Source organism: Sus scrofa, chromosome 4 (assembly GCF_054392235.1).
Source record: "Sus scrofa isolate SSC_HxYL_T2T_F1_AM1 chromosome 4, Sscrofa_HxYL_maternal_Yorkshire_Landrace_v2.0, whole genome shotgun sequence".
NCBI classification, from domain to species: Eukaryota; Metazoa; Chordata; class Mammalia; order Artiodactyla; family Suidae; genus Sus; species Sus scrofa.
This window is the reverse complement of record NC_139386.1, coordinates 85,048,868-85,624,114: the sequence shown is the minus strand read 5'-3', so window position 1 is coordinate 85,624,114 and position 575,247 is coordinate 85,048,868. Positions and strand designations below refer to the sequence as shown.

Genomic DNA, 575,247 nt, shown 5'->3' with positions numbered 1-575,247 from the left:
TTTAATTCTGACAACATAAAATCTATATCTTCAAAAAGTTTTAGGACTTTTCTTATTAGCAATCCCTCTCCTGAAATTGTGGTAGTAATCAGAATTTCATCAACCTAAGCAAATTAAGAATAGTTGTGCCATCTGTGGACTACTACCCTAAAATTTTCTCCCCCCATACCTGCCACTAATAGGTAATCACTTACTTTCTTTCCTCTTTCTCACCTACCAACTCGACCCACTTTAAAGTACACTGTCTCACAGAGGAATCAATCATGAGGTAAGTGGTAATCCTCAGATTCTATGCATTGTTATGGCTAAATAATGAGAAATCTCATTATCTCCCACTTAAATGTCTGAAATAATGCCTTCTTAAATATTAAAAAAATGTGAAACAGACCTAAACAGTCTGGACAATGTTCATGATTTGTTTAGTGAGAAAATAAATATGAAAACTCTGTATACTCACATTTAATCAACCCAAATTTTATTTAAAAGTTTAAAATCTGGGGGTTCCTGTCTTGGTGCAGTGGAAATGAATCCGACTAGGAACCATGAGGTTGCAGGTTCGATCCCTGACCTTGCTCAGTGGGTTAAGGATCTGGTGTTGCTGTGAGCTGTGGCATAGGCCGGCAGCTATAGCTCCAATTGGACCCCTAGCCTGGGAACCTCCACTAGAGCGGACCTAAAAGGACAAAAGACAAAAAAAAAAAAAAAAAAAAAAAAAAGTGTAAAGTCTGAATGTGCAAAAAAAAATTTTTAAATGTATCAAAATGTTAACATTGGATCTGTGGATGGCAAGATTTAGGGGTTATTTTGATAACCTTCATGATTATTTCAGCATTTTCCAGTTTATGCAAAGGCCCTCTATTACTGTTATAGTACACAGAACTTGGTTTAAAGAAGTCTGTGTCCAAATGCAACTGAAGAGGGATTCATGTATTTGTGTGTGTGTGTGTGTGTGTGTGTGTGTGTGTGTGTGTATTACAGGAATATATCATTGATTCCTGCTCCTGACATTAGCCTTTTTTTTTAAGGGCCACACCCAAGGCATATGGAATTTTCCAGGCTAGGGGTCAAGTCCGAGCTGCAGCTGCTGGCCTACACCACAGCCACAGCAACGCTGGATCAGAGCTGCGTCTGTGACCTACACCACAGCTCATGGCAACACCGGATCCCCAAGTCCCTGAGCAAGGCCAGGGATCAAACATGCATCTCCATGAATCCCAGTCAGATTTGTTTCTGCTGCACCACAGTGGGAACTCCCCTGCTCCTTACGTTAGCATTCACCATTCCCCATCTCTGCAACTTGTCTAATTCAATGATAGAGGCAGTAAATGGGAATCTTTTAATTCTTTTAATTCTATATTCTGGATTAATAATTCTATAATTACAGCTAATAATGTCCTCTCAGTAGACATGACAGAGTAGTGGCAGGGATAGGCGTAATAGGTTTATTTTTCTCATTTCTTGTTAGTCCTGGCTCTTTCTATGTACACGGAAATCAAGACCTGAGCCAAAAGGAAAATAGAAGAAAAGTTCTAATGAATACAACTGATTTTTAATCAATGAATAAATAACACGATTGGCTAATTCCTATCAAAATGCCCAAACATTTTTGGATATCTAATTCTATTATTTTTTAATTTTTTTATTAATGTATGGTTGATTTACAATGTCGTATCAATTTCTGCTGTACAGCAAAGTGACTCAGTCATACATATATATACATTCTTTTTCTCATACTATCTTCCATCATGTTCTATCACAAGAGATTTGATATAGTTCCCTTTGCTGTATAGCAGAAAAAATGCCCAACTTTAAGATATTTTTATTCCATCCACCTTCCCACTCTCTTTTATTATCCAGATACTGACATTATTTCAATTTTAATCCAATTTTACTTATGTAAATGTGGTTGTTGTGTGTATTTAGATTTTATAGAAGGATGTGAAGGTGGGTTAATACATAATCTGTATATATTTTACTTTGTAATAAGTTGTGAACATGAGATTTGCATTTAAAAATGTATACTGTGGACAAATTTTAAAATATTTATCTGACATAATAATAAAACACCTAATAATTATTTTTAAAATGGAAATTAGTCATAAAAAGCCCTAGGTAACTACATTTATTATGATTTTTTATAACTAAGTTTGTAATTTGTCTCTTCACAGATATCTAAAAATAGCCCCAGTGGTATAACTTCTGTTTCATTTACAAATATATGTCCTGGACCCTGTTATGATCTGTAATACCTATTGATGATTACTATGAGCCAGGCTGGGTTCTAAGTTTTTTTCATATTCATCTATATGGTTATTTAATTCCACAACAGGCTATGAAATAGGTACTCTTATTATCTGCACTACAGAGATGAGGAAATTGAGGAACCAAGGATTTTACCTGTCTCATCCAAAAGCACAGAGCTAAGGCATGGGAACCCAGGCAGTGTGTCTCTGTAGCCAACTTCCTAACTGCCATCCCAAACCATTTCCTAACTGCCATCCCAAACCATGCTTTCCCTTGTTATTTTGCCCCACGAAGAGCCTCCCTGTTCTTCCCAAATCTCCGGTCCTCCTCTTGTCCTCTTCTTCCTGAGAGCAACATGCTCATCCCAGCTCTCCACCAAGAGGGCTTTGTCCTGGATTTTGAGATACAAAAGAAAGAAAGAAACAAGGGGGCAGTAATCAGTGGACAGAGGATGTCATGAAAATGGACCTGAGGTTCTCAGATTATGGGGTGGGGGTGGGGGAAGTGGACAAAGAAACAAGCAAGCCAGGCTGAGCTACACCTGGGAAAACTTTGAAACCTATGTCACACTTACCAGGAGATCTTCACTCAGAAGCAAATCCCCCCTATGACTAAAGGGCAAAATGATTCTTTTAAATTTATACTGAAAAAACTTCAGGGACAGAACCCAACACCAGAAGGAGAGAGAAGAGAAATGAGGAGTGGAAGAGATTTGTGAGTAAAGCTAATTTATTACTGTTGTTGTTGTTGTTATTCCTACCAGAATATATTCCGAACCCACTCACCCTTACAGTTATCCTGCATTGTCCCAGAATATTTTCCACCTCCCTGCCCCCTGAGATTGGGACTGGAAAGCAGGTCCCTGGCTACTAGGAGCTGAGGGGTTTTCTTCAGGCTCCAGAGTTGGTGAAGAGGCCATAGACAGACCCAGTTTGTCCCTCATAGAGAGACACTGGGACTGTGAGGGGCAGGAATAGGTTGACAGTTGGACTGTAGCTTCTTCACCTGCTTTTTCTGGTCAGGATTTGATGAGGGTCAGCCCTCTTTTGGGGGATGGAAGAATGAGTTGAAAAGGAAATTGGATGAGAGTTGAGGAGCTGAAGGCATTGAATATTATCTCCCTTTCCACAAATAAACCTAATTTCCCCAAGTAGAAGGATGATTAGAGGTGCCACAAGGCCCCACTGGGTCTTCCAAGCTCTGAAAATGTGGTCAGATGTCCTTGAACTGCTCCATTTTCAACCCTGGCCTCATATGGACCCCTTTTACATGCTCCATCTTGGGGGAGGCAAAGATAAAAGGAAAGAAGATGATGGAAACACAGACACACCCTAGTCTCTACCATCAGGGCTATTTTGTCTCTGAGGCTCCACCCTTCCTGGCTTCATTGTCTCTTTTCCTGGAAGTGCCCTGGCCCCCTCTTCCTGCCTTATAATGGGGCACCAAGGACTTCAAGCACTTTCATTTCTGTGCCCAGGCCAGCCCACAGGTGAGGGGACATCCCTGAGGAAGTGACGGAGAGCCAGAACAAAGACAAGTGTCCCAAGACAAATGTTACAAGGCCATCTTCAATAGCTAGGGACAAGTACAAGCTATGGACAGATTATTGGATTTAACGGGAAATGGCCCTAGTCATAACCCCATGTGGCAAGACCATCTGTTAAAGTGTGAATTAAGCTTTGGTTCCTCCCTGCTAGAGGGACTATGAAGCATGGGCAGTGGCCTTCCTGAGGCTCTTAGTTCCCTCACCTCTGGGCAGTGTCGCTGGGTGCTTATTTTTGAAAGCCTCAATAACTTCCCCCCAGAGGCGACTCAGCTAATATCTAAAGTACTTGTGTAGAGTCTAAGGTAAAGGGAGGAAATCCCAAGAAAGATGCAACCCCAATTTGCAGAATACAAATGTGATATTTCTTGTACACCCAAAATGGTGAAATAAATTAAATAACAGTGTACCATCGTGGTATAGAATGGCATTTCTTACTTGATTGAAACAAATGCATATTTGATAGAAACTTGGTCTGGTTCCCTCTGAATTCATTTTTCAAGAAGGCATGTTCACCTCTTTGGGATTGTAGCCATCTCAGAACACCTGGTTCAGGTAGGTGCCCCAGGCTCTCTCTCAGTCTGCACTCCCACACCCAGGGAGAAGTAAGGTTCTCAGACTCCTCTCATACAAAGAAGCTCACCTGAGCAGGTCATTCAAAATCCATGTCTTCAGATAGATCCGATGCTCAAAGATTGACTCAGTAGGTCTGGGGTAGGAACCAGGAAGCTGTACTTTAAATGAATTATTTCAGGTGATTCTGATACAGATACCCAAATCCTACCACACTTTGAGATATATTCACTGAGAGCCATCTAATTTGGGAAAAAATATCAAGAAGATCCCTGGCTGGTGCTCAGCTACAAGAAGAAATTTATTTTTTAATTCATTGAAGTATAATTAATTTACAACATTGAGTGAAGTATTTTCCACTATGGCACATCATAGGATATCGGATATAGTTTCCTGTGCTATACAGTGGAACCTTGTTGTTTATACTAGTTTGCATCTTCTAATCCCAAAATTTGGAGAATTTTGACCAAAATGCCACTGCAGAATTAACTCTACTGGAAGGCTAAAGGCCCCATTTGTAACAGTGCTGGGCAAATACCAAAAGTATTTAGGATGAGTGGATGTTGTGAATTCTCATACATCAAAGTAAATGGTTTTGTTTTTTTGTTTGTTTGTTTGTTTGTTTTTTGCTTTTTAGGGCTGCACCCTCGGCATATAGAGATTCCCAGGCTAGGGGTCAAATCCAAGCATAGCTGCCATCCTAAACCACAGCCACATCAACAGCAACTCAGGATCCGAGCTGCATCTGAGACCTACACCACAGTTCACAGCAAGACCAGATCCTGAACACACTGAGCAAGGCCAGGGATCGAATCTGCGTCCTCATGGATGCTTGTCAGATTCGTTAACCGCTTGGCCAGGACTGGAACTCCGAAAGTAAATGGTTTTTAACCAAAAAAAGAGAATAGCTCTAAAGAAGTAACATAAATATGTTTAGACTGTTACTCTCTTTTCTCCTCTGATTCTAGAAGACTCCATAATTCCACTAATTTCCCTTTTTAAACTTCCTATATGATTCAGAGATTTCAATTCTAATGTCTTCCCTTGCTTCCTGTTTGGCAGAGCCTTATCTTGAAACTTCCGCTTTCTGTTTTAGAATCTAAGAACTAGTGGGAATATCTTCAAAATGAACTAACTCTGGTAAATTCCCAAAGCAGAAGAAATAGGCGCAAATAGACTGGCGAATTAAGAGCCCTTCCTGAAGGTAGCCAGACTATTTGCCTACGGTTTTTAACAGAGCAGAGGAAAGTACCCTTGGATTTTAGGAAAGCTTTCTTGCTTGTTTTCTTTGGCCATTGTGAGGCTTGTTTTGTAAACCAAAATTTCCTAAACCACTATTATTAGCTTTGCTCTCAGTGCCTTACATCAGGAATAAAATCCAGGCAGTTTAACTTTTTGAATTAAACAATCTGCTTTTTCCCATGTATATTGTTTTAATTTTTGAACATATGAATATACTATCCAAAAAGTCTTAACGCTAATTAACTCTGTGACTTGGAGCAAGATTTTTGCCTCTAAGTCTCAGATTTCAGATCTAAGAACTAAAGGTGTTGACTACAGTCCCTGCCAGTTGTAACATATTACGACATAACGTATAAATCCAGGAACGGTCTCTAATGTAAATCCAAATAGTCACTATATTTGTTTGTTGCCGGAGGCCAGCTCCGGCAGCCAGGGAGTGTACACTTTCCCGAAGAAAATGGACAGACATTGGCTTTTGCAACGGAGACAGCCTCTTTGTCCCTTCTTTCAGGGTGCTGGACTGCTCAAACTTTATTGGCAACAGTGGTTGATTATATAGACAGTTTTTCACTACAGATTACATCACAGTGTTAAAAGTACATTGGTTAACTATTACATGGTATAGCAGCTATACATCATGTTTTAAGATGTCTATCTTAACTAAACTTAGTGAGTACTTTGAAGAGGCCATATAGACACAAGAATTTGGCATTCACAAACCTTGTTTGTAGACTGGTGCTTATCTTCAAAGTGTTATGGCAGGGAGATAGTGTAAGTAAATATAAACCAACTTAATTAAACTAGCTATCACTTAAAAGCTTTTAAAATCAAGGACAAAACTCACAGCTAGGTTTTTTGGATAATATATGGCTAACTTTTATGGACCTCATTAAGATCCTAACTCTAAAGCTTACTATATAACTAGTTAATAGATAAACACTATGTTTTAACTAAGTTGGATTTAAATAGGGGAAAGTCCTTCAGGATGAAATTTTTATTATATTATTGTTGTAACTTTGTTAAATCACAAAGCACCACAGGAAAATAAGAATAATAAGTAAATAATCAGGGAAGACTGAGGAAAACTGAATAACAAATAAAACAGCAGGAAAGACTAGGTCACCCGAGAAACAATCCAGGTTCTCCAGTGCAAACATGGAAATTGTTTTCCCAGGAAAGCCCCAATTCTTCCCCATCAACATCAAAATGAGAGCTGTGTAACCTGAGGCCTGCCCTCGGCTTGTACCATACAGGCAGGCTTTCATCCTGACCAGAAGCCCACCTTCAGCTTGTACCATTCAGATGAGCTCCCTTCCTTGGTTAGGAACCTGTCTTCAGGTTTTTCTGCCATCAGGCAAGGTCCTTTTTTTGAGTCCCTGCATCTTCTCGGCTCCCCACATTCCTTGCTATGACCTTTTTAGCTGATAATTAATAATAATACCACATATGTCTTTGGTATATATGCATGCCTACTGTGTGCCAAACACTTTACATGTATTACTTTATACAAATCTCACAGAATGAAAGGTAGATATTATCAGTTCCATTTCACAGAGGATGAAACACAGACCTAAAAAGGTTGAATAACTTGCCTGTGTTTTTTGTCAAGGAGGGATTCAAATCCACGCTTGTGTTGTTCTAAAGCCCATGTCCTTTGTGCTGATTCCATGCCTGCTCAGACTGAAGCCTCAGCAGGAAAACAAACCTTAGTTCTTGCATTAAAAAATGTTATAACGAGCTCTTGACTTCCTGTATCCCCAACTGGTCCTATCAGGTTCAGTGTCTTAGGTTGGGTTCCTTCCAAAGCTGAGCCCTGAGTCAAGGATATAGGTGAAAGTAGCTTATTAGGAAGGTGATCTCAGGAAGCACTAGTAGGAGAATGAGGAAGTGAGATGGGGAAAGGAAGGAATCTAGTAAAGTGTATGCTAATCAGCAAGTTACTACTGTGGGAACCAGGACTCAGCCCCACTAGAGAACTCTGGGAGACACCTCAGAGTACCCTCCAGAAGAGGCGAGGTAGCTGGGGGAATGTATCTACAATTGCAGTCTATAATTGACTAGGGGGCTGGTCCTGGGAGGGCATGGTTAATTCTCCTGCTCTTCCAAGTGGATTCCTGAGGCCAGAGAAAGCCCTCCCCAAAGAGAAGCAGGTACTTATGGTCAGAAAGGACCTAGGTCTTTTAAAGATGATCTTATGCTATATTGGAACAAAATAGGCATGTTAGTTTTCTATCACTGCCATAACAGATTGCTACAAATCTGATGGCTGAAAAAAACCCAGATTTATTATTTCATCGTTCCTGTAGATCAGGCATATAAATTGGCACAACTGGTTTCTCTGCTCTGGGTTTCACGTTGCCAAAGACAAGGTGTCAGCCAGTTGGGCTCTTCTCAGAGAGTCTGGGAAAAATCTACTTCCAAGGTCACCCAAATTGCTGGTGGAATCCAGTTCCCTGTGGTTGTCAGATTGAGGTCCCTGTGTCTTTGCAGGCTATCAGTCAGGCCTCATTTTCAGCTTCTAAATTCCATCTGCTTTCCCTGGCTTATGGCTCCCTTTTCCCTCTGAACCAGCAATGGCAATTTGAGCCCCTCTCTTCACATCTCTCCAGCTTCCCCTTCTGCCTCATCACTTATCATACGACTTCTGCCACATCCCTCTGCCCTACTCTGCTGCCCCCATTTCTACTATTAAAGACTCATGTAATGATAGCTCACTCAGATTATCCAGGATAATCTTCCTAGTTTAAGGTCATTTCATTAGTAGCTCAATTCCATTTACAAAATCCTTTCTCAGCAGTATTTAGATTAGTGTTTGATTGGATAATCAAAGAGAAGATGGGAACTTGTGGGGGTGGAGGAGGACACCTTTAGCCTTCTGCCTACCAGAGAAGTGATTTAGAGATGCAATCCAGGAACTAGGTGAATAGCTAGCCTAAATTAGTGCTGGTGTGTTAAGGCTAGCTCTGCAGTGATGTTTTCTGACTTGGTGCTTTGTATATATCCCCTACTTCGAAGTGAGACTGATTCCTTGAATCCAAGGATGTTCTGGACCTTTAAGTAAGGATTAAGTATAAGTGAGAATTAAATGTGTACGTAATATGCATTTTCCCCTATAATCTGTGAAGTCATCTTTCCTGAACCCAACCTCTTTAGTTTTTATGCTACCCTTACTCCCTCATTCTGTGAACTGATATTCCTTACACAGACACTTTATTTTATCAACCCTACTACTTGAATAAAAATTGTGATTATTAATCTGGCAATACTAAGAACTTTAAATGTACCATATCATTTGATCAGTAGAACATCATTAGGACTTAAGTATTACTACCCCATTTTACAGATAAGGACCCTGAGGTTTAGAGAGTTTAAATAAACTGCCTGGGATCTCCTAGCCTGGAAGTGGTAGAACTAGGACCTAGAATCAGACCCATCTGACTTTGAAGTCTGTGTTCTTGGCTACCACACTGACTCTGCTATAAATACCTGAACAATGGATCAATTACTGTCTTTTTAAACCATTGCATGGAATCACCAGCATGCCCCCTTGTGTCAGACACAGCCATAGTCACCAGCTCCAAGATCACCACCAAGGTGAAGGAGAAGAAGGAAATTGCGGAGAAGGCATAGAATGAAGGAGCCACACCTGCTAGTGGGAATGCTAATGAGAAAAATGGGAAGAAGTATGTAGATATAGAAGAGGAAGAAAGTGATAGTGAGGAAGAAAGTGGAGAGGAAGATGAAGAGGCTGAGGCAGCTACAGGCAAATGGGCAGGTGAAAATGATGAGGATGATGCTGCTGACACTAAAAGCAGAAGACTGATGAGAACTACACAGCGAGGAGTTCCCGTCGTGGCGCAGTGGTTAGCGAATCTGACTAGGAACCATGAGGTTGCAGGTTCAATCCATGGCCTTGCTCAGTGGGTTGACGATCCGACGTTGCTGTGAGCTGTGGTCTAGGCTTGCGGCGACAGCTCCGATGAGACCCCTAGCCTGGGAACCTCCATATGCCGCAGGTGGGGCCCTAGAAAAAGGCAAAAAGACAAAAAAAAAAAAAAAAAAAAAAAAAGAACTACACAGCGAGAAAGGAAACAAACTGAAAATAAAAGAAGTAAAAGGAAACGAATAAATACAATACAATACAAGCCGCTGTGGCCTAATCATCATCCTGTATCAGAATCTAAAGGTGATCACCTCTGAATAGAGTCCTGCCAGCCAGCCCGCCTTGGGCAGCACTGCCCACTGATGACACTTGTTGCCCAGCACCCAACCAAAACCACAACATGAATTTGAAACAGTGGAGAAAGAAAGAAGCACAATTTCTAAGGCCCTTCTTTTTCTTCTTTTTCTTTTTTAATTGAAGTATGGTTGACTGTAAAATATTATGTTAGTTTCAGGTGTGCAGCCTGGTGATCCAATAGTCAAATACATTATGAAATGATCTCCACAGGTCCAGGAAGGATCTGTCACCACACAAAATCATTACAGTATTTTTGACTAAATTTCTTATACTGTATATTACATCCCTGTGGCTTCTTCCTTTTATAACTGGAAGTTTGTATCTCTTAATCCTCTTCACCTATTTCACCCAACCCCCTACCTCCCTCCCTTCTGGAAACCCGCTAATTTGACCTCTGTATCTGTAAGTCTATTTCTTACTATTCTCATTTTGTTTTCTTTGTTCATTCATTTTGTTTTTATATTCCACATATAAGTGAATTATATAGTATCTTTCTCTGACTTATTTTACTTAGTATAATTCCCTCTAGATCCAACCATGCTGTCACAAATGGCAAGATTTCAATCTTTTTTATGGGTAATGTTCCATTGTATGTACATAGTCTTTATCTACTCATCCATCGTTGGACATTTAGATTGTTTATATATCTTGGCCGTTATAAATAATGCTGAAGTGAACATAGGGGTGCATGTATCTTTTTGAATTATCGTCTTTGTTTTCTTTGAGTAAATACCCAGAAGTAGAATTGCCGTATCATATTTCTACCTTTATTTTTTTTGAAAAACCTGAATACTGCTTTCCACAGTGGTCACACCAATTTACATTCTTAACAATAGTCCATGAGTATTTCCTTTTCTCCACATCCTCACCAACATTTGCCATTTGTTTGCTGCCTTTTTGTTGATAGCCATTCTGACTGGTGTGAAGTGATATCTCATTGCGGGGTTGGTTGTTTTTTGTTGTTGTTGTTGTTTTTTGCCTTTCTCTTATGATTTGTAATGTTGAAAATCTTTTCATGTGTCTATTGGCCAACTGTATGTCTCCTTTGTAAAAATGTCTATTCAGGTCCTCTGCCCATTTTTAATTGGGTTTTTATATTGAGTCATGTGATTTCTTTATATAACTTGGATAGTAGCCCCTTATTGAATATATCATATGCAAATATTTTCTTCATTCAGTGGGTTGCCTTTTCATTTTGTTGATGGCTTCTTTCATTGTGCAAAAGCTTTTTAGTTTACTGTAGTTACATTTGTTTGTTTTTGTTTTTGTTGCCTTTGCCTGGGAGAGATCAAAAAAATATATATTGCTAAGACCAATGTCAAAGAGCTTACTGTCTATGTTTTCTTCTATGTGTCTTATGGTTTCTGGTCTTACATTTAAGTCTTTAATCCATTATGGGGAGGAGGTTAATATATGGGGAAAATGGTCTAGTTTGATTCTTTTGCTTATAGATGTCCAGTTTTCCTCACACCACATATTAAAAAGGCAGTCTTTTCCCCATTGTATATTCTTGCCTCCCTTGTCAAAGATTAATTGACCATGTTAGTATGGGTTTATTTCTGAACTTCCAATACTATTCTATTGACCTATGTGTCTGTTTTTGTGCCTGCTCTGTTTTTCTTGAAAGTGCTTCAAAAAGGAAAATGTGTTTGTAAGTTTTATTTACACTTTATATTTTTGTACATATTGTTAGGGGTCAGCCATTTCTAATAATCTAGGTGATGAAACAAATCTTCAGAGTGTTTTCTGCCCTACTTCTCACTTTGCTTATGATGTGACCATGTTCATTATTATCTCAAAGGAGAAAAAGAAACTCATAAAAAGGAAACAACAATACAAATCTTATTCTGAACATTCATGTTTTGTGTTTATATTTAGTGGTACAAAAGTACTTGTTTTATATGAGATGATTTAAAAGGCCAAAGTAAAAGCTTTCTCTCCCCCCCCCTTTTTTTGGTCTATGAGGTTACCATTTATTTTTTGGTGCATGTGATGTATGTGTGAAACACTGCTGTCCAACAATAAATTGGCATTTTATTTTGCTGAGTGTTCTAAATAAAGATAAAGAAATGGAATGGCCAATATACTACACAAAGTCATTTTCTAGTACAAGATGTTTGCTATAATCTAGTTTTACTTATTGCCCATTAGTTGCTGGTGTCCAAATATTTACTGCAAATTGAAATCATAAACTTGGAAATCATAATGATGGTTTCTCATGTAGTATTTTATTAGTTACTGCATCCCCAGCCCCCAACTCAGCCTGTCTTTTAGTAAACAGTAATAGATATTTGTTGAATGAATAAATGAAGTCACTTGAAACATGTATAACATTTGTTAATACGTCCTAATCATGGGCTTTAGAAACGTTGGTATTGTAAAAAGAAAGTGTGCACCCTGTTTCTTTTTCTACTTTAATTTTTCACAATGTGAAGACAGAAAAGCATCTGCGAAAAGCTGGCAGCCTCAATATCTCCTAATAACAAACTGATCATCAATGTTGAGAAGTTAAGGGAGAGGGTTGATGAATCTTACTCACATCCCTTGCCCTGCTGAGAGCCCTGATTGTAGTCAGATCACAGGAGAGCAGAGGGCACCCTTCCAAGGGCATATTTCCACACTGAAAATAATGTGGCTCCCCTATTAGATGGACAGCTAAAATGTTTTTATGTTTAAAGGCGTAAAGATTTCTTAGTAAGGAAATCAGGATTTCTTTGATTTATAGCATCTGCAAATCCTCTTTAAAATATCTTAGAGTTTTGCTAGGATGCATCTAACCTTCCCAACTAATTCTAGAAAGTTCTAACCTTCCTCGCAAAACTGGTAAATGGTAGCACAAAAATAGGAAACCAATCTTTTGACATCTAGAGAGAAGAGTCCTGATCTGGAAATCCCATCTGAGTCAGCCACCCTAGATTGCCTCAGGGTCTCTTGCCCACAGACAACAGCCATCTATATGTGGCACAGGATTAGGGTGGTCTGCGGGGAGCAGAGGAGATACAGGAGGCCAAAGAAGGGAACTAGCCTGACGGCACAGTTCCAAAGGCAGGGTTCCTAGCCAAGGAGAAAAAGCCTACCCGCCGGCACAGTTCCGAGGGCAGGTTTAGAAATAGGGAAAAGGGTTTACCCGGCAGCACAGTTCCAAGGGCAAGTTCTAAAAATAATGAGGCTCACCTGCTATCCCGACAACAACGACAATAATAATAAAATGAAGGCTTTGCACAATAGTGCAAGAATAAAAATTGCTTCTTGGAAAATTCAGTCTTTCCTGTTATTTACTTATTACTCAGCCTTTTCTGTTATTTGTTTGTTATTCCTTGTTATTTTTCTATATTGTTTTGTGATTCAATAAAATTGGAACAACAAATATTGGAACAGTAATAAAATAATAAGAGTTTCACCTTGGTGAAATTCCCCCTATTCAGATCCAATGCAAGCAAAAACAAAGTGTTCATTGGCTTGTTACAAGCAAAAATAGGTTTTAGAGTTAGGTAATTGTGGAGTGTACAATAGGTTAGAATAGGTTAGACATACATCATTCTTGATGGAAAAATATAATCTTGCTTTTAATAAGTTTTGTAGGGAGCTTTTAAGTTTTATGAAATTAAGTTGCTTTGATATAAAAAATATTTTCTCATACTGTCCCCTGACCATAATGCTTTGAAATTAGTACCTCAAGCTTTAATCTAAAAAAGAGTTTTTGTAAATGTTAAATTCTTGTGCTTGTGACTTTTCTAGTTGTTAAAGTTTAGCTTAAAACAATAACAGGCAGTGCTTGCTAAAAGTAACCACAAGATGTTTTTATACCAAATTGCCTTATTTTCATATAATGATTTTTCCACATAATGTTTTGTACCCATTATAATTTTGCATGATGCATTGTATCCATTAGTTTTGATTAAAATTCTTAGAACACATTGTATATCTACTGTACCATGTAGTCTAAAATTTAACCTTTGAGAATATAATCTAAGCACTGTGATGTAAGTTACAATTAAGCTGTCTATATAAACTGTTACCTATGCTAATAAAATTTGAGCAGTCCAGCGCCCTGAAAGAAGGGACAAAGAGGCTGTCTCTGTGTGCTTCGCCGACACTCTCCATCCCCGGAGGGGGTACCCTGGCTGCTGGAGCTGGACTCCGGCAGTGGTCAGCTGCATCCCTTGCATCTTGTTTGCCAATTGTACAGGTTGAAAAGTTAATGTTTATATGGGGCAGAGTTTCCATGGTTATGAAATGATAAATCTGACAATGAGGAACTTGCATGCATTGTCCAGAAAAGAGATGGTGGAAAAGATTTGAGACTGACCATCCTTCCTTTCTTTCTTCCTTCCTTCCTTCCTTCCTTTCTTTCTTTTTCTTTCTTCAGTCTTTTTAGGGCCACACCTGCAGCATATGGAAGTTCCCAGGCTAGGGTTCAAACCAGAGCTGTAGCTGCCAGCCTGCACTATAGCCATGGCAAGGCAGGATCTGAGCTACATCTGCGACCTACACCACATCTCATGGTAATGCCGGATCCTTAACCCACTGAGTGAGACCAGGGATGGAACCTGCATCCTCATGGCTGCTAGTCAGGTTTGTTACCTCTGAGCCACAATGGAAACTCCCAATTTGAGGATGACTTTCAAAATGGAATTTCCTTTCTCTCTGGCTGTTGGCTTCCTTGACCTTTGGTGGTTAGAGGTTCCTTTCGTTGTTCAACACATGTTGATTGTGGAGAGAATATAATAGAGTTCAAAAAACCCAGAGGTCATTCTCTAGAGACTGTTACAAGAATACAGAGGGCAGTTTCACGAAGCCAGCAAGGCCTCATCTCTGCTTCTAATAGATAGGAAGAGAGGAAAAGATAAACAATACACTTTTAAGTTCAATTTTATCTCATAAAAAGATGCCTCCAGTCAGTATGACTAAAGATAATTGGCATGCAGGCGCTTTTATGATTCTAACAAGTGGAATGTTTCCCTAATTAAGAGAGTTTTGTCTGACTCAGGGGAAAATGAAATGCTTCCTCAGATCGTAATACCCCCTAGTAAAACACAAATGAGGCGGTTGTCCTGAGTCTCAGAAATGAGTCACTTTCCCCTGTTGAAACATTCAGAAAAATTAAAGCAAAAGTACATTCTTTTGCATTTTTGTTCTTAGTGCAAAAGAATATAAAACATAATTTTATGTTTTATGCTATGTTGTTACATAGGGCATGAGATTTTTCACAAGGCATTTTTTGGGACTACAGTCAATGATTAGCAACACACAATAGTGCTCCAGCTCTCTAAACAATCATCACTAGACAGACTAGACACTTTCTCACAAATGCACAAATCATGGAAAAGTACTAAAGTTTTCTAATTGAATATTTGTGCTTTAGCTTATTTCCACTTTCTAGTGTATTAAGAAATGACATGCACTTTAATTTGCCAAAAGCCATGCTTGTGTTCTGGAAGCAACATGCTACTTCTATTACATGGTAAAGTGAATAACAGGACTACAAAAGGCAGGAGGTGTAAGCGAATTTTTATTGGAAAGGAAGTTGTCAACTTAAACAGCAACAAATGAAGAATAAAGTTTCTTAACTTCTTGGCAAGAGTTAATAAGCGTCCTGCTGTTGAAGATACACAAGAACTCCATCATATATGCAGGTGGCATTTCAGTTTGTGACCTCCCATACCAGAAATGTCTAATGCTTTTCCATTCAATCTAATACTTCTGTATTCCTAGCAAAAAGGAATATATTAAGAGCATGGAAAAAGATGCTTACTTCCTTTCAAGGAAACCCCCAAAGAAGAATATGGATGGGAAGGTAGAAATTAAGAAGTTATGTAGAATATTCTTTAAATTGTAATTAACCACATTTTCATATCTTCACAGTAATGCAAAACACAGTCACTTGCAGAAATGTTTCAGATTGCTTAAAGTACCAGATACGTTTTTAGTCCTCTACATGTGTTTGAAAGCTACTTATGCTAATACGAAATTAAGCTATTAACACTTTCCTCCAGCAGTAAATGAACACAGGAAGGCTAAGACAAACATAAACCAAGGAGTTTTCTTGAAAACTGCAGTTGATTTCATACACATGAATGGGTTTCTTTGCTATCAAATATCCAAATGGAGAAAGGGACAGAGATGAGCAAAAAGGTTTCTTGAGGGGAAGAAGGATGATGCTCTGCATGCACTGGTTTTCTGCCCCTTCTGTCACATCACATTCTTATCCTGCACTATCTGATGTCTAAAATGTTCAGTTGTCTCTAAGCAACTACATAATGAGGGCACTATCTCTGCATGTAATTTCATTCAATGTATCAAGTTCGGCAATGGCCTCTTCAAAAGCCATTTTAGCCAGTGTGCAGACAAGTTCTGGGTTAGTAAAGATCTCACAGAAAAACACAGAAATTTAAGAGCCCCAGACAGACTGGATGTGTAGGCTGCATCAAAAGCCTCCCGGTAAGCTCCTTGGAAATTATCTATCATTTGTTTCTGGTCATTATTACATGCAATTTCGGCAAACCACCAGAAATAATCTCCCTTCATTTTCAGATAGAAGATCTTACTCTCTAGACTAGTTGCAATGGCTATTAAATACTTAACCAACAATTCTGGGACTGTGGTCCAGATGGATCTCTGATTGGACCCTACTGTCTCCTGAAAGTCTTTAATTAGCTACACTCTCTGGTCAGAGGTGTAGGTTTTCTGCTCAATGTTCAAGATGGCCTTCCAGGTGGACCTGCATCCCCCAACCATGTTCATGTGAGCTTGTGCTCCTGCTTGGGCAGCTTGGCAACCTGCTCCATCACCACCTTCAACACAGGTAACCATGTTGTTGCAGCACTTGGATCACCTTCTGGATCAGCTCTGTCTTCTTCATGAGGTGAGGGAGAGGAGAACAAAGGCGATCACTCACCTGATTGAGTGGAGGCTGGTGGAGGGCCTTCATATCTCAGAAGTGCAAGTCCCACCACTTTGATCCACTTTGGGTTTAGCCAAAAATTGACTAAGGGTCCACTTTACTAAATTCCTGGGAAGCAGCATGAACCAAAAGAAACATCCAGGCATTGTAGCTATACAAATCAGCAGAACATACAACAATTCTCGGTATTTCCACAAACAGGCTGTGTGACCTTGAGCAAGGTTTTATTAAATCTCTCTGAATTTCAGATTCATCACCTGTAAAACAGCATGGAATCTGTGAAATAGGAATTCTTTCTATGTCGTAATGATGTGAGTTTTCTTTAAGTTAAAATAGATGACATAATATGAATAAAGCACTTGGCATATGTAGCCACTCAGTACATAATACCATGTAAAATACTATTAGAAATGCTTATTTCAGATTTAGCTATTCATGGCTAAATGGCTCCGCAGGTTAAGGATCCAGCAGTGGCATTGTCACTGCTGTGGCTGCAATCACTGCTGTGGCCTGGGTTTGATACCTGGCCCTGGGAACTTCCACAGGCCTGGAGTGAGGCCAAAATCAAAACAAACAAGGAGCACAGCTATTTGGAGATGATCAGCCAAAACTGGCTATGCCAGATGGCAACAGAGAATTTGTCTAGACTTTAGAATGGGAATAAATAGTTGTTAGCAATGCCTCAATCCAAAAAAAAAGAACCTAACAGTCTGGGCAGGTGGGAAATTTCCAGGCTTGTAAAGCCTGTTCCTTGAGAAACGGATCCTGGATTAAATGAAAGAAAATAAATAAGAAATGCTACCCATGGCAAAACTACAAGAACGTCTAGCAGCTCTGGAGAGGATACATTATATTCTGGAAAATGAAGAACAGACACTTGATCTCCCTATGAAATCAGTACCAAGATTTGCCAGAGTTCCCAATTGTATAAATACCACCGTAACAGTGATTTACAAAATATGTTCTATAGAATTCTACTTTCCAGAGATGTGAAAAAAAGTATCATAAATAAATTTGGAAACACTGCATAGCATAGATCCCTTCTTGAGGAGTCTTAATGCATGTTAGCATGTTAAAGCTTCTGAGAAGTTCTTCAGAGTAGAAATATGTTTCATATCTGTCTAATTTGATATTTTCCCAGTCTACTTGATTATGATTATATTTTCCCTTGCAATACCATTCTCTGTCACATCTCTAAGAGTATGAAATAATATATGCACAAGGTTATTTATCGTGAAATAATTTTTAATAGCAAAATATTGAGAACAATCTGAACTTAAGTGCATAGCACTTACCTTCTCCCTATAGGTTAATATGATTAAGACTCAGGGCCCTCGAGAAAATGACTCACTCACCAGTTGGGGGACATTCTAACCCATATACATTTGCCTTTCTGTGTGCTATAGTATACAATTCAAATTTCAGTCTCAGAAAAAATTACAAATTACCAAATGTGTCCATTCAATACTCCAAGCTGCAAATATTGTCTTTGTAAGCCAAGGCTTACTGTATAAGAATGTTTCTATAAGCATTGCTTCTCCTCTAATGAAAATAGTCCTGTTGATAAAAATAAGGGAAACATTTTATGCAAGAAGTTTCTCCCAGGCCTTTACCTACAGAAGCAGAAATGTGAGATGTTTTCCTATCATCTTTTCCATCTTACAAACTTTGGTACAGGCTTGGACGTTCATTTTCCCTTTTGCCTATAATCATGTAAAAGTTCAAGGTAGGAATAACTTGTACTGAGATTTGTTTTGCTGAGTAATCTGTCCCCCCAAAAAATTGGCTTTGCTTTTGTGAAGTTCAGCATGATACACTTTGAATTTTTCATAGCTCTCCATATTTTGAACTATTTGTATTTGTTTAGACGATCTAAGAACATAGAACCTCCCTGTCCTAGAACAGACTGGTTACAAATAACCAGCTTCTCTGAAAATGTCGTAAATGTAAAAATTCCAAGGCAGACAAGATATACTCCTAGTCTTCACTGTTTCTGGAGACATAACAGAACCAAAGAAGGTCCTGACAAAGCAAAATAAATTATAAAGTTTATGGGATCTGGGAGAAAGAAGGAGAATAGAGACCACATGAGGACAAACTATTTAGAAGGGGGTCTCTCTAAAACCTTGATAACTTACTCCTTTGATGAGGCCAAGGGGAAACCTTTACTTCCATACATTGCTGGTGTGGAGATGAAACAGTGCCCTTCTTATAGACAGAAATTTATCTATATCTAACAAAATTATACATTCATTTATTCTTTAACCAAGCAATCCAATTTCTAGGAATTTAGGATGAAGATACACTCCAACAAAATAAAAATATATATTCATAAGATAATTCATTATGGTCTAATTTTAGTAGCAAAATATTGGGAACAATATAAATGGACAAAGTAGGAAAGATTAAATAAATTATGCAAAGTCTATACAATGGAGCTCCATTCAATTACATTGTTAATTTAAAAAAAATTGAATTGCTTATTTTAAAATATTTTAAAATAAGTAGATACATACATAATTACCTTATTTCCCTTTTTTTTTTTTTTTTTTGTCTTTTTGCTATTTCTTTGGGCCGCTCCCGCGGCATATGGAGGTTCCCAGGCTAGGGGTCTAATCGGAGCTGTAGCTGCCAGCCTACGCCAGAGCCACAGCAATGCAGGATCTGAGCCGCGTCTGCAACCTACACCACAGCTCATGGCAACACCAGATCATTAACCCACTGAGCAAGGGCAGGGACCGAACCCGCAACCTCATGGTTCCTAGTCGGATTCGTTAACCACTGCGCCACGACGGGAACTCCCTTATTTCCCTTTTTAATGCTAAAGGAAGCATACATACTATATGCTCCTTGAGTATGCTATCTTTAGTATTAAAAAGAGGCAATAAAGTAAATATCCAAAATAAAATTTTGCATTAAACAAACAAGAAGGAAAAATCAGAAATTAATGAAACTGACTATGTCCTGGTGTTATTGAGAATAGAGTGGAAGAGAAGAAGGTGTCTTTGGCTGTAAAACCATATATGGTTTTGGTATCTGAGCCATATTCATGTTTACATATTCAAAACTAAAAATAAACTAACACAATTATTTTTTAAAAGCCCAAAAGAGAATGCAAACAGGAGCTGTTTGACCCTAGTAGTACTGGTAACATAAACACAAAGAAGAGGAAAGAGCCAATCCAAATACCAGTGGAGCACTGAACTCTAAACACACATGCTCAGTAGACCTATTCTAAGGACAAAAAGGACTGCAAAAATATCCCAAACTTTAGCTTGTAGGATTTTATGGATAGTGAAATTGATGCATTAATTCTGAAACTATTTTTCATGTAGTATAGAACTGAGTAAATTAATAAATATATTGATGTTATTGAGAATTAAGTTTATCAGTGTGGGAGAAGAGAAATTAAAATATGAATTTGAGAAACAAGAGAAAGACCTTGTGGTGAGTTATCTGTATAAACTCATTATTAAAAAAAAAAAAATCTCCTATCTCTGTCCAAAGACAGGAATTAGATTCAGAGATAATTCTTGTGGAAAGGAGCATACCTATTGCCAGAACTTCATTTCTCATTACTGTCTCCACTGAAAGGAACAAAGTCTCCTTGGAGGAAGTGACTGACTCCAGGTCTGGAGCAGGAAAAGTACAAAGAAAGTCTGGAATTTCTTGCTGTGCCAGAAATAAGCAAGTGCTCAAAAACTTACTGGAATATATCAAAATAAAATACAAGGCAGCTCAAAATAATCCTCACTAGCCAAATTTGGGACCTTTTAAACATCAGAAAGAATATTGAGAATAATAGATTATAACACTTGATTATAAGAGAATCCATGAGTCCCTACAGAAAGAAGGGGAAGCTCTTATGTACAGAAGAATATCATACAATAAATAAAGAGGAGATGGTAAAACTAGAGAAAAATCATCTTGCAAATGATTGTAACAATTCAGGCAAGTGTTTTTAAGCATTTTTGAATAAACAAGTATATAAACATTTTTGCTTTATAAAAAGTAGATAATAAGGCATATCAGGTTTTTTTTTTTTTTTTTTGGATGAGGAACCTTATTATTATATCTAGCCATAGATCAGGGTGCCCACATTTTGACCTACTCATCAACAATCAGATATTATATACCACTTGATGTGATATAATGGGAAGTATACAGCACATGTATGAAGTATCCTTGCCTAAATAAATGAACTGAATCTAGAACAAGCCTCCAAATCTGTCAATTTATAGGAAACACCATCCCATACTCATCAAAATGATGAAACTTGGTAGTCTAACCTTAGCAAGTTTGGTAAAGATGTGGAACATTGGAAACTCACACCTGGCCAAAAGGAGTGCAAACTGACTCAAGTGGTTGGAATTGGACAATATTTAAATGATGGGGAAAATCACCTTCTCTCCGGTAAGTATTATTAATGGATATATCACCATTGTGTAAAGATGGTTGAGGAACAAAGTATTCATACAGCTTCAAGGTAGTACCCTAGAGATAACTTATTCATTACAGATGGGGAAATGTGCCTTTACAATGGAGAAATCTGACATATCACCTTAATCTAGTGATCAAATTTAATGTCACTAGTAATTTATCAAATTGAATCATGTATCTCTTAATATGATACAAATACTATATTCAGGAAGGATATAAATCATCAGTGTGTTATTCTTCTATGTTGAGCAGCACCCACGGCAATGGACAGCTTTGTTACTTAATTTCAAGGGTTGATAGTTTTAATTCGTTTTGAAGATCTTATAGTCTGTATTTTCATGTCAGTTCAAGTAATTCATTTAAGACGGTTTTTTGTTTTTGTTTTGTTTCTTGTTTTTTGGTTTTTTTTAGGGCTGCACTCGCAGCATATGGAAGTTCCCAGGCTAAGGGTTCAAATTGGGGCCACACCTGCCAGCCTACACCACAGCCACAGCAAGGCAGGATCCGAGCCACATCTGCAACATATACCATGTCTCACAGCAATGCTGATCCTTAATGCAAGGCCAGGGTGCGAATCCATGTCCTCATGGATACTAATCGGGTTTCCCACAATGGGAACTCCAAGAAGATGGGTTTTATATTTTATTCAGAATCTTGATTGTTTTAACGTCAGGGGTCTTTCAAGGCTTCTAACTCATTGAACTACTAGGAATGGAAAACAGCATAGTGTCTTTTGAAAATAATCTAATATCTGTGCGTGTCACTTAGATTCATTTGCCTAGTAATGTGGTATCATGTGGGAAGTGTTATAAAAAATGTTTATACCCTTTTATTCAATAAAATGGCAAGGTAGCACCATGTGAGAGGGGCTATTAAAATGTTTATACCTCATTATTCAATGATATAGCTCTTGAGAATTTATTCTAAGGAAATAGTTTAATAGTAACAGAACACTTAGCACAAAACATATGTCCGATTTGATTTAGACAACCAAATACTGGAAATAACATAAATGTCCATTAGGGAAATAATTTACTCTGCAACCTCTAAAATACTCATTGTGAAGATTGTAGTAATGTGGAAGATGGTTCTGACAAGGAATTTTAAAAGCTGAATATAAAATTTGCATGTAAGTCAAATGCAGCTTCTAGAAAATGTATGCACATGTAAGGATAAGATGAACAGAAAAGGTATTTACGCTGAATTGGTGGAATTGTCGACTTTGCTACTTTAGTTTTTTTCTTAATATTTTGACACATTATTTTAACATGATGTGAATTTTTTATTTCAAATTTTAAAATTCAAAAGAATTTACCATTCACCTTGCCTCTTGAAGAAGAAATGTGTTCAATGATTTTGTTCTTACTGGAGTCTTGGCAGTTTCCTGACAAAATAGGCATATTAATTCTGGTTTTGATGAGATAATACTAAAGAATCTAGCCCAGTAATTGGTACATGGAAGCTAATTAATAAACAGTTATCAAGTTTTGTTTTGTTTTGTTTTTCCCATACTTAATTCATGGTCCGGTTAGAGATGGGGGAATCAGTGCCCCCTAGAGGTCCAGTGTGGAGATGGCAGCATCAATCCTTGTGAGAGAAGATTTGGGGAAGGACTGTGGTTCCCAAGCAGAGAGGTGAGAATTCAGAAGCAGACAACTACTTAAGAAACAGCTGTTTACTAACTCCTTCCCATGCAGGGTTTCCCTTTCCACTCTACTCTGCTTATCCTTACGTGAATGTAGGCAAGAAAGGGAGCCAAGTGTGCTCTTAGTTATTCAGCATGCTATTCATCTGCCTTCAGTCTTTCTTGTCCACTCAAGCTGGAATGTAGGTCTAAGTCCCTGTTTGGCCACTTGCAATGTGACCTTGGGCAAGACACTTGTGTTCTCTGAGTCTCAGTTTCTTCATCTGTAAAATAAGAATATTAATCCACACCCTACTTGTCTTTCAAGTGTTCTGTAAGCTCTCTAACCTAAACACACCTATTATCATTATGTTGGTAAATCTGTCCTGAGACATGATAGCAGAAGTGTTTGGTTTAACTCTACTGGCATGTTCCAGGCTCAGAGAATACGGAATTAAAAGGCTTTATCCTCAAAAATGGCTCCATCCTACTCTTTCATCCCCATTCACCACTACCAAGCTCTCAGGAAATGAGAAATTTTGCACTGTTAAAAATAAATCTTGTTGAGTTTTTGACATCTACATGTTCAACCTTATACTGAAAAACTGGTTATATTTGTGTTGTCTTTATAAAGATTGAGATCTTTTCTTCCTTCCTTCTTTCTTTCCTTTTTTTTTGTTTTTTGTTTGTTTGTTTGTTTTGTTTTTTAGGGCCGCACCCACAGCATATGGAAGTTCACAGACTTGGGGTAGAATCAGAGCTGCAGCTGCTGGCCTAAAGCACAGCCACAACAATGCAGGATCTGAGTTGCATCTGCAACCTACACCACTGCTCAGAGCAACATTGGATCCTTAACCTAGTGAGCTGGGCCGGGGATCAAACCCATGTCCTCATGGACACTAATCAGGTTTGTTATCTCTGAGCCATAACAGGAACTCCCAATCGAGGAGATACTATTGAGAAGAGAGGGACTATACACTTTTCAGCAAATATTGCAACTTTTACAGAATGTCCTAGACAGTAGACAATCCCCAGGGATTTGTGGTGACAAATAGTACTAAGATGTGGATGAATGAGGAAGTCAAAATGGAGCTCCTACAAGTTTGTGTGAAGATAGATGGATGGTCCAAATGAAAAGATAAGAGGTTGTGAAATATTAATGGTTGAAAAAGTTGTTACAATGTGTTCTAAAAAATTTGTCAATAGTTATCAGACTTTTACCTATTGGCCCAGGAATTCCATTTCCATTTCATTTAATTTTATTGAAGTATAGTTTATTTACAGTGATGTGTTAATTTCTTCTGTACAGCAAAATGATGCAGATATATATATATATATATGTATATATATATATATATATATGCATGTATATTCTTATTCTTTTCCATTTTGGTATACAGTAGAAACTTTGTGTTTATCCATCCTATATATAATAGTTTGCCTCTGCTAATCCCTAACTCCCAACCCTCCCCCACCCACTCCCTCTTGTCCTTGACAACCACAAATCTATTCTCTATATCTATGGTCTGTTTTTGTTTCATAGGTATGTTAATTTTTTATCATATTTTAGATTCCAGTTATAAGTTATATCATATGATATTTGTCTTTCTAACTTACTTTTCTTAGTACAATAATCTCTGGGTCTATTCATGTTGCTACAACCAGCAATTCATTTCTTTCTTCAGAAATATCCATGTAGTTATACATATAAAAAGTCGCCCATGGCAGTGCTGTTCATAACAGCAAAAAGAAAAAAATCAGAGACAACCTAACTATGGTACATATAGGTCATCAAAATACTATCCCACCACTAAAAATATTAATATAGACATACATTTTTGGTGAAATTGGTTTGGGTCTTCAACAACTGATTTCTTAACATTGCACCCCAGAATTGCACTTACCTACTCAGTCACTGATGTCACATGGCCAGCACAAGTTTTGTCCTGTAAGGGCAGCCACCTTATTTCACATTCCACAGAGCAGGACTCAGGTTCTCTGTAGGCAGGCAGATCCCAAAGGGAGGGAAGGGCTGAGATTCAATTCTTTCTCCTGATATCTTCAACATAAGGAAGTGGACAATGACTGAAAAGATTACTCCAGTGGATCTCTCACTGCTAACATCTCTAATGTAGCACTAATTTCATACTCTTTCAATATGAATGTCTATTTTGTTTATTTTCTACAGTCATTTATGAGAAAAATGCTCGGTAACAGCTGGGTGAATAAAACCACTGGAACAAGAGCAGCAGACTGCATAGAAAGAAAACTATAAGCCAAATACAGACATCATCCTGAAAGTGGAAGATTTAATGTGGGCAGAAAGCACACACTTAAAAATTTAGAAAATGTGGGTTATGGTCTCTGAGAAAACATCTTTGTCTTAGTTTACCTACCCACATTATTAGTTTCACATGTCTCTGAGGCTTTTTCTTTTTCTTTCTTTTTTCTGTTGTATCCAATCTTTCTGTTCTTCAGATTGGGTAGTTCTTACTTAGTTAACTTCAAGCTCACTAATTCTATTTCATCTCCAATCTGCTGTTAAGTTTATCCAGTGAATTTTTAGGTTTTAGACACTATTATTTTTAGTGCTGGAATTTCCACATTTTTGTAGATTTCATGTCTCTGCTGAGATCTCCTATTTGTTCATTAATTATGACCATATTTTCTTCTACATTATTGAGCAAACTTAGGATAGCCAGTCTAAAATCATTGACTCAGATTCTAGCACCAGAGTTATCTCAAGGTCAGTCTCCATTACATTGCCTTTTTTAAAAATGTGGGTCATATTTTCTTGCTTATTCATATGTATAATTTTTGGTTGCCATCTGGACATTTTGAACTGTTCAATCTGAAGACTCTGGATTCCCTAAAGAGTATGGAATATTTTTTCTACCAGGCAGGTAACTCAACTGAACTTAAACTCTAAATTCTAGCTCCTTCATAATGGGATGCAGCTGGATTCTTTGTTCAATTATCTGAGCCCTAGCCACATACTTGACATCTACTTTTCAAACATGTAGTTCAGGGGTCAGCTAGAGATTTGGGCACATTATATACAGAATTTGGATCTCCGTTTGGATTTCTCCTTTGCTAGATCATTTCCTTCCAGCTGCTATGGTTGCTTTGAACTCTGTCTTCTAATTCTTTATTTAGGTCAGTAAGTTTCGGGATTTTCTATCTAAGATTTAGCCTGGTCTGAGGCAGAATTTTATAAAAGTGGGAAAAGTTTTCATCTTGGTGCTATTCTCTTCTTCCAAGTGTAGATACCGCCTCCCCCCCACCCCACCAATACCTGTCTGCTTTGAGTTGCTCTCTAGATTCCAGAGTTTATGGTTGTTTTCTCTTGGACAGTTGGTTTGATCGAGACTGCTTCTATGTAACTGAAAACTGGAAGCCTCTAGAAGTAAGTAGCCTTTGAATTACATTCTTCTTTGGAAAGGACTTTTAGCTACTTCCTATGTACTTCCTTATTTCCTGTTTTTACTGGCCATAATCTTTATATTTCTTTACTTCTTAGTCAGGTTCCAGTGATTGCTGTAAAGTGCCCTCCATATTGTTAAATACAAGCCCCCCATTGTATTTATAAAAAAAGAATATATATTTTTATTAGTGAAAAATGTTATAGTTTTAAAAAGTACTGGTCCTTGCAGCCAGAGAATCAAGGTTATCATCTCAGATTCTCACTTATAAGCTGAATGGCCTTGACAAACTCATTTATTCTGGACAAATAACAAGGTGCCTCATTTGTAGAATAAAGTTAATAACACCTGTCTATGGATTGCTGTGAGGACAAGAAATAGCTAACACAGCCTGGCCTGGTGTCTGGTACAAAATAGATACTTAAAAAATGGTAGCAATATCATTTTTAAAAATGAATAATTTTTAGAGTAGTTTTAGGTTCATAAGAAAATTGAACAGCATGTACAGACATCCCATAAAACTCCTTACTCCCTCCCATACACAGCCTCTCCCGTTATCCACAGACCCCAGCAGAGTGACACATTTGTTACAATTGATTGACACATCATCACCCAAACTCTGTAATTTACCTTAGGGCTCACTCTTGGTGTCATACACTCTATGGGCTTGGGTGATTTATACTGATATATATCCACTATTGTAGTGCCATAGAGAATAGCTCTCTGCACTAAGAAGCCCCTGTGCTCCACCTATTCATCGCTCCCTCCTCCCAGCCTGTATCAACCACTGAACTTTTTTTTTTTTTTTTTTGCTTTTTTGGACCATCCCTGCAGTATATGGAAGTTCCCAGGCTAAAGGTCAAATTGGAGCTGCAGCTCCCTGCCTATACCACAGCCACAACCAAAACAAGCATAACCACGGGATCCAAGCCATGTCTGTGACCTACACCACAGCTCACGACAATGCAAGACCCTTAACCCACTGAGTGAGACCAGGTATCAAACCTGCATCCTCATGAATATTAGCCAGGTTTGTAACCCACTGAGCCACCACAGGAACTCCTGCAACCACTGAACTTTTTACTGTCTCCATAGTTTTGATTTTTCCAGAATGTCACATGGTTGGAATCTTACACTCTGTAGGCTTGAAAAATGACATTTTTCAGTTAATAATATATATTTAAATTTCCTTCATATCTTTTCATTGCTTGATAGCTCATTCCTTTTTTGCACTGAATAATATTCCATTGTCTGAATGTTGATTCATTCACCTGCCGAAGGACATCTTAGTTGTTTCCAGGTCTTGACAAATGTGGATTAAGCTTCTATAAACATCTGTGTGCAGGTTTTTATAAGGATCTACGTTTTCAGTTCATCTGGATAAATACCAAGGAGCAGATGGATCATACCAAAAGGGTATAGTTAGTTCTGTAAGAAACTGCCAAACCTCCTTTCAAAGTGGCTGTACCATTTTGCATTCCCATTAGCAGTAAATGAGAGTTCCTATTGCTCCATCTCCTCCCCAGCCTGTGGTGTTGTCAGTGTTTCAAATATTATATTTTGATGTAATTTTCCTAGATTTTCTTTTTCAAGGAAGTAGAATAACAGATAACAGAGAAAGCATATATAAGGGCAATACTTCTTTCATTTATAGTCCATCAATTGCTGAGATGCTCTGGCCACAATTGGTATGTTACCTCTGATCCTCCCCTTTCACCACCACCACCATCCTTGATGGTGATATGCACAAGGAAAGAAAGTTCTGTATCTCAAGCTAGCACTGGTTGTGCCCTTTTTAGTCTCCCTACAGGTAAAGCATGATTCCTGCTTTAATTGCTCTGCATTGTTATCAAACTGTTTGAAGTACCATATCTCCTGAATTTAACCATAAGCTCTTTTAGAGTAAAACCTGTATTTATGTATGCTGCTATAACACCACAGCATACATCATAAGCTCTTGCGTTTATTATATGATTTGATTGCTCCTGAATCAAAGATGACTCCCACAGTAGTACATCCACATCATTCATTTGTCATTTCACACCCAGTCTCTGAACTGCAAAACGTGAGCTGAATCAGCATGGAAGATCATGCCCCACAACTATGGTTGTCTGAGACTCTCCTGTGTCATAAATTCCCCCCCACCCCCAGATCTCTCCTCCTTGTGGACAATACGTGAGACGAGAAAATTCTGTAGACAAATTTTCTCAATGCACAAATTCTTCATCACCTCTCATTGTTCACAAGTGAAATAGGACCAAGAATCCAGTGCCTCCTAAATTTTCTGATATATAGTAGGAGCTAAATAAGTGTAGAATACATGAACAAATCACTGGATGAATTCTTGCCTATAGATAGTTTCGGAGGCCCAGTCATGGACCTCCCCAAATGCCCAAACTCCAGTTCCCAAAAATTTGTGAGTGTTGCCTGACATGGCAAGAGGGACTTTCCTGATGTAATTAAGGGAGATTGTGAGACTATTCTGATTACCCATGCGGGTCCAATGTAATCACATGAGGTCTTAGGAGCAGAAGACTTCCTGCTTATGTTATGAAAAGATGAAACAGAGGGAAAAAGAGAAGAGATGCAAAGTGAGAGGATAAATTTACCCACAATTATGGGCTTTGAAGATAGAGGAAGGGTCCATAAGCCCAGGAATGTGGGTACCTTGAGAAACTGGGGAAAGCCCTCAGCTGACGGCAAGCAAGAAACTGGAGACATTAATCCTAAAATGTAAGGAACTTAATTCTCCCAGCAACTCAAATGAGGATGTGGATCTTCCCTAGAGGCTTCAGAAAAGAATGCAGCCCTGCAATACCTTGATTTAGCCAGGTGAGATCTGTGTCAGATTTCTGACCTATAAGATAATACATTTGTGTTCTAAGCTGCCACATTTGTGAAAATATATTACTGTCTAGGGCCATACCACCCTGAATGCACCCAGTCATGTCTGTGAGAATTCATTACTGCATCAGTGGAAAGGGAATACGTAAAGAATTGAGTGAGAGAGAGTGAGCTCTTCCCTGAAAATTTGGCATGTATCTGGGTCTATGCTGAACAAAAAGATTGGCTGGTTCTACAGCAAGCTATTAGGTCTAGTCCTCCAGCCTCCTTTTTTTTTTTTTTTTCTTCTTTTTTTCTTTTTAGGGCCACACCTGAAGCATGTGGAATTTCCAACGCTAGGCATCAAATTGGAGAATCGGAGCTGCAGCTGCCAGGATACTCCACAGCTACAGCAACGTGGGGTCTGAGCTACATCTGCAACCTACACTACAGCTCACGGCAGCACCGGATCATTAACCCACTGAGTGAGGCCAGGGATCAAATTCACATCCTCATGGATACTAGTCGGGTTTATAACCCGCTAAGCCACAATGGGAACTCCCATCCTCACTTTCTCAGAATCACTGTATGTCCAATATATTCACAGGAAAATCATAGCTGAAACCTGAGTAGCTGGGAAGAAAAGATGGGATTGGAAATGAATGGTGCTTCAACCAAAAAGACAAGTAGAAAGAGACTGGCCTCTCTTTCTTGTATGTCTAAGGCTGCTGTCTTGTGAGTTTCTTCTTTTTGAAGTTGTTGACCATCACAGAAACCTGATGGAACTTGGATCATATAAAGATATAATAGTAGTAATGGCTCTGCTTTTTAAGGACACCAATGTCCCGTAGTTGAACAAAGTTGAACAAAGCTGATTGGAAATGAGCTTAAATGGGGAATTTCCTGAGCATATTCCCTATTGTTATAAAACTGAGTTTGGCTTCCTCAGTTACAATTATGCCAAGCAGTCACACTGCACAATCTCCAGGGACAAACATTAGTCAATCTAATCAGCTTTTTAATAGGCATTTATACTAAAAACAAAAGAGTCAATGGCTTTTCCACCAGAAGCAGAATTGGCTACCCAACTGGAATAGAAGATGGAAAGAGGGTGATCTCCAGAAAGACACCAAATGGATTGGCCCCTGACTCCATGTCATACGTTTCCTTATTTTACTTCTCAGCACTGACAGGGCCTTTTATTTCAGAATCTCGACTTGAGAATTAAGTCATGTTTCTGAGAATTTGGCGGGGGGGCAACACCCGTGGCATATGGAAGTTCCTGGGCCAGAGATCAAATCTGATCCTCAGCTGCAAACTACACCATAGCCGCAGCCATGCTGGATATTTAACCTGCTGCACTGGGCTGGGCATTGAACCTACATGGCTGCAAAGACAATGCCATATTCTTAACCCACTGTGTCACAGCAGGAATTCCAAGTCATGTTTCTGAGAATTTGATCCAAGGATAATTTGTTCCTTGGACAAAGAAAATCTAGTTTGGGGGTCTGGGGCCATGTGGTTGACTAACTAGGTAAGTATAGTTAGTAATGGCAGTAAGTTAATGACTCTCAAATTCTGTTGAATGCCCAGAGTGCTGACCAGAAACCAGTGTGCTCTGGCCTATCCCACAAACAACTGGCAAGTTTCCTTCAGAAATCTTAAATGGAGGCACTTCATGTCTCAGTCAACAAGACACAATTATTATTAACTAGACTCCTCAGTAAATTTTACAGGTTATTTTACACACTGTTATAACTGACAGTGGATCCAAGCCAGCAGACTATATGATTGAATGACAGTATCCACACTGCTGTAATACTGGTTTCATAAATTTAGCAGAATTCATTTGTAGATTTTTCAAAATCTCTCATTTTTTATTAAAGTATGGTTGATTTAATGATCTGTCAATTTATGCTGTACAGCAAAGTGACCCAGTCATACATATATATACACTCTTTTTCTCAGATTATCCTCCACCATGTTCTACTCCAAGAGATTGGATATAGTTCCCTGTACCATACATATTTGTAGTTTTGACCCAGACTTAAAGCTAGAGCTCTTCCCAGAATAAGTCTGTGTTTTCCAGTCTGCTACTGCATAGAGGGATTTGAGTTCACTTGGCAATTTATACCTGCTTATATGTGACCAGCTAGTCTATTTTCACTTCTCCATGACTTAAGCATTAATATACCTACCAACTCTAAAATATCTGCTTTTAGGGGCAGTGAAAGAGCTGTTAAGTGATATGATTCTGGATATAGTATGAAAAAGAACATGTGTACTTATAAATGTTAGTTTTGTCATTTTGGTTTTGCTAAGTTCTGGACCTTAAGAAAGAAGCATAACCTAAAGTTGGTGGGACTGTACAATAGTATAGACACCCTAGAAAATAGTTTGACAGTTTCTTAAACTAAACATGTACTTACCATACAATCCAGGAATTGAAGTCTTGAGCATTTATCCCAGAGAAATGAAAAAATATTGGTTTACACAAAAACCTGTAAATGAATGTTTTCGGAAGTTTTATTCATTAAAAAAAAAATGGGGAGTTCCCGTCGTGGCGCAGTGGTTAACGAATCCGACTAGGAACCATGAGGTTGCGGGTTCGGTCCCTGCCCTTGCTCAGTGGGTTAACGATCTGGCGTTGCCGTGAGCTGTGGTGTAGGTTGCAGACGCAGCTCGGATCCCGCGTTGCTGTGGCTCTGGCGTAGGCCGGTGGCTACAGCTCCGATTCAACCCCTAGCCTGGGAACCTTCATATGCCGCGGGAGCGGCCGAAGAAATAGCAACAACAAACAACAAAAGACGAAAAAAAAAAATGGAAGCAATCCAAATGTCCCTTAGTGGGTGAGTGGTTATGCATATGCAGTATATCCACTTAATATATACCATGGAATATTTACACAGGTGTAAAAAAAAGAATGAAATTTTGCCATTTGGAACAACATGGTTGGACTTGGAGGGTATTACACATAGTGAAATAAATCAGACAGAGACAGATAAATGTTGTATGTTATTATTTACATGTAGAACCTAAAAAATAAATGAATGACTGGATATAACAAAGAAGAAACAGATTATTGCTTTTCAGTAGATTACAATCATGTTTAAGATTGTATTTGCTAACTGACAAGTTGAAAAATAATTATAATGTAGTACGTTTTATGATAGGATAAGTATCAGTGCACAGACTAGGGGAAACAGTCCAGCCTGGAAGCTGAAGAAATATACTTGTAAGATAGAGTGACCTTGTACATATGATGTTTGCTTGTTTTTTCCTCCTCCGTTTTCTGCCCTTTTTATGATAGGATAAGTATCAGTACACAGACTAGGGGAAACAGTCCAGCCTGGAAGCTGAAGAAATATACTTGTAAGATAGAGTGACCTTGTACATATGATGTTTGCTTGTTTTTTCCTCCTCCGTTTTCTGCCCTAAAGAAATGTCCTTTACAAATGATAAACTCCCATTCTCAAGTTCAAGGATATTGTCCAGTTTAAATTAATCATGTCTGACTTTGAGAAATATGCTTAAGAAACTTGGTAATTAAAGACCAATTCCCAAAAATGATCACTCCTTAGGAAACATGAAGTGACAGCTAAGGAGCCCAACTGCAGAGGGGTAAGGAATGAAAAAAATATCAGTTTGTATAGGAAACACCTTGCTTGACCTAACCTTCAAAACTTTTATTACTACATTAGTCACTCTATTTTTTGATTGCTATGGTGATAGGCTATTTAAAACAAGGCTTCATTAAGAATTGTCTCACACAATTGTTTCAGTCAAAACCACCAAATTTTTCTTGTTATTGACATTTATGGAAATATCCAACATTCCAAGAAGACAAGGAGACCTCTGAACTTTCTAGATAAGGACTCCAAAATTTCTAGTCTGAATAGTAAGCAGTTTGGCAAGATTATCAACCACCACCATAGGGGAAATGAAATCCAAGCTATTAGGAATTCTTGTCATGGCTCAGCAGAAAGTAATCTCACTAGCATACGTGAGGACACAGGTTTGATCCCTGGCCTCATTCAGTGGGTTCAGGATCTGGTGTTGCCATGAGCTGTGGTGTAGGTCACAGACACAGCTCAGATCTGACACTGCTGTGTCTGTAGTGTAGGCTGGTGGCTACAGCTCTGGTTCAACCCCTAGCCTGGGAACATCCACATGCCATGGGTGAGGTCCTAAAAAGACAAAAAAAAAAAAAAAAGACTAAGTAAAGGGAGTTCCCATTGCAGCACAACAGAAATAAATCCAACAAGTATCCATGAGGATGCAGGTACGATTCCTGGCCTCACCTAGTGGGTTAAGGATCCAGTGCTGTGGTGTATGTCCCTGACACCGCTCAGATTCTGTGTTGCTATGGCTGTGGCATAGGCCAGAAGCTGTATCTCCAATTAGATCCCTAGCCTGAGAACTTCCATATGATGCAAGCACGACCCTAAAAAGCAAAAAAATAAAAAATAAAATAAAAATTTTTTAAAAATGAGCCAGTCAAAGATGGATACAGTGGGGGAAGACCATCCAAGGAAAGAAAACATATGTGAGAATCCAGAAATGGTAAATAGTACAGGGTCAAAGCCAAGAGGAGTTCAGGGAATCTGGGTAGTGAAAGGTAAGGCTAGGTACGGAAGCAGGCACCAGCTGGGTAAGCCCTGTGAAGTAGCCTGGATCTTATCCTAAATGCAATACAGAGCAGCTGAAAAGTCTTTCACTCAGTCGTTCAACAAATATTGATTGAGCACCTTTTATGTACAGAGTGCTTTTTTCAGCACTAAGGATTTAGCGGTGAATAAGACAGATTAAGTACGAGATCTTACAGAGCTAACAGCCCAGAGAGGGAGAGGAAGGCAGTAAATAAGTAAACATAATTGAACAAGGTGGATTTCAGACAATGGTATCTATTGTGAAGAAAAACTACAAGGTTAGGTACAGTGATAAGTGAGGGAAGGAAAGCTACTTAACTTGGGATGGTTAGAATAGGTCCCTCTGAGAAGGTGACCTGAAGGATACCAAGAAGCTAAGTGTGCAAAGATGTGGGACAGAAGTCTAGAAGGAATAGTAAGTGCAAATGCCCTGAGGTGGGAGCAAACTTGGCCTATTCAAGGAATGAAAAGAAAGCCAGTGAGCCCACAGTGTGGTGAGTTAGGAGGGAAAACTGGTGTATGCTGAGGTTGGAATTATAGACGGTCCCTTATATGTCATGATGAGGAAATTAGATTTTATTCCAAAGACGTCTGAGAATCATTAGAAGTTTTAAGCTAGGGTGGGAGATTTGATTTCTATTTTTAAAAGATTATTATGTAGGAGTTTCCATCATGGCACAGTGGAAACAAATCCAACCAGGAACCACGAGGTTGTGGGTTCGATCCCTGGCCTTGCTCAGTAGGTTAAGGATCTGACATTGTCATGAGCTGTGGTGTAGGTCGCAGATGTGGCTCAGATCCTGTGTTGCTGTGGCTTTGGCGTAGGCCAGCAGCTGTAGCTCCAATTTGACCCCTAGCCTGGGAACCTCCATATGCCACGGACACGGTCCTAAAAAGCAAAATATACACACATACATGCATACATACATACATACATACATAATTATGTAGAATTAATTATAAAGAGGGAGGGGTAAAATAAAATTAGGGGCTATTTCAGTTGCCCAGACTATGACTGGATTAGGATTATAGCTATGGAAATAATAAAAGTGGCACATATTTAAGATATGTCTTAGAGGTAGAATATGATTTGTTTATGTCATTAAAAGGATTCGGGAAAAGGGGAAAAAATTAGTAATGATTCCTAAGTTTGTTGTGAGCAACAGAATGAATGGGTGCCATGGAGTTAGATAAAGAAGCTGAAAAGGAGAATAAGAATCACAAACCAACCTAGTTTTGAGAGGCCTATTATATATGCAAGTGAAGATTTCTAGCAGGAGGTTGCCTGTGAGTGGAGCTCTGTAGAAAGGTAAAGAATAAAGAAAATAACTTGACATAACTGGCATATGCATTGAATGGCATTGAAGTCATGAGAGTAGATGAGATATTTACTCTGAGTAGATGAAGATGAAGTGATGAAAGCCTAGGACCCTGGGATGCATTTAGATGTTATCAGAGGAACTGGCAAAAGAGACTGAGACTGAGCAGGCAATGGAGTGGGGATAAAAACCAGGAAGATGTAGCATCATAGAAGGCAAGAGAGGGAGGGTTTTAACAAGGCAGTCATCAACTTCTGGGCAGTTAAGTAATGTAAGGACATAAAAGTCACCACCAGATTTGGAAATATGGAATGATGAGAACTTTGTGGAGAGTGGTGAGATAGAAGCTCAATTAGAATAGGTTGAAGAGTTAGAGGAAAAATGAGGCAATGTAACATGCAAGCAGAAACTATTATGTTTAAAGACATTTTTCTGTGAAAGGGAACAGAGACATGGAGTCTTAGTATGGCTTGACTATGCGAAAAGAATATGTTGGAGGGACAGCATTTTATTCTTCTAGTATTCATCCCTACTACTTAGCATATGGCTATATACTTCTAAGTGTATTCTCAATTCTTACTGACTGGAAGACTGGATAAATGGATGGATGGATAGATGGATGACTTATGATTTAAAACAAAAATAGGACACTGGCAACAGAAATAAAGCAACACTGTTGATAGGAGGCTTTAGATTTTTGTTCTGATTTTGATGCCACTAAAACATCAATGTACATTAAAGGGTCCCTAGAAAAGTGGAAGGAATTTTTGCTTAGAATTTCGAAAAGTGATTGTTGATATTAACATGTTTTGTGGAAAATGTTTGGTGTGTCATTGATTGTGGTTTGTATCTTGCAAAGTTGTTTCTAATTCAGATTAAAAATTTGAAGTCCCATTTGGAAAGTCCCAAGGTTCACTAGGGTCCTCAGTATTAACTGTTTCCAAAACTCTGTCAGTAACAAGACAATTGCTAGTTTATTAGATTAATCTAGACAATGGAAAGACTATTCTCAAACAAGATTTGTTTTATGATGACACTTTCCATAGCAATCAGACAGTAGTCCTCAGTGACTAACATGGTAAGACAAAGGGTGTTAGCTGTTTCCCACAACCTCTTGGCTTGCTATATCTTATCTTTTCACGCTTTGTTCCTCGAATTGTCAAATCCGTAAACTTACCAAGGGTTAACTAGCCACTGGAGAATTTCTCTAGACTTGGCAAATTTAAAATGGACAGATTTTTAAGCCATGGTGATAACTAATAAATACTTTGACCTGTGAGTTTTTCATCTTAAAATGTGTTCCTTTTCTCAGAGAAACTGCTAGGGGAAATGCCACACAAATAAAATTCTTTCAAGTTCCTCTTTCCTTTTCTTTGTATTTCTCTTTACGTAGGCTCCAGTCTTATCATGGTCCCTGGGTCTCACTTCTACAGAAAAAAAAAAGTTATTTATTTGGGGAGTTCCCATTGCAGCTCAGCAGTAACAAACCTGATTAGTAACCATGAGGACACAGGTTAAATCCCTTGCCTTGCTCAGTAGGTTAAGGATCCTAGCATTGCTATGAGCTGTGGTGTAGATCCCAAATATGGCTTGGATCTGGTGTTGCTATAGCTGTGGTGTATGGCCAGCAGCTGTAGCTCTGATTCAACCCCAGCCCAGGAACTTCCATATGCCACAAGTACGGCTGTAAAAAGCAAAAAAAAAGTTATTTACATGAAAGTATTATTGTTCTAATGTAACTGTATTTTCAGTTTTCAAGAGGATCCCAAGGGGAGAGACAACCTAAGTGTCCATCCACAGATGAATGGATAAAGAAAATGTGGTGTGTACACACACACACACAGAAATACTGTGCTGGCATAAAATAGAATGGAGCTCCTACCATTTGAGAAATCATAGGCAAACTATGAGGCATTATGCTAAGTAAAATAAATCAGGCAGAGAGAGACACATACTGGATATTCTCACTTATATGCGGAATCTTAAAAAAAAAAAAAAACTCATAGAAAAAGAGATCAGATTTGTAGTTACCAGAAGTAGGGGGGAGAAGATGGGAGAATTGGATGAAAGTGGTCAAAAGGTACAACTTCCAGCTTATAACTAGAAGATAAGATAAATAAGTACTGGAGATACAATGTACAATATGATGGCTATAGTTAACACTGATGTATGGGCTATTCAAAAACTGCTAAGAGAACAAATCCTAAAAGTTCTCACCAAAAGGGGAAAAAAACACTTTTTCCTCTTTTTTTTTGTGTGTTTATATGAGCTGATGGATGCTAAGTAAACTTGTAGCAATCGTTTCACAATCTATGTAAGTCAAGTTATGATGCTGTACACTGTAAACTTACACTGTGCCAGTTATTAATTATATCTCAACAAAACAGAAAGAAAAAGATAAAATTTAAAAACACAGAAAGAGAGAGGGAATCCCAAGTAGTCATAATGGGATAGGTAACCTTTGATAATGAAAGAAGGCTTTAGGAGGAATAGATATAGATGTGTTCTAGAGACAGGATGGAAATGGTAGACTCGGCTAAATTAAGGAGAGTCTTGAATGCAGAGGAAGAGATTTGAAATTTACCCTTGAGATATAAAGAGTTACTGAAAATTTGGGGGTAAAGGAGTAATGTAATAACACATTGAGCTTTTTTCTTGGACACTTAGGCCTTTTTCCAGAAGTCTGTTGGGGGAAGTTGCCCTTGGAATAATCAGTGCTACCAGTGCCAGTTCTTCTCAAAACTTCCCCTGGAAAATCTTCCACAGTGACCCCAATTTTACCACTTCTTTATGAAGACTTTGTGAGTCCTCTTTCCCCTAGACAGGGTTCTTATGGTCCTGAGGAAATGTCACTTAAAACAGAGACAGTTATGTTGGCTGAGTATTAGGATGTCATGCTGAACTCCTGATGTGTATTATGCCACAGGAGATAAATTAATTTCTTATGCTTTAGATAAAAAAACTGATACGAATATATGGTCTGATAGTTTCTTCCTTTCTTCATTATAATGAGTTGTCTCATATACCTGCTATGAAGACCACAGTCTCTGGAAATTGGAAGTTATTAAAGATTTAAATGAAGGAAGAAATGAGAAGAAATGAAATGGTGTGCTCTGAAAACTACTGTCTGGTGGTGTGGGTTGAATGGATTAGCATTGGTCAAATCAGCATTTGAGTGAATGGTGGAAATCCTTGATTAAAGAGAGATAAATAGGAGTTCCCATTGTGGCTCAGTGATTAATGAATCTGACTAGGAACCATGAGGTTTCAGGTTTAATCCCTGGCCTTGCTCAGTGGGTTGGGGATCCGGTGTTGCCGTGAGCTGTGGTGTAGGTCGCAGACACGGCTCAGATCCCATGTTGCTATGGCTCTGGTGTAGACCGTTGGCTATAGCTCTGATTCGACCCCTAACCTGGGAACCTCCATATGCCACAGGAGTGGCCCTAGTAAAGGCAAAAAGACAAAAAAAAATTTTAATTAAAAAATAAAGAGAGATAAATGAAGCAATTAACTAATAATGGCAGTGGCAACACTAGAAAAGTTTGTTTTAATTAAATTTGGGGACAAAAAGGAAACTTGAATCAAGAACAGGAGTTTGAAATAAGCCTAATGTCACAAATGTATATGAAACTTTAATGTACAATATTACATTTGAAACATAACTCAGTGGGGATAAACAGAACAAATGTCCAACATTTTAGTGAAGAGGAAACTATTAGAGAGATCTTGGTCATTTGATAAAGGCTATGCTCATAGTTACTAAGGGCAAAAGTCAGGTCTAAGACTCAGGTCCCTCTGACTACAATTCTTATGACCTTCCCACCACTCCAAGCTACCTGCCACCACTTGGATGCATGTCTTTGCTCTGTGCTGCTGGTTCTGGAATATGCTTTGTGTCTAAGAAACAAGAGGATGTCACAACACTCTGGTGTGACGAGCCCTACAAGAAATATTCAGGCCTGTATGGTTCCTGTTGCTTTCCCTGAGAACCATAAAGATTTACCAATCCCTCAGTCAGCCAAGCTAAAATAAGATCACAACCCAAACCTGATTCACTTCAAATACACCAGCAATCACTACCTTAAGAAAAATAAATGCATGCCACAGACCAATCATTATGTGTGGGACATGAAATCCAAGGGTTTCTTCCAAAGGTTTCTTCTTGAAGGCCTGTTACAGGCTTAACAAATAGGAAGGGGGCATCATCCTTGAACCTTGGGTGTAAGTTTTTAAAAGATGAACTCACTCTTTAAAATACAGTTTCTCAGAGTTCCCGTCGTGGCTCCGTGGTTAACGAATCCAACTAGGAACCATGAGGTTGCAGGTTTGATCCCTGGCCTTGCTCAGTGGGTTAAGGATCTGGTGTTGCCATGAGCTGTGGTGTAGGTTGCAGATGCGGCTTGGATCCCGCGTTGTTTTGGCTCTGGCATAGGTCAGCAGCTACAGCTTCGATTAGACCCCTAGCCTGGGAATCTCCATATGCCACAGGAGTGGCCCTAGTAAAGGAAAAAAAAAAAAAAAAAGACAAAAGATAAAATAAAATAATATAGTTTCTCAATAACATAATTCAAAACTAAAATACTAAACTGTATTAGCTTATTTGAAAAGAATGCCAATTTTTATTTATTTTTATTTTTTGTCTTTTTAGGACTGCACCCACGGCACCTGGAGATTCCCAGGCTAGGGGTCAAATCAGAGATGTAGCTGCTGGCCTACACCACAGCCACACAACATGGGATCCAAGCCACGTCTGTGACCTACACCATAGTTCACAGCAACACTGGATCCTTAACCCACTGAGCGAGGTCAGGGATCAAACCTGCATCCTCATGGATGCTATTCAGATTTGTTTCCACTGCACCACGATGGGACCTCCAAGAACGCCAATTTTTAAAATTGCCCCCAGAACCTGTAATTTAGATTGGTAAAATGAAGTTTTGAAGAAACTTAATGGGTAGCCAATTGTAATAGAAAGAAAAACCATTGAATTTGGAAGCTTTTACCAGCTTCACATCTGACTAAGGTCTTATAAACACGTGATGTGAAGATTTGCTTCTTAGGGTGTCACCCACAGTCCAGCAGCAGCTGCAAGACCTCAAGCTTGTTAGTGATGCGGAATCTCCAGGTATCGCAATGTTAGGTTTGCCAAGGGAGGAATGTGCCAATGCCAATTGGTAGATCAAGAGAGATTTATTAAGACATCAGAGGTGTCAGGCTGAGCTCAAGATGGTGCCAGCTTTACTTTGAAGAGGTGCTAGGCTTTTAAAGGATCTGTGATGGGAGTTCATGGCAGGAACTTGTGGCAGGAACAATGCAGAAGGGGGAGGGGAAGGTCAAGGGAGGGATGGGGGTTGAGTCCCATGACAAAGGGCAGTTAATTCTTGAAGGTGGTTAATCTATGTAGGCAGTTGTTTTCTGCAGGCCATCATTTCTTGCTGCACAACTTGAGGATCCACATTCCAGGAAAGGGTGTCCATAGCAGTTTTCCAAGGTAAACAGCCACATTTTTGGGGCAGTGTGGGGGTCTACCTCTGTCCTCCGGAGAACCTATCATTCCAGCCATTTGTCATATGGAATAGGGAGGACGGACCACTCTTCCGTAGCTACTTCCTGCTGGCTAGGGGTGATCAGTACTGGATGGCTGGTCATGGTATGTTCCTACCATAGAGGATGGAAAGAAGAGAAAAATAAGGTTAATTGGGGAGTTGGAATATAGGCTGATACTGGTACTGTTTAAGGAGGAATGTAGTTTTATCTAAGTATGTTTTATTTTTTTATTTTTTTATTTTTTTTATTACTCAAATGAATTTATCACATCTGTAGTTGTATAATGATCATAACAATCTGATTTCACAGGATTTCCATCCCACAGCCCAAGCACATCCCCCCACCCCCCAAACTGTCTCCTCCAGAGACCATAAGTTTTTCAATGTCTGTGAGTCAGCATCTGTTCTGCAAAGAAGTTCAGTCTGTCCTTTTTTCAGATTCCACATGTCAGTGAAAGCATTTGATGTTGGTGTCTCATTGTATGGCTGACTTCACTTAGCATGATAGTTTCTAGGCCCATCCATGTTGCTAAAAATGCTGGTATTCCATTCTTTTTGATGGCTGAGTAATATTCCATTGTGTATATGTACCACATCTTCTGGATCCACTCCTCTGTCGATGGACATTTAGGTTGTTTCCATGTCTTGGCTATTGTAAACAGTGCTGCAATGAACATTGGAGTACACGTGTCTTTGCGAGTCATGGTTTTCTCTGGATAGATGCCCAGGAGTGGGATTGCTGGATCCAATGGTAGTTCTATGTTTAGTTTGCTAAGGAATCTCCATACTGCTTTCCACAGTGGTTGCACCAATGTACAATCCCACCAACAGTGTACTAGGGTTCCTTTTTCTCCATACCCTCTCCAGCACTTATTGTTTGTAGACTTTTGGATGATGGCCATTCTGGCTGGTGTAAGGTGGTACCTCATCATGGTTTTGATTTGCATTTCTCTAATAATGAGTGACGCTGAACATCTTTTCATGTGTTTCTCGGCCATCTGTATGTCTTCTTTGGAGAATTGTCTGTTTAGATATTCTGCCCATTTTTGGATGGAGTTTGTTTTTTTGGTATGGAGCTGCAGAAGTTGTTTATAAATTTTGGAGATTAATCCCTTGTCAGTCGATTCATTTGCAAAGATTTTCTCCCATTCTGAGGGTTGTCTTTCTATGTTGTTTAGGGTTTCCTTTGCTGTGCAGAAACTTTGAAGTTTGATTAGGTCCCATTTATTTATTTTTCTTTTTATTGTCAATACTCTGATAGGTGGATCTGAGAAGATGCTGCTGTTGTTTATGTCAGAGAGTGTTTGGCCTATGTTTTCCTCTAGGAGTTTGATAGTGTCTGGTCTTATATCTAGGTCTTTAATCAATTTTGAGTTTATTTTTGTGTAAGGTGTTAGGGAGTGTTCTAATTTCATTCTTTTTCATGTGGCTGTCCAGTTTTCCCAGCACCACTTATTGAACAAGCTGTCCTTTCTCCATTGTATAGTCTTGCTTCCTTTGTCATAGATTAGTTGGCTGTAAGTGCATGGGTTGAATTCTGGGCTTTCTATCCTGTTCCACTGATCTATATGTCTGTCTTTGTGCCAGTACCATGCAGTTTTGATGACAGTTGCTTTGTAGTATAGTCTGAAGTCTGGGAGCCTGATCCCTCCAGCTCCATTTTTCTTTTTCAGGATGTCTTTGGCTAGTATGGGTCTTTTGTACTTCCAAACAAACTTTAAAATATTTTGTTCAAGTTCTGTGGAAAATGTCCTTGGTAATTTGATAGGGATTGCATTGAATCTGTAGATCACCTTGGGTAGTATAGTCATTTTGATAATATTAACTCTTCCAATCCACAAGCATGGTATATCTTTCCATCTATTTGTGTCATCTTTGATTCCTTTCATCAGTGGCTTGTAGTTTTCAGAGTACAGGTCTTTTGTTTCTTTAGGTAGGTTTACTCCTAGGTATTTTATTCTTTTGGATGTGATGGTAAACGGGATTGCTTCTCTAATTTCCTTTTCTGCTTTTTCATTGTTAGTATATAGAAACGCTGTCGATTTCTGTGTATTGATTTTGTATCCTGCAACTTTGCCAAATTCGTGGATAAGTTCTAACAGTTTTCTGGTAGAGTCTTTAGGATTCTCTAGGTATAGTATCATGTCATCTGCAAATAGCAATAGTTTTACTTCTTCCTTTCCAATTTGGATTCCTTTTATTTCTTTTACTTCTCTGATTGCTGTGGCTAGGACTTCCAGAACTATGTTGAAGAGTAGTGGCGAGAGCAGATATCCTTGTCTTGTTCCTGATCTCAGCAGGAATTCCTTCAGCTTTTCACCATTGAGAATGATATTTGCTGTGGGTTTGTCATATATGGCCTTTATCGTGTTGAGGTAGGTTCCCGTTATGCCCACTTTCTGAAGGGTTTTTATCAGAAATGGGTGTTGGATTTTGTCAAAGGCTTTTTCCGCGTCTATTGAGAGGATCATATGGTTTTTATTCTCTAAGTAGGTTTTAATGTTTGATGTGGTATTAACAGATAAATAACAGGAGCGACTGGTCATTATACATGTTGCCTCCTTTCTGTTGTTATAAGAGACCTTGAAAATGTAAGGTTGCAGCTGCCAGTTGATGCTGCTTTGAGAATAGCTAGCAGCATCAAGTCTGACAGGGCTCATAAACCTTAAGTTCTCAGCAATACAAAAATTGCCTAAAATTAATCCCATAGTATTTTCTAGTATTACCTTGAATATCTGACCCACAGCTACTCCATTCTGCCTTTTCTCTCTGATGGCCAATGCCAACGCCACTGTTAATGATTTCTGTTTTTCTAGATAGGGGAAGGTGCAAGCATTTGGGTCCATAAAAATCCTTACCTGAAATCTAACTATGCGAAGGCCTGTTCTGTCAGTTTTCCCAGAGCACAGAGTGCCTCACTCCCGATCTCCAAGCTGAGCTCTGCTCAGGGGGTGCTGTGGGTCGGCAGCTGCAGTGGCTTATGTTTTACTCCATGTGGAGGCTGATGGCAAGAGTTAAACTTCAGTTCACAGTACTCCCCCGTGGTCATAAATTTGACCATAGTTTTAGGAGGCATTTCATGACCATTTTGTCCCACAGTGCTAGGAATGGACATTCCTGGGTCTGGCAAAGATTTTGCTGACAGGCCACTCAATGTGCTATTACTAGTTAGGCCTTCTTAACTGCAGCCAAAAGTGTCTGGACCACCTGTCTTCCTAGTCTCTTATGGTCCAGGAAAATATTCCCTCTTGTTATATCTTCCCATATCTAGAGATCACTGACCTCATACAGAACTGCATATTATTTTATCAGAGACTCAGTTACACATTTGGCAATGCAAGAAATAGCAATTCTGTGAAAACAGTTAATAAAAATAATATAGATAGCAGTATTACTAAAGTTATAAATAAGAATTTAAGTTAAAAGTTTTCACCAAGTACAGCCCAGTATATCCCTATTCAGCTGGTTGAGTCTATTTCTTATCCTAAAAGGAAATTATATGCTGGCTTTGTCCATTCAGCCTAATTTCCTAGTGTTATTAGGCTGGTTATCCCTAGATGGTTTAATTGCTCCCAACATAAGAGAACCTTTAAATTTAAATTAATATAGCCCAGGAAAGTTATATCCCTTGGCTGAAGTCTTACTAGTTTCCGATTGAGCCTGAGTAACATTAGAAGAAAACATATTTATGGTCTGGGTCAAAGCAAGTAGTAATTGACCAGGTGATGGGATCCCACCTAGTAACGTCAATAATAAGAGCCTTGGAGGGGAGAAACCCACCAACGTAAGTCAGAAGTAAAACAAATAACCATACGAGTCAGGTGTGGCAATGTTAGGATAGTGGTCTTCTCTTTTTTTTTTTAATTTTTAAATTTTTTGATAAAAATATTTAATTACTTCTCATAGAAATTCTCCGGATTTACATTTCACTGAATGACTACTAGTGACATAAACTCTTAAGAGACTGAATATCACAGAATTTAATGGTTGCTATAATATATCAATAAATGATTCTTCATTGTTTCAACTAACATTAGTATTTTGGACTGGATATTTTATAAAATGTACGTTAGATGTTTGTGTATTTCCCTTGTTGTGAAATTATTTTTCTTTATCTGATTGATCTCAGTGTTTTCATTATCAGTTGTGAGACTGGCTTTATATTTTTGATGAAATCTCTTGTATTTACATTCATTTCCTTGTGTGGATTGATGCATGACCCCTGTCTTCTTGGGGATTTTCACCTATTCTATGTGAAAATAAAAATATATATGGGATCCTTGTATACAGTTATTTGGACTCCATTTCAATGCCACCACCTGGGACATCACAGATAGGTGTGGTAGGCTCTCAACTGTCATGGAACATTTGAGATACCATGGACTATCTCAGCTAATTTTTTCAAAGGTTTTCCTAAGTAATTACATCCCTAGTTTTTTCGTTTCCACTTTCAGAATCTTAGGCTCTCAACTGTCATGGAACATTTGAGATACCATGGACTATCTCAGCTAATTTTTTCAAAGGTTTTCCTAAGTAATTACATCCCTAGTTTTTCATTTCCACTTTCAGAATCTTTTCATTTTAATGGATATTTCATGTTTATATTATATCCTATTATATAATTTAATTTGTTGTTTTGCATTTGTTTTTAAATGTGCACTTATTTTTGGCATTGTAAACTCATAAATTTCTTTGTAGGACAGTGAGGGGTTAGCTTAAGTGATGTCGTGTATACTCCCTTTAAGATGTTCTGTGATGTGAATTTTTTTTGCAATTATTATTTTTTTTAATAGTTATTTCCCCAATACAGTTTTTTTCTGCTGTACAGCATGGTCTACTTCTGATATTGTCTTCTTTTTGTCCATGAATTGGTGTTTGTTTTTTCTTATTAGAGCCTTGCTTTAGGGTGAGTTTGAAGTCAGTAGTTCTCTCTATAGATCAGACCAATGTAAAGGCCCTTCTTAAGTGAGAAATATAAATTTAAGAATTAATTTTCTTCACTTTCTTTGTGCATATGGCACTTAAGAATTCCTGATAAGAAACCTTTTATCTAGGTTGGAGACAGACCTTTAAATGATACTTTTTCCAAAATACATAGTCCCCTAGTTATCATGGGACATCTGATATCAACCCAGAGACAGATTATAGTAATCAGCTTCAGAAATAAGCTTAGATTATTTTTCTTAATAAGTCAGTTAAACTTTATAATAATGTAACATAGTGGCAAAGAACTATTTGAGAGATGAGTTTTAGACAGTAAACACTAATCTCAATACACAAAACTAGAATATGAATCAAAACAGTTTTTTTCTTTAAAATTACCCTCGTTTTTACCAAGTATAGTCAAATTAGGATTGTAGAACATATACCCCCAAATGGAAAACACATTTTCTAACCATTTCTTTTTCATCATTGGGTTTGCCAGCGAGCTGGGAAGAATCAAGCAGCCATCTTGGATTTCCCATAGGCCTGACTGTTTAGTTCACAGCTATTGTTTACTGATCTGATTTAGAGCAGACTTTTACCATGGTACAAGGGCATCAGGATGGTAAAAGTCTGACAATGAGGGGTTAATTCTTTGTGCCATAATCTTTATATATTTCATTTTTACTTTTCATTTGACAGTGTTTCCCCTGTAAGTTATACCTGGTAATATAGAATCATAGATTATTATTTAATATTACTTATTCATTCAACCAAAGTAACAAAGGATTACAAAAGCAGATACAAATTAAAGGCAAATAAATTATTATAACTTGTTATCAAAAGCAGCATTTTAATAAATGCTTTAACAGAGAGATGGAATCCAAATTCATGTTTCGTACTAGCTTACTTTTAAAATTAGTTTATAGTAAAATCCAATTATAAACTTGGTCCTGACCATGCACAAAATACTTTTCTCATTGTCCATGTCCCACAAACATTCCAGCAGTTTCTGTATCCATATTATTCTGTATCCTATCTTTCCATTCAAAATAACAAGCTATAAATAGATTTACTTCCTTTTCCCTTAATAAAATGTAATTCCATCCTTTCTTCTTTACTGAAAACACACATCCTACTTTTCTAAAGCAACCATGGACTATGTTTTCTAATTTCTAAAAACATGCACTTGTAGAGAGCATTTCAGGGTGGGATTGAACATACTGGATGATAGTCTTAAATGACTTTGGTTTTTCTGTTTAATAACTAAAGTTTAGGCACCCCATTTGACTTTTATCAAACTTAGGTACAATAAGGTATTATCTACATTAATTAGATCAACAAATTTAATATCAGATGTTAATTTAATACTGAATATTTTTAGTTCACGTGGACCTAAAATTAATTTACCTTATATATTTTCAGAATTTATATAAGCATTTAATTTCCTTTAAGCCAATTAAGTAGAGCTCTTTTATGAATTAATTTTGGCAAAGCCATACATGAACAACACACACAAAGATACATACAAACAAGCAAAACAGAGACCTCATATTTCTCATTCTGAAGTTTCAGCCATGAATAAAGCACAACTGTGTAAAACCTGTCAGTTACAAGAGAGACTGGATTCAAATTGGGTTTCTGGCAGATGGAGCAAATCAAGGTCACCTGTCTAGATGGCTAAACCCCTTTTTACTAACGTTTATGAAAAAGACATAGGACTTCTATTTTTCCATGAGAATTCAACTTCCAACTGGTACCCCTTTTCCTGAAATGTGTATTTCAAAAAGATGGTGAGAAAAGTGTTCCAGATGGCCAGGTAGAACATCTGTATCTCAAAGGCACAAGCAAATTCCTCCTGGGATGACTGTTTCTTTAAGGCCAGAAAACATTTTCCTTCACTACTTACAAGACTCTTCCCTGAGACTTAACAGTTCCAGGCTAGGGGTCTTATTGGAGCTACAGCTGCTGGCCTACACAACAGCCACAGCAATGCCAGATCCGAGCCCCATCTGCCACCTACACCACAGCTCATGGCAACACCAGATCCTTAACCCACTGAGCGAGGCCAGGGATCGAATCCCCAACCTCATGTTTCCTAGTCAGATTCACTTCCGATGCGCCATGACGGGAACTCCTCTTTTTCTCTTTATACCCCACTGTCAAACTCAGGGTCTCACATATGATCAGAAGCGTGGCATTTTCCTTGAGTCTTGGGTGTAGGTTTTTTAAAAGACTGACATTGGAAGTTAGTACTGATACTGATTTAGTGAGTGATTTTTTTCAGTGGTGACTTATTCCACAAAATTATAAGTTAAGGACAGTGCCACAGGACTGGCCTAAATGGCTGACCATCACATTACCATCCAGATCAGCAGAGTTTTGAGAATGCTAGAATGTTAAACCAGCTGGCACCCTGGGACAACAGGTACACCCTGGGACTGTCTCAGGCAAACCGGGAGGTATGGTCACTATAGGTTTAAAGCTCTGCAGTACTGCCCCGAGAACCAAATCTCCAACTGTTGGGAAATGCTCAGGGTACAGCCGGGTCTCTTGGCCACTCCTACAATGCTTGTCCTTGGCCTTTTCCCTGAGTCATATGCCCCTGTTCCTTCACTGTCTTCTCTGCTGGGAGTCACCAGCAATTCCACCTCCAGTCATTGGTTCAAAGGTTCAACTATTGTGCAAATTCCAGGCAATCTCCTGATGCCCTGATTGGTCTTTTTCCTTGGGCTCCACCATCTTGCCTTTCCCAAAACTCTTTCTTGCGCTCTAAATCTCAACTGTGATAATTCTGTATACCTCTCGCTATCATTCTTCATTTGGCTCCTTTCCCTCCTACCTTCCTGGATTTGTTTCTTTGTTTGCTGTTTGCTCCTGCTTTCATACATCTCTTCTTCCTCTGAGGCTTGGGTCCTCTTCGTCACATACTGTTCTCTTTCCCATTAATTCACTGCTGACCCCTCATACATTAAACCTGACCAAGTCTCTTCATTAACAAAGGAGATGCACCAGTCACTGGAAAAGGGGCATACGGAAGTCACATCTACTTGGGGACTTGTCTGTTCATCACATCCCTTCTGTAAAGAGCCAGGAGAAATGAGATGTCACCAGAAGGGGGTTCACTTACCAAAGAACACAAGAGAAAACTGTACTTACAGGTACTACATGACTTTATTCTATTTGACTTTTTTGGCTTTTTGCCATTTCTTGGGCCACTCGCACAGCATATGGAGGTTCCCAGGCTAGGGGTCTAATCGGAGCTGTAGCCACTCCTTAACCCACGGAGCAAGGCCAGGGATCCAACCCTCAGCCTCATGGTTCCTAGTCGGATTCGGTAACCACTGAGCCACGAGGGGAACTCCTACAAGTACTACATGACTTTAGCAGAAACTGTTAAAGATGGAAATTGACTCTTCTACATGCAGGAAGTACTTGATGAATTCTGGTTGGCATGGGAATGCATTTGGATGTTAGACTAGAGCAGAAATCTGCCTGACGTGCAAGTCCTGGAGAAAATTATACATGAAGGGACTGGCACCGAGAAAGTGGCTCCTGGAGGGGCTCAGTTCTTCCTATTACCACAATGTTCCTCAAGGTAGAAACTTTACGTGCATGTTTACGAATGACCAAACGGTGAGGCCATCCATCCAAGGTGTCCTTTTTTAAAAACTGCAGAAGAACTGACCTACAGTATATATTGGTTTCTGATGTACAACATAAAGACTCAATGTTTGTATAGGCTGTGAAGTGATCACCCCAATAAGTCTAGTTACCATCTATCTCCATACAAAGTTACAAAAGTTTTCTTCTTGTGATGAGAAGGTACAAGATTTCCTTTCCTGGCAGCTTTCAAAGTTGCGATGCAATATTATTGACTACAGTCACCACACTGTACACTACCTCCCCAGGACTGACTTATTTTATAACCGGAAGTTTGTACCTCACGATCCCCTTCACCCATTTCACCCAACCCCCAGCCCCCTTCCCCTCTGGCAACCACCAATCTGTTCTCTAGATCTACCCATTTTGTTTTGTTTGTTTGTTTGCTTGCCTTGTGTTTTAGATTAACAAGGAACTATCAGAAAGAGAAATTAAGCAGACAATCCCACTCACAAATGCATCAAAAAGAATAAAACACCTGGGACTAAATTTAACTAAAATGCCTCCTGAGACCAATTATGGGTAGAGTTTAGGCTCTGCCATTTGGCTGTGTCCTTTACTTTTAAGGAATTGGGTATAATGTCTACATGATAATAAGAGAAGGTAGTAAACTAAAATTACCAGAGACATAAAAATATCTAACGATTTTAACTCTAAGTTTATTTCTCTTTACGCCAAACTACACAATTATAGGAGATAGGACAGGAGAGTTTCTGAACTATGTTGGGGGAAGGTTAAGGATAAGATCTTCTTCCCACTCTGGGTAAGACGAAAAGTATTTTAAATGAATTAAACATCAAAATATTTAACGCTTAAAATAACAGCTTGGGGAATTCCGTAGTGGGACAGCAGAAACGAATCTGACTAGTATCCATGAGGATTTGGGTTTGATCCCTGGCCTCACTCAGTGGGTTGGGGATCTAGCCTTGTAGTGAGCTGTGGCAGAGTTTGCTGATGCAGCTGGGATCCCGCATTGCTGTGGCCGTGGCATAGGCTGGCAGCTGTATCTCCGATTCGACCCCTAGCCTGGGAACGTCCACGTGCAGTAGGTGTGACCCTAAAAAGCAGGGGAAAAAAATTAAATAATTAAGTAAAAAGTAAAATAAGGGCTTGAACATATTTCCTGCTAAAGGTAGTAAAGTTTCAGAGCATTAGAACTATGTGTGCCACTCTTCCTAGAAAATGTTCCTCTCTGGGATTTTCCTTAGAAGAGAGCATTTTTTTTTTTTTTTAATTATCGTAAAAATACTGGAGAAGCTTGAAAACACCAAAGTATACAGGAAACAGAGTTCAAACTGTGGAAAGCTCAGGGAAGAAAAGCAAATGACTGAAAATATAGCTCATTCTGAAGGTTCTTTAAACACGGGGAGTAGAAAAGCAGTGATAATTTAAAAAGCTGGCACAGAGATTGGTTAGTGAGAACATGATGTGCCAGTGATCAACAGGTGTGCTTTCAGTTTCTACAGTTTATTTCACCTTTTCCACAAAGTTGCCTCTAAAAAATGCCCACCTCCACCCCAAACACCCTTGTTTCGTGTGATTCAAAACAAGTTCAGACTCAAGTTTATAGAAATTCACCAGAAATGATTTAGCCTAGAGGAGCAGAGATCTAGAAGGCTTTTGAGCTACAGGATATTTTTGAGACACATAAAGGGAATTGGGGGTTAAGGACTTGAGGTTTTCTCTGTGAGGTTGTGGGTTCCGTCCCTGGCCTTGCTCAGTGGGTTAAGGATCTGGCGTCGCTTAGGTCACAGATGAGGCTGTGATCCAGTGTTGCTGTGGCTGGGGCACAGGCTGGCAGGCAGCTGCAGCTCCAATTTGACCCCTGGCCTGGGAATTTCCATATGTGGCAGGTGTGGCCCTGTGGCAATAAAAGGAAAAAAATAGACACACATAAAGAATGTGGTCCGGCCTTGACCTTTCCTCATTAACAGAAGGAGGATAGTATTTTGTTCCCCATTTTAGTTGATTAAATCAATTTCTCAGAGAGAGTGGTTTTTTTTGTTCTGGGGGTTTTTTTTGCTTTTGTTTTTGTTATTGTTTTTTGGGTTTTTTGTTTGTTTTTTGTGTTTTAGGGCGACGGCCATGGCATATAGAAATTCCCAGGCTAGGTTTGAATCAGATACACAGCTTCTGGCCTATGGCACAGCCACTGCCATGCAGGATCTAAGCCCCGTCTACGACCTACACCTCAGGTCACAGCACCACCGGATCCTTAACCCAGTGACCAAGGACAGGGATCAAACCCAAACTTCTTGGTTACTAGTTGGGTTCGTTTCCACTGCACCATAAGGGGAACTCCCGAGGGTGGGTTTTTGCTACATGTTCTGAGGCATGTTGACTTCTCTGTAGCCTCAAATCTGAAAGATGACCCCTCTGGTTGAATGACTGTGGTTCATCATGTAGGGTCCAGGAGTGGAACCTCTCTGGTGGTTGGAAATTTCAGAGGAGGCTGAGGAAATTGCTGGAGCAACACTCATGCTATATGGCTAACTGGATATGTTAGGAGGCTTTGGGGATTGTGCCGATGCTGCTGTGCCACTCGGACAGCTAAAGACCCTCTGAGACTCCTGGACGGGGTGACAGGAACAAGTTTCAGTAGCCATCCACCTTCACTGCTCACGCTGACAGCCTTCAGTGCAGTGGCCAGAGAGCGGGCAGAGGAGGTCACATGGGAATACTTGGCTCTGTAGCTCATCCCCAGGGTCAAACCTTTCCTTTGAGTTCACCTGCTGCCCCCTAAGATTACTAAGACCTCATTCCATCTAGGTGTGCTGGTTGCCCCAGTCAGAGAGGCTGTGAATCACCTTGAGAGAAAAAGAAGAAAGGCATCATCTCTCACAGCCCCCACTTCCTGCACTTGGTGGATGTCCCGTGATTCTCTGGATGCGCATCAGTTTATCGCCCATTTTCCAGTATCTCACCTGTCAGAAAGCTGTGGAGGCTGGTAGGACTAAGCACAGGGCCACTAGGAAGTGCTGAGGGGGCAGAAGGAGCTGCAAACAGCCCTGCCCCACTTGCCCCATCGTGTTCTCTAACCCGAGGCTGAATCTGCCTGGAGGCAGAGTGGTTTTTTCTTTGCACGAAGGCAACAAGCAGTCCAGCAGCTCCATGGCTGGGGCACTTGGGGTTCCATGAGACTGAGTACCTCGGATTTGACTGCAAAGGCAAGCCTTCAAGCTGATTTTTTCCATCCCATCGGCATACACCACGGAAAAACATAGCTACAGCATGCCCTTCCTTGCATGTTTTGACTTGTTTTTCAGGTGCTTCACTTTGCTATACTTCACAAATACATTGTTTTCAACAAATTGAAGGTGTGTTCCGTTTCTGATAGTGAGACAGCACATGCAAACCTTCATTGGAAGTTTAAGAAGAGTTGAGGCTGGGTGTGATCCCACACATATTTTTCGCATTAATTTGACTTTCTCCCTCTCCCCAACAGAAATAGATTATGGATATCTAGACATTGATACAGATATTGAGAGAGAGAGAGAGACTCAAACTAATGAGTAATAGGAGACATTGTCCTTAGGTTGGAAAAATGTGGGGATTTTGAAGTGGAGAGGGAATGCAAAGTGCTCACTCGTCCAAAGGGCACAGCAGCTTCCTGATGCAAGCAGATAGCTTGCCAGGTTTATCTTCCAATTTCTCATGAGAAGTCCCAAATCTGGATTTGATCTGAAATGTCCTATTTTATAAACATCAGAATTTAATTCAAAAAATTTTAATGACTCTGTAGGACAAACCAACCAGGAATGTGGCTAGAGGTTTTTGCACATTCTCTATGAGATACTCCCAAATTTAATCCTCTATTGCAAATCAAAATTTTGGAAACTTTACTCACTTGCTCAGGAGCACTAATTATGGCAGCCTCATTGAACAACACTCTGGGAGACCACAGAATTCAATGTGAAGAGCATCCCCTAGGAGTTCCTGTTGTGGCACAGTGGTTAACAAATCTGACTAGAAACCATGAGGTTGCGGATTCAATCCCTGGCCTTGCTCAGTGGGTTAAGGATCCGGCATTGCCCTGAGCTGTGGTGTAAGTCGCATTCGAGGCTCAGATCCCACGTTGCTGTGGCCCTGGCATAAGCAGATGGCTACAGCTCCAATTAGACCCCTAGCCTGGGAACTCCATATGCCAAGGAAGTGGCCCTAGAAAAGGCAAAATGACAAAAAGAAAGAGCATCCCCTGGAGGTATAAAACTAACATTTACATTTCCTAAAACTCTTTCCCTGAGACTTCTGCATAATTGTACTGCAGTTGATTAATGTTTGGCTAGATTCTAACACATTTTAAATAATCTGCATGGGACAACATCATTCAACAATGAGAAAAAATACTTTTCAAAAACCTTTTTGGAGTACCTTCATAAATGCCCTCACCTCTCTTCCGAAGGCATTTCAGGAGCCAGAGGAGTAATGATGCTAATGTCATGGAGACTCCACCAACAGAAAGTCCCATTACCGAGGGAATTTTGGACTTAGCAGGAGCTAAGGAAACAGAGTGGGGAGAACTGTCATGAGAAGGAATTAAATTTATAGTCTTTCTGTTCTGTCCACTTGCCCTTTTCTTCATACATTGATTACAGGGTACAAAGCAGAATAGCCATCTATAGTAATGTCTCTTCCTCGTGTATTGAGCAGATGAGCCAACAGAAGAGCATCATCTGTTCGATTCATGAGGAAAAGACATTACCAAAGTCCTTAGAGACTGGCCTCAAACCACTTTTGCAAGCTTATCTCCTAGCAGTTCCAGGCAGAACTCTAACTTCCTAAGCTTTCACAGCACACCTTGGTTAATCACTCATTTTGCTTTCATCCCTGCTTTTCCCTCTAGCACTCCTTTTTCCAGCTATCAGAATTCCATCAACATGTCACTTCTTTTGTTTTTCTCGCTGTCCCCGTAAAACAACATGTTCATCCATTCAATATTAGCCTGAGCAACTTTTCTCATCTTTCTAGTTTGAACACAATGGGCAGTTAATTGTGGTAGCCGGAAAGTTTCCTTCCTTAGCTCTCTTTCTTCTCTCTGCTCCCCCAAACAACCACCATCAATCAATGCTTCACCTTCACAAGTAGGCAGCATCCCAGACCAGTGTCCTGTGGCACCACACGTCAGAGCTACAGAACCATTGAGCATCCATCCTTCAGGACAGGCAAATGTACACACAGCACCAAACACGGGCTCCCCACTGCAGCTCATGTTGATCTCTCTGGGAACCTCCAAACTTGAACACTGTACCGCTGGAAATGAAAAGACAGGGAAGAGGTTAAGAAAAATCTACCAGAAAACTAAAACTGGCAGAAAAGTGCCCAGTGAAGGAGACAGCATCACATTTCACAGCTGGAAGATATAAGTGGTTACATTAGAAATTTGTTTGCTGTTTGCAGCAGCAGGTTTCTCAAGGAAACCAAGTCCCTAGTTCTTCCAGGGTGTGCACAGAAAGAGTCACAAGTGAAATCAATTTGGAAACTTCCAGAAGCACTAGGAAGACAACCCATGTAGCCTCTGTCTGGGCTGGACAAGGTTTCTACTGGAAAGCTGAGATACAAAATAATGGTGAGAAAATAATGTAGTGGAACTGGAAAATACTCAACATTTGGTGAGTAAACTCAGTTCATTTTGGACAAAGCAATGCTCAAAATTCAAGACTCTTCATAATTCTTCAGAAACTTGGGACAATGGTTGTGTTTTCTTTGAATTCCAGGCCCTTCTTTGACAATGGCATTAATTAAAGGATAACCTTTAAAGAGGCAGTTCCCTTCACGGCTCATCAGTTAATGAACCCAACTAGGATCCATGAGGATGAGGATTTGATCCTTGGCCTTATTCATTGGGTTAAGGATCTGGCATTGCTGTGAGCTGTGGTGCAGGAAGTAGAATTGGCTTGGATACCCCTTGCTGTGGCTGTAGCATAGGCTGGCAGCTGTATCTCCAATTTGTCCCCTAGCCTAGGAACCTCCATATGCAGCAGGTGTGACCCTAAAAAAAAAAAGAAAAAGAGATGGGATTAAGATGGTGGAATAGAAGGACTGGAACACACCTTCTCTCCTAAAAACAACAAAATTTAACAACCAAATACTGAGCAATCTTCAACCAAATGGACCAGAAACTTTCAAAAAGATATCCTACTCCAGAAGACAAAGAGGAGGCCACATCAAGAAGTAGGAGGGGCAATTATGTGATATAAGCAACCCCATACCTCCTGAGTGGGAATCCCTACAGACTGGAAAGTAACTGTTTCACAGAGACTCACCTACAGGAGTGAGAGTTCTGAGCCTCACATCAAACTCCCATGTGTGGGGATCTAGCACTGAGAGAAAGAGCCCCTGGAGCATCTGGCATTAAAGGCCAGTGGGGCTTATGCACAGGAACTCCATCAAACCTGACTGAAGTTCTTGGAGGACCTCCTGGGAAAACAGGGGTGAATGTGGCTTGTTGTAGGGTAAGGACATTGGAAGCAAGGCTCTTGGGAATATTCATCAGTGTGCCTTTCTCTGGAGGTGGCCATTTTGGGAAAATTTGGCCCCACCCATCAGCGCTAAGAAGCCCCAGCAATCCCACTCCTGGGCATCTATCCAGAGAAAACCATGACTCGCAAAAACACATGTACTCCAGTGTTCATTGCAGCAATATTTGCAATAGCCAAGACATGGAAACAACCTAAATGTCCATCAACAGAAGAGTGGATCAAGAAGATGTGGTACATACACACAATGGAATATTACTCAGCCATTAAAAGGAACAAAATACCGGAATTTTTAGCAACATGGATGGACCTAGAAATTACTATGCTAAGTGAAGTCAGTCAGACAATGAGACACCAACATGAAATGCTATCACTGACATGTGGATTCTGAAAGAAGGACACAATGAACTTCTTTGCAAAACAGATCCTGACTCACAGGTTTTGAAAAATTTATGGTTTCCAAAGGAGACAAGTTGGGGGTTGGTGGGATGCGCTGGGGGTGTGGGATGGAAATCCTATAAAATTGGATTGTGATGATCATTGTACAAGTATAAATGTAATAAATTCATTGAGTAATAAATATATATATGTATGTAAAAAATAAATTTAAAAAATTTTTAAGAGAAAAGTATTAAAAAAAATTTTAAAAAGGTAGTACCATATTGACAATACAAATATTGGCTGAGAGAACAAGTTTAATTAAAAACAATAACAAGGTAGGTCACAGACTCGGCTCAGATCCCGCATTGCCATGGCTGTGGTGTAGGCTGGCAGCTGCAGCTCCAAGCTGCATCTCCAATTCGACCCATGGCCAGCGAACTTCCATATGTGGCAGGTGCGGCCCTAAAAAGGAAAAACTTTAAAAAAAAACAAACAAACAAAAAAGAACTTTCCCTGAAGTGTTGGAAATGTATAAATTGGATTTAAAAATGAAGGCCATGAGGGACAAGCTAGAGAATGTTCTGTGCCTTCTGAGAGAGAGTGACCATTGCAGCCTGGAAGAGAAGCACTCTCTCCTCCGGAGGAAGTACCCTGCTTGGCCTCCCTGCTGCTTGGGAGATAACCCTCCCCACAGCTGACAGAGCAGGAGGAATTATAGCTGAATTTCCTCCAAGGGTGGTTTCAAATCTGGCTTCTGTGCTCAGGGGCTTCCTGTCCTTGACAGGTCACAACTGAGAAGGGAAACCAAAGCATCTTTGCTCCCCTCTCACCTTGTAGCAGATGGAAACTATACCACTGTTTATTGAATGCCAGGCAGGATGAAATATAGTGCCTTCATTTGTGCATATCCTCTAAACCATAAGCCTGTGAAGTTGGTACCATTATTGTCCTTGCTTGACAACGAGAAAGCTGGAAGGCAGAATGTTTTAACTATGTTGTCAAGGTGCCCTAACTAATAAGTGGTGAATCTGAGATTCAAACCCAGGAGGGTCTGGCCTCATAACCTCAGCTCTTAACCATCATCTGACACCATATACCCCAGCCAGCCAGGACACAGAAGTGTGCTATCATCTTTAGTAGAGGAAAAGGTGAGAAGAAGCCTTACCTTGCTCACACTGGAGGCCTCGGAAGCCAGGGTAGCACTGGCAAGTAGAGCTATTGATGGTCTCTATGCATTCACCATGGCCGCTGCAGGATGTAGGGGTACAGGCAGCTGTGGAAAAGACAATCCATGATGTTGATTTATTATTAGGCTGATAATAAGTTCCTTTGAATTTAGGATCTACAGTGTGTAACAAGGATGTCACCAATGATACAGAATGCCAGAGATTTTTAGTGGAAGTAATAGGGACGGAGTAGACACAGGTATTTTTAGAAGTCCCAATAAAGGACCACAGATAATGAGTGAAACTTAGGGGACTTTGGGAGATCGCTGTAAGTAAATAAATTGATCAAAAAAGCCATCAGAACAAGGCAGCTTTGCTTCACTAGCGGAGCCTTGAGAATTGCCTCAGGTCTTGGGTGGGGGATGGGATGAGGCCTTCATTCATGTTCAGACCAAGGGCAAGAGTTTGAGGACCACCCTTCTGCGGATTTGAATACACACCTTATGGGATACTAAGGAGGAGCTACTACTCCCAGAAAGGAAGAGGAGGGCTTTTCAAATCCCCACTCCCCTTGGATGATGAAACTGTATACATCCTCCTGGCAGTGCTTCCTGCCCACTTGGATCTCTCACAAGCGTCCTATCTTAATCTATTTCTTGCCTATCACTTTGTCTCTCACTCATTTCCTTCTGTGTGGGGACATGAAGAACCTGAACCTCAGTGAGTCCAGACACAGGGTGAGTGATTCTAATTTAAAACCTTGAGTTCAAGTCCCAGTCTGGGTTTAGACTGGGTTTGAGTCCCAGCATGTGGGTTCAAGTTCCAAACTGTGTTCTGGCTAGGTTCAGGCCGTCAATACTGTCAGTTTCAGAAGTGCTTGACAGAATGCCAAAACAGAGGTTTAGGCTCAACCATTTTAAACCTTGATGATAATGTATGGATCTCAGGGGTATAGCTGTTACTGCCACCAAAAATAGAAAAGTCACCTTATCACAGATTCTAAGGAGGATTCCTCTACTGCAAATAAACAAATAACTAAATATGTATTATATGTGTGTATACACTGTATATAAGTATACACCTATATATATTTATGAATACGTAATACGTATCCTTGCCTGCATTCACCCAAAGAAGAAAAAGGGACAATTTATCATATCAAACAGAATGTCTTAAAACCATGTCTTTTAGAACATAAAATTACCATAATAGAGACCAGCTTTTGCATATAGTCAGCAGTTTGTCAAGATGCTCACACCCAGAATCTACCTGCCACTGCTGCCTCAAACTCCTACCTGTGTAGCACAAGGCGAGCTTCTTTTTGCTGCATCTCTCATCATTCCACTTGCCAGAGTCTTTGTCTCTCTTGATGTAGATCTCTACACAGTCCTCATTGCTTTCCTTGTTGTTTGGTTCACCTGGAGCCCAGTTGGTGGCCTCTAGGGTCAAGGCTTTCTTGGTCCCTATCCATGTCCATGTGCCATTGATCTTCCTGATTCCAATCCAGTAGTAACTTGCTGAATAGTTGAACGTGGAGTTCAGGTATTCAATCTCTGCATGGTTTTGAATTGCGACCAGATGTGTGTACCTCTGCTGGCAATAAGCACTGGCATCATCAAAAGTCATGGTTTCTGTAGAGGCGCTGTAAGACCAGGCTCCACTTTCTCTAAGCAGGAGAAGCACTAAGGGGGGAAAAATGAAAGAAATGGGAAAGTTCAGTCATGGGCTTTTTATTGTTTTATTTTTGGCATCCAGTGGGATGACTTGACATTTTTTCACCTTTCCCAAAGTAAGCAGGGGGACACATGGAGAAACTACCATTTACTGTGTATCTCTTTTGTGATTGACCCTCCACTTGGTGCTTTACCTGCACGCACACCATAACCTGTATACCTACTTAACAGTAGAATGATCATCAGAATAACTTACTACGCTTTATTGAGCACTTCATATGTACCACCAAACACTGTCACTTTCCAGGAGCCATGAGACCGTACCCTCACAATGCCTCTGGGAAATAGGTAATTTATGATCCATGCTTTACACATAAGGAAGCTGAGACACAATGAGGGAAACTGCTCCCAGTCCAAGGCACAACACCTTGTAAGGAGATGCCAGGGATGCTGCTAAACAAGCCCCAATGCACAAGGCAGCCCCTCACAAGGAAGACTTATGTGGTCCAAAATATCGGTAGTGCCAAGCATAAGAAACCCTGGTCCCACTACTGAAATGGACTTACCCAAAGGGAGAGCAGAGAGAAACTGTGAAGCAATCATGACTTCAAGAGTTCTTTTGATCCTAAGATGAGACTTGAAATGCTTTTCTGGAGGGGAAAGTACAAAATTAATCACAGAATGAAAGCCCAGGTTGCCAGTTACTCACATCATTCTACAGCGATGCATATAGCGGTGCCTATCATGAGATATTTAGAGAAAGGAGTGGAACGCTTTGCCACAATAGTCATTCATTTCCAAGAAGTTTACCCAAATGAATAAAGATAAAAGTTAAGATGTTCATCATTTAGGTCAAAGAGAAAAGCTAGGTTTTAACTAGTCTGAATTCAACAAGAACTTGCACAGATCTTTTATCAGAACTGTGTGTATCTATAATCTATGTTTCTTGTCCATGGCTCCTCTAGTACAAACTTCTTGTACTCACTGTTTTGTGAAACAGTTGTTTGGGCATCAGATTCCTCCCAAGTTGCTTTGGCTTCTGTCACAATGCTTTGGCACCAAAAGACCTATAAGAGATATTCAGGCCTGTAAGCTTTCTGTTGCTTTCCCTGAGAATTGTATAGACAAATCCCTCAGTCACTTAGACTAAAATAAGAATACAATCCAAACCTGATTCACTTTAAGTACATCACAGTCACTTCCTCCAGAGAAATAAAGACACTTCTCGGACTGACCATTATGTGTGGGAAGTGGTATCCAAGTGTTTCTTCTCGGAGGTCTATTATAGGCTTAACAAAGCGGAAGGGGGGCAGATTCCTAGAATCTTGGGTATAGATTTTTAAAAGATGAACTCACTCTTTAAAATATTTTTTTCCTCTCTATAACGCATTCAAAAGTAAAGTGCTAAAACAATGCCAGTCGTTAAAAGTGCCTCCAGAACCTGTAATTTGGATTGGTAAAATGAAGTTTTGAAGAAACTTCAAAACTTGGATAGCCAATTGTAACGGAAAGAAAAAACATTGAATTTGGAAGCTATTGCCAGTCACTGTGAGTCAGCTTCACATCTGCCTGAGGTCTTGTAAGCGCCATGATGCGAAGATTTGCTTCTTATGATGTCACCCACAGTCCGGCAGCAGCTGCATGACCTCAAGATTATTAGCGATGCAGAATCTCCTGTCACCCCAACACCTAGAAATGTGCTTGCCTGATAGTCAGTGTTCATTAAATAGTCCATGGGTTAACAAATTAACATACTCTTAGGGTTCAGTACTTTTTCCACAGACTAGCCCTTCTGCCAGTTTGTACCCAGTTTTGTGTCCTCCCAACACAACTCCTCTAGCAATCTGATAAAAAACTACTTACATTCGAGGCTGAGATCAAGTGTTATCTCTTCTCAGTCTTCCCTCACTAGCCCAAAGGAGTTTCTCCTCTGTGTTAGCACTGGCTCGACTTCCACTGTCATTACTTCTAGCCTCCTGTTGCATGTTAATTGTTTGCTTGCATGTTTAGGTAAGGAAATTAGTAATTTCCTCTAATAAAATACAATCCCTAGGCTTTAGGATTGGGAAAGGGGGGCCTCTAATTAGGAAGGGAGGTGGGATTCACCCAACACGACCCTGATGAAATCTAGGTTTATTCCTCTTTAGCCTATGGTCCCCAGATCTTACCTCCCTTTAGAAGAAGCTCCTCAGGACTCTCTCAAGACTTGAAGTTCAGAGTCAGAAAAATAAAGGGAAGATTTCCTAGCTCTGTGACCAATCTTACAACTTCCGTTTCTGTCTGAAAATCTACCAAGTCACCATCAGAAGACTGGCAATAGGAAATTTCCACCCTTTCTCTTCCCCATTCACTTTCTCCCTTATGCACCCCATTACAGGCATATGGTCTGACTGGAGAACTGAAGAGGACAACCCTCCCAAAACCTGTGCAGTATGCATGACATTCACATGAGCAGTTCACTAGTTGTGTTACTATTTCCACCCTAGATTGGATGATTCCTAAAAATGTAGGATGTATCGTTGTATCTTTTTCTTTTTCTTTTTTTTTTTTTCTTTTCTTTTTTTTTTTTTTTTTTTTGTCTTTTTGCCTTTTTAGGGCTGCACTGCCGCATATGGAGGATCCCAGGCTAGGAGTCTGATTGGAGCTACAGCTGCTGGCCTACACAACAGCCACAGCAATGCCAGATCCGAGCCCCATCTGCCACCTACACCACAGCTCATAGCAACACCAGATCCTTAACCCACTGAGCGAGGCCAGGGATCAAATCCCCAACCTCATGTTTCCTAGTCAGATTCACTTCCGATGCGCCATGACGGGAACTCCTCTTTTTCTCTTTATACCCCACTGTCAAACTCAGGGTCTCACATATGATCAGAAGCGTGGCATTTTCCTTGAGTCTTGGGTGTAGGTTTTTTAAAAGACTGACATTGGAAGTTAGTACCGATACTGATTTAGTGAGTGATTTTTTTCAGTGGTGACTTATTCCACAAAATTATAAGTTAAGGACAGTGCCACAGGACTGGCCTAAATGGCTGACCATCACATTACCATCCAGATCAGCAGAGTTTTGAGAATGCTAGAATGTTAAACCAGCTGGCACCCTGGGACAACAGGTACACCCTGGGACTGTCTCAGGCAAACCGGGAGGTATGGTCACTATAGGTTTAAAGCTCTGCAGTACTGCCCCGAGAACCAAATCTCCAACTGTTGGGAAATGCTCAGGGTACAGCCGGGTCTCTTGGCCACTCCTACAATGCTTGTCCTTGGCCTTTTCCCTGAGTCATATGCCCCTGTTCCTTCACTGTCTTCTCTGCTGGGAGTCACCAGCAATTCCACCTCCAGTCATTGGTTCAAAGGTTCAACTATTGTGCAAATTCCAGGCAATCTCCTGATGCCCTGATTGGTCTTTTTCCTTGGGCTCCACCATCTTGCCTTTCCCAAAACTCTTTCTTGCGCTCTAAATCTCAACTGTGATAATTCTGTATACCTCTCGCTATCATTCTTCATTTGGCTCCTTTCCCTCCTACCTTCCTGGATTTGTTTCTTTGTTTGCTGTTTGCTCCTGCTTTCATACATCTCTTCTTCCTCTGAGGCTTGGGTCCTCTTCGTCACATACTGTTCTCTTTCCCATTAATTCACTGCTGACCCCTCATACATTAAACCTGACCAAGTCTCTTCATTAACAAAGGAGATGCACCAGTCACTGGAAAAGGGGCATACGGAAGTCACATCTACTTGGGGACTTGTCTGTTCATCACATCCCTTCTGTAAAGAGCCAGGAGAAATGAGATGTCACCAGAAGGGGGTTCACTTACCAAAGAACACAAGAGAAAACTGTACTTACAGGTACTACATGACTTTATTCTATTTGACTTTTTTGGCTTTTTGCCATTTCTTGGGCCACTCGCACAGCATATGGAGGTTCCCAGGCTAGGGGTCTAATCGGAGCTGTAGCCACTCCTTAACCCACGGAGCAAGGCCAGGGATCCAACCCTCAGCCTCATGGTTCCTAGTCGGATTCGGTAACCACTGAGCCACGAGGGGAACTCCTACAAGTACTACATGACTTTAGCAGAAACTGTTAAAGATGGAAATTGACTCTTCTACATGCAGGAAGTACTTGATGAATTCTGGTTGGCATGGGAATGCATTTGGATGTTAGACTAGAGCAGAAATCTGCCTGACGTGCAAGTCCTGGAGAAAATTATACATGAAGGGACTGGCACCGAGAAAGTGGCTCCTGGAGGGGCTCAGTTCTTCCTATTACCACAATGTTCCTCAAGGTAGAAACTTTACGTGCATGTTTACGAATGACCAAACGGTGAGGCCATCCATCCAAGGTGTCCTTTTTTAAAAACTGCAGAAGAACTGACCTACAGTATATATTGGTTTCTGATGTACAACATAAAGACTCAATGTTTGTATAGGCTGTGAAGTGATCACCCCAATAAGTCTAGTTACCATCTATCTCCATACAAAGTTACAAAAGTTTTCTTCTTGTGATGAGAAGGTACAAGATTTCCTTTCCTGGCAGCTTTCAAAGTTGCGATGCAATATTATTGACTACAGTCACCACACTGTACACTACCTCCCCAGGACTGACTTATTTTATAACCGGAAGTTTGTACCTCACGATCCCCTTCACCCATTTCACCCAACCCCCAGCCCCCTTCCCCTCTGGCAACCACCAATCTGTTCTCTAGATCTACCCATTTTGTTTTGTTTGTTTGTTTGCTTGCCTTGTGTTTTAGATTAACAAGGAACTATCAGAAAGAGAAATTAAGCAGACAATCCCACTCACAAATGCATCAAAAAGAATAAAACACCTGGGACTAAATTTAACTAAAATGCCTCCTGAGACCAATTATGGGTAGAGTTTAGGCTCTGCCATTTGGCTGTGTCCTTTACTTTTAAGGAATTGGGTATAATGTCTACATGATAATAAGAGAAGGTAGTAAACTAAAATTACCAGAGACATAAAAATATCTAACGATTTTAACTCTAAGTTTATTTCTCTTTACGCCAAACTACACAATTATAGGAGATAGGACAGGAGAGTTTCTGAACTATGTTGGGGGAAGGTTAAGGATAAGATCTTCTTCCCACTCTGGGTAAGACGAAAAGTATTTTAAATGAATTAAACATCAAAATATTTAACGCTTAAAATAACAGCTTGGGGAATTCCGTAGTGGGACAGCAGAAACGAATCTGACTAGTATCCATGAGGATTTGGGTTTGATCCCTGGCCTCACTCAGTGGGTTGGGGATCTAGCCTTGTAGTGAGCTGTGGCAGAGTTTGCTGATGCAGCTGGGATCCCGCATTGCTGTGGCCGTGGCATAGGCTGGCAGCTGTATCTCCGATTCGACCCCTAGCCTGGGAACGTCCACGTGCAGTAGGTGTGACCCTAAAAAGCAGGGGAAAAAAATTAAATAATTAAGTAAAAAGTAAAATAAGGGCTTGAACATATTTCCTGCTAAAGGTAGTAAAGTTTCAGAGCATTAGAACTATGTGTGCCACTCTTCCTAGAAAATGTTCCTCTCTGGGATTTTCCTTAGAAGAGAGCATTTTTTTTTTTTTTTAATTATCGTAAAAATACTGGAGAAGCTTGAAAACACCAAAGTATACAGGAAACAGAGTTCAAACTGTGGAAAGCTCAGGGAAGAAAAGCAAATGACTGAAAATATAGCTCATTCTGAAGGTTCTTTAAACACGGGGAGTAGAAAAGCAGTGATAATTTCAAAAGCTGGCACAGAGATTGGTTAGTGAGAACATGATGTGCCAGTGATCAACAGGTGTGCTTTCAGTTTCTACAATTTATTTCACCTTTTCCACAAAGTTGCCTCTAAAAAATGCCCCACCTCCACCCCAAACACCCTTGTTTCATGTGATTCAAAACAAGTTCAGACTCAAGTTTATAGAAATTCACCAGAAATGATTTAGCCTAGAGGAGCAGAGATCTAGAAGGCTTTTGAGCTACAGGATATTTTTGAGACACATAAAGGGATTTGGGGGTTAAGGACTTGAGGTTTTCTCTGTGAGGTTGTGGGTTCCGTCCCTGGCCTTGCTCAGTGGGTTAAGGATCTGGCGTCGCTTAGGTCACAGATGAGGCTGTGATCCAGTGTTGCTGTGGCCCCTGGCCTGGGAATTTCCATATGTGGCAGGTGTGGCCCTGTGGCAATAAAAGGAAAAAAATAGACACACATAAAGAATGTGGTCCGGCCTTGACCTTTCCTCATTAACAGAAGGAGGATAGTGTTTTGTTCCCCATTTTAGTTGATTAAATCAATTTCTCAGAGAGGGTGGCTTTTTTTGTTCTGGGGGTTTTTTTTGCTTTTGTTTTTGTTTTTGTTTTTTGGGTTTTTTGTTTGTTTTTTGTGTTTTAGGGCGACGGCCATGGCATATAGAAATTCCCAGGCTAGGTTTGAATCAGATACACAGCTTCTGGCCTATGGCACAGCCACTGCCATGCAGGATCTAAGCCCCGTCTACGACCTACACCTCAGGTCACAGCACCACCGGATCCTTAACCCAGTGACCAAGGACAGGGATCAAACCCAAACTTCTTGGTTACTAGTTGGGTTCGTTTCCACTGCACCATAAGGGGAACTCCCGAGGGTGGGTTTTTGCTACATGTTCTGAGGCATGTTGACTTCTCTGTAGCCTCAAATCTGAAAGATGACCCCTCTGGTTGAATGACTGTGGTTCATCATGTAGGGTCCAGGAGTGGAACCTCACTGGTGGTTGGAAATTTCAGAGGAGGCTGAGGAAATTGCTGGAGCAACACTCATGCTATATGGCTAACTGGATATGTTAGGAGGCTTTGGGGATTGTGCCGATGCTGCTGTGCCACTCGGACAGCTAAAGACCCTCTGAGACTCCTGGACGGGGTGACAGGAACAAGTTTCAGTAGCCATCCACCTTCACTGCTCACGCTGACAGCCTTCAGTGCAGTGGCCAGAGAGCGGGCAGAGGAGGTCACATGGGAATACTTGGCTCTGTAGCTCATCCCCAGGGTCAAACCTTTCCTTTGAGTTCACCTGCTGCCCCCTAAGATTACTAAGACCTCATTCCATCTAGATGTGCTGGTTACCCCAGTCAGAGAGGCTGTGAATCACCTTGAGAGAAAAAGAAGAAAGGCATCATCTCTCACAGCCCCCACTTCCTGCACTTGGTGGATGTCCCGTGATTCTCTGGATGCGCATCAGTTTATCGCCCATTTTCCAGTATCTCACCTGTCAGAAAGCTGTGGAGGCTGGTAGGACTAAGCACAGGGCCACTAGGAAGTGCTGAGGGGGCAGAAGGAGCTGCAAACAGCCTTGTCCCACTTGCCCCATCGTGTTCTCTAACCCGAGGCTGAATCTGCCTGGAGGCAGAGTGGTTTTTTCTTTGCACGAAGGCAACAAGCAGTCCAGCAGCTCCATGGCTGGGGCACTTGGGGTTCCATGAGACTGAGTACCTCGGATTTGACTGCAAAGGCAAGCCTTCAAGCTGATTTTTTCCATCCCATCGGCATACACCACGGAAAAACATAGCCACAGCATGCCCTTCCTTGCATGTTTTGACTTGTTTTTCAGGTGCTTCACTTTGCTGTACTTCACAAATACATTGTTTTCAACAAATTGAAGGTGTGTTCCGTTTCTGATAGTGAGACAGCACATGCAAACCTTCATTGGAAGTTTAAGAAGAGTTGAGGCTGGGTATGATCCCACACATACTTTTCTCATTAATTTGACTTTCTCTCTCTCCCCAACAGAAATAGATTATGGATATCTAGATATTGATACAGACATTGAGTGAGAGAGAAACAGTTTCAAACTAATGAGTAATATTAGAGAGTGTCCTTTCGCTGGAAAAAAGTGGAAGATATTACTGCTACTATATTAGGTATTAAAGGCAAATTATATAATTTAATCTTTAAAACACACTTCAGGATGGGCTTTTTATCCTCAACTAATATAAGGAGCTTGCTACTACTTCTGAAGTTCACTTAATTGAATCAAAGTCCTTTATTCCTTTGTTAAATATCATAGCTGTCTTGGCCACTAATCCTGTTTTCTAAGGGGTAATAGTTGTCCTTTTTTGCATGCTTTGGCATTGCAGAGCATTAAGATTGAAGAGGAATGCATCTTGTAAATTCTTTTGTAAAAACTAAGTCACATACAGGCTGTGTTCTGCCTTTAATCTTACCATTTTTCATAGGAACTATGTGCCTGTACTCTTAGTTCGTTTTCCACTGCCCAGAGCCTCTCTGACTTCAGCTGAGAAAATGAGGGTGAGGGTGACAAATGCCTTCATGCTGACCAGGAGCTAATGCTCTTCCTTTGTAATATTTTTTTTATTGCTTCTTAATCCTTTAATTAGACGAAGTCCTTCAGAAGGAAGCACAGTTCACTGTTACCAAAGGAAGTAAAGAGCAAAAGCAGACTGTGGTGGACCTTCACACATGTGCACACACACACACACACACACACACACACACGAATATGAAGAAACACAGTTCATGAAGGTCTCAGAGTCTAAAAGAAATGTACTGTTTATGAGAGCCATGACTTGGAACACTAAGCAGCTCTGGGAAGGGGATGTGGGACAATGTGGCGGGGCGAGACATGGCAGGGGTCGGGCATGTCGGGGACTGTGCGCCTGGGAGCCCCGCTGACTGAGCCCGAGGAGCTGGCGCGGTAGCCCGGGTGGCAGAGGGGTCGGGAGGCCCTGGCTCAGAGATTTACTCAGAATCTTTCTTTTTCTTCTTTTTCACTGGCGTTTCATCTAGCATACCAGCCACTGCTGCCTCAATTGGCTTTGGTAGCTTTTTCTTTTCTTTCCTTCTTCTGGGCTTCAGGGGAAAGTCCTGGTCACTGAGTACCTCCCTGCTACCCTCTCCGTCCTCAGCGGAGACACCAGAATTCTCGTCCCTGCCAGGGTCTCCGAGCTGCCACTCAGCTCGGGCTCTCTTCTTCTTGGCCTTGGGCTGGGTGCCGTTTTCCACACTTTTGTCTTTCGCCTCTTTCTTTCTCTTCTTTCCCCTTTTGCTCCGCAGGGGGGTCTCTGAAACACCTGGCCCCTCAGCGGTGTCCTGCAGCTTGTTCTTTTGCTCTGCCATGCGCTTGGCAAAGTACTCGTGGATGGTGAAGGCAATGGTGGTCATGGTGGAGGTGTCAGTCCCCTCTGGAGTGGCGGGGCTGGACGTCTCCTCAGGAGTCTTCTTCTGCCTTTTTCCAAAAAGGCAGTCAAGATTTGTTTTGCTCTGAGATGAGAGATCCTTCCCCTTTGGGAATTTCATATAATGAACACGGTTTTTGGAGATTTTGAACTTCTCTTCAAGGCTGAAAGATTTCTTTCCTTGTTGTCTGAGGAGTCTGCTGTTTCCTGCCCATGGCAAGTGTTCAGTGCAGCCAGAAGCTGGTTAAAATCATCTTGATGAGCAATCCAGTTGTCTTCATTATTGATCGTAGCTCCAAGTCCCAGGTGGTTGTTTTTAACTTGAACTTTGATATGATCTGTGGCTCCTTGCTCCTGAGCCCCTAAACCCTTTCCTTTAGACCATCCCATCTTCTCTAGCATTCTCTGGCCAAACTTGGAGTCATTACTCCATGCAGTGTTTCTTGGATCCACAGCCCGCTTCTGCTTCCGCCGATGCTCAGCCAGCATCGACATGTCGCAGAGCCTGTGACGCCAAGGGCTTCGGAACCTGAGCGACTTCGGCTCCGGTGCGTCCGACTTACTGAGAACCTACTGTAATATTTTCTTTGATATTTAGATTACGCAGCTGTTTGTTATTATTGTAATTTTTACTGTTTATTTCAAATAGATTATTAATCCTTCCCCTGTAAAAGCACTTCACTTTGACAACTTCCTATGTAGATGATGAAGCTATGAAGCTACTTTTAAGGGTTATCTGAGTTCACTTTTAATTCCTTGAGAAACCAGCAGTCAGAATCGCGAGACTATCTAATGGTGATAAAAGTACCGTGGCTTTTCCCCAACCATCCTGGTTGTCTAGAAGCTGCTTCCTGGGACTCCAATAAAGGATTGTTTTATGGCACAGAGAACTTTCTCTGCTGGCTGCACCCAAGTTAGGATGGTCATTTTGAATGGGCACTTTTTACCCAGAGAAAAGCCTTACTGTCAGCAAGCTCAATGCCACCATAACACAGTGCAAATTCAGGAAATTCTGGCTGAGGTGGAGGCAAATTTATGTTGTCACATAATTTCTTTGCTATTTCTTTTTTTAAAATATTTTTTAAGCTATAATAAAACCTGAATAAAACACTGTGGAGGGTGCTGAAATGTGAAAGCATATTTTGTCCTCTAGCTGAGCAGCTGAACCCAATTCCTCTGAGGGCAGTACAGTACATGTGTCATTGACAATTGCATTTGACAAAGGAAGTATGTCAGCCCCGTTCTGCATGGAGGCATCTCCCACCCATATGCAACTGAGTCTTTAGAAACAAATTTACAAGATGCACTATCCTTCAAACTTAGTGCTCTGTAATGCCGAAGCATCCAAAAAGGACAACTTAGAAATTACAAGGTGAAGTGAGGGAGAGGGTTGTGGAAAGACAGAATGGGGTTTGGCCTTGGGGAGTGAAATTTCTGGAATCTAGATTTCTTCAAGTTCTGAACTAGGATTTGTAAACTATAAAGTCACAGACCTGATTTTTAACAAAAGGGTACAAGGCTTCCTATTTGATTGAGAAAACAGGATGACTAAATACCAATGAGAATTCATGAACATAATTCCCATTTATACACAGGAATCATGTAGAAGGAACCATCATAAGGGCTCAATATTAACTATTATCCTTAAAAAAATTGATAGGGCAATACTACCATAAACCATTTCACAGTTGGAAAAGTGAATTTTAACTCAAGCATTGACTCCAATGCTCATTATCTTAACATGTGTCTCTTTAAAAAATTATTTACATGAGAAAGTGTACTATGCACACTTTTCCTGAATTTAAGTTCATAATTTTATCTCAAGTCTCTTTTGCTGCCAGCTATCCAGGGTGTGTCCCTGTTAGGCCATTTGCCACCTCCAAAATTATCCTCAATGCCCAGGATTATCTATTTCCCAGGATTGGGCTTCTGCAGGCTGAAACTGTGCCCTAAGCCCCTGTTCAGGGCCTGTGTCGGTTCTACTCCTAGACAGGCCTCCAGATGACACCTGTTTGCGTGTCTAATTCATCTTGGAACTGAGAGTTATCTTTTGTCTCAAAATCATTGATACTATTGTCATGGGATTCTATCCAATGCTTTGTACCTGAATTAGCAAAATATGCTATCAGGGCCTATTCTACCTTATCTAGTTGGTAGGTCTGGAGTAGCTGTGACATTGCAGTAATGGCATCCTAGGTACATGCACTGGGACTACATGTCCTCTCAGTAGCTGCACCTGAGCATTTACCTGATGGAATACAAATTATCTGATTATAAATGGCTTTCTTCATATTGTGTGTGTGTGTGTATACATGACATATATATATGACATATATGCATTAGGGATTTATGTATAATACAAATAATTGTTAATGATAGGTATAAGTAAAAAAGTTTCTAAATGTGTATGCCTTTAGAATTAACAGCACAGTGATCAGCCAGGCACTTCATGTGAACAGAAATTAACAAACACACTCAAACTTGAGGTAAGAAATGGCAGATTTTCCAGGGAACAAATTTATATGCCAAAGGCAATAGAAAGGTCAAATAAAATGAAAGTGTAGAACAGAAAACTGTCCCACAAAATGATTTCCTAGATCGCTTCTGATGTTTAGGAACACTATTTTCTCAGTCTCACCTAGCAAGTACAACGTGGCTAATACAGTTGGTCTCTTAAGTTGGATAAACAAACTTAAACAAACATTGTAACTTCAGGAAAAAAATAATAGCAAAGCAGAAATCAAATATTCATAACGAAGTCTTCATTATTCTGTTTATTTAGGAAACAATGGACATTAACTGGGGTATTTAAAAGTCATTTCAATTAGGAATCTCTTTAGTCCTTCATCAATTATTTCGAGTGTTCTAGTCTCAAATACATTCCTTTCCTCTATAAACTTCTGAAAGAGATGAATACCTCCACCCACCCCAAAATAATGTGCTTTGCTGGCCATAAGCACCCGACCATTTTTACCTAACAATCTAACGAATGTTTGGTGCAAAGGACCATAATAATCAGGATTGTAAATGGTTTCTGAGGTAAGAATGAGATCATATTTTTCAAAGAGTTCTTCCCTGCTTAGTACAAGCTTACAAAACTCAGACCATTCCCCAGAAAAGAACCGGCATTTACATAATTCTTGTGCTACTTTTGATTTTCTGCATCTTTTCACATCTGGCTCATTTAGGTCATTTTCTTCATCTTCCAAAGTGGAGTTAGCCACTACGTTAGGTAAAGTTACTTCATCAATCACCACACTGTTATAATCTTGAAAATGAATTTCTTTGGCCCCTCCCTTGAATGCCATTATACCCAGCAACCCTGAACCACAACCAAGGTCCAACACTTTTTTCCCAGCAAATTTCACTTTGGCCTTTGTAAAATAGGCCAGGAGGTCAAAGGTACACTCCCAGATTTTTAAACCTCCTTCATAAACACCTGTAATCAGATCAGAGTGAGAAGAAAAGCTTTTTGAAATGATGTTTTCTCCAGAAAAGTTATCTTTCAAAAGGATGGTTTTCACTACTGATATGTTAACATGCTGAAGGCCTGGTAATGTTTCTATGACTTTACTTTCTAACACTTTCTTTAAATCTTTAGGCAGAGCATGTTCTTTGGCAACTCTCAAGCAGGGCTTTTTTTCATATGGCTCCAGGTTACTTAAACTGTTCGTTCCATTGAGTGAGTGGTCTGTGTCTTGAGAGGGAGCTGCATTTCCCCCTGACTGATGTTCCCACAAAAGATCCTGAAGCAAGTCAAACTGTTCTGTAGAAGATTTTTTATCACTGTGTTTACCTTTTTGTCTTTCTGAGACTAAAGACTCTTTAGAGAAATCCAGGGCCAAAGCTCCATCTTCAAGGGGTATTAATTCATCTTCCAGATGGTCTTCTATTGTGAAATTAAACTGAAAAGGCATTCTCTCATTAAGTGCACACAATCCTTAAACTCAAAGGAAGATTCTTCAACTTCTGGATAGAACTGATGACACGCACAAAACCCTGCCTCAATTATTTAGTTAATTTTGTTGGAGGCCTACTTCTCTTTAGCTGCTTATACACAGTTACAAATATTTAGGGATATTTCCAGATGATTTTTTAGAGGTCTTTACTCTTCTTTCAATTTAGCTCTAGATGGGGAAAAAAAAAGGAAATTGTTATTAAAAAGCAAAATGACACATTTGGTTTACACCTAATATTCAATAGCCCCCAGTCCCCAGCCCCACCCCCAACCAGCTGCCTTTTCTATGAATGCTGTGGAGGGAGATGAAGACATTTGGAAACGTACACACTCTTCAGGGTTCAAAAGCTGGAAAAAAGAATAAACTATAAAAACAAACAAAATGACAACAGCGGCAACAACTAGAAATAACAGAAGTACAAAATTCTCAGGCATCATCCGTCATAACCTTGCCCAAACATATTTATTTCCCAAACAGCCAGAATCTCTTCACTTCAGTCTGTTACAGTTTCGAGTAACGACTTCAAGCCTATACTTGGTAAATGAGCGTCCTTTTAAAAAAACATGCACAGGTATACTCTGGTGTGTGTAAATTCATACAAATGACCTCACTACAAACATTCAGCGGCCATCTGCAGCTCTAAGGGTATGGGAGTCGGGTACCTGTGGAGAAATTAGTAAAGATCACTTTGACACAAAATAAGGGCACTGAGCTAGGTGAAGAGGCCCGTAGAAAATGGGAGGAACTTTATCGAGACTCTTCTCTGCATCTACCTATTGTGCAGACACTTAATACATACCAACTGCTTCGATCTGCACAACAATTCTGGCAGGTGGGGTCTTTATCCTCATTACTTATGATATACAGGGAAGGATCACACATTAAGTGAGTAGTTTCTGCTTCCCTACACCGCAGGGCTTGGGGTCATTTCCGGCTGCAGGTCCCGGGTCAAACCCAACTCCAGACGTGCAATCTCAAAGCCCCAAGGGACGGAGGATAGCAAATCTAGGGACTCACATCCCCCTCCCCCATCTCCAGCGTTTCAAAGCAACACTAACGTGATCCAGACCTGGGGAAGCTCGCCCGCCCGCAGGTTCGCAGCTCACCGGGTGGGAGAACTCCAGCCAGACCCTCCAGACTGAAAGTGCACACCAGTGAGTTGAGTCCTCCTCAGGCCAGACAAACCCGACTCTCTTCCCAGACGTGTTCTTCCTGGACTCACCAAGGAAAGGCGCGCGCTTGCTCTCTATGGTTTTGGCTCGCAAGGCCTGCCGGGACGGTGGGGGTTTCCGGTCTTGGCTTTGGCGGGAGCGCTTGGAAGCTTTGGTCGTAGAGCTAAACGATGTCTCAGGAACGGGCGGTCCCAGCGAGCGCGGTTGCCCTGGAAGAATTAAGTAGCTGGCCGGAGGAGGTCTGCCGCCGGGAACTGCCGTCTGTCCTGCCTCGGCTCCTTATATCCTTCATTGTCACTTCTACTTAGGGTTGTGGGGCGGGTCTTCACTTTCCCTCCTGTGCCTCATCCCGGCTCCCGGGGGCCGTGTTGTGTTCCTGCGGCTTCAACCCTCTTGCTTTCTTTGTTGCTAAGCGAGATAAATAAGCGAGGGAATGAAAAGCAGGAAAGAGTCGTAGGTACCGAGGCCGAAGTCATGCCTGGCTTTGGCCCTGGAAGGACTCGCAGAGGTGTTGTGCCAGTGATTTTGGCAGTGGATGTGGCGTTTTCTTCCATTCCGCTGGGCCTTTGCGTTGTGCTGTACCTGCAATTAAGTGTGACTTCTGCATGGGGGGAGCGGGGGAGGCAAGGACTCAGACTTGAGAGGTAAGCTGAGCTGACTCTGAAGGTAGTAGAGAGAGGAGATACTCTGAGGTCTTACCTCTAAAATGGGTGATGAAAATGAATACTCTCCTCACTATTGTGAGAATCAAATTGAAGGACGTAGTTCTCCCATGATGCCAAGTCTGTAAAAGATGTTAAGTAAATAAAAGTGTTCTTCCCCTCCCATTTTCGAACCTTTTTTCCTTTATTGCTGGGGAATAGGAGTTGCTTTCTTGGTCATTAGCTTTGATCAGCTGGGTTTGAGGTATTTAAGGCCTGCGTTGTCCAGGTGCGGATTATTTTTAATCAGGCTAATCCTGTTTTGGTTGTAATGTGCTTGAAGTCCTAGCCCTTCATGTTAAAGGATAATTTTTGTTTATTTCTTAAACAGCTTTGAGGACATAAAACTTCATAAGAATACACTCAAAAAAAAAAAAAAAAACCCTTCACTTTAGAGAGTCTGAATACTGCACAAATACTTTACAGTAGAGGCCAAATGTAAATATTGCTGTCACATCGAAGTCATTCTCCTGGGCATTGCCATAGGTACCAAAGCCTTTTCTTAGTCCTTATGTAGGTATGGAATTGCTGTCCTAAAGGAATTTGGCTTGGAAAACAAATAGTCGTCCTCCTCATCTGTTACTACATGCATAATATGTACCAGGGAGGGTATTAATCTTTGGGGGAACAGAGAAAAGGAACATGGTTCCTCTTTCACCCCTTGAGGTTATAGGGAGATTTCAGTAATTGAAAATCAACATCCCACTTGGTTTTGCATCTTAAACTTAACCCAAACATGTTCTTTCCCCAACTTTCTTCATCTATATAAATGATTTCTCAAGCCAAAACCTTCAATCTTCTCTTTATCACATCCAGTCAGCATTTCTTTTGTTTCTGACTTTTTTTTTTTTTTCCCTTTACTTTTTAGGGCCCTAGGTGCAGCACATAGAAAGAAAAATAATAATTCTCTTACTCATGTCCTCTTATTATCCATTCTCCAAAAGAAGTTCAGAGTGGAAAACACTGTGTAATTCCCCAGGCTTCTTAACAAATTAGTAATAAAATCTAAACTTTTACCTTCAAGGCTCCTCAGGTTTTAAGCTTTGTCCTTCTCTCCCAACTGCCTCACTCTATTTGATCCACAAGTACAGGAAGCCTTTTTATTTTTTAAAAAATTTTTATTTATTTATTTATTTTTGCTTTTTAGGGCCACACCCATGGCATATGGAGGTTCCCAGGCTAGAGGTCGAATCCAAGCTACAGCTGCTGGCCTACGCCAGATCCTTAACCCACTGAACGAGGCCAACGGTTGAACCCACAAACTCATGGTTCCGGTTGGATGCGTTTCTGCTGCACCATGACAGGAACTCCAGAAAGCCTTTTTAAACCACCCTCCAGTGGCTTCTTAACAAGTTAGTAATCTAAACTTTTATCTTCAAGGCTTCTCATCTTTTAAGCTTTGTCCTTCTCTCCTAACTACCTCACTACATTAGATCCACAAGTACAGGAAGCTCAGCCAGCTCAGGATCTTCATGTTTGCTGATTTCTTGAGCCTCGTTCTTCCAGCCTTTTGTTCATCTCATTCAGGCCCCGGCTCAAATGTAACCTCAGTGGTCCTTTTGCAGAGCTCTCAATCTTAGGTGGTTCCCCCAAACCCAGTCTGTAATGCTTATCACATTGCTCTATTCAGTTTTCTGAAGAAAAATTATCATTAATAGAAATTGTCTTCTTTACTTTCTTTTTTGCTTTTCCTCACTATATGAAGTTCACAAATGCAGGGATTTTGTTTTCACTGTATTGTTTCCAGCTCCTAGAATAGTGCCTGGCACATAGGAAGCATTCGGTGAAGGGCTAAGAAAAGAAATTGTCTTGTTTTAAAACTGCCTGGAAGTCTCATTAGTTAATTTTTTTTTCCAGTTTGTGGTTTTATTTTATCTTCAACACTTTCAACAAATGAAAGAAGTTTTCAGTAAATCCACAATCATAACACCTTAACTAATTATTTTCTTGTTTTGCCTTTTACACATTATTTTCCAGTTGTTACCTGAATGCCTACATAATCATGACTTATGCTTAATTTTGGACAAGGCTAGAATTTTTTTTGACCTTTACTGAAATTTTTCCATGAAGCACGTTCTACTTTACCAAACTAAAATGAGTTAATGACTATATTTTGATTGCAGCTATAAAATACATATATGCAAATTAAGATTTCAGAAGAAAAATCGATTCTTGTATTACTGTGACAGGGAATGATTTATTCATTTTTTTAATTGACACATAAAGCTTATTTTTGTAGTAAAACATTTCTAAAAATTATTCTTGATGTTATGAAAGTGTATAGTTTATAGTATGATTATTGTTAACTTTTGTAATGAACACAAGATAACTTGTTATCACATGTTTGTAAGCTCCTATTGCAAAAGAGCTCCAGTCTGGTAAGGTGGTAAGATAGATATGCTAGTAACATGAAAAGGAGGTAGGTAGTGATCAATACTTAAGCCAGGTGCAAATAAAGTCCTGTAGAAATACCGAGGAGGAAGAAATGTCTGTTTCAGGAACCAGAAATCCATGGATTATTATAGACTGTTTCTCATCTGTAAAAAATATGTCATAACTATACATGGTTTGTAAATACAAGTTTATACCTGTGCAATTTTAAAAATGTTTCCTTAAAATATTTTCATTATATTGTTTGTTTACTCAATAAACATTTAAGTTTTTTAAAGCAAAATTAAGCGAGTAATTTGAGTCTAATATCAGTCTCTTAGTGATCATTGCTTAAATGTCAAGAATGGTCCTTTGAAACTCTGTTCTCAGTAGTGAACATCTTATTACCGTAATACTGATATTTTCCTTAATTTTTTTACTCTATGTATCAGCATTCTGACAATTGGATTGAGCATATTCGTAAGTAAAATTAATTTATGATTACTTTGGTGTCATTAAGACCTGAGTACCACATATCTCAATACAGTTTTGTATGCCCTATTTAAAGGGAGTTTAATTATTTCACTTTAAATTCCCTACTTAAAGGGATTTTAATTATTCATCATGGAAAGTTTGTATCATACAGAAAAACAGAAAAGGTAATATAACAGTCATTAATCTAGTATGTTTAAGATTTTGACATAGAACATTCTCATTTTGATTTTATATGTCAGCCTATTTATTATTCTTTGTATACATATTATATATATATTAATGTTGAAATTATACTATTTGGAACCTTTTTCTTTTTACCTTAGAGTATTGTGAACAATTTATCATGGTTTTAAACTATTTCTAGCAATCACTTTATAGCAGATCCTATTCAGCAGTTGTACCCATATCCATTAAACTGTCCTTAATCGCTGGACATATAGATTGATTTTTTTGTTTGTTTTTTTTAAACTTGACTATTATTTCATGTTATTCAATTTTTAGTGGTTTCTCTGCATAGAGTATGGCATTTTGAAACTGTACAAAGCTTTAGATTGTTAGTACTTACATATTCTTGCATGTGGGAAAGGGTGGTGGTCTTCGTTGGCTGATGTGACTTAATATTGCTACAAAATATGTCACTCTTTTACTTTCTAGAAATTCTGAAAATTATTGTAGAAATGTTTTTACCTCATATGAACCACCTGACATTGGAACAGACTTGCTTTTCACAAGTGCTGCCAAAGGTATAGTATAATTATTATCGTAATCAGTTCACATTATAAAGGCTGTTAAAATCTGGTCTCAATTTTAGACCATTTAATCTTAATTGTGGCTCTTCTTAATGTATCACATATTTGAAATACAAATATAATAGTTAAAAATAGATCTCATGTGAGAATATGATTGTGTTAGTGATCATTAAGTGATTTTATATTTTCAGGGAGTGTGGATCCTTTACTAATTGTATTTACATTATTTGTAGCTAATTTTAAATACTCTTGTATTTTAAAGCTATTTGTTGAAAATTTGAGATAAATGATGATGTTACTTAAATTTCTTTTTGTTATCTTCTCTGTAGAGTTTATTAGTAATTGCTAAATTTCATTGTTTGGAAAATGAAGCCAAAATTTGTTAAAGAGGTCTTAGAATAAAAAAGGCTGGGGAAGGTGTTCCCGTTGTGACTCGGTGGGTTAACAACACAACATAGTGTCCATGAGGATATGGGTTCCGTCCTTGGCCTCACTCAGTGGGTTAAGGATCTGGCATTGCGCAGGCTGTGGTGTAGGTCCTAGCTGCAGCTCGGATTGGCTGTGGCATTGGCCAGCAGCTGCAACTCCGATTTGACCCCTAGCCTGGGAATTTCCATATGCTGCAGGTGTGGCCATAAAAGAAAAATAAAACAAGACAGAAAGGCTGGAATATTGGTAAAGTGAAATAACTAGAGGGAAAACATCAAATTCACCAACCACATTTTTACCTTTTAGATGTTATGTGGTATACCTTTTCTTTGAAAAGCACAGTCATACCTTTTTTTTTTAATTGTCGGGGTTAAAGGTACTTTGGTGCCAAAATTAAACATTTTGTATGATAACTTATTTCTTATTGGAATGGATTTCTTAGTTTAGATTTGAAGCAAATAATCATCAGAACTCCTTTTACTCATATTCACTGGATTATTGTCTATCTAAAAAGTTTCTTAATATTTGTTTTTAACTGCCAAAATAAGGTCCAGCTAGTATATGGATGAAGCAGACGTTTAACTTGTTTAGAGTATTAAGGTCTTAGGGTAGCTAACTTCATAAACAAAAACACTTCATTCTGCGGTCACATACTGTACTGCACCCCAGGAGTGGTATTTCGAGTTGCTCAAAAGGGGAACTAATTAGATACAAGTGAATAGGTAATTCACAAGTTCATTACCGTTACCAGGAAATAACCTTCTGAATGTCTACGTGAATGTTGATTGGTTAAGACTGTCATCTTTTACTTATTTAAGTGTAGGAGTATGGCTTTTGTTCTATCATCAAAAAATGAACTTCAAGTGATTTTTTTAATGGATTTCATTAAATAGATTCAAATCATAGAAATGGAAAACAATTTTTGTTGGAGTCTTTTCTTTAAGAGATTCTCTTGTAAAATTCTATGCTACATATATATTTTTTATTAACTTTATTAGGTACTATGTATATATTTTTTATTAACTTTATTAGGTGTCACACTAGAGTATCTTGTGGTTGTTAATGCAAAATCAAATCATCTAATTTTTTTTCTTTAAAGATATGTTTTCCCTTTTCTGGTGACTCTTGTTACTATATATGACCTGCTTATTTTCACAGACTGTAAAATTATTTGATGACATGATGTTTGAGTTAACCAGTCAAGCCAGAGGACTATCGAGCCAAAATTTAGAAATCCAGACCACTCTAAGAAATATTTTACAGGTATGTCAAATATATTGAGGGGGGTGTGGAAGAGAGCTTAATATGAGAATTTTATACTGATATTAATTAGCTATATATCTTTATATAATGGCCCAATGCTGGAATTAAATTTACAGAATTAAAGACATTGCAAAACCATAAATTCTGAGGTTTTTTTTGTTTGTTTGTTTTGTTTTGTTTTTTTAGGACTGCACCTGTGGCATATGGAGGTTCCCAGGCTAGGGGTCGAATCGGAGCTGTAGCTGCTGACCTACACTACAGCCACAGCAACCCACTGAATGAGGCCAGGGATTGAACCTGCCTCCACAGGTTACTAGTCAGATTAATTTCCCATGAGCCATGACAGGAACTCCTAAATTCTGAATTTTTATACAATTTCGTGCAAGTAAACATCTAAACTTGCATTAGGAGAAAGAGGACAAGTCATCAAGACAGCATGCCCTGCATGTAATTTCAAAGTGTGTGTGTAGAACACCTGCTATATGCTTTGATGTGTGGGTTAGGATTCCAACTTCCTTTTTTAAAAAAAAAAAAAAAAACAAACCAAATGGCTAGCTACAGACTAATATTTGTAGTTTTGTTAGGCTAAAGTTATGTGTAAGGAGCAACAGAGGGTCTGTTTTATTCACTGCTCTATCTCTAGCACCCAGCATGTTGTTTGACACCTTTTAGGTACACAGAAATATATTCTGAGTAAAACTTCTTTTCCTTATTTCTAGACGATGGTACAGCTATTAGGAACTCTTACAGGATGTGTTCAACATGTCTGTACCACGCAGGAATCCATCATTCTAGAAAATATTCATAGTCTCCCCTCCTCAATCCTACATGTAATCAAAAGTACATTTGTACATTGTAAGGTGAGTAGTAGATCTAAGTACATTTTAAATGGCCTAGAATCCATGGGCAAGGGGCTAAGTTTGTAGTGTTTATAGTGTTTGTAAGTTTACATTTTAGCCTGTATTATTGCAGTAGACATAGAACAGAGAACATGTGTGTAAATACTTGTTTCACAATAAGTAGTAAGGAAGTCATAAAAATGGGACTCTTGCAGTTTTTCTTATTGTCTTCTGTTTCCTTTTGATAAGAAGTGATAGGGATTTGTGTTGAGTCACAAGTATCCTGAAATAGTCCTCTCATGGCATTGGTGGCTCAGATGAATTCCTTAATGATTATGCACCTATAAGGCTCAATTTGGGGAGACAAGAAAGGGACCCTTATTTAGATTTGAGGCAGCTTTAAAGTACAAAAACTGGCCTAGGATATGTGGGTCATGGGCAGTTTTGATAGCACTATTTGTTGGGTAAATGAAAATTGCTAGCTAGTTAATGCTTCTCTTTGGTGATAGGGTACTAAAATGTCATGCACCAGACCTAATGTTATTTATCTGCCTTTAAGTTTTATATCTGTAAGGTTTTGGAAGTCAGAAATTGTGTCTGATACATGCTTGTATCTCTTGAAATGCCGGAGGCCAGCTCTGGCGGCCAGGGAGTGTACACTTTTTCCCAATCAGAGAGGGACACGGCGTTGGCAAATGTACATACAGAGACAGCCTCTTTGTCCCTTCTTTCAGGGCGCTGGAGTGCTCCAATTTTATTGGCATAAGTGGTTGATTATATAGACAGTTCTTCACTACAGATTATATCATAGTGTTAAAAGTACATTGGTTAACTATTAGGCTTTGTTTTTTGATCACATGGTACAGTAGCAATATATCACATTTTAAAATCTTCAACTTAACTAAATTTAATGAATACAATTCAAGGACAAACAGGTGTAGCATATCATGTGGGAAAGAGGAGACCCAGCACAAACCATCTCATGGCCAGCCAATTCCCACAAGCTGAAGAAGTTACAAACACAAAAAATCCTGTCTTCAGACTAGTGTCTATCTTAAAGCATCCTTGGCAGGGAAACAGTATGAGAAAATACAAATCAACTTAGCTAGCTACTGATAAAAGTTTTTAAACTCAAGGACAAAACTCACAGCTGGGTTTCTTTGATCAAGAATAATATATGTCTAACTTCTATTATCCTCATTAAAATCCTAACTCTAAAGTTTACTGTAACTAGTTAGTAGATAAACACTATGTATTAATTAAGTTGGATATGAATAGGGAAAAGTCCTTCAGGATGAAATTTTTATTATTGTTGTAACTTTGTTAAATCACAAATCACCACAGGAAAATAAGAATGGAAAATAATACGTAAATAATCAGAAAAGACTGAGGAAAACCTGAATAACAAATAAAACAGCAGGAAAGACTAGGTCACCCGAGAAACAATCCATGTTCTCCGGCCCAAACATGGAAATTGTTTTCCCAGGAAAGCCCCAATTCTTAACCATAAACATCAAAATGAGAGCCGTATAACCTGAGGCCTGCCCTCGGCTTGTACCATAGAGGCAGGCTTTCATCCTGACCAGAATCCCACCTTCGGCATGCACCATTCAGGCAGGCTTTTATCCTGTCCAGAGACCCACCTTCGGCATGTACCGTTCAGGTGAGCGCCCTTCCTTGGTTAGGAACCTGCCTTCAAGTTTTTCTGCCATCAAGCAAGGTCCTTTTTTTGAATCCTTGCATCCCCTTGGCTCCCCACATTGAAATATACTGTACATAATTAAATTTATGAGTTCTGATAGAATGAGTTAAAATAAATTTGGCTCTTGAGCTTTTTATGATTTGCTTTTTCTTTTATTTTTATTTATTTGTGATCAGAATAGTGAATCTGTCTATTCTGGGCGTTTACACCTAGTCTCAGACCTTCTGCAGGCGCTTTTCAAAGAGGCCTATTCCCTTCAAAAGCAGCTAATGGAACTGCTGGATATGGTTTGCATGGACCCTTTGATAGATGAGAATGATGATATTTTGGATATGGTAGTAGGTGAGTGAAGAAATCTTATTAATTAGTATATGGTATATATTGACTATAAACTGAACATCAGTTAAATTATTGAACCCAAGATTGTTTCTAATGATTCATGATCTTATGTGTTAAAAAATGCAAATCCTACCCAGTAAACTTTTAATCTCTTAAATTTTGTATTTTGTAAAGTTGATATTTGATGCAATAACGTAGATTTTTATATATTTAGTCAATGTTCGCAGTAGGTTGATTTCTCTACAATTATTATTTCAAAGAAAGTTATGCAACTTTATATCCTCTAATGTCCAAATTCTGAGGCAGTAGCTTTCAGAGTTTCTAACCATAACTCATAGTAAGAAATGAAGTTTGTATTCCTTCCCAGAACACACAAAATCACATATATGTGTGTGTTTGTGAATGTGTATGTATATACCACATTCAATTATTGTGCATGAAATAATGCCCATTTTACATGTATTGTACTCTATTATAGTCTATTCCTTTTTCTTTTTTCTTTTATTTTTTGCTTTTTAGGGCCGCAGGTTCAGCATATGAAAGTTCCCAGGCTAGGGGTTGAATCGGAGCTACAGCTGCCAGCCTACACTACAGCCACAGCCATAGCAGCATGGGATCTGAGCCACGTCTGTGACAACTCATGGCAATGCTGGATCCCTGGCCCACTGAATGAGGCCAGAGATCAGACCCACATCCTCATGGATACTAGTCGGGTTCATTTCTCTTGCACCACAATGGAAAGTCCTTAGTTTATTTCATTTTTAAAGAGTTGCTGATTGCTGTTTCATTAATTTCATCACTCATTGATGGATCATAAACCAGAGTTTGGGCAAAGATTGCATTCATAGCTTTAGCATAAAGATGGTAAGTTGGTTTTGTGAGGTATTATCAGGTATCCATTGCTCTCTAACAAACCACCGCAAAATCTATGACATTAAAGTGGCCGCTATTTCATTTATTCACAATTCTGAGTTAGCACTGTAGTCAGGACTCAGCTGGGACAGCTTTCTCTGTTCCACACAGAGTAATTGGCTCTCTGGTGTGTTCGTGGCTTTGGAAGAGGGAGAAGTAAGGTACTGAGCCATCCAAGGGTAGGTAGCATCATCCAGCAGGTTAGCCCAGGAGCAGCCATCTGCTAATGGCCTCAGGGTTCTAAGAGCAGCAAGAGAGGGTAGGCCCCATGATGAAAGCACTTATAAAGTCTCAGCTTACCTTATGTTTATTTTTGTCCTGTTGACCAAAGCTAAAGTTATGTGGCCAAACCCAGGGTCAGTGTGGAAGGGAACTTCCCTAGAGTGTGGACTCAGGGGATTTATTGTCCTTATTTTTAACAGATAATCTACCAGAGTAGATGCCTTAGTGAGTACTGGGCAAATTTGTTTTGATTCTTCCTTAAGTTTTCTTTCCTATATTTTGTCATTTTGAATTAGAATATCTGTAGAATATTTCAGTTATAGTAGGACACAACTTTTATTCCACTGAATATTAGTTTTATTTAGGTTATAAAGAGTAGTTATAAACCCTAAATCAAAAGTATGACACCTACTTTCGCTAATTATTTTAACACAGTATTTTTCAAGCTGTATTACCATTTTAACAAATGTTGAAATTGTTCAGTAAATATGTTTAAATATAGAAGAAACTCACCCTCATATGACATTTGAATGTCCTAAGAGTTCTGTTATCTTTCTTTGTAGTTATTCATTCATTGTTGGATATCTGCTCTGTTATTTCCAGTATGGACCATGCATTCCATGCCAATACTTGGAAATTTATAATTAAGTAAGTTTTTTGTTTTGTTTTTACTTTTTGTAATATATTTTCCAAATCCAAAACCTTAATTATTTATAAATTTTCTTTGATTGCATATAAAACATTTGGTATAGCGGTATGTTGTGTTTACTGACACTGCTGTCTTATAATCCAGATATTGTACATGTAGCTTCCAAACCAAATTGAACTTCCTTACCTTGCTGCTTCTAAGATTTAAGAAAAGTTCTAGGAGTTCCCATTGTGGCTCAGTGGTCAATGAACCTGACTAGTATCCATGAGGACGCAGGTTCAATTCCTGGCCTCAATCAGTGGGTTAAGGATCTGGCGTTGCCATAAGCTGTGGGGTAGGTCACAGTTGTGGCTCAGAACCCATGTTGCTGTGGCTGTGGTGTAGGCTGGCAGCTACAGCTCCGATTCAACCCCTAGTCTAGAAACCTCCATATGCTGTGTGTGCAGCCCTAAAAAGACCAAAAAAAAAAAAAAAAAGTCTACCTAGTTAGCTAGTACTTCTGAAATAATGGGCCATGGGTCTAACCACTTGCCTTACTGCTACTGTTATTTAACTATCAAATGTCTTATTTCCAGGCTTAGATAATTAACAGTTATAACTAGAACTGAATATAATCTGTTACTGCTTTTGAGTTCAAGTTTAATTCCACTTATAAAGTAATTTTACCTGGACCATTATGAAGGATAACTAGGGAGAGTGCCCATAGCATTCATCAGATCCATAGGAGTGGGAGGAGATATGATTGAGATGTAAAACGGTTAAGAACCTCTATTTTATAAACATGCATAAAACATTAAAGGTCAGTATAATACTTTCAGGTCTTAGGTGCTTTTCTTGCACCACTGGGTCATTAAGTTGCCAGCAAGTAATAGTGTTCTGATTAAAAGTTTCAGCTCTGAGCCACCTTGCATATCTTGAATTCATTCTGAAATCACTCCTCCAAACCCTTGGGCAATTTGGTTAACTTCTCTGAACCTTAGTTTGCTCATCTGAAAATGGAAGTTATAACAACAGCACCTTTGTGCGGTTATAGTGAGAATTAATTGAGTTATTTGTGTGAATTGCAAGTCATATAGTGAGTGGCCAGTGAACTAGCCACATCACCATCATTGTTATCAAATATCTTCTACTCTTGCCCCCTTCCAGTTCATTTTTTTAACCAGCATTCAGATTGATCTTTCACAATGTGAATTAGATCACTGATTAAAATCCATCATCCCAGTTTACTAAGAGTGAAAACCTAATCTTCTCTGGCTCCTGCCTTCTTCAACAGCCTTGTCTCCAATGCTTCCCCCCTGCTCTTAGTCCTCAAATGTATAAAACCCTCCTGTCCTTGAGCCTTTTCACAGCTTTTCCCTCTGCCTAGATCCTTCTCCCCTATACTCCACACTTTGCTAACCCCTGCTTATCTTTCAGTTCTTAAAGTGTTATGTCTTCATGGAAGCCTTCATTGTATCCTCACTCTGCGAATAAGTTAGATTAGATCTCTCTACTATAGCACCTGGACTTGTTAGCTTAGCATTGATCACAGTTGTACTTAATTATTCAATGTTCTCTCTTGTGCTAGACCAGAAATTCCTTGCAGACAGGGTGGAAATTGTCTTTTCATTCACCTCTGTCTCCAGGTCTTAGCAGGGTGTCTGGCATATAGTAAGAGTTTAATTTTTTTTAATTTTATAAAGAGAAATTAAAAATTAGCAACTTAATTCAAACAAACGTGACCGCTTCATAGGTAAAGTTAGTACATCTTAATTATACCACGTCTAAATATATATTGTGCGTTTTAATTTTTTACATGTACTTTCAAGTTGTATTTTTATGACTAAGTTACTTGATGGTGATTGTTTCCTTTTCTTTTTATTCATTTAGGCAGAGCCTTAAGCACCAATCTGTTATAAAGAGTCAGCTGAAACACAAAGATATAATTACTAGCTTGTGTGAAGACATTCTTTACTCCTTCCATTCTTGTTTACAGTTAGCTGAGCAGATGACCCAGTCAGATTCGCAGGTAAAATATGGTCTAACAACACTGTGAAACAGTAACTCTTTGCCTGTTACTAAATCTCTCCTCTGTGGATTAGTCTGCCTAAAACGGTTTTAGTTTGTTTGTTTTTATTTTCAATCTGTGAGTTTGTTTACAGCCCATAACTTTGCACCCACCTAAAACATTGCATTAGACTGGTATCTGCTCTCATTCCCTCTATGGTCTACCTGTCCCTCCCTTTTTATGTACTATTTGGTTCATCAAGGCATTCTCCTGAGAATCCTTTCATTTTTTTCTACCCTAGGACAGAAATCTAATTCCTTAGTCCTGTATTTATTATAGGATACAACCACGGTCAACTTTTTCTTCATCAATCTGTTGCATCCTGTAGAGATAGAATACACAACTGTGTGTGTATGAGTGTATCTGTCAGTCTTCTAAACTTGATGTATAGTCTTACATTCATATAGATTTCAAAAAGTTATAATGGCATCCCTTTTATAAAACAGGTTGTATCCTAAAAATTTGTGATATGCTTATTGAGAATTATAATTTATTTTCCTGTAACAGTGTTGCACATAATGCCTTCTTAGCCTATCTCTTTAAAGTTTATTTAACTCACAATAGTCCTAAATTATAGGATTACTAGTACTCAGGACATCATAGTTACAGGTAATAATTTCAGTGGGAAAATGAGTTAAATATTTCTCCATAAGATAACAATAACATCCCTTCCAGTTGTAGACTTGCGGACTAATACAGGGAATTCCTTTGTACCTCTGCTTTTCCTCTTCCCTGCCCAGCCACTGTGGAGGTTGACGTGTAAAGATTCACCCAATTCCTAAACACTGGTCACAACTTGTCAGTCAGACATGATCTGGAAGGACAGACCCTAGAGGAGGGTGGAAATTTTAAAAAAAGGTTTCTGAAGCTGGTAAGAGGACATGAGGAGTATTTAGATTGTAAAGATTTTTTACTTTTCCTTCTTCCTTCTCTTTTTCTCTTTATCCTCCCCTCCCATCCTTTCTTTCATTTTTCTTTTCCTTTGGTGTCCCCACTTCTTTCATGTACCCTTCCCGATTCCCTTCACCTTGCTGAAAGGAAAAGGAATACTCAACACGGCATAGTTGAGTATCCTGTGTCAATGGCAGGAAAGTTGTTCCCTTCTCCACCTTTATCCTATGTCTACATCCTCAACCCCAACCTGTTTTCCCAACTTCCATGATGCTTATCGTGACACCACAGACACCCGTCTCCACTCCCACCCTGCTAATACTTGGAGAGAAAGATGCGATGGGGAGATTCCTGGACAGGAGTGAGAGGGAAAGCCCAAGCAGCAGTATGGCCTATAGTGGAAGAGAAAAGAGAAGTCTTTTTTTTTTTTTTTTTTTTTTTTTTTTTGCCCTTTAGGGCCACACCCACGGCACATGGAAGTTCCCAGGCTATGGGTTGAAATTGAAGCTGTAGCCGCCAGCCTACACCACAACCACAGCAACACAAGACCTACACCACAGGTCATGGCAATGCCAGATCCTTAACCTACTGAGTGAGGCCAAGGATCGAACCCGCATCTTCATGGATACTAGTTGGATTTGTTAACCACTGACCCATGATGGGAACTCCCAAAAGAGAAGTCTTGAGGATGCCTGACCAGGAAAGCTATATGTGCATGAAGTATAAAATGTTTAGCATATATAAATTGCTTGTATATGAAAATCAGAGAATTTAAATTGTAAACTTTATTAACTGTCCGTGCAAATTTTCGTGTTTTTCCTTGTGATAATCTGGGACTGATAAATGTGACCAGCACTACTTACTGTCCGTCACCTGAAATGGAACAGAGATGGTCTGTATAGTTTCTCCATCCTTAACTGTAGATTTTGATCAGCAGCACCCTCTGCTGTTCGCTATTGATATTTATTGAGGAAGCAAACTATTACAAGGACATCTTCCAAGCAGTTTTTTCACCTCATTGTCAGAAATACAAAATAAAACCACTAGGTTTCATAGGTAATACGCTATTTATGGAAGCATATAAAATGTTATCAGTTCCTCTGTTAGGTTCCTGAGGCTGCCATAACAAATTACCACAAATTAAAAATAGAAACTTATTCTCTGGAGCTCCCGTCGTGGCGCAGTGGTTAACGAATCCGACTAGGAACCATGAGGTTGCGGGTTCGGTCCCTGCTCTTGCTCAGTGTGTTAACGATCCGGCATTGCCGTGAGCTGTGGTGTAGGTTGCAGACGCGGCTTGGATCACGCATTGCTGTGGCTCTGGCGTAGGCTGGTGGCTACATCTCCGATTCGACCCCTAGCCTGGGAACCTCCATATGCCGAGGGAGCGGCCAAAGAAATAGCAACAACAACAACAAAAGACAAAAGACAAAAAAAAAAAAAAAAAAGAAAAGAAAAGAAACTTATTCTCTCACAGTTCTAGTGGATAGTCTGAAATGTGTCAGCAGGACCATGTTCTCTTAAAGGCTGTAGGGAGAGTCTGCCCCATGTATTTCTCTTACTTTCTCTATCACTGGAATTCCTTTTACAGCCATATACCTTCAGTCACTGCACCCATCATTCTGTGGTATTCTTTCTCTGTCTCTTCACATCTTTATAATGAGGACACCAGGCGTATTAGAATAGGTACATCCTGCTCTGTATAACCTCATCTTAACTAATCACATCTGCAATGACCCTGTTTCTAGATAAAGCCACATTGTGAGGTATCGGGGTTTATAAATTCAACATATCTTTTTAGGGGACACAGTTTAATCCTTAACAGTCCCCAAAATTGATATTTATTCTCTTAAGTCTTAAGTATGGTTTCGGAAGGAGACTGTTAAACTTTTCGGCAAGTTTTTAGCTACTAGTAACTTAGTTTTTCCATAGAAATAGGGAAATTTATTTGTAAGGCTCTTAGATATAAACTTAATTTGTACTGTAATTCCTTCTCTTATTCATATAATGCTCATGGAAAGCTATTTTCAGAAAATTAACTTTTTTTTTTTTTTTTTTTGCTTTTTAGGGCTGCACCTGTGGCATATGGAAATTCCCAGGATAGGAATCAAATTGGAGCTACAGCCGCTGGCATATACCACAGCCACAGCAACATAGGATCTGAGCCACATCTGTGACCTACACTACAGCTCACGGTAATGCTGGATCCCCGACCCACTGAGTGAAGCCAAGGATCAAACCCCCATCCTCATGGACACTAGTCGGGTTTGTTTCCGCTGTGCAACAACAGGAACTCCTTAAACTTAATATTTTTTTAAAAAGACTTTTATTCGTTCCATTATAGTTGATTTACAGTGTTCTGTCAATTTCTATTGTATAGCAAAGTGACCCAGGCATACATACATACATAGTCTTTTTCTCACAGTATCCTCCATCATGTTCCATTACAAGTGACTGGATATAGTTCCTTGTGCTATACAGCAGGATCGCATTGCTTATCCACTCCAATTGCAATAGTCTGCATCTGTTAACCCCAAACTCCCAGTCCATCCCACTCCCTCCCCCTCCTTGGCAACCACAAGTCTCTTCTCCAAGACCATGAGCTTCTTTTCTGTGGAAAGGTTCATTTGTGCTGTATATTGGATTACAGATATAAATGATATCATATGGTGTTTGTCTTTCTCTTTCTGACTTAACTTCACTTAGTATGAGAGTCTCTAGTTCCATCCATGTTGCTGCAAATGGCATTTTTTTCTTTTTTATAGGTGAGTAGTATTCTATTGTGTATATATACCATATCTTTTTAATCCATTCATCTCTTGATGGACATTTAGGTTGTTTCCATGTGTTGATATTGTGAATAGTGCTATAATGAATATATGAGTGCATATCTTTTTCAGTGAAAGTTTTGTCCGGATATATGCCCAGGAATGGCATTGCTGGGTCTTGTGGTAGTTCTATACTTAGTTTTCTGAAGTACCTCCATACTGTTTTCCATAGTGGTTGTACCAAGTTACAGTCCCATCAACAGTGTAGGAGGGTTTCCTTTTCTCCACATCCTCTCCAGCCTTTGTTATTTGTTGACTTGTTAATGATGGCCACTCTGACAGGTGTGAGGTAGTACCTCATTTTAGTTTTGACTTGCATTTCTCTAATAATTGGTGTTCTTGAGCATTTTTTCATGTGCCTGTTGGCCATCTGTATATCTTTGGAGAAATGTCTATTCAGGTCTTCTGCCCATTTTTCACTTGGGTTGTTAGTTTTTTTGCTGTTGAGTTGTATAAGTTGTTTGTATACTTTAGAGATTAAAATCAGTTGCATCGTTTGAAACATTTTCTCCCATTCCATAGGTTGTCTTTTTTTATGGTTTCCTTTGCTGTGCAAAAGCTTATGAGTTTGCTTAGGTCCCATTGGTTTATTTTTGCTTTTATTTCTGTTGCCTTGGGAGACCTAAACTTATTTTTATATCTATTACCTACACTTAGATTTATTGCCCACTACATTTATCAGTATTTTATCATTATTTTTCTTGTTTTATTTTTAAAAGAGAAGAATGAATTGTTTTTGGAACATTAAAAATGGTCTTCCTTGTTCATATCCTCACCTGTTTTGTTGGCATTGAGATGGAAAATTTCAGGTTTAAACACCTGAGAAAATCAAGATAGGACAGTATTTATGTGTTCTATACTTGCTTTGTGAAAAGCAGAGCTCTAGATTTTAATTAGTATACTATTTAGTAATGAAGTAAAACTAGAGTCTTCAGCCAAATCTTGTATAATTTTCTCTTAAATGAGAAAGAAAAAACTTTAGGTGAGCGTTAAGTTGTATGTCACCATTTATTCATTTAACAGGTATTTCCAGAGTGCTCATTCTGTGCCAGAAAATGTACTGGGAGTCAAGTTAGTTGCATTTTCCTGCCCTCAACAATATAATCTAGGTCAGGAAACAAGCAAGTAAAAGAATAGTGTGATCTTTGGAGAATTGGGACTTGCCTCATGGGAGTAAACATAGGAATTCAGTCATGAAGTCAGGAAAGATTTCTTGTGATATGACATGTAAGCTGAATAAAATTTCTTATTGAGCGTATTATAAGGTCACTGTAGATTCATTTTTAATCTCTGTACTTTGAAACTGCCATAGCAGTATGTAAGAAAGTTCATGTTCGTAATTATCAAAGAAGTGAATTTTCATCTAATCTGTTTCTGCTGAGGAAAATTGACTATTTTGAAATATTTTTATTAAAGGTCAAATTAGAGTTTATTTTTTTGAAGTATCTTTATTATTTGGTGTGCGTTTGTGTTGCTTCTAACAATTCAGAGAAGAATTACTTTTTCTTGGAAAATGTTTCGAGATCTTTGTAGAAAATATTGTCTCACAAGTTCTCTAACTTCATATTCTTTTCCTCTTATGCTATATTATTTCCTTTTTTTGGAACAGGACAATGCTGACTGCCGATTATTTCAGAAAACACTCAAATTGTGTCGTTTCTTTGCCAACTCACTTTTGCACTATACTAAGGTAAGGCTTTTTCTTTTTTTGTTTTTAATAGTTGCAGCCGAAGCATATGGAAGTTCCCAGGCCAGAGACTGAATCCAAGCCACATCTGTAACCTCTGCTGCTGGATCATTATAACCCAGTGCACTAGGCTGGGGATCAAACATGTACCTCTACCACAGCCCAAGCAGCTGCAGTTGGATTCTTAACCCATTGTGTCCCAGTGGGAACTCCTAAGCCTTGTTTTTTTTTTTTTTTTTTTAATGATACACGAATGTGAAATCTACAGTACATAAGTTATCCTGTTTTTATTCTTGCTAAAAACAGCCTTTTGAAGTTATTTTGTCAAGAGTATATTTTGTATGGGTTTTGGTTTAATTTCTTTTTTTTATAATTTTTATTTTTTCCATTACATGGTTTAATATTGTTAATTGTTAAATATTGAGCATCTGTTATATCATTTAAATTGCTACCATCATACTATTACCAGTTTTATTCAATTATTTGAAAAAATTATTTCTATAAGCACAAATCAGTTTTATGAAGATAATTCAATTTGCCTTTAAATACTGTTTTTATTTTATTTTTATTTATTTATTTATTTATTTATTTATTTATTTATTTTTCTTTATAGGGCTGCACCCACAGCATATGGAGGTTCCCAGGCTAGGGGTCCAATTGGAGCTATGGCCACTGGCCTACGCCAGAGTCACAGCAATGCAAGATCCGAGCCACGTCTGTGACCTACACCACAGCTCACAGCAATGCCGGATCCTTAACCCACTGAGCAAGGCCAGGGATCGAACCCACAACCTCATGGTTCCTAGTTGGATTTGTTAACCACTGAGCCACAACAGGAACTCCTAAATACTGTCTTTAAATTATTTCTACCACATTTCTAAATTAGGTTGTTAAAGTTTAAGTGTTCAAACTGCTTAATAATTTTAAGATGACTGGCATATTTGGGAGTCATCAAGATAGCAAAGTAATATATGAAGATCTATGACAAGGCAGGTTATTTGGAGAGAAGAGCAGAGAGTACTTACAGCAGCTAGTGAAAGAAATATCATTATTAATACGTGTAATTTTTTAAAAATATCTATCGTCCGTGTTGAATTTGCTTTTGACCTTGTCTTCCTCTTTTTGAAGACAAGACAAGGATTTCTGATGACTGTCTAAGTCAGAATTACATGGCAGGCATACTGTCTACTGACAAGTTGCCATTCTGGTTAGTGTGTTGCCTGAGTTGGTTCTTCTGGGCACGTTCACTTACTGTAGTTGGGTTCCTTGCAGCTCATGGTGTATTTCAGTGGCAGAAGTATATGGTGGGAGGGTCCTGGCACCAGTGGCACTTGATGGATAGTTAACTATCTGATATTTACGTGCCTAATTAACAATTTTAAAATCAATTCTTTTCTCTCAAGGGAATTTAAATTTTAAGAAATTAATCATCAACTTTTTTTTTTCCTATATCCTATAATTTAAACTATTTCTTTTACCTTCTAAGAGATAGCCTAATTATAATGGATAGAACAATCACAACTGTACTTGAATCCCAGCCCTACTGGTTTTTAGCTCTGTGGCTCAGTCAAGTTACTTGATACCTTAGCTTCAGCTTTCTAGTCTGTGAAATAGAGACAGTAATAGGTCATAAAATTTTTGAGAGGATTAAAATTAAATAAAGTAATGTAAAGTACATACTTGCCACCTCTCTACTGAGCACTTAGTAGATCCTCAGTCAATGATAGCTCCGAATTGTGGTCATGTGGATAGCATTAATAGTAAAGGATTTTAGGTACTTAGCCTTATTCCCCTTTTTATTCTCATGCAAGAACTTTTTTTTTCCCCTGTGTGGCACATCTAGGATTTTATTTTATATTGCATGATTTTAATGAATGGATATATATTAAGAAAGCACATTGTATACAAAGAATAAATGGAGTTGCTTTATTTTAGGAATTTCTTCCTTTCCTCTCTGATTCTTGCTGTACATTGCACCAGCTTTATCTTCAGATACATAGGTAAGAAGAATGCTGTATGACCATTAAAATGTAACAGTGCCTTTTGAACCTGCAAATGTTAAGTGTGTATCATTTTTAAATTATCAGGGTAATTTTTCTTAATGTTTTAGTAAATTTTTATCTGCTTGCATAAAATTAATGGGATGGATGCTTTTAAAGAATAGATTTCATGTAAGTTTTACTTATCTTTTTATTTTTTTTTATCATTTTTTTTATTTTCCCACTGTACAGCTAGGGGGTCAGGTTATCCTTACATGTATACATTACAATTACATTTTTCCCCCACCTATCTTTTTATTCTTAACTATACCTTGTAACTAGTACTAGTGCCTTAGTAACTGATGAATAATTGGCATGATAAATACTAAAGGCAAAAAAAGAGGTTTTATATATGTGTGTATGTATATATATCTTGTGTATATCTTGTAAAGGCATGTAGTTTTTTCATTTTTCTTAATTTTTACTTCTATGAGACTTAAGTCAGATAGTAGTTTATCTCAGGAAAAAGTGAATTACAGAAACGGGTTTAGAATTTAAATAGGGACTAAGTGACATCTTAAATTGACAGTTACCTCAAAGAGCCCTCAAATTGACACCAAAGCAATCTGTCAGTTCATTCATCCAGCAGCCCTCTAATATTTCTTTAATCCATTTAGTCTCTTAGTTGAGTTTCATCCCTCTTTACAGCAAAACTCCTGGAAAGGGTTGTCTACACCTCTGTCTCTACCTTCTTTTTTGAAGCTACTTGAATCAGGCTTTCCATACTACCACTTGACCAAACAGCTCTTGTCAAGGTCATCAGTGACCTCCATGTTGCTGCATCCAGTGGTCAGTTTTACACCTCATATGTAACCTGTCAGCAGTGCTTAACCCTTTCATTTGGACTCTTTCTTCTTTTGGCTTCCAGGACAATTCTCCCTCCTCAGCAGGTTCCTCCTCGTCTTTCCAGCTTCTTAAAGTTGGGTGTGCCCCAGTACTCAGTCTTCTCTCTTCTCTGTGGTCATTTAGTCTTAAGACTTTAGGGTGTCTCTCCCCTTTAATGTCTTCCTGCCAGTCAGGACATCTGCACTTAAATTGACCCAAACCATACTCTTGATTCCCACCCATTTCATCTACTCCTCCAACTGCTCCTCTTACAGCTTCCTCATTTCAGTTTAAGTGGCAACTTGGTTCTTCAAATTGATCATGCCAAAAACACCTCGCTGTTATCTACTGTTTCTCTTGCTCTCGTACCCCTCATTCTGTCAGTGTCACCTTCAGTATAAATATTACATGCAGTATATATATACAGAATCCAACCACTTCTAACCACCTGAACTGCTACCATTAAATTGACTTAAATTGAGTAGCCAAAGTGAGAGATAAAACATAAATTAGATCATGTGACTTCTCTGTGCAAACTCCTTTTTTTTTTTTTTTTTTTTTTCTGTCTTTTGCCATTTGCTCCTGAGGCATGTGGAAGTTCCCAAGCTAGGGGTCAAGTCGGAGCTGTAGCCACCGGCCCACACAAAGCCACAGCAACTCGGGATCCGAGCCACATCTGCAACCTACACCACAGCTCACGGCAACGCCGGATCGTTAACCCACTGAGCAAGGGCAGGGACCGAACCCGCAACCTCATGGTTCCTAGTTGGATTCGTTAACCACTGAGCCACGAAGGGAACTCCCTCTCTGCAAACATTTAAATGACTCATTCAGACAGAATTCAGTAGAATTTCTTGTCCACCTTATTTTATTTTTTCTCCGTAGCACTTATTAACATCTACTGTACTGTATGTTTACTTACTTACTTGTTAACTTCTCCCCTTCGTTAGAGTGTACGATCTGTAAAGGCAATAATTTTGTATATTCTGTTTACTGCTATATCACATACTCCTGAAAAGGTACTTGGCATATATATAGGCACTTAATAAATGTCAAATAAATTAATTTTTTTCAATTTGATTTCATATTTATTTTATATTGGAGTATATTTGATTTACATTGTTGTGTTGGTTTCATGTGTATAGCAAAGTGATCGAGTTAAACACATGCACATATCTATTCTTTTTCAGATTGTTTTCTCATACAGGTTATTACAGAATATTGAATTCCTTGTGCTGTAACAAATTAATTTTAAAATTTGTCATTTGATTAAAAAACACCTACTTGCTTTTGCTCAGTAGCTATAATTCAAATCCATGGAATTTCATTACCTATATTGTATTTATATATGTCTTTCACCTTATAATTTCACTTAGTTGTTTAATCCTCACAACTCTGAATCAGTATTATAAGCGAAGAAACTGAGGCTCAGAGAGGTCAAATGAAAAAATCAAAGTCACATAACTAGTAATTGACAGACTAGTGCTTCTTCTGGCACACTGCAAAAGTGTTTATCTTAAGTGCATCCTTTTAAGTGCTGTCATTCCCTAATAGATTGGATTTTCTCACATAACGTCAAATTTGCTATAGGTAAAATAACACAACAAAAAATACTGAATACATATCTTATTTCACATAGGTTTTTTTCATTTGTTTTGTCTTTTGTCTTTTTAGGGCCACACCCATGGCATATGGACGTTCACAGGCTAGGGGTCTAATTGGAGCTGTTCCTTCCGGCCTATGCCAGAGCCACAGCAACACCTGATCTGAGCTGCGTCTGCGACCTACACCACAGCTCACAGCAATGCCAGATCCCCAACCCACTGAGCAAGGCCAAGGATTGAACCCACACCCTCATGGTTCCTAGTCGGATTCGTTTCCCCTGCACCACGATGGGAACTCCTCACATAGGTTTTTTTTTGTTTTGTTTTGTTTTTGTTTTTGTTTTTTTTTATTATTATTATTTTCCCACTGTACAGCAAGGGGGTCAGGTCATCCTTAGATGTATACATTGCAGTTACAGTTTTTTCCCCCACCCTTTCAAACATAGGTTTTGATTGAAGTTTGGTTTAAGCCCCAGTTGCTGAGACATTTTTTATGAAAATTGCATTTACCTTCAGAGTTAGTATAGTTCTTGTAAAGGTGTTGCTTCTGAGAAATGAGTATTAATTTGTAGTAAATTCAGCATTCTATTTTAAAACAACTTTCAGTATAAATAATTACCTCCAGAATTTATCAGAAATGTCATTTTACGTATGATTTTACTGTTTAAGATTTGTGTTTTTAACAGTATTTTTAAGGATACCATTGTGAACAGAGCATTAAAATGCATCAAAACAATACTAATGTCTTTTGTAAGATTATAAACTTGATTTTATAGAATTATAGCCATGATATTTCATTCAGAATTTCTTCATACAATTACCATGTCAATTCAGTGCTTTGAATTTTGTTTTATAAAATGCATACAACTTTGGAGTTCCCGTTGTGGCACAGTGGAAACGAATCTGACTAGGAACCATGAGGTTGCAGGTTCGATCCTTGGCCTCCCTCAGCGGGTCAAGGATCTGGCGTTGCCGTGAGCTGTGGTGTAGGTCGCAGACGCACCTCAGATCTGGCGTGGCTTTGGCTGTGGTGTAGGCCGGTAGCTGTAGCTCCAGTGAGTCCCCTAGGCTGGGAACCTCCATATGCAGCGGGTACAGCTCTAAAAAGACAAAAGACAAAAAAAAATACATACAATCTAATTTTTAAATACATTTTCACTGAACTGATGAACATCAGTTTGCAGTATTTACTTCTACCTGAAATTAGAAGATAGCTATTAATGATTGAGTTTTCTCCCCTCCCTTTCAGTAAGTTTCCTCCAAGCCTGTATGCTGCTGGGATTTCTAAAGCAGAACAGGAGGAAATAATAGGTGCTTTCCTGGTTATACTGGATTCACTCATCAGTCAGCTCCTCACATTCCAACCTTTTGTGGAAGTAGTTTTGGATAGTAAATTAGGTAAGCTTCAAAACAGAATTAATGTTAAATCACCTCATTAATTAGTTATAAGATGTTAGAGATGGGAATTTTCCCTTATATTCCCATTTTTTTTAAGTTTTAAAAATTTTATTTAAAATTCCTTCTGCTTTTCTTTCCATGGAACATATTTCTGATTTTTTAAAAATTATTCCTCTAATTTCTTTTACATGTTACAATCAGAATTCTCCTGAAAATATGTATTTTTAAAAATTTTTTTTTACCAATTTGATGTAACTTAATATGTTTTTACTCCCTTAAGAGCTGCCATGTGAACTACAGTTTCCACAGTGTCTACTGTTGGTTGCCATCATGGATAAGCTGCCCTCTCAGCCTGAGGATGTACAAACACTGTGGTGCACAGAGAGTCACGGCTCAGAACCTACAGCCAGGTAGCAAACATGGCGTTGTTTATATCCAATCATTTTATGATGTGTTAATGCCCTATTGTTTGCAGTGACTTTGACATTAAGTTCTTTGTTATGGGAGTTCCTGTAGTTGTGCAGTGGAAACTAATCCAACTAGGAACCCTCAGGTTTCAGTTCTGTCCCTGGCCTCCCTCAGTGGGTTAAGGATCCGGCTTTGCTGTGAAACCTGTTGTAGGTTGCAGACACGCCTCGGATCCTGGTTGCTGTGGCTGTGGTGTAGGCCGGCAGCTGTAGCTCCAGTTCGACCCCTAGACTGTGAATATCCATATGCTGCAGGTGCAGCCCTAAAAAGCAAAAACAAAAAAAAAAGTTACTTGTTATGTTGCATATTCTTTTTTTTTTTTTAAATTATGGTTGGTTTACAGTGTTTCAGTTTCTGTTGTACAGTAAAGTGACCCAATCACTCATAGTTCCCTGTGCTGCACAGTAGGACTTCATTGCCTGTACATTCCAAGTGTAACAGTTTGCCTCCACCAACCCCAAATTCCCTGTCCATCCCTCTCCCACCCTCCTCCCCCTATGTCACATATTCTAATTATTACTTTGTAGACCTCATACCTACTGCTACTTAATGCAAATATAAAGTACGTAGATCTATGATAGGTGTTAATCATATTTTAATTTTGTTCATCTTTTAGAGGATATTGCCTAATAGGGTTATAAACATTGAGTGTAAAAATGAGCTCAGATAAATAGAATGCTTAGATACTACATGTAATCTCCTGGGAAGTCTCACTTGTATTCATTCTCTTACCAACACCAGGCAAGAGTTTCTTACTCCCTGGATTATTGCTGTGCTCCAATTTTTCGATCCTTTCCTCTGTGACATCCTGTGTAGTGGTACCTCATTTAGTCTCCCTAAACCCCAGCTCAGAGCTCAAAAACTAAAGCATAAATCCCAAGTCCTCAGCTTTGCATTTAAGGCCCATCCCATTCTGTTGTCATCATCTACTTTTGCACCTTATCATTTCAGTCTTTCTACACATATATCTTGCTTCTGTCAGACTGGTTATTCCTGCCCACCTTTCATTCAGGCTTTGTCTTCTTTACCTATTTATATTTTGCCTATTTTTAATTTGTTATTTAAATCTTCTCTAGGGAGTTTTTAAGCCATTTCAGTCTTAAAATGATCTCTCCCTATCTGAATGATTGTACTTATTTTCCATTATGTATGCACTACCTAATTTAGCAGTTTAAATTTCAAGTTTTTTCATGAATTTTGTCACAGGCTTTAATAATTCTGTGTTATGATAAACACTTGGTAAATGATAAAAAATGTATAGGAAAAATTTTAAGGGGTTTTCATAACAGCGACTATATTTTTATGGGTACATATTCACACATATTGGAAACTATAGTTGGTATATATCTCATGACACATTTGGATTTGCTAAAAAAAAAAAAACCATATGTCATATTATCATACCTGCTAATTGTTAAATGTTAATAATGTTGGATTCCATGTTCTCAATTTCCCTGCAGGATGTCTCTCCTCAAAGCCATTTTCTCCAGTTTTGAGCAGTGTTCTGGTGAACTCTCTCTACCTGTTCATTTACAGGGAGTGAAGAGTAAAGGGCAAGCCCAGGTTGCTGTCACCTTATATCAGCATGTTTGCGTTCATCTGTGTGCATTTATTGCTTCCTTTCATCCCTCATTGTTCCCTGAACTGGTAAGTCTGTTGCTTGCTGGGCTAAGCTGAGATTACACTTCTGCTTTCCTTTCATCTCAGTTGTGATTCATATATAGAAAAAAGTATGGGGATAGTAGATGTGTATTGATTTTTGAATGTCACTCTCAGCTTGCACATTTTACCCTTTAATTCAGTTGTCCTAGGAAATGGCAATTCTAGAGTCCTGCAATATTCAGATGGAATGTTTAGTTAGAAATATTTAAGAAAATATTTTGGGTGGGAAGGTATGGAAAGTTAGTGTAAGTAGAGTAAAAATGGGTAGGATTTCACCTAATTTAGTTTCATAAAGAAAAGAAGTAAGTAGTGATATGCAGAATCCAGTCTCCTATAATTAGATCCTAGGCTTAACATGGATTTTTTTTTAGTAGAATAGGATTAGAAAAGACGTTGAAAAAATTCTAGGGAAAAAGTTCTTAGAAGTTACATAAGAGTCGGTATCATTTAAGATATTATACGGTAGGTAATAATTCAGCACATATTAAATGTTGTATTTGAAATTTAAGGCAGGAACAAAAGTATAGACATATGTATCATATTTATTGTTTTAAAGATTTCAGCCTACTTAGAATCTTTGCGAAACCTGTAATTGAGTTACCTCTTTGAAAGCCACTTTTCCATATCCCAGTACAATGTTTAACATGTTGTGGGTGCTCAATAAATGTTGAGGAAATGGCAGTATAGGTTCTTCAGATACTAGAGCTTTCCCGTTAAGGATCTGTTGGGGGTTTTTTGGATTGTGATAGTGTTGTTTTATTTTGAGAAATGTAATATTAATGGTAATTTATAACTTTGTTTTTCACTAGGATACTGCTCTGTTGAATGCTGTGCTTGGTGCTAATATGATCACCTCTTTGTTAGCTATGGATGCGTGGTGCTTCCTTGCTCGGTACAACATGCTTGCTTCTTCTGGTTTGAATTGATTTATAGTAGTGATGGACAGTAAATGACTTTGTACTTGAAAGTTTATAGAAAAATTCTGTTTCGACAGTCCTTTAACACCCCCCTGAAAATGGTTTGATTTCCTCTCATGGCATTAAGTTAGAAACTAGGTTCCCTCTTTCCTTTCTTTGGCTCAAGTCAGTAGAGCCTATTGCTTAGGTAGCTTTGTACATTGTGATGATCCTTGGCCTTGGAAATAACTGTAGTTAGTTTAAAATATTTAGTGCTTTATAGAAGTTCTGCTTGCTTTTCTGAATAATTGTATAGATAATTGTATGAAGATTGCCTTCTCTTCATATTGCAGATATGGGACTGCTGAACTATGTGCCCACCATGTGACCATAGTGGCTCATCTGGTAAGTAGAATTATAAGGCCTAAAACACCCAGTGTCCATGCAGTTCCTTTGGGTATATGATATTTTAAAGAATGTGAATATCAAAAGGAGAAATAGCATGTGACCTAAATTATTTTGACAGTTTTCTTTGCTCTGCATTAATGCTGATGCTATTGAGAAAGATGTACTAAAAACAATATAATACTGGGGAAATTGTCTCGTATTTTCAAAATTTTATGGCGTTTTATTATTTGTCCTGGGAAAGAAAAGCTAGATTGATTGAGGATACATTTAAAATTGAATGCAAAGTAGAAAACAGGAGTTAACTTTAATGTTGATGACCAAGAGTTTTGCTTACTCTCCCCTCCCTCCCTCTTCTCTCTGTCTCTCCCTCTGACTTAGACAAGCTAACTCTTGATTTTGCTGTATCTCTTTCAATCAGAATAATTTGAGAGGGACTAAATATGTTAGTGATTGATGCCTTTTGGGAAAAGAAGTAATGCTTTGAGAACAGATACAAAGAGAAAATGACTTAATGACGACTTATATTAATCTTTTCAATGTTGATCTTTTTTTACTTTTAAATTCCAAGATATTTATGTCCCATATAAGATGGTCATGACCTGTTTGTTTTGGTTTTTGTCTCTGGCCTTTGAATAAAGATCTTATGTGGATACATATGTCTTTTATTTTTTAGTAGATTTATTGTGTCATATATTTCTTGGTTTACCTTCTAAGGATTTTGCCAACTAAATCCAGTGAGGTACATGATAACCAGAGAGCTGAAATCTCTGTCTCCATGGCTGATGTCTGGAGCACTTATCCACTCTACTAAATCAACAACATGTCTTGTATAAAACAGATAAAGAGTGATTTTTATGTTATGTGTATTATGTCTCCTTTAAATAAAAGCTCTCCTAGTACACTATGATAGAAATTTATAAAATCTTTTAATGAAACTTAGATCCTACAGTTATATTCATCTCTACTTTTCTGCTTATATCTAAACTCCATGAATTAATTGGAGTAGGGGGGTTAACATATCAAGTTATAATCAAAGTGATCATTAGAAATAACTGTTCCAAAGTATTGTTGTTAAATATAATGTCAATTTTTTTTTTTTGTCTTTTTAGGGCCACACCTGTGGCATATGGAAGTTGCCAGGCTAGTGGTTGAATTATAGCTGTAGCTGTCGGCCTCTGCCACAGCCACAGCAGCAAGGATCCAAGCTACGTCTGCAACATACACCACAGCTTATGCAACGCTGGATCCTTAACCCACTGAGCGAGGCCAGGGATTGAACCTGCATCCTCATGGATGCTCTTTGGATAAGTTAACGCTGAGCCACAACGGGAACTCCTCAAAATTGTTATAAAAGTAATATAGGCTCATGAAAGAGAAAAAAAATAAAGCTCCAAATTAAAAATTAAAATTGCCTATAATCTTACTTCCAAAAACAGCGGATATTAATAATTTGGCATCTGAAAGCCTATAAAACCTGGAACTTCAAATCAATCAATCTCTCCTCTCTCCTATCTTTTCCCAGATAAAATCTTGCCCTGGAGAATGTTACCAGCTCACCAACCTATCAGTACTTTTGAGGCGTCTCTTCTTCTTCATGGCACCACCCCAACAGGTAAGGATATCATCTTTGTCAGTGTCTTTGAGCAGCTGCTGAGAATTAGACTCAGATTCTTTTGAAGACATTTTCCCTCCATTTATTCCACATTTAAAATGTTGACATAATCTGCACTGAAATTTTTAATGTGTTGATTGCTTTGCTTATTGCTCTGTAGATAGGTTTAGAATTTGATGTTAAAGGAAAGACAGAGCTATATAGTAAAGTTGTAAAAACAGATTTGATTCAGGAACTGTTCCAATAGGGGGAAAGAGTCTTCAATGTAGAATTGGGCTCAGTTCTGAATATAGCAGAGAATAGTGCAGATTGGATGAAGGTCAGTGTATAAAAATTACTAAGAAGAAACGTCAGGGGTAAGAGGATGATTCTGGCTTGACAAGAGTCATGCTGAGCACAGACTAGGGGGATCAGATACCAAGGGTGAGGGATTCTTTATAAATTAACTTAACAAAATTCTTGCTAAAAGAAGACAATGCAGTACCTAACCTTTTTATGTTGTCCAGGGCATTATTTTTTATGGTTCTGTTTTGGGAAGGGAACTTATTTGCTCACTGGACTTTATTGTAAAAGAAAAGTCTTGTTTGAACTGATGTTTATTAGTTGGTACAATTTTCTGGCTTTCCTGATATAGTTTGGTTTCATGAATAAGGCTGCTTATTATAATAGACACAGGTCATCAAGGGGTCCATTTTTCCAGCTTTATCTTCTATCCCAAAAGATAGTACAATGATTTCTGCCTTGTTTTGACAACTTAATATTTTCTGCAAACAAAATTCAAATATATAATGTAGAAGAGTTCCTCTGTCAAATTTATTTAGAGTGGGTTTTAGTTTTATTTTGGGGGGTTGGGGTGTGCACCCATGGCATATGGAGATTCCCAGGCTAGGGGTCGAATTAGAGCTACAGCTGCCGGCCTACACCACAGCCACAGCAACTCAAGATCAGGGGATGGGAGCCGTGTCTGTGACCTACACCACAGCTCATGACAGTGCCTGATCCTTAACCCACTGAGTGAGGCCAGGGATTGAACCCGCATCCTCATGAATCCTAGTTGGGTTTGTTAACCGCTGAGGCACGAAGGAAACTCATGGTTTTTTTTTTTTGTTTTTTTTTTCATTTTTGATGTAAGAAAAATTTTCATTCCACAAATAGACTTTGGGTATTATAAATTATTTGGGTATTTGAATTATTCTGCTTCTTAAAAAATTACATTAATGTTCCTAGTTGGAGTATACCTAAATTAGTAACTAAGTGCACCATTGTTTTTGCTATTCTTCCACAAGAAACTAATTTAACATTTAACATTTTAACTTTTTTTTAGAACCTTCGTTTTCCATTTTCATCTAGTCACTTGACTCCTCAATTATAACAGTACTGTTTTTCTGTTAACTTGGCAAGCACTTTGAATTATTTCAGTGGTAGAATGGATTTGCCAACCATACTGTGGTGGACATTTGTGAACGAGTTTTATATGTTTAAAGTGGAGCAGAGCTGGCTAGCTAGCCCATTGGAAAACTGAACCTACGACCTTTGCTTCTTTGAGTTCTCTGATAGTCAGCTGAGTCTTAAACTACAGAGGTTGGCTAAAGCATTCTTTTAGGCATATTTTGGAATATTACTTTTGACTTAGCTGTGCAAGGTGATGACTACACAAATTCTTGGGAGAATAATAGACTTACTGAATAGGAGTGTATAAGATAGCTGACATGACTGATAATGAAAGACATTTTTTAATATTTTTAAATGCATTTATATCATGCTCTCCTCAACCGGTGTCTTTTCATTTTGGAAACATGCAACAATAGCAAAAATAATGATGCATATGTTCATTTAAGATACCTTGACTGGTACCTTGTGATACTGCTATTCAGTTAAAAACTTTAAAAATATTAAATGTGGAAGCTAATCCTTTGCTTTGGTGTATCTATTAGACAGTCTTATGTTACTGTTGTTTCTTTAACAATTCATTTCAGGTGGAGTTTATCCAGAAATTTTCCCCAAAAGACGCAGAAAATCTGCTTCTGTGGCAATATATCTCCTTTCAGGCTTTACCTGCTGAGCTCAGGAAACAAACTGCACATGAGGTCAGCAGAGTCGGCATTGCACAGTGCAGGAAATGGCTAGGCAGCAGTCGCACAGTGGGAGAACTTGAGTCTCTGGTAGGATGATTTTGTTGGGCTTCCTTCTTCCTTCAACAGCTGTTTATTAAGCACTGTTTTAGTTACTGCGGATGTGTTACACAGTTTGTGCCCTCAGGTTAGAACCTAGGAAGAGTTTTACATTTCTAGAGTTTCTAGAAATGTGAGAAACATAGTATTATCTTGATTGATGTAAATTATGTTAGGCAGGAGGGCGTTTTTAGCTCAAGACACACTGGAACAACATGAAATACTTTATTTGTAGTATTTTTGCTGAAGTATCTCTGGATTCGGCAGACATTCTTCTTTTTGATGTACGACCCTCATTTGATGCAAACCTATTCTGAGCATATGTGTACCTACTTAGAATGCTCCCTCTTAAAATAATGGAATAAAAAAGAATAAGTAAAAAAAAGGAATATACTACATGTAGTTGAGTGTTTTTTTGTACACTCTTATTTATTCATTCATTCATTCAGCATATTTTAAGTGCTTACATGTACCAAGCTGTGTTTTAGGCATCAGTGACATACCAGGGAACAAAACAAAAGTTCCTGCTCTCATGGACCTACATTCTAACTTAGCTGTGGACAGTTAAAGAAGTAGTAAATATATATACACATATATATATCATATATCAGTTTGTGATTAATAGAAAAAAATCAAGCAAAGATGGGGACAGGGCATTCAAGGTGTTGGGGTCCTATTTGCAACTTTAAATTATGACTTCTTAAGGGTTTTCTTAGGGCTTATATTTCTATACTGAGTATAAATGTTTTGATACTTTGTTATATAATGGCACTTGACCATAGTCATCAAGATAATTTAAAACATTTACAATGTATCAAAAGGAAATATAAATTTTTATATGCCTTTATTTGGGGAAACCTATTAAATAGCTAAATAGGACTAGGTGAAATTGTTTAGGTTTGCATTTATTGTGCACAGATTTCTATAGTAAAACAAAAAGTCTTGTATAAGATAAATTGAAAGCACCTATTTTCTAAAATTCAATAAATCTTTGCTCTATGACTGAAACTTTAGTTCAGCGGGGCATTTAACATGTTTATTTATAAAAGGGATTAAGTAAATCATAAAAGCTGTGTGGTAATTACATAAAGTAATTACATAAAATTAAATGTGGTTGTTAAAGTATGATGGATTAAAAGCAGAATTACTGATTGTTACATTCTCATATGGCCTCACTTTACTTTATCCACACCCCAACCAACCCCATTCCTGGCCAGAGAGAGAGTTGATATCTAGATAAGAGTGAATCCAGGAAAAATTATTTTTAGTTTCAAAGTCTAGATAGTGTACTTCCTAAAGTACTACGGTTGATTATTGGATACAGTGTTGCTGAGAAATTTTGAAGCTTAATCATAAAACAAGAGCAATAATAATCTAGTAAATTTAAAAGAATGCTAAGTGTGTAATGTGAAAAAAAATTTTAGTTGATGAATATTATAAATTAGCTTGACATATGTATCAAACCTATTTATAAAAATATGATGCTGTTCCCATTTTGTTAAATTTTCAACCTGAAAGGAAAAAAGTGTTTATTTAGAAAGATTAATCAGATGTTTCTGTGTGTAAGAAAAATGAGTTTTAGCAGAATATACATGTGTTAAAGAAATAGCTGAAAAGACGGCTTCGGGTCTTAAAAATATAATTCTCCCTGGGCTTTTATGAAGACTTACTATAAGTAACTCATAACCTCCAGATAGTTGGGCTCCCACTCCTTTAGCCTGGTATCTAAACTCTGGTCCTTCCCCTGTCTCTCCCCTTTAGAACACTGTGCTCTCTGCTTTGCTTGCTGTATGTAATTCTGCTAGTGAAGCTCTGGATATTGGACAGCAAACTGTGGTTAAGGACATTGGGAATCAGCTTTGGGCTCTTTTAAACATTAAACTGGTAAGGAAAGCAACTGATCATTTCCCTCAAGAACAAGTGAAATACTGAGAAAAAGGGAGGGGCGGAAATTTCTCTGTAGAGTAAATATGCACTTCTTTAGGTGCTTGCTAGAACTTGTGATTAGAACTTTTTTGTACTCTTTCAGCCAATTCTTTAAGAGTGTGATAGAATTTTATTAGTAAAACTAGAACCTAGTAAAGTGACAGTCTATTTTTAAGACCATTTGGACCCTAAAAAAATATATATCTTCTCCTGTTGTTTTCTTTTCTCTTTGGCTAGTGTAGCTTTTTTTGTGATTCTAGGAACTTTTATGAAATCTTTTGGGCAATGGAGATAGAGATATGGGTTAAAAGTAGAAAGGGCAAGTGAATGGATGTGGCTAATTTGTATTCCTCTTTCCTAGAAAAGCCAAAAAGCCAAGCTTGAATTAGAATGATATGTCCCCCAGGTTACAGTAATTAAAAAATCACATTTAGTTAAATATCTAAATATGACATTTGCTTTGATTAAATAGAAATAAATGTGTGACCTCTGATTGTGCCAGCCAGTGGAAGCTGAAGGCAACATTCCCATTTGGGAAATAACAGAAATGTTTTGCAGATGATGTTTTATCATTAAAGTTTATGGTCAGATTTTCCTACTGCAGCATTTTGACTTCAAAGTGCTTTCCCCTGATCCTCACAAATCATTCAGTAAATATTGAGAATCTCTCTGCTGGTGATATAGCTTACAATATCATGATTGCAACAACAACTGTGGATAAAAGAATAGGAATTCTTTTTAGTCTTCTTAAAGATTAAGTAATAAGAAGCTTTCCAGTTACAGATACAAGTAATTAGATCCCCATCTGCGTTAAATCTGTGTTTGAAACATGACTCTGCTTTCTCCAAGCTGTGTGATCTAGAGCAAATTATTTAACTTCCCTGCCCCTTTTTCTTATTAGTAAAGTGAGGGTAATAATATCCACCTCATAGAGTTAGAATAAGGTAATAAAGTGCTCAGCATATTGCCTGGTATATTGCTCTTCTCATGTAATTGAAAATTTTTACCAGAATTATTTTATGCTTCTTATTTAAGGTAACAGGTCAACCTTATGTTCAACAGACACTCAGCCTTTTACTTCCACTGCTGGGATTTTTCACTCAAACTCTAGATCCTCAGCTGATAAGTCAGGTAAGAATAGTAGTGAGCAAGTTGATACTTTGCTTGAGAAAGTTGTTAAACTGCTGTGACTTAAAATAACTTCCTCAAAAATCTTTTTTAATGATTTCTTGCTCAGTCTTCTTGTTGAACTGAACATAAAGGTAACATTCTTTTCTTCCAGGGATATCTTATTTCTTCTTTATTGCTTCTACTAGAATATTGTTAGTATACTGGGCTGTTAATTCAGCCTTTATCTGTTCTTCTCCCTTTCCCTGATACTGAAGAGTCAAAACTTTTTTGTCGTTGCTGTTGGCGGCTCAAGAAAAATCCTTTAGGTTAGGAGTCATCGTTCGCGTGTGAATCCTGCATTCGTAACGTTTTCAAAGGCGTACCAGCAGTTGTGGGAGTGTGGAATATAACCAACATGGGCATAGGAATAATCCTCATTGTTTCTTTGAAGAAATAAAGTGACTGAAGGAAGAATGCTCCTGAATTTTCTCTCTGGCCTCCAGCTCACATGGCTGCGCCAGGGAGAAGCACTAGGGGATCCTTGCGGTGTTGTCTCAGGTATGCCTCCCATTTGGAGGTTCTAAGTGATGGAGAGGGGAAAGGGGGAAAAGGCCTTCATCTCACCTGAAGTGATCTGGGGCTTTGGAATGAGTCCATCCAGGACAGACCTGATCTCCTAATTCAAAAGTTGGCTTAAGCTCACAGTCACTTAAGAAACAACTGTTTAGTCAGTAAAGCTCACCCTTCTTATCTCGGAGTTTGATGGAAGAAGTAATAACCCTGTCATGGCGTATTACAGAAAGTGGAACTAGCAACACTGTTTTTGGTAGCTCTGGTTAGTGGTTGTGTGCATAAGGAACTTAGCATTAACAAATATTTACTACTTAAGGTACAGTTTTAATTACTACATTTGCACCATGGATTACTAAATTATAGAGAATGAGAATATAGCAAAATAGTTCATTCAAGTTATGTTGATTATCAAGATTCTAATATTCGTTTTTGAAAAACTAAATACTGATGGTTTTGTTGTAACTGTGCCTACCTTTTAAAAAATCCAAATAACTAACACTCTAAAATTTCAACATAAGTGAATTGTTCATTTAGACATGGCTTCCTTAATAGATGCTACCTCAGTGTCTCTTTATTAATTTACTTATTTTTTGGTCTTTTTGCCATTTCTAGGACCGCTACCACGGCATATGGAGGTTCCCAGGCTAGGGGTCGAATCAGAGCTGTAGCCGCCGGCCTACGCCAGAGCCATAGCAACACGGGATCCGAGCCGTGTCTGTAACCTACACCACAGCTCACGGCAATGCTGGATCCTTAAGCCACTGAGTAAGGCCAAGGATCGAACCTGCAGCCTCATGATTCCTAGTCAGATTCGTTAACCACTGCGCCATGACAGGAACTCCCTCAGTGTCTTTTTAAATCAGGGTTGGCAAACTATGGCCTCCTGGCTAGATTCTGTTCTCCTATTTTCAGCTTAAGTGCTGAGGATGATTTTTACATTTTTAAGAGTTTGTTAATTTTTACATTTTTAAGAGTTTGTTCCTTGTTATGCAACAAGGAACATGTTGCCTGCAAGGCCTAAAATATTTACCATCTGTGGCCTTTTACAGAAAGTTTGCCAATCTGTGTTTTAAATAATGAACTTCTCTCATTATTATTATTATTATCTGGAATTTAATTATTATTATCTAGAATTTAAAATACAAAATAATTTTTAAAGATTTGAAAGAAGAGCACTGATATATAGTTTTTCAGAAACACATGGACCTTTTCATTATTTTTTTACAGTGGTTTTATCCAAACTCTACCTGTGAAATTTAGGCTTTGTGGAATGTTGACTGCTGGGTTTGGTTTTGTTTCCCCTCCCATATATCCATCAAAATCTTAGTCCTATTTTTGGAAAACATTTGTTTTCATTTATAACTGTTCTTTTTTGGTCTTTGCTCCTTTTAGGTAGTATCTTTGCAGACCTCACTACTTAAGTTAGAGCCTCCTGACCATGTTCGTTTGGCAGCTCTTGATTTTCTGTCTTCTCTAGGAAAACTTTTTATACCTCCAGCTATCCAGGTAATACTCTCTCAACTCTGTTGTTCCCATGTTAACAAAACTAAGAGTTTCTGAGGCATTTTTAGGCTTTAATTTCTGGAAATATGTGTATTGTTGACAGTGAAAATAGGGGGAAAATATATTTTGTGACGAGGGTGACTGTCAAAATAGAACTCATTTTAAGTTATTTACTTTTAGAAAAATATATGTTGACATACCAGTAATTTATGTGGTTGACTGTAGTGTTAGATCCTAGTCTGGCTCTAGCACACAAAGTTCCTAAGGAAGGAAAATATGTCTTCTAGGGAATAGTATATAATGAGAAAATTAGGTAATTTATCAAAATTATTCTCTTGGTTTTATATCCATGAAAAGGAGCCTGTTTCTTAGAAAAGTATTTTTTTTTTTTGGCCACAGCTGGAGGCATGTGGAAGTTCCTGGGCAAGGGATTGAACCTGAGCCACAGCAGTGACAATGTTGAGTCCTTAACCACTAGGCTGCCAGATAACTCCTAGATAATATTTTTGAAAGTGTTGCAAGTTATATATAGTTGACAAATGAATATTACTGTTAAAACTGTAAAGGCCTGGCAGTACACCTCTACTGAATTTTAAGATATACTTCATAGCAGAACGAGGTCTTCCTCCTAAGCTGAATTTTTCCTTCCTTATTACTGAGGTCAAAACAACAATTCTAGACCATTGCCTTTTTTCCCCCACCTCCACAGGAGATATTATAAAGAGTTCACTGGTGAGAACTTCGTACAAAACATGGTGGGTAGACATTATCGCAGTACATGATTAAAATCTTTGAAACCAAAAATTTAACTGGTTAGTATCTAAAGGGCTCTCTTATTCACAGATAAACAATACCACTTGTTTTCATCACATAAGGTTATGTTTTGAGGTAAGCGTAGACTTGACAGCTTCTTTTCAACTCTCTGGACAAAACTATTCAAAGACGCTAGCATTTGAGCTATCTTCTTTTCGACATAAAATCAATGTATTCCAAAATGCTGCTTCATTAGTGTTTTGCTATGGATCCTGATAGGCCCAGAACCTATGGAATAAATGTTTTATTAGCAGAGATTACCTTACATGTTCTCAGGAGTGAAATTAAGGTCTGAAGAAATTTTGGGGGATTCTTCAGCATGAAAGAGGCATTTAAAGCCATGTGATGAGATTGATTCATTTAATTCATTATTTATTCTTGCTATGTATCAGGTACTGTTTTAATCACGGGATTCAACAGTGAACAAAACTAATAAATACTGACCTATTGAGAGACAACAGACTAATATAAGTGGGGATATATATTGCGTATTAGATGGTGGTGAGTGCTACTGAGAGAAATAAAGCAGGGAAAAGGAAAAATGTGTATGTGGGGGAGAGCCTTAAATCAAGCTTATTAGTCACCGGGGTCCTCTCCACAGGGACCTGTGAGTAAAACCTGAAGCTGAGGGAGGAGCCAGGCAGGTACCTGGGGCAACATTGGGTGAAAGTCCCCGAGTTGGGAGCACGCCTGATAGGAGAGCTCACACAGAGGCAGGGGGGCTTTGCAGGGTGTTTTAAAGACTTTGGTTTTTACTCTGAGGGAAATGAGAAGCCACTGAAAGGATTTGAGCAAAAGAGTGATATGACCTCACATGTTTTTAACACGTGTTCACTGGGACAGAATTATGGAAACTTGACATTAGAATAATGCATGTACTCTGCTGAGGTTTTCCTCTATATAATAAGGTTTGGTTTTCTTTTTAGGACAAAATTCTGCCCAACCTATCTTCTATTTTTGCCTTACTGCTAGCTGACAGGAATTGGCTACTTGAACAACACACCTTGGAGGCATTTACTCAGTTTGCTGAGGTAATTAGAAGGCTGATCTATTTTGACCTCTAAAATATTTTAATATCTCAAGATATTCCAAAACATTCCAGAAACATCTTGAGCTGCTTAGTCATAAATTTTCTGCCAGAGGAGATAGTAACTAGTCATAAATTGTACAGGATGTAAAAATGAGGCCCAGAGAAGCGAAGTGATTCTCCTAAGCTCCTATGAGTAGAGTAACAACCAGAACAAGCATTCAAACCTGGTGCACCAACTCATACTCCTGGCGTTGAATGATAATACATTTCATCTCCAACTACCATAGGGTTTAGGTTGATGAGCACAGACCTCTAAGTTCAGTTCCGTAGAGGTGACCATGCCCTGGGTTGCTCTTTTACTCTTACCCACTGTTGTGCGGTCAATGCCTGTGCTCAAAAGGGGCCCAGAGACGTTGGGAGGACTGGGCAGAAGTCAGTAAAGCTCACAGATCTCTACTTGTGCAGGATGTCTCGTATTAGCCTCAGGCACCCTGAAACAGCTATGAGCTTATTATCTCTTGAGTGTCAAGGTAGTTCTTAAAACTCATGTCCTTGTCTTTGCAAGGTGTTGAACTGTATTGACATTGGTTTTATCAATCTTTTGATAGGAAACAAATCATGAAGAGATTGTTCCACAGTGTCTCACTTCTGAAGAAACAAAGAAAAAAGTTGTATCTTTTCTGGAGAAGGTATTTTATTTATATAGAATCAAAACAGTAGCGGCACATATTTGTTTTTTATCATGTTCCTTTTTTTGAAATTATAACCAAGTTGACTGTGTTAGCTTAAATTTTTCAATGCTTAGTGTAGTGATGACACTGTTATTGAGCAATTGGGATCACAAGTCAGAAGTAAAACACTTGGAGGCACCCTGCCTGCAGTTTGGGACACTGTAGCTTTGGTCATTCAGGCAGTATGATGGCTGACGAGGGTCCCTCACCTGGTAATCATACTTAGAATTCACATGGAGAACCATAGGTCTGAGAGGATCATGTTCACCATGCTGATGTAGGCATGGCTTTTCTGCATTGACTTAACTTTTCCAAATAGTGACCAAACATCGAATCATAACAGCTCCCATATTTGTGCGTGCTTTGAAACTTGCATGGGGATAGTGTTAGGATGTAAGTTAAAGGCTACCTGAAACATTAATAGAGCAGTTAAACCACAAATTTAGAACACTAGGAGAAAGTGAATTATGCTTAAGTACTTTATTTATTTATTTATTTATTTTTGTTGCTGTTGTTGTTGCTATTTCTTGGGCCGCTCCCGCGGCATATGGAGGTTCCCAGGCTAGGGGTCGAATCGGAGCTGTAGCCACCGGCCTACGCCAGAGCCACAGCAACTCGGGATCCGAGCCACGTCTGCAACCTACACCACAGCTCACGGCAACGCCGGATCGTTAACCCACTGAGCAAGGGCAGGGATCGAACCCACAACCTCATGGTTCCTAGTCGGATTTGTTCGCCACTGCGCCACAACGGGAACTCCCATTACCACTTTTCTATAGGGAGGGAGCACACCGTAGAATAATTTTACCCAAATTACACTCATGATCCATTTCACTCCCAAAATTTGCCTTGTTCACAGGCTAAGCCAGAAGTTTAACACTCAGCATTTTGGCCTTAGGGAGTAACATGTTGATGTTTACTTGACTTTTCATGTTCTCTGGCAGATGGGGTTTGTAAATGAAACTACAGCTGCCAGAGTGGAACGTATCAAACAGGAAAAAGGTATTTTCTGGAAGCCCTTTGCTAAAGTTACTGTAGAAGAAGCAAAGAGGTCATCTTTACAGGTATGGACTGCTTTTTGTTGTGGGTCAGGTTTTAATAAGAAATTATAACTTTCAGTTATTTGTAGTAACCTTTGGGAAAGTTACATATTTATACCAGTGATGCTACAAATGCAGTGCTTTCCGAACCACAGGAGAAAACCAAACTTACCTTCCAGAATGTTTAGCGTGATCCTTTGCCTCATTCATCAAAGTACTGTAAGAATTTTTAGCATTGTCTAGAAATCACATCTTCCTATTAAAAGGCAGACATCTAACACCTAAGGAAAATCAAAATTGTTTTGAGCACTAATAGTATATTTAGAATGGTAATACTTAGTACTCTAATAAAAATAACTTGTTTTCAAGATACATAACATTTATGCTTTAAACCTATACAGTTAAATTTTTAAGTAGTGTAAATAAGCCCTCAAGAATTTCTGCATTATGACCTTCGGTAGGAAGACTGATTATAAAAAATGTCTTGGCCCCAACCAACCCTTCCTCCCTCTCTTGGTTCAGTGATGTTAGAAATTTACCAATTTACCAAACTGGCTCCAAAACATCATTTTAAACTTAGCATTAGAAAGAAAAGAGGAAGCCTTTATAAAATTCTTACTTGGGGGCTTTTTCTAAGAACAGATCATATGTCTAAAGAATACAAACTGTTATTGGACAAGGCAGCACTTCTTAGACCTTGGACCTTGAGCATTAACGGTAGTTATCACCCTGCATCCCTGTGACAAACCAAAAATGCCTTCACCTCTCTCCAGATGATGGCGGGGGGAGGATGCCCTCCTGCCCTTGCGAACCTGTGACTAATATGAAATTTTCATGTAAAACTTTAGTTTTAGAATTTGTCCTTGTAAGTTTTACTCTAGTCCAAAGTTTTTTGGTTTTTGGGTTTGTTTGTTTTTTTTTTATCATTTTGGAATGGGTATCACAGCATTGCATGTTTTTTTCACTTACCAGCCTTATGTGAAAAGAGCCCGTCATGAGTGTTCCTTGGAAGAAGAGTACAGGTCAGCACTGCAAGCAGCCACAGGGGCCTTGGAGGCAATTGAGTTATTACTCCAAAAGTCTCCTCCTCCAGACTGGCTTCTTGTGAAAATGGAGACACTCCAAGAAAGGATTGATAAGCTGAAATGTCATGTTTTCTAGGGTAAAAATTGAATGGACTGGACCATTTTCACTCAGTAGAGCTAGGTATGATTTTTTTGTTGTCCTACAGTATATTTTGTAAATCAAAGTGTTGATGTAATTATGTTTGTACATTTTCCAACACATAAAACTTTTATAAATTTGAATCTAGTGAAAATAGTTTTTATTGGACATTTAGAGAACAGGATTGTGGGGGGTATTTCTCATTAAGAACTTTGGTACAAGGTAATAACAGGTGGAACAGTCAGCAACTGCCCAGGTTCCCATGGGGCCACTCAGGTAGTACATCTGTAAACAAATAAATAAGCTGCCTAAGGAAACCTTAGCAATTTAAAATCATTTATATATTTTATAGCTAAAATTTTTTTCAGCAAGTTGTATTTTATAATAGAGCTTACTCTTCTGACAAAGAAATGGCACAAAATTAAGCTAATCAGCTTGAATTTCTGTATTTATTTTCTTTACTTCCGGAATTGTTCTGTAAAAAAGCGGTAAGTTCATCCTTTCCACAGCCACTTGCTCATCACAGAAACTGGCCTCAGTCAGACGCACTGGCTCTTCCTCTGAGAAGGGCTGTGAACCTCTTGGCCACCTAGGGCTCCGGGCCAGCACTCCAGGTCTCACACTTCTGTTGGCACAGACTGGAAAAAGAGCTCCCGGTATGAGAAAAACAGGATGCTTTTGGGTTTTCTTGTCTGTAGAGCCTGCTGTTGAGGTATTCGATTTTTTTTTTTTTTTTTTTTTTTTTTTTTTTAAGGAATCCTTTTTCCTAAAGCATAACTCACACTGGTTGTCACCAGTTATTGTCTTCCCAGTTCAGATCCCCTTCTTCTCCCCAGCCTGCAGACTCCTCCTGCAACAAGAAAAAGCAAACCAAGGACAACCTGTTGAAACAAATCGTGTTCAGATTTGAAAGCTCAGGCATCTGAAAGAGGTCCAGCATGTCTTTTGATGCCAGAATAACATTTCCTTTGCTGAGGAAAATAATTTACTATAACAGGAAGCTGAAAAATAGCATTACTTTGGTTACAGTATTACAAAACCACAACATTGGAAGGTAACTTTCCAGGGACCACATAATCCAATAAAACTAGTCTGATGATACCATATTTTGGTTTTAATCCCTTTTTCAAATAAGAATATTATTGCAGTAAGTAGCCCTTTTTTTTTTTTTTTCCTGGAGAGGGAAAGATGCCATTTATAGGAAGTAGGTAATCATTTTCTCCTTAATCATGTTAATCAATTGTGTACATGGTCTTTCTCTCACTAGGAAAACAGCATGTTTAACTAGTAGCACAATTTAATAATCCTCACCTCACTAATTTCTGCTGCAGCGAATTTTGAGGAAAAGTGCATCACTGATGAGACATTATCCTTGTTGGGAACCACTGTTTCTGTCCTTATTTCAGGTAAAATAAGAATAGCAGCTGAAGGTTTAATTTCTGGGATCATATCAGCAAACCAGTCCAACTCAGGATCTTTTACTGGCTTCTTTTTCACCTGAATGGTAAACTCCTCTCCTAAACCAAGTTGTGATGGAACCTTAAGCTGTCTTTCTTGTGACCACACTTTCGTTGTCTTGGTTTGGTCTGCATCATCCCTGCTTTGTGCAAGACTGGTCTTTGGGGGCAGGCTTGATTTTGAAGGCTTGGCTTCTTGAGTCAGTGGAAGCAAAGCAGGAATGGCCTTTTGTTCCCCTGAGGTAACAGGTCTTGCAGCCGTGATTCCACCTTCTAGGTTTATTTCAGCATCTAAGCTGCTGGGCTTAAAGTCATCCCACCTCTCCTCCTCTGCATTCAGGTTGGTGAGTGGGGCCCTGGCAGCAGCGTAGGGTTCCGCGGGACAAATCTCTATGCTGACAGTTTTGTTCTCGGTCTCCTCAGGCTCACTCCAGTCAGGCCACTCCTCAGACTTTTTAGAACTTGATGGGAACTTGTCACTGTCCCCCAAGGTAATTTTCACATCTGAGATTCCATTGATGGGAAATTTCATAGGCTGAGAAAATTGATCACCTGTGGGGGACATGTGTAAGAATTACTCTCATAAAATGCTGGTTAAGAGCAAGCAAAAATATATTTAGGAGAAAGAAAAATGTATAGGAGTTCCCATTGTGGCTCAGTGGTTAGTGAACCCAACTAGCATCCATGAGGATGCGGGTTCAATCCCTGGCCTCACTCAGTGGGTTAAGGATCCAGCATTGCCATGAGCTGTGGTGGTAAGTCACAGACGTGGCTCAGATCCAGTGTTGCTGTGGCGTTGAAGTATGGCAGCTTCAGCTCCAATTGGACCCCTAGCCTGGGAACCTCCATATGCTGTGGGCGCGGCCCTTTCTAAAAAGACATCAACAAAGAAATGCATAGATCCCGTTCCTCAGAAATATCCAGGTACACTAAACTACAGGTACACTAAACTACAAGGTATCTCAGTAGAATATAAACCCACAAAGCTGTAAGTTAAATAAATATTTAAACTATAATCTGATGGAAGCACCAAGCAACAACCAGTTGGAGCAGCTAAAGCTTTACTAAACATTCAAACATACCATTTATTAGGATTATTGTCTATAAACAAATATTGACATGTTCTAAGCCAGGCAGTGTTACCCTCAGGATGTTAATTACGTATACCCTGAAAAAGTGTTACATGCTCAAATAAGTTTGCCTAACCCAACATATCCTCATTTTAAACAGATTTTCTTAAGTTTAATCAAGTCACTGAAGCCTTGTGCACTGTGGTCTGACTCTGTACTAAATTGCCCAGATTTATTTAACCACAGAACTCTTCTTTCATTGCACACCTATTAACATCTTCCAGAACTATCATTTTTTGATACAATTTGGAAGGTCCTCAAGTAAAGTAGCTGGTGCAAAAAAGAATTCAAGCAATGTCTTCACCAGTTATGAAGAAGAGACAGGTATATAACCTACAGTCCAGGGAAAAAAGATGGACCAAGCTGATTATATCATTATAAATGAGAGAAATAAGTCTCAATATTCCCAAAGTGCTCTTAAGTTTCCAGAATTTAACCTTACTACTCAGGAAACATTCACCCAAGCAGTGGAACAGCTATGTAAATTTAATAAATCTACCTGTCTGTAAAAGAGTACTGTAGTAACCTCGCTGTGTGTGCTTCTTGCTGTTGATGGGCATGTTGCCGGAAGAGAGACATTTAGGAAATATGCCAGAGGAGGGCTTCTTCAAGACTGGCGCGATCTGACTCTGCTGGCTGCAGGTGACATGCATGGGAGAATCTGAAGATAAAGAAAAACTCCAAAAAATGAAAGTGATAGTAAATTGCTTCTTTGTCTGTCACATGTTAGGTGAGCAACAGTTAAAGGAAAGCGGTACATTTAACACAAAAGAGAAGCTGCAGGGAGAGGGCATCTCCAATATTGAAAGGAGCATACCTACTACAGAAGGGATTGCCTGTCCTACAGGCTGAGTGTCCACATGGTGGTGATGGAATAGAAGGGATTCAAGTACTGGCTGAGCAGTTGCAGTAGACAGAGAAAAACTCTAGGACACCTAGTTATAAAGGCTAACAGTCTAAAAGCATCTTGGTGATTTAAAACCATAATTGATTCTACTTACTTTCAAGAATAAAAAGTATAAGCACACCAGTGTGAATGTACTTAATGCCACAGAACTCTACACTTAAAAATGGTTAAAATGGGTAAACTGTAGGTTATGGACATTTAACTCCCTACTGGGAAAAGAAACATGTTTTTAAGAAAATGCCGTCTTTAAAAGTTTATCTCAAAGTTCATACTCAAGAGTGGGTATTGGTCAAAAGGTTTCTAACCCAAATTGTAGCTAAATACTTCCTCTGCCTTAGAAAGTAAGGGTGAAGGGGATAGCCTGGGTTAAGTCATCAGAAGCCACATTTCCCCTCCCCACCCAAGTCTGAACTCTGCAAGCCCTCGACCCTCTTGCTTATTTCTGCCACTGTCCTCCCTGCTAAAGTCCTAATATTTCTTACAAAATGTCCTCTTTTCTTTCTTTTTTTTTTTTTTTTTTTTTTGTGCTATTTCTTGGGCTGCTCCCGAGGCATATGGAGGTTCCCAGGCTAGGGGTCTAATAGGAGCTGTAGCCACCGGCCTACGCCAGAGCCGCGTCTGCAACCTACACCGCAGCTCACAGCAACGCTGGATCCTTAACCCACTGAGCAAGGGCAGGGACCCAACCCGCAACCTCATGGTTCCTAGTCGGATTCGTTAACCACTGCGCCACGACGGGAACTCCAAAATGTCCTCTTTTCTAAATTGTCTTCCCTAACTCTTGTTCATGCAGACTTATTTCCCTTAGGTACACTTTTCACAAAGTTCGATGTCAGCCCTTATTCTTAAGTCTGACCATGCAAGTAAACTGCAAAAGAACAGACGGGAAGAAAAGGTCTCAGAGTACCTCCTTCATACATGGCCCTCCCCCAGCAGTGCTCCATGTCCTTCCAAAGAAGGACCTCTCTCTACTGTAAACCTGGAATGTGGGCAGCCACGAGAACTCCCAGCTGTCTTGGATGAAGAGCCTGATGTGCCAACTCAGTGGGATTCGAAGGCTTGCAAAGTTTTCAGGAAAATCAATTTTAATAAAAAGTCATCTGTTCTTGCTCTTTGGTGCCATTTCAGTTTCTGTTCAATCCAGAGCAATCCAGATGAGTATATACAATGTCTAGAACTAGAAAACTCCATCTACTAAGTAAAACTTATGGTAATTCAACATGTAAAGCTGCCTGGAGTTCCCTTGGTGGCGCAGTGATTAACGAATCCGACTAGGAACCATGCAGTTGTGGGTTCGATACCTGGCCTCACTCAGTGGATTAAGGATCCCGCATTGCTGTGGCTGTGGTGTAGGCCGGCAGCTACAGCTCCAATTAGACTCCTAGCCTGGGAACCTCCACATGCCACAGGTGCAGCCCTGAAAAGACAAAAGAAAAAAAAAAGGCTTTTAGGCTGCCTAAAAGCCTTATCTCGAAACTATACCTGCCCTTTTCTGCCAGAAATTCCTCTGGTATGAAATATAAATTTCTCACCTGCAGTTTGATCTGCTAAAAAAAGCTGGAAACACAGACCTTACTCAGTTTGGTATATGGACATTTCAAGGCTGATGAAACTAGAGCTTCTACATCACCCTCTTCAAGCCCCTTGGAGCCACAACGACACTGATTCATTAGCACCAAGGAAAAGCTGAACTCTCTTCAGAACTTGAGGAAGTTAGTGTTTGCTTTAAAAATTAACTTGTCATCAAAATTAGAGCACAGTCTATCTGATAGTTCTTTTCTACTAATAACTGTTGCCATGCTCTCCAGTATCACTGAGAACTGAATTAGAGATCTTCATAACAAGGCCAGCATCCCTCAGGATACACAAGGGAGCCAAGAGGCCATGACAGTATTGATGCCAAATTCTTATTCCTGACTCTTATTGTCTATAAAGACCAGAAATCATTGCTTCTTCCCATGTAACATTCAATGGTAACATACCAGATATAAGGATTTTTTTTTCTTGATTTTTAAAGTACCTAAAAAAAATCAAAAGCTTTCACTTAATGGGCCATCAAAATCAAAAGAACTTAAACATCTAGTATTGGTAAGAGTTGCTACAGCATTTTTGGAAACTGACAATATCTATTACAATTTGATAAATAATTGAGTAGTAATATTAATAATTAAAATTAAATTTTAATATTAATTTAGGGTATTTAATTTAATAAATAATTAAATTTAATGGATAATTTAATTCTCTGACCCAGTAAGAAATCCAGAGATGGATGTAATAGCCACCAAGAGGGAAGTCACTGAAATAATTATATTCAATGAAATATTAGACAGCTGGCAACAACAAACACCAAAAAAATCCCTAATATGAGGCAATTACTTACTGACCTGGAAATATGCCCATGACAAGTTACTATACAAAAAAAAAAAGTTGTAGACCTATGCACAGGTGTGGGTGTGTAAATACACACCTGAGTATCTCTGTGGACTTAAAGGGATGAAAGAGTTCTTGCTAAACCATAAGGTTGGTTACTTTAGATGTCCCAGGAGTTGGGAGAAAGAAATTACTCAATTTTTTCTCTGTATCATTTGAATATAATCCATGTGCATTACTTTTATAAAAATCTATTAATTAAAATTAAAATCTAATAAATTAAAACAACACCACACTAGGCCTTTTAATCATTCTTACCTTCTGGGGAAAGGTCCATAGTTTTAGTAAAACTTGGGGCAGTGCGTTTGAAGATCTTGCTTCTTTCTCCTCCAACAACCACCTCTGGTCCAAGTAAAGAGACCAGCACCGCTAAACTGTGAAGAGTAATTACCACAATGGAATCGCTGGTATCACGCAGGCCCAGTAATACCTAGGAGTGAATTGGGTAATGAGTGTAAACAACCATACTGTCTCTCTCTTCTCCTGTACATAAGCAGCTGGGCTGCAATCAGACTGTGCCTTCTTAGAACTTCATTTCTTAGATAATGTGTTCTAGGTCAGTAGCTCTCAACTTATCTGTGCTCAAGGACCAATATTTCCCCTCCCAATCCATCAGAGCCTGATTCTTTTAAAAAAAAAAAAAAAAAAAAGAATACAATAAAAATGAAATTAAACAGACAACAGTGGAAATAACATAGGATTACTCTGTTAAATTGCTATAGAAGATTTTAGATCTGTCCATGATGGCTGCTGGCTCCTGCCTGGACCAAAGGGCACAGAGTCCTCCCAAGAGCTCAGCCCAGTATTCCCAGGTGGTCTTCATCCAAGTACTAACCAGGCCCAACCCTACTTAGTGTCTGAGATCAGATGAGATGGATGCATTCAGGGTGGTATAGCTGTAGACGATTCTCTAACCAAATTCTTGAAGAATCTGAATACTCCAACCAAAGGACTCATCTATATGCTACATGATGCCACAAGAGACTCACTTCAGGTGTAAGAACATCCACAGACTGAAAGTGAGTGAAGAAATGCAAAAAGATGTACTACACACATGAAAACCAAAAGAAGGCTGGGATAGCTATACTTACATCAGATAAAATAGATTTGAAAACAAAGACTGTACTAAGAGACAAAGAAGGGAATTATATAATGATAAAGGGGTCAATACAAAATGTTTATAAATATGCACCACAAACAGGAGCACCCAAATATATAAAGCAAATACTAACAGACCCTAAAGGGGAAATAATACTGTAAAAGTAAGGGACTTCAAGACCTCATTTACTTCAATGTAACAAAAACAATCCTATGTATAATTGCATCAAAGAATAAAATACCTAGGCTAGGTAAATTTAGGCTACCTAAATTTAATCAAGGAAGTAAAAAACTTGTACATTTAAAACTATAAGACACTGATGAAAGAAAGTGAAGACAACACAAATAAATGGAAAGATACTCCAATGTTCATGAATTTGAAGAATTAATACTGTTAAAAAACTGTCCATACTATCCCAAGTAATGTACAGACCTAAGGCAATCCCTATCAAAATTCCAATGGCATTTTTCACAGAAACAGAACAAATTTGAACAAATCCTAAAATTTGTATGAAACCACAAAAGGCCTTGAATAGCCAAAGCAATCTTGAGAAAGAACAAAACTAGAAGCATCACACTCCCTGACTTCAAGATGTATGACAAAGCTACAATAATCAAAACAGTATAGTACTGGCATAAAACAGACACATAGGTCAATGGAACAAAAGAGAGAGCCCAGGAATAAACCTATGCATATATGGTCAATTAATTCATGATGAAGGAGTCAAGAATATACAACAGAGAAAGGATTGTCTATCCAATAAATGGTGTTAGGAAAACTGGACCACTATCTTACACCATACACAAGAATTCACTCAAAATGGATGAAAGACTTAAATGCAAGACTAGAAATCATAAAACACATAGAAAAAAAATGAGCAGTAAGCTTCTTGACACTGGACTTGTTGATAAGTTTTTGGATCTGATACCAAAAGCAAAGGTTACAAAAGCAAAAAACAAGTGGGACTACATCAAACTTTTTCTGCACAGCAAAGGAAACCATCAACAAAATAAAATGGCAACTTACTGAATGGGAGAAAATATTTACAAATTGTATATGTGATAAGGGGTTAATATCCAAAATATATAAAAGAACTCATACAACTCAACAAAAACAAGTAATTTGATTTTTTAAAAAATGGGAAGATATGAACAGACATTTTTCCAAATTGATTTAAAGATGGGCACCAGCTATGTGAAAAGGTGTTTGATATTACTAAACATCAGGGAAATGAAAATCAAAACTACAGTGAGCTATCACCTCACACCTGCCAGAATGGCTATTATCAAAAGGACAAGAAATAACTGTCGGCGAGGATATAGAAGAAAGGGAACCATGTGCACTGATGGTAGTAATTAATATTGCTGAAGCCACTATGGAAAATAGTATGGTGTTTCCTCAAAAACTTACAAATAGAACTACCATACACCATCAGCAATTCTACTTCTGGATATTTATCTGAAGAAAAAAAATCACTAACTCAAAATGCTATCTGCACCCCCATGTTCACTGCACCATTATTTACAATAGCCATAAATGATATGGAAACAAGCTGTCTATTGATGTATGGATGGCTAAAAAAATGTAGTATATACACAGGGAAATTATTTAGCAAAAAAAAATAAAATATTGCTGTTTGCAACAACATGGAAGGACCTCGAAGACAATACGCTATGCTAAATGAGGTAAGTCAGAGTAAGACAAATGCTGTGTGATCTCTCGTATGTGCGCTTGGTGGGGGAGGAGGTGGGGAGGACAAACAAAAAACAAGCTCATAGATACAGAGAACAGATTCGTGGTTGCCAGAGGTGGAAGTGAGGAGGTAGGCAGGGAATGAAAAGGGTCAAAAGGTTCATACGTCCTGTTATAAATAAGTCATGGAGCTATAATGTACAGCAAGCACATTGACTTAGTAATACCATGTTGCACATTTCCAAGTTGCTAAGAGAATAATTCTTAAAAGTTCCGGTCACAAGAAAAAATTTTGTAACTCTGTGGTGACACATGGTAACTAGGCTTACTGTGATGATCATTTGCATATACACAAATATCAAATTATTCTGTTGTTCACCTGAAACTAATATAATGTTATATGTCAATTATGTACCTCAAAATTTTTTTTTTTTTTTTGTCTTTTTAGGGCCGCACCCGTGGCATACGGAGGTTCTCAGACTAGGGGTCCAATTGGAGCTGTAGCTGCTGGCCTACACCACAGCCACAGCTACGTGGGATCTAAGCAATGTCTGCGACCTACACCATAGCTCATGGCAACGCCAGACCCTTAATCCACTGAGTGAGGCCAGGGATCAAACCCACATCCTCATGGATGCTAGTTGGGTTCGTTAACTGCTGAGCCACGACAGGAACTCCTGTACCTCAATTTTTTTTAAAAAGGTTTTAAGTGTTAATTTTCCATATCTGTACTCACATCATTACAGAACCATAACAAACAATTCCTGTACTGGCAAGTTCTGCATGGCACACTTAGAAACTCGCATCTACATTACTAACAACTGTGTTCTGGAGTTCCCATTGTGACCTAGCAGAAACGTATCTGACTATCTGACTAGCACCCAGGAGGACCCAAGTTCGATCCCTGGCTTTGCTCAGTGGGTTAAGGATCTGGCGTTGCTGTGAGCTGTGATGTAAGTCAAAGATATGGCTCAGATCCAGTGTGGATGTGGCTGTGGCTTAGGCCGGCAGCTACAGCTCTGATTGGACCCCTAGCCTGGGAACCTCCATATGCCACGGTTGCAGCCCTCAAAAGACAGAAAAAAACAGAAACAAAAAACTATGTTCCCAGTCATATGCTAGAAACCTCTTCTCAACTTTACACACCCATAAGAATAGGACCTTGAAAACTTTCTTTATATCTGATGCACAATGCCTGCCCCAAACTGAGCCAATTATGATCTCTTTCCCAGTAATAACAACTGTAATTTAGAGAAAAACTGCGGTTTGCTTAAAATGACAAGAGTAAACTTGGAGGCTGTGGGACAACCATGTTTGGCCACAATTACAGCAAACAATGAAAACTGGTTTTCAAGAGTCAAAAGTGGAACAAATGCAAAGGGAAAGGATGAGAATGAAGACCTGATGGCTGAGCCCAGCCACACTTGATTCCACTTAAGGCAGACTGACATCACGTGAAGCCTTTTTTTTTTTCCCTTTTTCAGGCTGCACCTGTGGCATATGGAGGTTCCCAGGTTAAGGGTTAAATCAAAGCTATAGCTGCCAGCCTGTGCTACAGCCACAGCAATGTCAGATCCAAGCCTCGTGTGACCTACACCGCAGCTCATGTCAAGTCTAGATCCTTAACCCACTGAGTGAAGCCAGGGATCAAACCCGAATCCTCATGGATACTGGCTGGGTTCATTATTGCTGAGCCACAACGGGAACTCCAATTAAAGCCTTTTTTTGTTTTAGCTCATTTAAGTGGGTTTCAGTTACTTGCAACCAAGAGAACCTTGACTAAGACATTCCCATGGAGCTACTGGAAGAGGTTTTGCTCTGAATCGGCGAACATGTAAGGACGATGGCAGGCAAAGCCTGAGACAAGGCCAGGATAACTGGCCTGCATGGTGAGGGGGCAGGAATCCTGCATTCTGGTCCTGTAGCTCTGCCAGGATTCTCAATATGATTTAAGCAATTCATCATTTCACTTTTCCGGTCCAATTTCCTCATTTATCTAAGATGAGTTTCCAACAGGATTCAATTATCAAGTCCGATGCTAACAAACCAAAGAAAGCTGTACGAGTAAGCTAAAATATGGTTAGAATTCTATTAATTGAATATGGCAATCATGAAATAAGAAACCACCAAGCCAAAAATCCAAAAGTCAGCCTCAAAACCCTCCCATCTAGCAAAAACTGGGTCCTACCCCTTCTACCCAGAACACGTTCCTCTCCCATAACCGCTGCCACCATGTATTCCCCAGTCTTTGTCACCTCTTAGCAGGACTGTTCTACTAACTTCCTAGTTAATTCCCCCCCCTCCCCTTGCTGTGGTCCATCTTCACCTGCTACCAAAGTGAACATAAAATTAGCCAAGTTGGAGTTCCCGTCGTGGCGCAGTGGTTAACGAATCCGACTAGGAACCATGAGGTCGCGGGTTCGGTCCCTGCCCTTGCTCAGTGGGTTGACGATCCGGCGTTGCCGTGAGCTGTGGTGTAGGTCGCAGACGTGGCTCGGATCCCACACTGCTGTGACTCTGGCGTAGGCCGGTGGCTACAGCTCTGATTCAACCCCTAGCCTGGGAACCTCCATATGCCGCGGAAGTGGCCCAAGAGATAGCAACAACAACAACAACAAAAGACAAAAGACAAAAAGACAAAAAAAAAAAAAAAAAAAAAAAAAAGTTAGCAAAAAAAAAAAAAAAAAAAATTAGCCAAGTTAGTCCCCTGCAGAGGAAGGAGCTCCACCAAGAACTTGCATTGCCTTTTATATCTACTTACTATTTGACCTCAGCTCAGTGCCAATTCTGAGATCCATCATAGCACCTCTATTTCAGAGTCAGAGTGCTTTGTTCCTCTTCAGTTTCAGACTCAAACAACTACACACAGGGTAACAATTACTGCTGCAGATATAAACACAAAGTGCTGTGTTGTGGCAGCCAGGCTCTAAGGCCAGGCCCCCATGAACCACGCCCCCAATCTCCATGCCCATGTGTAAATCCATCCCACGTGAACCTGGCCTGATTTCTATGCCTCACTTTAACCAAGAGAATGGGGTAGAAGTAACGTGAGTTCCCTACCTAGGCCTTAAGGCGGCTGCCTGGGCACTTCTGGAAGCCTGCGGCAGGTGGCCATGGAGGAAGTGCGCCCACCCTGCTAGAGAAGTCCTGTGGGGCTGTCACCCAAAGTCCCAGCTAAGCCCAGCCTTTCAGCCAACCCCACCCAAGTGCCAAGGAGCTGTTCTGGATGTTATGGTACCCCAGATGACTGCTGCCTCAGCTGACATCACGTGAAACAACAGAACCCCCAAGCTGAGCCCAGTCAATCCAAAGAATCATGAGAATCAATAAAATGGTTGTTTTAAGGCACTAAATTTTGGAGTAGGTTGCTACACAGAAAACAAACATCTATTTTTTCTCAACCACTAGCTCCTTGAAAGCAGAGAATGTGTTACACACCTCTATGACCCCAGTAACTAGGCATAAGAACTGGCATAAAACCAGGCCTTACAATTTTTAAATAAGTTAATCTCACAGGAGAACAAAATTATTTGAAAAGTACCATGTGACTGACAAAATCTTTTCAAACTTCATACTGAGTTAATTAGGGTCTCCCCCAAAATCAGGTCCACCCAGATTCTGACCTTAAGATGAGGTCATATGGAGTTAGAGAGGACCTTAAATCCAGTGACTGGGTATCCTTATCAAAAGGCCATGCGACAATAGAAGCAAAAACTGAAGTGACACAGCTACAAACCAAGAAACACCAAGCCCTGCTGACCCCTTAATTTTGAACTTTCCACCTCCAGAACCAGGAAAGAACAATTTCTGTTGTTTTAAGCTACATGGTTTGGGGTAACTGCTATATCACAGGAAGCCAATACAAACCTGGAGCCCTGGAGTAGGCAGATCCTAAGAGGCTCCCTGGTGGCTGATCAACAGGCTGAAAATCACTGATGGGAATCATCTTCTGTTCCTCTCTTACAATGTAAGTATTTACATTAATCTAATTATGGACACTTGCAGTTTATGTTCACAAAACATCCCATAAATAAGCCTCACTAGTTTTCCCCAAAGAATTAAACAGAATTAGACTTTTCTAGGTCATAAATAAAGATCAAACATGTTAGTTTAACTGATTTGCCTGTGCAACTAGACTGGAAATGCAATTTTAATTTCCACCCTGTGGATTCCAGGAGGGCTTTTAAGCCAAGATGCTGCCTCGGGCCCCCCAGGCTGTTATCAGAACACGCCAGGGCCCTCCTCGTCCTTCCAGCTCCCTCACTCCCAGCACCCACTCCCGCATCCCCTGGATGGTTCTGTGGGCAAGCGCCCGCCTGCCCGCTCACTGCCTGCCCCAACCTGCGGCAAGATGACTTTCTTCAGCTGCTCCTGAGTGAAATGCTCCACATAGGCCTCCAGGTGGGACAGCAGCACCATCCGCACGTGCTCCTCATGCACCTCGAACAACTGGAGCAGCACAGGGATCACCCGAGACTGGAACAGGGCTGGTGAGAGCAGGCAGGGGGTTTCTCCCCGAGCATTGTCTTCCCCCGATCAGAGGGAAAAACAAATCGTCATTTCGGTAAAAGAAGCACAAAGCACAACACATGAACTGAGCCCAGAACTCCACACACAATCTAAGTACTCTTCTAAATTCTCATGTCCCAAACCAAAGGAAGTGCTCTTGTTGACCCCAAATTACTCAAGGCTTAATTATCTTAGCACACTCCACCTTGTAAGAAATACTCTATCATGCTTAGTGTACTATAAAGAAAGCTTGTATTTTAATATACTCCCGAGTCCACGGTTTTTTATACATTTACGTCCAATCAATGAAGAATTTCATATACTAGATACAACTGATATTGTTGGAATTTAATCTGCAAAAGCAGGAGCTGTTAAATGCTACCCCCCAAATTGGTGCTATACTGTCCTCTTTTCCTCGTCGTTATAGTAGGTTATCAGAGACATGCATCAGGATCGTTTGGGAATGATCACACACACACCCCTGTCCTCGCTCTGTACCAGAACCAATGGAAAAGGGACACAGGCAAATTTTTAAAAAGCCTACGAGGTGATTCGAGCAATACTTTACCAATAAAATATAAATACTTTACCAACAAAGCAATATAGATTACCAAGTAATACTCTCACTCTGCTCAAATATGGACCATTAACTTCCAAACTCCTTAAATGCCAATATTTCAAAAAAAAAAAAAAAATTCACCTTTTTTGGGACCAAGGAGATAAGGAAGAAAACTCTTAACAGCTACTGGCTCTGCAAACACCAACTGATTAAGCAGAAGAGGCACCAACCGTGAAGCAATTAATTCCTCTGACAAGCAGCTGACTCTGTCCAGCAGGAATCTGAGGGCAAAGAAGGAAAGCCTGGGAAACTGGCTGTGACACTGTTATCAACTTACTTGTACAGTTTAGACATATACAGCTTTATCCCACTTCCATCAAAGTGATGAATCAAACGTAGCCGGGGAAAGAGAACAGATCAGTCCCCGGGTATTTAAGAAAAATGCAGAAGGTATGAGGCAAAGCCAGCTAGTACGCACACCCACAACCTCCAATCCAAGCTAGGAAATGCTTTCAACAAATTGCCCCTTATTAATAAGCAAAAGTGTCGTTTTTTCCCCCCTGATAAGCCAGAGGTTTTCAGTTAGTAAAAGGTATTTTCTCAAATTTAAAAGGTGTAAGATGTTTCATTATCTAAAGTTTCCACACCAAACAAAATACTGGCTTTTGTTACTTACTAAAAAAATAATAATAAAACCTATGTATAAGCACTTTGTTAAGAAACATACAGATCTTAGGTATTAATAGTAATACTATCCCACTATAAAATCACCCTGAACAGGGATTCTTGCCTCCTACATTATCAGGAAACAGGCCACACCATACACTACCTCCTTCACGCCCCTCAGCCACTACCGACCGACAGGTCCACATCCAAGCTCATTCCCACCTTTCCACCCCAACCCCCTTTCCGGGCGCCAAAGATGTGAAGGTTTCCTCTTATTTAAGACCTCACCCCTACCCCCACCGAACTATTGCCCAGACATTCCCTTCTCTCGCAGGGCCATGCGCCGCCAGCCGCCCCCCACCACGGGCCTGTGGCTTCAACTCCTCCCTCCCCCGCCACCAGCTCTGTTCCTTCAGCCTAGAAACATGCTCACATCTCTTCCATCCTTAAAGACGCCCTTCCTTGACTTGATTTCCTACTTTCACAATTCTATGTTCTCTCTTCTCTGAACTTTTCAAGAGGTTTTACCCAAGTTCACTTTCTCACCTTCCACCCACTTCTCAAGTCACTGCAGTTTGATTTGCTCTGCTGAAACCATTCGGAGACAAGGCTACCAGTGCTTTCCTGATTGCCAAGTGAGCAGGTGTCTGCTGATTCCTCCCATCTTTTTGAAATTCTCTACTCCTTTGGGAAACCAGCTTTCCTGGCTCTCTCTCTGAATCTCCTCTAACCTCTGTTTCTGTCTCATGCATCAGCCTCTCCATCCCTTACAAGGCTGGGTGCCCAGTTATATGTGGGTCACTCCATGCACAGGACATGCTGTGTGGCCTCTGCGTACTGGTTCACATCGCCCCTCTGCCTAGATACCTTTCCTCTACCCATCCCTCCCCAGTCTTCTGTGTTCTCAGGTGCCCTCCTCAAGCTCTATCACTATGTAAGGATTCTCAGTCTCTATGTTCCCCTCACCAGAACTATCCACCCCAGGGCCTAGCAGAAAGCCTGACATACAGGAAATGTCACTAAACTTTGCTCAAGAAACCAGATGTCTGACTCATCCTCTCTAGGACACCTGGAGTTTTCCATGGACTTAACCCACAGCTACTGAATTTTGAGGACTGAACTTTCTGAACTTACTTGAAAAATTCAGTTTTTTCCTCTTCACTCTTCAATGTTAAACTTTTCAAGAAATTCACAACTTCTAGAAAATCATTCCTAAATTCCCAAAAGAAAAAAAAAATGCAGAACAATAGATTAGAGATGGCATGTTAAATATTGAAGCTATAACCACATACCACACGATAATAATACTCAAAGAAACATTTCCCGATGCCACTTGCAAGATTCTGTTTTAACTAAGAAGCTTATGAGACTGATACTATGGAACAAGCCCAAAGGGAATTTAATATTTTAAGAACATCAAAGAGATCTGTGAAGAGGATACACGTTTAAACACACACACACGTACATACACAAATGCTAACAAATGCTGTGGTTTTAATAATCATGATAATCATCCAAATTTTCTGTTGAAATAGGATGTGGTTACATGAAATATCCTGGGAGAGATGGTATTACCATTACCAAACAGTTGCTAATTCTCAAGTCTCCTCTGGTGAAGTAAAATCTGTTCAAGAGGGTTGGGAAAGAGGAATTTCTGGTACAAGTCACAGGAGTCTTCTCATTTCTCCTACTGTAAGTTGTTTGGTTATTTTTTTCAGCCAGGCAGGGAAGAGGGAGAGGAGTGCTCAGTTTCCTGCGGGGCCTCCAGAAGGTCCCGAGGCCAGCTCAGCTCCAAGGGAGGGCAGCCCAGGTCCCACTGTGCGGGGATGATGCCCTGGGAAGAGGTTTCAGCGCCCAGCCTGCACAGCTGACCTCCTGGGTCTCCACGCCTCACATCCACACCTGTTTCCCTTTGGCTCCTTAGCAGAGAAAAGGCACAGCTGCCTTAACTGAAGTGCCGCCCCAGCGAGAGCCGCTAGCCCAGCTCCTCCTACCTCTGGCTGGGCTCTCTCCTCATGTGTAACAATCTTTTTTTCGGGAAGAGGGAGCTGGTGCATGTTTTTGGCTTCCCCCACCCCTCTCTATTTAACATACAATTCTTACCAAAGAACTCTTACTACACACAGTGGTGAAAGAATCTATTTACTGTAAAGGACTCTTCTTTGCAGAGATTCTATATGAAGGTAAATCAAGTATCACTATGAAGCACCCAAAAGGACATGGAAATACTTTGGTTAAAAGATTCATAACAGGAAAGGTTTGAACAGTTTCTCTGGAACATAAATGACAAATGAAACCCATATAACTACAAGAAAACTACCCCCTCTGCCTTATTTCATGATATACCCCACCCCCCATGCTCTCTTGCAGGTAATGTTCCCGCCTTTAGGGATAATATTAGCTTTCCTTCACTCTGGTTTTCCTCAGGCTTTCTGACTGCAAGCACATAAGGATTTTTAGTTTCACAACTGACATAAGATTGATTTTGGTAATAAAAGTCATGAATGTGGAATTAACCTGTGTGGAAGGTCTGCAGTCATGGAAATTAAAAAATGAAGGACACATAATTAAAACTAACCTTGAAGAGAGGCTCAAAAACATCTCTGAATCCAGCGACAGTATTAACAGCTACACTGTGCCCTCCCTCTAAATCGACTTCTTTGCTCTTCCATCACGTATTACTAAACAAAGAAAACAATCTTCTGCCTGAAGAAAAATAAGCTCATTTCCACCCCCCACCAACAAGTAAAAATTCAACAATAACAAATTCATTTCAATAATACAATGGCAGCACAAAGGAGAGGTGGTGTTTATTAAGTTTCTCAATGAACTTTCCAAATATAAACCAGCAGACACATCCTGGCTTCTTCACATTCTGAAGCGCTAAGGAATCTAGCTATAATTTCTAGACCCAGGCCTCCAGGACAATTAAGGCTTTCAAAAACTTCCTATCTGTAAAAGGAACCTGAGAGGCAAGCCAATCTCTCCTTCCATTTTCCCATGCAGACACGATTCGACCTCTCCTAATTAAGGACAGTGACAACGAGAGGGAACGCATCACTTGGTCCTCCAAATCCCACCGCTGGAGCATAACCCACCAGAGCAGGCAGCAGCAAGACGGCCAGCGGATCACACAGGGCGCCCTCACCTGAAGAAGTCATGGGACAGGAGGGTGCAGAGCGCTGGCCGGCAGGTGGGAATGGGATTCAGCAAAGTTGAGTGCAAGGTCTGTTGAAAGCTGGAGAGAACATCCGCTGAAACTGAAATCCAGAGCGACAGTTAGTTTCCAATGCCTTCTCCCTCTTTCCAGGACCTCTATAGCTGGAGACTGACGAGAGCAAAAACCAACCTGTAAAAGCCCAAACAAACAAAGCCCTGGCTGATGCTAAACAGCTTCCTGCTTGCCTTAAGCCACACTCATTGGCAACGCATTCAACCTCCTGTTCAGACGCCTCCCCTTTGAGCCCCTCTCATTTCCTGTCAGTTTCACTCATCTCAGGCCTAGAGAAGGGTTAGTAAGGGGTAGCTTTGACGGCCTCTCCACCTAGAACACAGGAAATAATCTGGATGACTATATTTTCAATTCTTCCAAGGATGGTACATAATTGCCATCATTTTAAGACACCATGACGAGGGGTGAGTTCCTTACCCACAGGGATGCCTGAGGGCTTAATTCTCAAGTGTTTAGGCTGGAACAGCTCAGAGCTGATAGGTGAATGAAGTTACAGCTTGTAATTTCAGAGCACTGCATGAGCCAGGCAGAGGAAACAGCCTTAGAACTGCAAAAAGCTTCTGCAATGTGAGATACAGACCAGTAAGGGGCTTAATGTGACATGGACCCCAGGACGCTTAATGGGTGGACAACTGAAGGCCTGGAGTCATTGAAGGAGAAGGAAGCAGGCTGCCAACCGAGCATGCCATCACAGAACCGAGAAGGGAACAATGTGTTCACCTGCCCGGGCTTTCAGGGGCAACAAGAGAAAAAAGTAATGAGTAAATGAAATCACAAGGAAAAAATCCAAAGGACTTTGAAAGAATAAAGACAAAGAAATGTTAAGCTTGACTTAGAAATTAATTAAAAACTCTTTGGGAGTTCCCATCATGGCTCAGTGGAAACAAATCTGACTGGTATCCACGAGCACACAGATTTGATTCCTGGACTCGCTGAGTGAGCTAAAGATCCAGCATTGCTATAGCTGTGGTGTAGGTCAGCAGCTGTAGCTCCAATTCAACCCTCAGCCTGGGAACCTGCATATGCCGTAAGCACAGCACTAAAAAGTTACAATAAATAAATAAACAAATAAATCTCTGAATTTTTATTCTTCAGATCATTACATATAGATCAGTAACTGCATTCATTTACTTACTGGCTGGCTAGGTAAAGAACAGTCTTTAGACCATAAATACCAGTACTAATTAATAAAAATAATAACATGTAACACTGATAGCCATAGCTCAAAGAGCTTCTACTTAAAATTCTTTGAACTATGCAAAGAAACCCCAAGCTTCTCCCACTGCTATTAAGATCTGTCTGGGAGTTCCTGTCATGGCACAGTGGAAACGATTCTGACTAGGAACCATGAGATTGCGGGTTCGATCCCTGGCCTTGCTCAGTGGGTTAAGGATCCAGCATTGCTGTGAGCTGTGGTGTAGGTCACAGATGCAACTCGGATCTGGTGTTGCTGTGGCTCTGGCGTAGGCCGGCAGCTACAGCTCTGATTAGACCCCTAGCCTGGGAACCTCCATGTGTCTTGGGTGCGGCCCTAAAAAGACAAAAGACAAAAAAAAAAAAAAAAAAAAAAAAAAGATCTGCCTGAAACAAGTTACTCAGAAAGCAACAGGTTCCTTACTATGATCAGACTGCAGTCCTCTGAATCCACAGGGAACAGGCCGTGGATGATCTTCCTACTTATTCTGTGGAAGCAGTAGTATAACTCCAACTCACCCTGTTCACTTAAGATTGTGAGCAAACTTTCCACCAATGTCCCAAAAGAATAGGCATCGCGGGCATGTCCATGTGACTCTGGAAGAGTTGTGAATTCTGGAGACTAAAAGCAGGAAAGACCATTAAAACTAAACGATCTGCCTTATAAACCATATGGAGCACTTTCTCCCATTTCTGCATTTATTATACTCAAAGCTAACTATAGGCTCTTAAAACTATTAGTGAGTAGAATTTATCAGAGATATTAATAATATCAAACAAGGCAAAAGAGAAAAAAAGGTCAGACTATATGTCTGGGGCTTTCAAAAACATTTCTGACTGCAAACCAGAGTAAAAAAAATTATTATAACTATTGTTTGTTATCAGTATACACACATATATGTATAAATACACACACGATGGAAACAAAAAGTTTCTTAAAACAATATTCAGCCTTACTACCCAAGATGTCCAATTACATTTTCTACTGCATTCCTTTTTTTATCCTCCTTTAAAATGTTGACCAGGACACTTAAATTGATTCAAAACCCACAAATCATCTGTTTGTAAAACACTAACATAGACACACAGTTAAGACTTAAATAAGCTTGATTTATTTCAACTCTTGGTTCTATAGTTGAGCTTGTATTTCCTGTAAAACATATTAAATATGCCATTGGGGATCAATATCTATAGTGGTTATAAGAATAAACTAAGACATCTGCTTCTGAATTTACTGGTAAATATAATCTTTCTTTACCAGCATCATAATATTAATAATCACTTGTCCTCACATCTTGGAATCCGAACTAACAGCCAGACAGGCAGATGACTGGCTTGGGTGAAACACAGGAAAGGGAGGAAAGGGCTGGGGTCTTGCTTCCTCAACTCTCAGGGCTTCCAGTAAAGTACAAAGACTTGCCATGAAATGGCTATGAAGCCACAACCCTGTTTACCCTGAGGTCCTCTTTAAGCAATATCACAAGTGTCTGTATGATCAAAAACGTAAGCTAAGTGTCAAGAAAAAGGCCCCTACTCTGATGATAGTATAAATCTCAGAATACTTCAAGGCCAGAGGAATTATGACGCATCTATTTTATTTATTATATTTATTTAGTTTTTAAAATTTTTTTAGCCATGCCCAAGGCAAATGGAAGTTCCCAGGGCCAGGGATTGATCCCAAGCCACAGCAATGACACAGGATCCTTAACCTGCTGAGCCACAAGGTAACTCCAAGGCATTTATAACTTAACAAAGAAAGAGATGGGCAGAGGAAAGGTTTTTAAGCTTCATACTCAGTTACACAAAGAAGACTTCATTATATCTGAAGTGCACCATCTTACCATCTCTTCAGGAGGGATAGATGCTGGGTCTCTTACTGACTGAATACTCCTCAGAAACTAGACAGAGAAATAAATTAAGGAAAGTAATTTATGCATGTTTGGCGAATCAATCTCTTACATCAAGTTACAAAAGCCAAGAGCAATGGAAAGAGCTGCAATGAAACCTTCAAACCACTGCCACCTATTAAATGCACAAATTTAAAATCTTCATAAATAAAAAATATAGATACAGTACCTGGCATGGTATAAGACTTAGTGGAAAATAAACATCAGCTCCCTTTCCTTTCCCTTCAGCTGATTTAACAGATGCCCTCTGGTGGTCAGAGGCATCTCTGTATCTGATCTTCTTATAATTAGCACTACTTCTTTCTCATCCTGCATAGATATTAACAAATAAAATCTTCTCTAGCATAGAAAAAAACCTATCATTAATCTTCTCACTGAATAAAGTCAATCATGAGGCTTTCTGCCACATGAGATATACTAGGACCTTATAAACTACGGAGACAAAACCAATATCCACAGAACACGTACACTCATTCACTGATGCAAAGATTATTTTTCAAGATTGTACACATCCCAAACACCATTTAGGGCACCAGGAATACAAAATGAATGCAATAAATTCCCACCGCCAGAGAGGTGCTCACAACCCAGCCTAAGGACTTTAATCACATGTGCTGAGTGCCATGGAAACCCAGAAGGAGGACTACTTTCATTGGATAGGGAGCACCTGGGGGAGGGCTTCACAAAGAGAAGGCTTAGCCAGATCTAGACTTCAGCTGGGTGTCAGCTTCATTTTATGTCTTACAGAAAGCCCAGGAAGACAGGGATCCCAAAACCAGACAGGTACACAAAGGAAGAGGAGGATGAAGAGGAACCACACACAAGCAGACAGCTGGGCCGTGTGGAATGCGAGCAACCCATGTGTACCTCAGTAACTTCACAGAGCTGAAGGTGAGCTGAGGAAGAGACTGCGAAGGGCCTTTTGCGCACGGAAAGAATCTGGGGTGTATCCCACAGAAGGAATTACATCCTATTATACTAATTAGATGTAAGGTGACTTCTGAGAAGAATGTGATCCACAGGGGCAGAAACCAGAGCGATGTCTTCATGGTGGAAGGAGCATTTGAACCAAGCCAGAACCCCTGAAAGTGCACATGCACCAAGGCCCATGTGGAAGCCACGCACCAGGGGACAGGGGAAATGAGGCCAAATCAGCAAGGCAGTGAGCTGCTGCGCCAGCAGGACATTATGATGGGAGTGGGTTTTCTTTTTAAAAAGAGTAAGTCTAGTGGCAACATGCAAAATGGTGAAAATAAGAAGCAAAACAGAACAGAAATGTCACTCAATCCAGGAGGGAAATTTGTAGATCTTTGTCAGACAAAATTATAAGAAATACCACAGATGGTGGCAACACAGCCCACTAGGGGGAGTTGAGATGCACAGCTCCTGATTCCAGCCCTAAGACATAATGTATGACTTTGGACAACTTGAATGATTGTTCAGTGACCAGGCACTGTTAATACATATTAATATGTGCCAGGCACTATTCCAGGTGGATATCTAAAGATAAATACACGAGACTATTGCCCTCAATAAGCTCAACCACTGGTAAGGAACACATGTATGAAGGTTTAATTTCAACATCAAACATTCAATGGTAGAATTAAGTACAGGGCAATACAGGAATACAGAGGAGGGGTATTTAATTAAAAATTGCTGCCAGCTACTTTACCTCTCAGTCTCAAACTCCTCAGCTATGAAATGAGAAGAATAAATGACCTAGGTCCTCTTTGGGGAATAAAATCCCACAATTATGAATATGAGTATTGACAAAAAAGTCAAGTCTCCAAATCTAGGATCACGCCTAACACTAAAGGCAAGTCCCTAGGTGAAAACCAGACACCAAAATGCTATCAAAATTCTGAATAACAAAGAGGGACGGTCACCCGGCTCACCTCTGGTGTGGCCTGAGGAACTTTACACACGGTTTCCATTCCTCCCAGCTTCCAGTGCCCATCTTCACTCACAAACACAGATGACAGACAGACATTGTTGTGTGTGAGGTGTCCCTGGGAAAAAAGAACAGGAAGAGGATTGCCACTCCAATTTTCTGAGTGGATGTTTTAAAAAACTAAGTACCAATCACCAAAAAAGATTACGGCAAGTCTCCCTACTTGTGGCATAATAAAAGGAACTACAACTTTTAAGGAATAACAAACTGCATGAGCCTGCCTTAAGCATTACAAGGTTAGAAAAAAGAAAAAATGCAATGGAAAGGCTTCTGTTATCTCCCCCTGCCCAGTGAGGCAGGTTAATAGACAGTAAAGCCGCTGCTCAGATACTGCACATCCCCTTTCCATGGGAGTCAGGAGAGATACACGTGTCCATAAACATAAATTTACAAGTCCTTATAGCCTACATTGCTTGCATCCAAGACCTTTAAGGATAAAGTTTATCTTTGCTCCCAGAGGTTATTGTATTAATTTTCTCCTCTAAATTCTTTCTCACCTACATTCTATCACGAACCCAGATCCACTTCACCTGAAATCTTGTCAGTGGGCATTAAAAAAATTCTGCCTGAAGAAGAGGAAAATGGAATGATAAGGACCACCAGACACATCCCACAGACCACAGAAGAGCCAAATTTAAAACTATAAAAGAGTACAGTCAAATAAGTGAGCGCAAAGGAGAAAATGAGCGCAGGATTGAAGTATGTTTTTTTTTTCCAAACCAGAAATCATTCCAGCAGATACATGCATTTAAAATATTCTACCAACCAGATCAAATATGTATATTTTTATATAAAACACTCCATATATTTTTTAAAGGGACGTTCAGAATAATATGTATAGTATGTCTCCACTTGAGCAAAAGTAAAGAGGAGCAGAGATATTCTCTTTATACACCACAGCACCTCTAGACTGCTAGCTACATGGACCACCATGGCTGTCTACAGGGAGAAGGAGGGTGCTGGACTCAAGGACGGGAGAAGGGCTTATTTTTCCCAATCTTCACTCTCATACTATTCAGACTTTTGCCACATTCACGCATTTCTCCAACAAAGAAAATATTCCTCACAGTGGAGCATTAATAGTTCTTCTTATGTGAATCTCAGACACACTTTTAAGAGAAGATAAATCCAAATAATATCTAGAGAGACAGTCTCCCATTAACAGAAAAGTGTTAAACATATTAAAATGAGGCAAATGAAAGTGCTTCTAACCTGTGACTGGTGTTTTTTAATCTTGGGGGGCTGCCTACTTCAGAATGCAAATTTCATTAAGAAACAGTAGCTCAAAAATACTGTTAAAAAGCAGACCAGAAGTAAGAGCAAATATCACCACAGTGCTAAGGGGCAGTCTCTCACCGGTACCACCTACTTGAATGGGAAAGGGTGTGTTAAACTCTGCCTCTATCTGAAAAATGGTAATTTCTTTCTTTAAAATCTAAAATAAGTGGAAAAAAAAAAAAAAAAAACCCTCCTGAAAACAATTAGGAATGGTGGTCCAGAGCAGCACTGATTTTATTAAACCTTTATCTTGTCTTAATAACAAATACCATCTGTAGCTATTTTTAGGTAGACTGAGACAAAATTAGAGAGATTATAGTAAACTGAAAAAAGTTCCATAAATAAGTGCCCAGAGACAAAGAACCTGTTGCCAATTCTACAAACCACTTGTCTATTACATCTCCTGTGCCTTTCATTGTGCTCTTCTCCCTCAGGATGTTTTCTGATAAGAAGAATAAATTATGATTTCCTTAGATACCACAAATTACAAGCACTACCACTTACACCAACCTCCCCCATCCCCAACCTACATGAAGGTTTGTGAGGCACTGTGTCCAGGTTACTTACTCTGTCATGAAGGAAGATAAGAGCCAGCAATATGTCATAGATCCCAGCACAGACCTCTGCAGAAGACAGTGTTTCCAAAGCCACTTCCAGAGGCTGCACTCGCTCTGTGACAAGATGAATACCATCCGCTTCCACAGTGCAGGATAAAAATCTCAGCAAGCAAGGGTGACGAAGTGTCTTCAAGTGCTTTAAAAATACAAACAGAGGAATTCGTGAAGGGAATGACTGAAAACAAGATTAATTAAAGTTTCATAGATGTCGTAGTCAAGTCAGAAAATGTATACTTACATTCAAGGTCATTTTCAACTTCTTACTTCCCTGACCTATGGCCCCAAGATTCAAACAGGCAAAGAAGAAGCTATGATTCTGTTATGACGGTATTCACATTACCAACATTTGCACTATTCCAGTGACTTCCAGTTCCGTTATGGAAGTGGAGGTCCTCCAAGGGCCCAGATCTCCAAGGATTACTGCTATAAACTTTAAACAAAGTGTCAGAAACAACCACCTGAGATCTCTGAAAAAGTAAACAAAAACACTTAGCTTACAGAAGGGAGTCACTGATGGGGGTGAGTTTCTTGGTTTGGGGAATGTCCCTTCTCACAGTTGTGCACCGAAGGTTGGCCCCCACCACAAAGCAGTATAGCAAAGGTGGCTAAAATTCTAATAGAAATCTTCCCATCTTTTTGGCCAGGAGAATCACAGAAAGGAACCAAGGCAGGCTTGACTATGAGGAGGATGTCCCAGAGGGGAAAAAGGGGGAGAAGAAGATGCCCTAGTTATCTATTCCCACACAGATCTCAGATTAACCCCGGCACCAAGCCTGCACAGGACAGACCCAAACCAACACAGCAAAGTTAGGTTTGAACTACCATGCAGAGGAAGGCTGAGAGGAGAAGTTTGGGTTTGTCTGTTTGTTTGTTTGTTTCCATTTTTGGCCACCCCGCAGCATATGGAATTTCTGGATCAAGGATCAGATCCAAGCCACAGCTGTGACCTATGCCACTGTGCCAGACTGGGGATCAAACCTGCATCCTGGTGCTGCAGAGATATTGCCAATCTCATTGCGTCACAACAGGAACAGAGCAGTTTAAAAAAAAAAAAAAGACGAAGCTTGAACCTAAGGGGAGTGGCTGCCTGCTAAACAAAAAGCATCAACATTCTCCAGAGGACTATAGCAGAAACAAGAGTCTATGCAACAGGACATTCAAAATGTCCAGGATACAAACCAAAGAACCACGAAAACGTGAAAAGACAATAGCAAATATCAACCCCAAGATGGACCAGACATACCAGATGTTAGAATTATCAGAAAGAATTTGAAGCAGCTATTACAACCATTCTTCCTTGAAGGTAAAAGAAATAGTTAGAAGTGGAAAGACAGAAGTCCTCAGAAGAGAAATAAATGTTACATAAAATAACTAAAATGGAAATTTTAGAAACTAAAAATAAAATATCACAAATTTAAAAATTCAATTGATGGACTAAGTAACTGAAATGATGATGACAGATGCAAGAGTCAGTGAACCTGAAGATATTAACCAATCTAAAGAAAAAAGGGTTAAGGACCCGACACTGTCTCTGGGGATTTGGGTTTGATCCCTGGCCTTACTCGGTGAGTTGAGGATCTGGCATTTCCGTAAGCTGCAGTGTAGGTTTCAGATGTGGCTCAGATCCAGTGTTGCCAGGGCTGAGGTGCAGGCTTCAGCTGCAGCTCTGATTTGACCTCTAGCCCAGGAACTTCCATATGCCACAGGTGTAGCTGTGTTAAAAAAAAAAAAAAAAAGAATCCTACCACAGTGGCTCCAGTCACTGTGAAGACGCAAATGTGATCCCTGGCTGGCACAGAGGGTTAAAGGATCCAGTGTTGCTGCAGCTGTGGCATGGATTCAATCCCTGGCCCATATGCCACAGCTGTAGACAATTGAAAAAAAGAAAAAAAGGAAAAAGTAGTTTTTAAAAAATGATCAGGAGTTCCCGTCGTGGCACAGCAGAAATGAATCCAACTAGGAACCATGAGGTTACAGGTTCGATCCCTGGCCTTGCTCAGTGGGTTAAGGATCCAGAGTTGCCGTGAGCTGTTGTGTACATCACAGACGTGGCTCGGATCTGGCATTGCTGTGGCGTTGGTGCAGGCCAGCAGCTGTAGCTCCAATTAGACCCCTAGCCTGGAAACCTCCATAAGCCATGGGTGAGACCCTAAAAAGACAAAAGACAAAAAAATATAAAAAATGATCAAAGCTTAAGAAACCTGGGTGAAAATAACCAAAAATATAATGCACGTAACTGGAATTCCGAAAAAGAAAGAAAAAAGAATCAGGGTATAAAAATATAATGGCTGAAAATTTCCCAGATTTGGCCAAATACTTAAGTTCACAGATTTAAGAAAGAACACCAAATAGGATAAATCAAAGAAAACTACATCTAATTACATTATCAAATGGCTGAAAATCAAAGAGAAATAAAAAATCTTGGAAGCAGCTAGAAAAATACAACACATTAGGTGGGAATAACAAACGGAATTGATACTAGTTTCTCATAAGAAAATAGAATTCAAAAGACAAAGCAATGAAGGAAAAAAATTATCGACCCTGAATTCTGTATCTAGCAAAAATACCTATGAGGAAAGAGGGCAAAATAAAGGCATTTTTGATCAGAGAAAAGAGTAAAGTTGTTCCTAGAAGACCTGTTCTACAAAAATGTTAAAGAAAGTTCTTCAAGCTGAGGGGGAAATGATATCAAAGGGAAACCTGGATCTTCAGGATTGAAGGAAGAGCATCAGAGATAGTAAGTATCAGGATAAATTTGAAGGCCACACTTTGATCTCTTATTTAAAATATGTATGACTATAAATACTGTTATCACTGCCTGGTGAGGTTTTCAATCTGTGCCTTGATGCATATGTTTGCACAAGCATGTACCCATACAGTTGATATTTACGTAACAAAAGAATAGCAAGGTTGGGTGCTGGAGACACTACATGATTCCAAGGCTCCTATATTTTATGTGACTGTGGTACAATACTAACCACAAGTAGACTGTTAAGAGTTAGTTATGTATACTGAAATCTTTAGTGCAACCATTAAAAAAAATTAAATATAGCCCCTCAAATCAAGACACATTAGATGGAATACTAAAAATATTAAAATAATTCATAAGAAAAGGGAGAACAGAACAAAAAGCAGAAGTGGATAAATAATAATAATAATAAAATTCAACCAAACTAGTAATTACGTTAAATGTTGATGATCTAAACACTCCAATTATGAGTGAATAAAAAAACGAAGACCCAAATCTATGCTGCCTATAAAAGACATACTTTAAACACAGAGCTAGGTAGACAGACAGAAAATAAATAAATCTGACAGAAAAGAATATACCATAAAAACAGTAAGCATAAGAAGGCTGGAGTGGATATATTTCTACCACGCAAAATACTCTTCCAAGACAAAGAGTATTGCCAGAGGTAAAATGCATTTAGTACTTAAAGAATAAAAGGGACAATTCATTAAAAAGACCTAGTAGCTATAAGTGTGTATATGCATAACAAGTGTGTACAACAGAAACACAAAATACACATGAAACAAATACTGGGAAAATGAAAGAAAGAAATAGACAATTCCACAATCACAGTATCAGAGTTGGAGATTTTAAAGCCTGTACCTCAACAATCAATAAAACTTACCAAAAAAACTACCTTAAATAAATAAATACAAACAGAAAACCTGAACAATATCAATTACCTTAATCAAACTGAAATTTAGAAAATACTATATCCAACAACTGCAGAATATACATTCTTTACAAATGTACATGCAATATTCACAAAAACAGACCATATGCTGGGCCATAAAACAATTGTGAATGGATTAGCACCCTAATGAAGGGTAAACATTTCAAATTTTTTTCTTTTTTTAGGGCTGCATCTGCAGCATGTGGAAATTCCCAACCTCAGGATCGAATCAGAGCCATAGCTGCCAGCCTAGGCCACAGCCACAGCCACACCAGATCTGAGCCTCATCCACCACAACCTACACAGCATGCAGCAATGCCAGATCCTTAAGCCCCTGAGTAAGGCCAGGGATCAAACCCACATCCTCATTGATACTAGTCAGGTTCTCCCAGTGAGTCATAATGGAAACTCCAACATTTTGATTTTGTTGATCTTATTTTCTTATTTTTTGCCTTTTTATTTATGAACTACGTAGTCTCCTTTAAAATATTCGACCATTTTTAAAACTTTTCTTATTGTCCAGAAAAGTGACTGTCAAAGGATTTTGTTCACACCAGTAAAAAAAATTAGATAAGTGCCTTATGCATAATATATAATACAAATATATAATATACATTTTGTATATATATAAATAAAATACATACAGTACCATAAAATACCCAAAGAGAAAGTACCAAAACAAAAGAGTAAAAATAAATTTAAATAGACATTCTCAATATTTTTCCCTCAAAGGACAATGAATGTTGCACAGTCCCTAGGGTATGGCTAGCCCACTTAAGAAATTCCCAGAAAGGATTAAGACGGCAGAAGAGAAGGACTAGAGCTCACCTTCTCTCATAAAAACAACATAATTACAAACAAATGCTGAACAACCTTCAACCAAATGGACTGGAAAACGATATCCTGTTCCAGAAGACAAAGTGGAAGCCACATCAAGAGGTAGGAAGGGGGATTACGAGATATAAGCAACCCCATACCCGCTGGGTGGGCAGCCTGCAGACTGGAAAGTAACTGTATCACAGAGACTCACCTACAGGAGTGAGAATTCTGAGCCCCATGTCAGGTCCCCATGCTTGGGAATCTGGCAGTGGAAGAAAAAGCCCCCAGAGCATCTGGCATTGAAGGTCAGTGGGGCTTGTGTGTGGGAGCTCCACAGGACTGGGGGAAACACAGACCCCATTCTGAAAGGTGCACACAGGCTTTCATGAGCAATGGGTCCCAGGGCGAAGGGGGGGCTCCACAGGAATCTGGGTCAGACCTGACTGCAGTTCTTGGAGGATCTCCTGGGAAAACAGGGGGTGACTGTGGCTCGTTGCAGGGGAGGGACATTGGAAGCAAAGCTCTTGGGAATATTCATCAGCATGTGCCACCAGAGGCACAGGAATCAGCCCTACCTACCAGTGGGCAGGCACCAGTCCCTCCCAACAGGAAGCTTACAGCAAGCCCCTCCCACCCCTGTACCAACTTCAGCCACAATGGGGGCAGACATCAGAAGAGAGGCTACAACTCTTACTGTCTGCAAAAAGTACACCACACCAAAAACCTATAAAAAATGAAAAGGCAGAGACCTATAACTCAGATAAGGGAGCAAAAAAAAAAAAAAAAACAAAAAAACAGAAAAACAGCTAAGTGATCAGGAGATTATCAGCCTACAGGAAAAAGACTTTAGACTGCTGATAGTAAAGATGACGCAGGACACTGGAAATAGACTGGAGGCAAAGATTGATAATTTAGAGCAAACACTGAGCAAAGAAATCCAAGAATTAAAACTTAAGCAAGCAAAGATGCAAAATACAATAACTGAGATAAAAAATTCATTAGAAGCAACCAACAGCAGAATACAGGAGGCAGAAGAACAAATAAGGGAGGCGGAGGACAGACTAGTGGAAATCACTGATGCAGGAGCAAAAAGGATCAAAAAGAAATAAAGACAGTCTCAGAGAACTCTGGGACAATGTTAAATGTACCAACGTCTGTATTGCGGGGTGCCAGAATTCAAAGAGAGAATTTGAAGAGATAATAGCTGAAAACTTCCCTAACATGGGAAAGGGACCACTCACTCAAATTGAGGAAGCACAACAAGTTCCACATAAAATAAACCCAATGTGGAACACCCCAAGACACGTGTCAAACTGACCAAAATTAAAAACAAAGAGAAAATACTGAAAGCAGCTAGGGAAAAGAAACAAATAACATACAGGGGAACCCTGATAAGGTTATAAGCAAATTTTTCAACAGAAACTCTACAGGCCAGAAAGGAGTGGCACAATACACTGAATGTTGAAAGAAAAAAACCTCGAACCAAGATTACTTTATCCAGCAAGGCTCTCATTCAGATTTGGAGGAGAAATTAAAAGCTTTACAGATAAGCAAAAGCTAAGAAAATTTAGCAACACTGGACCAGCTTTAAAACAAATACTAAAGGAACTCCTATGTGCAAAAAAGAAATTCCCACTATGGAATATTCTCCCCCAATGCACACCTTTTTCCTTTGTCCTATTTTCTTAGCAAACAAAGAGTATACACTGATGGATGACAAATTTAAGAAAATTTGGGTCTGAACATAAGAGGTTAACTGTGTAGCTGCTTTCCTTCCCTGGTTGGTCTTATAACAGCCTATCAGATGCAGATTTCCCAATCTCCACCCATTCTGTTTACCCCCTAAAATTTGACTTGAGCAATTTAGGAGATCCATAATTCAAAATTCCTAATCCAGGTAATAATCTTATCATGTATGTACAGCAAAACTTAAAATGCTGGAGTAGTGGTTTTCCTTTTAATTCACTCAGTTTTTCTAAAAGAAATTACATGAATTTAAATCTCTAAGGACTACCCTATACAATCCACTGCACCTGGGGAAGCCTTGCAAACCAATCATCAAAATGGGAGGGAAGTGATGGAAGATTTCATCTCGAGAAGAACGACCCTCAATCTAATACCAGGTTTTGTTTTCCTAAATAAGCACTTAGTACACAATGTTCCAAAACATCTTCTTGGAAGAATAGGAGATCGTTTAAGAGTCCACAATGCAGCACAGGTACAAGTTTTGTATCAGTCACCTCGAACTTGTCTATTAAGCTTCACCCAGTTAAGATCATAAGAGAATCTTCTGATTGGATTGATGTGTCCAAATTATTTCTTATCTCAAATTTTGGCAACTCTGGAGTAGCTCCAATAGGGGTTTTGTTTTGTTTTGGTTCTTATGGGCACACCAGCAGCATATGGAAGTTCCCTGGCCATGGATTGAGCCACAAATCACACCACTGCTGTGGTAATACAGGATACTTTATTTAACCCACTGTGCCTGCCCAGGTTTCCAACCCATGCCTCTGCAGTGACCCCAGCCACTGTAGTTGGATTCTTAACCCACTGTGCCACAGCGGGAACTCCAATAGGGTTTATTTTTATTAAGAAGGAAGCTGTTACCCTCCCCTGGGTTACTCTAATAAACAAGAGTTTAGAATTTCTTTAACTAGCAATTATAAACTATTACTTTGTATATCTGCCTTTAAAACAATCCATCCATACATAAACAAACAGTGTATCAAAGGCCTAGATAAGCCAAGAATTGTGCTAGTGGGCTGGTTGAAAGAGTACTAAATGAAGAGAACTTCTTACAAGTATCTTTGGAGTTGTGGTTTCTGAGTAAAATTATGCAGCCTCTTTCATATTTTCATTATGAGAAACATTTCAAATAACTTGCAAGCCAAACATGAAATACTTCATCAGGAAAAAATCTTCATTCAGCTTTTATGTCTAATTGTTTTCCTTTGGTTTTAAACCTTCTTTTATTCTCCTTCTAATAATACTCAGGGCAGATTAGTAAGTCTGAAGGAATCTACCTGGTTCAGTGCTGGCATGGAAATACAGAGTCAATAAATGTCCATCTGATTAATAAAAATAAATTCAACTTTTACTTCTGCTTATTTTTTTTACCTTACATGCCCAGTAAAATTCTTGATCTAAAACGATTTGTGTAATGAAGCAAGAAAGTAAGGAGTAACTCCTTGCATGATTCTGAACAAGTCCCTTAACTTATTTGTCTTTCAGCTTTGGCACACACAATGTTATGCATAAATTAGGCATAGATTCACAGGAGAGGTCAGCAGTTAAGAATTCAAACAGAAATGAAATATGTATGTACACACACACACACACACACACACACACACTCTCTGGCCATGCCCACTGCATAAGGAAGTTCTTAGGGCAGGGATCAAACCCAAGCCACAGAAGTGACAATGCTGAGTCCTTAACCACTATGCCACCAGGGAACTTTCTGAGTATTTCTTGATTCAAGCTTCTGCTACTCCAAAGCACAGAGGGAGCAACAATATGCACTAAGTGTAACTAGGATATCTTCTCAATGAACATCAGTTGAGAGATAAATGCTCTTGCTCTGGTGAAGAAAGGAGACTTGTCGAATGAAAGTGACTTGTAAGCATTTGTCCCAAAGTTACTGAATAGTTATCACATCTCATTCACTGCACTAGGTACTGATCTTTGAAAGAGGATTCTGAGTAAAGACCTGTATTATTAAATACAGTAGTACTAGATAATTTGGCAATATGTATACTTACCTAGGCCCATACAGAGATGTTAAATATGAGATTCTAGCCTTAAATATAAACTATCCCTACTGTTAGGGAATCAGTTATGACTCAGCTATCCAGATAATTAATTCAAGCCTTAGGAGCTTAACTTTTCATTACCATTCTGCCTCTGATTTGCCACAAAATAGTGGTTCTTAACGATAGCTCAAATTCACTTGCAAGTTTTTTAGACAGTGTTTAATTTCACTCATTAAAGAAATATGACAAAATAACAAGATGTCTAAACCAGAAAGCAAGAATTTTCAGGGAGAAATATTATTCCTTGTATTCCTAAAATGCAAATCTGAGTCAAAGATGGAAGTACATTCTGCCTTTAAATGTCCACTGCCTGGAGGTTAGATCATAAACTAGTAGGAAAATGCAGAAAGGAAAAGAGATAAAGGATTCTAGGTTGGAAAGCCTGCATTTAGGTGCTGGTGGAGATATTTAATAGGCAGGTGGAAATATAGCTCTGGAGCTCAGATAATAAGCTTTGACAGGTATTTAGAGAAGCAAGGATGAGAATATGAAGTCTGAAAACTGGTGGGAGCTTGGAAAGAGCCAGTTCCCCATGGTGACCCTATCATACCTGAGGGAGGGGGAGTACTCAAGTTCTCCTGAATGGACAGTGCTCAGAGGACTTATAAGGGAACCAGATTTTGATCATGAGGGCAAGGAAATGATTTTTTTTTCTCTTTCTAGGGCCACACCTACAGCATAAGGAAGATTCCAGGCTAGTGGTCAAATCGGAGCTGTAGCTGCTGGCCTATGCCACAGCCACAGCAACATGGGTCTAAGCTGCGTCTGTTACCTACACCACAGCCCATGGCAATGCTGGATTCTTAACCCACCGAGCAAGGCCAGGGATTGAACCCGCATCCTCATGGATACTGGTTGGATTCATTAAAACTGAGTCACGATGGAAACTCTGGGAAGGAAATAATTTTTTTAAAAGCTGACAATGGGAATTCTCTGGTGGCTCAAGGGGTTAAGGATCTGGTGGTGTCACTGCTGTGGCTCTGGTTGGTTACAGCTTAGCACAGGTTCAACCCCTAGCCTGGGAACTTTTGCATGCTGTGGCCACAGCTGAAGGAGAGAAAAAAGCTGACAATGTAGGGAAGTTTATTTATGGGAATAAGGGTTGTAAATAGCATAGAAAAGGGCTGAGAAGGAGAGGAACAGAAAGAAAATGTCAACAAAAGGAAGAGCAGTAAAATATTCTTTAAGTAGAATGCACAGCAATCATCTCTTCTATTTCCTTCTCATGCCCACACATCGTGGGTTCTCAAATATGTTAACCAACTCTCCCACAAAGCCACCTGTACCCATCACCCTTAGAAGAGCATGTTGTTTCCCAAGGCACTAAACAGAGCAGTTACATAGCGTCTATATACCAACTCCGATGTGGATGCTTGGTATAAAGACACTCAGGAAACATTCTTTGAGCTTTACTTACCATGAAGCCCTAACTAAGCACTTAGATCATAGCAAACCACAGGAACCAAGTTCTGATTTAGGATTTATCATTCCTTATAGGCTATTGGTTAGAAATGACTCAGAGTCACTAGGCAGAAAATTATACTATTACAGCTAGGGAATTCAAGATAAAGCAAGAAGGTGTGATGGGCTTGAAGTATTTCTGATATTGTTTTGTGGCCAAAGGTTATACCTGCATTTCATCTTATTCCAGAGGCCGAACAGGGTGCAGTAATCGTTATTTTTTTATTTACAACTTGCTACCAAACAAATTTTGGCAAGGAAAACACTATTTACCTGCATGAAATGGTCATTAGAACCACTGAAGGTAGGATTAGGAACCTGAACTCTAGCAAAAGTGAAGCAAGCTAATTATGTTGTTTTAATATTTCATGTACCTAGGAAATCAAGCCCATAAAACCTGACACAATGCCATACATTTCTCAAATATTGTGACCTACATCTAAACTCCTTATTATTTTGTTGCCATTTCAAATTTCTCAGATTCACAGCTCAGGTACTCAAAGCCACAGTATGACCTGACGGCCATAAGAGACAAGTATGAACTTCTTGAAAAGACCCAGTCATGGCTCAGAAAGGTATGATCCCAAGGGGGAAAAATAATTTGAATTTAATTACTAATATTACATATTATAATATAACCCTTTATAATCATTAAAAAGGTACAAACCACTTAAGTAGACCTATGAAATAGATATCAATGTTTCATACTTGTTGATAGTACAAAGTGACTCAGAGTTATATAGATCATAATTCTAATAAAATAAAGATAACAAATCAATCTGAAAAGTAGGCCTGCCACAATAAACACTGAAGAGTTAATTAATGCAGCTATCGTTGCCTTTTTTGAACCTTCCTGAAGATAATCTAAATGGCTGCATACCCAAGGAAATGCTAGCTATCCAAGGAAATATCAGCTAATGCCTCTTTACTTTTGTTTTTTTAATTAGAAAAGACACTTTAGTTTGTTTTCCTGAATTATATTCTGAGGGAGAATCATTTTTTTTAATAAGAGGCCAGGCTCCCCTGACAGTAGGTCAGCCAGCATGCTAATACACTGGCACCCTTTACCAGGAGCAGTGGTTAGGAGGTGTGAGGTAAAAGAATCTTTTTCCTAAGGAGGAAACTGAAGCCGCCTGAAGTTACGCTCTAAGGTCTCAGCAAGAACTAGAGCCCAGGCCACATTCTCTCTGAGGCATCCGGTCCAGCATTCTAGTTTCACATTCTCTGAGCAACACAATGCCTCAGAGAAGAAAAAAAAAAAAAAAAAAACAGTAGTTACAGTTCCTAAAATATTTAATACACTAATTAAAATGCACTTAGTGCATTTTTGCTAAACTAGATTAAGTCCTTTTCTCTTCTATAAGCCACATAAAATCACCTCCCAAACTTTCTCACTAAAAAAGTAAAATATGACAATAAGAGCTATCATGCTGAGTTGTACAAAGCTTTTGGCCTATCTGCAGTACTTGACCTTGTCATGCACACTGGAGACACTCCCATGAGGTAAGGACAACTATATTTTTCAAGGACATGAATAAAAATACTATTCCTTATGACCCGCCCCCTTTGAACTTTACTAATTCCATTTCTTAAATAGAAAACAAGACGTAAAAAGTACAACCATTAAGTAATCACCTATCACAGTACCTTGGCAGCTTTATTAACCTTGTCTTCGTTTTCTCTCTTATACACAAAAACGGAGGCGAATTTACCATCTTGCAAGACAGCGGGATAAACAGCAAGTCCGGAGGGTAAGGTGAATGGTGCTTCTTTCAGGGTGTAGCTCTTCAACGCGCTGTTCTCTGATCCCATCCCTTATACCCTGAGGCTGTGGTGCTGCAGCCCCTCCTCAAAGCCAAGCAGACCTGAAAGAAAATAGAAAATATTTCCAAACACTGAGTCCCTATCTGTGACATGAGCCAGACAGAGATAGGCAAGTACTCAGACCCAGACACAAAGTTCCTACAATCCTCATAAACTAGGCTGTTTGACAATAAAAATAGTAAATGCTCAGCAAATTACCCAAAATGCTTGTCAGGTAACAACTAACAACTCTAGACAAAAAGCACTTAGGAGTTCCTGTCGTGGCACAGTGGTTAACGAATAGGACTAGGAACCATGAGGTTGCCCATAATGCTTTTCAAAGGTATGCTAAAAGGGGGAAAGAGCAAAACTGTATAATATCAAATGCAAAAAAAAACCCACACCCACACGAGGTTCTAGAAACTACACCGTACTCTACAATGACAGAAAATAGATGTAGTTGCCTGGGGCGGGAGCAGTTAGAGGGATCAAGGGAGAGGAAAGGATTAGACAGCTATGAGGAAACCTGGGGGAAAAGGATATGTTCAGTATCTTGATTATGATTCTGATGATGTTTGCAAATATCAAAGCTTATAAAACTGTACACCTTAAAAATGTTGTTTATTAGGTCAATTAGACCTCAACAAAGTTGTTTTAAAAAGAAATCTGTAATGATAAACCTATAGCTATAGCTATTTATGTATTATACACACATAAATGCACGCACACACACACACACGGACTTGGAAAAATATGCTAAAGTATTAGCAGAGGTTTGCCGTAGATGTCAGATCATAGGTGATTCACATACATTTGCCTGCACCTCCCAAATTTTCTACAATAAGAACACATGTTTCTATATAACAGGATACAAACTCATGTGGTTACAACAGGCAATACAGAGCAGTCCAGTGGTATTGGGAGAGGAGCAAAGGGTCTACTGTGTGCACAGGCACCTACTGTAAGCAGGCTTGCACTATGAAGGGAGCCACCACAAGGACCAACCTAGACTGCTGTATCAGTTACCTGATCATGCCAATTACCATAAAGAGCCAAGAGCCTGAATACTTAAGTGGAAATTTCCATATATACATATATGTTTTGGTCTTTTTAGGGCCACAGCCAGGGCATACGGAAGTTCCCAGGCTAGGAGTTGAATCAGAGCTACAGCTGCTGGCCTACACCACAGCCACAGCAACACAGGATCTAAGCCTCACCTGCGCCCTACACCACAGCTCTCAGCAACGCTGGATCCTTAACCCACTGAGCGAGGCCAGGGATCGAACCCACAACCTCATGTTACTAACCTTATTCGTTTCAACCATGCCACAAGGTGAACTCCAGAAATGTCCATATTTTTCAATTTTGGCTCATTTTTCAATGTTTTTGAACTTGTATAGGCCAAACATATGTCTGAAAACTTTGTGGCAGTCAGTTTCTAGCTCTGGCTTTACCATATTTTAAAAGTAAAAAGATAAAAGTTCTTACTAACTCTGGCACTATGGCAAGCAAGTTATTAGTTCTAAGTAACACAGCCAAAAATTCCATGTAGACAAAAATTTAAGTTTAAAATCTGCATCCTTTGAGTAAATATAAACCCAATAATCATTATATACAGACCCTCTACTTGGCCTTTTTCCCACTTTAGTGAAGTTCCATACAACACTTACTAGGTTATCAGAGGATGTGATGCTGCTCAAAACACATACACAAAACAGAGAATTTCAAATGCCTGCAGACTCATAAACATCACTGTATAAGGAATATAACATGTATAAAGACTAAAGCTATCTAAAATTGATGTTTTGGAGTTCCCGTCGTGGCTCAGTGGTTAACGAATCCGACTAGGAACAATGAGGTTGCAGATTCGATCCCTGGCCTCAATCAGTGGGTTAAGGATCTGGCGTTGCCGGGAGCTGTGGTGTAGGTCACAGACGCAGCTCGGATCCTGTGTTGCTGTGGTTCTGGCGTAGGCCGGCAGCTACAGCTTCCACTGGACCCCTAGCCTGGGAACCTCCATATGCCTCAGGTGCAGCCCTAGAAAAGACAAAAAAAATTTGATGTTTTTTAACACCCAAGAATGTTTCTGAGGATAAAAACTATGTTGGCTTTGTAACAAATTCAGAGTTCCTACTTTCCTAGCAATTTATCTTTCTTAAGAATAACAGAAAGAAAGAAAGAAAGAAAGAGAGGAAGAAAGGAGAAATGGCAAGTTATCTCAACTACAGTAGACTCTTTAAAAAAAAAAATTTCAGGGGTTGGGGCACCAACACCCTCTCAATCAAAAATTTGAGTACATTAGTCAGCCTTCTGTATTTGCCATTCCAAATCAGTGGATTCAACCAACTAAGGGGATTCACCCAGCTGTCAATTGTGAAGTACTACAGTGCCTATTTATTGAAAAAAATCTGCCTCTAAGTGGACCTGTGTAGTCCAAACCCATGTTGTTCAAGGGTCAACTGTGAAACATCCACCTTCCTCCTGGGACTACAAATAAAATTAGCATTTATATAGGATCACAGAAAAGCAACTACTGTTAATACCTCTACTCTGGAGATGGTGGGGTGCCTTCTGGCAACGCCCCGCCCCCCAACCCTAGCTCCTGTAGGGAGGGTCATGTTTAGTACTTGCGTCTTGCACTCCTCTTCTTGGACACAGTTAATGGGTCTGGTGCCTACCCTGTAGACAATTCTCACATGAGCCATCTCTAGGACCCAGAGCCTGAATGCAGAGCTAAACTGGCCAATCACTGTTTGTCCCAGGAATCTGAATGAACAAGAGATATTTTTGTCTTATTAGCACAGCTGAAGGTAAAAGGATGTCATAGGATAGAGTCAGGGCTACGGTAAGGCAAAGCCATGTAAAAGCAGAAAACTGGCAAGCAGAGAGGAAGCCAGCTGGCAGCAGGAGAAGGAAATGCAAACACTAGGAGAATGACTTAGATTTAGAGGAACACGTTCTACCCCATTTCAAGGCTACAGGAAGCCCAGCTTCAAATCCACTTCCTCACTGCCACCCACAATCCTGGGTAGCCTGAGGTACCCCCTGAGTTAGCCTGAATGGGTCTCTGCTCTGAGAAACCAACTGCCATTTCACAAGCAGTTCTTTTTAACTCCTCCTGTCTGAAAAAACCAGTCAGACTAGAGGAGGGAGAAGAGAAGTGCCACTTTGGAAAGTGTATATATGGATGAAGCCAGTCTAACTTCCTTCTCTCTCCTAGCCACAAAATAGAGCTTTCCAAAATTCACACATAAGGAACTGCTGCAGGAAAATGAAAATTTTCTTGGCAGAGAATCTTCATGCCATTTACTTAGTTTTAATATTAATCTCTAAAGGAGATAAAACGGTCATGAGATTTCAGTGGCAGGGCTCTAGCTGAATGAATGGCAGTCAGCAAAGGTACAGCAATGGCCATTTACTTAGTCATTTCTAAATAGCAAAACAGTTCCTCGTGGGAACACTATTAACCTTCCATCTAACATTATGAATCCCACTATAATATCATTAACAATTGAGGGTTAAAAAAGCTATAGGAAGAAGTTAAAACTGGTAGTTTTTCTTAGCAGTGCATATTTGAGTCTAAGACCCTAAGAAAATACCACCTAAAAATTAAAAAGGAATGAATCCCTTTCTTGTAAGAACTCAAAAGGATAACATTTCATTGCTTTGAAAGCATGATTAATGCTGACAGAAGTCCATGATACTATCCGTGCAATGCTTACAGAGTAGCTGGGTTAGAGCCCATGTCCAGTGCAAACTTCATTAAGGGGAAATAAGATGTACTGTTGACTGTAATTTGAAGATGTCTTAAAAGCAGTAATTCTTAATTCTTAACTTCACAAAACTGTCTCCTAAGAGGCATCAAAACTGTTGATACAAAGTGTTTTAAAAATTATTTAATTCAGCTAAAACTGGCTTACTGAAATGTAATACTGATAAAGAAAAACATCTGGACTTCCAAAGTGCTCTTTTTTGTTTTGAGGAGTTAAGGGGGAAACATAAAACCTTTTAACTTTGAAATTAAGAAATCACAAAAATGCAGAAAAGGATATTCTAATATTGTGATATTAGCATGGGTATTTTGCAGAATTTACCATCTCCACCCTCTAATAAACGCTGGGTAGCCAGTTTCTGACATGAACATGCATCATGATCTTCTCTTTAAAATGTTGTTCACCTATCTTCCTCCATCCTTTTGCTTCCTTGGCCAGCATATCAAGTTTCTGGGCCACCTGTGGGATTAAAAGCCCTTGTCTAGGTCATGGGGCAACTCATACACTAAACTAAGAAATCAGTGTGCTCCGGGGAACGCTCTCTCCCTCTGTTCATTTCACAGCAATTAATCGAGATGATCTTGATCCTAGCTCCCTGGGCTTGGAAGTTCCAACCATAAGGGCTTGCATTGGGAGTTCAAAGGGCACCGTGTATTGATTCGTATTCTGCCATCTGGTGATAACAGTACTTCAGACCCTTTGCTTTGATCTCTTTCACATATACATTCCTTAAACTCAGTCCAGCAATACATAATGAAGCCTTTATGGACCAAAAGAACTACGTATGATTTCAGCTAAGACATGGGATGTTATGTGGGTATGCATAAAAAAATACTTAAAAATAGTAACAGGGATTCCAAAATTCAGGACTCACATGGTTTCCTATAAATGATTTTCCGGGAAATGTTTCATGTTTATTCTTAACAAAAAGCACTACCCAAAGACAGGAGCCAACTGGCCTCTGGGGGCCTGGCACTGGTCTTGGATCGAAAATGAAGGCAGCATCCAGCGCGGGGAACCCTAGGCTCCCGCGGCTTGGCCACGCTGCCTCCGGCACAGTCCCGGCCCGCCGCGCACACTCGCCCTGCCCGCTGCGAGGAGGGCGGCCAGGGGGCTGGGGCAGGGGAGCGGGGGTCCAACCGCGACTCCTCGGGACCACTGAGGGGCAGGGGCGGCAGTCCTGTGACGCTGGCCCCTCACCTTCCACACCTGCCCGCGAGGCGAAACTCCTTCGCTTCCTTCGAAAGCTCCGGCCGCCAGCGCCGCACCGGGCGGGGGTCGCCCGGGAAGCCCAGGTTAGCAGGGCGCCCCACATTCAGCAAGGAGAGGCTGCGCGGAGCCGGAGTGCAGAGCTCAACCGGCAGCGGCGCCGCGCCGAGCTCGCCCCCGAGCGGGCCCCAAGCGCGGACCCGAGATCGGGGCGCGCGCGCCCACCGCCTCGCACCCGGCCCGGCCCCCTCCCCCGCGGCCCAGGCCCGCACTGACGGAGGACGCCGCGTGGGGCTCCCTGTTACCTGCGGGAGGGCGGCGGGGGAGGCGGGCGAGGGTCTTGGCTCCGGTCCCCTCTTCGCCCCCTGTTGACACCAACCACCCTCACCTCCCCCGTGACGCTCTGGCCACTACACCCACAATCTTCTGAGGTCTGGTCCCTCCGGCACCATAGAGATTGTCCGGAAGCCGGATAGAATGCCAGCCTTCAGCCCTCCAACACCACCACTGAAGCGAAGGAACCCGGAACCGAGATAGAGCGGCCGCGAGGGTGATTCTCAAGCTGGTGCCATCTTGAGTGTGGGCGCCGGTGCCGACTCCGCCGTTCACTCTCTGTACCCGCGGCCTAGTTAGTCCGTGAAGGTGACTGCTTTCTTGGGCCTTAAGTTTAACGTGCAAATATGCCTTGATTTTAATTTTCAGGCTTTCAACCGCACAGTTTGAACTGCATTTCCGCCCAAATCTAAAATGGCCGTCCGCCGCCGCCTTGGACAAATAGGAAAGAGGCGGGCGGAGAATAGGAGCACTGTGGAAATTGGAGAGGACTTTCGGAAGAGTGACGTAGCTCACCCCAAAGCCCTGATTGGCTGTGCTGTGTGGGCCGAGTAGCGCGGGTCCGCGGCTGAAGCTGGCGGAGGTTGATGTGATTGCCGCTGAAGCCTTTCAGGCAGAAGATGCGAAGTTACAGTTAATTCTGCAAGGAGTCAAGTTAGGACTCTTAATAGTACTTATTATTAATATTAATCGTTGCTACTTAATAGCGTGTTGTGGAATAAAGAATATACGTGATAGTTTTAAAACTACATGATTCCAACCAAGTTTTTTTCTGTTATCTTTCATGTGACTTAGTAGTAGTTATTATCATCGCTGGTTTTTAACGTTTCTACTACCTAACAGTTGACAGCTAAGTCATTTGATCACCTAAAAATTTTTAATTCTTTTTGGTCTATAACAATATGGACAAGGACCCCACAATTTCTTTACCCGATTAAATAAAAGCAAGTATCAGACCAAACTTTGTCCCTTATTCAGAAATGAGTATTTATTAGAAAGTAGACACAAATAGTATTTTATCTGTCCTGTTAAGTTATTGAAGATCGAGCTCTGTCCTACGTCAGCACTGTCCTATGGAAATACAATTTGAGTCACATACGTCATTTTAAATTTTCCAGTAACCACATTAAAAACAGTAAAAACTCTGAGGTGAAGTTAATATTATATTTTAACACCTATCCAGAAGATAGGTGTTTTGTTTAGTCTTTTTCTTTCACCATTCCTCTCATTCCTTTTTTTTTTTTTTTTGCCTTTTTTTAACACCTATCCAGAAGATAGGTGTTAAAATATAATAAAAAAATTATTAATGGGATATTTTACATTTTTTGTACTGTCTTTAAAATCTGATGTGTATTTTTTACAATTTAAACTAGCCATATTTCAGTGCTCAAAAGTCACTTATAGATAGCAACTATAGTATGGGGGGTGCCATTCTAGAAAGTTGAGAAGCAGAAGTAGAGGGCTGCAGCGGTAGGATTCTGTTATGGTAGGATTCTGTTACCATAGTTATTCTCAGCATCTGGCAACCAGAAATCTTCCAGGACCAATAGAGATGAAACCTTAGATGGCATCTCTAAAGGCTGAGGACTCAAATTTTTAGACCATGTTTATTCAGGAGTGGAGATCATTCTCTGAGACCTCATCTCTAGTATTCATCATAACTAATAAGCTGATACTGGTGCCAGAAAGATGATACTGGAATCCGGGTTCTCGTTCAAGGTGGTGGAAGGATGACCTCCAGGAACACACAGGCAGCAATCAATGTCTTTGTTAAATAAAGGAAAGCTGATCGCTCCCAGGGTTGCTGGGAGGGGAGAGAAGAGCCCCCTTTCTCTATTGTCCTATAGGGGTTTTTATCTCTTAAAGGTGGGGAGAGGCACCAAAGTGGGGTTCAGAAAAATGTGGTTTTCCCTCATTGGCCTTATTCAAGTACCTATAGCAGTCCTTGTCCAGTAGGGCTTTGGGGGTTGGAAATGTCCTGGAAGTTCTGTGGGTTGTTTTGTTTTCTTTTGTCCTTTTCTTTTACAATTCCTCTCATTCCTTTTCTTTTTTTTTTTTTTTCCTTTTCTAGGGCAGCTCCCGAGGCATGTGGAGGTTCCCAGGTTAGGGGTCTAATCAGAGCTGTAGCCACCAGCCTACACCAGAGCCACAGCAATGCAGGATCGGAGCCACATCTGTGACCTACGCCACAGCTCACGGCAATGCCAGGTCCTTAACCCACTGAGCAAGGCCAGGGATTGAACCCGCAACCTCATCATTCCTAGTCGGATTCGTTGACCACTGCGCCACGTCGGGAACTCCTCTCATTCCTCTTTTATCAGTTGAGGAGTGGGCTAGAGATCTGCATTTTCTATATTAAACAAAGCCAGCGGGGAACACTCATTTCTTATAATAAAACAAAGCCTGTGGAAGTGTTACTCCCTGGAACCCTTAAGCCACAAAAGTTAATCAATGGCAATATCAAAGAATGCATCAAAGCCCATGCTCCTACACTGACTACCTGAGTTAACCTTCAGCCTCAATATTTTTGCCAATAAAAAGCCATTTCTGGTATTCACTATGATAATTAACAAAACATCTAGAGTCTTCGAATGTCAAGCTGACTAAAGTAATTTGTAGCTACATCTCTGGAATGTGGCCTTTCTGGTATGATGCTAGTTAAGTACTCCCGGAATGTGGATTCCTGATAACTAGAATGCTAGCTACTTCTAGGGCATAGCTTCAACCAATTAACCCACACAGAATATTACCCTGTCTGTGCTGAAGAAATTTAAAGTTGACCACAAATGGCCTGACACCCATGTTGTGAGGAATATTGGCCTTTGTAAACTGTAAACACTATACAAATGCTATAGAACTTACAGCCCTATGTTACAGACTATGTTTATTCCACTGTTGACTTTAAAAAAATGTGCTGGAAGTTGAGAGTTAAGTTTTATTTGGGGCAAAATTAGGACTTAAGCCTGGGAGACAGCACCTCAGGTAGCTCTGAGAAACTGCTCAGTGGCACTGAGGGAGGAGCTAGGATTTATAGGAGTTTTTGCTACAAAGGGCGGGAAGCAAGAACAAAAGAGGCCTGGGCTCACTGAAATCGTTCCTTTGATATGTACCTCTGCTATTGGGGCCAGTATCCTGAGTTTTCATAGCCTGCAGGACTCACTGCCTCTCACCCTTGGAGGAGACTGCGTTTGCAGATGACCCCGACATCGTTTTTTTATCCTTAACTACTGACTGGGCTGAAACCACCCAAGGAGGAAAAGGGGGAATATAGGGATGTGATAAAGGTGAGGGGAGGTGCACGCAGCCATACACATATTTTACAAATATTTGTTGCTGATCTCCTGAAGGTTACCACCAGTCACAAGGAGCAGACATCACCATGAAGGATTTTAGTCTTTCTCTAGATATGAGGAGATGCAAGAATTGGGCACATAAAACCTTCTCCTAAAAATATCTGACTATCTGAAGACCTGTTCTTCCAGTTTTCCCAGAGCACAGAGGGCATCACTCCTGGTGTCCACTCTGAGCTCTGTTCAGGAGGTGCTGTGGGTAAGCAGCTGTGGTGGCTCATAATTTAATCCATGTAGAGGCCGATGGCAAGTGACAAACTTCAGTTCACACCACAGATATTTAACACACATCTTTTCTGAGCTACGCACTGTGCTGATCACCGGGAAAGGAAGGAAGAAGATACAGTGATTTCAGGAAAGTGGGTTCTTTGAGAGACCCAAATAAAGTTTTGTTTGTTTGTTTGTTTGTTGCTTTTTAGGGCCACATCCACTGCATTCAGAAGTTCCCAGGCTAGGGGTCCAATTGGAGCTGCAGCTGCCAGCATACACAACAGCCACAGCAACGTCAGATCTCAGCCAGATCCACAGCTCATGGCAATACAGAATCTTTAACCCACTGAGCGAGGCCAGGGATCGAACCTGAATCCTCATGGATATTATTCAGGTTTGTCACCACTGAGTCACGACAAGAACTCAAAGGTTTTGTTTTTGTTTTTGTTTTTTTTTTAAGTGATCGAGGAAGTGCTAGAGCTTAGTGTTGGGAACGTTATTTTCATTTTTCAAAGTGTCCTGCCCCACCACCACTGCATACTGTGTGCAAAGCTGGACATGAACTAAACAACTCTACATGGCCCTGGTTATTCTGCTGCTTTTCTGACGTTTGCTCCTCATTCATCTGGTTAGTCAGCAAGTACTTTATAAGTGCTCATTATGTGCCAGCCTCTGCTCTAAAAACCAAGGGAACACCCACAAACAAAGCAATATAAATTTCCTCTTCTCACAGACCTCACATCTTGGAGGGAGGTGGGGATGGGGTGGTGAGAAGGGGAGAGAGAGGCAATTAGCATATAAATAAATAAATAAATCACGTAATGATAGATTCTATGAAAAAATAAAACAAGGTGATAATAGCAGCTAACATGTGTTGAGTACTTATTGTGTATTAGATACTTTACACATCTTAATTCATTTAAGTAATACATCAGTCCCACTTTACATATGAGGAAACTGATGCCCAGAGGGGTTAGGTAAGTTGACTAAAGTCACACAGCTGGTAATGGCATAGAGAAGTTTGCCTACAGAATTAATGTTTTTCACAACTATGCAATACCACCACCCTAATGTGATAGAGAGCAGCAGGATTGAGGGAGGGCAGGAGAGGAAAGGGAATTACATTAGATGGACCTTCAAAGAAGGCCTCTATGAAAAGGTAATATTTCATCTGAACACTGAGTGACAAGGAGTCAGTTTTATGAAGATCTGAGAGTAAACCATCCCTGGCACAGAGACAGCAACTGAAAAATTCCCACAGCAGGCACTAGCTGGGTGTGTTTAAGGAACAGAGCTCTCACTAGAACTGGGAAGATATAAATGTCTGGTGTTTAAGCCCCGAGTCTATGGTATTCTGTTTCGGCAGACCGAGTCCACTAAAACATGGAGTTGATGGAAGTGAGGTAAGCGATCAAGGTTGTTGCCTTGGTTTGGCTCAAGCACTTGGGGACATGGCAAAACCACAACAAGTTTGCAGAACCTGTTAAACATCCAAGTGGGGCTATCAGTTTGGTCAACAGCTATAAAGATCTGAAGAGTCATTGGAGAGGTCCAGATAGGAAATAACGACTTGGGCATCATGGCCTCATCAGGTTGTAATACTTGTTTGGCTGTATAGCACAGAGAAAAACAAGTATAACACAACACAACATTTTGACAAATGAATTTAGAGATTACTATCTCTCTATGTAAGATTCTTCGTCCATTATTCATGAGGTGCTGGTAAATATTTAACAGACTATGAAGTTTATTGTTATGAAAGCTATACAGCACACAATTTACAAGTATAATAATGAAATATATAATATTCTTCATTGTAGACTCCACATAGCCAGTCGAATCTCACAGTACACTTTCAGTGATTTTTGCCATGCTCTTGTGTTCATGGTCAACCTATGATTACAACTGATGAATGAGTGTAGTTCTGATATGGACAGTGGTTACTATTTTCATTCATATTAACAGTTAATTGAAAATAAAAAAAAAACAAAGACATATGTTGGAATTTCATTCATTCATCAATGAAGTAAGCTGTATTCTATGCTGAATCAAATAATACTTTCTGAATACTAGAGTAATAGTTCCTCAATTCTCAATACTATCACAATGTAACAGCTACAGTCAAGAAGGACGTTTAAGTTTCAATTGCATTGTCATTAAAGGTCTTCATTACTTAGGTCTAGACAATCAACAAAACATTATATAAAGCCTTGATTTATAGCCCTTGCTGATTTCTATACTGTGAATACTCCACCATGGCCCACTTCAAGGTACCAATGTGACATCATTGAATGCGGAGTTGGGAAGAGATGTGCTCTACCATTATATATTCTTTCCATCATAGAGATGTAACAGATGTAAATAACCTCTGAGTATAGATAATAATACAGTATAATAAAATAAGTTTTAAGAGGTGAGTTCTTACCTTTTAAAATATAATCAATTTAATTATGAGTTTATATAACTTAATTTTTAATAATGGTTGTGTTTAAAGCTGGCTTCCAAGACTCCGAAACATTTAACAGCTCTCATAAGTCTGTATGAATCACTCTCATGAGTGGGCTTGAGCACATCACTTGCCATGATTCTCTTTTAATCAAGGATGGACAAAAGGAGATTTATATAATTTTTTTTGTCTTTTTTTTAGGGCTGCATTTGTGGCATATGGAGGTTTCCAGGCTAAGGGGCGAATCAGAGCTGTAGCTGCTGGCCTACACCACAGCCACATTCGAGCCATGTCTGTGACCCATACCACAGCTCATGGCAATGATGGATCCTTAACCCACTGAGCGAGGCCAGGATCAAACCTGCATCCTTATGGATGCTGGTCAGATTCACTTCTGCTGAGCCATGACGGGAACTCCAGTGTTTTCATTTATGTTGTTTTTCTCCAAAAGGAAACATGCTTTCAGATTCCATTTTTCTGGTTCTATAGATCATTGTAAATTAATAAATTATTTCTTGCTTTTTTTCCTTTTTTTCTTTTCAGGGCCACACCTGCAGGACATGGAGATCCCCAGGCAATGGGTCAAATCAGAAGTGCAGCTGCCAGCCTACACCACAACCACAGCAACTCCAGATCTGAACCACATCTGCAGCCTATACCCCAGCTCACTGCAACGCTGGGTCCTTAACCCACTGAGCGAGGCCAGGGATCAAAGTCACATCCTCATGGATACTAGTCAGGTTCGTAACCTACTGAGCCACAATGGGAACTCCTGCATCAATCATTTTTGAGTTTGGTATTTTCTTCTGTTAGAACTTGATCATAGCTGGTGTCCAAACTTTCATTTCTAATCAGGCAAAGCTGAGGACCAGACACTAGGATCTAGTATGCATGACCACCTGTGGCCTTCACTATAGGTTGTCAATAAGCATTTATTGCTGAAAGATGAGCAGAGTGTGGAACAATAGAAATTAGTCTGTTAACAGTCAGTATGTGGATGGACAATAAATTACTTTTTTTCATGATGTATATGCATGGTGTTTGTTTCATGTGATACAGTGAGCACAGATTAGTTTTGCAATTTTAAAGATAACTTAATAGAGCAATAAGGAACTGAAATGCAAACTTGGACTGGAAGTATTTTAGTCTTATATCTAATAAAACAGTTCTCATAGTTCCTTATTATGTGGTAACAATCTTGGGGCATGCAGACCATGTAACAGCAGCTGCAAAGCATTGGATAGGAAAAAAGAAGGGACACAGCATGTTCACAATTCCCGAGAAAATGTAGATGGCCTTTGAGTTAATGTTCCATACTTAAGGCAAGAAATAGCATGTCACTATTTCTTACCTTAGGTTTCTCAGGTTCTCTCCAAATCTGTGCATCTAGCGCAACACAAGTTAAAAACTATTTGCTCTGGAAAGGCCACAACTAGAAATAAGAAAATTACAAACGGGAAGGTTCACATAAAGCAAACATACAGTAAAGGTAGGAAATCATCCACACACAACTATGATATCAAAACCAGCAATCTTGTGGAGATATTTGATATGCAGGATATCAGAAATGCATTTGAAATTGAGACTAGCAACTTAAAACAATCTTGTATTTATATATACATACACTTGATTCATGATATATATGCATAGTATTTATATCACATGAAACAAACACTATGCATATATATCATATATACATTTGATATAGACTGCTATATCAAAACGTCATGGGAACTGCAAACCAAAAATCTACAATAGATACACATACACACACACACACACACACACAAGAAAAAGCAATCCAAAACAACACTAAAGATAATCAAATCACAAAAGAAGAGACCAAAAGAGGAAAGGAAGAAAAAAGACCTACAAAACCGAATCCAAAACAATTAAGAAAATGGCAATAAGAACATATATATTGGAGTTCCCTTCGTGGCTCAGTGGTTAACGAACCTGACTAGGATCCATGAGGATGTGGGTTTGATCCCTGGCCTCCCTCAGTGGGTTAAGGATCTGGCGTTGCTGTGAGCTGTGGTGTAAGTCACAGACATCGTTCAGATCCAGTGTTGCTACAGTTGTAGTGTAGGCTGTCAGATGTAGTTCTGATTCGACCCCTTGCCTGGGAACTTCCATATGCTGCAAATGTGGCTCTAAAAAGCAAAAAAACAAAACAAAACAAAACAAAAAAACCCATACATATCAATAATTACCTTAAATGTAAATGGATTAAATGCTCCAATCAAAATACATAGACTGACTGAATGGATTAAAAAAACCAAGACCTGTATATATGCTGTCTACAAGAGATCCACTTCAGATCAAGGGATACATACAGACTGAAAGTGATGCAAATGGAAATCATGCAACTGGAAGTCAACAGAAAGCTGGAGTAGCAATGCTCATATCAGACAAAAAATAGACTTTAAAAATAAAGACAGTTATAAGAGAGAGAGACAGACACTACATAATAATTAAGGGATCAATATAAGAAGATATGACAATCATAAATTGCACTCAACATCTAAATTGGGTGTACATGCACCCAACACAAGAGCACCTCAATATATCAGGCACATGTTAACAGCTATAAAAAGAAATTGTCAGCAACACAATAATACTAGGGGACTTTAACATCCCACTTACATCAAAGGACAGATCATCCAAGCAAAAGCTCAATAGGGAAACACAAGCCTTACGTGACATATTAGACCAGATGGACTTAATTGATATTTATAGAACATTTCACCTGAAAACAGCAGAATACACATTTTTCTCAACTGCAACATTCTCTGGGATAGATCACAACTCAAAATGGATTAAAGACCTAAATGTAAAACTGGATACTGTAAAACTCTTACAGGAAAACATAGGCAAAACACACTTTGACATGAATCTCAGCAATATCTTTATGGATCACCTCCTAGAGTAATGAAAATAAAAATAAACAACTGGGACCTAATTAAACTTAAAAGTTTGCACAGCAAAGGAAACCATAAATAAAACAAAAAGGCAACACATAGAATGGGAGAAAATATTTGCAAATGAAGTGATGACAAGGGATTAATCTCTAAAATATACAGCTAAAGCATGGAGTTCCTGTCATGGCTCAGTGGTTAACAAACCTGACTAGGAACCATGAGGTTGCAGGTTCCATCTCTGGCTCACTCAGTGGGTTAAGGATCTGGCGTTGCTGTGAGCTGTGATGTAGTTCACAGACGTGGCTCAGATCCCACATTGCTGTGGCTCTGGTGTAGGCTGGCGGCTACAGCTCTGATCAGACCCTAGCCTGGGAACCTCCATTTGCCATGGTGTGGCCCTAGGAAAGACAAAAAGACAAAATATATATATATATATATATATATATATATGTATACACACACACACACACACACACACACACACAGCTAATGCAGTTTAATATCAAAACCAAAACCAAAAAAAAAAAGTCAATCAGAAAAATGGGCAGAAAATCTATACATTTCTTCAAAGAAGACATAGAGATGGTCTAAAAGCACATGAAAAGATGCATAGCATTGCTAATTATTAGAGAAATAAAAATCAAAACTACAATGAGGTATCGCATCATACCACTCAGAATGCCCACAATCAAAAAGTCTACAAATAATCAATTCAGGAGAGGGTGTGGAGAAAAGGGAACCCTCTTCCACTGCTGGTATGGAGAAGAGTATAGATGTTCCTTAAGACACCAAGAATAGAGTCATAATGCATATAATCCAGTAAACCCCCTCTTGGGCATGTATCAAGAGAAAACTAATTTGAAATGACACATGCACCCTAATGTTCATTGCAGAACTATTTACAATAGCCAAGACATGGAAGCAACCTAAATATCCATTAACAGAGGATACATTTACAGTGGAATATTGCTCAGCCATAAAAAAGAATGAAATAATGTCATTTGCAGCAACATGGATGGATGGACCTAGAGATTATCATGCTAAATGAAGTAAGTCAGACAAAGACAAATATCCTATGATATCACTTATATGTGGAATCTAAAAAAAAAATACAAATGAACTTATTTACAACATAGAAACAGACTGACAAACTTGAAGAACAAACTTATAGTTACCAAAGGTAGAGGGGGTGCATAAATTAGGAGTTTGGGATTAACATATACACACTGCTATATATAAATCAGATAATCAACAGGGACCTACTGTATGCACAGGGAAATCTACTCAATATTCTGTCATTACCTACAAGGGAAAATAATCTGAAAAAGAATGGATATATGTATATCTGAATCACTTTGTTGTACACTTGAAACTAACACGTTTTAAATCAACTATGCTTCCGTAAAAAATAAAAATAAAAAAACCCTACTTAATGTGTGTGAGAATGTATACATAGGCCTATAAAGGCAGCTATCATATTCATCAAGTTTTTGTACAGCAGTTGTAACAAAAGGGAAACCTGCATCGATAGCAGGTACCTTACATCATATTCTGTGTTACTAAAAGTTAAGTGTGAGAAAAATGGAAAATTAAAAATTACCAATAAAGACAACATTAGTAATGTTAAGAAAACAAAACACGTGGCCAGACTTAACTAATTTCAATAAGAAATGATTGAGAGGTTCGGCTTCCATTTTCAAAGTATTTCACTGCATTTCTGGAGTTTGCAGATGCCTTCAAGCTCCCTTCTGAAATCATGGTCTTCTTCCCAAAATCACTGAATTAAAATGGATTCCTTCAGCACAGTATTGGAAATAAATGAGCTTGAAAGTTAAGCTAAGAGAAATTTCAACGCTTCCTTAACTTTCTCTCCCGGAGTCTAGGCCTTAATGGGCAGCTCCATGTCTCATCAAGAGCAAACAGTAATAATAATCATATTCTTTGGGGTTCAATTTCACAGTTACACCCTAGCTCAGCCCTAAAGACACAGCAGACCTGAGACACTGGTAAATTGTAGGTGAGGAGGATAAAGAGCCGAACTCGTAAGAGAGATTTGTTCTGCCTGTAAATACCAGTTACCAACCTCTAGAGTCCAGGATCACTTGCTTCAGTTCTCCAAACTACCAATCTAGCAAGATTAGGAGGTCTGGAAGAGCAAAGGAATGGGGGAAGTAAAGTGCCTGCTAAACATTTCTTCTTGCAGGTCAATTAATTGCAGGGTTTCTATATTGAAGATCAAATAAAAGCATTTCTTTTCCTTTTTTTTTAGGGCCACACCTGCAGCATATGCAGGTTCCCAGGCTAGGGGTCTAATAGGAGCTACAGCTGCAGGCCTACACCATAGCTCACAGCAACGCTGGATCCGTAACCCACTGAGCAAGGCCATGGATCGAACCCTCGACCTCATGGTTCCTAGTTGGATTCGTTTCCGATGCGCCAGGATGGGAACTCCTAAAAGCATTACTTTATACCGCAAAGCCCTGTGTGTTGGACGTCTGGTAATCAAAACACTTCTAAATGGCCTTGAGATATCATGATTGGCAGTAACTGATAACTTTGCTGATAAATGAATTAAGTTAGTCACAGGGTGGTATGTTGTTATTCTTGATGGCTTTTCATTTAGGTAATAACTCTCAGGAACTCATAGTCTTCCTGTTTATGGAAAATACTAGTGGTGGTGATGTGAAGAGAAAGTGAAAGATTTAAGGAAGTCATAGTACTTGTGCTTTGAAGCATTTGTATAGGTCTTCATATATATCACTCTCTGATATCATTTATGTTGGTTATTAATTGCTACATAAAAAATTACCACAAATTTAGTAGCTAAAAACAATTTTTTTTCCCTACTCACAAATCTGTAAGGGCTTGGGCAGGGCTGGGCAGGGCTGGGCAGGGCAGCTCATCCTGGCTAACGTGGTATCCTCTGTGGGAGCTTGAAGATGAGGGGCTGGAATCCTCTGAAGGCTTATCCACCTCTTGCAGCTGATCCTGCTTGTCTGCTGGGACCTCAGCTGGGACTACCTCCTGCGACCCTTGTATATGGCTTCTCCAGATGGCTGGGCCCTCTTACAGCATGGCAGCTGGTTCCAAGAGACCATGGCAGAAGTGAAAACGTTTTTAATAACTTAGCCTAGGGAGTCATGTAGCATCACCTTGGCTTAACTCTATTAAACCCAGATTCAAGGGGAAGAGACAGAGACCCCATCATTAGATGGGAGGAGTGACAGTATCTCATGGTGAGATGAGCATGTGGGGTGGGATATATCGGGTGGCCGTTATTGAAAAGCACAATCGGGAGTTCCCATCTTGGTGCAGTGGAAACGAATCCGACTAGGAACCATGAGGTTGAGGATTCAATCCCTGGCCTCGCTCAGTGGGTTAAGGATCCGGCGTTGCTGTGAGCTGGGTGTAGGTCACAGACACAACTCGGATCTGGTGTTGCTGTGGCTCTGGCATAGGCCGGCAGCTACAGCTCTGGTGAGATCCCTAGCCTGGGAACCTCCATATGCCACAGGCGCAGCCCTAAAAAAGACAAAAAAAAAAAAAAAAGCAAGAGAAAAGAAAAGAAAAGCATAATCGGCCACATCACCCCAAAACTCAAAGGCTTAAAACAACATCAATTTATCACTTTTTAACTTTTTTTCCCCCTTTTTTTGGTTCACTGAGTGCTCCTTTCATTGATCTTCCTTGGGCTCACACAAATGACTGAGTTTTGGAGGTGTGTTGGTAGGGGCAGGGGGCTCAGCTGAGGCAACTGGGATGTCTGGGCTTCTCTTCCAAGTATTTTCACAGTGTGTCTGTCTCTACAAGGGCAAAGAACTATATACAATAATCGTAGGAACATCAAAACATCAGCATCTGCCGCATGGGCTACAATAGGTGATAAATATATAATATCTACCAGCCCCGGAACTTAATGCTCACAACATCCCTACTCTCCATATAATTTGGACATAACCTATAAATTAGGTGAATGGACAAGCATTTAAAACATGCTACATGAGGGAGTCCTGGCATATTTACTGGTTTCAGACACTGAGGGTATACCTAGCAATTAGTTTCCTGTAAATTAGTGGTTCTCAAGCCTTGCTGTACATTAAAATCACCCAGGGGAACTTTTAAACCATAATTATTCCTGGGCTCCAGTCCCAGAGATTATTATTTAATTGGTTTGAGTTGGATTTTGAGCACCCACATTTAAAAACAAAAAAACTCCTCAGGTGATGCTATTGAATGCATATTAGTGTAAAAAATGGTACCCACATTATGAGCTAATGCAATGTTTCTCAAAGTGTGGTCTTTGGATCAGAAGCAGCAGCATCACCTGGGGACATGTTAGAAATACAAAATTTGGGGCTCCATCCCAGGCCTACTGATTCAGAAATTCTGGTATATGGTCCAGAAATGTGGTCCAGCAAGGCTTCCAGATGATTCTCAGGTAAGCTAATGTTTGAGATCCACTGAACTAGTGAAATTACTCAGTGGAGCTTGAGTGAGCATCATTTTATTTCTACTAATGGGTGAAAAAGACAATAGTCTCAAACCTGAGCTGAGGCAGACCTCTGTAGTCTGATGTGATTATTTGCCCTTTTTGAGAAGAAATTAATTTTCCTGAGAAAACATTCATGGAAATTTAGATTTCTTCTGGAGAGCTAAAGTCAGCCACATAGCCTTTCACTAGCCTAAAACTAATACCTAAGCAGACGTTTTTTCTCTTTCACCTCCTCCTCTTTTCTACCCTTTCTATTCCTTTCTTCTTCCCTTTTCTACCTTCATTTCCCTTCTACCCCCACCCCCATGCCGTAAGGGATTCATGGTAGAAGCATCTAAGCCCAAAACCAGGAAGACAGGCCCATGAGTTACCATTTTCAGTGCTCTTCATTCCTTTGTGGAGATACATATTTCATCTGTTATCATTTTTACTTCTGCCTTGAAGACTTCTTTTAACATATTTGTAGTGTGGGTCTGCTGGTGATAACATCTTTCAGCTTTTGTATGGCCGAATGTCTTGTTCTGCCTTCATTCTTGAAAGGTATTTTTGTCCAGTATAGAATTCTAGGTTAACAATTTTTCCTTTCAGTACTTTTGAAGGTGGTACTCCACTGTCTTCCTGTTTACATTGTTTCTGATGGGAAATTTGCTGACATCCTCATCTTTGTGCCTCCATACATGTGTCTTTTTCTTTTCTTTTTTTTTTAAACTGCCTGATTTAAAAATTTTTTCTTTATCCCTGGTTTTGAGCAATTTGGACAGTAGAGGTTATAAAACCCAGTGGGAAAAAGGGTGAATATGTAAAGATATACAAGAAAAATTATTCCTACACTCCTTGGCATATGCATATTTTTGAGTTAAATTGCATCCTCTCCAAAATATATGCTGAAGTCCTAACTTCCTATACCTCAGAAAGTGGCCTTGTTTGGAAATAGGGTCTTTATGGAGGTAGTTAAGTTAAAATAAGTCTTTGGGTGGATCCTAATCCAATAAGACTGGAATTCTTATAGTAAGACACCAAGACAGACATACAGAGGGAAAATGGTATGAGGACACAGGGTGAAGACAGTCACAGAACTGGACTGCTGCATTTACCAGCCAAGGAATGCCAAGGATAGCTGGCAAAACCAGAGACTTGGAAGAGGCAAGGAAGGATTATCATTATCCTCTACAGATTTCAAAGGGAGCATGGTCCTGATGACATTTAGATTTCAAAGTTCTAAACTGCAGAACTGTGAGGCAATACATTTGTTTTAGAGGCTCCAGTTGTGGTACTTAGTTACCACTTCACAGAGAGCCCTACTGCTGGAACTAACAACCAGGATTGCTGGTCTCACCATGGGAACTTAGTGGCTGCTGCCTCAGAGTTTTTAGTACAAAAGGAATAGCCCTTATTTATATGTATAACTGATTCACTTTGCTGTATACCTTAAACTAATATAACATTATAAGTCAATAATACTAAAAAAAACCCCAAAAACCCACCAAACACACACACACACACACACACACACACACACACACACACACACACACAGAGAGAGAGAGAGAGAGAGAGAGAGAGAGAGAGAGAGAGAGAGAGAGAGAGAGAAGGAATAGTTTTTAAAACCAGGGAACCACTAAGTTAAGCCCAGGTCAAATTACCAGACCTCCTAATTGTGAGCTAAATAAACAATTGTTTTAAACCACTGTTTTGGAATAGTTTGTTATGCAGCAAAATCTGATAGACCCCTATAATCATGCTTTTGCCTTAAAGTTTATTTTTTTCTAATGTTAATATATATATTTTTTTCTTGTATCAATCTCCTTTTATACTTGAGTTTAACTAAATATAGAATTGTAGGTCAGCAATTATTTTCTGTCAACTCATTGAAGATATTCTTCTATTGGCTACTATTTGCCATCGCAATTGTTGAGATCTGTTGTCAGCGTAAATACAGTATCTTTGAAAGTTTTCTTCCCTTCTAGCTGTTTCTCTTTTTTTCTGATATGTTGCAATTTCACACCGGTGCATCCATGTGTATGTGAGTGTAAGTTTCCTATTTTCAGGATTTGGTGTTCTTCCTCATTGCTATGGCCTGAATGTTCATGTCTCTGCACTATCCAAATGTTGAAACCTAACTCTCAAGGTGGGTTAATATTAGGAAGCGGAGTCCTTGGGAGGTGCTTAGGTCATGAGGGTGGAGCCCTTATAAATGGGATTAGTGCTCATACAAAAAAAGCTCCAAAGAGATCCCTTGTCCCTTTCTCCCACGTGAAGACGCAGCAAGAAGGCATCATCTTTGAAACAGAAGTGGCCACTTACTAGCCACCACATCAAATCTGCCAGTGCCATGATTTTGGACTTTCTATGAGAAAGAAATGTTTGTTGTTTATAAGCCATCCAGTCTGTGGTATCATTTTAGCAGTTTAAATATACCAACAACTCATTTTGAAGATATTTCTCATCTTTCGTTGTTTTAGAAAATCTTTACAAATATTGCCTCATTCCTTTACTCTCTTCTAGAACTTTCTATGCTATATTTGATATCCATTAATTGCTTATATTTATTTATCTCTATAGCTCTGTGATGCAGTCTGGCTAATTTTTCAAAAATCTAGTTTTTTTCCCTCAACTCTACCTAATTTAACTCATCCATTGAATTGAAATATTAGTATATTTTATATCTAGAATTTCTAGTTTTCCATAGGTGTTATCATTTGCATTGTCTTTTATTTCTTGCTCATGTTTTAAATTCCCTTATTTCTTTAGGTATTTTAAACACATTTAAGCATATTTTCTATAGGAAAATTCCAATATCTGATGGAGGAAGCTTGACTCATTTTATTTGTTTTTCTTCTCTCTCTCACTGTGGCTTGTTTTCTCAAGTATTTGCAATATGTCCATGTGACTTCATGTTCTTAACCTGTGGGAATCTTGTGAAACTTGGGTTGATGTATATTCCTGTAGAGAATATTATTTGTGTTTGTTTATTCTAGATGTTCCAGAGTTTCCAATAATATACAGATAAATTTGAAATCTAAGTTCAAAGATATTCAAACATATTTGAATTTTCAGAAATTTCTCTCTCTTTACCAAAGGCCCAAGCCAGATGGGCCATTTTTTTTTCTTTTTCTATAAAGATTTTTCTCACTTAAGAATATCCATCTCAGATGGGATTAAGATGGTGGGAAAAAGGACTGGAGCTCACCTTCTCTCAGAAAAACAACAAAATTACAAATACCGAAAAACCTTCAACCAAATGGATTGGAAACTTTCAAAAAGACATCCTACTCCATAAGACAAAAGAGGAGGCCACATCAAGAGGTAGGAGAGGTGATTATGTGATATAAGCTACCCCAAACCTGCTGGGTGGGAGACCCGCAGACTGGAAGTAATGGTATCACAGAGACTCACCTACAGGAGTGACAGTTCTGAGCCCCACGTTGGGTCCTCACACCTGGAGATCTGGCATTGGGAGAAAGAGCCCCCAGAGCATCTGGCATTGAAGGCCAGTGGGGCTTGTGTGAAGAAGCTCCACAGGGATAGGGAAAACAGAGACCCCATTCTTCAAAGGCACACACAGGCTTTCCTGTGCTCTGGGTTCCAGGGAAAAGCAGAGGCTCCATAGGAATCTGGGTCAGACCTGACTGCAGTTCTTGGAGGATCTCCTGGGAAAACAGGGGGTGACTGTGGCTCGTTGTGGGGGAAAGACTTTGGAGGCAAAGCTCTTGGGAATATTCATCAGCATGTGTTCCTCTGGAGGTGGCCATTTTGGGAAAATCTGGCCCCCACCCACCAGTAAACAGATTGCTAAAGACCCCCAGGCACATAGCCACCTCTAATCTCACCCAGAGACAAAGGCCCACTCACCAGAGGGATAGGAATCAGGCCCACCTACAGTGGGCAGATACCAGTCCTTTCCATCAGGAAGCTTACAGCAAGCCCTGTACCAACTTCAGCCACTAGGGGGGCAGACATCAAAAGTAAGAGAGGCTACAACTCTATATTCTCTGTAAAAAGTACACCACACCAAAAACCTATAAAAAAATGAAAAGGCAGAGAACTATAACTCAGATAAGGGACCAAAAAAAAAAAAAAAAGAAAAAAACCCCAGAAAAACAGCTAAGTGATCAGATTATCAGCCTATAGGAAAAAGAGAGTCTCAGAAAACTCTGGGACAACGTTAAATGCACCAACATCTGTATTATGGGGTGCCAGAAGAGAGAGAGAAAGGGACAGAAAAAATATTCAAAGAGATAATAGCTGAAACCTTCCCTAACATGGGAAAGGAACAACTCACTCAAATTCAGGAAAACAACAAGTCCATGTAAAATAAACCCAAAGAGGAACACCCCAGATGCCTATTAATCAAGCTGACCAAAATTAAAGACAAAGAGAAAATACTGAAAGCAGCTAGGGCAAAGAAACAAATAACATACAAGGGAACCCTGATAAGGTTATCAGGGGATTTTTCGGCAGAAACTCTGCAGGCCAGAAGGGAGTGGCATGATATACTTAACATGATGCAAGGAGAAAACCTCCAACCAAGATTACTTTACCCAGCAAGGCTCTTATTCAGATTTGAAGGAGAAATCAAAAGCTTCCCAGATAAGCAAAAGCTAAGAGAATTCAGCAACACTAGACCAGCTTTATGACAAATACTAAAGGAACTTCTCTACACAGCAAAGAAAATGCCACAACCAGAAACAAAAATACCACAAATGACAAGGCTCACCAGTAAAGGCATATATACAGTAAAGATAGGAAATCATCCACACACAATTATGCTACCAAAATCAGAAATCATGAGAAGAGGAGGGTACAAATGGAGGACACTGGAGACGCCTTGTAATTAAGAGACCAACAACTTAAAACAATCTCGTATATGTATATATTTATAGACTCCTATATCAAAACTTCAAACCAAAGTAACTTCAAACCAAAAGCCTACAATAGATAGACACACAAATAAGAAAAAGCAACTCAGACACAATATTAAAGACAGTCATCAAACCACAAGAGGAGAGAACAAGAGAAGGAATAAAGAATATTTTAAAAGACAAGGAAGGACATTACATAATGATCAAAGTTTCAATCCACGAAGAAGATGTAACAATTTAAATTATATATGCACCCAACATAGGATCACCATAATATGTAAGGCAACTGCTAATAACCTTAAAAGGAGAAATCGACAATAACGCAATAATAGTGGGGGACTTTAATACCCCACTTACAGCAATGGACAGATCATCCAGAGAAAATCAATTAGGAAACACAGGCCCTGAATGAAGCATTAGAACAGATGGACTTAATAGATATTTATAGGACATTCCATACAAAAGCAACAGAATACCCATTGTTCTCAAGTGCACACAGAACATTCTCTAGCTGGGCTACCTCCATATGCTGCAGGTGCAGCCCTAAAAAGACAAAAGACAAAAAAAAAAAAAAAGATAATTTCTGGTTGCAGTCGTGTTGCAAACGCCATTATTTTTTCATTTTATTTTTCACTCTGAGTAGTATTCCATGTATATATGTGCCACATCTTTGATGGACATTTAGTTTATTTCCATGTCTTGGCTATTGTGAATAATGCTGTTATAAACATAGGGATGCATGTATCTAAAAGCCCATTTTATTAAAAAAAGTAAAACAAAAAACTTCCAACAAACAAAAGTCTGGGACGAGATGGCTTCACAGGTGAACTCTGTCAAACATTTAGAGTAGAGCTAACACCTATTTTTCTGAAACTATTCAAGAAATTGCAGAAAAGGAATACTCTCCAACTCATTTTGTGAGGCCACCATTACCCTGATACCAAAACCAGACAAAGAAACAACAAAGAAAATTACAGGCCAATTTCACTGATGAGCAGAGAGGCAAAAATCCTCAACAAAATACTAGCAAACTGCATGCAACAATACATTAAAAGGATTGTACATCATGATCAAGAGGGATTTATCCCAGGGGTGCAAGGATTCTTCAATATCCGCAAATCAATCAGTGTGATACACCACATTAACAAACTGAAGAATAAAAACCAGATGATCCTCTCAATAGATGCAGAGAAAACCTTTAACAAAATCCAACACCCATTTCTGATAAAAACCCTTCAGAAAGTGGGCACGGAGGGAACCTACCTCATCATAAGAAAGGCCATATATGACAAACCCAGAGCTAACATCATTCTCAATGGTGAAAAGCTGAAAGAATTCCCACTGAGATCAGGAACAAGACAAGGATGTACGCTCTTGCCACTACTATTCAACATAGTTTTAGAAGTCCTAATCAAGGCAATCAGAGAAGTAAAGAAATAAAAGGAAATCATATTGGAGAGGAATAAGTAAAATTATCACTGTTTGTAGATGATATGATACTATACTTAGAGAATCCTGAAGACTCTACCAGAAAACTGTTAGACTTCATCAATGAATTTGTCAAAGTCACAGGATACAAAATTAACACACAGAAATCAACTGCATTTCTAAATATTAACAATGAAAGATCAGGAAGGGAAATTAGGGAAGCAATCCCATTTACCATAGCATCAAAAAGAATAAAATACTTAGGAATAAACCTACCTAAAGAGACAAAAGACCTGTACTCTGAAAACTATAAGACAACTGATGAAAGAAATCAAAGATGACACAAAGAGATGGAAAGACATACCATGCTCTTGGACTGGAAAAGTCAATATTATCAAAATGACCATACTACCCAAGGCAATCTACAGATTCAATGCAATCCCCATCAAATTACCAAGGTCATTTTTCACAGAACTAGAACACAATATTTTAAAGTTTGTTTAGAAGCACGAAAGACCCAGCAGAGCCAAAGACATCCTGAAAAAGAAAAACGGAGCTGGAAGAATTAGGCTCCCTGAATTCAGATTATACTGCAGAGCTACAGTCATCAATTCGTACGGTACTGGCACAAAGACAGAAATATAGATCAGTGGAACAGGATAGAAAGCCCAGAATTAAACCCACGCACCTACAGCCAACTAATCTATGACAAAGGAGGTAAAATATACAACGGAGAAAAGACGGCCTATTCAATAAGTGGTGCTGGGAAAACTGGATAGCCACATGTAAAAGAATGAAATTAGAACACTTCCAACACCATACACAAAAATAAACTCCAAATGGATTAAAGAGCTAAATATAAGACCAGATACTATAAAACTCTTACAGGAAAACATAGGCCAAACACTCTCCGACATAAATGACAGCAACATCTTCTCAGATCCATCTCTTAGAGTAATGACAGTAAAAACAAAAATACACAAATGGGACTTAATTAAACTTTTTTTTTTTTTTTTGTCTTTTTTTGTTGTTGTTGTTATTGTTGCTATTTCTTGGGCCGCTCCCGCGGCATATGGAGGTTCCCAGGCCAGGGGTTGAATCGGAGCTGTAGCCACCGGCCTATGCCAGAGCCACAGCAAAGCAGGATCTGAGCCGCGTCTGCAACCTACACCACAGCTCACGGTAACGCTGGATCGTTAACCCACTGAGCAAGGGCAGGGATGGAACCCGCAACCTCATGGTTCCTAGTCGGATTCGTTAACCACTGCGCCACGACGGGAACTCCAATTAAACTTTTAAGTTTTTGCACAGCAAAGGATTCCCTAAACAAAATGAAAAGACAACCCACAGAATGGGACAAAATATTTGCAATGAAGTGACTGACAAGGGATTAATCTCCAAAATTTATAAACACCTTCTGCAGCTCACTACCAAAAAAAACCAAACAACCCCATTAAAAAATGGGCAGAAGATCTCAACAGACAATTCTCCAAAGAAGACATACAGATGGCCAAAAAACACATGAAACTATGTTCAAATCACTCATTATTAGAGAAATGCAAATCAAAACCACTATGAGGTACCACCTTACACCAGCCAGAATGGCCATCATCAAAAAGTCTACAAACAGTAAGTGCTGGAGAGGGTGTGGAGAAAAGGGAACCCTAGTACACTGTTGGTGGGATTGTAAATTGGTGCAACCACTGTGTAAAACTGTATAGAGATTCCTCAGAAAACTAAAAATAGAATTACCATTTGATCTAGCAATCCCACTCCTGGGCATCTGTCCAGAGAAAACCATAACTTGAAAAGCTACATGTACTCCAATGTCTATTGCAGCATTGTGTACAATAACTAACCCATGGAAACAATCTAAATGTCCATCAATAGATGAGTGGATAAAGATGTGGTATATATACAAAATGGAATATTACTCAGCCATTAAAAGGAAAGAAATAATGCCATTTGCAGCAACATGGAGGGACCTAGAAATTCTCATGCTAAGTAAAGTTAGTCAGACAGTGAGACAGCAACATCAACTACTGTCAATTACATGTGGAATCTAAAAAAGGACATAAACTTCTTTGCAAGAACAGATACTGACTCAAAGACTTTGAAAAATTTATGGTTTCCAAGGGAGGCAGGTTGGGGGTGGGGGGATGCACTGGAGGTTTGGGATGGAAAAGTTATAAAATTGGGTTGTGATGATCGTTGTACAACTATAAATGTAATAAAATTGAGTAATTAAAAAAAAAAAAAAGAATATCCATCTCAGAGTTGCTGTTGTGGTGCAGTGGAAACGAATCCAACTAGGAACCATGAGGTTGCGGATTCAATCTTTGTCCTGGCTCAGCGGGTTAAGTATCTGGCATTGCTGTGAGCTGTGGTGTAGGTCCCAGTCAAAGCTTGGATCCCGTGTTGCTGTGGCTGTGGGGTAGGTCAGCAGCTGTAGTCCCGATTCGATTCGACTCCTAGGCTGGGAACCTCTATATGCTGTGGGTTTGGCCCTAAAAAGCCAAAAAAAAAAAAAAAAAAAAAAAAAAAAAAAAGAATATCCATCTCTTTCACAGAACAGTAGAAAAAAAAAGTGAAATAAAAATAGAGAAAATTAAGTATGGTATTTTTGAGTTCTAAATCTCCTTAACCCCAAACAAAGTTATGGATCAGACTTTTAGTCTTCTGCCACTAAATGTCAAAAGTCTAAGGGCAGTTGATGTCTTTGAAAGCATTTTATTTTTCTTTTCAGGAATTTTTTTTTTTAAAGTTTTATGGCTGCACCCATGGCATATGGAAGTTTCAGAATCAGGGACTGAATCTGAGCAACACTGGAACCTTTAACCCACCGCATTGCCGGCTGGATATTGAACCTGCACCTCCCCTGTGACCCGAGCTGCTGCAGTCAGAGTCTTAATCCACTGTGCCACAGTTGCAACACTTTTACCAGGATTCTCATGGAAATTTTCATTTTTCTCAGGAATTTTCTACAATATGTCAAAATAGACATCTGTATCCATTTTAAAAAATAGTTCACATATTGTAGGGACAAAAATTCTTTTTAGCTCAGGAATGTTTTCTTCTATTATCTTTGGCTACTGTTCCTGTACCTTAAAAACCAACCAAAAGACCCCAACTCTTTTATTGGAAAACCAACCAGTCAAGTGTTGGTACTCTTTTATCTTTTATATTATTTTCTTATTATTTAATCTATGTTATTTTCTTCTGTCTTTTCAGAGAGCTTATCAAATTTTTCTTTCCCATCACTGATACTTTTTCAGTATTATTAATTCTATTTTTTAATGCCTCTCCATTTCATGCAGGTCTTTACCCCAAATAGTAGGGAAGTTCTGCTGTATTACAAAGACAAAATATACTGAAGCTTAATTTTATCCCTTCAATTTAGCAGACTTTCAGTACCTGGCGAGAATGTGTATGTGGGATTTTAGAAACCCAAGGAGACATGTTTTCCAAATTTTCATTAAACCAGCAACAAACACACAAAAGAACACAACTTGACTGAAAATGCTGATAAATTCTCAATGATAGAAATTGGGAAAAAACCTCCGGTACTACTTGGCAAAAAGTTGGAAGATCAGTTTATATTTCCCTCTTATTCTCTGTTTCATGACTTAAAATATATAAGGGCTTTGAAATCCTGAGGACCAGGCAGATAATAAAAATTAATCTCTAACAAGAAATAAAAACTCTGAATATAGGGATTCAACTGGGTTGAAGAAAAACCATTCTCTATTCTGTGAGACCTGACAATGTGGCTTAGTCTTTGAGTCCTAAAGATTCATGGCATATTCCTGGTGGCACGGAGTAATCCCTGCTACGCAAGGCCAAGTGAGAGCTCTGATCATAGCTACAACTAGTAGCAGTAGCAAGTTATTTTGTGCGATGTGCCTCATCTACCAACCTTGAAGTCTCTGTGACGTTGAGATAAGACATATGCCTTCGGCTCTATTTTGCTGTGCAGAATTAAGCAATAGGTGTGTCACACATATGGAAGGGGATAGGAAAGTGTCAAGCAATGTCATCTTCCCCAAGTGTTGAGTGAATGCAGTGGTGGCTCTCCCATGTAGAGGGCAGCTGTGATCTCATGGAGATGACCAGCCTAGACAAAGCAGTGTGAGGACAAGAGGAGGAAATAGGAACCTATTCTTGGCCCTATGAGAAAACACCTTAGGGAACTCTTAGAAAGAGCAAAAATCTTTTTAAAATTAATTACTTTTTTTTAAGGCTACACCCATGGCATATGGAAATTCCCAGGCCAGGGGTCCAATTGGAGCTGGAGCTGCAGCTGCCGGCCTACACCACAGCCAGAGCAATGCTAGATGCAAGCCTTACAAAGCTGGACCCTTAACCCACTGAGTAAGGCCAGGGATCAAACCCACATCCTCATGGATACCAGTCGTGTTCGTTACTGCTGAACCACAGTGGGAACTCCCAAAAACTCTTGAAATAATTTCCAGCTATAAACCATGGCTTGAAGCCATGACAATTTAGTTATTAAAGTAAATATGACTTTAATTTGCAGTCAAAAATCTGGTAAGGGCAGGATAAATGACTTACATATAAATGGTATTTCTAAAAGTGCCCAAGGCCAAAACCTTTTATTCTCTAAAGTATATGAGAATTTTTAGGTATTATTCTTATTCCATTAGTAAAACTCCCTTCATAAATAATGCAAAATAAACCAGTCTGTGCCTGAGTAGAAAAATCACAATTTCCAAATCTGTGAAGTCCTAAGATAATGAAAAAAAATGTTCAAGGAGAGTGACCATGTGCACGTAAACTTCAGTGAGCATAGCCCTGGAAATGCTATGAATTTTTGGGGGTGTTCTTCTCAATCAGATTATAATATATGCGGGAAGTTATAGAATGTTTGCTTTATCTTTCTAATAATGTCACTTATTATGTGTATTTAAACTTTGTGCATGAAACAGTAATAAGGCAATATACTTAGTACAGAAGCTACTGGATTGGAAGTATGAAGACAGGTTATGTCACAGACCGAATACATAAGCTTGGGTGTCATTTAATTTCTCCTGATATGTTTTTTTTTTCAACTGAAAGAATTTGATAGTTGTTTCTAAGGCCTTTGCTAGCTTTAATATTCTGTGGTTAAAACAGAAACTAAGGCAAATGTATATGTGTTTTCAGAAAGATCAGTTAGGTTGTGAGTTTAAATTCACAAATCATATCTTAGATTTATTCATTCCCTAAGGAGCATCATATACTTCCTTATATATAGCAGGGAGCTTATCTATTGATTATATTTTAAATTTTTTTGTGATTGGTTCCCCAAATAAGTAGATTGAATTATTTCAAAGACCCTTTCCACACCTACTATTCTATGCTTAAAGTATAAATCAAGCACAATAAATAGTATAGTAGATCAGTAAGATTTTAAATTCATATCTTTGATCTATGTTTTCCCTTCAAAGTCTCATATAAGTCCTTCCATAGTAGGTGCTCAAGGAAATATATGTAGATTACAGTTATCTATTTTATTTGCTCTGTTTTCCAAGTAAAATGTCCATATTGTAACATGAATTATTTTTCACAACTGTCTCCCCATTTCTTACTACCTAAATCTTATAAAAACAATCTTATTAATAAATCATTATTGTCTTTCCATTTCTTACTGCCTAAATCTTACAAAAACGCTTAGAAACAGTTATCTAAGTGAGCAAAATATTTTGTTCCTTAGTTTTCTTCAATGAGACTTACAATTAACTTTTCCATACTTTAGATTTCATGAATAAAATTTTAAAACCCAGTAATAATCTAGTTTCATGTATACTGATAGATGTCCTAGGTTTTTTAAATTAAAATCAGAAATACAAAATTAATTTGAATTAATTGCTTAAGAAACTACTCATAGAACATAGTTATGGTACATGTTCCACTGTTAATCAAAAAACCATAGTTAATAACTTTGGGAAGCAACATATCAGGCACATGGCATGAAATAAAAAAAAGGTGATATTCTTGTAAATTTTAAAGGTAGCACATATATGAACCACTTAAGAGATTTACAAGGGGGAAAAAGGACAGGAAAAAATAAAATTCATATTGCACTCCTAAAAGCATGTAAACTCCTAATGACATACATTAAATAGAAACACATGACTTCTGCTAATTCATTTGTACTTTATGCTTCTTTTTAATAGAAATTAAATTAGTCAATTAATGTACATAATGTAGAGTTTGTTTCCCAGTCTAGTTGCTTTTCAGCATTCACTTTTGAGTCTTAGGGGAAATGTTACTCAGCATTAAGATAAGTGAACAGTGTCAAGTATCAAGTATACTTAACATAGGACAGAAGGGGCTGAAGTTAATCTGGAGCTAATCACATGGAACAGTAAAAAGAAACACAGACCGCAATATTATCAACATGCATTATTAGGCCAAGATTCAAAGCTAAGCTAGACTGCACAGATCTCTTCTAAGCTGAGAGCACACAGGGAAAGGGATGACTTTATCGAGATCCATAGCCATAGTAGTAAGGTTCATCAGGGCGGAATCCGTAAGCTGTAGCAGGGCGTCCAAGAATGCCAACTGACTGGCCAAAGCCATCTATTCCAAGGCTAAAAAAAGAAAAAGAAATAATCAGTTATATTTTTCATCCCAGGGCAGGTCAAGCAAGAAGGCTGGAATTTTATACCTCCAAGATTCTCTTCATAGCAGCAAAACTGATTTATGTAGTTGACTATCATTAACCTTTTTTCTTCTTTAAATTAATATACCCATAAAAATGTGTATAATAAATATTTACTTCTAATAATTTGTGTTAAAAATGTTGAAAGCCTGTTATCAGGTGTCATTCAAGATAAAGATCAGAAAAGTTTCAATAAATTACATTCATATATGGTTTTATGCCAGAATATGAAAATATTTTACATGCTAGCAATTATCAGTAATACACTGCTGGGGAAGGATAAATTAAAACTGTAATAAAATAAATTCTTCTACTTATAATAAGATCTCTTTTTTTATAGGACTAATTCACTATTAGTAAGGACATGGAATTGAGTTCTAGCAGTAATCTTCTCACTCAGAGCAAAATCATAATATAAACCTATGACTAAAAGAATAAGACTAAGATTTTTACAAAATTTGATAGTTGGCCAGATTTGATCTGCAAATTCTTCTGACTCTTCAATGAAAATTTATTTAGTACATGTTTTGAGTGACAGCAAGTTAATTATAAAGTTTGACTCAATTTATTCTATGGAAATAGTAGAAGCCCAAGATAATATTCAGAGTTATACAGGCAGACTGAACCCTGGATAAATTTTAAAAATTATTCTTACATGTTAATAATAATTTATTAAAAATCACGTTTAAGAGTCAAAGAATTATCACTTAGCAAAACGACAAGATATTTATTTTGCCAGGCAAATATGGCAGCCATAACATGCTCATGCATAGCTCATGCAGTGAATGCTAGTGAGCTTATTCCCAATCAAAAGAAATTGTTATGCAGAAATGTAAACTTTAAAAAAATAAATACAAATGAATATTATTTGAGGTAGATTATGCTAGGTAGATAACTTTCCCTTTATCAGCAAAAACTCAATATTATTAAAAATATATTCATTTAGACACTAACTTCCTCTCACAACTCAAAATAAGATTATGCTAAAACACTTAAGAAATAACTATTAAAATGCTAAATTTTAAATAATTTGTGTGCATGTGTGTGTGTTAGAAGTGGAATAAAGGGCATGTAATCCATGCGAATCTACCTCCTAGGAGAATGGAGTTTCTGAAATATAAGGTTTAGGTTAGCATTTGTAGTGAGTGATCCTGGACAAAACAAACTTTCGGGCTCCTTCTATAATTTCTGAAAGTTGTCTGAAATTTTTAAGTCCGAATTTTATTTTGAAATGGCAAAATACAAGGCCCTTTCTACCTTTGTCCCATGGAAAGAAAGATTAAAGTTTCTGATGAAGGGAAATATTACTCTAGAGGTAGATTTAAAGATGTTTTAGATATTTAGTTCATGACTAAGACACATCTGTATCTGTTTAAAATTAGGGGAAATGTTGGCCATTGGAAAATTTTCTCTTGAAGCACTAAGGCTAACAAATACTCATGTATCTAAACAACTGTCAATAATATAAAGAATAACTGTATAGCTTGTGACTTTCAACTCCTTTTTTCGTCTTTCTACTTATTACCTGCCTTCAGCCACTCTTTATGTTTTTTAGTGTCTCTTCTGAGGCTGAACAGCGGCAGACTTAGATAATACTCAAGTTATTTTTGTCTCTGTTTCTCAGTCTAGGGCTGTGGTGCTATCTTTTTCAAGAACTTGGAAACAAGAGGCACATAACTGATCGCTGCACAAGCACCTTCAAAACAGAACATTTCACAGAGGAACAGTATAACTGCAATTTTATCTAAAAGAGGATGATGGAACTGAGAAGGGAGTCTGTTAGCCATGTTGGCATAGAACACCTCAGAGGCAATGTTGGTAGAACCAATCCAAGCAATTCCTTGGGGTGAGTTATAACACCATCAGGGTATCTGACTTTTCTGGCAGGCTTGTTCCTCATTGAGGAAAGGACCTTAACAAAGGTTCTGCACCTGAAGTCATTATACATTCAAACTCCAAAACTCTTTTTATTTCTACGACCAATAGGCAAACTTCTGACTACTGTTTTCTCATGTGGCTTGCCAACAGAGTAAAAAAATAAACTTAGACATTATCTAGGTGATAGTTATACTTCCACTGTAAATCGACAAATGAATATTCTGCTTTTTTAAAAAAATATGTCAGTCACATTTTTTGGTAAGAATATGCATCCCCAAGTCAGTCAAAGTAAGATCAAACCTTGAACACTGATGAGTTAGTTTCTGAGCCTGTGAGTTTACTGTGATAAACTTCCATTTATGTACTCAACAGTTAACCCAGAGACATCTATCTGTGTGTACTACAATGGACAAGATAGCATTTTTTGAACGTCCACAGATATGATTTGGGAAAACTTTTCAAATAGGAAAATTTGGAACCAATTCTTAAAATGAGTTTTTCTTAAATTTTCCGTCATGTATCACAGATCAGCTTGCTGTTTAAAGAATATTTGAAACATTATGACCAGTTTGGATGGTACTTTGACATAAATCTTAGATCCTTTTGTATTAGGAAAGATCAACTATATCCCTACAATGAATATCTTTTAAATAAAATTCCTTCTGAAATAGAATAGTTTGATTCTTTAGTCATTCACTTGGTTTTCATATACTGGGGAAATTGGACTCAGGACGCTAAAACTTGGAGACAGATATTCTTCTGGGACATGTGGACTTACTCTACTTTCTTCCTAGGAAGGCCTAACAAGTTTTCCCAACAGAAGCAGACAGATTACATAAATTCTTCTGTAAGGGAATAGAAACATAAATATAAAAGGGAAGTGTTAAAGCAAAAATTGTCTTTTCTTGATCCACTGAACCTTAGAGTTCATGGTATTAAAGCCACTTGAATGCCCTCACTAGGGACCCTGAGAACAAAGGGAACTAAGTTGTGATATGCTGTACCTGCTCTTGCCCTGTGTGACCATTCTACTTCAGGTAAGAGTTTATATATTTTGATATTTATATTGGAATTTAATCCAACACTGCAATGTGTGTTTCTGTATGCACATATTCTTTTCCTGGTATATAAAAAAGCTGTGTGTCCCTTTAAATTAAAATATGCCACTACTAGAACACTTTTTCTTTATCAGACTAATTATGTAGTGTCATTTAACTTTTATCCTCAATGTCGTGATATCATATTTTGGACCTTTAAATTAGAAAAATACCAAAATGCAGTATCTCTTTGAAAATATATAATTCTAGTCTAAAGAAAATTGCCCCCCCCATCTATCTGCTATTAAGTTTTATGTCTCAAAAACAATGATTTTGGGATAGCTAGAAAAGATGACAAATTCTTCATAAGTAAAAAAATATATTTAAAATTCAACATTATTTCCCTTATGGCACAGTGGGTTAAGGATCTGATACTGTCACTGCAGTGGCCTGGGTCTCTGCTGTGGCTCAGGTTTGATCCCTGGTCCAGGAACTTCTATACACTGTGGGTGCAGCCAAAAGAAAATTCAATCAACAAATGCAAAAACGTATCTAGATTTTATTTTTAAATAAACATTTAGAAATCTAATTAGCATTCAGCAAGCAGAAGACTACATTTTTCTGTAATATTTACAAGGCTTCAAACAAATTTTATCTTTTTTTTTTTGGTCTTTTGGAGGACCGCACCCGTGGCACATGGAGATTCCCAGGCTAGGAGTCCAATTGGAGCTGTAGCCACTGGCCTATGCCAGAGCCGCAACAACACCAGACCTGAGCCATGTCTGCGACCTATACCACAGCTCATGGCAACGTCAGATCCTTAACCCACGAGCGAGGCCAGGGATAGAACCCGCAACCTTATGGTTCCTTGTTGGATTCGTTTCCCCTGAGCCACGATGGGAACTCCCAAACTAATTTTAAATGGCATTCATTAGAATTCTAAATTAGAGATGATTCAGAAGGGGGTGAGGGGATAGAATTTCAGACATAACAAGTGATGCTTCACATGCAGCACATTACAAAGGGAATGGCAGCAAGTAAGGAATCCTAGGCACTCTGAGGCTCTCATTAAATTTCTTTGCCAGAGCTGACATTCCTGTACAAAGGGTAGAAAATCACCTACCTCTGGCTGTTTGTGAGGCTTAATTAGTGCATATTTGCAAAGCACTTTGAAATCCTTGGGTGAAAAGTGCTGCATGAGTGAAAAGTATTGTCATTATTGCATTAAAGTTAGATAAAAGCAACACAAGTTTTTTTTTTTTTCCTTTGAAATTTCCAAGTCAGCAAATGAATGCAAAGCAAATAACGCGTGTATTAGTGGACGCTATGGGAAAAAAATAAAAGGATACATTCAAGCCAAGTTCTCTTTTACTAGGCTCAGAGAATCTTTGACTTGGAAACATTTTTAGAAATAATCTAGTCTATCATTTCATTCACAACATCCTTGGCAGGGTCTATCTATACAGTTCCTGTAGTTCCTGTTAGAACACCTCTAGAAATAGAGTACTCACTACATTCTTAAGGCAGTTCAATCACCTTCTCAAACCACGTAAGAAGCTTAGTTTTTCTTTACTATGGCTATTTCATAACTCTCATTTAATCAATCCTCGTCTCTAAAATCATTTGTTCGAAAATATTTCATTTTTTTCAGTATTTATCTTAAAATAAAGAAGCTGAAAATAGTAGTACTTATGACGTGGTCTGAAACCACTACAGAATACAATGAGATCCCATTTTGGACTTGCTAATGTAAGCCAAAACTGTATTGACCTTAAAATATTTAAAGAGTCATTACAACAAAATGGCTTAGAGAGACTGTATGTGTATACTTGTGTTTATGTATACGCTCAGACACACATGAACTATGTAACTTATAACTATCACATTGAATTTCATTTTTTTGTCTTTTTTTTTTTTAGGGCTACACCCATGGCATATGGAAAATCCCAGGCTAGTTGAATCAGAGCTACAGCTGCAGGCCTACACCACAGCCACATCTAAGCAATGTCAGATCTGAGCCGCATCTGTGACCTACACTGAAGCTCACGGCAACGCTGGATCCTTAACCCACTAAGCAAGGCCACAGATCAAACCCATGTCCTCATGGATACTAATCAGATTTGTTTCTGTTGTGCCATGATGGGAACTCCCTGAATTTCATCTTTTTAGTTTAGGTCTTTCTTTGGGGATTCTATTCTCCCTAAGACAAAATCCTTTATGACAATATTTATAAATAGGGAAGACTGGGATTCTTTGGGGATTGTCAAGTGAAAGGAAACAGCTCCAGGATATTACAAAATTGTATGAAATAATTCAGAAATAGTCTTCTAGAGAAGTTCATTCTTTTTATCAATTACTCCTATATACCTGATGATAGAATCAAGATCACAATGTTTATTTTCTTTTCTAAGTAGATTATAAATTGATTATCATAGTAATTTCAGATTTACTATGATAAATTTAGGGAAATTCAGGTCTATATAATAGTGAACCTCTGTACATCCATCCACTCATCCATTCAAATAGTATATAAGTTCACAGTGTTTTTAGTGTTGAAAGTTAATGTTAAAAAAAAAGGTGGGAGTTCTTGCCGTGGCACAATGGATTAAGGATTGACTGCAATAGTTCAGGTTGCTGCAGAGGCATGGGTTCAATCCCCAGCCCAGCACAGCGGGTTAAAGGATACATCGTTGCTGCAGCTGCAGCTCAGATTCAATCCCTGGCTGGGGCATTTCCATATGCTACGGGTGCAGCCATTAGAAAAAAAAAATGTGGTGCTGGGAAGGCAATAATAAATAAGACATGGTCCCTGGTCATGAATTGGAGGCAACTAACATGGGAGAAAATTCTGATATTAATATGTCGTACTACTCCTGTATATTTATAAATTACTATAGAGTAAACCAGGACCAAATACTTAATATAATGTTAAAGTGCTTTAGAAGTATGTACAAATTGCTATAGGAGAATCTTAAGGACTAGAAAGTCTACAGAAAATACCTTGATTTTAATATATCTGTCACTTTCTGACATTATATTTTATTTTTGTCTTTATTTCCTATTAAAATGTAAGCACCATGAACGGTGAGAGCTATCTTCTTCACTGTTACCTCACTAGCATCTAGTACTGTATCTGATATGAAGGGGGATTTCAAAAAGTCTGACTGCATGAGTGGATGAATCTTAAAGGACAAGCAGGATTTCTCAAGAGAAGAGAAAAAATTCCTGACAGTGTGGCAGCCTGAGTGAGAGAGAGAAAGGGCTGAAGTATAGCAAATGATTTGTTAAGGTTAAAGTCTTAGGCTTACAATGTAAGCGGTAGCAGGAGATAAAGCTAGAAAGGAAGGTTAGGACTAGATTTTGGAAATTCTTGATATGCTGCACTAACAACCAAATACTTTTGGAGAGTTGTCAATGATTTTTAAGAAGGGAACAATTTACTTCTATGTTTCAGAAATATAAATGGCATAACAAGGGGTTGAGAGGCAAAAGTAAGGGGAACACTTAAGAGAACATTATGGCTGTCCATATGCGAAGTAATGAGAGCTTGTGGAGGGACTGGCAGAACTAACAATGAACAAATATGCTACATTTTGTGACAAAAAATGGTATCTTTTCTTTAGAAATGGATTTTTTAAAGTTATAATTTTACTATTTGGGAACTGAGAATGAAGAGAAAGAATGTCAAAATTGGCTAAAAATTTTAGAGGTTATAGTTAATTGGAATGAAACAATTTTTGCCCCATTAATATGGGAATATGTGCCATCAAATAACTAAGAGGCTGTATATTCTATAAGATGAAATCAGACTGAAGTAGTTTGCCTCTGTATTGAATAGGAAGAGATGGACTATTCTGGCAGAATAGAACATCTTTTTTCTCTTGAAATACATGTATATAGCAACAAGAGAAGTGTGGACTGAAGGAGATAATGCCTATAGCATTCGTATTATTAAATCGAGACCTAAATGTTTGCAATTTATAGACCAACCGCTAGATGGAGAGCTTGTCTTATCACTGAGTACCATATAGTTTTACAAAGGTTTAAAACAACCTTTATCAAATTTAAACTGCTCAGCATATTTAATATTGATAGAATGTGGTTTTCATTGCCTTTTCATATAATCGATGTCTTCAGTTTATAGATGTGAAATAATTTAGAGTTAAATAGGAATCTCTCATTCAAAGGCAAAAAAATTTGGGGAATGTGGAAGGCCTATGAAAATGACATGCTGATTGACTTGGACACTGAAAAACATAATGCACATGCATGTTAAAGTATTACTTTTATAGGATAAATTACAAAATTTTCATTCAACCTGTCAATAACATCTCATTTCTATAACTTTATATGTAACACATATATATTTTAGGGTACTTAAAGGTGTTACTTGTTGCTTTAGACTTGAGTATTATTGAGAAAACAGCAATTAAAGCAGTTTCTTAATGTTTCACCAATATATAACAAATTTAGCTATCATTTTCCATTTAGTTTTCGTTTACCATTATATGCATGGTTATTAATTTCTCCTTTTTTATGATAAAACTAAATGGTTAAAAAATCTTGAAGAATCATATTTTTAGTGACACCTAATATTTTCCTCAAAATTAAGGCTAAATGATAGGAATAGTGGGAAGTTGTATCTGAAGTCCTCATCTGGAACTCATTAAAAAATTTTTTCTGAAAAAGACATCTGTCAGTTCTAAGGGGAAAATACCACCTTGGGGACAAATCCTTTCAATTTAGTTACTATACTGAGATGCTTCAGATAAAAACTAATTTGTACTAATGATGGAGGAAGCATGTATAAAATAGTCACTGATTTATTCCAAATGGAAAGAAATTCTATTTCACTGATGCTCTTCTAATGCCGTTCAATTTGCAATTCTCTTTTTATACACCTTAATCAGTATTTAACCCATCTCCAGAGTCTATTTTAAATATTATATTTTTTATGTGGAGATGTTACGCTTTTCATATTATATCATTATTACGTAAGTTTTTTTATCCCTTTACATTAAAAAAATTATAGTTTCCTTGAGATTCTTCTATTAACTTTAGTTCTTGGGCATCCTCTTTGTTGCCTCTGACAATTGTTCAACTTCAGGTTTGTTTTTTTTTTTGCCTGTCTGCTGGTCCTTGAGCTTGGAAATATTCCTACAGAGGTTCTGTATTTGTTTATAATATATCAAGGCCCTGGGGATTTCGCTGTCCTGAAACAACTTTAATGATAATTTCTTGACTTGGGGTTCCCTGAATTAGATGTATAGTATAAATTCTGACCCCATGAGTGTACTTGGAACAAGCGTATGATTCCTCTTCCTCATGAATGACTGACTATCCTCCCCATCTAGGGCTGTAGGGCAGAAGACAAGTTTTGGTTTTGTGAATTAAAAGGGCTAGTGAATCAAAATCTAATCCTCTTTTCAACTGATGAGAAAAAGGCAGCTCTTTGAAGTTCTAGGCTTTATATAGGGCATCAGTTCCACCTTCCTGTATTATGTAACCTGTACCTAGTTCAGTATTCTTGTGGTGGCTCTTGTGTGTGTGTGTGTGTGTCTGTGTGTGTGTGTGTGTCTGTGTGTGTCTGTGTGTGAATTTGGTCATGAATTATAACTTTTTGTTATATTTTGTCCACCTTTTCTATATCTATATAGGACATGGGTCTTCCAAGTCAGCTCGAGGATGGACCTCCAGTCCATCTTGCTAGAAGTCCCTTCCATTTTACTCTCATCTCTTTGCACATCTAAGGAAAGAATTTATAAACCTTGTATTCCTGTAGCTCAAATTTAGCTTTCTTGAAAGAACAATAACTTGAGAGAAATAACTGGAGCCATTAGAAGGTGTTTTCCTTCTCCTTATTTGTAGCAATTAACTGAAAAAACACTCTAATAGGTGCTTAATAGAGGCCGTCAGATGTGATTATGAAGCTGAAGGGAATACTTATTGAAACCTGTAATGGTCTCAAATTTTTTACATCAATCATTCAATGAAATTATACAATCTAGTCATCTTTAACTTCCACTTCTTCAATTAAATACAAGGACTTCTTGAAATTAGCAGTTCTATAATATCTAGCAATGCCTCATTTCACACCACCAAATGTTAAGGGAACTTGCTGAACTACTTAAGTAACCCCTAGGTCAATAAACTGAGTCATTAGCACCTCCTTTAAATAATTGTTTGTCTGTTACTGGTTCAGCATTTATATAATCTGTCATAATACTTTGATTTTTTTTAAGGTACAAAAATTACTGCTGTAGGCTTAAAGTAGAGAATTTAAGTAGCGATGTTTTCACAGTGATAGTTTAACTATACTGTCTGGTACTGAGTGAGTTAAAGCCTGAACACCACAGCTAATTACTATGTAATGCTAACCTTAGTTGCTGGTTCATTTTGAGACTCTTTAAAATATGAACTGTGTATTTTACCCCTATGCACTCTCTTAATGATTTGTTTTTTTAGACTGAAATCACTTCCAGCCATCAGTTAGACTCTTGGTCTCTACATATGCACTTCTCCAAGCACAAATATTTCTTTTTCCTATTGGTCTGCCAGCTCTGTCAGAGCAAATTTCACTTTAAACTAAATGCTATGATACTTAAAACCTCTTGGATTACCCAGGCTGCTAGTGTGATCTATGACCTTCCAAGAATGACAGCTGAACTTTCCAATTTGCTTATACTGCTTGGGGAACTAAAAGCACATGCCAAAGAGGAAAATGTTTCTGATGTTGAACAGAGAGGAGAGTTCTTGTTGGAGGTGGGAGCAGGAGACTATTAAGTACTGAAAAATACTAATAAGAAATGAAAAGAAACTAAACATGCTGCAAAATCTAAGAGCTAGAACATAATTCAAAAGTTAATGCTAGTATTAAAAACTTTTTAGTCCAGTTGCAATATGAATAATGACCTTCAGTTACTGAAATTTAAACACCAACCAGAATCTTAAAATGATAATGTACTATCAAAATGAATGAGTTCAAGAGATAGAATATAAAATTATCACAAGTACTATACAAAATGGGCTATATCAGCTTCCCATCTTTCTTTATAAAGCAGAAATCTGACATACGGATATGATCAAAGAGGTAATATTGCTATCTAATATGCACGCTACCCCCACTGACATGTTGTTTTCTTGTGAATTAAAAATTAATGTTAAGCTTCTATTAAAACGTCTCCAAAGTCCTTAAATAAATAATACAGTTTGAGGATATTTTTATCCATATAAAGAAACTTTTAACTTTCTTTTACTACCTTACATAAGAAGTGGATAAATGTTAGTTATAAAAAAAAATCTAAAAAATCTTATCAACCATAAGCTTAATACGAAGTTTCTAATTTACGCCCTGGTCTACTAATTCATTTATCTGTCTCAATAATTTTTAGGCCAAATAGTCTGAAAATTACTTTGGCTGATAAAAATCAAGTAGTTATAAAGACTTTTTTGTAGCTAAAACAAACTAAGTAATATTTTTCTAAAATTGAGGGCACAAGTATGGGTAATAGAAACTATATTTAAATAAATTAAAAGTGCGTGTTCTTAAATAGCTAAGCATAAAACATTTGAAAATTTGACTCTAAATAAATTTATAATACAAAATATACAACAAAAGGCATATCCTTGCATTATATTTCATTTTTTAATTAAAAATTTTTAATGAATGATTTTTTAAATAATAATAACAACAGTAACTTTTTTTGGCCACACTGTGTAACAGCCTGATGTGGGAATCTCAGTTCCCAGACCAAGTATTAAACCTGGGCTGCAGTGGTGAAAGTGCTAAGTCCTAACCACTACACAACCAGGGAACTCTCAAGACTCTTTAAATTGGACAGTGCTTTACAATTTTCAAAAGTTTCACACATATGATTTCATATAATCCCATAACACTTTTCTCCTTCATCCCTATCTTGCCTCTCCCTCCTTTCCCTCTCCCATTGGTAACCACTACTTTGTTCTCTATATCTGCAAGTCTGCTTTTTGTTTTATTCACTAGAAGCCCCATATACGTGATATCATATAGTACTTGTCTTTGTCTGACTTACTTACTTAGCATAATATAAACATCTATGTTGGGCAGTGTTATATAAATACTTTCAGTCACTAATATGTAATCAATACAAATCATATATATATATTTCATAGTTATTTAGTGTCTCCTAAAGCATTTAGGATCTCAGTATACTATATAGTACACTAATATTGTATTTAGCACTAGAAGATGAGGTACTAAAGTAAATCTCTACTTTTAAATTTCATAAACTCTTCTGGTCCTTGAAAATACCTTTGTTATATGTCTGTATTAAAAAAAGAGGTAAATTCACTTGCTACTTAGGTCTAGCCTAATTATATTTTTTAAATTTTTTGTCTTTTTAGGGCTGCACCTGTGACATATGTAGGTTCCCAGGCTAGGGGCTGAACTGGAGCTGTAGCTGCTGGCCTATGCCACAGCCATAGCAATGCCAGATCCAAGCTGCATTTGTGACCTACACCACAGCTCACAGCAACACCAGATCCTTAACCCACTAAGCGAGGCCAGGGATCGAACCTGCAACCTCATGGTTCCTAGTCGATTTGTCTCCACTGAGCCACATCTGGAACTCCATGTCTAGGCTAATTTTAGATTGTCAAGATACGGAGAGACTGAGTCATCCTGATCAACAAAAGTGTACTCTCCTGATGATGAAACACGTATTTCTAATATCTTCATAGCATGGGGCTATGCACCCTTTGAACGCACACTGCCTTGACACCAAGCAAATTCAGTGTAGACTAGAATATAGAGTTTATGATTTTAACAATTATTTTTCTGACATAACTTATTACCATATTTTAAGTTAATTTTCAAAGAAACATATGGGAACTTTTTTTTTTTTTTGTCTTTTTGCTATTTCTTTGGGTCACTCCCATGGCATATGGAGGTTCCCAAGCTAGGGGTCGAATTGGAGCTGTAGCCACTGGCCTACGCCAGAGCCACAGCAACGCGGGATCCGAGCCACGTCTGCAACCTACACCACAGCTCACGGCAACACCAGATCATTAATTAACCCACTGAGCAAGGGCAGGGATCGAACCCGCAACCTCATCGTTCCTAGTTGGATTTGTTAACCACTGCGCCACAACGGGAACTTCAACATTATAGTTTTTTTTTTATCGTTGGTATAATAAAAGCATTTTTCTCCCTTAAGGACTGGCAATTATAAATTTAGCAAAACTAACTTAAGTATGAACTTATTAACTCCTGCATTTTATTAAAGTTAGTGGGGTGGAGTGATCTCAAAACCAGAATATGGATATGATTTATGTCTCTATTGATAAAATTTGTTTCAACTATATGTATAACTGTGTCATGATTTATTTATTTTTTTTTGTAAAATAAGAATGATGGCTATCCCTTTTAATATCTGCCTTAAGATTATTATACTTCCAAGTCTCTTACAAGAATAGTACAAAAACTCATAGTGTATATTTGGTGTTATTATTGCTATGACATATGAAAATGATACAGCCTTCTTTAAAAATACTTAAGAAATTCTGGCTTCTGCCATATAATCTAAGAAATTCTGGCTCTGCCATATAACCCAGGTGTTAAGAGATACTCTATCATACTTGGCATGCTTCTTACACATGCTTTTTGTTTGCCTTTACAGGGCTCTTACATAATTCATAGAGATTTATACCTCCACATAGGCAACTAATTGCTGTTGCACTAAAATAATGCCATGGCCAATCATATCTTCCTTTACCATAGTGAGACTGGACTGCTTGTATAAATAAAATTATTCAATCAAAATCCTTCAGATTCTATGTCAAGACTGATGCAAATGATACAACACCTTTAGGGATGACTAATACTGGCAAAGTCTCTTTACATGTTTTTTTTCATCTTATTTTATATTTAGGGAGTTTGTTTTGAAAGCAGTAAATCAAGAGTAAGGTTTTCAGTTATTTCACACAAATCATCACTTCCTACATTGCATACATTCCTGTACTTAGGTTTATTGCCACAGTGTTTGGCTTTTCTTTGAAAAGGGCACAGGTCATGGACGTGTTTAGGGTGGGGTATATTCATTCTGCGATGTTCTCTGTCTTGGGGTTGTGCCAACCTGAAAGTCTGGGACATATAAGCAAAGCTGGGCAATTATGAGAAGAATTCTTCATGGATATGGGAATGTACCATACATATTAGAGATTACATGCAACATAGGATTTTAAGCATTATTTTCAGCTAGCCCATGGGTATTTTATCTATATTAGCTATTTCAGGTATGCGGGACAAGGGGAGATTAAAAATTGATTTATTTAAAATAACTATGGTGTCCACTTGTTGATAGCAAATAGTACTTCCCTCCTCCAGATTTTAGAGAAAAAGCCAAGATGCAACTGTAGGATATTGACAGAGTTTCTGTTTTCCCCTTAGAGTATACAGAAAATGAGCTGAATTACAACAGTCCAATATTTATAAAGTCCTTAAAATCAGGAAACCTTTTTCAAAAACTTTTTGAGATCTTTTAACAATTCCTGCTTATTTACCATCTCAAAAGAGATCTCGGTATGAAGTTTCAGGACCTATGTAAATATAGCTTTATGGGGTTTAAGTTAGAGTTGCAATTTAAAAATTTACTTGCCTAACTATGGTTAATAGAAGCTTCCTCCCATCCTTTCACATTTGAGGGGCTCTAAATTAGGCACTTGATACTGTCCACACAAATCTGGATTCCTTTTTAAGATTGCTTTGCTTTTTAATTTCTGACAGGCCAATATGAAGGTGGTTTGTTTTTGGCTGGAAAAACCTGAAATGGAAGGAATTTCTGAAAAAGTGGGATGTTATCAATTTTAAATAAATCTAAACAAAGAAAATAGGGTTAAATATATTAAAGTATGTTATATTATTTGAGAGAGAATGCTGACTTATGTCCACAAAAGAAAATATATTCAGGAAATCACTAATTATGTTTCTCTTTGTAAATTTATTCAAGACTGATTATTTAAGATCTTTAACTTTTACTAAGGGTAAAAACAAAACAAAACAAAAAACAACCCCCCCAACCATTTATTGATTGTGTCTCTCTGGTCTGAAATATATAGCTTTTACATAAAAACCAGCATAGACATACACAGATTTTATATTCACTAATAATTAACTTTAATGCTAAAAGTATAGTTTAGAAAAATACTAATCATTCTTCTCAAATACAAAAACAAAGTAGCACTTGAAAACAGATTCTATTATAGAGTGGCACACTCATCTTTTCGAATCTTTTTTTTTTTACACTTGCCTTTGTCTTTTTATTGTTGTTGTTAAATCAGATGCAAATTCACATCTTTCCCTCCAAGGACATTTATCATAAAAATCACATTTGGGGAGTTCCTTGATGGCTCAGTGGGTTAAGGATTCAGTGTTGTCTCTTCTGTGGCTTGAGTCACTGCTGTGGTATAGGTTTGATTCCATGCCAAGGAATTTCTATCTATTTACTTATATTAATTTTTTATATTACTCAATGAATTTATTACATTTATAGTTGTACAATGATCACCACAACCCAAATCTTTCTGAAGTAGGTCTGAGTTCTATTTAGTTGGCAGAGGCACTGAGCACTTATGAGATCATCAGGTGCTTTGGGTTACTACTGAAAGACTGAATATTGGCCTAATGTTCGTCCAGTATAATCTACAGGATTATAGCCCATAATTAGTCCCCTTAACTCAAGACTTCCTTTTCATTTCCATAACCACCAATGGAGGTTTAGTGCATTTTTTAATAGATGAGAAAATGTAATGCATTTTAACAAATCTAAAACTCTTTCAATTAAAAGTTTTGAGAATTCATCAACAGCTACAATATCAGCATTAAAAAAAGATCAGCGACTAAAATGGTTTGTCACTTGCTCCTTTAAGAATATCTGTCTACCTATCTACTTAACACCTACCTACCTATGTAAAATAAAAGGTTTCTACTCAATACACCTTTGCTCATGAGATGGGAGGCATCAGAAATCAACACTTACATTGAACTTTTTGACACAATGTCTCTTCAAATCTTATGATTATTCAAATTATATTTTATAGGATCACTGATATGTTTCTAAAGAGGCATTATCTCTATTACAAAGTTACAAAAAGCTGCTGTCTGAACTAATCTCTCCAAAGTGCTCACTGTTACATGGAAGTAACTAAATCTAGTGAATAACTAGACCACTGAAGTATGATGTCTTATTAAATAGACTATATAACTCAAGAGGTTGTATTTAAATAATAATGTGATTATGTGTCAAAAATTGCACTGCTTAGGTTAAAATGCAAAAATATAAATCTATAAATCTGTTTATTTCTATCTAAAAAATTCACAGTATCTTTTAAAATTATTATTTCTTACCAGCTCTGAGATATCCCTGACATATCGTGTTGTCGTTAGATTATCTGATTTTAACAGTAATAAGTTAATAAATGATAACACTCCATATATCATGCTTTAAAAAAAGTATATATTTAGGATATGGCATTCTTCTCTAATGGGTAATTATGTGTCCTCTAAAGATTAAGGTCAATTCAGAAATGTTTAAGATGTTTAGTTCATCGGAACACACACACGCTTATTTAATCAAGGTGTGAAAATTACATAAAAGTTAGAAACAAGCAGAAGATCACTGATGTCTAAAAACTGACGCTGAACTTAGTATTAATTTCCTAATTCTTTTTCTAAGCCTGATAATACTAATACCTTTAAAGATTTAAAAAAATAAAGAATAATAAATGGGATAATTTAAGCCATCTAAAAAATTATCTTTTAACCAGGAGCTATGAGCTTATCAGTGGGAAAAGGACTACTGCTTATTGATATGAATCCCTAGAGCCGATCAAAGTGTTTCTAAAAGTTTACTGAATAAATTTTAAGTGCTAGAAAGAAAATATTAAATGCACATTCTTACCTTAATTACATTTTTATTTAATGTTCTATAAAGTTAATTTCATTTGTCATCATGGAACTTCAAGTAAAAATCAAAAATATCTTTTGGAAATAAAAAGAATGGTATGCTATACTTCTGATCTACTGATTATCAACAGGTCACTAGGTCTTAACTTAATGTTAAGTTAATTTTAACTATTAACAAGATTAAAAAAACCTTTTATTCTTTTTAAGGATGGGGCAGAATTTGTTTCAACCAAACACAGGCTATTTGATAATGAAAATAAATATAAAACTTCTAATGTTGGGAGATTACACATTTCTTTTGGCAATAAAAAATTTTATAATGCTGGAAAATGCTTACATTCAGTACAGATACATTCAACTGGATATGTGGCAGCATAATACAGGTATACTAAGAATTTCTTATCTCAATCTCAACTATAAAGGCAATTATATTTATACATCATAATATTGCAATTCAAAAGGCAGTTTTTATGTTATATAGGTTATCTTTAAAAATACCTTTGAAAAGATCACAATGGTTACTCTGGGGAAAAATGGACTGCAAGGGAAGGTAAATGTGGAGGCAGGGAAGTTAATTAGTTTATTTTGGATGGTTCAGGTGACAAGTGATGGTGGCTTGGACTAGGGTACTAATGGTGGAAATGTAAAGGCCAAATTTGAGACATAGTCTAGAAATGAAGACAACAGGATTTGCAGATGGCTTGCCTTGGGGAGAGTAGTAATGGCAAAGAAAAGAGAGGAACCAGGGAAGACTCACAAAGTCCATGGCTTGAACTACTTGGATGGTGGTGAGATTTCCTGAGATGGAAGATTAGGGAAGGCACCTATTTGTATCAAAATCAAAAGTTTTGTCTGATGATTATATTAAGCAATCAATAGGATAGCTTAAAAAGTGAGAAGAATAAGGCTGGTGCTAAGAGAAGAGGCATCAGACAAAAATACAAGTCTACAGATAGTATTTAATGTCAGGGGATTTGGATGAAATCCTCTAGGTAGTAGGTGGAGGTAGAGAAGAGGGCTCCCCAGAATAGTATGGCTAGAGATCAAGGTTGAAGCCCTGAAGTAAGCAGCATTTAAAGGCCAAAGGAGGAGGAATATATGGCAGAGAATACTGAGAAGGAATGGAGAAGAGCTTGGGATGAAAATCAGAAAAATAGGGTATCTTGAGAGCTGAAAAGAATTCAGAAAGCAGGGCCTGGACATCTGTGTCAAACACTCCTGAGAGTTAAAGATGACAAAAGTCTATGGATTTTGCATATGAAGATAGCTTGACAAAGCTGGAGAAACAGAGTGAATAGGAGTCTTATGAGATGTACTATATGAAGAGAAATGAGAAATGGGTAGTAGTTGGAATGTGATGTGAGGGCAAAGAGAGTTTAACTTTGGAGATTCTACATTGTGTTTATGTGCTGACAGGAATGATCCAATAAAAGGGAAAAGAATGATGACATGAAAGAAGTCCTCAGGAAGGCAAGAAGGGATGGGGTTCTGAGTAAAATGAACTGATTGGACTTTGAAAAAAAAAAAAGGACTCTTCCTTCACTGTAACAGAGGGAAGAGAGGGAGGTGGGGTAAAAATAAAGCATAGACACTGGGAGGTGGGAAGATAACCTTGGGTAAGTTGTTTAATTCAATAAGCTTCAGTTTTCTTAATATTGCCTTCCCTGAGCTGTTGTGAAGATCAAATTAGATAAGAGGAATAGAAGCAGCAATCAGCATACTGCCTGGCACTCAGTCAATATATTTCACTAAATGCCAGCATTATTATTAATCAACATATCTCAGATTATAGGCAGATTTGAAACCATTTTAGAGAATACCATTTCAAACAATGGTTAGAGTAAAGATTAAGTCTGTGTGGTATTGAAGCCTGCATTGTTTCTGTTCCTTTCCAGTAACTTCATTTAAAACTGGACTGGATGGTTCATGTTTCAGAAACAAACTTTTTGAGCAGTTTCACTTATTTAAGATTTGTTTTTTAAAGAATAAGAGCAATAAAAACTTTAAAAAATTAATGTTCATTTTGTGCAGAAATTTTCTGTGGACTTTCAAGTCCAGAATTTTGGATGGATTATGGACTGTCTGATGCAGATTTAAAACAGCAGAAAAACAAAGGAGCAAACTATAGAACAGATCCCACCACTCCCACATACAGTCTAGAATTGTCCCACCATTTTTTGCCTCCGCATGCAAAACTATCATGTTATAAAGCACAGGAAGACAGGCTTATTTGAAAACACAATTTTAAGAGTAGAAGCTACAATTTTAATGTTCAACATTGCTGTATTATGTCAGATACCTTCTGAGAAGGCTTACCTAGTGCTGTACCTCCCTCTCTCTGAAAAATTTCAAGCTGTTCTTTTCTTACCCTCCTTTCTTATTGGGGTACCTAACAGATGGCACTTTCCTAAAAGTTGGTTCTCTCTCTCTTTTTTTTTTTTTTTTTTTTTTTTTGTCTCTTTGCCATTTCTGCAGCATATGAAGGTTCCCAGGCTAGGGGTCTAATCCGAGCTGTAGCCCCTGCCACAGCAACGTGGGATCCGAGCCACGTCTGCAACCTACACCACAGCTCATGGCAACGCTGGATCTTTATCCCGCTGAGCGGGGTCAGGGACCGAACCTGCGACCTCATTGTTCTTAGTCAGATTTGTTTACCACTGAGCCATGACGGGAACTCCAAGGAAAGGTTGTTTTTGTTTGTTTTGTCTTTTTCGAGGGCCGCTTGTGCGGCATGCGGCACGTGGAGATTCCCAGGCTAGGGGTCTAATCGGAGCTATAGCTGTCAGCCTAAGCCAGAGCCACAGCCAATGGGGGATCTGAACTGCGTCTGTGACCTATACCACAGCTCATGGCAACGCCAGATCCTTAACCCACTGAGCAAGGCCAGGGATGGAACCCGCCACCTCATGATTCCTAGTCGGATTCAGATTTGTTAACTACTGAGCCACGATGGGAAGGTTTGGTCCTCTGTTTTATCAGAAGATCTGACTTTACCTCTCCAAATTTAGAATATTATTCTGAGTTTCAATACATTTTTACTTATTGTTTTTATGATAGTTATTTAAATCAATGAGTATTATACACTGTTGATTTATCCCAACATTTTGACTTTCATGAGAATAGAAATAATTTAATCTGTGAAAACAGATGGCTAATAAAACATTAACTGATTTCAATGGTGAGAAACTAGAAGCAGATTTTAAAAATATATTTTACAATATTTCATAATAAAATATACTTATTCATGGATATCATCTAAAATGGCATTCTAGAAAGTGAATTTCTTGACAGAGATAAGCTCCAGTTGTCAATCACAACTTGATAAGACAGTTTAAAGATAAAAGGTATAAGTGAAAAATAAATTTAACAATGTACACTAACTGAATCAATTAATGGTTCAACTAAGAGGTTTCATTGTAGCAAAAATAATTGAGATTTTATTTATTTCAGGGTGAAGATGTGTACATTTAATAATATATAAAATTCAGTTTGCTTAACTGTGATTCTGAATTTCCATTTATTTATTCAACAGATATTTATAATATTTCCAATATGTGTAAGGACTCATTTGGTAAGACTGTTCAGTGGAATACTTATAATGATATGAGAATAACTCTTATAGTGTAGCAAACAAGGCTTTTTTCCCCAAATTCTTTAAATTTCTTTATATACATGAAATCTTTTTTGAAATCAAAAGTGATAATAATGTTCTGACATTATATAAACTCATTAAGTGCTAATTTATGTTGAAATTGAACTTACAACATAATCAAAGAAATAATAAACCAGCTTACTTTATTTGAGGAGAAAGAAAGGTCTGGTCTTTCATAAGCATTAAAGTAGACCCAATTTGAATGTTAATGGTAGTATACATGCCTGTGCACCCTTTCCCTCCCTCACTCTGCCTCCCCAACACATGTAAACCTTTCTCCTCTCAGCTTATTAACATTCTAAATCTTTCTCCCAGGTTTGGCTTTGAAACCTCTTATTTGATAAAACAGGTCACTTAAAAAGGAAGAAAGTCCAATAAAATAAATTACAAAGACAACAAGATTAAACTGATTGCACTGTTTTCATACACTGTAGCTGAAATCTGCAAATCTGCAGTTGGCTGTGCTTTGGCATTTAACAGCATGTGATCAGTAAGGAGGAGGAAATTTTATTCTCATTAACGGTTGCAGATTTACTGCAGTGAAAAAGGGCCATGTAACCCGAGATGTGACAGTACAGAAAGATCAAAGCCTTGGACTGGAAACTAAATAAACCCTCTGGCTACTTCCTGCAAGGAAAATTCACTTTGGCAATGTAAAACAGAGCCCAGTTAAAAACTACTCTCAGTTTTATGAGCTGTCATAGCAGCTCAAGTGGTTTGGACCGGCTGAGTTTAGAACATTATATTTCCTTGTTTTTGTCTTAGATACTTCTGTAAGCAGTTTTTTTAAAAAAGCGCAATAACAACAACAAAAACGAAACTCTTCTCTTTTGTTTGAAACTGAGAAGGTAACCACTAAAGTTATCAAAGCAGACAGGTCTTCATTCGCACATTCTTTTTTCATTTCCTATAGTTTAATATTTTGCTCACAGATTTATTTGGCAATATATATATTTACTTTAATAATTCATCTGTAATCTGTACAATTTCTATTCAAAATAAGTGCAAATAAGTTCATAGAGCCCATATGGCTCATATCTGAGGGGTGAGCTATCTGTAATAGTACATCTGGAAGGACTATGGGCAATATGGAAAATATGGGAATTAACTAGCATTACATTTAAAAACCTATTAGGCTCTAGGTTTCATCTGTTTTTTAAAAAATGGTTAAGGAAAAACATTTGTTTAACATTTCTAATAAACAACTTTTAAACAATCATTCATAAATACTTAAATCATGTTAGTAAATCAATCAAAATACAGATGGGCTAGAATAAATCAACACATCTCTGAATTTAGGGGTAAACTCAGTATCACGGAATTCAGACACACTCTGTTTTCCTCTCTCCCTTATTTTTTTGAGGGGGTAGTAGAACTTATCAACCAAATTATAATATTTTATTATATAACAAATTATATTATTATAAATTATTATTAACAAATTATAATATTTTATTCTCCTTAGACTATGAATAAGCATGGCTTTATAATGGTAATCTGCATCCTATTCCCTTGAAAAACTCACAATTTTTTGAAAATAAGGTCAAATGTCATAAAAGCAGTAATCCTTGTTTAAGGACTTTCTGCTTTCTTTTAAAATTTATAACCAATTTTTATATATCTGTACAACCAATAAAAATGTAATTAATAGTATAAAAATGTATGAACTTTAACATTAGATAATCGTTCTTAAATGGTGGTGATATAATTAAGTCATGACTGGATTAATTCCCATGTCATTTCTTCTAGTACAAAGCTATATAGTAATTGATGTTTTAACATTTTTATAGCATCTAGTCATATTCAGGTTACTTTTTAAATTTATAGACTCAGTTATGCTGAATTTCTTCTAACTGAAAGTCTTAATAAAGTGATAATAAATTTGCTTTCCTTTGGGAGCATCTTCGGATTTTACATACAGCTATTATGCATACCTACAAAAATTTAGCTCAGATCACTAGATTGAAAATTAACACAAATTTAGTGAAAGCAGTTCTGTCTCCAAGTTTTCTTACTTCTAAATTTCCAAAGGGAAGTAAATCACTTAAAATATTTTTTCAAAGCAGCAGTATCATTACTTTCTTTGGGACAAAACATCTTCCTAGGTTTCCAGGATTCTAAGCCTTGATTTTTGGCTTGTATTTCTATATTTCAGTAAAGTTTACAATTTGCTAATGCTGATGTGTGATAATCTAATAAAAATGTGGCCTTAAAAGTTACAGGCCCAATTTACTAATAAAACCTAATTCAATTTTCCTTGGGAAATGCAAATCATTGGTGTCCAAGCAGTGGAACCGAATTTCCTTCCCTTTTTAAAGGCTAGAAAAGTTTTCTCTTTTGAAAAGACTAAACAAGTAAGACAACTAAGACTAATATATGAGGATTCATTTATAGGCATAAAAATACAGCACTGTGTATATAATATTTATACTGGTTGGTTAGCTAAATAAATGATTTGTATGAGACACTGCTTTTCTAGACTGAGATTATCTCACTCATTTCATCCTTAGTTTTTACATAACTGGATTAATCTACAGAGAACTTAATGAACTAACCCCTAAAGAGAATTTAATGGTAGTGAACCATTTACTTAACATGCTAATCAATTTTTAGTAACTTGTCTTTAATCAAACTAAATGCCAATTTGCATAGCAAGTGTATTAAACTATATAGCAAGTGTATTAAAGCAAAATAAGTAAACAGTAAGTTGCATTATTCAACAAAATGTACATATCTTTGTCTGAATTTTAATAACATTTACTCTAAAACTTTCTAAAGCACAGTTCACTGTTGGATTACTATTTTGCTTGCCATCTGGAGGCAGTAATGGTATAATACTGAGCTTAAAGACGTCTTACCAAGCTTAAAGACGTCACTATTTATTACCTAACTTGTTTCGGGCTAGTCCCTTAAAAATCTGAGTCTTAATTTATACATTTGTCAAAACAGGGACAATACTCCTCTTTGCTCTATATACCTTACACACTATTGATGATCAAATGAAACACATTACAATATAGATGTTAGCTACATGAAGGTTATTTGTCTTTGTATACTAAAATTTAGACCAAAAAAAGCACCTTAAAGATTTTATTCTTTGAAACTTTTACAAGGCTCGTAAGAAATTCTATCTTCTGAAATTAAAATATATCTGTCAGAATTGCTATGAGAGTACTTAGAAAAAAATGTAATGGGATTTAATGTAACGATTGTATTAGAGTAAGAGTCTTAATAGTGTAAAAATCACTATTATTTGAATTGATTTGATTGCTACTGTCACTTTTGTTCTCTTGTTTTCACCATTCCACAAATTTAACCACTTCATGAATTTTACCTGTCATATAGTGTTGTTTCTTATGAACGGTTTTATTCATTTCAAGAAATTTTACCAGGCATTTCTGATTGGATAATACTGATGAAGGTGGAAAGAACTTAAAACTATTTCTATTGGTTATACTTAGCTGTAGCAACTATTACTGAGCTTGGAATACATGTTTATACATACTAAAAACAATGTCATTTGGATGACCAAATATATAATTTTTATAGTATTATAAATTATAATAAAAATTTGCACAGATCTGGATATTTCAGATCAAATTATATACACTGAAACAGAGTAACTTTTAAAATAAACAGGATATTGTCTTTTACCCAACACAACTGTTTCTAATAGAGAGGTTCTACTGTATGTGTTTTAATCATGATTTAACGAAATTTCATTTAAACTGAGAAGCAACTGTTGCAAATACTCCAAGCGAGATACAGCTAAGAACAAATATTAGGGAATTATGCAAATGTGAAATATGAAAAACAAAAAGTAAATAAAATATATAACAATATCTGAATATATAAAGCATTCAGTAAGATTTTTAAATTATACATTGTTTAATAAGCTTGTCTTAAAACGTAAATATGTTCAAACATTAAAGTTAAATCAATGAATCTGTTGTCATAATGTTTTTAATACATGCCGATAAATATAAATGGAATGACCAAATATTTCAAACATACAGTTTCCTTTCATTACTAGAATTACAGACATGTCAGTGGTATACTCAATTTTATGCTATAAAATATCATAGGTGAATAACAGTTTTATTAATTTTTTCTAATAAGGAAGAAGCAAATTAAAATGTCTCTGAAGTTAATTCTTAAAAAAGAAGAATTTTATATAAAGTTGATATCTATTGCTAAGTGTGTCTATTTTTACCTATTTTGATTTTCATATTTACTTAATCAGAGCACTGGTATAATCAATATATGGACAAAATCAGGTGGCATAAAAGTAGGAGCTGAAAGTAGCATTTATCCCACAATTAGGGAAGTGATCATTTATCCAGTCTTTATTGCTGATTATTTCATAAGGATAAGTTCTTAGAAGTGAAGTTACAGAGTTAAAGAAGTATAAAATTTTAGGGTCCTGTTTTCTGTTACCAAATCTATTTCAAAGATTTTATCCATTTAAATTCCCACAAGAGGTGTATCAGTGTACCTCTTTGCTTACACGTGGGGGTACTGGCATTAGAAAATCTTTGGCAACTGATAGGTGAAAATGGAATCTGGCTGCTTTATTTTGTAACCACCATGTCTGGAAAAATTACTAAAGTCAGGTTTTTTTTTTTTTTTTAAGACTTCATGAAGCATGTTCTTCTCTGAGAAAAATTAGGAACAAAAAAGGTACACACCAAATGAAACAGTATTTTTTAATGATTATCTTTAAAAGCTTTAATAAGTATTTAACAATTTAGTTCTTACAATGCTCCTTAACAAGTGGTTGGTCTCAATATCTATCAAAGGAAAGGTTTAAGAGGTTCTTTTCACTTTCTTTTGATCCTTCCATATAATTTCTATACTACTGCCACAGCGATAAAGGTCACTAAAACTAGAACAAATAGAGTTTGGTTTACCAATTAAAAACTGATATAGGATTTATCAAATAAGGGATTTTATAGGAATATTTACTTTCCTCTTAATATGAAAGAATTTCTTGATTGCTAAATTAAGGACTGTAATGTGGACAACAGTTTATCTTTTGAGTAACTGCCTCAAAATAATGTAATAATATATAGTTCTAAGAATAATATGTAGGTCTGTAAACACTATGTAATGCCTTTTAGCCAGGGAATATTTAATTTTGAGGTTGCTTTTATCAACTGAAAAAATTGTTAACAGCTGAATATAATTAAAGTGGCCTTACAGCTAAATAAATAAGTCTGATTTTTACATGTAGAGTCCCTGTCCTAGGAAAAATTACACATTTAAAAATTTGGATAAAAGATTATTTCTTACATATTAAGGAAATAATTTGTTCTACTCAGCATAATTAAAAAATGCAACTAACATTTGAACTGCGATTTAATGTTTGAAAGAAGACAGAACAGAATAAAAGGTATATATGTGAAATACATTAACATATGTATAATGAACAGAAAAGTTAATGACCAAGTATTCTAGGGAAAAAAAAGAGGCAAGCTATATAGCATACACACAGAAAATGAAAGTGTAAGAATCAGAGGGCTCAGATAAAGCACACATCTAGTTCATCTTTGATTCCAGTGAAATGGTCAGTAAATGACATCACTGTGCCAACCACAAAGAACTCCAGGCCCTCTGAAAAATATTTTTCAAAGCCCCAAGGAAACCTAAGCAGTCTCTGAAATTTTTTTTTTCCAGTTTATGAAAATTGGATTCCTATAAAAGAAAAATGGACCATTTTTACTGCAACAAAAACTGATTTGTAAAAGCTGGAAGCAGTTTAAAAATATTCAACATGAGGTTCTTGTTAGTCTTGAAAAGTAAGAGTTATAATAAAAAAAATGGTCCAAAAATATGGTACGGATACACTGTATATAAGGGGGAAAAAAGCTCCTCTTACTCCTATTATTTTTAATTAGCTTCAATGGCAAGTTCCACTTTACTTTGTAACACCAGTTCAGGTTTTGGAAGCCGGAAGATTTACATCTGACCCACTGGGAATGGCAACTCTGTAGCTAATGCCTTGGAGCCCTAATATATTTTGCATTACCTCTAAATGTTGGGAAATTCTGGCGCCAAGAGGTTCAAACTGATAGTGACAGATGTCTAAAACCCAGGATTCGCTGTCCAACTGCCAGTATGTATTTCATCAAACATCCAGTCTCCCTTGTAGAATAGGATGGATGAGTTTAAGAGTTTTCACTGTTTCCAATTAAACTGCCTTGCTATATTATAAAAATGCAGACATTCAGATTAAGAAGGACCCCCTGACTTGGGTTTTAAGAAAAATACAATTTGGATTGTTTAAACAATTCTCTAAATCTGACATAGTTTTCCCCATTTAAATAGATTTGCCCTACTACTACTAAATGTCATTTTAGGAAGAAATTGAAGGATTTTTCTTTGAACAATTAAAAAGAAAATCTCTCTTTTTTTGGAACATGTATCAAATATTTTTATTTACCTTGTTAGTTAATCAGGGAACCAGTAAAATTTAAAACCTGATTCAAAGGAGACTCCAAAATACAGACATGGCTACTAAAAATGTGAAAATAAATTGCTAATAAATGTAATCAATATCTATAAGGTGGAAATTAATTTAATTACTGAGCCATTTTTTTCCTTAAAAAAACTTATACAAATTAGAAATTTATCCTTTACCTTCAGAAACTTGGGATCATCTACTTTACTTGAACCCACTGAAACCGCTATATTAAAAAAGGCTGAAAAGCCATGAGTACTGGCTGAAGAACATGCCACTTGGCACTGTCACAGTTTTATGTTCTAAAATAATTAAAAACAATAATAATTATAAAAATTGATATTTTATACACTATTTAAAAATTTATTATTATTCTAGTTAACATTGCTTGTTTATCAGAGACGTGATAAGAAACAGGGAAAGAACAGGTAAGTCATTTGGACAATTTCCCTGATTTAAAGGAAAAAAAAAAAAACCTCTTGAAACCTCAAAATTTCTCTTTTGAGAGGTATTTAAAGAATCAGCTTTTTCAATATTTAAAATTCAATTAAGACATCATTCTTCCATAGTTAACCCAAATTCATCATGTTGTTTATTAGGCCTGTTAGTCTCATCTTCACAGTAGAGATGAAGAATAAGAGTTCAACAGCTTTTATTTTTCAAAAAATATTCCCATTTTGCTTAAAATTATTTAAAATGAAAAAATTCAAAAGTCTTATTTTAAGCCAATATTATTTGATCTAATAGGTTTTAAATTTACTTCTTGGCTATTAGAAGCCTAGAGGCAGCCATTAGTTTAAAATTTCACATCTGAGACATTATGTATCAAAATTATCATGCCAAAATATGTGTATAATAATAAAGCTGTTTAAAATACTCAGATCTTTGTAGAATTAAAAAAAAAAATAAGCCAGAGTTAAGAGCCAGGGTTTGTTACTATCAAGTAAGAACATAGAAATCCTATTAAAAGACAATCCTAACCGACCAAAAATGACTGAGTAAAAGAAAGAATAAACGATTCTAGAGAAGGTCAATAAACAGAATGCAGCAAAGAGCTATTATGCATTTTTTGGCTATATTATAACCTTTCTCTGTATCTCTGCTGATAAAATTTAGAGCTGAGTTACCTAACAAAAAAGCTGAGGAAACTCACTGTAAATTATTTCTTCTGGAAATAAAAAGAAAATGATACAGTTACATGATTTAAGGCCTGAAAAATTACAAAAGACAAGAGATGAAAGACAATTTTCTCAGGGGAAGTTCTCTTTAAGGGGCAAACAATTCTCAATTCAAAATGATTACAATAAATGATTATAAGTAAATATATCACTCTTTTGATTTGAAAAAAAATATAGTCTAACAGTAAGTTAAACTAATCCTTTAAGCCAACATTTCTGTGATGTGTCTTATAATGTGGAATAATCTACTTAAATATTTTTACTCTCAAAAAGGAACTAAAGATACAAAGGTAAAAGAATTTCCCCAAAGTTTTTTTTTAAAAAAATTGTTAATAGAACTGAGGAATAAGATCCTGAAATCTTTGGATACAGTACACAACTTAGTCATTGAGTATGGCCCTCTCTCAAAACATCTTATTGTTTTATGAAATGACCATTTTTGAAAACCAGAAATGAGAGATTTTGCTCAGTTGAGCTCACAACTTCATTTTTTGTATATTAAATTTTAATGAAAATGTTCAGGTTCTTAAAAAATCACATATATAAAAAATCAGGTCTTTCTCAAATAGTTAGTTATGGTTAAGTTATGGTTAGCTACAACCATAGTTATATTATGGTTATATAAATAGTTATATAATATATATAATATAATATAAATACAATATATTAGTTATATTCATATGTTGATATAAATAGTTGTATTATGGTTATATAAATAGGTATGGACAGTATAAATCTGCTTTCTTTAAACTGGAAGTATCTTCAGGAGATACAAAAACAATGTTTTGTTCATTGTGAAACATAAATGGCAGAAAGATTAATGCTATCAGCAAAAATCTTCAATATTAGGATTATATGACAAATCATTTATTTTCTAATTATGCTTCAGAAAATATTTATTTGTACAGTGAATCACCACATGATAGAGTATAATTTTTTAATAGTCTGTATTTAAATAATTATAGCTATTATAGACAGACATCAGAAGCAATCAAAAGCCATATGATTTCTGATATTTAACCATGTTTAACTTTTATTTCCTAAGGCAAGAAGTTTCTTACCATGACAATCTAGTACACCAATGAAACTATAGTATTATTACAGTGTTATTACTTATTTAAAGTTCACTTAAGTCTACTGAACTACATATAAGGTTATTGTATTTCATAAAATACTTCTGTGTGTTTTCACTATGTTTTACATTTTGTCATGGCCATCAGTGAATGTGGAATCAACACAGTAGGTTGCAATCTGCATTTCACAAATAGTATACAATAAAACAAAATATATTACTATGTATTACATATAGTAAGAATAATTACTATTTTAAGAATTTTTGTTACATATATATGTAGACAGATATATATGTGGGCACCAGTTACAATGTGAAAGGTATTCCTTAAAATGAGTTGTGGTTAAAAACACTTAAAAGTCACTGTGGTATGCTATGCTTCCTTCAAAATGAGGTATCATGTTATACTGGAAAGACCATAAGCTTTGAAGACATATAGATATAAGTTCAAAATTTTTTCTCTGTCATCCTATATGTGGCTTTATTACTTAAATTATTACAGCCTTGGTCTCTTTACTTGTAAAATACCGATAATAATACTTGCTTTAAAATGTTGCTAAGTGGTTAAAATAAATATGCTAAATATTTGCAAAGTAAATTATATACAATAAATAATCAATAATGGATACAATAATTATTACTATTGGATTAAAATGGCTTATTACAAGTGATGATCCAAGAGTTATAACACATTGGTTACAGTTGTATTTTTAAACATATCCTCCAAACAGAAAAGTTTATGTTAATAAAACACATAATTTTAGAAAAGGAAATTAAAATAATTGAAAGAGAAAAACAGTCTTAAGGGCAAAAAGACAACACTTATTCATTGGAGCATTTTAACGAAATTTCAACAGTCATCATAACTTAAAATATTACCCTCTAGTAATGATACGAAAGGAAAACTATTGTTTACACTTTCTGGCAAGATTTAAAAAAATCTATGAGACTAGTAATGAAGCAGGATATCTGCTGGGGGGAACTTTATTATCATTGTACCACAATGGTGGCAGATCAGGTTTTTTTCCTTAAATATTTTATTTGAATGCCATGCAGGGAGAAAACGTCCTTAATTTAACCAAGGCATCAGCTTTTTAAAACAGTGATGTTTGAATAATTATTAAAAACATATATTGTGTTCTAATTTTATATTTTATTGGCTTTGGAAAACATGAAACAGTCTAGGTCATTAATTTGGCAAAAGTATTGTATATTTCAACAGACAGCCTGTATTTTCCAAAGTAAGGAAGTATATATGTATATATATTTTTAGAACTGTGATCTTTTTTTTTTTTTAACATAGAAAATGTGACTTTGTAAGTTAATTTAAAATCAAATATGCAGAATTCCCGTCATGGAGCAGCAGAAATGAATCTGACTAGGAACCATGAAGTTGTGGGTTCAATCCCTGGCCTCGCTCAGTGGGTTAAGGATCCGGCATTGCCACGAGGTGTGGTGTAGGTTGCAGATGTGGCTCGGATCTGGCATTGCTGTGGCTGTGGGGTAGGCTGGCAGCTATAGCTCCGATTAGACCCCTAGCCTGGGAACCTCCATATGCTGTGGGTGTAGCCCTAAAAAGACAAAAGACAAAATAAATAAATTAATTAATTAATTAAAATATGCATGTTCTTGAAAATATTTAGGAAAAAAATTTTTTTAACTCTTTGATGGTAAAAGGAAAATGGGAAGTGGAGAGAATTTTAGCTTTTCGAAAACTAGGGAAACACCATATACTAGACTTTTCTTGGAGGACTGTTTACCTGCCAGGAAATGAATGCTGCCCAACTACATCTCCATTCTGAAGGTGATAATCATTGAAGAAATCTGGACTGATGGCTCCTTCAGAGGCAACTAATCCATCTAGAAAGAAGGAAAATGGTAACTAGTGAAACAGCTTTGTAGGGAATAAAACTGAAACAAAATCAAGCAACATGATAAAAAATAATCTGTATATTTAATCTGGAAAAAAAATGTTAGCATGACACTAAGTTGTCTCTGGGAGTATGAACAGAAGATCATACATTCTTAAGTGTTCATTCACCATAATGTAGCACAACAATGGACATTTATTAAGCATCTACTGCGTGGAAGTACTATTTTATTACAGAGATGAACAAGAAAATCTCTGCCTTCGAGGGGCTTATAGTCTTATAGAGAGGACAGCAAAAGATAAAGGGTAAGGCGAATGAGTAAGGAAATGAGAAAATGAAAAAGGAAAAGGAGAAAATGAGAAAAAAAGAAAATGAGAAAATGAGAAAGGAAACCCAACGAGTAAGGAAATGGAAGAGACATTATATAGCATGGTTTTGGTAAAGAGCAACACAATGATGTCCCACATTTTATATCAGGACAACTTCATTTGTGTAGCAAGATTAGGGAATTATATTATTTCAAATAAGTGAATTTTTATATAAATAATGCTTGACACTTTAAGTGCCAAACCTTAAACACACACACACACGGGTTAGAAATCTTTGTAAATGTATTTTATATTCCTGGTATTTTTAAAAAGTATACTGAACATAATTTATATGCTTCTTCATGACTCAATCTTCATCACAGAATCAATTATTATATGGTAATGCCCTAGGTTATTAGATATATTCAACTACCTATGCTAAATAACTACACTACTTATGCTTTTTTCTTTGCTTATAAAGTGGTCCTTTTCCTAAATCAAATCTTTATTATTATTACTTCTTGCTGATTTTAGAGTGATATTACTTTCTCATTTCCTCCAATCTAAGAATCCAGAAAACCTATTTTTGATAGAATTATGAATAAGTTAAGAATAAAAAGAATCTGGGAGTTCCTGCAGTGGTGCAGCGGAAATGAATCCGACTAGGAACCATGAGGTTGAGGGTTTCATCCCTGGCCTTGCTCAGTGGGCTAAGGATCTAGCGTTGCTGTGAGCTGTGGTGTAGGTTGCAGACGCGGCTCGGATCTGGTGTTGCTGTGGCTGTGGTGTAGGCCAGCGGCTACAGCTCCGATTAGACCCCTAGCCTGGGAACCTCCATGTGCCACAGGTGCAGTCCTAAAAAGACCTAAATAAATAAATAAATAAATAAATAAATAAATAAAAGAATCTGAGGGAAAAAAATCTAAGTGATGGCTTCAGGGCTGTCCTATGAATAGAACAAATATATTTTGTAGTAGGGCTTTTGTAATTACTTTTTGAAAGGGTCTGAGGCATTTTAAACTTTCCTTTTTTAAAAAAATTCTGGGCTGTGAAGTGATCCCTAGATAAATGTTGGCTAGGCTGTACCCATAACAGTGTGTAATCTGGAAAACAGTAAGCAAATTATTCAGTCATCAGATGATAATTTTACACCTACCATGTGCAATAACATTTTACTAGGTCCCATGGAAAATACAAAAAATTACAATACATAATTTGTTTTCAGGAATTTTAAGTGAAATATAAGGTAGACAGTTAAAAGGCAATTAAATAATACATTTCATTAATAAAAGATATACAACAGGAAGAGATACATGTACCAAATGAGTGCTGGAGGCTGAAAAAGCTCTAGAGAGATTATTGCCTTCTATAGGGGTTAGTTAGAAAATCCTAGTTGGGGCAGAGTTGTAACTGATCTGAGTCTTGACAGGCAGGTGGGAATGAAATGATAAATTTGTTTGAATTGTAAAAGTATTAACAACTTAGTGGATAATTAATAGAGCTGACAAATAAATAGTAAAGGTAACTTGTACTTCCATAAGACTCCTGTACTATTCATTTGTTACATACCATATATTAAAGACATGTTATTTAATTATTAAGTTGTTAATAATACCTTTGATATTTACCTTATTACTTTAGAAAATTTAAAATACTTAAGAGGTAGTTTAAAAGTATCAAATATTTAGTCCAGTTTCTACGTCTTCTAAAAGTTAAAAATTCTATAAACCAAAAGACACCAGCTAAACGCAAATAAATTACAAAAAATGAAATTACAGAAATGCCAAGACAATACAGATTAAGAGCTTAAGTAGCTAACAAATTTTTTTCTTCTATGGATCTATGTGATTTTTACGTGAAAGCTTGGCTAAAATGAACAAGGTTAAGACCACAAAAATCAAGTTCATCTGATATTAAAACCAAGTAATTGAGGATCAGGATTTAAGAAATCTGCCAATTTTAAAGGAACAAACCTAAGTAAAATGTCAAAATAAAGGAACAAACCTAGTAAAACATCAAAATAAAATGTACTCTACACTTGGAAAACAAATACAAAGATATTCAGCATGTCAGTAGAATAAAATATTCTAACACTCAGAAATATAATGCTCAGATATAGAGTCAACCAAATAAAAATACCTGAATTATACTTTAAAAGTTTATACTACATGAAACATGATCTAGTGAAATGAACTAGATGAGAAAGTAATTAAAAGAAAAACTGGGAGGTCCTATTGTAGCTCAGCAGAAACAAATCTGACTACCATCCATGAGAATGCAGGTTCAACCCCTGGCCTCACTCAGTGGGTTAAGGATCTGGCGTTGCGAACTGCGGTGTAGGTCGCAGACGCAGCTCGGATCCTGTGTTGCTGTGGCTGTGGTGTAGGCCAGCAGCTGTAGCTCTGATTCGACTCCTAGCCTGGGAACTTCCGTATGCTGCAGGTGTAGCCCTAAAAAGCTAAAAAAAAACAAAACAAAAAAAGCAAAACAAAGAATAATAGATGAAAAAGGTACAGACGGCTTGATGTAAGAACTATATCTTTGAACTCATGGCAATGTAATCTCTGCTGTCAAGTGTCTACCATATCATTAGGCTACAGGTATAAAAACAACCACCATGACTATATCTAATGACAACATTTCATCCCTCAAATGCTTATGCTTGTTTATTTTTCCAACTATGGCTTTTGTAAATTTTGATATATAAAACTGCATATAATTCAGAATTCTCATAAAAGCATAAATTGTACATTTTAATTATATAATAGCTCAAAGAAAAATGTTCATGATTTTCATTTTAAGAGGTTAATTTAAATAAATTTTGGAAATGTGGTATAACTTTTTCAAAATACGTTCTGAAATTCTAATTGTATTAGAACAACAAAGATAAATACAGAGGTGGTTAAAAGTTTATTCTGTTTTGGAAACTGGTCTTTGATTCATACTGAAAAGTAGCTATCAATCTTCAAAGCAAGAAATCTGATTCTAAGAAATTCTGATTTCTATTATCAAAAAATTCATATCATATACATTTTACATCACTTTACTTCATGAATATCAGAATATGTAAGGAACAGCTGCTTGTCATTACTGAACTAAGAAATCCTGGTTGGTTGAAATTAATGATCTACTCCATCTGGTTTGAAACACAAAGTGGTATTTCATAACTACTGTAAAGTTCAGTTAGGAAGAAATCTATTCAATTTTCAAAGTAAAGTATCACTTTTCCAGGATTCAAGTATCTATATCAAATACAAAAATAATGCAGCATTATGGGCAATATATACAATACACTATTATGAAAACATGAATGAGTACACAGTAGAAAAAAATGAGCCATCAATTCAGATACAATTATTTTAAATGCTTATTTCCAGTCTGCTACAGATCTTAATTAGAAATCCTTTCCTTCTTCTTTTCAACTAAATGATTTCAATAAAGTTATTAATATTGACAACAGTGCAACACATTAAAGGGCAAAACATGCAAAAACTAACTGTTCTTGCCAAAATCCCTGAAAAAAGGCAGGATGGCAGAATCAACAAAGTTATGATATATGTAAAATATATGTACAAATTAAATTTTACCTTGAAGATACTGGCAGTTTTGAATGAAAAAAAATTATTGCTGTAAAGTATCTAAATCTTCCCAACCAGAATACCAAATAGGGGTCGCTAGCTAGAAACTAAAGCAAAACCATGGCAAAATGAGACTGTTAAAATGAAATACATTGGAAGACTAACATAAATTAGTAAAATATACATTTAAATACAAGCAGAATAGAGTAAGATATCACTTTCACACGGAAGTCAGAAATCTTGAAGATGTCATTTTTAAGTTACACATTCTAGAAGGCAATAAACTAAGAGCAATTAATTTTCCTAGTTACAGCCTTTTTAATGGAGATGACATTAAAGATTAACTTGGAAAAAAATAATGGTGAGCTAATAGATTTGCTTGGTATGTATTGATGTTATGTCTGAAATCATTAGCCGAAGACTATTTATATATCAAAAGTGCTTACAAAGCTTGGCAATGAGCAAGGCTGATAGACTAAAATTGCTATTTATAGCACACAAACAATTTATTTTTGCTTTGGTTATCATCTTACCTGAGCTGTAGAAAAGGTCAGGTCTCTCGAGAATATCTCCTTCATGGATGTATGGCTCAATTCGATCATCACCATACAAGTACTGCTCACTCTCATCCATCTGACGACTCTCTACCATCTCCAGCCACTGAGAGTTATGCCAGCGAAACTTTTCACTCTGAATTTTCTTAGCCCATTCTTCATCATATTCCTGTGGCAAAAAATAGTCAATTATTTTTGTGTAAGTTTGTGAAGGAATTCCCTTGGCACTCAAGATAGTACTTTTATAAGAAGAGAATGGTGGGGGATTGTTTGGGTTAGAGGAAACATTAAAAGTACTTGTTTAGAATTATTGTATACAATAACCAATAAAAATCAAATACATATATTAAAGACATCTCTGTTTAGATTACCAATCACTACTGGCAATGGCAAAAATTAGAAAAGTTCAAATTTCACAAATTCTTTTTAAGTATTACTAGAATTCAGGTAAGCAATCAGACTTCAGCTTCCAAAAAGTTTTGTGACTATAATTATTGTGGCAGTGACAGGTAGTTAAGTATTAAAATTATATCTTTTGCTGCATCTTTTTGTTTAGATAACATTTTTTAGTAGAAAAAGAATCACTATTAACAACTGAAATGGTTTATTACAAAAACAAATATAATTTAATTCGATTCTGTTTCAACCACAAAATAATGTCTTATTTATAATTATTTCTTTAAATATCTCCTGCTTCAACCATGAACTCTTGAGGAGCAAGACTGTGGCTTATTCACATATTTGTGACATCTGTTTACACACAAGTCATTGGTGGATGTTTCTGAAGGACAAGTAGGCAAGATATAAGCTACAGCTGAACCTATCTAGTGCCCTACAGTTTACGGTTACTTCTGACAAGTATATTCACTTGAAAATTAATAGACAGTGCTACTGATAGCCTAGATAGAAAAAAAAAAAAGGCTTCAGGTATTTGTCATTTGAATCCCGGGGTCCTTAATCTTGAATTCCTCTGTCATATCTTTAACACTTTTGTTTACAATTCTTTTCTTTTCTTTTTTTTTTTTTTTTTGTCTTTTTGCTATTTCTTGGGCCACTCCCACGGCATATGGAGGTTCCCAGGCTACGGGTCTAATCGGAGCTGTGGCCGCCAGCCTACGCCAGAGCCACAGCAAAGCAGGATCTGAGCCGCGTCTGCAACCTACACCACAGCTCACGGCAACGCCGGATCGTTAACCCACGGAGCAAGGGCAGGGACCAAACCCGCAACCTCGTGGTTCCTAGTCGGATTCGTTAACCACTGCGCCACGACGGGAACTCCTACAATTATTTTCTTAAATTTAACTTTCAAATTATCAATATATCTCTTAGCAGTATCAGCTGTCACACTATGTGTTCTATACTGTACATCTCTGAAACTATATAGATGTTCCTTTTCAAATAAGGTTGGTGGAGGTAGAAGATATTTTTTGGCTATGGTAATGCTAATGGCAATTTTACCACCAAATTATTATTATTATTATTTTGCTTTTTTTTTTAGGGCCACACCCACGGCACATGGAAGTTCCCAGGCTAGGGGTCAAATTGGAGCTGCAGCTGCGGGTCTATGCCACAGCCACAGCAATGCAGGATCTGAGCTGTATCTGAGACCTACACTACAACTCACAGTAACACTGGATCCTTAACCCACTGAGCGAGGCCAGGGATTGGAACCTGCATCCTCATGGATACCAGTCAGACTTGTTTCCGTGAGGCACGACAGAAACTCCTACCACCAAATTACTAAGCTTTCATTCTTTCTAATGGTTATCTATTAATATTCCCATTAGGTAGTTTATTTGCTAATATAATTATCTGAAATTAAATAGTACAAAAGATCTAGTACAAATATTAATTATTTTATTTTAAAGTAATAAATACTTAATTCAACTGTTATATCAATATTTGAATAACTGATTTTTTTTACACTAAGTCACATCTACATTATAGTATTTGAAATAGACAATTTAGATATAAAAAACAAATCCTAAATCCAAGTGCTATATCTTATTGATTAGTGATTAGTAGAAATAATTCATACAATCATCCAATTATTGATCACACATAAACTGTCCTGATAAAGTGAGCTAATACACAAAAAGTATTTAGAAGACCTATATTAAAAACAATGTTAGCTATTACTGTTAACTAATTGAAACAACAACTTTTTAAATTAGGTACTATAATTATTGCCATATTATAAGTGAGAAAATGAGGCCCAGAATACTGAAATAAATTGGTCAAATATACACAGCTGGTTGTGGCTATGATCGCACTGCAAACCTTGGGACTACAACATGGAAAAAGCAATTAAAAACAGCTTATAATAAATAAACACTGGGCTGGGTCACTGTAGAAGGGACACTTCAGTGAATGAGAATATAATAAATGATCTCCAATGTCTCAACTTTCAGTTCTAAGAGTCTATGAATGAGCTGAATTGTTGACTAAGCAGTGATACGGAGGAAGTAGCTTCTAGTGTGGTGGGTATATTAACACACTGTATTCTCAATCATGTTGTCTCTGACCTGGATGTACATGGGGGAGTGCTGCAGAAGGAGGGAACTAAAAAAAATAATAGCACAGAAATGTTGTTATTGTTATATGCAGTTTCATTGGCAATGGATTTAAGTGATTCACTTTGGATTTCCACAATTAAATACTAAGTGGTGCTAATTATGCAATATGGGCACTTTGATTAGCGTCAAAACATTTAGCCCAAAAGTCTAAAGATAACTCTGAACTTCTTTAAAATTCATATGACTTCACAAGTATAATTTGGTTCCATATGTGGCACCATGTATCTGCTCAATTAGTTAACTGCCAAAAAAAAAAAAAATTACTGCTATATTAGAGGTGGCCAGATAACTTAAGAAGAATGATCATACACACCTATAGAAGAAGGAAAGGATGAACTTACTATTTGTTAAGGTAAAAACTTTAATGTATAAACAAAAAGCAAAATGATATTTTGGGCAAGGAATTCTCCATACTAATTGGCTTTTTTCATAAAATATAAGTTAGTTACAGGTTACCAAAACTCCTGGAACATGCCTTAAAATACCAGAAACCCTATTACATCTACATTCAATACTGGAATTAATTTGAGTAGTACTGTTTCTTTCATAAATAGCAGCTTGTTTCACCTGGCAAAAGGTATAAAACTATACATTTTGGTAGAAAAATTTTAAATTTAATTATCTGAATGAAGAAGTTAAGTATTCAAGGAAGATGGCAAAAGACATATGATTGAATTATTTTATTTTAAGGTCAAGCACGTGGATTTCTAGTGTAAGAACAGAAGCTGAAATTGTCAAGCATCCAATGCATATAAAATGCAGAGTTTGCTATGCCACTAAGAGTAAAATCTGCTTCTTATGAATTTGTGAAATGTTACAGATGTGGGCATTATTTTAAAAAGTAAATCCTTAAACTGCATATCCATAAAAATGTATCTGACCAGTAAGTAATGCTCTGCACAAAGAAAAAATTCACACTTATTCTATGAGTTATCATTTCTATTCTTGCAATATTTTACTATTCCAACTTAATAAAAATACAAATAAGCATAGAAATGTTTAATAAATATGCTGTTTTTGTCACAAATAATAGCTTTCTAACTTAATCCTCCTTAAACTTACTGAAATTTTCTTTTTAATGAACCTCCACAAACAAGCCTGAGGTTTTTTTTTTTTTAAACAGACTACTCAGAGTGCATCTGACAAAGGTTGAAACACAAAAACATCAATGAGTATACATGGCTAGTTTTTCACACTAAAGCTTGACCTGATAGTGTCTTGGAAAAGCTGATTTTCTTTTCTTTTTTTTTTTTTTTTTGATAGGCAAGAAACATTTGTTAAGATAGAATGCTTGTGAGAGATGCAATTGGGCAGGCACGGAAACTCTGTGGAAAGCTGATTTTCTAATGTAGTGAGTTAGATAGCAGATGTAGTAAGACTACCCTTAAACTGATCTGAATTCCTTTAAAGTTTTTATTTTCTTTCTTCTTCTTCTTTTTTTTTTTTTTTTTTAATCAGTTTGTGACTGAGAAGATCCATAGAAGCAGGGCATCTCTTAACACTATAAGGCCAAAAAGTATAGTAGAAATGATACATATATGCTGTTATTTTCTTTATTAAATTAATTTAATTCTGATTTTTAAGTATTTTTATACTATGGAACCATAGGTTTACTTTACTATGGAACCACAGGTTTACTTTATACTACGGAACCATAGGTTTACTATGTATGTACAGTACATATTACTTAACTAATATGTACATTACTGTCTACAGAATTACAATGAAAACACTATGGTTTTCTTCTCAGCTTTTCAGAAAAAACAAAAACAAAAGTTTCTTAGTAAACATGAAACAGAGTATGTCGTTCTATATAAAGCTGAGTAATCATTCAGGATATAGAAAATTATGTTCTGCAAAAGATCCAACAATAATTAGATTCCTACTACAATGAATCCAATACAATGACAAGTAGAGATTTCACAAAGGTGGCCTTGAGATTTAACAAGTACGGGTGGTTTTCTGTTGCAGATCATAGGAAAGAAAATGGCAAAAAAACCTTGACGTAACAGTATCAAGGTTTAAATCAAGCAGATATAAGTTTCTGAAAATGTTCAGTTAGTTTTATGATTATAAAACGATTTCCTTACTGAAAGTTGAAAGTTTAGAAAAAATATTCTCAATACCTTTACCTTAGATAGAACCACAATAAATACTGGTATATATCCTACCAGTTTTCAGGGACTTTTTAAATTCTAATATTAACAGCTAACTTTGGAATATATTTTAAATATGAGTTTTTAAATTTAGAGGCTAAGTATAAAATATTATTAAGAAATTGTACTTGTGCCATAAAAGTTTGCTCTAGTTTGTGATAAGGCAGCCTCAGGTATTTTAATGTTTACCAAACATAGCATCTTGGAATGACTCACGTTATGAGGAACACAATATTTGTTTAAATATTTTCATTTCTTATTCCTTAAAAGCAAATTAGTTAGAATCAACAGAGATAGTAGAGTTTTGCTATATGATGCTGTACTTTTGATCTCTATGTTTCTGAAACACTGATTTTTATGTTACAGATTTCTTGAAAAATCAAATATTTTAGCTTATGGATGTTGATAATCTATTTACCAAGTGTAGAGAATTACTAGGTTGGGACAGTTGTCCCAAGAATTTTAGATTTTAGGAAAGGTTCAAAAGCAAATTTGGGGACTGACATTAAGTAAATTAACAGCCACCTACTATTATTGTTTTAAAAAAAGAAAAGCCATTTTAAGACTGAGAATGTGATAAAGACATTCTCAAAATAGATATATTTTCCCAACAAAACATGTTAATACCTTATATTTACAAATCCTGCCAGTCTTGGTTCTTTCTTTTCTGTCTCCTTTTCTCTCTCTCTCATACACACTTTTTTTCTTTTCCTCTTTAGTGAAAACAAGGAAAAGCTTTATTATACAGCAATGGACCAGTACTGTGGAATCCCTAACCTCAGATATCTTCTCTATCTATCCTCAATAAGTATAGTTTAATAGTTCTGGAAGAGTATCTTTGTGTCTCAGATCTGGATTTACAGATACTAATAATGTGATATGGCATAATACAAAGAACATTGGATGAGGGCCAAGAGATCTGGGTTCTCCTTCTAGCTCTGATACTAACCTAAATATGCAATCTTCTAAAGGTATTTTAATATATTTTGGTCTCAGATTCTTCAATCATAAAATGAAAAAAAAATCTAAGATTTGCTCAAGTTTAACATTTCTTAAATAAAAATCTATGATTAATGCCCTTACTTCATAAAGCTGTTGAAATAACCATTCCCCCAAACTGAAGAATCATGGCAATATAAGGAGCTTATAAAATTAAAAATTACATAGAAACTTTAAATGAACATTTGGTGTCAAAAATTTAATAAATTCAATATACATCAATTAAAACCTATTTTCTGTAACCCTGCTCCCTTGAATATCTTCTTCTCTCTTATACAACTACCCCCTCATTATCAGGAAAAACTATGGGAATTCAGCTCAACCACAGCCAAGAAATGTCATAAAAATTTATCAAGCCATTGTGGAATTACTCTAGAAATACATTGTTTTCTCTTCATTTTTGAAATGCTTCTTTTCACAAGGAATGCATCCCAATATCCTTGCTTTGGCTGTTGAGTTTGTCTTTTATTTAAAGGTACACATGCTTTGTCTTTTATTTTCCTCTACTCCCAGCTTCTGACATTATGATCTTAAGCACCAGTTTTCATAAATTCTAAAGTGTCATGAAAGACTTACAGTTTGATTTTATATGGAATGTGCCATCCTTTTTGAAGTCCTATATCATTTTGTTTACTACTTAACCACTGAAACATTATGAAGCCTTAACCAGCCTATTATCAGAGCCTGTTCACTATCAGGAAAACTCTTTGTCACTGGCTTCCATCACACCTTGTATCTGATTAACACACTATAGGGTAACATAGAGCTACATAGATCTGCTTTGTGTTCTAACATAACTGATGGAAAACAGATTTTCCTTTCTCCTTTAATGTGGCAGCCCCCTAATTGAGAATGTAATATGGTTTATTTAATATAATTCTTCATACTAAATTAAAACAGAGCTAGAGTAATTTAGTTGCTCATTAAGGTTAAGGTAGTAGCTGCTAAAAAGATGCCTTTTATATCTTAGAAAATACTCCTCCCAATGATATGTATATATAGATATAAACATAATTAAACACACATACATAATAGAGTTGTTGACTTTTATGTACATATTACCTATTTCTCAATAGTACTGTCCCAAAGGTTGTCCTTAGTCTTGAATATGGCATTTTCTAACCAGACCGCAAAGTACAATTCTCTCTTCAACCTGTTTAAAGCACTGAGGAGGCTCATCTGTGTAATATCATGACAATCGATGTTTTAGAGATTACATATAAACCTGCATGAGTTTACCTCATTTTAATATGCGTTTTATTAAATATAATTCTGTCTATCCCAGAATTAAGATAGCCCCTCACTTTCCAAATTTAAAATAATTCCAGATTATTATAATACATACATTTTGCTTTTGATCAAAATTAGAGTTACTAAAAGAGAAAAAGTTGCCATTCAAAATCTGAGCAACAAAACTTGTGTTAATATCAAACCACATGTAGGCCTGTGGCTGGCTAGGAAGACACCAGTATGTTACTAGAGAACCTAGGCACATTCCCTTCTCCCTAAACACTCAAAGATACATAATGTGCCATTAGTACAGAGTATCTACTGACAGGGCCATGCAGTAGTACTACTCATGAAAGGCCAGTTCACATCTAGTTGACAGTATCCTGGTGTCTATAGATCATAAACTTTTATATCCTAGGGACTTTGTATTGCTTTTTATTTCCAGTGTTTATTTTAGTGTCTAGAACACAGTATGTGCTTAATAAACATGTATTACATGTTTGATAACCCAGTAATGTCAGGGGAGGAAAGTGTTTACTAATTGGGGAGGAATTTATGAGGTTCTCAAATACTTATTACAAAGTTGAGGAAGTACTAAGGGATACAAATCTAATTAGGTTTTTAGAAGCTCTCTATGTGTAGAGGGTTCTAATCCTCCCTTGATGATTTCCCAAGGCTTGGAAGATTGGGAAGCTATATTCCTCCTTGCCTCCCTGCTACTCTCTGCAGCAATTCCCTGCCTCCCAAAGCTACATGTAAAGCCTACTCAGACAGGCAACAATTTGCTGATGAGGCCACAGAGACTGTGTCACCAAATGTGGAATTTGCTGTGATACAAAGAGTACTATGAACACATTTGTTTCAATTCACCAATTGAGGGCCTGGGCCTAAATACATTAAACACTCCATCACTAATTAACACAATTTGAGGGACAGATACTTTACTGCAGAAGGCATATTTCTCTAAGGCCTGAAAGGAATCTAATTTTTCCTAGTAGTCTTCCATGCTGTTTATCTTGAGTGAAAGTTTAGTTTTCTTAAAGAAAAATTGCCTTAAGATACAAATATTCCCACTCTACATAATATTTTTTTGATTTTTTTTTGTTATGGAATATAGCCATAGAAAATACTTGGAAATAAAAATCTAGATGTAAAAGGAGTCTTAAAAGATCATCCACTTCATTCCAGGCAGGTTTTTTTGTTGTTGTTTGTTTGTTTTGTTTTGTTTTGTTTTTTTTTTTGCTTTATAGGGCTGCACCCACGGCACATGGAAGGTCCCAAGCTAGGGGTCCAATGCGAGCTACAGCTGCCAGCCACACCAGATCTGAGCCACGTCTGCGACCTACACCAGAGCTCACAGCAATGTTGGGTCCTCACCACTGAGCGAGGCCAGAGATTGAATCTGTAACCTCATGGTTCCCAGTCAAACTCATTTCCGCTGTGCCACACGATGGGAACTCCTAGGCAGGTTTCTAACAATTTTAGGAAGTTGGTTATTTAGCTATTTCTCTTCTTTCATTTTTTTTTTTTAATGGCTACATTTGTGGCATATAGAAGTCCTCCAGGCCAGGGACTGAATCTGAGTTCCAGCTGTGGCAAATGCTGGCTCCTTTAACCCACTGTGCCCGCCTGGGGATCAAACCTGTGCCTCTTCAGCAACGTGAGCTGCTGTAGTTTGATTCTTAACTCACTGCACTGCAGAACTCCTATTTAGCTATTTCTAATGCTAACTGTATAGACTTTACTTTCTCTCTTGATAGCCTATTTCTAATGTTTCATCATGTTTCCTGTGTCTAATCAAAGTTTCTCCTGTTTTAAATTAAGTTAGTTTCCTCTTGTTTTATGCTTTAAAAAGATTTGGGAAAAGCAAATAGCACCCTGAGTCGGGATCAGTAATAAAGTCTGAGCTTAAAGCACCAAAGACTGACAGCTATGTTCCAAGTGGACCTAAGAAGCTTTATACTGATGCATTAAAATGGCCCACTTCTCAAATTTCTCCCAAATAAGGAGGTCCAGCAAGCTAGATGTCTAACTTTGGTCTAAGGATTCGCTGATAAATTGAGTCTAAATCCAAATAAGTCACCATGGATTCAGATTTAACACATGAGGTACTTCTATACCAGCAAAGGTAGCTTCCTATTCACTACACTGTCCTAAATCAAGACCTTTCAGTAAACTTCCCTATTCAGTTAATTGCCCTGTCTTAAAATGCCAAATTCAGCCATTCTGCAGGACAATCTTAAACTACAAGACAAATACATCTGGCCAAAATATACACTTCAAATAATTTTCCATAGTTAAAATTCAAAATGTGAACAGATTATCTTCCCACATCATTTAAAAAATTAAAATGGGAGTTCCCATCGTGGCTCAGTCGTTAACGAATCCAACTAAGAACGATGAGGTTGTGGGTTTAATCTCTGGACTCACTCCATGGATTAAGGATCCGGCGTTGCTGTGAGCTGTGGTGTAGGTTGCAGATGTGGCTCAGATCCTGCGTTGCTGTGGCTACAGATCCAATTAGACCCCTAGCCTGGGAACCTCCATATGCTGTGGGTGCAGCCCTAGAAAAGACAAAAAAATAAAAAAAAAATGAACAGAAAATAACATAATTCACTGTACTAAGAAAAGGAAATATTGGTTCAGATATTTAATCTATATATAAACTTTCCAACTAGGTGCAAATTTTGGTTGAGTTTGAATAAAACATACTGAGAGATCATAATGTGTTACTTGCTTTTGCATGTATTTTCTCTAACCCTTACAATAGTTCTTTAATCCTCAGAAGTGTTATTGTAAACTAAAATCTTCAAAAAGTTAAATAAATTTCCTGAGATTATTCAGGTGAGAGAACTAGAATTAACTGTATTCTAAGTGCGGTATTCTACTGAATCAAATTGCCATTTCATAGAAGCCAAAAGCTGAAACTAAGACTAGAACCCCTTCTCAACTTAGAAAAGGAGAAAAATGTTTTGGGAAGAAGTTGCCCCTGGCAGTGCAGTTCCTACTATCAATCTAAAACTGACCCAGGGCCTTGAGTCCCATAGGAGTATAATAGCAGAATGGTCAAGACACATTCTCTAGCAGAAACATAGAATGTTCCAGAGCTTGGTGCCCTTCTAGCATCTATACTGGACTACTTCTCTTCTAAGAAACTCAGCTGTGACTATGACTCTGCTAAGTAGCACAGCATAGGACTTTCAGATCACACAAATAATTCACATGTAAATATATTTAGATATTCTCAGTGTAACAAGTCTAGTATATCCAAATATCTTTTTAGACTAAAGTTTTCCAAGGCATGAAATGAAACAATTCAAAATTACCAGGCACCACATCAAATACTTACTTTGTAAGTACAGTGTAAGGAGTCACTGAGAAATTGAGTGAATCTTCAGATTACTTGTTCAAATTTGTTTTATACTAACTCACATGACCATCTTAAGGAACCATACATAGCCAGCTGATATATTACCAGTTTCATATATCTTAAGGAACCATACATCTTAAGGAACCATACATAGCCAGCTGATATATTACCAGTTTCATATATTCATATTACCAGTTGATATAATCAGTTTTTGATGATTCTTCTTTTTTTTTAATTTTTCAAAGTAGTATCTGGTTTATTATGCAGTGTTGCTCAGGCATGATGTTAGAATTCTTACATGCCAAGAGCCAGACTGATTCTTCTTCTTGAAAGTCCTCATATTAACAAGGCTCTGATCCTTTCAAAATGCTTAAGTTCAACTCTGAAGACAACTGAAGAGGTTATATTCAAGAAATTTTTTATAAGTTTAGCCAAAATAAACTACAAATCTAGTCCAAAGAAGGAAGCAGGTTGTGTGTGTTTATATGCAATAGGTGAAACAAATATCCAAAGTATTTAGCATTGAGCACATTCCAGGTCCAAGGGCCAAGTCCAGGCAGAAGACTATGATGGACAGCATGATTTCTGAAGAAAGGTCTGCACAGTGAGCAAGTTTCTAATCTAGGACTCAGATTATCCCTCTGATCAAATTCCTACATACATTTTAAAGTTAAATACACTTTAAAAACTTCCAAAGTCATGAATAACATTAAAATTTAGGGATTTTTCATCATTCCAAAGAAACTTATAAAGCAAATCTATGTATATAAGAAAAGTTATCAAATAGTTGAAAAAACAGTTGATATTAAGATCTGATCTATTTAAAATAATACAAAGTTGGCTGTGTTGAGTCTTGGCAGAAACTGTTACCAAACCCTGCCGATCTGAATTTTTTCTGAAAAACAAATGATTTTTAGATGACATATAGACTAGATCTAAAATTCTGAATAGGAATAAGATCTCAGGAGTTACCATTGTGGCACAGTGGAAATGAACCCAACTAGTATTCATGAGGACACAAGTTTGATCCCTGGCCTTACTCAGTGAGTCAAGGATCCAGCATTACCATGAGCTATGGTGTAGGCACAGATGCAGCTCAGATATGGCATAGCTATGGCTGTGGAGTAGGGCTGGCAGCTGTAGCTCTGATTTGACCCCTAGCCTGGGAATTTCCATATGCTGCAAGTGTAGACCTAAAAAAAAATTAAAAAAAAAAAAATTTTTTTTTTTTGGTCTTTTTAGGGCTGCACCCACACAGCATGTGGAGGTTCCCAGGCGAGGGGGCCAATCAGAGCTGTAGCCACTGGCCTACGCCACAGCCACAGCAACATGGGATCTGAGCCGTGTCTGCAACCTACACCACAGTTCATGACAACGCCAGATCCTTAACCCACTAAGTGAGGCCAGGTATCGAACCCACGTCCTCCTGGTTGCTAGCTGGGTTCATTAATCACTGAGCCACGATGGGAACTCCAAGAATCAAGCCATTTTAAGTGAGAAACCTATACTTAAAAACTGAAAGCCAAAGGTCTTAATAATGTTTATAATGTGAATTTAATATCAGTGTTATTTTCTGAGCTTTACCAAAATACAAAGTTTTGCTTATATTTAATGCAAAGTTCTAAACAGATGTACAGTGTGCCCCCCTCAATAAAGACTATTATACTTTGTGTAGGAAGAAAAATTACTTACCGCTATAATATCTAATGTATTATCACAGACTTTTCGAATTTCATTATTTTTATCATGCATCAGATCTATGAGATATGCTGGAGCCTCTAAATAAAAAGTAGTTAAAGATATAAACTGTTTGAAATTGCGGTTATTTAATTATTTTAGAGAATCCTGAATTTCTCTAAGTTCAAATGTGAACCTGAAATGTAACTTCAAATTTTAAAATAAAATCATTAATACAAGATGACAAAAATATTTACTATTTCATTTATTTAAAAAATAGATAACAGGGACAAGAAAGGAAAAAAACGATAGATAAAAACAGGTAAGGAAACAGCCAGTAAATATCAGAATGTGCAAATCCCTACTTTTGAAAAATGAAAACTGTGAAATAACTGAAGAGGGAGCTCTAGAGCTGCATAGCTATAAAAGCTTTCTTGATTGATCTGGTCCTCCTGAAAGTTCAGAAAAATTAACTTGACACAAATATTCACATATAAACAATTTCACACAGAAGCAGAAAAGAATCACAGTCAAATCCCATATACAGATATGGTTATTATAAGAAAGAGAAAACATAAGACATTTTCATATAAAAGATGAAAGCTGCAACTTAGTATTTCAAAAAGAGATAAAAGAATTTAAGGAAACAGTAAATACATATGATGCAGAATTATAATGCTCAGAGAAATAATTCATGAAATAATAAAAAATGAAAGGAAAAATCAGATACGTAAAAACTAAATTATAGTAGTGCAAGAATAAATAAAAGCGAGAGAAAACTCTAAGGTAGAAATTAAAAAAGAAGAAAATTTGTAAAAAAAAAAAGATTAAAGAGATTAGGAAATGACAGATATTAAAGATGGTGGGATCAAGATGGCAGAGCAGTAAGATGTAGCACTTACCTTCTCCCACAAACATCTTAAAAAAAAATCTACATGTAGAACAGTTCACAAAGAACAAATACCGAATGCTGGTAGAAGACCCTGAACCTCCAAAATGGGCAAGAAACCCTTCATATAATGGGTAGAACAAAAGGAGAAAAAAAAGAGAGATAGTAGAGAAAAAGAAAAAAAGGAATAAGGACCAGGACCAGAACTCCTGAGAGGTAGCTATAAAAGGGGTAAGGAACCTGAACCCTGGGAGGCCAACTAACTGACAGGGAGATCAGCCAAGACGGAGGGAAATCAAAGCCTTGGAGAAAAGTGCAGCAGGCGGACTGAGGAGGGCAAAGCAGAGAGAGTGGCACATGCCATTGGTACCACAGCCCCTGGACACCACAGCCTGAGATGCTCAGGCAGCGCTGGGTGCTGAGATTCAGTCTCCAGAGGCCAGTTCTGGGAAGAGGACTATGGTTTGCTTTGTGGAGATAGCCTGAGGGGCTAGGAAGTGGTGCACCACTGGTTTGGGGTGTGGAGTACCAGAGTTGAGGGAACCCAGGAGGAGGAGTGGGCAGCAGCAGAAGAAAGGCACCACTGTTGGGAAGGGTGAGAGGAGGAGAGATGGACCATAACAGGAATATCTTTCCCTGTACATGTGCGGGCTCTCTGGTAGTAGGTGGCTTCTAGTGCAGGCCACAGGAGGTGGGGCACCTCTTGCAAGGGCTATGGGCAGCAGGGGCAAACCACAACAGCAGTCTTTGACTCCAGAGGTGGGTGTGGCCCACCAGTACTAGGCGTCCATGAACAGGCACCATCTGTAACCCTAGTCACCTCAGGGATCAGCACAGAGGAGGACACTGCAATCAAGCACCACCACTGCTGCTCTCATTCTCCTGGGAATGCACATGCCTGGCTGCTGCCACCACCAAATGCTCTGAGTGTTGCCTACACCTGCCTGAGAGTTGCTGCCACTTACAAAGGCCCTGAAACCAGGAGCAGCCTGTACCACCTCTCTGGGGGTGCTCATTACTGTCAAGGGCCTAGCAACCAGGCACTGGCTACTAGACCTGCCCGTTGCCTCCATCTCACTAGAAGCATGCACAGGCTGTATACCAACATGGGGATAATAGCTTGAACACACTGAGGAAAGAGACAGCAATCATCCAAACCAAAAAAAACTCTGACGCCAAAAAAAAAAAAAAAAAAAAAAAGGTAAGCCCTCACAAAATACCCAGGGGCGCTCTTACATATAAACAGTACTCCAAGACTACAGCAGTAGTTTTCCCTAAACTCAGAGAAAAATAAAAATATAAGCAAAATGAAGAAGCTCAGGAACCATTCCCACTTAAAAGAACTGGAGAATTTCCCTGGAGCAAACAATGAAAGAGACTGGAGTTCCTGTGGTGGCGCAGCAGTAACAAGCCAGACTAATACTGATGAGGATGTGGCTTAGATCCCTGGCCTTGCTCAGTGGTTTAAGGACCTGGCATTGCTGTGAGCTGTGGTGTAGGGTGCAGATGCAGCTTGGATCTGGTGTTTCTATGGCTATGCTGTAGGCTGGCAGGTGCAGCTCTGACCGACCCCTAGCCTGGAAACTTTCATATGCTGTGGGTGCAGCCCTAAAAAAAAAAAAAGAAAGAGACCTCTTCAGTCTAACAGAGACTGAGTTCAAAAGGAGATAGCAAAAATTAATAGTGAATATGAAGGAATATAGTGGACATGAACAGTAATGCAGATTACTTTAGAAAGGAACTAGAAAATATAAGGAGGAGCCGAGAAAAATTAGAAAATGCATCTGCAGAGATGCAAGCTGAGTTAAAAGTATTGAAGAACAGAATGAATAATGTAGAGGAATGAATTAGTGACTTGGAAGATAGAAAAATGGAAATAGCCCAATCAGGACAGCAGACAGAAAACCAGATGAAAAAACATGAAAGCAATGTAAGAGATCTACGGGCTAATATAAAGTGGGCCAATCTATGCATAATAGGGACTCCAGAAGGAGAAGAAAAAGAGGGTGATTGAAAACATATTTGAAGAAATTAGGGCTGAAAACTTTCCAAATCTAAAGGAAACAGATATCAAGATACAGGAAACACAAGTTGAACCCAAAGAGACCCACACCAAGACATATTTAATAAAAATGGCAAGAGTTAAAGAGAGGATTCTAAAGGCAGCAAGAGAAAAACAAAGAGTTAATTATAAAGAAGCCCCCATAAGGCTAGCAGCTGATTTCTCTACAGAAACACTACAGGCCTGAAGAAAGTGGCAAGACATACTCAAAGTTCTAAAATGGAAAAATTTGTAGCCTAGAATATGCTACCCAGCAAGAATAGCATTTAAAATAGAAGGAGAAATAAAGAATTCTCCAACAAACAAAAACCAAAAGAATTTAGCAATACTAAACCCATTCTAAAAGAAATACTGAAAGGTCTCCTCTAAACAGGAACTAAATAAGAAGATACAGAATGGAGGAAACCACACTGGAAAGCAATCACTTATATAAGCCAGTTCTAAAAAGAGGGGAAAAAATACTATTATAAACATGATGATAAACACAAGGAAAAGCACAAGGATAAACATGAAGATGATAAAAAAGGACATCAAAATCATAGAAAGAGGGGAAGAAAAGAAAATCTAGACTTTTTTTTTTTTTTTTTAAGAAAGTGTTTGAGACTATATGACTATCAGGCTAAAGACTATATGACTATCAGGCTAAAGCCCTGTTTTTCACCCCTAGGAAGGGGTGAAAAACAGGGCAACCACAAATCAAAACCAAACAATACATTCACAAAAACTAAAAAGAAGAGGACACAAGCATAAAATAAAAGGAAATCATCCAACCAAAAAAATAAAGGGACAAAGGAGAAACATAGAATCAACTGGAAAACAAGGTTTAAAGTGCCAATAAATACATATCTATCAATAATCACCGTAAATGTCAATGGACTGAATGCTCCGATCAAAAGACAGAGTGGCAGAATGGATAAAAAAGCAAAAACCTTCAATATGCTTCCTACAAGAAACTCACCTTAGAGCAAAGGGTACATATAGATTGAAAGTGAGGGGACTGGGAAGAGATTTCATGCCAATACACAAGATAGGAAAGCAGGAGTTGCAATACTCATATCAGACAAAATAGACTTTAAAATAAAAGCCATAAAGAAAGACAAAGAAGGACACTATTTAATGGTTAAAGGATCCATTCAAGAAGAGGATATTACAAGCGTCAATATATGCCTCTAATATAGGAGCATCCAGATACCTACAACAAATACTAACAGACATAAAAGGAGAAATTGATAGGAATACAATCATAGTAGGAGACTTTAACACCCCTCACATCAATGGACAGATCCTCTAGACAGAAAATCAATAAGGCAACAGAGATCCTAAAGGACACAATAGAAAAGTTAGACTTAATTGACAGTTTCAAGACATTACATCCCCCCAAAATCAGAATATACATTCTTCTCAAGTGCACATGGAACATTCTCAAGAACTGATCACATCCTGGGGCACAAAGCTAACCTCAACAAATTTAAAAATGTAGAAATTATTTCAAGTATCTTCTCTGACCACAATGGCATGAAACTAGAAACCAACCACAGGAAAAGAAATGAGAAAAAACTTACCACATGGAGACTAAACAACATGCTACTAAAAACCAATGGGTCAAGAAGGAAATAAAGAAGGAAATTTAAAAATACCTTGAGACAAATGATAATGAAGACACATTCACTCCAAATCTATGGGATGCTGCAAAAGCAGTGCTCAGAGGGAAATTCAAAGCAATACAGGCCTTCCTCAAAAAAGAAGAAAAATCTCAAATCGACAATTTACCCTAACACCTAAATGAATTAGAAAAAGAAGAACAAGAAAAACCTAAAGTCAGCAGAAGGAAGGAAAGCATAAAGATCAAAGAGGAAATCAACAAAATAGAGATTCAAAAAATAACTGAAGAAGTCAATAAAACCAAGAGCTGGTTCTTTGAAAAGGTAAACAAAATTGACAAACTTCTGGCTAGACTCACCAAGAAGGGGAGAGAAAAAACCCAAATAAACAAAATCAGAAATGAAAAGGGAAAGTCACAACAGATACTACAGAAATACAAAAAAACGTAAAAGAATACTATGAACAATTGTATGCCAACAAATTTGACAACCTAGAAGAAATGGACATCTTTCTAGAGACTTACAACCTGCCAAAACTGAACCAAGAAGAAACAGATCAACTGAACAGACCAATCACTAGAAATGAAATTGAATATGTCATAAAACACTCCCTACAAATAGAAGTCCAGGGCCAGATGGCTTCACAGGCAAATTCTACCAAACATACAAAGAGGAACTTATACCCATCCTCCTTAAACTTTTTTAAAAGATTGAAGAAGGAACACTCCCAAAGACATTCTATGATGCTACCATCACCCTAATTCCAAAACCAGACAAAGATACCACCAAAAAAAGAAAACTATAGGCGAATATCTTTGACGAATATAGATGCAAAAATTCTCAACAAAATTTTAGGCAACCGAATCCAACAACGTATAAAAAAGATCATATACCACGAGCAGGTGGGATTCGTCCCAGGTACCCAAGGATGGTTCAACATACCCACCTAAAAGAATTTGAAAAAGAAGAACAAATAAACATGAAGTAAGCAGAAGGAAGGAAATCATAAAGATTAGAGAAGAAGTCAATAAAATAGAGATTAAAAAAACAATAGGAAAAAAAATCAATAAAACCAAGAGCTGGTTCTTTGAAAAGGTAAACAAAATTGACAAACCTCTGGCCAGACTCACCAAGAAGAGAGAAGGGACTCAAATAAACAAAATAAGAAATGAAAAAGGAGAAATCTTGGGAGTTCCCATTGTGGCTCAGTGGTTAACCAATCCGACTAGGAACCATGAGGTTGTGGGTTCAATCCCTGGCCTTGCTCAGTGGGTTAGGGATCTGGCATTGCCGTGAGCTGTGGTGTGGGCTGCAAATGCGGCTTGGATCTTGCGTTGCTGTGGCTGTGGTGTAGGCCAGTGGCTACAGCTCAGATTCGACCCCTAGCCTGGGAACCTCCATACGCTGAGGGTGAGGCCCTACAGAAGGCAAAAAGACAAAAAAAAAAAAAAAGAAGAAAAAGGAGAAATCTCAACAGATACTGCTGAAATACAAAAAACCGTAAGACAATATTATGAACAATTATATGCCAACAAATTTGACAACCCAGAAGAAATGGACAACTTTCTAGAGACATACAGCCCACCAAAACCAAATCAAGAAGCAATAGATCATTTAAACAGACTGATCACTAGAAATGAAATTTAATATATAATAAAAACACTCCCTATATACAAATGTCCAGGATCAGATGGTTTCTAGGCAAATTATACCAAAGATATAAAGAACTTATATCCATCCTTCTTAAATTTTTTGTAAAGGTTGAAGATGGAATAATTCCAAAGACATTCTATGAAGCCACCATCACCCTAGTACCAAAAATGACAAAGGTACTACCAAAAGAGAAAATTATAGGTCAATGTCTTTGATGAATATAGATGAAAAAATTCTCAACAAAATTCTAGCCAACTGAATCCAACAACATATAAAAAAGATCATACACCATGACCAAGTGGGATTCACCCCAAGTTCACAAGGATGGTTCAATATATGCATATCAATCAATGTCATACACCACATTAACAAAAGAAAAGTCAAAAACCACATGATCATCTTGATAGAAGCAAAAAGCATTTGACAAAATCCAACATCCATTCATGATAAAAACTCTGAGAATATATACAGGTGCTCAATAAAAGTTTATTTAATAAATAAGACCTACTCCTATTCATTGCTTTTGTAAGGATAAGATGAAAACAAAATTCTTGGGAAACTCTTAGAAATTCTCATGGGATATTTAAATGTATTAGTCAAATTTGGGTTGTTTTATTTCCCATGCTACAATTGTTGAGATTACATGAAAATTTATCATTGTAATAGCACTGGTTCCCAATTCCTCTGAGTTGTGCTGAGAGTCATTTTTAATATTTCAAACATTTTAATATAAATCATATATTTACCTAGAATAAGCCTATATTAGCCATTTCAAATGACAGGTTTCTTTCATTCCGCTAAAAATTATATCAAATAATGTTGATCAAATTTTGACTTAAAAAATGGGAAAAAGGAATGATTTCCTGCCTAATAAGTCTTTATTTAAAGCACTTAAATATACTGATTTCATGGAGAAAATCAGAATAAAATGTTTAAAATTATGGTAAAATATTTTAATAATTTTAAACTATGCAGCAAATACAAGACATATACAAATGTAATTGACATCAACAAAAATCCTGGTTTTTGAACACCTAAACGCTGGGCAAAAGCACTTCAGTAATCTTTATCCAATCTTTATTTTATTTTTTGTTTTTTTAGAGCCACACTTAAGGCATATGGGAGTTCCCAGGCTAGGGGTCAAACTGGAGCTGTAGCTGCCGGCCTACACCACAGCCACAGCAATGTGGGGTCCGAGCCACGTCTGTGACCTACTCGACAGCTCACAGCAACCCTGGATCCCTAACCCAAGAGGTAAGGCCAAGGATCAAACCTGTGTCCTCATGGATACTGTCAGGTCTGTTACTGCTGAGCCATGAGGGAACTCCCATCCATTCTCAAAACATGGATTAACGCATAAGATGTAAAGTAGTATTCCTTGATGCTTTTGTAAAAATTTTAATTCCGCATATCTTTTATCTCCCATTCCCACCATTATCAACATATTATATTATTTTATTTTCCCACTGTACAGCAAGGGGATCAAGTTATCCTTACATGTATACATTACAATTACATTTTTTTCCCCACACTTTGTTCTGTTGCAGCATGAGTATCTAGACAAAGTTCTCAATGCTACTCAGCAGGATCTCCTTGTAAAACATGTTATATTCTTTAGAATAACTATTTTAAAATACTAAGGTCAATACCTTAGATTCAATGGCTTAACAACAGCTGAACTTGGGAGAAAATGAAAAGAAAGTTACACTGAGAAGAAAAAATTAAATAGAAGTATCTTAATAGTGTAAGCTTTGTACAATTTAAAAGGATCAGAGCAGAGACAGTAACAGTTATTAACTATGTACTAGGCACTTTTTGATAGGTACTTTAAAATATATCATTGTTCTTCAGTCCTCAGGAAAAAAACACTATGAGATGACAAATTAAATAAGAGGTTGCCTTTCACAGAAGTTACCTAGGAAAAGCTATACCTTCACTTCAATGTTTTCTAATATGTGTTTCTTATAGTGTCTACTGTAATTATATACATTTTCTCTATGTAAAGTATACTTTTAGAGATTCTCAACCAAGAAAAGCCTATTAAGGGTTGTAAGAAAACCCTATAGCAAGAATATCTGTTTAACTCAGTGTTTCCCACTAATTAAGCAGTTAATACTAAAGGAACATGTTCTATGGAACACAGCTGAAAAAAAATTAATTTATTCCAATGATGTTAACATGGCTCAAAAGTTTTTCTGGAATTTATCCTCCTGGGAGAGTAGTTTTTAAGCCACATTTAAAAAATATTTAGTACATTATGATAAAAAGAATACTCTCCATTATACCTATTAAAGCAAAACAGTATTTATATTTTGACAGCTCATTATCAAAACAAACATTTCTTAATTAAATTTGCTATTAGTTAGACTTGACTCTTCAAGACTTTACATGGTTTCAGAAGTTTAACTTCTCTTCAAAAGCAAGGCAATTTTCTTCCAAAAATAACACTAAAACTGTTATTAACTCTGAACATCAGAAGAGTTTCGAAATGTTTTGAGCAATGCCCCATCATCATATAAAAGTCTCCCAAGGTTATTAATTTTAAAAGAACATTAACCATTTAGATACATGAATTCACCGACCAAACAACTTCTAACCACTATGTTAAGTTTTGGGTACAGATGAAAATGAGGAAGACAAAGCCAGGTCTTGAGCTAGAGGTACTCAAAGTCTTTCAGTAGAGACAGGCATGTAAATACAAAATTTTCTTTTTTGGCTGGGCCCACATGATACAGAAGTTCCTTGACCAGTGACTGAACCTGTGCCACTACAGTAACCAAAGCCACAGCAGTGTCAATGCTTACTGAGCCACAAGGGTAATTCCTCAATACATAATTTAAAGTATTTTATTAGAGGTGAAAATAAAGAAATTACTTCTAATGGTAAGGAGTTAGGCAAAGGATTAGAAAGGCTTAACTGAGCAAATGCCTTATAAACTTATTTTTGATGAGCTGGAGACTGTCAGGTTGAAAAGATGCACTTGAGGTTGACAAGACATGCAAAGAGACAGTAAGTTATGGACAGGGCAGTGATGTCTGATAAATGATAGGAATTGTGGTGTTCTAAGAGAAACTGTACACTATAAGGTTAAAGAGGGACTTTGGAAAAGTAGGTTAAGGTCAAGTTACAAAGAGCTACATTCAAAGCAAAAGAATTTAGATTTTTCTTGTGGGTAATGAATGATTTTATGCAGTGTTCGAAAGCAGATTTTTTTTTTTCATTTACAAATAAGCAGACCACCAAAACTGAAAAACGAAACCACAAAGATTCAGCTTAGATACCACATTCACTGTGAGCCTTTCATGACATCACCAGACTTAGTTACACAGATCCTCTCTTGCGTCCAATGCACACACCTTTATGACTGATCATAATAGACCTTAATTTTATATTGATTTAGTTGTCTAGCTTTCCAATGAGATTATAAACTCCCTGAAGTAAAGAGAATGACTTTTTTTATACACCAAGACTTAAAACAGTATCTGTTAGAAAGTCAGAACTCGATAAATGTTTCCAGAAAAAAAATGAACGATTAATTAAGTGTAGTAAAAGATGTAGCAAATACAAAATTTTCAGCTAAGGGACTGGGTAGATGATACTGTTATTATTCACTATGAATACAGGAGGTAGACTTTTTCAGGGGTAGATGCTGGTAAAATCTAGTACCTCTCTCGCTGCAATAGTGATAAAATATCACTTTCTGAGTATCTCTCTGTGTTGGGAACTATTTCAGGAGCTTTAAGAACACAGTACTGACAACAATCTTACGATGTAGGAGGTTTTTTAGGTGTAACAATATTATGGCCATTTTATAGATGCAAGACTGTATGCTCAAGGAGGTTAAGTAACTAATCCAAGGTCCTATAGTTAGTAAGTGGTAAAAGGTAATTTAAAATTAGGATTATTTAACCATAATGCTTTATAGGCTACACCATACTATGCCCCTTCAGGTAGATGGAAGACATCTGTGTGGCAGTTAGCAACAAATGTCTGGGACCCAAGCAAGAAGTTTTGAAGATATCAAATACTTATTAGCATATAGCTGGTAGCTGAAGTCATGGGAATGTGTTTTCCCATGTATAGTGAATAAGGTTGGGTTAAAAGAAGACAAAGGATAGTCTCAGGAACCTTTGATATTTAAGTTATGTCAATAAAGAAGGAAGTTATATTTGTTAGATTTCTTAGGAACCACAGCCTAATAAATTAAAGAATTGTTCCCAATGTATTCTACCTATATACTGGTTTGTGGTAAAAGGCTTCCATGAAATATAGCTTGGCCTGTACATTTACTTCAAAGCTTGGTATTTTCTACAATATTTGAAAATGTGTAAGAAAAAATACCTAAAAATGCATCTTTTCTGAATATGTTAAGTGTCATTATCTATGATAAATATTGAAAGGATACGTGTTTCCTTGATTATGACATCTCTCGTGGCTTGGTGGAAAACCATTTGGTAGAAGACATAAATTATCTGACACACAAATTCATCATCTTCTTGTTGAGCTGAAAGGAAACAGAAAACTTCAAATAAAAGAATACTGTTTACATACAAAATTGAAAAACATTAGGGGAATAATAGAGAATTAGAGAAACTAAAGGTAACAAGGAGACAGGTTAAAGGACAATTAGAATTATAATATATGGGTGGCATATATCATTTATGTCTCAGGTGATTTTTCTAAATTACATGATGATCAGTAAAAAATTCAGAAGTTTTACTAAGTTTGGTTGTGGTTAAACTAAGGAGGTTAAATTACTTTGAAATACAGAAATAAAAATAATTATTATTTTTTTGTGGTGTCACCTGTGGCATATGGAAGCTCCTGAGCTAGGGGTTGAATCAGAGCTGCAACTGCTGGACTACACCACAGCCACAGCCACACTGGATCTGAACCACATCTGTTACCTATGCTGCAGTTTGCAGCAACACCGGATCCTTAAGCCACTTAGAAAGGCCAGGGATCAAATCCACATCTTCATGGAGACAACTCTGAGTTCTTAACTTGTTGAGCCACAATGGGAACTCCAAAATATAAGATTTTGAAAAGAGAAATTTTATCATCTCTGAGTTTAAACCAGACTACCTGAAACTGTTCATTTCAAAAGGCTGTATCTCTAGATTTCTAAAACTGAGAAACAAGACTGGTTTACGAGAATAATAACAGTGCTTTTCTGTAATTTTCACTATATTTTGCCACCAAGTATTTCTTTTTTAAATGATTAAATTAACCTCTAAGTCCCTAATGTGAAATGGCAACACTTAATCATTATTTATGGTTTTTTTTTCAGTCCCTTATAGAAATTCTTCAATAATTCTAATCTGTGGAATAAATATGGTTATATTTTGTCTCTATAATGTTGATCTTACATGAGAAAAACAGTTCTTTAAAAAAAAAACAAAACCACTACTTTCTAAATTTTAGGTTTTTAGTATAAACTATACTATTATAAATAGACCTTTGTTTAATAATATTAACAAAATTAAACTTTACTTACTGGCATGAAGTAATAATTTTTGATTTACTAATAGTTTGCTATCAACTCCTGGCAACAGTTCAGTGCTATCTGTTAGATAACGATTTATAGGTCAAGAGAGTATCCAATTAGTTGTGTGGAATAAATTGTGGGCCCCTAAATATCCATCTGTTCAAAATAATTTCCCTTACTAACTTGCCAAAGTACTACTCTCTTAAACTACTTGGTTAAAATTTATTAATTACTCTCTTGATAAATAGTGCTCACTCACTTAATCCCAAGGGTTTTAATCATGAAAATCCATATATTTTTTTTGGGGGGGGGTCTTTTTGCCTTTTCTAGGGCCGCACCTGAGGCATATGGAGATTCCCAGGCTAGGGGTCTAATAAGAGCTACAGCTGCGGGATCTGAGCAGCATCTGTGACCTACACCACAGCTCATGGCAACGCCAGATCCTTAACCCACTGAACAAGGCCAGGGATTGAATCCACAACCTTATGGTTCCTAGTTGGGTTTGTTAACCACTGAGCCACAACGGGAACTCTTGAAAATTCATATATTTCTTAAAAACATTAGTATATAGCCTCTGCCTGTGATAAATACCTGTCAGAGAATATGAAAATTTAGTAAAATACTGAGCTGGGTCTGTTAGCTTATACATATTTCAGCTCTCTCAGTCATAATCAATGTGGCATAGTAATTCAAGGACACAGCTCATTTTGTTTCATTTTTCTCCAATTCACCATAAAATCTTCATTCTCATTCTGCCAACTACCTTGTCTTTACTTTCACCTCCCAACTATCTAGTCTTCTAATTATTTCTAATCTGAAAGTTTCTGGCTGTGATAAGGATGTATTAAAGAAATATATATATACATATATATATACACACACATACATACACACACACACACACACACTATTTTTAGAAATACTTCAAATATAGAGGCATTGGAGTTATATCCTGTGGTGCAGTGGGTTAAAGATCCAGAGTTGTCACTGTAGCAGCTCTGGTTGCTGCTGTGCTGCAGGTTTGATCCCTGACCTGGGAACTGCCCCATGCTATAGGTGTGGCCAACAACAACAAAAACATGGAGGCATTATCTTTTTAAAAAAATTTTTTATATAATGATTTTTATTTTTTTCCGTTATAGCTGGTTTACAGTGTTCTGTCAATTTTCTGTACAGCATGGTGACCCAGTTACACATACATGAATACATTCTTTTTTCTCACATTATCATGCTCCATCATAAGTGACCAGACATAGTTCCCAGTGCTACACAGCAGGATCTCATTGCTAATCCATTCCAAAGGCAATAGTCTGCATCTATTAACCTCAAGCTCCTAATCCATCCCACTCCCTCCCCCTGGCAACCACAAGTCTATTCTCCAAGTCCATGATTTTCTTTTCTGTGGAAAGGTTCATTTGTCCCATATATCAGATTCCAGATATAAGTGATATCATATGGTATTTGTCTTTCTCTTTCTGACTTACTTTGCTCAGTATGAGTCTCTAGTTCTATCCATGTTGCTGCAAATGGCATTATTTTGTTCTTTTTTATGGCTGAGTAGCATCCCATTGTGTATATATACCACATCTTCCTAATCCAATCATCTGTCGATGGACATTTGGGTTGTTTCCATGTCTTGGCTATTGTGAATAGTGCTGCAACGAACATGCAGGTGCATGTGTCTTTTTTAAGGAGAGTTTTGTCCAGATATATGCCCAAGAGTGGGATTGCTGGGTCATATGGTAGTTCTATGTACAGTTTTCTAAGGTACCTCCATATTGTTCTCCATAGTGGTTGTACCAGCTTCCATTCCCACCAAGAGTGCAGGAGGGTTCCCTTTTCTCCACACCCCCTCTAGCACTTGTTATTTATGGACTTATTAATGATGGCCATTCTGACTGGTGTGAGGTGGTATTTCATGGTAGTTCTGATTTGCATTTCTCTAATAATCAGGGATGTTAAGAGCATTGTTTCAAGTGTTTGTTGGCCATCTGTATATCTTCCTTGGAGAAATGTCTATTCAGGGCTTTTGTGGAGGCATTACCTTTAGATGACCATTAAAATGCATTATGTTAAAGAATTTTCAAATCTACGTATGTATAACTGATTTACCTTGCTGTACTAACAACTCTGTAAGTCAACTAGGCTCTAATAAAATTTAAAAAAATTACAAGTTAAACATTTAAAGATTTATAAGACAAAAATGGGCAAAAGACTTAAATAGGTGCTTCACTTTATTAGCCATATCTAATGGCCAATAAACACAAATAAGTACTCAATTTCATCTATTATTAGGGAGATAAAAATTAAAGCCACAATAAGATACCATGCAAAGGTTACAATTAAAGAGGCTAGATACCTAAATATGTTGGTGATGTAGAGTAATTGGAACTTATGTAAACTACTGGTGAGACTGAAAACAAGCACAACTACTTTGGAAAACAGACTGGCATTATTTCTAAAGTCAAATATACACGTACTCCATGACCCAACAGTTCTACTCCTAAGTATGTGTCTAACAGAAATGAGTAGATATGTTTACTAAATGAAATGTTAAAGAATGTTCATAGGGGAGTTTCTGTCATGGCTCAGTGGAAATGAATCTGACTAGTAACCGTGAGGATGAAGGTTTGATCCCTGGGCTCATTCAGTGGGTTAAGCATTGCCATGAGCTGTGGTGTAGGTCACAGATGTGGCTCGAATCTGGCATTGCTATGGCTGCGGCAGAGGGCAGCAGCTACAGCTTTGATTCGACCCCTAGCCTGGGAACCTCCATATGTTATGGGGGTGGCCCTAAAAAGACAAAAACCAAAATAAAACAAAACAAAAAACCCAAGAATGTTCATAGGAGAGAATTAGTTATAATAGCCCTTCTATGTTAAAAATCAAAGAAACACTCAAAAACAACCACTGTACCATCAATTAATAGTAGAAAGGAAAACAGTGGTAGGTTTATAAAGCTATAGAAAGGAACATACTTCTATATATAACATAGATAAATCTCACATTTATAATACAGGGCAAAAGAAATAAGATTATAAAAAGTTGAAAACCACATGAAATTAACTAATGGGTGATAAAAGGAAGGATATAAACCACTTAAAAGAAGGTGATAATGACTGGGAGGTGGCAGGAGAGGGACTTCTAGGTGCTGGTAATGTTTTATATCCTTATGTGAGTGGGAATAACCTGAGACTGCTTACTAGAAAAATTCATTGTGCTATAAAAACTTACAATTTGTGTATATTTTTCTTTACGTATGCTTTGAAAAAACACTTAAAAATAATACAAAATGCACATATATTACAGCTGGTATAGGAAAGACTGAGGTTAGAGAGTCTTTCAAAGCTTTTCACATTCGTATATTTAACTTCAATACTAATTAGCTAGTTTTAATGTTTATCTGCTATAGATGGAATTGCATTCCTCCAAAATTTATATGCTGAAGACTTAACTCCAAACGTGCCTTTATGTGGAGACAGGGCTATAAGGAAGTAATTACGGTTAAATGAGGTCATAAGGGTGGAGTCCTAATCCCATAAGATTTGTAAATTTACAAGAAGGAATACCAAAGCACTTGTGTGTGCTCACCTTCTTTCTCTCTTTCCCCATACCCCCCTCTCTCTGTCATAACAGAACAAGAGGAAACATCAAGAAGGTAACCTTATGCAAGCCAGGAAGAAAGACTGTGCCAGGAATCAAATTGGCTGGCACCTTGATAGACTTTCTTGGCCTCCAGAACTATGAGAAAATATATTTCTGTTGTTTAAGCCACCTAGTCTGTGGTATTTTGTTATAATGGCCTGAGCAGACTGAGGTCCTAGCAAACCTGGCCCTAAGAGAATACTATTAGAGTCAAACAAATTTTGTATGAAATAAGGAAAACAGTGAACCCTAGCACCTTAAGAGCAATACAAAAGTAAGGGAAAGACTATCTAGGCCTTCACTGTCCAATACTGTAACTAGAGTCATTGTGATAATTAATTTAATTTAAAATTCAGGTTCTCAGTCTCAACAGTCATACTCCAAGTATTAAACAACCATATGTGTTGGACAGTGCAGATAGAGAACACTTTCTTCACCACAGTGAAAGTTTAGAGAACAATAGCATAAATGGATATAGGAGGGAATATGATGCTTAGAATTAGCTTTCAAGTAAATTTTTCTGATTATAAATTAAGATATTAAAAAAAGGGTTTGCACAATTCAACCAACACAAAGCTCAAGAGAAAGAAGAAATGACAGAATAGTTGTTGTTAAAGGCTTGTAAGAGAGGGTACTGTCTATAAAATTGTGTCTATAAAATTGGTCCTGAATCACTTTATAGCAACAGTCTTAACTTTGCAATCTAAAGCCATTAGATATTATGCTATCGAATCTCATATAAGTATATTTAATTCATTTTCTTAACTATGTAATTTGCCATAAGATAACTAAAGTAACAAGATAAATATTGCATGACTGTCAATACCATATTTAAAAATCCAAAGTCATAACTTGTTTATATATTAGCATAAAAATCAATTAAGATAAATTATAATTTACCATTTAGCAACTCAATAAGTGCAGGGATTATCCCAGATTTGGCTAGCAATGCAGCACAAGAGTCATCCATTGATACAGTTCCAATCATTATAACCACTTCTAAAACAAGGTCATCTTCTGCAGCACCTAATAAAGTCAAATCACAGAAAGTTTTCATTGAAATATCCTAATACAAATCCTTTTATATTGCCAAATTCTAATTCACAGAAAAGATACTGAGAATTATTAAATCAATCCTTAACATGCTTATAAATTTGTCTTTTTTTCCAAAATTTCAAGTTCACTGATGATAGTTCGTGGTGGCAAGGGCAGTAGAGAGGTGGGGAAATAAGTCACTGAAAATACAAATGAATGACAATGTAAACAGAAAATAGAAGAGTCCTTTGAATGGCTCAAAGAACTTTCTGTGTGCATGTGAACTCATGTGTAGAGGGGGATGGTATCTGACAATTTTAAAAAGGCGGGATAAAAAAAAATAAGAAGACAGGACAGAAAAGAGAAATTAAGAAAACAGGAGTTCCAGTCGTGGCGCAGTGGAAATGAATCCGACTAGGAACCATAAGGTTGCGGATTCGATCCCAGGCCTTGCTCAGTGGGGTTAAGGATCTGGCATTGGCGTGAGCTGTGGTGTAGGTTGCAGACGCGGCTTGGATCCTGCATTGCTGTGGCTCTGGCGTAGGCTGGCAGCTGTAGCTCTGATTAGACTATGGGTAAAACTAGAGGTGTGGGAAGAAAATGTGTTCCTAGTATAATAATAGTAACAAAATACTGCTCTAATGAGCTTACCCATAACAGAAAGAAATAACTTAATGATTATATAGAAGTTAACTACTTAGTACAGACCTGGTTTTAGTTTATCCTTGAGGTACGGAACCAGCTTATACTCTTTTAGAACCAATTCCCAGTCTAAGTCTGGAATGGTCAAATTTGCAAGAGTTCCTAAACATTCAATCACAAACTCTTCCTCTTCATCATTAGAGATCTGAGCTGCAAGGTCCCCAACATAATCCTGAATAAAAAAGAATTTTAGTACAAGTTTAAAATGACTTCTGTGGAAGAAGAATCAATCTAATAATTTAACCCATAGGAGAAAAAGTATTAAATGTGATTATTTTGTTTTAATAACTTTGAGCTATACTGCTAAAGGGAGTCTCTGGTGAACTGCTTTAAGGCAAGAAAACTGGAGTGAGAATAGAAAGGTTAGGGACTGGAATAATAAAACAAAACGACATTAAAATTTAAGTTGAGATTTCTAGAAGCTAAACTGAACAAGTAAGGGGATAACAGAAGAGCCAACTTGGGTTGTGAGTTAGTATTTAACAAGAGCACAATAATAGGTTTATTTCCAAATGTAGCACTTTAAAGCTTCAATTCTCAGGCTACTTGAGAAGAAAGCCAAAAACTATACTTACAATAAATAAATTTTTAGTTGGTCCATCATGCTGGGAAATGTTCCTAATCATTTTCATCAGCAGTGGATCCTTGAACTTCAGAGCCCTCTTCATGAGCATCTTCAGTCCATTTCCTATAATAAAAACCAAAAAACTCCTCCAATAAAATTTAGGTTTATTTAAATTTAATGGATTTTTAATTTGCAGGTCTCAAGAAACCCCAATCTACACATAGCAAATGCATAAATCTTAAGTGTAAAATCAATTAATTTTAATAAATGTATGCTGTTGTGTAATTCATATCTATATCAAGATGTAGAGTATTTCCATTCACTGCAGAAAGTCCCCTTGTGCCTCTTCCCAGTTGATCTTATTTCCCCAATACAATTATTTTTCTTCTTTTCTCCTCCTTTTCCTCTTCCTCATCTTTCTCTTTTCCTTATTTTTTCTTTTTAAACACAAATTAGCTTTGTCTGTTCTAGATTTTCATTAAATGAAAACACACAGTATGCGTATGAAATATGTACCACAAATTTTTTATTTTTTGTCTTTTTTTTTTTTTTTTTTTTTTTTGCTATTTCTTTTTGGGCCGTTCCCGCGGCATATGGAGGTTCCCAGGCTAGGGGTCTATTGGAGCTGTAGCCCGGGGCCTACGCCAGAGCCACAGCAATGCCAGATCCGAGCCACATCCGCAAACTACACCACAGCTCACGGCAATGCCGGATCGTTAACCCACTGAGCAAGGGCTGGGACCGAACCCGCAACCTCATGGTTCCTAGTTGGATTCGTTAACCACTGCGCCACGACGGGAACTCCAAATTTTTTAAATGTAAAATTTTTTTGACCCTCAAAATTTTATTTCTCAGAATTTACCCTAAGAATACAAAAATGGAAACATGAAAGATTCAGAGAAATGAAAATTACTACAGCATTGCTTGTAACAGAAAAGAAGTAGCAGTAAACTATCCCAAATAGCAGACTAAAGTATGGAAAATCCTTTAATGGATTATTTTGCTATTGGCAATTATGTTTTGTAAAAGTATTTAATCACATGGAACAACATCCAGATAGTATTTACTTTAAAAAACATGTCACCATATACAGAGAGAACCCCATTTTAATTTAAAAATATGCAGAAGCATTGTACCAAAGTTTTACTTATGATTATCTTTGGATAGTGGGAGTAAAATTTAACTTTTTTCCTATTTACTCATTTGTACTTTTTATAATGAACATGTATACTTTTCAAATAAGAAAAAACTATTGCACACACTCTGAAATATCATAATGCATGACAAGTCATGTTATGAAGATACTACAGAAACAAATAGCTAATACATTTGTATTGGCTCTTATATTGTAACAAATCACTCTGCAGAAAAAAAATTTTATTTCGTCTAGAAAATATTTTTAAAAATCAAATTTCAGTTAAGGGTAATAACTGACCAAATGATTTATAAAATGTTACTGAAGGGTATGTGTTTCTACTCATGATGTAAGAATATTCGGAGTCTATCTGACATTTAAGAATTATAGCTGTAATTTTAAAAACTGTTTAAAATAGGATTTACATGTTTACCATAATTAGTAAATAATTACTGTTATTATCTATTTTCCATCATATTCCAATGCCATATGATAGAGGTTATCTATGAAGCTCAAAGGCACTAACCTTCACAGATAAGCTGTACATTCCTTTTGTTAGCAGCAAGATTAATGCAGAAAGAAATGAGTTCCAAGTCAATTCGTTCATCCGAACATTCAAAGAGCATCTTCATTAACTAGCAAGAAGTACAGAACATATTTTATTCAAAACCCCAAACACACAAAAAACCAAAAGCAGTGTTTTATCACATGTCACCTTATATTGTGTGTTGGAAATAATACAATTACATTTTCAGCACAGAAGTGGTTGGCTTTCACTATTGAATAACTTAATGAATAAATGTTTAATGAACTATTAGATGCTTAGCATTAAAAATAAAGTATGAAGTACAGAGAAGAATATAAGAGAAATATAGATAAAGCCTTGCATTCAAAGAATTTAGAATATTGCATGGAAGTAGAGCATTCTGAGCAAAGAAAATAGCTTTTGTAAAGGTTACAAAGCAGGGACAACCATCATTCTTCCTAGAAACTAAAAGAAGGCAAGTATGGCTGGAGTGTAGGAAACTGGAGAGAGAAGCATGTAAAAGCCAGATCATGCAAGGTCTTGAAATACATGTTAAGGATTGGGGGCTTCATTCTAAGGGTAATGGGAAAACATTAAAGGCATCCAAAAAGCAAAGTATAAGGATAAGATCTGTGTCTCAAAAAGGTCTGGCCAGTGTAGAAAATAGACTGGTTAGGAGAAAGTGACAAAACCATCCAAGGGGCTGGAGGAGTCCACGTATGATGATAGCTGCCTAGACTAAGTAGGGCAGTGGGGATAGAGAAAAAAAGGATCAGAGATATATTTAGGAAAGAGAATCAAACTGGGATTTAATAACTGACTAGATGTTGGTTCAGGGAAAGGAAGGGTCAAAGATGACTTCCAGGTTTTTGCCCTGATCAACAACATGGATGGTGGTGTTAACCTTTTTAGTAAAGGAGGGAAACTAGAGCAGGAGAAAACTTTAGAGGGAGGATAGTAATTGTGGTTTTGGATATGTTGAGTTTAAGATGCCTAAGTGATAAGTCTAGTGCAGAAAGTAAAAGTTATAAACACAATCCTGAGTTTAGAAGAAATGTTTGAAGGTATAATTTTAGGAATTGTTATTTATGGTTGATAACTATGAAGTTATGAGAACTATGAACCTATGATAACTATAATAACTATGAACCTATGAGGCAGAGTCTAATTTAGGCATGGGTATAAAACACAAAAAGAACTGTACTTAATGATAAGAGCAAAAAAGGATGGGTCTGAGAAGCAGCAGACAGAAACGCATCAAGGAAAAGGTAGGCTACCTATACCATTTAGCAGTAATCTAGATCTGTTATGACAGATAACTGCTACATAATAAAGGAGAAATGAACAAATCTTATGCTACAGTTTTGAAAAGCTAATCTACTATTATTGGTAAGTAGCAAATTAATTCAGTGTATATTATATGAAGATATTTTTCCTTTTTTAAAAGATATTTTTCTTAGTCAAACTGCTAACAACATATGAAAGTCAAATCCTAAAATTTATAACCTAAACATTTAATCTCAGGGCAATACCTTTTTAGATCAACATGCCTCTGTAGACTAGTTAGACCCTATTCTATTTAATCTTGTTATAATAATTCTCTATATTAGTTCCAAATGACTTCTAAGTTTCAAAAAGGATACATGGTCAACACACAAAAATCAATCTTCTTTCTATGTACTAGTAATGAACTGGAAACCAAAAACAAAAATCTACCAAACAACTGCTCTGAAGTACACTTAGATACAATTCTAACAAATATATATATATATATATATATATACTATTTGTTGAGAATTACAAAACACTGTAACTGGTGATTGGTTGGCAATGTATCATGCCTTTTCCCAGAGAGCACAAATGTTGCTGCTAATGGAATTTTTTAATCACTAACAATAATGTTGCAGAATAAAAAATTTCTGTCAAAGATAAAATAATCTTAATTTATTAGATACACATTTAACAGATTTTGCTATCTATATACTAACTGCCAATTTAAATTACAAATTACTAAAAATGTAGGTAACAGTCCTCTAACTAATGTAAATACATAGTATGTTTTCATACTCTAATTAAAAACCTACTATGGATTTCTTCAAAATTTCTGATACAAGATGCTTTTTTAAAATAACAAAAATCTGTTTATTACACCAATGCAATGCTTAACAAGGCAAAATATCGATTGCTATTTACTTGAAATTAACCTTGTGGTATGAAATTTGCCCTTAAAAATGGTGTTATAGGTGATGTATTAAAAACTGAGGGGTTTGTTTTGCTTTCTTTTAAAATTTTCCATATTAAGTCCAATGGTGAAATATTCAGGAGCTAGCTTTTTAAAAAATAATGCATGGTCTGAAATCTTATCCAACCCCATATCCCCAAATCAAGATAAATTAGGACTCAATGTGAATGAAATATATCATGATACAGAATTAGTTTTTCATAATAAGGAAGAGAAACAGTTCGATTTTAATTAAAGCATTCACATTTAAAAATAATAGTTTAGATCAAACTCCATGTGTAACATTGTCTTTAATTTGACTGCTACCCATAACACTTCAAAAGTAAGTGTAACTGCTGACAACTAGGAAATATTAAAACTAGATTTGTTCTGTTTTAACTACGTTCATTGTCATCTTTTACTAATTTAACAGGAAGGCACTAAAAGGGCTTTATCCTGTGCAATGAAGAGGCAATAGTGTTCAATCAGACAAGTCCCATATTGAGTATCAGATACCAAAGACCCAGGACTGAAATCACTGTGTCTAGACTCTCTGGCACCTGACTTCACTTATTTACCAGTGACCAGAGGCCAACCCCCACAGCTCTCTGTATTCACATACACCTCTACCGCCCCCGTCCCCCTACTCAAACATCTTTGAATGATTATGGCAGAACTTGCATGCCTCAGGAATCTCTTCTGACTGGCTACTCCCTAACTCTGCTGTTTGAAGTGATGCTCTGGTTTCTGAACTTCAGCAGATAATGGCAGGCAGGAGCAAAGGGGGCTGTCAGAAAGGACGTTTACCAGCATTCAGCTAAAAAGAAGCATGTAGATCAAAGAGGGGCCAAACAGGACAACTGTGGTGGAAAACATGTGGATTACTATGAAGATTCTTGCACAATGTTCTAGGGTAAAATATTAAATAATGCCATGACATCATTACCTAAACATGTACTTTGATTGGCCATTCTATTACCAATAAATACCTTTATAAGCATCTGGATGGCATTTGCACCTATTTAAAGCAAACACGCATCTTAGAGGTTTAAATAACAATGAACTGTTAATGTGTACTTTTAACTATTATTAGAATACAACCATTAACTCCTGGTTACCCCCAAGTATGCTTACCTGAAACAATGTACCCACTGAGACCATTAAGATCATATATAAAGACTTGCCCTGGCCCCCAAATTTTACAGAATAGTGGCATGGTAGAGAAACAAAAAATAGAATATACTGGACAATTAGAGGCAATAAAGTAAAAAAGAAGCAAAGCAACATAATATCAGGAGAGACTATGAGGCATATTGAATTTATAACAACTACTCTGAATGCTAAATAATTTACAAAAGTGAGCTCTAATACAATTATAGGTTTATGTTAGAGTATCTCATAATCTATTTCCACAAAAGTCTAGATCATTAGGAATGAGAAATCAGTTGGAATTATTTTTTCACCCAAGCAATCATGATTATGTACTAGATACAACCTCTTTAGGTTAATCTAATTTATGAAATACTATTTTACAAGCACAATGTTATGACATTGATAATTTAGACTATTAAAATTCTGATAAAGAAATTTTTAAAAATATAGGTTATCCTATAAAACACATATAAGAAATAGAGTATTTAAATTGGACTCTGGTTCCAAAGTAATAAGAAAGATTTGATACTTTACTAATGGCACCTTATTTTTGTACAGTGTTTCACTTTATAAAGTTCCTTTACATATATATCTTCAAATATAAAGAATGTGACCATACTCTTCATTCTTTATGATCACTGAAATGAACATGAATGGACAATGGAACCACTGATTTCCTATGTTCAAAGTTATTTTAAGCTTCTCATTTGAAAAATTCATTTGTAATACTTGACAATATTTACTAAACAAAAAGTAATATTCATTTTTTTTTTTTTTTTTTGTCTTTTTAGGGCTGTACCCACAGCATATGGAAGTTCTCAGGTTAGGAGTTGAATCGGAGCTGTAGCTGCCTGCTTACGGCCACAGCCACAGCAACACCAGATCTGAGCCATATCTGTGAACTTCACCACAGCTCACAGCAATGCCATATCCTTAACCCACTGAGTGAGGCCAGGGGTTGAACTTGTGTCCTCATGGATCCTAGCCATGGATCCTAGTTTCTTTACCGCTGAGCCACAATGGGAACTCCAGCGTGTATAATTTCAAAGTGAACAGAGTATTATATTAACTCTAACATATTCCAAGCCTCAGATATGGCTTTAATAAGTAGGTTAATCAGTTGCTGTCACAAATGAATTTAAAGCTTTGCTAGCATTGTAAACATTACTTCAAGTAGCCAACACTTTGAAAGGAATATCTTTTTAATTCCCGAAGGAGGCTTGGAAATTCCAATTTAATCTCAGATTTGCTTTTTATGATTCTTTTATTTTACAATGTAGTTTTTACAATGCACTTTAACAATTGGCACTGGGTGGCAATCAAACCATGTCAACTTTTCCCCAAATATGTCAAAGTTGAACCTTATAAAGTACAAGTCATGGGTTGGATAGCATTTTTGGTACAAATATATTCTAGAGTAGCATCTGGTTTCTCAAAATATGGCCTCATACTAAACAGTTTCAGAATGCATATGATATAAATTGATAATATATCCTCAGGCCTGAGTTTTTAAGAAGAAAACATAATAAACAGAAAACACTGATCACTGAATGAGTTTTGGAAGATTCCATTCATGAAATACAGATCATAAATGTTCTAAAAACCTCACTGCAGAAATGTCTGATGAGAGAAAACTACCTGGCAAGGCAACATGCATAAATATTATCCTTGAAAAGGAATGGGAGAATTTTCTACCAAGTCTTCAATTGCAATAATAATAATGTCTCAAAAGTTACCTAAATAAGCTCATGTTTCTAATTATTTACTTAAAGTTTTACACTGTATGTTTGAGATTATATGAGAAGGGTAACTCCAAATTAAAGATTTAACAACTAAGTTTTCCACATCTTCTTATTTTACATTTATTTCTCTTTTATGTTATTCTCTTTAAAATCTAATCTGGATAAAAATAGTCAATCTAGGCAAGAATATTATTCTTTTATCATTGCTTTCCATTTCATATCCTGAAGTCAATGAAGTGCTGACACTGAATGGGATTTGAAAAGGAACACTCTTTGAAACTGCAAAGTAAAACCCCTTAGAACATATGGAGTAAGACTGTAGTAAATCACCTGTAATCTCCCTTTGACATGGCTACTCTTTTATTGAAAACGTGTTTGACAAAGAGTTTGGTTACACTTTGCATGGACTATAGTCTGATATGCATTATCTCTATAAGAAGCCTTGCCTTGTGAGATAAAATAGGCTATATAATCTTTGAAGGATGTCTACTTTCTACAGACAAGCATAATTAGTTTATCCCCTGATACAGAAACCTAAGAAATCATCCTTGAGAGTTTATAAATTTTTTAAATGCATGTTAATAAAGTGTTAAAATTCTGGAATAGCAAATTCAATTTTTAGAACAACAGTTTTATTAATTTGGGATGGACAGAAGGATTAATAAGAATTAACAAAAAGAAAAATTATGTTTTTTGCTATATATTATTTGTCAAAATAATATACACTTAATAACTTATATGAGGCTAATAAGGAATTGCCTAGTAGGAGTCTTAAGAGGATTACTTTAATAAGTATGACTATTTACAGTCTTCTAGAGTATCTTTAAAAGTGGTATTTTTACTGTTATTACATGCCCTGCAATTTTGCTTTTTTTTAGTTTAGAAAGCCATTTTATAAAAAATATTAAAAATCAGCCCAACTAGTGTTCCAATTATCAGATAATATTTAAATTAGTAGAGCCCAATTTAATAAAAGATTAATGGCACAATAATGATTCTATGAATGTAAATTCCCTAAAAGTAAAATCATGTATGCATAGTCTCCATCCTTATAAAATAGGTCATGAAAAACAAAATCACTAAACTCTTTCAAGACAAATTTAACATATGAAATATATCAGGAAACCGAGTCACAGTAAAAAATCTTGCTTGAGGACAGTGCTACAAAAATAAAAAGTATTTTGATGAAGCATTTTCCCATCAGTGAATGCAAAGCACTTAAAGCCATCAACCACAAACAAAATTAAAGAGCAAATGACAAAGTTGAGAGACATCTGTAATATGACAAAGAGTTACAACAGTTATTATACATACAGATCTTATTTATTAAATCCTAAAATATTAACATGCCAATGGAAAAATTAGCAAGGAACATGGATGATTTATAACATAATACAGATAATATACACATGAAAAAATGTGCAACCTCACCAATATTCACAGAAATGCAAATAAAAAGAAAGAGAGACACTCCATTTTTAAAGAAATGATAGTATCCAGTGTTAAAAGTGAAATGCTAGTTGGAGAAGACGCAAGTCTTCTTAGAAGGTAATTTGACTATACTGTATCAAATATGCTCATATCTTTTGACTTAGTAATTCTACTTTTAGGAATTTAAACTAAAGGAAAAATCAGAGATATGGGAATTCCCACTGTGGCATAGCAGAAACAAATCTAACTAGGAACCATGAGGTTGCGGGTTCGATCCCTGGCCTTGCTCAGTGGGTTAAGGATCTGTTGTTGCCGTGAGCTGTGGTCACAGATGTGGCTTGGATCCCACGTTGCTGTGGCGTAGGCCAGCAACTGTAGCTCCGATTAGACCCCTAGCCTGGGAACCTCCATATGCTGAAGGTGCGGCCCCCCTAGCCTGGGAACCTCCATATGTTGAAGGTGCGGCTCTAAAAAGAAAAAAAAAAAAAATCAGAGATATGCATAAGCTTTTACATACTATGATATTTATTTCACATTATTTCATTTGCTTATATATGTCTACTTACAACAGTTTTTATGTGATGAACTAGGAAAAAAACATAAACATACAATTTAACAATGTTTAAATTATGGTACATTTATGCAATAGAATATTACACAACTATTATGAATACTTTTTGAAGTAAAAAGCAAAAAAAAAGCAATATATAACTACATATGACATATAATTCCAATATAATATATTATTTTTTAACTATGTAGAAGAAAATGTACCAACATTTTAAATGGTTATCTCTGGGTTTGGGATAATAGTTTTTTCATTTTTATACTATTATATACTTTCCAGATTTTACATAACAAATTCATATTACTTTTAAGAGGGAATTTTTAATGAAAAAAGTTACCTGGCAAATCCAGAGAGGAAAGTAAAAAACACACCTTTTTGAATGCTTTTTTAAAAAGAACACTTCACCCACTCACCTGTGGTATACAGTCAGTGTATGCAAACATTGATTTAAAGCGGTCATCCATGCTTATGTGGTAAAGAACACACATTGCTATTTGTTTGTAGTTTTCATTGCCTGGAAATAAGAAATCATGGACGTGGTAAGATTTTGTACTATGCCATGCCTTGCATGGAATGATAACAAAGAAAATTTTTTTTTGTATAACACACTCAAATTAATGCTTTAAAACAAATTACTGAATCAAAATACACTTATATAACCCTAATTTAGAAAATACTTTGAGCTCCCTATTTCAATTCCAAAGTTTGGAGCATACTATCTGTGAAACCATCTCTAAATCCCAAGAGATCATATATATTGTATAAAGTATACTTCTGAAAAAAATTAACCACAAACTTAAGAATTAATTGTTTTCAGGAGCCCAGATTTAGCCATTGGCTTTCCCATCCTTCCTGTTTTACCAAAATATGTGATTAACACATTTCATTGACAGTGCTAATGTGTAAGAAGTAGTTTTTTAAAAAAGATACTTAATTCCTATGAATCAGAAACTGGAAAAATAAAATAAATGACAAAATTAGATTACTATTTGCAGCATTAAAAGAATATACAGCCATAAATTGCTAAAAGGTATAAACTAAGCACAGTCTAAGAACTGTCTCAGAATTTTTGAGGTAAGATTATTTTAATTTTACACACCATGAAACTAAAAAAAGAAAAATTAATGGTATATCATAGACCTGGAAAATAAAATGGGACATACATTATGCAATCTTACATACTTTCAGACAGACAATATTTTAAGGACCTATTTATGATCTTAAAGTCAGTGACAAAACTTGGGCTAGAAAAGTTGTTTAGTTTAAAAGTTTTAGCTAAAAAACGGTATTCCATTGGGAATATTTGGAAATTTTGGGGCTCTGAGAAATCCTTGGAGGTATCTGGAGTTAAAAAAATATATATATATCAGGAGTTCCTGTGGTGGCTCAGTGGGTTAAGAACACGACATATTGTTTGTGAGGAAGCAGGTCCAATCTCTGGCCTTGCTCAGTGGGCTAAGGGTCCGGCTTTGCGGTGAGCTATGGTGTAGGTCACAGATACAGCTCCGATCTGGTGCTGCTATGTGTTTGTGGTGTAGGCCGGAGGCTACAGCTCTGATTTGACCCCTAGTCTGGGAACTTTCATATGCCACAGGTGCAGCCCTAAAAAAAAAAAAAGCCCAAACCATCTGTCAAATAAATTTTATCATCTCCATTTCAGATGGGGAACGTTAACACAAAGAGAAAAATACGCGCTATGCAGCTTTTTAAGTGTCTGAGTAGGAATTTAAACATAAGTTTCTCCAATTCCAAAATCTTTACCAGAGGTGAAGTCATATATACCAAAGGTATATTACAATACCTCTCATTTTTATATCATAAGTGAAATGGTTTTTCAAGTAAGATATTATTATCAGGTATAAAAGACTGACAAATACTGACATACAACAGAATAAAACACTTGGTTTTTTTCTGGTCTTTTTTCATCTTTTCTAGGGCCGAACTTGCGGCATATGGAGGTTCCCTAGCTAGGGGTCTAATTGGAGCTGTAGCCGCTGGCCTATACCAGAGCCACAGCAATGCAGGATCTGAGACACGTCTGTGACCTACACCACAGCTCACAGCAATGCTGGATCCTTAACCCACTGAGCAAGGCCAGGAATCGAATCCACAACCTCATGGTTCCTCGTTGGATTTGTTAACCACTGAGCCGTGACGGGAACTCCAAAAACACCTTTTTAAAATAGAATTTTTTTTTTTTTAAATCAAGACTTCTGCTTCCTTTAAAAATGTTTGGTTAAATCCTATTTTCTATGGATTTTGACATCAATGAAAAAAATGACTTCTTGGGATAAAATAAAAATAATAAAATCCAGTACATGTTTGTCAGATGAATACATTACTAGTAAACATTTTCAGCTTAACTAAAAATCTATGAATTCACTAACATATGCAGGAACTACATTTTATGTGAAATAATTATTTTGATATTTTATATCTTTTTTCTATGGCATTATAATTAAAAAAAATTTACAGAATAATAAGTCCAAGTCAAATCATTTTAAGTAAATGTTGGTCTTTTCTAGTATCTGAAAAACTTTACGGCACAATCTATGGAGAAGAGAGAAGCTGAATTAGAGAGACAAGCTCTAAGGATAATGACCACAGACTTAGATAAAAGTTAAGATATAATAATAAAGGGGAAATCACTATTTAATGATCTTAAGATTAAGACTAGTTAAGTCAGAAACACAAGTCAGCTGTAGGAAATACAGTATTCTGTAGAAAATACTAAGTATTCTGAGGTGAGCATTTCATTTGGAGGGAAATGCAATGCAAAAAAATGTGCCAATTTTTACTCCAAAACAGAGAAAAGCAGAGACTGAGTGTTCTTAACCCCAAGGTTTTGCTCTTGAGATCAGAGCAAAACATTGGGCTTGAGCTCTATCTAAGAAAAGACTCAGAGATTTTAATCACATTTTTACACTGCTGAAGGCTTTTTTTATACTTACTGTGGTATAAAACACACTTGCCATGGGGAAACAAATCTTTGCATAGATTTTTCATGGTATGTAGATTCAAAATGAAAAATTCCAACTTTATTCTCCAGAGAGGAAAGTTTTCCATAGGCGTTTGGTCAGATTATACTCACAGTATTTAACTTTTTTTCTGGGGACTAAGATATTTTAAAATCTTTTTGAATAAGGTCCTATGGAAAACTCATATTCTGAAGACAAGGGTCTCTTTCCCTGCTATTCCAGTTTCTTTCTATATGTTGTTCAGCTGTTGTTCGGCTCCAGTCCCATGTAATTTTTTTTTTTTTTTTTTTTTTTTTTTTGCTTTTTAGGTTCGCACCCGTGGCATATGGAGGTTTCTAGGTTAGGGGTCCAATCGGATGTGTAGCTGTTGGCCTATGCCACAGCCACAGCAACACCAGATCCTAGCTGTGTCTGTGACCTACACCACAGCTCACGGCAACGTGGGATCCTTAACCCACTGAGCAAGGCCAAGGATCAAATCTGCATCTTCATGGATACTAGTGGGTTTGTTAACCACTGAGCCATGACGGGAACTCTCTAGTTCTATGTTATTTTTACAAAATATTATTTGAGGGCATTTTCTCTATCATAATGAATTTACTGAAAATAGAATTCCAAGTTATACAATTTACTAAATAAATGGTAAAAGAAACAGAGAAGTCAATAACCATAAATTTTTTTTTAACACCAAAGTCAATCATCCAACATATTAAAACTCAATGTGGAATAAGGAATGAAATAGGAGTCTATGTTTGAGGACAGTCTGTCTATTGCTAGTGTCAATAAAGGATTCTAAAATGCAACGTTCTAAAGTAGTACATCAATTCATGTAAGATTAAAGGAAAGAAAGATTCACATTTAAGAGATCTGTACTCCATAAAAAGGGTAACAAGGAAGGTCCTTCTAGAGCTAATGATATATAGATATATTATATGTGATTATATATGATATATAGATATATGTATATATACATTATATAATATAGATGGTATATTACATATATAATTAATATAGATATATTATATATTATCTATGTGTTAGTTCCAAAGGATAACACAGGATAAAGGGTATGTGATGGAATAAAAAATCTGGAAAAGAGTCCTAAAATTATAATAATTTCTAAAAAGTAGGTGAATAATATAGGCAAGGAACATCTCAGGTACAAAATATATTAATGTTTTTTTTAAACAGCAAAACTAAATATCTAGTTTTGGAAAGCAGGATGACTCATTCTGCTGTCAGTTCTAATTCTGCCCTTGTGTGCTTTTTCTTTCTCCTCTCCCCATACTTATGGCCAAATGTGAAAGCTCCTTGATCTTCTCCCATACCTTCCCAATTCTTCTTTATCTGTGATCTTCTATTAAAAAATTTTCTGAACATGTCCCCAATTTCCCATAATCTTCACCTAAAATGATTATCATGCCCAAAAGTATGCTAAAACTAAAGGACTAAAGGCAACAGAAGCTCTAGGGAAATAAGGCTATCCCAAAAGATCAGTGTATAGCCAATCTTTTTAATTACAATTCTTTGAGAGAAGGGAAAAGAGAAAGGGTTAAGTGAACAGCGATAGTTGCCACTGCATATTAAGCATCTGTTTTCTCATTTAACCCTTGTAACAGCTGAAGAGGTAGGCATTAACTTTGATTTGGAGATAATGACATTCATTAAGGTTATGAATCCTTCAAAAGGAAACACAGTTTTGAATTTGAGATTCAAACCTAGGTCTGACTACAAAGCCTATGTGCATATACTCTCTAAATAGCCTTCCAAGAGGCAGCAGAAAGGGTGAAATAAATAATGCCAAATAAACATAAATTATTATCATCATTCCTCAGTGGCACAGTACAAGAAGGAAATGTAGTTGCAAGAGACTCTACGGGTCTGAGGGTTGTGGAAAAAAAGGTGGGGAGATGACAGAAGAGGGGAAAGGGGAGATTAAATGTAGAAAAATAATCAGTTATTTATCAGAGGACCTGTGCCCAGAGGCAGTAGGTTCCAATGGATGAGTCATCTTTTTTTATGGAAGGGGGTGTTTTTTTTTTTTTTTTTTTTCCCAGCCGTGACTGTGGCACACCGAAGTTCCAGGGCCAGGAATCAAACCCACACCACAGCAGACCTGAGTCACAGCAGTAACAACACAGGATCCTTAACCTGCTGAGCCACCAGGGAACTGCGTTAAAATTTTGACAGGGACAAACTGCATTATGCCCCAAGCAGTTTAGGGGACTAGATCTATGGTAGTTCTAAAACTCTCTCTCAATGAATTGGGCAAGAGGAGCTATCAAGCAGTATTTGATTTTATGAGAAAAACAAGGTGCAAGAGGCTTAAAAGTTGAGTAGAGTGGTAAATAGAAGCAGTATATAACACTGTGGTTCAAACTCAGGCTCTAGAGGCAGACTGCTTGGGTTCAATTTGTGGCTCTGCCACTTACCAGCACAAATGGGCTTTTGGATGCTATTTAAACTCTCTGTGCTTCAGTTTCTTCATTTGTGAAAATGGGATAACAACAGTGTCTTTCTCAGAGTTGTTACGTGAGGATTATGTCCAAGTAGTACTAAGTCTGACACAAAATAAACTGATTCAATAGGCATTACTTTTTTTTTTTTTTTTAATGGCTGCACCTAAAGCATATAGAAGTTCCCAGGCTAGGGGTTGAATCAGAGCTACAGCTGCTGGCCTATATCACAGTCACAGCAATGTAGGATCCAAGCTGCATCTGCGACCTGGACCACAGCTCATGGCAACACTGGACCCCAACCCACTGCGCGAGGCCAGGGATCGAACCCACATCCTTGTGGACACTAGCAGGATTCTTTTCTGCCACACCACAACAGAAACTCCCAGTAGGCATTCCTGAATATTATGTTGACTATAACATTTTTGTTTTACCAACAAAACACTATTATCACAGTCCCCATGTAGATATAGATATATACTGTCTGTGTTTTTCAAGATTTGACCATAGTTAGAGGTAAAGTCGTTTTAGTAAGAGGCAGCCAAGATTTCTCCGAGATGAGCTACACAGGGTTCACAGGTATATTCTGAGCCTGTCGCTGAGCCACTTGTCTTTCTCATCTAGTCGCTTTCCTAGAAAGCTCTGCTATACCCAGAGTAAGGGCTTAGGAGAGCCACCTCATATTTCAAGGCTCCACTCAGTGACCTATATCTGATAAGAAACTTTCATCAGACTTTCACTCTTACAGGGTTATAAATCCCTTAATCAGGACAAAATCTGAGAAAAGAAAATAATCAAACTACAGATTATTGTCATCAGTATGTGTTCTTCCACCACCTCTACCACAAACCCATTGTGAACCTCTCTTCCTCTTCCATGTTTTCTTGTCTGTCACAGAACTTAATTTCCCTCATGGAGTGGGGAATGGTTGTGGAAGTGATGGGCTATAAGAAGATGAAAGGAAACAGAGCAAGAAGTCTGGGGACACAGGAACAAACCTCACAGTTAGCTGGCTATATTACTTCATTTACCTTTAAGTAGCATGTCCCAGGCAAATAAAATCTAAAGGTGTTTCCTCACTTGTTTGGGCTGTGCACACTTGAACAAAAGAAACTGGAATATGATTAGAACTACATCATAGATTTTTTTTTCCCTTGAGGCAAGTATGAAAGGAGGTGATGACAGATCTAAGGGAAATATTGTACTCAGAGGTCTATATAACCCAAGTTGCTGAAATGCCTTCTAGATTTTACCTAGGTAAAGGTTCCCTAGAAATCAATTAATTGATTTATAAATATCCATAAAATTGATTTTCCTCTCATTTTGTATTTATTAAGGGAATGAAAAAGGATATAAACTGACACTTGCTCCTTTACTCAGAAAAAGATGTAAATATTTCATAAATGATCTTGTTACCTTGATTATTCTAATTCATATTTTATTATTACAAATCACATATTTCCATTCTCCTCTAAAGAACTGCAATACATAAATGAAGATTACAGTATATAAACCACAGGTATCTTATTCACTGAATTATAAATGATTATACAAGTGATTAATTGCTTGATAAAAACACAACTAAACTTTATGGCATCTAGCAGATATATGACGGTTGCAACAAAAGACAAAGTATTGTAGGAGAAAAGTGACTACTTGGAAGGGGAAGACGTCTGGAAATAACCTGAATTCATCTCTTCAAACAGCTGCACACAGAAAGTAGAGGCTTTCTGGAAGCCAATATTTACTATTACTTAAAGGCTAACTTAAAGATCACATAGCCATTAAGAGAGATTAAATGGTCCAAGTAAAATTAAAGCTTATCCTTTATTAAGAAAGCTAATAGTCTTCTTTATTCATTGGAGGAAAAGATACCCAAGTTCTTAAAAAAATAAATCTAAAAAAAACCCCTTGCATATCCTAAGCAAATTTGGGGCTGGGAGGTATGATTTTCCCATAAGAATACATGATTAAGAACCATAAACTCCAGCTAACCAACTATGATTCCTCCACATCCTACAAATGGCAGACATTTCAAAAAGGCTCCTTTAAGACTTACAGACATCAATTATTCTCTAATGGCATCCCAAGTTAAAACAGTCTGCCAATAGTCAGTATTCTGGCATAGTATCAACGGCTCTGTGATTTTTGAGCAGAGCCATGAAAAGACTGAATATTTTGAGAACTAGGTCCTTAATGACTAGAGGTGGATTAGTCAGATCTGTTTGAGTAATAAGGCCAAGGTGAAAAAAAATGGCCTAGTCATTATGATTCCTTTGGTACTTATGGTAATAAACATGAATCATGATGAACTCACTGGCTAGTAAATGCAGAGGTCATAAGTACTTCGATAGGATTTCCACAGGAATTCACCGTTAATTAGCTGGATCATTATTTGAAAGTGTTACTAAATTATCTTAGCAGTTGTGCAGCCATTCTCCCCCAAATTGGCCATTCCCAGCTGAGAACAGTTAATGCCTTAACAAACTGGTCATTAACTCCAGCAAACTGATTTTGTGGGAATTACTGCACTTATAAAGTACATTCAAAATTTTTCTTTTTAAAGAAATTGGCAGCTGTAGTTCAGCTGGAGCAGCTAAAGGAGAAAAAAAAGTCAGCTTTCTGGGCTGCTCTCAAAATCGATTTTCTGCCAATTAAAGGGCAAAACACATGCTGATGGGTTTTGAATTTTAAAATGTCTTCAGTTTTCTGTTTTTTTTTCTAAATCCCTGAAATGATTAGTAAAAACCCCATTTAGCTACTAATTTTGTAAGACACTTGGGATTTTCCATTCACAGTTCAGTCAAGCAGAAATATGAGTTCTGAAAACCAGAACTCAAAGCCAAATTTCCGCTTCTGCAGTAGACCCAGCCCAACACTTTGTAAAAACAGAGTGAGAACACAAGTTATGGGTCACATTATTAGCCAGATTCTCATTCCCTTCTACACTCCATGTCTTCATTCAAAGTGAAAAACTCACTTTGAAGTCACAAACAGTCCATGAAAAGATAAGAGAAGTGGGAATACAAGCACTCCTATATTAGAATAGAGCAACGTTAAGGGATAAATTACCCCCAGAAAGTCTATGTGAATAAAACATACTTCAAAAATCACAAATGCCTTTCAGTTTACTGTAGAGATGGTGCCCTTAGTGAAAATGCTACAGGCAAAACCACCACTTGAAGATAACTGCAACAATTACTGAACATACATACAGACTATACTGAAATATACTAAAAATACACTGCAGGTATATTAGATGACCTTTTGTACATTTTCTGCATCATTTTATATTTAACTTACTAGAGCACAGACTACAGATATACACCCAGTATGATTAGATAGCCTTAATTACCGAATTTGGAGAGATCAAAATTTTTTTTTTTTTTTTTTAAGCTGTTGCGTGCAGAGGCTTGCTGTAGGATCTCAGCTCCAGACCAGGAACTGAACCCAGGCTACAGTGGTGAAAGAACCAAGTCCTGACCACTAAACCACCAGGGAACACCCTGGAGAGACCAATTTTTTTTTTTTTTTTTGTCTTGTCTATGGCCACTTCCCGCAGCATATGGAGGTTCCCCAGGCTACAGGTCTAATTGGAGCTGTAGCTGCTGGCCTATGCCACAGCCACAGCAACGTGGGATCCGAGCCATGTCTGCGACCTTCACCACAGCTCACGGCAACACCGGGTCCTTAACCCACTGAGCAAGGCCAGGGATCGAACCCGCAACCTCATGGTTTTTAGTTGGATTCGTTAACCACTGCGCCACTATGGGAGAGACCAATTTTTAAGACTGCAGCTCTACTGGGTGGTCTTCCCTTTTAGAATGGATTTGTTTCAAGTCAAATCTAATAGAGATTTGAAATGAATAGATAAAAGAGTTTTTAACCATGAGTTGAGGTGGGGAAATGAGAGAATTTATAAACTGCAATGATCAGTATGAAAACAAATGAAACAATAGCTTTGTAATACAGTGGTTCATGGATAAATGATTTTTGTCCAATTATTTAACTTAAAAATTATAAGAAACTGAAACTGTAAATTTACCATTAAGCTCAATACCTCTAGCACATTAAGACATATTCATTAAGTAAGTACTCTAAAATCTGGCATTTTTGTTATATTTTCACTCTTTTTTAGTATATACAATTGTATATTTTGCCATGTAGTTTTTTTTCAAATATTTTCAATACGTTTCAACTATTCTATTACCTTGTATATGATATTCTTTTATTATATCCAGAGCATACTACAATTTATTTATAATACACCTACAAATATGCATACCTGCAGTATAAATGATAAGGGCCAAAATAAAGCCCTTAACAACGGCTGCTTTCTAGCCTACAGGTCCACATCACTGATGTGCTTTGGTTGGCTTTTACCATCTAGAAATGGAATCACCTCAGGCAATATTCACACACAGTATTGGAACCAGCTGGTGATAGAAGAATCCTAAGAAAAAAGGCTTCTTGATTTAATTGGGAAAACAGGAGGAAGCATAAATTTTACTGCCATTAATAACTTCAAGCAATCTTGATATGACTCTCCCTCACCCTGACAACCAAACATGTGCTTTTTGTTAAAAGTGATTGCCACATATGACCTCTATTGTTTGCTCACTTGATCAGGTAAGAAATGTAGGTTTATTTATAGGATAAATGAGGCCTATTAAAATTGAGAAACAGTGTAGTAAGTCTATGAGGACCTGCATACTGAAACTGATGTGTGAAATTCCATAACAGTTTTGTAATGAACAGGTCAAGTGAAGTTACTAAAAAAAAAAATTTAAGTTTCTTAAAGAAACCATCATAAAGGCAACTTAGTTTTTAAAAAATGGAAAATACCTCCAACTAGAAAACATTATGATCATTTGCAAAGAGTTTTTAAAAAAAGGTAAGAAAAGGTAATTTACCAAGTATCACTCTCTTTACAAAATAAACACAAGCTTTATTTATTTTATGACGCCTTAAAATTACAGATAAAATCATATTAATCTATAATGAAAACAGTGAATTTAACATTTTGGGGAATTTCAAAGGTGTTCAGAACTTAATTTTTTCAATGTTTTTTGGAGGATATATGACAGAATGGTCAAAGAAAATAACACTTAATTTTTAAGCGATCAAAGTTTAGAGTCCAACAGTAAATCTACTCTGGTGACCAACAATAAGGGAAATCAGACTGGTCTCAACCGGAAGAAATCAAACATTTATCACTTAACTCCTGACCTGGTCTGACTCCCTACACGCTGATAAAATCTTTCTACAGCCTTGGAAAATGACTTGAAACACAGATTACCTAAAGTAACCTAGATCAAGATGAATCAGGTGCCATTTTTACTCGAAAAACCATTCTGGGTCTACTCACAGAATGTAAGAACATTTATATCTATCTAGAACACCTTAGAAAACTTAATTTATCTTCCACTGAAGAGAATATAGTCTAACACTTGGATTCATTTTGAAACGATGCATGTGGATTTGTGAAACCACCTTGACAATGTCCTACTGAATCTAGAAATCCTAATTTTTCTGCCATAGCCAATAAAATTAGTTTCAGCACAAACTGGCCATGCAAATTAGCAGACTCACAAGCCTCAAATTTAGAGGAATCAAAATTTACACAGTGGATGATCGGGATCAAGATTTAAATTATAGATCAAACTTTGATACTAATAATATTCTGTGTCATACATCATGTATCAATGGGCAGTGTGGCCCTGGTGATTAAAGGGTAACTTTTAACAAAGATGTCTGATAAGTTAGCTTTTTTAGTTAACTTGCACATAGATGTGTAAATTATATGTTAAAGTGCCTAATACAAGTTAAGCACTTGATGAACATTTGAGTATGAGTTTCATCTTCAGTCAATACAATTATAAATATTGAAAAGCTTTAGTAACATCTCTAGGGAATACCACTAATTCCTTAATTTCAGGGGAAACATTTTCATCTCTGGCCATAAATGAACTAAGGAAGTATCCCAAGGCATGGTAATTTGTGATGATAGGTACAATATTATATGGACTTTTGAATACTTTAAAAGAACAGTATGCTAATCTAGGATGAAACCTGTCATTTCATCTATCTGAACAGTGCTTCTCAAACTATATGAGGTAGAGAGCCAGGTTTTTATTTTTCTTCCCAATGTGTCAAAGACCAGTACTTTTGTAAAGTATAATAAAAATGAAATTATAAGCAAATGGTACAGCAAAATTTTTATCACTATATTCAGCAGACACATTGCTGCAAGAATATAAGTGTTTATTCTCTCAATTTCTGGATTTATTCATTACAGACCAATAAGAGTTTATGAATACTTACTAGTCTGTGGACCACACTTTGAGTATCACCGTATTAGAAGACTCCTGTCCTGAATTATACAATTCACTAAGGAAAACTATATCATATAATGAAATTAAAGTCCTATTTCAATGTTTAAAACAAACTCCCTATAACCAGGTCTAAAAATAGTCAAAACTCATGAAGCAAGAAGACTTTTTTCTGTGCTCCTGACCTTTTTCATCAAGGAACCATTAGTGCCTTAAGAGTTCCCCTTCCTTTTCCTCCTCATCATAACTAACATTTGTACAAGGTTTTCTAATTATGAAATAAGTACACATGAATTCTCTCATCTGATTTGCATAACAATACTATGAAATAGGTTTTATTCTCTTATTTTCTAAAGGCAAGAGGATCACTGAAGATCAACTGACTTGCCTAGTATCAGCTAATGAAGAGTGAAGGGAAAGAAGACTCAAGCTCAGCTCTTTCGATGTTCATTCAAGTGTTCCTTTCATACATCAATCTATCAAACCACCCACCAAAAATTTCAAGAACTTGTAATATGCCAGGTATTGCTGTAAGCACTGAGAATACAGGAGTGAATGAAACTGATACAACTCTATATTTTCATGGAGTTTATAGTCTTTGGGGCCATTATAAGGACTTTGGTTCTCCCTCTGAGATGGGAAATCACTGGAAGAGTTTTGACCAGAGAAATGACATAATTTAACTTAAATTTTAATAAGGTCTGTTTGTTTCATTAAGAAACTGTGGGGAAATCATGGAAGCACACGACCAGTTAGGATGTGACTATATTAAACCAGCAAAGACATGGCTAGGTCCAGGGTTGTAGCAGGTATATCTTAAAGATAGAGATACCTGACCCAACATGTAGAGTAGGAGGGAAAAACAGGAGTCAAGGATAACTTCCCCAAGTTTTGGTTAGTTGACTAAGAAAGAGGAGGTTGATATTTATGGAAATTTTAAAGACTGTGAAAGTAAAGGTTTGGAAGGGAGGAGAGGCATAAGGAGAGCTAATTTTGAACATGTTAAATCTCAGATACTAATAAGGCATCCAACTGGTAATGTCTGGAGTAAGAAAATCAAAGAAGAAGCTGAAATTATCCTTCTAATTATACTGAGGAGTCATCAGTATAGACAGAGTATTAAAAGTGAATGGATGAACCAGGGGGTTAAGTATATATAGAGAAAAAGTCTAAGGACTAAGCTCTGGGGGTTATTCTAATGCTTAGAGATTGGGGAGAGGAGATGGAAGCAGGAAGGAGACACATGGACTGCATACACGAAGGAAAATTAGAACAGTACTGTGTCCTGGAACATCAATGAAAAGAGTTAACAGAGGAGAAAACTATATTAAGTGCTGTTCATGAGTTAAATAATGAGTGCTGGGAATTGACTTTCGAGTTTAGCAATGTGGAAGTCACTGGAACTCAACTAGAGTAGTGTGATGGTGTATGTGTGTTTGCAGGGGTGTGTGAAAGCCTGATTGGAAAGGATTAAAAAGTGTGTGGAACAGTCAGAGATGGGGAGAAAGAAAGCAAGCTCAAAGAACAGAGAGAAAGGATATAAATGCATGGGAAAAGGAAGAGAGAAACTGGAGACAAGAAATGAAGACAATTCCTTTTAGGCATTCTGTAATAATGGGAAGAAAAGAAATGGGACAAGAGCTGAAAGGTAAAAGTGTGAAGAGTCAAGAAGAATTTTTAATTAAGATGGATGAAATAATAGTATATTTGTATGTTAAAGGGAGTGATCAAATAGTGAGGGAAATGATGTGGGACAGAGGAGAGAACTGAAGGAGAAAGAATCCTGAATGGGCAAGAGGGAATGAGATGGGGGAAGGGAGTGTGGCCTTTGGTAAATGTGTTTAAGTTCATAATAATGGAAGAAAAACAGAGTACAGACACAAATGCAGGCATGATGGTAAGTATGGCAATAGGAATGCTTCTACTTTTTCAGTGAAACAGGAAGCAAAAAAAGGTAATGAGCTGAGGATGAGGTGTTGGATTTTAGGACAAGAAGGCAGAGGGATGAAACCCCCACTTAAAAGAGTAGAATGACCAGATAAAGAAAATGTGGTATGACTGCTGTGCAGCCTTAAGGTCAAGTATTGATTAATTACCCAGAATATTCTGTATGCTGCTGTCCCTCTGTGCTCAGGGTCTTCCATCTCCATTTTCCTACATCATGTCACACATCCCCTTTCCCCCTTCACAAAGCATCAAAGAAATTAGTAAAAATGATTCTTACTAAGATGTGAGTGGCTGAACACTCAGATGTCCAAAGGGCAAGGTAAGAAATATAACTAAATGTCTAATTAGAAGAGAAAATAGGGATTATCCTAGGGGAATAAGAGTGTTTGGGTCTTACCTAGAAATCCAAATACAAAATTAAGAAACTATATTTTGGCAAAAGTAAACGTATCTTCTAGGTAGATTTAACCTGCTAATTTGAGACATCTGGTGTATGCCAGGAGTGTTTGCATTTACTAGGAATTACAAGCTTTAAAAGAACGCTTTAATTCACTGGTTTTCAAAGTGTAGTCTGAGGACTCCTAAAGGGGATTCACAAAGTCCTACCATTTTTATAACAATACCAATATATTATTATTATATTATTAATTATTATATTATTTTCAGTTTTTTACTCATTATTTTATAAGCAGCTATATGCCATAATATATATGGTATATATGTATGATTTCACAACATATTGTTAAGGGAGCTATGAGAGCCAGCTGCTATTAAGGTGGACTGCAAAGAGATTTCTAAAAGTAAAATTATGACCACTCCTCTCACTGATTTTTGTTTTGCTTTAGAACTGTGTTATTTTGCATAAAAATATTTACGTTAACATGTAGTAGGTTTGTTATTTTAAACATATAAAATTTTCTCAGTTTCACTTTTGAATACAATAAATATCCACAGGTATAACTCTCCATAAACAAAAGATCTCTGGGGGCCCTCAATTATTTTTAAGAGAGTAAAAAGGTCCTGAAACTAAGTTTGAAAACTGATGCTTTAGTCACTGTATGTAGAAACTTACAAAATAGCAAGTCCTGAAAGTGGTGACTGCCAATAACTTAGAGGTAGCTACCTAATCTGTCTAGCCATTAGGTTGGCTGTGCCTATTCTATTTTTATTTCAACAAATGCAAAAATTCATGTTTATAGGATAAGACTTAATATAATTTGTAAGGTTTAATCCCCTTCAGTTTAAATTCCTTTGAAAAATCAAGTTAAAAATTGAAAGGCTGACATGAAAATTTAGAATATTACTCATGTTTAAAATACACATCAATGTCATTTGCAAAGGGGAAAAAAACAGTGTAAATAAACTCTAAATTGTCCCAAAGAGTTCATCAGTGAAATCTGGCAGTTTTTTAACAAAATTATTAAGTATGCACTCTGCAATATACCATTCTCTATGACATTTAAACTTTATGTGCAAAGAACTAGGCTCATCCAAAGAACACATTTCAGCTGTATATTTATGTTTAGTTCTATACTAATATCATCCCAAGCACATCAAACAATACTCAGTGTATGAAACATCCAAGCCTTATGTAACAACTGAGAGATGCAAAAACATTTGCCTGGTGTATTTGACAAAAAGCTAAGAAAATTTAGCTTTTTAAGTTACTTTTGAAACACTATCAGGGCATTTTCCAGGGAACTGAAGAATACACTATGACAAGGAATTTCCTTAACATCTCCCAACTCAGGATATTCTGACATAAGGAAGCACTCTTGAGACATATCAATGTCAAATGGTTTAAAGACTTATGACAAGGGAATATATATATTTTTAATGATCCGACTGCTAGGTGAGCCAGAAAATCTTTAAACCCTTTAAAAAAGTTAACTCGATATCATAGAAAACCTGAATAAATTATCTAACAATAACAAGACAAATTTTGTAGGTCCAATTTAATTTGCATATAATCACATTTGCTGACACCCTCTCCCAAATGATAACATAAAGTTACTAAATATAAGAAACGATGTGTCAAGTACAGAGATTAATAGAACTGAAAAGATTATAAACTGATACTGAACCAAGCAGATATAAATTTAAATTCCTTATGAAATCTTAGGAAAATAAAATACCAAAAAATGAAATAAGAAATGAATATTTAAGAAAATAAAAACAAAGAAATTTAGATATAAGTTTTTATAACCTTTAGACAATAAAGTTTTCCAAAGACCCAAATAAAATTTTTGAACTATTTTGGAAGAGAATGCCTTCTTTCTCTATGCCTAAGAAAAGATCAAAACTATTTAAGCAAATTAATTTCAGGGTAAGTTTAGAAAAAAAATTTTAAATCATGATTTCTAAAATTCCTTATTAATCTCTTACGTGTCCCAGATATCAAAGGAAAAAACTAAATTTAAAATTCCAAAATAAAACACTCACATGATAAAACAGAATTAATATAATTTTTGGTTCTGTTGAACTACATTTTTGCTTCTATTCAGAGCTTCACATAGCAAAAAAACTATAGCACAACTTCTCCTTTACCTTTGATAATTATTCAATCACCAAACCTTCCTCAAGCACATTTTTTTCCCGAGTTATTCAAAAATTCTCAAAACAGCAGGGGTTGTAGTGTAAATGTTTCAGGATGCAAGAGAAGGGGATTAAATATTCATATAGCACAGCTTTATTAGAGCCTGAAAGATTCATGATCCATCATACTCTAGTTAAAATAATCTATTATTAAGCATTATAATTTTTTTCAGTTATGGGGTCCCCAAATAATAATAAAGAAAACCTTAAAATCTGATAGCATTTCCAGCTGATACACCAACCCTTAAAAATCACTACTGAAAAACTCTACCACATGTACAGCTCTACAAAAGTGCTTTTGAATTTTTTGCATCTTTTAAAAATTACGTAACTTCTATATATAAACGGGTAATTTTAAATTCAGTCATTTGCCTACTTGAACATATACGAACAATGAACTTACTCTAATGAAAAAGACAAACTGACTACTCATCCTATATACTGTCTGCTCTTTAGTTCCTTCTCTGAAACTACAGTGAAGAAAATGCACCTCAAATTCTTCAAACATTTGATTTACAGGTTTTTATTCCCCTCTCAAAAAAAAAAAAAAAAGTCAATTCCATGGAATCATTCCAAAACTGACCAAAGAGTAACCTAGAATAATTTAGATTATTGCAAGACATCTACTGTTTAACACATTAAAAATCCAAAAGAGAGAGTAGAATTTCTGAAGATCTGAAGGGAAAGAAGTCCCGTTAGTTCCCCTAGTTCAGTTTTCTAACTCAACTCAGAGGACATAAAATCAAATGATTAAGTCATAAATAGAATTTAAAAAGAATAGGAAAAAATAGAAAATATAGTGCATTGCATATAGAAATGTAAATACTGCTTTATGAGCATTTAAAATTTATATACATAAAACAAAATGTGCAACATATATCCAAAATATAATGTATATTAATATGCACACATGGTTATACATACATACACATCCATATATATATACCACATACACATGTGAGAACTGGATGCAATGTAAAATATATCTTACTATAGACTTGTGTAAAAGATGTTTGAAAGGCACCGCTCTAGATGAATTATTTTCTATACCTTTAAAATCTATGCTCTCTATAATGCCAACTTGTATAAAATTATAGATAATAAAAATCAGAGATAATAAATATACCTTGAATTATTCAACTGAGAAGTTTAGTTCATTGTGTTAGAAGTTAATAATTTAATTTTCCACACAAATAACATATATTAGCAAATATAAAAATGCCCATTAGTCACTTATCAGGACGTCATTTAGCATACATGAAATATAATTTCTTTGAATATGTAAGAGAGCAAAATCAAGCAAAAATAGGCTCTTCGCAATCAAAAGAAATGTTACAAGGTCCATGCAATAAACATTACTGGGAAGAGATGCCTTCGGGCATTCATTTGGAATTCATTTTTAACAAAATATACATTTCAAATAAGTTCAGTTGTTGACATCCAAGACCACAGGAGATTAGAAATATATTATTAGAGAAAAGGAAAACTGCTGCCATGGAATTACTGCTGGTACAGAAGAAATGAGTATTGGCAGCCAAGGACAAGAGGGGAAAATGGAAAAACTGTATATAAAAATTAAAAATACATGCATTCTGGGGCTATTTAGCAGGGGGAATATTTCTGCACACTAATATTTACAGCCCTACATAAAAAATTATCAGCACTTCATAAAAATTTATCTTTGGAGTTACATATTTGAATCAATGATAAAAAAAAAATAGCAGAGATTTACATATAGCATTTGAGCCCAGGTACTCTGGCTCCAAAGCCCATGGTTTTAACACTATATTATACTGCTTCTCAATAAAAATTTAAATTATGTTTATGTATTAAAGTAAATTTAAGAAAATATTTAAGAAAAGAAAAATGTAATCAATTTTAAAATACAAAACAATTAAATACCCTTTAATGGTATAAGCCTGGAAAACTTACTTATCAAAAAAGACTGATTTCTGGATATCAGTTACTTGTGTCCTATGTATTTTTACAATAACTTCACATATTATTATATTCATTAGTATTTACTGCATTAACCCATTATTACCTACACACTGGAGATGAGAAAACTGACAAACAGGTTAAGTAATTTGTACAATATAACATAGCTAATAACCGATGAAGCTAACATTCAAAGTCATATAGCTGGCTCCAGAATTCTAACCTTTTTTTTTTGGCCGCCCCCATGTCATGCAAAAGTTCCCGGGACAGGGATGGAACCTGCACTGCTACAGTGACAATGCTGGACACTTAACCTGCTGTGCCACAGCAGAACTCCCAGAATTCTAGCTTTTAATTAACGTGCTCTGGGCTACTACAGTTGTGAGGTATACTACATATGGTTATTTACTATAATGTTTAAGATTATAGGTAATCCTGGAAACCTAGCTAAGATTCATAAAAATGTAAAAATACATTTCAGGATCATTAGGCTGCCTGTTCCTCAATATTCCATTTCTTCCAAATTTCTGCCTATCTCCTTAAAGATGCACATGGATATGCAATTTGCTTTATCAATGGAAATGAAAGCAAAAATGGTATTTGTTACTTCAAAGTGGAAGCCTTGAAGCTTGCAATTCTGCATTTTCTCCTTTCTCCCTTCCCTGGTGACACAGTGACCTAGAGGGAGGCTCTATTAGTTTTGGTCCTTGACCAATGCTAACATAGATCTGAACTTTCTACTTACTTATAATGGATATACATATGAGCAGAAAATAAAACTTTTTTGTATTTTAGGCTACTGAGATATTAGGGTTGTTTATTAATAATCATAGTATTATAGTATATTGTATTGTCAGTATGGTCTTCCTAAGATATTTAATAGAGAGGTTTTTCTGGAAAGTGATGGATTAAAGGGCCATTTTGGGGACATAATAAAATATAAATAATTGTAAAGTTTAAATGGTTATGTTCCAAATATTCATAATGAATCAGTTACTTGAAATATGGAATATTTTTTCCCATAGGCTCACCTTATAAAAGGGCTTAAAGAAGCTTATTTAACTCATAGTTGAAATAAAATAGAAAACAATAAATCCATTAAATAATTAAATAAAAAGAATGTGAAATAAGTAAAGAGATGCAACTTGTAGGTATTCTGAATATTTGTAGACATTTTGAAGGCATTTTAGAGAACATTTTGTAAGCATTTTAGAGAAGCTGAAAGGTGCTGTTTTCTAGTATATTTTAATTTCTCTTCAATATGTACATTTTCTCTTTTCCTTGACCCTGCAATATTAGAAGACATTTTTTGTTTACTATGCATGCCTATCATTGCTTTCATAGCTTGTAAGTGGAGTGTGAAGGAGGAACTAGAGAAACCTATCATGTAGAAAACATGAACATTTGAGGAAAAAAGAAAACAGAAACTGCTTAAGCTCAAATTCAATGACTTGTGGCAAGGAAAGGGGGGGGGGGGAAGTATGACATACTGAATCTTTACCTAAACAGGAATGATTTTAGAGCCTACTAATTAGTCCTCAGACAGATGAAAAGTTTTCATGAGTTTATAAATGAATATTGGTTCCTCACATGGCAAAAGAGCCAAGCTGTAACCAGCTTCCTCACTGCTTTTAATAATTATTCAAATCACAATACCATTTTGTACTTTTCCCAATTTATTCTCCAAGAAAATTTTTGTGGCTATTCGTATGAGGAATGTTATTTAGCCACCACCTTATACTTATCACAGAAAGATAAGCCAAGAAGTTACTAAGACAAGCTAACTATAATTGTCTCAACAGAATTATCTTGCTTTCAGTTTTTAGAGAAAGACAAAAACAGAGGTGGAAATTTTTAATATCATCTATTTCTACCCATGTAATGTAAAGTTATAATAATACTAGCTTTTTACTCTCCCTGTGTAGTAAAATTTAATGCCCTAGGAATTCATATATTTCAAAGAAAATAATGAAGCAATACAGATGCAAACTATTGCCCATGGAATGGATTTACAATGAGATCCTGCGTGTAGCACTGAGAACTATGTCTAGATACTTACAATGCAGCATGACAATGGGAAAAAAAATTACGTATACATGTATGTGTAACTGAGGCCCCATGCTGTACAGTGGGGAAAAAAAAGTGTGTTGGGGAAATAACAATAAAAAATAAATTAAAAAAAATACTTTGAAATAATGAGTGAAAGGGAAGTAAAAAGTTTTCAGTTGCTTCCTAGTCAAAGCTTCCTCATGAAGACTCCAAAAACATCACTGCTTCTCAGGAAACAGCCTAAACTTAACGTGTTTTTTAGGTATTTGTTGATAATAATCATATTTCTCTGTTATATCTCATTTAATGGTTTCCTCTTTCTGGTTCTATTCACCCATTGGACAAGTTTTTCTTTTTTAACTCCTATCTCTCCTGAGCTCTAGACCTATGTTTCTATCCACTCACTGAACATCTTTGTCCACAGTGTCTCCAACAAGTCTGAGACCAGTCCATAATTGACTCCCTCAAACCACTTACTCTTCACTTCTCTATTTCTGTTACTGGTAGTACCATTCTTTAAAATTTTTTTTCTAATTTTTATTAAAGTATAGTTGATTTACAATGTGCCGATTTCTGCTAAACAGCATAGTGACCCAGTCATATTATATATACATACATACACACACACACACACACACACACATATACACACACGTTCTTTTTCTCGTATTATCTTCCTTCATGTCCTATCCCAAGAGATCGGATATAGTTCCCTGTGCTATACAGTAGGACCTCAATGCTTATGCATTCTAAATATAATAGTTTGCATCTGCCAACCCCAAACTCCCCATCCATCCTAACAGTCACTGAGTTTTTATGAATTCTTTATCATTATCCATATCCAAACAGCAGCCATGTCACAGTAAGTCTACCTATGATATATCACTTTTGTCCTTTCCTTTTGTCTCATACCTGATCTATCACTTCTTCCCTAATTGAGGTTTTCTTTACTTCTTGTCTTGCTTCTAAAACAGGCTATTGTTTTCATCTTTAGACTGCAATTTTAGTGCATCCAACAGAATGATGTCAGGTAAATTTCCCTAGAACAGTACTCTGATTAGTATCAGCTCAAAAACCTGCAACGATTCCTATCATCAACTATATTAAGTATAACTTTTAGCATATCCTTAAAATTCATAATACTACATAAGAGTATGAACCCATATTTTCAAACTTATCTCTCATTATTTTTTTAGTTATTGTTCCTCACACTGGCTTAGCACTATCTATGTCTTAGGTAATGTTGATTATCTTATCTGAAATACTTTCTACATCTACCATTCTTCCTTCCTTTGCAAATATCACCTTAAAATTAAAATGATGAATCTGTCAATGACCATCTCAAATGGTGCTTTTTCTATAAAGCACCAATATGAGAATATTCTCTCTTTTGAATTTCAATATATCTACACATTGAAAAATATTTCTCTATATTGCTTAGCATTATGCTCTGACATAGCAGACTAGCAAAATTTGACTGACTTAAATTGAATCAAACTGCATGCACATCATAGGTAGGTAAAAATAAGTAAGCTACTTTGTTTCTTAAACGCAATTTAATATCTATAAGGACATCTGTGCTCAGAGAAAGGTAAGTCAGCCATCCTTACAGAATGTCCACTTTACATTAAATCACGACAGTGATGATGATGTTAAGAAAAATGATTATAGCTAACATCTATTGAGAAAACACTATATGTCAGGTACTATTCTAAACATCTTGCATGTAATGCCCCCACAAAATCCTCAAAAAAACTTTAAGTTGGTTATAATTCTTGTCCTCATTTGGGAGATGAGGAACCTGAATTAGAATTTAGGAAACTTGCCCATGTGACATGTTTAGAAGTAAAAAGAGTAAGAATTCTAACAGGACAGTCTGACTCCAGAAATGAACTCTGGAAGAGATGAAAGAAATACTTTTTTTGTGTGTGTTAAATGTTATATCTTATATGTCAAAATTTACTATTTGTTAACAATATATGAAATGGGTATCCTATGAGTAATTTCTCCAAAATCTCTTTTAAATCATTTGTTTCATAAAAGTAGGTGACTAGATATCAAACAAACCAGACAGACTATGAATTCTTTCAGGATAAGGACTTTAACTTATTCATCTTCATACACTAAGAATGTGACCTAGTATTTGATATATAATTCTGCTAGATTTATGATAATAAAGGGTCACATAAATTAAATTGAAGGACCACCAATTTTACTTAAAAAATTTTCCTGTCTCCTTGCTAAATGTTTGTATTGCTTTGGTTCCCAAAAGGATTTTGGAAGTACTCATAGAGTTTCTTCTAAAATGCATAACAAAACCCTGTGCAATATTTGTTGACTGGCCAATGGATCAAAGTTCTTAGACTGACTAATAAAGATTTTCCTATTCTGAGAATAAAAAGTAAGAAATAAATTTCCTTAAAGCTTTTTTTTTTTTATTTGAGGGGACTTAGAGAACTGGATTTTTAAATTATAGTTCTGCCTATCTACTTAATCACACCTGACTTACCATAATTATACATGGTAGTATATTATAGCAGTTAAAAAATCCAACTCTGATAGCAGGTATACCTGAGTTTGAATTTCAGTTCTGCCTTTCATCCAACTGTATAATTCTGGGTAAAGATCTCAGATGGGGATTCCACAAGATAATGTATATAAAGCACACAGCAAAATAACTGGCACAGTAAATGTTCAATAAATTTTACTACTAGTATTATAAAAAACTATGATGTCAATGAGAGGTTTAGATTTGTAGACATTAGATAGCTAAGAATAAACTTAATTTTAAATCATTACAACTATTCCACTGCTTAAAAATATCTGAATACATGGAGAAAGCTACAAAAAAAGAATGCAAAACTGTAGTTGATAAAAAAAGAAACAGTCTTAAAAGATGAGGAAAATTTGTTTTCTGGTTAAGAAAAGCCAACGGCATTTCAAATGTAAGAAAAAATTAGGTGGACAGGCATTCAGGCATAAAAGAGCTTGTTTAGGGAACCACAAGGGGCTCTGTGTGGAAATGGTATAAAATATAGGTTGGGGGTAGCAGGTGACCATAAAGACAGACATTTAACAGATCGAAAGGGGCTTTTATTTAATACTCTGTTAAGAAGCATTATATGTGAGAAGTATTACGCATGAGCACAGACGAGTTAACCCTTAAATCCATCCTTGCCACACAGATATCTTGTGAACAGCAAAACGAAAATAATGTATAAACTGAATCCTCCAATACAATATTTTCTAAATGATGCTATATAAAATGGCCTTTTCTACTTAATGACAAAAGTTTCCATAAATTTGTGTATTGGTAAGGAGTACTTTAAAGGTATGGCAGAATATAAGAACTTAGATGACATTTTTAAAAAAAAAAATACTGAAGAGAATAATTTTTCCTTCTTGCTCTCATGGTAGTATTACTATATTTTCACTTTGGTTTCACTTTCACACAGGTAAATGAAGTCAAATAGCTAAAAGTTTCTATTCCATTTCATGCTATACTTCCATAGAAATCCTAGCATGTGTCATTTTTCATTCATTGTGCTTATTTTATTATTAAGTACCCATCAAAGAACATATGCAGAATGATTTTTTTCAGCAGATTTTTCAATATAGAGCTAAATTTTTCAATGACCTTGGAAATTCCAAGCAACACAGTCATTAATTTTTAAAAAACATACCTAACAGTGCAGTGAGTTTGGGAAGCAGTCCAACTTGTACCATCTTATTCCTCAGTCCTGTGTCAAAGGATAGGTTTAGTAAAAGTCGGAGGGTGATATTCAGCAGATCTTCATGTTCACAAGGTATCATTTTTACTAGTTTTTCAACAATATCCATTTCCACCTATGTAAAATAATAGTACAAATACAGTGAAGCTCTGTTGTAAAATAAGACAAAAAATACTGCAAAGAATTATTTTTTCATTGGTTTTACTCTCATCTATATTTATTTTATAAATAACTATGTGTTTATTTACTCATGTTTTAATCTGTAAACTTCTCTGAGAATAAACTTTTGAGGAAAATGTATATATATTTCCAGTTTGTCCCTTTGTTTCCTCACTTCATAGCATCAACTGGAAGACAAATTACATCCAGTTCTTGAAAGCACATTATTGAGTCCACCTACTAAGTGCCAGGCCCTGTCTTAAATTAAACAAGATTTTGCTTTGGCCTTCAAGGATTCCAATCTAAAAACAGAGCAGATAAATAGAACAAATAATTAAAATACAATGTGATAAAAGTAGAATGCACAGAGTGTTCTGGAAACAACATGGAAGGAACTACTAAACTATCCAGAAGAACACAAAAGACTAAATTAGAAACAAAGTTTTAAACAATGTATAATATCTGCTCTTTGGTAAGGACAATGGTAATCCAGGTAAAAGAGAAAACCAGTGGATAGGACCTAGATATAAGTGTTTGTTTGAGGCACTGCAAGTGCTTGATACAACCACAGTATAAAGTATATACTGGGGAGTGGCAGGAGCCTATATAGACAGGCATTGAACAGATCATGAAAAGCTTTTAATGTTCTGCTAAGAAGTATGACATTATTCTTTAGGCAAGAGAATATCAAATGCTTTTAAGTCCAGTCAGTGATCAGACTAGCAGCATAAAGATAAATATATCTTTCTATATCTATATATCTACTTACCTATCTTTCTACACACATGCACACACAGATGCTTACATACAAACATTCACAAAAAGATACAAACAAATGAATAAAGGATGTTGTGTAGTATAGACTAGAATAGGTAGAGATTGTCAGAAGAATATATATTAGACAGGTGAGATGTCATTAGGTCTGAATCAAAGAAAGGAAAAAGAGGTTGAAGAGGAAAGAATAATTTGAGAGGTATTTAGAAGACATGATCAAAGAATTTGAATAAGAAGTGAAAAGAAAGTTTTGAAGGTGACTTTCAAGCTTTTGACTTGGTCAATGTGTTGGGGATCACCAAGACTACCCCAGATCCTGTGATTTGCTCACAGGACACAGCATATACTCATATTCATGATTATGACCTATTAAAATAAAAGGATGCAAAGTAAAATCAGAAAAGGGAAAAGGCACATGGAGGCTAAGTCCAAAGAAACCAGTTATAAGCTTTCTAGAACTCTCTCCTCATAGAATCACACAGAACATGCTCTATCACTGAACTGAGACTAAAACTCAGTGCCCAAGGTTTTTATTGGGGGCTGGTCACATGGGGGAACCTCCTTTTCAATTAAGGAACAGTGTGAACACTTGAAATCCAAGTTTCAAGACCCCAGCTAAGGGCCAATCTTGAGAAAAGGCCTATAGAAAAGCAATCTCAGGTTCCTTTTCTACACAGTCAATAAGGTGGAAATAAGTGCCATTAAATAAGATCTTTAAATTGAAAAACAGGTATAGGATAAGGAGGGTAAAAAATTATTTTAATTTTTGTTATGTTTAATTTGAGGTTATATTCAGTGGATATCTGGAAATCTTAAAAAATCAAGAGAAGCTGGGCTATGAGTAATAGTTTAAACTTAGAACAGGAGTCAGCAAACTATGGCTAGTGGATATAATCTGGCCTCCCATCTGTTTTCATACAACCCAGGAGCTGAAAATGGTTTTTGACTTTCGTATTTTTATTTATTTTTACTTTTTTTGGTCCTTTGTCTGTATTTAGGGCCACACCCGCAGCACGTGGAGGTTCCCAGGCTAGAGGTCTAATCAGCTGTAGCTGCTGGCCTTCGCCAGAGCCACAGCAACTCAGGACCCAAGACACGTCTACGACCTACACCACAGCTCATGGCAATGCCAGATCCTTAACCCACTGAGCGAGGCCAGGGATCGAACCCGCAACCTCATGGTTCCTAGTTGGATTCATTTCTGCTACGCCACAATGGGAACTCCTTCAAACTTCATTTTAGGATATAAAAATCTGGAAAGGATGTGGTTCCCACTCTAACTGTAAGAAAATATAAAATGTAACTTTAAAAACAAACAAAAAACCATCAAAGAGCTGAAGTTGTAGGGAAATTAATTAGCTTGAAATATAAGGAAAAAAGGCACCCCCAAGGAGATAAGGGCCATAAGCACTGGGGCAGAGCAATGGAGAAGAGCAGCTAACAAAAAAATAGGTAGGAAGATTGCACAAAATCTTTTTGAAAAATTGCTAAGAGCCAAACATGAAGTAGACTGAGACTACAGAGCTCTGAAGCGACAGATGCTCAGGGAGTTTGCAACCACTTACAAGCTGTTTTCCCAGGACCTTATAGAAGGTCACAAGAAAAACTGGTATTAGGACAGGAGATAAAACTTCCCTCAGTGGCACAGGCCTGGGGTAGGTGCACAGCTTCTGCTGGGGAGAAGGCATCACATCCTGTCTAGATCTCTTTGTCCTATTTCCTCATAAAAATAAATAAATAAATAAAAAGGACTCAAGCTCTTGGGGAAGTATGGCAAATCCTGTCATATCTGAGACATGGGTGAAGACCCATTTTAATGGGGGGAAGGAAACAGAAAATAAAAATCTTGAAAGGAGTTAACAATATGACTTAAGAAGCCGCATTGCTGAAAATCATGGGCATAGGACAAATCTAAGACTAGCATGAAACTAAGTTAGAACAATGGAAAAAGTCTCCTTTCTTTCCCTCTCCCTACCCCTGGCACCAGATTAGCAAAAGCAAAGTGAAAAATAGCAGTATATTACTGGGGGAAGAGTTAAAATGAAGGAAAAAATCCTCTTTAAGGCACAAGCACACTAGGATAGCCTGAAGAAGAGGACAGCACGTGAATACTGAGAAAATTCACCTGACAACCAACACTCCACCAAAGATAAAGTAATGCTAGATGAATTTGAAGCTGACGGTGCCTGGAGGGTAATCCAACACAGATGAACTCCTGACAAAAATGACTTAAATCCCCACATTAAGGCCTAAAAAGAGGTCTATTTCCAGACATAGTGTTTATCTCACGCTCTACTAATCTAAATATAGTATCTAGCTTTCAACAAAAAAAATTATGATACATTAAAGAGCAAGAAAATAACTCAGTGATAAGAGATATGGCAATCACCAAAAACAGACTCAAATATGACTTGTCTAGCTGTCAGAAAATTTAAAATAAAAATGATTAATATGTTAATAGCTCTACTGGAAAGTATGAAAAACACAAATTGACAGAGAATGCCACAGCAAAAATGACATTTAAATTTTAAGACACATACACACAACACTCAAAATGCAGAAATGAAGAAAAGCTTCAAAGGGCTCATTAATAGCCTTTAAATAGCTAAAGCCAAAATAAGTAAATCCAGAGGTAGGGCAATAGAAATGTCCCAAACAGAACCCTACTCCCACCACATACACTAAAAAAGAAAAAAAAAAAAAGAAAGAAAGAAAAATGAAAAGAGCAAAATATAGCAACACAGCATCTAAGAACCATGACACAATTATCAAATGGACTAACACATGTAATTGGAACACAGCAGAAGAGCGGCAGAAAGAGACAAAAGCAGTAGTTAAAAAGATAATGGCTAAAGATTTTCTAAGAACAATGAAGGACATCAAACCACAGATATAAACTCAGAGAACCCCAAGTAGAACAGTAGAATACAAGACGCATACAGACACACCTAGATATATTCAAACTGCTGAAAAATGAAAAGCAAAAGCAAAGATAAAATCATACAGTCAAGCAGAAAATAAAAAACTCATTATATAAAGAGGACAAAAGAGGTATGACATCAATCTTTTTATCAATAACTACGCAACCCTGAAAACAGTGCAATGATACTTATAAAGTAGGTCAATCCAGAATTTTGTATTCAGTGAAAATAGCTTCCAAAAATCAAATATGGAACCAAAAGCTGGTTCTTTGAAAATATCAATAATATTGATAAACCACTAACCTATTAAAAAAGGGAAAGAGGAAAACACCAAACTACCAACATCATAATGAAAAAGAAAAAATCACTTGAGACCCTCAGATTCTGAACATATAAGAAGGAAAAAAGTACAAAAAACTTTATGCCTAAACATTAGACAACACTGATAAAAAATGGAAAAATTATTTGAAAGACAAAAGCTGGAAAGCTACCACTCAAAAAGAAATAGATAACCTGAATAGTCTTATAGGTATTAAAGAAAGTCAAAGAAAGAAAACTCTATGTCCAGATAACTTTTTTTACTGGTAAATTCTACTAAATATTTCAGTAGAAATAATAGCAATTCTACAAAAACTCTTTTGAAAAACTTTAAGATGGAATGTTTCCCAACTTACTCTATAAGGTTAGATTTACCCTAATAACAAAACCAGACCAAGATGTTATAAGAAAACAAAACTATAAACTACTAATCTTTCATAAACATAGACAAAATATCTTCAACAATATATTAGCTAATCAAATCTAGCAATATATAAAAAAGCAATATATATCAAGACCAAGTGGTGTTTAACTACTGAATGCAAGAATGGCTCAACATCTGAAAGGCAAACACCACCATTCACAATTATCAACAATCTAAAGAAGAAACATCATGTTATTATCTCAATTGACAGAGAAAAGGCATTTGACAAAAATCCAACACCCGTTCATAATAAAAAGTCTCAACACAGGAGGACTAAAGCAGAACTTAATTCAACTGATAAGAGTATCTACAAAAAAACCTAACATAATAGCAAATAGTAAAAAACATTGTTTTCCTCCTAAAACCAGTAACAAGGCAGGGATGTCAAGTCACACATTCCTCATCATACTGGAGGCCTAGCAGGCATAATAAGACCAAGAAAAAAAAATGCAAAAGAAAAGAAATAAAAGGAATTCAGCTAAGAATAGACTAAATAAAAACTGTCTTAAAAAAATACTTTCAGAGTTCCCGTCATGGCGCAGTGGTTAACAAATCCAACTAGGAACTATGAGGTTGCGGGTCTGGTCCCTACCCTTGCTCAGTGGGTTAACGATCCGGCGTTGCCATGAGCTGTAGTGTAGGTTGCAGGCGTGGCTCGGATCCCTCGTTGCTGTGGCTCTGGCGTAGGCCGGTGGCTACAGCTCTGATTGGACCCCTAGCCTGGGAACATCCATATGCCGGGGGAGCGGCCCAAGAAATGGCAAGAAGACAAAAAAAAAAAAACTTTCTATTTACAGATGACATAATTGTCTACTTATACAATCCCCAAGAATCTACAAAAATAGTAAAAAATAAGTTTAGCAAGGTCACAGGACATAAGGTTAATATACAAAATTCAACTGTATATCTATATACTATAAATCAACAATAGGAAACTGAAAGTTTCTTTTAAAAAAATTACTATTATAATGGTAAAACATTTAGTTATAAATGTAACAAAGTACGTGCAAAATATGCATGCTTAAAACTAAAAAAAGATGAAAAACCTACATAAGTGGAGAGTTATACCATGTTCATGAATTGGAAACTCCAAAATGGCTAATATCTTGTATCCTGTCAATAGATTCAATGCAATCTCAATCAAGATTCTAGGATTTTTAAAACAGAAATAGACAAGTTGACTCTAAATATATATGAAAAGATAATTTGAAATAGCCAGTATGATTCTGCAAAACAGCTACATTTGAAGACTCACAGTACCTGATTTAAAGACTCATTATAAAGCTACAGTAGTCAAGACAAAAATGTATCAGCAAGAGCACAGAAACATAGGATCAATGGAGAGTCCCAAAATAAAACACACACATACACAGCTAACTGATTTTCAACAATGGTATGAAGGCAACTTCAATATAGTGCAAAGGCACTTCAGTAGAGAAAGGACAGTCCCTTCAACAAATGGTGCAGGAACAATTGAACATCTATGTTCAAAACATGGATATTAATCCATACATTGCACCATATGCAAAATTAACTAAAAATGGACAGATCACAGACTACAACAAAAACGACATCAACACAAACCCTCTAAAACTTCTTGAAAAATCACAGGAAGAAATCTTTGTGACTTAAGTATAGATTTTTTTAGGTACAACTCCAAAGCACAAAGACTTTTTTTTTTTTTTTTGATATAATGGATTTCATAACAATTAAAACCTTCTGCTTTTCATAGGAGAATGAAAGCACAAACCACAGAAAATGAGTAAATGCTTATAAAATATAACTGATAAAAGACTTATATTCAAAATATAAAAACTTTCCAAGTTTAATAATAAAAAAATAAGCAATCCAAGGAATACGTATCCTCTGTGTTGTTCTTAAATTCATATTCTAACGACTTACTCCTTTTAAACATAATTTATTTACATAAAAATGTGAAAACTAATTTAAATCATTAACTGAAAGATTTTTAAAGCAAACTAAACTTCCATTAAAATGTATAACTCTAAAAGGCAAGGTCAGTATTAGTTCATAACAACAGTAAAATGAACACTTTATTTAAATAAATAATGCAACCTCACAAATAGATCAGTCATCACTCCCCTCCATCCTTTTTAAATAAAATTACCACAGACTTCATCTGTTACTAATTATGTTAAGTAATATTTTTCTTTCAAAAAAGCAACATATACACTAGTTGTTATAGAAAACTTAATAAAGTTACTTAGAGATTTTTAAAAATTAATTTGTATTTCCATTGCCCAGAATGAAATGTAAAACATGTGCCATATAGCCCAATCAGATAGTTAAACAATAGACATAGTCTTCTAATCATGTTTCTGGTTCATAAAAGCCCAATCTCAAAAGCTAAATTTAATAGTTGTCTCAACATGTAACACCCTCTCAATTTTGTCTATAAAATGGAATTTGTAGTTAATTAGTACTTTAATTAAAAGTTCTATGTAAAGTGATAGATTATCAACCAACCTATGACCAAATTTATTTCAGCCTTTAAAATAACTCTCTTCCAATGTTTCTTAAAGCCGACATTTAAAAATTGCCAGAGTTCCTGTTGTGGCTCAGTGGAAACGAATCCAACTAGTAACCACGAGGCTAAGGATCAGTGGGTTAAGGATCCAGTGTTGCCGTGAGCTGTGCTGTAGGCTGCAGACACAGCTCAGATCTGGTGTTGCTGTGGCTGTGGTGTAGGCCAGCAGCTATAGCTCTGATTTGGCCCCTAGTCTGGAAACCTCCATATGCCACGGGTGTAGCTCTAAAAGGAAAAATAAATAAATTAATAAAATAAAAATTGCTTATACTTAATCTTACTAAAACTTTAAAAAAATAAATTAAAAACAAACAAAAAATATGCCTTGGAGGCAGAGAAGAGTAGGAAGCCAAAATCCTGCAGTTGTTTCCTTCCTTTAACCTTGCTGAATAATAATCCTGTTATTCATCTGCAAAATTAGAAATTAATTTACAAAATTCAGACAGGGTTGTAAGGGCTAGTCAAGCTCTTAAAGTCCTGATTCTATAATGCCCTTAAATAAAATGATTTTTTTCCACAGTGAAGATGAAATGCATACCATATACACTAAAAATCCCACCAATCAAATCATTCTCATGACCTTGGATGAATTACCTCAGTTTTTCCTCCTCAATCAAAAAATGAGATTTGATGAGACAATTTATATTTTACCTTCTGAAGCTATGATCTTATCAGAAAATATTTGAGAACATTTTTGATAGAATAAACACATAAGAAAGAGTATTATTTAAATATAAATCTAAGCAATACATAGTAGTGATGGCAAATCAATATGAATTTTGCAAACTACAATATGAATTCTGTACTAAAGGTGAATTTATTCTAAACATATAAATAGAAGCAATTACTTAGGTACACCCTAACTATACTCAGGGGCATATATATATATATATATATATAACCATGTCATATTCTTCATGAATATAAGATCAATGTTTTGATTAATCTAGGTAAACTCAAGCTTAAAATATTATCAGACACACAAAGATCATCAAAAATCATCAAAACTAATGATGAAAATTGCATGCTAATATCTGTGGGTAAAATAAAATTTCATACATTTCAAGTATCAGAATTCAAGGCACTTATCAATCTGATGAATAAGTCTCAGGTTTTCAAAGATCATGTCATGTTATTTAATAGTCCTAGTTCATTAGGTTTTAAAAGAAGTAAAAAGAATAGGTAGAAACACTAAATATTTAGACTATCTTAAGGAGAGTCCACTTATACCGATAATACAGTCACATAATGATCTGTAATAGCATACAACTCTAAAACAGTTTCCAATGATCCAATGATTCTTTTTCTAGAAATCTATGCTAAGAAATTAAACAGATATACAGACAAAGATGCATGTACAGATGTGTCCACTGAAGTCTTAATTATAACAGTTAAAATTATAAATAAAAAGTATCTGAAGATGAAGTATAGTTAATATATGATCTATTTAATATAACATTGTGCTTACAAAGACTTTTTAATTACATGGGAAAAGCAGACAATTTTTATTCCATTTTTACATATTTCTACACTATGTTTTTCAGATGGAGAAATAATATATGATCAATTTATACTATTTCTCAAAGACAACAGAATCAATGCAATATAAGACGGCAAATTAAAACCTACTGTAATGACTCAAATGAGAAATTAAGAGGATATAAATAAAGAGGGCATGAACTAATACAATGGTACTGGGAATAGAAAGAGGATATAGCTTTAAGAGATACTTAAGCAGAATCGACAGGTTGTGGTTACCAGCTGGAATGGTAGATGAGAAAGAAGACACTGAGCTAAACTGAAATTCCATACACTAATATCAGAAATGCAGGAGAAAGAATAGCTTAGGGGAAAATAATAAAACCAGATGACTCTAAAGCACAATCTTAAGTTTATATTACTTTCTATATATTACATTTATTATGGATTCATTCTGTACAATATATTAGGGAAATATTTTTATCCAAAAAACTTCAATTTGGAATGTTAATTAATATGAACCATTTTTCCTAATGAAGCCATTTAAGTGAGTTATTGCTATTATAAAAGTTTTAATCAGCATTATCTCAGTAGGGGGTAAGTGTTTATTTTTTATCAAACCATTCTAACAAAAATAGTAAATGTGCTATTTCAATGTAAGTTACCATATCGTTTTTATTCTCCATAAAAATGCTGAGTTTCTTCAAGAATGACACAACAAGAATAAGCAGCTCAAAATTGTCCCGATCAAGAGCCTTCACCAGCATGTGAACTATATTCTTGTTCCTCATCTTCAGTTCTGTACGTGTATCCTCAGCAAGATTCAGAAGCAAATAAAGAGCAACTAGAAAAGTAAAATAGATGAGAGTTAAATAATTGGCACATTGATTCAATAATTTAATAAATCAGTTTTACTCACTAAAGTAACAGATGTATTTCTTTCTTTTTTCTCTCTCTCTTTTTTTTTTTTTTTTTGCTTTTTAGGGCATCACCTGTGGCATATGAAAGTTCCCAGACTAGGGCCTAATCAGAGCTGCAGCTGCTGCCACAGCCACAACAATGAAGAATCCAACTTATGCCTGTGACCTATACCACAGCTCACAGTAATGCCAGATCCTTAGCCCACTGAGCAAGGACATGGATACTAGTTGTGTTTGTTACTGTTGAGCCACAATGGGAACTCCACAGACATATTTCTAAAAACATAACATACTATAACCTTGAAAATTTAAACAGTTAATTTATTAATTGGAAAACGTATTATTATTGAATATATGCTATATGAAATAATAACATTCTTATGATTCGGAGAAAGACACAGTAACCAAATAAGACAATGATTTAGCTCCCTCTTAGAGCTGTAAGTTTAATAGTAATCAAATAGTAATTAAAAGTATATGTTAACAAATAATAAAACAAGAAAAATAATTTTATACATATAGAAAATGGTAAAATTTCAACAATTAGCAATAAAACCAAGAGCTGGTTCTTTGAAAAGGTAAACAAAATTGACAAACCTCTGGCTAGACTCACCAAGAAGAGGAGAGAAAAAACCCAAATAAATAAAATAAGAAATGAAAAGGGAAAAATCACAACGGATACTACAGAAATACAAAAAACTGTGAGAGAATACTATGAACAATTGTATGCTAACAAATTTGACAATCTAGAAGAAATGGACATCTCTCTAGAGACTTACAGTCTGCCAAAACTGAATCAAGAAGAAATAGATCAACTGAACAGACCGATCACTAGAAATGAAATTGAATATGTCATAAAAACACTTCCTACAAATAAAAGTCCAGGACCAGATGGCTTCACAGGTGGATTCCACCAAACATACAAAGAGGAACTTATACCCATCTTCCTTAAAATTTTTCAAAAGGCTGAAGAAGAAGGCACACTCCCAAAGACATTCTTTTTTTTTTTTTTTTTTGGTCTTTTTTGTTGTTGTTGTTGCTATTTCTTGGGCCACTCCCGTGGCATATGGAGGTTCCCAGGCTAGGGGTTGAATCGGAGCTGTAGCCACCGGCCTACGCCAGAGCCACAGCAACGCGGGATCCGAGCCGTGTCTGCAACCTACACCACAGCTCACGGCAACGCCGGATCGTTAACCCACTGAGCAAGGGCAGGGACCGAACCCGCAACCTCATGGTTCCTAGTCGGATTCGTTAACCACTGCGCCACGACGGGAACTCCCCCAAAGACATTCTATGATGCCTCCATCACCCTAATTCCAAAACCAGACAAAGATACCACCAAAAAAGAAAACTGTATAGGCCAGTATCTTTGATGAATAGAGATGTGAAAATTCTCAACAAAATTTTGGGCAACTGAATCCAACAACATATAAAAAACATCATACACCATAATCAGGTGGGATTCATCCCAGATGCACAAGGATGCTTCAAAGTACGCAAATGAATCAACATCATTCACTACATTAACAAAAGAAAAGTCAAAAACCACATGATCATCTCCATAGATATAGAAAAAGCATTTGACAAAGTCCAACATCCATTCATGATAAAAACTCTTACCAAAGTGGGTATAGAGGGAACATACCTTAACATAATCAAAGCCATTTATGACAAACCCACAGTAAATGTAATACTCTATGCAGAAAGGCTGAAAGCCTTCCCACTAAAATCTGGAACAAGACAAGGATGCCCACTCTCACCACTGTTATTCAATGTAGTACTGGAAGTCCTAGCCACAGGAATCAGACAAACAAAAGAAATGAAAGGCATCCAAACAGGAAGAGAAGTAAAACTGTCACTGTATGCAGATGACATAATACTATATATAGAAAACCTTAAGGACGCAACCCAAAAACTACTTGATCAACAAATTCAGCATAGTAGCAGGATAGAAGATGAACATTCAGAAATTTGTCACATTTCTGTATTCTAACAATGAAATAGTAGAAAAGGAATACAAATATACAATACCCATAAAAATTGCAACCCCAAAAATTAAATACCTGGAAATACACCTGACCAAGGAGGTCAAGGAGGTAAAGGACTTATATGCCGAGAACTATAAAACATTAATCAAGGAAATGAAAGAAGATGTAAAGAAATGGAAAGATATTCCATGCTCCTGGGTTGGAAGAATTAATATCATAAAAACAGCCATACTACCCAAAGCAATCTACAGATTCAATGCAATCCCTATCAAATTGCCCATGACATTTTTCACAGAACTAGAACAAATAATCCAAAAATTTATATGGAACCACAAAAGACCCAGAATTGTCAAAGCAATTCTGAGGAACAAAAACCAAGCAGGAGGCATAACTCTCCCAGACTTCAGGCAATATTACAAAGCCATGGTCATCAAGACAGTGTGGCACTGACACCAAAACTGACATACAGATCAATGGAACAGAACAGAGAACCCAGAAATAAACCCTGACACCTATGGTCAATTAATCTTTGACAAGGGAGGCAAGAACATGAAATGGGAAAAAGACAGCCTTTTCAGCAAGGGTTGCTGGGAAACCTGGACAGCTGCATGCAAATCCATGAAACTAGAACACACCCTCATACCATGCACAAAAATAAACTCAAAATGCCTGAAAGATTTAAATAGAAGACAAGACACCATCAAACTCCTGGAAGAGAACAGAGGCAAAATATTCTCTGACATCAACCTTACAAATGTTTTCTCAGGTCAGTCTCAGAAAGCAACAGAGATAAAAGCAAAAACAAACCAATGATATTTAATCAAACTGACAAGCTTTTGCACAGCAAAGGAAACCAAAAAGAAAACAAAAAGACAACTTACAGAAAGGGAGAAAATCATTTCAAATGATGCAACTGAAAAGGGTTTAATCTCTAAACTACGCAAACAACTTATACAACTCAACAGCAAAAAATGCAACAGCCCAATGGAAAAATGGGCAAAAAACCTGAATAGACAATTCACCGAGGAAGTTGTACAGATGGCCAACAAGGACATGACAAAATGCTCCACATCCCTGATTATGAGAGAAATGCAAATCAAAACTACCATGAGATACCACAACTCACACCAGTCAGAATGGCCATCATTAACAAGTCCACAAATAACAAATGCTGGAGGGGGTGTGGAGAAAAGGGAACCCTCTTGCACTGCTGGTGGGAATGCAAGTTGGTACAACCACTATGGAGAACAGTATGGAGGTACCTTAGAAAACTATACATAGAACTACCATATGACCCAGCAATCCCACTCTTGGGCATATATCTGGACAAAACTCTCCTTAAAAAAGACACATGCACCTGCATGTTCGTTGCAGCACTATTCACAATAGCCAAGACATGGAAACAACCCAAACGTCCATCGACAGATGATTGGATTAGGAAGATGTGGTATATATACACAATGGGATGCTACTCAGCCATAAAAAAGAACAAAATAATGCCATTTGCAGCAACATGGATGGAACTAGAGACTCTCATCCTGAGTGAAGTAAGTCAAAGAGAAAGACAAATACTTTATCATATCCCTTATATCTGGAATCTAATACACAGCACAAATGAACCTTTCCACAGAAAAGAAAATCATGGACTTGGAGAATAGACTTGTGGTTGCCAAGGGTTGGGGGAGGGAGTGGGATGGATTGGGAATTTGGGGTTAACAGATGCAGACTATTGCCTCTGGAATGGATTAGCAATAAGATCCTGCTGTGTAGCCCTGGGACCTATCTCTAGTCACTTATGATGGAGCATGATAATGTGAGAAAAAAGAATGTATACATGTACGTGTAACTGGGTCACTATGCTGTACAGTAGAAACAAAATTGTATTGCGGGAAATAACAATAACAAAAATTAAAAAAATAAAAATAAAAGCACAGGGGAAAAAAAATAAACGAAACCTTAAACCTAAAAAAAAAAGTACAGCTGAATTTGAGGATACTTAAACCTATTTTTCATATTCAAAATATCATCACACAGAAAATGACTATATAAAATTCATTATATAATTGTTACACTAGCTAAAGCTGAGGCAACTAAAATTTGTTTTAGATACCTGTAATAATAAGGCTTAGGTTCTCATAAAAAACTCATTTAATTGTTCTATTCTGACAGTGAGAATTATATATAATGGTAATGCTTTCCATTTTTCATTGACTGACGGGAAGCTACAGAGTTAAATCTGAAAAGTTTCTGTCAAAACGTAGGTAGACTATTATGGCCAACAAAGTCTTTTTGCTCTACTCTACTATGGCTTTGATTTTTTAACTCAATGTTTTAGTATTTCATTAAATATACTCTTATAAACCATCTCTAAGTCTGTATGAAAAAATATAATCATATATTTTATGTATATACATGTGTGCGTATGTATATCTATATATATATAAAAATTTTGGTTTAACAAATATTTCAAATGTACAGGCAATTCACACTATTATATGCCAGGCACTGCACTAGTTGATATAGAAACAGCAACCCATTGTAATTTTTTGTTTTAATATTATCATTTTTTCCATTACAGTTGATTTACTGTCAATCCATTGCAATTTTAAGCCAATTTTATGAGGAAAGAAATATAAAAATTTACAGATGGGGAACTCTAGATTCAGAGAAGTTAAATAACTTGCTCTAGCCACACAGCAAGAAAGTCCACTGGAATTCAAAGCTCACACTTTTACACTACTGCCTCATGCTGACTTTCCATACAAGGCACTAATAAAAGGTTTTAAAGTTGTGTTGAAAAAGCGCATAGTAGACTTCTTCCAATGAAGATACATGTAATGGGTTGATTAGTATTCTCCAAAAATTTCCATCCGCCCACAACCTGAGAATTGGACCTAATTTGGAAATAGGGTCTTTACAGATATAATTAGGGTGAGGTCATAATGGATTAAGGTAGACCTTGAATCTAATGATCAGTGTTCTCATAGAAGAACAGACAACATAACAGACAAATACAGTGGGAAGAAGGCCATGTTAGATGAGAGAAGAGATTGAACAGATGCAGCCACAGGCCAACGAACACCAAGGATTGTCAGGAGCTACCAAATGGTAAGATGAGCCAAAGAAAGATTCTTCTCTAGAGTCTTCTGCATAGCCTTGCTGACATCCTGATTTTGGTTTTCAAGCCTCCAGGACTGTTAAATTTCTATTGTTTTAAATCACCCAGTCTGTGGCACTTTGTTTTGGCAGCTCTAGGAAGGTAACACTATAGAGTATTAATTCCGTAACCTGAATTAATTATAAAACCCTCAACTGAAACAACAACAAAACAGACTAAGGGTTTTCATGACACTAGATAGTAGATAATGAAGAATAGTTATTCCTGAGAGAGGAGGAACAAATGGCATGACTCATGATTGCCCCACAATACTGTCTTGAGAGTTTTTAGTCATGATAGATACAAGGAAAAATCCCAGCAGAACCCCAAAGAATTCCTGAATGATAGATGGAACCAAGGGACCCAAGAAGCCAAGGTGGTCAGAGTTCACAGAAAGGAATACCAGAGAGGACAGTGCTGCAAAAAGAGAGAATTCCAGAGTTCCACAGAGGTCTACCTTGTGTATTGAATACTGGCTGGTCACATGATACTACTGAGATGCAGCAGAACAAAATGAGAGAATAGAAGAAAAAGTACATGGCATGCATACATAGTTAAAAGTAATGCCTATTTTTACCAGCCGTACTGGAAACTTCATAATTCAGGGGCCATTGGGTAGAGTACTTTCATGGGTCTGACTCAGCAGTATGGAATAATTAGCTTCAGACTAAATGTTGTTCATATCTAGACTAACTAATCATAAGAGCAAGATCCAAAAGGGTCAGACTGTTTCCGAGTAATTTAATGATGTCCCACAAAAAAAAAACTCAAGAATAGTTATAGGAATAAAATAATATCTAACAACTAAAAATGTAAATTTCACATTGTCCTACCTCCAATCAAAGACTGTTAGTCATTCAAAAACGCAGGTAGGGAGTTCCGGTCGTGGCGCAGTGGTTAGCGAATCTGACTAGGAACCATGAGGTTGCGGGTTCAGTCCCTGCCCTTGCTCAGTGGGTTAACGATCCGGTGTTGCCGTGAGCTGTGGTGTAGGTTGCAGACGTGGCTCGGATCCCGCGTTGCTGTGTCTCTGGCGTAGGCCGGTGGCTACAGCTCCGATTCAACCCCTGGCCTGGGAACCTCCATATGCCACGGGAGCGGCCCAAGAAATAGCAACAACAACAACAACAACAACAAAAAAGACAAAAGACAAAAACGCAGGTAAAACATAACCCATAAGAAGAAAAAAATCAGCCAACTGAAACTGTCCCAGAACTGACACCACAGTTAGAATAATCAGACAGGAACCTCAGAACAGTTATATAACTGTATTACAAATGTTCTAAAAGTTAAGTAGAGATATGGAGGCTATAAAAATGTCTAGCAATAGAAACTACAATGCCTGAGATTGTATACTAAATGGAATTAACCTCAATTTAGAGACTGGAGAAAAAAAAGATTAGTGAAATTGGAAACATAATTAGAAACTACCCAAAACTAAACATACAGAAAAATAACAAGAAAAATGTAGGGAGTTCCTGTCATGGCTTAGAGCTTAACAAACCCAACTAGTATCCATGAGGACATGGGTTTGATCCCTGGCCTTGCTCAGTGGGTTAAGGATCTGGCACTTCCATGAGCTGTGGTGTAGGTTACAGACGTGGCTCAGATCCCGCGTTGCTGTGGCTGTGACATAGCCTGGTAGCTGTAGCTCCAATTCATCCTCTAGCCTAGGAACCTCCATATGCCACAGTTGTGGCCCTAAAAAAAAATTTTTTTTATCTCTTTAGGTAGGTTTACTCCTAGGTATTTTATTCTTATGGATGTGATGGTAAACGGTATTGCTTCCCTAATTTCTCTTTCTGATCTTTCATTGTTAGTATATAGAAATTCAGTTGATTTCTGTGTTTAATTTTGTATCCTGAGACTTTGCCAAATTCACTGATGAGCTCTAACAGTTTCCTGGTATTGTCTTTAGAATTCTCTAGGTATAGTATCACGTCATCTGCAAATAGTGATACTTTTACTTCTTCCTTTCCAATTTGGATTTGTTTTATTTCTTTTACTTCTCTGATTGCTGTGGCTAGGACTTCCAAAACTATGTTGAAGAGTAGTGGTAAGAGCGTACATCCTTGTCTTGTTCCTGATCTCAGTGGGAATTCTTTCAGCTTTTCACCATTGAGAATGATGTTAGCTCTGGGTTTGTCATATATGGCCTTTCTTATGTTGAGGTACGTTCCCGCTATGCCCACTTTCTGAAGGGTTTTTATCAGAAATGGGTATTGGATGTTCTCAAAGGTTTTTTTCTGCGTCTATTGAAAGGATTATATGGTTTTTATTCTTCAGTTTGTTAATGTGGTGTATCACACTGATTGATTTGCGGATATTGAAGAATCCTTGCACCCCTGGGATAAATCCCTCTTGATCATGATGTACAATCCTTTTAATGTATTGTTGGATTCAGTTTGCTAGTATTTTGTTGAGAATTTTTGCATCTATGTTCATCAGTGAAACTGGCCTGTAATTTTCTTTTTTTTGTGGTATCTTTGTCTGGTTTTGGTATCAGGGTGATGATGTCTATGACAAGGGGGGCAAGAATATACAATGGAGAAGACAGCCTGTTCAATAAGTGGTGCTGGGAAAACAGCCACATGCAAAAGAATGAAATTAGAACACTCCATAACATCACACACAAAAATAAACTCAAAATGGATTAAAGACCTAGATATAAGACCAGATACTATAAAACTCTTACAGGAAAACAGAGGCCAAACACTCTCCAACACAAACGACACCAACATATTCTCAGATCCACCTCTTAGATTAATGACAATAAAAACAAAAATAAACAAATGGGACCTAATCAAACTTAAAAGTTTCTGCACAGCAAAGGAAATCCTCAACTAAACAAAAAAAAGACAACCCACAGAATGGGAGAAAACCTTTGTAAATGGATCGACTGACAAGGGATTAATCTCCAAATTTTACCTACCGCTCAATACCAAAACAACAAACAACCCCATCAAAAAATGGGCAGAAGATCTCAACAGACAATTCTCCAAAGAAGACATACAGATGGCCAAAAAACCCTCATGAAAAGATGTTCAACATCACTCATTATTCGAGAAATGCAAATCAAAACCACTATGAGGTACCACCTTACACCAGCCAGAATGGCCATCCTCAAAAAGTCTACAAACAATAAGTGCTGGAGAGGGTGTGGAGAAAAAAGAACTCTATTACACTGTTGGTGGGATTGTAAATTGGTGCAACCACTGTGGAAAACAGTATGGAGATTCCTCAGAAAACCAAAAATAGAACTACCATTTGATCTAGTAATCCCACTCCTGGGCATCTATCCAGAGAAAACCATGACTCGAAAAAACACATGTACTCAATGTTCATTCCAGCACTATTTGCAATAGCCAAGACATGGAAACAACCTAAATGTCCATCAACAGAGGAATGGATCAAGAAGATGTGGTACATATACAAAATGGAATACTACTCAGCTATTAAAAGGAACAATATAACGGCATTTTTAGCAACACGAATGGACTTAGAAATTATCATGCTAAGTGAAATCAGTCAGACAATGAGACACCAACATCAAATGCTATCACTTACATGTTGAATCTGAAAAAAGGACACAATGAACTTCTTTGCAAACAGATAGTAACTCATAGACTTTGAAAAACTTATGGTTTCCAAAGGAGACAGTTTGAGGGTAGGGGATACACTGGGGGTGTGATATGGAAATAGTATAAATCTGGATTGTGATGATCACTGTACAAGTATAAATGTAATAAAATAATTGGGTAATAAAAATTTTTTTTAAAAATTGTAAAAGACAATAAAAAAATTAAAAAAAGAAGAAAAAGGTAAAGAGTAATCATCAGTGAACTATGGAACAACTTCAAGTGGCCTAATACACATTTTATTGGAATCTCTGAAGAAATGATAATTGATAATTTTCCAAATTTAATAAAAAAATATAAATCCACAACCCCAATAAGGTCAGTGAAATCCAAGAGCAAGAAACATGAAAAAAGCTACATGAAGGCACAATGTAATTGAATTGGTCAAAATAAATTATGAAGTGACCATATTAAAGCAGCCAGAGGGAACAAACCACATAAAGAGATTAAAAAAAGATACGGATGTCAGCAGACTTCTCATCAGAAACAATGCAAGCATGTCAAATGGAACAATATGTTTAGCAAGTAGAAAAAAATCTGTCACTCTGGATTCATAAACCAGCAAAAAAATTTCAAAAACAAAAAAAACCTAAAGAATTTCTCAGATATAAAATGAAATAATTCATCATTAGTAAATCTATCCTGTGACAGACGGAAACATGCATCTACACAAAAATAGTAGAATCAATGCCAACAGTAATTATCTATGTAAGTATATATGAGTTTTTTCTTAATATTTAAATATTTTTGAACTAAAAGTGACAGTCATACAAAAAATAATAATGTATCATAGGTTTTATAACATATATATATATTATATATATATATAAAATATATTAACTTCATGGTAACCACTCATCAAAAATCTGTAATAGATACACACACAAAAAAGAGAAAGGACTCCAAACATAACACTAAATAAAGATAGTCATCAAATCACAAGAGGAGAGCAAAAGGAAAAAAAAAAGGAACATAAAAGGACTGCAAAAATGACCAGCAACCAATTAACGAAATGACCAAAATTACATACCTCTCAATAACTGAAAACAGGCTAAAAGCTCCAGTCAAAAGACATGAAGTGGATATAAAAACAAAACCCAGATATATACTGCCTATAAGAGAATCATTTCAGATCTAAAGATACAAACCAACTGAAAATGAGAAGATGGAAAAAGATATTCTATGTAAATGGAAACAAAAAGAAAAATGTGGTAGCAATACTTACATCAGATAAACAGACTTTAAAAGATTGTACCTACAAAGGATGTTACATAATGATACAATATACTGATCACTTCATCAAGAAAATACATCGAGTTAAAATATATATGCACATGGAAACAAAAAAGACCTTGAAGAACCAAACTAACCTTGACGATGAACAAAAATAATGGAGGTATCACACTCTGATTTCAAATCATACTAAGAAAGCTACTATAATCAAAACTGTATGGTACAGCACAAAAACAGACATATTTTAATGGAACAGAATAAAGGATCCAGGGATAAACTCACTCTTAGATCATCAATTAATCTATGACAATGGAGGTAAGAATGTACAGTGGCTAAAAAAGAGCCTCTTTAGTAAATGGTGATGTGAAAACTAGACAGCTATATGCACAAGAATCAACCTGGACTACTTTTTTTTACACCATATACATACATAAACTCAAAATGAATTGAAGCCTTAAATGTAAGACCTGAAATCATAAAGCTCCTTGAAAAAAACATAGGCAGTATACTCTGACATCAGCCTTGGCAATAATTTTTTGATATGTCTCCTCAAGCAAGGGAGACAAAAGTACAAGTAAACAAATTGGACTATATCAAACTAAAAATTTTTTCCACAGTGAAGGAAACTATCAAGAAAATAAAAAGGCAGCCTAGTGAATGTGAGAAGATATCTGCATATGATATATCTGATATAAGGGGTTAACAACAAAAATATATAAAGAACTCACACAACTCAACACTGAAAAATCAAACAACTCAATAATGGGCAGAGGATCTGAACAGAAAAATTTCCAAGGAAGATGTATAGATGGCCAACATATACATCAAAAATACTTAACATCACTAATCACCAGGCAAGTATAAATCAAAACCACAAGGATATATCACTTTGCACTTGTCAAATGGCTATTATCAAAAGAACAACAAATAACAAGTGTTGGCAAAGAGTAGGAAAAAAAAGCCACCCTTGTGCACTGGTAGTGAGAATGTAAATATAGCGACTATAGAAAACAGTATTGAGGTTCCTCAAAAAATTAAAAATAAAACTTTCATACAATCCAGTAACTCCACTTTGGGGTATTTTTCCCAAAGAAAACTAATTTGAAAAGATAGGTGCACCACTATGTTCACTGCAGTATTATTTACAATAGCCAAGTTATAGATGCAACCGTAGTGTCCACTGAGAGATGAATGAATAAAGAAATGTGGTGTACATATAGATAAATATACACATAATATACAATGAAATATTACTTAGGCACAAAGAAAATGAAATTATATCAACTGGGACATGTATGGACCTAGAGGGTTATTTTGCTAAGTGAAATAAGTCAGACTGAAAAAGATAGTGTATAATTTCTCTTACAGGTGGAATCTAAAGAACAAAACAAATGAACAGACCTAACAAAATAGAATATAATACAAAGAACAAAGTGGTAGTTGTCAAAGAAGAGGGGGATGGGTGGCTGAGTGAAATAGATGAAGGAGATTAAGAGGTACAAACTTCCAATTATAAAATAATTCATAGGAATGTAATATATAGGAACAGAAATATAACATTGTAATATCTTTGTACAGTGATATATGTTAACTACACAGATCATTTTATAAGGTAGAAAAATATGAAACATGGTATATATCTGAAACTAATGTAATATTTAAGTCAATTATTCTTGAATAAAACACTAAACTAAGTATAATGGAAAAAATAAAAATCGTTAAAAAAGAAAAACAGATCTCAAATAAACATTAGGTTGTTATTTAGGTGTTTACATCCCAAGTAACTAAAAAAAGAACAAATGAAGCCCAAAGTTGTCGAAGGAAAGAAATAAAAAAAGATCTGCACAGAAATAATGAAATTGAGAACGGAAAAAAAGGAAAGACCAATGAAACTAAGAATTTTTTTCAAAAATAAACAAAATTGACAAACTTTCAGGTAGAATCACCAAGAAAAAAGAAAGAGTACTCAAATAAATCAAACTGTATATAAAAGCAGACATTTATGCCTGATATGACAGAAACACTGGGGTTCTTAAGAGAATAATATGAACAATTATTTGCCAACCAAGTTGGATAACCTAGAAAAAATGGATACATTTTGAGAAACATACTACCTGCCAAGACTGAATCATGAAAGAGGAGAAAATCTGAGCAGACCAATAATAAGTAAGAAGACTGATCAGTAATCAAAACCCTTCAACAAAGAAAAGTCCAGGACCAGATGGCTTCACAGGGTAATCTCACAAAATGTTTAAAAAGAAGAATTAGTGCCAATCCTTCTCAAGCTTTTCCACAAATTGAAGAAGGAACACTCCCAAATTTATTTTGCAAGGCCAGCATTACACTGAAACTAGGTAAGGACATTGAAAAAAGGAAAACTAGAGACCATTATCTCTGATTAACAGAAAAGCAAAAATACTCAACAAAAATAGCAGCAAACCGAATGTACCACCAAATTAAAAGAATCATACACTATGATCAAGTGGTATTTGTCTATGAGATACAAGGATAATATCATACTCAAATCAGTAAGTGTGATACATCATATTAATAACATGAAAGGTAAAAATCATATGATCATCTCAATAGAAACAGAAAAAGCATTGGAGAAAATTCAACATCCTTTCATGATAAAACTCAATAAAATAGGAATAGAAGCCAATTATCTTAACATAATAAAAGGCCATATATGAAAATCCTACTGCCAACATCTACACATTGAAAAACTGAAAGCTTTTACTCTAAAATCAATAAGGCAAGGATGCCTACTCCTGCCACTTTTGTTCAAAAATACTGAAAAAAATAGCCAGAGCATTTAGGCAAGAAAAATAAATAAAAGGAATACTAATTGGAAAGGAAGATGTAAGATTGTCTGTTTGCTGAAGATATGATCTTATATATAGAAAATTCTTAATACTCCACCAAAAAACTGTTGGAACTAATTAATGAATTCAGTAACATCTCAAGATAAAAAAAAATCAATACACAAAAATCATTGCACTTCTATACACTGACAACTATCTGATAAAGAAATAAGGAAAATGATCTCATTTACAACAGCATCAAAAAAAAAATTAGGAATTAGGGAATTCCCATTGTGGTGCAGCAGAAGTGAATCCGACTAGTACCCATGAGGATGCAGGTTTAATTCCTGGCCAGGCTCAGTGGGCCAGGGATCCAGCATTGCTGCGAGCTTTGGTATAGGTCACAGAAGTGGCTCAGATCCTGCACTGCTGTGGCTATAGCATAAGCTGGCAGCTATAGCTCTGATTTGACCCCTAGACCGTGAACTTCCATGTGCCACAGGTGGGGCCCTAAAAAGCAAAATAATAATAAAATTTAAAAAAGGAATTAAATTTAGCCAAAGAAGAGAAATATTTATGTATTGAAAATTCTAAGACGTTGATAAAACTGAAGAGGATACAAAAAATGGAAAGATATGCTGTATTCATGGACCACAAGAGTTAATAGTGTTTCAATGTCCATACTACCCCAAAACATATAGAGATTCAATGCCTCCTCTATAAAAACTGAAATGACATTTTCACAGATATAGAAAAAAAATTTTTAAATTAGAATGGAACCACAAGAGACTCCAAATAGCAAAATCAACCTTGAGAAAGTATAAAGCTGGAGGAATCAATCATACTTACTGATTTTAATATATTACAAAGCTATAGTAATCAAAATATATAGTGTGGTACTGGCATAAAAGCAGACATATAGCTCAAAGGAGCAGAAGTGAGAGCTCAAAATAAACCCACACATATATGGTCAACTAATACTTGACAGTGAAGCCAAGAATACTCAATAGAGGAAAGCACATAAATGGCGTTGATAAAACTGAATGTTTACATACATAAGAATGAAATTGGACCCCTATTTGACACCACTAACAAAGATGAACTCAAATGGATTAAGGACTTAAATGTATAACCTGGAACCATAAAAACCTGGAAAAAAATACAGAAAAAAAATCTTAATCTTAGTCTTGGCAATGACTTTTTAGATATGATACCAGAAAACAGACAACAGAAACAAACATCAGGTGGGATGAAGTCAAATTAAAATCTTCTGCACAGCAAAAGAAACAATGAACAAAATGAAAAGGCATTCTATAAATGGTGGCAAACATTTGCAAATCATACGATTGATAAGGGTTTAATACTTCAAATATGGAGTTTGCATCATGGCCCAGTGGAAACAAATCTGACTAGCATCCATGAAGATGCAGGTTCAGTCCCTGGCCTTGCTCAATGGGTTAGGAATTTGACGTTGCAGTGAGCTGTGGTGTAGGTCGCAGATGGGGCTCAGATCTGGTGTTGCTGTGGCTGTGGCGTAGGCCAGTGGTTACAGCTGTGATTCGATCCCCAGCCTGGGAACCTACATATGCCACAGATGCAGCCCTAAAAAGACAAAAAAAACCACAAAGCAAAACAAAACAAAAAACCCTCAAATATAAAAGGAACTCATACAACTCAAAATCAATCTGATTTTTATGGGCAAAAGATCTGAATAGATATTTTTCTCAAAGAACACATACAAATGGCCAATAGGCAGATGAAAAGGTACTCAACATCACTAATTATCAGGAAAATGTAAATCAATACTACACTGAGATACCACCTCACACCTGTCAGAATGGCTATTATCAAAAAGACAAGAAATAAATGCTGGCAAAATGTAGAGAAAAAGGAACCCTGGTGTTCTGTTGTCAGAAATGTACATTGGTACATTCACTCTGGAAAACAGTATGGTGGTTCCTCAAAAAGTTAAAAATAGAACCACCATATGATCCAGCAATCCTACTTCTAGGTCTATATCTAAAAGGAAAGAAAATCATGATGTCAAAGAGGTATCTAGACTCCCATGTTCACTCCAGCGTTATTCACAAAAGTTAAGCCATACAAATATCCTAAGTGTCTATTGATGCATGAATGGATAAAGATGTGAAATATATGAGAGAAAGAGAGAATAGAATACTATTTGTTTATAATAAAGGATATTCTGACATTTGCCACAGATAGATCATGAGAGGATTATGCTAAGTGAGATAAGTCAAAGACAAATACTATAGATATTCTCACATATACTTATACGTGGAATCTCAAAATGCTGAATGCACAGAATCAAGGAGTAGACTGAAGGTTACCAGAAGCATGGTGGTGGGGGAAATGGGGGATGGTATGAAAGAGTATAAACTTTCCATTATAAGATGAGTAAGTTCAGGAGATCTAATGTAAGGCATGGTATATAAAATATTATATACTTGAATGGTGCTGTGACAGTAGATCTTAAATTTTCTTACCATAACAACAATACAAACAAAACAGTATTTGTGTGAGGTAAAGAATGCATTACCTAATCTCATTTTGATAAACATTTTGCAATATATACTTGTATTAAACCATTATACTATATCCCTTAAACTTATACAATGTTACATGTCAATTATATCTCAGTAAAGCTGGGGTGGGGGAATCAATAGTCAACTACAAAGCAGAAATTGATCGCAACCTTAAAAGCCCCATATTGGAGAGAATCAAAATGGTGTAGTATGTGGCACTCACCTTCTCCTACCAATGCATACAAAACAAACAAACAAAACCCATGTAGAAAATTTCACACCAAACATCTATTAAATGCTGGCAGAAGACCTTAGACTTCCAAAAAGGGCAGGAAACCGTGAACATAACTGGGCAGAACAAAAGGAGAAAAAAAAAAAGTGAGAGAGAGAAGAGACAAACTGAATCAAGATAGGACCAGTACTCCTGAGAGGGAACTGTGAAAGAGGAAAGGAATCCACACCCTGGGAGGCCACCTAATTGACAAGATCAGCCTGGACTGAGGAGAAACTCAAAGCTTTGGAGAAAAGCACAGTAGCCAGACTGAGGAGGAGGGCAAAGCAGAGAGAGCGAGCCACACAGATGATAGGTACCATCCACCAGCACATCAAAGCCTGAGACACTTGGGTGGGGTCTGGACACTTACATTCAGGATTTGGAGTTCAGTTCCAGGGATAGTACAAGGGTTGGCTGTGTGGAAACGACCTGAAGGGAATAGGGAGAAGTGCACCAAAACTGAGAGAGTGCAAGAGGAGGCCTGGGGTCATCAGAGAAGCAAGGTACTATTGTTTGGAAGTGAAAAAGGAGGGGATCAGGACCTTGAGAGGAACTTCTTTCTCTCAGCATGTATGGGTTTTCAGGCAGCAGGGAGCCTCTTGTGTGGACTACAGGGGGCAGGTGCAAACTACTGCAGTTACCTCAGACTCCTAAGGAGTGCACGATCAGCCACCACTGTTAACTGATAACGCCTGTGGTCCCAGTCACCTCAGGGGTCACCACTGTGGAGAGCCCTGCAACTGAGTATTGCCTGTTGCCCTTACCTCTCTTGAATTGTACATGCCATGCCACTGCCTTGTGAAGCGCTCTTGGTGCTGCACCCACTTTCCTTAGGGTCACTGCCACTGCTGAGGGCCATGCAACCAGTAACAGCCTTCCCACCCCCTCTTCTGGTGTGTCCCCACCACTGCCAAGGGCCCAGCAAACAGGTGCTGCCTGCAGGCTTTGCCCACTGCCCCCACCTCCATGGGAGCACATGCAAGCTGTATACCTGCATACCCCCTATCAAGAGGATAATGGCCTGCACACACTGAGGAAAGAGGGAGCAAGCATCCTAACCAAAATCAGTCCTTATGCAAAAAAAAAAAAAAAAAAAAAAAAATAGTAAGCCCTCACAAGCTACCCAGGGATGATCCCACACATAAACAGACCTCTAAGACTACAATAGATAATTGCTTTCCCTAAACTCACAGAGTAAGAAAAATATAAGCAAAATGAAGAAGCACAGGAACCATTCCCATTTAAAAGAACAGGAGAATTCCACTGAAGGAGCAAACATAGAAACAGACCTCTGCAGTCTGACACTGAATTCAAAAAGGAGGTAATAAAAATTCCACAGGAATTAAAAATGGATAACAACAGTAACAGCAGATTACCTTAAAAAGGAACTAGAAACTGTAATAAAGAGCCAAGAAAGATTAGAAAATTCATTTGCATAAATGAAAGCTGAATTAAAGACAATGAACTTAAGAATAAATAGAGCAGAGGAACAAATAAATTATGTGGCAGACAGAATAATGGAAATCATCCAGTCAGGACAGCAGAGGGAAAGTCAAAGAAAAAAAAAAACGAAGGCAATATAAGAGATCTATGGGATAATATAAAGCATGCCAATGTATGCATAATATGGATTCCAGAAGGAGAAGAAAAAGAAAAGGGGATCAAAAGTATATTTGAAGAAATTATGGCTGAAAACTTCCCAAATCTAAAGAAGAAAACAGATATCCAGATACAGGAAGCACAATGGGTCCCAAACAAGTTGTACCCAAAGAGACCTACTCCAAGACATATCATATTAAGAATGGCAAAGTTAAAGATAAGGAGAAGATTCCCAAGGCAGCAAGAGAAAAATAAAGAGTTAAATACAAGGGAATCCCCATAAGGCTATCAGTTGTTTTCTCTATAGAAACGTTACTGTCCAGAACAGAGTGGCAATATGTATTCAAAGCCCTAAAAGGGAAAAATCTGCAACCTAGAATACTCTACCCAGCAAGATTATCATTTAAGCTAGGAGAAATAAAGAACTTTTCAAACAAAAACTGAAAGTATACAGTAATACCAAGCCTATCCTAAACAAAATATTGAAGGTCTCCACTAAATAGGATGAAGGAAGAAGACATAGGATGGAGAAAATCACAATTGGAAAGTAGTCAGTTAAATTAAGCCAGTATACAGATCAAAAATGAAAAACAAAACAAAACAAAACAAAAACAAAACCCTATTTGTGAAAGAAATAATAAACACAAGGAATAGCAAAAGGATAAAACATAAAAAAACCCATAAAGATGTAAAACAGGAGATCAAAATCATAAAATGTGGGTAAGAAGAGTAAGAAAATCTAGACTTTTTAAAATAATGTGTTTGAGCGAGTTCCCATTGTGGCTTAGTGGAAATGAACCCAACTAGTACCCATGAGGACATAGGTATGATCCCTGGTTCCGCTCAGTGGGCTAAGGATCCAGTGTTGTCAGGAACTGTGGTATGGGTTGCAGATGCAGCTTGGATCCAGCATTGCTGTGGCTGTAGCATAGGATGGCAGCTGCAGCTCTGATGTGACCTCTAGCCTGGGAACATCCATATGCCACAGGTGCAGCCCTAAAAAACAAAAATGTGCTTGAGCCTATATGACTATCAGTCTAAGGTAAGCAGATATAGGAAGGGGTTAACACATTTGAAAAACAGGGCAACCTCAAATTAAAAACAAATAATACATTTACAAAAAAACAAAAAGAGGACACAAGCAGAAAATTAAAGGAAATCATCAAACCATAAAAAAAGAAATGAACAAAGGAGAAACATAGACTCAACTGGAAAATAAGGTTTAAAATGGCAATAAATACATATTCATTAATAATTACCTTAAATGTCAACAGATTGAATGTGCCAACCAAAAGACATAGAATGGCAGACTGAATAACAAAAACAAGAGCCTACAATATACTGTCTACAAGAGGCCCACCTTAGGGTAATGGACACATATAAACTGAAAGTGAGGTGATGACAAAGATATTTCCATGCAAATGGAAATGACAACAAAGTGGGAGTCACAATACTCATATCAGACAAAATAGACTTTAAAACAAAGGCCATAAAAAAGACAAAGGACACTATTTAATGATAAAAGGATCAATTCAAGAAGGGGATGTTATACTCATCAATATATATGCCACTAATACAGGAGCAGCCAAATATACACAATAAATATTAACAGACATAAAAGGAGAAACTGATGGGAATACAAATAATAGGAGGAGACTTTTAACACCCCACTCATATCACTGGACAGATCTTATAGACAGAAAATCAATAAGGCAACAGATATTCTAAACGACAACAGAACAGTTAGATTTAAATGATATTTTCAGGACATCACATGCAAAAAAATCCAGAATATGCAGTCTTTCCAAGTGCACATGGAACATTCTCTAGGATTGACCACATACTGAGGCACAAAACTAACCTCAACAAATTTAAGAGTATAGAAATTATTTTCAAAATTGTATCAATGACTGAGAAACCATATTATTGAACTGTTAAATCTCTCAACCAACCCTGAAAGAGGAGGCTAATTTTTATTGAAGAGAAATATTTTGAAAATATTCTAGGGAAGCAACAAAACTGTCACTATATAAGTATAGTAGGGCTTAAGAGACAAGATTCGTATTATTAAAAAGGTCACACATTGGATTAAAAAATTCTTTCTGAGAAAAAAATTTCAAGGATGTAATTTATACATTTAAGATCTGAATGGGGACATTTAGTAGAAGGATAGTAGAGTGTAATTTAAAACATTATTACCAATGCTAAAGACAGAAGGTTTTATAGCACATTAAAATCAATAGAACTTTCAAGTATTCTGGTATTAGCTTTATTCATCTAACAAAAAATAGAACAAATTAAATGTAAAGTAAGTACTTTGTTGCTTTTCTCATTGCTTAGGAATTCATACCTCGTAAGAGCTGTTCCTGTTTTACCACAAGCCCCTGGTATTTTTTAAAGGTTTTTTCATAATCTTTTCTCAAGATTTGGTTTTCTGGATCTTCATCAAGTAAACAAGTTAAGGATCATCCATATTCATTGAAGTAAAGAAAATCTACTGAAAAATACTACAAAGAACAGTACCATTAAATTTTATGTGCAATGTTACCCAGTTGTTTTGCTAATCAATTGTTTAACTTCTCTGCATAATGATTGGGTTATAACAGAACGTCTTAACCAAGGGTTTTTGAGAATGTGCTTAGAGACCTTGGATGAACACATGTTTAGTCTTCACCAAATACTTGAATCCTTAGAAACTGTATGTAAATATTTTATATATGTGCCCAAGTCTCTTTCACCAGATTAAAAAAATGAGTTCATAGGCCAAAATGGTTACTGTCCTGGAGAACAACTTAGTTAATAATAATAATATTGAATTCCACTTCAGACAGATATCCAGAATATTCAAAGGATATGGATTAGATCTAAAGCTTTTTGACATCTCCTTCAGACTTATACCAAAAAGATATATCCCAAAGTTAGAGATAAACAAAATTTAAAAATCACAGCTTATGGCCCCAAATAATCCCTGAACACTTTTAGAAATAACCAGTTACTTCAGTATGACTTCAGGATCCCAAAACATTCAAAAACATCCACTTTGTTGAATGCTACTTTCACCACAACACAAGGAAACAAGACTTAATAAAATAGTAGTATTTTAGAAGAAATGGCCAAAGTCTTGATAGGTCTTTTTTCTATTCCTTCAATTATCTTAATCTATTGATTCTAAAACACATTCTTCACACATCTTAACATCTCCAGAATTTGGATATGTCTTATAATCCATGATACGTCACAGTTTAACTGGAAGCAACTTTTCCTTAGTGGCTCATAAATAATGGTGTATGTTATATTTGATGGTGCCTGATATTTATAGGAATGTGACATGTCCTAAAATATCAGTTCTTGTCACCAAACAACCACTAAGTATAAGTTAATGATTGTTAAAAGTCTCAGTGATTCTCTCTGGATTCCTCCAGTTTAAATGAATTTTAGGTATATTCAGGAAACTTGGGATTCCAAAAATGATCTAAAGTCTCCAGGATTCCTAAATTGTCCACACGGTTTAAGTCAATACCAATCTAGATATCAGAAGCTTACTGCACAAACAGAAACTTCCTAAACCTATAAAGATCCTAATTAAGAAAAGTCAAAGCTGTGTGTGTATGTGTGTGTTTGTGTATTTGTATAGTGCTTTGGGGATTCCATGAACAGGAGGAAAAAAACATGATATTGGGAACAATAGAAATAATACTTTTACTTTTTAAAAGAGATCAATAATTTTGGGTTCAAAAGAAAGTTATCAGTATGCCTTCTTATTTGCAGAACATATCATATAAAGACAGACAGGAATAAGTGAGGGACTTCAATTTAGAAAAATTAAAGTAGTAGAGGAAATATGATAAACATCTCCAAATACAAAAAAATACGATTTTTTTTTCTTTGCTTTTTAGGGCCATACCTGAGGCACATGGAACTTCCCAGGCTAGGGGTAGATCGGAGCTACAGCTGCCAGCCTAAACCACAGCCACAGCAACAGCAGATCTGGGCCACGTCTGCAACCTACACCACAGCCCACAGCAATGTTGGATTGTCAACTCACTGAGTGAGGCCAGGGATCCAACCCACATCCTCATGGATACTAGCCAGATTGGTTTCCACTGCACCACAACAGGAACTCTCAATAAGAAATGTGATGTTGAAGAGAATATCCTTATTCTATATCAGTTCAGTATGCAAGATTAGAACCAAGGGATAGAAGTTTGGGGGAAATGGTCTTTAGTACACTACACACAAAAAAAGAAAAATTATAATAAATAGAATGCCACAGAACAAACTAAATCAATAAGCAGTGACATGTTAAAGAGACTGAATAATCCATTTGTAAGGGAAGTTGCAGAGAAGATTCTTATACTGAAAGACAAGTTAAAATTATTTTTAAGTTTCCTTTCAAGGCTTCTATCATTCTGCAGGCCTCTCAATTTTCCATGTATTTTTAATAGTATTTTTGTACTTAATTAGAAAAACAGAATTTAAAACTAGGTTCTTCACCAAAGACACACCCATTCCAATCAAAGTCACCTTTTCACACAGAAAGAACTACGAAATCAACAGTGGTGAGCCAGATATCAGCTAACTAAAGGATCTTAGGGGACATAATAGCAAAACCACATAGAGACTCGCCTAATTCAGTTATCCAGGACAACTATATTACCTATTCCTGCCACCTTATCACCTAATCAAAGTTGCAGAAAGATGAAAGTATACATCAAATTATATTCATTGACAGTTTCGAACTTCATCTTAATTTTCAACACATCCTTGCATTTTTCCAAGTAATGTGAATGACAAGCAAAGCAAAATCTCCCCCATCCAAAACTCATAGCAACAGGCAACAACAACGGGGTGAAATGCCACCATAAAAGGATATCAGCTTTCTTCTTCTTAGACAGTTCTTCTTGCCAAAGCTCATGTCTTTTTAATTCATGATCAATGATATTCATACACAGAGCTCCAATTTTATAGTGAGTGATAAGTCCATGAAACTGAGAAAAGCTTTAAAGAAGAGTTTTTTAGTATGTATTTAAAGGAATACATTTTATGGGTTCAGGAAATCTGCTTGGGATAAACACTGGATTAACAATATAAAATAGAATTGATATATATATTTCAATAAATGAATATGCCCACAGTATACTTGGAAGACTTAAAATTCTAAGATTACTTTACATGTTTGAACATACAACCCTTACCCAAAATGAAATTATTTATAAGAAATTAAAACATTTTTGTAACTAATCACCATTTTAACCATTCAAATACCCTCAATAAAATTTCAGACTACCAACTAACAAAACTACAAATATAACCGTACGATTATTGAATAAAACTGATACCAGAAAATAAACTAGTGAAGTATTAATAAGCAGATTTTATGTTTCCCAAACAATTTATTCATCCCAGTATTTATTCAGTAAATAGTTATTTGCTAATGCTGGCACATTTTCAGAATAGAGGCATGAAATTCTCTAGAAATCAATTAGACACTTAATAATGTCTCAGTAAGTATCTTTCTAAAGAATAGCTATGTATAAATAAAACATATGAATACATAACAAGTATGTTTTTGCAAACATAATATATACAAATAATATATGTGAACACATAACAGGCATGTGTTTGCAAAATACATTGTGTATACACACACATGCGACCCTTGAACAACACAGGGGTTAGGGATGCCAACCCTCTACATTGTCAAAAATTTATGCATAACTTGCAGGGGGGTCTCCATATCTGCATCTACACATTCAATAGGGGAATTATGTAGTATGGTAGTATATATTTAGTGAAAAAATACCTACATTTAAGTGGATCCATGTATTTTGAACCCATGTTGTTCAAGGGTCAACTGTAATCAATAACATTTACTGGCACTTTCTCTGGGTCTATCTGAAGAGGATACTACCATTACTATCCACAACTACAAACGAGGAAACTGAGCACAGAGAGGTTAAGTAACGTAACCAAGATCACACAGCTAATAAATAGTAGGACTTGGATTCATATCCAGAGAGTATATTTCTAGAGCCCATAACCCTTAAACTCTAAATCATTATATTATTCTAATAAATGTGTACATATATCAGTAAGTGCTGACTGAAAGAGAGAAGAATAAAGAAGACAGAGAATGGGACACAGAAGTGTTCAGAGGCAGAGCATAGCTAGACGCATAGGAAGACTGAGAAAACTAGTGATCTACTATCTAAACCAATGATACAGACAAAAAGAAAGAGAGATAGATTAGTACTTTTATTTTCTAGTTTTTATACTTACCTGGAAAAGCAAAAAAAGATATAAATTATATTTGTAGCTAACTCAACACTTTGCTTCCAGTCTTCTCTCAGGACTCTTGCTAATGCGCCAAGGGCAGTTTCTAAGAAAAAGAGGATGTACAAAATGATCACTTGCCTTGCCTCTGATACAAAGGGTAATTGGTTTTAAATGTCTACTTATTAATAAATAACGAAGCTAAGACAGAACTGGGACAAAAAGTAAGATGCTTCTTTCCAACACAGAAAGCTATTTTTAAAACTGAAATACTAAAACACACAACATGCAGCTTAAAGTCTATTATTATAAACAGAAAAATATGATTTAAATAAAGTAACATAATAAGTATATTTATTATCCATAATATGTATGGATGACAATAACAAAAAGAACTATTTACTTCTTAATTTGCATTTCTACTTGCTACTGCAGTGTCAACTTTCTTTAAACATCTGATTTCATGTGTTTGTGAATAAGAAAAAAAAAATCCAAGAGTTCCCACTGTGGCTCAGTGATCATGAACCCGACCAGTATCCATGAGGACGTGGGTTCAATCCCTTGCCTCGCTCAGTGGTTCAGGGATCCGGCATTGCTGTGAGCTGTGATGTAGGTCATAGAGGTACAAGCTGTGATGTATATAGCTTGGATCCCACACTGCTGTGGTATAGGCCAGCAGCTACAGCTCTGATTTAGCCCCTAGCCTGGGAACTTCCATATGCCATAAATGCAGCCCTAAAAGGAAAAAAACAAACAAAAAAAACTAGATTAAGTCTAAAAAAGAATGAAGTTTAGAGCAGGCTAACACTAACTTCACTAAAGCAAATTAATAACCAAATAAAGCTTATACACAGAAAAGTAAGACTAATATTTCAATATCACGTTAAATTGATGCCAACAGACAGCAAAATATCTTTCATAAAACTTGCTTCAGGGTAGATTAATAAACCGCCCTGCTAGATCTTTATCTTAAAAAAGGTAAAATGAATTGATTTATAAGAGTTACCATACATTAAGTAAAAATAACGAGAAATAATTTCAAATTAGTGTTGCTACATGCCTTACTAAATCTTAAAATCATTAAAAATTAAAGTATCTACGTATTACATAAAGATCATAATTCAACTTTATATGAGACATTCAAGATTTACTGTACTTTGTGGACTGCTTTATTAGTATTTATTATGGTAATGAATGTGTTCAGTTTATTTTAACTTTCTGGCTATTCAGATTATGAACAATAAGAATTCACTATATTATTAATCCATTTAGTAAGGAATTTTTTAAACAAACTGGAAAAACATTCTATAACAGCATTTAAGGAATTTTTCATATTCACAATACAGAGCACTGCTATAATACAGGCTTTGAACAAATATAATTCTGATATCAAGAGGTAATGTGCAGAAGCTCTCAAAAGTCCTATTAAATAAAGAATATGGCTTAGCTTTGTTTAATTCAGGCATTTCATCACTATAATCCAGAGGACACAGTATTTCTTAGATATGAATTTAGCACTTCTTTAGTAAAGAAGAGAAAAATGTCTCAATAAAAATATAGCTATAGGAATTATATACAAGGTATGAAGAAATAAATCACAAGAAAATTACAAAGTTTACAAAAGCTCAAAATATAACACAAAATTAATTTAATAAATTATAATCATAATTAAAATTCCATTATGATTTTCAAAGAGGATATGAAAGTGGTATCAAAATAATATTAAGAAAATGTACAAGACCAATAATAGTACTTAAAAAAATAAACAGATTGGAATATTTCTCATACATATTCTAATTCTACAACTAGTCAAAATACAAAACAAAACATAGCAACAAAAAACAGTATGGTATTGGTATGGAAAATATCAAATAGAGCAGTGGAAAAGAAAAGAGATCATAAAACATATCCATAAATACATCAGAATAGTAGCTGGCACAGAGTAAGCTTTCAAGAAGTATCTAGTATGGTAGGCATATAGTAGAAAAGGCATTTCAAATCTTTGAGAAAAGGAGTATTCACTAACTAGGCTGAAATAACTGGCAAAAAATAATTACATCTCTACTTCCCTCTTTCAACAAAAATAAATTCCAGGACCGAGCACTTCTGTAACAGCATAGTAAAGATCTCCAAAAATCCACTCCTCCATAAGGAAATATAACACTGGCAAAAACTTTCAAAATCAACTTTTCTAGAACTCTGGAAACTAACTAGTTCTGCAGCAATTCAAGAAGTATTTATTTAAGAAATATGGTGAATCTTGTTAAGAACAGTTAGCTCTGTGGCATTTCAGTTTGCCCTAATTCCACCTTCTCTGTGAAACTTAGTGGAAGTTTTGAAAACCAACAGCATCACAACCATGATAGCTGAAAAACAGTATCCGAGCAGCAACTGGAGGAGGCAGAATAGTGTGGTGCTCCCCAAAAGCCCCACTCCAGGGAACTGTCACTATCTGACCTTTCAGGATGCTTGCTGAAAAGCTCCATTCCCATTGTGTGACTTTATTTGACCTGACTCCAAGCTTGCTCTTACCAACAGCCTTACACCAAGGCATTTATTGAAAACTACTAGTGGCAATATTGCAGCTGTATACAATCAGCCTTGCCCATCGGAGTTAACAAGAGATTGACCACAACACCTTAAAAGGGAGTTCCTGCTTTAAGGATAAGAACCTGACCAGCAGCAACGAGGATGTGACCATGCTCAGAGGGTTAAGGATCTGGCATTGCTGCAAGCTGCAGTATAGGTCACAAACACAGTTCAGATACCATGTTGCTGTGGCTGTGGCACAGGCTGGAAGCTGCAGCTCTGATTCAACCCCTACCTAGCCTGGGAGCTTCCAAAGTTCCATATGCCACATGTGTAGCCCTAAAAAGAAAAAACAAAAACAAAAACAAAAACAAACCCCAAAAATCCCTTTAAAAAGAAATACCAGGAAATGAGATATTCACAGGAAAAGCTCCAACATATTCCTGGGACTTTAGAAAGCCAGGCATATGTGCAAGTATGTACATTATACATGCCAAGAAAAGACCTAAGAAGGACCTAATCTCTCATCTCTGGCAAACCTTGAGGCAATATCCAAGCAGGGACTGAAGGCTAAGGCTTGTAAATCACATGGTGGAACACTGAAGATATTCTCCCGCAACCCCATAGAAAGACAGAGCCCCTTGGCAAAGGCTGGGACACTCACAGTCAGGTATTTAAAGAAATTTCTACCAAATCATTAGCTACTACTAAACTAGCTGAGCAGAGGCTTCAGTGATCCCAAGGACAAAGAATACAGATTAATAGAATTAATCCAGGAAACTCATTAAACAAACAGCAAAAAAAAAAAAAAAAAAAAAAAAAAAAAACACCCAAATCCAGGAGGAAGTGGAAATCTGATTTCCAGAGTTGCCACATGTTACTTCAACAACAACAACAACAAAAATATAAGACATGCAATGAAACGGGATTAGTATTTCCAATACTCAGGAAATACAGCATTTAATAGAAACTTCCATGAGAAAGCTTAAGCTTTGAACTTATGAAAGATTTTAAATTATTTTAAGTTATTGTAAAATATATTTCAAGAACTAAATAAAATCATGTCTCTTTACACATGATTAAAGGAAAGTATGAGAAGGTATGGGAATGATATCTCACCAAAGAATATCAGTAAGTAGATACAAATTATACAAAATGAACCAAATAGAAATTCAGAAGTTGCAAACACAACTTCTGGAATGAAAAAATCATTAGATGGTCTTAACAGCAGATGTGAATTAGGAAAAAGAATAAACAAATGTAAAGGTAAATTAAGATTATCCAGTCTGGGGAACAGAAAGAAAAAAAAGAAAAATAAACAAAACCTCAAAGACCTATATGACATCAACAAGTTTACTAACATGGGCGTCCCAAGAGGAAAGGACAGAGAAAGGAGCTAAATAAGACAAAATAAGGGCCAAAATTTCCTAAACTTGGTGAAAAACGTTAGTTTGCATATTCAAGTTCTGCAAACTCCACGGAAGATAAATTCAAAGATATCAATACAATCAAATTGAAAAAGTTACAGAGGCAAAGAAAATGTTGAAAGTAGTAAGAGAAAAATTAACATGTATAAAAGATCCTCAATAAGGTTGACAGCTGATTTAATCATCAGAAACCATAGAGACATGAAGCCAGTAGGATGACATATTAGAATGCTTTAAAAGAAAGACTGTCGATCAATATTTCTATATCCAGAAAAATCATACTTTAAAGAGAAGAAAAAATTAAGTCATTCCTAGATAAACAAAAACTTAAGAGAATTTGTTGCTAGTAGACCTCTTTGAGAAATACTAAAGGAATTTCATCAGGCTGAAATGAAAGGACACTAGAGAATAACTTAAAACCATAGAGAATGACAAGCATTGGTAAAGGTAACTATATATATATATATACACACACACACACACAAATACTATATATATATAAAATTATATACATATTTATATATATATAAAATTATATACATATTGATTTATGCATTTTAATCAGAACACAATAAAAATGTATTTATAATGCCATATATATGTACATTATAAGGTATTTTTGATTGTATTCTTCCATTTTATTAAAAATACATGCGTAATTATATTATTGCACTGACAGGATGATAATGTATGTGGATATAATTTGTATGACATAATAGTACAAAGGAGTGGGTTGGAAATAGAGGTATACTGAAGGAAAGTTTTTGTATACCATTAAAATTAAGTTGGTATTAATTTAAATTAGATTTTCAAAATTTAAGATGGTATCTTAGGGTAACCACTAAGAAATAATTTAGGAAAATATAGTAAATAAACAATGAAAGAATTTAAGTGGTATTTAATATAAAAGAAGACAGTAATGGAGAAGAACAAAAAAAGATAAAAGACAATACAGAAAACAAACATAAAATGTTAGATGATAGTTCTACTTTGTGAGTAATTATGTTAATGATAAACAGAATAAACATTCCAATAAAAATATTTATTGAAGGTATTAAAAAATATGACCCAACTATATGCTTTCCAGAACAGAAACACTTCAGATTCAAAGACACAAATAGGTTGAAAATAAGAGAATGGAAAAAGATGTATCTTTCAAAAAAAAAAAAAGATAATAGACTGAAACTGTTTTTAAGTATATAAATGAAAAAGGATATATAGTTGACCCTTAAGCAACACAGGTTTAAACTGCACAGGTCCACATATATGTAAACATGAGTTTAAAATGCCTGGATTGGGCAGCTCAAATACATGTTGCTCAAGGGTCAACTGAACATGATCTGTGATTGTCTGCATCCTCAGATGCAGACCTAAGGATATGGAGAACTCACTATGAGACTTGAGCATCTGCAGATTTTGGTATCCTTGGCAGGTCCTGGAACCAATCCCCCACAGATACCAAAGCATGACTACACATAAAATATATAACTATATAAACGAAAAAGGATATATATTTACATATAAATATACATGTATTCACATATATATTTGAATACAAACTTCACAGGATAGGAATTCCAAAAGTTTAGTAACATGAGAAAAAGATCAAATTCATTAAAAATCAAGCAAATGTAACTTAAAGAGATATTGTTTATTACCAACAACAGAATGGAAAAATGTTTAAGTTTTATAGCCTTCATATTCCACTGATATGAAAATACAGTGGCACAACCATTTTGGAGGACAATTCAACCATATCTCTAAGACATTTTGACCTGTCTTTCTGTATGAACTCTGTTTCTATGTACAAACACTAAAGAACCCCTTGCTATTGTAAAGAAGATATGAACAAATATGTTCACTGAAGTGCCCTACTAAAAAACTTGTAAATAACCTAATGAGGAATGGCTAAAGAATATGTTTAACTTCATAAAATATAATAATCAAAAGCAGTTTAAAACTAATTGCCTTCTATTTATTTATATGCATGTAAACTCGAAACGTTACTACATGAAGAAAAAATTACCAAGAAGTAAGATATACTTAACAAAAATTCATAAAGGTAATAGTCAATATTTTAATACAGGAAAAAATCCTATACATATATGTGTAAAAGTATGGAAAAGAACTGGAAGAATGTGGTCCAAACTCATAACAAATTATAGCCTAAAGATCAAAGGGGGTTTCTCTGCAATACTCTAATTATTTTAAAAGAGTATATTAATATATGAATTACATAATTTAAAAATACTTAAAATGTATGAACTTCCTAACTAGAATACTGGTAATATCCTAGGACTCTCTGGAAAGATCTCTGGATATATTTTCCAAGCTACAAAGTATTGATGCGTAATGTGCATCCTCCATAAAAGGAGCCTGACAATAGATAAAAAGACATTCTTTTTCATGTGATGGAAATCAGGTAATACTGCTTTCATATTTTATTTTTGGCAAAAACGTAATCAAAAAAGTCTAATAATTCTATACTGGATTACTGGGGAAAAAAGGTTTTAAAAGCACTATGTCTCCTTTTTCTTTATTACCTAGCACTTCTAATGAAAAGAAAGTAAATACTTGACATCAAATTCAATATAAATGAAATTTAAAGGATTACTATTTTTTGCTGTGCTACTAAAAGAAAACTAATATTAGAACTCTAATACAAGCATATATATATATATATATATATATATATACACACACACATATGTAAATGTCAAGTCTAACATTGTATCTTAAAAGAATAAAAAGTCTTCCAGAATAGAAGATTCAGTTGCATTAGCACTTTATTTTTCTTCTTTAACTTAAATTGTGAATTCTCCAGAGAATATTTAAATGTCATGCCTTCCTTCATATTAATACATTTAAGTAAGAAGGTAAGTAAAAAAGAGCTGAAAAATAAGCCCATTTCTAAGTTCGATGTAAATAATTTTAGCTTACTCCTCTATTATAGTGAATTAAAAAAAATCCTATTTTGCAATAATTTTTCTACTTGAAATATTTATAGAAAGTCACCATTCAGTAGTAGCTCTTCCAAGTTATCAGGATTTCGAGCAAGCTGTAGGATCAAAGCAGAACCTCGAACTTTGTCAGGAATATCTTCATATAATAACTCAATATACTCATCCATGTCATTAATGTTAGCAACTTCATCAATCTGAAACAAAGGAAGAGGGAGGAACTACACTCAACAGAGCCTATGTCAAAGGAATGATATTTTGTGATCAATATAGTGCCCTTGCTAACAAGTTTTCAAAGGGCTCATGGTAGCCATCTTTTTGTAGAGGGGGAATTAGACCTTTGCATGCTATTCTAATACAAAAGTAGTTATAAAGCATATGATAAAATGGAATGTATACAAACTTTAAAACTGGCCTATCAATATAAAGTATCTTAAATGTAATACAAAGTGGTATCTACCATAATAAATTAAACAGTATTTTAAAATATATTGCAATAAGAATATTTAAAACATTTCACAACTTATTTTCAAAATAAATTATGTCTAGAAAACAATAATTTCTACCTTTATTAAATACTAATTTTCTACCTTTTTCAGGTATGTTAATCATTTCTTAATTCCATTCCAGATTTGTTTAATGTCATTGTATGTACTGATGGTAAAAAGCAATCTCTTACAATCAGTTCTCTATTACATAAAAATACAGTCTTACCTCCATTCCTTCAAAAGGAGGTGGATCTTTAGGTTTGCTTGATTTTTCTTTTTTTTCTGTAAAAAGGTTTTTTTTTTTAATGAGAAGAACTAGGTTTGTAGAATTTCTGGGTATGAATAAAATGAATGAATAATGAATAAAATTTACAAATAATCTCCAAGTTATGTTAGGGAACAATTTAAACTTCTTCGGTTAACATTTTAGGTATGTGTATAGCCAGACTTGCCAATAAGAAGCAAAATAATCTTTTTTTTGCCTCTTTTATTTTATTTATTTTTAATTACCTAATGGATTTTATTACATTTATAGGTGTACAACAATCATCACAACCAAATTTTACAGCATTTCCACCCCAAACCCTCAGTGCATCTCCCCACCCCCCAAGTTTTCTTTCTTTCCCTAATTCACATTTAAGGTGAGAACAGAAAAATCAATTAGGCAAAGAAAAACTAGGTTGAGAAATAGAAAACCTAAAATAAAAATAACAAAGGAAATAGAAAAGAAAGAACTTGTAGAGTTAAAAGCTAAAATAAAGTTGTTAATTTTTTAAACAAAATTAGAATCATAAATTAAAAGGAAAATGTTTACTGTCTGTGTTAATTTAATCCTTTCTCATTCCCAAATGAATTAAAGAGGTATTAAAAGATGCTGAACACAACTTTGAGTTATTTGTTTTACTAGATTATTTGATTAATGGCAGAATTTCATTTTCCAAAAAAAATTATCAAAAATATTTCACTAATCTGATCTGGGTTAAAAACCTACATGATGAATGTACATTAAAGTAAGTTCAAGTAGTATAACATTTTTTATTCTATAGGTAGCAAATATTTTTACATATAGTAGGAATTGGCCCTGGCTATTTTCAGAGGATGGCAATCATTCAAGATAAAGTTATGTTTTTTGAACAGCTAGATTTTGCCTCAAACATATAATTTACTGTGACAGTGGTTTTAATTAAGCACAGAAAAAAAATAATTAAGGTAAAGAATCATATAATCAAATAACTATTATTGTTTTATTTCAACCACTTTGAGGTCAAGGGTTCTGACTTTGAAATAGTGATTATTGAGAAAAAAAGAAAAAAGAATATAATTTTAAAAAATTGTATATATACCATAGTACAGCATTTCATATGTCTCCAAATATTAATATTTATATAGAGAAACATTTATTTGAATTAATTTATCCACATGATGACATGAAAATTTCCTCATATTCCTCTAATTTCTGGAGAAGGAAGTGAGAAGACTAATTTATTCTAAAAAGTCAGTTAAAGAGTTTTCATTAGTTTAAAGATATTTTATTACAAATGCCTTTGAAATGATATTAATTTAGCATTACAAAAAAGAGATCAACTACATTGTACAACCTACAGTAAGTACATACACCTCATAAAAGAGTACAGAATTTACTCACTTTGAACTTATTTAACTTATTGAAGATATTGTCCCTCATCACTCAGTAACATCATAATAGGACTACTCTATCATAAAATAGCTAAACATTTTTGATAATATTTCCTTATAGTATTTATTATTAATAACTAACAGGTATATGGAATTCCCGCCTTGGTGCAGTGGGTTAATGAACCAGCTTTTCTCTGTGGCATTGCTGGTTCGATCCTTAGCCCAGGAACTTCCGCGTGCTGTGGGTGTGGCAGTAAAAGAAAGTATGTATGATGGAAATTAGAAATGAAAGATAATAAAAATTCAATCATTCAGAAAGAAAAAACTTAACAGGTATACACTGAGTACCAGCTATGTAGATGGAAACAATCTAGTTCGAAATGATTTGCTTTTAAATAAATTTACAGCTGTTCAATTCGTTCAACAGATATATACTGATTATTTAATATGTGTCAGATACTGTTTCAGGGCTAATTAATAAAAAGTATATATATTAGGCACAAGGCATTTACTTCCTGTAGATGGAGAGAGAAGGCTGATTAATTTGAAAAAATCCATATAAATCTCATTTTTTTAACTTAAAACTTTAGTATTTATAAGTTATTTCAAGGATACCATATTTTAGAACTCACTAATGATAAAAGAAAGATATGTAAACTTAATAAATACTATGAAATGGAATAACTAACCATTGAATAACCTGAGATGACTCTGCATTTAAATGTCTGTACTTTTGTTTTGGGTTTAGATGATTTGAGAATGTCTCTTAAGTAGTCAATTGCTTAGCTCTGATATTTTAATGGCTTAGTTCTTTTATGAAGTAATTAAAGACAGAAGAATGGTAACAAAAGTGACTTTTGGGAATGAAAAGGTAATGTTTTCCTAAGAAAGATTCATGAAACTTAGGTATATACATGAATTTTTAACATTTGAATACTTAAGTAATCCATTCAAATTATCAATTAAATGCCTAGAAAAAATTTAGAAAATATAAATGAAGTTGTTGGGGTAGAGAAAACAGGTTTTCTGCCCCCAATTCTCTCCTTTTTTATACTAGAATCAATATGATATATTATTTTCACTCCTTATTTCAGTAATGTACACACACAGTATGAAATAGACCATTTTTGGAAGCACCTAGCATAAAGCCTGGCACATGGGAAACCAGTGTTTGTTTATTCTTTCATTCATTACTTAGACATGGCACTGGCAAAGAAACTCATCATTCAGATATCAAAAGTACAAACTATAGTCAAACAACTCTGGTTCTGCAGTAAAAAGTTAGGACTTCTTCTACTTACCTTTTCCTGGCAATGAATCACGGCGGTTCTGGAGATAGTATAACAGCTGTTCTACCTCATTTAGCTTTGAGGGATGAATTAGTTTACATTCTTCAACCACCTTTCGTGCCAGGGAAGTTATATCTGTGTTGGCATTGAGACTCTTAAGACGAATGCTGCAGGCATATCAGAATTTCCCAACTCAGGTATTGTTAAAGTAAATGATAAACAATACTTCTTTTAAATAAATAACTTATAAAACATTTAAATGTATCCCACATAGACTCTTTAAGTAAAAATTAATAAAGTATTAGATATAATTAGGCTTAGAAAAGCAATGATTTTTTTGAGCTGGATAACAAGATAACAAAAGGAAGGTAAAAATCTGTATCTGACTCTTCTAGGCAGGACAGCATATTTATTGAGCTTTTTTTTTTTTTTTTTGTCTTTTTTTGCTATTTCTTGGGCCGCTCCCGTGGCATATGGAGGTTCCCAGGCTAGGGGTCGAATCGGAGCTGTAGCCACCGGCCTACGCCAGAGCCACAGCAACGCAGGATCCGAGCCACGTCTGCAACCTACACCACAGCTCACGGCAACGCCGGATCGTCAACCCACTGAGCAAGGGCAGGGACTGAACCCGCAACCTCATGGTTCCTAGTCGGATTCGTTAACCACTGCGCCACGACGGGAACTCCTATTGAGCTTTTTTAAAACAGTCTTTCTGATGTCATATACATAAAGTTTTTGGTTATTATTAGACATGAAAATTCATAATGCCAATATAATCATTTTCTTGAGTATACTCATAAATCATTTTTTTCTTTTCAGTTAGGGACAGGACACAGTAATAATATTTTAGGATTCAGTTGTTCTGATGGAAATAATATGGAAGGCAGAAGAAAAAACAAAGCAGGACGCATTTTAACACATATGAGGAATTCTGAGGAACAAATGTATATAGTTACACTTGCTAGTACATTAAAACAAAGAAACAAACAGGTTCTCCCTCCTTTTTAATTTACTCCAGGAAATTCATTGGAAGGTCAGTAAGAAATGGTTGTTCAAAGTGTGGAAACAATTACCAATTTATATGGATTCATGGCATCAAGGAAAGCTATAGGGACACATAATTAGGTGTAGGGTGAAGACTCAAACTGATGGCAAAAGCCTTTTGCAAGCAAATGCATTCACACAAGGCTTAGATTCAAAAAGAATAACATAGGAAAGTAGCCACTATACTGAACTACTTCTTAGTGACAGTGGCCAATTTTTGGACTCAACGTATTAGAAGCAATAGGGACAGAGACCTCAGAAAAATGTCCTGTACTCAGCATCTATAAAGTCATTATTCAGATACAGATGATCTCTCCTGAAATAAGTCCAGTAAAATGATTTGGATATTATTCCCAGCTATATAATCATCCTCAAATCTGGTCCTCTTGGGATTCTATAAGCTACCTACCTCATAGCCTTTAATAAATTCCTTTTATGCTTGAATTTGCTCAAGTGGCTTCTAATGTTTGTAACAAGAACCACAGCAATACTCTTCCCCTTTATTTTAATTCATCTTTAATCTATGTGGTGTTTAAGTTCCTAACTTTTAAGTCTTTTAAGCTGTTGAATATTTTAAAAATTTTAGCTGCACATCAGAAAGCAAGATAGAGTCCAGAGAAAAACTCTCAAAAGCCTCTCCATGTTTAATTTTAAAAACAAACTGGGAAATCTTGAGTTTCCATAAATCTGATTGAGAAGAGGATCAACAGAAACTCTATAAGCATATATATTTAATAAATGTACTAGTTTTTTTAAGAGCAGTTTTAGGTTTACAGAAAAAATTGTGCAGAAAGTACAGAGTATTTATTTCTCCACTACCCGCCCCCCATAGAGTTGTTTCTATTACCATCTTGCAACAGTGTGGTAACTCTGTTATAACTGATGAATCACAATTGTCTACTAAAGTCTACAGTTTACACTAGGATGAACTCTTTGTACTACATAGTTCTAGGAGCTTGAGCTCAGACAAATGCACGATTTCATGTATATGCCACTGAAGTATCATACAAAAGAGTTTTACTGCCCTACCAATGGCTTGTACACCACCTATTCTCTCCCCCACTCCCTGAAATCCTGACAATTTCTCATCTCTTTTTACTTTACTTTGGCCTTTTCTAGAATGTTATACAGTTGGAATAACAGTATAAATATTTTCCAGTCTGGTTTCTTTCATTTAGCAATATGCATTTAGATTTCTCCATGTCTTTTCATAGCTTGGTGGTTGATTTCTTCTTAGTGCTGAATAATACTTGACTACAGGGCTGCAACAGTTTGTTTACCCATTTGCCTACTGAAGGATATCTTGGTTGTTTCCAATCGTTGAAAGTTATAAATAAAGCTGTTATAAACATTCATGTGCAGGCTTCTGGGTGGACACAGGTTTTCAGATCATTTGGGTTAATATCTGGGAGCACAACTGTTGGATCATACGGTAAGCCTATGTTTAGCTTTTTAAGAAACTGCCAAAATACCTTCCAAAGTGGCTGTACCATTTTATATTCCGTAATGAATTAATTCCTGAATCCTCGCCAGCATTTAGTGTTTGTGTTTTGGATTTTACCCGTTGTAGTAGAATCTTGATCTAATAAAGCACATACTTTCTAACATTTTTTTTTTTTGTCTTTTTGCCTTTTCCTAGGGCCACTTCCTGTAGCATATGGAGGTTCCCAGGCTAGGGGTCTAATCAGAGCTGTAGCCGCGGGCCTATGCCAGAGCCATGGCCACGTGGGATCTGAGCCGCATCTGCGACCCACACCACAGCTCACAGCAACACAGGATCCTTAACCCACTGAGCAAGGCCAGGGATTGAAACCTCAACTTCACAGTTCCCAATTGGATTCATTAACCACTGCGCCACGACGGGAACTCCCTAACATTTTTTAAGATTTATTTTCTACCAATATATATTAGCAATCTGATTCATTATCTTCTTTCCATCCAAGTAATAGATTCTCTTCTTTCAATGTGTATATCTCTTTCCTAAATCCTCCCCTTATTAAGAGACAAAGAAAAAATAGGTAGGACTAGAATTTTTAGAAAATGTCAGCTGTATGTTTACTGATTATTTCTATCATCAAAATTTAGAATCTTTATTGGGCAGCCCACACCTATTAAGAACACCAGAAACTCACACACAAAAAAAATGCCCATATTATTTTTGGACCATAGCCATCAGTTTCTTATACTGAAAACATCAGAAAACTGGGATTCTGTTGAAGGTGGGCTTATACATCCCTTTAGCCAATAAGGGAGAATGAAATACATGTTTCCCAGACCTGAACCATAGCACTAACCACCCCAATTTAAAGACAATTTCATTTACATCTATCTCAACTTATATGAGTGACCCCCCTCAAAACTCTTGCCCCTCAGCTGCCGCCATTGATAAATCCTCTTCAGCTATCAACAAACCATATTCTTCTCTTGGTCCTACAGTATGATTCCTCTCCAAATACTGAGCAGTAAGGGTTGACTATCACAAGGTTGGGTTACTCAGGTTTTCCCTTTACTGATGTTAATTTTAATTGATTGAATGACTGATTGAATAAACGACTGATTGTCCAACCCACAACATATGGAGTTTGGGGGCCAGGGATCAGATCTGAGCCGCAGTTGTGACCTACTCCACACAGCAACATAAAATCTTTAACCCACTGTGCCAGGCCAGGGACTGAACCTGCGTCTTGCCACTGCAGAGACACCTCCAATGCCAGTGTGCCACAATGGGTACCCCCCTCCCTCACTGATGTTTAAATCCATTTACCCTAGCCAGTCAGAAGTAACTCTTTCCAGGTGGCTAACTCTCTAGTGAATATATCCCTTGTCTAGAAACTCTGCAGATTCTCAAATAATAACATGCTCACTTAATTCCATTTGAATAAGGCTACTGACTACATTCTTAAGAACTAATTTTCTCTTAGAAATGTGGATGTATGAGATTCTAAAGGCAAAGACCCCTTAATCTGCTATCTTTTCTTTAAAAGTAAAATTAATAAAATTTCAAGATATTTTCCCATATTCTTAAAAATGTACAAAATTTAAGCCACAATCACAAACATATAAACAGAAGAAAGTGTAAGAGAACATAAAAAATTGTGAGCATGTGAGTTAAACGCTACAGTGTTAAGTGTATGTGTATGTATGTATACATCTCTTCAATCTAGTGGATTATGCAAGGACTCATTTATTTTTTTTTAATTTTTTATGTTTTGAGAACAAACAGAGGCTTAACTTTTCACCTAGTTCCCAAATCAAAATTTTTTTTTTTTTTTTTTTTTTTGTCTTTTTGTCGTTGTTGCTATTTCTTGGGCCGCTCCCGCGGCATATGGAGGTTCCCAGGCTAGGGGTTGAATCGGAGCTGTAGCCACCAACCTACGCCAGAGCCACAGCAACGCAGGATCCGAGCCGCGTCTGCAACCTACACCACAGCTCAGGCAACGCCGGATCGTTAACCCACTGAGCAAGGGCAGGGACGGAACCCGCAACCTCATGGTTCCTAGTCGGATTCGGTAACCACTGAGCCACGACGGGAACTCCCAAAATTTTTTTATTGAGGGAAGAAGGCTGGGAAGAATATTAGGTGATCTCAGAGCCTCTTTACTTCCACAAAACTATGGAAGGAGGGCAAGATCACTACAACAACTGCAGACTAATGAAAAAGGCCAGTTCCCAAGGCATTCCTGAAAGTAATATAATAGCAGGAAGGAAAGTGTATAGAATATTAGCTCTGAGCTCAACTGAGTCAGAAAATGCTTGTCCTATTACTAATATCTTTCAGAACAAGATTTTTAAGGGATGAATTCAATATAAACGTCCCATTTGCAAATTTTGGAAGTCACATCACTTTCACTTTATGCAATTCCAGGGAAGAAAAAACAATATGGGATCCCTTAAAATACAAACTTCCTAACTTAAGCTAAAAAGTCCCACATAAATGTATCTTTTATAAATGATTTCACAAGTTATAGTGGTTTCTATGCTGTTTTATGTATTTACTAAATGGGATAAATAAGAATAGGCATTTTTCATTAGGTTCCAATTATGCTCACATAAACATGATATTCTCTGGAATACACTCTGTATTTATAGTTTAATATGGTCCCTACTTAACTAAGATAATGTACGTCTAGAAGAATGCCACAATCATTTATCATTTATGAAAATTTAAATAATATCAGATTTTCATAAAGTCTGTATAAGGTTCACTACTTTCAAATGTGCACAAATGAAGGAAACTTACATTTTTTGACATTCCTTTCGTTCTCCCAACATGGGATCCCCCATTTCTCCAAGAATGGTAGCTTCCACTTCATAATGAACAATGAGTGCTTTTTCTGATGGATGTACATCAATATTTCCTCCTTTAACCTTCCTATTAATATAAAAGAAAAACAGACATAGCTATATTAAAAGCTTATGAAAAAAATCCATGATTAATATCTAGTTTCTAGTTGTACAAATATGTGGGCTGGATTAACATATGCATTTAAATTGGATTTACTCTTGACTTGGGCCAAGAAATAACTTTTTTTCTCCAACTCTGTAAACTCTTCTACTACACTATAATTCTTGTTATTGCAGAAAGTACTTTTATGAATAGTTAGCTCTCAATGAGAAAAAAAATCATTCATAACAGCAAGTGAATAAAACAATTAAGACAGTTTTAGAGAGAATAATCTCAACCAAAAATCAGCAATTCAAAACCAAAGGCAGATGCTCCAAAAATTTATATTTAAAAAAAAAAAATCAACCTGCCCAATGATTAGCCCATTAACTATGTTATTGCAGAAAGTACTTTTATGAAGTTACCTCTCAATGAGAAAAAAATCATTCATAACAGCAAGTGAATAAAACAATTAAGATAGTTTTAGAGAGAATAATCTCAACCAAAAATCAGCAATTCAAAACCAAAGGCAGATGCTCCAAAAATTTATATTTAAAAAAAAAAACCTGCCCAATGATTAGCCCATTAACTATATCCCAAAATGATATGAAGAAATGATCTAAACTGCAATATAATATTGATTATGTATGATCTTACATAATTGTATGAACTAAATTAGTACCCAAATCATTCTTCAAATCACACACAAATTGTGTAACAAAAACCATTTACAGGTTATATTCTATAGTCACATATCTTAAATTTAGTATCATTGGTAGTTTCAACGGAAGAGATCCCCCTGAACTCCTCTGGTCTTCCCCTATACATCCTCCGCTGTGGTGATCAACAGTCTGCTATATGTATCTCTGAGTCTGCGGTTTTTTGTTTTTTTGGTTTTTTTTTTTTTTTTTTTTTTTTAGGACCACACCTGTGGCACATGGAAGTTCCCAGGCTAAGAGTCCATTCAGAGCTGTAGCCACAAGCCTATGCCACAGCCACAGCAACACCAGATCCCAGCCGCATCTGTAACCTACACCACAGCTCACAGCAATGGCGGCTCCTTAATCCACTGAGCGAGGCCAGGGATTGAAACCACATCCTCATGGACACTAGTCGGGTTTGTTACCACTGAACCACAATCACAACCTCCCTGTTTCTGTGTTCTTATATTTGTTCATTTGTTTTATTTTTATACTTTACATATAAGTGAAAACATACAGTATTTGCCTTTGTCTGCTTGACTTATTTCACTAAGCATAACACCTACTAGGTCCATAAATGTTGTCCCAATGATGAATAAGCAGTACTTGTTATTTGTCATTTTAGAAGCTGATAAAATGAGTTGTATTAAAAGAGATTAAGGGAGTTCCCACTGTGGCTCAGTGGTAACAAACCTGACTAGGATCCATGAGGACTTGGGTTCGATCCCAGGCCTTGCTCAGTGGGTTAAGGATGCTGCATTGCCGTGATCTACAGTGTAGATGGCAGATGTGGCTCACATCCCATGTTGCTGTGGCACAGGCTGGCAGCTACAGCTCCAATTGGACCCCTAGCCTGGGAACTGCCATATACCACAGGTGTGGCCCTAAAAAGACAAAAAATAAAAATAAAAAAAAAGTTTTTAAAGAGATTAAGCAATGGAAACAAGCAAAATTTCTCACTATACTTACAGCTAGCTAGCTTGTTAGCTGAGTCTTATAGCCTAATGGGAAGGAAAAGAAATATGATAATACCTTAAATTCCAATAATCAGAAACTCAAAGCCTTCCTTCAGTTAGGAATAAACTGCCTTTTTTTTCAGTGTTATTATTTTTTTTTTTGCTTTTTGCTATTTCTTTGGGCCGCTCCTGCGGCATACGGAGGTTCCCAGGCCATGGGTCGAATCGGAGCTGTAGCCACCGGCTTACGCCAGAGCCACAGCAACGCAGGATCCGAGCCATGTCTGCGACCTACACCACAGCTCATGGCAATGCTGGATCGTTAACCCACTGAGCAAGGGCAGGGACCGAACCCGCAACCTCATGGTTCCTAGTTGGATTCGTTAACCACTGTGCCATGACGGGAACTCCCTCAGTGTTATTTTAAAATATTTTTTTCACCAGAATTCTTTATTACAAAAGAGTAAGGCTCTGCAATCTGTATTAGGATGATGATTAAAAGCAAAGTATAGAGATAGAGTAGGAAATCAAATATAATGAAGCTAGAGTCTAGGGAGGTCAGCAACTAAACTGAAAGTAAGATATAGAAAATAAAGCTTATAAAGAATAGAAGCAGAAATCAGGGAGGCCAATTCAAAGCAGGAAAATAGAAAATTAGATATAAACACTCATATTAAAGAGAATGGCACAGCTTCCAGGAGGTGAAGATAAATGCAGACAAGTTCAGGCTAGTAGTCAAAAGCTAGAGAAACCACAGGAATCAAGAAAGTAAGTAAGAAGAGCTAAAAAACAAACATAATATAGCATTAAGGAAACTATCTTAATTATAAAGAGAACTAGTTATTTGCTTCCTGATGTGGTGGAGTGCATCCCCAGTACTGAACTTCTTGTACAGAAGCGGGTAACCATCCAATTGAAGAGAATCATAAAGATAAAATATATGTGCAGATCATAAGAGTACCCTCACATCAGCACTTTCAAAGTGGGTCTTCTACATATTAACAACTGAAAGAAAAGCTTGTTATCCTCTGGTCTGATACCCTGCCTTTCTCCAAAGAAATCAAATAGTTCAAAGACCATCACTATTCTGTTTTTGTTACCATTTGCTTTTTTTGTGTGTCTATGTATGTTTTGAAGAAGTTAATTATTTCTTCACCAGTAAAGAAATTTGTTTTTTTGTAGGAAAAAAAATACATAAATTAGCAAAGAGAAAAAATAAACTGAAAACCCCAGTAGAAACCAACTGTTACCATTTGAGCACATCCACATCCACATATACATCCATCTTTCTATCTCTATGTAAATAATAAATAACCATAGAGTGTCAGCTCTAGAATTCCTTTAAAGAAGAGGCTTAAGAGCAGCAATCTGATAGGGCTGAAATTGCCATCTGAATAGCAATTTACCTAAGTCTGACACAACTATTAACTGTTTATATCAGCATGAGGGCTGAGGCAAATTATGGGATGGGTAAACTGCTTCCCTGTTCCCTTTGGGCACTGCCACTGACTATATAAAATACATATATTACAAACTAAGTTTATATAACATATACTGTGTATAATATACTTTCAAAAATTACTATATACTGAGTTAAAGAGAATACATTTACCTTCAGAACTTCATACACTTATATTCCATATATGCCATTTGTTGAACACCTTGATTCTTTATTTCTTAGACTGAACAAAATTTACAGGATTCACTTACAAACACATTCAAAACCACTGTAAGGCACTTAGCTGTTTAATAAAGTAGTTCTTCAAAGGCTCAAAACAATGTGTAATTCCGTTATTCTAGGTTTATATACAATATTTTTTAATTGATCTTTTCAAATTCTATCCTGGTTAGTAAAATTTTCTAGCTCGTTTAGGTACAATTATGAATTATGTCTACATACAACCTGTCACAAGTATGTATCTGCTGTTGATAGTTGATTTAGTAGGAAAATTGCTTTTGCGCCTCATCAAAATTTATATATGTATTATCTCCATAAAATGAATAATTTTACCTTAAATACTGAACTTTCAAACTGAATTTAACATGGCATTTATAATGATGTCAGATATTTAACAGTCAAGAGAATGGACTTCCAAATGCTTTAATTGGAATCCATGAATTAAGTGAGAAAAAATTTAGTTCATTATTGGAATTACTGATTTATTATTTGCAGCATCTTACAACACTGATATTAAACTGTTATCTTTTAACAGTTTGCAAATTCCTTCTATTAATGGATCCTTTTCAATAACAGGTCCACTTTACCTCTCTATTGTTTTTTAACATTCACAAGAAAACTGGAACCAAAAATGGGTCACACTGATTTAGAAAAAGTTTTATTTTTAAATCTCAACATGAAATCATGCTTTACAGACTAATATAAGATATATCCTTCTTTACCTACACATGAGAATTGTAACCTTCAGGCAGAGTGTTCTTAATTACTAATTTCTAAAGTACATACTGATGTTTCCAGACTTCATGTGGTTGATGACACCTTTATAATCCCTAAAATGTATAACAAATGCTAACATTGTGTTACATGTTTATCACCAATTTTCTAGACAAGCAAAAATTTAGCCCTTAAACTTTTTTTTTTACTAAACATGCTTTTTTTTTTTGAAAAATTTTTGCTGTTAAAAGGACTTATTGCAGGTTCGTGTTCAAGACTGTGACATAGGAGGTTCCTGAACTCACCCCCTCCCAGAGACACCCTGAGTCTACAGCCACCTAAAAAACAATTTCCTCTGAAAAAAAGAAAATCCATAAACTAGCTGAGCAATGCCTACACACTGAGCAAACAATAAAACTCACGATGAAGCAAGTAAGAGAGGCTGAGACACAATCTTGCCATAAATCCCACCTCTAATGTAGTGACCCACGATTGGACAAAAACTCACAAATCTGAGCTTCTACTCAAGGGGCTAGGGATTTGAACCCTATATCAGACACACCAACTTTTAAGACCTGCATGTGACAGACAACCTCCAAAACATCTACCTTCCATGAGACACAAAAGGCTATAGCAAAACAGTGAAATGGTTCTTCGAGTGCTTGTGAAAGCAGGATCACCCACTCTAGAGCCTAGTGCAGAACAGCTACCTAAAATGTGCCCAGACTTTCTATGAAAGAGGCTTATTTGCTTATCTTAAAGGGTAGGCCTTAGGGATAGGCCCTAGGGGGTAGACATTAGATACGTCTAATTTAATACAAACCTATGAATCTACTGAAATACTCAGGATGGAGGCCAGTGGGTACCATCTTTGTGCTCTCCAGATCACTGGTACCTCCCAGAAAAGGGTTTGCACCTCTGCCTGGTGTCCTGATTACTGCAGCTGTTGCCCAGGGGACACCTCTAGATCACCTGACACTGGTTCCTTCAGAGCTTATACTCCTAGGTCCCGTAAGACCACAACAGAGAAGGAGCATGGCAGAGGTGCAACAGACTACAACAACCAATGTTCCTGTGAAAGAGATCTGTTATCTGTTGACTTGGAGGCAAGCTTCTAATTAAACATACATCTAAAGGCTATCATCCTTTCCAGAGAACTGGAGGGCAGATCCTGTCTTTGTGCTGTCACTCTGTCCCACTCCAGAACACCTGTATCTCCTGGAGGGCAGCTTGCGTACCTGGTGCCCTAGTTTTTGTGACTGTCACCCATGGGACATCACTTGATCACTCAGTTCTGATGGCCACTGGGGCCTGTGTTTATGAGTTAAAAGGGACATGAGTGAAAGAAAAACAAAAAAACAGTTATTAACTGCTAACACCCCAGGAGAGTAGACAGAAATACTAGCTACTAGGAACCACTACAAGTAAAGTAGGCTGCTTGGACAATCACAAAAGTTTGAGAGACAGTCAGGAGCTAGGTATGGCTGAATGGAAAGGTTCATCTCCTAAACAAGGATACTCCTTCCGAGCTGGGAGAGGTCATTGTTTTAGCTAATGCACTGCACAGATACCAACACAGAGTCAAGGAAAAGAAGAAACAGAGGAATGTGTTCCAAGAAGGAACAAGATAAGCCCTCAGAAAAAGACTTTAAGGAAAGTAATATAAGTAATTTTCCTGATGAAAAATTAAAAGGAATGATCATAAAGATGCTTGTCAAGATCAGGGGGAGAATGGATGAACAAAGTGAGAATTTTAACAGAGAAGAAAAAATAAAAGTACCAAATAAAAGTCACAGAGCTGAAGAATACAATAATTGAACTTAAAGATATAACAGAGGGGTTCAACATTAGACTTAATGAAGAAGAGGAAAGAATCAGTGAACTCAAAGACAGGACAGTGGACACCCAAGCAGAGAAGCAAAAAGAAGAAAACAAGAGTGAAGACAGCTTAAGGGACTTATAAGCTAACATCAAGCAGGCCAACATTTGCAATAGAGGGTCCCAGAAGGTGAAGAGAAAGGGGCAGAAAATATTTGAAGAAATAATGTCTGAAAACTCCACTAACCTGAAGAAAACATAATTCAGATCCTGAAACCCTATAGAGACACACCAAAACACATTACAAATAAAGTGTCAAAAGTCAAAGATTGGGAGAGCACCTTAAAAACAGTAAAAGAAAAACAACTTGCTTTGTACAAGGGAACCCCTACAAGACTATCAGCAGAAATTTTGAAGGCTACAAGTAAAATAGCATATTCAAAGTGCTGAAAGGAAAAAATTGTCACCAGTTTTTAGTCTACCCAGCCAGACTGTCATACAGAATTGAAGGAGAGAGAGTTTTCCAGACAAGCAAAAGCTAAAGGATTTAATCAGCACTAAACTAGCCTTATAAGAAATGTTAAAGGGATTTCTTCAAGCTGAAACAAAAGGGTGCTAATTAGTAACAGAAAAACTTACGAAAGTATAATTTCATTGGTAAATGCAAATATGTAGTAAAACTCAGAATAATCTAAAATATTGTAAAGTCAGTGGGTTAATCACTTATAAACTAGCACAAAGATAAAGAGACAAAAGCAGTAAAAATAACTACAAAATTTGTTAAAGATACACAAGGTAAAAAAAGATGTAAACTCAAACTGAGACATCATAAAATGAAGGAGAGAGTAAAAAATGTAGAGTTTTAGAAATGTGTTCTGTCTTAAATTATTATCAAAATAAAACAAACTGTTATAAATATAAGTTGTTTTATGTAACCCTCATGGTAATCACAAAGCAAAAACTTATAGTAGATACACAAAAGATAAAGAGAAGGAAATCTGACACTACAGAAAATCATCTAATGGAGAGCAAAGAAAGAAGAATGGAACAGAGGGATTAGAAAACAGCCAGACAACAATGAACAAAATGACAATAGGTATCCACCTATTAATTATTACTTTGAATGTAAATGGACTAAGTTCTCCAATGAAAAGATGTAGAGTGCATAAATGGATTAAGAAAACAAGACCCATTTATATTCTGTCTTTAAGAGACTTCAATCTGAATGAAGACTGAATGAAGGAATGGAAGAAAAGGTATTCCATGAAAATGGAAATCAAAAGAAAGCTGGGTAGCTATGCTTATATCAGACAAAATAGACTTTTAAGACAAAGACTGTAATAAGAAACAAAGAAGGCTACTATATGACAATACAAGGGCCAATACAATAAGAAAATAAAACATTTGTAAAAATTTATACACACAAAATAGGAGCACTTAAATGTATAAATAAAATACTAACAGACATAAAGGGAGAAATACACAAAAATACAATAATGGGAAGAGCCTTTAACACCCACTTTCATCAACGAATAGATTATCCAAAAAGAAATTCAATAAGGAAACATTCGACTTAAAGGAAAACTTAGACCAAATGAACTTATTAACAAAAATAAACAACATTCCATCAAAAGGAACAGAACACACATTCTTCTCAAGGGCACATGAAACATTCTCTAGGATATACCATAACAAGTTTTAATACTTTAAAGAAACTGAAATTATATCTTTTCCAACCACAATGGTATGAAACTAAAAATCAATTATAAGAAGAAACAGGAAAATTCACACATATCTAGAGATTAAGCAACATACTACTGATCAGCCAATGGTCAAAGAAGAAACTAATACCCTTAGACAAATAAAAGTGGAAATACACGTAACAAAACCTTACAGGATGCAGCAAAAGTAGTTCTAAAACGCAAGGTCATAGAGCTAATGCCTATGTCAAGAAACAAACCAAAAAACCCTCAGACAACCTAACTTTATACCTCAAGTAGCTAAAGAAAAACAAACAAACAAACAAACCAAAAAAACCCCAAGTTAGTAACAGGAAGGAAATAACAAAGATCAGAGAGGATATAAATGAAACAGACACTATAAGGACAATAAAAAAGACCAATGAAAGTAAGAGCTGGTTCTTTGAAAGATAATATTAACAAACCTTTAGTTAGGCTCACCAAGAAAAAAAGAGAGAGGACTCAAATACAGGCATACCTTGGAGATACTACAGGTTCAATTCCAGATCACCAAAATAAAGCAAGTATCATTATAAACTGAGTCATGTGAATTTTTTGATTTCCACGTGCATATAAATCTTATATTTACACTACACTGTAATATATTAAGTGTGCAATGACATTATGCTTAAAAATCAATTGACATACCTTAAGTAAAAAAATAATTCTTTCTAAAAAATGCTAACCATCTGGCCTTCAAGAAGACATCTTTTTGTATTATCAATGATAACTGATCACAGATCACCATAAAATATAATAATAATGGAAAAGTCTGAAATATGGTGATAATTACCAAATATGGCACAGACATGAAGTAAACATGGAACAATGGCACCAACAGACTTGCCTGACTCAAAAGCCACAAACATTAACTTACAAAAAAAGTACCGTATCTGTGAAGTGCAATAAAGCAAAGTGAAATGAGTACCTCCACAAATAAAATCAAAAGCCACAAACATTAACTTATAAAAAAAAGTACCATATCTGTGAAGTGCAATAAAGCAAAGTGAAATGAGTACCTCCACAAATAAAATCACAAATAAAAGAGGAGACATTACCAAGAAAATACAAAAGATTTCAAGAGACTACTATTAACAATTACACTCCAACAAATTAGACAACTTACAAGAAATGGATACATTTCTAGAAACATACAACCTCCCAAGATTGAATTATTAAGAAAAGAAAATCAGAACAGACCAATTCCTAAGAAGGAGATATATGTAGTCAAAAAACCTTCCAACAAACAAAAGGACCAGATGGTTTCACGGGTGAATTCTATAAAATGTTTAAAGAAGAGTTAACAACAATCCTTCTCAAAATCTTCCCAAACCTGAAGAGAACACTCCAAAACTCATTTCATGAGGCCAGCCTCACTATGGATACAATAAGGAAACTAGACAAGGATACAAAAGGGAAAAACAAAACAAAACTAGACAAGGATACAATAAGGAAAAACAAAACAAAACAAAACCTCATGGACATAGATGCAAAAATTCTCAACAGAATACTAGCAAACTAAATTCAACAATACATTAGAACAATCATATATCATTATCAAGTGGCATTTATTCCAGGAATGTGAAGATGGTTCAACAAACACAAAATCAATCAATGTGATACACTGCAAACAAAATGAAGAATAAAAGACATCTAATCATCTCAATAGGTATATAAAAAGCATTTGACAAAGCTCAACATACATTTATGATAAAAACTCTCAACCAAATAGGAATAGAGATGAACTTCAACATGATACATGACTAGCCCATATCTAACACTGTAGTTAAGGGTGAAAAACTGAAAGCTTTTCCTAAAAGATCAAGAACAAGGCAAGGATGTCAACATATAATAGTGTAAATACTAGCCAAAATAGTTGCGGAAGGAGAAGAAAAAGTATCTCAATCAGAAAGGAAAAAATAAAACCATAACTATTTGCATATAACATGATATACAGAAAACCCTAAAGATTTCACCAAAAAACTATTAGAACTAATAAATTCAGTAAAGTTGCAGAATACAAAATTAAGAGATATAAATTAGTTGTGTTTCATTACACTACTATGAACTACAAGAAAGAGAAGTTAAGAAAACAATTCCATTTACAAATGCATCAAAAAAAGAATAAAATACCTAAGAGATAAATTTAACAAGGAGATAAAAACCTGTATTTTGAAAACTATAGGACAATAATGAAAGAAATTGAAAAAGACACAAATAAATGGAAAGATATCCCATGCTTATGGATTCTAAGAACGAAAATTGTTAAAATGTCCATACTACCCAAAGCAATCTAAACATTCAATTCAATCCCTATCAAAATCTCAATGGCATTTTTCACAAAAATAGAACAAACAATCCTAAAATTTGTACAGAATCACTAAATAACCTGAATAGCCAATGCAATCTTGAGAAAGAATAATTTTTAAACTATATTAAAAAACTATAGTAATCAAATCAGTATGGTATTGGCATAAAAAACAGATACACAGATTAATGAAACAGAATATAGTCCCCAGAAATAAACCCACACATATATGGTCAATTAATTGATGATATCAGAGCCAAGAATATACACTTCAGAAAAGATAACCTCTTCAATAAAGAGTGTTGGAAAAACTAGACAGACACATGAAAGGAATGAAATTGTACTGCTATCTCACACCACACACAGAAAGAAACTCAAAATGAATTAAAGCCTTGAATGTAAGAGGTGAAGGCATAAAAATCCTAGAAGAAAACATAAGCATTAAGCTCTCTGGCTTTGGTTTTGATGATAATTTTTTTGATCTGACCCCCCAAAACTAAAACAGAAACAAAAATAAACTATAGGGACTAAGGCAAATCAAAAACCTTGCAGAGCAAAGAAAACCATCAACAAAGTGAAAAGGCAAACAATCAAATGAGAGAAAATATTTGCGAATCATATATCTGATAAGAATTTAATATACAAAATATATATAAAAAACTCACATGGAGTTCCCATTGTGGCGCAGTGGAAATGAATCCGACTAGGAACCATGAGGCTGTGGATTTGATCCCCGGCCTTGTCCAGTGGGTTGAGGATCCGGCGTTGCCGTGAGCTGTGGCATAGGTTGCAGATGTGGCTCAGATCTGGTGTTGCTGTGGCTCTGGCATAGGCTGGAGGCTACAGCTCCGATTCGACCCTTAGCCTGGGAACCTCCATTGTGGCAGGTGCAGCCCTAAAAAGATAAAAAGACAGAAAAAAAAAAAAAAGAACTCACAACTCAATAACAACAACAAAAAATCTGAGGAAGAAATGGGTAGAGGATCTAAACAGACATTTTCCCAAAGAATACATACAGATGACCAACAGGTACATTAAATAAAAAGGTGTTCAACTTACTCATCATCAGTGATTTGATAAAATCAAAACCTCATACCTGTTAGAATGGCCATTATCAAAAAGTCAAGAAATAATAAGTGCAGGAAAGGATTTAATGAAAAGGGACCCTGTGAACTGTTGGTCAGAATTTATATTGGTTCAGCCACTAAGGAAACCAGTACAGTGTTTTCTCAAAATCTGAAAATAGAACTCCATATGATCCAGCAATTCTACTCTGGATATTCATCCCAGAGAAATGAAGACAGTAACTCAAAAAGATATATGCACCTCCACATTCATTATAGCATTATTTACAATAGCCAAAACATGAAAGTAACCTAGGTGTGAATCAATGGATAAATGAATAAAGAGGATTTAGTGTACACACACACACAAACACACAACAATGGAATATTATTCATCCATAAAAAGAAACTTTTGTCTTTTGCAACATACCTTGAGGGCTACGTAAATCTGGCTATTTAGTCAGATACAAAGACAAATGCTACATGATCTCAGGAATATGTGGAATCTAGAAACAAAAAAGAAAACCCAAATAAATGAAATCTAAACTCTAAGTACAGATGACAAATTGGTATGGAGTGGGAATGGGTGAAGTGGATGAAGATGGTCAAAAGATATAAACTTCTAGCTATGAAGAAAACAAGTCCTGGTATTCTAATGTACAGCACTGCAACTATGGTTAATAATACTATACTGTAATACCATGAACAATTGTAAGTCAACAGAGTAGATAACCAAATGAAATGGACAAACTCCTAGAAATACGCAAACTACCAAAACTGACTCAAAAGAAATAGTAATTCTGAGGACACCTATAATAACAGATTGAATCAGAAATCAAAAACTTCTCAACAAAGAAAAGTCCAGGACCAGATAGTTTCACTGGTGAATTGTACCAAATATTTAAAGAAAAAATAACATCTTCTCAAGCTCCTCCAAAAATGAGGAAAGGAGGGAACTCTTTCTAATTCATTTTGTTGGGTCAGCATTACTCTGATACCAAGGAAATAAAAAAGCACTATAAAAACAATATATTTTGTGAATACAACTGATGAATATCCTTAATGAATATAAAAGCAAAACTCCTCAAAATATTAGCAAACAGTATCTAGAAGCATATAAAAGGATTACACAGCATGACCAAGTAGGGTCTGTCCTAGGAATGGGAAGGGAGAGTCAACATATGAAAATCAATTAATGTAATATGACACATTAATAGTATGAAGGGGGGAAAATACACTATTATTTCAAAGAAGTAGAAAAAGAATTTGACAAAATCCAACATCCTTTCATGATTAAAACATTCGATAAAAGAAATAAAAGGAAATTTCCTCAATATGATAAAGGACATATATGAAAATTCTATGGCTAATATTATACTCAATGATGAAAGAATGAAAGACTTCTCCTTAAAATCAGGATACCAGCTTTCACCACTTCCATTCAACACACTACTGGAAATTCAACCAGAGCAAAGAGGTATAGAAAAGGAATAGAAGGCAACCAGACTGAAAAGAAACAAAACTCTATCAGCAGCTGACATAATCTCATGTGTTGAAAACTATTACAGCTAATAAATTCAGCAAAGTTGCAAAATACATAATGTACACACATAAATGTTGTATTTCTAATATACTAACAATGAAAATTCTGAAAAGAAAATGGAGAAAATCATTCCATTTACAATCAAAAAGAATAGTAAGCAAGGAGGTACAACACTTACATACTGAAAACTGTAAAATATTGTTGAAAGAAATTAATAAGGACTAAATAAATGGAGACATCGCATATCCACAGACTGGACAACTTAATATTGTTAGGTCAGCAATATTCCCCAAAGTAATCTACAGATTCAATACGATCCCTACCAAAATCCCAGGCCTTTCTTGCAGATATGGAAAAGCACTCCTAAAATTCACATAGAAACATAAGGGACCATGAATGGCCACAAAAATCTTGAAAAAGAAGAACAAAGTTGGAAGAGTCACACTTCCTAATTTTGAAAAGTGCTATAAAACTACAATAACCAAAACAATGAGGTATGACTTTAATCTCAACAGGGCCCTCAAAAGTATCTTTTTTTTTTTTTTTTTTGCTTTTTAGGGCCACATTCCCGGCATATGGAGGTTCCCAGGCTAGGAGTCTAATCAGAGCTATAGCTGCCCACCCAGGCCACAGCCACAGCAATGCCAGATCTGAGTTGTTTCTGTGACCTATACCACAGCTCACGGCAATGTTGGATCCTCACCCCCTGAGCAATGCCAGGTTCATACCCGCAACCTCATGGTTCCTAGTTGGATTCATTTCTGCTGCGCCATGACAAGAACAACCCTCAAAAGCTTTTGGCTTTTGGTATATACTTGGTGTTTCACCCACAACAAGAATAAAGAAGGCAAACAATCACTGAGAGCATAGGTATACCAAGCACCAGATTGGTCACTAGTGACAAAACAGGATTCTGGACAAGATGGCAGAGTAGAAGGACTTGCAGTCCACCTCCTCTAACGAAAACACCAAAATTAAAACTAACTGCTGAACAACCATTGATAAAAAAGACTGGAACCTACCAAAAAAAAAAAAAAAAAAGATATTTTACATCCAAAGAGAGAGAAGAAGCCACAATGAGATGGTAGGAGAGTATTATAATCAAATCTCATACTCACCAGGTGGGAGACCCACACAAGGAAAAATAATTATATCACAAAGGTTCTTACACAAGACAGAGTTCTGAGCCCCACATCAAATAAAGTTCCCCAGTCTGAGGACATGGAATCAAGAGAAGGAGCCCCCAGAGAATTTTGCTTTGACGACAAGCAGGGCTTGAGTGCAGGAGCTCCACAGGACTGGGGGAAAAAGACTCCTCTCTTGGAGGGCACACACAAGGTCTCATATGCACTGGGTCCAACATAAAGCAGTGACTCCATAGGAGCCTGGAGCTCTCCCAGAGATAATCATTTTGGCAAAGAGACCTGGTCCCATTCAACAGCCTACAGGCTCCTGTGCTAGGATGCCTCGGGCCAAAACAACCAACAGAGTGGGAACACAGCCACATGCACCCATCAGTAAACAGGCTTCCTAAAGTCATAAAGAGTTCACAGCTACCTCTAAACATACCCCCTGTCATGGACATGCCCAACAGAGGAAAAGACACAGCTCCACCCACCAGTGGGCAGAAACCAGTGCCTCCCATTAGAAGGCTTGCACAAGCCCTTGGACCAGACTAACCCACCAAGGCATAGATAAAGAAGAAAGAGGAATTATGATCTTGGAGCCTGCAGAAAGGAGACCACAAACAATAAAGTTAAACAAAATGAAACAGCAGAGAAATATATTCCAGAAGAAGGAACAAGATAAAATCTCAGAACAACTAAATGAAGTGGAGATAGGCAATCAACTTGAAAAAGAATTCAAAGTAATGATAGTAAACATGATATAAGATCAATCCATCCTGGGGTGGGGGGACAAAACAGAGCTGGAGCTATCAGGCTCTCTGACTTCAGACGATACTACAAAGCTGTAGTCATCAAAGCAGTATGGCACTGGCACAAAAATAGAAATAGTGATCAATGGAAAAGGATAGAAAGGCCAGAAATAAATACACACACCTATGGTCAACTAATCTATGACAAAGTAGGCAAGAATATACAATGGAGAAAAGACAGTATCTTCAATAAATGGTGCTGGGAAAACTGGACAGCTACATGTAAAAGAATGAGATTAGAACACTCTCTAACATCATACACAAAAATGAACTCAAAATGGATTAAAGACCTAAATATAAACCCAGACACTATACAACTCTGAGTATAATATGGGAAGAACACTCTCTGGCATGAACCACAGCAATATCTTTTTGATCGCACCTCCCAAAGCAATGAAAATAAAAAAAAATAAATAGGACCTAATTAAAGTTAAAAGTTTTGCACAGCAAAGCAAACCATAAGCATAATGAACTGACAACTCACAAAATGGGAGAAAATATTGGTAAATGATACTAATTAATGATCCAATATTAGTCCACTTGAACAAGGGATCAATCTCCAAAATATACAAACAGCTTATAAACTCAATAACAAAAAACAAACAACCTAATCAAAAAATGGGCAGAAAACCTAAACAGACACTTCTCCAAAGAAGACATACAGATGGCCAATAGGCACATGAAAAGTTGTTCAACATTGCTAATGATCAGAGAAATGTAAATCAAAATTACACTGATGTATCACCTCACACCAGTCAAAATGACCATCATCAAAAAGTCCACAAATAGGCCATCAGATCGAGATGGCAAAGGAGTAGGACATGGAGCTCTCTTTCTCCCACAAATACATATACATTAAAAAAAAAAAAAACCTACATGTAGAATGATTCTCATAGAACATTTATTGAATGCTGGCAGAAGACCTCAAGGGCAAGAATATCTCCACATAACTTGGTAGGACAAAATGGAAAAACAAAAAAACAAAAAACAAAAAAAGAGAGAGAAGAGGAAAAGAATCAGGACAGGACCAGCACCCCTGGGAAAGAGCTGTGAAAGAGGAAATGTTTCCACATGCCAGGAAACCCCCTAACTGGTGGGGAGATCACCTGGGGCAGAAGGGTAGCTTCAAAGCTTTGGAGAAAAGTGCAGCAGCCAGTCTGAGGAGGGTAAAAGTAGAGAGAGAGCCATATACAAATTCAGTGGCACTGCCTGGCACACCCCAGCCTAAGAAGCTTGGGGCTTCAGAGAGACCTGGGGAGGGACTGAGGTTGGCTGCATGGAAACAGCCTGAGGGGCACAGAGTGTGGTATGCCACAGCAGAGGGAATGAGGAGCCCTGGGCCTGCCAGAGAAGCAAGGGCTTATTGTTGGGGAGTGCAAGAGGAGGTAGTAGGACTGCCACAGGAACTTCTTTTTCCATGTGTGAGCTTGAAGGCAGCAGGGCATCACTTATATGGGCTACGGGAGCATATGAAAGCTAAAAGAGCCATCTTGAACTCCAGAGGTGGGCACAGCCCCTGCTGTAGACAGTCCTAAGACCAGGCACCACCCTCCATCAACCCCCTGTGGGCTATCTCCACTGTCAAGGGTCAGGAAACCTGGCGCCATCTGTCACTTCCCCAGGAGCACACATGGCCTGCCACCACCACCACTCTTGCCAAGGGCCCAATGATCAGGCACTACCCACCAACCCTACCTCCCTAGGGGTTGCAGCTACTGCAAAGGTTCCATGACTGGGCACCACCCGCCACCCCTACCTCTCCAAGAGCATGCTCAGCCTGCCACCCCTGCCAAGAGCCTTATAGCTGGGCATCACCTTCCTCCCCATCTCCCCAGGGGTTGCCACCACTGCCAATGACCCCCATGACTGGGTGCTGCCCATTGCCTCCACCTCCCTGCAAGTGCACACAGGCAATGCACCTGCACACCCCCTATAAAGGGGATAATGGCCTGTACACGCCAAGGAAAGAGACAGCAAGCATCCAAACAAAAAGCAGCCCTCATGCCAAAAAAATAGTAAATCCCCATAAGTGACACAGTGATGCTCCTGCATATACACAGCCTTTCAAGATACTGTAGATGATTGTTTCCCCTCAACTGACATAGAAAGAGAAATACAAGCAAAATGAAGAAGCAAAAGTACAATTCTCAGTTAAAAGAACAGGAGAATTCCCCTGAAGGAGCAAACAATGGAACAGACATTTTCAGTCTAATAGATACCAAGTTCAAAACAATATAATGAAAATACTGAACATATTAAGAAAGGCTATTGACAGCAATGTTGATTACTTTAAAAAAGGAACTAGAACTTCTAAGGATGAAACAAGAAAAAATTAGAAAATTTCCAAAGGCCAAGAATAGCAGCATAAATAATGTAGAGGAACGAATAAGCGACTTGAATAATGGGACTCACTCAATCAGGACAGGAAACAGAAAGGCAAATGAAAAAAAATGAAAGCAATATAAGAGATCCATGGGATAACATCAAGTGGGCCAATTTATGCATAATAGGGATTCCAGAAGAAGAAAAAGAAAAGGAGATTGAAAATATCTGAAGAAACTGTGGCTGAAGAATTCCAAATTCTAACGAAGGAAATATGTACCCAGATACAGGAAGCACACTGGGTTCCAAATAAGGTGAACCCAAACAAACCTACACCAAGACATAGTATAATAAAAATGGCAAAAGTTAAAGAGAGGATTCTAAAGGCAGCAAGAGAAAAACAAAAGTTAATTACAAGGGAACCCCAATAAGACTATCAGTTGATTTCTCTACAGAAAGGCTACAGGCCAGAGGGATTGCAGGATATATTCAAAGTTCTAAAAGGGAAAAATCTGCAACCTAGAATACTCCACCCAGCAAGATTATATTTTAGAATAGGAGGAGAAATGAAGAATTTCTCAAACAAGCAAAAACTAAAAGAATACACCAATTCTAAACCTAAAAGAAATACTGAAATATCTCCTCTAAAAAAAAAAGAAATAAAGAAACAAGAAATAGGAAGGAGAAAAACCACAACTGGAATGTAAACATGTAAATAAACCAGTATACAGTTAAAAAAAGAAAACAAAACAAAACACCTACTTGTGAAGTGATAATAAACACAAGGAACACCAAAAGCATAAATATGAAGATGTTAAAAAGGACATCAAAATAAGAAAACTTGGGGAAGGAGAGTAAGAAAGTGTAAACTCTTTTTTAGAATATGTTTGAGCCTAAATGATTTTCAGTCTAAAGAAAGTACATACAGTTTGAAAAATAGGGCAACCACAAATCAAAAACATACAACAGACTCAAGCAAACATTAAAGAAAGAGAACACAAGCATAAAATCTAAAGAAACCATCAAACCACAAGATGAAAAAGGAACAAAGAAGAAACATAGAATCAACTGGAAAAGGAAGTTTAAAATGGTAATAAATACATATATATGAATAATTACCTTAAATGTCATGGACTGAATGCTCCAATCTAAAGACAAAGAGTGGCAGATTGGATTAAAAAAAAAAACAAAACAAAACAAGGAGTTCCTGTCATGATGCAGTGGTTAACAAATCCGACTAGGAACCATGAGGTCGTGGGTTCGATCCCTGGCCTTGCTCAGTGGGTTAAGGACCCAGCATTGCCGTGAGCTGTGTGCAGACATGGCTTGGATCCCGTGTTGCTGTGGCTCTGGTATAGGCCGGCAGCTACAGCTCTGATTAAACCCCTAGCCTGGGAACCTCCATACGCCACGGGAGTGGCTCAAGAAAAGGCAAAAAGACAAAAACAAACAAACAAAAAACCCCAAAAACTTACAATAGGCTGCCTACAAGAAACCCACCTTAGGGCAAAGGACATACATATATTGAAAATAAGGGGATGGAAGAAATGTGCTTTACACAAATGGAAATGACAAGAAGGTGAGAGTTGCAATACTCGTATCAGACAAAACAGACTTTAAAACAAAGGCCATAAAAAAAGATACAGAAAGAAACTTTTTTCTTTTTGTCTTTTTAGGGCCGCACCATGGCACATGGAAGTTCCCAGGCTAGGGGTTGAACTGGAGCTGCAGCTGCCGGCCTACACCACAGCCAGAGTAATGCAGGATCTGAGCCACGCCTGCAACCTACACCACAGCTCACCACAACGCTGGGTCCTTAACCCACTGAGTGAGGCCAGGGATCGAACCCACGTCCTCATGGATACTAGTCAGATTTGTTTCCACTGAGCCACTATGGGAAGTCCCAGAGAAAGACACTGTTTAATGATAAAAGGATCAATTCAAGAAGAGAATTTTACACTCATCACATGAATATACCTAATATGTAACACTCAAATACATATTTTGGTGCTGGAAAAATTGGACAGCTGCATGTAAATCAATGAAATTAGAACACATCCACAAACCATGCACAAGAAATAAACTTAAAATGGATTAAAGACTTAAAACATAAGCTATGACACCATAAAACTCCTAGAAGAGAACATAGGCAAAACAGTCTCTGATATAAATCTTATAAATATCTTACTAGGTCAGTCTCCCAAGGCAAAAGGATAAAAACAAAATAAACAAATGGGACCTAATCAAACTTACAAACTTTTGCACAGCAAAGGAAACCATTAAAACAAAAAACCAAAATGACAACCTAAAGAATGGGAAAAAATATTTGCAAAGATGCAACTGACAAGGTTTTAATCTCCAAAATATACAAACAACTCAAAAACAAAAAACAACCCAATCAAAAAATGAGCTGAAGACCTAAAAAGATGTTTCTCTAAAGAAGACATAGGGATGGCCAGTAGGCAAATGAAAAGATGCTCAATATCACTAATTATTAGAAAAATGCAAATCAAAACTACAATGAGGTACCACCTTACACGAGTCAGAATGGCCATCATTAAAATGTCTACAAATAACAAATGCTGGAAAGGGTGTGTAGAAAAGGGAATTCTCCTATACTGTTGGTGGGAATGTAAATTGGTACAGCCACTACAGAAAACAGTACTGAGGTCCTCAGAAATCTGAAAATAGAATTACCATATTATCCAGCAATCCCACTCCTGGGCATATATCCAGACAACACTATAATTCAAAAAGATACATGTACCCCTATGTTCACTGCAGCAGTATTCACAATAGCCAAGAAATGGAAGCAACCTAAATATCCATCCAGAGATGAATGGATTTAGAAGAGGTGATATATATACGTAATGGAGCACTACTCAGACATAAAAAAAACAACATAATGCCATTCTCAGCAACATGTATGCAAATAGAGATTCTCATGCTAAGTGAAGTAAGTCAGAAAGAAAAAGTCAAATATCATAAGATATCATTTATATGTGAATTCTAAAATATGGTGTAAATGAACCTATCTATGAAACAGAGACAGACTCACAGACACACAGAACAGACTTGTGGATGCCAAGGTGGAAACGGGAGGGAATGGGATGGACTGGGAGTTTGGGGTTAGGTAGATGCAAACTATTACATTTAGAAAGGATAAATAACAATTTCCTACTGCATAGCACAGGAAACTATACCCAAACTCTTGGGACAGACCATGATGGAAAACACATTAAAAAGAATGTATATACATGTATATACTGAGTCACTTTGCTGTACAGCAGAAATTGACAGAACACTATAAATCATGTGCAATAAATTTTTTAAAATAAGTCTACAAACAATAAATACTGGAGAGGGTATGGAGAAGAGGGAAACTCCCTACACCATTAGTGGGGATGAAACATGGTACAACCATTAGGGAGATCAAAATGGAGCTTGCTTAAAAAACTAAAACTAGGAGTTCCCATTGTGGCACAGTGGTCAACAAATCCAACTAGGAACCATGAGGTTGCAGGTTCAATCCCTGGCCGTGCTCAATGGGTTAAGGATCTGGCGTTGCCGTGAGCTGTGGTGTAGGTTGCAGGTGCGGTTCGGATCCCATGTTGCTGTGGCTGTGGCGTAGGCCAGATATAGTTCCAGTTAGACCCCTAGCCTGGGAACCTCCATATGCCACAGGAACAGCTAAAGAAAAGGTAAAAAGACAAATAAATAAATGAAAAACTAAAAATAGAACCACCATGTGATCCAGCAATCCCACTCCTGGGAATATATCTGGAGAAAATCAGAATTTGAAAAGATACATGCACCAAATGTTCAATGAAGCTCTATTTATAATAGCCAAGATATGGAAGCAACCTAAATGTCCACTGATAGAAGAATGGATGAATATGTGGTACATATATACAGTGGAATATTACTCAGCCATAAAAAAGAATGATATAATGGCATTTGCAGCGACATGCATGGGCCAAAATGATATAGATGAACTTATTTATAAAACAGAGTTCCTGTCGTGGCACAGTGGAAACAAATCCGACTAGGAACCATGAAGTTGCAGGTTCAATCCCTGGCCTCACTCAGTGGGTTAAGGATCCGGTGTTGCCATGAGGTGTAGGTTGCAGATGTGGATCGGATCTGGCGTTGCTGTGGCTGTGGTGCAGGCCAGCAGCAATAGCTCCGATTAGACCCCTAGCCTGGAAACCTCCACATGCCGCAGCTGTGGCCCTAAAAGGACAAAAGACAAAAGAAAAACAAAAAAACAAAAAAACAAAAAAAACAAACCAGACTCACGGGCTTTGAAATTAAACTTATGGTGTCCAAAGGGGAAAGGTGGTGGTGGGGTTTAAATTAGGAGTTTGGGATTAACATGTACACACTATTATATACAAAATAAATAATCAAGGGAAACCTACTGTATAGCACAGAGAACTCTACTCAATATTCTGTAATAACCCATATAAAAATCTGAAAAAGAATGGATGTATGTATATATAAAATTGAATCACCTTGCTGTAAACCTGAAACTCACACAACATTGTAAATAAACTATACTCCAATATAAAATAAAAACTAAATTTAAAAAAAGTGAGGTGTTAGCATAAAGACAGACACAGAGGTCAATGGAACAGAACTGAGTCCAGAAACAAACCCCTACATCCACTGCAGTTAATTGATTTTCAATAAGACCTTTCATTGGGGGAAAGAATAATCTCTTTAACAAATGATGTTGAGACAACTGGATATTCACATGCAAAAGAATGAAAGTGAATGCTTACTTCACATCTCATAATTAGGTTAAAATGGATCAGATATAATTTTATAGCTAAACATATAAAACCCTTATAAAATATCGAGGGAAGACATTGTGACCTTGGATTTGGCAATGGTTTCTTAAACAATAATATCAAAAGCAAAAGCAACTAAAGAAAAAAATAAACTTAGAATTTTTACATATGACAGGATACCATGAAGAGAGTGAAAACACAATCCACAGAATGGGACAAAATATTTGCAAATCATTTATCTGCTAAGTGTTTAGTATTAAGAATATATAAAGAACTCTTTTTTTTCCCCCAAAAAACAAAGGCAAGAAGTATATGAAAAGATGCTCAATGTCACTGAGTAACTAGGGTAATGTAATCAAAACCCACAATAACATAGCATTTCACATCCATTAGAATTTCTATAATTAAAAAAAAAAACAGAAAACAGTGTTAGTAAGATGTAGAATAACTGGAACTCTCATACATTGCTGGTAGACGTGTAAAATGATGAAGCCACTATGGCAGTTTGGTGGTTTCTCAGTAAGTTAAACATAGAATAAACATTTGACCCAGTAACAAACAACTACATATATATATATTATAGTCGTGTGTACGTGTGTATATACATATATACATATATATATATATGTATTTATACACTAAAAGAGAGAAAACAAATATTCCAACAAAAACTAGTACAGGAATGTTCATAGCAGCTTTATTCACAATAGCCAATAGAAGGAAACAACCTAAGTGTCTATCAAATGTGAATGGATAAACAAATTACTACTCAACTAATAAAGGAATGAAATATTGATGAATGCTAAAACATGGATAAACACTGAAAACTTTATACTTTGTGAAAAGGCCATATACTTATTTCACTTATCATAATAGAGTACATAGCATAAATACAGTCAGTGCTTTTGATAATATACTATTTAAAGTCTGTATTCCTTGCTATATTTTAAGCACCAAAGAGGGTGGGAGAAAGTTTTCATCTAACACTTTTTATCACTTGGCAAATTAACTTTTACACGGTAGCATTTCAAATAGCTATTGAATGAATGAAGGCCATTCACTCTTAAAATCCTTCAATAGTTTGCTATTACTCATTATAATTCTCAACTCTTTATGACAGTCATAAGTCCTAAATGATTTGGCCCATTTTTCTTTGTAGTCTTATTCTCATTTCATTCAATAACTGTTTAGTGCATACTTATGTTCCAGGCACTGTGCTTGGTGTTAAGGATACAATGGGAAGTAAGATACATAGTACCTTACCCTTTTGAAGTTTATATAGACTGGCAGGAAAGACAAATAACAATAAAGTAGTAACAGAGGGAAAAAACAAAACTTTATATATCACCACATGCTAGCAGGTATATTTGACATGGATTGTGGGATAGGAAACAGCAGATCAGGAAGACCTTCCAGAAAAAGTGACATTTAAGCTAAAACAGGAAAGACGAAGAATTAGCTGAGTAAAAAAGAAGGCAAGTACCAGACAATGGGAATGGCATTTGGAATCTAACACTGAAACACACAGGGATCTAAATGAAGTTACTTCTATAAGACTGAAATATGGAATTATTGGGGGCAGAAGGGGAACAGAGAGATGAAGCTGAAAAGGTAGGTGCTCTAAGAGCAATAGAAAACCATCAGAGGTTTAAGAGGAAAAAAAAAAATCACTGGCTGTTAACTATCTGTGTGCATATCTGATTGAGGATATGAACTGTGTTTACTTAATCATTTCTCCAGTGACCAGAACAATGCTAGGCATGCACTAGGTATTTGGCAAGTATGTACTAAGCACTACTGAATCAAAACACTAACCGGTAGATGAAAAAAAAAGAAATCCAATTTTTGATTCCATAATCTATTAAATGTAAACATAAATACACTAGAGATTCCTCAGTGACAGCTACAATGAAATCACTGAAATTAACTCATAAAAATTAGAGTGTTGGAATTCCCATTGTGCCTCAGCAGTAATGAACCCAACCAGTAACCATGAGGATGTGGGTTCCATCCCTGGCCTTGCTCAGTGGGTTAAGTATCCTGAGCTGTGGTGCAGGTTGCTGATGTGGCTCAGATCCTATGCTGCTGTGACTGCAGCTCCAATTCGACCCTCAGCCTGAGAACTTCCATTAGGCGCACATGTGGCCCTAAAAACAAAAAAAGAAATTAAAACTTAAAAAAAAATAAAATTAGAGTGAATCAATTATAGTGAAAACATACTGCCCCATTGTTAAACACAAAATAATAAAAGTAAAAATATTACAAAAGGTTTTGTAATACATGTAATTATCACAAAATCAATCATTAAAATGGAAGGTTCTCTCAGATAAACCATTACCCTGTATGATTGTCAGATGCATATTTCTAAACTGAAAGTGAGCAATGCAAACATTTTATTTACACTGTCAAAATTGGACAAAACTGAGAAGTGTCTATTTCAACCTTTCTAGATTGACCTTATATTACTTCAAACATTATAATGACTTGCTTGAGTTTATTTGCTGAACGCTATATAACATAGCTTCAAAAGTAAGCAATAGGTTGAAAATTACAAGTCATAGGTTACCTAAGGGACCATAGGGCACAAGAATATTAAGAAAAACTATCTTCTGGCACAACTATATTACATGAAAATAAGCTAATGGTGTGTTTAATAGTGAGTCTTTGCTCAAGAACAATCTTGAATTTAAAGCTGAAGGAGAAAGAATGTCTTTTCTTCTTTCATAAAATTTTCCATCAAGATTTTTAAATAATCAATGTCAGCAAAATTCAATGAGGAAATAAATGCTGACTATATTCTTGTTATGATCACACATTTCTTTTTAAAATTTTTAATGATAAGCCCTAGTTACTTAACAGTTTTAGATATATTTATATAAAATGGGACAGGCAGGCAATATATGCCTCAGTCCTGCAAAGACAGTAAATGCAATTGGTTAGTTGGTTGATTGATTTTACAATAGTTCAATCCCTTTAAAGAGCTAAATCTTTAAAGGTTAGACCTCTTTCTGTGATGATCAGGGTCCTGCCAAGTCAGGATAAATATATTCGGTAAAAGTATATTATTAATTGAAATGAAATGATGCCACTGCCTTACATGTATGTTCTATCTTTTAAAAATAAAATATTTTCATATTGGTCCCCATATCTCTAAGATAATATCTGCCCCATTTTTAGATAAGGGAACTGAGTTCTAAAGAATATACGTGACTCTCTAGGAATATATACCCAATTAGTAACAGGCACTTTACTAAAAATGTAGAGTCCTAATTAAGAATTTTTCTATTGGATCACTGCTAACTCTTGGTCCAGCGAGAAGTATCCTTTTTACCAGGGATGATCTTATCTTTGATTTGCGTCAAATAAACATTTCCAATAGCTTACATTTCTCCTTAAGAAGTAATTGATACTACAAATATTTTTAAACTAAAGAAATGATGGCCTGTTTCACGTCAAGCTCCTGAACAAATCCCTTGATAATTATGAACCCCCTACAAAAATTATACTGTATATATGGCAGTGAAATGAATGAAATGGATGAGGAAAGCAGAAATAGACTGGAAAGCAACATCTCAATCCAGCCTCCCATTAATTCTTTCCCCTTCATCATTTCAAAACCCCTCGGCAGCGAACCCCATATTGGAGGCAGAGGACAGAGGCACCAGAAGATCTCATTTCCAGGCTCCCACAGGATTTATCTATGCAGGAAAATGGAGAGTCCGAGAATGGGGTGGGGGCGGGGGAACAGGAAGACGCGGATTACTCCTCCCTTTGCCCCTCTCCCCTGAACAATGTACGGTAGCAAGAAAACCGTACAGTGTTCAAGGGAGGCTCTTCAAAGCTTTCAGCGCCCCGCTGAGTCAGGGCAGAAGATGGAAAAACTCACACCCCCAAGAGCCCCTTCCTCTTTCCAATTCACCTTTTCCCCTCCCTTTCCGTGATTTCTCCAGTCTCCCACCGCTCTCTTAAGCTTCAAGCTTTGCCCAGTGACACCTCAAGGCCAACCCAAGAACCTCTTAAACGTATCTTCAGGGTCCCGGGAAGAAGGGTAGGACCGAGCTTTGGGGAGTCGTCACCTTTTGAGGTATCTGGCGTCCTCCCCCTGCATGGCGGCGGCGACGGCGGCGCGGGGAGGATGGGGGTGTCTGAGAGGCCGGCGGGGCTATTTCCGGGGACGCTGGCCAAAGTACCCCACAGCCAAAGGCGATGACAGTCCTGAGGCCTGCGAGGCGGGGCAGCAGCGGCGCTGTGGTTACCACGGTGAGGCCGGCGACTCCTCCCACGGCTCCTGGGCCCCGAAGCACTGCAGCAGCCTAGGCCCGCCCAGCAAAGCCTCTCTCAGCTCCTCCTCAAAGCGCATGCGCCCACTCTGCCGCGCCAATATGCGCAGGCTCAGTGCGCAGCGCTCGCCTGCAGGGCTAATCTGACGCACCCTGGAGCAGAAAGTAAAGGTTTTTTTCGGCAGGTTTCCGAGCGCGTCTTTAAGGAAGGTATGACTCTGTGGTCTCCGCCCCCTTGAGGATGGGAATTGAAAGAGTCACACACCACGGCTGAATAGGAATTTCTGGTCCTTAGCTTGTAAAGAGGGAAAGCAAATTTGTAAACCTTTTAATTAGAGAATGTTCTAAAGCAGTGCAGCCCACGGTTATTAACCTGTAAAGTGAGGTTGTGTTTGGGGGCATTGTGGAAGAGGAATTGCACCGAGAAGCTGTGACTTGTGCAGATAGTCTGACCGTCGTATAAAATAAATAAAATTAATAGCAACTTTGATGGAGTGGCAGATCTGTCACTTCCACTTTGGTATTCTAAATCTAGAATACAATTTTTTTTTTTCTACCCAAAGCTCCTGAAATTACAACTTCCTCGCCCGTTGTCTCTGAGGGAACGTTGGAATGGTTTTCTCTGAGACTGGCAACTGGTGGCAATGCAGGCCATAGGGAAGAAGACCTGTTTTTGAACCTTAACAAGTAATGAGATCTATTCCTATGGGCTTAGCTTAACATTTATGCAAATGACTTAGACCATTAATTCAATAAATATTAAGGACCAGCTTTGTACCAAACATCAAACCAGGCTCTAGGGATACAAAGAAGGCATCTCTACTTCTTCTGACCTGTAATCCTGTCACTTTCTCTCTTCTAGCTATGTATTTTCAGTCACCTCGGGCCATGTCCACACAGTTGTTCCACAGCCTTTTTCAGCTGCAGTAAGTAAATACAGTGTACTACATGGAATGTTAAATATAGCCATAGTTCATACCCACTAAGAGAGATTTTTATCTGCCCACTCATTCACACAGGCTACACTGTTTCTGTCAGTATTGTAGTCATTCTTTCAGTCTTCAATGGAAGAATATTTGGAACTGACATTGTCGTTTGTATCATGCCCTCTCATTAAAACAATTACAAAATTCTGTTATTTCTTCCTTCAGGATATTCCTGCAATCGCACCTTCTTCTCCATTCTCATTTCTACCTACTAATTGAACATTTTCATACTTGGAATACTGCAATTCTTTCCTAACTGGACTTCCTATTTTCTGTTTTTTCAAACATTTGTTCTCAAAACTGATAGAAAAATATCTATAAATTATTACTCATACCTTAAAACCGCCGTAATATCTAATATTTCCAGATTGCAATACCTGCGAAAATGCATGGGTTAATGTAATAAGCATTCTTGTAATGTTAGCTCCTTGATATTAGAGATTTTGCTTTGTTTACTTCTGTATCCTTAGAACAACATCTGTCACTTAATAAATATTTGGAGTTAAAAAAAAATGCATACCTTCAAAACAGACAGACAGACCAATGGAACAGAATAGAGAACCCGGAAATAAACCCTGACACCTATGGTCAATTAATCTTTGACAAGGGAGGCAAGAACATCAAATGGGAAAAAGAAAGTCTATTCAGCAAGCATTGCTGGGAAACCTGGACAGCTGCATGCAAAGCAATGAAACTAGAACACACCCTCACACCATGCACAAAAATAAACTCAAAAAGGCTGAAAGACTTAAATATACGACAGGACACCATCAAACTCCTAGAAGAAAACATAGGCAAAACACTCTCTGACATCAACATCATGAATATTTTCTCAGGTCAGTCTCCCAAAGCAATAGAAATTAGAGCAAAAATAAACCCATGGGACCTCATCAAACTGAAAAGCTTTTGCACAGCAAAGCAATCCAAAAAGAAAACAAAAAGACAACTTTCAGAATGGGAGAAAATAGTTTCAAATGATGCAACTGACAAGGGCTTAATCTCTAGTACATACAAGCAACTTACACAACTCAACAGCCAAAAACCAACAACCCAATGGAAAAATGGGCAAAAGACCTGAATAGACAATTCACCAAGGAAGATGTACAGATGGCCAACAAGCACATGAAAAAGTACTCTTAACATCCCTGATTATTAGAGAAATGCAAATCAAAACTACCATGAGATATCACCTCACACCAGTCAGAATGGCCATCATTAATAAATCCACAAACAACAAGTGCTGGAGGGGCTGTGGAGAAAAGGGAACCCTCCTGCACTGCTGGTGGGAATGTAAACTGGTACAGCCACTATGGAGAACAGTTTGGAGATACCTTAGAAATCTATATATAGAACTTCCACATGACCCCGCAATCCCACTCTTGGGCATCTATCCGGACAAAATTCTACCTAAAAGAGACACATGCACCTGCATGTTCATTGCGGCACTATTCACAATAGCCAGGACAGGGAAACAACCCAAATGTCCATCAACAGAGGATTGGATTCAGAAGATGTGGTATATATACACAATGGAATACTACTCAGCCATAAAAAGAATGATATAATGCCATTTGCAGCAACATGGATGGAACTAGAGACTCTCATACTGAGCGAAATGAGCCAGAAAGACAAAGACAAATACCATATGATATCACTTATAACTGGAATCTAATATCCAGCACAAAGGAACATCTCCACAGAAAAGAAAATCATGGACTTGGAGAAAAGACTTGTGGCTGCTTGATGGGAGGGGGAGGGAGGGGGAGGGAGTGGGAGGGATCGGGAGCTTGGGCTTATCAGACACAACTTAGAATAGATTTACAAGGAGATCCTGCTGAATAGCATTGAGAACTTTGTCTAGACACTCACGTTGCAGCAGAACAAAGGGGGAAAAAATGTAATTGTAATGTATACATGTAAGGATAACTTGATCCCCTTGCTGTACAGTGGGAAAATAAAAAAAATAAATTTTTAAAAAATGCATACCTGAAGTTGAAACAAAGCAACAAAAATCTAGAGGAAATGCCCAGAGGCCAGAAAGAAAGAGCTGAAAACTAGATCAATAATAAGATAAAATGAAACTAGAACTTGACTAGAGAAGCTGTCATTTCTATAGTGGGAATTCATTGAAGACAGACTACATCAAATCCTTACTCTGAAAATTGGTGATTAAAGGAAAAATTAAGCATTTAATACAGACCTTTTGAAAATAAACTATATATCTCCTATTAATGAGGGAAAGCTGTTTTTTTTTTTCCTTTGGAAAATGCCTGCCAATAATGGAGCAAAATAATTATAAACAGCTGCTATTTTGCAAGCCCCAAGAAATAATTGACCTCACTGATACATTAAAAAATAATGCAATATGTGGCACTTTTTTACACCACAGATTACTTGATAATTGTAAATGAAAAAAAGTTACTTTACAGTGGAGGTATCTGGCGATCAGCATTTTAAACAAATGAGTAATTTTAGGATTGTAAGTAGTGATATTACCTGCAATAGGAAGCACACAAGATCACCTATTAAATATTCTTGCTAAAATTAATCTGAGTCTAACTTAACTGTTATATCTGTAAAAAAATTAATAAATGAAAATCTTCGTTAAACAGAACTGAAAAACCAGGGTGGGGACCTCTCATGCCCTGTGAGGATAGTGGAGACCAACAGAGGGAAGAAAGCCTCCACTTCTTTCCTGGCAAGGACTCAGCCTATGAAAAGTCATAGACACTTTGTTTACTATAGCCCACCAACTTCCTTTTTCTCTCTCTAAAAGCATTGCCCTATGGGGCACTTGCAAGTTGTTCACCATGATTGCAGACCTCAAATTACAATGCTCTGCTAAACCCAAGTAAGCCCATCTTTGCTAGAGAAATATGTGGCAGTCTACTTATTTCAGGTCCACAGATCTCACGTTCAGTACTAACTAAAGAAGACTCCCAAAGAATACCTACTTCAAGATACCTATGAATGAAAAAGGAAAAGACAAGAAACCTAGTGGGAAAATGGACAAGAAGAAAAAGAGGAATTAGGAATAGAAAGAAAACCAAAATAAAACATGAAAAGATGCTCCACCTCCATAGTAACTAGGAAGATGCCAATTAAAACCACAAGATGAATCAATTTTACACTGAGCAGGGTGCAGAATTTAAGAAGGCTGACAATACCAAGTGCTGATGAAATTGTGAAACCCTAGAAATGATTTAGTAAACACTGCAAGTATGAGTGTACATTGGGACTACCACTTGAGAAGAAAATGTCTTGATTATTTTGTAACATTGAACAAGGACATTCCCTAAATCTCCGCAATTCTGCTCTTAGCTAGAGAACTCAGAAAATTCTAGCATATGTGAACAATGAGATTTGTTTCAGAACTATGGAGCAGTATTGTGCTTAATAGATAACGAAAAACTGAAAAACAACTCCAAAATATATTTGCAGGAGAATGGATGGAAAAGCATGTTTGAAATATTTACACAATATAGTGTTATTCATCAAAGAAAGTTAACAAACTAGATCTATACAGACAACATGGATGAGTACTAGAAACATTATATTGAATGAAAGAGTAAATTGCAGAAGATTATATGAAATCTTTTTATATGGTATAATTCATATTATACAATAAGATGCTTTCTTCTTGGTGTTAAGTTCTATGAGCTTTGATAAGAATCATGAATCATGCAACAACTATACAATCAAAATAAAGAGCAATTTCATCATTCCTTTGTTCCTTTGCAGTCATCTAGTCCCCCATCCCGGGGCTCTGATACTGATCTGCTTTCTGTTGCTACAATTTCACTTTTTCCAGAATGTCATCTAAATGTATGTATACTTAATATAGCCTTTCGAGTATGGGTTTTTTTCTCTTGGCATAATGTATTTGGGGGCCATTCATATTGTGTTTCATTAATTTATTCCTGTTTTACTGTTAGTATTGTACTGTTAATATTCTACTATATGAATGTACCACTATTTATTCATTCACCACATTTGGTTGTTTCTAGCATTTTGGAATTATGAATAAAGCCACTATAAACATTTACAGACAGACTTTTTGTGTTAACTAAAGTTTGCTTTTCTCCTGGGAGTAAACACCTTAGGATGGAATTACTCAGTTATATATGGCAAGTATTTGAATAACTCTATGAGACTGTAAAACTGTTTTCCATAGTGGCTGTGGTATTTTACATTCCTATCAACAAAGTATGACTTCAGATTGAGCCACGTCCTCATCAGTACTTGGTATTATCAAGTTTTTAATTTGTTTACTCTAGTCATTCTAACGGTGTGTAGGTATACTGAATTTGACTAAAGTTGTACTTCTGTGATGATTAATGGTATAAACATTTTCGTGTGCTTGTTTACCATTTGTATATCATTTTGGGTGAAGTCTTTGTTAAAATATTTTGTTCATTTTTAATTTACCTGACCAAACTGATCAGAGAGATAGCAACAGATAAATAAGTAGATAGAGTTATAGAGAAATTATTGCTACCTAAAATTAAAGAGAAGGCAGCACTCAGATTTTATAGGTATAAGTAAAAATAATAAGGAAATAGTGTGAACAACTTTATACTAATAAATTTAACCACTTAAAATGTGCAAATACCTTGTAAGATACACATTACTAAAAATGAGATGAGAAATCTAGAAAATGTTAAAGCTCTATAATTTTTTAAGAAATCAAAAATTTAATTACAATTTTTCACACAAAGAACATTCTAGACAGAGCTTTATTGATTAATTCTATCTAAGAAATAAGGTCAACTTACATATTCATGCAGAAAATAGTGAATAAAGGAACACTTACCAACTCATTTTAAAAGATCAGCATTATCCTGATAGCAAAGTCAGGCAAAGACATTACAAAATAAAAGGTACAGACAAATATCCTTAGTGCGAGTATATGTAACAATATTTGACAAAATCGTAGCAAATTAAATAATCAAAATTTTTTAAAAATGTAGTGCATTGTGACCAAATGGGGTTTATCTAAGGAATGCAAGGTTAGTTTAACATATGAAAATCTAATAATTTATCATACTTACAATATAAACATGAATAACCATATAATCGTATCAATAGAGGCAGAAAATGAATTTGGCAAAATTCATGATTTTTAAAGCTATCAGAAAACTAGGAATAGAATGTGAGTTCTTCATTCTAATAAAAAATATCTGTGTAGATTTACTTCTGGACTCTTACACTCTGTCCCACTTGTTTATGTGTCAGGAAGATACCTCCAGGTAAGCTATTCTTCTCAAGGTTGTTTTGGCTATTTGAGGCTTATTTTGATTCCATGTAAATAATAGGATTTTTTTTCTATTTCAGTAAAATAAAATGCCATTGGAACTTTGATAGGTTTGGATTGAATCTTTTTTTGATGCATCATTTTATTATTATGATTATTAAAATAGTTGATTTACAATGTTTCATCAAGTTCTGTTGTACGACAAAGTGACCCAGTCACACACATTTCCCTGTGCTGTACAGTAGGATCCCATTACCCATCCATTCCAAATATAACCGTTTGCATCCCCCAAGCCCCCAAAATGCCCATCTATCCCACTCCCTCTCCTCCCCCCTGACCCTCAGAACCCCAAGTCTGCTCTTCTCGGACATGATCTGTTTCTGTTTTTTGTTTGTTTATTATTTTTAGATAAGATCATTTGTTCCATAGTTTAGATTCCACAAATAAGTGATATCATATGGTATTTGTCTTTTTCTTTCTGGCTTACCTCACTTAGTATGAGAGTCTCTAGATCCATCCATGTTGCTGCAAATGGTATTAGTTTGTCTTTTTTATGGCTGAATAACTTTCCATTCTATATTCTTCATCCATTCATCTGTTGATGGACATTTAGGTTGTTTCCACATCTTGGCTGTTGTGAATAGTGCTTCTATGAACATAGGGGTGCATGTATATTTTTCAATGAAAGTTTTGTCCAGATATATGCCCAGCAGTGGAATTGCTGGATCAATGGTAGCTCTGTATTTAGTTTCCTGAGGTACCTCCATACTCTTTTCCATAGTGGTTGTACCAATTTACATTCCCAACAACTGTGGAGGAGGGTACCTCTTTCTCCACACCCTCTTCAGCATTTGTATTTGTTGTCTTGTTAATGTCGGCTATTCTGACTGGTGTGAAGTGGTACCTCGTGGTAGTTTTGCTTTGCATTTCTCTAATAATTAGTGATATTGAACATTTTTTCATGTGCGTGTTGGCCATCTGTATGTCTTCTTTGGAGAAATGTCTGTTTAGTCTTCTGTCCATTTTTTAATTGTGTTGTTTGTTTTTTGTTGTTGTTGTTGTTGTTTGAGTTGCATGAGTTGTTTGTATATTTTGGAGATTGGGCCCTTGTCTATTGCATCATTGGCAAAGATTTTCTCCCATTTTGTGGGTTGTCTTTTCATTTTTTAAAATGGTTTCCATTGCCATGTAAAAGCTTTTGAGTTTGATTAGGTCCCATGGATTGAATCGTTAAATAACTTTGGACAGTATGGAAATTTTGACAATGTTAAGTCATCTAATCCATGAACATAGATTGTCTTTCAATTTGTTTTTGTCTTCTTTATTCTTATTTACCAATGTTTTGTTATTTTCTTTGTATATGGTTTTCACCTCCTTGAAGTTCATTTTTAAATGGTCTTTTGTTTTTTGGTTTTTGTTTTTTTTGTCTTTTTGCCTTTTCTAGGACCACTTCCTTCAGCATATGGAGGTTCTCAGGCTAGGGGTCTAATCTGAGCTGTAGCTGCCGGCCTACGCCAGAGCCACAGCAATGCGGGATCTGAGCCGCATCTGCAACCTACACCACAGCTCCCGGCAACGCCGGAATCTTAACCCACTGAGCAAGGCCAGGGATCAAACCTGAAACCTCACGGTTCCTAGTCGGATTCGCTAACTGCTGCACCATGACGGGAACTCCTTAAATGTTTTTTTAATGGGATTGTTTTCTTAATTTCCTTTTTAGATTGTTCATTGTCAGGGTATAGAAATGAAACTGTTTTCTATATGTTGATTTTGTATCCTGAAACTTTATTGTATTATTTATTCTAACAGATTTTTGTGGAATTCTTAGGTTTTTTTAATTACAGTCATGCCATCTGCAAACAGAAATAATTTTATTCTTTTCCTCTTTGGATGCCTTTTATTTCTTTTTCTTGCCTAAATGATCTGGTTAGCACTTCCAGTACTGTGTTAAGTAAAAGTGACAAGAATGGACATCCTTGCATTTTTCCTGATCTTAGACTAAGTGCTTTCCATTTTTTACTGTTGTATATGATGTTGGCAGCAGGCTTTTGATTAATGGCCTTAATTATGTTAAGACAATTTCATTTTTTCCTGAGTTTGTTGAGAGTTTTTTTTAAATCATTAATTGATGTTGAATTTTGTAAAATGCCTTTTCTGCATCTATTCAGATGATCATATGATTGTCATTTTACTTTCAAAGTAATATATCATATTTATTGATTTACGTATATTGAACCATCCTTGCATCTTAGGGATGAATCTCGCTTGATCATGGTTATATGGCCTTTCTAGTGTGCTTTTGAATTCAGTTTACTAGTATTTTGTTGAGAATTTTTGCACCTATGTTTATCAGTAATCAGACTGCATTGTGTTAATACCACAGTTTGCTTCTTCTGCAAAACTGTGCCTTCTAGAAGCTTTTCCTAACTGCAGATATAGTAAAGTGCTTCCTCTGTTCTCCTACTGCATCTACTGTATTTTATAGACACAATTTTCTTATATGAGTTATTCAAAAGTTATAAAATCATGGATTTTCCAATTATATATTCCAATTACAGTTTTTTATGATTTTTATTTTTTCCATTATAGTTGATTTACAGTGTTCTGTCAATTTCTACTTTACAACAAATATATACTCTTTCTCACATTATCCTCCATCATGTTCTATCACAAGTGACTGGATATAGTTCCCTGTGCTATACAGCAGGATCTCATTGCTTATCCATTCCAAATGCAATAGTTTGCATCTATTAACCCCGGACTCCCAGTCCATTCCACTTCCTCCACTTCCCCCTTGGCAACCTCAAGTCTGTTTTCCAAGTCCATGAATTTCTTTTCTGTGGAAGGTTTCACTGTGGAAGGTTTTGCACTGTATATTAGATTCCAGATATAAGCATCAATCACAGTTATCCCTTGAAACAGTGATAACTCATAAATGGTACCTTCTGCTATATAAGATATAATTACAGCCTTCAAGGAGCACATGAAATAGTCACTAGGTATATAAGTAAGTAACCTGAGCTTATTAATGCTTGCCATAATGGCAGCATGAAACAAGTAGAATGTTGGCATAAAGGAGCGAATAATCCACCTGGTGGGTGGTGGATCAGGGTAGAGTGCACAGAGGATGAATAAAAAATTGCTTACCAGAACATCATAATAGGGACATCCTAGGAAAAGTGAAGAACATATACAAAGTCACAAATGTATGAAACATCACGGTGTATTTAGGTAAATGAAAGTAGTTTAGATGGTTATGGAATTAAGTTCCAGTGGGAGAACAGTGAAAAATAAATTTGGGAAATTCGGGAGGGGTAAGATTGTGGAAGGCCTGGTAAAAGAGAGTATGGTATTTGGATACTTTCTGCACATATCAAGAGCAATGAAAGCATCTTTTTTTTTTTTCTTTTTTGGTGTGTGGATTCCCTCGGTCAAGGGTCAGATCCAAGCCACAGCTGCAACCTATGCCACAGCTACAGCAATGCTGGATCCTTTAACCCACTGTGCCGGGACAGGGATAGAACTTGTGTCTGGCACTGCAGACATGCCTCTGATCCCATTGTGCCACAGTGGGAACTCCATGAAAGCATTTTAACATAGGAAAATTACATAATGAAATTTATTGGAGTTCCTGTTGTGGCTCAGTGGAAATGGATCTGACTAGTATCCATGAGGACACAGGTTTGATCCCTGGCCTCATTCAGTGGATTAAGCATCTGGCCTTGCCATGAGCTGTGGTGTAGGTCACAGACACAGCTCGGACCTGGCATTGCTGTGGCTGTGGCCTAGGCCTCTGATTTAACCCCTGGCCTGGGAACCTCCATATGCCACAAGTGTGGCCCTAAAAAAGACCAAAAAAAAAAAAAAAAAAGGCTATGTCAAAAATAAATCACTAAAAAAGAAATTTATTGTTTTAGCAATAGTAAATTGTTCTATATTTTATCCACACAGTAACACAGAACAGAAATGTGAGAATTACATTTTTTATTCTCTATATATACTGCTTTTAAATTTCATTGCTGATTTGATTCAAAAGTTCACAGAAAATCCTTTCTTACCTTGTAACTGCCTTAGGGATATCATCAAATGGCCATTGTGGTCCAAAGAATCCACATCCACTGACTATTAATGCAGTCATCTTCTCACTTTTCCAATTAATTTGAGCTCACATTGCACATCTTAATTCAAAAGAGACTTCAATTAAAAGGACCCTTTAAAATACATCCTCTTCTTGATGGTGGTAACCTCTATTTTCAACTAGTATGACGTAAGACAACAACTGTGACATCGCTGGGTTTCTCCAAGGGTCAGAACAGGGAGGGAGGTGCCCTAGTAGTAAAACAATGACTTTCTGTGCTTTTTTCCTTCTGTAGTTTCTCTTACAGCCTGAACCATACTTTGAAAAAACAGTGTTAACTATTTAATACATATCAAGCTGATGATCCTTAAAAACATGCAGTAAAATGAATATTTTCCAGCATAAATACAAGATATATTTAATCATACATGTACACATTCATTCATGCACACATAAAAACACCTCCATTTGTGAATTTGTATGTGTAGTTGTATACATACATGTTCAATTGGAAGTTCTCCACTCTTGTGTTTGTGCTTTTGGAGAGATGCATGTGACATAGTGATGCATGTGTCATATGCTCTATGACATAGTGACATAGAGCATATCCAGCCATATCAGCTATACTTATTAACCAAAACTTATGAGCAGGCATTGCTTTTGGCTTGAGTACGCAAAAATGAATAAACATAGTTCCTGACTTGAAGAACTGTATCTAAATCCAGTTGGAATACCCACAAAGTGAATAAAATTCAAACAAATATATTCTGTGATAGAGCAATAATGCATCACTGTAGAAACTGAGGTGATGACTGTGGATTCAGACAGTCCTATTCTGTACAATGCACTCATCCGAAAATTGAAACTATAAGAATAAGATACAGAACTTACCTTGAAGGGGTTCAAATCTATGAATAGTCAGAGGACCAGTAATTAGTGTCTCAGCCATATTTCCTGCACATCTACATCCCAAGTCAGGTTTAGTTTAATTTTGTTTTTCCTTCATTAGGTTAAATTACTTTTGCCTATTGATTTTGTTCTTATAAAGAAGATGCCACACCATCTCTTTTTAATTTATTGCTTCAACTTCATAATCCCTCACTATGATAGAAGCTTCATTTGAGTTAGAAACATTAAATGAATCCAGTCTCTTATTTAATACACATTTGTTTAGAGTATATTATGCATTCCAGGTACAATTCAGAGCTAAACTAGTAGTCTAAATGGATAAATTCAGGCAATGGCTATATTAGCAAGCAGAAGTCTCCACTGAAACCTTAATTGCAGAATTAGAAAATGTTTAAAGTATGGCAACCATTGCTACCTCTGCTAGAATGTGTTGAAAGCTCTTTGGTCACCAAGCAGTAAGTGCTCTCTCCTCTTCATTTCTTTAACAAAGGTATTGCCATAACTGATTGTGACATAACCTCTGGGTCACTAAGAACAGAACCAGAACTGCCAATTCATTCCAGATCAGTTCCTAGCAACAGCCAGTTAGCATTAATAACTTTCAAGTTGGATAGAGATGAATCTATGCTTCCAGGGTTGAAATATATGATATTCCAATGAGTGACATAGTGACATAAATCCAGGCATTTAAGTATGGGGATGAAATTAAATCATATGTTATTTGACTATGAAACTTTTACATTTTTCTTTCCTTTCCTTTTCCATCTTTCTTTTCTTTCCCTCTTTATCCCTTCATTTCTTCTTTCCTTTTTATCTTTCTTTTTGCGTGTAGACAGCATACATGTCATAAAAAGAACATCTTGGGGAAAAAAAACTTTTTCTGATTTGGGAAGATTCCTCTTAAATCAGTATCTCCTCAATGTAATCATTACCATATCAGGAGAGGAGGTAGATACATATCAGAGACCCTGAGGAATGGTTGAAATAAGGTTATACTCTGTGTGTAAGTGGCAAAAAGGACTTGAAATTCATTTTGTTTCATTTCACATATCAATACCTTGTCCACACTGCTTTTTTTTTTTTTAAAGGGAGAGGTAAAAAATACGATGTTGCTAATCCAAGTTTGACAAATCGTAAAATATTTCTCTCAAACTAGTTCTCTTTCTGCCTTCCCCCTTCGTTGGCATATGAAATTCTTTTTCTTTCCAAATGAGTCAGTTAAGAGGATGTCGACATTGCTCTAAATAGAAGATTCTAGAATGCAATCACAAAACAAAAAAGTAAAAACAAATTAAACAAGACTCTGAGCATCTACTTACCAGTGTTTGTTCTCCCTGGGACACGGTGATGTGGATGTCACTCTAAATGTTCTCTTGACTGAATTCTATCAACTAATCTCCACCATAACCAAGTAGATATGTTGGTGAAAATTCCTCCATCTGAACTAAGGAAGCATTAACAGCCTAAACATTTTAAACAAGATTGGTTTTATTTTACCTCATTAAAATATTTTCATAACTCCCAGAATACCTTTCATTTTTAGACCTTGAAATGTTGGGCTAGGATTGATTCCAAGGTTATTCTCTTGCCAGGATGTTTGAGTTTAAAATATCATTAAATTTGAAGAAATCCGAAAAGTCTGAACTGGAGAGTCAAATATAAACTAAAGGAATCCATACTCTATCTTTCATGTTGCTGGTCAATTTACTCAAAACCAAAGGAAAAACAAAACAGTCCATAGAAAGTATTCAGCAAATATGTTTTGAATGAATATCTATAGACAAGGAGGGAAATCACCAGATAAAATAACTGGTGTTTTTTCATAAAGTAATAGGTTCTGCATTTATCCTTTACCTGTAGGTCATTAGGGTAAAGACTATACATAAAGTGAGGCTTTTGCATTTTTTTCTCTTAAATAATAGTTTTCCTCATGGACAGAGTAGTGGACGAGAGAGATTCTAGGTGATAGTCCTTTATTTATTTCTAACACAGTATGCATTTACTTTATTTCTGTTTTATTGGTTTCTGCTGGCCATGGATAAATCTGTTTTATTGTATTAAAAAACTCATATGGTTGGAAGGAAAATGAAGTTCAAGTGTACTGTGGGCTAGACACTAAGAGAAAAAATATATGAAAGAAAATTATCCGTAGCCTATGGATGAAGAAATAAGAAATAGTTCTACAAGTTAACAGAGCCCAGATTATTATTATAAAATTTTCCTGTTTTATTTTTACCTTTTCATTATAAAATAAATATAGAAAAAAATCACACAACTCAAAAGCAAAGCTTATTGAATTATTTCAAGACAAACACCCTTGTAATCAGATGAGGACAGAACTTTTACAGCTACCCTAGTAGCTCCTGTATGTATTCGTCCCAATGTCAGGCCCTTCTTGCCTCCAAAAGTAATTACTGTCCTGACTTTGATGCCAATCATATCCTTATTTTTCTTTTTTTCGGCCATACCCGCGGCATGTAGAAGTTCCCAGGCCTGGGATCAAACCCAAGCCCTGGCAGTGACAACGTTGAATTCTTAACTGCTAGGCCACCAGGGAGCTCCACACCCTTGTTTTTCTTTATGTTTAAACTGATGGTTTGTATTCCCAGACACAGTAGTTTGATTTTGCCCATTTAAACAAACTTGATGTCTCATTTCTTTTAATTTATAGATTCCTCCTCTATCCCTTTCTTTTCTTGTTACATTCTATCTATTGAAGAACATTCTATAGGTATATGGAAAATCTATAGGTTTGCTGATTGCATACTTATGATAGAGTTTATTGTATTTCTCAATCAAATATGTATTTTGTGCTAATGTAGCAGGTGAATGCAGAGGCTTTATCAGACCCATTTTTATTCCTTTGGCATGAAAATAAGTGGCGTTATGTTGTTTACTCTGGAAACACAGAAACTGGCGTTCACTTTTTTTTGATGTTAGTAATCACTGATGTTCAGTGACATCTGTCTTTTTTTCCATTGAAATGTTTTTTTTTAATTTTAAGTATTTTACAAGGAATAAATAAATGTTCACTGCAGATGACTAGAAATATATAGAGCATAAAGTAAAAATGAACATTCACCCATAATCCCCACTCTCCAAAATTAAGCATCAATAGCATTTTGAAATATTTGCTTCCAGTGTCTATGTATTTTTTAGTTGAGATGCAATTGACCTATATCACTATGTTAATTCCAGGTGCACAACTTAGTGATAGGTTATTTCTATACAAAATGATCACTGGGATATATCTAGTTATCAAGTGTCACCATACAAAAGTGTTACAATATACTTTGACCGTATTCCCCAAACTGTACATTTCATCCCTGCAACTCATTATTTTTATAACTGGAAGCTTGTACCCTTAATATCCCTTCCCTTTTGCATTCATCCCTCAACCCCCTCCCCTGTGGTAATCATCTGTTTGTTCCCCACATCTATGAGTCTGTTCTGTTCTGTTTGTTCCTTTTGTTTTGTTTTTTAGATTCCATATATAATTAATATCATAGATTTGTTTTTCTCTATCTTACTTATTTCACTTAGGAATAATACCCTCTAGTTCCATCTCTGTTGTTACGAATGGCAATATTTCATTCTTTTTAATGGCAAATGTTCCCTTATATATGTATGTATATCTATACTATGTATGTGTATATATACGACATATTTTTTTATCCATTAATCTATCGATAGACACTTAGGTGGCTTCTATATCTTGGCTATTGTAAATGATGTTGCACTGAACATAGGTGTACCTTTGAAATTAGTGTTTTTTTTTTTTTCTTTGGGAACATACCCCAAAGTAGAATTGCTGCATCTTATGGTAGTTTTGTTTTTAATTTTTCGATGAACCTCTATACTGTTTTCTGTAGCAAATGTAACAACTTACATTTCCATCAATAATGTTCTGGGGTTTCCTTTTCTCCATGTCATCGTGAATGCTTCTTATTTATTGTCCTTTTTGTTAATATCCATTCTGATAGGTGTGAGGTGATATCTCATTAGTGATTTCTCTGATTATAACTGATACCAAGCATCTTTTCATGTACCTGTGGGTGATTTGTATTTGTTTTGGGGGGAAAGTCTGTTCAGGTCCTCTGCCCATTTTTTAATCAGGTTCCTTGTGTGTGTGTTTCTTTTTGTGTTGTGTGAGTATTTCAGATATTAACCCCTTATCAGATGCATTGTTTGCAAATATCTTCTATTCAGTAGGTAGCCTTTTTGTTTTACTGATAGTTTCTTTACCATGCAAAAGATTTTTAGTTTTATGTAGTCTCTCTCTCTTTTTTTTTTTGACTGCACCTATGGCATGCAAAATTTCCTAGGCCAGAGATGAGTCCTGAACCACAGCAGTGACAACACTAAATCCTTAACTGCTAGGCCACTGGGGAATTTCAATGTAGTCCCATTTTAAAGTTTTTGCTTTTGTTTCACTTGCCTGAGGAGATATATCTAAAAATATGTTGCTAAAGCACATGCCTATGTTTTCTTCTAGGAATATTATGGTTTCAGGTCTTATATGCAGATATTTAGTCCATTTTGAGTATACTGTTGTATATGGCATGAGACGGTAGTCCAGTTTGACTCTTTTGCATGTGACCATCCAGTTTTCTAAACACTATTTATTGAAGAGGCTGTCTTGCCATTGTATATTCTTATCTCCTTTGTTGTAGATTAATTGATCATATAAGTTTGACTTTATTTCTAGGCCCTTTATTATGTTCGATTGATCCATGTGTCTGTTTTGGGCCAGACCATGCTGTTTTACTCACTATGGCTTTGTAGTATAGTTTGAAATCTGGGCATGTGATACCTCCATCCTTGCATTTCTTTCTCCAGATTATTTTGGCTATTCAAGGTCTTTTATGTTTTCTACAAATTTTAGAATTATTTGTTCTAATTCTGTGAAAAATTGTCATTGGTATTTTGATAGGAATCACAATGAATCTATAGATTGTTTTGGAGATATGGTTATTTCAATAATATTAGTTCTTCCAATCCATGAGCACTTTATCTTTCCATTTGTTTGTGTTGTCCTTATTTTCTTTCATCAGTGTCTTATGGTTTTCTGAGTATAGGTCTTTTTTCTCCCTGGTTAAATTTATTCCTAAGTATTTTATTCTTTTTGATGCAATTGTAAATAGAATTGTTTTTCTCTCATAGTTTTTTATTTGTGCATAGAAGTGAAAACCTATTTCTGCATAATAATTTTGTTTCCTGCAACTTTAATGAATCTATTTATTCCTATAGTTTTTTGGTGGCTTCTTTAGGATTTTCTATATATAGTATCATGTCATCTGCAAATAGTGACAGGTGAACTTCTTCCTTTCCAATGTGAATTTCTTTATTTTTCCTGTGTGATTTTTGTGGCTAGGACATCTAATACCTCATTGAATAAAAATGGTGAGTGGGCAGGCATCCTTGTCCTGTTCCTAATCTTAGAGAAGGTGTTTTCTGCTTTTCATTGTTGAGCATGATGTTAACTGAGGGCTTGTTATATACGGCCTTTATTATGTTGAGGTATATTCCCTCTATGTCCATTTTGAGTGTTTTTAATCATAAACTGATGTTGAATTTTGTCAAATTTTTCTCATCTATTGAGATGATTATATAATTATTCTTCTTTGTTAATGAGCTGTACCATGTTGATTGATTTGTGACTATTAAACTACCCCTGAGATAAATCTAACTTAATCATGGTGTATGATCCATTTAATGTATTGTGGAATTTGGTTTACTAATGTTTAGTTGAGTATTTTTGCGTCTATAGTTATTAGAGATATTGGCCTGTGATTTTCTTTTGGGTGTTGCCTTTGTCTGATTCTGGTACCAGGGTGATGCTGATTTTGTAGAATGAGTTCAGAAGCATTCCTTCCTTTGCAACTTTTTAGAATAGTTTGAGACAGATGGGTGTTAATTCTTCTTCAAATGTTCATTGGACTCACCTGTGAAGTTATTCCGTCCTGCACATTTTGTTTGTTGGGAGGTTTTTTTGTTTTTTGTTTTTAATCACTGATTCAATTCATATTTTCTGTTTCTTCTTAATTCAGCCATGGGAGACTGTACATTTCTAGGAATTTTTCCATTTCTTTTAGGATGTCCACCAGTCTTCATTCAATGACTCTCTAGTCATTTTGGTTGTCTAAAGCTCATTCTCCACGAGATATTCTTTAGAAAGTGTTCATGGGAACAATATTCCTGAAGTCTTGCTTATTGATAACAGTTGTCTGTGCTTTTTATACTTGAAGTTCACTATAATTGAATATAAAATCCTTGGCCCTTACTGTCTTTCCTTAAGTATCTTAAATATGTTACTTTATTTTCTTCAAGAATATAGTGTTGCTGATTAAAAATTTGTTAACATAATTTTCTGTTCTTTATAAGTCACAAACTTTTTTTCCTAAAAGGCCAAATATTTTGTTTTCTTTTATACAAGGTCTAGTATTTTTATTAAATTACGTTTTGATGTTGGTTATTGCGCATGGATAGAGTCAGTTATACTATATACTCTTTCAATATATAGTTTCACATCCTTTTAAAAAATATGAGGAATATTTTAATGGGAATATTTTAATTTTAAAAATTTGTATTCTCTTCTTTGAGTTTTCATATTCAGGGACTCTTAATACTCATACATTGCATGGTAAATTTTCTTCATTTTATCTTAAATTCTTTTTATCTCTCTTCATCTCATTGTAAGTTAGTTTTTTCCTTTTTTATTTTCTGTTTTTAATTCTTTATTACGTTTATTTACTCATGTATTCTAGTATAGGTTAAATTTTTAAAAGATTTTAAGTTTCTAATTCTGTTTTGAATTGCATCAGCTTATTTTTGACTTCTACTTTTGATTTATGTTAATATTTCTTTTTTTTTTTTTTGTCTTTTTGCTATTTCTTTGGGGCCACTCTCACGGCATATGGAGGTTCCCAGGCTAGGGGTCCAATCGGAGCTGTAGCCACCGGCCTACGCCAGAGCCACAGCAACGCGGGATCCGAGCCACATCTACAACCTACACCACAGCTCACGGCAACGGCGGATCCTTAACCCACTGAGCAAGGGCAGGGACCGAACCCACAACCTCATGGTTCCTAGTTGGATTTGTTAACCACTGCGCCACAATGGGAACTTCATGTTAATATTTCATCTTTTTTGTGATTAATATGATTTGGGTTCTTTTGACTTAATAATTAACAGTTTTGGTCTTCTTTCCTATCTTTCATATATATTAGGTTTTATTTCATTGTAATTCTATGGTATTAGGCCTAGATACATTTTTAGTTGTTCATTTTTCATAAAATTATTTTTCCTGAATGTTTAGAAAGTAGTAGCTTTTCTAAGTTCACTGACCTTCCTCTTCTGCTGTTTGCATACAGTGTTAAAAATACAGCACCTTGTTTTCTGAGACTTCCTAGCTTTGTTCACCTTTCCCACTTTTATCCATATCTTCTTTTTTGTCTCTTCCTTACTAACTCATGTCTCCAGTCTCAGTAGTTTTCCTCGGTATGGAGGCCTGTGTACTCATGTGTCAAATTTGGGAGTTCCTAGATAGTAGACTGCTTTATCTTTAAAGAATTCATATGGGTGCTTTATACTCATAGGCTGCTGGAGTGAACAGCGTCTTTCTCAGTTTCAGCCACTCTTCTCAAATTAGCATGTTGTACATTTCAGTTATTATCTGTTGGGTGTTTTTTTGGTTCTCTTATTCTTTGGTTCATCAAATGTCTTGTTATTTTCCCCTGCTTTTTCCCACAGAGATGCCAATGACACACAAGAATTGTGGTTATTGGCAGCTTGTCTTTACTTGCTTATATTTTGAGGTTGTGTTGTATCTCTTTACCCAGTTTTGTTGGATTTTTGTTTTTACTCTCTAGGTGTTGTCTTTTTAATATGGTGATTCAGGAGTACCCCCCAAAATTATGTTGCTAATACTATCTTCTTAGAGTCTTACAAAAGTTGTTCTTCTTATAGGTAAGACTCCTGAGGCCCAAGGGTACAGTTATTTGCCCAAGATCACAGGGCTAGCAGCAGAAGATAGCTGCACATGAGAGCACCTTGCTCACTACCTTAATGCATGCTTTCCCTCCTCATTCCCTCTCTCCATTCTTCTCTTCTTTCTATCCTTCCTCCCTTTCTTCATTCCCTCCAATTCTTCCTCATTCCCTCCAGGGCCTAGATTTAAAACCAGTAATTTTTGACTTCAAAGCCTCTGCAAGCTCACTTAATATACTGTGATACAATCCCATAATGTTTAGTCACTGGAGTTTTAATTCACTAAAACCATCTAAGCAAAATTAGCTTCACTAAAACCTACACGCATTTTGCTCTAAGAACATTTTCCTCTCTATTTTTATGCTTACATACATTTCAAATGGAATTCATAAATATAAAGTTCTTTGACATATGACTCATTAAATGAAATATGGTTTGGTGGAAATAAATTGATGCTCTTATTTTGGCTTTTTTTTTGCTTTTTTTGCTTTTTAGGGCTGTACCCACGACACATAGAGGTTTCCAGGCCAGGGGTCAAATTGGAGTTAAAGCTGTCAGTCTACACGACAGCCATGGCAACGCAGGATCTGAGCTGCATCTGGGACCTGCACCACAGCTCACAGCAATGCCAGATCCTTAACCTGCTGAGCAAGGCCAGGGATCAAACCCACAACCTCATGGTTCCCAGTCGGATTCATTTCTGCTGTGCCATGATGGGAACTCTTTGATGCTCTTATTTTAGTGAATATGTTTATAGGCATTTTATGTGATTCTTTAAAAACCTTCTTCTTCATCTTCTACCCTTACCCAGGAAAGCACATTTGATAAGGAGTAAACAAAGTCTGAAACTGAAAATCTGATTTCATTTTCAAATTTAAAATACACAGAATTTAAAGTGATTTTAAACTTGACCAAAGTCAAATGTCCTGCTTTTGGAAAAAGCTTATAAAAGCACTACTTTGATTTGAAAACTATACAGCTTTGGGACACAGGCCCATAAAATCCCAAGCTCTTTTGTTTAGGATGTTTGGATCTTGATGATACTTGGTCGAAATGGATTCATTCAAAAATTGAATACACTATGAAGGCTCTCAAGGAATCTATACAATACACTCTGTTATGTAAAAACTCCCAATACACTAGTTCTCCATAAACCTCTAAGTAAGGCCAATTAGTAATTAGATCTTGGGGAACAAGATTTTGCCTAAGGTATGAAGTCACCACACAAGTCCTAATGGATTCAGAGTTCTATTTCAAGCCAATCCCTTTATAAAATCCTGTTCCAGTTTTTGGCTCAGTGTGTAATGGATTTCGCAGGTTGGTGATACACCACACAGAAAATGCCATTTCCTTATTTTTTCCCTCCTTTAACTTCCTGCTCTTACTATACAGGCTTAATTCATACTGTTTGATTTTACTTATTGTGGTTTGCATAAAATTATCCTTCACTCATCTACACATAGTAGATAATGGTTATTTGCCTATAAATCTAACAGGTACTGAGTTTTATGTACCCCCCCTGCTCTGTGGGCACTTTCTGAACAAATGAGCAGTTGTTCTTGAAACATTTTCCATTTTTATGGGATTTGGAACTGTTTCTCCTTGTTGCTTTGTGTGCTTTTTAGCAGCTTGAGGCTCCTTCTTTCATGGTGTTTACTCTGGAGCTGGTGTGAACAGAGGCTCTTGGAAATGGTACAGTGTTAATATCCTGGACTGTGTCTTGCTACATGTAAAAGATTGCTTCTCTAGGCTGCTGGGATCTGCAGTAGAAGCAAGCCTTTCACAACACACATAGACATACACACAGTCATGAACGGTCACATACCCATGCTAACCCTCTCACGCTCTCTGATTTCACATGTGCAGAAACAGGCCAGGAAACCTGACTCCATGTTGATTGGAACATTACTTTGCATTCATTTTCAGAATATTTGGAACCTCACATATGTTTTCCATTAATGCTGATGTTTTATTGTTCTATATAATATTTAAAATTAACTAACTCCATATAAAAAATTGTCACTTTGCTTTAAGCAAGCACAATTAGCTCCCTTTGGGGTAGCAAAGAAAGAATGAGATAAAATATCTCTGCTCCTTTATATGTATTTCCATAAATGAGATTGGCATTAAGACATAATAATACATTTGAGATTCAAAGGATTTTGATACCTTTTGAGCAAATCAAACACAAAGTGGCATTACTTACACAAAGAAACTCATTTAAAACAGAGCCTGTTAATGAAATGTAGTTTAAAATCATGTCTGTCTTAAATATATGTTCAGAGTTAAAAATTACTGGGCCAGAGACTGAGAGTTAAGTAAGATGATACCTGAATAGAATATCTGTAAATTTGGAGGTACATTAATTGTTTCAACCCACAAGGGCATGATTTGGTAGAGTAATATGTTTAGACCTTAATGACCTCATAAATTTCTAAAAGTGCAGTTATTTGAATCTCGATTTTACCTACAAAACTCAGCCTGTTTATGTTGTAGCCCCTTTAAAACAAAAGGAAAAAAATATCGTATCTATCTACCTATTTATCTGTCTGTCTATCTGTCTGTCTATCTATCTATCTATCATCTATCTATCTATCATCTATCTATGAAACTAAGTGGCTAAATCAGGTTTTCTAAGACCCATATATCAGGTTCACATCACCTCCTGACTCCTATTTATTCTTTCAGTTCACTCTTTCATTCTAGACATTTTGGATAGGTTTTTAATATTAATCATAATTTTTATTTCCCAGATTTGACATCTTGGAAGTCTTGGGGACTCAAGGGAGAATTGTCCTTCTCAGGGTTGTTAAGTTCCTGGAGATAGAAAAAACTTGCCTGTGAGCAAATCTTTGATATGCAAATCAACTGATCAGAGTCCATACCTCCAACCACCTCCCTTACAAATTCTCACACACCAAGCCAATGGTCTCCCTGCCCTAAATCACCCCACAAACTAGGTACCAGACAATGAAGGGCCACTCCTGTATCCTTCAACCCACCAGAATCATTCAAACCATCTGATCCTAAACTTTGTACTGTGTACCTACACCACCTTGCTCATTTCTCCTCTCAAAAATCCTAGTAAAGTCTCTGCCTCATCATTTCCTCTTCTCTCTTCTGACTCCTGATTGACCCAAGTGCTCCCTCATTTGGCCCTACAAGCCATGCAGTACGCCTCCTCTTGGGAACTGTAGTAAAAAACCATCTTTTCAATAGCAGTCATTCTTGATTTGTTGGCCTCACTATACCTGATTAAAACAGATCCTGGGTATATTTTAATACGTTTTTGACACCCACCCCTATCGTAGACTCCTGGCCTCTCTTTAGCTCTTTTTGTTGCCTATTCTTAAAGAGCTTTCTGACTCTAGACCATGCCCAACTTTATTAGACACTGCTTTTTGGTGAGATATCCTCTTATAAAACTCTTGTCTCAGAGGAGTACCTTGAATCAAGGGTGGTTAGACATCAGCCTTGCCCCTGGCATTTGAGGTAAAGATGCTCCATCCTGCCAGGCATAACCTGGTCTCTGGTGCTTCCTCAGAGATAGAGATGGTTTCAGCTGTGATGTACTTCTGCTGGGCTTGCCCAAGGCTCTGCTGTTATCTCAAACCCACAACATCTTGCCTCTCTAGTCATGCCCCAGATGACAGTTTTCCCATGGGGTGTAAGTATCTTCTGCCCAAATTCCAGGCTCATTTCTATTCCTTCTTATATATTTTACCCATCATTTCTATCCAACTATCTCTTTACTATCTAGCCAAATTTGTATCAACCCTTAAATCCTTTATATTTCCAATAATACCCCCTTCCTTTCCTTTGATTATATTTCATCAAACATTTTGTCATTTACTGTCTTTCCCTCTTTATTTCATGTGCATTTTTCTAGTATAGCTAAGTAATTAGATTTTAAAGTACTTGTACACTGCAGAAAAGCTTGGAATTTGGAGTCAGAAGATTTGAGCACATGTGCTAATTTTTTTTTCTTACAAGTTGTATCGGTCTGCTTGGACTTTCGTACTACAATATGGCAGGCTGGGTGACTTGGCAGAAATTTAGTTTCTCACAATTCTGGAGGCTATAAGTCCTATATCAAGGTCATGCAAGGATGGTTCCTCATAAGGTATTTCCTTCTGGCTTATGAAAAACCACCTTCTTATTTTATCCTAGTATGGCCTTTCCAAGGTATATGAATGTGGAAAGAGAGTGAGCTAGCTTTTTGGTGTCTGTTCTTATAAAACACCAATATCATTAAATCAGGGCCCCACCCTATGTCCTCACTTAATCTTAATCATTTTCCTAGAGGCCCCATCCCAAATACAGACATATTGGGGGTTGGGAGTTCAACATATGAATTTTGGTGGGGTACAAACAGAATTGTGCTCTTTGCTGCTACCAGTAAATCATCTTGGAACTCCACAGATCTATTCACTGTGAGTTCTTCCCATATGACCGACTTTCTCATACGACTAAATCCAACTTGGAAAAATGTTGGTTAAACATAATATATAGTTCCTTTTAATAGAAATGTATTGAGATCAAATACTTCTGATCTGTCCAGCAGGAGTTTGAGGTGTTGATTTCTTTTTTTTTAATACTTTAATAATTTTTGTATTTTTTATTTTTGTCTTTTGTCTTTTTAGGGCTGCACTCACGGCATAACATTATATACTTTATTTTTTAAATTTTATTTACCTAATACATTATTTTTTTTTCTACTGTACAGCATGGTGACCCAGTTACACATACATGTATACATTCTTTTTTTCTCACATTGTCATGCTCCATCATAAAGTGACTAGGCATAGTTCCCAGAGTTACATAGCAGGAGCTCATTGCTAATCCATTTCAAAGGCAATAGCCTGCATCTATTAACCCCAAGCTGCCAATCCATCCCGTTCTCTCCCCCTCCCTCTTGGCAGCCACAAGTCTATTCCCCAAGTCCATGATTTTCTTTTCTGTGGAAAGGTTCATTTATGCCATATATTAGATTCCAGATATAAATGATATCGTATGGTATTTGTCTTTCTTTCTGACTTGACTCAGGATGAGAGTCTCTAGTTCCATCCATGTTACTGCAAATGGCATTATTTTGTTCTTTTTTATGGCTGAGTAGTATTCCATTGTGTGTATATACCACCTCTTTTAATCCAATCATCTGTCAATATACAGTTGGGTTGTTTCCTTGTGTTGGCTATTGTGAATAGTGCTGCAATGAACATGCGGGTGCATGTGCCTTTTTTTTTTTTTTTTGGCCTTTTTGCCTTTTCTAGGGCTGCTCACATGGCATGTGGAGGTTCCCAGGCTAGGGGTCTAATCATAGCCTCAGCTGCCAGCCTACACCAGAGCCACCGCAACGTGGGATCTGAGCCATGTCTGTGACCTACACTACAGCTCACAGATCCTCAACCCACTGAACAAGGCCAGGGATCGAACCTGCAACCCCATGGTTCCTAGTCAGATTTGTTAATCACTGTGCCATGATGGGAACGCCACATGTGTCTTTTTTAAGGAAAGTTTTGTCTGGATATATGCCCAAGATTTCTTGGTATATTCAATATTTACTATTTAGAAAACCAATTAATTACCACATGGATTTCTGTTTCAACTCCACAAACTAAACTACCAGATTTAGATTTCTATGCATTAGCATTCTACTTGAGGATTTTTTAAGTCTGACTCCTCATTGTCTTCTCTACCTACCACATAGTCTCATTTTAAGTCATATAAGACATTCTAAAACACCAAAACACTATGTATTTTTCACTATTTAATAACTTGGCTCATGTAGTTTGCTTTCTCTGGGTTTCCATTCTCTTTGTTATCTACCTTTAATTTTTTTTTTTTAGGGCCACACCTATGGCATATGGAAGTTCTCAGGCTAGGGGCCAAGTTGGAGCCACAGCTGCTGGCCTACGCCACAATCACAGTAACACTGGATCTTTAACCCACTGAGTGAGACCAAGGATTGAACCCACATTCACACAGATACTATTCAGGTTAATACCCACTGATATACAATGGGAACTCCCTCCCTTTAAAATTTTGACTCATCTTTCAGTGTCAGCCCTCCTGATAAATAGTGATTGAGTCTCAAAATAAAGCAAATTGCTCCTTCTTATATCTTCCCCCAACACTTTTGTCTAGATTATAGAATTTATTACAGTGTTGTAGTTTGCTCTGTCTTAATGTACATCCCCTACTGGACTATGAATTCTTTGAGATGAAAGATTGTATATTCCTCATATTTTTTCCTTCCCTTCTCAGGCCACCTAGAAACAAAACAATTTGTTTACACTCAATAGAGGGTTGTTATAATAAATAAAGTCAGTAAGTCAATTGAACTAGCATTTACTGGACACTGAAATAAAGCTATATATAAAGAGTAAACTTTTTTTTCCAGGTGGTACTACTTGGTTTACTTTAGCCGTGGTTTTCATTTGTGTTAATGGCATTAGCAAAGTGAACTGTCTATATTACTATAACATAGGGTGGTGCTGGTCATCCAAGCCAGAGTCTGGATAGGAGTAAAGGAAATGCAAAGACTAAGTGAAAGATTGATTGGTTGACTATGAATTCCTTAACCTCTGAATTCAAATGATACATGTGATACTCATTATTAGCCTACACAGAAACTTATAGCTTATAGGCAAAGTAGATGCTGGCCATGGTGCTGAAGATTTAAATAACATGTGATTATCTCTTAGTTATGTTTTTTCACTATAATAAAAATCAAATCAGTGCCAGTCTAGCACAAGTTTGATTTATTTTACAGATTATATTTATGTGTGCCTATATATAATGATGTCAATGCCCATGACTCTTATCAGTTTTAACTAGTATATTTCAACACAGGGTAGATTGAAGTACATCATTCCTGAATCATTTAGTTTTTTTCAGGGACTTAATATGTAATATAGTTATCTATAATACTCTTAAAAAACTCCTTATAGAAGTATTATAGATAGCTTTATAACATTTATTTTTCAATTTTTTAAAATGGTATATTTAATTAAGATTACACATTTCATGGTCTACAATCCACCAACCAAAATTCTTGGAGAGTTTGTGTTATGGAATTTAGTGTTTTGGGATGTTAGAATGGTAATATTGTATGTATACTCTATATTATAAAAATCCTGAGTGAGATCTGTGCCAACACTCTGTATTCATATACATCGAGATAATACACTATAGTTAGCCTCATATTACATCAGGTCAAGCTTTGGTGTCAAATTTTTTAAAAGTTGGCTTTCATGGATTTTGGGCATTCAGAATTACAGATGAGAAATTGAGGGCCTCATTGCTTTAGCTATGTATGTCTCACAAGATTTGATACATAGTGCCTTTGTTGGCACAATTCTAAAAACGCCCTGATTTTCAAAATGTTTTGTTAGCCCTAATATAGTTAGAAATGTTATCTAGTTTCCAAATGCGTGAAGATTTGGAATTATTGTTTAATTTTTTGAGGTCTTAGGTTAACTTTCAATCAGTTTTGACAAATGGTGACATTTGTGTAAACCTCATACACATTAAGTCAGAAAATTTCCATCATATCAGAAAATTCCTTTGTACTCCTTTGCAATCAATTTTACCCTCCTAGAAGCAGCCCCCACTCTGACTTTTACCACTATAACTTAAGTGGCTTATTCTAGAATTTCACACAAATGGAATCAAAGAATATGTACTTTTTTCTGTCTGGATTCTTTTACAGAGAAAAATGTTTGTGAAAGTTATTTATGTTGTTGCATGTATCAATACTTTGCCTCTTTTCTATTGCTGAATAGTTTTCCCTTGAATATACCACATCCATTGTATGGTCTTTAGGGTTAGAAGTTCTATGAACAAGGGTATTTGTGGGGGTATGTTTTCATTTTTTTCTTGGTTGAATACCCAGAAGTAGAATTGCTATGTTACATGGTAGAAGCATGTTTAAGCTCTTGAGAAAGTGCCAAAGAGTTGTCTGAAGAGGTTACGTCATTTCCGACAGCAGTATATCAGAGTCTCAGTCACTCTTCATCCTCTCCAACATTTGATGTAAATTGTTTTTATTATAGACATTCTTTTTGTGTGTGTGTGTATTTTTAGGGCCGCACTCATGGCACATGGAAATTCCCAGGCTAGGGGTCAAATTGTAGCTGCTGGCCCATGTTGCAGCCATAGCAATGCCAGATCTGAGCCATGTCTGCAGTCTACACCACAACTCAAGGCAACACCACATCTATCCACTGAGCAAGGCCAGGTATTGAACTTGCATCCTCATAGATCCCAGTCAGGTTCGTTAGTAATGCGCCACCACAGAAATTCCAATTTTAGCCATTCTTATATGAGAACTACTCTAATTATGGTTTTGTCTTGCATTTCCTTAATGACCAATGCTATTGAGGACTTCTTCATCTGCTTATACTTCTCTGTACGACTTTTTTTTTTTTTTTGGTTAAGTGTTTGTTCAAGTCTTGTCCATTTTTGGTTGGGTTCTTTTCTTTTTATTATTAAGTTGTACTTTTCATATATCCTAGATTTAATTCTATTTTAAATATATGTGAATGTTTTTTCTCAGTCTGTGGTTTGCCTTTTCATTCCTTACTATAATCTTTCAATTAGCAGAAGTTTTTAAATTTGATGATTCCCAGTTTATTAAAATTTCCCTCGATAATTCATTCTCTCTTTGTCCCCTTTAAGCAGTATTTTCCTATGAAGGGCCTGAAGATATTCTCCTATGTTTCCTTCTAGGAACTATATGGTTTTAGCTTTCACATTTATTCTAGGACCTATATCACACTAATTTTTGTGCATGGTATGACATAGAGGGTCAAAGTTTATTTTTTAACCAATGGATATCCAGTTATTCCAGAACTATTTGTTGAGATTTTCCATTTACAATTAAACTGTTTTGGTACACTTGTGAACATCACTAGAATGTACAAGATTTTTTTTTCTTTTAACTCTTTATCAGGTAGATTGCTTATTCCATGTTATTTAATTATTTTCCTGATGTTTTATCTTGTTCTTTCTATTGAAACATTTTCCATTATCTCCTCATTTTGCCTAATTCTCTGTGGTTGTTTCTTTATTTTCTGTAACTCATCTACTTCTTCCAGCCTTGAGGAGTGGCATTATTTAGAAAACTCCCATGGGTCTCAGAAGTGCCATCCTGCCTGGCCACTAGGGCTAGGTGCTCAAAGATTGTCCCTATGTGTGCTGTGTGCCCCCCTGTTATGCTGGGGCCATACTTGCTGCTGCAGTCTGCTTTTTGGGGGTTGGCTCCCAGTCTGGCTGCTGGGTCTGCCTGTGGCTGCAGTAGGACACTGGTGGGTAAGGCCACCTATGAGTTCTAACCCAGGTGCAGGAATGGGCAGGGCTCTCAGGGGTGCATGTCCTCTGGTACTAGCAAGATAGAAGGAGAATTCCGATATTGTGCCCAGCCTATTCCAGCATTTAAAAAGTAGCCTGTGTGCAAAAATGGCTCCCACTGGAGTCTCAGTCCCTGGGGAGCACCCAAATATTTTTTGTCTAGTTGGCAGATGTTTCAAAATTAGCAAGTCCATGCACTTTTCTTTTTTTCTTTTTTAATTTTTTATTTTAAAAAAGTTTTTGGAGGGTAGTTGACTTCCAATATTGTGTTAGTTTCAGGTGTACAGCAAAGTGAATCAATTATACATATAAATGCATCCATTTCTTTTTTCCCATATAGGTTATCACAAACTATTGAGTTGATTTTTCTGGGCTATCTGGTAGGTTCTTGTTAATCATCTACTTTATATAGTAGCATGTTGTATGTTATTCTTACCCTCCAATTTCCTCCCTCTCCCCAGTGGCTTCATTTGTGATAACCATCCATGTGCTTTTCAAACTGGTGTTTTTGTGCTGGTTTTAAGGTCTTGGAATTCTATGCCTAAACCCTTTAAGAGTGGGGTTTTTTGTTCTCTGCAATTACATAATTTTCCTAGACATATTTCTTATTGGTTTTCAAAGCCAGGTGTTTTGCGTGCTTGTCTCTTCCTCTGCAGGATCAAAGTGTTGGGCTGCCTGATATGGAGCTCAACTCCCTTGCTCCTCAGGGAAAAGACCCATACTTTTGTGATCCCTTTCTGGTTGTGGATCACTGTGGCTGGGATGTTGTTTTTCTTTGGTGAGACCATATCTTTGCTTCTCCTACTCATTTTGATGTTGTCCTGTTACCCTTTGTTGTGGAGGCTCTGTTTATCCAATTTTTAGGCCCCTTACTAAAGGAATTTTTTCACATGTAGTTGTAGATTTATTGTGTCTGTGGAGGGAGGTGAGTTTAGGATCTTCCTATGTCATCATCTTGAAACCCCTTCTCTTTTATGCATTTAAAAGAAGAAGTCTTACATACCTTTTGTTAAATTTATCCTTAGGATTTTATGTTTTATGCTGTTACTGTAAATAGTACTGCTTAAAAATTTTTTCTGTTTGTTCATTGCTATGGTAGAGAAATGCAATTGATTTTTTTATTGACTTTGTATCATGCAACATTATTAAAATCACTTATTTTGTCCAGTAGTTTTCTTTTATATACTTCAGGAGTTTTTACATACACAACCACATCATCTGCATATAAAGATAATTTTTCCTTTTTCCAATTTCTATGATTTTTTCTTCTGTATTCTTGTATAAGCTGTGGTTTCCAAGATAAAGTTCGATACAAAATATTAAAGTAAACATCTTTTGTTTTGCTTCCAATCTATTAAGTGTAATATTAACTGCAAGTTTTTTGTAGATGATTTTATAAGGCTGCAGATGTTTCCTTCTATTATTAGCTTGTTGAAGTTTTTAATCATAACTTGTGAAATGCCTTTTCTGCATCTACTGAGATAATAAAATTTTTCTTCTTTAATTTGTCGATGTGGTAAGTTATACTCAGCAGTTTTCAAATGTTGAATAAACTTTGCATTCTGTTAAATAAATTTCAAATCCAATTTGGCATGGTGTATTACCCTGTTCATGTACTGCTGGATTCAATTCACTAATGTTTTGTAAGGAATTTTACACCTATGTTCATAAAGTATATTGGCTTGCAGTTTTCATTTCTCTTGCTTTTCTCTGGTTTTAGTATCAGTATTCAGTATCATTAGCAACATAAAATCAGTTTCTAAGTGTTCCCTCTTCCTCTATTTTTTAAATTTTTGTACAATATTCACATTATTTCTTTTAAAAAAGTTTTTATAGAATTCATCAATACATCCTTCTGGGTTTTTCAATGAGTCTTTTCTCTGCTGTGTCCATTTTACTGATAAACTTATTGGAAGTATTTGATATCTCCAATTCGGTATCTGGGTGCTCCTATACTAGGGACATATATATTGACATTTGTAATATCCTCTTCTTGAATGGATTCTTTAACCATTAAACAGCATCCTTCTTTGTCTTTCTTTATGGCCTTCGTTTTAAACTCTGTTTTGTCAGATATGAGTATTGCAACTCCTGCTTTCCTCTCTTGTCCATTGGTGTGAAATCTCTTGTCCCATCCCCTCACTTTCAATCTATATGTGTCCTTTGCCCTAAGGTGAGTTTCTTGTAGGCAGCAGATTGAAGGTTTTTGCTTTTTTATCCAATCTGCCACTCTGTGTCTTTTGATTGGAGCATTTGGACCATTGACATTTAAAGTGATTATTGATAGATATGTATTTATTGCCACTTTAAACTTTGTTTTCCAGTTTATTCTATGTTTCTCTTTTCCTCTTTTCTTTTTTGGTTGGATGGTTTCCATTTACTTTATACTTGAGTACTTTTCTTTTCAGTTTTTGTGAATGTAATGTTCGGTTTTGATTTGTGGTTGCCCTGTTTTTTAAGTGTGTTAACCCCTGCCTCTATCTGTTTGCTTTAGCCTGATAGTCATATAGGCTCAAACACATCATTAAAATAAAAAAAGAATCTATATTTTCTTACTTTCCTTGCCCACATTGTATGATTTTGATGTCTTTTTTTTTCCTCCCAACATCTTCATGTTTAGATCTGTATGCTGGCTTATTTAAATGACTGCTTTCCAATTGTGGTTTCCTCCATCCTAATTCTTCTTTTTTTCTTTTTCTTTCTTTCTTTCTTTCTTTTTTTTTTAATTTAGAGAAGCCCTTTCAGTATTTCTTTTAGAATGGTTTTAGTATTGCTGTACTTTTTTAGCTTTTGTTTGTTGGGGTAATTCTTCCCCCCCCCCATTTTAAATGATATTCTTGATGGACAGAGTATTCTAGGTTGCAATTTTTTTTTTCCTTTCAGCACTTTAAATATATCTTGCCACTCTTTTCTGGCCTGTAGAGTTTCTGTAGAGAAATCAGCTGATAGCCTTATGGGAATGCCTTTATAATTAATGCTTTGCTTTTCTCTTGCTGCCTGTAGAATCCTCTCTTTATTTTTAATAGTTGCCATTTTTATTGCAATATGTCTTAATTTGGGCCTGTTTGGGTTCAACTTGTTTGGGGCCCTCTGTACCTCCCGTGTCTTGATATCAGTATCCTTTAAATTTGGAAAGTTTTCAGCCATATTTCTTCAAATATATTTTCAATACCCTTTTCTTTTTTTTCTCCTCTGGAATTCCTATTATGCATAGATTGGCTTGCTTTGTATTATCCAATAGGTCTCTTATATTGTTTTTATATTTTTTAATTTGGTCTTCTGTCTGCTGTCCTGATTGGGTGATTTCCATTATTCTCTCTTCTGTGTCACTAATTCATTCCTCTGTGTTATTCATTCTGCTCTTTATTGCCTTTAGCTCAGTTTGTATCTCTTCAAATGAATTTTCTAGTTTTTCTTGGCTCCTCCTTATATTTTCTAGTTCCTTTCTAAAGGACTCTGTATTACTGTTCATATCCTCTCTTAATTACGTCAGTATTTTTGCTTTCTCCCTTTTGAACTCAATGTCTGTCAGACTGCAGAGGTCTGTTTCTTTGTTGACTGCTTTAGGTAAATTCTCCTGTTCCTTTAACTGGGAATGGTTTCTGAGCTTCTTCATCTTGCTTGTTTTTCTTTTTCTGTGAGTTTGGGGAAGCCAATCTATAGTTTTGTAATGCTGCTTCTATGCAAGAATACCCCCTTTGTATTTTTGGGGGGTGTGCTATTTATTTTTGGTGTGGGAGTTTGAATATTTGCTGTCTCTTTCTTCGGTGTGAGCAGGCTGTTATTCCCAGGATGCTCGGTGTGTTTTCGGGGAGAAGGAGGCAATGGGTAGGGCCAGCAGTCAGTGCCTGGCCATTGGGCTCTCAGCAGAACCAAAGACCTGCAGGAAGGTGGCACAGGTTGCTCATAGCTGCAGGGCCCTGGGAAGTGGTAATAAGCTTTAGGCAGATCTTCAAGGTGACCAGAGCATTTAGCAGTAGCAGCAACAGGGTACATGAGTTCCCAGGGGAGTGCGAGCAACAACAGCTTGTGTTCAATTGCAATGTCCTCCTCTGAGGTGATTGGTACTATAGGTGGTGCCTGTTCAGGGACCCTAGTGGGAGCAGACCATGACTGTCTCTAGAGTAAGTGATAACTATGGTGGTTTGCCCCCACCACCTGTAGACCCTGTATGAAGCAACCCGTCTCACTTAGCCCACATAGGAGGTGCTGTACAGGCTGTTCCTAGTTGCAGGGTCCTGGGAAGTGACAGAGATCAGGAGTGTGGGTACTTCCCGGAATGTTTGGCAGTGGCAGCAGCAGGGCGGGTGTGTTCCCAGAGGTGCGAGAGCACCAACAGGTGGTATTAGGTCACAATGCCCTCCTCTGTAGTGCCCTTGAGGTGAAGGGGGCTGCAAGTGGTGTCTGCTCACAGATCCCTAGTGGTGGTGAGCCACCCCCACCTCTGGAGCCAGAGATAACTGCGGTGGTTTGCCCCCACCTCCTGTAGAACAGAAGCACCTCAACCTGCCTAGGCCCCACAGGAGGTGCTGCACAAGCTGATCCAAGTTGCAGGTTCCTGGGCAAGGATAGTGATCAAGCATCTGGGCACTGTCCAGAGTGTTTGGCAGTGTCAGCAGCAGGATGGGTGTGCTCCTAGGGGAGTGAGAGCAACAACAGGTGGTGTTCCGTCATAATGTCCTTCTCTGTGGAGCCCTCTGAGGTGGTTGGGGCTGCAAGTGATTTTTGTTCAGGTATCCCCAGTGGCGGTGGGCCATGCCCACCTCTGGAATCAGGGATAACTGTGGTGGTTTGCCCCCGCCACCTGCAGACCACACAAGAAGCACCCTGTCCCACTTAGCCCATGAAGGAGGTCTGTACCATCTGCTCCTAGTTGTAGGGTCTTGGGAAGGGACAGTGACCAATTGTCTGGGCACCGCCCAGAGCATTTGGCAGTGGCAGCTGCAGGGTGGGTGTGTTCCCAGGGGAGTGAGGGCAACAGCGTATGGTGCTTGGTTGCAGTGCCTTCTTTTTTTCTTTTTTGCCAACCCCTGGGGTGACTGGGGTCACAGGTGGAGCCCACTCACAGGCCCCCAGTGGTGGCAAGCCACACCTCCCTCTGGCCTCTAAGATGACTGCCGCGGTCTGTCCCTGCCACCTGTAGATCATGCAAGAGGCACCGTGTCACACTTAGCCCCCTGAAGCCTTTAGCCCACGCAAGAGGTGCCTGGCCACCTGTAGCCTGCACAAGGAGTGCCCAATCTCCCCTAAATGAGCAAGAGGCTTCTCGCCACCCATATTCTGTGCCAGAGCCTCCCCGCCCTCTTAGAGCCCATCGGCATGCACATGCTCCGGTGCAGGGAGTTTCCTATGGCGTCCGTCCCCCTCCTCTTGCCCTCCCCAACAATGGCACTTTGCCTCTCCTGCAGGTCCGGACCTTCTCCCGGGTTCCCTCTGCTGTGGCGTTCCCCTCCTCAGCCTGTGGCGTAACACTCCCCTACCAGTGGTGCACTGCTCCTTAGTCCTTCAGGCTGTCCCCATACAGCCAGCCCCAGTCCTCTCCCTAGGACTGACCTGCGGAGCCCGATTCTCAGCACCCAGCCCCTGCCCCAGCGTCTCAGGTTGTGGTGTCCTGGGCCGTGGTTCAGATGATCTGTGCAGCTCTCACTCTGCTTTGCTGTTCTCTCTCCAGCTGCTGCACTTTTCTCAGAGACTTTAAAGTCTGATCTTGGCTGATCTTTCGTCAGTTAGGTGGTTTCCCAGGGTGTGGGTTCCTTTCCTCCTTCACTGCTCCCTCTCAGGAATGCTAGTCCCATCCTGATTCCTTTTCTCTCTCTCTCTCTTTTTCTTTTGTTCTACCCAGTTATGTGTCAAAAATTTCTTGCCCTTTTTGGAGGTTTAAGTTCTCCCGTGAGCATTCAGTTGATGTTCTGTGTGAGTCGTTTTACATGTAGATGTGTTTTTTTGAAGTGTTTGTGGGAGAAGGTGAATGTGACCTCTTACTCCTCCGCCATCTTGCTCCTGCCCTCATATCGTGGTTTTTCAATTCTAGATCTTCCATTTGATTATTGCATATTATTAATCTCTGCTAAAAATTCCTCATCTATTCAGGTAGGTTGTTTATTTTTTCATTAGATTAAAAAAACTTTCTATTGTAATTATTTTAAAGTACTGATCTGATAATTGCAACATCTGAGACATCTCTGGATTTGTTCTATTTTATAATTTCATGATGGGTCGTATCCTCTTATTTTTTGAGTGTGTCATAATTTTTGATTGAATGTGAGAAAACAGATTATTAGGTAAATAACATTTACTCTCTGAAAAGGGCATTCCTCTTCTTTGGTGAGGAATTACCAAGAATTAATCATTATTATAGGATTAAATTAAACTAGTCTGTAATTGAATTTGGTCTAAGTTTTGTGATTTGCTTTAATTATGTTCAAGGCTCCATAGGCTTTACATTTTCCTATTCGTGAACTGTTACTGTCTGATATTTACTGTAAGGCCTAGAGTGCCAAACATATATCTCAGTTCTTCTCTGGCCTCAGAATTTATCAGGCCAATGCATCTTCACCAAAAGGTGGCCTTCTCTTGAAGCTCTGTACTTTTCTTCAGAATTAGACTGCTATTGCCTCAAATTTGGCCATGCCCAGAATGTAGGAGGGTTTTCTCTGTTCTGCTGCTCCTTCCTTAGGTTTAGGGAGACCTGTGTACTTGTGTCTTCAGAATAGGGTTCCTCCCAATGCTCCTTTGCTTCCCTCAGCATCAGACTTCAGCTGCTTAGCATTTGGTGCAAGGATTGGAGTGTGTGTGCATGTTGGGGAGTGAGGAGGTGAAAAAGATTTCACTTGCTTTTCCATCTCTGCCCTGACTTAAGCAGTTCCTGCTTGCATAAGCCTCAGAGGGAACTGATCTTGTCTCTCAGTCTCGTTTTCCTTCCTCTGTGGCAGAGAGCTGCCATCTCATCCTCAGTGCAGGGTCCTGAGCACAGAGGATTTCTCTCAGTAGTAGGCATGCCCTGAATACCTGTGACTTAGCAGATGACTCTCTCAATTCTTTTGCTCTGCTCTCAGTCTTTTTCATGAGCTCTCAGTAAAGGGCTATGGAAAGAGTTGAACTATGAACTCTTTTCATAGTTGATGAATGCTGAAGGCTCTCCTCATCTCTGGAGCTCTTAGGATTCTACACTGTCATGCCAGCCCATATGTAGCCTTTTGACATTTATTAAAATTTCAACTGCTTTCTTCTTACCTGTGGCTGTGGTAACTTCCTTCCCATCTGCTGTTCTGTCAAAGGAGAAATAGTAATGTGTGCTATCTCCCCTGAGAGGCGCTTGTCACTCTTCAGATTCTAGTTCATTAAGTTAACTTGTGACATCAGATTGAAGCCATTAGTTATCTAACTCATATTACCATTTACATTTTAGCTCATCCTTCATTTCTTAAGCAAGAGCTTCTATGTTCTAGACCATAAAATACCATTATTTCCCTCCCACAAATTTTTGCTCCCCTTTCTTGTTTGTAATAGTTATTACACATATAACTTCTAAAATGTCTGCAACTTTCTTGAAGGCAGAAATTATGCCTGTCTTAACTCACTGTTGTATATCCCAAGCCCTAGTGCAGAGTCTGGTATTAGTAGGCATTTAAGAAAATATTAGTTGAATTGTATTGAAATTCTCATTTGCTTTCCTGGGAGATAATTTGAGTTCTTGACTGAATGATAAATGAAGAGAGATCATCTCTTTTTGGATTTGTACATCATCTAAGTCCTAATAGTTCCCCTAACAATTTGAATTATCATTTCATTTTACTCCCCGATTTTGCTGGAAAGAGCATATATCTTTGAAGTTAGGACCAAGGTCTCTGACATCACACAGTCTTTGTTTTGTGTCCTAGCTCTTCAACTAGCAGCTAAATGACCTTGGGAAAATTATTTAATGGCTCAGAATTGCACTTTCCTCATTCATTAAATATCACTTATCTCATTGGGTGACATCATCACATTGGGTGATATAAGAACATATTATGTTAATGTGTACGAAGACCTAGCACCTAGTACACACTCAATAACTGGTAAGTATTGTATTTACTAGTTTTTTTGTCCTTTCCTTGTTGTTTTCCAAGAAGGGATGAGAGTTACTATCTATTATAAGGGCTCTCCAAGAAGGAGCAAGCAATTTTGTGTATTTCCTTCCTCTAGAACTTGTCTATTATTAAATTGCTTCTTTTCTTTTCCTGGTATTATCATACTCATTTGTTCAGGGGTCATTGAATAAAACAGGACAAAAGAAATCAAGGAAGAATCCATCCCTAAAGTCAAATATGAGTGTGTCAATATTAATCTATTGAAATTTAATCAGGACAGAACTATTTCATCCACTGTGAGGAGGTGCCGATATTCAGAAAGATAGTGAACTATCCAGGGGCCTTGTTTTTTAAAATTCCAACATGAAGCTAGGTTTACAGACACTGGGGGAGCCCTTAGAGTCAAGCCATCTAACCCTAAACCCAGGGAATTCCTCTGAGAGCTGTAGTCCCCGTATGACCTTTCCAACCTTTTTTGGGGGGACTTCTTTCCTTCTCTGAAAAATCTCTTCCCTGACTGTGGGGCAGAGGTTGCAGGACTGAAGGAGAAGTTCTGTCTTGAATCTGTCTGGGTCTAAAGGTCTCTTGTGATTTGCTCATTCTATGAGCTGATTTTAATTCCTGTATTGTCAGCATCTGATTTAACTTGTCCAGTCCTCTGATTTAGCTGTGTAAACATGGTTTGGCCCCTACAATTTTTAAGTAATAGCCAACCAATACTGGCACAGTAACACTGCTGTCAGGGAAAAAGCTTGGAACACATGGCAGCATTAATCAAAAGTAGTGTCTGAGTACTAAACCAAAGCCTCAATTAAATGGAGCAACCACAGATCACGATTAGGTTACCAGGATGGCCTGAGAAATAGATTAGCATGAAGGAAGTAACTGCTGCCACAGACTGGAAGAAAGTCAAAAATGCAGAGAGATCAGTTTTCCAGGCCAAAGTTAGGAACATTAATGATAAGAGTGAAGTTGTTAAGGCAAGAAGAGGACCACAGAATAATCAGGAAACAGGACAAACGAGGTGGATTGTTAAGCCAAAATCAGAAACTATAGGTCAACATCAGGGAGGATGAAAAATCCGTTGACTCAGATTTCCAGCCAGAAAAAATCCATCATGTAGAGTCAAGGAGGTAGGCAAGATTGAAACAAGACAGGATAAGGGGCAAACAACAGTACTTCCAGGTGTAGTGAAGTATTTAAGATTCTGGGGTAATGTTAGTTTTACTAGTGAACTACTTAGTAATGTCCAAACCTGCTCTACCATTCTCCTCCCCAATCCTAGGTATCTGTTGCACTGGTGAGCCACAGACCTGCTGTGTATAGCTTTTAAGTTTCTTGCATCATTTCAACCCTGAGAATTGGTGGATTGAGATGATGGAGATAATGATGCTCATTAAAGATCTGCTGGTCCCCTGCCTCAGCCCAACCACCTGTTTTTAAATTCCTGTTCTCCAAAATAACTCTTTTAGCTTTTTACTCTATATTTACCATCTCATTTCTAAATAACATGCTTTTACTGCTATTTCTTTATATTTTTCATTTTTTAGATATTATCTATTGACATCCTTGTAGTAGAAAATGAACACTTAATTTTCTTACGCCTCTGTCTCCTATCCCCATTTTAGTTCCATGTTTTTCAAAACATTAAGTCATAACTTTTTGTTAAATTTATATTAAATAATACAAATAATATTCATAGCTCTACTGTGTAGTTATAATAATTTACATTTTTTTTAGGGCCACACTTGCGGCATATTAGGGGCTGAATAGAAGCTGCAGCTGCCAGCCTACACCACAGCCACAGAAACACCAGATCTGAGCTGCATCTGTGACCTACACCACAACTCACGGCAATGCCGGATCCTTAACCCACTGAGTGAGGCCAGGGATCTAACCTCTGTCCTCATAGATACTAGTCAGATTGTTTCTGCTGAGCTACAATGGGAACTCCAATAATTTACATTTTTATTCTTTTATACCTTTAGGTTTTCTCTGGAATCAATAAAAACCTCCTTTTTTAGTTCCTTTAGGCTCTACGTATCTTTCACAAATTTCTCCTTACACTCTGTTAATCTCTTGCTACTATATATAACAAACATATTAGGTGTGTCTTTATTTCTTTCCAGAGACCTCCATCCTCTTGCTCTAAACTGGCTGGTGATTTTCTGGAACTGCAGCATACCTGCCATTATGGAAGTTTCCTTTTGCTAAAATCCTGGGGATTTTTTCTTCTTTTATCATGGATTCCCTATTTTCCTGGACTCTATAGATTCAAATTACTACATACCCCATAAATCCTTTTTCAATAATTGCATTCTGCCCTTCAATTTTCATAATGTAAGCTTTGAGCTTCAAGGGTCTGCTTATTTTTTTCCTCCATGCTAATAGAATTCCAATGCTTAGCCTTAAAAATTCCAGGCCTTCCTAACAGTTAGTGAAAAAAAATCTGAGAAAAATCAAAAGGGGAAATGTTCCCTCATTTCTTAAATTTGCATAAAACAGATATGGTCTGCCATCATAAAACTCACCCTGATAAAATGACGATCAGAAAAGTTTATAGAAACCTCAATTTTTATGCTCCTGTCCAGTCTTAAGATTTGTGTAAAAATATATTTGGCTATTATGTTATTTGTTTAAAACTGTTCTTGGAAGGATTACTGTGCAAAAAAAATCTTAGTCACGCAGACAGAATTTATTTTGCTATGACCTATGAAGTATATCATATTCCTTCTTAAATCTGCAGATCTAACTGATTATTTTCTAATTTTTTTCTCTGGTAATAATATTGAAATAGTAAAATTCAGTAATTATATTCAAATATTATTCAAATGAACTTTTTTTGGTGAAAAATTATAAATACTTCTGAAGTTTATTTGTTGAGCTAGAAAAAAGATTATAAATGAAAATATCCACAGTGCTGTTGTGTTCAGTCAAAATCGTAAGAGTTTGGTCTCATTCAGAATGAACAATCCAATGTCTTCCTCTTGGTTTACACTCTCATTTTGATGTAGTACATTCTTTAGTATCTTCTTTTAGTGAAATGGAGCATGGGAGTTAATTTTTTGGTGCCTTCCATGTCAAAAAATATCATTATCTTTCCTACATGTCACAATGGATAGTTTTATTGAGTATTCATGTTTTTGTTTTTGTTTTTTTTTTCTTGGCTGTGCCTATAGCATGTAGAAGTTCCTGGAACAGTGCTTGAACCCACCCCATAGCAGTAACCAGAGCCACAGCAGTGATAACACTGGATCCTTAACTCGCTGAGCCACCAGGGAACTCCAAGTATTCATATTTTAGTATTGAAATAATTTTTTTCTCAGAATTTTGAAAGTCTTCCTCCATTATTGTCTTCTAGATGCCACCACTGCCACTCCAGCAGTGATGGTCCCTCATCTGGTTTACTGCAGAAACCTCCTAGCTGTGCTCCCTCCTTCCATTTTTAACATGACAGCAGGGTGAACCCTTTAAAAAAAAAAGTCATGTCATGGGACTCTTCTGCTCAGTACCTTTTGATGACTCCTTGCCTCTCACTCAGAGTTCCATCAGTGTCCTTCCAGGCCCTGTATGCTTTGTGCCCCGTTACATCTCTGTTCTCATCTTTGCTTTCCTTCCCCATGTTTCCTCTGCTCCAGGCACACTGGCCTCCCAGCTGTTCCACAAACGTGCCAGATATGCTACCTCTTTTGCACTGGATGCTCCTTGGTCAAAAGGCTCTTCACCCAGACATCTGCAAGGCGGATGCCTTCATTTCTTTTAAGTCTTAGCTAAAACACACCTGGTCAAAGAAAATGATCCCGTTTATCCTGTTTAAAATTACATGCCATTTTCTGCTCTTATCGTTCCAAATTATCCTTCTCCTGCTCTATTTTTTTTCAAGGCACATCAACTTCTAACAAGCTGTATTATTTACTTTGATATTTTCTCTATTTTGTAGACTCTAGGAGGGCAGAGAACTTTATCTGTTGTGTCACTGATATAACCCCAGTGCTAAATCAGTTCATAGTTGGTGCATAGTAACTGTCATTTGAATGAATAAACTGAGGAGTGATGATTATATCCCTCTTCTATATAATATGACAGAGGCCATTCGTTTTAGTAACATTTCTGAGGCAAAGGTTACATACACAATCAAACTTTCATCATTTTACTCCTTCCATCTGTTTTCCATATTGTAGATAAAATAATCTTTCCAAAATGCAAACCTGGTAATGTTAGCCCCATCTCCATCTTCTTTCCTTCTGCTTAAGATGTCCTAAATGGCTTTCTGTGTTTTTAGATTTGACAGAATCCTTTGACACAGTTTGTAAAGCTCTGCATAGATGGCTTCTTGCCGAAGCTAGAGGGCCTTTGCATAAGCTATTTCCTCTTCTTGGGATGCTCTTCCCTCCTTTCTTTGCTTAATTAGCTTCAGGATCAAAGCCACATCCTAACAGTGGGGAAGAGAGCCTGGAAATGGGAGCAGGCATAGGACATGAGCAAGCTCCTCTGATTTGCTGGAGAGTAAATAAACATATAAAATGTTTAAGTTTTGGATATATAAGATAAATAAATTCTGGAGATCTAATGTATAGCAAGATGACTATATTAAAAATCATGTATTGTGTACTTGAAATTTGCAAAGAGAGTAGATCTGAACTGTTTTAACCAAAAAAAAAAAAATGTAACTACATGAGGTGATGGATATGTTAATTAGCAAACATTTCAAAATGTATACATATATAAAAGCATCAAATTTTACACCTTAAATATGCAACATTTTTGGTCAATTTTAACTCAGTAAAACTCAAAGGAAGAAAAAAGTTACCATCTGTTCACACTGCTTCTTCTAATATCTTTTAATCCTGGTCTTAAAAACTATTAAATCAAATAGCTATGTTAAAAATCACAGAAACACTGTCAGTTTTACTTTAATGAGGAGCAGCTGTCTTTCCCTTCCCCTTTTCATTAACTTCTGCTTATTCCTCAGATCTCAGCTCAAGGGTGACTTTCTCAGGGCAGTGTTCCCTGAATAGACCAAATCCACCATTGCTAGGCTCTCATGGCCTGTGTGCCCCTCTTTCTTAGCACTCCTCATAGAGATGCATGCTACCACATGTCTGTGCTTATCTGGCTAATTTCTATTGCTCCCACTAGACTGTAAGCTTCATGCAGATAAGGGACCTCATGAGGATAAGTTTTGTCCACTGTTTGACCCCAGTGCCTGTACAGTGGTATTATGGTAAGTGATGAAAAAATTATTTGTAAGTGAATGCATAGCTGTAAAATCTATCTGTTTAGCATTGACTTTCATTCTGTATTAGGTGTTATCCAACCACCAATGTTCCTCAATTTTCCCAAACTGTTAGTATTCTAAACTTTAGGGCTTGCTGCTTCTCCCCCAAGTGATATGCACTAAATTCTACAAAGTCATAACAGATATGCATATCTGCTCTTCTGTTGGTTTTCCTCTTGTTCTTTTTTTTTTTTTTTTTTTTTTTTTTTTTGTCTTTTAGGGCCACAATGGAGGCATATGGAAGTTCCCAGGCTAGGGATCAGAACTATAGCTGCTGGCCTACGCCAGAGCCACAGCAATGCCAGATGTGAGCCCTGTCTGCGACCTACATCACAGCTCACAGCAACAATGGATCCTTAACACACTGAGCAAGGCCAGGGATTGAACCATGTCCTCATGGATACTAGTTGGGTTCATTACCGCTGAGCCTCAAACCCCTCTAATCTTTATTTTATAGAATATGTGGAAGTGTAAAAAACTTATTGTCTTCTGATAGTTAGCTTGTGATATTTGGCTTCAGGATTCATTTTAGTTTTGAGAGGGAAGAATTCTCTGTATAATGATGATTTTACTGACCAAGTCGAGGAGTTGTTTTTCTACCAGAGGTGATAGATTTACTGTGATCTAGCCATAATCTGTTAGTCCCAGCAATGGCAAGTTTCACAGATTTATAAAAGAGATGAGTAAATTAGGAATCCAGCCTGCAGTTAAGAAGTGGAACAAAAGTTAGGAAGTTGCATTTGGCTTCAAATGCAAGTCTGTATTACTTATTCTCTAGATACTCTGGATGTATGCATACACATGCAAATATAGACACACTATTTTAAATTATGTTACTGAAACCATTGATATTCACAACTGCACAAAACATACATGCTGGCCAAAGTATGATTAAAATTGGCCTGGGAAGCTGACCAAGGGAATCAGGCAGTTTATGACCTTGGCTGTCACTAGATGTTTAATTCATTAGGAGTACCCTTTATAACTGGAATGATGGGAGATTTTACTTTGATTCCAGAGATCTTGATAGATGCACCAAGAGAAAAGGGGGGACAGCTTTTCAGCGTCACTTCATTCTTGTCTGGCTTTCATCAGGGAGCTAGAGCAGTTGGAGAGTGATCCATTGAGTCTGTGTGGAGAAAGACCAGTCAGTTAAGCTTTAGAGGTTACCTTGGCCTAATGTGGGCATTTCATAGTAATGTTTCTGCGTTATGTGTACAATTTAATTACCAGTGTCACCTGTAACTAGGATTTATACAATCATTCTTTTGGACTTGGTGGAACTATAAAAATAAAAAACACACTGAAACAAACATGCTCTACCTTTAATATCAATCAAAAGACAACTTTGGTTAAAAACAAAAAGAAAAGCAAAACATACTTGGTCAAATAAGTTACTCTGTGTGAAAAAGGAAGATTGTCTAAGTCGTATAAATCATGGCAACTTCTCTCTGCAGTAAGCACTATTTCCCCCTCAGAATTATCATTTTGTAATCAGAAAAGCCCTAGAGTTTAAAGTATGCCTCGTACAAATGTCACTTCCAAGCTTCAGTGCTAATCCAGAGGAAATATTATCCTAGTGGTCTCCAAGGCCCAATGTCTAGGTGTTGGATACATGATAAACTTACATGGAGCTTTCTTAGTGAGATATAGTCCTCCAGAGGATTGAATTTTTCAAGGCTTAGTACAACCCAACCCTTTAAATAAGATTTAAGCTTCCCTTGTCAGGTTCTTTTAAGAGCTTTTTAAATTTTTTTTATTTGCTGCTTTGACCAGGTTCTAATCCCTAGTCCCCAGTGACAACTTTTGGCCATCTCAAACATTTCATGTCTGCTTTCCCAGGGCCTAGTGCAGCTGCACAGTTGAAGATAGTTTTTCTCTTCTCCCATGGAAGAGCCTTATTGAAATAATTTGAGACAGAAAATGACAACAATAAGACTTTCTTGCGACTTTACTGATATGACAGGTTATTAAAACCATTTTTTCCCATTTTATAGGCAGCTCTCTCCAATAATGATTATATAATGACAGAATAGTAGTTACTGGAAATAAAGAATGGGTCTACCAATTTGCATCTTAATTTCGGACTTTCCAGCCTCCAGAACTGGGAAAAGTAAATATGAATGTTTAAGTTACCCAGTTTGTGGTATTTCGTTAGAGCATCCTGAGCTGACTAAGAAACAATTAAAATTTAAAAATACTTTCATGTACTTAAAAATGATGTGGAAATTTCCGGGCACCAAAAACAGAAAGGGAATTTGAAGCTAGAATGAAAATTTGGAGCTGCTATCATGGCATCCCTTGGAATTAGCTGATGAAAACATAGACCAGGGATGGACTTTTCATGCTCTGACACCTATAGGCTATGACTCCCTAGGCCTATGTGGTATGGCTCAGAGGCTAAGAGGATGCACTCTTGAGCTTGGTTCTCTGGGTTCAAACTCCCAGCTCTGCATTTATCAACCATATGAACTTGGGAAACTTATACAACCTCTCTATGCATCAATTTCCTAATCTACAGAGTGGAAATAGAAAAAAAGAAGTAACTACTACTGCAGAATAGTAGTTACTTCTCAAAGAGGTACATAGATCAGTGCTTGGAACAATGTAGGTGCTATATAAATGTTTGCTTAGTATTACCAGTGAAATACCCATAAAAACAGATTAGCAACACTTAAAAAGTATCACAAGTTTTAAGAAAGATATGGGGGAATTGAAAGTCTCACACTGCTGCTGGATAAATTTGTATATCCACATTGGAATACATAAGTTAAAGAAGGACGTAGTCTACAACCCACTGATTCCACTTCTGGGCATATTCTCTAGAGCAATTCTCACACATGTACACCAGGAGGCTTTTAGAAGGATGTTAGTAAAGTAAAAGATTGAAAGAAATCTTTCAATAAGGTTGGGGCATTCCCGTTGTGGCTCAGCAGTAACAAACCTGACCAGTATCAAGGAGGATGCAGTTTGATACCTGGCCTTGCTCAGTGGGTTAAAGAATCTGGTGTTGCTCTGAGCAGTGGTGTAGTTTGAAGATGTGGCTCAGATCCCTTGTTCCTGTGGCTGTGGCATAGGTCAACAGCTACAGCTCTGATTTGACCACTAGCCTGGGAACTTCCATATGCCGTGGTGTAGCCCTAAAAAGACAAAATAAATAAATAAATAAAGTGGTACAGTTATATAATGGAATATTATATTATAGTTAAAAAGAATGAATGAATGTGTGTGTATGTATTTCCCCTCTCCCCATTGTGCAGTGACCATTATAACTTCGTGGATAAGATAGCAAGAGCATATAGCTGACCTAGTAAAGTGAATTGCAACATATAAACTTGTGTACATTTAAAAATTAACAAGGCAATTTATGGATAAGTACATATTTACTGAAAATATAAGCACCTAGATAGGAAGGACACATACCTCAAGTTGGCATGTGTTCTCTGAGAAAGACACGTAGAGCAATGGAGGTAGGGAAGTGTTCCCAACTGTATGTGTATGTGTTTAATTCTTAAAAAGACAAATCTGAAGCTTGTACAGCATGGTATAATGTTTGTTAATATTGGAGGGTGACATGAATACTTGTTTTGTAAATCTCTGTAAGTCTGAATTACTTCATAATTTTCAAAACCCAGACAATTGGAAAACAAAAAAATATAAATGTGACAGAGAAGAAAGCCTATATTTTTTTAGCTTTTAGTTGAAACAAATAAACACCCCAGAAATTTGTGATGCTCATTGCATGAGGTTCATACTTTGAGAAACACTGTCCTCAGTGCTGGGTCAGCCAAGAGACGTCAAGAGTCCATGTTTCTAGCCTTGTGGGGTGGCATAGGATTTGGGGTAGAGGAGGGAGAAAGAAAGAGAGAGAGAGAAGAAGAGAGAGGGAGAGGGAGGAGAGAGAGAACAGAGAGAATTTTATTTTGTATTACATATTATAGATCAGACAGATTCTTTTTAGCACTCAGGGCTCTTAGAATTTTATATTTAGTACTGATAAATGTTCAATTTCAGCTGAAATCAGAGGGTAAGTTAAATAGAATATGTATCCCAAAATCTAGTTTGCTAAATGCATAATGGGGGTAATTATAGAGGCTCATGTACTTATGAAAACATTGTTGAGTAGAAAGACAAGGGCAAGTTGAGTAAAAGACAGAGTATCAGGTAAGGGGAAGAATGATGATGGGAGGGGATGTTTTCAAGTGAAAGTCTATGCAGAATTCTCTTTATTTTTATTTTGCTTTTTAGGGCTATACCTGCAGAATATGGAAGTTCCCAGGCTAAGGATCATATTGGAGCTGCAGCTGCTTCCTATACCACAGCTCACAGCAATGCCAGAAACTTAACCCACTGAATGAGGCCAGGGATGGAACCTGCATCCTCATGGATACTAGTCAGTTTTGTAACCCGCTGAGCCACAATGGAAACGCCCTGTGCAGAATTCTCATGTATAAAAATTAAAATCTGCTCCTCTGGTCAATGTGAGAATAGGAATGTCAGAGCCCACCTGCTTGTGCACCTCACTGGGCTTTACTAAAATCTACAAATCCATTAGTACTGATAAATATATAGTCTCTTTATATTCCAGTTCACAGTTCTACTTCTTCCTCCAACTTGCCTTCCTACCAAAATAGAAAATAAGGGTTGCTGCACGAAAGGGGAGACTGAAATATTAGGAAGTCAACCTGATACTTTATCATATTTCTATTAAGTTGAAAAAAAAGTATAATTTTTTTCTTTTATTAATAGTTGCCTAAATCATTTGGTTAGGGAAAATGTGAAAAGGTTAATTTGCCTGAATAGTGTCATATGTATACACTTTTACCTATCCAAAATCATATTGAAATATTAAATGATGGAAATGATGTGAAATCAAGCATTGTTATATTTTGAAGGATAATTTGCAATGGAGCTGAATGTTTTATAAATTCTTTCAATTTAATATAAATGAGAGAAGTGAGAAAAGCACACACACACACACACATCTAAACAGATACTTTACACAAGGACATATAACCTTTATTAGAGATGCAAGAGTATTTTTTTTAATCTAAATGCTTGGGGAGTCAAACTTGAAATTAGAACTAAGCAGCCTGGAGTTCCCGTGGTGGTGCAGCAGAAACGAATCCGACTAGGAACCATGAGGTTGTGGGTTTGATCCCTGGCCTCACTCAGTGGGTTAAGGATCTGGTGTTGCCATGAGCTGTGGTGTAGGTCACAGACGCAGCTCGGATCCTGCACTGCTGTGGCTGTGGTGTAGGCCAGCAGCTACAGCTCCGATTAGACCCCTAGCTTGGGAACCTCCATATGCTGTGGGTAAGGCCTTGAAAAAAAAAAAAGAACTAAGCAGCCCAGTTGAATTCTTTCCTCCTCAGTAAGACAGGAAGGAGTTCTTCACTGGCTATTCCAGCCTTTCTGTCAGTTAAATTGAATGATTTTAACCCAAAATTATGGGGTTTAAATATTTCTTCAGCAGCAAGCATCACTTACCTCAAGCCCCACTTTCATCTAATAATGTCTGTTAGGTTGAAACTTGATTGCTGACCTTGGATCTAGTCGGTTCATACACCCAATGGATAGCCCTTCTGTAGTACATGAAACCTTACAAAGGGTGAAAATAGTCATCCAAACTTCCGTTGTATCATGTATTCTCAACACATGTAGGGGAATAATCTTAATGACTTCCAAGTTATAATCAGGGGTAATCTTGATTGGGTGCCTGTTTCTTAAACAAAACAGGATAAAGAAAGAGGCGAACATTGCATACTAGGTTATACTGATATAAGCTGAAGTGAGGCCTGGTGATCTGTTTAAGATTTACTCATTAAAACTTATTTGCAGTATTTTTCATTCTGCTGTCTCATTCTAAGCTTGAAGTCTATTGAAGTGCCCATTTTAGTACAAAGACACAATGAGTTTATCAAGCAGTAATTACTCAATCTTACCACTAATTTTCACTAAAAACATGTATGCAATAAAATATATTCATTTTATCCAAAATTTAATTTAGCTGATTTTGGTCTATTATTTTAGCCTTCTAGCTCTACATCCCTGGGTTGGATTTGGGAATCTTGATTCAGGTATTTTTATTTCAGCTTTGTTTTAGCCACAAATTCTATATACTTTAAAAAAAATTAAAATATAGCTGATTACAATATTGTGTTAGTTTCAAGTACACAGCAAAGTGATTCAGTTGTATATACATATATTTTTTCAGATTATTTTCCATTATAGGTTATTACAAGATATTGAATATAGTTCCTTGTGCTGTATGTAAATGTTAGTTACTCCCCCCTTCCCCTATGGTATCCATAAATTTGTTCTACATCTTCATGTACTTTTTATTCTCCACTTTTCTATAGTATTGTTTGTATTGCTGTTTACTTATAGGGACTATTCATATATTTAGTACACAAATTTTTATTGATTATCAATGGTCCAAATATTAATCTTTGTTGGTTGACTTTTTACTTTCTTTATGGTTTTTTTTTTTGATTGGCCAGAAGTTCATTATTTGAATATTAATTCAGTCAAATTAATTAACTTTCTTTATTTATGGTTTTTGTTTTTTGCATCTTAAAAAATATATATATGTTTTTACCCTGGTATCATAAACATGTTTTCCTATAACTTGTTCAAAGAGTTTTGGAATTGTGCTTTTCACATTTAAGTCTTCAATCTACCTGGAGTTGGTTTGTGTAGGATGTGAGGTAGGTCCAATTGTGCCAACATTAGGGGGTCTCTCTTTTTTTTTTTTTTTTTTTTTTGGCTGCACCTGCAGCATGTGGAATTTCCTGGGCCAGGGACTGAAACTGAATAACAGTTGTGACCTACACCACAGCCACAGCAACACTGGATCCTTAACCCCCTGCACCACAAGGGAACTTCTATGGGGTCTTATCGAAACAATCCTTTTTCTACTATAATATTATTTCTATGTTTTATCTACTTAACATGTGTAAATAGATTTATCTGGGGCTCTATTTGTGTTGTAGTGACCTTTTTAGCTATTCTTGTGCTAATAGCTCTCTGTCTTAATTTCCTTCTTCCTGAAGTAAAATTTTTTTAGTTACTCCTTTCAGTGAGCATTTATGAATGGTAAGTTCTATCTTTGTCAGAAAACATTTATTTTTGCCATTGAATTTCAGTTTAAAGTATTAAGGAATGTTAACTTGATAGGTATTTTATATTGATTGGTTTTTCCCATATATTTAGCTTATCATACTACTGAATGATTATGCTTCCTCTGATTTTCTTTTTCTTTGCTTTCTTACTTCTAAGTCTCTTTTCATGCTACTTTATTATTTATTTATTTATTTGCCTTTTTGCCTTTTCTAGAGCTGCTCCCGTGGGATATGGAGGTTCCCAGACTAGGGGTCTAATAGGAGCTGTAGCCACTGTCCTATGCCAGAGCCACAGGAACGTGGGACCCAAGCCACGTCTGTGACCTACACCACAGCTCACGGCAACGCCAGATCCTTAACCCACTGAGCAAGGCCAGGGATCGAACACACAACCTCATGGTTCCTAGTCAGATTCGTTAACCACTGAGCCACGACAGGAACTCCTTTTCATGCTACTTTGTTGTTTAACTGTGATTTACTTCTTGCCAAGGGATTACTGTGAGAAGAAATCAACCTGGATAGATTCAGAGTTTCCACGTTCCCTTGCTATCGCCATATTTCTTTCCTTTACATTATTGTTTTCCTTTCCTGCCTGGAAACTGGATGCCTGGGGTAGACTGGAGATCTGTATCATAACTTCCCTCACCCAGTAAGAATATGGTCAAGAGTGATATGAAGTGATAGCAACAGAGCATTTCAGCTGTGAGAGAAAAATTATTTGCATAAGGAAATAAATGCAATGAAGCAGAAATTGATGCAAGCTATACCTGTATGAGAAATGGTCACAAAATCTAAAGTAACTCACAGAGATAACCAAAAGCTAATAAAGTCATTTTGTATAAGCCAATCAGTCTTTCATTCCCATGCAGGAATTACAGGTCTGAAATTTAGAGATCTTAGAACACTTAATAATCCTTCTGCAAACATAAATAATTTACCATCCATTTTATAGTGAAAGAAAATTAGTTTTGTGAAAACTGAGAAGCTTGCCAATGTTGCTTGCCAAACAAAGAATACTGAATAGCTTGGAGTCAGAGCTTGCCCAGTCTCTCTCCCAGGATCATACATCCTAACATTTTCAGCATATGAAAGGTTATCTGAGCATTACTAAGATTTTGAGGTTAAGAACCTACCTCCTATTAGACATATTGACAATTCAAGTAACAAAGGAGGATTCCTGAGTTTCTTTTTTTCTTTTCTTTTTTTTTTTTTCTATTTCTTGGGCCGCTTCCGCGGCATATGGAGATTCCCAGGCTAGGGGTCTAATCCGAGCAGTAGCCACCAGTCTATGCCAGAGCCACAGCAACGCGGGATCCGAGCCACGTCTGCAACCTACACCACAGTTGACGGCAACGCCGGACCGTTAACCCACTGAGCAAGGGCAGGGACCGAACCCGCAACCTCATGGTTCCTAGTCGGATTCGTTAACCACTGCGCCACGACGGGAACTCCTTTTTTTTTTTTTTTGCTAGGATTCCTGAGTTTCTTACGTTGCTTTGTTTTTCCTGTAACAACAGAAAATTCTGAAGGATGAATGCTGAATGAATGAGCTTTGAGAGCACATTTCATTTGGATTTCTTTCCTTTTCAATTCTTAAATGCATAGGGTGCAAATAATCTCTTGGATATGTGGTGAAAAGTCATGGTAAGAGACAATACCTCACTGAATATAATCCCCAAAGAGCCAGAGAGACAGAAAGTATTTTTAGTCCCTGTAACTTATCAACTTTCTTCCAAAAACTACAATGATAATAGCTAGCACTTATTGAACATGCACTGTGTGCCAGGCACTGAGGTGTTTTACATGAAGTATATTTAGTTCTCACAACAATCATAAGAGGTATGTACTATTATCATTACCTTCCTTTTACAGAAGAGGAAAATGAGGCTCAGAAAGACTAAGAATTTGTCAAATTTTCCCAGTATGAGTTTTAACTTAGTCAGATATGTTGAATTCTAGTTTAGAGCCTTCCTCCTTAACAACGTGAAATACTCTCACTTGAAGTGTCCCAATTCTGTTTGATACCATATTTTATCTCCATCCTCATGAACTGAGTAAAAATGAGGCAGGATGTTATTTGTGCTAGATAAGATTCCTCATTGCTAGCACAGACAATACAAATGTAGACAGTGCACCCGCTTCCAAATGAAAACTGAAGCCAGGAGAATATCACATATTCATTGGTAAACGCAATGACAGGATGATGTACCCATCCATGAACCATGCACTGTGGCAAGGGGACCATGGATAATGTGGAATGCAACTCAGGCAATTCCTGAAACTGGGAATGGGGATAATCCCACTGAAATTATGTGGGTGCCCCTTGAAGTAGGGAGAGGGGAAATGGAAATATAGAAACATAGGAAAATGAAGAAAAATAAGACAGCATCAAACAAATGGAATCCTTACTTCTTTTCCCATTAAAAGATTAACACATAAATTATACTTAAAGAAAGATCATGGTTAGATTCCAATCTTATAAAAATTTCACTGACGATGTGTGAATTAGCTATCTATTAGCTTCATTGTAACAAATTATTCCAAAATTTAGCTGCTTCAAAGAAGAAGCAATAATTTCTTTGAGTCAGTAACTTGAGCATGGCTTAGCTGGCTCAGGGTCTTTTATCAGATTGGATGGAGAAAGACCTTCTTCCCAGCTCACTCATGGTTGTTGGCAGAATTTAGCTTTTCCTGGGTTTTTACACTGAGGCAGTTCCTTGTCATGTGGGCTTCTCCTTAGGGCAGCTCACAACAGGCAGCTGGCTTCCCTTAGAGCAAGCAAGCAAGAGAGCAAAGGAAAATGCCAAAAATAGTCTTCTTATATCATGATCTTGTAAGTGACATCCTATCCCTTCTGCCATATTTTATTCTTTAGAAGTAAGTCAGTAATCTAGCCCAGGGAAGAGGATTACACAGAGGTATGAATATTAAGCAGGAGGTGGAGATCTATAGGGGCCATCTTAGAAGTGACTACTATAGTGTGTGCATATGTGGGTGTATATGTGTATTTTGGAGGGACAGTGGGTGGTGAGTGGTTAAACATAGTATGGGGCCAATAGAGTATTGAGTTCTTATGGATTTTCTTTCTTTCTTTCTTTTTTGTCTTTTATCTTTTTAGGGCTGCACCTGTGACATGTGGAGGTCCCCAGGCTAGGGGTCTAATCAGAGCTACAGGTGCTGGCCTACGTCAGGGCCACAGCAACACCAGATCTGAGTCGTGTGTGTGTGTGTGTGTGTGTGTGTGTGTGTGTGTGTGTCCTACACTACAGCTCATGGTAACGCCAGATCCTTAACCCACTGAGTGAGGCCAGGGATCGAACTGGCAACCTCATGGTTCCCAGTCAGATTCATTTCCACTGCATCATGATGGGCACTCCTGGATTTTCTTGTTAAGAATATTAGATGGTTGGTGTTCCCTAGTGGCTTAGCAGGTTAAGGATCTGGCTTGTCACTGCTGTAGCATGGGTTCGATCCCTGGCCTGGGAACTTCCATGTTCCTTGAGTGTGGCCAAAAAAAAAAAAAAAAGAATATTAGATGGTTGAAATATTATCCCTCCAGGAAACAGATGACATTCACAAATTGAGAATTTGAGTCAGTTTAATAAAGGGACTATTTATAAAGGTGTGGTAAGTTTAGAGAAATGACAAGGAATAGCGCATTACTCCACAGATTGTGATAACTGGTGCATCACTACCCTGAGGCCTGAAGCAGCATGAGGAGGGAGCAGTTTTCAGAACTAGGAGAGGAGTTCCCATTGTAACTCAGCGGGTTAAGAATCTAATGTAATGTCTGTGAGGATGTGGGTTTGATCCCTAACCTTGTTCATTGAGTTAGGGATCTGTCATTGTTGCAAGCAGCGGTGTAGGTCACAGATGCAGCTTGGATTCAGCATTGCCATGGCTGTGGTGTAGGCCTGCTCCTGCAGCTCCAATTCAACCCCTAGCCCAGGAATTTCCATAAATTGCAGGTGCAGCTGTAAAGAGAAAAAACAAATAAACAAACTAGGAGAGAGCATTTATATGAGAAGACTTACGGACAGGAGCTATGACTTTTCACATTAGGAAGTAGTTAACCTATGGCATCTCCACAGGGATGGTGCCAGGGGAATAAACACATTGACATACTCTCCTTCAGCCTCCTGCTGGCACTACCCATTGGCAGAACTTAACCAGGAAGTCCACTGATGTCAATGCAGTCCAGTCTCCAATCACACAGAGTAATGTAGAAAGAGTGGAGAGCAGACATGCAGGGACAATTAGATGATACTCAGTACAGAAACCAAATGAGCACTTATGAGGAAAAGCATATCCACAATAATCAGAAAGGGAGAAACAAGCTTATATGACTAGGTATTGTTTACAGCAAGCTAGATGGAAGAGTTGCTGACAGAGGAGACTTTGTTAACATCAGAACAAGCTTTCATATAATTGTGTCTCTTGAAAATCCTTAAAAATAGGAAACACACATCTATCTCTATGAAATGATTTGGGCAAAACTGAATTGATGAAAGAAGTGTTCATGGCTAATATGACTTTGAAGGGTCCTTGTAACTTGAGGATTCCGTGTCCCAGGAGGAGTGATGGAAATCAGGGAACAGGATCTCCTGCAAAATATTCACAATGCTTTGAAATGGAAATTAGGCCACTCCAATTTAGGAATCAAATTAAAGCAAATATTCAGGGTGTTAGCTGGCCGCTGGCTGTGCTCTTGCCTGTTTGAAGTGGCAGCTAAAGGAGGGAGGCGTGCTTTTTCCTGGATGAGGCAGGATCTCACTCAGCCTGTTTTCATCTTTACTTAGCACCTGCTGGCTTGGAGTGGTGTGGCCCAAGCAATCAGACTGTAGATGTGCCAAGAGCCTGACCTCCTGATGTCTGCCGCCCCTCCCCCCCCCAAACCCCATGACACTTCTCCTGATATAGATGGACAGGGGCTGGTTTAAAATGACAGTCGTCTCAAGTTCATGTAGGAAGAGAAGGCTAATTCAAAGAAAAAGCCAGGCAAGTTCCCTTTCTCTGTAGGAATAATTATTATGCCCTTTCACCATGGCCCACCTGGGAGCACATTTTGCCTTTAGATCCCGCTGGCAGAAGACCGACGATGAACTCTGTCGACACAGCATGTCCTTTATTCTTCACAAAGCCATTTGCAATGACTTCTTTCAGAGCTATCTCTACCTGCTGGAAAATATCCCCCTGGGTAAGTGAGTCAGAGCTACTAGGTAAGGGACAAGGAATGACCAGGGACTCTCTATGTGAAGTTGTGGGGCTTTTGCAAGTTGAGTTAGAACAAGGACATTTGCAGATAAAAAGGACCTATAACTAATGTCATTGGGCTTAAATGTTTCAATGGCATTCTTTTATGTAAAGGGCAAAGACCAAATGTTGCCTGGCAGGTCAAGCCTCTATTTGGGGACTTCCATATACTCTTAGATATGGGTAACTTGCTTCTCTGGGTGTTAGTTGCTGGAGCGTCAGACTTATAGAAATTAATTTCTTGAATTTGGGAGGACATTTTTAATATTTGCAAAAATTTAGAGGTAGGCAAGTTAGGCAACTCAAAGATGAGAGTGTTAATGCAGTAGTATACCAACTAAGATTTAAAAAGAAAAGTTAAATAATAGTTGATCAAGGTTTTTGGTGGTGATGGTATGTGTGTGTTGGTGGTGGTACTGGTGGTGGTGGTGGTGGTGGTGGTGTGTGTGTGTGTGTGTGTGTGATCATTTCTGGCCTTCCTGAGTCACAATAATTGTCCAAGAGCTTTAAAGAAGCAGATATTAGTTTGGGCTTAGAATATTAAGGAAAAAACTGGGCCGTTGTCTCTGTTTTAGTGATTTCCTCTAGTTTTCAGAGAATTGGACAATAGGGCAATAAAAACTTATCTGATTTGTCTACACTACTTTTCTCAGCCTCTGTGAAAGTGGTTACCAGGGCACTCTTAAAACCATTGAGGAGACAACTTGTGATTAAAGAGTGAAGTATCCCCCTTTGATTTAAATTTTCCCCCAACAAAAGCAGGGGCAGTATGCATCAGTCCCAGTCTGCTTTCTTAAGGTTTCTGAAAGCCCCATTGTGCATTTGATGTGGCCAGGGTTTCCAGACATGGAAGGGGCTATATAATGCTTTGTATAGCATTCAAAACTATGTTAGCAGTCTACCAGCCTACCAGAGTCATTTTCCATAAGTCCACTTCTAAGGGGACTCTTTAATTCTAGACATACGAATACTTTCATCTCATATTTATATATATTTCTCACAAAAACTTTCTCATTTGTGACTTTATTGGATCCTCACAGTCACACTATGAGGTAGATAGGGTAAGTATCATTATTTTTTTTCACCCACCTTCTCATGCTTGTCCCCTATCTTATTTTTTCAAGTGAGGGAAAGAAAATTCAGAGACGATGAGATATAATCTAGATAGGTCTCATCTAGATACCAAAGCAAGAACCCAGGACCAGAGCACGTTCTGATTGATCACACTACCATAAGTAATTATTTTAGGACATAATATACATCCCTTTGTGTCCAAATGGAAAACTTAGAAAAATTTATTTCGAAGGTGATGATGTTCTGGCCACTCCATGGCTTGTCAGAGTGTTGCTTTTCTGGAGACACTCTTTGGGCCACACCTTAATAGCAGTAGCTTGTTGACCCAAGATGTATTAGTCAGGAGAAAGATGTCAATTATGATAACTTATAAGAGACTCACTAAGGTGCCGTTAGCTGCCAAATTTTAAAAATAATTATTATGGAGAAAAGAAATTAACTTCAGATAGTAGCTAACGATGAATTTAAAAGACCCCAATAAATATTTATTAGACAAATTACATGACCCTGTACTAGTAATTAATTGCAGGTTACCAATGTCCTGAGTTCAAATTCTGACACTGCTATTGATAGAGGAAACACTAAGGCAAGTTACTAAACTCTCTGAGCATCATCTTTCTCAAAACTGTGGGGCTGTTGGAAGGATTAAATGCAGTTATATATGCAAAAATAGTCAATGCTCAATAACATAGTTTTTTATTTTCTTTCTTAAAGCCAGGCCTCTTTTAAAGTCACCATGTAACTTTCCTTATAACAGGCATCCCCAAAGATGATCAGCTTATTTCGCTATGTGGGAGTTTTCAGGCTTTAGTGGATATTAATCTTTTCAGTTTGGAAGCAGATCTCAGCCAGTGGAAGTGCTTCCTCCTCAGCCCCACTGAGGTGCTTTAGAATTGGCTTCCCCTTTTCTTGATGATTTCAAGGCTTCATAGAAATGAAAATAAAGCCTTTCTTTTAAAAGGTTGGGGGGACCTCTGTGTAGAGTCTACACAGAGAGATTGTTGTTTGGGAAGAACGGTGGTTAACCAGACTCTCTGATTCCTTCTTTCCTTCCTTCCTCCTTCCACTGCCTGCACTAGGCAGCCAGCCTCACACCAGCACATTATGCAGTGACATTCAGTCATGGGGACATTTGCTGAAATAGCTCCCCGGCTTGCTTCAGTGATTCATGGAGAAGCAAGAGCCTGCCGATTAAACATCTTCAGTGGAAATGCCATTGAATACAACAGGTCTTCACAAAGAAATGGGAACAAGCTTATTCCTAGTCTCAGTGGTTTGCATATATAGTTTCAGTTAATCTTCACGACATCCCTATTGAGGGGTGGTGTTATCTGAGGAACTAATACACAGAGGAAGTAAGTAACTTGCCAAAGAGCATGTGGTTGTGAGTGTGGAGCAGGGTGAGAACCCAGGAGTCTAACTCCAGAATCTGTCTTTTTTAATCACAAACTCATGCTACCTCCCAATGAAAATGGCAACTTGATTAATGTGGAGAGGAATATAAGTTTTAACAAAATTTTGAATTGACAGGAATATAAAACAGTCTATGAGAAGTACTGGCTTTCTATTGAGATAATCAACAAGATAAGAAAGCCAGTGAGTAGGTTCATATAATCTAGTTATACCAGCTCAAGTTCAACTAGAGACTTGGAATGAATGAATTTTCCAAAGATGGCTGTTTGTGAACAAATTGGAAGTAGAACAGGAAAACACATAAATCTCCAGTTTGCATACCAGTGCCACAGGGGCCTTATATGGCCCAACTTGAGTAGTTCGTATAAGCTAAACCCTCAGTAATTCTTCTGGCACTATTCACAGGACATTTCTGAGTACCTAGACATCAATGAATATTTATTAATTGTATGTTGCAAAGGAATCTATTACTCCTGGACATTGTTAAAGGCTTAGTCTAACTTCACATTTAGAACAAGTGTTCTATGGGTTTAGCAGAAAAAATAAAGTCTTTGCATTTAAATAGGTTTGGGTTAGGGCCTGGCTATGACACGTCATTTCTGTATAATACTGAGTAAATTGCTAAATCTTCCTAGTTCTTTCGTTACTTAGCTGTAAAATGATGATTGTAATCTCAGTTTTGTAATGTCATTGTGAGGATTTAAAGAAATAATGTGAAGAGATAATATGAAAGTGCCTACCATAACGCCTGGTATATAGGAAGTACCCACTAATGGTCAGTAATCCCACTTAACTTACCCTTTTTTAGAAGAATTAGGCTCTTAGGAGGAAATTAAGAACAATAGTTATGACTTTGCTGTCAAAATTAAAAACTAGAATTAATAAAAACATTTTCTATAATACCATTGGAACTTCCAAATGAAACAGCATAAAACTATTGGCATTTTTTCAAATTGGTTTCATCCCTGTGGCAGGCATTATTGCACAGTTCATTGTACAATGATACATTTTCCACCTGTGTATTGTTACCTTTGTGATGTAAACCCTTTAGGGTGATCACTTTTCACCCTAAAGAAATGAAGAACCAGGGAGTTCTCATTGTGGCTCAGTGCTAACAAACCTGACTAGTATCCATGAGGATATAAGTTCGATCCCTGGCCTCATTTGTGGGTTAAGGATCTGATGTTGCTGTGAGCTGTGGTGTAGGCTGCAGACAGGGCTTGGATCTGGTGTTGCTGTGGCAGTGATGTAGGCTGGCAGCTGCAGCTCCAATTCGACCCCTAGCCTGGTAACATCCATATGCTGCGGGAGCAGCCCTAGAAAGACAGACAAACAAGCAAACAAACAAAGGAAATGAAGAACCAGAAAATTTCCCTTTATTTTAAAGACTTTCAGATACACAGTGTGGGATGGATGAAATATGGGTTCTGGGTTTAAAGAGACTTAGTTTTAAATCCCAGTTGTGTCACTCACTAGGGGGCAATTTAGTTAACTTTTTGGTGCCTTGTTTTTTTCTTAAGCGAAAAAAATATATCTCATATTCAGCTAGATATAAATGCTTAGCATATGTGGTACATATATACATATTTGATCAATGATAGTTATTATTTTTTAATTATTTGGGTGTGCCTAATTAGGAGAATAGATATCCTCCTGTAGTTTTCCACAAACTACAAAAAGCGTGACCCCTATAAGATTATGTTGGCTTTTTCCTGTAACCACTCACTATGTTGTTGAACCTGTATCTTATTCAAAGAACAAAAAGCTGGACACTATTCATTTATTCTGTAAACATTCAAAGGAGGCTTGCTCTGTATTAAACGTAATGGTAAGTCCTGAGGGTACAAGGAAAATAAAATAGAGGAGAGAGACCCACACAGATATTTTTTGTGGAATGTGGAAATAGTGATAGGGACCATCACAGGTACTGCAAAAGTGCAGAGAAAGTGACTGCTGAATCTGCTTCTGACTCTTCTGATGCAAAGTCTCACTATGGAAGATCTGTGCCCAGTACCTCTGCCTGAATTCCGACCTTTTCAAATTTGATGGTGGGTCAGGTAGAATACTCTAGTAGGAACAGAGAGTTAAGAAGATACTCAGCTGAAGGGGGGAGGGGATATGACGTGTGGGGGCAGCTTGAGTACATCCTTGCTCAAGTGGGGTATGTTCCCTCCCTCCCACCCTTGGTTAACTTATTTGTGTTGAAGGCTGGAAAGCACTTCGGAAACACTGAAATAGCCCTCAATTGAAAAGGAAAGAAGTCCACTAAAACTTTCAGGTTTGGTGGTGCATTCTTTTAGTGGCAAGATACTCCAGACACCTAAAGAAAGGAGGGGAGAAATAAAACCTATAGGGCCTCTTAGGGTAATCCTTAAGACCCATTAATGACAAAATTCTAGTTTTTGGGCACACAGACCTTTGGAGACCTTTGGATTCTACCCGAAACATTGGTAAAGTCCTTCTTCCCACCTTTTACTGTTGGCAAAAAAAGAAATCTGACTTTTTTTTAAGGTTCCACATATAAATGAGATCATGCATTATTTATCTTTCTCTGTCTGATTTATTTCACTTAGTATAATGCCTTCAAGTTCCATCTATGTTGTCACAAATGGCAGGATTTTCTTCATGTTTACAGCTAATATTCCATTGTGCCTAGATCCATCCTTCCTCTCTCCCTTTCTTCCTCCCTTCCTTCCTCCCTCCCTTTCTTCCTTCTTTCCTTCCTTCCTTTCTTCAGTTTTTGCCATTACTTTTTCAATGGCTAAATAAAGAAATCATGAACTACCAATCTGTTTTATGGGCGATCATACATTTCTCCTAGTTGGGCTTTCTTTTCTCTTATAAATAAAAGACTAACTTAATCCAATATTCTGTCTCAAATAATTTCAAACTTACTGTTTAAATACAGCCCAGACATACTCTGAACACTCTCAGGTAAATTTTCAGTTGTCTAACATCTGGAATAAAGTCTAAAAGAGTTATAATCAACTATAAAAAAACAAAAAGAAAAAAATGAGGTACTCAACAAATATAAACACTTAGCTCTCAACAAAATTTTGCTTAGAGAATTCTCAAGATTTTTATTCTTCAGGGCAAATTCACATGTACTCTATTTATGTAACAATTAAGCCAGTGGAAGGTTCTTGGGAGCTCAGCTCATAATGTAGATCAAGAAATAAGTAACTTATTATACCAAGAAGTAATAGAGTGTCTAGCCTCTGTCTTAGACTACTCCAAGTTTCACGACATTGCAATCTTGTAAGAATAAGCCAGCCACTAGATGTATTTCTATAATAAAAAGTCACGGGCTGATGACTACCTTAGCTGAATCAACTGGCACCATTGCAGGAGGTATCAGGAAGGGAGAACCTGGAGCTGGCCATTACACCTCATATATCTTTTTAGTGGAATGTTCCTATCAATTAGGTGAAAATGAGAACTCAAGCCCATAACCATAAAAACTTACCTATTGAGTTTGACCCCTGCTGAGCTTGGCATTCACTTGTGGTCTAAATGTTGCTGGCATAATGGGCCATTCCCATTTCCAGATTAAGGGTTTTAATAAACTTCACCAACTAGTTGACTTAAGCAAGTGATGATGAGTGTGGCTGCTTTGCTGCTTTGACTTGATCCATAAGAACACTGGGCTGGGGCTTGCCTGTGATTTCAAGAAGCAGTCAACTCTGGGAAGACTCTGTGAACTGTGATTTCCTAGCCTAGTTTCTGATACATACAGAAGAATTTGGAACAGTCATTTTTTGGCATGCCGATGCTTGATTTTTGTCATCTCTGTTGAATTTTTAAGCATTTATTGAGGTACCTGTTTACAGAACACTTTACCATGTGCTAGGCAATGGGGACTGGTGTAGGTCAGTGGTTCCCAATGTTTTTGAACATGAGGACTCCCCTTCTAGTGTTGTATTTTCTCAATCAGTAGCTAACTTGTATATAAAATGTCAATAAAGCATCTATATATTTATAAATAGCTTTTAAAGATTTATATTTTTAAAATAATAATCTATTATGTTATACATAAGGGAGGTATAGTATATAACATTGTAATATTGTTTGTTTCTAGAAGGTAAAATATGTGGGAATTGATTCCTATATCCCTTTAGCAAATATGTGGTTGTTCAAGAGTCCAAACATTGGCTCCAAATGTCTTCAAGTTGGGAAATATTGATTTAACTCCACAGATGAAACACAATTGATAGTAGTGGCATTTACTGAATTTTTAACTTTTAGAATCAAAATTTGTGACAATGTAATTATTGTTCAATTCAGAGCCAAGTAGTGCATTCACCCAAAATCACAATCTTGTTATCTGGAGAAAAATGTTCCTAGTTAATGTTAAGTAGATTTTCTTTTCTTATACCATTTCTATGTAAAACTATGCCATATTTTGGTTTGCTGCATATCCTGATCATAACATTTTTAGACCATTGTATACCTTACTTGCAGTTTTCAACTGTCTTTTATTTTTGTTGATTAAAATTAAAAATATGCTGTCCTTAGAATATTACTAATGACTCCTTGCTTCCTACCTACTGTCTATTGCCCAGAATCTAGATCATTCTACTTCCTGGAGATATTTTTTTTTTGAAACCTATGTTTTTTCTTGTAATATAAACTGATTCATTTCTAAATATGATAATATCTGTCATTTTGAGTTTCTTTCCAATGGATTCCGGGGATTTCAATGTCTTTCCAATGGATTTCACTGTCTTTCATTACATATCCTCTCTTGATTTTAATCCTCTTTGGGCTGGAATATAACTTCAAGAAACTTCTGACAAATGAATCCATGGGGGGGGGAGGTAGTTAAATATTCTTTCACTATTTGAATGGGTAACAAATTTTAGCTTCAAAGCCATTTTCTCTCAGAATATTGATAACTGCTCCACTGTTTTCCAGTATTTCTGATGAGATCTGTGTTATAAGCCTGATTCTAGTCCTTTGAACATAGAGTTGTCAGATAAAATATAAAATTCACCTAAATTTAAATTTAAGATAATCAACAGTTTTTAGTGTAAGTATGTCCCATGCAATGTGTGATATTTCAAGCATAATTATACTAATAAATTATCCATTGCTTACCTAAAATTCAAAACTAATTGCATGTCCTGTATTTTTATTTGCTAAATCTGGCAACCCTGCTTGAAGGTCAACAATTATTTTCCTCTAAATAACTTAATGATTTTCTCATTACACTTTGTTTGAATTTTCCTAAAGGTATGTATAATTGTGATTTTTATTTAATTATTAGAATTTTTGAATACATGCACCTCAGTACTTTTGGACCGTATAATCTCTTTCAGCTCTGGGAAATTTTCTTCTAATATTCCTTTGATAATTTTCTTCTCTCCATTTTCTTTGTTTATATATAATGATTTTTATTTTTTCCACTATAGCTGGTTTTCAGTGTTCTGTCAATTTTCTGCTGTACAGCATGGTGACCCAGTTACACATACATGTATACATTCTTTTTTCTCACATTATCATGCCCCACCATAAGTGACTAGACAAAGGTCCCAGGGCTACACAGCAGGATCTCATTGCTAATCCATTCCAAAAGCAATAGTCTGTATCTATTAACCCCAAGCTCCCAGTCCATCCCACTCTCTCCCCCTCCCCCTTGGCAACCACATGTCTACTCTCCAAGTCCATGATTTTCTTTTCTATGGAAAGGTTCATCTGTGCCATATATTAGATTCCAGATATAAGTGATATGATATGGTATTTGTCTTTCTCATTCTAACGTACTCCACTCAATATGAGAGTCTCTATTTATTTCAAGTATCTTCTCTGACCATAATGGCATGAAACTAGAAATCAACCACAGGAAAAGAAATGAGAAAAAACTTACTACATGGAGAATAAACAACATGCTACTAAAAAAACCAATGGGTCAGTGAGGAAATCAAGAAGGAAATTAAAAAAATACCTCAAGACAAATGATAATGAAGACACAACCACTCAGAATCTATGGGATGCCACAAAATCAGTGCTCAGAGGGAAATTCATAGCAATACAGGCCTGCCTCAAAAAAGAAGAAAAATCTCAAATTGGCAACTTAACCCAGCACCTAAATGAATTAGGAAAAGAAGAACAAGAAAACCCTAAAGTCAGCAGAAGGAAGGAAATCATAAAAATCAGAGAGGAAATCAATTTTCTTCTCTCCATTTTCTGATTTTGAGAATCCTATTTAGCTTGATGTTGAGCCTTCTGAATTAAGTCTTTATAGCGCTAATCATTTTACTGCTGTTTTCCATATCTATTCCATTATGTCTTGATGATTTTACTCAGTGTTAAGTTTTTGGTAATCAATACTTTAATTTTAAGAATTCTTTATTATTCTTTATATAATAAGTTTCCTGGCATGTTATCTTTGACTTATAGATGCATCTGTTCTCATGTCTCTTCAAGAATATGAAATTTTTGCTTAGTTTTGGTTTAAATTCTCATTCATTTCCTGGATTATTTCTATTTCCTTTGGAGGTCAATTCTAATTGTTTATCTCTAGCTTTGTTTTACAGACTGCCACTTTATCCTCATGTGTTTGGAAATCATTACTTATCCTTAGTTAGGAGTGAAGGTCAATATCAATGATTTTGGTAGTGGAGAAATTTCCTCTGTTGTATACTTCTCCACGGAATAGAAAGGATGACAAGAAGCCCTACATGTCTCTGTATATCTTAGTAGACTCTGATGAGTGTGAGCAAATGAGGTACTTGGAATTCTTTATATGCCAGAATGCATAGTGTTCAAGAATCTCAATACTAATTGATACACTTCTCCCAAGGGAATTTCATATTTTAAAATTTTTTAGAGAAGAGATATATTTATCCCCCGCTTAGGATTATAGCTGTGCTGCTTTTTGTTTTGGGGAGGGTGCATTGATGCCTTACCAGTTGGCCCATAGACATATTTTTTAAATTAACTCTTACTTCCTTTTGCAATTATTCTGAGCTGCAAATTCTTTAGCTTTATTACATCTGCTTTTTGTTTTCCAGAAATTTGTTGAAATCATGAATCCTTGGTGGCCCCTTCTCATTTTCTTCACTGTTATGAGTTGAGTTTATTAAAACAATTCTTGGGGAATATTGGGGAGGAGGGAGGACAAATGCATGTATTTAGCCTACAATCTTGAACAAGAGGTTCTTCCCTTTAATCTCATTTTCTACCACTTCCTCCTCAATATCCTCTAATGAAAATATTTTATATCTGTAAGAGTGCATTTTGGTTCACAAACTTATTTAAATGCATACTCATTTACCCCTCAGAAGTGGAAAGACAGGTTTTTCTAAAAATAAATGTTGGAGTTCCCATTGTGATGCAGCAGAAACGAATCCAACTAGGAACCATGAGGTTGCGGGTTTGATCCCTGGCCTCGCTCAGTGGGTGAAGGATCCAGCGTTGCCATGAGCTGTGGTGTAGGTCGCAGATGAGGTTTGGATCTGGCATTGCTGTGGCTCTGGTGTAGGCCAGCAGCAACAACTCTGATTCGACCCCTAGCCTGGGAACCTCCATATGCCGCAGGTGTGGCCCTATAAAGACATAAGACAAAAAAAAAAAAAAAAGTCTTCATACCTCACATTCTGAAATAATGAAATGACACATATATGAATGTGCCTACCGTCCTACCTGGTACAGAATAGTTGCTCAATAAATGTTTTATTTCTTTTTTATTATTCTACTTTCAGAAGAGAGGCCTAGCACATTTTCTGTAATGTTGGTACAAAGAGATATTTGGATATGAATTGCTTTAAAAAAGAGATGAAAAAAATAGTCATCCATTCTAATCTACCTTGTGATTAGAAGTAAAGATTAGTGATTAAATTCTCATAAAATATTTGGATCTCAAAGGAAAAACTTGTGAAACTAATGACATTCTTTACTCTATTGTAGCAAATACTGTTCAAATTTTTTAAAATATAGTGATAAGATTTTAAAAAATTAGGAGTTCCCTTCGTGGCGCAGTGGTTAATGAATCCGACTAGGAACCATGAGGTTGCAGTTTCGGTCCCTGCCCTTGCTCAGTGGGTTAACGATCCGGCGTTGCCATGAGCTGTGGTGTAGGTTGCAGACGCGGCTCGGATCCCGTGTTGCTGTGGTTCTGGTGTAGGCTGGTGGCTACGGCTCCGATTAGACCCCTAGCCTGGGAATCTCCATATGCCGCGGGAGCGGCCCAAGAAATAGCAAAAGGACAAAAAAAAATTAAATTAAATTAAATTAAACTTGAGTGTTATTAAATCATGAAAATGCCACATGATTGTGACTTATACATGAGATACCTGAAGATCATAGGAGTTAAGAAGTTTACCCAAGGTTACATAGCCAGTAGGTCACTGAGACAGAACTCAAACCCAGATCTTCTGAAATAAACTAATATACTTTCCTTCACAGCACAAATTTGTAGGCTTCTAAAAGGAAATTCGATGCATAAGATTGAACTTGTTCTGCATTTAAATATTAACAAATATTAATAATATTTCATTTGCAGTGAAATTGTATGCTTTAACAAGTCAAGTCATCAATGGAGAGATGCAGTTCTATGCCAGAGCTAAGCTTTTCTATCAAGAAGTACCAGCTACAGAAGAGGGTATGATGGGAAATTTCATTGAACTGTCCGACCCAGATATTGAGGCCTCTCAGGAATTTCTTAGGAAATTTGTTGGGGTGAGTTATCCATCTGCAGTTTGATGAGGAGGCAGAGTCCTTGCAAACATTGAGCTCACATGCTTCTGTGTTGTCAGTTAAGTCATATTAAAGCCATATGGCTCAGCCAAGAGTTTAATATGAAAGCCTGTTTTAAGATGTTCAGAAAGGATAGGTCCCATCAAATGATTGGTTTATCCCCTTGACATTTTATTCTCCTAGCACCAGCTAATCTCTCATGTTTCAGGGAAGGTAAACTAACAGTGTTAATATTACAATTAGTGGATTAAGAAGACTTATCTTCCAGAGTCTCATAGAAAAACAGTTGACACCCAGGTGATTGATGGGAGATCATGCCATTTGGGATCCTGGAGTGATTTATTGATTCCCTGTAATAAAAATTCAATGTGGTAAGGAAATGAAGGCTTATGTTCAGTTTTAAAATGGTAAGTATAATGGAATCTCTTTATATTATTTTATATGTAGTTTAGACATTGCCTTGAAAGAATGTGATGCCTTTGTAGACTTGGTGTTGGGTGAAACTCCATTTCCTCATTTCCAGGTCATATGGAGACAGTTCGTAGAGCATAAGGGCCAATATCTTGTGCTTTAGAGTCATTATGGTTCTTCTACTTACTGTATAAACAAACTTGGGCTTGTTCCTTAAATGCTCTAAGCCTCAATTTTCTTACCCGTGACTAGAGCATAACCATGGAACCTACCTCATAGGATAATGTGAAGCTCAAATGATAATATGTGTCAAGTGCTTACTTTAGTACACATAATTGTTATCCAATAAATATAATTTATTTATTTATTTATCCAATAAATATAATGTGTCAAGTGCTTACTTTAGTACACATAATTGTTATCCAATAAATATAATTTACTATGGCTAATAATAACCAGCTTTCATAAAATACATTAATTATATTTTAAGGATTTTCATTCAGTTCTTAGAATAGACTTAATTCACCCAATAGAGCTGCTGTTGGTTCTACTGAGAACAAAGTCCTAACTAGCAAACAGGTTTTGCTCCAGTTCACTGTGAAGTCTGTTTGAAATTTGGAGCCCATTTTATTCTGATAAAGAAAACATTAAAAATATTTGGGGTTGTGTTGTCAACCTATTTAGAAGCATAATATTTATAATATCCCTAGTGTTTAGGTGAGGCTCACTTCTCATCCAACCTCCCTGGAGCACCCCTGCCTGAATGCAGAAAATAGGATCAAAATAGAGCACTCATTGGGGGGACGAAGTATCTGAATATCAGCTGTAGCAATAAAGGACTAAGGAGCTGGGGAGCTTTTGCATTTGAAAATGAATGTTGTTTCAAGTATAACTGCAGTCAAATATCACACATCTAAATTGGCTGGGGCTATTTATAGATCAGGTTAACCTGGAATATTTTAAAATCAGTGTTGCTGACTTTATTGAGTTTAATGAATTGCTGATTGAGCGCTTTTTCAGAGATAGTCATTCTGATAAGCACTTTAGAAGCACTGTCTCATTTACTCTTGGCAATAATTCTGGGAGGTAAGTGCTATTATTATTCTCATTTTTACAGTTGTGGAAACTGAGGCTTGGAGAGGTTAAGCAAGTTGTCAAGGTTATACAGCTGGTAAGAAACAGAGCTGGGACTTATGCCCAGCCAGGTCTATCTGACACCACATTCCCTGCTCTTAACCACAACATATTTTTTCCATTTGTCTCATAAAGCAAAAAAATTCCCTCCTTGTGCTGTGTGTGTGTGTGTGTGTGTGTGTGAGTGTATACCAGAGACCTCAACTCTCCTTCAGTCTGTCTCAGAGCAGACCTTTCTGCTTGCCTCGTGGTGAGACTGACTTTGATCCCAAACCATTTCAGAAGCTTAGTTAGTAATCCAGCTGTCTTGTCACTCCATGTGGAATGCCAGGCTGACCACAGGGATGCTGGTCAGATAGAGCCCATACACATGCCCATGGACCTGGGAAAGGAAACAGCCTTGTGCTTACATATTTATGTTGGAAAAGAGCAGCCTGCTCTTTTCAAACAAATATAAGGAGTCATTCTTAGCAGACAAGGCTCATTGTGAAGCTGTGACCTCTAACTAAGTACAAACACAGTCTTTTTAAAGAAAAGATATTTTGGTACTTTGACCTTAATAGTATGCTAAATTAGTATCCAGGTCAAGATACAAGGAGTTAGGGAATATGAGTATCTGACATGATTTATCCTTGTGTCAACTGGGAAAAGGCAGATTGTTTAATTTAAAGTTTTGCTTTCCTTTCAACACTTAGTGACACGAGACAGTGGGAAAAGGTGTTTAAACTTGTTGCAAATATGTTTACTTTAGCAAATAAACAAATGAGACCAAGATGATGTCATGCATAGCTGATAACACTTTTTACTTTTAGTTTTCTATTGGGGAAAGTAGAAATTTGTAAGAAGTAATCCATATTTGATGATATTTATCTTTTAACAGTTCTCAGAGATTTGATGACTACAAAATTTGGGTATATCTTGTATTTCATGGTTTTTATAAAGTGTCATTGGCACTTTTATTTTAGTTTTAATGCCACTGGAATGAATGTAAAATAATGTTCTTCAAAACAAAATATTTAAGTAGAATCTAAACAAAAATGAAATTCCTAAAGTATCTTACTATTTTATATGAGTCCATAAATACGGAGATAGCATAATAAATGAAAATCATCAAACAAAACATCTCATTTTGAAATCACACACTGGTGTAGTTCTGGTCACATTCATGGAAGGGCATCACATTTCAGTCCCATCACAGTTATGGGCAGCAAGGGGGTCCAAGAGACTAGGGATGTTATCCCTGAGTTCAGTCTTTAAATATCTCTTCTCAGAGGAACGGCATGTGAACGAGAGACAGGGGAGGAAACTTGGTGCCTAGCAATGACAGGCAATGCCCACTACTCAAAGTGATATAGAATAAAGAGAACTAGGAGTAGGGCTGAAAGGCTAAGGGGCACAGGATTTGAGTGAAAGGCATCTTTTGCATTTGAAAATGAATGTTGTTTCAAGTATAACTGCAGTCAAATATCACACATCTAAATTGGTGAAAAATACACATCAGAGGGTGAGAATTTTCAAGGGAGTTCTTTTCCAAATATTTTACCCCTCTGGGTCTCAATTTCTTTATCTGAAAAAGTAGGGGAATTAGACATGATTGGTTTTAAAACTCTAGAGTCTTACTGAGCTCCTTCAAGGCTAATTGGGAGAATCATAGGAAGGGTGAGTGGGTGAGGCCCTGCCTCATTTTAACCAAAGAAACTTCATATTGATTTGTTCATTGAGAAAAAAAAGAGAGTTCAGTTGTTAATAACCTTTTTGAAATCCTCTGGCATAGATCTCTGGGGTCTCTGCTTTATTGTTCCATGATTCAATTTCTAAAACCACTTGCTACCATAATGTGAGCTACATGATCAGAGGCTTTAAGGCCAAATAATGATAAGAAAAACTTATAATGAGAATCTCTAGTTGAGCATATAAATTTCTACTGAAGTAATTTTCAGTAACTTAAAATAATCTCCATATAGTTTCCCCCATTTTGTTTATGTTATACATTTACTTATAAGGTGCTACTTATATGGCTTTCCCAACATAAAACTTTAGCCTTGGCCTTTTTATGAATGGGTTTAGTTTAAATTAAAATATCTGAATGAGGGAGGTAGCATAATATAAGTAGGAATGGCAAACACATGGCATATGTACTACCACTTCCCCTTCCCATAATCAAGGCAGACATCACTAGTCGATCATAGACCTCTTCCTGATAAATCTGAATGAAACCTTAGAATTCTTGGTAGGTAATGCGAAGGGAATCAGTGTTATGGCGCTTGAGGTGACAGCTTTGAGGTAGAACTGGCTTTGGATTCACACAGTTTGCTGTTTGAATTCTAGGTCTGCCATTAGTTGTATAGTATTAGAAATCTAAGTCAACTTAGAAACCTCATCTCTAACTTAGAGAATAATCATTACCTTGTGGAATTTTTCAATTATTATAGTTATTATAGAGGCAAAGAATTTACTATATAGAAGCAGTCAATAAATTATGGTTATTATATCCTTTGAGAAGAAGCTACAGTTGCTTCACTTTTTGTACTTCATTGTACCTTTCTTGCTGTAAGGAAGGCCTTTTGAGTGGACTGGAAAGCAGCGTTTTTGACGTTTCTCTCTGCTCAAACTTTACCTTTTGATCAAATAAAAAAAAATCCTTAGTTTCTGAGAAATCAAGAGTAGGCTTTCTCCTTAAGATCTTGATTGACAACTTCAAGTATCTTGTTACTGTAATTTCTAATGCAAAACCTATTGAGCAGCTGTCCAAATTGTGAGCAACTAATTTAGACCAGCTGAATCATATATAATCTCATAGCTATACACTAGTCATACATACATACATACATGTATGTCTCTGTATATATTACCCTACAGAAACAAATTTGAGAATGCTCTCATTGGCTGGTTTCCTCCCACTTCTCCATCTTTCACATGAGTTAATTTAATGCACATATCTACCTTAAAATTTTGAAGGGCTTTTGTGCCCAGTAAATCTGTGCCATCTGGTACAAAAGCAGAACATTTTTAGCATGAAAAGAGAAGTGGGACTTTGCTGCAACCATGTTTTATCCTCATAAATGTGTTGCATGCCATGAGGGCCAAATGTGAAATGAAGTCCTTGCCTGAGAATGGAACAGTTAGCATTTCCTCAGCTCAGGTCCTAAAAATCTTCCATACAAGAATGGTAGATAATTCAGAGCCCCCGGAATTAGTTTTGAAAAAAAATTCAATTATCCCAGTATGAACTGAAATGTGTTCATTGCATGAATGTGAAAAGTAATTTTAAAATTCAGAAAGGGTCTCTCACTGCTTTGCTCCCTATCTTTATTTATTTTATTTTATTTTATTTTATTTTATTTGTCTTTTGTCCTCTTAGGGCCACACCTGCAACATATGGAGGTTCCCAGGCTGGGGGTCTAATTGGAGCTGTAGCCACCAGTCTACACCAGAGCCACAGCAATGCCAGATCCAAGCCAGGTCTGCGACCTACACCACAGCTCACAGCAACGCCAGATCCTGAAGCCGTTGAGCAGGGCCAGGGATCGAACCCGCAACCTCATGGTTCCTAGTTGGATTCGTTTCTGCTGCGCCACAATGGGAACTCCTTTTTTTTTTTTTTTTTTTTTTTAAACAAGGCAGTAAGCTATGGTGCACATCCATTTAGCTGTGGGCTTGACCCAAATTTACTGTTAACAGTGTTCTATTTTCACAGGGCTTTCAATGGCCCATTTTTAGGGGTTTTTTTAAAAGACAAAATTACCAAGTTTTCAAACCTATGACACTATTTTCTAAAATTCCATTTTGAAAATTCTTTTAAAGACCTTCATTAGGATAAACTAAAGAAGGCAAAAACTAGAAATGTTTGGATTTTTTTTAAAAAAGTAATTGAATATTTTATAACTTTATTGTGATAGTTCCTGTATGCATTTGTAAACTCATTGAATGGTACACTGAAAATAGTGCATTTAAGGGTTATGAAATAGATCCAAATAAAGTTTATTTAGAGAGGTATTTGAGTGTCCAAGACTCAGGGTGAGTGTCTGTACTTGAAGTACTCCACAAGGTGCCTTTCTGCAGGGGCCCGGGAGAGCTGGGACAGACTGTGCCTTGGATTGCGGCTCTGGGATAGGAAGGGTCAGCAAGCATGTCTTGTTGCCGGTTTTCAACACCGTGGAACTGGTGGACATGATGGAATCCTTCCTCCTCGAAGCCCAGAACTACCTGCAGGTCAAAGGGGACAAGGTAGAAAGCTACCACTGCCAAAGCCTGCAGGAATTCACACCCTCACTGGGGCGATACGATGTCATCTGGATTCAGTGGGTCTCTGGTTAGTCCTGCATGGAGTTACATTTGCCTTTTTTTCCCATTCCAGATAGAGAGGACAACACCCGGGGCTAAGTTTAGCATTTGTGGAGATGGAGCAAGCACACAAAGGGAGATCTGGCTATGGTTGTTCTTAGAAGCCTTAGTTAACCTTAGGTATCATGGGCACACCCCCAAAAGCTCTGGTCCTCCATATTTCTCCCCTTCTGAGCAAGTCTGACAATTCCCATCCTTAGGGATGGAGTGCCTTTGGACTAACCTAAATCCTAGAAGAAACCTAAATATCTGAAGAACTTTAAAAAGTGGTGTCAAAAAGAGTTTATTCCCATTTATTGGCAAAAGTAGACTTTCTTAGATTTAAATCCCCAGGAAATGAGACAGTAGTGAATTTGATTTTGGTCCTAGTGTGTCCGTGCTTGTGTCTGTGTAGGAGACAGAGAGGACTGAGGGTAGAGTTGGGCTGTTCAGGGGATATGGAGGGAACCCAAGTAATGGGCAATCAATTAGCTCATGCCTGGGAGGTAGATAAATTAGGTAGGATAATATCTGTTTTATGGAGAGTGCCCTTCAAAGAGAGTACCTGTCCTCTTATCTAAATTCTCAAAGCCTCCTGCAACTGAACAATCAGGCAATTAAATAATTCATGAATGAGTGAACAAATGGGCTCCTGATTTTTAGCCTTCCAGTTGTTCCGTCTTTCCTACTCCCCTCCTTCCCCACTCACCATTTCGTCCTCTTCTCCATCTACTTGTCTGCACCTGTAGGGTACCTGACCGACAAAGACCTTCTTGCATTTCTTTGCCGGTGCCGAGATGGCCTGAAAGAAAACGGCATCATCATACTGAAGGACAATGTGGCTCGGGAAGGCTGCATCTTCGATCTCTCCGATAGCAGCGTGACTCGGGACATGGACATCTTCCGGAGCCTCTTTAGGAAGAGTGGGCTGGTGGTGCTGGGCCAGAAGAAGCAGGAAGGCTTTCCAGAGCAGTGCATTCCGGTGTGGATGTTTGCGTTGCACAGCGATGGACGCTCCTGACCGGCAGTGGGGGTAAAGGGCTTCATTGCACAGTGGTGTGGGAGGAGGTGCCCTCCTCTGAGGCGCCCCTGGGTATTTCATGCAGAAATCAAGGGAAGTGTTTGGAAATGATTGATGTAATGTGTATGTTTCCATTAATTATGTAAATCCATGCACACACTCGGTGGATTTTCCAAAAGACAAATGGAATGTGACATCTGGAAAAATGCTCTAAGAAACTGCTTGTATACACCTAAGCTGTACACACACACACACACACACACACACACAAAACAAAACAGAAAAGGGAGCAATGTGCACAAAGTCTAAACTACTTTGGTTTCTGAAGGTTTGCATTATAGAGTAGGTTATGGTGGGTGGGGTAAAGTCTAGACCACCTTTCTCTGCCCTCATGCTAGCTATATTATACTTCCTTCCTCTTTGGGTATACTGCTTCTCTCAGACAAAAATAACCCCCTAATTAAGAAGGAACCAGTCAAAATAGTCTTGTAAAAATTCCATTACTTAATTTTGTCCTTAGCTTTAGTAGAAAAAAGCGTGTGGTTTCACTTTCTATTTTGGTCAGTTTCACCCACCAGTGATGTAATATGGATGTAATTTGATAACAGATGTCTGCATTTGAGTGATGGGGAAGTGTCTCCTTTCAGGAGAAAAATGTTTTACCCTTGAAATTTCAGCTGTGAACATATAAGTAAATGTTATTGATAATCTAATTTTAGGCATTGGCTTCCAACACAACTTACTTTATTACAGCTGCTCCTGTTTCCTTGACTCATATGAATGTAGGTTGGAAAGAGAAAGGAAATGATAAACCTGACAATTGAACCAACCGCATTAGTTTAAGGCACTGGTTTAATGAAAAATAATCTAAAATCTTTCCCCAAAATGTAATTTAATTTCTATTAACAGAATATTTAAATGTAACTGCTATTTTATTTAAAACACTCTAATATCTTTGTATTGAAGGACATATTTGCATTTTGATATATATCAAGTTTTCTATGAAATGCAATCAATTAAATAAAGAAGGTCTTTTGCATGGATATGCTATCACCATAAAAGTCATGTTTGTAAGTCATAGGAGGAAACTTAGGAGGAAAAAAGTTATTATAAAACATTTACTATCTTGATATAACATTAGCTAGGTAGTTTCATTTATGTCCTAGAAAGTTATGTCACTTACTCTGCCACTGGCACCTTTTAGGTGCAGTACGTTTTTCACAGATGCTCTAGGGTAATGTAACAGAATGTGAGTTGGAACCATTGTTGATGAAGAAGCCAGAGACCAGAATTAAATAAAATGGCGAGTCAGTACCAAACTGAATTTGACAAAACAAGAATACTCATGTTTTCATCCTCTGTATATGTCTTGCAGCAAATTAACTGAATCTTCCTTTTAGGTCTATCCCAGGAATATTCTGTTTCTTTTACACTATCACCCTTATTCTCTTACTTCTTGACTTTCTGCTTTGCCAGTACTCATAAGATGATTGACACAATTGTCCATTTTCGGAGCTCCCAGGTTCCTTAATTTTAGGAGGAAATAACATAATTTTCCTATGAATACAGATATATGGTCTTTAACTCAGTTGAGTCTTTGATCAGCAGTCCCTTTTCTCTTCCTAAGTCATTTCCTAGATCTTTATCATTCCACAAAGTTTCCCAACAGCATATCTATCTATAATTTAGATGAGAATGTAGAAATTGGGGAATAAATTATATCGATATCCATTCTCTATAACAAATTAATAATTAGTACAAGGTAAAGGGAAGAGTAGCTTGAGAGGTGAGGCCGTTGAGCCAGATCATGCTGCGTAATAGGTCATATGAAGGTTCTTATGTGTTATTCGAAGAACAGGAGAAAGAACTTGAGTTGCAAGTAAGGGACTTATCTTCTGAGTAGAGACATAAATGCTGTAGGAGGAAGACCTTTAGAGTGAGCCCTGCTCCAGCCCTTTCCAGTCTAATTCAGTAAGCCAGTACATTGCTGATGTGTATCAACACATTTGTGTTGTGTTGACAGTGACAATTTGCGTTAGTTCCCAAATTCTATCCATAGTCCAACTGCCCCAGAATCACTTGAGGAGTTTTTATAAAACAGAGATTCTGGAGTTCTGTAGCAGCAAAACGAATCTGACTGGGAACCATGAGGTTGCGGGTTCGATCCTGGCCTTGCTCAATGGGTTAAGGATCCAGCATTGCAGTGAGCAGTGGTGTAGGTTGTAGATGATGCTTGGATCCTGTGTTGCTGTGGCTCTGGCATAGGCCAGCAGGAACAGCTCCGATTAGACGCCTAGCCTGGGAAGCTCCATATGCCACGGGTGTGGCCCTAAAAAAGAGACAAAAAGACAAAAAGAAAAAAAAAATAGAGATTCCCAGGCTCTGCTGCCATGAGAAATGTGAAATGTGGTCAAATAATTTATATTTATTTATAATGTCTCAAACAGATTCTGATCCTTAGTTTTGTTTGGGAACATGGATGGGAAAGGGGCGTGGATCTGAGCTCTTCAGAGTCAAAGGAAGATAAAACAGGGCAGACAAGATTGTGGGCCAGGTTCAGGGAAGTAGCTATTCTTCACACTTGTGCCAGTCTTTCTAAAATATAAATCTGACCATGTTATGTATGAACTTTCAATGACTTCCCTTCACTGATAGGATAAACTCCCATCACCTTGAAATGGCATGTAAGGCCTTATGTGATCTTGATCTGGCTTCCCTCTCCAGCTTCAGTTTTCCCACATCTCCTGCAGCTCTCTAGAGGAGCTGTGATTTATGGCTCATGGCACGTATTAACATTATTTCCTTAGCATAGAATAACTCTCATCCTTTTTTATCTGGCTTAGACTATGTGGATTTTGCTGGCTCTAGGAACATCCCCTTAGGTGCTGGGCTAGGTGCCCCTACTTTGTGTTACCCTCATACCTTCTGCTTAGATATCATGGCACTTACCATGTGGCATTATAATTGCCTGCTTACTTGCCATTTCCTTTATCAAATTCTGGGCTCCTTAATGGAGCATTTATGTTAGAGACTCAGTCCTTAGCATAGGCCCTAATGCACTGCCAGAACTCAAATTTTATTGAGAATACAAAAGGTGATATTACAAGTAGAAAGACTCAGGGGGCAGTCTAAGTTTCTGGAGGCATCAAACAGGAATCAGAGCAGCAAAGCAGCAAGAAACACCAAGGGCTTCTGAAGATCTATGAGCAGTGGAATGTGCAAGACTGGTTAAACAGTGTTAAGCTGGCAAGCACCAGGACATGCACAGAAATAAGAAAGAAGTAAGGAAGTTCCCATAGTGGCTCAGCAGGTTAGGATGTGGGTTTGGTACCCAGCCTTTCCAAGTTGGTTAAGAATTCGGCATTGCTGCAAACTGCAGGTGTAGGTCACGGATGCAGTTTGGATCTGGTGTTGCTGTGGCTGTGGCTATGGCTTAGGCTGGCAGCTGCAGCTCTGATTCCACTCCTAGCCAAAGAACTTCATATGCCACAGGTGTGGCCCTAAAAAAAGAGAGAGAGAGAAAAAGAAAAAAGTGAGCTCAGGGATCAGACAGGCATCTGGGAGGATGCTGAAGAAGGAAAATTAGGTCCTGAGGTAAAGTCATGCCTAGTTAAGAAATCTCTCTCTCTCTCTCTTTTTTTTTCTTTTTTTTTTTTTGGACACCCCCATGGCATATGGAAGTCCCTGGACCAGGGATCAAATCTGAGCTAGAGCTCTGACCTAAGCCGCGCCTGCAATAACCCTGCATCCTTAACCCACTGCACCACGGGCTGGGGATTGAACCTGTACCTCCACAGAGAACAGCCAGATCATTAACCCACTGCACCACAGTGGGAACTCCAAGAAATATATATATATTTTCCATAGAAGCCAACTCAGGGATAGCCAACTCAAAGCCTATCATTTCATCAGGTGGGAAGTTGTACCTCATAAAAGAGACATGTTAAAATTGTGAGTAGGCCTTAACAAAGCAACTCCTAATTCTCACCTGTTTCCTGCTAGGCAACAAGTCCAAAGAACCAACCAGGTTTAGATAAAGTTACTTCTTCTGTGAATGTTGAAGCAAAGTGGAAGGTGCTCACCTGGACTTTATAGATGAATTAATCGCAAACATGTCTGCAATTCTAGATGAACTTTGGAGGACCTCTTGGTTTATGCAGTGATTCATGAGTGGGTGCAGCGCCTTCACCTACCTCCTCTTCTGAGAACCTGAGCCACCACTCTTCAGCAAGCCAAGTCTTAAGGGGTCAGCAATTTTATAGATTCAGGACCATCATAAAAATATAAAACAAAACGAATAAGGTCATCCACATGAAAGATGATCTGCTTTACATTATGGACACATTTTGGTCCCATTCTGGCTTTTTTTTTTCTCTACCATTTCCTGTAACTGGCCTGTTTTGAGTGATGTATTGGGGAGAAGACCTGTGTCAGATATATTCAGCTGCCTGTCATGAGTAATTAAAACCAGTTGTGTTATTGCTTTCCTGAGTTCTAGCTGACTCTTTGATGCTTTGGTGTCTATGCCAGAAAACTACCTCTTATAATCATCAGAGGCCAGTGTTTTTGCAGAGGTCACTGCAAGCTAATTAAGCAAATATGTGAAAAATAGTTTTAAATGATTTTAATTAGTAGAGTGTGTGTATTCATATATCTAGAGTGAGGGTTGAAGAGAGACTTTTAAAATAATAACTGACTTGCAGAGTTAGTGAGTTGGTGTCAGAGAACTACACATATACAGCACATTTTCTACATTCATTAGTTGGCATGACTTGACCTTTGGCTACCTGACAGGCTATATTAGTTACTGCAAATAAACATATAGAAAATGTCCAAGAAGATCATGACTCTGTAATGGGTAAGAGAGATATATAAATAATACGAATCAGGATAAAAAGGACTTAAAAATAGCATGTACAGAATGAAAAGTACTATAGAGAATAGAGTGATCCACGACATCTCTGGGATTTGCAGGAGGCCACACAGATTTCATTCATTCAACTACAATCACTAGGTAGAATATGTTACTTTTTACCAGTTTAGAAAACAAAGGAGAACAGCTAAGGTAACCTGGTAGTTTATACATCTTTTAATAGGCACACACAGCACTGTTGTAATGAGTACATCTTATTCTATAGTTAGATATTTATTTCTTTAATGGAACTTAACATTCCTAAAGTGTCTTTGAATCTACTGAGGATTCTGATGGATAGATCATATTCTTTCCTCTAAATAGTTTATCCAATTTAGGAATAGACTCAGGAATTAAGGATCAAATATTAGTTTACTGTATATAAAGCAAAGCTGGAGAATATGTCTCAGATCTGCAGCCCAGATAAGGCTTTCTCGTATTCCCTGTCTCTCCTCCACTCCAAAAGTCTGGATCTTGGGACTTGATTGCCCTCACTGGTCCACTGCATCCTACCCCTATCCCACCAGGATAGAGTCACGTCTGAAGAGTTGATATTTGCTGAGACATTTACAAGGAAATCTGCAATTTCCCTTGACCTAAGGAGGATGGAGGACTGATGGGAAAGGGTTGTCAGTCCTCTTCACTTTCTTTCCACAGCGAAACAAGTGCAAGAAAGAGAGATGATAATGCCTATTCTGTGACCCCAGTAACTTCTCTCAATCTTGAAGAGAGAAAGAGTGAGCTAGAGATGGATAAGGAGCAGAAATGCAGCATCCTTCCCCTACTGATCTTTCTGGAATTAAAATGGAAATCCTTGCTTTCCTGTGGAAATTGAGAGATGGTGTAGTAAGTGTTCCCCTAGCAATAACAGGTTCTATGCTAGATACAGGAAAACTGGAAATATAAACTCAGGTAAATTAGCCTAGTCGTATGTGGACCTTAAATAGGAGAATGTGCCTCCCTCTGTGCACAAAATGCAGGACCAGGGCACTGAGAGAAATGGAAGATACAGGACTCAGGAAATACACTGGATCACTCTCTAGCTGTGTTAAAGAGGGGAAGGTTTAGTATATGGATGCAAAGAGGCCTAATACAACTTAAGGGCAAGAGTACAGCTGGGCCACAGGATGGGACCAGAGGCAAGAAAGCCACTGGGAACTGGGAAATAGACCCTCTCCATCTCAAGCTTTTGTTTCTCTCTGTGCATATGCTTCATTTTTCTCTTTCCCTGCGGGTAGCATTCTCTGCTCTCTAGTTCGCTTAACGGAAAACGTGGGAAACCATGGTTTTCTGGTTTTCACATTCTGGATTTAGCTCCAGGGAGTGATTGACTCTCAGTAGCTCTTGATCTTGCTCTCGATTCTCATTTCACAGGAAATTGTTGCCAATTGACCTGGCATAGGTCAGAGTCTCACTTCTTGTCCCATCAAATGTGCAGTATGATTGTAAATATCCCATCCTCTCCACCCCCAGCTGTGGGATGTAACTGAGGGAAGCAATTAAAGGAAGAGGAGTGCTGGGAGGATATTCCAAAGTTGTCTTCAGTGTCTGAGCATCCTCAGAGACTGAGATCAGGAAATAATAAGAAAAATTTAAATCATGTGGCATCTTCATGCTATGCACTAGAGATGAAATTAAGCAGTCTCTTGATAGGTACTCTTAAAAAGAGTGTCTTGGGAGGGCAGCCAACACCTGCACTTGGGACTTTACCCAGACAGAGAAGGATGCAATTTTCCTGTGCCACTGGATTAAATAAGTATACAGAGAGGGTTTGGGCTATTGTAAAAAAAGGAACAAAAGCATGTTATGGAAGAATGTCTGGTTCTCACCCCCTCTAGGAATATATGTCGAGAAGGAAAAAGGAATGTGCCAGACAGGCCCTCTGTGTCTACCAGATGTTCTCTGATAATATTGTTGAAATTGAAATTATGAGAACTGGCCTACCAAATAATGAAATATTCAGTGGCATTTTGAGTCCCATTCATTAGGCCTTTCTGGGTGTTGTTCTGGGTCAAGTTACTATTTCTTGATGTGAAATTTTAGTCTCTCTCTGGAATACTAGCCCTACCTGGCTCAGAAGGTACATGAGAAGTACTTTCCTCTGCCTCCTCCTCATTTCCCTCCTTTGGAATTTCCTTTGAAATAGCAGAATAATAATAGTAGTGAATATTCAGTAAATACTAATTTCTTCACATTTATGATTTCATTTAATTCTTTCAATAGTCTTGTGAGGTAGAAAACCAAGTCTTTTTCATTTCTTTAAAAAATAATCAAACAGTAGAGAAATGCAAATCAAAACTACAATGAGGTACCATGTCACACCCCTCAAAATGGCCATCATCAACAAGTCTACAAATAATAAATGCTGGAGAGATTGTGGAGAAAAGGGAACTCTCCCACTACACTGTTGGTGGGAAAGTAATTTGGTGCAGCCACTATGAAGAACAGTATGGAGGTACCTCAAAAAACTAAAAATAGAGTTACCATATAATGCAGCAATCCCATTCCTGGGCAAATATCCAAAAAAGATGAAAACTCTATTTCAAAAAGATACATGCACCCCAATGTTCATAGGAGCACAGTTTATAATAGCTAAGACACGGAAGCAATCTAAATGTTCACCAACAGATGAATGGATAAAGATATGTGTATATATACTATATACATAATGTGTATATATTTAACGTGCATTTATATATAATGAAATATTACTCAGCCGTAAGAAGAATGAAATAATACCATTTGCAGCAACATGGATAAAAATAGAGATTATCATAACAAGTCAAGTAAGTCAGAAAGAGAAAGACAAATACTATAAGATATCACTTACATGTGGAATCTGAAAATGACCTTATTTATAAAACAGAAATGGACTCACAGAATTGAAAACAAACTCACGGTTACGAAAGGGGGAAGTGCAGGGGAAGGATAAATTAGGAATTTGGGATTAACATATACACACTACTACATATAAAATAGATAAAAATTGAGGACCTACTGTATAGCACAGGGAACTATACTCAATATTTTAAGTAAACTATAATGGGAAATTATCTAAAAAGTGCATACCCGCACAAAGATATATATGTATAACTGGATCACTTTGCTGTAACCTGAAACTCACTCAACATCGAAAATCAACTATACTTCAATTAAAAAATATATACAAAAATAAGTAAACAGAAAAACTCCAAAGAAACATCCTATGGGCCAGACTTTTCATTCCTCCTCATAGAGATTACATTTCACTTGTTGCAAATCTGAAGAGAGGGTCCAAACAGAGCTTAATGAGAAACCCTAATCCTTTCTGGAATGCAAGCTGGTCCTAGGACCACCAGGCCTGGCTTCTGAAGAAACAGTTTAAGGAACTAGGAGCCCAGATGGTCTAAAGTGGACTATTAGCCCCTTGGCTAAGGAAAGATGAGCCTTTTCAACACTGGCTCTGATTTAGAGTTTGGATGTGTAATGCTTGCAAGAATGCCTGCAAGTCACTATTTCCCTTGCAGGTTCAAGCTATGATGATCAGCAAGAGGGTGAGACCAGGGGACTCAGCATACAAATAGGAATATTTAAATTTAGAAGTCCCTGAGAAATTACAGTGGATTGCTTTTAATCTAGAATGTGATGATTGAGATCCCTTTTACAGATGTCCACCAGGTAGGGCTCCACAATACTCGCCTAGTCTTCTGTCAAAACGTGGTAGGCTCTTATTTTTTCAGTGGGCCAAAAAATTCTTCTCTCACCCTCTGAATCCCCATTAACCATATATCACCCTCTGTGATTACTTCCCCAGGGACGTAGGTTAGTGGTTGTCTCTTTACCTCAATTTCTACTTTCAGTTAAATAACAGTGACTCAAGTTCTGTCCTATTCTACTTCCATTCCTTATCTTTAACTTAGGAAGGTTTGAATAAAGCTGGAGTCTCACGGGGACCTATACCCTAGGCTGTTATGTCTTTGCTACTCCTGGAAGGACCAAGCACACCCTTGCCTCTTGGCCGTTACATTTGTTGTTTCCTCTCCTTGGTATACACATGTCTTTTTACTTCCTTCAGGTCTCTGCTATAAAGTTCCTTTATTAAAAAGGACTTTCCTAAATTCTTTTTTTTCCCCTCCCTTTCCTCTTCACTTTCTGTATTTTTCTTTAAAGTCTCATCAGTATCTGACATTGTTTCAGCAACATAGCATAGTTTTCTGTTTATCTCTACAATAAAATATAGGCTCCAGAAAGCATTGCCTTTGCTTTTACAACTTTAATCCTCAGCATTCAGTAAAGTGCTATCCCAATGTAGATGCTCGATGGATGTTCTCTAAATAAATAAATGAAATGCAAACATCAGGGTGGTTAAAACAAACAAACACACTCAAATCCCCCAAACAAAACAAAACAAAATTAAAAACCAAGAATCTTACAAAAGACAACAAAGGTGCTATGATTTAACACATTTCCTATATATTTGGGTTGTTATTTTTTTTTTTTTTTTACAGCTGCACCTGCAGCATATGGAAGTTACTGGGCCAGGGGTCAAATGAGCTGTAGCTGCCAACCTATGCCACAACCACAGCCACAGCAACTTGGATCCAAGCTGCATCTGTGACCTGCACTGCAGCTCGTGGCAACTCTGGATCCTTAAACCACTGAGTGATACCAGGGGTTGAACCTGCACCCTTGTGGATACTATGTCGGGTTCTTAACCAGCTGAGCCATAACAAGAACTCCCATATATATATATTGTATTTTATTTCCCAGTTATCTGCTTTCCTCATGGATTCCTTTTTTGCTCACTGTTCTAAAGCTCAAGCAGCCTCCCTGTGTTTCCACATATACTCCCACCCCCGAAAGCCTTCCCTATTTTTACGATGCCAGGAAGGAGTGACATAACAATACATCTGGTGACCCACTTAAAATGGGCCACAGTTAAAACTATCCTGTGTTAAAGGGGACTATTTTAAATGGACCACCCTGTATATTACATTAGATTGTGTCTTTCTGCCAATGAACTCAGAAGTGTTTTATAAATAAAAAGATAATGTCGGAGAAAAGAATTCTCTTTTTTTTTCTTTTAATTTACATGGAAAATTTTATTGTACAAATCTTCTGCTCAGATGTGCAATGACAAAGCAATTCAGCCCAGGAAGATGATTCTTCTGGTTCAGAATCTGCCTATTAAGATTTGCTGATGCTAAAAATCTGCTCTCAGTTTGGGGGGAAACTACAGAAGACCAGACTCCAAAGAAGCAATCCTTCTAGGTAAAAGGCAGGTTCTCCAAACTTCACTTTCTGCTTCCTAAAGGGCTTTTGCTGGGTCCCTGAAAGCAACCACAAATTCAAGAGAGAAAAAGAAAGGCAAGCTGATTTACAGCTGTTCCAAGAATGCAGTTGCTGAATATCTCCTGACAGGGGGTTCTGTTGTGCTTTGAAGAATAACATGAAAATTCAAGCTCAGAATGAGCTTCTGTGATATAAAAATTAAAACTCCACTCCAAACCTTCATCCTCATCTAGAGCCAAGTCCTTTTAGATGTGCGGTAGGGATCTGTTTACTTTGTATGGAAAATCATTCTCTTTTTATTAGCAAGCTCCAGAGTTTCCTGATGATCTGAGAGGCTGTTACCTCTCAGAGGGTAGTCATGGGGCATTCTTGGCAGGAACAGAGGCCAGAGGACTGGAAATCTTATTTTGCAACAATTTCTGCCTGGCTTTTAAAGTCAAAGAAGACAAATGGTTCTGATAAGTTCAGCAATACCTTTAAATCTGAATGCCTTATTGTCCTGAGCTGACCTGGGAAGGTTAAAAACCAAACCAGACCAAAATAAACAAAAAATAAAAACAAAAACTGAAACCAGCATATCATGAACAAATTTTTCCTTTCTTAGCAAGCACATCTGATTCAGGAGAAAGTAGCTGTTCTCTTCATTTTACCATCAGGAAACCAAGCACAGATTACTTCATTGCATACTTAATGGACTCATGGTAGGGTGGAGGGTGGTGAAGGTTTCAGCAGACTTTAGATACATTTTGAGTTTCCTCTTTTCCTTGCTCTTACCATACCCACTTTTGCTTTCCTGCTATTGTTCAATTGTTCAACTTTAACAAGCAGGTCATCCTGATTTCTTCTCATTTTATCAAATTCTAACAAGAGACCTCCTCTAGCCAATATGCTTTAAATATTCCAATTCACAATAATATCCCCATCTCTCACCTATAGCAAAGATTTTCTAGGGGCCCAAGTAATTTACCATTGGAATTAGGTAATTTTCCCATCTCTCTACTACTACAATCGGGTCAAGTAAATTTTTTCCATAAACTTTCTGACTTTTGCCTCTGGATTCCCTACCCAGAATCCCAAACACTTGAATTTTAGTATTCTGTAGGCTCCCTGGTTCAACTGCAACCTCTCAACTGGCTGCTCTGTCATCTCCCTCTGCCTTTCAAATGCCTTCTAATCCATACATCCTTTTTCTGTCTACCATCTATTCGCTAACATCGAATCCACTCTTTGTTCATATTTCCTAGCCTCCAGCCCTCCTAGTGCCAGTGTGGTCTACTTGCTGAGTGATCCTGTCTATCAACTCTGGCTCATTATAAAATGAATAGTCCCTAGCCCCTCACTTCCATATGGCCTCACGATATTATAATTGCTCTCTCTGCCTACAGTAGGCAAAATGAAACACATACTGTGAGAGTGGGTAGGTTTAAGCAGGTTTCCAAGGCAGACTTTAATAAAAAATGAGCAAAGTCTTCTTTAGAATCTTTTCCCAACTCTTGGTCCCTTCCTGAAATGGGATTTCCCGATAGTTAATATTTCTCAATCAAATAACATAAAATACCTGCCTCTAGATCTTACTTTTAGGTCTTTAGACTATGTAGATGATGATTTTAGGTGGGGACTATATATAATAAAACCTCAGCAGTGTACATGATAATCCCAAGTGTACTATGAAGTTTGAGAGAAATTGAGGATAAGGGTAGGGGGATAAATGGAGATGGTTTTACAAAATAATTAAGGAAGGAAATAATTCATTGAGGAACTACTTTGGGCCAGGTACCAACTGGTTATTTTATATATGTTCTCTTAACTAAATGTGGCTAGAGACTTTTGTTTTCTTTCTTTCTTTCTTTCTTTCTTTCTTTCTTTCTTTCTTTCTTTCTTTCTTTCTTTCTTTCTTTCTTTCTTTCTTTCTTTCTTTCCCTCTTTCTTCTGTCTTGGCTGCACTTGTGGCATATGGACGTTCCAAGGCCAGGAATCGAACCTGCACCACAAGAGTGACCTGAGCCACAGCAGTGACAACACCAGATCCTCAAACTTCTCAGCCACCAGAGAACTCCCAGCTAGAGACTTTCAATTCAGAATTACCTTTGGATCTTACCTTCTAGAGTTCTTCTAGGCTGCTCTTTTTCTGTGATATTTAGAGCATGAACGTAAAAAGCTGAGAAATCTGTGTTCAAGTTTTTCCTCACTTATTTGTGTAAGAATCTTAATGTTTTAAAATAAGAGTCTCACTTTCTCACCTGTAAAATATGGGAATGATAATACTTAATGGAATTTACATGACAAGTAAATTAGATATTATGGTCAAGATGTGAATTATAGTGATTGTTCTATGTTAGGGGTTTAATAAATGAGAGCAATGGCTATAATTTTTACCTAGATATATGTTTCTGATGAGGGAGGAGGCACCTCAAACCTGTTACTAAAATTCTTTATTTGGGAGGTGACATCACCAAGATGATGGCTGTCTCTCACTTTGCTTCCCCTCACAAGGACAGGGACTAACATCTACTCAAGGACAAGACAAACACCACTATGGAAAATTATATGGAGGATCCCTAAAAAATTAAAAATAGAACTACCGTATGATTCAGCAATTCTACTTCTGGAATGTATCCAAAGGAAATGAAAACATTAACTTGAAAAGATATTTGCACCCCCGTGTTCAAAGCTGCATTATCTACAATAGCCAAGACACAGAAATAACCTAAGTATCCATCAACGGATAAATGGATAAAGAAGTTGTATAAATACACACACAATGAAATAATACTTGGCCAAAAAAATGAGGAAATTTCTACCATTTGCAACAACATGGTTGGAACTTGAAAGCATCATGCTAAGTAAAATAAGTCAGACAGAAAAAGACAAATACTGTATAATCTCACTTATATATGAAATAAAAAAAAATCAAACAAAGAAAAACAAAACCAAACTTACAGAAAAAAAGATCAGACTTAGGGTTATCAGAGGCAGAGGATGGAGGGAGTAGGAATTGGAGGGAGATGATTAAAAGGTACAGAGTTCTAGCTATAAGATAAACAAGTAATATGGATATAATTACAACATAAGCCTGTAGCTAACACTGATCAATGATATATTGGAAAGTTGTTAAGAGGATAAATCCTTATTCACAGGAAGAAATTTTTTTTCTTTCTTTTCTTTTTATTGTATCTATATGAGAAACTAGTTGAACCTATTGTGGGAATCATCTCAAAATATGCATGAATCAAACCACTATGCTGTATGCCTTAAACTTATACAGTGATGTATGTAAATTACTGCTTAGTAAAACTGGAAAAATTCTTTTTTTTTTTTTGAGTCGCACCTGCAGCATATGGAAATTCTCAGGCTAGGGGTTGAATAGGAGCTGCAGCTGCCAGCCTACCTCACAGCAACACCATATCCCAGCCAGATCTGCGACCTGAGCCTTAATCCACTGAAGGGGCCAGGGATCGAACCCGCATCCTCATGGATACTGGTCAGGTTTGTTACTGCTGAGTCACAAAGGGAAATTCCTGGATTCTTTATTTGAGCTTTTGTGAATGAAAAATTATTCCATGATTCATAAAGGTTTTGAACACCTTAAGGTAATGGACCCATTGGTGTTTGCAGTTAATGAGGGAAAGTGGAAGGAAAGTCCACACCCCCACACACTTCAGTCCCTCAAATAGGGTCTTTAAAAGTAAGCCCAGGCTCACTTACAGAGCTCCCATAACAAATGAGCACATGATGAACATTTGAGAAAGAAATACACATCCATCTAGGAAACCCTTAAGTTCTTGGGAATTTGAGAAGAGCAGGGGAAAAGTGTCTTTAAAATGAGAAGAAATGAGAAAATTAGGGAAATTCTCAGTGGTTTATTCTTTGTTAAAAATGGCAAATAAGAGTTTATGTCTGCACTTAGGCCTCTGAGCTAAGATGCATTTCTCCACACAATGACCTGTAGGAAACAGATCTTCATGCCCTTTAGTCCATGACCACTGTAGATCAAGTTACCTCTTTGAAAGAACTTTTCTTTCTCTGGCCAACTAAATGAATTGAAATTGATGTACTTAATTGTTTTCTAAATTGCAATTTTTCTTCCACAGATGTTTTTTATCAATGTTGAGCCCAATGGAGTCTGTCAGTCACATGGGGAGATGAAGTCATGTGGCAATAAAAGGGAAGGGGTTGGGGGAGGAAAAGAAATGCCATACAGCATATTGTCTAATAGAAAAATGTGCCACATAAATGCTGAACTTGAAAACTCTCCCTCCCTAAGGGCTACTCACAACAAACAATACACACATCTTCCGCACTTGAAAAGATTAGGATTCTCCCTTTCATTATTAATTCAAGCCAATGTAAGAATTTCCTTTCTTTGCCTTGCTTGGGTGAAGTCAATCTCCTGGAATTGTGATGCAAGTTTACAGAATTCCAAAGTGAAAGCTTAAATACAGAAGGTAAGGGCATCAGGGCTAGAGGGTGGGGGTTAGGATGATGGTGATGAAGGATGGCATTAGACTGAGCTCTAACCTTGTCAAGGGGAGAATGAGAAATAGCAGTAATATCCAAGGATAAGTCTGAGGAGTGGTTGTCGACGACAGTACAACCAGAAACAGAGTAGGATTCTTGTGGGAATATGGTACTTGGGAAAGTCGGAAAATCTCAGGCTCCAATGCATACCAATGAAAGTTAGAAATTTGTGCGGTGTGGAGCAGGAAGGACAGGCAAAAGAGAAAGTGTTTCTCATAGCAGGAAGGAGAGGGCTGCAGATGCAGGACCCATGTCATCATTTGAGAAAGACAGGAAGACAAGGAAAGAGCTGATGCTCACAAACAAACCTGAAGTGAAAGGAAGACCCCTTTCCCAATTCACCATAGTGGAAAATAGATAGGAACTGGCTGCAGTAGAGAGGTGTGAGTCTAGAAGGTCCTCTGAGAGATTTCTCTAGTCTTCCAGCTGTCTTCATTTGCCATGTACTTTACCCTGATTGCATAAAATCAGCCCCAGTTTTTTAGACTGTGTTGGAAATAACTTGTAGCCAACTGGATGGTAACTGAAGGGATTTATTAGCCCACACTGTCAAAAAGACTTCTCTCTTGTATCAGGAAAAGAAACTTCTTTCCTCTTGTCCTGTCATCACGAAAGAAAAGAGGACATCTGGTTGTTATAGGAGAAGTCCAACGAATCACTAATTTAATTATTTACTCTTTTAATTTAGCTGTACCTTGCATTTGACAAAAACAAACTCCAGGGACTTCTTCAAGTTCTCTGATTGCTTTGGAATCTTAATGAATCAGCCACTTCTTTGAAATATGAAGACTATTCCCAAGGTTTATAATCCTTTGTCTTTTTCTTTGTAGTGATATTGGAGTAACTAAATTCAAGCGGCCAGAGAGTCAACCATACCAAAAGCTTTAGGGGGGAAATCACAATATATTAAGATGTGTATTAGGGTTTTTTTTTTTTTTTTTTTTTCTGAGCTCTAAAGTTTACCTTAGCCGCTCCGTTCTTCTCTGGATTAAAATCATCATCCTCACCATCCTCATTTTCCTCTTATCTTCTTATTGCTCCTTATCTCTTCCTCCTATTTTCCATCTTCTGCTTCCTTTCTGTCTTCTCCCTCCTTTCCCTTTTTCTTCTTCTTGTCTCTTTTCCCACTTTTTCTTTTCCCTTTCCTCTTTGTCTCTCCTCCTTCTTCCTTTCATTTTCTTCTTCTCCTGTTTTCCTTTTCCTTTTTTCTTCTTCCAACATCACCTTTTTCTTCCCCATCTCCACTTCCTCCTTTTTTTAAAAAATAATTTTTAAACTTTTCATTCTGTGCAAAGATTTTGACATTTTGAAATGTCATCTCATTTCATTTAGGTAACAGCCCTATTTATTATTTTTAGACAAGGAAATGGTCAGAGAAAATAAATAATTTACCCATTCACATGGCTAGAAGATGGGACTCTGGGTCTCTCTGATTCCAAATCCATGCTTTTAACAAAAATCTTCCCTAGGAAGGGATGATAAATATAAGGGACTATATATTATATATATATATAATTATATAAAATGTATAAATTATTATAATTTAAATAATTATTTTAAACTTGTAATTTGAGAGAATAAAACAATTTTGAACTTATGAAGAACTGGAGTTAATTAAGGTGACATAATTACAACATTATGTGATGAGTATCTTTTAAGAGGAAGAGCTGTAAAAAAGAAATCGGAGAGGTATGACAATACTTTGAAATACAGAAAGGTCTTCATAAGTATAAATAATTATTTATTAGATCTCAAAATGGATTCTCAAGGATGAATAAATGTGCTATTACAAAGGACTTGACTGACATTCCCTGTGAAATACACATTTGCATAAGTTATGATCAACTATCAAGAACAGAAGGACAAATTACAGTTTCTTTACACTTTACTAAAAAAGGTTGGATGTAAACTGTTCCAGGGCAGTTGGAGTGCTCAATTATGTTATAAATGTCCCCCATTTTCCCCTTCTTTTAACTCTATCATTGTCAGCATGTTGGCATTTGTCCATAGACTTGTACCTCATTTTGCTGAGATGATTGCCACAGCTCCCAGCATTACATTCTTACTTCATTACATTTAGGGATAGAGGAAACAGTTTTTTCTTTGTGAGATTTTGTCTTTTGTTTTAAGGAAAAAAAATAGTTTCCAGAAGCTTCTCCCTCTTGTACTTTGGCAGACTCTCTCTTATGTTTCATTAGCTGGGTCACATGCCAACTTCTGATCACTGGCAAAGGAAATGGAATAGCACATGAAACTGAAGAAGGGGCTACACTTCTTCAAAAGTATGGAATCTGCTTGCTACTTAAGTATATTTGGAGTTTAATTAGCAAGTAGGAGGGGGAGGACGATGCTGGGTACATAATGAACAGTATCTGCTAGACTACCTTATTGATGTCACATGAAAAAATGTTTTCCTTAATATCCTTAGACAGAGAGCAGACCCATATGGAATATCATGCCTTACAGAAAAAAAGATGGTGAGGAAACAAGAATCCCATGAAAAATTATAGTTAATTTGACTCTTCCTTTCAAACTTTCAGATATTCTGTCAGTGTAAACACTAGAAGAACTTTGAACAGGAAAGTGGAGGAGAATGATTCAAAATTAAAGAGGAAGACAAGCTTTAATTTTTGAGAGGATGTGGACAAGTGAGTGATAGGTATGTAAGGAAGTAAACATGTGTCACTAAAGATGGATGAAGTTTTACATTTGCCACAACACATAAAGAAACAGAGCGATGACAGTCAGACAAAGGGGTGAAGTAGTCAGAGGCTCTGGAAAAGCCTGAAAGATACAGAAATAATACCCTTACTTTTTTTGGTAAGCCCAGCACAGTGAGACAGGGTCTCAAGGATAGTGTAATATCCAAGATGACTAATAACAGCAATGATGATGATGTTAATATATAGTGCTATGTGTCAAGTATTGTTCTTAGAACTTTACCTAAGTTAAATCATTTAACTATTGACACAGCACTATGAGGTAAGGTCTATCACCATCCCATTTTTCAAATGAGGAAACTGACACAGACATGTTAAGAACTTTCTTAGGATTACATAACTAGTAAAAGTCAGGCTTGTGATTTTTGTTGTTGTTGTTGTTGGTTTCCTACATTCTTCCAATATATTATTTATATACATCTGATTTATGTGCAATGATTGGCTCTTTCAAATAATCACATCAAAAAGCCTAATAATATCTCTTACTTTAACAACAGATTCAGGAAAATTTGGATATTTCACTCTTAAACATAAGCACTCATTGGAAATCATCACTGGTTTCAGCAAGGAACTATCTCAGCCACAACTACACAATTCAAAGTGAATACAATTGGATTAAGGCAATACAGGAGGGATGAAATAAACCAAATGGTCCTGAACAATTAATCTATGTATTTATCTAGTATTAGAGCAACAATTTGAGTAGCAGAATGTTATATATTATCCCATAATCCTTAATGACAGTGTAACAGGCTTTTTGACATTTAAGGTGATTACTCTGAGACTGGGAAACAACTGACAGGATCCAATGGAAGTTTATCCACTGGCTCATTTCCTCTCTCTACCCCTCTCCTTTTTTGAGATCATTTTTTAGTTTAGCGCTTATTTGGGACATCATGACTGCATCTTCATTTAGCATGGAGTAGTGCAGCATCTTAGGAGGAAGGCATAGTTCTTTGACAGTGTCTGTGCTTTTGATAGTCATGGCTTCTTCAACTGTTTTCCTTTGACCCATTCAATGGCTAATGAGCTTGGATCAATTTCAGAACCACAGCCAAATATTTTAAACCTGGCTTTTCATTCATTTGAATCTATAATTTCATTACATTAATACCAGCTGGAGCATTCACCAATCTAATTCAAACATTTTTGGATGTCCTGTCAAGGAGCTGTTCATTGCTAGAAATCTCTTAATGATCAATAGCCTTCTTGTGATGGAGCTGGGCCCAACCAACAACTCCTGCTCCTCCAGGAGTGGTACATCCAAAGCTACTGGGCACTGCTTATCCTTCTAGCTACTGCCATATTGTAAAAGCCAGAGATTGACTTTAAACCTGGTATCCTTCTCCAGAGTTCATGTTTTTAACCCCTAAATATATTATTTCTCCAGAATCTGTTTTTCACCATAGGTTAAAGTAGAGTACTGAAGTTGTGGCAGGGTTATACATCAAAAGCACAGCCAAATAGGAAAGATTAATCAAGACTGTGTTACAGGGTTAAGAATAGGACACCCATAGCAATGATGAATTAGAATATTTAGGGAGAGAAATGAGGAACAGTTATGTTTTGAATGGAAACATTGGAGGAGGAGAGATTTGCAGAGAAATAATCAGGTATGTTTCAGGTTGGCTGCTAACCCACTGAGTTCTTAAGCTTCCCACCTGAGAATAGAGTAGAGTGGGTTGATGCTCTACTGCTGCTGTCATGGTAGTTCTTTCATTCTTTCTCGCCATCTCTCTGGCCTTTCTTGTTCAGATGAACCAAGACATCACCAAGAAGCTTCTCTGCCAGAGTACCTTGTCCTGTCTGATATCCCAGAGACTTGCAATGGGATGGAGAATGGGAAGAAAGGCTTTCATTTTGGAAGCACTTCTCATCTAACCAGGGAGGTAGCCCTCAGTGACCACTTCTGCCTATCAGATGAAGGATGTGGCGGTAGGCCAGACATCCAAGGTCTTGGGGAAATACCAGGATACCTTTGTGGCTTAGTTCATAACGTAGTAGTTTCTTCTATTTGTTATGTGGCAGGGAAAATTGTACTTTCAGAACCTTGTTTTCATGGTCTGATGATGAACAAACAGCATTTGGAGGACAGCAATTCAATCATCCTTGGTTAATGAAGAAGCAAGTTAAAAAGTACTTTCATATATGCAGCTGCTAGAAGATCAAGTGGAACCATGGAAATCTATGACAGGCCAGCAGTTCATCCCAGGCTCCATCTGCATGCAGCCTTATAACTGCATCTTTATCGAATCAGAGACCTGTTGTACTTAAGAGATTTTGAGATAATATATCTCCTTCAAATATTTCTCTTTACAGATAAGAAAACAGAAGTTCAAAGAGAATAAATGATTTATCAAATTAACCCAGAGACAGCTAGTACTGTAAACGTATGTTTGATCCAGGATCCAACACTCTTTCCCACACACCCACCTCCAATGATCAATGTCATTTTCTGGAACCGTGAAGAATGATTGTTGTTGGGGGAACTACTGTAGAGAAGGGACTTCAGAAACTTTGACTAGGTTAGAGAGGAGAGCAAACCAGTTTGATTCAGCACTTTACTTGAAAGAACTGAGGCTTTATTGGATGCTAAATTGCAGGAGAAGCCATCCCATTGACTGAAATCCTTTTCGGGGGAGTAATTTTCTCACCCACATGAAAGTAAGGAATTCTTCCATACTCTTAAGTACTACTATTAAGGGAACTCAAAGAGGTCATTTTCCAAATAGCTCCTTTACCCTTCCCACCAAGAATTCATTGCTTTAATTTAGGGGAGTGGTTTTTTGGAGAATTGGCTGGTCCAACATGAAGTTGCATTCTAAACTTGAGTCATTTGCTTTTCTTCTGACTTCTTTCTCTTTACCATTCTCCACAGTTTTACTTTATTTTTCAAATGAAAAGTTGTTCTGTAAAGGTAATGGCAGTTCTTGGCTAACTTTTTTTTTAATGCAAAAAAAAAAAGCCACGCAATGAGAAGAAAATCTCTATCTTAATTCTGGCCCTCAGGCTTCTAATCCTCTTTTCTAAAGAAAAACTCTAAAACAAGCTTCTTCTATTTTCCTATGCAAAGTCTATTTAAGTGTATGTTAATATGTAACAAACTCTTTTATACACATAGCAGCATATTATTCTCACTGTATTGTACCCTAACTTTTTTCACCTAATGTTTCTTTAAGATTATTATCTATTATATGGAGACTTAACCTTTTTCATTTTAATTATACTTAATCTTTAAAAGATTGATAAAATAGATTCTATTTCATTCTGTTATTATTCCTGTCTTTCTAGTGCCTGTCAGGTGGCCAAATCCTTAACAGACCATATGAATTGGTCCAGGAAGGCCTATGGCTTCTAAACCCAAGAATCCAGGAGCTACTCTCCATCATGTAAATTTCTTGGGTAACTAGTCTATAATGTCACTATATGTCACATTTTGATTCTCAGATGACCTTCCCTATCTGGTTTGGAAGAGAGGTTTGGTGGGGTCCTGAGAAGCTGACTTGCCTTGCCTTTGTTGTCTTGGCTTCTCTGTTATAAACGGAATATTGCAATCCTACTCTGCCATTTCTCTGAGGAGACATTGGATTTTGCTGGCAGCCAGAGCTTCAGGCTACTCAGTGGAATCTCTTTGGTTCTGTAGCTTCAGAAGGAGCCAGGAGGCTGTGCTTGCAGGCCAAGGGAAACACTGCTTCAGACTCAAGACCACGACTTGGCAGAGATTCTGGGGCCTGCTGAATTTTGGAGAGGGCTCTCTCATACCCCTTACTTACCCAAACCGCTCTTTCCCACTAAAAGTTAGGATGGAGTGACTCAAGAAATCTGGTTTAGTCACTAGCACATAACAATTGCCAGGGGAAATGGATTCCAGTCTCACTCTGGTACAATAGGAAAGGCGAGTGCCCGCTTCCTTAGCTGGGAAGGAAGGAGAAGGAAGCCAGAGTCCAAATCAGATATCTCGAGTCTCAGCAGCAGTCGTGGTCTGTGCTTAGACAAATAATCTCGAGGAGACCCAAATCCCCTGTTCATTGTGAAAACAGACAGTGCCAGAGTGAAACAGAATTAAATTGTTTCTCTTTCACGGCAGCTGAAGTGTAAAAACCATTCTATTCTGACCTTGTGGTCAGAATATCCTGACACCTCATAAATTATCCTAAGGGCTCAGGGCCTGGGAGGCTGAGGAAGACTGAAAGTCCAGCCACAGTCAGCCCTGCTCCTCCCTCCTGGCCTTTCTGATATGCACACACCAAGGTCAGGATGTGGAGGAATGCAGTTTCCTCAAAATCGGTTTTTCTGAGTTAGGTTTAGGACACATACGTCCCCCTCCTTTTATGTTCTTAGAGTTCATATGGCTGCAGGGCCTACTTTCATGAAAAGTTTATTTAGAGGCAGGAGAAGCACAGGGATAACTCCCCAGTCTGAGGTGATTTTTGTCTTAAGAGAAAAAAGAAAGGGAGGGGAGAGAAAGAGGGAGACACAAAAGATGAAGCGATAAGGAGAGAAAATGATTAAAGAAGGAAAAAGAAGGAAGAAAGAGGAAATGGGAGTGAGAGGAAGGGTCTATCCATTCAGATAGGGCCTCCCCTCCCCGTCTGTCTTCCCCCTCCCTTCCCCCTTCCTCATGCCCCCACCACCCATACCCATCTGGTTACTTGGAAACAAAGAGCAGCATGGAACTCTTGTATTTCCCTGCCTCCTGGTGAGCTTCCTTTAAAGCCTACATCCATCTGTGCTCTACACACAGTAGGTGCTCTGTAAATGTTTTCTGAGTGGAAAGATCCACAGATGGGTCCCCAGAGAGGGAAAGAGATTTATTTTGGGAAACTCCGAGTATGGAGAGCAAAGTCATTTAGAGCAAATAATTCCTATAGACGGAATCACTGTAAGGTTTAAAGAATCTGGGTACTTGTGGGTGTGTCTGGATGTATTGTGTGTGGGAGCATGGGTGGGTGGTCTGAACGGGTAGGTAATAAGTGACAGGAGGGCCCTTGAAAATATAAAGGGCTCCATAACTACTGTAAAAATAAAACTGGGAACAGCATGCCCAGACCTCCAGCCATGCAGTGACCAAACCTGACCTTGGCAGAGATGAATAATATTGTGGAGATGGATTCAAGAATTATTAGTGAATGTTTTCAGTCTCTATGGGCTTTTTTTTTTTTTTTAAGAACGGCTGGGTGGGTTTTTGGCAAGGCAAATGACTGCAACAGCCTGTAGGATTCCAGAGCCCTTCTAAGCTCTTTCTAGACTCTGCTATATTGATTTCTTTCTTTTTTTTTTTTTAATTTCTAGTTCTTTTTCTTTCCTCTAATGATGTATTTTCTGGTTTTCCTTTGGACAAAGAATATGATTCCTCAGTTGCCTCTGCTTTTAATTCCTCTCTTGGAAATTATATCCAAAGCATTCCTTACCAGCAGTCAGACAATTCTCTTTCTACTTCTTCTGACCTGGCGAAGGAGAAGAACAGAAGATCCCAGGGAGCAGATGGTTAAAAAATGTTTATTTCAGGGTTCAGAGTAGGCCACAGTATATTATTTTTTGCTGCTGTCCTAGTACACAAATATATCCTCACTGGAATGTACATCGTGTGATGGTGAAGGGAAGCAGGGCCAAAGGAAGTATTTTTGGCCCTTTGAATGGAGATAGATAACCCACTGGGAGACTATCCCACAACTGTGGGTACCAGACAAGTTTGAGTTGTTGATAAACACCTTCATATATGTATATCTGCTATCACACAATAGCAAACTCTCATATTTAATTTAGATGTTTTTCTTAGAGAAATAGCAACTTGCAAGGGTTGGTAACGGATCCTTAAACCCTGCACATATTTTGGGTACCAGGTGGTAAGTCCTAGCATTAAAGTTTCTTAGATGCTGGAGATTGTGTGCTATGGATGTAGACATCAAGGAATATCATGAAACTAAATTTTTTTTTCTGTGAAAGTACACTGATAACAACCTTGAATGCTATATCCCTATTTCCTTTATGTATCTTTTTGGAGTTTACCTAATCATTCCCCAAACTAATCAGCCTAATTCTTGATTCCATATGACCATCTCCCTCTTTTCATTGTTGTGCACATCTGTATGTATTTATGTTGACTTTATGTATTTTATTTCCCTCCCATTAGACCTTAATCTCCTTGAGGATAGGAATCAGTGTAATCTTTATTCTGTATCCCCAAGTGCCTGGGATTGTTTTGTGAATCCTATGTGTAGTCAGTAATGAAGTACACATTCCTCCCTCTGAAGCACATTCTAATGCTAGATTGGCTTGTTTTACTAACTTCTTCTTCCATCTCTTTACTGGTCAGTGCATGCTCAAGAAATGCTGTTATCAGCCATAGGATGACACAATTAGGGAAAAATACAATTCTAAAATTATACAATATACTTCAAAGTCAAGAATTAATTATCTGTACATTTCCCATGGCTTTGCAGGCAGCAAGATGGCATGTAAATTGTAGATATAAGTTTCTGATCATAAGCAATTATCCATCCTTCAGGAAAATACAAACTTTCTATCCAATTGCTAAATATTTTCACATATGTTTCTCTTGAGCTGTTCTCTTTGGTTCTCCCTGGGGCATTCTACTGGTCCCTTCACCATTAGCATCTCCTAAATTTTGAATCAGATCCCACAAACAAGGGGACCACACACGGACAATCAACAAAATAAATCTGCACTGTTTCTCAACAAGGTTCTATGTCCCCTTTGGCACTATTTTACCAAAACTACTGATTCTTTTTTTTTTAGGCCCGCTCCTGCAGCATTTGGAAGTTCCCAGGCTAGGGGTCGAGTCAGAGCTGCAGCTGCCAGTCTATGTCAAAGCCACAGCAACGTGGGATCTGAGCTATTTCCATGTCTGTAACCTACACCACAGCTCATGGCAATGCTGGGTCCTTAACCCACTGAGCAAGGCCAGGGATCAAACTTGTGTCCTCATGAATACTAGTCTGGTTCATTACTGCTGAACCACAATGGGGACTCCAAACTACTGATTCTTGAAGTTCTAGTCCACAGATAATGCAATATCCTTGCGCTAGCTTACTACTTTAGTCTTCTCCCCAAGATGTTTTATTGGATTGCAGACTGATTCATGCTTCAACTCCTTTTCTCCCATTGTAGTATTTGGATATGTTGGTCCTAGATATATTTGTGAAATTTATTCTACAACTTTCCTCCTTTCTCTCTGCTGCATGGTCATATCCTAAACCCTAGACATCTAGCATGCCTCCCTTGACATACTACCAGCTACCTCTCCATGTTCTTTTGCATTAATACCAACCCATCCTGAGCTTAGCTCTTTCAAGAACCTCCCCTTATTCAGCTGTCTTCATAGAGAAAAACCTATTGACTAAATTTAGAAGTTAATTACAATGATGTGATTCTTTGGAAATATACACTCCTCATTTACCTCTTGGAACATAAGATCATACTGGGGCTCCAAATGCATTTATCTATCCATTAACCTGGGGGGAGATTATAATTTGTTGCATAAGAAATTCAATGAGAAATTGATTTTGAACAAAACAAAATCGAGAAATTGATTTTGAACCAAAAAAATAGGCTGGAGAGCCAACTGGGCATTAAGAAAGTTTTTGTCCAAATGACTCAGCCTAAAGAGCTTCTGCTCTGAGACTACTCCTCCAATATATATAGAAAAGATAGGTCTTCTGCTAAGATATTGAGACAGCTCCCTGGCAGCAATAGGGTAAAATGGATGAGCAGTATAGGAAAAGTATAGGAAAAGTCAACTCCTCTTTTGACTTCAGAGATTGTGAGAAGGAGAAGAAAAGAGAGAGAGTAAAGCAGCGACAGTCAGACATCTCTCTCCTTCTTAACTAAGAGGTTAGGTGAAGGGAACTCAAGAAACAAGTTGGGTTGGGGAGGAGGCCACTTTAGTGGCTGCTTTAAACCATGCTGGGTCACAGTCACACTGACCTGATAATGCAGCAAACTCAGTTGGAGAAAGACTCTTTTCCTGGGCTACGCTTGGTCCCATGTGCACTGACAGACTTCAGAAAGAACTGAGAATCTGGCTAAGAAACTGAGGGGGTGAAATGGTTTTGTAGCAAGAGTTGCAATGCTGATGTCTTATACCAGGATCTGATGATGATAGACATAGCCAAACCTCAGAGAGGTCTCTAATGCCAACAAGAGTTGGGGTGAGCCAGAGTCAGCCCAGGATCACCTCTGAGCCTTGCCAAGCCCAGGCTAAAACTGACTAGATGGCAAGACCACAGATCTCAGTCAGCTGTTGAATGCCAGCAGAGCAGGTGGCAGTCATGTTGACTTGAATGATATTTCAGAGGAAGAAGGAAGGGGTATTGCTTCTGAAGACCCTGCTCTTCCTTTATGGACCCTGAGGTCCCACAAGTCATCCTCCCCTTCCTCATTAATTCATACATCATTGTCTGTACTCAGGGCGAAGGAGGCTGTCAAAGATAATGAGAATTTGCACGAAAAAGGTGTTAACTTCTAAAATAGATGGTTTAAATGATTGATCAAACTAAATTTTATATTTGACTGAATTCTTAGTGTATTTTTCTCACTTACCTTTTGAAGAAACCCAGACTGTTTCTCATAAAATACTAACCCCTATATTTCTCTGCTTTCCTCATTTGCAGTGTATGAGTATGCAGCATGTGAGTTAAATTCTACCACATAATGGCTGACTGTAGCTGCAATATTTACCTTTTCTGGGATATTAGTATTTTAATGGGTGATTCTAAGAGGTCCACTTTTATAAATTGAAGGACTTAACTTTAATGTTTAGAACAGGATTTGGCGAACAGCCTGAAGACCAAATCCAGCCCAGTTTGTTTTTGTAAATAAAGTTTTATTGGAACACTGCCACACTCATTGTTTTTTACATAATGTCTGTGGCTGCTTTTTCATTATGACAGCAGAATCGAGTAGTTGCAACAGAGTCTGTATGGTCTGCAAAGCCAAAAATATTATTATCCAGCTTTTTAATGAAAAAATTTGCTGACTCCTGGTATAGAACAATATGGTTTTACTGAGCTTCTTTTCCCATTCCCTTTTTATTCAGATGAGGTTGCCGAGATCCTAAGAGGTTAGCAACACGTCAAGGTCACAACAGAAGTAAGGAGGGGGTCAAGATATAAACCATGGAATTTTATATGTGGTGAAAGACTAGTGGGGAAATCTTTACAGATTTGGGTTCCTTTGAAGAGCTTTGTATTAACTAATATTCCTGAGATTGCCTGATTATTGTAAACTCAACTTATTAATAAACTCTAGAATAAAATAAAAAATAATAAATGAGGAGTTAATTGTCCTGGCTAGGATCCATGAGGATGTGGGTTCCATTCCTGCATTTCTGTGGCTGTGGTGTAGGCTGGTGGCTGCAGCTCCTACTGGATCCCTAGCCTGGGAATCTCCATATGGCTGCAAGTGTGGCCCTAAAAGCAAAAAGCAAAAAAAAAAAAAAAAAAAATTCCCTTTGAGCTGGTGAAATCACCAGGCTTTTATAACAATGGAAAGACTCAGTTCAGTCAATGTGTCCCTGACATACCTAGGGCCTGCATTATGGGACATTCATTATCTATTAGATAAATAAGTCCCAAAGGAGGGTCCAGTGTGTCATGTTGCACAGTTTAGGGATTTGGAAGATAACCTTAAATATTGGTTGCTGGAATCTCAAATGAAATTCCAACTGGGAGGGTGTCTCTAACCCTGATCTGTTCTAAGAGTCTGTCAGAGAGACAAGGGCCATGTAAGTTAGTGCTGCTTCCCAGTCCCTTAAAGAAACTGAGCCACTAAGGAACAGAATACAGAATGGTTGTTAAGTTGCTGCCTCTGTCTCTCCTTCCTCGGAAGAGTCCTCTCCACCTGCTCTCTCATTTCATCTCCTAACCTCATGCTACTTTTCACCTCTTGCTCTTAAGAGCTGGCCCTGCCACCCCATTGAAATAGGAAGGGTTTTTCAGGCCTTACCTCATTTGACCCTTCTGAGACATCTGACATCTTTGTCCACACCCTTTTTAATAATGCTTTCTCCTCCCTTGGCTTATGCCCTGCTCATGTAATTCTCCTGACTTGTTACTTCTCCCCAGGCTCATTCTTCAGCTGTCCCCACCTCAAATAAGGACCCTTGGGTTCCTAATCACTATATTTTTTTTTTCTTGGTATTTTAAAATTATAGTTGATTTACAATGTTGTGTCATTTTCTTCTCTACAGCAAAGTGACCCAGTCATACATACATATACATTCTTTTTCTTATATTATCTTTCATCATGTTCTATCCCAAGAGACTGGATATAGTTCCCTGTGCTGTACAGTAAGTTAAATCTGCATATAACCTTGGATATATATGTCCTTGTATATAGTCACCTGGAAAATCTCATGTATGGTCAACTGCTAGCTACCTGGACTTGTCTCCCATATCTGCTTTTAGCCCACATCTCCCTTCTAAACTAGAATTCATATCTATTTGTACATGGAACATTTCCACTGGATTTCCCTAAGTTTGAGTTTCCCAAACTTAGAAAGTCCAAAGATGAAAACACAATCTTTTCCCTAAACTTGATAGCTTCCTTGATATTTTAAACTTATCACCCGTGTACTCAAAACCCTTCATTGACTTCCAAGAGCTACAGGGAATAAAGTTCCTAAATTCCAAAATCCCTCCATGAACTGGCTCCTGCCAGCCTCCTCTCTTACTTAAACTTTACTCTCTCTACTCCTGCTATTTCTTGCTTTCTCCTTCCTGTGTTATTTTTCTGTTCCTCGAATCCCTTTGTCGTTAAGTGAGCACCTACTCAGCTTTCAAAATTCAGAAGGTACTGCCTTCTTTACCATCATCCAATAAGACACTGGACTCTAAAAAAGGAAGGCCCCAGGCCTTACTTCCTTATCTCTGCACTTCTGTGGGTCCTGAAATTCATCATCCTGAATGGTTGAGTAGCCATGAAAAAGGTCCTTTGTGGTGACGACTTACTCCTTGCTGGGCAAGACTTTAACTGGCTGCAGTTTGTTGCAGAATTTTCCAGTTTCCCCACCCATCTGGGATTATCTTACTAGACTCACTTTAATAGCTCTGGGGCCAAGTGAGTGGTAATTCTTGGAGAAATTTAATTACAGTACTGTTAGTCAAAATTCTTCTAGAGAAAACAATGCAATAACTGTAATTAGGATAATTTCATAGAGGCAGAGTATACCACTTTATTCAGCATTTAGGACTTTATAAAGAGGCAGCACAATGGGATTAAAGAGCGTGGAGTCTGAAGTCAAGGTGCCTGAGTTTGAAGTCTGGTTTAGTTATTTACTAACTTTGTGACTCTGGGCTAGTTTCTTAGCCTCTCAGTGCTTCAATCTGTTTACATGTAAAAAGGAGATGGTAATAAGAGTATTATCCTCCAGATAGGATGGTGATGAGGTGTATACTTTTATATGTATCTATATATGTGCGTGTATATTTACATATGTTACTTAGAATGGTTGCTTGGTATTTAATGTGTTGCCTATTACTATTTTTAGCTTGTTAGATGACTAAGGGAAAAACCAAGGTTGAGTAGCCATGAAAAAGGTCACTTTCAACTAGAGGGTTGAGCAACCCTCTCTTTTACAGCAGTAAAACAACCACTAAACTCTCAACTCTCTAATTAAACTGTACACTGAATAACAAGCTTATATATCTTGTGTTTTTAGCCTATTATACTAGGCAAATAACTTTCACTTACTCTTATATTAGGTAGCAATAAAACAAGAGAAGAATGAACAGGCTTTTGAACATGCAATTCTTTATTTTATGTGCAAATACTTTAATGAATGCCTCTGTAAATAGTTAGAGCAAGCAATTATATAAACTTCAAGCACCAGGGAGCCCTGTTAATATGAACCACTGTGCACTGCAGTGTATGTGATCTCTACGGCATTCGATTTTTACAACAGTCAAATCCCAAGAGGTAGGATCTTCAGGTACTACAGTCCCCATTTTATGTATAAGAAAACAATCAAAAAGTATCATGGGTCCTATGTCTTCTGATTCTCTGTCATAATGCACATTCTGGGATTCTCTTTTTCCTTATTTTTAAACTCTATTTTGTATGCGTGGTATGAAAAAAAAAGTCAGGCTGTACTTAACAAACTCATACCCTAGAAAATCTGTATAAAGGCTCTAAAACCATCTTTGATAACTTTTTTTAAATTTGAGGAGTTCCCTATGATGATTCTACTTATAGCTTCCTTGTTATTGATGCTGATCAGGTAACCTACTGGTGCAAGAAATAAGGAGAATCAGAGAGATGATGAAAAGTAAAAAATAGTTTAACAAAGAAAATAGACAGTATACATTTGCCTGTTGTTCTGTTGCATTGCTGCATCCATCTGTTTCTCTCCATTCCTAGCCACCAACTACTCTGTTCCACACTTGCCTGGATTGCTGTAATATCCTTCTAACTGATTTCCACGCAATCTCTCAATACCCTCCTAACCTATTCTCCAACTTGTTGCCAGAGTCATCTTTTTAAAAATACAAATCTGATCATGTCACTCCATCCCGCTTAAATCTCTTTATTGAATTTTTCTTGATCTTGAGATAAATAAAAAATTCTTTATTGAGGCTCGTAAGAAGACCCTGTGTCATCTGGCTCCAACTGCTATGGTAGAACTTGCAAGTTGTTAATAGCACCCATTTCTCTTCTGTGACATAAACAGTTTACACATCCCAGGCTCCCTGACTGTTTGAAGGTGACTATGTGACTTAGTTTAACTAAAGAAACGAGAGAAAAAATGATACTCAGCAGTTTTCATGCCTGGCCTATAAAACTCCCGTGCTGATCCTCCTGATCCTCCCAGCTGACTGGGATGGCAATACTTATGATGACTTTGAAAGCCACACATTGAAGATGATAGTGAAATATCAGCATAGCATGAGTCTCTGACAGTGGGTTCCCCAGGATAACTCAGCACCACCATTAACCTGGAATTGCAAGGATACCTTGGAAGAAGGGAGCATGGCAAGCATGACGAACTGAAAGACCTAGTCAGCTCATGTGGAGATGCGAAGCAGAAGAAGTAAGGTACTATTTACAGTAGACTAGTCTGCAGCAACAATGAGACCCAAATATATAATGACTCAAAACAATAAATGTTTGTTTCTCTCTCATATAACATTTGAAGACTATTTCAGGGTAAGATCATGAGTAAGGGGTACCTGTCATTAAAACTTCCTAGGTAAATCCTGTTCATCCTTCTGATCTTAGCTTGGGTCATACTGTCATGAAAATTCTTTCTGAACTCAGGTCTGCCATTATAGGTGTATCTCTCTATGTATTTTTCGTTCATAGATCTCGTGATGACTGTAACTTTATATTTGCTTTTTGTGGTTATTGAATTACTTTATGTCCCTTTGCTAGAGTATAAATTCTGTGAGGGCAGGGACGCTCTCTGTTTTTGTTCATTCAGCATCTACATAGTGCCTTGACATAAGAACAATCTATAACTTTTGTTAAGTGAATTGGAATGTAAATTCATGTCATTAAGAAAAATTAAACATTTTAAAGTACAAAGTTACGGTGCAATTTTTTTCTCAACATTAAATGCTATTTTGCCACTTTAATTGTTTTTAATAATTGCTGACATACTTTAAGTTCATAATCTCAAGAGGACACAAGGCTTGATTTCCAGGTCTTGATGGCTCTGCCCTCCAGCCAGCTGCCCTAGTTACCTTTTCTGCCTGAAGCATTTTTATTTTCCCTAATAGTTGGTAACCACATACAATTTCTGGATTTTTTTTTAGCAAAGAACTTTCTGGTTGGGGAAAAAAAAGACCCCTACAGAATTAAATATACAAGGAGTAAGTTATATTTTGTATATAACTTTGTATAATGAAGTAAAGAAGAGCATGAGCTTAAAGTAGATCTGAGGATTTTGTTTCTAGTGTAGGGTTGTCCGATATTTAAGTATGTCCCATGCAATATTTGAAACATACTTTTTCTAAAACAATTATTTCTTGTTTATCTGAAGTTAAAATTTAGTTGGGCATCCTATTTTTTCTTTGCTAAAACTGTCAGCCTATTTCTAGTTATGCCACTTACCAGATTCTTCACCTTAGATAGGGATTTTACCTTGAGAGGAGCTAAAACATGTGAAATGCCCAGTGTAGTGTCAGGTAGGCACTATGTGTTAACATGTATCTCTCAAAAATATTTATTCTCATCATTAATTTTTTTCATTTTTAAAATTTACTTGTTTATTTTCATTCTTAATATATATTAATAAAAGGTACTATCCATTGCAATAAGATTCCATTCCTTGTAACAATAAGAGCTCTATTTTTGTGTACTACTGTATACGGGTATTAATTATTCTAAGCCCTTAACATGTATTACTCCATTCATTTCTTCCAATGATCCTTGAAAAGGCATTTTAAGAGAGCACCCTTTAATGAGCAACTTTTTTGGTCCTGCTTAGCCATAGGTCAGCATTGCAGTGGGCCCTTGCCCCGAGCAAGTGACAGTGAGTGACCATTGGCCCCACCTAATCCCTATCTTCTGTATAAAAGGAGTGTGAATTTGGACTGAGGGAAGATTTTTTTTTTTTTTTTTTGAGACACTAGTCTGCCATCTTCTTTGTCTGCTAGCCTTCCAATTAAAGTCATTATTCCTTGTCCCGACAACTCATCTCCTGACTTATTGGCCTATCCTTTGGCGAGAAGAATGAACCTTATCTCTAAGTTACAAATGAGATGCAGGGAGTTTGGATCACTGCCCGGATAATAGCATTCAGTGGTGGTGAAGATGCATCCAGTCTAGCTGATTGCAGGATTTGTCCTGCAGTTGTCCACCTGCTTTGTCCACTACCACACCACAAATTCCTGCCAGTTACAAATGAGGCTGGGTCCATTTATGGATAAGCATTCCTTCATGTTTAACAAGACTGCTTTCCCTTAGTCCTTCTGTAACCCTGGGGAATTGATTCTGCTGCCCACCTGGTAAATCAACCATCCATTTTGCACCAAGAGCTGATTTTATAGAAATCTAAATACACTTTACTAGATTTACATGTTAACACTAAAGGAAAAATGTTCCCTGTTTGCCTTTTGATGGGAAAACTCTTTGGTTTTATAGGCTTGTTTGAGTAAGTAATTATTCTGGTAATGCCAAGGCCTCCTTTATTGAGTCATAAATGCATCCTGGACAACTCAGAATAACAAGCAGGCCCTTTCCTTTGAGCCTAGCAGGCAAACGTTTTTTAGCTAGATGTGAGTTGGCTTGCCTGCCTCTGCAGGTTTCTCTTTCTCTGGAAACCTCCTATGAAACCATGTGAATGGGGGAAAGAGGATCAGATAATTGGGATCTTTAAGATGGTTATTATGAAAAATGTTCTGGAACCAATTCAAATACCAATCAGAAACCACATTGTTCAACTAAATCACTTTCAGATGCCACATAAGATACAAAATACAATTATTTCCAGTTTAAAAATATAATGTTCCTTTAAAAAACACAGTATTTTATTTTATTATTTAAAAAAAAAATGCCTTGGCTGGAATTCAGGCCCGTCACAGATGATGTACAGACAGGCTTTGTGCAGGTCCCTTTGGATCCAGGGCCTATAGACCTCACTGTAATGTATTTAAAAGTTCCTTAAAATGGATGTGACGGCTGTTTTCTTTGTGTATTACAGAAATATACAGAGTTCAGAGGCTCAATGGCTATACTTTGGGCATGTATGTCATTAGAGGAATGAAAAAAAGATGATGACCAAATGCTGTATTAAAACCCCATTAGAAACGCTGGGAGGAATTTATGGCCCCAATTTCTTTTATCTTATAGGCATCAGTTTGGTGAAACAGTTTTTCTTCTTGCCATTTTCTTCATTTCTTTTTTTCCTTTCTTTCTTCTTTTTTTTTCTGCCTGCCTTCCTTCCTTCCTTCCCTCTTCCCTTCCCTTCCCTTCCCTTCCCTTCCCTTCCCTTCCCCTTCCTTCCCCTCCCTTCCCTTCCTTTTTTATTTCTTCCAGTTCCCTACTTGGCCACAGAATGTCTGGGTATTGTCTTGATCACTAGAAAGGCAAATATTATCAGGTTTCTGTCAATATTTGTTCTCTTTTACTGTCTCCCACACTAGGCAACCTTGGGGGAAGATCATTCATCCTTTTCCCAGACAGACTTTTCTCCCTAGCTAAGGATTCATTAAATCCATGAATGTTTATCTGAGCCGTCATCACTGTGATGAGGAGCAAGGGGGTTAACACACTGTGTGACCTAGGAATGATTTCTGTTATAGCAGCTCCCATATGATCCATCAGACCCTGAGCATGAATTTTAATAGACTCAGAACCGCTTCTCGAGCCTGGGGGCAGAGGTCACTGGCTTTCAGAGCAAATCTTCCATAAACTGTCAAAAGGGGTGTGGATTTTTGTCCCTTTGCAGATCTGTAGGGCTTGACACCCCCTCTGTGGAACAGGAGGGAAATACCAAATCGTTCCTCCAGTGAGTATAGAGTAACTTATGGAGTAACATGGAAAATAGCCCATAGAGAGCTGCTACAGGGTCTAACAATAGGAGCAGTAGGAGCGGGGTGGAGGTGGGGAAATAGTTCTGGTCCTGCTTTGCCACTTACAAGAGCTGTGTGGCCATCAGCAAGTTGTGATCTCTCTAGGTTCAGTTCACTTATCTGAAAAGAGAGGTCTGGTTCTGAAACTCTCTGATTTTGTGAAACCAACTCACGGGGAGTCAGACTGGGAGATAAACACTGTTCTGAAGTATTTTAACCAATGATACACAGTAGCTACAGTAGTTTTTGTTTGTTTGTTTGTTTTTTCCACTTCAAAGAGTTTAGTAGTGAGAGAAGGATAAATAATTCCAAACTTGAGGGAACTCAAAGTCACTGATCACACATTAGGTCACTCATCTAATGTTGTATTCCTCTCTACCAGCCTCAACGCCACTCGCGGACAAGGATGGTGCCACCCACCTCTGCATCATCCCGTCTGTGCCTGTTTGTTGAGGGCAGGAATAAAGGTATAAAACTTAGGTAGTACTAATGGTGAGTAAAGTGAAGGAGAAGGATAAACCCAAAAGAAAAGTAGAAAACTGAGAATACACTGTCAAAGAAATTAAGGCAGGGGAACATTAGAGGAAGAGCAAGTGGCAACCAGTGTTGAATGTCACATGTGGGCAAAGAGAGAGGCCAATCAAAAGGTCCTTCAGCTGGGGGATATCTAGCCTATGGAGAGAAGAAGAATTGTTCTATTGTCACTTCAACTTGAAACTTTTGCATAAAGAAGTTAAAGCTCTTTACTTGCCAAGGATCTCAGGAAAATAGGAAGACAGCCTTGTCATTTAAGGTTGAATAAACTCATTTTTGAAGTAATTACGCTAGTCTCAAGCCTATATACCTGAACTTTTAGATCCCACACCCTCTAGACTGTATTGTACACTCTACTTAATATCATGGGATGGACTAGTTAGTGGAAAGATGCAGAATGGCCGAGAAGGAGTCAGAGGTACTTTGAGGCCCAGAAAATCACTATACATGCCACCACAAGCTTATGTCTCTCTACATCTTTGAGTCAAATGAAAGGAAGAATTTGAACTACTTGCTAGAAAATTACTTGCAGAAATTGCAGAAGAATGAGTAGCAGGTAAGAAATGGGAAATGTGAACATTTGATGATCTTTCTGTTCAAATGACTGTCTCAGCAGAACATTCTGTATCTGCAAGGACTGGTTTAGGTAAAACTATGATGATAGGGTTTAATATTAACTTCAAATTATAGACCTAACTCCAAAACAGAGAAAGAATTAGGCAGTACCATTTAAATAATTTAATGTCAACTTTAAGGAACACTAAAATTAATTTTGAGAGAAAAAATTGGAAATACAAAGGGTAAGGAAATCATGAGAGAGCAAGAGTGTGGATTTTTGTGTGAAAATTATGCCAAGAAGATTGATTATATTACTTTTTTTAGAGTATTATAATATTAGTGATAAAAGAAAAGGTGGATGTTATTTATTAGAGATATAGATTATTTGGTTTAGAAATTGCAAAATTATTATTTAATTATTCTGAAGTTTAGTTTCAGTTGGCATACATTACATTACAGAGGCTGCTTTTAGAAGAACCAAGGAAGGAATAAGTCAAGGTGTTGGAGTTTAGAAAACAATACAATTTATATCTCTTTCTTAAATTACTTCTCTGAAAGAAAAGGAAAATGAAACAATGAAATTGACACTTAAATACTTAATTTGAGAATGTTCATAAATACTAAAAAGTGGCATAATTGAGACAAAATTATTTCCTTTCTCTGACTTCTGTGAAAGGTCAGAGAAAGACATTCATTTATTTAATTATATAATTAAAATATTTATACTTTATAAAATATTAATATTAAAAATTTATTTCTCCATAATCACATCTATCCTATGATAAATACAGCAGGGACACATATAAAATTACCGTTATTTATTTATTTACTTATTTACTTATTTATTTATTCTCTTTTTAGGGCCACGCTCACAGCATTTGGAAGTTTCCAGACTAGGGGTCGAATCAGAGCTGTAGCGGCTGGTGTATGCCACAGCCACAGCAATGCCAGATCCGAGCTGCCTCTGCAACCTATGTTGCAGCTTGTGCCAATGTCAGATCTTTAACCCACTGATCGAGGCCAGGGATCAAACTGCCTCCTCATGGATACTAGTTGGATTCTTAACACCTGAGCCACAACAGGAACTCCTAACCATTCTTCATTTAAATTTAGTTCTTCTGCACTTTGACTTCTTTATCTGTAAAATGGGGATAATAGCAGATAATTCTGAGGGTCATTGTATTAAATGTGATGATTTATGTAAAATAGGACAATGTTTGATATATTGTAATGATACAAACAACAAGCATTATCAAGCACTTACTATGTACTAGGTACTCTGTTAAGTTTTTCTATAATTAATGTATTTGATATCCACAACAACCTTATGGTGGATATAGACATTATAATCCCATTTTGTGGAAGAAGAAACTGTGGTTTGGAGTTTAAGTAACTTTGAGTTTGTAAGGAGCACAGCTGAGATTCAGACCCAGACAGTCTGTTGCTATTGGTCATATCTGGCAGCTATTATGATACTTACTATAACCATTAGCCTGAGCTTAAATTGTAACAATAGGAATCTAGGGAGTTCTCATTGTAGTTCAGTGGAAATGAACCCTACTAATATCCATGAGGATGTGGGTTAAAGATTTGGTGTTGCCTTGAGCTGTAGTAGAGATTACAGACATGGCTTGGATCTTGCATTGCTGTGGCTGTGGTGTAGGCCAACAACTGAAGCTCTGATTTAATCCCTAGCCTGGGAATTTCCATATGCCATAGGTGTGTCCCTAAAAAATATATAATTTAAATATAGACATTAAGTTCTTAACTATAAAGATTATGAAAAAATGAAGTGGAAAATACTGAAGTACAAAAATCCCTAGAGATTCTTAGGCATATCCCAGCTGTCAGCTGGGGTCCTACTCACCTTTGGAGACTTAGATAAACTTGGTTTAAAATTGCAGTTTGGTAACTATGCAAGTTCAAAGCCATCTCTACATTTTCTGTAAATTCTTTGTGGCTTTCTTCTTCACGGTTTTCTCTTCTCAGCTTTGGGTTCATCTAGAATAATTCAAACCTAGAGTCCACTTTTTCAAAACATATCATAAGTTGAGTAGATTTACTGAAGTCTGAGAGGTTATTGGAGAAGTCATATCACTTACAATATTATTAACTTCCTGGCTTTACCTCCAGGCCTCCTCATTTCACACAAGAGTAAACATGTTTGACAAGCATGTCATTGGCAAGCATGTCATTTCCAAACACCTAGTAAATGGTGAAACCAGGACTCCAGACAGGATCCTGTTGTTAGATAGGCTGACCAAGCCAGTGCAAGTGAGGAGAGAAAGCTATCACCTCAAACTCTGAATTTTCTTTCCCAATACAGAAAAATAAAACAGAAATTGTCGAAAACTAATGTAAACCACTTCTGATTTTATTGACTTGAGTCCTCTCTTTTTTTCCTGATGAGTCTGGCTAAAAGTTAATCAATTATATCTTTTCAAAGAATAAACTCTTAGTTTCATTAATCTTTTCTATTGTTTCTTAGTCTCTATTTCATTTATTTCTGCTCTGAACTTTATAACTTTTTTCTTTCTATTAACTTTGGATTTTTTTTGTTGTTCTCTTTCTAATTCTTTTAGGTGTAAAGTTAGGTTGTATATCTGAGATTTTTTCTTATTTCCTGAGGTAGGCTTGCATTGCTATAAGTTTCCCTCTTAGAACTGCTTTTGCTGTATCCCATAGATTTTGTGTTGTTATATTTTCATTTTCATTCATCTTAGGTATTTTTTGATTTCTTTGATTTTTTTCAATGATCCATTGGTTGTTTATAGCATATTGGTTAGCCTCCATATATTTGTGTTTTTCACATCTTTTTTTCCTTGTAGTTGGCTTTTAGTCTAATAATGTGGTCAGGAAGTATGCTTAATATATGTTTAAATTTACTGAGACTCATTTTGTGACCTAATATGTGATCTATCCTAGAGAATGTCCCATGTGCACTTGACAAAAATATGTTGTTGTTAGATAGAATGTTCTATATATGTATATAATCTGTTTGGTCTAATGTGTCATTTAAGGCCAGTGTTTCCTTATTGTTCTGTCTGGATGATTTGTCTGTTGATGCATATTTGGTGTTAAAGTTCCTTATTGTTATTGTGCTACTATCGATTTCTCCCTCTATGTCTATTAGTGTTTGGTTTATATATTTAGGTGCTCCTATGTTGGGTGTGTGTGTGTATGTATGTATATATATATATATATATATATATTTTTTTTTTTTGCCTTTTAGGGCTGCACCTGGAACATATGGAAGTTGTCAAGCTAGGGGTCAAGTCAGAGCTACAGCTGCCAGCCTATGCCACAGCCACAGCAATGCAGGATCTGAGCTGCTTCTGTGACCTACATCACAGTTCATGGCAACGCTGGATCCTTAACCCACTGAGCAAGGTCAGGGATTGAATCCACATCCTCATGGACACTACAGATTTGTTACTGCTGAGCCTCAATGGGAACTCCAGTACATATATATTTGTGTTGTTATAGCTTCTTTTTGGATTGATTCCTTAATCATAATGTAATTTAAAATATTTCTTTAAATTTGTATCTATATGAGATGAAGGATGGTCACTAAACTTACTATGATAATCATTTCGTGATGTGTGTAAATCAAATCATTCTGCTGTATACCTTAAATTTACACAGTGCTCTATGTCAATTATATTTCAATAAAAATGAAGAAAAGCTAATGTAAACCAAGGTAAATTCCTCTTGAAAATGCAAAAGATCTAAAATTAAAATCAATAAGATTACAGTAAATGTTAGATATGTTTCTAAAAAATTATAGCAAATGGATTCTTTGCTGTCAGACTTCTGGTTGGGTTGGGCCAGTGGGAAACCCTGGCAGAAGATTGGAAAAAGGGAAGAAAATGAAGCCAAGGTATTTATTACCTCAACTCTTCTCTTATGTCATCTGAAGCTGTCTCTGTTGCTCAACCAAAGGTCACTGCTCTTCTGTGACAGCCTGCCAGTATCCAAACCCTGTCTTCATCCTTTGAGGCCTACAGATAGTAACAACTCTACTGTCCTAAGTACAGATTGCTGCAGTACACAGTAACAGCGTGAGTCCCTGTATTCCATCTATACCATGTGTTATGGGTAGAATTATGTCTCCTGAAAAGATTTTGAAGTGCCTATGAATGTGACCTTATTTGCAAATAGATTTTTTGCATATGGTCAAGTTAACTTGAGATCGTTAGGATGGGCCCTAGTCCAATATGACTGTGTTCTTAGAAAAGGAGAAATTTGGACACAGAGAGAACATCTTGTGAAGATGAAGGCAAAAATCATAACAAAGCAGCTACAAGCCAAAGGATACCAAAGAGTGCCAGCAAGCCACCAGAAGTTAGGAGCTGAGCATGGAATAGATTCTCACAGGCTGCTGAAAGAACCAACCATACCAACAAGGCTTGATCTTGGGCTTTTGGCCTCCAGAACTTTGAGACAATAAATGTCTTTTTTTAGCAACATGGTTTGTTCTACAGCAGTCCCATGAAGCTATTAAATAATTTAAATATTCCCTTAAAATTTCCCAGAGTAGTTTTAATTTAATTATACCAACTGATACTTACTGGGACCCTGACTGATATAAATGATACTATACAAGGAAATAAATAATTGGAATAATGTCTACCTTGTAGAAGAATTTGATGAGATATAACTAGTTAAGAGTTAGCTGTGAGCTTTGTTTGAAAATCTCTCATGTTAAATAGTATGAAGCATCAGATTAGAAGCCAACATTTGCAAAGCAAAACTAATTGCTGTGTTCCTTTCCAGCTATTCAATGATTAAGTTCCATCCTTAAATATCCACTAGCTCTTGAGGACACTTAGTGGGAATAAAATATCTATGACATGCTAAGAAGAAAAATAAAATAGGGTAAGGAGACAAATAGTTATGGGGTAGGGGATCTCAGGGTGATATCTGAACAGAGATCTTTAAATGGATTGAGCAAAATCTTAAAAAAAATAAATGGAGTGAGCCATGTGGAAATCTAGGGAAGAGTGTCCTGGGCAGAGACAGCAGCCCATTCAAAGGCTTTGAGACTGGCATTTGCTTGATGTATTTCAGAAAAAGAGTGGAAGCCAGAAAGGCTGGAGTTGATAGAGGCAGAAATGGGTTAAAAGATAAGATTAGAGAAATAACCCCTGTTTCCTTTTCTATCCAATTAAAATATTTTTACCTTCTCTGCTCAGTTGTTGTGAGCACTTAAAGTTTGAGCTCATGGAGTTCCTGTCGTGGCGCAGTGGTTAACGAATCCGACTAGGAACCATGAGGTTGAGGGTTCAGTCCCTGCCCTTGCTCAGTGGGTTAACGATCCGGTGTTGCCGTGAGCTGTGGTGTAGGTTGCAGACGCAGCTCAGATCCCGCATTGCTGTGGCTCTGGCGTAGGCCAGTGGCTACAGCTCCGATTCGACCCCTAGCCTGGGAACCTCCATATGCTGCGGGAGCGACCCAAAGAAATAGCAAAAAAAAAAAAAAGACAAAAAAAAAAAAAAAAAAGTTTGAGCTCAGTGTTTGCAAAGTGACTAATAGAATTTTTCTCACATAATAAGCAGTGATGTGGGGTGGAGGTCACAAACTCTACATTTTCTCTAGACTCCTTTTCCATCCTTTCAATAGCCCCAGTAAAAAATTTCACATTATTTAAAAAGACTAAAAAATATTTTATTATTAAATTAAAGCCTAATTTTTAATCAAGCCAATTTTATTGATTCTGTTAGGGATGATTTTCTTCACCATAAATTAGCTTTTGGACTTTCTTGTTTATTCCCTTTTGACTTGTGTGGCCACCCATCCTTTCCCCAACTTTCCATTATCTTTCTGGATCCATGTTTTGGCTCTGGCAGTCTTAACCATTATGACATAAAGAACTCTTACAGATTTTTAAGGAAGTTTTTCACTTCCAAAAAGTAATAAAAGTATTAATTTCCTTTTCATATTATTTAAATGGATCATAAAATAGACTAATTTACTGAACTTACCTTTCTTTGTATCCCAAACAATCAAGAGGGGGTGTATGTTCTGGGGTATTAAAGCATTTATGCACACTGTTGGCCTAAAAGGTTTAATGTGTCTTCCTGGAGTAATTAATTTAAAGCAGGGCAAGACTGGACCAACATAATTATTTCATTTTAAGTGCATGTGGAAATTCAGAGAGTGAACCCTTGTTTAGCTCTGTTAAAGAAAAAGAAATCTGTATCCATAATGTTTACCTATTATTAGAGAAATTCTATGATTGTTCTTCAAACCTAGGAGGCAAAGCTCATGATGTCGCTTTGAACAAGAGACAGGAGGTAGCAGAGTCATTTGTGTTCTATTGATGAGGCATGGACTTATGGAGCAGAGCAAAAGGGGTTGAGTGAAGCATGAAGCTTCTACAATTTGAGGAATTAAGCAAAAATTAAGGATTTATTTAGAAAGAGAAAAGAACTATCTCAAATAACTTTTAAAGGTTACTGTTTTATAAGCATCACAAAATCAAGACAAAGCACATACTTTTTTAAAATCATTGACTGCCTGCTATATTACTATCCTTTCTTCCTACATTTTGACTCTATACTCTTTGATTGCCTTTTCATATTAAAATGATTTTGCAATGTTTTCTACAGAAAGAGTAGAAAAATGTCTCAATCTCTCTTTTAGTTGACTGAAATTTGTTTTTTTTAAATTATTCCTGGTTTAGATGAATGCAGTTGTGGCTTAAGACACAGACATACTCACTGTTTCACTACTGCTTCTAGTTTGTGCTGTACTGTCACAGGAATTCTGATAATTCTAGTATTCTATTTCTCAAAACACTCATCAAAATGTAAAAATATAATGTATGATGTGTCTGTAACTGTACATGCTACAGTTCTTGTCAGGGGAGAATGTCCATCTTGACCAGACGCTGGTGAAAGCAAATCATTGAGGAGAAGCTACAATGTATACAACTGGTGATGGGAACAGTTTTCTTCAGACTTCATGGCTTCTGGCTTCATACAGTTCACACTTCCTTTCCCTTCCATTCCTCACACACTCCCAACATGGGGACCACAGGACATGCTCACATTGCAGTAGGACCTCCAGCCCTGCACCCTTGTATATTGACACTGTAAAGAAAAGACAAGCAGCAGTAGGAGGCAGCTTGGATACCATTTCTAAACCAGCATGGCTAGAAATAACTTTGTACACATGGAAGTGAATGCAAACCCCATAATTATAGCCCACCAAACCCAAACTAGATCTATTCCTAGCTCAATGTCCCTTGGGCAGAATCCCTTATATGCCCATTGTCCGGCTAATACCACTCCACTGGAGGGGAAGTGTATGGGAGGGAAAGTCAGAATGGAATGAGACAGTGGTGTTAATTAATTGTGGTTAAAATATCTTAACTTTTTGCAAATTTTACAAAAACATATATGACTTCCCAGGGCCTTTGGATAGAAACCATGTAGCTGAATAGCCAGCTAAAAGCTTAAGTGTCTTTAACTTCAGTGTAAATTTTCCTCCCAGGGTGAAATGGAAGGATGGAGTTTTACTCTCACGTTATCTTTACAAGAATACTAGGAAGAGCTAAGTCTACTCAAAACTAGTGCTTCACTGACATTTAGTTGGTAATACTTCAAACCAGCTAATGAAATCAGATATTATCCACAACTTTGTTCCTGTGGTTTATTCATAAAATATTGTAGGTGGCATTTTCAGTGATTTCTAGGGAGTATGAAATGACTGAATTAAAAAAAATAATGATAGGAAAGATAAAATTAATTTGTTTTATACTTATCCAATGGCTTCCCATGGTTTAAAACCACTCTCATGGTTTTAATTTTCATTTTTCCCACTTTTCCTTTATATTTAATCTTTTTTTTCTTTTCACCTTCTTTTTTTTTTTTTCATTGTTTCCTGTTCCCTTCTCAGGCATTAAGTTAAATTACTGATGGACGAGGTAAAACCTGGGATAGGGAAGAAAAAAATCAGATAGATAGGGGTACTGAGATTTGGGCCTGACTTCACTGCAAAAATTAAGGTAACTTTAGCCAGTCCTGGCTGCTATAACAGAACACCATAGACTGGATGGCTTAAGCAACATTTATTTCTCATAGTTCTGGAGGCCAGAAGCATGGTCGAGTTCTGATGATGACTCTCTTCCTGGCTTGCAAATAGTTGCCATTTTCCTGTATCTTGTAGTCTCACGTGGCAGAGAGAGAGAGAGAGAGAGAGAGAGAGAGAGAGAGAGAGAGAGAGGGAGAGATAGGGATAAGAGACAGAGATAGATAGATAGATAGATAGATAGATAGATAGATAGATAGATGATCATCTTGTCCCTCTTATAAAGGCACTAATTTCATCATGAGGTTTCCACCATCCTGCCTTAATTACCTCCAAAGGCCCTACTTCCAAATATGGTTACATTGGAGATTAGAGTTTCACATGAGCAGGGGGAGCCCAAACATTGAGTCCATCACAGGGAGTACAGAGGAAGAAGTACCTACGCGCGCGCGCACACACACACACACACACACACACACACACACCAATGCTTCCCGTCAACTCCCAGATCTCTGTATTGTCTGTATTTTCATGGCTGGGTCTAAGTCTCTTCCTTCCATGAGTACCCTTTCCACCACTTTCTTTTTTTTTTTTTAATGATTTTTATTTTTTCCATTAGTGTTCTGTCAATTTTCTACTATACATGAAAGTGACCCAGTCTCACACACACACATACACATTCTTTTTCTCACATTATCCTCTGTCATTTCTGTATTTTTTCCTCTTTTACTCAACTCTGTCTGTGGTGTATATTTTAACCTGATTTCATTTAGATAGAACGTCAGTACTCTGCTGCAAGGCACAGTATTTTGTTGGCTACTGTCATTCAATTGAGCATATGGGAAGCACAAGGTTAATATAGTCACCTGGAATTACTGGAAACTCTTCTTGACATAGTATAACCTATGGAATCCATTTATATTTTCTTGACATTTTAGAAATTAAGCTCCATTTAAACCAGAAGGAAAAGAGGCTACTTTGAATTTTTTTACTTGAAGCCTTCAGGTGGAAGGAAGAAGGACAGGACATGTTTCCTATAAGAACAACAACAACAACAACAAATGTCACATAATGCTTCCACTACCTGTCAGATTTCTTTCCATTAGGAATATGTTTCACAAGGGAGGACATATTCTCCTTATCAGGGAACTTCTTTTTTTCTCTCCAGCCCTCGAGGATATTTTTGTTAGAATGTGGTTCCCCCTTGCACATTCTAGATTTCGTTACTAAAATTTTTAGCCATAAGCATATACAGTTTCAAAGGATATACTTTCTAGCACACTTAAATTAAATTGAAGTTTTAAAGTGAAACTGTTGACTCACTTTTAAATGTATCTATAGCAATATTATACATACTGTCATCTATTTTTAAAGGCGTACAAATTTCTTCCTTGGAGTTCCCATTGTGGCTCAGTGGTTAACGAATCTGACTAGGAACCATGAGTGTGGGTTCAATCCCTGGCTTCACTTAATGGGTTAAGGATCTGGTGTTGCCATGAGCTGTGGCGTAGGTCGCAAACGTGGCTCAGATCTCGTGTTGCTGTGGCTCTGGCGTAGGCCGGTGGCTACAGCTCTGATTAGACCCCTTGCCTGGGATCCTCCATATGCCGCAGGAGCAGCTCTAGAAAAGGCAAAAAGGCAAAAAGACAAAAAAAAAAAATTCTTCCTTGACAATTACACATTTTCATCATTCTCTTCTTTTTCCTTGAAATTAAGGTTATATTCCACTTCCTCTTCAGAATTTTACACCAATGTAATACAATTTTCTTTTAAAATAATCCTTATTGAATACTCTTTCATATGCTTGTGCAACAAAAATTAAACAATTCCCATTCTGTTTTTTTTTTTTTTCCCACTGTACAGCAAGGGGGTCAGGTTATCCTTACATGTGTACATTACAAAGTCAGAAACTTCATGTCTAAGTTTAAATTCCTGTTGCTAAAATTTTAGCTCAACCTAGAGGTTGCAAAACAGAAGATAAATTTTTGGTAACCTTAGAGTTCTAAGAGCTCAACATTTCTCTGTGTTATCATTACAGTTATTTTTTATATGCAGGTGATCAAAACAACATACGTAGATTATAATTTTCATAATTATTGCATATCAAAAATAAAATTGTATTGGGAATACATTTCACTGTGTTTTAGGTGGTAGAAGTTTATGGCATTTTGATCAAATGAAGTGACATAAACACTTAAAATTTTCCTTTGCCCCCCTGCCCCTGCCCCAGAGATCATTACATCTTAGAACAGTGCATGATGACACCAATAGGGATGGGAGACAGGTGTACCTTCCTTTTATCAAGTGGGAGGGAGACTATGGCCAAAGGAAGTAGGAAGAAGTGTTACAAATATTTCATTGAAGACAAGAACCTAAGCAAATTACTTTTAGGAAAGAGTAGATATGGAAGTGGAGTATCTGGAAATTGATTTCCTTAAAACTGTGTTTGCATATCTTCTGAAAAGCTATGTGTATTCCAAAAAGTAAGTATACCTATTTGTAAAAGCTTCTCTATGTAGTTCTTAAAATAGTCTACTAGCATTTTCCCCCAAGAGAAGAGATTGAGTGCAGTAAGTCGTGCAAGTGGAGGTGATTATGGACACCTGTTTGAGACCTTTGTGGTGGGAAGGAGCACAATGGGAAAGCTTCTTTTTAGATAGCCTTTAATGGTTAGGAATTCTGATAATTCAATTATAATCAATTATATTTTGATTACAATAAAAACTTCATTTGATTTCTATTGCCAAATATTTTCTGCTTTTTGAAAAGTAAATGTCTTTTAAATTAATCTACTTAAATTTAGCATGATAACTGAAGCTATTACTCTCAGTGGCTTCTCCTAATTCATGCTCATATAGGAGGCCCTATTAATTATGAAATGTCACAGATTATCACTTACCAATGAGAGAAGAAAATATGGAGGGAACTCCCACACAAAATATACCAGATGAAGTCAGACTGACAAATGTAACCCACTTAAAATTGTTTCTAGAATTAGTTCATGATTTACCTCAAAAAGTTTTAAATAGATGAAAATTTTCGATAATCCTATTTGTTTCATTTTATATAGTTTAATATATTTTTCAATTTATATCTGTTTTATTTATATTTACTATTAATTGTCTATTAAATACATAGATGTATAAATACAAATAAGATATATATTCATACTTACTATTTTCTCTGAAAAAAGATATATTGCATATGGAAATCAATAGATACCCTTTACAGAATGTAAACTGGTACAGCCACTATGGAGAACAGTTTGGAGATACCTTAGAAATCTATATATAGAACTTCCATATGACCCCGCAATCCCACTCTTGGGCATCTATCCGGACAAAACTCTACTTAAAAGAGACACGGGCACCCGCATGTTCATTGCAGCACTATTCACAATAGCCAGGACATGGAAACAACCCAAATGTCCATCGACAGAGGATTGGATTTGGAAGATGTGGTATATATACACAATGGAATACTACTCAGCCATAAAAAAGAATGACATAATGCCATTTGCAGCAACATGGATGGAACTGGAAAATCTCATACTGAGTGAAATGAGCCAGAAAGACAAAGACAAATACCTTAGGATATCACTTATAACTGGAATCTAATATCCAGCACAAAGGAACATCTCAGAAAAGAAAATCATGGACTTGGAGAAGAGACATGTGGCTGCCTGATGGGAGGGAGAGGGAATGGGAGGGATCGGGAGCTTGGGCTTATCAGACACAACTTAGACTAGATTTACAAGGAGATCCTGCTGAATAGCATTGAGAACTTTGTCTAGATACTCATGTTGCAACAGAAGAAAGGGTGGGGGAAAAATATAATTGTAATGTATACATGTAAGGATAACTTGATCCCCTTGCTGTACAGTGGGAAAAAAAAAATAGATACCCTTTACAAAAAAGATTAGAGACCTCACATTTGTAAAGGCACATATAAAACATTTTAGAGCAGTGGAAATGGCAGTGAGAACATAAAATGTGCAACTAGGACCAAGAGCTAAATAAGACTATAAAAACAGATAGAAAACTGCAAAAAATACATCTCATAATTGTGTATAAAACTGACAAGCATAAGCTTATTTGCCGATATCAAAAAACACACAGAATGGCATGCATACATTTTTTTTTTTTTTTTGTCTTTAGGGCCATACCTACAGCATATGGAGGTTCCCAGGCTAGGGGTCGAATTTGAGCTGTAGCTGCTGTCCTACACCATAGCCACAGCAATGCCAGATCCAAGCCACATCTGTAACATACACCACAGCTCATGGCAACTCGGGATCCTTAACCCACTGAGCAAGGCCAGGGATCGAACCTGCGTCCTCATGAATGCTAGTCAGATTTGTTTCCACTGAGCTACGACAGGAACTGCCACATGCATAAATTTAGGTAAGGCCTTTAACGTTAATTGTGAGGGAGTCTGCAGTAAAGTACACATTCATGATAAATTAAAATGTACAATCTACTGTACATTTTAATTTATTTTTGATTTATGCTTATTTCAATTAAGCAAATAAACCTTGCTATTAAAACCAAAGAACTAGACTTTTTACTTGACACTTTAGAAAAGTGAAAAATTAACAAGGAATTACTATAAATCAACTATTTGTTGTCAATTATTTGACAGGAGATTGTACTTTTTTTTGTCATTTTAGGGCCGCCCCTGTGACATATGGTTGTTCCCAGGCTAGGGGTCTAATCTGAGGTGTAGCCGCCCGGCTACACCACAGCCACAGCAACGCCAGATTCTGGAGTCAGGAATAAAGATATATGGGGAATTGGAGGGGAAAAAAGAGATGTCAAGAGAAAGAAAAAGAGAGAGCTGAGTGTGACTGGGAAGGCTAGGGCAGCAGCATCCCTCCATCTCCGTGTGAGTGCCCTGTTACCTAACTCTATATAGGGAAATTTCCAAAACAGAGTTACTTTGTGGGTCTGGCTCTCAGAACTTATGCAACCAATTGTTTTGGAAACAGCCTGGAAATTTCACAAGAGAGCTGAGTTCTCAAGAGATTGACAGTTTGACCAAAAGATCAAAGGTTTGGTGCAGTGGGGCTAATTTTCAGAAAGCCTTCCAAATTGTGAAGATTTTCCTCCTTGTTATGGCAGTTAAGACATGTGAAAATAGTAATTCAAGGCACTTATAAGCAGCTTTCTTCTTTGTTCACAAGGTTCCAGGAATGTCAGTCCTCTCCAAACCCATGAAATCAAAGTAGGTGACCAGGACAATTACACCCAAATCACTGATAAAAGGAGAGAGAAGCACAGAAATAGGCGGTGATTTGTTTGGCTTGCCAAAATGTGACAGTTGCATGGTTGGATTACAAATATTATTGCCTTCAGAGCCACAAAACTACATAAGCAGTGTGGCTGTGCATGGGTGGGGAGGAAGGAGGAATTGCATGATTAAGAGTGAGATGAGCAACAGTCAGATGGGGTGAAGAATGAAATCCTAACAGTTATTTGAAATTCTAAGCTCTTCTGATATAATTGTCAAAACAATAGGAAGATCTAAAAATTATGCAGTGAAACCCACTAGATTAGAAAAATCTGTGATAAGCAAAAGCTAATATAGTGTGTTGCTGTTGAAAATACACATGATAACTAGGAGCAGCTCTCTTTTTAAAAATATTTGTTTAGTTAATACAAGGTGATAGAGGTAATCCAAATACTGGTAGCACTCCCTAATAATCAGAAGATGCTTAATATTTGTTTGGAAATTAAATTCTGCAAGTATAAAAACCCATTTCCCCCAATATTTTATAAATCACTGTTTTGGCTGCTGAGTCTAACTCTGAATATGGGACCATAGACAGTTTGCAATTGCACCGAGACTTTACAGTTCATTGTTCCTGCAGTTCGGATCTGGCCATACCTGGGACTTATTAGGCCAGGAAGTCAAGGAGTTGGCATGTGTTTTTATTATAGTTAAACTTATCTGGATTTAAAAGGCACTAACTATCTTCTGATTTCTTTCCGTCAATTGTACAAGAATGCTTTAATTGGATATTGCAACCGAAAACGTTCATTCTCTGCATTGATCACCTGGAGATCTGTTTTCAACTCTCTGAAGATTTCCAAATGTAGGCCTTCCCCTTAAAAGCGCTTAAGGCAAGGCCTTTAAGCCTATAAAGATCCATGAGCCTAAGATTTCCTGCCTGGAGTGCTTTTGGCCTCAGTCATCCAGTTTCGCCCTCTCCTTTGTTCTATAACCCGGATAGCATCCAGACTCTGGTTTCCTCTTGTTCCTTGTGGATAAAGTCATCTTTGCTCTCCTTAATGAAAATGAAAATTGAAATTATATATGCAGAATTCATTCTATTGCTACATAACCCCTTTCCAGCATGATTTAGGAAGCTTAAACTTGATACACAAAGTACATTCTGAGGATGATTGGCCAGGCATTGTTGAAAGGTTTAAATAACAAAAGAGAAGAACAGGACAGACTGGGTAACAGTCATCTAAATTTCACTCTAAGCAACACCAGCATTATTATCAGCTCCCACTGCAATTAAATGAAGATGGTTTTTCCAGCGGCGTTTGCATTCAGCTGTAGTAAATTTACAATGGAAGCTTCCAAAAGTGACATGTGTTTCTCCTCACTTACTCCACTCATAATTTCAGTTAGGAATACACTGATTAACCCCAGCACACAATTTCTGGGAGAATCATATTTCCATTATCCTGATGAATTTCATGAACTCAGAGAAAAAGAGAGAAGCTTATAATTCAGTATGGCAAATTATGCAAAGCTAAACCTCTGACAGGCTGTGTCTATAAAAAGATATGAGACTGACCATTATTTATTTATTTTTCCCAGGGAGGATGGGGGGATTCTGAATTCGGATGCTGAATGAACTGTTTCAGAACTGCCTTGTAGATATAGTCCATACGTGTAGGAGAAAATTCTAAATATCTGGCTGAATTTTGTCAGTGTTTTAAGGCATTTAAAAAAATTTAAGTTTATTTGAAGTATGGTCGATTTACAATGATGTGATAATTTCTGCTATACAACAAAGTGATTCAGTTATATGTGTATGCATATCCATTCTCTTTCAGGTTCTTTTCCCACATAAATTATCACAGAATATTGGGTAGAGTTGTCTGTGCTATACAGCAGGTCCGTGTTGGCCATTCAATACATCACATATGCCAATCCCAAACCCCCAGCCCATCCCTCCCACCACCACCTCTCTCCTTTGGTAACCATAGGTCTGTTTTGTTTTCAAAGTGTGAATCTGTTTCTGTTCTGCAAATAAGTTCATTTGTATCATTTTCTAGATTCCACATATAAATGATACTATACAATGTTTGTCTTTCACCATCTAACTTTGCTTAGTATGATAATCTCTAGGTCCATCTATGTGGTTGTAAATGCTGCATTATTTCACTCTTTTTTTTTACGGCTGAATAATATTCCATTTTAAAGATGTACCACATTTCCTTTAGCCATTCTTTTGTCAATGGACATTAGGTTGCTTCCATGTCTTGGCTATTGTAAATAGTGCTGCAATGAACACTGGAGTGCATTAATCTTTTCAAATTATGGTTTTCTCTGGATAGATGCCCAGGGACTGTTGGATCATATGGTAGTTTTATGTTTAGTTTTTTGAAGAACCTCCATACTGTTTTCCACAGTAGTTGTCCTAATTTACCTTCCCATAAACAGTGTAGGATGGTTTCCTGTTCTTTGGACCCTCTCCAGCACTTACTGTTTGCAGATTTTTTAATGATGGCCATTCTGACTGTTGTGTGGTGGTATCTCATTGTAGTTTTGATTTGCATTTCTATAATAATTCATGATGTTGAACATCTTTTTCATGTGTTTTGTGTATGTATTCTTCGCAGAAATGTCTATTTAAATTTTCTGCCTATTTTTTTGATTTGGTTGTTTGTTTTTTTGATATTGAGCTGTATGTGTTGTTGGTATATTTTGGAGATTAATCCCTTGTCAGTCACTTCATTCGCAAATATTGTCTTGCATTCTGTGGGTTGTCTTTTTGTTTTGTTTATAGTTGCCTTTGCTGTGAAAAACTTTTAAGTTTAATTAGGCCCCATTTGTTTGTTTTTATTACTCTAAGAGGAGGATCTGAGAGGATGTTGCTGCAATTTATATTAGAGATTGTTCTGCTTATGCTTTCCTCTAAGAGTTTTATAGTATCTGGTCTTATATTTAGCTCTTAAGGCCTTTTTTAAAAAAAGCATTTCAGAAGAAAACAGTAGGTACAATTCATTGGAACACATGCATATGAGTGTGATAAACCACAGTGGTTTGCAAGACAAAATGGAATGAATGACAAATCAACATATTTCTACAAAAGTAAGTTGTGTCATAATGTTTATCTACCTTGAACTATCTGTCTTTACGCCATCTCTACCAGCTCTGTTCTGGCCACCTCAAGCCTCTTTTCACAGTTAACATGGTGATTTTAAATAAATTGGATCATGCTATCTCTGCTTATTTAAAACTTGTCAGAATTCTCATTGCATTTTGAATAAAATATGGATTCATCAGAAATCATTTCTTTCTTCCTTCATTCCTCCTTCCTTCCCTCCTTCCTCCCTCCCTCCCTCTTTCTTTCTTTTCTTGCCACACCTGCAGCTTGAGGAGGTTCCCTGGCCAGGGATCAAACCCATGCCATAGTAGTGACTTGAGCCACAGCTGCACAATGCCAGAACCTTAACCCACTAGGCCACCAGAGAACTCAGGAAATCATTTCTTATCATGTCTTTCTCAATTATTATTTCTCAGCGTCAACTTTCTTTACTTATAAAGCATCCCTGCTTCAGGGCCTCTGTAGATTTTTTTTTTTTTTCCCAAACAATAATGAACATTATATTTATGGTATAGCTAGGTGGCATTAAGACATGCAGTCTAGTCAAGTTTACAGATATAGGATTTATGTAAACTGAAGCCGATTTCCCTATTTTCATCCACACTTACATTAGAAATATGTCCCCATTAAAGCACCAGCATAACATTTGAGGAAAATTAATCAAGACAATGGCCAGTTCATTCAATCCAATTCAATAAATATTTATAGTACCTACAGTGCTAGGAATATGGAATATAATATCTTCTCTACATAACCTTCTTTGCTCCACCCAAGCAGTGGACACTTCTATTTTTACACTTATTCCTCATGGAAAACATTTCTCCTTTTACATTGTAAACTTTTGGAGACAATTATGTATTATTCATATCCATGTCCCCTACAACAAATATAGTGCCTAACATTCTGGCTGCTCAACAATAAAATTTTCTTATATAAATATGAAAGAATGAATGAATGAATAAATAAATGAAAGATGAATTTGAAACTAGGGCCTTAGTAGTTCTTAGGCCCACTGCCTGGAGTTCACTTTCCCCAAATCTGACCAGGCTATTTCCTTCTAGCAATTAGGACACAGCCCTTTCTAGGCATCTTATCAAAAGTAGCTTGCAGATTATTCATTATCACATAATCTTGTTTCATCTTCTTCATAAGGCCCTCATTATCTGAAATTATTTATTTGCTTATTTCCTTTCCTCCCAACTAGAAGAGAAACCCAAAGATTATGAGCCTGTTTGTCCTATTCACTGCTGTATTGTCGACTTTTTGATGTATGCAGAGGCCGCGTACTGTCTTTTAAATCGATTCCAAGTGTCTTACACTTTTGGGGGGATAGGCTTATGACTAAGACTGTATGAAGTCAGAGATATATGCTGTTGCCAGATAGAATTAGGGATGACCAAAGGACAGATGGTAAGGTTATGGGCAGTATGATACTGTAGAAAGTGCGTGAGCTTAGAATAATACCTGAGCTCAAATCTCAGCCTGCCTCCTACTAGTTGTGCAACCTAGGGTGAGGTACTTACAACTTTAGTGAGGCTCACTTTCCTTATTTATAAAGACTAGAGAACAAGTAAAATTTTTTTTAGTGTTGTGAAGATTGAATGATCTAGGTCTGTACCTTTTACATACAGGCTCCCAGTAAGTGGCAAGTTATTATGACAGACATTATTTGGTACTTACCCCATAGCTATAATCCATTCCTTGATAGAAGAGCCCTAATTTTGTTCAGGATGGTAATGCATAGGTCCACGTGATGAATCATATTTAATCTAAGACCATCATTAATAACCTATTCCCTACTTCCCCAGCCTCCTTTGCAACTACTGGCAGTCCTTTGACCCAATTCTGGATCACAACTAATGGGGAGTTGGCTGTATGTGTGTGAAGGGGGGAAGGGAGTTTCCAGGGATGATTTCTCATTTTTGATACAAGGACAGACATCCGTGGTGCTTTTACTGTCTCCTTGCCTTTCTTCCTGCCATGAATGTTGAAGTGATGGCTTATTTATTTATTTTTTGTCTTTTTGCCTTTTCTAGGGCCGCTCCCTCGGCATATGGAGGTTCCCAGGCCAGGGGTTGAATCGGAGCTGTAGCCACCAGCCTAGGCCAGAGCCGCAGCAACGCTGGATCCGAGCCACGTCTGCAACCTACACCACAGCTCATGGCAACGCCGGGTCCTTAACCCACTGAGTAAGGGGAGGGATCGAACCCGCAACCTCATCGTTCCTAGTCGGATTCGTTAACCACTGCGCCACAATGGGAACTCCGAAATGATGGCTTATAAAGCAACCATCCTACAACCTGAAGAGAAAGCCTTAACATCTTCGAGCCACTGAACTAGTGCCAGAAGCCATTTACCTGCCCACATTTTTGTTATATGAAAACACAATCCCATATTTACTAAAGCCAGTCTAAGGTTACCTGCTATTGAAAGCATTTCTAGCTGATGCAAATGTATATGTCTGTGTGTACGCCTGTGTGTGTAGGTGAGTAGAGCATTTAAAGGCAGTGGTAGAGAGGTATATGTTACTGGTACCCAAAGCTAGCTGGTTCAGTGTCACCTGGATATTTACCAAGTAAAATCATGGATAGATTGCCAATTTATATAAGGCCACACCTTAAACATGGTAAAGGTTAAGGATTTGGATTTTAAATTTCATTAATTAAAGCTGATACTCAGGATACCAATCCCTCCAAAACACTGGCTACATTTTATTGTGGAAAACAATAGCATGTGTATTTATCTAAAGCCAAGTTTAAAAAGAAATCTGGTTTTCATTTTCAAAGTTAACCTCATTTTATTTCCTTTTATAAAAACCAAATATATTCTGTTTATATTTTTGGATATTTGAGTAAAGAACAAACAACATTTACAAAATGCTACATTTTTAAAAAACTTATTTTAGATCTTAAAATTTTAAAGTGTTTATGAGAAAAATGGCTTAAAATAAAACTGACATTTAAACTAAAAATGCCCTATTGGACTAAGTACTGTATAAAGTACATCATGATATATGAAATATATTATTAAAGGCTAAAATTTTAAAATTCTATGTACTTTTAGGTACTTAGCTTCAACTTTTAACTTTCATAATGAAAGTAAAATTTATGTAGTGTTATCTTGGACCTAATTGTTCTAAAATCTTTTTTAACTCGTTTAGTCTTCTCATTAGTTGTCTTCGTGGATCTGGTACCATATTATTGTCATTCCCATTTTATGGTTATGGATACTGAGGCACAGAGACACTAAAAAATTTATCCCAATAGAGCTAAGATTTGGACAAAGGGAGCCTGGCTCTTGGTTCTGCTCTCTTGTCTGCTATGCTTTTGCTGCCTCCCAAGTTATATTACTCTTTATACTTCATCTGACCATAGTGATATTATTTCTTAACTTGTGCCAAGCTACATTCCTCAACACATTTCCTATTCCTTCCTTTATCTAGGTACTTACAGATAATTTTTTTCATTTATTACTCCATACGCTTTGGAAAAAATGGACGTACCACCCTCCTTTACCCCATTCCTCTCAGAAAGCTAGCAAATTAGGCGGTGGATCACTAGAACTATTGTACACTCAAACAATTAGAGCAAAAATCCCTCTGAAGGGAATCCTAAGTCAGAATTCTCACCTGCCTTAAGAATAAAGGATCAGTGGGCCCTTGGGGACACCCTTAGGAATCACTGCACTAACCACATTCAGTATGTAAAGCTCCGGCTCAAATTCTGCCACTTCTGTTTAGTTCATGGCATGAAGTTCAGGGGTGTGTCTATGTTATTCCATCTTTTGGGGAAACCATGCAAGTGCTGTCTTTTCCTTTTTCTGGCTGTCACTGTGACCTAGGACATATGAACAAAGATGAAGACGATTGATTTTATGGATGAAAGAAAGTTTTAGAAAGGGAGGGAGATAGAGTACCCCTTCAGTTGTCTGTTTTATGACTGGACCAACTATGAGAAAGGGATATGAGAAAAGCAGAAGTAAGGAGTATTTAATGAAAGAGAGCCGAAAATATGAGAATAAACTGTGGAAGAGGAGCAGGAGATTCAGACAAGAGTGAGACAGTGAGTCTGGGGCTTGGGTGTGTGGAACAGGTATTTGAAGAGTGTTGGAGAAGAAAAATCTGCTTCCACTGTGTCTCACTTGTGGAAACTAGGGTTTTAAGGGAAGCTGCCTAGAACAGCCTCTCTGCTTGGATGCTCCTTAGGCATCAAGGAAATAAATAATTAAGCCTAGCCTTGGCCACATCCTTTTTCTCCTGGTGTTTGTATCCTCTCTCCAATCTCCAAAGCTTTGATACTATTTCTTAAGTTAATCGCTTGTTTTCTCTTTGCAACATCCTGTCTCTGCATCTGCAGTTTGTACTTTCATGAACAGCTTCTGGGTCCTCCCATTAAGTGGCCATCCTGGACCAGATCATGCCAGAAAGCTGCTTTTTCAGTTATAGGAAAGCCACAAGAAATCTCCTAAAATGGAAGTCCTGGCTTGCTCCCCACAATTAAATTCTTTTTCTTTCCATCCCTGTTTCAAGTTTTCTTTTTAGTTTTGCATATGGAACTTAGCAAAAAGGAAGAAGAGGTTACTAATGTTAACTTTGGAGCAAACTTCTTAGGGAAGTAACTATGAAATTTATTTAGCTCCATGATGTAGACTGACTACTACTCTTCTTCATCTTCCTTTCACTCCTCAGCATCTCACAAATTAACTTCTGCTCCTCTACTAAGCCTCGTCCCACAAAAATTTCTGAGAACCTCCCAGTTGTGACTCAAATGAAAACCGTTCAGCCCTCTTGCTAATTATGTACTTTTATACCACATCTTTCTTTCTTCCATCCCCAAATCCTGTGCCCCCTCAAAAAAAAAAAAAAAAAAAAAAACAAAAACAAAAACCTGTGGCCCTTCCAAAAAAATTAAAACCCTAACCCCTAGTGCCTCCGAATGTGACCTAATTTGGAAATAGGGTCATTGCAAAAGTAATTAGCTAAGTTAAAATGAGGTTCTACTGGAGTAGGGTGTGCCTTAAGTTCAAAATGACTTGTGTCCTTATAAGAAAAAAGAAATTTGGTAGAGCACATGCACAAGGGAGGAGGCCATGTGAAGAGGGGGGCAGAAGCTGGAGTTATGCTGACACAAGCCAAAGAATATCTGAGGCTTCCAGAAACTAGAGGAGGCGAGGAAGCTTTCTCCATGGGAATCTCACAGGGATCATGGCAGGGTAACACCTTGATTTTGGACTTCTAGCCTCCAGAGAGTAGGACCATACATTTCTGCGGTGTTTAGTTTGTGAGGACTTGGCTCCAGCAGTCTTAGGAAGCTCATAACTACCCTCCTCTCCTCTCCATTATCCTCTTTCCTCCTCCTCTGTTCCTTACTTTTCTATTTTCTTCTCTACTCCCTAGGGAAACATAACATCTACTCCATGTCTCCCATTACCATATATATTCTGAGACCCTTCAGATATCCTGAAATCCAAAACCAAATTTATTATTTCCCATTTATCTTCTTCGTCTGGATGTTCTGAAGACACATGAAACATAGTTGGAATGGGACTCAGATTCGCTTTCTATGTTCTTGTGGCAGATTATATTTTCCTAAGATAACTGCCACAGGGTATCTCATTGTGACATTGTAATGTGATTTTGGGACTCCATGTTCCCTCCCTGAATCTGAGTGGTCCTGTGATGACCTTGACCAGTGAAGTGACTGGTGGCAGAAGGGACTTTATGTAATTTCTAACACCAGGTCATAAAAGTTCTACTCCCATCTGATTCTCTTGGAACTCCTATTCTTGGAAGCCAGCTTCCAGGCTGTGAGAAAGCCTAGGAGACCCTTCAGATATCCTGAAATCTGGATATTTCAGGCAAGAGGCCATATGTAGGTGCTCTGGTCAATAGCTCTGACTGAAATCCCAGTTGACAGCCAGTATGAACCTTTAGGCATACAAATTAGGAAGTCTTTAAGATGATTCCAGCCACAACCACCAACACAGGAGAGATCTTGAACAAGAATCTTATAGCTAGGGTATCAGCCTCCAAAACCATGAGAGAATCACAAAATGATTGTGTTATTTTAAGTAGCTAAGTTTTGGGAATAAATCATTATGTAGCAGTAGATAACTGGATGGTTCTCCATTTTAATTAATAAAACAACATTTAATAAATCACATAACCTTGTATTCTCAGTCATCTCTAACGCTTCCTTCTCACTCCACAAATTTAATCATTTTTCTAATTCCTGTCAATTCAATTTCATTAATTTTTGCTGAGAAAACCCCAGTCTTTTTTTTTTTTTTTTTCTTTTCTAGGGCTGCACCCATGGCATATGGAAGTTCCCAGGCTAGGGCTCTAATCAGAGCTATAGCCGCCAGCCTACACCACAGCCACTGCAATGTGAGATTCAAGCCACATCTGCAACCTACACCACAGCTCACAGCAATGCCGGATCCTTAACCCACTGAGCAAGGCCAGGGATCGAACCCGCAACCTCAGGTTCCTAGTCGAATTCATTAACCACTGAGCCACGACGGGAACTCCCGAAAACCCCATTTTTTATATACACTCTTGCTCTGCCTTATGGGAACTATTGTAATCATGCATATGAAAGAGGCTGAAGATTTAAACTGACATATTCTAAGTTACCATCTTGTCCTATTGAATCGATCCCATGCTTATGTTCTCATGATCTCTTCAAAATACAAATCTGACCATGTCATTTTCTTGTCTGTCACCCTCTGAGTTAGAGATAATGTCTTCTTATGCAAAAATACTGATTATGCAAAGTTCTCTAGAAGCTAATTCCCCAAGCTATCCTTCCAGAATTAATCCTGGGCTTGGTACCCCATGTTCCCAACATTCTAGCTACTTTGGCCTGTTCAATTTGTCCCATGTAAGCGTCACCTGTGTTTCTGTACTGTTATCCATGATTCTTCTTCTTCCTAGAATGCTTTCATCAGTTTTTGTGTCTAATGAACATTTATTCTTCAAGATCTAGATTACATATCCCTGCTTTGAAGAACTTTCTTGGAACATCCTTTTGTCCCCCAGTACAGTTACTTTTCTCCCCCCTCTGCTTTAATAAAAGCTTGCAATACCTCTCTCATTTTATTAGAATTATTTTCTAGCCATCTCTCCTATTAAACCGAGAAACCTCTAGCATTAGAACTGCATGCTAGATTCAGTATTAGATACTGGTGATTGTAGGAACAAGTTATACACCACTAGTTCATTCATTCATATATTTACTCATTCACTTATTCTTTTATCAGATATTGGTAACAATGGCACTCTATCCCTAAGGAACGAGTTAGCATGTAAATTTTCTGATTTGGCTGAGAGAGTCTGAAAACTAAAGGCATTGTCTTTTGTCCAGAGGGCTCACAGGATATTTTGGGAACAACTTCAGTAACAAAAACAAAACACATGTTTATGAAGCTAAACACTGTAGTAACCACTGTACATATATATATATAACTACACCTAATCCTCATAAAGTTACTGGAATTTAGATTTTATTGCTGAGTAAATCATTACTCAGAGATTAAATAACTTGCCCAAGTTTACAGTTAGTAAATGGCATTGCTGTATTTGGACCTAAGTCTGTTTGGTTCTAAAGCTCATTTTCTTTCCACCATGGGTCATGGTCATGTTTTTCTTCTCCTTTTAGTATCAGTTGTCATCTTTTGGTGACTATTACATTGTCACCATTTCCAGGTCACCCACATGTCCATCCACTAAAAAATCTCTGGGGAGATGGGGCACTACTAGTCCTGACAGTCTTTCCACATAACTTTGCAAATTTCAGTTCCCCCAGGTGTCCAGTGAATTGTACTTTATTTCTCTTCCATTCTTAGTTATTTTGAGAAATTTAGAAGTTGAAGTTTCATGAGATTCCATAGAGAGACATTTGATTAGCCAGGCAAAGATGGACTTGAGAAATCCTAGTTAGAGACAGTCGTGTTCAAATAGGGCATGTAGGGGAAAAGTCACAGCTCAATAAGGACTGTGAGTGTGGCTGTGGCATCTGTGTGTGGGTCTCTGTGCCTGTGGGGGTGAGAATGTGAACACATGTGCTGTCTGCAGCAGAAGGCATCTGTGGCTGGAGTGGTTCTGGATACCACCGGGCGATTTTATTGTCTGCCTGTCCATGTGTTCTTAGGTGCACATGTGGCTTCTCTGTGGGTGTGCCAGTTGTGTCTGTGTATGGGTTTCTCTATGTGCATGTGGGAGTGCGGAAGGAAGAGCTAACTTCTCAATGGCTTTTCCAGACTTCCATCCAGAGCCCAAGACTCAAAGCGAAAATACTGTCAGAGCTTAAATGAAAGTTGCTGCTGATATCTTAACCAGGAGGCATGGAAGAGCCAGAAAATGGAATTCAACAAGCCATTATATCCCCCACTCCTCTTCTCTTTCCAGTCTTAAAAGAGTCTTCTCCTCATTTCTACTTCATCCTTTATCTGTCCAGGTGAATTATTTTTCATTGTGCTTACACATTATCGAACTGAATGATTGTTTCTGTTTCTGCCTCTAAACACTTCTGTGTTTTTGCCCCTAGAAAGGAAGAGGAGAGCTGAGAAATCCGGAGAGGACTGGCAGGAGAAATGTCTAGACAGAAGGCACAGGGAGCCAATGCCTGTCCTGCCATGTTGAGTCATCATGTTAACTATATGCCAGCACTATGCTATAATACAATCACACCCCTGTCCCAGTGTCCTCAAGCGATAGGTGAACAACCTATCCTAAGAGGAGATAAAAGATAAAATGGCACTTGGAATTATGGTGGACACGAAGCAAATCAGTCAGAGAGCAACTATGTAAATTGTGGAATATAAATTCTCTCTGTGCAATATCAAAGTAAAATTTGCGAAAGTTTCAATGAAAATTAAAAAAAAGAATGAAAAAAGAAAAAGAAAAAAAAATCTTTGAAAACCATCTGAATCAGACTTTATCTCTCTCTAAACACTGTAATTAATCTCTCCTTTGGTTGGTGACTCTGATCTTGAAGAACAAAATTTCATTTTTACATTTCCATCACTGTTGGGTAACCAGGGGAGGTTATTTGAGGAGAGAGAGGAGATACAAGAGAGAAGACAGGAGAGTAACACAGCTGAGAGATGCTGATAAGTTTTTCTTCTGCTGAATGACTGCCATACAATCAGGACAGCAGTGAGATGCCTTCTCCTAAACTGGAAATAGAGAAATAAGGTTTGCCGTCTGTGGGAGTGGGCCCGGAGACTGTCTGTAAATCAGAGCTTGAAGTGTTTGGGAACACACAAAACTCCAGTGAAGGTCACCTGGGTGTGATTTCCAGCAGGCAGTTCTAGAATGTGATTTTAATTTAGTAATTGGAACCCCATTGTATTTTCCTTCATATGGACAGTGAGTTGAATGCACAGAAGACAGTTCAATCTGGAGGAAGAGAAAAGGAAACTACAACTGGGGAGTCCAGAGACCGGGAATTAGAAGACACATATGCTTAAGTGCTGTGGGGTGTTGTGGGACAGTGATTCTTTATCCTACAGACCCACCTCTAGAAGGAATAGAAGATTTTGCTTAAGATCATGTGAATTTCCATCTGTTTTTATTTTCTGCTAAGTAGCCTTTTCCTTATGAACTGTTCAGATAATGAGAGGGTAGTATCCTGGATGGAAAAATATTTTTTCTGGAATACCCCTTAGAATAAGTAGATGGAGGGACTGTGTAATTGGATTGATAAACCTCAATCCTCTGTGAGCTTGATTAGTTTGGTTAGTCTTCTCAGGACTGATGATGGAGAGATGTAGACAAGGTAAGGGCCAGTTCTACAACTGCAGCACCTATGAGGTAGACAGGAAGCTGGACTTCCTCTGGAAAGCACTTTGCTGTTAACTACATTGAATACTCAACACATCTAGGTCATTATTTAGAAACAGTACATATAGAATGGGATAAGGCTTATCAGTATATACATATTCCCAACCTTTGACCCTTTCTGACACTAAAAAGACTCTAGCTTGGCATACTGAGCACAGTTTCTTTTCCCCACTGCCTAATTTGCTTGAATTGTTTTTGAGATTTTTGTGATGGAGGATTGAGAGGAAGACGTGGGGAGTGAGGAAGCCAGAAGACAAGATAAGTTTGTGTAGGATTTAAGGGAGATTAGCTATGGTCTGGGAGAGAAGTGGATTCAGGAGAGAGAGAAGTAGTCTGGAAGGACTATGTATCAACACGGAGTTTGAGGAGACACAAGTGAAAATATTTATTATTTTGAAATTATTTTGGTTGGATGAAATGGAAAGCATTCTTTTCTTTTTTTTACCCACACCTTCTTTCTTTTCCTTCTTTTTTCTTTCCTCCCTTCCTCCCTTCCTTCCTTCCTTCCTTCCTTCCTTCCTTTCTTTCTTTCTTTTTCTTTCTTTCTTTCTTTCTTTCTTTCTTTCTTTCTTTCTTTCTTTCTTTCTTTCTTTCTTTCTTTCTTTCTTTCTTTCTCTTCCTTCCTTCCTTCCTTCCTTTTTTCTTTTCTTTTCTTTCTTTCCTTATTATTTTTAATTGAGATATGGTTGGTTTAAAATACTATGTTAGTTTTAGGTGTATAACATAGTGATACAAAATTTTTATAGATTACACTCCATTTATAATTATTATAAAATATTGGCTATATTCCCTGTGCTGTATAATAGATCCTTGTTGCTTTTCTATTTTATACATTGTAATTTTTATCTCTTAATCCTTTACCCCTATCTTTCTCCCCCTTCCCTCTCCACATTGGTAACCACTAGTTTGTTCTCTATATCTATGAGTCTGTTTCTTTTTTGTTATATTCACTAGTTTGTTTTGTTTTTCAGATTCCACATATAAGTGATACAGTATTTGTCTTTCTCTTTCTGACTCATTTCACTTAGCATAATGTCCTCCATGTTGTTGCATAATTTCATTCTTTTTCATGGCCGAATACTATGCCATTATATACACATACCATATCTATTAGTCAATTGACACTTAGGTTGCTTCCATATTTTAGGTATTATAAATAATGCTGCTATGAACATTGGGGAGCATGTATCTTTTGGAATTAATATTTTCTTTTTTTTTGGATATATACCCAGGAGTGGTTTTGCTGGATTATATGGCAGTTCTATTTCTAGTTTTTTGAGGAACTGTCATAGTGTTTTCCACAGTGGCTTTACCAATTTACATTCCCACCAACATATGCAATGATTCCCTTTTGTCCACATCCTTGCCAACATTTACCATTTGTGTTCTTTTTGTTGCTAGCCACTCTGACAGGCATGAGATGATACTTCATTGTGGCTTTGATTTGCATTTATCTGATGATTAGTGCTATTGAGCGTCTTTTCCTGTTCAGATGCATTTATTTATTTATTTATTTTTATCATTTATTTATATATATATTTTTTTCTACTGTACGGCATGGTGACCCAGTTACACTTACATGTATACACTCTTTTATCTCACATTACATGTTCCATCATAAGTGACTAGACAGAGTTCCCAGTGCTAAACAGCAGGATCCCATTTTCAATATTTATTTTTTTATTTACTTTGTAGGGCCTTGCCCACAGCATATGAAATTTCCTAGACTAGGGGTGAAATTGGAGCTGCAGCTGCCAGCCTATACCATAGCCACAGCAACATAGGATCCGAGCTGCATCTGTGACCTATACTACAGCTTATGGCAATGCTGGATCACTGACCACTGAGCAGGCCAGGGACCAAACCCACATCCTCAGTGATACGAGTTGGATTCATTTCTGCTGCCTCACAATGGGAACTCCCAAAAATTCAATATTTATAAGGATCAAAACAACCAAAATAAAACTTTAGAAAGATTTTACATAAATGTTATTGCTTACTATTCTAAATTATTTTCTGTAGAAGCTTATCAATTAATATTTTTATTTTCAAGCCCAGATAACCATCAATCATGAGTTATTAACCCACAATCTTTCATAGCTTAAGATACCATATGTTAAACCAACCTGTTCTCCAGAACTCCAGACCATATATCTGGGTACCTATTTGTCATTCTCCCTTGGATAGCCCATCATCATCTCAGGCTCAAGTGAGCTCGTCATTGTACTTTCCAAACTTTTTTCTTCTTCAGTGTTTCTTTTCTCAGTAAATGTATTATTTTATACCTAGATTTCTAAAACAAATCTATGGAGTCTATTTTGACTCTCCCCTTTCCGATATCAATCTCTTAATTTGTTTATTCTAATTCCTAAATATTTCTAAAGATTTCCAACTCATCTCCATCCCACTGCTATGACCTTGGATGAGACCACCATTGTTTCTTACCTGGATAACTGATATAGGTTCCTCGCTGTTTTCTCTGTCTCCAGGCTTGACCCAAACCTCTAGATAAAAGTCATGCCCGTATTGACTTGTGGTACTGTTTGGACTATGCCTTTCCTATATAGTTCTCTTTACTTATTAGCCTTGAAGTTTCTTATTTGCTTTGTATGTATGTGTTTTCTATTGACCATATTCTTGAGTTTTTCCAAGTGCTACATCTTAATATCTATACTATTTAATTTTCCACACCTTTAAAAAAAGTGGGAAATCAATGCCATTCACTCTTCTCCCCCAACTATCTGAACTGGTTAGACCTATGATAGGCAATACGTCTTCCTTTTATGTCTTCCTGCATTAGATACACAATTTGCTATGTCCAATGTCTTCTACTTTTATTGCTTTATTCCTGAAAGTGATAGCTTATGAAAGGGTGAATGTGAGTGCCTATGAAAGGGTGAATTTTTTTTTCTTTTTAGGGCTGTATCTGCAGCAGCATGTGGAAGTTCCCAGGCTGGGGTTAAGTCAGAGCTGCACTTGTGGCAATGCTGGCTCCTTAACCCACTGAATGAGGCCAGGGATCAAACCTGCATCCTCATGGGTATTAGTTGGGTTCTTAACCAGCTGAGCAATCATGGGAACTCCCTGAAAGGCTGAATTTTAAGACAATATTTCTTTTCTTAAAATATATTTATTATGCTCTTATATTTATTGATATCCTGGTTATAAAATTCTAGGCTGAATTATTCTCAATAGCAAATATATGGAAATAATCTGTGTCCATCAATGGATAAAAGTACGAAAATGTGGTATTTATACAACAGAATATTATTCAATCATAAAAAGGAAATTCTATCTTTGTGAGAACATGAATGGACCTCTAGGGCATTGTGCTAAGTGAAACAAGTCAGACAGGAAAAGACAAATATTTCATATTCTAACTTTCATGCAAAATTTGAAAGAAGCTATACTCATAAAAATAGACAGTAGAATAGTGGTTGTCAGGGGCTGAGTGTTGGGGAAATAGGGAGATTCTGATCAAAAGGTACAAACTCCCAGCTACAAGATGAATATATTCTAGGGAGCTAAAGTATAGCATGGTGGCTATAATGAACACTACTGGATTATAAACTTGAAATTTTTTTTTTGTCTTTTTGCCTTTTCTAGGGCCTCTCCCATGGCATATGGAGTTTCCCAGGCTAGGGGTCTAATCGGAGCTGTAGCCGCCGGCCTACAGTAGAACCACAGCAACGTAGGACCTGAGCCCTGTCTGCAACATACACCACAGCTCACGGCAACCCCAAATCCTTAACCCACTGAGTGAGGCCAGGGATCAAACCTGCAACCTCATGGTTCCTAGTCAGATTTGTTAACCACTGAGCCGTGACGGGAACTCCTAAACTTTAAATTTTTTAGGGGAGTAGATCTTAAATGTTATTACTGCACACACACACACACACACACACACACACACGCACACACAAAGGTAATTATGTGAGGAAATGGAGGGGTTAACTAATTTTACTGTGGTAACCATTTTGATATATATATATATATTTGATACACATATACATACATATGTAATATATGTGTGTCAAATCATGAAAAGAAAATAAATAAATAGTCTGAGAGGCTATTTCCCCCCAGCTTTATTGAGACAAAAATGTACATATAACATTGTATAAGTTGAACATATAAACAGTGTTGATTCCAGGTAAATATTGCAAAATGATCACCACCATAGCATTAGTTAACAAAGCCTTCAGGTACAAACTTCCCTGGAGGCTATTATGACCTGCTTTTAACATTTTTATGTTTTAGTTCTTTTACAGTGATTTTCCTAAATGCGAGGCTCTTCTCATTTATGTCACTTGGGCATTTTGTAGAGTCATCTATTTTAAATTCACCCTTAACTTTGGGGAAAAAAAAATCCTTGTTTTATTGTTCTGATTGTCTCTTCTCTCTATGCTCTCTTCTCAAAGCTCAGTTTTTGGATGTTGGATCTTCTGTATTCATCTCTTAGGTCTCTTATCGTTTCCCATGTTTTCCATTTCTTTTTCTTTTCTTCCAAGTTCTAGGAAACAAACTAGAAGATATCTTCCTATCCTCCATTGAAATTCTATCCTGGACGCAATTTTTAACTTAATATGATACTATTGTAATCTCATGTCAATGAAACTAAGGCTCTGTTATAACCGTGGACTTCTTTCCAAACTTCTCCTGTCATGCATTTTCTACTTGGTTCCTGTTACCTTGGCTTTCCCTCTGATTTGCAGTCCATTTTTTCACCTTTGCTTTTGGCACAGGAAGTTCTTTAACAATATTTTGCAAGCTCTTATGAGACATCTCTTTAGATCCCATAAGAGCTTGGCACTGTATGGACTTTAATGAGCACTGCTCTTCTCAGACCTGTGTATTGTCAGCTGATCATCTTTGTTAAAGTAACTTCTTTTACAAAGAACAAGTTGTGAATCAAATAGCCTCTCCTAACTTTTGCCATAGATACAAAATTTCTTGAATCAGTTTTTGTGAAATGAGTGGGCACTTCTATTCTGTGACACAAATACAGTAAGAAAAAGTAACAGAAGTTTTCATGGCCACTTTCTTTCAGACCCCAGGTCAATGACATGTGGCTTACAAAGCAGGCCGTTATTCACAATGCAGTAAACTCTGCCACAGCAGGGCTACTGTCTCTGCGTGTAAGTTTGAGGAATTCATTTCTACTCCAGGCATAACAATGATAATGAAATTGGTGATTTTAGATGCATTTAGTGAAAAAAAAGCTACATGTTGTATTATAGACACATTTCGTAGATGAGAAATCAGAACTCAAGGAAGTCTTGCCAAAGGTTTACATCCAGCAGATGTCAGAGTTTTGCATGTCCCTTCTGCTCTTTATCTCCTTGTACTCTGAATTAACATCCCTTCTCTTTGCTAGTCAAAGCCGTCAGTAGTAGAGCATGGTGCTAGGAGCCTGAGCTCCAAAGTCAGTTATGGATTTGAAATCTTGCTCCATCACTTAGTGACCTTGATTCCCATGGACCTGCTCTATCATTGTGACCTGAAAAAGTGACTGCCCATCTCAATCCACTTTCTACCCTCTCCACCTTTCTCTCTTCCTAGTAGTCAGACCTCTGCAGACATATCCACAGGCTCCCTGGATGTGGGCCTTCTTGTTTCTGTTAGCCAGAGTTCCGTTTTAGCTAAGTTAGAGCATGGAAAGAGAAAGAAGATGGCGTATTTTTTTCCTCTAGCTCTTCCTTTGTATTTCCCATAGGCCAGCTGTATCCCTCTGTAAAAGGGGATCCTGTCATATACCCCTCCCCACCTGGCTGTCCTGGTTGCTATAAACATCTTCTCCTTCCCCAGGTTTAGGGATGGTAATAGCCCCAACATTGCTAGCATCAGGGTACGCTCTATCCCTTATGGTTTCCTTAACACCCTGCCTACACATTGGCAAATAGGGCTTTAAAAACACCCTCCAAACATGTTTTTGAGTGCTCCATCTCTTTCCAGTCAGAACCCCACAGATATATCTATGGCAGTCAGCCTTTTTATGTAAAATGGGTATAGGCATGTTATCTACCTTATGGTTTGTTGTGAGGATTGAATGAAACAAGGGACCTAAATCATTAAGTGTAATGCACCAAAAGTACTTGATAAGCTTGAGCTATTGCTATTAATTGCAGAAATATTCATTTTAGGTTAAGGTCAAAATTCACCTACTATTGATTGTATTTCCAAGTTCTCTGTTTCTCATATTTACCCATTTGGGTTTTTCCTACATTATCCCTTGGTAAGGAATATTTATTTGTAAGACAGTAAGCTCTCTTTTTTCTTCTCTCTCATGTTTTGTCCTTTCGACCAAATCACATATTTTTAAAAAGATAAATAGTGGATAATGATAAAAGCTCATTTATTAATAAACAGGCTGCAAGAGGTTCTGATTTAAATATAGGTATGAGTTTCTATTGCTAATACAGCAGTCATGGACAAAAAATTAAAAATAAAATTAAGTTTTCAGGCTTCAGCTAATAGCTTAGTAAGTGAATTAATATATTCTTGGTATATGGACAGAAGAACAGAAAATCTCTTTACCAAGAGAATAAATCTAAACCTGCTTAGTACTGTGATGTTCTGGCAGGAGTTAGTAAGTGAAGTGGTTGACCTTAGCTTTCCTAATGTTACTTCTCTGATTAATCTTGACAGAATAATAAAGTCACAGAGAAGCTGGCCAGGGGCAGGCCAGTCACCAGTACTTAGCACCATGAAGTTTTTGTCTGCGTACATCTAAATGCAGAGCATTGCTTCGTACAAAGAAGAATGGAAAAACATCTCAGGAACAGATGTAAGAAAGCCCTCTTTTCTTTTTTAGCAAAAATGTGGTTACCATAGGCCACCACAGTTAGAACCAGAGGACACCATGCTGGCTAACGGAAACCAGATGCTCTGGTAAAGGAAGCCATGGATAAATATGAATTATTTTCAGCTGAATGACCTTCAATTATCTTCCCTAATGTTGAGCCCTGATTCTCTGCCGTAATCTTCTTTTGGGTACCTAGAGAGGAGAACAACAAAGGCACTTCATTATAAAATGATTTATGGAGGATATGGACAAGGGTCGTCTGTGGTATGTGAGGGAGAAAGGGAGGGAGAGAGAGCTGGAAAGTGAGAGAGAGATTGAAAATTAGCTCAAGATCAAAAATGAAAAACATGGGAAATACAGTTTTGTGGGGAGAGCGCTGGCTAGGAGCCAGAAGTCCCGGGTTCCAATCCTTATTTTGGTACTGACTCATTGTGACATGTTGAACCACTTCAAATTACATTTTTTATGAATCTAATCAGTCTCAGTATACCACGATTCTCCCACAATTGCAAAATGAGGCTAATATTTATAGATTTCCTAATTTGCAGGACTTGGCAGAAAGAAGATCCATATTCTTTCATACTAGCTCTACAATCCCAGTGTTGTTTCCTTGGTCTCATATGCTGTCCTAGGCCCATCTTTAAGATGTCAAGACTGAATATTATTTTCCTCTCCCCAGATGGAACTGGTTCTTAACCAACTTCCCTTTTCCAAACCACTTTTTCATCTTAATGACTTTATCTTGATAATTATTTCATGTCTTTTTTTATTGAAAAAAAAAAGTGGTGTGATGGCAGGAACTCTTTGTAATAAGAAAACTGTTCATGGAACATATAATCTTTTAGAGAGGATTTGCTTGTAGACTCACTCCATGTCTTTCACTGGATTTTGTTAAATTTTTCTTCAATGATTACAGCACCTACAAGAACATCTCCACCTGCATGTCTTACCAAACTCAAACTCGTCTTGTTTCTTTTTTCTTGACTTTTTTCTTGACATCAACTCTGTCTCTTTCTCTTTCCTTCCACTTAACTTTTTTTCTTCTGAACTATTTCTCTTAACAGATCCACAATTTTTCCAGAAATTCAGGTTTTCTAGAGTTTCCTCCTCTCCCTTATTAAGTTTACTGATTCTGGTGCAATCATTACCAATAAATCAGGTGTTCTTGACATGGCACAGTGGGTTAAGAATCTGACTGCAATAGCTTGGTTTGCTGTGGAGGTATAGGTTCAATCCCCAGCCCTGTGCAGTGGGTTAAAGCGTCCTGTGTTGCCACAGCTGTGGCGTAGGTCGCAGCTGTGGCTTGGATCCAATCCCTGGCCGGAGAGCTTCCACATGCCACTGGTGCAGCCAAAAAAAAAAAAAAAAAAAAAAAAAAGAAACAAGAAACAAGAGAAGGTTTAGTTTAGGGTGCTTAACAGAGGCCCTAAGGCTAAGAGGAGGTCTGGGAAATGAATAACAAAGACCAGATGCCATACACTTTCACCTTTTCAACAGATATCTATCATTTTTCTCCTCTGTCTCCTAGATAATAATTATTTCCCTCTGGATATTTCTAAAAAGCATGTAAACATTCTATTATTATTTCTTCCATTTAAAAAAGTAACCCCTCCCCAGCAGAAGCAAAAGTAAAAAATTCAAAACATAAAAAATTGCTATTTGAGTTTCCTCGACTGCCATAACAATGTGCTACATACTGGGTGGTTTAAACACCAGAAATTTATCTTCTCATAATTCTGGAGTCTAGAAGTCCAAGATGAAGGAGTTAGGCTTGTTTTTTCCTGAGGTCTGCCTCCTAGGCTGGCAGATGGCTAGCTGGTCACTGTGGTCTTCTCACGGTCTTCCCTCTGTCTGCATGTCTCTAATGTCTGTCTCTGTGTATCCTAATTTCCCCTTCATATCAAGATACTGATCCTATTGGATTCTGGTCCACTTTAACTGCCTCATTGTAACTTCATTTGCTCTTTAAGGGCCTTTCTCCAAGTATATCACATTCTGAGATACTAAGGGTTAAAGTTTCAACATATGAATTTGGGAAACACACAGTTCAGTCCATAACACAAACAACCAGCAACAAAACCCCCTAAGAACCAAATCTTATCCCACGTTTTTTCTACTACTACCACCTCGTTTCCTGTTCCCCTTTACAGAATATTTTTTTCCAAAGAGTTGTATATGTATGTTTCTGTCTCCAGTTTTTCCACTACCTTTCTCTCTTAACCCCACTCATTCAGCTTTTTGCTTTCACCCGTCTGCCAGAACTACTCTGGTCAGGGTCAGGACCACTCACAACCTTGATGATAAATCCAGTGGTCATTCTCAGTGCTCATTTTACTTGATATGGTACCAACATCTGACACCATTGATCAACCCTCTTTCTTGCTACTCTCTGCTTACTTGACTTCCAGAACACACACTCTCTTTGTTTTCCTTCTGCCTTCCTGGTTATGCTGTCTTAATCTCTGTCAGTAGTTCTTTCTCTTCCCCTCCCCCCAAGAACTATTAATGTTCTAACAGCCCAGATTCTCCTCTCTATCAACATTCATTCCCTCAGTGAACTTATCTAGTTTCTTAATTTTACATACCATCAATATACTAGATTCCCAAATTTATATCTCTAGCCCTCTCTCTTGAGTTTAAATTGCTTATGTATAATTTCCACGATATGTATAGAATTGAATTTCTAACTGTCCTCCCCAAATCTGCCCCATGTGTTACCTTCTTCACCTCAATTTTTGGCAGCGCTATTTTTCTTGTTCCTCAGATGAACAATATTGAGTCATCCTTGACGCTTGTCTTCTCTCATTTCATATTCTATCCCCCATGAAATCCCATTGGCTTTGCTAACAAATGTATTTAGAATAAGACCACTTCTTGCTACCTCTATTACTGCTAATCTGTGCCAAGATATGATCTTACTTCACTTTACTGTAATTGCCTCCAAATAGTCTCCCTGATTCCACACTTAACTCCCTAAAGTCTATTCTCCTATAGCAGCCAGACTGATGCTTTTAAGATGCATGTCAGATCCTGTCAACCCTAGGCCTTGAAGCCTCCAAAGGCTCCACGTGTCCCTCACTGGAAAAGCCAAAGTCTTTATAATGGCCTCAGGACCCTTCAGGATCTGCAGTCTGTCTCTCATTTCTTTGATCTCTCCCTTTAGTCTTCTCCTCCTCACTTGCTTCTGGAGTCACGTTAGTCTCATTTTTTCTAGAACACAGAAAACATCCAGGCCTCAAAGCTTTTGAGCTAGTGGGTTATCTGGAGCATTCTTCTATGGGTAACTTACTCTTTTCCCTCGAGCCTTTGCTCCAATTACACCCTTTTGATCAGGCTTGCCCTGACCAGTTTTTAAAATTGTAAGTCGCCTCAAACCCAACTCCACCCTTGTGACACCTCTGACTCTCTTCTACTTTTGCCTGTTTAATCTATTTATCTATTCAGTAGAACTTGCCACCTTCTAATGCACTGCACAATTTGCTCAATTATTATGTTTAATGCATTTATCTACTATAATGTCAGCTCCAGGAGGGTAGTGATTTTTTTTATCTGTTCTCAAACATTTAGACTAGGTCAGGTCAAATGGTAGATATTCAGTAAATACATGCTGAGTGAATAAATGGGTGATTTGAGAAAAAGTACCTCTAGAGGAAGGAATTATTTAAGCTGAGTTCTCACATCATTGGGAAGATATTGTATTACTATGATCTGTGTCACTAATTTGGTGGATCAAGAAAGACTCTCATAGGCTCTTTAATTCCTGGAAAGACATCTTGAAGGCAGAACTTTCAAAGAAATGTTGGAATCACCTTAGCAAAAAGGCCACACTTGCTTAAAGTCTCTTGTTAGAGTGACCCTCACTAGAAGGGACCCTAGTCCTAAACTCTACCTCACATTCTCTGACATCTTAATCTACTTCTTCCTCCATCTATCATGAGACCCTATATGGGGCTTAACTATCAAAGCCATTGGTCATTTTGATTTTGCCTGTTTGTTCACACCTGCTGCTGAAGTCCCGCAGGTGTCATTCCTTGACTCAATTCCAGTTCAGGCTAGGCTCCCATCCAAGTCTTTGATGACTCACTTTACCACATTGAATAAAACAGGCAGCAGTACTTGTCACATTTAATAGTATCATGACATTCCAGCAGTCACCTTCTCGAAGATGTTTATTAAGTTTTATGTACCGGTCCAAATGTATCTCCCAACTCTGGTCATCTTCATCTAACTTACTCTTTGCATTGTTTTTAGATTAAGCTTCTGAATATACATCTCTGGTTTCTTCGTCCCTTGAGCAGCTCCCAAACACTGCTGAATAAATCCCAAATCCCTTCGCTTACTATTCAAGGCTGTCTGTAATCTATACACAGCCCATGTCAGCCCCATTTCTCACTATGTCCCTATGCAGACCTTAAGTCTTAAGTAAGACAAAATGGAACACTTGACACTCATTAAACAGATCTAGTAGATTTCCTGCTTTCATGCCTTTCTCACATTGTTAATTCCATTTGGAGTGCCTTCTCTCCCTTTTCTACCTCTTGAATTCCTTCCATCACAGGCTGAGTTTCAATATTTTCTCCTTTATAAAGTTACCCTAAAGTATCTTTTAATGAAGATATATTTCTTTTCACTAAATTCCCATAGCATTTTATTTAAGTCTCTCTCTGGCAATGATCATTTCTGCTTTCTATTATAATTATATGTGTAGCTGTCCTTTTTTCTCTCTGCCCACTCCCCTACCAAGACTGCCGTCTAGACTGAGTTCTCCCTAACTAGGTTGGATTTTATTCATTCTAGTGTCTTCTACAGTTCTTAGCGCTGTGCCTGGAACCTCAGAATCAGTTAGGAATCTGTTGAATAAGTTTCCCATTTTCTCTATCAGGCTGTATAACTGTGTGCTGCCTCCTTTATCCTTCGGTATCCCTTTGCTCTTACGAAACCCTACTCTTCTGCTGTCTGCTTTCTTTTCTTCTCTGGTACTTTTTGGCTTTGACTTCACACTAGATCTCATGCTTTAAGCTATCTGTTGAGGAATGTACATAAATTAGTAAAGGCCTCAAATAATTTCCTCACATGTACACTCACCAGATTAATGTATTTTTAATGGAGAAATACATATTCTGTTTATAGCCCTAATCTTTTCTATTGTACCCTAATTTGTTTGTATTTTACCATTTCAGAATGGGCTCATATTTATTTTCTCACACAATTGCAAAAGTCCAACTGGAATATGTTTAAGAATAGGTGTTCTGATTTTTTTTTTTTTTTGTAATCAGAAGTTCTAAAATTCATACATCTTGGATGATCTAGGTTGCTTGTATTTTCAAATATCATTCATATCTTGGTATAAGAACATGTGATAATTTTTTGGCTTCAGATTGTATGGATGGTGTGGTTAAACCATTCCTAGCCTCAGATTCTTCCTTGTTCTTGGGTATCTGGGGTCCTGAGTGAGAGGAGGAAATTTTTCAAATCACCAGAAAGAGAGAAATAACACAGTAATTGGCTTTGCTGGCATACATTCATTTTGGTAACCTTTTCTTTCCACTGGAGAAAAGTAACTGTCTGAGAATTGACTAGTCAACTAGCATTTATTGAGCATCCACTCTGTATCCAACCATGTGATAAATTAGAAAGACCTTGATGGAAAGGACTAAAACTAATTCATCCTTGTAACTATCTCTGTCTTCAGTCCAACAGGGACAAGTTTAATCTATTCATTAAAACATGTATGGATCCTTGAAGTTCCCGTTGTGGTGCAGTGGTTAACGAATCTGATTAGGTTGCAGGTTTGATCCCTGGCCTTGCTCAGTGGGTTAAGAATCCGATGTTGCCATGAGCTGTGGTGTAGTTTGCAGACGTGGCTTGGATCCTGCGTTGCTGTGGCTCTGGCGTTGGCTGGTGGCTATAGCTCCGATTCGACCCCTGGCCTGGGAACCTCCATATGCCATGGGAAGCAGCCCTAGAAAAGGCAAAAAGACAAAACAAACAAACAAAAAAAAAACATGTATGGATCCTTTACTATGTACCAGGCACAGTGCTAAAGCATTGGGTATATGAAGATGAATATGTCTGGTATTTCATTTCAAGGAACTTATAATATGGGAATATAAATAGACAAAGAAGAAGACTTATTATAATATATTGTGGCAGGTTTTGTGCCGGACACTTCTTCAGGATATGACAGAAGAACCTAGAATGGCCAGCTCAAGTATTATTCCTTTTTGGAAGCTTTTCTTAGCTCTTCAAAAGTCCTACCGGGACTCAATTTGTGTTTACTCAACAAAAGAATGACTGTGAAACATTTGCCGTAATATAAGGCCACGATATAAGTAAAAGCATTTGTGAATGGTATAGGCAAAAGTTTATAGGAAGATTACTTTGGAATAGTGGTTCGTGGGTACTCAGACTGAATCCTCAAATTCAACCCAACTGATGATTCCAAAACTTTTATTGATAGTAAATTCTTGGTCTTTAGTCTTATGGGTAGAGAGTCATAGTCAGCTTATGATGAAGAATATTCTGACCTTTTTAGAGTTAAAACTGGGATAGCTAACTGGGTTAATTTGGGGATATATGATGCTCTGACCCTTTCATCAGAGATTATATTGACATTCTGTGCAGCTATGAACCTTCTCTTTTTACTTGTTGTGAGACCTTGGGAAATAAAACCCTAAATGAATGTGGCAAGAAAGTCTGTAAAATGATCTGCATATACTTATTAAAAGGTAGTTAAGTCTTTCTAACCAAAGGATGAGTTCTTTGCATCTGGGAAAGAGAGAATTGGAATATATTCTGCATCATCTATCATAAGTTTCTAGCTGTGGTCCAACAGTTGAATATTTATTACAAGCAATGATGGAAGAGGCAAGAAGAGCCCAGTTTAATTTTCCAGATCTAAGACTGCATTTTGAGCCGCCTCTTAGAAAAATGCTTTGACTTAAATACTGAGCCAGCTTGATTTGGAACTGTCACCACCAAGAGAGAAAATGTCTGGAATACTTGCAGTGTCATTTCTGGGTAGTCTGTCTTTTATGACTTGTGGTGCATTACTAAAAAGAGACAAGTGAATACTGTGTAGGACTGGGGACTACATGAAACCATTAGTGCTGTCATAGCAGGCAGAAACAAGACCACCAGGCAGAACAGAAGACCACCCAACACAAAACTTGAGCTCCCATTAGCAACATCGTTGAAACTGTATGCTCTTGACACTTGCATTTCAGAATGTTGAGCCACCAAGTATGCTGTAGGATAATTATTGCTTTGTAATGATTTTTAGCAACTCTCACAATGTGGACCACCAATTCTGGTGTGGGTTTCTTCTTTTTATTAGCACCATCTGAGAATATCTGTGGTAGAGACGTTGGTGAATTTCGTCTGTCCTGTGGCCAAAGGAATGAAAGGAAGAGCAATTTAGTTTGTTAATATGGAAGAGTTCAGCTACAAAAAACCCATGACACATGCCTGGAAGAGGGGTCATTGAGGGCTTTTTTTTTTTTTCCCAAAGAAATCATACCAGAATATTTTACTAGTGCTTCTTAAAGTACATTCTATATGCAGATAGTCTTGTACTTATTTCAGAATTGCAGTGATATCTTTTATCCAGCAAACTTTTCTGGTCACTATTTCTATGTCAGACAGACCCAGCTGTCTCTTGGTTAATAAACATACTAAAATAAAATAAAACAGCATTTTTTCCCTAACCACTAGACCACCAGGGAACTCCCTCCTAAAAGAAGTCAATATGATTGCTCAGGATAAGTTCTTTACCTTTTTATTTTATTATGTTTTTTCTTTTTTTGATTTTGATTTTTTTTTCTATTTTGTAAAGGAAAAACCAGTCTAATTTCTCCTTATGTCCACTGGTTCTCAGATTCCTTTCTTTGCCTTTATTTCATTTTATTCCACCTCTTATATTGAATGTCTTGGTCCAATTTTAAAATCTGAATTCATCAATATCAATTCTTGTCTAACTCAAGTATTTTCTGATGACAAAATTTTTGATAAGTTCTTTTTAAAATTGTTGATACTCCCTTGTATCATGTAACATTTTGTTGAGGTTTATTTATAGATGTTTACACTCCATTACCCAACTATTTGTCTCGCCTTTATGAGTTCAACACCTTTTACTTCCAGTTTCTTTTCAAGGAAATTTCCATTTTCTTTGAGAGTTTCGAATTCAAAGAGAATGATTAATTCTTAAATCAGTAACTCAGCAACTTAGTTTCCTTATTGGAACTTATTTAGAACCCAGATTTCGCTGTGAAATTGATTTAGCATTTTCAATGTTCATAAAATCGACCTTTAATGGAAATAACAAAGTACCTTGACAATGTTATAGAGAAAGGTTAAATTTTATATCTAATGCATACATCTCTTGATCCAAAATCTTTGATAAAAATAAGTCAAAATTGGGTTCTCTCACTGAAGCCGATCTCAGAGCAGTGTCAGCAGTACAACGGAGACTCTTTAACCATTCCAGTCTATTGCTTGAGTAAGCAATGCCATGTTACCGGCAAGATTCTGATCCAATTAGCATTTGTTCAGAAGGGATGCATCTTCTAAACTTTTCAATTCAATAAGGGCAGAGTAAGTACGTAAGCATCTTGTGCAGTGAAGAACTATAAATATTTGATGAGCAAATGGCAAGAGATGAACACATAACTAGAGAATGTGTAGGCAAAAAAATAGGCAAAATTGTAACAGAGCTAACTCTGGAAGAAAACAGTCATGAAGCTCATGGATTTTACAGTTTAAATCTCTGTTTCACCTCTACATATGCATAATTTGTTTTTGAACCCACTGTACATGCCACAATTTCCAGGAACTAATCCCAAATTGAATTCTATCCTGGAACGCTGAGGTTTCCACATACTAAATTCTTTACCAGTTATGGAACAATCCAAATTTCTCCTTAATTTACCCAAGCCTCTCCTGACTATCATTTCCTTTGTATCCTTATAAGAAATTCTGAGTTTCTCATATTGGTATAGAAACTCTCTGGCTTTGCTTGTGTGAGTTTATCTTCTTTCTCACTCGGGGGATTTCTCTGCTTTCCCATGCCCTGCATCATTCTTTCATCTGCAGGGGCTGATCTGTCCATTTCCTGTGGGGTAGACGCTTGGCCCAAATGTGTGTAATTATGAAGTTTCCCCTGGGGTGTAGGATGGTGGGAGGGGGTAGTTCTTGGTGCCTGGTGTACACAGTTTGTGTCTCAAGAGAAGAATCATAGAAAACAATTAACTGAGCATTTGTCAAAAATGCTGGCGCGTGCACATGTCTTTTAGCTCCCAAAAGATTTGCCTTCTGCTTTGCTAACCTCAGGATACTGGCCAGCCACATGGAAAGACTGCCAAGCATAGCTAGCTCATGCAGCCAGAGGCTGCTCCACTTGACTATCTGGAAATCATTCCTTCACTCGCTTGGGAGGTTCTGGGGCCTCTTTATTTCCTCAGAAACAAGGCCCACCCAAATGATTTCAAGAGCATGTTGCAGCACAGTTTCCACAGGCAGACAAGCTGTGAAAGTTGGAAATCTGTAGCTCCTCTCCTTCCCCATTTCGTGCAGTACATTCTTTTCCCAACCACATAGGTTTATAGTCTCCCAAGACCTTTCTTGTGAAAGGCAATAGAACCCAGTGTCAAGTTACATTAAGATGAACAATTAGGAAAATCTGTAGCTACTGAGAGTGAGGTTCCTAGCTGAGCATCAGCACTGATCACAGGAGGTAGCATTTGCCTTTTCCCATCTGTTGTCAGGAATAATGTAGAGAAGCAGAGGACTCTGGTTTGCCTCTTGAGTTCTCAGCTCTATTTCTCAGTGTTGCCAGGGGTACACTGGGCAAAAGATAAATTTTCCTTTGCATTTCTCTTTCATTGGTGGGCAGGTGGTGAGCTGGCCACATTGAGAAGGGAAACAGAAGGGAAATTCCTTAATTCTTAAATGTTAAGGTCCTGCCCAGGTCAGTGTATGAGCAGATCTCCTTCACCTGTGACACTGCTCCAAGATGTCTGTAAGCCGAAGACACCAATGTGAAAATAAATTTCATCTTTCACTCCTTCTCTTTTCCTTATCTCAAATCAAAATGGTCTTTATCAAGCAAATACGATAAACCTGTGAAAGCATGACCAACAACAAAATATAAATTAAATGAAAATAAATTTATTCCTGACTATTCTTTTTTTCCAATCTCTAAAATGAAAGGAATATCTCTCCCTCTTATTTATTTATTTGTTTGTTCGCTTGTTTTTTAAGGGCCACAGCTGTGTCATATGGACATTCCCAAGCTAAGGTTCAAATCAGAGCAGCAGCTGCTGGCCTACACCACAGCTACAGTAATGACAGATCCACATCTGAGACCCACACAGAGCTCATGGCAATGCTGGATCCTTAACCCATGGAGCAAGGCCAGGGGTCGAACCCACATCCTCATGAATACTAGTCGGGATCTTAAACCACTGAGCTACAATAGGAATTCCAGAAATATTTCAATAATGGCCTTCCTAGTTTACGAATCTAACCACATCATTTTCCTGCTTTAAAAAGCTCTAATATTCTGACAGAATGGCCATCATTAATAAGTCCACAAATAACAAATGCTGGAGGGGGTGTAGAGAAAAAGGAACCCTCCTGCACTGTTGGTGGGAATGAAAGCTGGTACAACCACTATGGAGAACAGTATGGAGGTACCTTAGAAAACTATACGTAGAACTACCATATGACCCAGCAATCCCACTCTTGGGCATATATCTGGACAAAACTTTCCTTAAAAAAGACACATGCACCCCCATGTTCATTGCAGCACTGTTCACAATAGCCAAGATATGGAAACAACCCAAATGTCCGTCCACAGATGATTGGATTAAAAAGAGGTGGTATGTATACACAATGGAATACTACTTGGCCATAAAAAAGAATGAAATAATGCCATTTGCAGCAACATGGGTGGAACTAGAGACTCTCATCCTGAGTGAAGTAAGTCAGAATGAGAAAGACAAATGCCATATCATATCACTTATATCTGGAATCTAATATATGGCACAAATGAACCTTTCTGTAGAAAAGAAAATCATGGACTTGGAGAATAGACTTGTGGTTGCCAGAGGGGAGGAGGAGGGAGTGGGATGGATTGAGAGCTTGGCGTTAACAGATGCAGACTATTGCCTCTGGAATGGATTAGCAATAAGATCCTGCTGTGTAGCCCTGGGACCTATCTCTAGTCACTTATGATGGAGCATGATAATGTGAGAAAAAAGAATGTATACATGTGTGTGTAACTGGGTCACCATGCTGTACAGTAGAAAAAAAAATAATGTACTGGGGAATACTTTAAAAAAGGTCTAATAACTTGCCACCATCTATAGAATAAAGTCAATGGTTCCTTACATGATGCACACACCTGAACTCAAGCATTACCAAATTATTCCCACTCCTCAGGTTATCAGGTCCTTTTCAGTTCTGTCCCTGTGCCTAGGCTACTCTTTTTACTTGGAATAGCTTCATTTCATTGGTCTGCTTCCAAAACTGCTTCTTCATAATGCAGGTCGAAAGTCACCACATTCACCAGCCCTCTCCAAACAGATCTTCCCCCTTTCCCCACTGGCGGAGTTGTGTTTGCTCTCAGCAACATGGAATTGTGAATGTACTTCTTTAATAATATATATTGTTTTGTTGATGTTATTATTGTTGTTCATATTGTTCCCTCGTGTTACTTCATCCCCAGTAAAGTATGATTTCCTTTGGACCAGGAGTTTTGTACTATTGCCATGTTAACCTTAGGAGTTCTAAATGCCTGCCACAATAGGCTCATTGCATTATTATAAAGTGAATAAATAAAAATTTAAAAGATAAATCATATATATTCAATAGTCACATACATATACATATATTCCATTACCATTTTCTGAATTCACACACCTTTAAAAATTCTTCCTCTTCTTTTTTTTACATCTTGTGGAAGTAGTACAGCCCCTCTTCTCTTCCCCTTATTCTTGTTCTTGTTTCTTGATTTTATCTTTTTGGAGAGAAAGTCATTTGGCTTTGCCCCCCTCTCCCCTCCATTACTACCATGGCTGCCCTCTTCTGTCTGAGACCCAAAGACTTCAATTCCTGCCAAGCAGCCTTTGCTGGTGGCCACAGCTATCAAAGTGGCCCATGCTCCCTCTCCTTGCCCTTCAGGTCTAGAGAAGAAATCACTTCCCTCTATTGCCAGTTTCTGGGTTATTCTTCTAGTTTCTTCTCTGTAAATAGTCCCTTCATTAAATGCTTTTCACCTTTTGACCATGTCATCTGTTTCCCACCTGAATCCTGACTGATATTCTTCTCAAATTATTGACTTACATTCATTAATCTTTTAATTTATAAACTCAGAATAGTCATTTCTGCCACTTAGTCACATAACACTGATAACTGTGGGTGTCAGGAGCCAAAGTCTTGAAAATACCTAGTGATTCCTAAGACATAGTCTCCACAGAGGTCGAAATTTGCGTCTCCAGTCTCTGTTTCCTGTCCTACATCTGTTTCCCGTTCAGTCAACAAACATTTGTTGGGTACTTCTTGTTTTTATTCTCTTCTTTGATTTTTTATCTTATCTTTCTCCTTTTTTTGTGGGGAAACTCTTAGACCACAAATCAAAGAACTTTGATTATTGGCTCTGTGATTTTCAGGCAAGTCTCTGAGCGCTAGTTTCCTGGGAACTGGGAAGACTAACACCCACCTAATAGACAGCCAGGGAGGAAATCAAATAAAGCAGTTTTGTGAGTAACTTACGGTAATTATATTTGTTACTTGTATTGTTTCTGTTGCTTTCATGGTCTTTAACTGTCAATGTCTTTCCTCCACAGAGCTTTCTTCTTAACAACTTTTTTTTTCTTCCTGCTTTTTAACTTTCAATCTCTTTCCATAATATTCTTTTCATGCTCTTCTTTGACAAGTGCCACCCTTTGCACTGGTCTCTTCAAAATCATTTTTGAAATGGTCAGTCTACACCTCAATTCCCTGGGACAGTCTCATTCCATTTTCTCTGTTTCCCTGTTAGTTTACTTACAAACATCTTAAAGAATGTTTTTCCCTTTGGGAAAAACATGAAATTTAAGGGGAAGCTTAAACTTGTGCTTGGAATCAAACAGGTTTACAATTCTCCTTTCAGAGAGCTGTGATTTTTGAGAATAAAGTCCTTAGCAGCTAGCAAGAAAGTTTCTAGGGTTCAATTAATCAGAAAATAAGAATTCTCTTTTTTTAGATGACTTTTTTTTTTTTCCACTTTTTTTAGTGCCACACCACAGCATATGGAGATATAGAGATTCCCAGGCTAGGGGTTGAATCAGAGCTACAGCTGTCAGCCTACACCACAGCCACAGCAACGCTGGATCCAAGCTGCATCTGTGACCTATACCACAGCTTACAGCAACACAAGATCCCCGACCCACTGAGTGAGGCCAGGGATTGAACCTGCGGCCTCATGGATACAAGTCGGATTTGTTTCCGCTGCACCACTACAGGAACTCCAAAATGCTCTTCTTCCTATGCTGATGTTATAATGGTCTGACAACATTACTAAAATTTTGTCCCTTTCCTATTTCCAGTTATTCTCAATTATTCTTAGTTTTTATTTGCTCACTAACTTATTTGTTCAATACCAAACACCTACTTTACACCAGACATTTGTTTGGTGCTTTTTTTTTTTTTTTTCTTTGCCTTTTTGCCTTTTCTAGGGCCGCTCCTGCAGCATATGGAGATTCCCAGGCTAGGGGTCCAATCGGAGCTGTAGCCTCCGGTCCACACCACAGCCACAGCAACTCGGGATCTGAGCCGCGTCTGCGACCTACACCACAGCTCACGGCAATGCCGGATCCTTAATCCACTGAGTGAGGCCAGGGATGGAACCCGCAACCTCATGGTTCCTAGTTGGATTCGTTAACCTCTGAGCCACAACGGGAACTCCGGTGCTGTATTTTTTTTAATTGAGGTATAGTTGATGTGCAGTAATATATGTTACCAGTGTACAATATAGGGTTATATTTCATGTATAGTTATTATAAAATATTGGCTATATTCCATTGTACCATCTATCCTTGTAACTTATAAACAATAGTTTGTACCCCTTTATCCCCTCCCCCACTGTAACCACCTGTTTTCTATATCTATGAACCCATTTCTTTTTTAAAATTATATTTACTAGTTTGTTATATTTTTAGATTCCACATAAAGTGATATCATGTAGTATTTGTTTTTGTCCAGTTTATTTCATTTAGCATAATACCCTCCAAGTCCATCCATGTTGTTGCAGATGACAAAAGATACTGTGTTTTAATAAAAGGCCTGATCCTCACCCCTAGGGAACAAACAGTCTAGTGAGGATAAAGAGGAATAATAAGTATTACAAGACTTATTAGGGGAACACATGGCTGGGTTGTGGTCTGATTTATTCCCTGATATATGTCCAGCATCAAAGGCAGTGCCTCGGATATAGTAGGTGCTCAATAAATATTTGTTGAATTTATGAATACATTTTGAAATTTAAAATATTAAATAGCAGTTAATCAGTTGAAGGAAAAGGAATGGGGTATTGGAAAAGGCAAAGGAAACAGCATATACAGTGGCTCAGTGGCAAAAGATAGCATAATAATTATGGGGAACTGCAGATTTCTTTCTGGCAAGGGCTTAGAGTGAGGTGTGGGTGTGATTAGAGTTGAGCCCAATAAATCTAGGTATTCCTTAATAATGACTACCTTCTCTATATCAGGTGCTTTACATGTATTATCTTAAAACTTTATAAAGATCTTATGAAAAAGACTATTATTCAGCCTCCTTTGTTCATTTCAACCTGATTTCCCTTAGCTATAAGTGGTGGTGGTATTGGAGAATTGTAATATATTTGACCTTGACCATATACTCCTCTGATGACAGACAAGGTGCCTAGACTGCTACACTTGAGTTCAGCTGTCTCTGGAAAAATAGGACAGGTTTAGAAGTATTCTTTCAGCTGCTCTCAGATTCTCATTCTCTGGGAATAAATTTGAGAGGACCCTAGGTAATAAATGATCTGGAGCTTTCAACCGTGGTACAATGTTTCACCGAGCAGTTGAATGCCAAATTTCAGTAAAATGTGAAATAAGCAAACCAGGGAAATCTAACTGGAGCATAATTCTACTTAAAACAAAGAACCCTGGGAAAACACCATGTTCTCTGGCTCACCCAACAAAAGGTATGAGTTCTGAAGTGGCCTAGTGTTGAAGAACAGCAAAAATTATGACTATTTCAAATTCTAAGAACTTCCATATGAGTGTCTTAAAATTTGCACTGAGGGTTATCATGAAGTTGTTTCAAGAGCCCTAAACTTTTTGTATTGGGAAGGATCTTGTAGACCTTGTCATCTAACTTACCTGTTTTCTCCTGATAATTTTTAAGTATTATTCTTCTGCTTTGAAATGTTCTTTTTGGTTAACTAAGTATACAGAATTGTATCACTCTTGTTTAATAGTCTACATGCCAGTCTTTTGGGTGGCCATTTAAAAATATTATTTATTTTTAACCCCTTTAAGGATGAGGAAAAATTCTTGGAGGAAGAAATAAATTTAGGCAGCACAATTTTCTTTCATCTTGGCTTTATTGCCATTACTGTTATTTTTATTTAATAATTCCTAAAATTACTTTCATTGAAGGAGCTCAAAGTGCTTTGCCCATATGTATACCTTAATTGTTTTGCAGCATTTAGAAAGTATTATCAATAAAATATTAGTTTAAGGATTTCCTGCTGTGGTGCAATGGATTAAAATCTCACTACAGCGACTCAGTTTACTGGGGAAGTGTGGGTTCAATCCCACCTGGTACCATGGGTTAAAGGATCTGGCCAACATTGTCATAGCTGCAGCATAGGTCACAGCTGCAGCTCAGATTTCAACACCTGGCCTGGGAACTTCCATATGCTATGAGTGCAGCCATAAAATTTTTAAATTAGTTTAAGAAACCAAAGTTCAGATAGGTTGAGTTACTGGCTTACCTTCAGGTTGTATGGGAATCACAACCCCAGTCCAGTTCTTAAGAATCCTAATTGACTTCAAAGGTCACAGTTACCCAGAGCCTCTCAAAGAGTGCCTGAAGAACTTCCTAAAAAGCTTTGCAGTAGTACCTCTCTAATCAAAGAGTAAGCTTTTGTAAGAGAACTTCATTAAATAATTAATATGGTGCTTGATTTAGGACTTTCCCCTATCACCATTGACAGTTAAGCCTTAATAGGAAAGACAAACAAATAAAAACACCTGGACTGATGGAAACTAATACAGAAGCATCTGGTATGGTATCTAGCAGAGAGGAGTTTATTGATGGGAAGGAGGGAGAGTGGAAATATATGAAGGGCTATTCAAAGCAGCTTTTAAAATAGAAAAGAATGGACCCCAAATACAAGTTGCTTAGTATCCCAAAGATAATACAGATGTATATGGGCTTCTTCAAAATGTTCTTTTTGTAGAGGTTGTGGCTTGCATTTGGAATGAAGTTTTGAATTTAAGTTCAAGGAATTTTTGAAAACCTATTTTTGTTGAGATTTCTTCTCATATATTTACATAATTGAAATAACTTGGCCTTTTGATCAAAACTATTGTATGAGAAATATTTTATATGAGTTACATGGATCCAAGTGCCAGCACTAAATTAATAAAGCACGTGGCGCAATGGAATAGAGACCCTTCTTAAAAGTGAAATCTCTGTTGGCAAATCCCGTTTGTCATGAAAATTATTGAGATTAATTGTAACACTCTGTATAAAACCTTTGATAAAAGTACCCTGCAATTATAAAACTCATAACACATAATCTTTGAGGAACTAGAATTCTGTTAAGGTATTTTGTTACATTTTTAACTTACGTGCTGGAAAAAGCAATAAATGATGAATATATCTTTCTGTGTTGTGTGGGAAAGTTAGTGACAAGGCAGGATATTCTTTCAGAGTCAGTTTCTAGAGTACACCTCTAATCAATTATTCAATTATTTCTAATTCATTCCTAAAGAGGCCCAACTTCTTACGAAATAAAAATGCAAACTCCTTTGGCCAAGTCTGTTCAAGGCCCTCCACTGACTGTCATTTCTACTTCAGTGGACTCCTTTCCACCAAGAACCCCTGGTGCAAGCCTTGGATTTGGACATCCCTCTCCTGCCTCTCAAGCACCTCCTCAGCATCTTCCCTCTGTTATTTCATCTGCCTTGAGTCCTCCCCACCCTGCCCCTCACCTGCCTGCTACTCACATCCACTCAAATATCTACCATTAAAACAAAAAATTCTACCTGTAGTTCAAGTTCTGGCAGATGCTTCTTCCTCCACATAGAGTGCCCAATCCCAATTACTAGTCACTTTTCCTGAAATCCCAAAGTACATTAGAATCAAATCGGAGTGAAAAACACTCTATCATGTGGAATAGTCCTTTGTGCACACTTAAGAAAACTCTTCCACCAAGATACAAATTCTTTACAGCAGAGAGCTGGGCTTGTATTTCCCTGAATTATCTTCAGTGTTTAACACAATGCCTGGTACGTTTTAAACCCTTGGTGAATATTTGGAAGATTAACAGACTGAAAATAGCTCACAGGACATCACCAAACCTGATTACTTTCTTTTCTGAATAACGATGATTAAAATAAAAGTAATACTAACAGCTGACATTTATTGAGCATTTACCATGTGCCAGAAAATGTTTTAAGTATTTCACATCTATTAATTTCCAGGACATTCCTGGGACTTGGGTTTTGTTATTATATTCTGTTTACTGAATGGGAGAACTGAGGCAGAGAGGTTAGGGAATTTGCTCAAGTTATACAGAACAGTATGTTGAAGAGCCAGGGTTAAAACTCAGGCAATCTGCCTCCAGAGGCCTCACTTTTAATTTCTTGACAAACATCTTACCTCTTTCAGGCTTGCCCTAATATTCCAAATAGATGAAGTCTCATGTGGGCAGCTTCTTTCCTGGTTAATGAAAATATTCACATCCTCTCTTGAAAAGACCACATGTGTTGCAGTTACCAGCAATGACTGAGACTTTGGCCATCCTCAAAGAGAGCCATAGTGTGTGCTCGATAAAAGCCATAATTTTCCTGACCTGCTCTGGGCCCGGCCCCCTCAAACAAAATGCAGGCAGACACTTGGCAACTGGGCTCTCTCAGACTCTGAAGCACAGGACTCTGTTAGTGTTGGCAGTGGGGGAGGTTTGCTTCCTCCCTGTTCATGAACTGTCACATCAGCCCCTTTGATCCTCCCAGGGTTTTGAGTGTGCCAAAATCATTACTCCACATTCTTGCTCTGTTTCAGATAATTGCCAGAGAAGACGCTACGGTTGGTAATAGCCGAGGTAGGGAAATATTACTCCCTGCATGGTATACCGTTTATATATTGCATACTCAGAAAGGCTCCAGAGTGGAGGCATTGCTTATTTTTATTGCTCCAAAGCCATGAAAGAGAAAAAAAGAGAATGAACAGAAATTGATACATCTGGAGCAAGAGCCAGGCATGATTTACTCACATTTTTACCTGACCTGAAATTGCTTATTTAGTAAAAAGAAACATTATAAAGTCTCAGGAAAATGTCATGAATCAGAGCCAGCATGATTTCACATCGGGGCTCCATTAACTTTTTTTAGGCAAAGAAACTGTCCAGGAAAATCAAATGAGCCAAAGGTAGCCCTGCCACAGCGACCATTACCATAGCAGCAGTTTCCTAGCGTGCTGCCTTGGGATGATGCAGCTTAGGAGACTCAAACACTTGGGGTTGCAAATGGATGGAAACCCGCTGGTTCACCAGAATCTGTGCTTACTAGGGCAGAGGGTGAGGGCTACTTTGGGAAAGTAACAGACAAGAGACTTTACCAAAACCCTACATTATTGTCTCAAAAATTGCTTTGCCCTAACCACACACTACATCACTGAAACACACAACTATAGGAAGTTAGAGAAGAAAAAAAGTTGATTAAAGCCTTCCATCCTGCTTTTAATGATTCCCTTACCTCGTATGTTCTTGGCACTTTGTAAGCAATATGAGCACAGTTATGAAGCAATTAGATAATAAATGCTATTCTTATAGCTACCAGCTGGAAGAGACTTTAGAGACCATCAATTTTTTTAAAAAAATTAACTAAACTCCAGACTTTATTTGAATTTCATCCATTTTTCCATTAAGGTCTTCTGGTTTCAGGATTCAATCCAGAAAAGCACATTGCATTTAGTTGTCATGTCTCCTCTGTCTCCTCTGACTTGTGACCCTTTCTCAGTATTTTATCTTTTGTTTTAATATTCTTTTTTTTATTACTCAAATGAATTTATCACATCTGTAGTTGTATAATGATCATAACAATCTGATTTCACAGGATTTCCATCCCACAGCCCAAGCATATCTCCCCACCCCCCAAACTGTCTCCTCCAGAGACCATAAGTTTTTCAATGTCTGTGAGTCAGCATCTGTTCTGCAAAGAAGTTCAGTCTGTCCTTTTTTCAGATTCCACATGTCAGTGAAAGCATTTGATGTTGGTGTCTCATTGTATGGCTGACTTCATGTAGCATGATAATTTCTAGGTCCATCCATGTTGCTAAAAATGCTGGTATTTCATTCTTTTGATGGCTGAGTAATATTCCATTGTGTATATGTACCACATCTTCTGGATCCACTCCTCTGTCGATGGACATTTAGGTTGTTTCCATGTCTTGGCTATTGTAAATAGTGCTGCATTGAATATTGGAGTACATGTGTCTTTGCAAGTCATGGTTTTCTCTGGATAGATGCTCAGGAGTGGGATTGCTGGATCCAATGGTAGTTCTATGTTTAGTTTTCTGAGGAATCTCCATACTGCTTTCTACAGTGGTTGCACCAATTTACAATCCCACCAACAGTGTACTAGGGTTCCTTTTTCTCCACACCCTCTCCAGCATTTATCATTTGTAGAGTTTTTGATGATGGCCATTGTGGCTGGTGTAAGGTGGTACCTCAGAGTGGTTTTGATTTGCATTTCTCTAATAATGAGAAATGTGTTTTCTCATTTTCTTTTCATGTGTTTCTCGGCCATCTGTGTGTCTTCTTTGGAGAACTGTCTGTTTAGATCTTCTGCCCAATTTTGGATGGGGTTGTATAGCAAGACTGTACAATGGAGAAAAGACAGCCTCTTCAATAAGTGGTGCTGGGAAAACTGGACAGCCACATGGAAAAGGATGAAATTAGAACACTCCCTAACACCATACACAAAAATAAACTCAAAATGGATTAAAGACCTAGATATAAGACCAGACACTATCAAACTCCTAGAGGAAAACATAGGCCAAACACTCTCTGACATAAACGACAGCAACATCTTCTCAGATCCACCTATCAGAGTATTGACAATAAAAAGAAAAATAAGAAAATGGGACCTACTCAAACTTCAAAGTTTCTGCACAGCAAAGGAAACCCTAAACAACACAAAAAGACAACCCACAGAATGGGAGAAAATCTTTGCAAATGAATCAACTGACAAGGGATTCATCTCCAAAATTTATAAACAACTTCTGCAGCTCCATACCAAAAAGTATTTTCTCTTTTTTAAATGACCTTGACAGTGCCTAGGAATATTAGCAAGGGATCCTGTAGAATGTCCTCCGATCAGTGTTTGCCTTATGACTTTCTTATGAGTAGCCTGGAATTATGGGGTTGGGGGAAGAAGATCATAGAGATGAAACACCCTTCTTGTCATACCATAATGGCAGTATATGATAACCTCATGCCTTTATTGTGATATTAACCTTTATCTTTTGGTTAATGTTGTGTTTACCAGGTTTCTCCAGTGTAAAGTTACTATATTCCTTTCCCTATTCTGTTCTTTGGAAGTGAGTCACAGAGCATAGACGATTCTCAAGGTATATTTGGGTGGAAGGGAGGGTCAAGCGTCACCTCTTGGAGTGTGGAGTATCTACATATATTACTTGGAATTCTATAAGAAGGCTTTGACTCTTCTCGTTTTTAAAAGTTAGTTATTCATTTATCTCAACATGTACATTTATTTTACATGTTAGGTTATAATTTTATACTGTCATTTATTCTGTTGACCAAATTGCTCCAACTTTAGCAATTAGAAGTTCCTTTTGGTTGGCTTCCTTTGAAATACCCTATCTATTTATTTGTCAAGCATTGTCTTCCTTTTTGGACCACAAGATACTCCAGACTCATCTTTTCTTTTAGCTGTCCCAGCTCTAGCATCAGGTATTTCTCCAGGAGCCCGTATTCCTTTCAATCAAGAATGGTTTTTAGAAACCAAGGAGACCATCAGTTTTTTAACTCCTTCATTGGTTAAACAAGGAAATTGAAGTGCAAATGAGGAAAATAATTACCCACGATCTGATACTGAGTTAGTGGCAGGCAGGCAGGCATTAGAATCTGGATCTGACTCTCTGTTCAATAGTCTTTCCTTTACTGTAGTTCTCTTTTTGGTATATCTGTGCTTTCCCACCTAGCTTGTGTGCTCCTTGAAGTTAGGAAGTAGGTTTTCCACTCCATGTAAAATCGCTATTGTGCCTTCTATAGCACAGAACAGTCAATAAATGTTTGAATCAACTCTCTGCAGCATCCTCACTCAGCCTTACTTTTCACTGCCCAGGTCCAACTTTCATTAATTCTTGCCCTAGACTATTGCAATTTCCACTAAAGTAGAAGTTTTCCTCTTCTCTAATCTGTCTACTCAGTGCTGCAAGATCAAGGACAGAAAAGCAGTGTTGTCATCATCTCTTACCCAATATAATTTTATAGAAATTAAATTCCAGAACATTTCAACTTATTCTCTTTTTCCATTTTTCTTGAATCCCGGACAGTCTTTTAAAACCATCTGAGCTAATTTTACCACATGACGTGTTGCCCAGAAAAGAGGGACACTCAGATATAGTCTTAGCTTTCATCTTTTCTATCACTAATTCCATCTCTGTCTTTTACCAACTTTGCATTTTTTCTTTCCTTTCAGAGAAAAAGTTTCTATTTCTTTCATAGGTTTGACCAATATTCTTGGGTCTGATTTCTCTGGAATAGTGCTCTATTAATTATCATCTATGAGACTTAAATTTTTTATTTTCTCTTTTTCTATTGGCTCATTCCATTGAACATATTTATATATGAATTATTTCCCATCCTTGAAAAAAAAAAGAGCAACAACTTCCCTTGCCCTTTCTTCTTCACATCATGCCTTCCATTCACGTTTTTCCTTCTATTCACTCTCATATTACTTAAAAAAAGACTCTCCACTCACAGATTTGACTTTCCTGCTTACTATTGACTGGTTGACCTACCCTACCTTGATTCAGTTTCTCCACCCTAAAGTATCAGGCATGATCTCTGAAGGTTTTAATTACTCCATCAGTCAGGTCACAGTAGGAAACAGCACCTTCAAATGGTTTCGATTTCGTTTTACTGAAGTAAATTTTAGTGAAGTGAATTAACCCCATGAGGAGGTTATGGGAGCCAACCAGGGGTGGTGAGTTCTCCAGGGGCTAGAGAGGGCAGAAAAGCACGCCACAGAGCTGTACGTGAGGAGAGGAATGTTAGCAAACAAATAAGAGCTGTAACAATCTGGTATGAGCTGTGGCCTCCTTAGGGGAAAATCAGCCTCTGCCATACCACCAGCCAGCAGGAAGGAAGCAGGGAAGAAATTTCTTACTTTGCTCTTCTTTTACCCTTTGCGTCATGCTGCTGTCTTCCATTGGTTAAGCCAAAGCTGCCAGAAAGCAAGAAATCTTAGGTAAGGCATGTGTAGAGGTCAGTTTTCTAGGGGGTAGAAAGCAAGGTAGAGAAGAGTGGATAATTGATTTGAGGAATGTGAGGAACAAAGAGAATAACCAGCATAATTACTTATCTGGTTTAATACTTAAAGATTTTTCTGCTTACTTCTTAAAATTTTTTCAAACTCTGAGATCCATAGTGTTATCTCCTGGTTTCTTTCAAAAATGTATTCATCTAAAAGAATATCATGTCCCTACTCTGTTGAGAGTGCTATGTTAGACATGGGATACCCATTGGTGAAAAGATAGAGACCCACTGTCTCTTCTTTTGGGAACTTTAAGTTCTGACAATTTCTTTTTCATATACTCTACCAGCTCTTCCCTTATCCTCCTTATTTAATTTTGTTTCCTCAGAATTCTTTCCGTGGGTCTCCTCTCTCTCTTTGGCTTGTTAGCAAATGAATTAAGGCCATCAATATACCTCAACTTTTTATTCTTACCTTACTTTTTCTTATATTTTCTATGCTTCTCTTACTCATAAAGGATCCAACTCAGGATTTTTGTAATGTTTTGTTTTAATCTGTTTTGTTCATTGATGTCTCTGAAGAGTCTATAATAGTATCTGACACATAATAGGCACTCAGTAAATATTTATAGAATAATGACTGAACTGCTTCCATGAAATCAGATTACTCTCTACTCCCCAAACTTATGAACTTGCTTATTTCTGTACCTTTGCTCACATAAAGTTACTTGCATCACATCCACCATCTATAATCCAATCTTCCTTTAAGACCCAACTAAAATATAATTTCCCTTGTGAGCCCTCTTAGATATCATCTAATCAGAATTAATCTATTAATCATATGTACTGCCAATATGCCATGTTAATATTTCTGCTTCAGCACTATTATGTCATACATTTTAGTTAAATTTACATATATCTTTTCTCCAATTTTTTGAGGTCTAATTGGGAAATTATATATATTTAAGTATACCATGTGATGTTTTGAGATATGTACACACTGAAAAATGATTTCTGCAATCAAGTTAGTTGATATATTCATAACCTCACATAGTTATGACTTTTTTATGTTGAGAACATTTTAGATCAACTCTTTTTTCAAGTATACAATACAGTATTAACTATATTTACCATACTATAATTAGGTCTCCAGGACTTAGGCATTCTATGTAACTGAACCTTTGTACCCTTTGGTCAGTAGGTGTATATATTTCTTATCTCCTCTCCCAACGCAAATAAAATTACCTAGACTACTTATTTGTTGCTATTCTCCTCCACCTCTCTGCAGAATATGTCAAAGTGCTTTGTTATATTTAAGATAAGCATTAATTCATTTTACAAATAAACAAATTCACCTCTATCAGTCATTTAAAGTATTAAATATCAGTCCCTAGACATTATTAATATGTGTGAAAAATACAGGTTCTTCCTTTGCAGGAAAATGAAGGCATATGGAGCATTTCACTTTATGGTTCTGGAGAGTCATCAGAAAGGCCAATGTCAGATAGCACTAATGAGATGCATCTCTAGAGTCTAGCTGAATGGCCTTCTGAATCTTCAACACTGTGATGCCATACTAGCCTATCTGTGCTGTGAAATTTGAATGAACCCAGCCTCAGTGAAATTGATTATATTGCTAGGAAGCCACAATGACCCAGCTCCATATCTTTATGAAAACTGACTTTTGCAGGAAAAAAATTATCCAAGAGGAGAGTAGATATATATATAGAAATCAGAACAATTTTCTGATGAGTTCATAAGTATTAAAAGTGATCTTCTCCGTTAGTATGCAGATAACTGAGATTTGTAATGATTCTGCTGTCTCTATTTTTGAATCTATTTATCATACCCCATGAGTTAGAGATCAACAGCTAAATCCAGGTTGGGATCTAGCAATCCCAGTCTCACTTCATTCTTTATTCCTCCACTAACATGTGGTGAAGAGCAGAGTTCCAAGTCTCTCTTTTTGTTTTTTGGTCTTCACTCCTGATATATATGACTATAAAGATTATAACACATGTAGCTGAAGAAACTTCTTAATGCCAACTAATTCCTCTGACCTCTATTATATGAAAATCTTTCATTTCCCTCAGCTTGCAGTAAGCTAGAAATGAGAACTCTAGCCTCCCAAGGAAGACTGTAAATTTCCAATTTAAAACACTGATTGGGAGTTCCCATTGTGGCTCAGTGGATTAAGAACCCAACTAGTATCATTGAGGGTGCAGGTTCAATACCTGGCCTCATTCAGCGGGTTAAGGACCTGTCACTGGTGCAAGCTGCAGTGTAGGATGCAGATGCGGCTTGGATCGTACATTGCTGTGGCTGTGGTGTAGGCCTGCAGCTGAAGCTCTGATTGGACCCCTAGCCCAGGAACTTCCATATGCTGCAGGTATGGCCCTAAAAAGGAAAAAAAAAATTGATTGAGGTGTTCCCTGGTGGATCAGTGGGTTAAGGATCCAGTGTTGTCACTGTTGTGGCTCAGGTCACTGCTGTGGCTCAGGTCACTGCTGTGGTGTGGGCTTGATCCCTGACCCAAGATCTTCTGCATGCTATGGGATCAGCCAAAAAAAATTGATTGATGAAGAAACACGGATAGTGTGATTTAACATTGTCCAGCTATTAGCCAAACCCATTTACTTCTCTTCGTAGGCATGCAGTTTGAGTATGACTTTTAGCCTCCATTAAATCTATGTTTATTATTTGCCTTCAAGCAGTGGAATCTGAATGGAAGTAATGTATATTACCCCAATGTCTGGCCATAAAAATTTCCTGTGCTTCACCCTCCATGATTTTTCCCTTGCGGAGCTTGATGCAAATGAACATGCAAACTTGGAATCCACATGATGAAGATGGCAGAGCCAGAAGACAAAAGGATCCTGGATCCTTGAAGCACAATTTGGGGAAGAACTGGCCAGTGTTCAGGGATACCTCTTTTAGATTTTATGTGGTAAATTTCTATCACTTTGGGGGTTAACTAGAAAGAGAGAGAGTCACTTATTAAGAAACAGAATAAGTGGTGTAAAAATTATAAACAGGAACTTATATATCAAATCTTGTTCTGCATTAGTTGACATAGCTGGAGTAGATGCTCATACTAACTTCCTCCAGAAAGCAAGATAGCCTACTGGTAAAAAGTATAAGTTGATTTTTATTAATCTGCTTTAGGATTGGTCACTTATGGCCAGCTATGTGGGAAGGACAATTCAAAAACATAAAACACCTTCATGAGTCTAAGAATAAGAAGTGTAATCGTATACATACCTAGGAAAGAAATATTTCTCTAAAGAAAATAACTGCAAGAATTAGATTATTGTCACCACTAACTTCAACATTTTTCATTATTGTGGAAAGCAGTTTTTTGTTTTTGTTTTTTGTCTTTTTGCCTTTTCTAGGGCCGCTTCCTGTGGCATATGGAGATTCCCAGGCTAGGGGTCCAATCAGAGCTGTAGCCGCCAACCTACGCCAGAGCCACAGCAACGCGGGATCCGAGCTGCGTCTGCAACCTACACCACAGCCCACAGTAACGCTGGATCCTTAACCCACTGAGCAAGGCCAAGGACCAAACCCGCTACCTCATGGTTCCTAGTCGGATTCATTAACCACTGTGCCACAACGGGAACTCCTGGAAAGCAGTTTAACTCCTTAGAGTCCCATTGACTCAAACATCTCCATTCCAGAAAAGATATTTGATCTTTGTTTGCTTAAGTAAATCTCTTTTAGTACTGTTATTCCCATGTCAAAGGGATGCACTGCCTTAAACTTTAGGTCAAGCCTCCATTTTTCAAAAGGCAGGAAAATAATTAAAACTTTTAAGAGATTTTTTAAGACTCTGCAGAAAAGATTCCAAAATATTAATTACTGGATCAGAGTTGTACTGTACACAGGATTCTTTTAGTCTTGCTGTTTTTTCAAGAAATATGAGATTTAAATTTGGACATGACACCTGTCCAAGTTTTCATTATCTCCTTCACAAAGGTTCTAGAGTTCACTACTGTCAAAAACTGACAAAGAGATATTCTGTCTGCCTCAGATATGTGAGGTAAAAGTGGGAACTTTACAAAATATTTTCAGGTGAAATCTACTGAAAATATTATCCATGAGATAAAATATAAAAATCAATATAGATCATTGGCCAAGAATTTTGGTCTTAGCCTTCTGGAAGCAGAGGTGTATTTGCTGAGTTATGCTGAGTAGCTTGGCATGTACAATACTGGTTTTTAATCCTTCCAATATAAGAATCAATTCCAGGCCACTAGACAAGGCTACTAGCCAAAGTTTTCATGTGAACTATTCCCAAGTGTGCTGTGTATCGCATGGCCAAGAAAATGTGGTGACCATTTTCTGGAGGATCAGCATAATTTCTCCATGAAAGGCCTTCTTTATGATCAAATAACTCATAGTAATTAGTTTTGAGTAGCTTGAATGTATTTACTGACATCCTTCTTTACTCCAAATTGAGGATACAGATCACTCTGGTAGCAAATCTAGATTTGTGCCAATTAATGAGACAATGAAGAGAGAAAGGAAGCTGACATGTTTCCCCCATCCCCGACTGCCACGTTCTGTTCTCAGAGTTTCACTCTTATACCATTAACTTAAAAATAGGAAATATTCCAGGGTTACATATATAATGATTTATGATTTGGGCCTGGCCTTAGAAAATATGTCAAAGCAGAGTTTGGTTTCATTATACCTCACCCTGACAGCCAGGATTTCTATTAAAAAAGTGTTAAAAATTGGATGCCATAAAAAAATGCTTTTTTGTGGAAAGGTTAATTTGTGCCATATATTAGATTACAGATATAAGTGATATCATATGGTATTTGTCTTTCTCATTCTGATTTACTTAGGATGAGAGTCTCTAGTTCCATCCATGTTGCTGCAAATGGCATGATTTTGTTCTTTTTTATGGCTGAGTAGTATTCACAGAAAAGAAAATCATGAACTTGGAGAATAGATTTGTGGTTGCCAAAGGGGAGGGGGAGGGAGTGGGATGGATGAGATACTTGGGGTTAATAGATGCAGACTGTTGTCTTTGGAGTGGATTAGCAATGAGATTCTGCTGTGTAGCACTGGGAACTATGTTTGGTCACTTATGATGGAGCATGATAATGTGAGAAAAAAGAATGTATACATGTATGTGTAACTGGGTCACCATGCTGTTCAGTAAAAAATTTACAGAACACTGTAAGCCAGCAATAATGGAAAAAATAATCATTATAAAAATAAATAAAATTTAAAAATGCTTTTTTGAACTAAATGTAGATGATGCTTCAGGATCATCTGGAATCTGATGGCCAAATACTGCTTCAATATTATTAATAGTATTAGTATTATCACTTACTTTTAGTCAGTGCTTACTTTGACCAGGCACTGGACTAAGTGTATTAACTTTAATTTATCTCTTTCAATATCCTTTTGGGATAAATATGAGTTTGTTTCTATATTAAGTTGCTTGTCCAAGATTACATAACTTCTGTATGGATGGTCTTAAAATTCATCCTAGGCTTCCTTTGGGGTCTCAAAAAAAGTGAGATTCAGTGACTATTCGATGTTCTAGAAAATATCTTCATACTGGCAAAATTCAAAGCTTTGGAAATTCTTTAAACAGTGAGAACTCAAGTAGTTTAGATATGTCTGCTTGACTTTTATAAAAGATAAATATGGCCAGAACCAAATAGCTCAGGAAATTTTGATGCTTCTGCTTTGCCTTTATAAAGAAGTTTCAATTATACATAAATAGATAATACTTAATGCCCATCATAGTGGCAAAATTTTATGTCTGATAACACTAAATGATGGTAAAGATGTAGGGAAATGGGACCTCCAGCACATAGCTGTTGGATTTTATGTTGGTAGAACTACTTTGTGGAGCAATTATAACATTTAAGTTAAACATGTCAATACTTAGCAAGTCTACTTCTTATTTGTTTGTTCATTTGTTTTGACAGTGCAAATGTCAAGTGTAAAATAATAGTTACCTTTGAGGTGAGAGGAATGTTCTTCCCCCAGGAAAGCCACCATTGCAGTTGAGACCCTGGTGCCATTGAAGCTGGATCATCTGAGATGAACCTAACTCTGCCTTTTATAAGCTGTATGACCTTGGACAGGAGCCCTAATTTTGCAGAACCTGAATTTCCTTTTCTGTAAATGAAGCAAAGAATATTTAACTAATCATATATCTCAAGAGCCTAGCATCACACAGGGATTTAATTAATATTCCTTCTCTCTACTTTCTCAAATGGCTTTTTCATACTTCAAATTATTTCTTTAGGATGGAGAACCTCAAGTGGAATTATTAGGTCAACCAGTATGAACATTTTTATTGCCCTCGATATATATTTCGAAATTGCTTTTCAAAATGATGCTAATATAACTTTGCAAAATGACGTCAGCTACATATGAGATTACCTGTTTCACTACACTCTTGCCAGCACAGGGTGTTCAAATTCAAATTTTCTGGTTGATTATTAAAAAAGAAAAGCATCTTCCTAATCCAATCATCTGTCAATGGACATTTGGGTTGTTTCCATGTCTTGGCTATTGTGAATAGTGCTGTAATGAACATGCAGGTGCAAGTGTCTTTTTTAAGGAAAGTTTTGTCTGGATAGATGCCCAAGAGTGGGATTGCTTGGGTCATATGGTAGTTCTATGGAGAGTTTTCTAAGGTACCTCCATACTGTTCTCCATAGTGGTTGTACCAGCTTCCCTTCCCACCAAGAGCGCAGGAGGGTTCCCTTTTCTCCACACCCCCTCCAGCATTTGTTATTTGTGGACTTAGTGATGGCCATTCTGACTTGTGTGAGGTGGTATCTCATGGTAGTTTTGATTTGCATTTCTCTAATAATCAGGGATGTTAACAGCATTTTTTCATGTGTTTGTTGGCCATCTGTATACCTTCCTTGGAGAAATATGGTTGAATTAGGAAGATGTGGTATATATACACAATGAAATACTACTCGGCCATAAAAAAGAATGAAATGATGCCATTTGCAGCAACATGGATAGAACTAGAGACTCTCATCCTGAGTGAAGTAAGTCAGAATGAGAAAGACAAATACCATATCATATCACTTATACCTGTAATCTAATATAAGGCACAAATGAACTTTTCCACAAAAAAGAAAATCACTGACTTGGAGAATAGACTTGTGGTTGCTGGGGAGAGGGGGAGGGAGTGGGATGGATTGGGAGCTTGGGGTTAATAGATGCAGACTATTGCCTTTGGAATGGATTAACAGTGAGATCCTGCTGTGTAGCACTGGGAACTATGCCTAGTCACTTATGATGGAGCATGATAATGTGAGAAAAAAGAATTTATACATGTAGGTGTAACTGGTCCATCCTGCTGTATGGCAGAAAAAAAATAATGTATTGGGGAAATAAAAAAATATTTTGCAAGGAAAAAAAGAAAAGAAGAGCAATTTATTGCTGTTTTAAATTGTATCTCTTTGATTAATAGTAAGGGTGAATATTTCATCATATATTTGTTTCCTATATTCTGACTTACTTGTTCATGACTTTTATTTATTTAACTAAATTGGTGCATTGTCATTTTTCCCTTTCAATATGTGTGAATTAACATTTTTCTATTTTTTCTCTAGTATAAACCATGTCATATTTATTTTTGCACTCCTAACATTGTGACTTGCCCAGTGTAGGTTACTCTCAATATATTTTTTTTGTTCAGTTCGTGGTTTTTAATACATTACGAAGTTGTTTAATCACCATGACAATCTAAATTCAGAACATTTTCAACACCCCAAGAAGAAATCCCTTATACATTAACAGTAACCTCCTCATCCTGTTCTCCTCCTATACTCCAGCCATAGGCAACCACTAATTTACTTTCTGCCTCTATGGATTTGCTTAATCTGAACATTTTTCTTAAATGTGCCCAATATGAGGTCTAATTGGTTTTTTTCATGTAGCATAATAGTTTCAAGTTTCATCAACATTGTAGCATGTATCAGTACTTCGTTTTTAATGTTGAATAATATTCCATTGTATGGATATACAACATTTTGTTTATCCATTCATCAGTGATGGACATTTATGTTCTTTCCATTCTTTGGCTACTGTAAATCAGGCTGCTATGAGCATTCATGTACAAGTTTTTTATGTACATAAGTTTTATTTCTCTTGGGTATACACCTAGCAAAAAAAAATGAGGAAGATTGCTTATTGCTAGTATGTAGAAATAAAATTATAATAAATTTAGAAATTGTAGGATAAAATTGATTTTCATATATTAATTCACATGTTCATATATTAACCTTGATTCTGCCACAATGCTGAAATGATTTATTGGCTCAAAAAAAATTTTTGTGGATTCCTTATGATTTTCTGTATGCAAGATCATGTCATCTGCAAATAAATGTAGTTTTGCCTCTTCCTTTTCAATCTGAATGCCTTTTATTTCTTTTTTCTTGCCTGATTGCCTTGACTAAAACTTCTGTTATAATGTTGAACAGTAACATTTAGAGTATATATACTCTTTTTGATCCTGATCCAAGAGGAAAAGTATTAAATCTTCATCACAAGGTATACTGTTAGCTATGCGTTCTTTATACGTAAAAACATGGGGATCTTAAAGTTTTTCAAGTACATGCTTTGCTGACCTCTGATCATTGATGTATTTTGCCATACCTTAAAATCTAAGAATCAGGATTCTGCTGTTACAATGGAAAATTCTATGAACCAGAAGATCACTTTGAAGGAGAATTATTGCTTGAGCAGGCAGCATGCTTTGGAAACAGACAGAACCATATTAAAATCTGAATTCTGTCACTTATCAGGCATGAGACATTGTTAATTCCTATAACTTCACCAAAACTTTATTTTATCACTTTTATAATGGAAATCATAATATCTACATCACAGGGGCATTTTAGATGCATCTAAAACATCTAACATAATTTTAGACACAAAATTGTACAACCAGTAGTAATAATTTTATTATTTCATATGGTAGCATCTACATTTTGACTTGGTACAATTTTAGAATACCATTATCCTATAACAATAAGAGTAAAAAATGGTCTTGTTCAAATCTTGCTTCCCTGAACACAAAAGGCAACACCCAACTCTCAGTCAGAGCAAAGACTTGATGCAGATGTAAGGACATTGGCTTCCCTGTGAGTTCATAGTTCATAGTTCATAGTTCTATGAAAAAATCTTTGAGACGTTTGATAGCATCTTTGCAAGTCTTATTGTTCTAAAAAACGTACATATTTTGGGCAAGTATTCAAGTTAGTGGGTATCAGTTTTTTTAAAAAATTATGGAAACTTTGAGGAGTTAGTGAAAACAAACACAGAAATACAACAATAGCATTAAGTATTTATTAAATATTTACTATGTGCCAGTTATCATGTTAAATATCATATATAGACTTGTATGAAAAATATAAATATATATAAATAATGAAATTATATACACACATATTCATTTACTCTTTCCAACAACCCTGTGAAGTGCCATTACAATCTTTATTTACAGGTGAAGAAAGGGTAGTTTAGAAAAATTAATGAATTTACCTAATGTCACAGAACAATTAAGAGGTACTGCTGGGTTTTGATATCTGACTTCTCTGGCTTCAGAACTCACTGGAAGATGATATCACAATGCAATAATGCTTCCCTGAAAACACATTTCTTATCTTCCTGGAAAGAACCGTAAGGAAACCATACTCTAGAATAATTATCTTCTAGATGACAGTTGAAAAAAGAAAAACAAGAGAAAATGATTAGCAAAAATTATTATAATTGAAACCTATTAAACATTGATCTATTTTAGAACATTGAATGAACCTTTAAACATAAGTGGACAATAATCTTGAATATCTTTAAAATCATCTTTGATAATGAATTTAATGATAACTTATAGATAAAAGTAGGAATTTCCTGCTTCGTGATGTCCCATAATGAATTTGTAAGGGGTTGTTCTGGGGTTTTGAGGGAACCATCCAAATTATTGTCTATTTAGTGTCATTAAAATGTTTTGGATCTGTGTCCCTTATGTGTCAATATCACACTTCTATGATGCTTATTCAACAGTATGTCTTCAAAGCCTTCGATTTGGCTAAAACATAGTTTATATTATAGATTAAATTATAAAACAAGCATTTTTCAAGCAGTTACTGTAGGATAGAAAACTGTCATGCTCTACATATATTTTCTCATTAAATTTTCACAAGAATAGGAGTTCCCTTTGTGGCTCATTGGGTTAAGAAATTGACATTTTGTCCTGGGCCTTGATCAGTGGGTTAAGGACGTGGCATTACCACACGCTATGTCATAGATTGCAGATGTGGCTTGAATCTCAGATTGCTGTGGCTATGGCATAGGCCTCAGCTGCAGCTCTGCCTTGATCTCTAACCTGGGAACTTTTATATGCCACAGGTGTGACCGTGAAAAGAAAAAAAAAATTTTTTTTAATTCACAATAGTTAGAAAGAGACATGCATTTGACATGTAAGGCAAAGGGAGGAAGATAACTTGGCAAGAAGCATTAACTGATAGAACTTGGAGTTGAACCCAAAGTTGGTTTAACTCCAAAGCTGTATTTTGAACTGCTAGTTAACCCTGCCTCCAATCTGGAGGATGGAGGATAGGGATGGAACTTGGCCTCAGGTTTCATATGACCTAATTGCTGTTTTCTCTCTATTTTTCAAGATCAGATTTTAGGTAAGTGAGGTTAGTCTTTAAGGAATCTCCATCCTTCCAGAAACCCAAACCAATTGAGAAATAAGACAAAGTAGCAGGTCAAATGGGAGCCAAACTATCACCTTTGTTAGGGATGAAACTAATATTAAAGAAGTAACATATACTTCCTGATATGTTCCTAATATGTTCTTCCTGATATGGGCAAGAGAACTTCCTAATATTCAAACTTAGATAGGGCTGGCTATGTGAACATGCAATCAGGATAGTGATAGAGTGATACAGGGTCCTATCTTAGGAAGATCCCCACATTTGGGATTTAATGTTCTGTGATCACATTCTTGAATTCTTAACTATTATATCTTTGGATTTGGGATTTGCAAGTGAAGTCCAATGTGGCAATGAACCATGAACCAGGGGTTTGGAGCCGTGGCTCATTCCTAGTCCCTACTCCTACCTCTTCTGCAGAATGAGTTCTTAGCTGACTGCTCCCCTGTCCTCTTGGGCCCTGGTTCTGCCTGTCTTCTCCCTCTGCACTCTGTGATGCCTGTTACTCTCTTCTCCAGGCAGGAGCCTAGATGTGGGCTTGGGAAAAGTCAAGAAAGAACACGTGCATCCATGACATCTCTAGGGGAGATATTGCAGTGGCTATTCCCACTTTGGATTGATGGTGGCATAGTGTGTATGATGGGTGGCTGGTAACAGGCTATATCTTGGCTGGCTTGAGCCTCTTACCTTCTCCCTCCCCAATTCCCCAACAGTCAAACACTGAGCATGACCCAGTACAAAAATTTAAAGACCTTTAAGGGTGACCTATCTGTTACAAGTTGGGGCAGTGAGCTCATGGAAAGTGGGAGGCGCTTGAATCAATTTCTGCAGATGCCCTCCTGTCTGGGGCCTAATGTATCAGTTTTTTTTGTGTGTGTGTGTGTTTTTTTTTTTTTTTTTTTGGTCTTTTTGCCATTTCTTGGGCCGCTCCCACGGCATATGGGAGGTTCCCAGGCTAGGGGTCTAATCGGAGCCGTAGCCACCAGCCTACACCAGAGCCACAGCAACGTGGGATCCAAGTCGCATCTGCAGCCTACACCACAGCTCATGGCAACGCCGGATCCTTAACCCACTGAGCAAGGGCAGGGATTGAACCCGAAACCTCATGGTTCCTAGTCGGATTCGTTAACCACTGTGCCACGACGGCAACTCCCCTAATGTATCCGTTTAGTGGCTGGTGGAAAGAGGAAACATTATGCTCAAGTAATGGTGAAAATGTCCCTTGTTTTTTCATTTATTTAGGTCTTCTCTAATTTCTTTCAATAATATTTCATCTTTTTTAGTGTACATTGTACAAGTATTGAAATGTTGGGTTAAATTTATTCTTAAGTATTATATTCCTTTTGATGCTCTTCTAAAAAGAATTGTTTTCTCATTTCATTTTCAACTTACTATTGTATGAAAATACAACAGATTTTTCTTTTTCTTTTGGCTGTGGAAGTTCCCGGGCCAGGGATTGAACCCATGCCACACAGCCATCCAAGCTGCTGTAGCGACAATGCTGGATGCTTAACCCACTGCACCTCAAGGGAACTCCTATCCTGCAATCTTGCTGAACTTTATTTTAATTAGTTGACTGTTTTTGGTGAGTTCTTTAGGATTTTCTACATGCAAAATCATCTCTGCAAATAGAAATAATTTTACTTCTTACTTTCCAATCTATATACATTTTTTTTCTTACCTAATTGCCTTTTTTGGAACCTCCATTAATTGTTGAATAAAAGTGGTGAGAACAGACCTCCCTTTCTTGTACCAGATCTTAGGGGAGAAAATATTCAACTGATTACCATTAAAAATGATACTATTTGTGGGATTTTCATAAATGATTTAATCGAGTTGAGGAAGTGTTCTTTGTTGCTAATTGCTGAATGTTCATCTCTTCTGGCCAGCTTGAGGCACTCTCCAATAACAAGCCGCAAAAAACAAATTGAGAATTTTGGTGGATTTGCTTAAAAGTTAAATGCTCTAATATTTGCATTTAAAAACTGGCACTAAACAATATAAAGATGAATGACAAAATTCATGCTAATGATTTAAATTTTAAGTTTACTTAAAATGACATTAAATCACAAGTAAAAACACAGTGACATGTTAAGAAAGAGGCTGCAGAAGAAAAAAATTCATGTGTACTTTTAACAGTACAATTTTTTTTCTTGCTTTTTTAACAAGGGAACCTACATTTTCACTTTTCACTGGGCCCTGCAAATTAAGTGGTTGTGCTTGACCCTAGAATTATACCAATATATTCTTCTGCACCACTGGACTCAGACCAGCTTTCATAATCTCCAGGGAATACCAGAGATAAACAGGTGAACACATGTACCCTGTGTACATCACTCTTCCAAGAAGAGAGGAAGAAGCAGGGGTAAGCATCTCTAATTCTCCTGAAGACCACCAATCAGGTTAGTCACTACTTCCTGCCCCTTTCCTCACCCCTGTCACTCCCAGGAGTGAGCAAGGCAGTGAAGAGAGCCAGTGTTACATTAATGCATACCCCATTCACAAGGGAGGGACTAGTAAGGGGAGGGGGAATAGATATGCTTTTCCCCAAAATAGTCAAGAGAATCTTCATGGATGATTCAATTAAAATGAGCTACAAATATATATTGCATTGAATAGAAATTCTTAAAATGAACCATCCTTGATTTAGCTGACCTCGATGGAACTAGCAGAAAAGATTCAGATCTAAATTAAGATATATAAGTGGATACTTTCCTTGTTTGTTTGTTTTTTTTTCATTATTTCATTCACATTCACTTGACCCACCAAAATAATAAAAAAACTCAATATTTGAGATCCATTTATAAAACTTGAATTTCATGTTCCTCTTTCAGCATTGAAATCACACAAGGTCATTTGATTCAAGTTAGGAAGGAAACTGAATTTATTATTTAGCTTTTGTTAAATATCACATTATAATGGGCAAAGTCATCACCAAATCTATACGAATAAAGCTATTATCAACACAACTTCTGTAAAAGGAGGTTGAGTGGATAATTCTTTGTTTAAATGTTTTTGTCCCTTCCTGAAATCGTCAAGGTGAAAACAAAGGAAATTCCTGAACTATTTCCTATACCTCAGATTTAACCTCTGCCATATTCTACAATGTTTGGCCTAATGCCTTTAAACTTGAATTATTATTATTTTAAAAATTCTATTTAAGGCACAAAACACTAGTTGGTTCTTGTTTACACCCTCATTTGAATTTGTGGCAATAAAATGGTTATCTGTGAAAATCATGATGCTTAAGTTTTGCATGTGGGCTAATTTTTTTAAGTGAATGTTTTCCTCATAAAAAGTATGATTAGTTTCATTTTCAGTGAGTTACACCCTAAGCTAAAATAAAATTGCTGTGATAAAAGCAAACTGCATTCAAAAGCAGCATGAAAAATTATCTAAATAAAATAGCAATTGATAGAAGAGAACTAAAGGATTCCTTCCCACCTTACCCTCTCATTAACCTTGGCACACCCTTGACAAAACTACCCAACAGAGGATTGAGTCCAGTATCAAGGTTTCAAGCCTTAGATATTCAGATCTTAGACTGAAAACTCAGGTGCCCTGGGGGCTTAAAGTTCTTGGAAGAATAGAGAATGGAATGACCTATAAATACAGCATGGACTGGGGGAAAAAGGGGTTGAATCCGGATTCTTTGGACTCACTGGGTCTGGCAAGGCACTTGATCCCTCATCTTTACAAAGAGTATTCCAGGTATGATTAAATACTAATTTAAAGGGTTCAATATTGTGTTTAGCATATTCAGTACTCAGTGAATAATGGTTATTTTTATTCCCTCTGGAAAGAAGGCAGAAGAAATTTAAAAGGCAGAAAAAGAGGAAAAAGAGAAAACAAAGACAAAGGAAACAAACCGCAAAGGGAAGGTAGGTGTTCTGGTGAAAGCTCCTGGGGATTTTCCTGACTCGAAAGTGAACAATGCTGCTGACAGATTTGATGTAACCATTCTCTTTCAGAGTGCAATATCTCCCACTGGTTTCCCAATCTACTTCAAATCTGAAGTGTACATTATCAGTTAGAATAAGTCAGGGATGTCAAGAATGAAAGTATGAGTCAGTGAGCAAGGGGAAATATGAAGTAAGAGGAACACAGAGAAGACATAAACAGAAAAGTGTAAGGAAAATGAAGGACTATAGAAGAATAAAAACAAAGTTAAATTCTTGGTAGTAATACAGACTTGCAGGCAAAGGACCACCGACTGCCTTTATTAATTTAAAAAACAAGCAGGTCCAGTCTTATTAGTTTTGTAGTTTTGACCTTCAAGTTTGTTTTTTTTTTATAGGTTTATGTGTCGGTTCAGTCATGACAAATGCATCATTTAAAATTGATTTAGCTGCCAATCGCTTCTCCTATGAGAGTCAGCCTCCAATTCAACTCTAAAACAAATAAAGATACTTGGATTAGTCCATTTAGCAACAGAAAAACGTATCTTTTTCTTTTTGGTACATTGGAGACAAATTAGCTCTGTTAAGGACAGAGAGCTATGTAAAGCAGAAGCCTTATAAGGGAATGACTGAATTGGGGTCTCCACTGTCAAGGGCACAGAGGGGATTCAAGGTTGCATTTCTTGATTGAAAACATGGTTTAAGTGTTGGGCCAAGTAGGGGCTTTTTAGGGGTCATATGTCTTGGACATTATTCCACATCAAACATTTTATTTCCAAGACGCAGTGACCAGAAAGATTTCTCATTCCAACCAAGGCAAAAAAAAAAAAAAAAAAAAGTGGGGGGTGGGGGGTACGCTTCTCCTGATCCCAGGCTAACAGCCTTCCTGGGAACAACTTGTAAGTTAAGACATCTTTGCAGTAAAACACTAGGAACTCTCTCCTTTTGGCTGCTTCGTTCTTATTTCAATAAGACTCTTCATCCAAATGCAAATGCCCTATTTATTAGGAAAGACCTTGACCCCATGCAAAGCAAATACAAACAGCAAAGTTATTCTAACAAACTGTATAAATCGGTGTTCTCTTCAATCTGTTTTCCTTGTGCCTAATTGTTGGCAGGCCATTACTGACCTATGGAACAGGAAGAAAGAAGTGTAGGAAGCCTGTGAGTTTCATGCTATCTGGGGGGAGTGGGATTTTTGGACAAGAAAACATGGATTCCTGGCTCCAAAGGACATGAATCCCTGGCTGCTTCGGGAAAGTGTCCTGTTTGTGTTGGAGATGTCCCAGGGCAGGCTTTCATTACAGAAACTGAGAGATGTTGCCTTAGGGTTCAGTGCCTTTCCCAGGCTTGTTACGTGCCATTCACTCATTCTTCATTCAGTAGGTATTTATAAAACACTCCTGACTCAGAGCTAGGAAAATGTGAGCTAAGGGCAAGCAGCATGCTAGGAGCTGTCCTAGGAGATGAAAAGGTCATTGACTCTGACCTTATACAGGCACAACTGTGCTATAGAAGTTAATAACAGATATTAATTGGAATCAGGAAGTTTTGGGTCCATGTCCCCCATTCTCCATTTTTTAATATGACTTGGTCACATTATTTTGGACGTGAATAAATAGTAATTACCTCGTAGGGTTATTATGAGCTTTAAATAGGATAATGTTTTTCCTAACACATTATTGCCTCACACTCTACCTGACATATTGTAAAGGTTATTAGTATCTTAGCAGTTTAATATCAAGGCACATCTTTTCCATTTTTTCAAATCCCTAAAATTTTTAAAGTAAAGACGCATCGCTATTATTGCATGTGATCATTTCTATCTCCAGAGACTCTACCAGGTGGTGGAGAGAGCCCCAGGCACTTTTGCCAAAAGTTCTTAATCTCAGGGTGTCTAAAAATGATTTATGTTCATTAAAAACTCTTTTGTTCTCATTGGATTGCCAAGTGCTTTGTGAATATGAACTGATCCCAAGAGAGACTGTGGCCTGTTGTCTGTGAGAGGAGCCCTCTTTCTCCACCCGGCTCATCCTGCCAAATCCAAGAACTCTCCAGGCTAGCTGAGGGCTGAGATTTGCTGAACCTCAGAGTTGAAAGGAGCTTTGGAGGTCATCAATCTCAGCCCAGCTCGACTGCAAGAGCCAGACCACATAGCTAAGTAAGACACTTAGGTCAGCTAATAATATTTCCTCTCAAAGTCTCCTATTTTTAATTTTTTTCGGGGTTTCAGATCTCCAAACTTTCATAGCCTAGGCTGAATGATTTTGAAGGGCTACCTTGTGAATGATCTTTTAGTAAAGCGAAAAAGCAATGGCTCCATTTGGGGGCTCCCTGCTGCTGGAGGTAGCTGAGCATCTCTGGATTGCCTCTGAGATGGTGGAAAGTGTCAAGAACCCCATTGCTTTTACCATCTACGCAGTAGGAAAAGGTATGCCTTGACTTTGTGTACACTCTTGAGAAATACATTTCCACACACAAGCTCATGCTGAGTGGTAGCAAAAACAGCCACAAAAAGTTTCCAAGAAGGGGATCAGCAGCGTCTCTAGAGTGCTGGGATGCAGATTTGATTCCCCCAGCCCCAAACAGTGGGTTAAGGATCTGGCATTGCCGCAGCTGCAGCAAAGGTCACAATTATGGCTCGGATCTGATCCTTGGCCCAGGAATTCCATATGCCATGGAACGGAGAAAAAAAAAAGAAAAGAGGTTCCAAGAAGGGGTGACCCAGAGACAAGGGAGGGAGGCCTCCACACCATCTCCAAAGTTGGGGTGTAGGAGGAGGTGAAGTTCATTTTCAAATAATAATAGTGAACATAACCAGCTACACCAAGAAGTAAAGGGTTAAGCGGTGTTGTGCACTGTCACATGATGCTGGGAAAGAGCTGAGCAGGAACCTCAGGGATGGGGAGGAGGCACATCTTGCCTGCACATGTGGCCTCTACCACAAACACTTCAAAGTGCCTCCTCAGACCGACATAACATTCTGACGCCGACTGTAAATGCCCTTGACACGCAGAGTGGAAAATATCAAACACTCCACCAGTCCCCAAAATGCAGTGTCTCTGCAATGGGAAAGGCCTTAATGAGCCTGCAGTGAAGGGGGAGGGTGGGGGCAGGACTCGGAGCCAGGGAGAGGGGAGGGGGTGTAACGGGTGGTTCTGATTTAAGGCTTGTACTGATACACGCCGGCGTGTGCAACTCGGCCCAGACCGCTGTGAATCTAAATGCCCCAGGACCTTGCAGAACAGCCCCAAACATCAATTCCAGGCCTTGCTGAGTCAAGACCCTACTGAGACTATTTCCCCTTGCACATTCCAGAGCATATGACTCTCAAGTGGAAGAATTTCCCAGCCCACAGAGCCGTGATTTTTCTGCCAAAGAATCTCTGTGCCCTGTTTTCTCCCACACGGTCCCCTCCGTTCTCATGGAGGACACGTTACCATGCTGTCTTCTCTTTGGTAAATTGTCATGATGGAGAAATTCGGCAACCTGGAAGGCCTCCTTTCGTCCTATCAAAGTGCACCTGCCTTTCTGTGAACAGAGAGGCTCTTTCCCAGGGGCTCAGTTGTTATCTGCTCCCAGTAAACCCTCTGCAAAGTCACTCAGTAGAATAGTCCAGAAAAGTTGCAGAAAAGGGTGTATCTCCCCTTCATGTTCCGTCTTCTCTCAGATCCACCATTGGACCTTGTGCTGGGTTGACTCATCCACCATATTTTAATTCATTCACTATTTCTGAATCGATGGAACACATAAAATTTATAAAACATGTATCCTACCCTCTGAATATATTACTATATAATAGGGGAAAGGGTCATTCCAAAGGTCAATTATGAAAGAGTACATATAGTGCTTTAATAGAGGTCTGTTAGAAAGTGCCCAAGCCCACAGAAGAGAATATGACGATGTCATCTTGAGGCATTTGGAAACCTTTCCTGAAGAGACTGTTTAAGTTGGGCCTTGATGCATGCATGGGATTTCAGCAGCCAAAAGAAATGGCCAGAGCCAAAACTTGGGAGAGAGTAAGTCCTGGTGAATTGGGGGAAGGAGTGCAGTGTGGTCGGAGTAGTGGATGTGAGGGGCAGCAATGGTAGATGTGGCTGGGATACATTCATTACAATGCCTAAAGGACTTTATGTTGCGCTCCCACCTGATCATGGCTGGGTTTTTAGAAGGGGAAATCTAGTGGAGTGTGAGATGAACTGGAGAATGGAAGGGATGGAGCCTTTCTTGTGTGTGACATGCTCTGTTGTTATCTTAAGAACATCGTTTGCTCATCAGAAAAGGTATTTAATGTCCATCTCTTGCTATGTTGCACTACACTCTCCTGGTACTACTGCCCCCAACTCCTTAGAGGCTTGGCAGTATTCTGGAGGCATTTTTCTCCTGCCTTTTGCCCCTGCTTTGGTCTCTCCAAATCATGTGTTCTCAAGGCAAGAACGTCGGGAAGCCATCAGAACCACTGGTCCGTTGTAGAGCTACACTATACCCCAGAGGAAATATGGAAAGATGAAGTCCAGTCCCTGGGAGAGAGCAAATACATTCTTATATAAACACAGAGCAAATGCGACATTTTAGCCAGAAAAATAGACTCACTTAAAATACATTCTGTTACCAAGCTCAAACAGGCCCAAAGGGATCTGTCAGAAGTTTTCTTGCAAATTACATTTACATGGTTTTTTAGATGGTGTTGGGGTGGTTAAAATTCTTCTAGTATAATAACATGGGAACATAAGATAAGTGAATAATAAAAAAGGTAACTGAATCTCCTATGTTAAGTCTAAAGTTTTTACAGGTATAATCTTCAGGGAATAAGGAGGAATTAACCCATGAGCAGGAAGGTTCTGGAAAGATAGAGGCAGTGCTCAGTGGTTTCTCCAGCTTTAATTGTCACTGCAGGAGACAAGACCCCAGAATGCGCAAGTTGATTTCCCTGATGAGAACATCAGATTTTATGTATTTTGAAAATTGTTGGTGGGAACTTCTGTAAAAATAATTATGTCTTGTTTCTTCCCTCCCAGACTGTAGATGACCAAAGTCACTGCTTTGTTTGGAGTATTGCCTCTGATTAAAATTCTTTAGTTAAGATCCAGCGATTTATTATTGGAGGCCTGTATAGGCTGGCCTAGATGCACTGACCACATTGGAATGCATTGTTAATCTATCTCGCCATCTGTATCATGTACACCCTGCTCTGCAAGTTATAGAACATGAGGTACCAGGCTGCAACTTTTATATGCATCATGTTATGTTAATCAATCTTACAATAACCCTAGGTGTTAAGCCCTAGGATGAGCCCCTCTTTTACACGTGTGGATACTGAAGGCTCAGAGGGATTGGGTTAACCTGGAGCTCCCAAGGAGTGAAAATGAGATTCTGATCTAGTTCAGATACTACACTAATGGCAGTAGTATTTTTTTTTAAAACCAACCATTTTTATTATTGTTCATATATTTTATAGGATAAAAAGGAGAAGAATGTAGCAAACATGTCAGGTTGTATTAAACAATGCAGGTTTGCACATGTTGCCCTCTTTGTACCTGGGAGCAGGCACTCCCCTACTTCAGGCACAGCAGCTACACTTGTCCGAGGTCTTTTTTGCAGAGGCAGCCCTGGGCACATTTGGCACAGCCCATGGAGCAGTAGGAGCAGCAGGAGCAGCAGCTCCTCTTGCAGTAGGAGCATTTGCACTCTGCATTTGCAGGAGCACACGTGCAAGAGCCATCTGTTGGTATCCACGGGCAGCTGAACTGGAGGTTGTGTTCCTGAGGTGGCTGCATAAAGGACTGGGAGGAGGTGGAGGGGGCGATAAAAGCTTTTACCTGAGTGTAAGGGCAGAGAAAGAGGATTGGATTGGGTTTAACATAATCAAGTGGCCAGGGTGAGTGAGGGATAGACTCAGAGAGGTACCAAGATATTCACCTCCTCTCTCTTTTGATGTCTCGGGTGTTAGATGAGGTAGGGCACTGTTATCCCGGGCCTGGAGCTTTGTCACAATGACTCTGCAGCGCCAAACAAAATCACCAACTCAGCAGGCTCACCGTCTGAAAGCAATTATGCTGGGCCTAAAAATAAGTGGGCTGCAGGTGAAACAAAATTTAATAATGTGCATTTAATTTTTATTCCCTCGCCTGCTTTCCCAAAATACCTAGCCTAGCTGCGTTTTGGCAAAGAAGGTGTGTTACCAAGATTTCATTCCTGAAAAAATCTGCTCCTGTCAGAAAACGTCTATGGGAGATGGTCCCACAGGCAGGCTGTCAGGCAGTCGATGAGCACTTGGAGCCTTTCTCAGCTCTTGCTTTACATAGTTCCAGGTAGGTACATGGAGCTCCTGAAGGGCCATCTTGCTCTCCACCACAGATGCTGGGGAAGAGTGTTCACTGCTCTTTCACACTCTCAGCTGCTCTTTGTGACCTGAGCAGAAAATTGAAATCATAATTGCTTTTGGTGAGCATTACATAATAACCAGGCTTGAAAGGAACCCAAGCAAATGTCCTGGTCCCTCTAGGACATGAGCTAAGAGGTTTCAAAGCCACTAAGAAATAACATTCAGTTTGCGAGAAAAGGGTGAGGTGACACTTGACTTGTTCTTCACATTATTCCAACAGAGATTCTGAATCCAGCAGGTCCCTTGACATGGCATGTCAGTGTTTAAGACTGGACTAGAACATTGAGACCTAAGAGGGCATGATTATCCACATGTCCCTCTCCCAGGTTTGTAAAGATTCCCAATTCCAACAGCATGAAACTGCAACTCTTTTATATAGTCACAATCAGGCATACTACTTACCATGTTTCTTCTCCTGCCACTGTTGCCCTCTCTCGACATTACCTCACAGCTCCCTCCACGTTTTCATGTCTTCTTTCTTTCAGACTCACTGAAAGTGCTCTCACACACTTCTAACTTCATATACCTCATTAACTGGATCACTTTCTTACACGAAATGGTTTACTGTGACTCTTTCTTTCCCCATCTCTTGGAGAACAGTAAGATGAGTACCGTACTATGTGCTAACAGATGCTGCCAACATAACTTTATTGTCACAAATTCTCAGGGCCTTCAACAGACCACAGATTCTATATTTAAACAGTTTTATGTCAAAAGGAATGCTTCAGATCCACCATTCCAAAACCCAAATCACAATTTTTGTTAAGAATTGCCAATATTGATATAGCCAACGCTAAGAACTCCATATAAAAGACAGCAGATCCCTCTTGGGACACATTTTGCATCCAGGTTCTCTTGAGAGCAAGGATTTTGCATGTTTGTCCCAGGCTTTCTTCCCAGTTTCTAGAACAGAGCCTGGCATATTCTAGGCACTGGAATGTTTTTGAAAAATTTTATTGATACAAAGAGACAATTTTATGGCTACAGTTAAATATTTGAACATGTACATTTAATTGTTTCCCCATGTTATATTTTTCGTTTTCTATGATGAGGAGAGTGTAAACATTTCTGAAAAGCTATTTAACATTATGTATCCAGAGCTCTAAAGGAATTCATACTCTTTGTGGCAGGAACTGCAAGCTGACTGCCCAATACCCATTTTCCTCTTCTTCTTTACTAGCAGAAATCCTTTGTTATTGAGATGAAAAATGCGTCCTGCTAAACCTACATTTCCCAGCCCTCGTGAAACGAGTGTGGCCATGTGACTAAATTTTTATGACTAATGAGATGTAAGTGAAATTATTTGTGAGGAATTTCCAGTAAGTCTCTTTGGAATTGGAGCAGAGCACTGATGAAATTGCTTTTGCTTCTACTCTTTCCTGAGGCCTAAAACTAAGATTAAACGGCTGGATCTTCTGCAGCCCTTTTGGACGCATTCAATCAGAAAGTAATTATGGCAGGATACTGAAAGTTGACATAATTTCTAAGAGGGCTTGAGGGTATTAGCCAGGGTCTGTGTAAACAGGAATAAAGCTATTTAGGGGGCATGCTTCCCTGCCAGTACATTACTGCTCAGCACTTTCCACCTGTGACAGTAAAATGGAATTGTCCCCTAAGAATCCATGATTTCTTCCATTATGTTTTCCAGAAGTTCCCATCTTCCTGTACCTTCCCACTGCCTCCCTTTGCTCACTTCTGCCTCCATGTTTTGCACTGGTATGTCTGCTTGGTGGAACTCAAGTCACCTTGGAAACCATTGCTATAAGGAAGTCTGGAAAATATCTTCATATTGTCCATTATTCCAAGCCTCTGAAGTACAGGAAGACACATGAGAATGAGACTGGAGTGGGTGTTGAGAGAAGCAGTATGAAGTATTTTCCACTCTATCAATTCAGCTTTGCCTGTGGTTCTTTGTGTCAGAGCTGTTCTTGTTCAGATTTTGTGGGGGATGCAACAGTGGAAATATATAGTGGGGTTTGTTTTGTGCATTTGATGCTGAGGGAGAAAAATTTACAAAGCACAGGAAATAGAGGAAACAGAGCAATGATTAGCATTTAGAGGCCCTTAAGAACAGCAAACACTGACTAGCTATAGTGAACTCAATAACTGAGCAATCCAAACAGCATCATAACTGGCATCCTGTGGCAACCCCATCCCCTTCAGTCTCATCTCTACACAATGATCAAAGTGACTCCATAAAACTTAAGCACATCAATGTTCTCTGCTGCTCAGAACTCCCCAGTGACATCCCTTCTCACACCCTTAACTCAGAGAAAAGCCACAATCCCCCATCTGCCACTCTGCCCTTCTGTTCCTCCTTGTGTACACTCCACCTCAGCCCTTGCTCTTCTGTTCTCTTTGCCGGGAATACTCTTGCCCCAGGTACCTGTGTGACCTCTTCCCAAATGTCATCTCAGTAAGTCCTTCACTGGCTACCTAATCCCCAATTGCATGCCCCCACTTCCCTCAACTTCCTATTTACCTTTTTATTTTCTCCTTAGCACTTGTTTTCAAAGGACCAACTTCGTCTTGTTTAGACCATCCCTCTCCATCCCCCAAATGCAAGCTTCATATAGGTAGAGGTTGTCATCTTTTTTTTTTCCACTCCTGTCTCCACAGCAACCAATGCAGTGCCTGGTGCAAGATAGGTGCTTCGTGAATATTTGTTGCCATCAGTGAATAAATGAACAAACTGGTTAAATGAGGTTTGGAATGGATGAAAAAATAAAAGAGTTTTTCCTACAGAAATATGAAATGTAAAAGGGATCTCTAAGGAAGGCCGAAGGGAATGTTCTAAAGCCCATTTCCTTCTGGGATGTCCTTGGGGGCAAGACTATCAAGGTGCTTTCCATCAGCCACCCGCGAGAGAAACTTGAGGCTGGCAGAGCTGTGGCAGGAAGGATACTGGCCTGGGAGCCAGAAGAGCAGGCTCTAGCCCTGTCTGTGCCTCGAGCAAGACGAGTGTGTGGAAGCCCTTTCTATTCACTCAGGCCCTGATTTTACTGGTGGAGAAACTTGAACTTCTGCGGGCTCTGACTTTCTTCCACGTGGGTTGCACTGAAAGAACAATTCCTTGATAAGTGATTTAAACGTTATAGGTGTATTGAAGGGCCCAGGAGCCACATTTTTAGCCTCAGAATTTCCTCCAGAAATGCCTGTGGCAGCAGAAATTCCTCCACTCCACCCCATGGAGCAGGGCCATGTCCACTGGGCCGTGGTCTCTGCAGGCTCATGTTAACACCGAGAGCTCATAAGGATGCCTGTGGCCTGCCTCTTTAGAATGCCATGTTCCAGCTGCTGCAGCAAACTTGTGGTCCAATCTTTATTTCTACTCCAAATACACTATCTTTCTCTGCACATTTCATGTGAGTGTCTTGAAGGAGTCCAGGGGGCATTCTTTAACCACCTGAGATTCATTTTGGCAGAAGTTCTGAAGGCTGAACTCCTGAGAGATTTGGATTTTGTTAAATTATGGACATAATTTCAGTGAAGATAAATAGCTCAGGCAAAGATTGTAGTGCCCTCCCATCATTTCTGCCCTTGAAATTCTACCCATCCTTCGAGGCCTGCTCTAGAGCTGTCTCATCCATGGAGCTTTCCCAGGTCCTCAGATCTGAAAGGGCATTCTCTTCCTGAGGCTGTGTTCTGGCACAGCATGTAAAGGAAAGCTGCACAGGTAAGGGTTTGAATCCCAGATCTTGCTGGTGGGTAACCTTGACCAAGTTTCCCAACTTCTCTGATTCTCAGCTTCTCAACCATAAAAGGTGATAGTGGCAATAATAGTAGCTAACAGGTATTGAGTGCTTACTGTCAAGTATATGCTAGATACTTTACATCATCTGTTTTATGCGATCCTCTTAAGACACTGTGGGACAAGGCATTTTACCGCACACTCTTTAGATATGAGGAAACTGAAAGTAAAAAAGTGAAATGATAATTCATATCTCACTGAATGAAGAAGATTAAATTTTTTTTAAAAAGGGGCATATGCACACTGAGGTATATAGAATGTTTGGGCAAAGGGGACCTGCTGTGTAGCACAGAGAACTCTACCCAGTATTCTGTGATAATCTATGTGGGAAAACAACCTGAAAGAGAATGGATATGTGTATCTGTATGACTGGGCCACTTTGCTGTACAGCAGAAATTATCAAAGCCTTGTAAATTAACTATACTTCAATAAGACTTAAAAAAATATGGATCATGGCATTCAGTAAGCACTTAATAAATGTAAGCTCTGTCTCCATTGTACTCATTATACCCGCTTAAGTGTGTCGTTCTCATAATATTTACCATGTGTTGCCTCATGTTATGACCTATGTAGAAGTAGTGAGTTAGTACAAGACAGGAAATAAAGGCTGGGCTATGGGGTAAGCCAGGCCTGGGTTCCCCCTCTTGGACATGTTACTTGAGTTTTATGAACTTCAGTCCTCAACTGTAAGATGGGAGTAATACTATTACGAAGATTTATTGAACTGTTATATAATATAGAATAATGTCTGACACATAATAGCTATTATTGCTGTCATTTATCACGAATGTTAAAATCCATATTATTTTTTAATTTGAAGGTTTCTGAGAAAGAAAACAGATCTCTTCCATCATTGTACACATTTGTGGACTCATCCTGTGCCTTGTATGTTACAAAATTTCTTCTCAAAGTGCACCCAAAGTGCCACCTGCCTTAGAATATCCTAAAAGTTGGTGAACAGAAGATTCCTAGGCACCTCCCCAAACTCAATGGATTGTGATCTCTAGCAGTGGCCCAGGATTTTATATCTTAACAACCTTCTTGGGTAAGTCCTATGGACCCTGACATTTGAGGACCACCTTGCAAGGGGCACCAAATACCTGTGGGTGAAACAAACAAAGGGATGGATGATCAAAGCCATATTTAAGCATGCATTTTTCCCAAAGTAATGGAAAGAAAAATTGCCAAAAGGTTGAAAAGATTCTTGTTCTTCAGCATACAATTTTGGGCCTCGACTGCTCATTTGGCTTATCCTTGCTCTATATGCTTCTTCAGTCCATCTCTTTGGAGAGGTAGAGTAGTTATCTTCAGAGACACAGGTCTTCATGAGGCTCTGAAAGTGTCCTGAGAAATGTTAGTCTCCAGTTGATTCATCAACAACATAGACTTAACCACAATCTGGGTTCTCCCTGTAAGCATCACCTCAAAGCTCTAACAAGACGAGTTATATTAATGGAATCTATAAGAAAGCAATACCTCCAAACTACCAAAAATACTTTCATAATTTTTAATTGGGATATAAATCTTTCTGTCCTCCACATTTTAGCAAGGAAAAAGAAATCTCGAGTCCCATGAAACACATACGTAGATATTTTGGATTTATTTTTATACCAACTGGTTTCTTTTAGGACATTTCCTAAAACACCATTAAACAAAAGATTATTTTTCTATAAAGACTTGTCACACCAACATATCAGTAGAAATGTGACCCCTTTAGAAATAAAAAGGGAGGACGACAGAAGAGTGATGTGGTCAGCAGAGTATTAAATTAAATTCACCTGGCAGTGTTCATTCTTCAAGGCTGAGAAATGTAAAAGAACACATTTCTAGTGAATGAAAAAAAAAAAATCCACAGAAAGACCAGTTCTGAGACATGAAAAGAGAGGTTACAGTTCCCAAACCCTGACTCTCACATAAACGGCATGTTGGGGTTAAGAGTCATATGCCCTGGATAATTTCCATACCAAATGTGCAACATTTTACAAGCTAAAATAAAACCTGTCAAGCCCAACAAAGCCCAAGCTAGTTTAATTTCTCCAAAAGAAAAGAAATATAATAACAACCTAGAATTTAATACTTTTTTCATTAAAAGTTGCTAGATTTTTAATTTTTATTTGAGTTGGGTGGTAAAAAGCTACACACTAAAACAGCTTCTTCCAGGAGGTAGTAACTACAATCGGCTAAAAAGCTCAAAGTTGAAAGTTCTATAGCGCTTGAGTAGTATCAACCCTAGTGTCTTTCTTACTCAGTAAGGCCTCAATTTCCTCATCTGCAAAACTAGAAACAGACTTGGGCCTTTTTCAAAGGGTGGTTGTGAGGATTATATGTTAAAATGCCTATAAAGTACAGTTCACCGCACGCCATGAGACCTTTATAAATGCTAGTTATTATAATGATACAAGCTTCAGCCTGGAGACAAAGATTTCTACCCTTATTGGAATGAACAACTGATGCTCGTAACCTCAACAATAATGAGATATTATGGTGTGTAGCCCTGGCAGGGGAACTAAAGCAAAAGTGGAGACTGAAGAATGTGGAAATAAAGCCAATTATTTGAGCAGCAGCGGGTGTCTGATGCACACTGCCTGGATATAGCTTAAAGGAGCTGGTACTTCTAGACATGCCTCATGTCATCAAGAAGCTTCTATGCCAACAATAAATTATCATCATGTATTTAGGCAATAGTACTAAACACAACACCAGATTTATCTGAGTTCTAGTTTTAGGGAAAATGGCCATCTGTTAACTTCTTTTCCTCTGAGGAATGAATACAAAACACTGAGAAAGAATTTTTACATTTTCAAGGATTATATTAGGTGAGTGAGGGAATGGGGAATATTATTTTCTATTTTCTGTTGGGTAGAAAGAAGCCCAAGAAGACAAAACTGCTTTCATAAAGTCATACAACTGAAATAGAACCTCAGTCTCTTAACACTGAACTCCAAGCTCGATCCAGTAAAGCTCACTGAACTTCACAGGGGCTTCCCATGCACAGTAGCTCTGCTTCCCTTTGGTTTCATTTTCAAGAGTAATAATTCACAAATTTCAACCAATTCCATGGTTTTTCCTATCACTGGCTCTCTGGACATGTTCAGGGTGTTTTTCTTTTCAGCTTCAAAGTAAATGTGATGCAGGTGTGAGCCTGGTCCTGGGCAGAACTGGAAAGCAGTGCAGTCATGAAAGCTCTGGGGAACCACACCTTTGGTTTTCCATTACAAGCAGGCAAATGAGCTGGGATCAAATCTGAAACCTGTGTGAGAAGAGCCTGTATTCCCAGAAGTGTCCAAGCAGGATATAGCAGGAGTAGTTGGGTGAAACTTGACAATCAGAGAGATGGCTCTCTTGAAAGGAGCCCCAGTCCATGGGGAGCATTATATATATATGACAAACGAGTGTGGGGATTTGAGATAATGATCAGTCAGGAAGAGACAGCTGAGATAGAAGAATCTTCAGGAAGCTGAGAGGTCATTAAGATCATGCCTATAATTTTAAAATAAGCAAACAAAAATAGAATCCGTAAAGAAATGATGGCCCTATAACACATAGGCAGAAAGTAAATGAAATAATAGAAAATAAACATTGTGGTTGCAGCTTTAGTCATCATTTCCTTTTCTCAGAAATAACAAATACATATTTCTGGAAAAACATACCTTAGGGAAATAATCATAAATGCAGCAAAGATTTCTGTTAGAAAATGTTCATCATTGTGTTACTCATGTAGGTAAAATAATGGAAGATAATTTAACACTCGACAATAGGAAAATTAAAATAATTTAGTGCATACTGATAAAATGAAATAGTATACATGCACTAAATAACAAGTTTCCAATGAATGTTTTATGACATAAAATGCTCACAATATTGTATTTAAGTGAAAAAGTAAGACATAAAACTGTGCACACAATATGGCTTTAATTATGTAAAAGAAACACAAGGACCCACACAGATACAAAGTAAACACATCATAAAAGAGACCATGATACCCCATCTCTAGACCGTGAACTTGTGGGAGGTTTTTGTATATGCTTCTTTGTTTAATTTTTTTTTTCATTCTTTTCAAAGGGCACCCACAGCATATGGAGGTTCCCAGGCTAGGGGTCAAATCGGAGCTGCAGCTACTGGCCTACGCCACAGCCACAGCAATGCCAGATCCGAGCTGTGTCTGCAACCTACACCACAGCTCACAGCAACACCAGATCCTTAACCCAGTGAGTGAGGCCAGGTATTGAACACACGTCCTCATGGATGCTAGTCGAGTTTGCTAACCACTGAGCCACAACGGGAACTCCTCTTTGTTTAAATTTTTAGAAGACTTAAAAATATAACTCATGTATCCTTCCAATAATTAAATAATTGAAGTATCTGAAGAAAGATGACAGGACAAACCCAAATAGGAAACATGGTCATTGTGCCTGGAAACCAGTTTTTCTACCAAAGACTCCTCGTGCATTCTAAACCTAGAGAAAAACAATTTCAACTTAATCTTCTGCAACACCACTCCTGTGGCTACCTTGATTCGAACTAAGAGAAATTCCCCAAGACCACGCCACTCAGCTGGCCTCAGGAATGCAGATGTCTGAGCTATTTCCCTTCAGCCATGTGGGGAACATCATTCCCATATATCCAAAGTTGTAAGCAGGCCAAGTCCTGTCATTTTCTGTGGGTAAAGGGAGGGAAGGAGCTACGTGATGGCATGCATAGAATCACATACCATATCTTGTGCCATTACATCTTACCAGCTTTCTGAAGGCACAAACCCTTCAACACGCTGTTCATTTTTTCCTCTGAAGAATGTGGCCAAAATTTGATATTGTAGATGTCTATGTAGTCTCCCTTCCTCAGCATTCTCTCCAGTCATTCAAATACGTGGTAGGAAAAGAAAACCGATTTGCCTTACATCTTTTTCTCCTCCAGATTGAATTCTCTCTAGCTATTGTTTATTTGGCTTTGAAATGTTCACCTTTGGGAAATGAGCATTTGCGTACCCTGCAGGTAGGAACAGAAATTGGTACAATATTTGGAGGGACTATCTTAATCATAAACAAACACATACAGACATGTGTACATATAACTTTACCTACATATATTAAGACTCTTGTATATCTGGAATCTAATATACGGCACAAATCAACCTTTCCACAGAGAAGAAAATTATGAACATGGAGAACAGACTTGTGGTTGCCAAGGAGGAGGGGGAGGGTGGGGGATAGATTGGGAATTTAGGATTAATAGATGCAAATTGTTGCCTTTGGAATGGCTAAGCAATGAGATCCTGCTGTATAGCACTGGGAACTATATCTAGTCACTTATGCGGAGTGTGATAATGTGATAAAAAAGAATATGTACATGTATGTGTAACCAGATCACCTTGTTGTACAGTAGAAAATTGACACAACACTGTAAACCAGCTGTAATGGAAAAAATAAAAATCACTATTAAAAAAAAATTCTTGGAAATATTCATGCCCTTTATTGCCAGAATTCTAGTTCTAAGGATTTATTCTAACTACTCAGTAATAATTTATGAATAATAGTAATAATTTATGAATAATAATATTGTCCCAATTCAGAAAAATGGGAATAATCCAAATGTTAAAAAATTGGAGATTAGTTAAATAAATAACACATTCACAAGATGAGCAATGGTTAAAAATAAGAATTTTAATAATCTGAGAATATTTATGATATACTTGTTTTACAAAAACAAGGTATATAATATTGTGACTCAATTTTATAAAAATTATAGAGAAAGAGAGAAAAGGAGAGAGAAGATTTTTTAAAAAAAGAGCAAATAAAAGCCATGTGCCAACTATATTGTCTCTAGTGATATTTATGTGCCTTTTTACACTTTCTTATTGTGTCCAAATGTTAGACACTGAACATGACATTATTTTTATAATCAGACAAAAAGAAGCTATTTTAAAATGTCTTCTGATTTTAGTACTATTGTTCTCACACAAAATTTGGTTTAAGTAATAACAATGAACATCATGTGTCTTTGGCAACTTTTGGATAAGACTCCAGACCCCTGAGAAAAGTAAGGAAACCAACACGTGGTGAGAATTTTCTATGTGCCGTTTTCCCAAGCTTACCTTATTTAACTCTCAGTCTGAGATAGATGATGGACAACCTCTCTTTTTTATTTTTTTAAGTTTCTTTTGGCTGTGCCCATGGCACATGGAAGTTTCTGGACCAGGTATCAACCTGAGCCATTGCAGTGGTGGCACCAGATCCTTAACCCACTGCACCATAAGGGAATTCCTGGACAACCTCTCTTAAATCACCCTTTGTCCTGTAATTCCTCTACACTGAAATATAATTCTTCAGGTATATTTTGTCACAGGGTTTTCAAACAAAGTGATTGATACCAATCTGTATTCTTCAAAATAATGTTGGTCAACTGACTGATTGCTGAGGTTGGGATTGGAAACTGTCCTATGATGGTAAGATTGGGGAATCTTTGAAGGCACCTGGAGCAGCAAAGGAAGCACAGAGGAAGGAAGCACAAAGACTTCTGGAAAGGAGCTAGGTCATGCAACTAAGAATCAACATCTAGGTTATCCATAACTTTCTTTTAACTAGCCTCAGAATGTTCTAAACAGATATTTCTATGAAGAACCAGAAGCTCTCTAAGGGGACTTAGGTCTATTATCCTCCCTTTTGGATCCAATCATTGTACCAAATTACCTGAGAAAATGTACCAAATTATAAAACAAATATAACTTTTCCTCTAATGGGGTAAATTACCAGAAAGTTTACAAAATGGAAGAAATGAGCATTCATTCTACCTTCTCTAAGGTCAGGAAATTTAATCTTTTTGAACTGACTTGATAGTTTGGTTTTGGCTTTTAATGTCCTTCTGCTCTTTTTCTAAGCTATTTTTATAAGAAAAGTAAAACTTAATTTTTATAAATTCCTCCCTCTATTAATTAAAAATACCCTGACTCTTTCCAGGAGTTGAAGTAGAAAGTAAAGTTTCACATAGATGTCTTTCTTCTAATGACCACAGACATAGAGTTTAATGTTTAGGGAACATTATTTTCTCTGGAGTGCCATTTATTAAGAATGCATCATTAGTCACTTTGTGAAGAATGCTTCCAAGACAGTGTGGCTGGATAATATCTTACTTCTAGTTGGATGCAAGTAAAAAAGCTTTACAATTATAGGGTGGAAAAATAATGCAAGCTTCATTTAGGCAAAGTTTTCACCTAGACAACTTCTAGAACTGAGTGATCCAGGAAAGGTCTGGAACTTCACTTAAGTAAACATGAAAACTGTCACTATAATTGACACCTGGGTTTAGTATCTAAAAGCTGCCAGAAAATAACACAATTACAGACCACAATAGGACAAGATAGATTCCCTCTGTATATTGCTCTTCACCCAACACTTTTATCATTACCAAGATGAGTATTATAAATCATTCCCTGATCATTCTTCATATGTTCCACAGATTGTAGTTCATTTTCCTAAGCCTCAACTTATTGTACTTTGCTGGACTGTAAGACCAGGATGTGATATTGAAACCAGGCCCATCTCCTTCAGGGCTCTACTATTTATATTACTCAACCTCTGTGGTTGTGCTGGGTGCCAAATCTATGGATGATTCCTTCCACCCCCCCCTCCCCATCAAAAGCTCCATGGATTTTTAAGCAAGATGATATCCTTTGTTACCTTCAAATAGTTCATGTAAATTTAGGGAAACCCTCAAGAAGTCCACTCATCTTGCCTAGTTCTGGGTGCTTCAGAATCCACACAATTATAACACAAGCAGTGGCTTTGTGACAGAAAGATCCTGAATCTGTGTGGGACCAGGAGCAGGAATACAAGTTGCCCTGGCAACTGAGAGATACTTTTTTTTTTTTTTTTTTTTTTTTTAAGGGCCGCACCTGTGCCATTTGGAAGTTCCCAGGTTAGGGGTCAAATCAGAGCTGTAGTTGCCAGCCTGCACCACTGCCACAGCAATGTGGGATCCTAGCCATGTCTGCAGACTACACTACAGCTCATGGTAATGCTGGATCCTTAAACCTCTGAGCAGGGCCAGGGATGGAATTTGCAGCCTCATGGATAGTAGTCAGGTTGTTAAACCGCTGAGCCACAATGGGAACTCCCCCAAATGGAGTTACCTCTCCGTGCAAGTGTTCTAAATGTGGCTAAGTATACAAGGATCTTTAGCTTTTTTCTCCTAAGTGGGAAAAAAAAAATTGCCAATTGTGATCTTTTCTCCAAGTTTAGCTTCATGACAAGCTGTAGGAACACTTCTGAGAACAAAAGCACTTCTAGGTCTGGAGAAGGGAATAATGGAGAAAAGAGGTAACATTTTTTCAAGTTTCTTCTGTTGTAAGTGGAGGAGAGGCACAAAGGAAGACAGATCAAAGCAATCCTTTCATAATACTGGTAATAATTATTATTGGCTATAATTTAAATACATGATTGCACCAACATATTCAAAGAAGGCTGTGGTTTGGTTGTGTCTCCAGAAATTACAGAATATAAAACAAATTTGGAAAGTTGCAAATGGACTCGATTTTGTAAAAGGAAGCAATAGCATTTGAAATTTAAGTAGCAGTCATGGAAATTATTTTGCAAAAATTATTTATTAGGGGAAATGGAAAGAAGTCTGACTGAAAAAGAATAAGGTATCACATATGTTTTTTAACAAAATGACATAAAAGGAAGCTTTAAGAATGCCTTCCAGAATGTGGTAATGAGTATCAGTAACATACTGCAGAGATTGGGCACGACTGATTGAAGCAGGAAAATAAGTAAACAATTGTACACTGGACTAGGTCTCAATTTAGGGGGGAGGAGCCAAGTGACAGGATTTGCAATGAGCGTGTCCACCATGTTCTTGAAATTCTTTGTCTCCTCCAAAAAACCATATCCATTTAGCAGAAGACTCCAGCCGGGTCTTGGTCCTTCTATGGCCTTTATGTCTGGTAAGAAATTCTGCAAGGCACCTCCCTTTACATCCTGAACTTTCTGGGAATTCCAGCCCACCTTGGGGGAATGAGATGTTTATTTTCATTCTTCCCAGCCAGATCCAGAGAAGCTTAGCACTCTCAAGGGCTGTTGCCACCTACATAATCTTGATACAGCATGGAGAGATCAAATATAGATCACTAAGTTTGAGGTTGCAAATGATCACTGATGCATTACCAAATCAACCAAAATATTTATCAAGCACTCCCAATGCGTAAGGCATAATAGCAGAGCTATGCAAATGAATTTGAGTAGTTGCAGTCAAGGAATCTATAATCTGGTTGTAGAGCAGATAATAAACATTGGTAGGTACTGTGTGTCGACAAAATGATGCCAATGACATTTAATAATTAATGCTTTTTGACAACTTATACCTGACTAGAAAAAAACTTGATGATAAAGTTATGTAGATCTCAGCTCTAAATTTGCCCCACACTTTCTCAGTGCATCTACAAACCTCATTATTTTTTACCTTTCACTTACATGTGATTACACAATGATTGCCCTGGGGCTATAAATAGAAGTGTCCAGGTGCCAAGAGACAGATCAGGTTAATCTGGCTCCAGATTTGGCCCAAGGACCTGATTGGAGACTCACTTTTAGACATTGATTTTCTGTACTGAGAAACTAGTTTATTGGCAATTTGTGTTTCTGGGGAAGATATTTTCAAGTATATACTGAGAAAAAAAAAGGGAAAGTACCAAGAAAATGATTAGATAAAATGGACTATGACTTTGAATAAATTCTACTTGTTTATTATCTCATCATGCCCAAATTGATTAGCAATCAAAATGAATTTGGGATTATAATGCTATTACAGACCTCAAGAGGTTAAAGCCAAAAGAAATATGCTTTGTACTTAGTAGATCCTCAAGTGTTCACTGAACTCAATGACATCATTCAGGACACATAGTCAGCTTTATGCTTTCCCCAAATCTCTGGATGGTTCACTCCCTCTGCCTTATTGTTCTCTTAGTCATCTATTTTGGTTTAAATATTAACCAAATCTTTCTTGTCTTAATTTAAAGTAAGTGAATTCTGCTTGGTCCTCAGGAATAGAGAGGAAAGTAAAAAGCTTTGTTAGGTTCTCCCAATACTGTCTGACTTAATCTCATAGTCAAAACACTACGCTTTAATTTAAGAAAAAGTTTTAAAAGAAAAAATGTGAATGACAGTTTAGGTAGTTTATTTTTTTATTTTTTATTTTTTTTTTGTCTTTTTTTGCTATTTCTTGGGCCGCTCCCGCGGCATATGGAGGTTCCCAGGCTAGGGGTCGAATCGGAGCTGTAGCCACTGGCCTACGCCAGAACCACAGCAACGCGGGATCCGAGCCGTGTCTGCAACCTACACCACAGCTCACGGCAACGCCGGATCCTTAACCCACTGAGCAAGGGCAGGGACCGAGCCCGCAACCTCATGGTTCCTAGTCGGATTCGTTAACCACTGCGCCACGACGGGAACTCCTAGGTAGTTTAAATTATGATCTAGTTGTACGGTTTACATGTAAAGACATAAAACCCATAGGTATCAGTACCTTTTATTTTAAATAATTAAAGGTATTTTTGTATTAAAAAACCACACAGATAATAGTGAAGATTTTAATAGAAAATTTATTTTCTGTAAGTGTTGATATCATTTAGTCCTGATATGAATCACAAAGGCCATTTACCATATAGCATAATGCTGCCCACAAGGATTGTGCAAGCACACCTGTGTGTTTAAGCTTAGGTACATGAGAAATGCGGTCCATGATCTTAACATCACCAGGGGGGAAAAACACTGTTGAAGGTGAAGCCTGCAGCACAAGCCATGTGGGAAGTGATTGTGATTCTTTTACCTCACCCCACTAGAGACCATCTCCTGAAGCAGTCACTTCCCCATGCTTATGAAACAGCATAGAGCCTTTATGTCTCTGTCCTTTCAAGTAAAAGCCTTTTGCTTTAGCCTCCAGGCCCTCCATGACCTTCAAAAGACTGGTTCAAGAGTTCATGATTAGGAAATGTGAAGATGTAGAAACAAAGAGTAGCTGTTGGACTGGGAAACTGGTAAAAATCTAGACTATAAAGCAGCCTCATAGCAGATGCACAAAACTCCCAGTTCCCTGAAAGATGTAGATAAAGGTCTGACACACATTCCTAAGCTGTTTTACAGGAAGCAGAGGCCCACAGATAAAAACTGCTGACCTCAAGTATGTAGACCCCAGAACAGTTTAAATCAGGAGATTGGTGATGCTGATCGTCATATTGGAGAGCCAGGGAAACCTCACCTTGATGCTAGCCATTTCCAGAATTGCGCATGAGCTGCTCACACACCCTGCAGCACCCTCCCTCACATTGCCTTTAACAGTCCTTTGCCTGTGCTGGGATGTTAAGATGGTTTTTATGGACACCAGCCCAGGGTCTTCTTGGTTAGCAAGTTTCTTGAATAATGTACTTTCCTTGCCTCTACATCTTGTCACTTGATATGCTGGCCTGTCATGAGTAGCCAAATCTGAGTTTGGTAATATTTACACAGGAAAGCCAGTGAGGTCTGGTGGTACACGGATAGGCTTGAGGGCTCAGACGCCTGGTTCTGGTCCGGGTTCTGCTTGACTCTTCTTTGCTTAGGGACCTAAATCAAGTCATATCTTTATATACTCATTTTATTTAATGTACCATTATGGAGTTGAATTAAATGACCACTCAACACTCCTTCATCCCTGGAGGTGATTTTTCTAAGGAAAACAAATCAGTATAACCAATAATAGAGACATCTGATTCTCATTACTTGCCAGCATTATGTCCTCTAAGTAGCTGGGAACACTGAATTAGTAAATATTGAACCATGCTCTTAGGGGAAATACAGAGTTAGGTTCCTGTAAGCCTCTGAGCACACCATTTTCATCAACTGATCAACACATAACCTTGTTTTATGGGTGTTTCTATTTAAAGACTCCTTATTTAGTGTAGATTTTTGAGTTATTAACATTGAACTCATGGCCAACAGCACTATAAACTTGTGCCTGAATGAAACTTATCTAACATGTGTCATTTTTCTCCATAAGCTGCATTACAGCTTTCTTGTGCTTAGGGACACTAGACATCATTTCATCACTCTGCTTGGGGACCATTTTCAACAGATGAAATCACCAAAAAAAAAGTACAAAATGCTAAAAACATGGCATTAAATAAACCGTGGAAAGGACACATTTACAGTTTGAGAGTTAAAACAAGAAGGCAGAGCATTGCCTTGTTGGACCTCAGCTGGGAACGTGTCCGTAGGGCTATTTAAAATTTTTTGGCACTCGGCACACAGCCGCAGATGACTATGAAAGCACCACAAATATTTATTTGGAAGTTACAAATAAATTTTAGAGAGTAGACAAATCTGTAAATATGGAATCCATGAATAATGAGAATCAACTGTACAAATGTAAAATAAAAATAAATTATTGTGTTACTTTATAGTCTCTTGTTTCTAAAAACAGCAGACTTTCTTCAAAACCTTGACTTCAAGCAGTGTAGTAATCCCCTAAATTCCCCTATGTGTTGGTTAAAATTACAACTTCATCTCACAGATGGTGAAATATAGAGATGAAGCAGCTTCCTGAATGTCTCCAAGCAATGCGACAACCAAACCAAGATAACTCAGGAGGATGGAATTAAGCCTGTGGTTGGCCCACTGAGCTCTCCTGTTCCTGCTCAATTACTCATAGAAAAGATGTTTTCCCTTCAGGACCTGTTAGCTAAGTCCTGTACTTAGGCTCTGTGGTGAAAGTCTGCAAATCGTTCTGAGATACACCTTCTGGAATTCTAGCAAATGACTATAATTGTCAACTTTTAATTTTGTCATGGAAGAGTGTTACCTGAGGATTAACTGGCTGCTCTTTAATGGCTGTCACATTTGTTTGTCTCAGAGATGGGACTGCTGACATTCCACTCCCTCCTCCCATCTATAGGCTAGTTTCAACGCCATGGCCTCATACTTCAGAGGTTCGTCTCACCTATGTGCACTCTGGTACCTAAGAATCATACTGGTCTATTTGCTGCTCCTTCTCTTAGGGCAAGAAAAACTTTCTATTCCTTTTTAAAATTTCCCTCTCTTCCTCAAGATATCTGTAGCAGTACCTACAGACATAGAGCACACTGCAAACACATTGATGAATTTGAATTCTCTTCCACAATGAAAATATCTGCAGTTGGGAAAGTGTAGTTGGAGGCAAGCAACTTAGAGGGAGACAAATTTTAGGAACTTCTAATCACTCTATATTACATTATCTCCTTTAATCCTCAAAACTCCTACAAATTATTATTATTCCCATGTTATAAATGGAGAAACAGGTCCAAAAGAATTTACATAACTTGTCTAAAGTCACAAAGCTAGTAAATGCAGAGCTATGACTGAAAGTTAGAGCCTGTTTTTTACCAGGACCTATGGCTTAGTTTATTTGTAGTAGTAATGCCTTATGTTTCACAAGGTCTAGTTTCAAATAAATCGATAATACTAGTTTAAAACATTCTATTTGACTGCTTATTGCCTAGGCCTTCATAAGTAGACAAAAAGAACCATGAAGATAATAAGGATTGGAAAGTATTCAGATTAAAAAAAAAAAAACTGCCAGGGATTTCCTGTTGTGGTGCAGGGGAAATAAATCTGACTAGTATCCATGAGGATGTGGGTTCGATCCCTGGCCTTGTTCAGTGGGTTAGGGATCCAGTGCTGTCATGGCTGTGGCATAGGTCACAGTCGCACCTCTGATTTGATCCCTGTCCTGGGAACTTCCATATGCTGGGGATGCAGCCATAAAAAGAAAACTAATGAAAGTAATTATATCACAATACAATAGCATCAGAAACAATAATATCAGAAAACTCTAAACACAATACACAAAATGGCTTTTATATCACATCCATTCTTCTTTAGCATAATTGCACAGCTTCTATATCATCTCACAAGAAGACAAGTAACTGGCATTCTCTTCTCTCCATTATTAGCTGTTGGACATTATTGGTCTATCTAGAATCAATCAGATAATACAATGCTTATTATATAGATGATGTTCAGAAATTTAATATTTCCAAAAAATTCTTATATCAATTTTGTATCAAGCATTATGACTAAAAATCAACCCTAGATTTGCTGACCTCTTAAGATCTCTTTTATTCAAAAGTCTATTCTTTGCTTCAACAATTCTAAGGATGATTAGATTCTCTCAATATACCTAAAACTCATTAAAAGTCTTTGGAAGAATATGTGAGCTAATGAAAGAGATTTTTTTCTTCTTTTTGACATCTGCTGGAACAGTTCCAAAATTCTGAGGGCTCAGATTCTTCCTTTTTAAGATCTACTTATAATTGTACATTGATCAAGAATCACAAACCCTTTTAAGGGGTCTTGGAGCACATCGTTTTCAACTGGAGTTCTCTTCATAACATCCATGCTCAGATTTAGCACTTCCTATAATGAGGATTTCTCTATTGTCAGTGCCATTTTGAGAAATTCTTCCTAGTATTTATTTAAAATCCACTTTCTGGTGACCTCCATCTATAAGTTCTAACTCTTTCTTCTTGAACCAGAGAGAGTACGTCCAGATAGATTTGAAATGACTTTGTGGTTTGGTCATAAGCCAGAACAATACCAGTTTATGAGTATTGCCCTGGTTTCTCATCTGATCCAAATTCTGCATTGTAGAATAAAATTTTACTGTAATAGTTGCTTTAGAATAAGCTTTACACAGTTGGGGAGCTCCCCCCTTTGTTCTTCTAGTTTTTACCATAGTCTCATCTTATAGTGGGTGAGACATGCTTGTAGGACACAGGGTTATTAGTCTCATATATGGCTAAATATGAAAGATGCCCAGTGATAGCTCATCACCTTTTGCCTCACCTTTTTTTTTCTCTTCCTCCCTCCCTTCTTTTTTTTTCTTTCTTTCTCTCCTTCCTTTCTTCCTTCCTTCCTTCCTTCCTTCCTTCCTTCCTTCCTTCCTTCCTTCCTTCCTTCCTTCTTTCTTTCTTTCTTTCTTTCTTTCTTTCTTTCTTTCTTTCTTTCTTTCTTTCTTTCTTTCTTTCTTTCTTCCTCCCTCTCTTCTTTTAGGGCCACACCCATGGCATATGGAATTTCATCAAATCTGAACTGTGGCTACTAGCCTACACCACAGCCACAGCAATGCCAGATCTGAGCCACATCTGCAACCTATGCCACAACTCACAGCAATATCAGATCCTTAATCCACTGAGCCAGGCCAGAGATCGAACCCCCATCCTCAGAGATATTGGTGGAGTTTGTAATCCACTGAGCCCCAATGGGAGCTCTGTCCCACATTTTCTTGATCCTCAATACCCCCCTTTCTAAAACAGTTTGCTCAGACACAAATTGTTAGGTATGGCTGACTCTCTCCAGTCTCAGATAGTTCTGGGTGTATTCAACACTCTACTCCTCCTGGCCACCTGATGTAGCAATTGGTTATACTGTGACTGATTGCAAGGGCTGCAAAATACATGAAGTCACCAGGTCATGGTCAGCAGGGTGACTGTGAATAAGAAATGTGGTAAATTATAGTTTAGTTACATGTAAAGTAAGTGGAGGAAATAAACACAGAGTAGTCCTGTCTGTGAAGCAGGAAGAGAACAATTTGAACAGTTTGGGTACTGGTGTTTTGTCATTTATCATACAGTGTAAAATCGACAACCACTTATTTTATTGTTTGACAATTATTTTTTATTTTACAATCAACACTTTAAGCAGCAATCAGTTTTTTAAAAGGAAGTATGTGTTTAGTTGAAAAATAAGAAGTGAATTTTGATTACTCAAGAGAGTAAACCATGAACATGTAACTTGCACAAAGTATTTCTTGACATTCACCATCCACCATGGAGTCATAATGGTATGACTGACTGCAGGAAAACCAGAAGACACAAGTCTTCTGGAGAAACTCCAGCAGTTACTTCAAAAGTTAGTAACTAGATTATATTAACTGTGCCCTATTTATATCCAAAGAAATTACCCTTCATATTATTCGGCTAGATACAACTTTTCATTTAGATTAAATGGCTATTCTAAATCACTTTCACTCATTTTTTACTCCAAGAATTTTTTGTGCATGAATTCAAAATAAAGCAATAGCTATTAGTGGGTGGTTTCATGAGCAGAAAAAGAAATTCACAGTTAAATAATGAGATTTTTATGTTGGTCATCAGGTACTCCAAACAAAAAAGTTAACTTATCTCAATTATGCTTCTTTTTCCATCAGTTTCATGCAATCAAAGCCAACCTTTTAGAAATTAATTATTTTGACAGTAGAACATCTGATGTTTTATGAATGTAAATTCAGTAAAAACATTTGACATTGGACAAAAATTATGTTTTTACAATGATAACACAACACAAATTTTGGTGAAATAATGTTCTCAATAAATTAAAAAGTTATGAATTGGAGGTGCATTTGGAATTGGATGTGGTGCACACATATCTCATAATTATGTTGAAATAAGTTGTGATATTCTACCAACTGATGTAGAAGCTGTAGCTAATCTGTTTTTAAATACACAGAGGAACTAAATTCCAAAATTTTATGACAAAGCTTATTTTATTTAATTAATTAATTTATTTAGGCCACACCTGCAGCATGTGGAGGTTCCCTGGCCAGTGATGGAATCTGAGCCGCAGCTGCTACCTACTCCACTGTGTGACCTAACCCACTCCAGCAGGGCCAGGCTCGAACCCACAATGACACAGAGACAATGCTGTATCATTAACCTGAGCAGGAACTCCTGATGAAACTGATTTTAAATTTTATTAAAGTATTTTGGGATAGCAGTCCATGTTTTGTGTACTATTTGAACTTCAAAAAAAAAAATGTTTGAGCCTTTGAAGTATTACTCAGTAAAGTAACCCAAGTCAACTGCAGTGAAAGTAAATATTTTTGTAAAGGATTTCTATAAACTGGTATTGATTTTTTTCAAAATCAGTTGGTTTTTTTTTTTTTTTTTTTTTTTTTTTTAGGGCTGCACCAGTGGCACATGGAAGTTGCCCAGGCTGGGAGGGTCAAATCAGAGCTGCAGCTGCCAGCCCATTCCACAGCCACAGCAATGGAGGAGCTGAATAGAATCTGTGACCTACACCACAGCTCACAACAATGCCTAATCCTTAACCCACTGAGTGAGGCCAGGGATTGAACTCCCATCCTCATGGATACTAATGGGGTTCATAATTGGCTGAGCCACAACAGGAACTACCAGTTGGAAATATTTTAATAAAAGCATTTGATGAATGGACTAGAGAAATACTTCAGCATTTGAATATTTGTATTTGTTTTATATACTGAAATATATTGAATAGATTGAAAATAACCTTACAAAGAGAAAGGCACTGACATGTATTCTTAGAAAAGCCAGAGGAAACGAATCAAATTAAATGGTGAGAGTTCAAACAGTGTCATAATAATCAGTGTCATTTGCAATCAGTAAGGATTAGCTTTGTACCAGCTACTAAACTAAGCACTTCATAAACTTTTTCTTTGATTTCTCAAGTATGAAGAGACAGTATCTAAGGATTTTGTTTTGGTTTGAGTTTTGGGTTTTTCAGTTCTTTTCCTTTTTCTTTTTTAATTTTTTAAAAGGAATCTGTAGCTGAAAAGAACAAGATTAATTTACACAAGAAGAGCCAAAGAGCTCATGATGTAACTCCTCAGACTCCAAATCTGTGCTTGAAACCACTATACTCCAGTGTGGCATGGCTAGCTAGTCATTGCTCATCCATTTAAAACCTATGCCTTGCCACCAAGACTATGCTACCAAACTTTACTTTGCATAAATTATGGTATTAAAAGTACCCTAATATTTCCCAGTGTTCTTTTCCAAATCCAAAAATAAATTGCCACATTAAACTTTTTTTCAAATTAATTTTACTGATCTTTCATGGTTAAAATCATAATTCACCCTTGGGAAGATATAAAAAATTTTAACTCCTTCATTTTACAAACAGTGTGCAGGGTGTTAGACAGTGTGAAATCACAAAATGCCTAATGGCATCCTCAAAGACACAAAGCCAGCTGAAGGCAGAGCAGGATCCAGAAGCCATGAGGCTTGGCTCTCTTCCCTGATGTATTTCCCTATTTCAAAGATACTTTTAAAACTCCACAGGAATGTTAGCATGGATCTGATTCTTTACTCTTAGCACAGAGAAGTCAATAGTGCCTCTGCCGAGGTAGAAAGGTCCAATGGCTTCAGGATGTTCACCTGGAAAATTGTAGACAAGTCAAGAAGGGCTGTTCAGTAAGAAAAAAACACTTGGGAGAGCAAGGACTGAAGGAAATGGGCACTTTGAAGTTGCTTTTATTTTTATAAAAACCTGTTCATTTGCAGGAAGCAAGGAATGCACATCTGCAAGCCCTGTCTTCCCTGACTCACTTCCAGGGAAATGAAGAACAGGACCAATGTGGCTCCCAGTAAACCATGCTAACAAGGCTCCCCCCAAAAGCCCTTTCCCTGGGTGTTCAGATGATATCATCAGTTTCAAGTGCCTCCAAGTGGGGCTGACTGCTCTCAGAAATCTGTCAGCTGAGTGTTTGGAAGAAACGGAGAAATCCTTGAAAAACATGGAGGGATCAAAAGTCCTTATTAAAGTATTTTCGAAAGGGCTCTGGGTTTAATAAGAAGCAAATGAGATCAGATGGAGAGGAATCCAGAGACTGATTCTAGTGTGGAAAACTCATTGCGAAGACCAAGAGGGAAAGAACATACTGATAGGAACAGCGCTTATTTGGAAGTGGGGTGTTAGTGTGCAATTGAATTGTTCTGCCCTTGAACTTGGAGGAGTGTGCAGAAGTAAGCAATTACTTTAACAGTCACATCTTCCCTAAGAGATTTGATCCAAGAAAAATAATGCATTACAACAGCAAAAATTGTTAAGTAAAATAGAGGAAACACTCAGCCTTCTCTCTTACCAGAGAAGACTTTTTATGTCATCAGATTTCCAAGAGTCCTGACTTAGTCAGCCATCAGTATTTTAACACTTTAAGTAAAAGAATGCTCAGGAGAAATTACAGAAGATTCTCTTATCAACTATCCAACCGACCAACCAACCAACCAACCAACCAAAACTACCTTTTATGCACTTCATTTTAGAGTAAAACATAATTTAAGTGCCTTCTATTTTGCATAACAATTGCCCATGGTAAAGAGGATCCATTCACTTAATAAACTTCTAATATTTGAATAGAGCAGAAATAGCTAAATGTTCAGACATATGAAAATATTAAGGCCTCAGAGCTAACATAGAAGATTTCTTCTATGGAAAATTAGGAATCCCATGAGTCTTCTCTCCCTGTATTCTCAGTGAAAATTGAAAAGAGGTTGATTTGTAGGGACATATTTATTCCTAAGGGATCAACCAAACTGATGGCAACAATATTCCCTCTTATTTTTTTTATTTCTACTTTTAATTTTTTTGTCTTTTGTCTTTTTAGGGCCGCACCCACGGCATGTGGAAGTTCCCAGGCTAGGGGTCTAATCGGAGCTGTAGCTGCCAGCCTACACCACAGCCACAGCAATACCAGATACGAGCCGAGTCTGCGACCTACACCACAGCTCACGGCAACGCCAGATCTTTAACTCACTGAGCAGCGAGGCCAAGGATTGAATCCGAAACCTCATGGTTCCTAGTGAGATTTGTTTCTGCTGTGCCACTATGGGAACTCCAATAATCCCTTTTAAGTTGCAGGTGTATAATTAATGAAATGTAGTAAGTTATAACACTGAAATTAAAAAATAAGGAGAGAGATGTAATGCCTGGTGTCCATAAGTTATAATGGAGATACTCCACACATAGCATAATTGGCATAATTATTTCTATAAAAATGGAAGTGTTTTTTGACAGCTTCAATTTTAAAAGTTCATGTGTGTGTGTATATATATATATATATATATATATATATATATATACACACATACATGTATATCCCTAACAGGTAAGCTATAAAATAGAATCACATTATCCAAAATCTGTGAAAAATGTTGAGAATATAATGCCTATATTGAAACGTGAATGAAATGTATTTAAGTATTTATGCCAATCATCTCTGAATTGTAGGAAGTTCAAAATTATTTTCCTTTATACTTTTTCTAAATACTTGTGTTTACATTTTTTAATGTCTGTAGTATCCAATCTCCCCTTAAGAGCAAACAGCTTTTCTTTGGGCACTGGTGACTCACTTACAGGTCTGAGGTAGTTAAGTGATCCAAACTTACCTTGTTCTTAGGTTGGTTGATGAACCCCTAAAGATGATGCCTCCACTTTTCAAGGGTGAGAAAAGGAGAGAAAAGGAAAAAGGGAGGGAGGGAGAAAGAGAAAGAGAAAGAGAGTCCCCAAAGGTGCCTCCACTCTCCATTTTCAATCATTTCCTAGGGTCAATTAGAATAAATATATACCTCACAATAAACCCCCCTTCCTAAAGGTGGCTCATGTGTTCCTTGCAAACAACTACAACAACACAACCATACAGGAAGCCTAATGTATTACAATCAGGAAAAATGCTAAATTGTATTTTAAAATGTAGCTGTAGCAGGATAATAATATTTTACAATTTCTCAATTATAAAAAGATACTTGGACACACTTTATATTCTTGTCATCTTGATGAGCAAAGTGCATTTTTCTCAGAGATTAAAATTGTTTGCTCTGTTTTTCTATTTTTATAAGTCTGGGCAGATGACAATGTTGTTTTACTTGAAGCTTGGATAAGATTTTCCTCTTATATGTAAGTTTTAATCTTAGAGAATTTTACTCAGTATTCTTCCTTCAATGCAGTTTTCCTTATTTTTAGCCCTTGTTTACCCACATGTCTTTCTGAGAGTGGGTTTTTAGAAATGTTATTGATCTTCAATCCACTGTGCTTTTGAAAGTCTGAGAATCCACCTGTCCTATAAGCCAGACGTTATATATTAGAAGAAACAATTACTGAGGGAAGCGATAGATGGATGGACGGACAGATAGAAAAGATCTCAATATCAATCAAGTATGTTTGTTGTGTTTATGATATGCTTGGAATTGTGCCAGCCTTTGTGAAGCCATGAGGGGAAGAATCATGATTCCCACTCTCTGGGATCATAAAATATTGTTATGTTGGACTGCAAGTCATCAGGTTAAGAACCTCCCTAGGCAATCTCTAAGATATGTGAAGCCCTGGAAAAATTCATTTGTGGGGCCCTTATTTATATAAACGACTTGAGTCACTCCAAATCAGTGTGTCAGCCCCATTCTGGAAGTCTGATCTCATGTGGTCCTGCCAAAGAAATTCCTCTCCAGTCAGTAAGAGTGATCAACTTGCCAGGTCAGCCTCTTAAGGACTTGATATGACCCCACAGGTGGCAATCTCAGAGCTTCTAGAGGCACCTGGCTGACTCCATTCATGGGATGGAGGTTGGCTGAAGTTCCATGTGCATCTCTGTCTTCTCAATGAAAGCCTTGCCTGGATGGCATTGAGGGCACAACTGTTCCTAGGCACTGGAAGGGGACTAGAAAATGTTGACAAGGATAATCCAAAGACATGGGGCTACGGACAGAAGTCCTTGCTTACAAGATCTAAGGATGATACTAAAAGTAGGCATTTTTCTTTTCTTCAAATGCCCTTCCCTTGGACCCATTTTGTCACACATATACTAAATGCCCCCAGTATTCAAGGAATTAAACACAATAAATAGAATGGAAAATTCTACCTCCCTACCATGAGTCTGACATATCATCATTGATTTTCCAAACAGTTTACCATCAATAGCAGAAATCTGAGCACATACACACTTAAGTTTATCTTCCAAGGCTTTGAAAAGATTAAAGTAAAGAGACACGAGCTCTTGCTCTTATATTCAGACCGGGTTACTCTATTATTTTTCTCTATTGTTTAATTATTTGACTATGTGGGTCATGAAGCTGACAAGATAGATGTCCTTCTTCTTCTAAGCCAAGAGCCTTCAGACAGATTAAGATACTGAGATATTACTACCTGAATAGCACATACACTTCCCAGAAAATAGTAAAGAAAATAGGCAGAGTTAAACTGTTTGGGTAACCAGAGTCCCAGAAGACAAAAAGTGGGACTGAGACAAAAGTGTGGAGTCTAGTGCATCTCTTGTCCCAGACACAAAAGCATAAGTCTGAGTCCTGTGGGAAGAGGTGGCACCAACAAAAGCTGAAATGGACCTTTTCCTGAGACATTCAGTGGCATGGGGCAACTCAAGCAGTGTGGCTGTGGAGCAAAGGAGATGAAATGCAGTACGTACTCTATTATTGAACCATTCTCTTTTGGTGGAGAATAGAGCATGGCTTTTTCACAGAGACAGTCCATGAGCTGTGATTCCACTTTGAGTCTTCGCTGCTTTGGAAGCAATGGTAATGGTACCCTCAGCATGGTTATCAGTGTCCTTAATGGTGAACACTGGCAGAGATTACAGTGGCTGGTCTTCAAGGAGTTTGGAGGACATCAGCTATAAGTAAGTGGGTTCCAGAATGGAAGGACACAGCAGGTACAACTGTTACTATGGCTGACAGACACCAAGACTTTTCTTTATATTCTTAGTTACTATGGTATTTAATATAGATCAGAAGTCTTCCTCCACATCTCAGGAAAATATTTCTTAGAAAACTTGGGATTTATAAATAGATCTGAATTCAAATCCGAACTCTTTTGATTGCTACTTATTCCTCTTTGAACAGGTCATTTGATCCTTTGGAGACTGTTTCCGTTTCTGTAGCATGCAGAAAACATTGACTTCATAGAAGTAGCATTAAAACAAAATGCACATTATAAGTCTGTTAACATCTTTTGTGTTCACATAATTATTCTTTACTGGGGACTTACAGTTATCATTGTGTTCTTCCACCTTTGCATGTATCATGGTTTGGTTTTTAAAAATATGGGCTTCTTTGCTGGGTCCTTCCCCTGGTTGACAGTTATTGTGGTAAGTAATTATGTGCAAATGTGAGTTCTCCACCAAAACTTTTAAGAGGCAGAAAACTCATTTCTTCATCACCCTTGAGAAACACAAGACACTAATGCATGTCTGTGTGCCAGCAGTTTAGAAATGAAAATTTCCACATTCCTTGTGCCTGGTCTCATTAATTCTCCCCACCTCATTGGTGTTAAGGTTTTATAAATAAACAAGACAGGATTGATTTGTTCCATTTCAGCAAACTGTAAAAGAAAACAGTCAAGAAATCACTCCCATCATTATTTCCAAGCCCCCCCCCATCATGTTACTCTTTAAAACTGGGCAAAAGCCTATGTAGCCTTTCCCAATTAAGTGCAAGACGATTTCATTTCAGTATTCTTTAGGGAAGTTATTTCTGTTTTGTGCAAACATGCCGGAATAATGCAGCAGGCTTCATAAAGACTCCAGTTTGATTTCTTGCTGGCTAAAGGGAGACTCAAGATGTAGGAAGACTGACCAACAGTATTATTAGGACTTAAGATGTTTAGTCAGACCTACATGAATGTAGCCTAGAGGAATGGAAGGAACATTGATGGGAGAATTGGAACACCCAGGGAACCATAAACATGTCTGGTACTGGGATTTACAAACCTTTTTAGCAAAATCCCAGAGATTGCAGGCAAGAGTTGCCTTTTGGATAAAGACAGGGAAAGTAGCAAGAATCTTCAGCCAGAACAGACCTACTATTGAAGATTCTACATATAGGCTTCCACATATGATCAGTTTCACTCAATAGTATAATCTAAAAACCCTTCTGTTGTTTGAATCCCATCTACAGCTTCCTGACTGATTCATCCCTTTGCCTCAATAGCTGCAAGGACAAGGCTCCCAAGGCAGCCATCTTTGGACAGATGTTCCCTAAATTCCCTTCTAGCTCCATTAATTTCTATCAATGTATGAATGTAAACAGGAAAGACAATGTTGTGAAAACATAAATTGAAAGCATTTGTCTAACTCAACTGATCAATCCAAAGCATCCTATGCAATTACTTTTCTGTCTATAGCTAATGAGGATAAAAACAATTTCAAATTTATTTTATTTTAATATATTTGAAAACATGTGAAACAACACCCTGTTCTTTGACACAGGATGTTGCTTTTGCTCTTCGATAGGGAAAACATTCACATCAGGATTGATTTAAATTTTTTCCCCCTTTAAATCATAAACAGTCCTGGTACAAGAAACAGTAGCTGTTATTGATTAAAAGTTCATTTGCCTTGCCTGGGCTGATGATTGATACTTGGAGGGCAGGATGGGTGTTGGATTTTGGCTGGGAGATTGGAAGTGGGGCAATTTTGTCATATTACCTGTGCTTTATAAGAGTGTTAGTGTTGGAGGAAATTTAGGTTTGCGGAGAGAGCTCTTTTTCTCTGTAAATTTTAGTAGATGTTGGTCCAACTTTCTGTTTTGTTTTGTTTCTTACTATGCTGGGTTCACCAGCTTTAAGTACCTATAGTGCACATGAGCTGGTGAGAGGCTCTCTAAATGGGCTTTTAATGATCTGGTGAATAAAGCAGCTACCAGTTCAGGAAATGCATGCATTTTATAGGTGCATATTTTCAAAGCTTCTATTTGTGAGTGCCAGTTGAGAGGTGCCTTTGTGTATGTTCTTTTCAGACCCAGTACAGCAATAAAGACTGCCTCTGGAAGCATTAAAAAACAAGAAATACATTTCTTTGTCCCATTTATTCTTCTAATGTTGAGAATAATAATTTCGTGGGTAAAGAAGTATCTTTCCTTTAGGAAAGTTATCTGAGACCATTGGAAAATAATTTCATGAGTATGGTAATCAGATTCATTGAATGTAATTGCCAGAGATATTTGTAATTAAGCCACGGGATTTTAAAGAAAGTAAGAGGTTACTAGCACTTAGAATTCTTAGTCTTCAGTTTTCTAGTTTTTACGTGTTGTGAACATTATCTCTCTTTTAGTTTTGAACCATAGCAACCATCTACTATACACTAGAGGTCCTTGAACTTGTCAGTTAGTACAACATCTGGAAATAATAGTGATCTTTGCACAACACCATTTAATATTGACATATTAAATTTAAACTAACAGAATATATAACATGACACCAAGTTTTATTAGATAGTAATAAAGGCAACAAGGAGCAGCACTGAACATTTAAGAAAAAAAAAATCTAGTACGAAACCTTATAATTGAAAGATATTCCATTACATGGATATTTCTGAAAAATTAGAAAGACTGCTATTATTCATATTTTATAGCACAACACCTTGGTTAAAATTGTGGAAGAATGGTGTTTCACAGAAGTGTAGTTTGAGAACTAGTGTCATAACTAGAGAGGCATGGAGATTCTGAGCTTCTAGAGAGAATACAAGTTGGACTAGTTCACTTGACTTAAAGTCCTCAGGATAGTCTAAGCCTGAAACCAAAGGGAAGAAACAAATAAATACTGATAAATTTGACCACCAAGAAATGTAAAATTTCAGTGTGTTGCATAAAACACCAGAAGAAAAGTTAAAAGGCAAAAAACAATAAGCTGAAAAAATACTTGCAACATACAATGTATTACTACATTTAAAATAATAAGAGTTAAGGAGTTCCTGTTGTGGCTCAGCAATAACGAACCTGACTAGTATCCATAAGGATGAGAGTTGGATCCTTGGCCTTGCTCATTGGGTTAAGGATCTGGCATTGCTATGAGCTGTGGTATAGGTCTCAGATGTGGCTCAGATCTGGCATTGCTGTGGCTATGGCGTAGGCCGACAGCTACAGCTCTGATTTGACCTCCAGCCTGGAAACTTCCATATGCCAGAGGCGCGTCCCTAAAAAGAAAATAATAATAATAATAATTTGTACAATTCAATAAGTGAACTGCTAATACTGGGGTAGAAAATAATGGACAACAGAAAATGATAAGTGACTTACAAAATAAAAAAATATGTATAGTTACTGTGCATAGTAAAATTATTCAACATTACGGCTAATCAAAGAAACGCATATTAAGGTGATGAAATGACATTTATTTCTATCAATCTGCGGGTTTAGTGAAATGGGCACAGCCATGCACTACTTTGTATATTAGTACAACCTTTGGAAAAATAATTTGGAAACATCCATCCAATTGTACCACAAATTAAAAATTAAAAATTTGTGGTACAATTTAAAAATCTAACAAATCTAACAAAAATTGTACTTCCAAATATATGCTGCTATCTCTTGTCTCTTTTGTGAGGTCTTTTGTATGACAGCCTTCGTGTCACTATGTAAAATGAAAATTGGAAACAACCTCACTGTCTAATCTTCAAGGACAGGTTAAGTATGTTAGGATACAGCACGCAATATCATTCTATAAGACCTTTAATTATTGTGTCTAAATATTTCCTTATGTTCACCAATAAATGAAAAGGCAAGTTTCAAAAGTATTAGGGTATGATTCTATTTCTGTTAAATTATATATTTCAGAGAAAAGGGCTAGGAATTGATATGTCAAGTTGTCTATTACCGTTACATGTGGGTGGGTGGAATTATGCGTGTTTATTTTGTTTTTTATCCTACACATATTTTTTTCCATAATGATCATATGTGTTGGATAGAGAGGAAAAAACTCAAAATTTATTTTTGTTTCCATCCTGCAGAAGTTATGTGAGGAGACCAAATGACATATCTAGCCTAAGACATATTATTACCTCCAACAATACTTTTTTCATCTAAAAATTATCTATCCTACAGATTCTTCCTTTCTAGAATGCTTTTCACCCATCTTATTCATGGGTCATCTCAGCTGGTGATGACTTTCATATCTCTCTAAGGGATCATATAGTTTGTTTCTATTCAGTAAAATCTCCCAATCACAAGTAATGAAATCAAACTATTCTAAATTAAGATCTTTGGAAGGGAAAACCAAGTCAGTGAATAGCTTAGTATGATTTAAATGAATCCCTGAAGAAATAAATCAGAGCCTTGGCTTTCATCTTATCCCCTGCCTTTGGAATAAGAATGTTAGATCAGCCAACTTAATGCTTAGGAAAACCAAAAAAGAAAATCAAATGTTCAGGAAAACCAAAAAAGGAAAGAAAACTTTATTTTTATTTACTTATTTATTTATTTTTTAGGGCCACACCTGCACCATATGGAAGTTCCCAGGCAATGGGTCGAATAGGAACTGCAGCTGCCAGCCTACATCACAGCCACAGCAATGCAGGATCTGAGCCAGTCTGTGATCTACACCACAGTTCATGGCAATGCAGGATCCTTAACCCACTGAGCGAGGCCAGAGATTGAACCCACGTCCTCATGGATCCTAGTTGGGTTCTTAACCCACTAAGCCATGATTGGAACTCCATATTTAAAAAAATTACTTATTTATTTCTTGGCTGAATCCATGGTATGAGAAAGTTTTGGGGCCAGGGATGGAACCCAGGCCATAGCAGTGACAACACTGAGACCTTAACTGCCAGCCCTCCAGGGAACTCCAGAAAAGAAAACTTTAAATTCTAGTGGCCATAACAAGGATAAAGATGCTCACTAATGGCATGTTTGCAGCATTTATCCAAAAGACAGTAGTATGACCTAAATATGTTTAAAATGAACATCAGGAACAATCTTGGAAGGAAAAAAGCAGACATAACATATAGATTCTGGAATTGTCAAGACCTCAGAGATTCACAGCTCAGCCCTGCATCTTGCAAACTGTGAGATTATAGAATGGCACATAAGTCTGCTTGAGGGGAGATTATACCAAAGGAAAGGTGTAATAAGTATGAAAATCTCATTAAATATATCATGCACTAGACAATTAATAAACATCAGTCTCCTTTATTCCCAAGAGCTGAGTTAGAAGGAAGAGGAGGAGAAAGCAGGAAATTCTCACCTCGAACCACAATGGTCAGAATTTCAGGCACAACCCTAAACATGGTGGGGGAAACATACATGTATTTGGAGGGAGGAAAACAGGTAATGATTGGGAAGAAGAGGGATTTTTAAATAATTTTAACATCCGAGAATAAGAACGAAGAAAAATATATGGTTATAAAGAGCAGTGACAAGGAAGATGTAGAGCTCAAGGAATTGTTGGAACCCATGGATTATTATTTTTGGGAATCAGCAGTTTCTCTCCCTGCCGTGCCTCCCCCTGGATCATTCCGAGGGATCTTAGGTATGTGGCTTAATGGTTTTGCTATTACAACATGAGAAAGCAATGCCTTCCTCTTTTTACCTAGTCAAATGCTGCAAAGACAATATATTACGATCTTTAAAAATGTTTTGAGCTCAATAGAAGATAACACAAAGTATCATAGTTGTCATTTGCAATGTGGTTGAAGGTATGAGTTTTATCTTAGAACTCTGAAGAGAGAGACAACTCCATCTTACTTCCAGTTTAAGTAGTTTGGAGGAGATTTGAAATTTTAGGCACTCTTGAAGCATGAGAAATGAAAAGGAAGTTTGATTTAAGAAAAAAACAGTTTATGAAGTGCATGGTTGGAGCTGGGGCTGGCAGTCAGGAAAATGGGAATGGATGTGTGGTATGTACCTCGTACTGAGTGTGGTTTGAGAGAGTTAGTGTGAATTAGAAATATCATGATGTGAAATACATCCACCACAAGGTCTGCTATTGTGGGTTTGAGTTTGAAATATTGAAGTGTTTCTTTAGGATCAAAGCTTTGGCAGGGTGAGGTGGGCATGGGGACAGGTTCCAGTCTGGCTAGAAGGAAAAACTCCACATTCTCCTCAGGAGACATGTAGTCTGAGAAAATGCTTTTGGTTGCTCAGTGTGTACGTGTTCACATTTATTTTGGAGTACTTTTTGAAATTTCTTAAGCAAAAATGCCTCTGCTTTGAAACAGGGCAATCATGGTAGCTATTATTGCTGTTTCTCTGTCTCTCTCTGTCTTTGTCTCTGTCTCTCTGTCTCTGTCTCTGTGTCTCTCTCTCTCTCTCTCTCACACACACACACATCAGTATTTACTCTTTGATGCTTTGCTGTACCTGCCTTTGGGTGCACACAGTAAGTTGGAAAGAATCCTTTTGAGGTCTACTTTGAGCTCCTTACATGAACTCTCTGGAGAAGAAAGGCATGCCACAGTGAATTCCAGAACTTTTCTTCTACCATAAGTATGGCTAGTTTTATTTGAAGTCAAAATGGCAAGTGAAGTATGAAGAATGTTTCCAGTATTTAGAGAAGGAAGAGGGGACCTGGACAGACATAGGCCACTCAGGGCCATGTGCCTTGCTGCATCTCAGGGCCAAGACAGTGCTGCCACTTGGCTGCATCACTCAAGGAACAACCTATTGTGAAGGACAGGCCTGAGCATTCAGGCCAGATGTTCATGGGATCTTGCACCTTCCCAGGAAATTAATTTCAGGATAAAAGCAAAGCAGATGACTGGCAAAGGCTCCTGTGATGGATATTGAAAATGTCAAGGAACAAAAGACATAGGAAATAAGAGTTCCCTGTGGATGCAGCTCTCCCAGCTGTATCTGAGAAAAGTGAGGCCACATCCCATTCCCTGCCACAAACCCACCACTCGTTCTGAGAGAGTGAAATCCAGGAAAGGATTTGGCCCTGCTTCCTATATGCCAACTGAAATAGCAGTAGGGATAGATAGTTCCCCATTCCCAGGACGCCAACCCTTCTTTTCTCCCTCCAAATGGAAGTCTTTGGGTGGAGCAAAAGCTTTTCCCCAAACAAGGGCCATAGATGGCCAAATTCCTTGAGGCAGGGACTAGAGGTTATTTATACTTGTATTCCTATTTCCAAGCAGTGGGACCCCCATATAGTATTTGATAAATGTTCGCTTGCTGAACGCACAAACTGGAGTAAAGTGTACATGTGTTTGGGTGGTTGGGGAGGAGGGAATTCTGGAGCAACTCCTCTGGGTCAGGGGCCGAGCACAGGACTATGATCTTTATATGAGCTGTCTCACTCACTCCTACCAGTGCTACAAGAGAGGTCACTGGAACTCCTCAGAAGATGGAGGCACATGGAGATTCATTTAAGTTATTGTGGATTTGTATTTGAATCAAGATCTGTCCACCCCAAAGCATGGACTCCTATATCATGGTGATGGAGAGTCTCATTGATTGTATCCTCTCAGTCAATGTGTGAATCTTACAAGGTGTGAAGTTGGGTAACCCCTTTACTATACCATTTTAGAGAAGTGCCTCTTTCTGGTTGATAGGCGAATCTATTCTACATTCCTCTCTGAAGGAGCCCATGGACTCTGAATTAGTGTGGAGTAACGTAAATATTACTGAAATTGAATCTTTGGATGTACTTCTAGCATTTTCTGTAACTGGATATGGTACCATGTGAATCAGTTTGCCTTTCTGAGCTTCAGTTGGTTCAGTAGTCAAACAGGAATATGTAATATTGCCTGTGTTTTCACCACAGAGAATGATCTTGAATCAAGGATTAAATTAGATGAATTTCATGAAAGAATTTGAAATCTGCTAAATTGTTAAGGTCAGAGGCACTGTCTTTTATCTTTACAAGCCCTGAAACACCTGGGAAAATGCTCAATAAATTTGTGAAATAGAGGAAGTAGTGTAGCTTCATACTCAAATACAAGATTTCCCTTTGTCAGGGCAGAAGATCTAAATACTTTTCCAAAAAAGGCATACATATGGCCAAGAGGCACATGAAAATATGTTCAACATTGCTAATTATTATAGAAATGCAAATCAAAACTAAAATGAGGTATCACCTCACACCAGTCAGAATGCCCATCATCAAAAACTCTACAAAAAAATAGGAATTCCTGTTACGGTGCAGTGGGACCATAACTACGAGGTTGCGGGTTTGATCCCTGGTCTCACTCAGTGGGTTAAGGATCCAGTATTGCTGTGGCTGTGGTGTAGGCCAGCAGCTGCAGTTCCAATTTGACCTCCATATGCCACAGGTGCTTCCCTAAAAAACAAAACACAAAACAAAAACAGAACAAAAACAAAAATTCTACAAACAATAAATCTTGGAGAGGGTGTGGAGACAAGGGACCCCTCCTACACTGTGGGTGAAAATGTCAATAGTTGCAGCCATTACGGGGAACAGTATGGAGATTCCATAAAAAACTAAATATAGAACTACCGTATGATTCAGCAATACTACACATGGGCATATATCTGAGGAAAACCATAATTTGAAAAGATACCTGCACCCACACCCCAGTGTTCTTTGCAGCACTATTTACAATAACTAAGACAAGGAAGCAACCTAAATGTCCATATATGTCCATCAAGAGAAGAACGGATAAGGAAGATGTGAGCATATATTCAATGGAATACTACTCAGCCATTAAAAGGAAAGAAATAATGGCATTTATAGCAACATGGATAGACTTAGAAATTCTCCTGCTAAGTGAAGCAGGTCAGAAAGAGAAAGAAAAACACCATAGGATATCACTTATATGTGCAATCTAAAATATGCACAAGTGAGCCTATCTACAAAAGAGAAACAGACTTACAGACTTTGAAAACAAACTTATGGTTACCAGAGGGGAAACATAGTGAGGAGGAATAAATTAAGAGCTGGGGATTAACACAAGCACACTACTATATATAAAATAGATAATCTATATAGACCTACTGTATAGCAAAAGGACTTTACTTAATATTCTATGATAACCTATGTGGGAAAAGAATCTGAAAAAGAATAACTGAATCACTTTGCTGTATACCTGAAACTAACACAACATTCTCCAAGTCCATGATTTTAGCAATGAGATCCTGCTGTGTAGCACTGGGGGCTATCTGGTCACTTATGATGGAGCATGATAATGTGAGAAAAAAGAATGTATACATGTATGTGTAACTAGGTCATGTTGTACAGTAGAAAAAAATAACTTATTGGGGAAATTTTAAAAAGCATTGTATATCAAGCTACTCCAATATAAAATGAAAAATAAGTTAAAAATAAAAAAAAAGGGGGTTCCCATCATGGCTCAGAGGTTAACGAACCCTACTAGGATCCATGAGGATGAGAGTTCAATCCCAGGCCTCCCTCAGTGGGTCGGGGATCTGGCATTGGCGTAAGCTGTGGTATAGGTCACAGACGTGGCTTGGATCTGGCATTGCTGCAGCTGTGGAGTAGGCCAGCAGCTGTAGCTCCGATTGGACTCCTAGCCTGGGAACCTCCATATGCCACGGGTGAAGCCCTAAAAAGAAAAAAAAGGATTTCTGTTTTTCTGGGTTCAGTTTAGATAACTGTTGCCACAATCAGGTGTCTCGCCCTTTCTAGTGGCCTGGGGAGGTGGCAGTATTTTTGAAGACATTTATTGCCTGATATAAGTGAGGAGAGCTTTGAGATATATGTGTTTGAGAAGTATGGAGCATTCAAGTTCAGTAAAACCCTTAGGACCCAAGGCTGAAGTAGAAGTAGCAGGGTACAAATGTACTTGGACAATGAACATATCATTGATGATCAGTGATGACCAATAACAAAAAGGCACTCTGAATGTTGTCGATTGCCTAAGGTTCTCATAGTTCTTGAATGATACAGAGAGGTGGGATAGTTTGATTTCTTCTTACCCCTACTAACATTGCAGATACCTGGATTTTAATTTTCCACCATCTTGATAGGAACAGATTAAATTAGAATTAAGAAATAAATGTGTGTGTGCCATTTAAGGCATCCTGGTATTGTGAACAGATGTTCATACTTGTTAGAAAAATAATATACAACTTTTGACCTCAAAATAGGTTATATAGCTCATTTGAAATGTGTGTGATTTACCAACACATGAAGAAGCCTCTTAATAAATGTGTCTCTATGAAGCCCTTTTGGAAGTTCTGGTAGAGAAGACTCCCTACTATCACTTGGAATCTTTAATTCCTTCTTATATTCACATTATTGGTTACTATTTTCCAACTGTTTTATGCATATGAATTAGCCTGAGCCATACAACAACTACACAAGGTTGGTGATAGTATTACCTTTTTACAGATCATGCAACAGGAGTAACAAAGACAAGAATCCAGAAGTTCTGACTCCTCAGGCTTCTGTTTTTAAAAGCTGTGTGTGTTCCTGCAGACTAGCCGTTATTGATTCTGAATGTGAAGTCCATGTGACAGGTGTCTTAGCAAACAGGAAATGGATGACAGAGCTTTCTAATAACTGTGTAATTTTAAGAGGCAGATCAAGAAGACATGATTATTGGATGGAGAACAGATGGCTTTCATCTCCTGTTACCACAGCACACAATGAGGAAAATGCAGAGTCCATTGGGTGTTGGAAAACAAAAACTTCCTTGTATGTCTAGCACTTAACATTCTCCTCTCCTGTGTAGAGGACACAAATAAACACACCACAATAATTGAACAAGCACACTTGAAGTTCTGCTAATCAGATTCTCTCAAGGAGGTTGTAGACAAAAAAGAAAGAAGAAATTGGAACAAACAAAATTCAACATTATTTTGCTCTATGTCCTCACTGCGTCATCGTAGCTGAATCACCAAGTTGCATGCAGATATTAACTCCAAAAGACCCATGGAAACGTGAAGGTTAATATTTCTGATTTTGACAGATGGTGATATATAGCAGCTGGGGTCATGGATGACACAGCATCTGTGGGTATATTGTCAAAATACTTTGATTGAGAGAAGAAAAAATTAGCAACCTCCCTTCAAAACTTGCCTACTCTAAAATATT

At 37.3% G+C, this 575,247-nt stretch overlaps 6 protein-coding genes and 3 pseudogenes across 44 annotated transcripts; 2 read left to right on the top strand and 7 right to left on the bottom strand.

The window, feature by feature from the left end:
- Window positions 1-15,813: 15,813 nt before the first annotated feature.
- On the bottom strand, window positions 15,814-16,655 carry LOC100157988 (14-3-3 protein theta pseudogene; annotated as a pseudogene).
- A 36,082-nt stretch (window positions 16,656-52,737) lies between these two features.
- On the bottom strand, window positions 52,738-59,587 carry LOC106510097 (E-selectin). The gene is given in 8 exon segments (XM_085020966.1): window positions 52,738-52,846; window positions 53,514-53,652; window positions 54,229-54,442; window positions 54,574-54,695; window positions 56,618-56,803; window positions 57,178-57,285; window positions 58,474-58,860; window positions 59,418-59,587. Coding segments are annotated over 8 exon segments (1,302 nt in total). The 5' UTR covers window positions 59,455-59,587.
- Window positions 59,588-67,361: 7,774 nt separating this feature from the next.
- On the bottom strand, window positions 67,362-68,583 carry LOC110260297 (PIN2/TERF1-interacting telomerase inhibitor 1 pseudogene; annotated as a pseudogene).
- A 2,187-nt stretch (window positions 68,584-70,770) lies between these two features.
- METTL18 (methyltransferase 18, RPL3 N3(tau)-histidine) lies at window positions 70,771-73,131 on the bottom strand. Of its 5 annotated transcripts, none has more exons than XM_085022459.1 (3): window positions 73,040-73,131; window positions 72,423-72,632; window positions 70,771-72,138 (listed from the first exon to the last, which is right to left on the bottom strand). In XM_085022459.1, the coding sequence occupies exon 3, from the start codon at window positions 71,926-71,928 to the stop codon at window positions 70,807-70,809; it is 1,122 nt and encodes a 373-aa protein (XP_084878585.1). In that variant the 5' UTR covers window positions 71,929-72,138; window positions 72,423-72,632; window positions 73,040-73,131; the 3' UTR covers window positions 70,771-70,806. The 5 variants fall into 5 exon arrangements, with proteins under 5 accessions (XP_084878585.1, XP_084878586.1, XP_020945094.2 ...); XM_085022460.1 differs by having other exon boundaries at window positions 73,077-73,131; XM_021089435.2 differs by lacking the exon at window positions 72,423-72,632.
- Window positions 73,132-73,251: 120 nt separating this feature from the next.
- Window positions 73,252-114,381, top strand: FIRRM (FIGNL1 interacting regulator of recombination and mitosis). 4 transcript variants are annotated; one of them, XM_085022450.1, is made up of 24 exons: window positions 73,252-73,423; window positions 76,654-76,693; window positions 77,363-77,451; window positions 79,045-79,149; window positions 79,869-80,009; window positions 81,904-82,032; window positions 83,727-83,811; window positions 85,682-85,820; window positions 91,188-91,268; window positions 93,201-93,265; window positions 96,983-97,131; window positions 97,412-97,541; window positions 99,060-99,246; window positions 100,071-100,153; window positions 100,511-100,562; window positions 102,088-102,177; window positions 104,154-104,339; window positions 106,110-106,232; window positions 107,310-107,405; window positions 109,350-109,463; window positions 111,200-111,304; window positions 111,912-111,992; window positions 112,979-113,098; window positions 114,047-114,381. In XM_085022450.1, exons 6-24 carry the CDS (start codon window positions 81,960-81,962, stop codon window positions 114,233-114,235), a joined length of 2,148 nt encoding a protein of 715 aa, XP_084878576.1. In that variant the 5' UTR covers window positions 73,252-73,423; window positions 76,654-76,693; window positions 77,363-77,451; window positions 79,045-79,149; window positions 79,869-80,009; window positions 81,904-81,959; the 3' UTR covers window positions 114,236-114,381. The 4 variants fall into 4 exon arrangements, with proteins under 4 accessions (XP_084878576.1, XP_001928039.5, XP_084878577.1 ...); XM_001928004.7 differs by having other exon boundaries at window positions 81,867-82,032; XM_085022451.1 differs by lacking the exon at window positions 81,904-82,032.
- On the bottom strand, window positions 114,382-155,878 carry SCYL3 (SCY1 like pseudokinase 3). Of its 18 annotated transcripts, none has more exons than XR_014843889.1 (15): window positions 155,732-155,878; window positions 155,418-155,546; window positions 150,289-150,506; window positions 138,817-139,002; window positions 136,916-137,029; window positions 134,955-135,011; window positions 133,633-133,735; window positions 131,836-131,947; window positions 129,822-129,899; window positions 128,163-128,302; window positions 127,295-127,479; window positions 120,421-120,592; window positions 117,325-117,503; window positions 115,550-116,247; window positions 114,382-115,088 (listed from the first exon to the last, which is right to left on the bottom strand). XR_014843889.1 is itself a non-coding variant. In XM_005663107.4 (15 exons), exons 3-15 carry the CDS (start codon window positions 150,451-150,453, stop codon window positions 115,029-115,031), a joined length of 2,232 nt encoding a protein of 743 aa, XP_005663164.2. In that variant the 5' UTR covers window positions 150,454-150,506; window positions 155,418-155,546; window positions 155,732-155,878; the 3' UTR covers window positions 114,382-115,028. The 18 variants fall into 18 exon arrangements, 12 of the variants coding, with proteins under 12 accessions (XP_005663164.2, XP_020945092.2, XP_084878581.1 ...); XM_005663107.4 differs by having other exon boundaries at window positions 117,325-117,486; XR_014843892.1 differs by lacking the exon at window positions 155,418-155,546 and adding an exon at window positions 125,715-125,836 and having other exon boundaries at window positions 114,922-115,088; window positions 117,325-117,486; window positions 126,821-127,479.
- A 25,735-nt stretch (window positions 155,879-181,613) lies between these two features.
- On the bottom strand, window positions 181,614-365,661 carry KIFAP3 (kinesin associated protein 3). 7 transcript variants are annotated; one of them, XM_085022446.1, is made up of 22 exons: window positions 353,566-353,840; window positions 339,326-339,401; window positions 327,774-327,905; window positions 322,502-322,656; window positions 319,792-319,847; window positions 319,133-319,274; window positions 312,168-312,267; window positions 310,762-310,886; window positions 308,239-308,337; window positions 288,398-288,576; window positions 279,062-279,224; window positions 255,497-255,597; window positions 247,970-248,078; window positions 246,319-246,431; window positions 245,750-245,915; window positions 244,907-245,032; window positions 239,279-239,377; window positions 228,684-228,769; window positions 216,640-216,829; window positions 212,110-212,209; window positions 186,171-186,239; window positions 181,614-182,061 (listed from the first exon to the last, which is right to left on the bottom strand). In XM_085022446.1, the coding sequence occupies exons 3-21, from the start codon at window positions 327,815-327,817 to the stop codon at window positions 186,194-186,196; spliced, it is 2,199 nt and encodes a 732-aa protein (XP_084878572.1). In that variant the 5' UTR covers window positions 327,818-327,905; window positions 339,326-339,401; window positions 353,566-353,840; the 3' UTR covers window positions 181,614-182,061; window positions 186,171-186,193. The 7 variants fall into 7 exon arrangements, with proteins under 7 accessions (XP_084878572.1, XP_020945083.1, XP_005663163.1 ...); XM_021089424.2 differs by lacking the exons at window positions 186,171-186,239; window positions 339,326-339,401; window positions 353,566-353,840 and adding exons at window positions 364,068-364,187; window positions 364,979-365,661; XM_005663106.4 differs by lacking the exon at window positions 186,171-186,239.
- NTMT2 (N-terminal Xaa-Pro-Lys N-methyltransferase 2) lies at window positions 353,869-430,619 on the top strand. 9 transcript variants are annotated; one of them, XM_085020519.1, is made up of 6 exons: window positions 353,869-353,979; window positions 354,632-354,695; window positions 419,054-419,229; window positions 424,855-425,104; window positions 425,865-426,148; window positions 430,139-430,619. In XM_085020519.1, coding segments are annotated over exons 2-5 (699 nt in total). In that variant the 5' UTR covers window positions 353,869-353,979; window positions 354,632-354,694; the 3' UTR covers window positions 426,137-426,148; window positions 430,139-430,619.
- Window positions 430,620-537,117: 106,498 nt separating this feature from the next.
- LOC146403909 (metallothionein-2 pseudogene) lies at window positions 537,118-538,383 on the bottom strand (annotated as a pseudogene).
- Window positions 538,384-575,247: the final 36,864 nt, after the last annotated feature.

Coding starts and splice junctions, on each gene's coding strand:
- METTL18 (XM_085022459.1), bottom strand. CDS start 71,928: ATGCCTTTTCAGTTTAATTTCACAATAGAAGACCATCTGGAAGATGAA.
- FIRRM (XM_001928004.7), top strand. CDS start 73,313: ATGTCTCAGGAACGGGCGGTCCCAGCGAGCGCGGTTGCCCTGGAAGAA. Junction 99,247..100,070: donor CCTCATTGTTCCCTGAACTG/GTAAGTCTGTTG, acceptor GTTTTTCACTAG/GATACTGCTCTGTTGAATGC. Junction 104,340..106,109: donor TGGGAGAACTTGAGTCTCTG/GTAGGATGATTT, acceptor TCTCCCCTTTAG/AACACTGTGCTCTCTGCTTT.
- SCYL3 (XM_005663107.4), bottom strand. CDS start 150,453: ATGGGATCAGAGAACAGCGCGTTGAAGAGCTACACCCTGAAAGAAGCA. Junction 137,030..138,816: donor TTATCTTCCTTCATGACAGA/GTAAGTAACCTG, acceptor CTTTTTTCCCAG/GGACACCTCACACACAACAA. Junction 129,900..131,835: donor CTGTCCCATGACTTCTTCAG/GTGAGGGCGCCC, acceptor TTGGGAATTTAG/GAATGATTTTCTAGAAGTTG.
- KIFAP3 (XM_021089424.2), bottom strand. CDS start 364,147: ATGACTGCATTAATAGTCAGTGGATGTGGATTCTTTGGACCACAATGG. Junction 322,657..327,773: donor CGAAAGGAATGTCAAAAAAT/GTAAGTTTCCTT, acceptor ATATGCCTGCAG/CATTCGTCTTAAGAGTCTCA. Junction 212,210..216,639: donor TGACCTTTTCTACAGCTCAG/GTAAGATGATAA, acceptor CCTTCTTTCTAG/ATGGATTAGTTGCCTCTGAA.
- NTMT2 (XM_085020515.1), top strand. CDS start 407,854: ATGGCCCACCTGGGAGCACATTTTGCCTTTAGATCCCGCTGGCAGAAG. Junction 419,230..420,775: donor TTCTTAGGAAATTTGTTGGG/GTGAGTTATCCA, acceptor TCATTTTTACAG/TTGTGGAAACTGAGGCTTGG. Junction 420,830..424,854: donor TTGTCAAGGTTATACAGCTG/GTAAGAAACAGA, acceptor GCCTTTCTGCAG/GGGCCCGGGAGAGCTGGGAC.